Here is a 536,503-nt window from a genome sequence, read left to right as displayed (position 1 = left end):
GATTTCACTCTGTGTCATAGGCAGTCATCAAGAGCTCTCCAGGGACAAAGGAAAAAGAAGGTACTTGCTGGGAAAGCCTGAGGGATGCCTGTATGTTGCATAGGTGCATTCTAGGCAGTTTGTAAGCTAGCAGTTGAAATGCTGTAGAGAGCGTGCTGATTTTCCTGCACACTGCAGCAGCCATGTGGGACCAATACAAAAGCTGGCAGTTGGAAGGAAAGGAAGAAACAGCTTCCAAATTAGTGTGATTTTGCTGATGTTGTGATTTTCCAAGTCTACTTAGAGTCGGTCACCTCTATAGGGGAAGAGACTGACCACTGGTGTCACAGCAACCTGAGCTCTTCTTTAATGTCCTTGGTACTTGGTCAATGTGTGCCTACAGCATTGCCTAGAGCAGACTAACCCAGCAGATGCTGTTATCTCTCTCTAGGAGGGGATGGCTGCCCTCTTCTTTCCATCTGTTTTTTTTTCTGTGTGTGTGTGGGTTTTTTTGTTTTTTTTTTTCTTCCGCTTGTTTTGTTTTGCTTTGTGGTTGGTTTTTTTTGTTTTTGTTTTGTTTTTTGTGTCTGCATAGTCTGGATTAATTGACACAGGTGGAAAAAAAATTCCTTTGGCAATATGTTTTTTTCATTTAATTTTAAGCTAGATCACTCAGCTTGTTTAGCAGGCAGGACTAAAGAGACAGGAGGCACTGTGAGAGCAGTTGCAACCAGCAGGATGTGCTGGGAAACAAAGCAACTCCAGGCAGTGCCCTCCTACCTCGGGGTTATTCCATCATCCCCGGATCAGCAACAGCAAGGTTATTTCATCCACCTGGAGACATGGATTTATGTGTTTTGGGGGATGTGCTGCAGGAGGGGAGAAGTTTGAGATTACTCTGTGACTGTTTCTGTGATAACCCGCTGCAGAATCAGAGAGGCTACTGATTTAAAAACATGATAATTTGAAAGATTTGCTGGACACCTGCAAAAATTCACATGGTTATCTGTGTCAGAAGTGAGGCAGCTAGCATTACAAGGAGAGCATTAAATTAAAAACTGCTAGGAACCAAACCCACCTGCTACCTACACAGCAGACACACAGACACATGCAGGCACTTGTTCTGCCTAAAGGGTAAACATAAGGCTCTCGTCTCTTGAAGGTGAGAATCTTAAAAGCAGTAACCAAGTGGAGGAGGTGCTGGGAAGCCAACGTATAGCTAGCGCTGGCAGCATCCAAAATTCACGGTTTATAGCTGTGATGCTAACATTGACATAGGTGGGCTATAAACAAATTCCAAGCCTACTTTATTGTGATGGTAACAGCTTCATGTTGTCTGTTTTCTTCGGCTTGAACACACAAGCTAACTGGTCTGCATAGTCCACTGCCATGTCTTTTCTAATATGACAGGGAGGTGGTTCAATTAATTAAAAATAAGATTTGCTTTAAAACATACAATTTTTTCTCTGTTGTTTGACAGTGCCCAATTAAATAGCCATTGGTATTCAGGCCCTACATATTTGCATAGGAAGCTCATGTAGAAAAAGAGCAACCTGATTTTAAAAAGCTATTGTTTCATCACAAAGACCCTCAAGTTTTCTCTGCAGGGAACAAATGGATCTATTTGGACAATAACTGTCCCACAGATGTTGCTTTCCATTGGCCTCCATAGGCAGCCTCACTTCTTAGCCATGATTGGAGGATGACAGTCTGCAAGAAAGGCTGGCTTGGGCTTCCATGTCTTTGATTAGAAGGAACTTAAAGGATTGAACTGGATCAATAGAGTCAGATTTAATTAGGATGCAACAGTGAGAGACAAAAGCTGTCAAAATCTGTCTCAGGCAGAATAAGAAAGGATCAAGAGCCAGTCTCAAAGGTGAGCCTATAGAAAACTGGTGTTTTCAGAGAAGTGGGAAGAGCACCAATAATGTTTCAGAAAAGCCAAACAACAGGAAAGCAGGGAGAACACAAACTGGAATTGGAAACAGTAATGACAATAAGCATTTTCTCCAGGTTGTTCTTTAGATGCTGAGTGAATTACCAGTACAATCAGTTGCACCTCAGTCTGGATCATTTTCTTGGTGTAGAGTGACTGCCTTCGGGTTATATTCATCTAAGGAGACAGAAAGATTAGATAGTGCCAAAACATGAACTGAATTTTGATAAGCATTTGCTTTTAAAAGGTTATACAGAATTTGATTGCAATCAGCAACTCAGGGTATGGTAGTCATTTTCAGACACCTTCCATATGCTTTGATATTTGTCTGTAGGTACATGCACAGTAGAATTTCAGTGAGTAATTTAGATGTTCGTACACAACTTTTCAGAGCCTGATTTCAGTCCATCTCCTTGATTAAAGCCCACATATTTCACTACCCATTAAGTTGTTACTATAATAATGCCAAAGCTTTGCCTTTTGGCATATTTCTTTGTCTGCCACATGGCTTTTCTAATAGAAAATTCCAACCCTTTGTAAAATATATATTGAAATATTAAACTCATGTTTCATTTTTGTCATGTTGAATCAGAATCTGTCACATATGGACGTGGAATATAATTTTTTTAACAAATAATTTCATTTCTTTTAATGATGAAGCTATTATTCTACACATCAGTATTGTGTTTGTGTTTACTTCATATTTTGTATCCCTTGAAGTTCTGCCAAAATCAAGCCACACCTCTATTTGCCATTATAACTAAGTATATGAAAACTAAATCAGAGTTTGGGTGCTTGCCCCTGATAAGAATATAAATTGGTGATTATTATAATTAAGCAAAAGGAAAATGCCTTCAAAGGGTTGGTGATCTTGTTATCTTACTTTCCAAAATGGTCAGAGAATTCAATCAGCCTGATGGGCTCCCAGCCAATCAGTTATCATATTATAACCACATCGGTCAAATTGTTTACCTAATCATTTGTATTCAAACATGCACACAGAATAAAAGTTTCCTACTGTAGCGGAAAATGTGATATCTTAGTTTTGTCAGAATAGTCAATACTTATTTTTCTCAATACAAATAGTGTTCCAATATATAGCTTAATACTTGACTGTGGACATATCTCTCTCCAGCTGTGCTACACTGCTCCCACCATTTAGCTTATTTTCAAGTACTTACCACTGCCACTCTTTTGTAATGGACAGCCTCAAAGCTACTAGTGAAACTACTTGTGAAAATCTGCTTGTTTCAGTCAAGATAAACTGGATTAACAAAGAAAGTTCTAATATTTAAACAGAGACAAGTCTAATGAACTAGATTAGCTTGAAGGAAAGAAGGAAAACAACTGTATTGCAGCTGTCCATCTGCCAAAATTTTTGGAACAACTCGACTAGACTTGACAAAGACTATGACTGTTCAAGCTATGTAAAATTTTGTGGTATATATTAATTCATTTATCCTCTTATTTATTTATTTATTTATTCCCATTGCTGACTTGCAAGAGAAAAAGGCTTAGTTGCATATTTAAGTAAAATAGGAAGTACCTTTCAGGAAGGGAAAAAACGGGAGTGAAACAAAATAATGGAAGAACAGCGAATGGAAAAGGATTACCATAAGCTTTATTCAATGAAATTATTCTCTAGTGCCAGCAGTGAATCGGAGACAGCAGTAACAGGAGTACAAGGTTATCTCAGGAATCTCAGAAACTGACTAAGAGGAGGGAGAGAAGGGGAGCTATCATGTATTCTTGCAAAAGATTTTCATCTCAGAAAAAATTGCAAAGGAAAAGTCTATGGAAGGAAAAGTAGTATTAGTAAGAGTGCTTGAAACCAGAGCTATATTCAAGAAGTTAACAATGTGTAATGCCTGATATCACCTGCTCTGTAAACTTTGCAGAGAGGCTGCCAATGGGAGCTCACTGCTGCTCATGACCCTGGGGTTCTTTCAAGTGATAATGTGTTCTGAATCTTTCCTCTAATTTTTCAAACAATAAGTATAGAGGGCAAAAAGGCAGAAAACAGCTGCTATAGCATGGCAGGTGATATTTGTATCTTTCTGATTCTAAATGATAATGGCAAAGGGCTAAATCCTGCCCTTGTTTGTACCAGTTGTATGTGTCCCATCAGAGTCATCTTAGCATTATAAATAAAACTTAATTCTCCTCTTCTAAGTTAGCACGATTTTTTATTGTGTTGTCAAAACAAGGTAGAGGTTGGTTGGGTTTAAAAAATAAAGGTGTAGGATGATGGGAAACCACAGGGTGGGGAGTGGCTGAATTTTAAAAGCAAGGCTGAAAAGGAAGTATTGAAATTTGAAGACTTTATTCTGTCTTTGCAATTCCCTCTCCTCCCCCTTGCTATTCTTACACATTCAGAATTCACAGATCTGCACAGATGCACCTCATAGCATCAGTCTGTAACTGTACTTAAATCCATATCCTAGAAGAAAGTGGACATGAGTACCATTACATGGTGAGTGGTGCATTTCAGCAGTGGTGAGAGCAATAGTGGGTCATGTCCTTTGGAGCAGATTTTTACAAGTGTGGCATGCAAGTTCTTGTTCATCGCTAATGATATAGCTCATAATGGTGACTATGTTGAAAAATAGTGTACTGTAGCTGAGAATTTTCTCTATCAAATAGCGTTATTGTGCTCTTTGAATCCGTTGTGATTTCTACAGAAATAAATAGGAAGCACATCACTTTCGTAGTGACCCAGATACATTTTTAAAGAAAGAGTAATGATGTTAAGCATTGTAAGATTAGTTGCTTGTAGAAATGATCTGTGCTCCATGGAAGATTTGAGGCATTTGTTCATATACTTTCCGTATCCTAAAAATTAGAACATATACATTCATGAGACTAAAGGGAAGAGAAAACACTTGACCTGAAACTTCGCAAACAAAAGAAATGAAGATATAGTATTTTCAATGGACTTGCAGGAGGAAAGGGGAAGGCTAGTTATAAAATTAGCAATTTTGTAATTTATTAAAAAACAAAACCAAGAAAACTGGCTAATAAGTGATGAGGGAAATTTTGATCATCCAGAACAATTCTGGAAAATCTGGAGTTAATCCCTAATCCCCGTGTTCTCCAGTTGGATTATTTGTGTACAATTCAATTTTCTTAAATATAAAAGTTGAGAGTGATCTACAGGTAACTGACTAGGAGCCAGTGAATTAATTAAAAGTTGAAACTGGATTTGGCTATAACTGAAGTTGGATAACCAGATATGAATAATTTAATTTTTCCCCAAAACAATTCCCACCATATCTGTAAAAAGCAGCAAACCATTCATGAACAAGCTCTACCTCACCCTGACAATCCTGGTCTGACATTTGGTTGAGTTTTCACCAACTCACCCTACCCTTGCCAGTCCTTTACACTGATTTGAATGATATTCAGTGAAGTGTGGCTTGAAATATCTTAACAGTTTAATGCTTTTTCATGTGTTCCTACGTCAAGAATGTAGAAACATTTCTTAGATTAATATGAAGACCTTTCATCCTTGACTCACGTCCCTGAAGAGAGAAATGACAACACAGTCCATATGGGTGCCTGGAAATCTTAGTGATAGTTTAGGGCATTGGAAGGGTATGAGAAGGGACAAGCAGCTGGACCTTTACTTTCAGCTTTCAGGATGGGAATGCAGACAAGGAATCTGCAACTATAAATATGCTTATACAGTCCTAGCCAGAAGCAGAGCCTTGGCTTTGAACACATGACAAACAAACTGGACAATAAACTCAGTACTATTGAAATTGGGGAAAACTATAGCTAATAAAATGGGCAAAGCATGAGAAATCCAGTGTTCTCTGACAGGCTACTTGCCTGATTAATTATAAGGTATATCCAGATCCTTATAATTAGGATTATTATATCATTAATTGTTATTATAAATTTGATATTGCATTTTCTTTTATATAATGTTTTAAAGTTATTGCAATATGCATATGCTTTATAAATCTTTATACATTTTTCAAGATCTCTCATGCCTGAGAGATTGGATGAGGGATGTCAGCCAGCTGCTGAGTGAAGAATTGCAGTCAGGGTGGGAGCTGTTGAGCCTGGGGGTAAGGAAAGAACAAAAGGAGGTTGAAGCCTGGAGCTGCCAGTGGAAGCTGTCATGGTACCTAATGCAATGACTGTGAACATAAGGTGAGCTACTGAGAAGGGAAAATGCATAGACAAACAGCTGTAGTAGAGCACATCATTGCAAGACCCTATAGATGAAATTGTAGCTCTTCTGAAATCAGCATGAAACTTGCCCTTGAATTCAAGGTAAGCAAGATTATCCCCCTTTGTCATCGGTATGAGTTTATTTGCCTTTTGAAAGAGAAAGTATGGTGCTAAGTTTTGTACTTATACTTTTCAAATGTTCGTGTAAATCAAACAAAATTTTAATTCACAGAATCATAGACTGTCCCTAGTTAGAAGGGACCCATTAGGATCTTCAAGTCTAACTTTTGGCTCTAGACAGGACCACCCAAAAATAAGACCATGAGAATGAAAGTATTGTCCAGATGCTTCCTGAACACTGGCAGCTTGGTGCTGTGACCAGTCACCTGGGGAGTCATTTCCATGTCCAAGTAATTGAGAGCATTTAAAGATGCTGAGTGCCCAGCTACTCACTATCATATCCTTTACAAAATTTAAGCACTGAAAAGCAGGGAAAAAAACAGCCTGTGATGTAATAAATACTTACTCTTACCCATCACAATCAAACACATTACTTTTATCAAAGTTAAAAAGTGTATATCAACAAAATTGATAGATATATCATAACACGAAAAATGAACAAATGAAGGACACAGTTATGCTACTAGTTGTGGAATTTGTCTGTATGTCTTCAGCCTACAAGAGAACTAAAGAACATATCAGGATTAAAATACCAGGTACACATATAAAAATAAAGAGGAAATTAACTACTGACACAAATGTGAGAGACAGAAAAAAAAATCCCATCGTTACCCAGAAGTGTTTTACAATGTCCAGAAACACTTCTTTTTATATATGTATTTCTCAATAACTTGTCAAAATACTTGTCAAAATACTTGTTGATCTCATTAGTAAGAGAAAATTATAACCAGTTTCACAAAAACCACGAACCTATTGTTGAAACTAATGTGAAAACATTCCAGATTAAAAACAAACAAACAAAAAAAAAGAATCTTATTTTTCCTTCTTCCTTTCCTTCTTATTTATTCAGACACAATTTGTTGATAAAGAGAATTTATTGAGGTAAGGATATCCCTTTGCAATTGAGAAGAACTCAGAATCTCAATTTGGAACTGACAGTAAGTAATCTATCAATAAAACCTACAAAGGACCCAACACAACTATTTAGTCAAGTAATTTACTACAATTAAAGGGCATAATTATTTTGGAGGACATATATTCATTACAAGTAACCATTTAAAACTTTCATGGTGTCATAAATCAATCCATCCAAGTTATATTTTTACTTATCTGGAAGGTGAAAAGTCTAATATCAGTCCTTTCTTTTGTTTATAATAATTCCAGTTTTTTTTTTTTTGTTTGTTTGTTTTTTCTTTGAAGATCTACAATCTTTCTACAATTTTTCTATTTCTATTTCTAAAATTTCTACAATCAGAAATACAGAAATAGGGCTCAAAGTGATGTATGTACTTGTATAATATAAGAGCAATTCACAAGGTGAATAAGAACAGTCCTGGGACTAGAGGAAGCCCATAATATTCCAAGGAAAGTGGAAGTTAAAATTCCTCATTCTTGACTTCTACCCTTGTAGTTGATATCTCATAAATCTAAAAGGACTTATTTAGAGGTGTAATTTATGTTAAAAAAAAAATTAATTTGCATAACTCCAGATAACAGGATAGCATTACATCTGTGTCTAGTGTGTTGAAATTTAGGGGACTTCATTTTATGAAGACTTCTGGGATAATTTAAAAGACAACACTGGGCCTGGTCACAGGTAACATTTGAGCATCCAATTCTAATGAAATTTGTCATATTGAATTAAGTACTTTGTTCCTAATGTTAAAAATTTCTGTTCTCTGCATGAAGTGGAAGTGTGTAAGAGTGGGACCCCCGAATCTGCCTCCTGAGTAAGTATTTAAAATTAGACTTTGGATATGAACATCCATCATGGACCACCAACTTCTCCATGGGCTCCTCACACAACAGAACCTGCAAAGCACAATCAGGATGGCACCTGGCAGCTGCCAGCACCCAGCAACAGCAAACCTGCCACCGGCCACTAGGACCTGTGTCACCCCAGTGGCCCTTGACAAACACTGGCACACTGGTGCTGCTGTCAACCTCCACTGCTGAGCTCTCAGCAGCACCTGGAGTCCCATCTGGGGCACTTGGGTGTCTGTGCGTGATTTCCCTGCCTCCCCCTCTCCCTGTCCTGTCCTTCTCACAGGGTGCAGCTACCTGGGTGCCATGTCCCCTCACCTCAATCTTCTTGCACAGATTTTTGAGCACGCAGAAGATATTGGGGCTCCGTGTGAGGCCCTTCTGTCCAGCGGTGCTGCACAATATGCAAATGCTGTTGAGGAACTGCAGCTTCTGCACCAGATCCTGGGTAGCACACAGAGATCGAGGAGTGTGAGTGGGGACAGCCATGGCCAGGAGGACCAGGCATTGTGGGGTGTGGAGCAGAGCAGGACAGCTGCAGGACAGCAGCAGCTCTGCCCGGCCAGCAGCCCTCCTGCAGCCTGAAGGCAGAGCCAGAGGGATCATCTGGAGATGCAGGAACAGCCAAGATGGAGATGGCTGCTCTTACCATTTCCTTGCTGATGCTGTTGTCTTGGATGAAATCCACTGCCTCCTGTTCCACATCAGACAGAGGCAGCAATTCAGCATCTGACCAAGGAGAGAGAGCAGTGCTATAGAGGGGCCAAAGGCAGGCGGGAGCAGAAGAAGGAGCTCTGCCCTCTCTAGCCCTGGGCTCGCTCCCCTGGCACAGTCTGCCCGTGACAAGAGGTCCTGGTGTGGAGCAGGGGGCACTCGCTGCCCCAGCCCTGCCCACCCCGCTTTGGACCCTCACTCACCAGCATGCAGAGGGATGACCTCGGTCACTTGGTGGGGCTCCGCTGGAGATCTCCTGTCCTGAGGAGCCCCACTCTCCTCCCCAGCCATGCTGGAGCAGCTGGGGGTTCTCTCCTCCATCCCGTGGGATGAAGGCTCAGACTGGGGATGGGGCAGCCACGGGGCTGCCAAAGGATCAGAGAAACGACTGGGGCTGTGCTCGGGGGCTCTTCGCCAGACCCACACAATCCAGTTTCTTAAAAACAGGGCTAATGTTTCCCTTTTTCCAGTCACTGGGGACTTCACCGGACAGCCATGGTTTCAGATATGATGGAGGATGTATATTATGCGGGCTGCACCAAACATAGGGTCATGATATGGTAGCATGGTGGGGAGTCACCTCTTCTCCCAGGTAGCTAGTAACAAGATGAGAGGTAATGGCCTCAGGTTGCACCAGGGGAGGTACAGATTGGATACTAGGAAAAATTTCTTCTCAGAACAAGTAGTGAGGCATCGCAACAGGCTGCCCTGAGACGTGGTGAAATCCCCATCCCTGGAGGTTTTCAAGGAAAGGGAAGATGTGGCACTGAAGGACATGGTTTAGTGGGCACAGTGGTGGTGGGATGACAGTTTGACTAGATGATATTAGAGGTCTTTTCCAACCTTAATGATTCCATGAATTTCAAATGACCACCATATACTCTTCTATGGGATATGGGACTGTTGTTTTCCCATCCTTTTCACATAGCAGATATCACAAAAATTCAAGAGAAGTAAGGAGTAAAGACAATCCCTACGAATTTCCTCAATTACTCAATTTTATAAGAGCGTCAAAGTTCACATTTTATTTCTAGAGGTCAAAACTGAGCTTTACTAGTAATGTAGAAACTTCTGTTTGTTCCTATTGACTCTTCTTCAAGAATGAGAATATGACTGGTCTGTAAGTATAACAGGAAATGATCATCTTCACTTTATGCTTTATGCATTTTTGCTTTTATTTTTTGTTGTTTTATGGCTATTTATATTCTTATTAAATATTGCAGGGAACCATGCAAAAAACTTCTATTTCTGAGCACTCTAATCACTTGGCTACAGAATCAGTCTCATTTAGTAACTGATTACCAGAATTTTTTGATACAAAACAATTGTTCCAACAGAAGCCATGAAGGAGACATTTGTTGCTATCTGAAGAAATTCAAAATGAACTTCTCAGACTAAATACTGCGATTTGGAAGAGTACTGACATAAGCTCCTGGGACTACAACACTGTTTGTCATTAACACTAGAAGTCTGTTTCTAGACCCAACTTTCAAATCTTTTTCTTCTCTTTTTCTAATGTTCTGGTTACTTCAAGTCCAAGAGCAGTCTCCAACAATGCGTGGTTATTGCACATGATTTGAAAAACAGTTCTAGCACCTGCAGAAATCAAGAGGACTGTAAAAAATCATGAATGTCTATAAGTACTGAAACTTACAGTACTGAAAAAGGGGACAGAACCAAGATCTTTTTAGTGGTATCCAGTGCTATGGTGAGAGGCAATGGACACAGACTTGAACCTGGGATGTTTTGTGTGAAAGCTAGGAGCACTTAAGTGTTGGGTGGGTGACTGAGCCCTGGAACAAGTCCCTGGCTGTGGATTCTGGTCCTTGGCTGATATCTGAAAGCTGCCTTAATGTGGTGCTGGGCATCCTGCTCTGGGTGTCCCTGCTGGAGCAGAGGTTGAATCGGGTAGTTCCCATGCCCTAGTAAGTCACACTCACCTATATAACCATTTGCTGTTGAAATTTGTTTATTTTTCTAGAAAGAGAGGCCTCAAACACCAAATAGAGAGGAAAGCTGGTGACAGTGTATTACGATGTCAATCAATCTATAGATGTATCTACCCTTTTTTGTTGGTGTTTTTTTTTTTGTTTCTGCGAACAAAGCTGGCAGCTTGCTCTTCTCAGAGTGCTAACCGCTCAATTTTTCCCTTGCCAGGGTGAGCAGCATGCCTGCTAGCAGTATTTTCCATTTTGCAGGTGCTAACTACCCTTCACCTGTCACGCTGCTCAGTTGGTTAGCAGTTCTGCAAGACCCGATGTACATCCTGCATGCCAGAAAGCTCCTCCTTTTTGCCTCACTGCTCTTAAAATAAAATAGCCTTCCCATCACCCCTCAGCTCCCAGAAGGACAGGGTGTGTGACGGCACTGAGGCCAGCAGGCACGGGTGCTGGGGCGGGTGAGCTGGGTGGGATGCATGAGGCTATGGGCGCATTACTGCAAGGTCAGCGTGCCTGTCAGGCTGGGGCTGCGCCTGCAGGTTTCGGGCTCCCTGTCACTTCCAATGACTTCCTTTTCAGCTCTCTCTGTGGCTGAGGAGGATGGCCTGCAGGTGGCCCAGTAGCTAGATGTCTCCGGAGCTGCCGGGGAGCTGCGTTTGTGTGTGACCTGAATTGCAGCGCCTGGGCTGAAGGCCCTCGTTTACATGCAGCGTGCGTAAGCAAGAGGCACAGAGCAGCCCTGCTGATATGGCTGTTGTATAGCAGTTATTGCTTCAACACATTTAGACACAGCACCTCTGTAATTTGTCTCGACGTGATATCATCTTTTGTCTCAGCAAACTGACCCTTTTATCTGTCTTAGTTCTGCTTTCTTTAGCTCTCCCGGTTTCTTGCCAGCAGTGACAATGGACAACGGCAAAGGAGGAAAAAATAGAATATTCAGATGGTGACAGCAGAAATAATAACCGACTTCAAAGTTATTCACAGTTTTGAGGTGCTTGTGGGTTTCTTTTTTTTTGTTGTCGCTATTTTGCTTTTAATTGAAGCATGGGTAGCATGCATGAGAAATGCTGCTTGTGCTACATGACAGTTCTCATTCAGCTATTTGAAAACTGCTGTGATTCTCACCTCTGAAATGGCATGTAAAGAGTATATTACAGCTCCTTCTTAAAGCAGTACTTGGCATACACCTTAAAATTTATTATATATTTCTCCATATAGAGACAATTAAAATAAGGCATTAGGGTAGATATTGTTTTTAAATTGCCCTAATTGTTGTGAGCTAACTTTTCCCCCAACAGAGGAGTCATTGCATAGTGGTAGTGAGTGACTCCTGTGCTGAGGAATTTCAATTTTGTAGTATGGACAGCTTATTTTGGCTGGGGAAATGCAAATAGCACAAAATGCGATGACCATGTTTGTCTCTGCTTTTCTATCCTGTTGACCCTGAGACATTACATGGGGAATGAGGGGAGTTCAGTAAACCAGCAGCGAACAGGCTATCGCTGTAACTATTGAAAAGTTCTCTTGAACAGCTATATCATGTAACACAGTGACATGGAGATGTGAAATGGAAAATTAATAGCAACTCTGATATAAAATGCATACCAGTAATCATAATGTGAATACAGAATAGAAGAATGTGCATAAAAGATAGAAAATACCCAAGATCAAGAATGAAGATAATTACAAAGCATCTAAGAAAGGAGTCCCTACTTTAGTCACTTTACCTGTGTTCGGTGACTAAGTTTCAAAGAGAGATTGAACACAGAGGAAGGCTGAGCCCCTTTTTTGTTATTTTAGTCAATAAAAAGAACTTTTCAGCCTGAACATATAAATGAATATAAACAATTGACGTTGTCTCAGCAGAGCAAAGGCAAAAATGATCTTTAATAGCTATTTGCCAGACAAGCTCCTGCTTTCCCTAAAGAAAGTCCTATATCTCTGTTTCACACCTCTGACATTTCCTAATCCTATAACTTTCACTTAGCTTAATGCTAAATTGACCTAAACTGCCTGTAATAGTAACTCACATATGCTAAACTGCTATTCGTATTCTTACCCTATTATATCTCTCATGTTTATCATATTTGGCTTCCTATATTATTGTAAATTAAATACTATGCCTAGACCCACTAAAAGGGTTAGGATTAAATGATAGGTCTATGCTGTTCTATAAAGAAGATTTTAGGATTTAGGATGGAGAGTGATTCTGAATAATAATAATAATAATATTGCAGGTTTTACCACTTCTTTTCTTTTCTTTTCTTTTCTTTTCTTTTCTTTTCTTTTCTTTTCTTTTCTTTTCTTTTCTTTTCTTTTCTTTTCTTTTCTTTTCTTTTCTTTTCTTTTCTTTTCTTTTCTTTTCTTTTCTTTCATTGTAAATTGGTAGATTGCAAATATATTTTTAAAAATGGTACCAGGGGCTCCTGTGGCACATTCTTACTCCCTTTTTACTGATTGTTTATGAGACAAGTCAGAACAGTTATCAGCAGTTTTCAATAGTATCAAGGGTATTGTTTTGAATATTTTCAGTGGGCTTTTTTTCTTTCAACCATTCTCCCAATAAAGTAGGGACTGAAAGCAATATGAAAATAGATCAAATAAGCAGGATTTCTGTAACAGAAAGTGTTATGATTATTATATCACATTTGAAACTATTAAGGGGTAATATTTACAAATATTCATTTGGGGGGCTTGAGGGAGAGTCTTAGTCTCTATCCATTTATTTCCATTGTATCAAAGGAATTTGAATTTCCATAGTTAATTTTAAGCAGAGTTTTTCATTTTATTTTCCAATCAGGGGTTGAAATTCTGATTGTCTCTGGGCAATACTGTCCTGGGGCATGTGATTGTAAGAGTCTAAAGCTAAAGTGTTGTGCAATACATAGAGAAAAGACATAATATAGAACAAAACCATTAATTCCTATCCCCCAAAATTTAAACAATAAAATAAAATAAGAAGTATAAATATGATTAAATTTAGGTCGTGCTGATTTTCATGTATGTAGGAAGCTGAGGCTGATGGAGGAGAATATGGTGTTTTGGGATGAGACAGCCTGCCTGAGCAACAGAAGCAAGTGGGTCATGGGCAAGCAGAGTTCAGTAAACAACAGCATATGTGCCTCGCAGTGCTTCTTGCTGTTCCCTCAAGCAGAGTCTGGCTAGCCAACCTTCCCAGCTCAGGATTGAGCTCTTCTGACCTTTATCAGAGCAGAAAGCTGCTGACATCGGGGACCTCAGGGCTGCAGAGGTACCCTTCCTCGCCTACTTCTGGCACAGTTAACAGCAGGAGGTGATGGGGACAATGTGTGTCACTATGGCCTGTGTTGTGTGGGAGGATGAGAAAGGAGTGCTTTCCCCTTATCTCCAGATCTGCTTGGTGACTTTTGGATGAATATTTTATAGCACTGACTCTCCCAAGGGAAGTCCAGCTGTCTGCTGGGGAGGAGTGAAGGTGCAGGCATTGCCAGTTCTCAGACTCCTGTCCTGACAGTGACAAGCATTTCCATCATTTCAATAACCCTCTTGTGGCTACCTCACAGTAAAATCTAAGATTAGTGTACAATACTGTTCTCTGCCACCATGTATTATAGCATGCGTATGTATAAACATTTGCAGTGCGCATGAGGTTGTGGTGGAGATGATTTCATAAACCAGCTACCAGGGGTAAGGTACATGGTGAATACTTTTTTTTTTCCCTCGTAACAATGATATTTTACAAAAGAATGTAAGTTTATTCATAAGTACACAGATAAACCTGAAATGACCTTTTATGGACACATTTAGATCAACTTATGACTGCCTCGTTTTTTCTTAACTTAATTATGAATATATGTGGATTTTCAAAGGCAGAGAAATGATTCTTCAGTTCTCTAAACAACAGAAACCTGGAAAATTCAGCCAGAAATTCTCACATCTAGCCTAAAAGTAGGGCATATCTTTGAGGCAGATACCTTATTCAAAATTTTCAAGTGGTACAGCGCCCTTTTGTCCCATGGTTGTTTTGACTGTTATAAGGGGGATTCACATTTCCAGTCTGGAATTACCTATTTGCCCCCTAGATGTTCTTGTGCCAAACATACTAAGAAATCTTTTCCCCACTTTCTCCCTGGTTTCAATCGAATCTCTGTGAGCCAGGTATAAACTGGTTTAATATAACAGGCACAGGTGTTTTTGCTGAAATGGAACTAAAGGGTCAAAACTCTGTGTGCAGCTCAGCTCCAGCAAGCTAGATCCCTAGGTTTGCCATGGTGATGGCTTTACAGTTGGCTGGTGAAAGCCAGGAGAACTCAGACTTGTGTCCTCTGGGGATGGCAGTGCCTGATGCCCTTTGGTGCTGCCTGGCTTTGGCTGCCTGATCTGGGAAGGAAGGGTTTTCAGCAGAGATTGAGGGGTACCTCTTGTCCTCCCCAGGGCCTGGTCAAGGCTCAGACAGAAGAATTGCTATAGCTGACACACTGAAACACATTAGCTGCCTTAATTCGATTTCTGAACTGTCCTAAAGCCCCCCTGGGAAAAGGTATGTTTTTAACTATGCTATAATCTGTTGGTAGACACGTGGATTGTAATTTAATACCCATCAATTGCCTGGTGTTAGGTTCCTCACTTGCAATTACTTAGACTGGATGAAATGTGTCAAAGTGAATAATGTCTTGTCTGTATGGAGATTAAAAAGTGTTAAAAACATATTTTATCTTGGCAAGGTAAGGGTTACGTTTAATTTATAAAATATTTTGCTTTAACAAAGGCCGTGCATAGAGGAGACCCATGCAGAAGAGTTCCTTGCCAGTACAGACAGAAGAGCATTTTTGACAGCAAGAGTTAAACGTTACTACTGGAATGGTGTGAGTGTTTTTTATTCATAAAAAATAGCAACATGTAAAATGAAATAAAACCTCCAAGTGAATGAATGACTGCTAAGAATAAGACCTTATGAACTGTAATTTTTTATGGTTCAGTCCCCAACTATTTTTAATTTTCTCCTTCCTGGAGATCATGTCCCCATCACAGGGCTGGCAGAAGCGATTGCATGTCCACACTTCAGCTGCTGCAGGCGAAGTTTCGTGGCATAACCCTGATTCTTCTTCACTCCTCGTGAGAGCATGGCTGTTGGTGCTGGGCACCAACACATATTCCTTTTCTGCTTTCTCTGCTGCAGGGGGGTAACCTCTGCAAAAGGTGAAACACACAGTTGGGTAATAGCTGCAGGAGGCACTAGGGTTCAGCTGGTGAAACATTTCTTTCTTGCTTTCTAAAAAGGGTTTTCTGCTAGAAAAGGAGGATTTTTTTAAACTACATATTTGGATTAAGTATATGTCCTGAAAAATACCAAACAAAGCAGCACGCGCACACACACACACACACAAAATAACCTCCTTAAAAACTAATTAACAAAATGTAAGTCTCAGAAATCGGATGATTTCTCTCTGTCTCCACCTCTACCTGGAGTCAAATGTAAATACCCTATGCAACTTGAACACAATCAGTCAACATCACCTTTAGGTATCGTGAACAGTGGTCAGGGATCCCTCTTCTACATTTTTTATAAAGAACAGAGAGGTGTGATTTAATTCATGGCTTTACCTAGCATTTTTCTTTAAACATTATTTAATACTTCATTCTGTCATGTGGAAAAACTCAGCTTCACTTTAGAGCTCTATTATTCTGGCTGTTATACATGGACTATAGCAGAAGCTTATTTTATCCGCTGTTATTCCCTCTGATGCTCTCTGCTTCTTTCTTTCCCCTCAGTAATGTTTCGCTTCACTCCTGGAAGCCTCTCTCCAGATCTCTGAGCTTTCCTGGTTTAGCTGCTATATTTCTCCTGCACTCTTGAATCCTAGTGATGTGTGGTCCTTAAAATTCAACGTGTGCCCTGTGTGGTATCTCCCACCTTAGGTTGAATCTTACTCCTCTCTTGTAGGGAGTACCTGGGGAGGAGTGCAATCTAACAAGGCAGCCTTCTTAATTCCTACTTCTGTGATCCCAACCTACTCATCTCTCCTGATGCTGAGTTGTATTGGCTTGTGGCTTGCTGACAAGCAGGCTCTGTGCAGCACAGTGTTGGGATGAACCAAGCAGCTCCCCCCTGGGCAGCCCAGCAGTGCTGGCAATGGCAGTGCTGCTGCAATCTTACTTTCCTGAGGCTGGGGGAAGAAATGAGGCATTAGGACACATGGTGGGAGGAAAGGGAGCTGTTTGCTCTCTGATAGATGTGATATGCTTGCAGAATATTTATAAAGCTTTATTTGGGGCTTTCTTTTGTCATTTTGATAATAACTGAACATCTGTATGTTTTTTTCTTCCAATTCATATGCAGATTCACATGCAGCAGAGAGGTCTAACACTACTAAAATCCCAGAAACTGGAGGCCTTGCAGTTTTGCCATTTCATTCATTGCCAGCTCAAGTTGTTTGTTAATGATGTCAGCACTCTGACATTTTTCTCTTTCCAGAGTGCTTATTTACAGTTTAACATATGAACAGGGATGTTGCAGGCAGTGGAGAGAGGGTGGAGAGAAAGGAGCTTCCCACCTCAAGGGGTGCAGTTTGCCCTCTGTGGGGCTGGACTTCTCGCTTCTCAAAATTAATACTCTTTTCAGATGTCTAAAAATCAAAGGGCTACTGGAGGAACTAAAGGCTATTAATTTTTCTCAGTTTTTAATTAGGTGAAGTTGCACTTTAGCCTTTTCCAGCCTGTGAGACTTTTGACAGTTTTCTTTGCTTAGCTTTTGATCTAAATGGCAAGTGTCTGGTGTCACTGCTCCCAGCAAGAACGAGAATGACTTCTGGCAGTAATCCTCATGTCCCCAGGGACCTGCAACATTTTCATGTCATTGTCCTCATGATGGGAATATGGTACTGATGGCACAGATCTTCCCTTCAGTCAGCATTGTGGCTGGCATTGCTTGATACAAGAGAAGTTATCACAGACACTGGATGGAATCACTTAAAGAGAAAATTTCTTCTTTAATCCCATCAGCCTGAAGAGATGGTGCCCATACCTCCCTTCAGCTGTGTCCCTCATGTTCCACAATGTGGGAAGCCACCCCTCTGCTCCCTAGGCTTGTGCTGCCTATCTCCTTCCAAAGGAAAACGAGGTAAATAACATCAGACGGCAGTTTAGGATGGTGAGTTCCACCTGTATGTCTGTGGTATGTGGGGGTGTGGAGACTAAATGTTTTTATTATCACTTTTACCTTTACTTTCAGCCTAGCTTGTCTGTTGCCATGTCCCTCTCTGCTGTCAGAGTCATGTAGACCTCTTGTCTTGCTATTCTTCTCAGAATGCTTCCCGCTTAAATAGATTTTCTCTTTACTGAACTCTACTTAATGCCTGTTTTTTCACACAGGTTATTTCTAGCATCTTCCAACACCATTTTGCTAGTGAAGAACAAAGATAACATTGTGCCATAACTTTTGCAGTCCCAATTTACCCAGCCATTCATGGACGTTTTGCATCAGGAGAGGCTGAGATAATCTGCTGTGTTACTATGTTTGCAATTAATTCCCCACGACTGATGTTCTTTCTGGTTTGTAGTGCTGCACATTTGTCAGTGTTAGATTTTATCTGCCACTGTGCTTCCCATTTGTCTACTTGTGGGATTCTTTACAGGCACTTCCAACCTCTATTATCCTCATAGCTTTGTGTCAAATGCAAATATTATTGTTAATTGCTATTTGCATTACAACAGCGATTACATCTTGCCGTTTTTTAATTCCTGATTTATTTATGAATATTTTCAGCACTGACTTAGCATAGAAGCTTTTGCTAAGGTGAACATTGACTCTTTATTTGTTACTTTGGCAGTGTCTAGTCTGTAGCAGTTCTTTGTCATCTGCCCAAAGACTATCCAATTTTCTTATTAGTCTATGAAGGTTTTGTCAAAGGCTTTAAATTCCCAGTACAAGGTGAGAGTCTGCACTACAAGAATTGGATCTATGTAGACATGATTTATTTTACTTTAGCTAGCCTAGTTCATTTCATCATATATCATTAGTGGAGACGGTTGTTAAGTTACATTTGCTCAGCATCTGCTCCTTGGTATTATAGTCCACAAAACCTTGCTGCCTTCATTAGCTATGAAAAGGGTAACAAGTGTCCATACATATATGCACTTGCATATTGTCTGAGATTACTATTCTGGGCTAAAACCTCATGAGGACTTGCTTAGCATTTAAGAATAATTATACTGAAGTAAGTTTTATGGAACGGGCTTTAAAGCACTTTTATCCCAAGAGCTTTTTCTACATGAGAAAATCATATAGGCAGGACAAAAATTTAAAATTAGTTTACTCTTTAGGCACTGAGCTGCCTCCCATCACTTCAGTTTGCCACTTGGGAAATGACTTTCAAGTGATGTGAAGAGGTTTAAAATACTCATATTCCAGGTAGCTGTGCCCACAAGGGAGAGCTGGACCAGAAGATCTAGCTACCTGAATCCATATATTTAGCTATGCTGACACAGAAAAAAACCCAAAAACAAACATGTAAGGGCAAATCTTATACTTCAAGATACAAAACCAACTAATTGACCAACCATCAAAATAAGTACTTAAGATATCTTGTGTCTAGGATTGTATTTCTAATGGGTATTTTAAATAATCCAATAAGGAAAAAGGAAGTTTGAGAACAGACTCTCTGATGTATTAAAAGCAGCATTATGCTAGTAGAAATCTGACTTCATGTTTAGGTGAATGTCTAATAATCCTTATGATAATTATAGTTTGCTTATGGACTGCAGATAATATTTTATGGCTTCTCTACATTACTACAGTCAGTTTCATGCAACTAGGCAAATACAGTGTGAGAACACACACAAAAAAGTATGTATTCTATATTTGACTCAGCTGATTTGGATTTCAGGTCTCCAGAAAGAGACAGAAATTTTAGATGTTACATGTCTGGGCTGAGACCATGTGTTTCATTTGTAATTCACTGATGTGCTTTGAATATTTTAGGGATATTTCAGCATATTTCTGTGATATTTTCAGAATCAGCGTGCCATGGTGAAACCATTTATACCATCCTGCCCCATAAAGATGCAGTGCTACCATAACTGTGAGATTTCTCTGCTTTGCAAAGGAAAAGCCAACTGCAAAATCTGGGGATCTGCCTTGCAGTAGTTTCATGAAACTGAAGGAAATTGAATTTAAACTTCTCAGAGTGACTTCTGTGTGTGTGTGTGTGTGTGTGTATGTGATGTACAATCACCAGTTCTATGTCCATTTGGAAGTTCTGATTTGCCTAAAAGAACAAAAAACAAAGTAAAATAAAGCAAAATAAAATGAAATAAAAGGACTTTGGAATTTCAGAACATGTCAGCTAGTGACCTTACAAGAGAATAGCTGCTATTTGATGATGTCTGCGTGCAGAGAAGCCAGATAATTTTTGTCCTTTACACCACACTTCTGTTATACTATTTCACACTAATTCCATCTCACTCTCAACTCTCCAGTGACATACTCAACCTCCAGTACTCAGGATAAAATCACCTACAAGTCCACACTACCCTATAGGAACAAAATAGTAGCCTGGTTTGGGTTTGCTTTTCCATTTTTTTTCTTTTTTTTTTTTTTCTTTTTTCCTGCCTAAGAAGGCATTGGGGCATTATTTGTTGGTGTAATTTAACTACCCTTTCTTTGTTACAGGTATAATGAAGGAAAATCATGAACCTATGCACTTTCTACTTCCTTGTCCACCTGCCTGGCATACACCTGTCACAACAGAGAATAATTCTGGCATTCTATTTTCTCACCCACTAAAATATGGGTGAAATTTGGGGTTACAGTTAATTAAAATAATTTTGCAGAACAGCTTTTCTGACAGACAGTGCTGATTGAAGAAAGTTGGAAGGTTTTGCAAGGGATATATATATGTATATCTAATACAGTCTCACAAGAAGTTGTTAAAATGTTTGGTTTTCAAAGGTCAATACATACTGTGTGTGATATAATTTGTAATATACTAACTGAAATAATAAAGCAGAAGTAAATATTTTTATCTTTTAAGGGAAAAAATAGAACACATTTTAAAATTATTGTCTTTTTCTCCTTATTTTCTATTCTCAGAATATTCGGGCTTTCTTCAAGCCTTGACAGTGCAGCTTCAACAAGTGCTGCTGATGGCACTATCCAGTTCTCCAACTTCTCTAGGAGTTTCTATGACTTTCTGAGTATAAGGGAAAGGTAATAAATTGTAGGAATTTATCTGTAAGTATATGTTTACTCATACATATGTACACTTACACACACACTGTCATAATGTTTATTGCTACCTTTATTTCTCCTGTGATTATTCTAATTCAATTTGTAAAACTTAATTTGTTTACATATTCTTTACATCCGTGAGTACATACCTTCTCAGGAAATTGAGTCTTTCTTATCTGTGAGTTCTTTCCATGTTTAGATTTTAAAGTCTCTTCAAGTTGTTAAATGTGCAATACTAATACTGTTTTGCACGCAACGTTGCAAATCAACCTTTCCAAAACATTAAAATGCACTAAAACTTGACAAGTCTTCAATCATAGCGTGGCCACAGCTTGCAAGACTGAGTGACTATATAGAAAATTCTCAAATTATAAAACTTTATTCCAACCAAATTGTATTTTTCTATACAAAAAGTCTTGTAAACACACAGTTAAGAGAAAAATGAAATAGATTACATTAATTGCTTTTGACAAAAGCTCCTAAGTAAATTGAATTTATTGCAGTTGTTGACAGTAAGGAAAGAACTTTTACTGTGACAATTTCTTTAATGTTTCCTTAGAAGCCACTTGCAGAATATAGTGACTGCAGACATGCTTTTATGTATGGTTTAATTCAAATCACTGTTATGAGGGCTGCTCTGAAAGTAATGCCTCCTATGTTATTATGTTGGCCCAGAACATCAAAGGCAGACAGTGGTGGTATAGCAGTAGAAGTTGAACCTTCTCACCGATATTCTGTTATTTTTTGTTGCCATATGACAGATGGCAGCAGTAGGATGGCCTGACACAATGGTGTCTGGCACGGAAGTGCATATGAAGCAAAGACGTGGAATTGGATTCCTCTGCAGGGAAAAATGGCACCATAGGAGAAGAGTTAGTTCGTGGTTTGAACTGGTGAAGTGTGGCTTGCCTGGGAGGAGCAGGCAAATTGTTTGCACCTGTAGTCCCTGTGTGAGCAGAGGAGGTGGAGCCAGGGTGGAACCTCCCTGGAATTATCGAAGGCCACCTGCTGCAGGGTGAGCCTATTGTGTGTTGAGGCTGTTTCCTATGAAGTGTAGGTATGTAGCCTGAGAGTCTGCTCACCAGTTAGGTGAGTTGCTTTCTTTAGTTTGTTTGTATCACTGTTGGCTTATGTGAGAGTACTTTGCCTAGTATTGCTAAGGACCTGTCAGAAGCTGTTTTGCTTCTTCATAAGCAGGATGGCTGCCCGTTAACATTCACTGATGTCTGCTGAACGTTTATAGAGGCCAAACAGTGGGTATGAGCACAGTGAGGTGGTGATTAGTGCATTTTGGTGGTAGGGACAGTGGGTCACTTCTTCTGGTGTGGATTTTCGTAAGCATAGCATGCAGGCTCTTGTTCATTGCTGGTGAAAATACATAGCTAGTGGTGGTGACTGTTGAAAAATGGTGTATTGTAGTTTGCTCTATTGAATAGTGTTATTGTGGTCTTTGTAGCTGTTGTAATTTCTGTAGAAATAAATAGGAGGCATTAATTTCAGTGTAATCTATGTATTACTGATTAACTACTTTAGCTGTGTCAGATGCTGGAAGCCAATCACGGTGGAGGCAACCAATGTGTGGCTTGAAACGTATGCAGTACCCCATGCTACTGCTCAAAACACCATATTAGGACTTGAGAAACAAGTCCTGTGGTGACATGGCACCCCAGAAAAAATTGAGTCTGATAATGGGACACATTTCAAAAGTTCTCTTGTAAATACTTGGGCTAAAGATAATGGCATTGAGTGGATTTATCCTATTCCCTACCATGCACCAGCTTCTGATAAAATTGAGCAATACAATGGATTGTTGAAAAGTATGTTGAAAGCAATAGGTGGTGGAACATTTAAGCACTGGGAGAAGCATTTGGCAGAAGCCACCTGGTTGGTCAACACTTGAGGATCTGTCAATGGTGATGGACCTACCCAGTCCAGCCCCCTACATACCATAGAGGGAGATAAAGTCCTTGTAGTACATGTAGAAAACATGTTGGAAAAAAGCAGTTTGGGTCCTTCGAGCCTCTGGAAAGGGCAAACCTCTCCATGGAACTGATCCTGGAGATCCTGCACCCACCCATTTGTGGGTGATGCAGAAAGATGGTGATGTTCAGTCTGTGCCACAAGGGAATTTGATGTTGGGGGATTGCAGCCAGTAATTCTGTGTGTATATATATGTATATAGACTTGTATGTATAATGCATTTTAATTATTGTTTTTGTGTATATATACATGTATATTAAGCATGATGTGGCAATGTAGAATACCAATAGCAAAAATTATGAAACTGTTACATGTGTATTATTTTTCCGTAGGAAAATTCTGCCAGGCAACTGGAAGGCTTTCACCACATAAAAGCAACTTGTTCTCTCTTAAGTTTATCCATGTAATTCAATGGGTATTAACTAACAAAGCATTCTTATCTCCCTGGTTCTATTTTTTGCTTTCTTGTTCTGGAAAGCATCTTTACATAGCAAACTACTTGAGAAGAGGCCTCTAAGACAAAGATGCTGATGTGCTTGTGTTGTTGTAGTGGGATTCAGATTCTCACACCTCATAGAATTAGTGAAGTCACAGTCTAGGAAAAAGAAGTTATATCAGTAGAAAGGAGGAGTAGATATGTCAGTTAGAAGGAGCAACTGCCAGTAAAGCTGTTCCAGTCAAATAACCCTACTCCCATTCTGACTTGCGCAGGTTTGTTGACGGAATCACGGAAGGCATGTAGAGAATGGCTTTCCCCTCCTTCCCAAGGGGAATGATCTTAAGCATATTTACAGTGCTTCTCTGAGCTTTGGCCTATGTTTTCAAAATGTATATAAATGAGCAGTTTAACAAAGGAATTTGCATTCTGCAGTCCTCAGCTGGAGCCCTGTCGTTAAATTCAAGGTGCTACCCTTACTACAGCAACACTTCTCTTCCTTGATTGCACCTACATGATGTTCCTGCAGGCATGTTTTTGAATGCTAGCTGCTGCAATTTGCATTTCTATTTTAACTCTTAAATTGTCTTTGCAACAATATGATGAATTTATCATCCTGGGTGGCATTCTATTTCTGGGAGGTCAGTATTTTGTGGTTTTTGTTTGAAGTAGCACAAGAGGTACAAATAAGGGCAAGAGATGAAAAATGACTGGATATCTTGCGGCATCAGAAACCTTCACAAAGAACAAGAGCAATAACAACAAATTCATCCCTCTGTGAACTACATAGGGTATAATCAAACACTGCCTGAGTATGTCTTTAAGTACTTAATATTCTGGTTTTGGTTGAGTGGAAACATTTAGGAATTGCTGTTACACTGGACTGGTGTAAGTTTGTCTAATAGATTATTATGTCCCTGACAGCAACAGAATGAAGGTACAAGAAACACATTAATGATCAATTATAGGAGTATCTGCCTTTTGGGCAGTGATTCACCGTTTATATCTGCTAGTCATTTTTAGCAAAAAATGATGCATAACAATACATGGAGATATGAAAAAGAGCACTACTGTGTTCCCTTATGAATATTCTTTGAACAATCAAGTGGTTTAAATGTTGAGCATGGCCATGATTGGAATCATCATTAAATATGTCATGGCTACTTGTGCTTCTTTGTTTCTTTTATATGTTTGGGGTGAATGGATAAAGGAGGGCCACTGCAGTAAAGTAAACGATAGTTTGAAATTCCTGTCCTGTATCTAAAGGGGGGCTGAAAAAAATATTCTATTACTGTATTGTTGAAGATGCTGAAGAGCATCCTGGAGATGCATCCTGCTTTCCTATTCATCAGCCTCTCTTATTTTGGCCTTTGAAGAAGACTGTGCTCCCTACTTTTAGAAATTTTTCAAGTTGAGATGTTTCTTCTAGACCTCCTTCTGATGGTTTTCATCCTTGCATTGTACGAGGTTAAACAGCAATCTTGTGATTCCAGAAATGTGAGTTTATATTCCTTGATAATGTCCATTTGGAATAATGATCACTTTGTCAAATCTAAAAACAAACCAAAACAAAACAACAAACATTTCCTAATTCTGTGTAATTATTTCTATGCCTTCACTTAATGTTAAGTCTTTAAAATGTATTGCCTGAACTGCTGTCTTAGGATTATGTACAGTGAGATCCCTAGGCAAGTTACATAAGGTCCAACATGTGTTTTTTGGATATGTATGTTACAGCAACCGCTTGTTCTAAGTGTTAAGCTTTGCTTAAGTGAAACAAAGAGCCTTCCTTTAGCCACCAGTCATTGAGAACAAGCAGATGTAACTCCATAACACATTATGGTATACTTCGACTCAGTATAAACACATGGTTATTTGACTTGAGAAAAGCTACTATGTATTGTCTTCTACTTCAACATGTTAGCAGTTTTGTATGTATATTTCTCTTATGCTTTATCACTATTCTCTCATCACATTAATGTCCTTGTTTCTTAAAGGAGCAAGCCAGAATACAAACTGGGCTGCTCTCTTTGAATTTCTCCACAAGAGCAATGGGGCGTCTCATGTGTCTGTGGAAAGACAGGAGAAAGGGTGTTCATGTATTTATTGAATGGATAGTTGAAAACTTAACTACATGGACTGTATTTTGCTTTGGGAGGCTGTTTGTTGGTTTACTTACAATCATGCCAATATGGCAGCAATTTTTTGACTACTGATTAAAAGTCTTTCTCTAGTTTTATTAATCTTTTTATTTATTTATTTATTTAACACACATTCCATTTGCAGGAATGATTAACAGGTAATGTAGTAAACTTTTCAGATGCATAGCTGCTTTAAGATGGGATGAATATAGAAGAAAATGTATTTTTAAATGGTTTTCCTATGTTACTTAGTGGAGTTCCTTGTTGAGAAATAACAAAAGACTTAGCTGTGTCAGGGTACTGCAAGACTTAAACTCAGGAGGGATGAAGATGTTCCACCTACTGGGAGGGAAACATCCCTGAGATGGACAGTGAAATGAAAAGTCTGATGTGTAGCTAACCCAGCAAAAGTGACAGCACTGAAAAAGCAAATCCTGATTAATCTGTGTCTCTTCTGAATACTATCCACACTGTTATGTATAAAGAAGTGAAAAACCATGCAAGACCTCTGGGTATTGTTGTGTTTTTTTTTTTTCTTATTGTGTTTAATGACTGATCAGTTATGTAAAATAGGTACAACTCTTTGATAATACTCATGTAAGTACCTGTTTGTAATCCTACTCATGTGATTGCCTTTTAATTGATGGAATTTATTAATGTTTTTGTTACTGTAGAGCTGAGAGACATCAGCTAGGTTATAGCTCTGTTATGTTGGGTTCTGTAAAAAGAGACTATCAGCCTGCCAAATGAATCCTAGCTCTATATATTTATTTTCTGAAATATATCTTCTTTATTTGCATTAATGGGAAGTGACAAAACATTGCAAAATTGACCAGCAGTTTACAGCTTCTTTATTTTTTAATTAAAAGCATAAATATGCTTCTACGTAGCAAAAGACAAGTTTACTAAAATGAACTCAGAATTACTTAACAAGCTTCTATCCTTCCATCCACAGCTATATGGGAATTTTCCATATAGATCTGGGAATATTGTAGCTTTTGAAATGTGTTGGGTAATGGATGAAGAAATAATCAGAAGTTTTTACCATTTTAAAGTAATATTCCAGTAGGTAAAAGATGAAAGTTTGAGTCATTGTTTATGTATCACTAAAAACATACAAATAATGCCTTTGTCAGTTACCTAGAAGTAATATATCACTTTAACAGTGAAATGTGGACTAAGTCCTTGGGTCTACTATATCCTAGGTAAATAAGAATGAAATTTAGGTTATTTTTGTTCTACTCTAGCAGCATTAATGTAAGAGCATCTAGTACTTTGTACTTGCAGATGGTGTATTTAATTCAAGTACTTTCATTTTAACTTACCCTCAGCCCAAGGGTGGGCACATAAAATAATACAGAGTAGGTGACAAGGCAATGGAAGGTATCAGGCAAACACTTCTAATAATTATGCTCATATTTTATGTTATACCAGTATTCTAGGAGTTCCTGGAGATGTATACTTCAGAGATGGATTAAATCCTCTGAAGGGTTGTTTATTAGACAGACTATGGTAAAGATTTGATATAAATAACGTAATTGTTCTCACCAGATATCCTGTTTACACAGTTCAGACTTCCCCTTATTTGTTCCATGAAACGATGATCCTAATATTTGATCAGAAATTTGTGCAGGATATAAATCTTGAATCTTGTCTTTGACTATAAATTTTTTAAGAATAACCCTTCTGAATGTCCCAAGTTATAATTCTTGAATATATAAACTTCAGATTTTACAGTAAGTCTATCATTGTTATTGCTAACATTAATGGAATATAAATAATTTGTCTGAAATCTGGAAAAGAATGGAATGATGAAAGGAATTCCCAGTGACAGTAGTCAAAACTCTATTCTACCTTTGCTAAAAGAAAAGTAGTATGGGTCTTGCAATTTCTATGTCCTCTGCCTGGCACCAGCTGCCTGTAAGGCTGTTCTTTCAAATCCACTGTCTGACTTCTTGCACATACAAAAGGAGAACAGAACTATCAATGATGTTAGATTATTTAATAAAATTGAAAAGGTCTGTTATTGCTCTTGATCTGCAACTTGAGTTGAGCACCTATTAGACATCAGAAAATGCTCATGAGATGTTAACGTTGAGTTTGACAAAGCCTTAGGAGACCAAGATTCAGTAGTTCCACCTCTCCTGGAACTAGTTATCAATGAGGATTAAACTGATCTATCTATCTGTCATGGAAGTAAAGTCTGAGATCTGAATATTCTCAGCAGTCTGAAAGAGCTGACACATAGTCAGAAGTGGGGTTGTGTCTGATTGAGCCTGTAAAAATTATTAAGCCTTGCAGGATTGTATGAAAAGTTTGAAGAATAGCGAATGTAACCCTTACACTTACACAGACAGAACGTTTTGTCTAAGTTCAAGGAAGAAAAAAAATCAAAGGCATGGAGGTAAATGTTAGGCAAAGAGGTTTACTAAAGATAAATTTGGCCAGACCAGTCTCCTGGAACTAATCTTTTAGATGCAAGAGGTACAATTCATCAAATCACACTTCACCTGAAGGACTCCCTGGCACAGGAAGTCACTGTTGTTTGAAGTTTATGTACATTTGTAATCAATCAGCAAAAAGTCATGGAAGATGAAACAGTCTGGGGATAATAAATTGAGAGATGCTTATTCTGATTAGGAAGTTTCTGAGCTTCACATTTAGTGGTAGTAAGTCAAGGTGCCAGGTGGCGGTCAGACTCAGAGCTTGTCTCAGAAGTGAAGGCATTCAAAAGAGAGGTACAGACATCTTTCTACCCCTTGGGTCCTTCTATTTTTTACGTATTTATTTTTAATTGTTATTTTTTTTTGTACAAGAATTGTGGTACTCTTAATCCTCCCTGGGAGCTTTGAGAAGGGTACAGATCTGGCCTGCATCAGTGAATGTCATCACTAGGCCAGCAGCAGTGATTGTGGGATTGCTTCTTAGTGGGAGAAGGTAAGTACAAGCAGAAGGGATGATCAAGGATTCCTATCTCAGTGTTTAAGCAATGTTTCCAATAACCCTTTTGGGTGAATCTGAACTTTGGTTGTGCGCAAATGAAGTAGCTACTTTGATTGACTGGCTGGTCATAAGTCCTGAGGCTGCCTGCCTCTGAAATTGATGATCTAACCAAATAATTCCCTGGAGAGCAGTGTATTTATTACCTTTCCTCAGTGTGAAAATAATTAAACATTAAATTGTATTTAAAGTAAAAAGGCTAGAAAGAATTCAGCTACTTAGAGTCTTAACTTGTTGAGAATGTTCTTCCCAAACCTAATAGAAGCACTGAATGTACTGCAGAAAAGTTTGGCTCTTGACTGACTACAGCTAGGCATTATTTAGAGTGAGTGGCCTCATCCTGGAATACTATGTCCAATTCTGGGCTCTTGTGAAAGACAGAACTGGTTTTCTTTTGTTGTCTCAAAGCTTGCTTCATGAGGCCTTTCTGATGATAAGACTGGCGACTGCTAACTATCTAGGAGGGTGAATGGTGGGTGTTGTTGTGTCACAGTACCTCTGCTTATGATTGCAAAGATAAGCAGAAGCCGGATGAGCACTTTTTCTCAGGGGTGCTGCTCGAAGGAGTGGACCACTGCAGAAGGCGATAACGCTTGTGTCCGGCAACAGAGACCCCCTCTTCCTTCCTTGCTGGCTCATCTGTGGCCAGGAATGTCACAAAAGCTGGCCTGTTTGTTCAGAAGTTTGGTATTTCCCCCAAAAATGCTGAGCTGCAATTCTCAGACTTCGAAGAGGAAAATTCCCACCGAAACGGGGGATAAAAGGCCCTCGCTAAACTGGGGACTTTGGAGACAAACTCCCAAAGACACCTTTGACGGAGAATTCCCTGAGGGGAAAACTTTGTCGGAAGAACCCCCGGGACCGGCTTGCTGCGGAGCTCCCTGGCTGTCTCCCATCCCCCGCGGTGATCAGACGAGTTCCTGAGATCAACGGACCTACTGTGTACCTCGCTGGACCCACGGTGGTGACTATCTCTTTTGCTATCTGCAAAGACTCCTTGCTTATATTTCCTACTTTCCCTATCGCCTACCTTCCCTTCCCCATCTCCCTAAAAACGGCTAGGACTTTAATAAACTGGTTGGACCAACATTTGAACCGTTGCTTCTTAATCTCACGCCGGGTATATACACAAAAGAACCTTGCCTCCCTCCTGTAAATTGGAGCGAGACATTTTTTATTGGCGTAGTCGGCAGGATGCCCGCCGTGAGAGTGTTGTCCCTCCAAAACATCCAAAATTTTTCTGTATGTATCTCCTGGAGTTGCAAGGAGCGACAATTTTGGTAACTTAGATGTGAGCACCTCTCCAGGAAAACCGCTCCATATTCTGAAACTTTACTGCTTATGTGTTTACCTCTCGGGGATGTATGAATTAATTTTGACTGTTTGCCCTTGTTTTATACGTGTGTGCCTCCTCGGGAAGACTATTTCGCATTTTTGTGGTTTAAGTACCTAGTAACGTATTTTTGAATTTGAAAATTTTGTGTGTGCACCTCTTGGGGAAGTGAGGAAGTAATTTTTTGACGTTTGTGCTTCTCCAAGAAGTTTATTCCTTTCTGACAAACCTAGAAGTGTTTTGAAACTTGTGTGGCTTTAAGCTTGAAGTTTTTCTGGCCTGACAGGGTAGCCAGGAGCGATTTAGGTGTTTACACTTTCTTTGTAAGTGTTGATTGGACTTCTTTGTCTTTTGTGAAAGGGAGGAATGATTGTAGCATTTGCATTTGTTTGATAGGTGCGTGTCTCCCTGGGGAAGGGTAAGGAGTTAAGTGTACCTTTTCTTCCCTTAGTGTGTATCTTTTAGGGTATTGAGAAATGAGTGAAATTATTGCCACTATGAAAAGTGAAAATGTGCTATTTGACCTTTTAGAAAAGCATGGTGCTCGGCCCTCTTTATCAGGGGTGGATTGGGCACGACAAAACTGGTATAACTTGCAGAGTGTTTCCGACCGCATTCGTGTTTTACAATATGAGGCTCATACTCGAGCCGGGAAAGGAAAATCGTTTATTTGTGCAGTACTCGGTGCTGCTTTAAAAGCTGCTGTGGAGTTCCGAGATGAAAAGCATTCGGCAGAAACCCAAACCATACAAGCATTACAGGAATCAGTTAAAGTAATGCAAGAATTGGTAAAAACTCTGCAGAATCAAATAGTGAACCTTGAGGAACAATTACAAAGAGAGCAACATAATACAGTCTTGTTGCAAATGGCTTTTAAGGAACTATTGACATATAAGAATACTAGCAATACTGTTGTCCATAATTGGCCTCAAGAAAAAACTTTTCCTCAGAAGGAACTACAAGGAATAAAGGAAGGGCTTGGCAGATTAGAGGACTCGCCAGCCCAATTGCGTCCTTTGATAAGAACTGAATATACATTTGATAACAGTGAGGATCTGGACCCTCAAATGAATGTTAAAGAAATTCCTTTTTCTGCTACTGAATTAGCAAAACTGAAAAAGGATTTTAGCCGCTCTCCAAAGGAATCAGAGACGGAGTATGTTTGGAGGGTTAGTTTCACTGGTGGAGACCAAATAATGTTAACTGAAAAGGAAGCTGAAGGTTATTGGGGGCCTGGAGTATTTTTAACTACTGGTAACAACCGTGCTCCCTGGTCCCTAACACAAAGGGCTGCCTATTGGGCAGGTGGTCTTAACCCTTTAGAAAGGGGAGACCCTCTTGCTATTAATGGGACAGCTGATCAATTAATGGAAAGTGTTCAAAAAGCTGCTTGTCTGCAAATGATGTATGATAGAAAGCTGCAGCCACATCATGAATCACCTATGATGATGCCTGTTGATCCTGAAAGGATGACTCCTTTAATCAGGGGGCTTCCAGAATCACTGAAACCTATAGGTATACAACTACAAGGAAAAATACAAGCTATGCCTCAGGGAGAAAGAACCCTGGCAGCATTAGAAGGAACTGGCACCTCCGGCCATTTGCAGTCAGGATATAAAGTATGGACATGGGGGGAGGTTGCCCAAGAGTTGATTAATTATGAAAGGAAATATGGGCCTGTGGCTTCTTCCAGTATATCTGAGCCAGGGGAAGTAAGGCTCGCAGCAACCACCCTTGCTCCTAGGCCACCTAGTCCAAAGCTCAGTGGAACTGGAAGGGTCTCATTGCCAGTAAGAACAGGTAGGCGAAATATTGATCATAAACGTAATCGTCTCTGGACACTGGGCTGGCAAAAGGGTGTTCCACGAGACCTGATGAATGGATTACCCACAGTCAGGTTAGAAAAATTAGTTAACTTGTGGCCAGAACAAAAGCTCAAGGAAAGCTGATGCTTTCGCCCCCTCCCCCAGATGAGTGGGAGGTGCGGGGGGGGGGAAGGCAGTGAATGGTAGATGTTGGTTAACACCTTCTGTCCCAAGGCCTCCCCACTCCTGCCAATTGCCCCTGTGAGCCACGATCCAGTTGCTGATAAGCTAGGGAAACACTTATCTCTCTGGCCAGCCTGTGTCGACTGACTCAGCTAACGAGGTGTTTCCCTAACCTTAATGAAATCCCCTAACAAATATCCTTAGAAGGCTAAGGACACCCCGAAAAAGGAATGTAAAATATACTCCTTGATGGATTGTTCTCTAATTTTTTAATTGTATTAACAAAGCCCCAAAAGGGCAAGTTGTTGTCTTGTTTTATTTTACAGAGGATCCCCGTGGGACCTTCACTGAACAGAATGACTGATAGCTGACTTTAACCATTTGTGTTTTGTGACAGAAAAGTTGAAGATGTGATTGTGCTAGAATTCTGAATTTACCTCTCTTATTACATATTTTGGTTGCAATAGTATTATGCTTTTGTTTGTTGTTGTGGATTGTGATTGATATCAGTCCTTGGATCTGTTAAAACTTCACAATTTGGTTCAGAGTTTTTCCAGGTCATTCTGGATTTCTGGTACTTTCTGCACAGTGATAACCATTCCTTCTGATCCCTTCTTTTACCCCTTTTTGTCAAACTGATTATGATTTGCATGTAACTCCTCCATAGTGTTTCCAAATTCCTAACAAATTGGGAAATGAGCCAAGGGACCCATCTAATATCTGTTAGATGTGGTCACAAATGAAATCTATCATAAAACCTTTGCACTGATGTTTTGCAGTGTCACATAAGTTCAGGAGTTCCATACAAAACATGGTTGTTGAAAAATGTCTAAGTTTTGATAAGAGATGTGTATGTTTCTGGGATTATCCCTCTTATGTTTTATACTGTGGGGTATCCCACACACTGTCCTGTGAAAAGTTCAGTAGACTATAACAGTATTTTAACTTCCCAAACTAGCATTTATATCTCTCAGCAATTGAACTGCTTTGGAAATGCTCAAGTGGAAAGCAGCTGACACAAATACCCCTATTTATTTGTTTTACTTGTTTATTTGATACTATTAGTTATTGTCACTGTCTTTGTGATTGTTAAATGTTTATGGTATATATAAGCATGGATTGCTAAAGGAAAGTTATATGGTATTAAGGGTGTTAATTTCTATTTTAAAGAGATCTGATATAGTGGTTTCTTTGGTGGTTTGCTAAAATACATGCCTGTATACTGAATGTAATTATGACCTTACGAGTAACCTTATGTTTAATGTGTTATCAATCAAGGTTTTGATTGAATGATGATGATTATGTTAACATTTAATTCCCCCATATCACCCATCCCTCTTTTTCCTTATGCTTACTTTTTTTTTTTTTTTTTTTCTTTCCTCACCACCGTGAATGGTCATTTGCGCATCAATTTCAAGCAACCTTTGAGCCACGGGGTGGTGTGAAAGACAGAACTGGTTTTCTTTTGTTGTCTCAAAGCTTGCTTCATGAGGCCTTTCTGATGATAAGACTGGCGACTGCTAACTATCTAGGAGGGTGAATGGTGGGTGTTGTTGTGTCACAGTACCTCTGCTTATGATTGCAAAGATAAGCAGAAGCCGGATGAGCACTTTTTCTCAGGGGTGCTGCTCGAAGGAGTGGACCACTGCAGAAGGCGATAACGCTTGTGTCCGGCAACAGAGACCCCCTCTTCCTTCCTTGCTGGCTCATCTGTGGCCAGGAATGTCACAAAAGCTGGCCTGTTTGTTCAGAAGTTTGGTATTTCCCCCAAAAATGCTGAGCTGCAATTCTCAGACTTCGAAGAGGAAAATTCCCACCGAAACGGGGGATAAAAGGCCCTCGCTAAACTGGGGACTTTGGAGACAAACTCCCAAAGACACCTTTGACGGAGAATTCCCTGAGGGGAAAACTTTGTCGGAAGAACCCCCGGGACCGGCTTGCTGCGGAGCTCCCTGGCTGTCTCCCATCCCCCGCGGTGATCAGACGAGTTCCTGAGATCAACGGACCTACTGTGTACCTCGCTGGACCCACGGTGGTGACTATCTCTTTTGCTATCTGCAAAGACTCCTTGCTTATATTTCCTACTTTCCCTATCGCCTACCTTCCCTTCCCCATCTCCCTAAAAACGGCTAGGACTTTAATAAACTGGTTGGACCAACATTTGAACCGTTGCTTCTTAATCTCACGCCGGGTATATACACAAAAGAACCTTGCCTCCCTCCTGTAAATTGGAGCGAGACAGCTCTCCAGTACAGAAAAGACAGGGATCTCTTGGAAAGAGTCCAGCAGAGGGCCACAGAGATGGTGAAGGGCCTGGAGCATCTCCCCTGTGAAGGGAGGCTAAGTGAACTGGGTCTGGTTAGCATTCGGAAAAGAAGGCTGAGAGGGGGTCTATAAACATCTAAGGTGTGAGGGGCAAAGTGGTAAGGCCAGACTCTTTTCAGCAGTGTGTGGAGAAAGGACAAGGGGAAACAGCCAGAAACTGGAGCACTGGAAGTTCCGCACAAATGTGTACAAGAACTTCTTTATGGTGAGGGTGACAGAGCACTGGAACAGGCTGCCTAGGGGGGTTGTGGAATCTCCTCTGGAGATATTCAAGACCCACCTGGATGCCTACTTTTGTGACCTGGTGTGGGAAACCTGCTTTGGCAGGGTGGTTGGTCTCGATGATCTCTGGAGGTCCCTTCCAAACCTATGATTCTGTGATATGTCTGAGCCCTTCTGTAGAAAACATTTGCTGGAAAGATTTGTTTCCAAACTGATTCACAAGACTATGCTCCAGTATTTTCATAGGAGTTTAGATCTGTTTACTTCTATTCCACACAGGTGGAAAAGCAATTTTTAGTTGATAGGAAATATGTTATTTAGCATGTTCAGATAAGCTGTCTTCTGGTTGTTTAAACTTCAAGATCTTATCACTTAAGTCATTCTTGTCAAAGAAGATAGATGGGCAGTTGAAGTCTATATTCATAGAGACTAATGTTTGAATCCTAAGTATTATATCCAAGAAAGGATGATACCTGTAAGTTGTAGCAAGGGATAAAATTTGCCGCTGGAGTAGATGCAAATAGATTTTAAAAGAAGACTGTCAACCCAGAGACTGACTAGTGGTTTCAATATTATTTATGGAACACTGCTCTACATAAAGCCCATGGACATTTCTAGGAAAAGAAGAAAGACATAGGAAAACTCTAGTTAGGCTGAAGGCTTCTAGCAGTGTGGAGCAACAGCAGCTGAAGTAGTCTTAGAAGAAGGAGGTCAAGTGGAAGGAGCTGGAGAAAAGCCAGTGGTTAATTTACAGGCTCATACTTTGTCCCTGTCTCTGAGTTTGTGTTAGCTTTGCATGTGGGTATGCTGCATGTTCATGCAGATGACTTGAAGAGATGTTATCCAACTCCCATTTGTCTGCTTGTATATGATGTTGGCACTAATATATTCAGTTTCTGTACTATAAAAATTGCGCTGAGGAAAGAAAGGACAGCAGACAGGAGCTGCAGCTTACCAGGTGTGGCGTTTATATAGGGACAAGTAGTCCCTATACTACTACTACTACTAACTCCATACCTTTCCATGTGGTACTTCTTGGAAAAAAAAAAGATTGTGTTCATTTTCTCATTTACATGTTTGTGTGCTCCTACACACAATAAACATTATACATGTAACACACATTGTGTGTTTGTACATATATTACTTGTAATCTTTCCCTGTGACTTTTACAGCATAATTTCTTAAATCAAAACAGTTACCAGTGTCTCTGTTTCTGCCTGTTTGCTATCTCAACAAAGATGCAATTTCACAGAAAGCATCTAATCATTTCTGTTTCCCAGAATGTCCCAAAGTTTGATCTTTTTAAAAGGAAAGATAGGAAAGGCACCTTGAGCATTATTGCAACTGTTGTTTCCTTTTAATGGTTAGATGGCGACTCTAATTCGTGCAGGATTACTGTCACTGATGTAGAGGGGTTAGTAGATTGGTTGCCGTGAGGAATGAGATGAGACGATAAAGGAAAGAGGATGCTACCTCTGCAGCATCTGGTTCTGTCTCTCAATTTTCATTCTATGCAGCCTTTGTTGAGCCAAGGTGGTATCTGAAGCAGTTTCCTGCCTTTGCACACCTGCCATTGTTTGGCATCTGCAAAGCAGCCAGTAGGGAGCAAGAATTGTGACAAATCTATTTTGCTTAAAATAACTGAACTGTGTAATTGTTTGAGAGGGCTTAGCAGCCAAATGTGATAAAGCTGAAAGTTATGCAGATCACCAAAAGAACAGGATACAATGTCAGGGTTATGCAGAAAATTGACTTGTGCTATATTATTCTTTGGTAAGCATTGGCATAATTATATTACTTAACTGCTTGAATTGCAGTGAACATGGTTTCCAGAGTGCTGTGCTTTTGCTTAATGATAAAAGAAACCCTAAATTTCTTAACAACTACCTTTTGTTGTTTGTTCAGTGAGGGCTGAAGCTTTCTCTGCAGAAACTGGGTCCCACTATGCTAACCCCTTTGGGGTGCAAGTCAAGTCTGCACCACCTTTTTCACAGACATCAAAAATGTCACAATTAAGACTGGCATGGGAGGGGAACAAGTCTTAAAAGGAGTGAGGAGACCAATAGCATGTTGAAAATAAAAAAATAAATAAATATCTTTTAGCTGACATTCACTCGTTAAAGCACATTTTGCTCTGGAGGCAGATATGTGTGGCTGGTTCTCCAGCTTGTGCTCACCATCAGAGTACCAGTGGTTTTATGTTTGCTCTTTCCAAAGTTATGTATATCCCAGACAAATAAAAATGTTGCCCCTTAAGGACCCCACTAATGGGAGATTTCAGCTTTCTATTGAAAACTTGCTTCATTAGTCTTCCTGTTATTTGGTGTCCATTTATTTTGGGATAGAGTAACTAAGTCAAATTAAAATGCATCTCCTCTGGCATTTCTTTTTTTCCTGTTTTCAAAGGATTTGATTGAGAAACACAAAACAAAATTATTTTAAAAACACAATTGATATAAGATCATTAACTAAATGCTGTTGCTTGATGTGTGCTTTTTATTAATACATACTCTGAGAGAAATATGTGGGACAGGATTGGCAGGCTGTGCCAGGCTGAGATCTTATTGTGAGGGACAGAGTTTTGAGTGAGAAGTGCTGTAAAGAGAATCTACCTTGCAAGGTAATATAATACACTGAATGCTATATTCTGTAGAATGGACAGGCTTAAAAGTTGGTGGTTGTACACTTCACTGTGCATAATGCAAAGGATTGGAGAACCATTAATAAATGTTGTGCTTGATTGTCTTGTAGATGCATACATAGAATACATGTACACATGTATAAACATGTGCACATAGAATCATAGAGTCAGTCAAAAGGGATCCACAAAGACCACTGAGACCAACTCCTGGCCCCACACAGGGTCACCCAAAATTCAAATTCTATCTGAAAGTATTGTTCAAATGCTCCTTGAACTCTAGCACTGTGGGACCATGCATGCTACTCTGGGCAGCCTGTTCCATTCCCACTGCAGAACTTGTCCTTGGCCCCTCATCCTGCTTTTCTCTGAGCTGAGCAAAACAAGGGACCTCATCTATTCCTCACATACCTTGCTCTCCAGATCTTTCCCCATCTTTATAGCCCTCCCTTGGATGTTCTTTACTTTAGTCTTTATATTTCTTACAGAAACTAGTTCGCTAAATTTACAATAATTAATTTTAAGTTGAAGAAGAGTTTGATTAGTTTTTGTGTTATTTTTGCTAATATTTTGTTTGTTTGTTGTACCTGGGACTGTGGATAAGCGTGGTAAATACACGCAAGAAGAGTGGGTCTTCAAACAACAAACATCCTTGCATGAATAACTTTACTCAGATTTGAGCTAGGTTTAGTAGGTGTATGGGATTTGCTTTGCACCTTTTGGTCTCTTATCAGTGTTGGCCCTGTCTGTTTTGCAGCATTATTTAAAATGGCGTCCCACAGTCTCAAAGTTGGATCCACTTCTTCTTTTGTGAGCACTGTTGTAAATAACCTGAGCAGCAAGTCCATTCACAAAAAATTGCACCTAGACAATAAATCTTTCAAAACTATGTGTGAAATTGCTTAGCTGCAGCACTAGCTACTTAAAGCACCAAAAAATTGTCCAGTAAATAAAATATACTGTTAGAAACTGCTAATAAAGTTTAGAGAACCACCCAGTGACAAATTTCAAAAGAGTAGTCTTTTGATAGAAATGACACTAATTTAGCACAAGTAGGAAAATTCACCAAGAGGTGGAAGATGAAAGGTTCAGAAAATCTAATTTTTTTACAGTGGTACACTCAGATCCATTTCCTGTAGGTTTAAAATGGAAATTGCTGTTTAAGAATAGAGATTTGAACAAATGGCAGAGTTTGCAGAAAGAACTGGAGGACCTTGGATTTTGGAGAAAATGCATTAACATGAACAGGCTATGTACTTTTTGCCAGGAGTAAGGAGGAAAGGGCAATAAGGTAAAACATTTGTCTAGATATGTGTCTCAAGACTTGCACTCAGACAATGGAGTTTCTCTATCTGTTCTATTAGAGCCATTAGATGAACTCAGTAAATTTACTTTTGAAGACACTAAGGTATACTATAACAGTTTTTTTCAGTGGAAATTTGTGCCATTGTAGGGTATGTATTTAAAAAAAAAAATGCATTCAGGCCACAATATCTAAAAAGGAAGAGACTGGGCAACACTGATAGGAAACAACAAATTTACTATTGAAGAATTTCCTTAGATTGGCCAAATGCCTTTACAGCAGATAATAAGCTATATTTCCTGAGTACTGAGTCTGAGAAACTCTTAATTGCTCATAAATCCATGTACTGGAAAGTTTGGAACATTTAATGAGTTGGCAACAGGCTTCAAAGAAAAGGATTTAATTTACGCTGAATTACTGTATAACTATGGACAGTGGATAAACATGAAGGACTGCAGCTGAAGTACTAGAGACTTCAGACAAGTAAACCTGTATATTTTGGAGATTAAGTTTTTCTGTTGTGGTCAAGGATATTTGCTTTCTACAGTGATCATGGCTTCTGCATATTGTTTGAATTTAATGTCTCAAACTATATGTATCTTGCTTTATTGTGATATGGTTTTGACTGATAGTATTCTTCATAGGTATCTTTAGTTGCCTGAAATGGTTTGAGTCTCAAAGGACAACCATGCTGTGTACCTTACTGTTGTAAGCTCTTTTTGTTTCTCTGCTCTCTAAGAGCTCAGTCAGGACTGGTTTGCTCACGTGGACACTCACATGCAGGTAAGTCAGTCTTCTGTGGAGTTGACTTGTCTGTATACTTGAAATAAATGTTTTGACTGGAAGGGGAGGGGGCTCGGGGGTGTCTCTGTTCATCTCAACATCTTGCACAGATACCCCTCAGTAATCTCATTCTTTGCATCATTTCTACAGTTTGTCCCCCTTTTCTCTGGTTTCAGTGACTATGGCAAATTCATGAAGTTCTGCAAGTGCCTTGTTAACATCTATTCTCTGACATGGCAGGGAACCTCATTTGAGATAACAGATGTTGTAGGAATTTGGATGTCTTTATTTTGTACCTTTTAAATTATCTGATCTATTAGAATTCTTCCAAAAGAGTAATGAGATGTCTTATCACTTCTAATAATACCACCTCTTTCACATTCATTTTTGTTTTCACCATCTTCCAGAAGGCATATATACTGTATATATTATCTGTGGGCTGACATCAGAGTCTGGGCTTCTGGAATTCTACTGATGTTCCAAGTCAATCTCAGTTGCGTTCGTAAACTCCTCCTTCTTCACCACTCTGCTAAGTATTTGTGAAGCTTATGTTTCAAACCTACTACAAATGCTAGAGTATATAAGTCAAGTTGTCTGATTCAATTTTTGCATCTCAGAAGTTATTGGAAAACTTCCTATTAAAGGACTGTGAGAAGTCCTTAAGCAAGTCAAGTTACTCCTTAACTAGAATGAAGTCCATCCTTCATGAATGACTGCATGAGCAGAGAAAGATGAAGTATATTCTATGTAACTTTCATTTTCTGTAGAAGTTAATGAAATCAAGAGTCATCCTGGAAAACTCATGACTGAGCTAACTTCCTTAGAACAGTTATGTGCAGTACATACTGAAAGCTTGAAGTCTTGAAAGTACATTTGCCTGCATTTTTTTAAGAAAAAATAGATAATTTTTACTTTACTATAAAGTAAGAGTTCTGTCTGGGGAGTGCAAATTCTGTTTTAGGTACGGTGGCAGTAGCATAGTTACCTGATTTTTACCTTAACATTTCATTTTCTCAAAGTGTAAAGCACATCCTACACCAGACCTTTTAGTGTTGAGTATTTGGCCTTTTGTGGAGGTACAAGTCTGCCAAAGGAGAGAATAAACTGAAACCAAAGATTTCCTGTACTTGTTCTCTTCCTTCCTTTCTAGAGAAAGATGCAGTGTCCTTCAGTCTGGTTTCTACTTGACTCATGATGCCATGATGAGGGTTGTTTAAGGGTTTTACTCTCTAGCAGTAGAAATCTCACTGGTTAGGAAGGAGCTATGTGAAAACTTTTGTTTTTGAGAAGAAACAAACAAACAAAAATGCAGTAATTTCCAAACCATTTGTTCACAACCCTGTTTGGTGCTTTTCACCTGTCCAGAAGTTTTGATTCCCTTTCTGTGGGACTCCTGACGTGAAATGTTTGCGAAGTAAAAGGTGTCATCTCCTGTGAAAGCAATGAGGATTATTAGTGTGTCTAGCCTCAAACACTTCTTAGTCTTTCAGTGATTATGGATGCTTCCTATCAAAACTGTCTGAGATGTTGTGGCTTTTACATGGGCTTCTGCAAAAAGATAAGCCTTGGAAATAGCTGGACTGTAAAATAGCAGTGCACTGTGACACTAGCAAACCTTTAAAAGATAAATCTTGGCAGCCACTGGACTGTAAAATATTAGCACGCAGACACCAATGGATCTCTGAAACCTCAGAAAAGGATCCTAAAAATTATTTTTCTTGTGTAACAGAATGAAGAAGACTGTCTAACCTTAAGAATCCATCTGGCTTAATTTGATTTACAACAATACTGTGTCAATGGATATATATTTAGTGAGCTCCTAAAAAGGCAACAATGGCAGTTACTTAGTTGGTTTGTATTGGCCTCTATACAATAATGATAGCTGTTAAACAAAACCTGGCAATTTCTGCTCTCAGAGCAATGTCTTATCTGTAAAACTAAGCCTCCAAAAGGATCAATAACTTTAATGATGATGTAGTTTTTGCTGTATCCAGGCCTTTAAAAGCACTGATCTTGAGCCCCCATATTTGTGCCTGCTTAAAATCACTAAAGTCTTATTCCTAAATCAAAATTACTTTTTTCCCTTTTTTCTCCTTTTGAACGTTAGTGGGATTTCTTTCTTTTTCCTGTTTTTTCCCCTTCTTTTTCTGCAGCGTTTTTGCACGTTTTACATTTACCCTTGAAAACCTCTGCAGAAATGCAGCCTCTCCGCTCACTGATCCAAGAGGCTCCATCTACCAGGACCCCTTGAGATTATGACTTCCCTCTGCTGCAGGAGGAGCACCTGCTCAAATTTTCTCTTTTCATATAGCTCCCATGCCACAGCATTTGCTTGACCTCCATCCTTCCTCCTTGTCTCACAGTTTCGTACTTGGCATTTTCCTCCATCCCGTTACAGCACATTCCCTGCACTCTGACTCCGTGGCCTCATCTTCACGCTTGTCTGCCCCTCTTCTGCATCCCTCCTGGTCTCTACATTAGTCTCACTCAATTTGCTGTCCCGTTTCTGAATGCATTTTCCCTCCCTGCTGCTCCCACAGTCTCTGGCATGTCCATATTCTCCTCTCCCCTGCCTGGCCATCACATAGAAGCTAACGGACCATTAGCTTCCCTGATGGCATCCTGTCTTCTGTCCGTTTGCAGATAACCAGGACTGGCATCCATCTTCACTGGTTTACCCTCACTTTCACCCAGAAACTTTAAATGGATTTGGCAACCAACCTTCCAGGTTTATCCTTGTCCCAGTGTTATTAACAGGAGATGGAGGGCATCCTAAGTATCAAACTTCACAGTATTGCGTAAACAAAAAAGTTATTAATATTTTATTGCTTATCTTTAGGATATGACAATTATTATTAAATGCTCAAAGTATTGTATGATTTGAACTGAAACAAAAAAGTTGGTGAGGCTCTTGATACAGGTCCTCCAGAAGAGCTGCAGAGGTGTAAGGGTGTTGAATAGGGCTTTTGTTCTCAATTTAATGGGACTATACTCTCCTCATAGGAAAGCATTCCCATGCTTTGGAACAGTTTCTGCCATTTCTGTGACAGCCATATTTAAAAAACTAGAAATGATGGCAACTTTGTTTGGATATTTCTTGCTACACACTGTGGAAAAATAATCATGACCTAAAGCTAATCACTGGACCTAACAAAACACTGTGCCTTCTATGACTTCTGAAGGTATACTTGATTTCTGAAACTGGAGGACATCTGTGCCATCTGCAAAGGATTGCACCGTGTCAGCTTTGTACACAGGTAGGTTGAACAGGCTAGGCTGTTCACAAGGTGTTTTGAGCATTGTTCTTCAAGGTGCAGTTCTCCAGCAGAGATGTAATATTCGTGACCCAAGGTTTAGAACAAGCACATGCTAAAACAGGATAGTATATTTTGTGTAACAGTCAAAGTAGAATCACAACTGCATAGCTATCCGTTATATGCTAGTATAACTTCTTATTTTGCCTATATGAAACTGAACCTGAAAATAGAATCGACATAATGCATAAACCTGAGGATTCCGTAATGATGGCCTATGCTGTTGCCCTCTTTCACTAAAGGTTTCAAAATGGGGATAAAGATTTGTCTGGGGAACTGCATTTTTTGTTTTTATGTATATAAATATATACATAAATATGTGATTTTATTTTTTATTTTTTTTAACTTTATTTATTTATTTTTTTGGTTGAGTTCATCCTAAGGCTGGGAGGCAACATGGGAAAAATAATTGCAAGTTGGTTTTCAAGTTCAACACTTTAACCCAATATAGCCCTCTGAAGTAGGTGAGATGTCTTCTGTGGTAATCCTTATGGTAAAATATAGTGTGCATTTAATAATCAACACCAGGTTTTCATTATGAAATATCTAAAGTGCAAATTATAAATTATATATCCTTAAATGCTTTATTCTTTTACTATACAATGCTTTTCTTTTTCATTTTGATCTTGTTATATGTCTGATATTGTCAGAACATCTGGCTATTCCAGGCACTAGAGACTATGCTTTCTGTAAAACTTTTATCCCAAGGAATTTCTGCAGAGATTTCTTTTAACTTGCTTTGCAATTAGGACAGTGGGATTATACATCCAGGTAGTTATTTAATCATTTCTAATGTTGGATTTATGTACTTTGAGTCAAGTCAAAATGGTTTTAATCCATCACGTAGTAGGTACTATAGTTCAGTATTAACAGTTCAAAGATACACTTTCCTGTTAAGAAAAATTCCCCCGGAAATAGCATATCATAATCAAAAGTAGCATAATAGCCCAATAACTCTTTCCTAATAAATTATTTCCTGCTGTTTTTGGTATTTACGCTGATAGAAGAGAACACAGTAATTGTACAGTTGTTTCCTATTGATGTGAACAATTCAGTGGTTCTCAGTCATTCACCCTTTGGCCCTGGAGAAGTCATTTGGCAGTTTCATAGATTTTTAAGCCATTAGGGACCATTAGATCATCATGTCTGAACTTTCTGCATAAAACAGGTCATGGAATTTCAGCTAGGTACCCCTGTATTGAGAGGAATAACTGATATTTAGCAAAAACTTGTATTTAAATCTCACAGCTTGCCTATTTTTTATTTTAATTATTGTTACCACTACCTTTTTAGTATCTGAGTCTTGAAGATTATTTAAGGTTTCTGAGGACTATGATTTACTGGGATTTAACATACAATAAAATTGAACAGTGGAAATATTTCTGATGATAATCCAAATAGGGTTTCTCAATCAGTGTGATGAATTGTGCACTGGGACAAATGAATCAGTGGTGTCTCAGGCAGGAAGAATTTTTCCTATTTTTGTCCAAGATTTTTTATTATAATAGTTGCTTACAATTTTAAGATGCACAGCAAAAAATTTTTTTTGAATTAAAGCTAAAAATCAAATGCTAAATATGAATTAAGTATGTAGTTATTAAAGAAATTTTAATTAATTAGATTTAACTTTTAGATTAAGAATTCACAGAGATTCTAGTTCCTTTTATCTTCATTAGCCACGTATGTTTTAATAATAATTTTTTAGGTATTTTTGTAGACATTTGATATTTATGGTGTGGATCTAAATTTCTTTTCCTTTCACAATAATGTCACTGGGTCAACATAGAGGGATACTTGCATTGTTGTGTGTGTTTTCCACTGATTCTCTATTTTAAGGCATTTGGTTATGTGTGAGCTGCTACCCACCCTGCCTTAGGCAGGCTGCAAACTGCTTGCAGCCTGCACCACCTCTACCTTTGCATTAGAACAATATGATTTCCATTGAGGTGTGAGAGTCACCTCTGATCACCTTAATGAGAGAGCAGGAGTGGATAATATGCTTTCCATATTCAGTGAATGTGAACTGAGTAGGACTTGGCCAAGAGTTACAGCTTTTGGAATATGTAAAGTGGTAGTGAAATTTCAGAAAGCTGCTGGTTTTTGCTGTGTTTTATTACTCTGTTTTTTTTAATAGCAAACTTTAATTTGCTGCACTGAACAGTTTTTACTTTGCTGCTGTGAATCTTCTCTGGATGCTCTTTATTGTTGAAAAAAATCTTCTCAAGGAAGAATTTAAAGTCTAAATTTCAATCTACAACAAATTATCAGAGGGTAGCTTAGTCCAGACCGTTCTAGTCTATTAAGTACAGTCTATTTATATTTAACTATAATCTATGTATATTTAGTCTATTTGAAAAACGCACAAAGATGTATTGCTGAATAAACATAACCTGCTAGTATTTAGGGTGAACATATAAAACTTTTAAAAAAAAAAAACAAACCATAACTGTAGTGTCCCAGAATGTCTTAGGTCTTATCATCAATCTCCAACTCCCTGCCCTGGAATGGGCAACATTGCCTTCCACTTGCTACAGATGCCCAGGGCCCCATCCAACCTGGCCTTGAGCACCTACAGGGATGGAGCATCCACAGCTTCTCTGGGCAGCACATTCCAGTAGTATGCACTACTATATGTATGTATGCGTGAATACAGAGTGAGCTATCACGTAGGAGTTGGTAAAGCTGGTGATAAAGATTTTAATCTCTGTTCTGATCAAACCTTTTTTATTTTTTAAATTCACTTAGATATATTTAAACCTCAGATTTGCTGTTTAACCCCTAGATGGTTAATATGACAGAAGAAATATTGATTAAACATTAAGATAAAATCAAATGTTAAGGTAGTTGATTCAATCCATCCAAAATTTCCAGATGATACGAGTTTTTGGGAGCCAGGAAAATAGTTAGCATTTTTATGTATATCTTTTGCATTATCCTGCAGGTCCTGCTGCTCTGACCATTGTGTCTCTGATTTCCACTTGAGGGAGATAGATTGTGTTTCTGCAGTGGAGCAAGTGCTTCTGGTATGTAGAGTAGGCCTTTGTTGTGGGACCAACATTTTCTGTATGTAGTGTAGGCCTTTACTGAACCCTCTTGTGAAACAGTAAAGCAGTTAGGTGAGTAATTTTTCTTCCTTTAGTTCAGTGAGCACTGACAGGGGTAGATTGTTTTTCTTCCACTAGTGGGGTATTTTTGAATGGGAAAGATTGAGTGCAGGTACAAGACAAGACGGTTGCAGGAGAGTGGAGAACCTAGTACAGAACAAAGTGAATGTGCCTTAAGAAAACAGCCTACCTGCCTCATGATGGCAGTATATAAAAAACAAGTTGGTAACCACTGTGTATGGAAAATTAATCAAAGCAACAGCTTTGGGAAGATGGTGAGCCTGAGATTTTCAACCAATGAGTGAGCGCCAGGAGCATCACTTGTGTTGGGTTTAGAGTATATAACGGGATGGATTTCACTGCTCGTTGCACAGCTTCTCCCTTGCCAACAGTGGTTGTGTGCCTGTTATTGCAATAACGAATAAATTTTGCTGCTATCACTAAGATCCTTGCCTCACCCAAAAGTTTAGACTTTGAGCATTTCTCACACACTGGAAACAGCAATTAATAACTTACTCTTACAGGTTACTGCTTCTTTTATCCCATTGTACTTGAAGAACTATGGCTTTCTGCCATTGTTTGCATTAAGTAGGGAACATGAGAAGACCAGCAGGGTTATTGGAGTCCAGGGAGACCACTTTGTTAGGATAAGAGTCTCAGGGAGAAGACAGCCAGGACAGGGAAGACATCTCAACAAATGAGGCAGAAAGCTGTGTAGAAGCAAGCTAATAATATAGAAACAGTCCTTTTTTACACACACACACAAATGGAGCTGAAGGAACAAATATGCTTTAAAAAAAAAACAACAACAAAAAAAAACCGCACAACTATTCTGAAAGGAAATGTGGATAGTGAAATAACCACAAAGCCTGAAAAGATGAGATTGTATTTAGCTTAACTGGCAGGTAATCTGAGAGGTACTGCTATCCTTGTTTCAGGGCTTCTAACTGCTTCCATGTGCATAAAAAGAAAAAAAGGAAAAACAAAAACAAAAAAACAAAACAAACAAACAAACAAAAAAAAAGCACAACCAAAGCAATACTTGATACTATTTTGAAAAACTATGTGGAAGACTTTAGTGATAAACAGTATGGATGCTTATTGTTCCGCTTAGAACCAACAGACTCAAAATCAGGAAAATGAATAGTTTAAGGTCCTTGTAAATCTCAAGTTCTTGGCACACAAAACCCCGAGGTTCTTCTTAGCAAGGACAAGGAAATGTGTATTTCATCACAATTGCCTTAACTCTGACTTGTGCATTGTGGCTTTTATGTATTATTTGTTTTATATTGATTTAGAGTAGAATTCATCTTCACTACATGTTAGCCCTCTAAAGTTAGGGGTTTCATTCAAGCTATTTGTCCAGGTTCCCCGTATAGCAAATGGAGAAAGATAGGTTCCTCCAAAAGGCACTTCATCTGCTTTTTAAGATAGGTGTCTGATATAGGCTGGATGAATTGCTTTCTATCACACTTTCTATCACAGTCTGTCTCCATAGCTTGTACAGGAACTTAAGCAACTAGCTTAGGTTAAGCGCCCAAATATCAGATGGCTTAAAAATTAGATGAGATGAATCTCTTCCAAATATTTTCTTTCAAGGGATACATTTCAATTCAAAAAATATCTGGTAGTCAATACGCCATATGTTATTTCATTCAAATTTGATGAATGTTATATCTTTGGCATTATATACCTGGAATTTAATGAATGATCACAATATCAGATAATAATCAAATTGACTAGGTGATTGATCAGTATCCAACATTAATGTGCTTATCAATTTTTCTCACATTGTCTTTCCAAGAAGTGCATTCATTTAGATTGCCTGTAGAAAACAAAACTTGTTTGCTTTTCTTCTGAGAAACCAATCATGAAGAATTTATTCTGAAATATTGCAGAGCTTCAGGACCTAAGTACTCCTGAAAAGTCAAACTGATAGTATTGATTTAGGGTCAGAGTTAAAGAGAAGTTGTAATGCATTTGTTTCCAAAGGAATTGTATTTTCACACTTTATTATATGGGAGTGAGATTTTGAACCATTAAGTGTCTGACCTTGGAAATGATGCAATGGCTATTGTCTCTTAGCAACATCAATTAGTATCTTAGGGGCTTTGCATGCTTGAACATGTTTCCAAGATTTTATGTAATCTTGTTCATATGTGTGTTAACAATTTGAAATAATAACATTGCTTGAAATGAGAGAGACAGGTCGTTGGTTTATTAAATTATGGGACAAGCAAAGAATACCTCTTGTGTGTTCCTGACTCTTTCACTGAGCACCTGACAAGATATGCACATCTCCTAGGTAGCGAAGTTAGCAGTGCATGTGCACACATCACAGAATGCCTTTTTTCCAAATGCTGGTGGAAAGAGCTAACAAGTCACTGCAAATTAAGCATCAGACTTGGTAATAGGGTAGGCAGCAAATTCCTACCATATTTCTTATTCCTTGTACAAACAAGTTGCCCTCTGAGATGAGAAATTATTTGCCCTAGATCCCAACCGGTTCTATGACCTGTTCAACTCAAACCTTGAGTGGATTTAAGTACCTTCAGTTCACTATTTATGCCAGTTTCCTTAATGCCAGAGACAGTGATGTTCTCAATATCCAGGCCTGCACTTGTGACTTACAGTAGTACAAGGTTCCTACTGCCAGGAAGATCTGACCAATAAAAAAATCAATTTGCTTTTGTATTTGCATATTCAAAAATAAATCACATTCTTCCCTCACAAGAGCTTGGAATGAATAAATTTGCATTCAAAATGTGTTATTGGGGACAGAAGAGGGATCTTCCATTGTAAAGACAGAAGAGCATTACTTTTATGCTTTTCATGGCACTTCACATTGTTATAACCACTCAATTTACAACAACTGTAGAGGGTTATGTAGATTCCTTTCCCTGCCTTGTCTTTCCCTGAACTATCACCTTTTTATGAAAAACATGGAGGAAACCTGTGTGTTACCATGGAGGATCTCTGTCATTTTCCTCTTTCTGTGTACAAAAGTCTCCCATTTCTGCTGCAGGTTATATGGCAGAGAAAGCAAGAAGAAACTACATCTAGAAAACTCATGGGTAGTGATATGGTATAAAGTTGTAGGGATGCCAGTAGGAATAGGTCATCAGCACTGATCTTACAGCGTTTGCCATTTGCTGTTGAAATGTGGAAGGTAGCAGTTTTTATCTAGTAACAACAAGCAGGATTTTTCTCCAAAAACCAGAAGGAAAATTTCCTCAAGAGCAAAAACCTAAAGCTGATCGTTACATGCTGTGAAGCCGCAATAAGGTGGCTTGCTGTTCTGATAAATGAGGACCCACAAATCCTTAGATTGATTACATGTTCAAATTCTGTATGTTATTTTGCTCTAAGAGTAATGTCTTGTATTTACTTCCATGGATACTGCAACAGCTGCAAAGAGCAAATTCTCAGATACAAAGCACTGTTTTTCAACATAGTTACTACCATTATCTGATACGTGCAAATGAGCTGATAGAGACACTCTTCATTTTGCGCATGACTGTCTGGACCTTGTCATTCAGTCACTGTTACAAGTAATGAAAGACATCATCCCCTACCCCACTGTGCACACATCCAATGTTTGGTCTCCATAAACATTCAGCAAGTGTTGATTAATGTCAATGGATGCTGGGTTTTTTTCTGTGTGGAGTTCAGTTCCATAGCTTTGCTTAATGTACACTTCCATTTCTACTACTATCTGTTGCACAGCAACAAAATATAGCAGAACATTGCCAGGAAAGCTACTAACAACATCTATTTCTGACATCATGGGCCAACATAATAAAATAGAAGGTGTTATTTTCAGAACAGTCCTCATATATTCATAGTTTAATCCTGTAGGAAGCCTGTAGGAAGTTCTTTAGGAAATTCCCTAAAAATAAATTATTTAATCCTCCAGCTGTCATGTGGTTATAACTAGTGTACTGAGAAGTGTAAAATAGTGATAAATTTCCAAATAAATATGCACTTGTGTGTGCATATGTACATACAGCTACAGCAAACCTATGGAAATACCTGATAGCTATAGATAAGTATATATTTTCCAATTGTATGTTAGAAAGATAAAGTGCAAAAGCATCAGCAATTTTCATGTAAAAGAGCAAGAAGTCTTGACATGACTGCTGCAGTCATGACAAAAAGCAACCTTTAATATTATAATGTATCAGAAATATATTACTTTCTCAGTCTGACACACTGGAGAGCATGTGCTGCAAACGTGTCTTCATGTTTTGATTTCTCAAAGAATGGCTTTTGTTGCTAGGCTGGTTGAAGCATATGTAGGATTAGGAAGGGTGAGGGTTGTCTTCATGGTGGTGAGACTGACTTGCTGCAGGCAGTGCTGAAAGGCTGGCCATGGTAATAACAGTCCATGTTATAGAATCATAGAATGCCCTGGGCTTTAAAGGACCTCAAAGATCATCTAGTTTCAACCCACCTACTGTGGGCAGAGGTGCCAACCACTGGATCAGGCTGTCCAGAGCCACACAGTGCAGTTTAATTCCCTCCAGATCTTGTAGCCTCTATGCTAAATATTGCCAAAGATGAGTGTACTGACAGATAAACCTCCTGGAAGGACTTTGTGGCTGCTCATGCCTGGGTTTGGACCTTACATATACACTTAAACAGGAACTAGAGACCTCTAGATATCTGTTCTGTGAGGGAGAATGGAGCCACCAGACATTTTTCACTAGCTTCACTTGAGTCCCAACTGCTAGTTGCACTCTTGCCACTGTGATGGAAAACTGGGAGCAGTGGAACATTTTGTCGGCACTGTTCCCTCTCTGACCAAAAGCAGATATCTGGAGTAGTTGTTCATGCCAAGTCTGTGTAATATTTCCAGCTCAATACATGGAAATCTGGTCCAGCATCTACCAAAGCAAAAGCCTGATAAAGCTGGCAGTTGAAATGTTAATCTAAAAATGTTGGCTAAATAGTTTTATGAGAAGCAGACTTTATGACGTCGCTCTGATTCTTTGTATGGTCATCAAGGGTAATGAAAAATTGGGAGAAAAAAAGGCTATAGGACATTAAGAGGAAAAGAATTTTATCCAGAAGGCCCGGATGTGCTATGTTTAGATCTTTCTAAATCTATTAACACTAAAATCAGCCACAGCTGGGTAAGAACTTTCACATTTGGGTCTAAAGATTTAACTACAAGGAAGTTTCTTGTTGTCTGTGGCTACTTTGTTGATTTCCTTTATTGTTTGTTTCCTTTTGCAAATATGAACTTCATTATACTACTTAAAAGTTTCGTTCTGAATCTAATGCAAGCTTAACTTACTGGAGCCATTTAAAGCCTGAAAAAACAAACAAACAAACAAACAAACAAAAACTTCCAAATAAACTGAAGGAAATAATTCTGTCTGCAATGTGCAAATGTCTACAATGACCTGACAGACTCTTTTTTCCTGCTTTTTGTTTTTGTTACTAACTTCTGTGATTTTGTCTGTGTCTCAAATGAGATTTCCAAGAGCCAGTGAAATAGCTTCATGTTAGGGGGGTTATTTTTATGATTCAGTGCATCCGAACTTCATGAAAAATATGCAAATCACTTTCATTATAACCATATCTTGTCGCAACATGCAGCATGCATAGTGCCAAAAATGAATGCATTCATGGCATCTTTTGGGCCCTAAGATCCAATTATGTCTTTTGTTGTTCCTTTTTGGCTTTCTGTGTCAGCTGCATGCTCTGTAAAGTTACTGATTACTGACCTGTTGGCAACTTTACAAATCAGCTTTGAAATGCAAGCTGTCAGTAGTTCTTGAGTATCCCAGTCCCAGGTTACCACGGCCCTGACATGCTGCATTGAATTTTTAATTTGTTTTCTCTTTGCTTCTGCCTAGCTTTTTCCAGGTTAAGGTCAATTTTGAAACCAGCTAAATTCTGTAATAATCACTGTCTTTGCAGTCCTCACTGAATTCAAAACGAAGAAAAATTTTTCATTGCATTAATATTTATTTTATTTTTACTGTGGGGGCTTATTACACTGGCATATTTTCTATTTAAGTATTCATTGTTAGATCACAAAGTGCACTACAATCTAGACAAAATATTGCCTTATGAGTGAACTACTAGTAACATGAAATTTCACTGCCCCTCTTCTAAAATGCAATAGCTTTGCTCTTGTACTTATTTTTCCTTAATCCTTGCTGAAGGAGAAAGCTTGCTACCTCAGATATGTAGAATCACAGAACTGTGGAATCACAAAGGTTGGATTTTCCAGTCCAACCATCCACCTACTACCAACATTTCCCCTCCAAACTACATCCCTTAGTACAGCATCCAAACATTTCTTGAACACCTCCAGGAATGGTGAGTCAACCACCTCCATGGGCAGCCCATTGCAGTGTCTGACCATTCTTTTGGAGAAGAAATTTCTCCTGCTATCCCAAATGATGTCCTTTGAATGTCCTTTGGATCACCTTTCTAAATATTACAACTGCAGTTTATTTAGTAATTATACCATCAAGCTTTGATCTTCATTTTTAAAAGTTGTTCATTTATTTATTTATTTTAAGTGGGCCAGTACTGAAAATTTGGACCTAAATGTGAAATGAAGCAGTAATCTTCATTTCCTAGTCAAGTTTCTCCCAGTAGCATTTATCATTTATAAATTTGCTTTGATTTGGTGAGTAGATGTTTATTTGATTGTAGCAGTGAATAATCATAGAATCATAGAATCACAAGGCTGGAAAGGACCTACAAGATCATCTAGTCCAGCCATCCTCCCTTTACCATACCTTCAGAAAACCACTAAACCATATCTCCTAGCTCCCTATCCAGACTCCTCTTGAACACTCCCAGTGATGGCAACTTCACCACATCCCTGGGCAGCCATTCCAGTGCCTGACCACTCTCCGAGAAAAAAAAGTTCCTTCTTATGTCCAGTCTAAACCTCATCTGATACAGCTTGTGGCCATTTCTTCAGGTCCTGTTTGTTGCCTGGGAGAAGTGGCCAGGCCCCTCCTCATCACAGCCTCTTTTCAGGAAGTTGTAGAGTGCAATGAGGTCTCCCCTGAGCCTCCTCTTCTCTAGGCTGAACAATCCCAGATCCCTGAGCTGTTCCTCATAAGACTTGTGCTCCAGACCCCTCACAAGTTTCATTGCCCTTCTCTGGACAGGTTCCAGGGCTTTGATGTCTTTTTTGTAGTGAGGAGCCCAAAGATCGTAGAATGCTTTATTTTCAAAGATCATAGTGATGCTTTAATTTTACTGGATATCCTAGAAGTCTTTTTTGTTTGCAGGTTCCTATTCCATGATGACACACCTAAGCAGATACTTATGACCCGTAATATCATCCCATGATTCTGTTGTTCTCTGTGTTTTATCTAATTGTTGGCAATCCTGCCCATAGCATTTGAGATCCTTCCAATCTAAGCCATTATATGATTTCGTGATTCTATGATTCACCATGCCATTTGCATCCTCTTACAGAACCTCATAATAATGTGATATTTTTAACCTCAGAGTGAAAAGACAATTAAAGATATTCTTTACTACGAAGGGACATAGTTCAGTAAGAGGTACTGTGGTAGTATTTCCATTTCCATTTTCCATTGAAATCCGTTATTGCAGTCAACTGAAACTGAGTTTACTTATGGCTGGAAGCAATTCTTTATACTGAGTAGGTGGAGGCACTTTACAGCAAGATTTAATGATGGCACTCTTCAGCACATACCTCAAAACTATTAGAAAAAAGGAGGTAGCTGGGGCAGAAACTTAGCAGAAACGTACACCAAGTATCAAAATATAACTAGTGATTCAAAGATAACCTGCCTTTGTAGGAAATGAACAATTAGCCATATGGTGAACATACATGACTTGTAAAGCTCAGTTGCTGGTGCTTTGTAAGGTAAATTCTTACCTCTGTGCAAATTATCTCTAGTTAAACTTTTCCTGTGAGTGGGATTTCATACTAATCCCAGTGAATTCATATGAATCTGTATGAATTTATCATTGTGCTGCTCTTCTTTCTGGTTAAAAGGGTAGAAGGAATATTTTGGTTAGTCTTCTCTGTCTGGTAAGAAGTTTATTTTTTTATTCATGTAGAAGCTTAATGACAACTGAGAACTTCTTCTGTTGATTTCATTGGAGACTGGACAGCAGTCAATTTGTTTTGAAGTAGCAGAATGATAAATACACTGAAAGTCTCCCAAACAGAATTATTACTTAAAGCATATTTTCTTATGAGGTCAGAAGTAAAAATTATACTCCTGGAGGCTTTTATTTACAACATTTTTTAGGAATGTTCTAATTATATCTAAAATGCTCAGAACCACAGAATCACAGAATTGTAGGGGTTGGAAGGGACCTCCAGAGATAATTGAGTACAACACCCCTGCCGAAGCAGGTTCCTACAGCAGGCTGTACAGGTAGGCATCCAAACAGGTCTTGAGCATTATATTTATATTTTTTTAATTCTTTCTTTTTTAATAAGTATGTTCCAGGAAATCTTATTGAGACAAGTCAGGAGTTATGCTTTTTGCACATGTGGATAAAAAACCAAGATAGCCTTAGAGAAGACAGCTATTTGAGTATTTGTGGAAAGAAATAGAAAGTGATGTAAATGAACAGGGCACCGAAAAGGACAGAGAAGAATTGTTAAAACTGAAACTGAACAAGAGCAGCAAATAAGCAACTTGAAGCAGCTTCATTTTGCCAAATAACTCTTGAACCTGAGATAACTGCTGATGACTAATAATAGTTATTTGGTTTTGGTAGCACTCATAAATTGCTAATTGATGGGCAAGCGTTTTTCTCCAGATATGACAACCTATAATACAAGGCAATTAAAAATAAATCACATCTGTGTTTGAAGAGTTAAGCACTTAGTGAGTGCTACAAATATTTGTGAACAACATACTCTCTTTATTAGGTGCCTTGCTTTGGGCATCAAAATTTGAAATTTTCAATGTTTTTTGGACACTGCTTTGGATTAATCTTGGGAAAAATTAATCAGACTGTAAAGGCTCTTGTAGACTAGATTGAAAAGTGACCTGTGAAGCTGAATGGCTGTGTATACCTTCATACATGAGCTTAAGAGAGCAATTAACTTTTCTAAACGCAAACTAAAGCTCTCTGTTTTGTTAATGTAAAATCAAAAAGCAGCACATCAAGGAAGCTTGGGAACCTGGTTTGGTTGTTACTTCTGACAAGCTTTTTCTGAAAACTACAGAACAGTTACAAGAAGGTCACATAATGTGTGATATTAGGGTACTTCAAGGACTTGTATTTCTCACAGGTAATGACATTCATCATTACACACCCATACAAGCATTGTAAGGTAATACTGGACTGTTGTACCATTTAGTGGGGTATCTTCAGAAGAACAGCCATCTTACAGCCTGGTGAACTTTAGACACAACATTTCCAGCCAGACACGCAAAGAGGCTGACCCCAGGGAACAGCTGACTTGGCTGCTGTGCAGCTGAGAGTGAGAATACTAACACAGTCTTGCTTCCAGTGCAGTATAGGCAGGGGACAAATTTACGAAAGAAAATGTGTCACAATTCTGTCTTGTGGATACGTTAAACTTCTCATTGTGCTTTCTGATACTGCAAAACCATATTGGGAGCACTTGTTCCTAGCACTTGTTCCTTGCTCACAGCAGTCAGCAAAGAATAAAAAGCAGATTTGGAAGCCCGCCACTGCATACCATGCCCTGAGCTCTTGAGTTTTGGTATAACCAAAAATCTCAGCCTGCATTTTGTGTTCTATCCTTTTCTTTAGTCATGCATGAAGGGAAGGGAAGAGATCACAGGAAACCCCATCTCTTTGCTCATTATGCTTCCTGCTGCTCAGTGTGCATCTTCTCACATGAGGTATGTATTCGCACACAGCTTTTTTTCTTGCTTTGCTATGACTAACCAGAGAGAGAAGAACTCCAAAGAGACTCATTAAACCTATGAAAGCTGCTGTAGTTTGTCACATGTGGCTCTGCACACGCAAACAGAGCATTACTTTTATAGTACACTGCAAGTCTCTCCTTCTGCAACAATAGTAACTCATGTCACTGCTTTTGTCTCAGGAGAAGCTACTATTAAATGGTAGATGTTAGTTTAATATTAATAATTGTCTTAGGTTCATACACCTACAGGTTTTCATCCAGGAAAAGGGAGCAATTCATTTTTGCTCATAAAAACAACATTTCTCTGAAGGGAATTTAACAGATGTAACAGGGTTGATGTCAGGTGCAGCATAATGAAAGCAAGACACTTTGAACTGTCAGTGGCTCTCTAACTGCTCTTTGTATTACCCTGGCAGAGGTGTGCTTGCTCCAGTTCAAAACAGCTGCTCTCTCACAAGTGTACTCCTGGCTCCCATTTGCCGCACCGCCCTCCAAAGAAAAGAAGAGCTGCAGGAGTTAAAAAGGTAGAAAAAAATTCTGGACCACGTGAGAAACATCTGCCTGCACATCGGTATAGTTTCAAGTGGTCAAGAAAGCACATAATGTTTTATAGAACTTGCATATTGTCATTCTAAAGGGGGAATACTCAGAAAATGAAGATTCATTAAAACTGTAGGATTGGATGTTGGGCGAACACTTCTTTCATCATCCAGCACACCACCACGGGGAGTGATGCTCTTCAGCAGTGTGCTCTCCGTTCTTTCCCAGTTAGTTTTAAATAAGTGCTAGGGCTTCTGCCACTTCTCTAGGAAATAATAGGTCGTAGCAGCATGAAATGGCTAGCTACAGTTTGCCTTTCTCCTTTTTTATCTCATTATACTTATGTTGCTAGCTTTTAACGTTAAGGATTTCTCTCTCTCTCTTTTTTTTTTTTTTTTTTTAAATACATCCTTTACTTTCCTGTTTTTGAAATGATGCAAATTTGACTGTTTTCATCTTTCTTCACATATTCATCTTTTTGACCATTTAATCAATTTTGTGTCTTCCCACCCCCCCCCTACTCCCCCCCCCCAACCTTCCCCCCTCCCTCTCATAATTCCCTCAGCTCTGTCCGTATCTTTCTGGCTGAAACTCTCAGAACTGTCTGCAGTATTAATAAAGAATGCATGATGCTGTACTAAAAAGGTTTGTTGGCATGGATTTGAAGTGGCCTCTAAACTCCAGTGGTAAAGTCACAAAGTAAGCTGTGCAGTTCACCTGAAGTTATTAAACATTCATACCAGATCGTGGCATATTTGTTCCAGGTTGCACATGTATATTATTTTAAGATTACTGCATAGTTGTTTTTTTCAATCTTGCTGCTTCAAGATTATTTTTCTTTCATCTTTTATATCTGTTTGCCACCTAGCAGAGCTTATTCCGGGATAAATTGATGTCTTTTGACAGCGTTTATGGAAACCTTCTTGTTCTGCCATGTAATTTTTTTTTTATATGTGACTACACAGTAGTTTCCTGAGGATTCCTGAGGACTGGGTTTGGGCTTCTGGACCATGGTCAAAAGAAACAGGAACTGCTGAATTGGACCAAACTCTGAGCAAGCTGACCTAGTTGCAGATGTCCTTGTTCACTGCAGAGGAGTTGGACTAGATGGACATTAAGGGTCCCATCCAACTCAAATGATTCCATGAAGATAAAATTATAAACAATGTTTGCCCTAGTGTATGAAGTGGTCTAATGTTGTGTCCTTCCGGGTGGCATAGGAATACCTGTGAGGACATTACAGCTACTGCATTTTACTACAGCTTAAGGCTGTAACAAAAAAGAGGTTTTGGTGGTCAGGCTAGGTTGTTTCTGTTCCTGTTGACAAATTGCATACAGATTAGAATGGTAAAAAAGTTAGGACTATGCTATCCAACTTCTGTATTCTGTGTATTTGGAAATACACGTTTGACTACCTTTTTTATAAAGCACTAGATCATATTAAATACGATTATTGGTACGATCTATTCAAGAAGCAGTGTTCCCAACTCAATAAAGCATTTAAGAGTTTGCTTAATATTAAATATATGTTTGAATATGTTGCTGCAAATTCACCTACTGAAGGACTTCTCTGAATAAAGGTGGCTCTAAGCAAATGCCTAAATACTCTAATGAGTTGCATCTTACCGTATGTGTCATATCATACTCAGTTGAATGGAGTCACTTAAATTTTATAAAATTAAGCACATTTATGACAAGCTTATGATTTTGCAGGATCAGTACTTAATTCACATATTGGAGGACCTACTCACATATGAAGCTCTTTATTCATGAAGAGAATTGAAGCAGGTCTTTTTTAAGTGACAATTTTAATTTAAAAAACCTTAATAAAAAGTGAGAACTACAGAGTAATGATGTTAGTTCACTTCCCTCAGGCAGGTCTTACATCATTTTGTTTGTATACAGTAAATAAGCTTAGAGAGAGTAAAATCCAAGCCAATAAAAGGATTATAGATACAAGTTTCATAATGAAACTTTACACATGGACACATTTGCCACTGAAGGCAAAATGTGTGTGGCTGAACCACTGTTAAATATAAAATCTCTTCTGGCTGCCTGATTTTTCACTGGCCTCTGAAATGCTTATTTACTTAAATATGTTTTCTTATGGCATCCTTGAAAGAGAGATCTATCAGTTGCATGCTGAAGATGCATGTTAGCACTCCTTTTACAAAATATTTTCCACAACACAAGAGGCAGGGAAAATTCAGGAAATCAAATCACTAACAAAACACTACAGCAGGTCTGAGTGGGCTGAATATTCAGGCTTTGGCTGAGGGCATGAAAAGACTGAGAGCCCTGGGATTTTTATGTTTTTATGTCTCTTGAGGCCCCAGTCATACAATGATTTCCACTCATATGAAGCACACTACAGGACTCTATCCTGAAATAATACAGTATCGTAAGAGCTGCACTGTTAGACCAATCATCTGCTTTTATCAGCCTCCTCCTCCTTTTCTGCCTGCAAAGTGTGGATTTGAGCTGCTCTTTCTTGATTCAAAATTCAGTGCATCTGGCAGAGTAGTGGAATTGTAGATACAACTTCTTTTTTATGGACATGTTACATACTGAATGAAGCTGCTCCCATCACCAGCCACATGCTTTGACTTGAATACCTGAATTGCCTTGGCTTGTTTTCCAGGCAGTCAGTGCTTTTTCTGCAAAGAACAGCGAGTACCATAGAGTGGCAAAGGTGAAAACTCAAGCAGCGGCTGTACCAGCCAACAAACTACTCAGACAGGCTTTTAGGAAACAGCCACACAGATGACGAAACTGCACTGCAGGCTTCATTCTTGAGGTCAAAGATGTATCATTAGAGACATCATTTCCTGATATTAGAGGCTCCAAGTCATTAGTCTTTTAATACATAATATCAATAGCTGTAATGAAAAATGCGGGTAGGATGTAGAGAATCCCCTGAATCTTAATGTACTGTCTGCAAACGGAAGCATAATGTGGTATATATGTCAGCTGAACTGGAGAGGAATGGAGGGTCAGGTGGAAAAAATGAAGAAGGCAGCAGCAAAGCCTCTGATTCTCACATGTGAATGCAACTCACTTCTGCTCGTGGGGTCAGCACAAGCTGTGCCTCTGCAGACGTACCGAAATGGAGTGCGAGTGGGATTTCTGCAGAACACACGGCTGTTCTGGCTCCAGCACAGGGAGACATTTCATGCTGCACACAGCAGATGGGAGCTAGGAAGTTCAGCCCAAGCAGAGAAGTTTGCATACATATGCGTATGGATATATATATATATATCTGTGTATAGTATATGCCTGCCACTTAACCCCAGCAGAGCTGCTGTCAGTAGCCTTTCACTAGGCTGTCTGGCTCCTACCAGGTCCATGCTCTTGTAAGCATCCTTTCATGCCCCTGGCACACTGCCCAGGCATGGCTGCTCTGCCTGCAAATGGAGATTTGTGGCCAGGCAACATTAAACCTTCAGGGCCTGTACTGATGCCTTTTCTTGTAGGCTCTCTGGTGGCCTAAAGCCACCTTTTCCCAGTGCATGGATATCGTGGGCAGGCTGAATTGAAATTTCATTTACTAGAGATACCCAGTCATTGAAAGCAGAAGGGAATATGGACTTTATCTGGAGTAAAAAAATCATTTGTCTTTTAAGATTGTTATCTGTGAACACCACTGATAAAGCCTCATACACCTCTTCTTGGCTCACATTTTTTTCTCTGCTTTGTGAAGTTCTCACGGGCTGTGAAGCTGAGACCTCAGGTGAGGTGGGGATCTTTATAATGTCAGGAGGAATCTGACAGGAGATTTCTGAATCATGAGTCTTTCACACTCAAAGACAAAGTATTATCACCATATTAGTTCCTTCACCCTTTTGAGCTTTTTCATGTCACAAAAGAGAGGCTCAGGAAAGCAGGTTATGCACAGAATAAACCCAACAATGCTTAACAGCTTTCCTTTACCATGGCCAAGAACAGTGATTTCTTAACAGTTTTTTGACTTCAAGGACCACTTTACATTTTTTGGAAAAAAAAAAAAAAAGAAAGAAAGAAAGAAAAAGAATCCACTGATTATCGCAGTGCTGCTGCAATGATTTCTATTTAGAAGAAAGTAAAAGGCTGAATTAAATTTCATTCATTATTTGTATTTCTTTCTTTCTTCTCCCTATTTTTGTATGCTTGTTCATGTGTTGAGGAATGTGTGTCAGTTCTGTAGTGTAAATTTATTTTTTTTAGTGTGAATGTATTTTTACAAGTTTTCACAGACAGTGTTTAGTCTGTTAGGCATCAGTGTGGGAGAAAATATAACTTGGTTTGTTGATGTATGTGGTTGCCTTTGTATACATCAAGGCATTTCTTCACGCAGTCATTTCATTAAGTTAGAATCTCTGTGTCGTAAACAAATAATACCCCCAATTATGTATATGCAGACGAAAAAAAAAAAGGTATTAACTTTAACTGAAAGGTTGGTTTCTGGAAAGTTAGCTGCATATGTTTGGATAGAATATGCTTTCTGAAGCATGAGAATCTGAAATGCACTGACATATACACGTTTTCCTCAGCTCTTTCTTCTCCACTGGGCTAGTGTGAGAAATGTAGTTCCAGGGAAAGGCTTTAAATCTTGCTATACTTCTCTGTAAGGAAAATAGATCCACTCCATGAGGTGAAATTTCCCAAAGCACGTCTGGCTCAATTTAGCAGGCACATAATTTTTAGGTAATTGAGGGAAGTTGTGGGCTCTTTCGCACAAGAAGCCCTAACTGCCCAAGGTGTGAGTGGTGTATCTCACTGCTACTTTAGCCTCAGTCCCAGGCAGTACGCTGCCTCCCAGTACGTGACTATTGCTCTCAAGTTTTCAAAGCATTATGGATCTTTGAAGGGAGGTTTAGGCTTGGATGAGATCAGAGATTCTTAAATTAAGGGGTTTTTTTGTTTGTTTGTTTGGGTTTTGTGGTTTTTTTGGGTTTTTTTTTTTTTTTTTGAGAAATTAAGTGCAAGAGGCACCACTAGAAGGCAATTCAGACCTCAAGAGGGTAGGAGCATCCCCTGGAGGTGCTTCCGTCACTCCTCATTTGCTGTATAAAGAGCCCAAGGTGATGAGACTGCCGTTTGAGTGCTCAAAAAATAGGTAGGCTTATTTCTCTCCTTTATGCCATTGCAAATTCCATGTTTTGTCTTTGGTACAGCTTGCACAGGACCATAGATTAATGCAATATTGATGTTCTGTGGCAAGTTAAAAGGCCAATAAGATTACTGCTCAATGTGAATTATTTCACCTCTTTGATACCTGCTTTGTCCTTAACTCTGTAAATGGCACAGTGTGCTTTCCTACCCCGGTGACATCCAGTTGCATGTATTGTTAATTTTTTGCTTTGTAGCTTGCATCTAGATTACAGTTTGTATGTCCCCAGAGTGGTATCAGTTGCCTGAAATCCTGATTCCTCGGTGTTGTGTGGCTTGCATAAATGTCAGCTGGTCCAAGGGAGCAGTTTTAAAAGAAACAGAGCTGATCTGACATTCTTCAAAGGGAAGCCTGGGAGACTCATCTCTGCACCTGGGTTTGTTATATGCACTGAGCAATGGGAAGAGTGCTATGAATGCTGTCACTCGAGCAGTGAAGAGGGACAGGCAGCCATGTCAAAAATGACAATGTTTCTTTTACTAGTCTTGCAAAAGATGTCTGTGGTGATGTGACTGCAGATGACATCAAACAACATAAATGGCTGGTTTCTGCAGTAGATTGAAATTCATCCAGTTCCCTGTGTTCACTGTGATGACTTTCAATGCTAATTCTCAGTGAGTGAGGCATGAAATGTATGCATAGGCTATACACAGTTAGGATACTTCCAATTTTTTTGAGGTACCTGTGATGTAAACATCTGTGCATCTTGCTTTCATGCATTTTTTTTTCCCTAGGTTTCAGTGGTGCAGTTAAAGAAACTGGAAGAGGAGAGAACACGATTGCTGATCTAGTTCTTTTTATGAAAAGAATGAGTGCTTCATTGTCTGAGCAGAGGGAAATACAGGCTAGAAGCACACTTTCATCTCCTCAAACACAGAAGGGATCAGCTGGATTGATGCAAATGAAATGCTTTTGAAAGTGATGCCCAAAGCTCGCTGTATGCACTGAGGAGAGCTGGGGATTGTTTGAAATTTCATTTGGAAATCTAAATAATGTTAGATCGTGTAAAAGATGAAAAAAGTTTTAGCTCGAACTTTACTGCACGAATTTAATGCTCTTTGAAGCTGAATCTAAATCCAGCCTTCAGCGCACACTGTGTCCTACAGCTGCATCAGTGTGTGTGCTTCACTGTATTTTGAGAGGATGCTTCTCAGTCCTGACTTCAGATGACTCTCACTGCTCTTCTCAGGATTACCTGGAAGAAAGAGGCTGCTAAATACAAAGGAGGAGAGAAATGCCTCCTGGGCATATATGGAAGGTCATGGGCATCTGGTGACAGGAAATACTCTCTGGGATCTACAGAATAACAGAACTGGGAGAAAAACCTAATTGGCAGTGCATCAGTTCTAACCTGTGCAAGGTAAGTGGGGTAATGGTGATATAAGTACGACACGGATTTCTCATTCAGAGTAAATTGATTGTAAGCTTTTATTTTTTCTTTCTTTCTCCTTTCTCATACATTGGTGCCTCCTATCAGCATTTTCTGTTTGCTCCTTTGCTAGATATTCTCTGCTTTTACAGTCAGCTGTGAATAAAAAGAGACACATTCCTGTTACGACTATTGGACTCTGTTCTAATGGCTTTTTGCATAAAGGACATAAATATCTTTGGGAGAAGGGTCTGGCACTGACCCCTTCCCAAGAAGGCCACAGCAGTGCATGGCCTCCCTTCCTGACCCTCTCACCTTGAGCTCTCTCTTTGTACAATAGAGTAGCTTTTACAGGATATGGCGAGGATGGCTTCACCCTGGAATAGATTACTGAGTGGCTGTTAAGAATGGGCAAAAAATTAATCTAAATAAAGAGAGATGCAAACTCGGGACTCTCCCACGCTAGCTCCTACCTACTGAGCTGGCTGGCTCATGAGCTTTAGTGGTTCCTGCTGTAATGATTTAAGAGCTTAGCACAGCAAGAAGCCTGCCCTATCCTTCCGGCAGAGACTGCAGAAATGATGATTTGTCAGCTCCTCACCTCCTTCATTACACTGTTAGACCAGCGGCCATTAACTCTGATCCTGGTGTGTGAACAGCAGGCACCAAACAGCAAACACCCACTTGGTGCCCCAAGGGTGGGAGCAGGGAGTGTTGGTGGGGAGCACCTGGTGGACCTGCCCAGGTCTGCAAAGTAGAGCAGGCTGCTGAGCAACTTGGTGGCTCAGGCTCATCTGCTGTCATAGTCTAATTGGGACGAGGTAGAGACTGTACACAGAAACCAGTCTGCTGGGAAGGCTCTTACAAAACCTGCAGGATGGAGCATTGTAGGGAGGAGCAAGGAAGCTGCTAGTTTCTGGATCCTGCCTAAGTGGAAATATATAAGGGGTGTTGAAAGCCAAGACACCTCCAGATATAGAAGGAAGCAGGATTACAGTCACCTAGATTAATCTCATCTAACTTTAGATTTTGTCCTGTGAATGCTGTTTATATATGAGCTGGCCACACCAGGCTCCTATTGATTAAAATGGGCCTTTCTGGAATGTGGCTCATCAGACCGATGATTCCAGCATTTTAAAAGCTCTTTAAAATTTTACTGTTTGTCCTCGCTGTGTTGGTATGTTTATTGGTGATGCCTAATTATTGCTGTCTTCTGATAAAGCTGGTGTAATAACAGTGTCCTCCCGTTTAAAAAATTAATTTCTCCAGATGTCTGTTTCATAAAAGAGCCATAAGAAAAGATTTAGAGTTTCTCTTTTGTGAAACACAAGGAAGTAAGAAGAGCAGTAGAGCTGAATTTAGATGGATCTCTAGGCTCTGTATGTTTGTGACCTGACACACTTGCCGTTTGCTCATTAAACCTCTTCAGCATTTAATAAAGCAGAATAAAAGCTTTTATTTTATTAAATATTAATTCACCTTCTAATATTTTTAGGGAAGGCTATAGGAATAAAACACTGATGGAGGAAGATAACTAAAGGGATAACACTAAATGAGACACAGTTTCCCTGGTTTCTAGAAAAAGCTCTCTTGGCTTTATACAACCACTTTATCTAATTATATCTGATCTTTTTTTTCAACAACAAAACATAAAGAGAAAGAAAAAGAGAAGAAAGCACAAACAGCTTGGCTCTTTGGGAAAAAAAATGTCGCTGAAAGCAATTTTTCCCCCTTTGTTTACTGGTGAAGGTGAAGCAGTAACTCAACATGCAGGTACAGACGTGATAATTTACTTGTCAGTTATGTGGTGGAAAAATCACTCTTAATGATAATTGTTGTATTAAGGTGGGTTTTTTTCTTTTTTTTTTTCTTTTTTTTTTTCCCTAAATCATGAAGACAGCTGACTATTCTTTTTCAACAGTGCACTCTACTGTTTTTAATTCTTGGCCCCTATCGTCCTATATGTGTGTTTTTTCACCAGAGTCAGGATTATTGTATTTTATCATTTGGCACAAAGGCTTTCTGTGAAACCTATGCCTGGTCTTCTGCCTTTGGCAAATTTAGCCACTGTTATTAATGATGTGCATATAGAAAATGTATCTGTGATTTGATATAACTCATTTTTTGACAAAATCAACCCCTAGATTTAGATGCCCAGTTCTCAAAAGAACAGTAGATCATAATCTTATGCACATCTACTGAACTAGTATATAGAGTGCATTTAGGTGATTTAAGGTGTTTTAATCATTCAGAATGAAAGCAAAAAGGAGCTTGTTTTTTGGATAGGTTGATGCTATTTGGTTTAGCTGAGGAGAAGAAAAATATATTTTCTTTTGTTTCTTTCTTTCCAGTTGATATCATGGCTGTTTGCAGCTGGTATAAATGGGAAACTGAATAGAATAAGCTGAACTTTTGAAGACCTTCACCTTGGAAAGGCAGATGATGCAGGATCAGAAGGATGATGTATGAAGTAACCACACCAGGTGAAAACAGAAAGAAGTCTTCCTGTGAAATCAACGGGCATGCAGGCAAGAGCCATCATTGCCATAACTAATATTAGCTGCAGATATTAAAATTATGCTTTCATCAGGAGAAGTACATCCAGTTACAACGAGGATGAATTTCCCTTCACTTCTAATTAAGCAAGTAAACTAAAATAGAAAGGAACATCCTGTCACATCTCAGTGCACATAGGAAGCAAGGTGAACAAGACCCTGGCCTCATGTCTTGGCTTCTTCCCATAATGTTGACCAATAAAGCACATGTCCATGAAAAGTTCAAGTCCTAAACAAGCCCTCTCATTAGAAGATCTGAAAAGGACAAGACTTCATGCTGAGGGTCATTAACAAGGGAGCTGCCTTCACAGATAATTTGCCATGCACACACAGGTGCCCATCATGGTTCCATAGCCTGCTTGATTCTCAGTAGGTTTAACTACCGATGTTCTGTCTAGCTTTCTGGATATTCATTTGTTTTCCAGCCTCCACAACCTGAGTGCATTTCGATGTACAATCCAACTATCTATCTCCATCAACCACATACAGCATGCAGAGGAACTGTTGTAGTGTATGATTTCTGCCAGGAAATAACAAACAGGAGGAAAAGACATACTGCAGAGAACAGAAAAATGAGAAATGGAGAGCAGAATGCCCTGCTCTTCCAGTGAACTGGACAGTGCCACTCTCCAAGGGGGTTTATCCCATTCCCAACTACTACAGCAATGGCTGCCACTTCGGAAATGTTTGTACTTCTCTAAAACTAGGCAAGAAGTCTGATTCTTCGTGACTTTGATTGTAGTTTACTAAGTACGGGAGAGTCTTAACTTTTTCACAGAATCATAGAATAATAGAATTACCAAGGTTGGAAAAGACCTCCAAGATGATCCAGTTCAACCATCTACCTATCACCAATATATTTTTCCACTAAATCATTTCCCTTACTATAACAATTAAATGTTTCTTAAGCACCTCCAGAGAAGGTAACACAACCATCTCCCAGGGCAGCCTGTTCCAGTGCCTGACGACTCTTTCAGATAAGAAATTTTTCCTAGTATCCAATCTGAACCTTCCCTGACACAGCTTGAGCAAGTTACTGTTTTGTTTAAACAGAACTCATGGTCCAGAATGACTAGCTTGTTTGATCTTTTCCAGGGATATCACTGATATGCATTCTTCCTCTTCTTTACGGGCTCCTTTTGTGGGCTCTGTGGGTCTTAAAATCTACTTTAGAAATAGGTTGATTACAAAAAGTATTACAAAATAAGACATGTTGATCAGTATGCTCCATATAGTTTTTCGCTTTTCCACCAATAGAGGGAGTAAAATCTTCTTTCCCCTCTGGAGCTTCTGGCCATGAGGCTGAGCTGTGCTAGACCAACAACTTTGCTGAGAGGCTTTGAATGTGTGAGGGCAGGAGGTCATCTAGGTCCAGGATCACAATCTTTAGAAAATTATGGTATAGTACCATCTAGCACAGGCTGTGTGATATTAAATCAGAACAAATGATGTATTTTGGGCTGAATGAATTTTGCAGCAATGGTGACATGCGGATCAAAATTTTGCAATGTGCTGCACTCCCTTCAGGACTAGTGATGAGAACTGTTAATTGCATTATATTATCTAGTGGTAACTGTACCATTAATGCATGTCAGCACCATTCCTGACAGGGCTGGCTTGAGGGGTTTTCACTGCCGTAGGCAAACTGGAAAGGATGTGCTACTCTTAGCTGCATTTACTTTCACTGTAAACAGTCAAAACAGACAGTTGTATGTAGGTCCCAATTTTAAATTATACACCAGTGACTTATTCAAGTAATTAGAGCTATATTAACCACCCCAACAGCCAAAAAAATGTTTTGTGAAGAGGAATCTTCATGAGAGTAATTACTTTTCTTTCCCGATCCCTCCTAGACTGTGAAGTGCTTCTGAGTTTGCGCTGCTTAGTGTGTGCTTGGCAAATATGAAAAGAGTGAGTCTGGAAACGACACATATTTGTTGCCCAGGGCTGTACACTCTCTGTGGCATCAAACCCTGTCTGACCTGCCGGGAAATTCCTAGATAAGTTAATACTGGATGTGTTAGTGCTCTCTCCCAAATTCTTCTCTTTTTCATTTTGTGTCTTACATTACTCTCAAGTTACTATTTGGCTTTACCAGAATCATAATACCGTATGAGTTGGAAGAGACGTTTAAAGATCATCTAGTCCAACTCTCCTGCACTGAACAGGGACATCAACAGCTAGATTAGGTTGCTCAGAGCCCTGTCCAGCCCAACGTTGGATGTCTCCAGGAATGGAATGTCCACCACCTCTCTGGGCAACCTGTTCCAGTGCCTCACCACTCATCATAAAAAACTTTTTTCCTTATATTAGTCTAAATCTGCTTTTAATTTGAAACTATTTCTCCTTGTTTTATCATAACTTACCTTGCTAAAGATCTGTCCCTTTTTACAGCCTTCCTTTAGATACAGAAAGGCCTCTGTTACATCCCCCTGGAGCCTTCTCTTCTCCAGGCTGAACAGCCCCAGCTCTTTCAGCCTGTCCTTGTAGGTTATGTGTTCCATCCCTTGGATCATTTCTGTGGCTTTGTTGAACCTCATGAGGTTCACCTGGGCACACTGCTTAAGCCTGTCTATGTCTCTCTGGGTGGCAAACTGTCCCTCAGTCATGTTGACTGTACTCCACAGCTTGGTGTCATCTGCAAACTCACTGAGGGTGCACTTGATGATCCCACTGTCATCATCATTGTTGAAGATATTAAACATCAGTGGTCCCAGCACTGACCCCTGAGGGACACCACTCATCACTGATCTTCAGCAGACATGAGCTATTAACCACCACTCTTTGGATATGATCTCACAACCAATTCCTTGTCCATCAGAGAGTCCACCTATCAAATCCATATCTTTCCAATTTGGAGGGTAGGATTTTGTGGAGGACCATGTCAAAGACACTACAGTCATCCAGATGGATGACATCAGTGGCTCCTCCCTTGTCCACTGATTCAGTTACACCATCATAAATGGCCACTAGGTTGGTCAGGAAGGACTTTTCCTTGGTGAAGCCATGTTAGTTGTTATGTATCGTCTCCTTCTCTTCCACATGTCTTAGCATAGATTTCAGGAGGAAAAAAGAGTGTTCTCTGCTATATCATTGTGGGAATTAGATTATTTAATACAGAAAAACCTCCCTCTCCTAGTAATTTCTAGCCTGTTTTTCCCTCTGCAGTCTTAAAAGTCAAAATATCTTAATTTATTGTGAATTGGAAAGTTGTAACAGACAATTTGTAAATAATGGAATACCTTCTGTAGCATTTTAATTGAAATTAATTATTTCTGCAGTCTTGGGTTGAAATATTTCATCTCAGTGCACTGAATCAGTTTGAAATGTTTAGTATTCAGTTGATGAACAGTTACTCTTCAGTTTCCAAAGAAAAACTTTTAGGGCATTGTAATTTGCTTGTCTTTTTTTTACCTTGCCTTACAGAAAGGTCTAATTGGCAGTAGTATGTTTATCATCAGTCTTGTAAACGACGTGACTCAGGATATCCTACATGACTTGGTCGTGTGGAGAGATGCGCAGCTTTACTGAATATATTGCCAGTCAAGGAAGTCTGTGTGAAATCACAGAGTTATGTAGCATCTGCATCACAGTTCCAGTGGGACTCCCACGAGGTGCTGAGCAGATGCAACTTGACATCAGAATGATTCAAATCAAACATTTCTGCTCAGTAAACCAAAGCATTTTGATTTGGTGAGACCACCCTGGAACAAACAACTTTGTTTTTATTTTCTGGGTTTTGGCAGAATCATTTGTTCCTACACAGCTAACATAAATTATTTAAGAAAAACCTCTGTGAAATCCTAATACTTGCATTACAGACAAATGTGTATGCATGCATATATGCATGTACAAATACATGTACATATGCTAATTTATACATGTGAATGTTCATCTCTCTGTCTCTTCACATAAATTCACCTGAGCTCACATATGTTTTTCCTCGGTGACATTTACCTGGGAGGCTTTGCTATGTTTTAGGCAGGGGATGAGTAGCCCTAGATGTTTAAGATGAAACTTACTTACTGTGTGAAACAAAAGGGAAAAAGGCTACTGTAGCTATGAGATGAGTGGTGAGCATTGTCTTGTCTTTTTTATTAGTGTGGGGGGAGGCTCTTTTAAGAGTATGACTGTGTCACCTTGAAAAGTGAGTTGATTATTCAGTGCAAAATATGCATTAGAAAGTGCTTGAACTGAAGGACTGGCTGGCTCCTGGGATCAGTAATCTAATGTGGGACCTTTAACCTCTTAGTCACCAGTCTGACTCCAGCACAGGTGAGTAATAAAATCACAAATCTCTGTACCTGGCAGCCATTTGGTTGCATCAATAATCTGAGCTGATAATATCAATACAATTTGGTGAGGAAAAAAATCCCATATCTGTGCAATAATTTGCATGTCTTTTATGATATCTCAGCAAACAGCAAAGCCTGAAAGGGCACGGGGAGTTGAAAATAACAGTGGATTCATATTTCCCACCCTGAACAATCCCAAAGCATCTTATAAGGTATTAACTTAAGACATATTTCAGTGTAGATCATCCTGTAAATACTAGAAGCCAAGGTCTGCTTAAATCCAGTGAATTGCTCTACTTGATAAGGACACCATGAAGACTGAATTTGTTTTTATTTAAAATTTCCTAAAGAGGGAGTTCTGCTTGAAAAAGCAGGTATGCAGGGAGTGAGGCACTGAGATGGCTCCAGGACTTTGTGCAGTTACTTGGCAACATGGCCCTGGATCTCCCTGTTTGCCACAGTCCCCAGGACCTGCTTTTGGTTGGGGTTAATTAGATGTTGCTTAGTGTATTCCCTAACAAACACTGAAATCTTCTGGGAGCTTTCTTGTGGCCTAAGGCTGAACTCACAATAACTATGCTAATGATTTAATGGGAACAAGCAGGAAAAGGGTGAGTTACAGAAAACTATCTGTCTTTTTAACCCCTGTGTGAGCCAGTGTTAATGTAGGGCTGGCAAACTACAAAGCCTGGCTGGACATGAGCTGGCTTCCTGCAGAGCCACTTGGATGTATCCGCATTGCATCCCAGTCTGCTGGTTCCAGCAACATGATGTGAAGGCACCCGAGCGCAGGGTCTGGAAGCAGTACAGAAGTATTTATGCAGAGCTTAAGCTAATAAGCTCTGCCAGACCTGGCCTAGCCTGCAGTTGTGGCACCATTTATCAGCAAACTGCATAATCTGCCAGGGGGATAATAGAGAGCTGACTGTATATCAAACATTTGTTTGTAATAAAAATTACATGCTATAGTTTTGACTCTAAAGCATTCGTGGATTGCAGTCAGACAGTTTACAAGATTTCTGCCCTTCTCTGTCTGCTGGCCTCCTCCTCAGAGGTGCTGCACTTGTGACAGGGATGGCTTTAAATGCTCATGAAGCAGCTTCTGAGTAGTTCATAACATGGGATTTTATTTATTTATTTATTTATTTTCTGGAATGATGGAAGTGATGAATAGTACTTATGTTAAAAGTTTCAAGAAAGCAGGAGACTGATTCAGACACCTTGGCCCCTTCCTGTTCTGTTTTCTGCAGGTATGTCAAGTTTTATGATTCTCTTGTTAGAGAGGCAAACCTTATCTTGCTTCTGGCTGCACTCAGCCTTATAATGCCTAATTTTGGCTGCCAAAAGGATGATGGATATCCTCCTATGTCCACCTCAAACCTTGGCTTCTTCTGATCTCTTTAGATAAATGCACCACAGGCTTGACAGTTGTGATCCAATGTGTTGAGAGGAAGAACCATCAAAATATGATATATGATCAGGGCTTTGGGAATCATTATCCATCTGCAACAAAGATATACCAGTTGCAGTGGTAAGACAGAAAACTTGAAATACCAGCTTCAAATGTTCTGTATTGAGTGTTTTAAAGCAGTAGACATGAATGAAAACAAGTGTATGCTGATGATCTTGGAGGGCTGTTCCAACTGAAGCCATTCTATGATGCTGTCATTCTATGTTTACTTATATACATGTGGTTGTGTAGGTAGCTCTGGAAGGGCTGGAAAATGGCAATGTTTAAATTCAATAATAAAAGAATTAGGCAGGAATGAATGTGTCTCTTAAAATTCCTTATTGGTATGGTATTTGAAAGCAGAGAAACAAATCAGAGGACAGGTTGCGCAAAAGCAAATAAATCATCAGTGCACTTGATTTACACTTATGCATATAGATGGATTTAGTTGCAGCAAAAAGAGCTGAACCTAAATAAGTTCAACAGAAGTTTGTCACAACAGTTCTCAGGTCCTACATATCTTTTGGAAGCAGGTGGGATAACCTTTCCTGAGTGATACTTCTGTTACCACATGCAATAGGATTAGGTGCAGTTTTTTGTAGCTGAAGACATCATGCTACTGTTCGTCTTCGTATCGTCTTAGCTCAAGGTTTTCATCAGATATTGCACCTGTGCTTTTCTCAGTGGAGATGCATAGTAAGCAATTACAATTACTTTATTTTCTGTTTTTGTATTGTAGAAAAACCACAAATTTTCCTGAACTTTGCTGAAGTAGTGAAGCCTAGAACAGTGTCCCAGATGACAATCTGTCCTGCCCAGGTACTGTGAACTACGCAAGAATCCTCATACCTCTGGCATGAAGATGTTGCAGTTATGATGTTTTTATTTCTACCTCTGCATTTGTTGCTTTGCACAATAAACACTGTATCTTCATCTGTGAAAGATATAATTCTATGTATTTTCCATTTCCCTTTTTGATAACACAATCTGTGAAAGAAGGCACTAGAATGGAAATTGCTTTTGGAAAATGCTGTAGTATGTATGTCTTGTATACCATGTGACTGAAGATACTGTCTATTTGCACTTGGAAATTTAAAATAAATTTCAACTTTTAGGACCCGAATCCTATGTCCTCTCATCCCTGATATCCACTCATTTTACAGTCTCTTCACAACGAGAAAGATTTAAGTGGTCTCACTGTAAATGAAAATATGACTCATACATTGGTATCAAGTCATTGAGGAAGAGTGGTTGAATTGGTTTCATAGCCACTTTTTCTTCAAGGGAGCAACAGAAAACTTACAACAAACTGTTGACAACTGAAGGGCAATAGAGTTCATGTTTTTTGCCTTTGATGCTCCAGACCTGGTAGGTGTTTGATGTTCTACCACAGACTAGGTTTATTACTATCTGCTTTATTTACAAACTTCATTGAAGCATGGATACTTTCACAGCACTCAAGTGCTCAATGGTGTCACATTGTGCACAAATTTGGAGCAGTCTAGTGTGTTATTCCTGCTTTGGATCCTCTGCTAGGCTGTGCTTCCAGAGTTAAGCTCTGGGATGCTGAAACTCAAACATTTTCCTGTGGAAGTTACAAGCCTATTAAGGCCTTTTCAACGAGAACATCAATGAAGATGTTCTCCATGTGCAAAAGTATATTAATTATCATTCTTATAGTAGTCCTTCTGTACTTCAGATGCAGAAGAATCATTTTCAAGCAAAAACAATAAAGTGATGAATGTGATTTCTTCCTTTTTATTTCTTCTTTTTTTCAGAAGTGGCCTTAGGTATTTTTAGAAAGTACATAGAGGAAAAGGACTGGAATTGTTGGAGCTAGAATTTCTATATTTTTCTCTATTATGGCAGCCACAGCAAAAAGTTTGGTACCTAAAACTTTTCTCTATGGGAATCTAGGTCCACCCACACTATAGAAGTGTCTTCTTAGAAGGTGCCATAAGGAATCCCCTGGAGCTTCTTAAAGAGAAAGAAGCACTGTCTTGGTATTAGGCCAACCCCAAGGACCATCTTGATATTAAAGCTGATAGAAAGCTTCTTTAGACTCCATGACTGCCTGCACTGTAATATAGACAAAGTCAATATGTTTTACAGGATCTGAGCATTTATTAAGTGCTGTTGAGGCCCAAATACTGTTCTAATGCAACAGTTAAACAAAACAAATCAATTGAAGAAGTACCATTGACTTCACCAAAGATTGTTTTAGTCTCCTGATGTTTTATTGTAAAGGCAGATGTGTTCAACCTGATTTCTCTGAGGTGAAACGGTTTGTGCATTACTTGACTGAAGCAACCTGTAAGTATTCTGACATTGTTTCTCTGCAGAATTTTGTCTCCAATGGTAAGTACAAGGAGACTTGTGCAAGTCTTCTGCATTTCACTGCCACTGAATTCAATATTCAGTAAATGGAATAGTTTAATTCATCCTCATAGGAATTTTTCTATTATTTGATGGCAGAAATTACAAAGTGATGTCCATCACTTTGACATGATATAAAAATGATCTCACTGCTACTCAGTGCTCTTTTAGATTTACAAAAGGCATGGGTTTTTCTCAAAGAAAAATCATGAGTTCAGGAAAGGAAAGAAATGTGTGAAGGATATTCTACGTGTCGTTTATGGAGTACACACTCTCCAGTTAGAGTTGAGTTCCATGTCTGAAAAAAAAAGCCCAACACAAATTCAGGTTGAGAGTTGTTAAAGAAGTAAAGCTGCTTTGATATGCTTCATTTTGTAAACTTTGTAATTCCATATTCTGTAATAAGAAAGGCAGAGCACAGGAATATTTGAGCTCTTCAGATTTCTTTTCTTGGTAAGTCTAGACTAGTTAATTACTATTTGATTTTTCAGAGAGAGTGCCTTGACTTGTGTTTAAAGATGTCAAATACCAAACTGTCCCCTAAAATGGAATTCTAAGTGTTCTAAAGTTACAGAGCAGAAGGTAAGATATTTGAAATTCATCAGAAAATCTTTCTCCAGTCCATCCACACTTCAATTTTACTGTGCTATGTACAGGAGTACTGAAGGAAAAACCACTTATTTGCATTCAGCTCGCAGTTGGAATTGTTACAGTGAAGTCACGTCCATGTAGTCATTCACAAATGCAAAATTCAGACTTACACAAGAAAATATTTGGCACTCACCATGAGGTCTGAGTAGACAAGGAGCAAAAACATTATTGTATTTCTTCTTTTAAGAATTATTTGTTAATATTTAAAAAACATTCTAGGGCATGTTTAATGAGAGATAGAGTAATAAAGGAATATTTCTAAACTGTTGTTCTGCTGCAGTGCAATTTAAACTATAATCTATGTTAATAATACTTTGTCCATATGTTTATTCAAATATAAAAAATGTATGCAAACATGCATCCCACTTCTTTGGGGTTAGATATATTACAAGCAGTGTTTCAGTTTACACAGATTCCCAAACAACTCTCACTGACTTCTACTGTTAAAAGGTTCCACGGTTTGCAACTTATCTTGAAATTTGAAGGTAGAGAAAGCAAGAAATGACAAAGTAGTATCATCGTGACGTTAAAAGAAAATGGAAGAATTATTCTTTCTTACAGGTGGTACTTTCTATAAGAATAAATAGATAGATAGATAGATAGATAGATAGATAGATAGATAGATAGATAGATAGATAAATAATCTCTTTACTCTTCTTTTATAGTTTTTTTGTGACCACACAGGCATGTAATTGCCTGTTTACCAGGTAATAGCCTGGACATTCAGCACTCAATAAATTAGCAATTGAATTTACATGAAATTCAAGAGAATTATTACCACCCTACATAATGATTACCTTTATCGCAAATTTTAAATGACCCTTTTTAAAAATTATAAATCTCTAAAGTATATCCTTTCTTCTAAAGGACACAATAAATCATTTAAGTACCCCTCCAGATCTACTGAAGAGGCAACTGATTAACAGCCTTTTCTAATACAGCAGCAAAGGTAAGAACTTGGGAGGGTCAGAAATGAAATTTAAATGTCTCTTTCCACAGTTATTTTGGGAAAAAAAAAATATCTGTGTGGCAATGTGATCTGTATCTGCACTTGGATTAAGTAATTGTATTCAGGTGGAGAATTGCCTAGCATTATCTTATGACTCACTTGACAGAGCTTACCCTTACTTTTCATTACCTGAGAAGAGATCATTACAAAACATACAACTAGTATAATTTCATAGCAATCTATTTTGAACTAGCAAATTAAATGGGAAGAAGAGAGGAAATGGAATGCAGCAAGTGTAATGCTTTAAAAATGTTTATAAAGAAATAAGAGCCTAGCAGAAGTGTGGGAGGGTATCCAAGTTGGGAAGCAGGAGCCCTTTCTCTGTTTTTTGATGTGGTGGGACTAAGTGCATAAAGCTGATTCATGACAGAGAACCCTCTGAAAAAGAGAACAGATATGTGGGTATCATACGTGAAAAATATATTAAATTTTGAAGGGTAATAGTTGACAGATAATCAAGTGTGTGAGGGTGTAGGGGCAGATGTCCAAAACGGATGTTTGGAAGCTTCAAGCAGAGGCCGGATGCTTGCTAGTTACATGCAATGTAGGCTGGTTGCAAATTTCGATAATACATGGACTAAATAACAGCAAAATGTCCTGAGCTCTCAAATTACTGATTACTAAAGAGACACATAATAGAACCACCAATTAGGAGGCTGATCATGTTTCTATGTGTAAACTATATGGGAAAAAAAAACGAAACTTGGGAGCCTGTGAAGAAGAGTGGATGAAAAATGAAATGTTTCCAAAAGAAAACATAGCCTTAGAGAGAAGAGGACCAGGAAATAAGGTAAGCATCTTGAATGGGAGGGGTGGACACCAATGTGTGTGTCACAAATAGATATAGACAAATGCCAAAAGTTGCTCAGAGGCCTTGGCCAGATGTGGAATAGGGAATAGGAGCCAACACAATTTTCTGCCCAACTTTCCCATGCCAGCAGAAATCTCCTTTCTGGGGAAAGATAGGTGTTTGTGAGCATGACAGCGAGATAGTGAGGGAGTGAGTGTAAAATAATGAAGCTAAAGCTCTAATCCTGTTGGTTCCTAAGTAAAGTCTGGTATCCAGATTCACTTTTGGTTATCATTTACTTTGTCTCTCTTATGCAGGAGAATAAGGTGACCAACAGAAAAACATGGAAGTCAGAGTTGAGGAGTTTTAGGGACTGCATTTTTATTTTAAAGTGCCTTTGAAAGTGCAAAACTGAGCTGTATTACTCTCCTCTAAATTCACATCTGAAGTAACTCACTAGTAACATATATTGGGAGAGGAATTAATTAGAGGGAGATGAATTTTTCGGGCACCTTCAATTCAATTGATTTTGAGAACTGATGATAATGAAGAGTAATGTACCTGGAAGCAAGATCTCTACTCTCCTTTCCTGACTTTTCTGTAACATCATCTCACCTTTTGGCCTCTTTCCTTGCCACAAATAATTGTCTCAGTAACTCCAAGTTTTGAGTGTGAAATATAACAAATTTTATGTGATCCTTCTGAAATGTGTTTAAGAAGCAAATGCAGTCTGGTTGAAGCATCACCAGGACATAGAGAAAAACTTTAATTAATACAGAAATAATAAGTTAAAATGCTAGAGACAGGCCTTGAGCCATTGGGATGGGGGAAAGAGTGAGAAAAATAAAAAATAATAATAAAAAATATATTAAAAACAAAAAAAGCAGAACTCATAGGTTAAGATAAAAGATATTTTCTAAGACAGAAAAGGAAAAGAGAAATGACAGCAGTTTTATATATATATTTACAAAACAGGGGAGGCACAAGCAATTGCTCACCACCTGCTGATCAATGCCCAGCCAGTCCCTGAGTAGCTACAGTTCCCCTAACCAGCTCCTCTCAGTTTTACAGTGTTCCTTGGCTCTGTACAGCACTGCTCAGCAGCTACTAAAACATCAGTGTGTTATCAGTATTATTTTTCTCCTAAAGCCAAAACATAGCATCATATCAAACACTGTGAAGCTCTGTCACTGCTGAAACCAGGACAACTCTTTCTCATCTGGTACACAGTAAATTGTTCCAAAGCACAGAAGGAGAGTACTGAACCAATAGAAGTAAACCCATAAAGCCATGTTTTTAAAACATTTTGCTTTTTTTTCCAAAAAATTAATTCCTGATCTGGGAAAGATGAACATACAAATGCAGAGAACTGACAATTGATCCTTCAAGTAAGCTCAGTTATGAGCATAGACAATCACTTAACCTCTCTGATCTCCAGATTTCACCTCTGAAAATGAGCGTTATTACAGTCAGCTGTGAATAACGGGGTCATAAACATGGGGAACTTTTAAGTGATCTGGGATCTTAGGACTGGAGATGTTAAATATAAATGAGTATACATCTCAGTTAGATGACTCTTGTTCATGTTGGCTAGCAACACAATAGTGTTCTTTTAGGTTGTTTTATCATGCTCCATTCTTTTTCATGAAAGCCAATTAGAAGATTTTCTAAGTGCCAGTATTAACCCTGATAAAATTACTATTAAGTCACAAGTTATATGAGTGCTAATGAAAAGCTGCTGTCTTTCTTAAATTAGCTATCTTGATATTTTTGGCAGTAATTTTTCTTTTTTATTTTCCAAATCAAATTAATAAAACTGCAACAGAACCATAATGGGACAGGGGTGCTATAAAAAGAACAGAATAATTGTAGCACTTACAACAGATGAGATGTTTGCAATTTTACAGTTACCCCTCAAGACAGTATTTGGGGAAATAAAATATTTTACTAATTTAAATTAACACTGCTTGAAGACACTTCGTGTTGAAAAATCCTAGGTTAAAATTTACTCATCTGATTTCATTAGATGACTTCAAAGCACGTGTTACTGCCATTCTATTCCACTGGTGTCAACTCTGTGGTCTTTTACCTGTGATGCTTTTCAAAGTGCAATGTTTTATTTTATACTTTTAATAAAGTTTGTGATAGAGGTAAGGAAACTAAATGATAATCAAAATGAAGGCTTTATCACCACAGATACTCCAAATATCACAAATGGTTGTGTTTCTAAGGTAAGAACATTTGCTGAGTTTAATGCCTGCAGTAAAGAAGATTATGATGCAGCCAGAGGGACCAGAAGCTCTTTTCTGGAGTAGCAGATCTTCTTTCATGTATTTTAGAACTTCATCGTTTTATAGGAAGACTAAAGACTGTGCACATGGGTACAGTTACAACCATAGGAACTGCAAATGTGAGGCTGCTGTGGTGTTATGTAAGAACAGGAGATTGAAGGACAGGAGGTGTCTTCTCCATATCATTTATCGTTAAGTCACATGTGCCTTTTAGAGTTTCTCTTAGTCTACATCACTGATTTTTTAAAATCAAATCCCTAAAGTCCCTTTATGTAGAAACTGAAGTATATCATGAATTTGAATATTTTTCACAGTTTATAGTCCCAGCATTCCAGGCTCTTGCTGTTCCAATGCTATGGTGAATGCAGCAGGCCTTGAGAGTAGGGTGAAGATGTCTGCTGAGCATCTATATCTCAGACACTGAATTGAATGGAATTGTGGTCCTTTATGAAATTCAACTGAAGAACCTGAGTGCAGATTTTGACACAGGTGTAAGACAGAGGTGCTCTCTTTTTTGCAACAATTTTCTTGAAAAAAAGTTAAATGAACCTCTAAACTCTACCTGCAGACAGAGCCACTGTATTTTTTTCCCAGTTACGCTCCAGTATGCTCATTTCAGTGATTTTCACACGAAGGCTGCTTCCAACAAAATCCCAGACTATACTTCATAGTTTCATCAAATGATGTAAACAGGGAGGCAAACTTTGTGGAAGTGTTGGTGTTGGCCAAGAACCACATGCCTGAGCTGGGCAAGGCCAGCATTACCTGCAAGAACCCAGGCAGAAGAGAAGCATTGGGCAGCACTTCACAGAAGTAGGGTTTCTGTATATCCAGATACTGCTTTGGAATATTTTAGCTTGCTGAAACATTAGCAGGAGCAACTATTTACCCTCTCCATTTGTATAACTGAATGATAGAATGTAGACTCTCAGTTTTGCGACAATCAAGTGACTGTAACAGTCCAGTTAACATTATTTCAGATAAAGGTAATCTGGTAGATTTCCTAGGTACTTACATTTCTCCTTAAAAGATAATTTCTGAAGAAAACAAAGTATACTTTGATTTTCCAGGTATCATTTTAAATCTTGTTCCTTTCTCCCAAAAGTTAGCAGCACTGGACTCTCAGTTCCACCACCTAAGTGCTACACATTAGGACTGCAGCCCTTTTAAGATGAAAGTTCCAAGGAGCTAAGCTGGTGGAGGCTATTGCCTAAAGCAATCCCATCAGGTTTTCTGCTAGAAGTATATCTTCTACTTAAGAAAAACCAGTATATGTGCTTTCTGCTTTGTAGCAATGCTTTTCATTTTAATCTAGCTCTATTTGCTCCTGTGCTTTTATTCCAAGCAAACAAAAATGAATTCTTAGCAATCTGGGAATATATTTCCTAATGCCCTGTAGCAAATACAGGTTTTTTTGAACAACATAGGGTACTGTGGAGGGAATACAAACTCTTTGTACACTAAGGAAAGACCAGGGAAAATGGAAAAGTGCAAAAGAAATATTCTGACCAGCAGTGATTACAGTGAATAGGAGTGTTTTCTATTCACAGAGAAGGTAAGACTAGCTCTCCTCTTCTTCAAGTCTGATCTAAAGCAGGAACTGCAGCATGTGGTCTCCGTGGAACTGAAGTTCAAGAAGGTCACTCGCTGACCTGGCCTTAAGAAGAAGAAATAGGCTTTTGAAACTTGTTTACTGACCCACTCTCTGTGTGGGACATATATATATATATATAATGGCTCCATATGGAAGCATGCGTTAGCAGAATATATAGTACAGTCATAGGAGTAGGAAGTAAGTCTTCATCAAAGTATTATAGGTTGTAGCACTGGCATAAATCCTGCATGTCAGATCATTAATGTGCAAGCCTACCGTTAATAATGGAGTCTCATTTGTCAAAGGAGGCTGGGGAGGAAGGTGGGGTACACCACTGGCATAAGGTGATTTTTGTTGTTCTTTTTCTTACTTCATGGTCTGATGCACTGAATATAAAACATAAAACTCAACAGGGCTGTGGGTGATGGGGAATCTCTGTGCTGCTCTGATTAGCCATTTGTGCTACTTGCCTGCTGCCAAGTTAATGTTCCTCCCTAGGCCACGTCGCTCTGAACAGTCATATCAAGCATGACTGCAGGCAGAACCCAGTACCCAGTAAAGGATTTACATGCTTCAGGAAAGGTACTGCAGCACCTTTTGGACACTGCTGTAATGTTCAGATTACACTGCCTATAGACAGGTAGACAGCCTAGTTGCATACATCAGATCGGCTATAGTACACTATTTACAAGATCTTTGCCTTTGAGGAGCAAAGCAGTGCCTTATTTTTAGATTAGAGAAGGATGCCATTCCTCTTTCTCCTATTACAATTCAGTGGCTTTCTACCCAGGAGGTAGAAAACTCCTTTGGAGCTCAGTGCCATCAAGCTGAAATGACTGACACCTGCTTCCCTGCCCAAACCTCAGCAGTCTGGTGCACAAACTCAAGAGATGAGGGCTCTCCTCCCCATCTCTCACTGCAGAAAAATAGAAGTTACAGGAGCTCAGAAACTTCTAATGGAGAAAGAAATATGGCTTGAGAATAGACAGCAAGTTCCTCAGTGAGAGTAGGGAATTTTGGCTCTTCCTTGCTGCTTCATTCAATAAAAGGCAAAGCACATGAAACAGCCTAGGAAACTAAGCAATTTGTTTGAAGCCCAGTCATGAGCCACTACGCTAGGAGGTAGGAGATGCTGAGTTGGGGATGGCTGCTGGTGAGTAGATGCTTTAACTCTGTATGGTTTTTATAATAAGGCCATCCCCACTGACCATATTCCTCAGAGCAAATGTTTCTCTTCTGTCACAGTGCCTTGTTCTCATCTCCTTGAAGGTGGTATGAAAGACTTTGTATGTTATAGGCAAAGAAATTCTGAAAATTATCTAGAAAGCTTCCATAGCTACTTCATCTTCTGCAAGGTTCTTGAATATGATTACATAATTACAGAACCACAGAAAACTATTATAGTTCCTTGCTATGAGAAACTGTGGAATATCTGGTGATAAACAGTTATTTAACAAAAGGTAATGCTTATCTGCCTGAGTGTCAGATGTATACAGACAACTGTGTAATACCATAGTCTGATACAATTTATAGTGTATGATTGAAATGAATAAATTTTCCACTACACGATAAATATATACCACTGTTGTATTATTAGAAAGATACTGGTTGTGTTCACACAGCTTGGGCAGGAAAAGAATTCATGTAGAGAAAGTTTGTTTCACAGTTAATATGGCTTTTCTTCCCTCACATTGAACTTTTTCATTTTTATGTTTATTTTCATTGAAGGTTTACGGTGCTATTTTCATTTCTGTAATGTCACTCTCCCAAAATAAAGAGGAAATAAGATGTTATAAAATACTACTCAGTCATTTTCTACTAATTTCTTTGAACACCAGAGAACCTGATCCACATTATTTAGGTGCAAGGTAAAATGCAATAAAATGTAACTTTTCTCCAGGATGCTGGAGACAACTGTGACAGTTGTGCTGCTGAGCATCTCTGTATAATTCTTTATGTGTTCAGACATATGGTTCATTTCTCCATTTCTCACTTGAACTGGGCCTAAGCAAATGTGGACTATTTTTGCCTATCTGTATAAATTAAGCAAAGCTTTCCTGGCAACGGGTTTAAATAATTTAAATTGAAGATCTGTGTCTTCTGAAATCTAGGTGAGGGTTAGTGTCATGTCTAGCATGGTACTGTACTTTCTTACACGTCTCTCCACTGCCCCATCATCTCTATGAACTATGATTTTTGATGACTTTTATATTATTCGCATTTTTAAGACATATAAAAATGCACCTCAAAATGAACAATTTTGTTCAGCTTTGCAGTCTTCTGTCTGCTCCAAAATCTGGCTGAAGTAGAACTGTCTCTTCTTCTTCTTCTTCATGGATGGCACAATTATTCAAATACCTTTTATCTGCAAGTTGTTCATTTTCCCTGAAATTACCAGTTATATCTACAGCATAACAAATAAGGAATATGCAGTTAAAACATGCTTAATTACCTCTCTATGTTCTTTTCTCTAACTTGACAAATGTTAAGCATTTAAACTATGAAACTACGCTTACTTTACGCTTCAAATTCACAGCTGAGTTGAATTTGTATGGGGAACTTTCAGTACCACACTTAGCAGCGTGCCATGGGGTGTTTTTTTTTGGTGCTTGAGTGTGTGTTTGAGGGACTTCTTGTTTCTGGAGTTCCCTGTATGCTATATTTATTGTTCTTTGTCACTGCATTCACATAGTCTTTTTCACTGGCCATGAACTCTGGAGATACACGCTGATGACTGTACAATTGATTATAACATATGTATCAGGCATTTACTAAGTTGAGAAATATTTTAATCAAAGTGTTCTACTGAAAACGAGAACAATTATTGAGAGAGTTGAAAATTAGCTATAAACCATAGTCTCTGCAAATTAGTTGAAAATATCAGCTTTGAATGGTGGTGGCTTTGTTTGGATGGAAATAAATGTTTATGAGGTCGTTATTCTTGCAGTCTGGCTGGGAGAACATTCAAGAATTTTCATTTGCACTAGTATAGAACTGTACTAGTAAATCTGGTGTAGGAATTGAGCCCTGTGCATTATTCTCCATTCCCTTAAGAAATCCTGTTTTTCTGAGGCAAAAGTGCAGGACTGTCTCTGAGTCCTAGCAGCTCTTTACAGGACAGAGAAATGAGAAAAAATGTAAAATGTGAAAGTGTGCCATGGGATGGTGGTAATAATTCAGTGCTCCACCAGGGGAAGGGCTGAACTTGGATCTCTTCGTACCCAAATCTGTTAGTCTCAGTGGGATTTTGCAGAGGTTCAAAGGTGGTATCACGTTTTGCCTGCAGTAGCCCAAACAAGAACAGTATTTTCCTCCAGTTTTGATTCGTTGCCTTATGGCAGTCCATGGCAGTACCCTGCTCTCCCCACTTCCAGAAGAGTTTAACAGATTCCCCTGACATGATTGATCTGGGAAATGCTATGGAGAGATTTTCAGTAATGAGAGGGAGGTCTGTGAGGCACTGAGGTTCCTCAGGGAAGATAGAATGGGGCAGCATTGGTGAGGTAGGCAGTCGAGTTCCAAGAGGGCGGCTGAAAGGGGGGTGATGGATAGTAGCATCTGGTCTACCAGTTTTCTAGTGAGAAGAATATGAGTATCTCAGTGGGCTCTGCCTACAAAAAGCACAGGGATGTCCCTCAGTACAGCAGTACTTTCAAAGTGTAGCATGCATCAGAGTGAAATTAAAAAGCAGCCCACCCCTTCTAACCAAATGTTACAATGGAGATTTTCCAGTGGCACTGCAGAGCGAATTTGGACTTCCAAATGCTGTAGTTGCTGATGTAAGCAGATCTACTACATTTGGTAATTAATGTGCACTAAAAGCATCTGGGAGGAGGAGAAAGAAGCCTGATGTAGGACCCAAGGCTGGATCTGCTGATGGAAGGGGAAGATCCCTGCACCAAGCACAGACAGGGACTGTCCCAGAAGAGAGCTGGCAAAAGTTTGACTGCTAGGCACTGCACCTCTGCAACTCTGAAAGAACAGTTTGGAAATCCTCTGTGATTTTAGCAGGATTTCTGAAGTTGCCTTTACCAGAGTTCCTGCATAAAATTCCAGTGATGGTGTTAAAACTGGCCAGGAGAGCTGTCAGAAACTGGACAAAGGGATATTTCATACCATGTGGCATCATGAGTAAAGACAAAATTCATGAAACAACTGTGTTGTGCACTGCTTTCTTTGAATGTTTTTCTTTTCATTTTTCTCTCTTTTTTTTCCTACTAGACCATCTTTATCTTAACCCACAATTATTACCTCTTTTTTTTTCCCCCCAGTTCTCTCCCCAGTCCTACTGATAGGGGGAGTTAGCAAATTGCTGTGTGGTGCTGAGCTGCCTGCTGGATCAAACCACAGCACTGTGCTTTCAGTAACAGCTATTCAATTGTAAGACACACTATTTCTGTAGAATGGTCTGTGCAGCTTGCTTTTCCTCAATACACAGAGCATTAAATATGACTTCACATTATGAAAGCATATCCAGACATCTTGCTGTCATCATGATGGTTTTTCTGGATTCCCACCTGCAGCAGAAATGAAGTGTATTCCTATTTTAAATATATCCTCATGCTCACATTCAAACTGGATTCATGACAAAGAGCAACAACTTGCATGAAATCTCTAGCAGGTATGCAAGTCATCTAGTTGGAGATTTTAGGCGGTGGGCAATTGTAATAGAATGATAGTACAGTATCTCATGATGGAAGGGACCTATAATGATCATCAAATCCAACTCCTGCCTCCACATATGATCATTCAGTAAGTCATCTTCCACACAGGCAGTGGCCAGAGTGATATCCCTTGGGTGCCACGAAGGTTCTGGTGCCAATCATGGTCTTACAAATCTTGTACTACACAGACAGTCCTGAAGCTTCCTTACAGCACACAAAGTGAGAAACAAAAACGTTTTCTATCATTTTCAGTTTTGAGTGAGTGCTTGTTGACAAATATCAGTTGGATTTTCAGGCTCTTATTGTGTTGGATTCATCTTTCTGAAAGTGAAATGCACACCTATTGCACTGTTGTTTATATACATTTTCTCAACTTGCATAGCCTTTTTCTAGGCAGCTAAAGCTTTCTGAAATTTTCTGTTGCAGTGGTTAACTCTATGCTGTCTTTAAGGCAGATGTTGAGCCTATCTCTGTTTTAGTTGAGTCTGACTCCTCCAGATTACACATCCATGCCAGGGCATGCACAACATGTAAGGTTTACTGATACCGATCTCCTGGGGCTTCAAGATTGGCTGTAGGGTGGGGAAAAGAGAGCATGAGGCACAGTGCTTGGCTCAAATTTAGCTTTGCTTTCACCTCTGGAGAATAAGACCGTGGCAGAATGAGCAATAAACCAGCTGAAACCTGCTCTATGCCTATTCCTTTAAACTGAAGGTGTAAGCGCTGCACTGAGGAGCTCCCACAGGATGCTCTCCCCTGTAGAAAGCAGTATCTGCAGACTCCTATTGATCTCTTCCCAGAGGAGCTGCTTACATATACAGACTCCAGCACAAAGGGAAAGGTCGGCTGCAAGTTCCCTAGGGAGTGGTAAGCTGACATGGAAACGAGGAACCAGCCTGAAGATACAGGATGGTTCCTGAGATTACAATAATTTCAAACAATATATATCTTTCATTTCTGTGCAATGCCCTTGATACCATGTTGAGGTTACTTGCTGGTTTCAACCAAGAATAGTGGGTTAGGTAATCCATGCATGTATTCCTCCTGTGTCAGCAGCAAAGTTTGCTCTTGTTTGTTTTTAAACTTCTCTGGATAGACAGGTAAAGTTAAAATGGCTTCAGGTAGAGCCTAGAAAGTACTGAGAAGATATGATAAGCATATAAAATATCTTTATTCTGTATTTTATGAGTTGTTGTTTTTCTTTTTGTTTGTTTGTTTGTTTGTTTGTTTCCTGATGCACTAACTAGCATACACACGCATTATGTATATCTATGTATGAAGGATATATTTATGAGGTAGGTGCTGACAATTGATCAGATCAGTTCAATGGAATCAAACAGACCCTCCGAGAATTTGAAATCTTTCAGACAGAAAGGCAGAGTCCCTATAGTGTGACATACAGAGTATGCTGGTATGCTGAAATATACTGATTTACCAAACTACTGTCTCATGTCATCCTCATGCTCCCAGAACAATACTGTACACAGTATGGGATACTATGCAACATGACTCCAGGAGCCTGTATGCCTTGTACTCACTGGGTATGCAAGTAATATATTCTTGACTGCAGGGCAGATTGCCTCAGTACATTATGGACCTCAGGTCCAAAGCATATTGAGTCCTGGTGTGAATACTGCGCTCCTGTTCATGTGCCCTCCTCTACATCCCATGTGGGCAGAGTGCATGTGTCAGTCTGTCTTCTAATCTAGATGTGACTAGGAATGTACAATGCCCTGAAGGATGCAGCTCTTGTCACAACAGAGAGGGATGCATTTATGGGGCGATTCAGGGAATCACAACACGAGTTAATGATCAGATTAGTATTAGTAGCACTTAGTATTCACTGAAATGTTTTAATTTTTAATTATGAAAGATCCTACATTCCCATCCTAGACATTCTCATTTTAATAATCATCCTATCCTTCTCTATGCAGTGAGGAAGTAAAGCAGAATCTAGTTAAAGATTGCTACGGTATGTGGGATGAGGTCAGTGCTGGCAATATTAGAACTGAAAAAATCTAAAGCATTTGTCTTGTTGGCATTTATATCGAAGTTTGTTTGCCATTTGCATTTCTTTGTATTTCACTGTGACTCTAGGATTAAAATGCACACTGAAACTCAGCTGAATCCATAAAGCATCAACTATAAAAATTCATGTTCAGTCAGAAACTTTGCAAAATTTTAATGAAGCCATAACTAAATTCAAAGTTGAGTTAGCTCTGCTTTGTTATTTTGTAATGAAAGTTCTACACAGCACTTCTCAAATGGAGAATACAGCTCCCGTGATTAGCAAACACGGAAGACACACTGAGACAAATTCAATCCTGAAGTCAACCCTGAAATTCAACACTGAAGTCAGATGTTGCCCTGGCAATACATTTGACCCATTGAACTCAGTGTTTTTGGGTCTAATATCATAATTTCTTCAAAATACTTTTAGAAGAGAAAGGACATTTTAAAAGCTGTGTTGTATGAATACAGTTCAGCACTGGGGAGAAAACAAGTTAAAAACATTCCCCAAGCTTGATTCGATTTTTTCAAACATCAGCTGAAAAAGTCTTACTTGGTACCTGTCTAATCTGAGCTAGATTCCGAAGGCAAGGTATGAACCTGCAAGTTGTCCAGCAAAACTGAATTTTCATTTGCTTCTTTGATTATTTGTTACATTCATTATTACATTGATTATTTGTTACATTCTTCCCCTCACTGCAAGAAAGACATTGAGACCCTGGAACGTGTTCAAAGGAGGGCAACAAAGCTGGTCTGGAGCACAGGCCACATGAAGAGAGGCTGAAGGAGCTGGCAATGTTCAGCCTGGAGAAGAGGAGGCTCAGGGGGGACCTTATTGCTCTCTATAACTTCCTGAAGGGAGGTTGTAGTGTGCTGGGGGTAGGCCTCTTCTCCCATGTCATTAGTGATAGGACCAGAGGGAATGGTTTCAAGCTACAGCAGGAGAGATTCATTAGGAATTATTACTTCTCAGAAAGGGTGATCAGGCACTGGAATGGACTGCCCAGGGAGGTGGTGGAGTCACCGGCCATGGGAATGTTCAAGAAACGGCTGGATATTGTGCTGTGGGACATGGTTTCATAGGAGCTATTGGTAACAGGTAAATGGTTGGACTGGATGATCTTTTAGGTCTTTTCCAACTTTAGTAATTCTATGATCCCAAAATCATATGGCTTTGAGCATGTGGAATACTTACCTTACATAAAATTGTTTCTTCTTTGTTTTGACAAAAAAATTCTATACCTAACAGGTTAAGCAAAGCCAGTTATTCTTTCTCAACTTCAATTTTTAGTTTAACAACTAAACCAACAGAATTAATAATTACTATTGGTGGTATTTTTTCTTTCAAGGTAGAAGAATTTTGAACTCATTCTCACTTTGAACCAGTATCATCATGATTTTTTAATTTGATACATCAGTAGAACTTCATAATTTGTAGTCCTAACACTTGCAAGACTTTAAATACAGCATGGCAGAACTTGAAGGCTTTCCTTTCGAGGTAAATTTTCACTAAGCGCAAATGCTCTGTGCATTTGTAGTATCCAGCAGCAATGAAGGTGGATGCTGAAATATGATTGCTGAAAAGAAAAAGCTGTTCAAAGAATTTAATTTAAACAGCAGCAACTAGGAAAGCATTGAACAAACACCAGAAAGATTACATTTCTATTTATTCTTTTTATTTATTTATTTTTATTACTATTATTATTTTCAGATATTCACCTCCCTCATCAAGGTAACCTAAGGTCATGTACCAGTACTTTCTAAATTTGAGTGATAGAGCTATGTACAAATGGCCTGACTTTTCAGAGGGCTCAACACCAGAAATAGACACAGAAAACAGGTAGCTTGTCCTGAAGTGTCAGTCATGAGAAAGAAAAGTCAGAGAAGATTGGGAATAGTATCCAGAGATATCTCCTTTAGGGTTGTATGGTAGAACATAGATTCTTCAAAATTATTCCTGAACAATATTCCCAGAAATACAGGAATGACCAAACATGGAAATGTTAGCATTGAGTAAGGAAGCCTGACCAGAATAAGGGTTAAGCTTCAGCATAATGTAGATAATGTTATTCAGTAAATACACATATCTGGAGACAAAGAAAATCATGAAAAATTAAAATAAGTATGAGTGAGCAAGCGTTTCGTGAAAATATGATCCTGAATTTCCTTTCCATTTTCACTGGAAAGTATTGGCCAGCTGCAGTGAAATCAAATCAAAACAAAACAAAAGCAGTATGTGTGTTATTTCACTGTATTACTCTGTCTCTTGGAAAAAAAGGTAGATGTGAACCACTGCAAAAATCTTGCAAGAATGGATGGAGCAGCCATTGTTAATGTATAGGATAGTGAAATAGGATAAAGGGCCCTTGTCCATTTAAAGAAGTTAACCCTTTACTGTATACAGGGTAATCGTATCAAAGTCTTTCTTCTCAGTTCCACTATTTGTACTACATCTGCTCTGGAGATGAACTTTATTGATCCGCGTGCATCCATCAGGCCATGTCAGTGTTGTTTTGCAGTTCTTTTGGGTTGACCACTGTGCCTGGATATTGAAGAGGATATTAAATGCAGCCTAACTCTGAAGGTTAGTTTGGACAGTTGAGCATGTGTCCTTTTCATAAAGCATAATCCACCATGTGTGACTTATAATAGCTATGCTTGGTAAAATGGAAAGGAAATATAACATGCATGTGGTTTCTATGTATACAGTAAAAATAGTTATAAAAACATAATACATTCTGTTTAAGAAGCAAATTAATGAGGATGGCAGATTAGTTGCTTTTTTAAAACCCTTTCTGAAATATTTGCATTGCTTTTAAACCCTTCAAAATGATGAACTTCAGCAGAATAGAAAAAGAGCAATGTGATTTTACAAAAGGACATGCAGTCATAGCATTATTTTATGAAACTATATTACATTGTAATCAACTGGAAGAGCTTGCAGGTTTTAAAGCTGAGTGTGTTTTCTTATGATAAACACTTGTCAATAAAACACTATCTTGTGACTGCTATATCTTGTTTCCACCATGACCTTTCAAACCACATGCATGTTCTTTTCTCTCCCTCTGAGAAAACCTTAACAACATTCTAATCATCATGAAGAGCAATTAACTGTCTTCAACCAGCTGTGCTACTCAGCTCATCTGGGAATGGGATAAAACTTGCAGATCCGTTTACCCAGGCATGGCAAACAAGGCTAGAGCAGAATGGTTTTTAAATATGAAAAATTGGCACTTTCACAAAGTTTGGAAGCTTTGGGTGAAACACAACGGTGTCTCTTCTGTTAAAGAGAAGTCTCATTCCTGCTTCCTCTATAGTCTCTGTAAGATAATGTATTAATTTTAATAACGCTCTTTTTAAAGGTCAGCATTTGAAGAACATTTGTTGACATCACTGTAGAAAGCATTCTTGTCCTCACTGAACCAAACTTTGTGGCAGTGGAATACTTTGATTCCTCAAGGAAGAGAAATAAATAGGTTCGTGAATGCCTTGTTGTAGAAAGGGTGCCACAGAGATTCACAAGAAGAGTACTTGGGAATTAGATGCATAAAGTAGTATTTGGCTTCATTGTTTTTAGAAATCTGTGGCTAAACTGTGTTATGCTTCAATTCACTTAAAGTTCTTGCAGCTTTTTATCTCTTAGCAAGTGAAACAACAATAAACACTGAACAAATACAATTATTCTCTATCCATAATATTTTAATAAGTAAAAAGATGGAGGTAAAAATTAGTATAGAGTGACTAATTATTGAGAATATTTCTCTGAGCTGCAAAAAATAAATAGACCTGGTTATATATTGTTATCTTTCTGAAATCAGGTGTGAGTTGGTTTTTTGTGTAATTGGAAGTATGTTTAAAAAGGGCATACTTCTGTTTTGAAAGTGTACATTTAATGTGTACAATAGAAGTTAGTGGGTTTTTTTTATATCTCTTTGGACATTTTATTACTTGCTGTGAACATCATTGCAGATTATTCAGAAATTTAATCAAAATGTATATAATACATACACTGAAGATGAAATATATTATACAATAGTACACAATAATAATATGCATATATGTATACAATTGATCCTACAGCAAGTTTTTGCAGATCTCTTAAAAAGAATCGTATTTGTCCTTATTTGGATGTTCGTATGTAAGCTACCTTGAATAAAACTTCTGTGGTTGCTGTAATTTATGCAGAGATGTGAGTTCTTATTTTGTGAACTGAGATTAAAAAGCCAAGGATAAATTATTTTTTGTCCAGTTAAAACACAGGCAAATTGCAAAAGACCAAATCGTTTTCTCCAGATTTTTGGATAGCTACTTGCTACAGGTTTTTAATCATTATTTATTTATACTTACATTTGCTAAAAAATGAACTGCACATTATGATCCATGTGAATGTGCAAGCTTCCATACTTAAAATTTAGTCCTTAGAAGCTTCAAGCTGCTTTGCCTATCAGCCTAACCGTGAGTTTAAACACAGAGGCATCAAGTAGTTCTGCGTTCGCTCAGTCCTTTGTATGTGTGAACTATAGAAGGAAGCCAGGTGCAAGTGTTCAAGTGCCAGATGTATACCTCTTTACATAATCCACCTTCCATTAAGTACTGAATTTCAAATTGAACGTGAAGTTAAGGGTGAGATTAGCACTAGGTGGAACAAAAGACGTGTTGGTATACTGTCGAGTGAAACTGCAGTTTAGGAGATTTCTGAAGAAACAGTTTGGAATCTATGAGGAAAGAAGATATTTATTAATTATTATTATTATTTTTTTAATTGGATGAGGTAGATTTTAATTTTAAAAAGCAAAACAGGAAGATCCATAGCTTATTATATGTAGTTCACAGAGAAACACAGTTTTTGTTACATGCAGTACTAACTGCAACTGTTATTGAAGCCCTTCTACAGAAAAAGAATGGGAAGGGTTACTTAATTTTGCTAAATTCAGATGATCGTTGCTGATTTTTTTAAATTCTTGACTGTTTTTTGATGTGGGCATTTTTTAGTGAGGACAGAGTAGAGCTATTTCTAAGACAAACCTATCTGCTGTGGACACTTGAATTGTATAGAGTCAATGGGATAGAATCAACAGGATGAAGGATCCACTCATAGCCACAAAATGAGCTTAGCAAGATTTAGCAGGCTTGAGCAGAGAACAACATCTCCCCTGCATGCTGAGAGGAACAGCTCTACATCTCAGTGAATATATGGCAGCAGCCATCTGCTTGACCAACTGAGCTGATGGCCTGTAGAGTAAAGGGCTCAAGCTGGACAGTCCTTGTTGTATGCCTGTAAGCTGTAACAGCAATAATCCTGTGCAGGGTGAGGACATGCTTACTGCTGAGTTCTATAAGGATAACCGAGATGAAGCCCATGGATAGTCAGCTGCAAAAAACCCAAGCTGTTGCTTTTCATTTCTGAAAGATGTAGTTAAAAATAAGTGCTTCTTAGATGTGCATATCTAACAGACCCTCTCCAAGAGATTGGCAGATAAAAACCTGAGTTTCTTTTGTTTTTTAAGAGCTTTATATTTAAGAGATAATATCAATATTTCCCTCTTGAGTGGGAAAGTCCACTTTTCAGGCTGCTGATGAAATGGACTTTGCGTGAAGAAGTCTATACTACATCACCTGAATGTGAGTAGAAGCACGTCTTGTTAATGATTCTGGAATTCCTTACTGTACTTCAGTAAGTCAATCTAAATATCAGCTGATTATATAAAGCCAAACAGTGATTGGTTTCTTTGTGGTCCTCTGGAACCTCTGTCAGTGGTTATGAAATGATGGTGTGTCTCTGCTCCTACAGAGCATAGCTAGCTGTAGGCTTTGGATATTAACTCACCATTGAGAATTAAAGAGGAATCTGAAAAATAAAGTTGGAATGATCTGTTTCACTCTTGATTCATAGTGTTGAATGTCATGTCTTGGCAACAGTTGGGAAAAGAATAATTCCATGACTGGAAATCACTTCACAATGCAATATTAGGAAGTTTTGGGATGAAGACCTGTTCCACTTCCAAAGGACGCTTTTTTGACCCAGATAAACACCTTTCTGAAACTAACAGATTTCATTCTGATTCACAATTACTACTCCATGAACAGCTGCCTCTTTAGACAAGGATGCAATCTATACCTAAAATGACAGTAAGCACAGAATAGCTATCTACCAAATGCAGCTCTCACTGTCAACATGATTAATGTGCTGCCTTTGCTTGTGAGATAGCCTTTTTCTGACTCAGTTGCTGACTTATCTCATTGTGCAATCCTGAGAAAAAAGATGCAGGTAGTTTTCTGGAGATTGTGAGACTAATTTAGATGGACTATTTCAAATGTTTCCACCTTAGACACCCACTAAGAGACTTCATGAGGACCCCTGAAGACAACTGTTTAGTGGAATACCTTACAGAAGACCTTGAGGACTCCTGGAGCGCAAGTCTATGCCCACCTCTGCCAAGGGAGGTGTTTAAATGGCAATACACGGGACTAGCAGAAATATGAAGAAGCAGTATTCATGTTGCTGGGAAGAGTACTTAATCCACAACTTTTACAACAGGAGAAGAAAATAGTCTGTAACTGAGAAAGCCTTCAAAAAGATAGCCTGTTTAGTTATTGAAATCCAAGTAAGCATGCACTGAATGATTACTTAGTTTGTTCACTCATTGCGGATCATGCATTTATTAAGTGAATTTATTCAGCAAAGAACACTAATTGCGGGCTTCTGAAATGCAACCTGTTGTTATTAAGGCACACCTCAGCATGAGATGCAAAGTGCTTTTTGTGATGGACTGACACAAAACACATGGGTCCTAAGGACTAAACTAAGGTATAGGATGCAGTTCACATCATTTGGAAGATATAACCTAAATGTCATGTCAGCAGCACTGCAGAAAGTGATCGGAGGATTCTACATGATGGCAAGTTTAATCTGAGCCAGTAGTGTGCCTTGGCAGCCAAAAGGGCCAGCCATGTACTGGGGTGCATCATGGCCTAGCACTGCCAGTGGATAAGGGAATGGACTGTTCTCCTCTGCTGTATACTGCTGCACCCTCACCTCCAGCACTGGGTGTGGGTTTAAGTGCTGCAGTATAAGGACATAAAAATAATAGAGAGTCTCCAAAGAAGGGCTATGGTGATGAAGCAGGCAAGATGTATGAAGAGTGTCTGAGGTCACTTCGTTTGTTCAGCCCAGAGCAAAGCAGGCTGAGGAGAGGGCTCATAGTAACCTGCAGCTCCTCACAGGGAGTGGAGGGGCAGTGCTGAGCTCTGTGACAGTGGCAGAACCTGAGGGAATTGCATTTAGCTGCGTCAGGGGAGGGCAGGTAGGGGTTAGAGAAAGGTTATTCACCAGGGGGTGGTCAGGCCAATGACCAGGGCCCCAAGCTGTCAGAGTTCAAGGAGTGTGGACAGTGCTCTCAGACATAGGGTAATGTGTGGAGGCTAGACTTGAGATTGCCTGTAGGTCTTTTCAGTTAATGATATTCTGTGATTTTAAGATTCTTCAAGAAGTGAGAAGTTTCAGTGAAGTTGTAGAAAACATTGGGCCTGGATGAAATCTTACTCCTCTGGCTTCTCATGCTAAGCTTGGTCTGAGAGTGAACAGAATCTCGGACCTCTGTTTTCTGAAGTGCACTATTCTATGATCTTTTTTGGCCAGTCAAGGATGGACAAACAACTGTAAGTAGGAAAGAGCAAGAAAATATGCTTAAGGCAAAGCTGAACACGAATGAGAGAAACTCCTAATAGCATACAAACAAAAGACTTGCTTTTCACTTGGAAAGAAATACAAATACAGGGCACTTTGTATTGATTAAATTGTTTTTGAGAAATCAAGGATGATGATGTTCTGGATTTTTTGTTTCTTTGTTTTTAGAAAGTATCTACTTTGTATCACAGTGTAGGTTTGTTCATTGTTTGGTGGGATTTGCTCAAGCAGAACAAAAAGCTGGAATTAAAAATGAGTGTAAAACAATGTCGACTGTTCACAGTGTGCAAAGTACTAAAGCAGAATGAACAGTATGACTAAGTGAAGACAAGAATAAAAGGACAGAAAATTAGAAAATGACTGAGGACGGTGTTACTTGGAGGAAACTGAGGAGTTAAGGGTCCTTTGTGTTAGCAGGTGAGGTAGGACTATGAGGAACAGATTGTACATAAATGGTACGTAAAAATGATTCTTTGTACAATCTGTGCATGCAAAAGGATGTTCAGAGTTTCACTGCACTTGAAGTCTAACAAAAGCTTTCTGTGAGATAATTCAACCAACATTTCCTTCAAGCTAACAGTTGGTTTGCTTTCCCTTGAGGCTATGATAAAAAACTCTCCTCTTGAGAATTTGTAACCTAAGTTGCCTGTATTATCACTGAAGTAACCCCTTTTCATTGTCTTCTCTTTTCCAATGGGAAATAACTATCAACAACACCCTGCGACAGAAGTAAAAACATGATTATAAATCATTAAAATCTTTCAAATAAATGAATTTCTTATTTCAACAGCGACTTACCATTAGAAGCTTTGCTGATGACATAATCTTTAAAGTAAGACTGAGATACGGCTGACCTGTTTCTGAAGGAGTTTCAGTCCAGGGACATCTGTTCTAATGCACAGGAGGCAAAGCTGAAACTAGGCTTACTTTTTCAACAACATTAACATCAGTGATGGCCAGGTGGGTAAAATCAGTGGGTTGCTGAAAATGAGCGCATTTTCTGAACTTGGAAAACAATAAATAAGCCCAGAATACAGCCCATTTCACAGTGCATTTGTGTAGTAACCTGCTCTTGCACAGATTCCTGGGGCCAATTAAAAGTATCCTCGAAAATGTCTGGTGACAGAATTCATACAGCAATTATTAGTCAGGAGGACTCATATTTCATTTTCACTTCTGGATTTAAAAAATGCTAGCATGTAGTCTGAGCACCTAAAATGAATAATGAGAACAAATTACAATACAAAATATTTCTAAACACATAAAATAAGAAAACTTAATCTTTAATGAGGTACTAGTATCTGTGTCTTTTTTTTTTTTTTTTCCTTTAAATAATTTAAAACATTCAGTTTCCTCTATTCAAGTTATTTCTTTTGCTGTCTCCCAGATGAAATTTTCCTGTTCTGGCTCACCAAAAGTCGTAATGCCATTAGGATTTCTGTTTTCTACATCATTTATCCTGGTTCCAACACATTTGGTTTTCTTATTCAGTGCTCATGTTATCCAGTGCTATCTGAATCTTCTTTTTCCTTCCAGTTAACTTCTAAAACCTAATCTGCTCCTACTAATTCGAAGTAGTTATGTCTATGAAGGTAATAAGCCTTGTGTTTTATTTCTGAAATATATTTTCTGTTTTGTTTTGTTATGCTATTAATGGTTCTACTGCCCTATTATTAATGTAAACAGGGCAAAATGTTCATTTTAGCACCAGGTGGTATATCTTGCAGCACACTAAATCTGTATTAATCAGAGAATTCAAAGAAGACTTCATAAGCCAGCATTTTAAAAAACAGATAACAGATAAAAACCTCTGCTTACATAAGGACACATACCTTTTCTTTCATAATTGTTATCAGTTTAACATCTTCTTATGAATTTTGTAGTTAACTGTATAATTTAGGCACTCTGTGAAGAGTTTGTGGACTGAGCATGCAACGTGTACAGCAGTTTTTGTGAAAGTTCTATACTGCACAGTCCTTTGTAATGGCAGTTATTCTACTCTGACATTTTTGTTTAACAGATCGGGTGAGAATTAAGTTTTTATTAATTTCCGTAAGTTGGTGGAATTATGTGATTTCTTATTTGTTATTATTCATTTATTTATTGCAAGGTGGTTTTTCTTTACCAAACATGCCTTATTTAAATGTATTTCAGTGTTTTAGGTGATGCCATGAAAAGCGTTCATACTTTCTCAGAAATTGATTGAGAGATGCTGTTATAATTGTCATAGAATCATAGAATCACCAAGGTTAGAAAAGGCCTAAAAGATCATCCAGTCCAACTGTTCACCTATTACTAATAGCTCCCTGTTATTGTCCCTGTTATTGTCCCTGTTATTTCAAATCCATTCTGGAAGTCTGCTTTGGCTGCAGTTCTAGAAACAACTTCATGCTGTTCAAGCTGTATGTGACTGTAAAGAATGCCATAGAAGAATGGCCTGCAATAAAATATTCGCTGTACAGAATTTACCAGCTGACGTTTTCCAAAATCTTTATCCTATTAAAGAGCATAATCTCTCTGTTGCTTTAGATTTCCAGTCAATGTGTTACATATAAGTATAAGCCATGTTAATATGCATTTTTTTCCCTTTCACTGTAAAAGCAGGTAGGTCTCTATAAACCTAAGAGCGGGAGAGAACTGAGAGCATCGAGGCAGTTGCAGAGTATGGGGGATTGGGACATTCACAAGAGAAGACTCATTCAGAAGCAACAGCTAAATCTGATGATGCTCTACAGTAAAGAAATTGAAAGGTCATTAAAGCAAATGTCATCACTAGTGGTAATTATTAAGAATGGAAGCAATTAGACACTGCTTAACAGAGGATGTCAGCACACTGTGAAGCCTATCATTTAAGCAGGTGTAGATGTTTTGGACTTGATGCAGACATTCCATTTTCACTAATTCAGCCTAAATTACTGCAAAAACCTCTACTATTTTTGAAATCTGTAGCTTAATGTAATCCCCTTTGTCTTTACTTGAGGCAGAATTTCATCCTAGAATTCCATAAATTATAGTCTTCTTTTTCTTTTGATATCTACTGCTGACTACTGTTTTACCCAGAATATTATGCCAGATCCATGTGAGTAAATACTGATTCTTCACAGGTACTCATGGGCTGAGATCCTGATTGAAATCATTAGCTTTCTCAGCAGTTTCAATAATCTATCGATGGTAGCAATCAATAAGCAGGTTGTATTGCCATCTTAATACATTAACACCTCTTGAGACATTCCATTGAGATGCCATTCTTTTATTTCACTACAATCAAACAAACAAACAAACAAACAAACAAAAAAACCTCTGGCAGATGTCTTTAAATGTACATTCAACTTCTGTTCAGACTCCTTAAGATACCATTTGACCAGTTCTTTAATGAGCATTCAGACCTTTTCAGAGTATATAACATGGGAATTCTTAAAACATCATCATAAAATTGAATTACATAGCCAATAAGATTTCTGCAAAAACAAAACACATTACCCTCCTGGTCTGGATTGAATGTGACACTAATTGCAGACACTATTGCTTCTGGCCCATTGCCTCAGGGTGCCAGTGATCTCAGAAGACAATAGTGTCTTCAGACTAGGGAAACCGGATTTGAATTTCTAGCAGCAGAGTGACTATCCTTTGGCTTTTTTATTCTAAAGTGGAGCAGAAGATGTCTCTAAGTAATACTAAAAGCAGACCACAGTTATTAGTGTCTCAACAATCTCAAAAGAAATTGAAAAAAATTAGTTGCAAAAATGTCAGAAATTCTCAGTTATCACAAAAAAAAGAGTAAAACTGTCAATGATAGATTTGTTATAGAAACCTCAAACTAGATTTTAGCATAAAACTGACAGTTTCATATTAAAAAAAACCATCATCTTTTCAAACCTCATAATAATCCATTTGATTTACAGTGTGTTTTTTTCAGATGAAGCTTTGTAATTTCTTCACAGTCATCACTCGTTATTTATGACTGTGTGTTTTATGATTGTGTATATACATATATGTAATATCCTATATATATATAGTCATAAACATGTACTGTCATATTCATTCATGTGAAAAGTCACGCATGTAGATGGGAGTTTCCAAATACTCTGGATCTATAAAGCACCATTAGCCATCAGAATTATAAGGCACCATTGGCACCTGTATTTTACATATTTAATCAAACACACTGTAAATATTACTGTATAATAGGAAACTATGGACAAACTAAAGTGCTAATCCCTGCCCTGATGCAACAAGGAAGTCCTAAAAAGTATCGTCTGAATTTGACATTATTATTATGTTACTGAATAAGATTGCAGAATTTATCTAAAATTACAAGGTAATTTAGAAGGTTAATGTAGTTTAGTGGCAGAGGTCTAAATTTAGGAGCTACATGCTAATTCTGTGCAAAACCACAATATTTGGACAAAACATTTTCTTACCTTTTCTTGACAATACTTTTCCAAAGTGAAATTTTTGAAAACTACTGAATACTGAATAAGCATTATTTAGAGACAAATTGGGTCACAGTTGTTTTGGGGTTTTTTAATTGTATAGAAGCTATATTGCATAATGGAGATGCTGACTATCCTTTCCTCTCCCTTCAAGTCTTTTTAATCGCATTTGTCATTTCCTTTCCAATGTTCAGGGGGAAAAAAAAGAAAAAGAAAAAAAAAATAGATCAAGCTTCCTGAGGTGCAAACAAAACTTTCAGTGGGTTTAGCCTATTTGAAAATTATTTTCAACACTGGAATTCAAAATGAAATGCTTTCAAACAGTGAAATGTAATTTTAAGTTATGCACGCAACTATAACAATGTTGATCTAATAATAATGGCTTATCAATAAAAGCTAAGTGAAAATTGTTCAGAGGCACAAAAGTCAATATGACTGACAGCCACTGAGATCTGAACACCTCTTTTCATCCTTCCCTTGAGAAATTCACCTCTAAACAAAAGCACACCATGGAGAAGAAACAAAGAAACAAAAAACAACACAAATGTCCATCTTGACCAGTATTCTGTTTCTGATAGTAAGCCTCTATTGGACCAACCCCTCTATAGGAAGACTTGTACAGTTCTACTAATATCTTCCCATTTTCTGGCACTACGTTACTTAGGCATGCTTAGGACTGTACTCACAGTTGATCATTAAACAGCTTTTTTATAGAATCTTGTTGGAAAAGACCCTCTGAGGTCAAGTCCAGCCATCAGTCTAACAATCCACTACTAACATACATCTCCAAGCATATGCTCATACAATTCTTACATACCTTCAGGGATGGGGACTCCACCACCTTCCTGGACAGCTCTTTCTAATTCCTAGCCAACCTCTCAATGAAGAAATAATTCCTAATATCCAATCTGTGATTCCCTTGTCTCATCTTCAGACTGCTTCCTCACATCCTATCACTTATCACCTGAGAAAAAAAGAGATGTGGTTATAGAGAGAATGCAGCCTTCATCAAAATTTGTCTGACCTCTCTTTGCTGTTTTTTGCACACATAGACAATATTAGAAGAAAAGTTCCAGAGCATAATCATGCCGTCCATGCAAATGCAGTCTCCTCTGCCTATCTGGCACACTTTGGCTAGTATTTTTATTGTCTATTCCTATTCCTCATTGTGAGTACTAGCCAGTAGTCTCTTCATGAGTAGCATGGAGACTGTGAACAGGAATTTATAGACCTTCATCATATCTATTCTGAGGAATCTCCTTTGAAGGTACAGAGTCCTGAGCTTTTTTAACTGAGTTTATCTTGCACTGCTGGAAGTATGTGTTATCACTCTGTGAAAAGCATCAGCAAAGCACTAATATGTTCTTTAAAGAAAGCGTTTCTTCCTTAGTTATGTGCTACTTGTCTTTACCTTGTTGGAATCCTAACAGACTGATGCATGAGTAAGTTCATCATCTTCCACTCTTGTTCAAGAAAGCTTTTGAGAGTCATTTTGATATAAAAGGAACCACAGTTATGTGACTCTTGTCTCTTGTGACCTCATTTTCTCTGTACCTTTGGCAATATATGAAAATTGTAATAATAATAAATCTGCTCTCTTCAAAAGGCTCCCACACAACATTTTCATTCTGATCTTGGTATCTGACTGCTTCTGGTTGACGCCTTCTTTAGAGAATAACCTTTTTGTACTGATTTTGTTCCATGTCGCCATGTCCTTAGAATCTCCAATGTTAAGCTTTCAATGTAATCTGATTTGAATTATGAACTCAGATACTTAGATGCATTCATTTTTTTAACAGCTTTAAGGCTCCACAGACTTAGTAAGAAACAATGCTTGTGACACAAGAAAAATCAGGCTCTCTTAAGAAAGACTGAAATTAGTATCTTCCTCTCAAACATAAATTTACTGCTCATCATTAAGTATTAAAGGTACTGTTTATCCCTCCTTTTGTGTGGAGTTATACATTTGAATCACAAATTAACCTGTTTGTGCAGAGGTTGCTGGCTGGAGTGATTTGAACTTGATCCTCCAGAGGAACAATATTAAAAGTTTAGGAGAAGACACATTAACCTTGATTTCCACTCAATTTTGCTGAGACATATACTGGCAATTAACATTCATTCATCAACTCTGTTGCCCCTATCAGAGGACCATAAAAGTTAAATTAGAACAAAATAAAATCATTTTTGTTTCTCTAGTATGAAGTCAGCACCACTTTTATAGTGTATATAGCTCTTTTTATTTAATATAAGAATATAATATATAAGATTTTTTTAAAAACCTGGCAAATAGCTCTAAAATGACATGAAAATAATGAAACAAACCAACCATTAAATAAAAATTACAAAACTTTGCATCTCACATATAAATAACAGTGACTGAAACAATGAAACAAACAAAATACAGAGCTTTAAAATGATACTTGTAGTGTTAGAGAAAAACACATGAGCGTAAAGCAGTAATGTGTCTCTGCATATTACTGTATTAAAATTTTAGTTGTGAACTCTGTTTTACAGGTAGGATTCCTCCTGTATTTCAGCAGGAAGCATGACCTTCTTGTAATTTTCCAAGAATTCATTTCCTCCAGATGTCATAAAAGACCTCATAAATGTTGGCTTACATCTTTTCAGGAGAACTGGAAAAAAGAACTTCAGTGTATTTTGTTCAAGTATGAGAAAAATGTCCACTGTCTAAAGAACTTGTGTAAATTGAAGGGGGGAACTCTATTTCCAAGGTGGTTCTAAGTACACAGGAAAGTCAACATTTTTATATTTTCTGTGGGTTTTTTTTGGTTGTTTTGTTTTTTGGTGGTTTTTTTTTTTTTTTTCTGTTCCTATACTAATTACAGATAAATTCAGTATGAACATAGAAAATATACAAACTTCATGTAGTTGAGCTGATTTAAGCAGTGAATGGAAATGCTTTCTTACTCTTCCCTAAGATTATTCCTTGGCTTGAAAGGGACAGAAAAACTAAGTTTTCATGTCATAAATATATCTAAGAAACAAATAAATGAATAAAAAGCTTGAAAGAATTGAAGCATTTTCTTTCAATTTGAGTCCTGAAATTTTAAACTCTAAAATAGTGATAGATTTATTTCAAGACGGGATATTTGCTCTAAAATAGAAAATGCATTTTACTAAACTGTTGAAAGTGAAAAATCTAGACAAATGTTTCACTGAAAAACATTCAGGTGTTCTGATCTATATAAGAAAATCTAAAGAAAATGTTTGTTTTAAAGAAAATGTGGTTTTAACACTTACAGGGTAAATGAATCATTAAGTGTCTCCTTTGGATGCTATTTTTGAAGTAAGGGATCAGGAAAAAGCCTGAAAGTCTCTCATATAAGTTGCTTGGCAAGAGGAAGGCATACAGAAAATGAGGATTAAAAAAAAAAGACTCTAGAATAATGGTTTGCATATTCTAAGCTGGGTGTGAAAAATAAGAGATGGTAGTTCCTACTATGAGAGAGATTTTAAAAGTGTCACAGCAGCAGGATACAATTAATAAGTTTTGATTTGAATATAACTACCCAAATTACTGAGAATTAGTTTCTTCCTGTTGAGAAAGAATGTAACTTTGGTATTCTGGTAATGCAGTTTTCTCATAAGCTCGCTGTAGATGCTTCTCTTGATGGGCTTTAACAAGAGCCTCTGTACTTATTTGCCTGTCTCTGTACATACAAATGTATGTATGTTTACATTAATCCACTATTAATTTGTTGTACATGGCATCAAAACATCAGTTGCAAGCACAGTTTGCACATGAATGCAATGCAAGTATCAATACTGTAACATCTGAAATAATAGATTTTTAATGATTATCAAATTGATGTTAGATGAACATGGAAGATATATCAAACAAGGATGGGCACAAAATAGAAATTTGGCTCACTTGTGGGAAAACAGGAAGGCCAAAGACCAACTGGAGTTAAAAGTGTATAGCAGCATGAAGAGATTAAACAAAAAGAGATTCTGTTCAGAAAAAAAACCATCTGCTGTTGAACAGGAGATAGCCTAGTGATGGATGACATGGCTAAGTCTGAAGTATTTCCCAGTCTACCAGTATCAGTTCCTATAGGAAAAGGCTGCAAAAGCAAGAAGTCAAGAGTGGAACTGCTGCAAGTTAGGAAGCACTTGGAGAATCCTGATATACTCTAAACCATAGGGCTGGGCGAGATTGGTCTGAAACTGCTGAAGCACATAGCTGAGGTTATTGTGGAGCCATGACTTATTTGTGGCCCATAACTAATGCAGTCTGAATAAGTACTTTACAAATGAAAAACAATAATTATATTTATATATATATACATATATATAATGCCAAGCTTTACAAACGTTGGGAAGAGCCATCTGGCAATTGCAGGCTAGTGAAATTCATCTCAGTCCCTGGAAACATTCTGAGAATATTTTTTCTAAGCACTGAAGGGCAAGCAAGTAACAAAGCTTCATCAGGAACTGACTGTGTTTATTAACCAGTTTGCCTTCAGAGATGAAGTGACTACATAAGAGTGGTGGATATAAAATAATTTAGCAAGGATTTTGCGGTCTCTTGTGGCAGTATAGCTGGTTTGCCTAAGTAGGGTAGAATCTATTAGTGCTGTTAAGAATGTGACAGAAGACTTTGGGTAAAAAACTAGATTTCTGTTTCTTCACCTTTCAGTTAAGGGATCCGAATCACCTTGGCAGAATTATCTAGTAACTTTAAGAGCTATAGATGTTCTTATCAGTAAGATTTCAGTAAGTAGAAGCTGTCAAATAGTAGACTGCAGAGAAGTGTTCTATATTACCAGCTACTACAAGAACACTTTGAGTTATAAATATCCATAAGCTTTAATGGAGAAGAGAACTGTGCCTGTCAGCAGAAAAAAAATACTATCAACCTGTGTCACCCTACACAAATAATGTCAAACTTGGGGCACAATGCAGATTAAGGTGCACTTTAAGCCATCTACTAAATGGAGTATTAGCTGGAAACTGGATCTTGCCATCAATGAAGCATAATTTAATGTATCTGAGGGCCAGTTATTGGTTCACCTATTTCAGCTGCAGTTGCAGTGATGAAAAGAGTCCTTTCAACTGTAAAAAAGTACCTTCTTTTCTATTACTGAACTCAACAGTGAGTTTTGTTTCTGTTTCTGTTCCATGACAGCACCTTCAGAAGAAAATATTTTTAGCTTTGGACATATGAATAGTCCTGTTTATCCAAGTTTATCAATATATCTCAATGGAGCACGAGCAGCAGTTCCACAATTTGCTGTATTACAGTAGGAAAGAATGTATTTCTTTGACATGAACAACTGACAGTGTATGCCAGCCTAGGATTGTCGTCCCAGTTCTGAGTATATGCTATTACATTTATTATATTACACTAACTATCTGCTATTAACATGTCATTTAACCTTTAGCAAGATAAGATCAGGGATCACTGTTACCTTTACCTTTACCTGACCTTATATTTACCTTACCTAGCCACTATAAAAATGAGGCTAACAATGCTTGCTCATGTTTTATTAACTCTTGAGAACTTTAGGAATCAAAAACATTAAATAAGTTACTAGTCAGAAAATTCAAAAGGTAGTGTGAAGATGATCTTTGAAAATTCAATCCAAGGTCTTCTTGACTGCTTATGTTAGAGAAGTTTATCTGACTGCAAGCATTTTCACTCTTGAATATTCACCCTTGTTTCAGAAATCCAAAGTCTTCAAAATTTGAGCGCTAGAAACATAAATGAAGGAAGAAGCTGAAGGACATCTAACTTAAAGAAACAAGGACAGATTTAAGAAACTGCAGAGAAAATAACCACTAATGAGAACACAGTTTTGAAGTCAGGAATGAAGATAATGAAGATAATGAAAGGTTAATGAATAGATCGTAATACAAGCAGTCCATAATGTAGATGATTACTAAAGCAGTATTTAGGATAAAACTGATAAACTTAAATCAAGAAATGCCAGTGATGAAGCAGCAGAATACAAAGTAACTGGAGATCCAGTTTGGACTATTTTTTGCATCGACGGTACAGAAAAATAGATAATTTTAAAAAGAGAAATAAATTGGATTAAAAAAAAAGTAGAGAGAATTGTACAATGAAAAAGACATGGAGAGAGAAAAAGAAAGAACATCTGCATTGTTTGAGCTTATGAAAATTGAAAAATAAAAATGAGTAGACAGTTTGAGAGAGAAGAACTGGCACAGCTGCTTACAGTTTGAGCAGCCAGGTGGCAGGTCTTGTCTTCACCAGGCTTTTAGTGTCTAACCAACTACCTGTTGATTGAACAAATTCCATTATTTTGCAACTAAACCTGGAGAATACTTACAGAAATGCTGCGGCTCTTTCCAGCTGTATGCGTACAGATTAGCTTCCTGATTGCCCAACAAGCTCTTACTCTGATTATAATGTCGTGAGTCATACATTACTGTATCTGAAATGAAATAGATATGTGTTAAACATTCTATAGAACACACATATAGTATTTTTATTACATAAGTTAATATATAACCTATTAAAGAATTGATTGGAACATATATATTAATATATTTTAGATAAATAGATAGATATAAAATACCATTTAGGTCATTGTCAGATTTACCTGGTTATTCTGTCTGGAGTGAAGAATTCTGTTTCATTGGAGAAATCTGTGTACAACGAAGGGGAAAGCATGAACTAGATACATTTTAAACACCTTATATTTAATGCATATAAGTGTAATATGTATATATGAAAAAATCAACTTATTGCTAATTTTCAATTATCAGAGTTCATCGCAGTCATACAGAATTTGGAATTCTTTGTCAATCTGAGTTGGGCTATATTTAAATTTAACTTAGAATCTCTCTTATACTTGTGAGTTTAAATGTTGTTTCTTTAGCTTGAAGGTGTCAGGTGAGGCTTATTAGAGTATTAAGGCCTAGTGGTGCCTTCACAGTCCTTACAGACTAACTACTACAAGAAAAATGGTACTTTGATACTTTCATGAGAACTCTCTTAACAGACTCAAGTTCTGTAACTGCAATCACAGCCCTAGTATATACTAAAGCAATTGCCATCAATTCCTAAGGACCAAAGAGATAACATTGAGTGCTTTTCAAACCATAGGTAAGTTGATTCAGACACAAAAGTCTAAAGCTCTTCTAGAAATGTAAGAATAAAGGAAATAAGAATTGGCAATGTGACTTCCAGAAGAGTAAAAGAAATATGCAAAGAAACCAAAAACTAATTTTTTTCTATCATTACTGTGTTACACTGAATAGTACGACTATTATCTGTATCTTGAAGTTTCCTTTTTGTTTTTTGATGATGGGAAATTTTGGTATGATCTTTCCACTTTCTAGAGAGACCAAATGAGAGTTCATCTGCCAAGAAAGAATTTTATTTAACAAAGTATGCATGAGATCTTGGAAACTAATACCATAATTATTCAAGTGATTATCAATCAACAGTGCTGTTGCTCAGTTGGCCTCTCTGTCACCAGGGGATCAGAAGTTGTGTTTTTTTTCTTGTAGGTTTTTTTTTAGTATTTCAAAGATTTTGTCTTGTGAATTAATAACCCTTTATGAAATGAGAGACAAACACTGATTTCTTTAGCTATCTAATTTTTGGACTTATTTGCTTATCTGGATGGATAAATATATGATTAAGCATAATCTATAGCAATCTAACTGTGAAGCAATTCGAATATTAAAATCTTATTACACTATTTCTTACCTTACACATACATGAACAAATATAACATTTTTACCACATCCCAAGTTACAGATGGTTATTCTTTGCAACCTTTCTAACAGATTTTATACAACTAAGAAAAACATTTATGTCTGTAAGGATGAAAGCTCAGGCAAGCACTTCCAGCAGAAATATTAAAAAACACGTAAATGTGTGGAGTTACATTATTCTTGAATTAATGCAAAATAGATGGAGAAAATAAACTGTATCAGAAAGTTTTTTCAGTATATCAAGAAGAAAATAATCACTAAGAACAACTGTCATGATGTAGAAAAGAGATTCAAATGAGGTCTTTGAAATCTCTGCACAACAGGCAAGGCATTACAGTTGAGGTGTTATGTAGGCCATATGATAGTTCAGGCAAATGGTTTCTGTAAGAAAGGATGAGGACATGAAAAGGTCTGTGGGTAGCTAAGATATCAAGGCATTTTCTTATGTATTAAGAGTGCAAAAAATGGTGTTGTTATTAGATCCACTGTAAGGCATCCCTTGAATTTTTTTTCTCATTTGCATCACGTCACATGGACTGTAAAAGAAGACCACTTTAGCGCCAGGCTTTCAGTGTGTTCCTGAAGTAAGAGTGAAAAGGAACTCTGCTTTCTTTTCATCCCAGATTATCTATCGCCTTCCTAGAGAAGACTGTAGTGTGTACAGTGGCTATCTAGGCCCACCATTCAACCTGATGGCTTGCAACAAACTTCTCACAGGAGGATGTGGGAAGCAAACCATGGGAAATGCTTAATGTAATGTTTAACACTTCCCCTTATGATTGAGATTTGCTTAAGGCTCAAAATGTGAATTCTGTTCTCCCTCCCAAAAATTTGTTGCTTAGAAGTAATCAGATACTAGATTTTATTCTGCCATATAAAGATCCAACTTCTCTCTAAAACATGTTTAACTTTCAACAGCATTCTGTTAACAATTTCCTTCATGTTCTATTACTGGCATGCCTATGAGATTATTTGTTGTTTTTGCAAAGGTATATCAGCACAATTAATATATCTCATTGCAAAGAGGCATAAATTTGAGTCTGCAAGACTGCTAGTGATGGAAAACTTATATCTCAAATATTTAATGTTTTATCAAATACATGGAAATCAATTAGATGCTATAGATGTGAAATCTCATAGTGCTGTCCATAATAGCACTTACAGATAGAGCTGTAGAGCTGTCCTTCATTACTATACGTATTCAGCTAAAGCTAAATTTCTAGATATTCTCCTTAGACAACGGAAAGGTCCACAATGTGATAAATGGATCTAAGAATGGAGTATGAGAAAGGGTGGTATAGTATATTCTGGAAGTATTAACTTACCGATGAGAGTGGGAATCTACTATTGACGTTTTTTTCTTTTTTTAATTATTCTCATCTGAATTAAACCTAAATTCACTACCTGAAAAAAGACTTATTTTCAGAACAGAAAATAGAACGCAGAATTTCTTACACACACAGATGGGCACCTTCCAGAAAAAACATAAATATTTTTTAATGATAAAATATTTCTTGTCCTTTGTTTTGTTTTCTTTTTTTGTTTGTTTGTTTCCTTTTAAAAATGCTGTTCCTCTCTTATTTTGGAGATAGAAGAGTTTTCCATCATGTAATTTTTTGTTATTCTCCATACTATTTTTTACACACTGTTGTGGCAATATGTTTTTTCCTGTAGCAGGCAATACAGATAGAATATGTGGGATTTTCTGGCTGGACTCATCCAACCATTTTTTCAGAATACTTTCCTAAAATCTGATATTTCACTTCATCTTAATCAACTTCTCTAACCCGGATTAGGGCTAGCACAGTACCTTGAACTGGTAAATCTGAAAAGTCTAACTGATTCTCATACTCCTACTGCTAAGTACATACCTAGATATTCACAAACTGATGTCTTTATCACCATTCTTTGTGTAACTGTGTCAGCTCTTACTGTGAATTTAGTGATTTCCTTTTGTCATAAATTTCCAGACTTTAAGAGAGGTGTAAGTTCACTGCTGTTAATGGAGGACTGTCTTGACTTCTTCTGCTGTTCATAAAAAGAGGATCAATAATATGTGAATTCTGGAAATTCTGTAGCATAAGGTTTTATACTAAATATCTGATTTTGATATTATATTATTTACTTCATCATGTCTTAAATCAAAATAATTTTTTTCATCGTTAATTAAAATTGTTTTCCATTTAGACTTGGGAAAGTCTTTCTTCCTTTGGTGGCATTTGTTTCAGTGAAACATATTAAAAGTTAATATTAAATAAATCTTCATTAATACAATAGGAGGTTATCTACAGATATCAAGGGTAGACAGAGAGGGGTCTCTTAATGAGAGGGGTAGAAGGTGATGGATATTGACCCACTGTGCTTAACTGACCTGGAAAGAGCTATGCATTTGCTTTCAATTTGATATAGATGGTTAAATTTTTTTCTCCTGGGAAGGTCTCCCTATTGTTAAGAGGGCAGATGATTCCTATTGATTACAGTATTATCTAATGGCAAGGAAGAAACTTGCCACCCTGCTGCTGACTTCAGCTGAGAAGTAAATCATGACTGCTATAGCTGAGTCTTGAGGAAGAAAAGCATGGAGCATTTTACTAGCTGAGAAATGAAAACAAGAAAAATTGAATTATGGCTTATTTGGGACCAGGGAGAAAGTAGTAGTGAATATTTATTTAGGAAAGGCCCAGTTCCATAGTATGTCAGTGTGTCATTGCTCAGCAAAATCTATTCAAATACCATCACCCAGTAGGCTGGGTGAAGCCAACTATTTTACAAAAAGACAGTACTACCATACAAAAAGAGGTTAGTTGAAGTTGTATGCCGATTTTCTTTATGACTTGCTAACTTCAAGCTTTTCACTTCCTGGCATGTGAAGTCCAATCAATAAGCTTAAGAACAGGCAACAAATGGGATGATTCTGCTTAAGAAAAGGCAGGTCAAGCATGAGCATAACTGGATTGAGTTTGAGTTATTGCTAGTTGTCTCATATTTCTTATCAGGTTGCAGTTTTCTCAATCACGGTGGTAGGAATAAATGAAAAGGAGAAATAAACGAGGTCAAAGAATTACTTCAGAAATGAATTTAGTGGGGTCATTCAAGTTTTCAGATTTTAATGAGTCTCATGTTTCATTAGAATACTCTGCAAGATGAAATTCCACTTGAAACATACTACAGACTGCTTAAGTCAGACTTCAAATAATAGAATCACAGGCCTGGAAGGGACCTCAGAAGGCTATCTCTTCCATCTCTCAGTGCTAACATAATCTCAACTACACTGACTGATAGGTAGTCTAAAAAATATCCAGTGATGGCGACTTCAAGATCTCCAGTGTTACCTGTCATGGTCTCTCTATCCATATCACTGACTTTTTTTTCCCAGTGCCTAATTTAAGCCCATTAATTCTCAGCCTATTTTCCTGATGATATAAAGAACAAGGTGCTCCTTTTCTCTTCGTGTCAGTTTTTCATTTGAAGACTGTTATCATACCTCATCTTTAATTATGCATTGGGAACCTTTTATATCAAGAGAGGTAACACAACTGACTGTCTGTTAAAGGCAAAGAATCTGTAGAACATATAACAGAATAATAGTGTGCTCTAGAAAACAAGAATCTTTGTCACTGAAGTGGTTACCCCTACTGATTAGTCATGCCAGTGATTAGATAGCCAATCTGTCCTTGGAATATCAGTGATCATGAACACGTCTTTATTGTAGGAAGAACCAAACAATATTAGTGAATCTTATGGAGCAGTTTATTTTGAGGGCGATCATGCTGCATGTACAAGACAACCAGGGGATCATGTAGCCAGCATGGGTTCATGAAGGGCAGGTCCTGCTTGACCAACATCTCCCTCTATGATCTAGTGATCCATCTGGTAGATGAGGGAAAGGCTGTTGATGTGGTCTACCTAGACTTCACCAAAGCCTTTGACACTGTCTCCTACAGTATTCTCCTGCAGAAGCTGGCAGCCTGTGGCTTGGACAGGTAGACTCTTCGCTGGGTTGCGAACTGGCTGGTGGTGAATGGAGTTAAATCCAGCTGGCAACGGTCACAAGTGGTGCTCCCCAGGGGTTGGTGCTGGGGCCTGTCCTCCTTAATATCTTTATTGATGACCTGGATGAGGGCACTGAGTGTACCCTCAGTAAGTTTGCAGACAGCACCAAGTTGTCTGGAAGTATAGATCTGCCTGGGGGTAGAAAGGCCCTACAGAGATATCTGGACAGGATGGATATCCAGGCTGAAGCCAGTGGGATGATGTTCAGTAAGACCAAATGTTGGGTCCTCCACTTTGGCCACAACAACCCCAGGCATCACTACAGGCTTGGGGCAGGGTGGGTGATTGATGCTCAGCTAAACATGAGCCAGCAGTGTGCCCAGGCATTCTTGGCAATTCTGTAGGGAATGGTTTCAAGCTACAGCAGGGGAGATTCAGGCTGGACATTAGGAAATACTACTCCTCTGAAAGAGTGGTCAGGCACTGGAATAGACTGCCCAGGGAGGTGGTGGAGTCACCAACCCTGAAGGTGTTCAAGGAACATTTGGACGTTGTGCTGAGGAACGTGGTCTAGTGAGAACTATTGGTGATGGGTGGGTGGTTGGACTGGGTGATCCTGTGGGTCTTTTCCAACCTTGGTGATTCTATGTTTCTTCTAGTCAGTTATTCTTTACTTATAATCTCTACTGGAATGAGGCTGTACTAACCATGAAATGCTCTGTTAAGCAGAATTTGTGGCTATAGCTAAATATATATGAGGTCTGCTCTGAAAGTTATACCTCCTGTTTATTATGTTGGCCCACAACATCAGAGATACTAGTAGTAAAGAAGTAGATGTTGAACCTTCCCACCAATAGTCTGTTACATTTTGTTGCCGTGGCAGCAGAGGGGCAGTCTGACAGTGGTGTCTGACATGGAAGTGTCTATGAAGCAAAGGTGTCACTGAATTCCTCCATGTGGAAAAAAAATGGTACCCATTGACATTAATTGATGCTTGCAGAAGGTATCTGGAGGCCAAACAGTGGATATGAGCAAAGTGAGGCGGTGGGTGGTGGGTGGTGCATTTCAGCCATGACATAATTGTAGCTGTGAAACAGTAGGTCACTTCTGCTGGTGTACAAGGGTGGCATGTAGACTCTTGTTCATCACTGTTGAAAATGCAGAGCTAATATTGGTAAATATGTTGAAAAATAGTGGTTTTTAGCTGAGAATTTTCTCTATCAGTGTTATTGCTGCTGTATTTTCCCTGGAAATAAATAGGAGGCATTACTTTCAGAGCAGCCTTTGTAGTTCTGTGCAAACTACACTAATCTACTCCCAGAACCTAAATGAAAATGAAAGTAGAGTACATGTTCATCTTATTTTTCATCCTACCCCACACCGATACCCTCTACACTACTTTCTCAGTTTTCCTGTGAATCTATTAAATATCTGAGTCTCCCCAGCTAAGTCAGCAGCTTATGATAGTTAGTCTAAGGTTTAGGCCTGTAATCCTCTTCTTACTGGTTGTATAACCTTCTTGCAAGCCACTACACTACACGGGCATATTTCAGTATCTCTTAGGTGTTCATTTTCATAATAAAGTAGAAAGAGTTGCTCACTGCCTTTTTAAAGGTATTTTGAAATAAAGTCACTACAGCACTTACTCAGTGTGTTCTAGCAAATGCTCTTTGGGTTGTTTTTTAAAATCCTTTATCACCATGAGAACAGCCAAAAAGTGAAGTAGGTTGTCCTAGGGGCTGTGCAGTTCCCACCCTGTGTAAACCCCCATGCAGCTTTGTGTAGGAATTTACCTTAAACACTTCCTGATGAACCTTCCAACCTGGGTTATCCTTTGACTCTATAAAGGAAAAATCTTTTTCTTTTTAAAACCAGGAGAAATACACTTTTTTAGTGTTTCACTGGAGTTAACTTTTTTCTAAAAGTAATTGATGTCCTAGTACTCTCAACTAATTTTAATACAATGGAACCACCTATATTATAAGAAACAAAAAATGAAGGCATTGATAATCCAGGCTTTGAATATTACTCATGGGTGTTTCTAAAAGAAGCCCTTTTTAACCTCTGAAGTTGTAGATTACAGAATTGAAACTATAGTATAAACACTACACTTGACATGAAGATCTCACCATACTACTTCTAGCAATTCCATGAACAGTGGTTGCAGTTTTATTTATGAGCAACGTAGATTATTTTCTATGTTGATGTATAATCATACTGTTTTTTCTACAATGATATTTAACACCATTTGTTTTCGAGAACTCATTAATGCCTATAACAAATTTTGTCCTCTGGCCATCGTCCAAATTGTTTTAAACTCTGTGTCAACGTCAGCCTGTCCTAGCATAATGTTCTGTTGAGCTGAATTGGCTACATCCGATTTGGGCTTTCAGTCTTGATAGTTCAGCTCAATAAGCTGCCAAGTTCCTATTGGAGAATTTAATTCATTACTTTAAAATTCTTATTTGCAACTCTTGTGGTGCTTTTTGTTACATTTATCTGGACTCATTTGACCTTTTGCTCTTAGGTAGAATTTTCAGAACCCTGATTTCTAACATTAAGCTGTGTTTTTTATTTTTATGCAAAATCCTGCTCACATCCTCTGGTTGCAACTTAACTTAAAGGCTAAGTATTTCCATCTCTCCCATAATGTGGGTTGTTGGCGTCAATGATGTTCGCATAGCTGGATTTATTTAAATTAATGCCTAAATCCCACAACTTCCTACAGGATAAGTATTTAAGTTCTGTTTATTTTTCTTGTTCTTTTTCATTTGTTTAGATTTTTATTGTAGGTTGTTTTTTTGTTGTAGATGTTGTTTTTTTTTTTCCTTGCTCCTTTTTCAAAATAAGATTTATCTCTGATATGGAAAGAGGGAACTTGTATAGTTTAATTCAATAACATACGCTGCAGAGGAAGGTCTTTTTTCTGGCTCTGTGACTACCCTTCTGTTCATCAACATGAATATTCACCTAGTCAACTGAGCATTAGCTGCTTGCTTGTGATTTCTCTGGAGGTTCAGCATTTTGTTGTGGTGTGACAAGTCTGTAGAAAAACTCAGTTGATCCCACTGAGATATTTTGGTTCTCAAAGGCACAAAGGGTAGCAAATACTTCTCTCTCGTATGGTCTGTACATTTATTTATTTTTTAATCTTGCTGACATATACATGAGACATATGCCATTTGTCTTTGTTTTCCTTCTTTCCCCTGTCTCAACACTGTGCTCATTCAGTGTTCTCTATCTCAGAGGGTCTTGCTGGCTATCTATGTCACTAAATACAAAATGGCTAATGGCTATTTTCTAGCCCAGAGGTCAAGCAACACAGAGTAACTGCAGGCAGACTGTGTCACACTTGGACTTAAGTGTCTCCTAGGTCATTGCTGTTAAATTGAAGTCTCAGGACACAGCCATGGGTTCATGTCCATTTTAGTACAAAGTGAAATAATGTGAGAGTCGTATTGCAACCTTTTGGCATGGGGACTTTAGTATGAAACAGACAATGTGCATCATGTTCCAGTGTATAGCATCAGGGTATGAAGAGGGGTCACATGGTGCAAATACTTTGGAAATACTTTTGCACGGAGAACCAAGGCTGATGCTGGGTGTTGGGAATGATCCCTGGCAAATGCTATTCCCATGTCTGGGCACTGTGTCACAGATAGCTACCTAGCATCAGAATCTAGAGATACTGTTCTCTGGAACAAAAAAAAACCAACAACCCAAAATAACAAAACTTAAAGCAAAACCCAAATGAACTTCTAACTGTAGTGATGTACATGCTGACTTAAAATTTTCTTTCATACACGCAGTATGTGCACAAAGGCACCTGTTGTGTAAGAGTTTGCTGTAAAGTCTTTCAGTTCAGATGCTACACATTTCATTAGCAGTGCAGAAAGCTTGAGCCTCTACTAAAAGTATACCACAGAGCTTTAAACAATTTCCATTAACCGTTAAGATTCAAGTTCATTCTGTGGAAGCCTTACCACCGATCAGCTTTAAGGCTGTTTCAACAAATGCAAACAGTTGTATAGTAGCAAGGGAGCAGACGGAGTTCCCGAATGTCATGGGATTTTTGCTGATGTTCCTTCAGTCTGGTTAAGCACTGTATTCCTAGTACATTGCAACTGATGTAGTCAGTGTTACAGATTAAATAGCTGTCAGTTAAAATCTCAACACACCACTGGGATAGGAATCCTTTATGTCAGTCTGTTTGCTTGCTCCATCAACAAAAACTACAAATGGATCAGCTGTAGAAGTTGGATGACAAAGAGTGTCAATGTCAGGAGTGGCAGAAGCGAGTGTTCTGAAAATACTGGATGTAAGAAGCTCAAGAAAGATGCAGAGAGAATGGTTCTGAGAACACTAACATCCAAGAAAAATCAGAGAAAGCGTTTGGGGCTCAGTTCAGTGGTAGAAGTAGGTTTTATTGGCTGAGATGTCTTAGATTTCGTGCTAGATTGAGTGAATGCAGTGAATGCTCTCACAGAGTTCACTGATCCGTGAGGGAAAAAAGTTCTGAGTAAACCCCAAGCAACAGTTGCTGCTTTTAGGATGAGGGAAAGTAGGATAGAGGAAGGAACACAACTGGTTGTTATTTAATGCATATGTTTGAGTCAGAAGAGAGAGATTCTGCCTCTGCTCTGTGCCCTGCCCTGCTAAGTACTTCTATTTTTCTTCCAAGTGCCAGGGCTTTATATTTTAAGCTTTATATTTTTATATTGTAAGTTCATCTGCAGAGGGAAACTGTTGCTGATATCAAACCCAGACAATGACAGTTCAGGGATTTCTTGAAATCAAATTATTCAACTCTATGCATTTTTTTTTTGAGAAACTGGGAGGATGAGAGGCAAAATGACAGAAGTCCATTGTGGTCTTGCATTCCTTTTATGGAACAGTAAGAGAGGTATCCCAAGAAGTGGCTCTTTGTCAGATTTTGATAGAGATTTTAAATAGGCCTGAGGAAATTTTCAAGGTTTTGGTCTTTTCTGTCTGTGATGCTTTGCCCAACATTCATACACAACCAGCAGTCAGAGAGGTAAGAGTCAGGCAACTAAGAGCCTAAAACAAAGGGAAGCATTGTTGTTAAATTCATTATTCCCCACCTATAATTTTTCCTTTGATTTCATTTAATTTCATGAACCTGGCAAGTTGCTGCCAGGTGGATCTCCTACACAAGTCTGCCTCAAGATTTCATTATCCTTTTTATTTCTAGCATCATCATTCAGTCATCTCTGTTTTCTCTAGCTAATTAGCCCGCTGTTTATGAGGTGCACATTTCTTAGCATATGGTACAGTTGCACTGCATGTGTGCTGCGTTTTCATTTTCTGGTTTGAATCTTATACTTCTGATGCGGTATGTCAGAAATATCAGATGCCCATCTTACAAAACAGCCCTCACAGCTTCACAATGAAACGTACCCTAATTATACTTTTGAATTCCTTACATCCCCATGTTTTCAATTAAGACATCACAGCCATTACAGCACTGAGACAGCAGATCGTGATTTAATGATGCTGGTATTTGGAGGTCAGAATTCAGCAGGAGATAAAAGTTACAGGAATTAAGTATTTAAAATAATTGAGATTAAAAAAAAAATTAAAAAAAAAAAAAAAAGTACCTTTCCAATTCAGTGGAGCAAAGTTAAACCCCATATAAAAATCCTCCACATGGCGTGATGCTGTCTGTTTGAGACACTGGCATGGCATGCAGCTATTATAAATCTTCTTCCCGTGTAGGACTGCAGAGGGAGGACCTGACTGGCAGCACAAAGGAGGAAGCGGGTCTGTTTGCCTGTCTGGGAGAGACGGAGACGAGGGGAGGGGGGGGGGAGCGGGCGGAGGGGGAGTGAGACGCGCACACACAAGCGCGTAGCTGAATGCAGAGAGATTCACTCCTTCTGCACAGCCCACAGCCCATCCGTGCCTAAATGCTCCTAGTCCACCATTTGCATGATATATTAGCCTTTCACGCTGTCTTTTGGTATGCACTGAGACTGTATCTCTTGCTTTTAGCTAAGCTCATCTGCAATTGGCTTTACTGCTGTTTATCTCCTGCAGGTCTCCATTTCTAGCCAATATTAGCCCTAAAGCAAGGGAAACAGTTCACGGGGAGCTGAGCATATGCTGGAATTATACCGTGACACTGCAAGGGCTGAATTAAACTGCTTAAGGTACATTAGAAAAAATTCTTTTGTGGTTTGTTTGTCCTTGTTTGTTTTGTTTTAAATACGGTTCAGCTTTACACAAGATGGGGGTGAAAAAAAAGAGAAGTATTAATTCTGGAATAGGAGCATCACATGAGTTGTTACATGAGCATAACTGTATCAGCTTCACTGTGCTGGCAGAACTGATAAAGCCTGCTGGGAGCTGCTCGCTCTCAAGTCTCCTTGAGCTGTGGAGAGGTAGAGAAATAACCTTAAATTCTCTCTAAATGAAATCCCTCAGATTTTTCCTACCTCCGCAGTCCTCCCTCAGCAAAGCAATCAATTCCCCCTTCAGGATCAGCTCTTTCTGTCCCTACCCCTTAATGCTGCGCCCAGCCCAGATGGCTGTCAATCACCTGGCTGCTTCCCATCCTCCAGACATCCACCTCCCGTGAGCTCTGCATGAATCCAGACCCGACAGCCGAGAGACAGATAGTATGAGGAGCACATCCAAGAGGTGAACAAGCATTTTCATCCAAAACAGAGCGTCTTTCCGCCAGTATAATTTATGATTTCCCTAACATAAAGGAAAGCAGACTAATGATGTGGGGTTTTTTGTTTGTTTGTTTTGTTGTTGTTTTTTTGTATAGCTGATTTTTATTATACAATAAATGCAAGAGAATTGGAAAATGTCAGGTGGTTTCATAACAGCAGAAATAGTCACAAAGTAAGTAAACGTCTGTGCATCATTTAGTTATGTTCTGTCATTTGGGTCAGTATAGAGTGCTCTGCTCTTATGCCAAAGGCTGTGTGAGAGCAGAATTTTATTTAACATAAGGTATATACTGCACAGTGAAAGTAAAAGTTGTACCAAAATGGTTGTGAGTAAAGTATTGGGCACCAAAAGGGACGAGTTATTTTTCAGTAGTAGTGAGCAGCCACAATTGCTATTGACTTAATGCCTGGCTCATTTAAAATGCAAGCCTTATTTAGACACTTAATATAGATTTAGGTGCCTGACTGTAAATACCTGATTAAAAATATTGGCCTAGCTTTACAAATAAAGGTCAAAGGAAACATATATTACTGAGCACTGGAAAGCATAAGAAGAGTGAGACTAAGGACTTTAGATAAAAGGAGTTCCAAGGACTTCTGGAGGACAAAGGACAGAAGAAGGAAATTGTTTTGATACTTCTTATTTTTACTACTACTTAATTTTTAATTAAATTACTGTATTTATATATTTTTAAGCTATTTTACTCTTACCCTTGTGTTCATCGGTCTTTACTTTTCTCAGTGCCTATTCAGCCTGACCAAAAGCAGAAAATACTGTACAGGAATCCTGACAGACAGGCTGTTCACATGAAACTTTCATCTAAATTTTACTAGATACCAAATGTTGAACTTTTAATTGGCCAAGGAAAAAACTTATGGGTAAGTATCTAAAGTTGCAAATTGTCAGATCTTCACCAATCATAATGATGTCCTGCTGCCATGCTTTCTAATTTTTCACCATCTAGCATGAAAATAATAAAATAGAGCCACCAGCAACCACCAAAAGAACAAATGCTTTTATTTATTATTCACCTGGACATAGGATTTCAGAAAGACTTCTAAAGCATACGTGTAAATGCTCTCTGTGTAGGAGTTATTTGAGCTTCTTTTCAATTCCATCCATCCATTTAGTCATCCCTGCCAAGTCAGTTTCTATTACCTGTATCTGCTAAGATGTGTTTCAATGGTAAAAGTAACAGGTTGACTTCATAAAAATGCTTCCAGTGACACCAAGAATGCTAAGATTTTGCTAATCTGAAAAATAATGACTTAAGGGGAGATTTGTTCCTCCTTTTCATGGGTCCCTACTGGAAATAGCTAAATAATTATATAACCATAGAATCACAAGGTTGGAAAGGACCTACAAGGAAAGGTTGGAAAGGACCTATTCCAACTGTCCTCCCATTACCATAGCTACAACAAACCACTAGACCACATCTTGTTGCTAATCACAGAATGGCCTGGTTTGAAAAGCACCACAGTGATCATCCAGTGTCAACTCCCTTTCTATCTGCAGGGTCACCACCATAAGACCAGGCTGCCCACAGCCACATCCAGCCTGGCCTTGAATGACTCCAGGGATGGGTTATCAACAACTTCCTTGGGCAACATGTTCCAGTGCCCAGGCCTGGACGTAGTACTCCATTATGGGGCCCCACAAGAGCCGAGTAGAGGGGACAATCACCTCCCTCTCCCTGCTGGCCGTCCCTTTTTTAATGCAGCCCAGAACACTCTTGGCCCTCCAGGCAGCAAGCATACTCTGCTGGCTCATATCCAGCTTCTTGTCCATCAGGATCCCCAAGTCCTTCTCATTCACCAGGGCTGCTCTCAAGGAGATCTTCTACCTTGTTTGTATAAATACCTGGGATTGCCCTGACCCGGGTGCAGCACTCTGCACTTGGCCTTACTGAACCTCATTAGGTTTTCATGGGTCCACTTCTCCAGCCTGTCCAGATCCCTCTGGATGGCTTCCCATCCTTCCAATGTACTGACTGCACCACTCAGCTTGGTGTCATCTGCAAACTTGCTGAGAATGCACTTGATGCCATTGTCTGTGTCACTGATGATGCTGAAGAGCACTGGTACCAAGACCAACCCCTGATGTGCTCATGTTGGTTGGGGGCAGACCAGGAGCCTAACTGAGAGTTTGTTAGGTCAGGTGTATGTATTACTGTGTATCCACAACAGTATTTGTGTAACACTCATTATTCACAACCCTGACTTCAAACAGAAGTGATTAATAAATTTTTCCCCAAATTTACACATATCTTTGAATTTGATTACAAGACATTTTCTTAATGTCCACACAGCCATTTCTCTTGCACTGAAAAGAGCTCCATGCCTGTGGTGCAACACAGATTGCAAGAAACGAAACACAATGTCTTTCTACAATGAAATTACATACATGTTAGATCTACAGAGGATGCAGGGCTTCAGTGTGAAGCATTTTGCCCTCTGGAGTCCATCACAAAGAATAAAACAGAATGTAGGTACTCTTCATCCTGACTCTACATTTGTTTGGCGGTTTCTCTACTATCTCATAGCAACATACCTGTCACATACACAAGTACTCACTAAGTCAGTCAAAATAGGAAGCTCTTTGCCATCAGTATCAAAGGAATAAAGGAAATGCACTATGTTACAAAATGTAATTCTCTGAGGATGTGCCTTATTTACTTAAAGGTGAATTTTAATCCAGTGACAAATTCCCATAGAACTTTGGTGCAGCCTCTGGCTTTTCCCTTCAGAAATGTTTGCACTAGAAAACTAGGTTATAGGGAAAGAAAAAAAAAAGAAAAAAAAAAAAAAGCCATATTAATTGACTTTTGAAATCCATGTCAACAGGAACAAGTGTTTACTGTCAAGAGAACATCTGAACTCAAGTAAACCCATAGTTTTGTTCGCTTTTAATCTCAACTGGCTGCTTCATGTGCTTCATATATTCGTATATTCTTCACCTACATTGTGCACAACACTATGCTTGCTAAAATGAGGAGTGAGAAACCTGTCCTAATAGGATTTAGTATTTTGGTAAGCTGAAGTACTGGAAACTTTGTCTGTCTTCTCACATGTTCTGTGGGAAATATATAAATGTTCAAACAGAAATATGAAGAATATGCTGCTCTGAAGAGAGGGTGAAGGTTGGATATGTTGTGGTATTGTCACGGTATGTCATTAAGGGTTGTACTTTAGAAGCTAGCTCTACAGTAAATAAATAGACAAAACTACTTTAGTGAGCAATTCATTGTTCCTCTACCTGATGCATGAAGGCCTTCACAAGATCTGCACATGCTCCATGTGCTCTCAAGTACTGTTACAATGACAGAACAAAAGCAGTATCAGGAAACAAGTCATTTTCTTTCTATAAAAGCTATTGTTACTTTTTTTTCTTTTTTTTCTTTCTTTCTTTCTTTTTTTTTTTTTTCTTGGGATGGGCACAACTCCTTTTAGAGCAGCCATGAGATGTGGTCAAAGCAGCAAACCTGGAGAGGCTGCTGAGATACCAAAGGTGATGGAATAGTTTTAAGTCATTATGTGCTCTGCTTGAGATGAAGCATGGCTGTGATTTGCCCAAAAAGGTCTTCAAGAATCCACTGGACTTATTCCTTGGCATGAGAACATGAGGCTGAAAAGAAGAAGAAAAGGAAGAAAATAGGGAAAATGCATTAAATATGAATAAGCAATTTCGATATAGTATGATAAAATGTCAGATACTTTCCATCTCTAACTTTTATTTCTGTGAAGAAAAATACCTCAGAATAGAGAGATACTGTTTTGGGTTTTTGTGACAAGGTGTTGGCATCCAGGGAGGCTGCAGGAGTGGCCTTTGTGAAAAGATTCAGGGGTTGGTTGCCCTGTGCTGGACAGAGCTGGCTCAGAAATGGACCCCACTGCTGTCCGAGTGGCAATCAGACCCATCAGCCTTGGCCTCTGTGAGAACAAATTTTAAAAAGGGTAGAAAATAAAGTGAGGGATAGAGGACTGAGTAGAAGAACCTATAGGTCAGTGCAGAAGGAGGGCAGAAGGTGCTCCAGACACAATGCAGAAGCTCTCTGCAGCCCATGGTAGAGCCTGTGGTACAGCAACTGGTGTGCCCTGAAAGGAGACCACAGGCAATAGAGAGACCATGCAGGAGCTGCAGCTCAAGGACAATCCATGCTGGAGCGGTCTGGTGGACTGTGAGGGAAAAGGTGTGAGGACAAAGGAACAGCAAAGAGAAATTGTTATGGACTATTACCCCCATTCCTCAAGCCTGTGCTGCTGAGAGTAGGAGGATCTGGACGTGAAGAGGTAAAGCTGAGCCATGAGTAAGGGGTGGGTGGGAGGAAGGTTCTTTTTGTTGCTATCCAACTCTGTCTTATTTCCATATAAATATTTTCTTGGTTTGAGCTTTCTAAACACATGCTATATGTTGATATTTTGAAGTAAAATAAAACCATGTTCTTCAGCCTTGATGTCTTCTTTTCAGCATTCTATAATGTTGTTAATCTTTACAATTTTTTCTCTGACTTGCATGCCAGGGCTCCTGCCTAGAAGCCACAGGAAACCAGAGTAAATTTTTGCAAATATAATTATTACTAAAAAGGCAAGAAATATTTTCTTGGATTAACCAACAGCATCAAGAATCAATGCAACATATATATATATATTTTTTCAGATAAAAGAATGCTGACTAAATAGTTCATAAAATCATAGAAAGCAGAAGAAATATCAGAGGAATCAGGGAAGCAAATATGATATTGCTCTTCAGTAAAATAAAAAGTAAGAAAACTGTCATACTATAAAACTTGATTCTCAGTAAAGTAACAGACTATATGTCTTAAATAAACAAAATAAAAAAAACTATTAAGCCACTGAAAGAAAAATTAGGAACAGTTCATCCCAGAAAATGTTTGTTCCCACAAAACTCCAAATAAATACATCAAGATACTGCACTTACCTATTTGCAGGATATGTCCATCATTGGTAAGTAAGTTATAATAATATAATTTATTTATACCCCAATCTCGCTCCTAAGGTCTCTTCTGCAGACTCTTTCTGAGCATGACCTTAATTTCAAAGAGGCGCTAGCACATCTCCTGGTCTGATTGGAGCAAATTGAATCCCCCGACACTATCATTCAAGAATAATAATATTGTCCTTTCACGGAGACTTGAAGCTCCTGATAACAGAATAATTCAGGGATTCAAGATCTTATGGTCAGTTACTCCACTGGAATAAACTGTCATGGCTCTATTATGGGTGATGAAGTTGTCACTATTTACATCAGCTGAGATTCCTTTCCCAGTATCTGGAATATCTGGCCTCTGGCTGCAGCTTTTCAACAGAACTGCCACATCAGTAACAGAAAGTACATACAATATGTATACCGTACGTATTGAAGACAATCTATCAAAAAAACTTAATAACAGAGGAGGGCTCATTATGAACTCAATTTTTGCAAAGTGCTGTACCAACTCAGAATATATAGTTGTATTGTAATGCAAGATATAATGGGTTGGTAGCAGAAAACTCAAATGGAATGAGACAATATTAGCAATATAGTCTTATTAATTCTTGTAGACTGAATTCGAATCATTTTGGATAAGAGAGTTAGTCAAGGACTAACTACTGAAAAGGCCTTCTATGAATAGAAGATGGCACTAAAGAGGAATAGATTAAGAATTTCAGCACAGAACAATATTGATTTACTGCACCATTTACAGCAAGGTAGCAGTAAACACAAAATTTGAAATTTAAACTGTTTATTTCATTCTTGAAAATAATACATATATACAAAATATGTTCAAACCAATGGGAAAGGGGATGAAAACCAAAAATGACTGGAAGTCTGAGTGTGATCCTTCACGCTTAATTACACAGTTTCATGGATTTGGTCTACTAAAAACTATTGTGAGGTCACATACTTTCAGCGATTAGTTACCACTCACGTATAAAAACGCCATACAAAGAAAGTGGCTTTAGTAATCAGAGGAACTCATGACAAGAACCAGTGGTTGAAAGTTGAGCAATGTAAATCCAGATAAAAGGAATGTGAATAACTTTTGTGAAGTTACTACAGCTAGTAATTCTTTCTTTGTTCCTGTAGTGGAAATTCTAAGTCACAGCGTGAACCACTGATGGAGCACCTGGTAGGAAGGCAGGGCCAAACCAGGGGACCTCAGGTGCATGTGGTGCACCTGAGTGACCAGAAGGGATGGAGCCAGGGACCACCTCTTCCCAGACCTCATTTAAGAGCTGGCAGTGGAGGAAAGGAATCTCTCTTGAAATCCTTGGGTACCTGAGACCTTCTAATGGTAAGTGGAGTCCTTACTTTATTTCTGTGTTTACAGCTGTTTCTTTTGAGCAGATCTTTACTTGCTGTAGCAAGCAGGGTCTTACAGCTAAGTTGTTGTTGCTGTGCTTCCTATTGTGCTACAGTTCCCTAGACCAATATTGACTTTAGAAGAAATACATTCAAGCTTATGTGAAAGCTAATGTCTTTTAGGTAGTATTACTGAGTAGAATGTAATGGCCTGTTGAGGTACAGTAGGTCAGACTAGCTGACTGAGTAGTCCTCTTTTGTCTTTCTATCTAAAAACTAGCTCTATGAAAAATTACCAGTAGCGTTTACTTCTGAGAGCAGCCCTGTTATGATCAGAAAAATACTTTGTGAGAGTTCTTTTCACAATCAAGTAAAAGCTTTAAAATAAAACCATGAGCATGCTGATAATATTAAAAGGAGGTAAATTAGAAACAAGATGTGAGATTTAGAAAAGGAGAATATCACTGAAATAAACTTAAAAAAAAAAAAAAGTTCAGCAAATTCAAGCAGGTGAAAGAGGTCTTGAGTATCTCCATGGGAGTTATATCACGAAAACAGAATGAAGTCTCATTTTGAGAATGAAAGGGCTACATTTACTGTACTTTGACTAAAATACTGAAGGGTTTTTTTGTTTGTTTGTTTTGCGGTTTACCACAACAGAAGTGGTGGTATAAATCACAATATGTGTCTTAAATGTAAACTTTTGAAAGTAAGGAAGTGCATACTGAAATACTAATACTACTTTCCCAGCAGTTTTCTTCTATTACAGCTAGAAAACAATAGTGATAAATGAAATATAAGGATAGTTATACATGACAGATTCAGTACAAGCATAACAGGGATTTCAGAATCCATATGCAGCATGGCATGGCATGCAGAGGTTGATATCCTTTTCCTGTAAATGGTAGGTGGTACTGTTGTGATGAGTACTGAGCATATTGATAAGAAGAAATGCTTGAGATCCATAAGATGTTTAGAGAACACTAGTCAGTGTAGTGGAGAAAATAAAGTGTAAGGCAGTAAATAATGGAAAAATAAATAAATAAGTTGCTGTGTCTTGAAAAACCAATGACAAAGTGAAAAATTCCTATTTCTAACATTAACAGTTAGACAGTATTTTTGCAGTCAGTTTTATAAGGAGATCCCATGCAGTCACATTATTTCCTAATGAGACCCTTTCCACAGTGACTAACAGCAACAGGAATGAAAATGAGAGAAGCTTCATTTTCCGGAGGTCTGAACCATTTTCTTGTCACCTTCTAATCAAAATGCTGCTTCTTAGTTTTATCTTTGTCCTACTTCAGTGTTTTTCAGCTTCTCTGTACTTACACTAAATAGGGCTATATCTCTGCCTTTGCAAAGATATGATTACAACATGATATAGATCCACTTTCAATTGAGCTTGTATTGGATGTGGTTTATCTTTTTGCAATACTTACTGCACAACTTAACCTAACTTTTTCTTACGTTTTTCATGGTTAAAACATTTTGCCAACCTTCTTGAACAAAGTTACAATCAATCACTGATGAAGCAGTATGACAAAAACTCTTAAGTTTTTGAAGAGAAGATAAGTAGGAAGGAGGAATTTTGAATGTGATACACAGAGATAAAATGATAAGTTGAGATTAAATTAAGTGTCAGAAAGGGAGTGAATAGCAGAAAAATCACCCATTTTAAATGATAAAATGTAGACTTTTGAGATAGGAGGTGAGCATTTTTTATTTTTATTTTTATTTTTTTTATTTTTTTTTCAAATGATGGTAAGAAAATACATTGGAGATGGTGCAGCAGGGATTAGCTGAGGGAGCCAATTATTTACAAATATTTATTATTATCCATTCTATTCTTTTCTGTCCTTTTCCTTTATGACATTATAAGGTCACGTTCCAATAACTTCAGTTGGAGAACCAGATAGTTCCTGGACCACTGAGCTGTGGCTGTGCTCAATTTTGTGTATGTAGATGGAGGAAGGAAAGTCATTTCTTTCCTCCTGTTCTTCCAAAATGTTACAGCTTGTAACAAAACATTATAGAATGTTTTTACAATAAAGGAAATATTTTTATCTTCTTTACATCCATATTGTTCCTTCTAAATTAGGCTTTCCCAAAACTGTATAATCTTATATCATTTTTCTCTGATCACTGTTCTTTATCCTTCTCACCTATTCTGTATTTCCTGACTGCAATAACCTTAATAGTATGAGTTTTGCTGAGATGTTCAATACAGCTTCCCATTTTTCCCTGAAATTTACATACACTTCTGTTAAGTATATATTAACAATATTCAGAAGGCTGTATCCTCTGTCTGTTCTAGCATCATAGCTTGCTGATCATCTTAAACTTCAAAATTATTGATTTGTGCAGTGCATCTATTTTTTCTCATATTTCTAATCATGCTACTTATATTGCATGCATTAGTTTCTTATCTTATTATCTTTTAAAATGTTCTGCTAAAGCAGATATGACATTCACCCTGCTGAAGAGCACAGAAAATTACTGTTCTTACCTTCTTTCTGTTCACTCCTTAATATTCTTGACACATACTGCATCTTTCAGGACTTCCAATTAACCACAGTAAATATATATATTTTTAAATCTAAATTTGTCTTTAATGAAATGTAAAGTTTCCAGCAGTATGATCAAAACATATAATGTGGTTGTAAAAGCAGGGGAAAACATTCAAATTAAAACTGTGATTTAAAAACTCAAATACTTGCATCTGGATAGCCTACTACAGCTTCTTCTCAGATATTTACGCTCCCATTCTTATTATCTGCTATAGTCTTCCTTCTGTGATTCACTGTAGTCTTTTGTTTTTATTGATGTGTTTCTGAGAATGTACTCTGGCTTCGGGACTTATCTTGTAAAGGCTTATATGTTTTTCACAAATAAGGGGTTTTTGTTATGTGAAGAATTGAAATAAATACTTGTTTCAGTTACTGAAGATTCTTAACATTTGAAAAATTAACTTTTTCAATAAGACAGAAAATACCTAGTAATGAAGATGATGATGACAAATGGTTCAATTCTTCTCAAGGGCAACCATACAAAATAGTCAAATAGCTCTAAAATGAATGAAATACTGACTTCACGTAGATACTGAAGCATTGTTGACTTGAGTCCCATTCAAGAATTTTTATCTTTTTCAGGGAGTGAATGTAAAAATGAAGAGTACTTACATTATCATTAATCTCTCTGATTACACTAAATTTCATTTATCAGTTGGGATTAACTACTGTAGCAAACTTGTCCTGCTGTTATCTACCCTGTCAAAGAGTTGACTCCCCTCCTGCTTATAGGCTCCCTTCAGGTACTGAAAGGCTGCAATGAGGTCACCCTGCAGCCTTCTTTTCTCCAGGCTGAACAAGCCTGGCTCCCTGAACCTGTCTTTGTAGGGGAGGTGCTCCAGCCCACTGATCATCTTTGTGGCCCTCCTCTGGACCCTCAGCTCTCTGTCTTTCTTGTACTGGGGGTTCTAGACCTGGATGCAGTACTCCAGATGGAGCCCCACAAGAGCAGAGTGGAACAATCACTCTGCTGGTCACCCTTCTCCTGATGGAGCCCAGGAGACCATTGGCTTTCTGAGCTGCAAGAGCACACTGCTGGCTCATATTAAGTTTTTCATCCATCAGGATCCCTAGGTCCTTCTCTGCAGGGCTACTTTCAAGGACTGCTCCTTTCAGGCCGTATAAGTGCCTTGGAGTCCTCTGGTCCAAGTGCAAAACCTTGCACTTTGTTGGCTTTCAACCAATTCCTTATCCATTAGGTGGTCTGCCCATTAGATCCACATCCCTCCAATTTGGAGATAAGGATGTGGCGGGGTACCATGTCTAGGCCTTGCTCGAGTCTGGGTAAATAACGTTGGTCATCTTCCTTTTGTTCACCAATCCTGATACTCCATTACAGAAGGCCACAAAATTGGTCAAGCATGACCTTCCCCTGGTGAAGCCGTGCTGGCTGCTTCAGATTACATGCTCATTTGTCATGTATTCAAGCATGCTGTCTAGGAGTATCTGTTCTGTGATCTTCCCGGGTACAGAGGTGAGACTCGACAGCCTGTAGTTCCCCAGGTCCTCCTTGCTCCTTTTTGTATAAATGGGAGAAATTTGACCCTTCCTCCAGTCATCCAGGACCCCACCTGACAGCCATGACTTCTCAAATACAATGGAGAGCAACTTGGCAACCACCTCAGCCAGCTCCTTCAGAACCCTGGGATATGTGCCATCCAGTCTTGTAGACTTGTATGTATTCAGTCTCATGAGGTCATCTTAGACTTGATCTGCCCTTACATCAGGGAAATGATAGGCAGAGAGTCTGTGCTGGTTTTTGGAAGCATGGACAAGTGTGTGAAATGCCTTTGAGATAAATTTGTGAATGCAAATACATGTTTGCAGGTGAGTTCTGAGGTGGTCTTCCCAAAAAGGATGAGGCCCCTGAAGCATCTATAAGAGCCTGGTATCTGGGAAAGGGATGGAAGTGGATGAAGAGGCTGTGATCACATGTGAGGGATCAGCAAATGCACATCTGCTTGTGGGTGTAGAGAGTAGATATTTGTGCTTTTGTGAGTGAAATTCAGTCCTCATGAGAGGAAAAGAAGGAAAGGAATTTAGCTGCAGCGGCACATGCTGATACTGTTGGCAGTAGTGGCAGCTTGCCTGTGGTACTATGTATGGGTACCTGTCTGTTTTCTCTGTGTGGGGCTATCTCTAGGACGCATGCTCAGCCTCATTACTGGTTGAAATGGGAAAGTCCCAGGTCTATCAACCTGGGAGATATACCTCTGGGTATCCACCTGAGCCTTGGAGCCACTGAAGGTAACTTGTAATGTTCCTTATGAGAAGGAGGATGTGAGGAGTTTTGTGCTGTTTTCATGTGTCATGACCTAAGAGCTAGACAAGTTCTGCTGTATTTGGTGCTTAAGAGCTGACACTTTGAAGCCCACTGCTGCAGCAATACATAACCTCTCAGTGAATCTTAATCATGAGTGATATATCACATATAAGTTAGAACAAATGTAAGTATATACTCTTCATCTAGAGCTAATGGATATTTTTCACCAATCGGGAATTATTTTGAGTGCATGAGCTAAAAGCTAATAATAACATGGAATGAGAAAATGGTTGTATGTAGCTAGAGCAGAATTCCAAGATGATATTCCAGATAAAAAAAAAATAAAATCATTATGCAGCAACATTGCATACTCAAGAAGCAGAAGATGCAAAGCTGGGAAGGATGGCTTAATTTACTCTTTATTTTATGTATTTTATTTTTGGAATGTATTTTCCTCATATAAGTCATTTAGTGCAAAATGTAGATATCGCATCCTCTGATTCTAAATTTAAATTTCAGTGACATCTACAGAGAAAACCAATTTTGAAGAAAATAAAAGGTTATACAAGAAATTCTAGATCACATTGCACTTAATGTCCCATACAATTAAGGGGTCTTTTTGGACTAAAAGAGTTTCTAAGGAAATTAAAATATTTTAGAATGTGTCTAATACTGTGCCTCATCTAATCTGCTTTATTAAGCAGCTTGAGCACTATATCAGCTCAGAATAGATTTTAACAGTTTGGCTGAATTCTAACCATTTCTCTCTTATCCAAATATAAGTTTACAGACTCTGCCCAAGCTGAAAATTATGTAAAAGTTAATTCTTGGCAACCAGTTGGCGCTGTTTCCCAGCCAGTGCTTTGCTACTGAAACCTGAAGATGAGATTTTAAGATATAATACAACTTGATATGAGTGAAGTTACTTAGAACATTAGTATACACATCTTAACTTCATTTGGAACAAAAGTTAAGAGGCAAGATGTCAGTGTGTGTGTTTGTGTGTGTGTATGTCTGTGTGTATTGAAAGGGAAAAAATAATTGTTTATGTTGGGCTGTGAATGTAACTGGGGAGAACAGTAGCTACAGTGATTGATTTACCAAATATTTAGCATTACATTTGAATTTAACTTACAAATTATAAAAAGGATGCTTCTAAAACAAACCTGTAGATAGTCTTACAGTTTTGGTTTTTTTTTGTTTGTTTTTTAATGATACCTTTATTTGTAAACAGGTATTATGCAAACTGGTGATTTTCATAGCTGAGAAACATATGTACAGTTATGGCCTAACAGCTGTGCCATGTACTCAGACTGCTGGAGTGAAGTTCTTTCTCAGGGAAACTTAATTTATTTGTGTGGATTTTCTAGAGTAGGTTGTTGCTTCTTCCTTTATTCTGCAGTTAAATTTTGATCCTGGATTTCACTAATGATAATAAAAAGAGATGAGAGAGAAAGCAGAATCAAATTCAAGTGCTGCACGAACTCTGAAGTTATCATTATCTAATTGATTTGTTATGCTTATCTATTAGTTTGGACACCATTTAAAAAAAAACAAACAAAAAACCAAAAACCAAAAAAAACTATTCTATTAATGGTTAACTAAGTTACTGGATGTACATGACTTCAGAGTTGAAGATACAGTGTGGATGTGTTCTTCCCCTACCCCTCACATATCCCTGCTCCTCCAGCTTTTTTTCTTTGCTATCATTTTATTATCAGTACTGCTTATTTTTTTTCTTCTTTGTGGGGGTAGCTGAGACACTAAGTGCCCAGCATTGTCATTCTGTTCCAAGTTCCTGAAAGAAATATTTCATATGATGTTACAGATCAAAGCCAGCTTTTGTATGAGTACACTAAGGTGAAAATATTGCTCGTCTTCTTCTTTAACTTGCCACAAATCTGGTTAGTATGCTGTGCTCCTAAAGGAAACAAGCAGTGGTTTATAGAACCACTGTTTATCTTGCAAAGTAGGTACACAGGCATAAGTTGCTTAATCAAGGTAATTGTTACTGTATTACACAATACTGTAATGTAATTATTTTTATAAATAATGAATACTGTAACAATGCAGTACCGTCATTATCATAAATATTACTAGATCAATGTCACAATCATTACCAAGGACAGTTTCCTAAGCAGTCCTATGAAGACTAGAGACATATTAAGTAATCTAGCTATGAGAATTCCATGGTGTAGTTAGACAGGAAAAATGTTTTCACTGACTTTTAAGATTGCGTGCAGGATATTATTCTTTTACTTGCTTGGCTGTGTCTGTCTGTTTCTGTTTCATTTTATCTTGCAAATTCAGTTTCTCTAAAATTTGTATTGTGGAGGTGCTGAAGAACTCGCAGCCTTTGGTGATGGTGCTATTGAACTGGGTATGATGCAAACCTAACAGAAAGGTTAAGGTCTAAATACAAACAAGGAGAGTAGTCAGAGATAAGATGGTTTGGGCAAAAAAGAAAGAGATCTTATGTCATTATGTTTCCTCTCCAACAGCTATAAAAGCTTTTCTGGTCAGGTTATTGTAGATTGGAAAATGTTGCTTGTGATGAACCCTTAGCACATGACAAATATTGAATGCAGTTATTTTTATGAATATTAGCAGAATTTTATTCTGAAAGAAATCACCATTGTTGTATATACTGTGTAAGCTTCTTTGTGTAAATTCGTTCTGCTCCACCATTAGCTTAATTAGAAATATTTTCTTCTTTACAGTAAACATTATCCTTTCTATTTTATCAGTATTTAATAGAGATGTTGTTTGTTTCTTTATTTTCACTCTTGAGAAATGAAAGCATTACATCTAGCAAGCCATTCTATATGATTAAAACACTTATGGTACACACAAAATGTTAACACCTATGTATGTCCTGTATGAGGAAGATCTGGAGTCTGCAAATAAAATAATGGATTTTCTTCCTATGTTAAGGCATGGGAAACTGTGTAAAACATAGTCTTGGATTTATGCAGTACTACTCTTTTTGTTCTCTGTAGGTACGATATTATAAATTTCCCTCCCCATGGTATTGCAAGACAAACACACCATTTATTTTTTTTTAATCCTTTTCCAGCAAAGGAGGAGCTTTAGGGAAATAAAAGGGTCACTGGGTCACTCCTTTATTTTGCAAGTGAAGCTTCTTATAATGTATATGTATTTATATTTATACACAGCATTGTTTATAAAACTTCAATTACTCACAAATCTATGTAGGAGAGTTGCAAAATAAATAAATAAATAAATAAAATTAAAGATTGCAGTGGTCTTGAAAGGCCTTGAAAGGAAGACTATGACAGAATGCTAGAAATCTATGCAGTTTTAACTCAAACTATTTTAAAGGAAAAGGGAAGATGCATTGGAAATGATACGGTTTTCCCAAGATGAGAACCAGAGCCAAAAGGGAAATTCAGAAGTACTTTTAAGTATCCCACAGTCTTTTTCACTGAACATCTCACTTCCTAATAATAAGCTACAGCTTTCCACATGAAAAAAATGAAAGTATTATTGGTACATTCCTTCTTTTGTGATGAAAAATTACACCAATGAATGGCAGAATGACTAGGGCAGTAAGTCAAGTATTACTGAGTAAACAGGCTATATAAAATACTGATTATACTGATTTAGGTGGATATATAAAAGCCATCAGCACAATACAAATGGCCTTTAGACATCATGCAGCTAAAACTGTCGTTTTCCCTTTTCTACAGTGCTTTGGTCTTGTACATCCTGGCCAGATAAAATAACCCTTAGTTTTTGCTGCAAGATACAGATATTCCTCTGCTTCTTTTTCATCTACTTCCTAATATTGATTAATAATGTTCATTTTACCAGAGCTGACTATGATTCACTATGATATAAGGGGTCAGAGAAGTGACCAAGGTTTCTTTATTTGATTCCTCCTAATCTTTGCTGCTGGGAATCTAAAGGAAAAGCTAAAGGAAATTATAAATAGCTTAATGTATCAAAAGCAAGATGTTAAGGTTAGAAAGATTTTTATTAATTCTCAGGAATGTATAGTCTTCAAAAACGACACTTCAGTTCTTTCCTTTTACAACCACCATTTTGTAACATATCCACAGTGGATTTTCTAAAAATTTGGGTAGGTTTTTTTCCATGTATTGGAGAAAATAAATACCCAGAGCTAAGGATAAGTTAAATATTTAAGCTGCATACTTAACTAACTCTGGCTGTATATTATCTCAGTTTTTGGTATCTAACTTGCATTCTGAGCATGTATATCCTGGTAAGCTTTCAAACATATAAATATTCAAAGACAGACAAAGTTGGGTGGTTAAGAGTGTTTTATTTATATTCTTTATTTAGACATCTTGCATCCATAGGACATTCATTGTGTCAGATATACACATACCTGCTATCTGAATCCCTTCTGGAATATTATAGAAGAGAACTGCACAGGTTTGTAATTGTTGCTTATACTTATTCAAAGGTTAAGAAATTAATAAAAATAATCTGATATATTTCTTGGCTTACTTATTATCTGAAAGTCAGTTACAAATTTAAAGAAAAGATGACCCTGAACAGCCCTGACAGTCAAAGATAGATGTAAGATTCCACAAATAATGTAAAAGACATGTCCTGAGCTGGGGCTTGCTCTCCTTCCCTGTTTTCATCAAGCAGTGTATAACATGAGGGAGAATGATACAGGAAGGCCTCTCACTCTAAACTATACTCCATGAGCACCCATTTAGGATTTTGGCTTGCTCATTCAAGATCATTTTAGCTGCTTACCATGGTTGTAGCAATCTTTTTCCATCCTTACAATATGCAGTCACTCGATTCTGTTACTGTTCTGATACTTCAAGATATTAAGCTTGGTATAACTTACTGAGAAATTGTGATGGGGGGGGGTCTAGAGGCCAGAAGGGGCATTTTTGTTAGATTTTGCTGGGTAATGGTATTAAGTTGCACCAGAGGAGGTTGAGGTTGGATATTAGGAAAAAAATTTCTTCTCAAAGAGTAGAGAGATATTGGAGCAGGCTGCCCAGGGATGTGGTGGAGTTACTGTCCCTGGAGATGTTCAAGAAGTGTGTAGATGCAGCAATTAGGGACATAGTTTAGTGGGCAGGTTGATGATGGGTTGATAGTTGGACTAGAAGATCTTACTGGTCTTTCTGACTGTAATGATTGTAAGATTCTGTGACTTTTCTTCCAAGACTAAATATGGTAGAACTGCAAATGAAGAAATGGCACTTCTATGCAGTAGCCCAACTTAATAATCCACACTTAGAGTCGTTCTTCTTCATGATCCTTGAAGTCCCTTCCAACCCAGGTGTGGGTGATTCTTGAAACAATGAGGTAACTAAATCCAACAAGAAAGGGGAAGCTTGAATGAAGCCACTGAAATCTGGAAAAACATGTACCATGTGACTAAAAATACAGGAATCTGAGGTAGGTCTTACAACAAGAATACCTCAAGCTCCTGTGTGTTGGAAGTATTCACAAATGAAGGTATTAACAAGGGAAAGTGGAAGTCAGAAATAAATTGAAATCTGTAACCTGATATCAGGACGGGCAGTGAGCTAAATTAATCTAATCTGACTCTGTACCCCCTAGAAACAAGACTGTCATGAACTTTGCAAAGCTTTGAATTACGCCTTTTCACTGGGAGAAAAAAATAAATAAAATATAATTTCTAAGAAGCGTTCTGTACAATGCAAAGGTGCCAAAGGATCTTTCTCAATATTCAGCATTTGCTACAGAACTAAGTTTTTTTCTCAGGTGTGGAAGGAATGTGAAAATTATGTATCGTGAGGCACATCAGATATCCTGCTCTGTAATATAGGCGGCAGTATGGTACATGGTCTCATGGAAAGGATGACTTCATATTCTGAGGTTCTTGGGTAGGTGTGTACAGTGTTAGAACATGGGAGCATGTTCACATTAGTAAGGCAACTAAATTGGGCTTTTGGACATCTAAAATCTTTCATACCTCAGTAGGTAGACTGCACCTGTCTTCATGGACTGCTGCTGCTTCTAACGCATTGCAGTGAGCAGCCTGAAGCAGGTATGCCCATTCTGCAGCTTGCTGTCACAGAATCACAGAATGATGCAGGTTGGAAGGGACCTCAAGGATCATGTAGTACCCCCCTGCCTAGCAGGGCCACCAAACATACACCTTTACTAGATCAGGTTGCCCAGGGCCCTGTCCAACCTGGTCTTGAACACCTCCAAGGACGGGGCATCCACAACCTCCCTGGGCAGCCTGTTCCAGGGCCTAACCACTCTCCTAGTGAAGGACTCTCCCGTCCAGGGAAAGAGATGCTGGTTAGCTCTTCTGCTTGCTACTATGTGCTGGCAGAGTTTTCTGTGTGTCCTATCCCACTGCTGCTCCTTCCCACAGCCCATTACAGTGCCTCCACTAACACGCGCTCTTCACCACTAGCACCATGGACAGCCTCAGAGGAATGAGGAGCTGGAGCTACAGTGTACATCAGAACAGCGTGCTTCCCACAGTTGGGGCTTTGTTTTCTGTTTCACAGCTGCTTGAGGCAATGCTGAGCTGAAGTTTAATGTTTACGTGAGGAGAGCGTGTATGCTGAGAGGGGTCCCTGAGTTAAACTCAGAGCACCAGCAACCCCAAGTTGCTGAGATGACTTTCACCTTCCAGAACATTCTGAACCTTGTACAGGGCCAAGCATCTTCTGTACAACCCCCAGCGCAATGTTTGACTTTGCCCTAACACAGGTGCCACTTCTGGCTCTGAGGCTTGAGAAACAGGAGCTCCATTTGCAGGCCTCAGAGTACACCAAGTGCACCCAAGAGAGGCCTCTGAGGGGTGGTGGGGCATTGATGGGAACAGCAAGGAAAGAAAGCTGTGCTGCTGTCTGAAAGAGCATTTTCAGACTTGCTCAAAGGTCTGAGGAAAACAGTCTCTACCAAGAGTTGGACTGGATGACCTTCAGAGGTTCCTTCCAACTCAAACAGTTCAATGATTCTGTGATTCTAGAAGGTTAATAATAAATACTTCCACTGACTGTGCTGTGCCTGATATGTTCCTGAGAGATTTCTAATTTTTTTTTATTAGGAGGAAAAAAAGGGTTAGTGCTGAGATGGGAGTGGGCCCAACAAGCAATGTGCTTACCTACAGCTGTCTCTGTGAGCAATAATTTCCTGCTCTATGTGACTAAAATCATGTGAGAAACCTGACCTATTAATATGAGAAAGATAGAAGTCAGGTACCAATTAACAGAGTCAGTGCATTCCTGTTATCAGTGAAGTAAGTTAATTGGCAAGTGCTCATTTGTCATTCTGAAGCATCTGCCTGTTTCTGCCTTTCACACTTTCTCTTAGGTGAAGCTCTTGATAACATACAGTGTAAGAAGACATTCTGAATGACTTTTCAGTCTGATTTAGAAATTTAGTTCCCTAAGTTTTGCCTCTTCAGGAGGCCAGAATAACTCTTCAAAATGTCATTATTTTGTGAGGAAACCAAGCTGAGGACTTCAAATAACCTAATGGCTTCTTCAATGCTTGTAGCCCATGAGAGCAATGCCAGCTGCTTCTTGCCCCCATTTAACTCAATTCCTGGTGGAATGTTTTGGGATTCATTGTTTTCTTCGTATTTTTCTGACAACAAGCGATACCTTCTGCTGCTGAAATCTGACTTTCTACAAGCAGCTTGGTGGATGTGTCTCAGGGCTATTTGCATAAATCTGAGGATCCCTGTCCATGTGCAGGTGTATTTTAATACAATTAGTTGTCCATTAAAGTCAGCCAGGAAAAAGGCTTGGCAGCTCTCTGGCCTGCTTCCATAGGCTGGCATGTTTTCTTTGTATGCATAGGTAGGTAAAGTGAAGAAGTAAGGAGTTGTGGATAAAGCCCTACAAGAAGCGAATGTGGCAAATCGTTTTTTATTCCACCCAAAACCAGTAATTCTGTCAGCGGGCTCTTTTAGGTAATTGAGGAGATTAAAAAACAAAACAAAAACCAACAAAGTATTTCTTCAGTGCATTTATTTGGGCATCTTGAAAGCACTGATATTTACCCTCACGACTATTATTTCACAAGTGTATTACTTCTAATCCAGAACACGTAAGGATCATGATGAAAATTAAAAAACATTTCCTCAATATTTTAAGCATTTTTTACTGTTAGAATGCTATTGCTGTTGTTTTCTATAAAGCTCTGAGCCTTTAAAAAAAAAAAGGCTTCGAAGTGCTCTTTTGGATGCAATGAGCTCTTCTTTTATGGACTGGTTGAGCATTAGGATCTGTAACCCACCAAAATTATTTCAGCGGAAAATGTGACCAATCCTGCCAGATTTCTTTAAATATAAGAATCTGAGTCATCTCTTTGCCTGCAGGATCCAGCTTTTAAAGTGAAATATCAGGTATTGTGAAGTTTTGAATGCGGGTAAAGCTAGCAAGTCACATCAGTACTGAACAATGCAGGGCAACTATATCAGCAGAAATGAAGAGCATCTTGGCTTTTACAGTGTAGAAGCTCACATGCAGAGATGCTCTCTCCTAAAATTAAAATGCTGCTTTTTCCCAATTTCATCCTTTGATTTGGAATAATTTTAAAAGTTCTTTGAGGCTGGGAGAGGAGAAGGGGTTAGCAACTAGTTTGTAAACTAAGAGATTCCATATGCAACTTCAAATATAACTAAAAATTTCGTAGAAAGACATTGAACTTCTTTAAAAAAGAAATAAATAAATGGAAATGTAACTAAGAAAACTCCACTGATCTCAAGTAAAATGCAAGGAGCTTTATTAAAAGGTCCCTTCCAACCTAAACCATTCTATGACTCTTTTAGTCCACATGAGTCACTCTAAAGGGAGACTGTCAAGTGCTGTATTTTTACCACAGTTACTGCCACTCAAGGACATAGCATCACATAAAGCTGAATGCCTGGATAAGCCTGAAGGACGTTGCTTAGAGTATGAGGAAGGCTCTAGCTTAAAGGATCTGTCCTTGAGGCTTCATTACTGCCCCTTTCCTGCACCTGATCTGACACAATGATGTGCTGTGCACTTGCATGACTGCAATATGTCTTTTTTTCTTTTCTTTTCTTTTCCCCCCACAGTGAATCTAAAGAAAGATTAATCCCAGTGGAAAAATCTTGTGTGATTCTAAATTCTTACTAAGATGCACAGTTTTTTTCTTAAGTATCTGGAGTTTACATTATTTTAGAAAATATTGTGAAACTTGTCTGCATTTGAAAAATATGTTTGTAAACACAGGACAGTTCTGAGTATACATAAATTTATTTGTGAAAAATATTGCTTTATTTGTGGACCATAAAACACTTGCTATTAAAATACAGCATCTTTAAAGGTTTTAATAGATATTTATTACAGTCATATATTCCAGGATGCATAGTATAGCTAGAATTTCTAGGAAATATATGTCCTGTGTTTTCAGTTCTCCAGTTTGGATGATTTTACTGAATAGCTGAATTTGCATACCCATTTCCAAACATGTAAGTGGAACAAGTAGCTCTGACAGGTAGCAAGTTTCAGTCATGACTAAAATCAAAGCAATAATAGTTGAGTAGACAAGAAAAGCTTTGACAGTGGAAATTCTTATAACTGTCTCTGATATATCTCTAGAGAAAATTGTTGTTTTCTGATAGAGATGCTCACATTGGTCAAAGCCTCAGGGGATCCAGGCAACGCTTCCAAAATACTTTGCTAGGAGAAAGGAAAAGCTTTCCAAAAAGCTTAGGCTTAGGTTTCGTAATAAGACTATCCTCCACTCTCATACTTTGAACATAATATGGAGAAAAAGGGGTAATGTTTCTTTCACAGTCCTTTCCTATATGTACAGAGTGCTGGTATCTGACTTCTGTCAAAGTGCATGCAATCATTCTGGATAATGCAGTAATGCTTGCAAGCTTTCACATCTACTTTCTTTTTAAATGATAACCTCTATTGAGTGGCTGACTTGTTATGTAACTTCTGGATAAGTGTGTACATGCATGGTCATTTCATCATAGATTATCCAAAGGAAAAGGCTATTAGGCTCTTCTCAGTCTTTTGCATCAAGTGATGTCAGTGCATATCTCCCTCTTCGTGTGTATTGCACCCTTTTTCAAGTATTTTACTCTTCTAAAAATAGGATCTTGCTATTTAACATTTTCTGCATTATTTCTATTCCACGAATGAAGAAATCACTTTGTAATTTGAGACTGAACCAGTACAGAAGTGTGTTCCTTTCCTCACAGACCCACAGTTATTAAACTGCTACATCACATTCTCCTTCTGTCACTTTTTTTTTTTTTTTTTGTGCTTCTCTTTGAAATATGTTTTAAATTTTTTACCTGCTCTTCCTTTGAATGCACATATAAAGCAAAGACATTGTATCTTCTAATTCATCCTCAGCACAGAAGTGCTTCCTGATGTCTAGGTGGGGACTCTTGTGCTTCTGTTTGTGTCCGTTGTCTCTTGCTCTGCCACTAAGCACCACTGAAATGAGTCCAGCTCTGCCTTCTTTACTTTCTCCCATTAGTACACAATTTATCACAGTTAATCCTTGTAAATGAATTGCTCATACAGGAGAGCAGCAGGGATATGGTATTTGAAGGTTTTGTGTTGTGGATCTTGGTGAACCTGGAGAAAAATTGGGTTGTTAATTGACAGAGGAAGAAGAAAACACAGATATACCATTACCTGGAAAGTGGAGGACAAAAGGAGGATAGCAGTTCTGTTTAGAAAGTAATGTTGTGTACTCTAAAGTGCTGGGGGAAATTGGGAAGAGTGTGTGGGAAGGGCAGAGGAAAGCAACGTAAGGTAAGAAGTAGGTTTGAAAGAAAAAGGGAAGTCAATGAATATTTTCTCCATCGAGCCCATGAAACTGTGGGTTTTATGCAAGCTATTGCTTATATGGCCAACAGAAGTTTCATTATGCGAACAGTTTCTTAGAGGAACCCAAGAAATTTGAACATGGATCTCACAGCAGCTTCTCTGTAATAGTGCTAACACTACATATACGTTCAGTTTGGATCCTTTATGCTTATCTATCTTATTATTCTGTATACTACCTGGACATTTAATTGGAAGACTTAGTTCTGTGAATGGCCTTTTTAGAGAAGAACAGTTCTGATCCCACTTCTTGTCTTCCCTGTGGCCAACTTCTTTCCCATTAACTCTAACTTCTATGAAAAGACATTAAACTTCTGTTGTTCTGTTCTATATTATATGATGTGAGAGTTCATGTGGGGATGGTATGTAATTTATGGAAAAAAAAAAAAGTAAAACTTTCTTAGATAACTAGACAACATCATCTTAATCTAAGTATCTGCCAGTTCTTTTCCTGTACAGTTTTGCAAAAATTGCTTAAATAAAATGGGTTTTCTAATGCATATCCAGAAAAATTAATGTTTTTAATAAAAACAGAATCTTTCTAAATCTGCAAAATTGAGACAAACAGCAAATGGTTCTTTGAATATCTGTTTTATTTTATTATTTCTATAACATTACAAATAATTTGTACTTGAAAGTAACTAAAAGAGGGAATCTGATGTCTGTGGCTGATGCTTCTAGAAGTATCTTTAAAGTGTGCACCAACAGAGATTTACTTCAAAGTATATTCTTGTTGCTTCTTTCTTTTATATATCATTGATTTGAATTTTCTTTAGCTTGAATTTTATATGAAATTGCCATTTAGTTGTGAAGAACTACAGGTACAGAATGCTTATTTAGTATGAGGCTATCTCAGTCTTCATGTTACCTATTAAAAATAGATAAAGAAGCTCAACTGATTCTGTAATTTCCTATGGTGACTTTAGCAAATATTTTATTTTGTTGTTAATGACTTTTATAGACTCTGGTATGATACATAAACTTTCAACAGAACAGTGCAGAGAACATAGCAATTTCTTCATAGATTCTGATCAAATTGCACAAAGATAGGACACAACTGGACTTTAAGGTGAATTTTAGCTTCACTTGAAACTATAGGCTCTTAATTTTCCTTCACAGATCTTTAAGCAGTGAAAGGTTTACTGTATAAGAGAAAAACAGCATGCTGCTTATGGAACATGGATAAATAAAGGTAGAGTACCTAGGAGAGAACTAACAAATGAATACAGTTTGCAAGTATTCTTGTCTTTCTAATTCTTCTGAAAATTTTCTGCTGCAAGTGAACTGAGAAAATGCTTACACGATCACTTTTAATCGTCGTATAACCCTTCTTTAGTACAGAAATGAGAGCTCCTGTACAGATGGACTTTACAGAAGATGAAGTGGTAAACAGCATCAGAGGATTTCGTTTCTAACTTGTTAGTACATCTTCTGTTTGAGTTCCCTCTGAACCTGCACTGAGTTCAGCTCTTTTATCTGTTTTTCAATTCATTCACAAAAGAGCCCTTTTTGGGAAAGATTCTAGTTTTATTTGAGAAAAATGATACCCTATAAACCAGTAACAACTTGAAGAAAACAATCTTTCTAATATCTGTAAAGAGGAGAGTATTTTTTTTTTTGCTTACTACTTATTTTTCTCCATTTCAATGCACGTAACTTCCTTTTCCACTTACTACGCTCATGCATCTGTCCCTTTTTCATGCGTTGTATGTCTTTTCATTTCATGTTCCTTTTACATCAGATCAACTTTCATCCATTCTCCTTCCTCCCTATGCTCAGCAACATGCATATGCATGCTTTTCTTTTTACCCAGCTGAGAGCCACATGCTGTGCACCTGTCTCAGAGGGAATATGCCTCCTGTGTCTGTTTTGCACAAGACAGGCTCACGAACACTAACCAATATATTTATGTAATAAAGTGAGGAGAGTTTAACCATGAGGACATTATGGAAGATTTTCATATAATAGCATGTTTGATTGACCTTCTTCACTGTTGTACAATCACGTGCTATTTTACTATTCTTAGACAGAAAACTCAAGATGATATTTGTGATGTTAAACTGCTTTTGATTTTGTTCATGTTTATTTTCAGTTTGTTATGCATTTCTGACATGATGGCAGCGTAGATCTTACCAGCTTCAGAAAAAACTTGTCCTGTACAGTTTGAGCCAGAGTTTGATTACTTTGTTTTCCTTAAAGATGTTTTTTAAAATGCAAGGAGTTCAGAAATCCAGTCAGATTGTTAATATCTTCTTTATATATATATGTATTTATGTATATATATAATATATATATATATAACATATATATATTACAATGTTGGTACCAGCAGATGATTGAGAACAGCAAGAAGTCAGTTTTATTAGCACTTCTGCTGATACTTGTTAATGTTAAATATTAAATACTGTTAACTAATTGTGAATGATACTAGTAAATATCTATATATACCATTTTACATATAGTTGGTAATAAAGCAAAGCTCAGAAATAAACTCTTTCATTGGCATAAAAAGTTCATTCCAGAGATAGGGTTATAACCTATTCTTTTCACTTTCAGTTTATATCTCATTTATACTTGGATGCGTTTTTTCTTTCACTGGAAAATCTGCCATCCTAATATTTTCTAATGATTCTTCATCTGTTTACCCATTAACTGAAAATAAGTCTTTGTAGCTCCATTACAAAACCTGAAAACAATATTCTGAGGCTTTTATTAATAATTCTTACCTTAATTTAATTGGAGTGGAGAACAGGACTGTGTGAAGTAATTTGAAGTGCTTTAGATTTGCAGAAAACACTGTAGTAATCTTCTGGTACAGCAAATTCCTGATCAAATGAATGCAGTTTTTATTTCATATATAATTATATTGCTGTGTTGGATACTTGCATTAATTACAGAAAATCTGCGTATTAAGAAATTGATGGAAACTGCAAATTGTGAAACTATTTCTTATGGAGAGGAAGAAGGGAAAAAAATTGCCAACTACTTGCTACAGTTCATTTGCACAGCCTTAGGGTACGTGTTCAATAACAAATCGTTTTCCCAGAGCTATTGACAATGCTGGCACTAGTGACAGCCCAGGAAATAACAGGACAATACCAGCTTTTACTTTTGGGCAAAAAAAAAGAAAGCCAACCAAACAAAAACAAACAAACAACCCAACCCAAAGACTAACTAAAAAAAAAAAAAAAAGCAAACCCAAAACACATAAATAAGGAGTTCAGTGAATGGAGGAAGACATGTAGAGCAGAAAATGTGGCTTCTAAGCCTCTTTGTGGAATCAAGTTGTTTTTTTTTAAACCCTGTAAAATAAGGCAGAGATCCCCTGTTAGTCCATGTTGCCATAATTGATGTAATTTAGAGTATCTGTACTGTTTCCACTTGAGCTGTGGATTTAGCCCATTTTGACAGTCTCCATGACAGAATATATTATAGATATTTGCTTGACAGAATTTGTACAATTTAGAATTGGCTTGCTTGATTAATTCTTTGTGCTTGTGCCTGCCCCCTCCAACTACCATGCTGAGGGCTATGTCATTTAGCATGACTCCATTATATTCAATTGAGCAGTGGCTGCAGGAGGCCAGACGGCATATGTCCTAGGGCCATACAAGTGCTATTTAGCTGGATGCACTTTGCAAAGCCAGAGGCACTCAAGGGACTACAAAAAGCGTCACATCAGTGATATAATAGTGCCTGCACCATATTATGTAAATGCTCACTGTGGTGAAGTGTATGGTGTTTCTTCTCAACTGGTTGTACTGTTGTATGTACGTAGTAGGTTGCTGCTGTTTGCAGTAAATAATTCACAGCTAATATTGTTGACAATCTTTTTGATGAAGTTCAAAAAATATTCATCTGCTGCCTCTTACCATGCTTTTCACATTTTAGGGGAACTCTCTTAATTTTCTGTATGCCACAAGAAAAGGGAATGGAGGGAGTTGTTTGAGGTATGCAGAACTAAGGGATGGGCACACATCCAGGGAATCTCAGAGGGAAATGTGGGCTGTGTGCCACACACTGAACTTGCTACATATGCGCACATCTGATCTAGCACACGCACATGATGCAGATGGTTAGCAATTGCACAGATCATCTCCACAAGGCATGTCCAGATCCTACTTACCTCAGGCATCTGGAAATCCTGGTCGTATGGTCATTCTGTGATTTATCTCCTCTTTGATTTTCCCAATTCTGAAATTCTGCCTAAGGAGGAAAGGGAAAAGAAAGAGGATGTGGCAAGGAAGACATACCAGATTCATGCTAACATTAAACATGTTGCAAATGGTTGGATTACCATAACATAACGAGCTTCAGGACCTCAGCTAAATCTACTGTGTGTATTTTTAGTTTGCTGTTGCAGTATAGATTGTATTCACTTCACTTAAGCTATGTCATAATAACTTACTGTGAATATTGAAATAAAATGCTAATTAGATGCAGTTGGAAGAGAGCACATGGCAAATTACAGTAATACTGCTGATGGCTGGTAAGTTATTTGCCTGTGGTAACATGATCAGTTTTGATCAAATGCTTTTCCTCTTAATCTACTGGTTCTTAAATAATGGGCCTTCTCCCACTAAAATCTGCACCAATTTTAAGTTCAATTACTTTGAGTTAATAAGTTGGAATGCTTTTCATAACCAATTAAGCCATAATTTACCATAATTAAAAGTTAAATATTTCTTAAGCTTTTAAGTTCTTCTTAGTCCTTCATCATATAGTGGAAACTTAACACTCTTCACAAGACACTGGCAAACTTTATTTATTTTAAAAATAAATAAATAAAAAAAATGAGAACTTGCATTCCCAAATAAATTCTGCCTAGACCATCAATGTGATGCTGTTTTAAAGTATCAACTTAGTTTTACCTGTTCAGATTATCTTTCCATTGGTAGGTGGAATATTTTCCAAATACTTTGCACTGAAAATCTTGATGGATCACAGCAGGACTCTGAAGATGATGTCAAATGTATACATCACAAAGCAGATTTCTTTTGTGTCTGATATGTTTAAAAATCAGGCTTTTCCACCATCTCAGGAATTCTGTAACAGGTATATTCTCACTGATATCCAGGATGGAGTTTATTCTTTTCTGAAGTATTATATGGATGAAATATTTATTCACTTCCAGATCCCAGGGTATTAGTTAGATATCCAGCTCTGTCTGACTTCCAAAATCTTAGGTCTTTCCTGGATAAGTGATTATCCACATAATTAACTTCAATTAATCATTCTGTAAAAGATAATGTTATTTTATTATCTGCTAAAAGTTTTCATATGAATTGTAACAAAACATAATTGGAGTGTATTTCTTATGCTGCTGTCAGTTTATGTTCAATTGTTGCTCATACTTTCCAGAAGGAAGGAAAAAAAGGAAAGATCCAAGAAACAGAAACCAACCTGACTGCCATGGCAAATCCACCATTTATTTTGTTGGAATTATTTTGTCTTTTAACCATTAGTTTGAATGAGTCACCTAAAGGTCACCTGTAGGTATCTTACTAGAATTTCTTTAGTCCCTTTCTGTAACAGTTTGAAAAATAACTGTAAACTATGTTTAGATGAGAGAAGACCAACAATTTCATCATGAATTGGAAGGGAAAAGCACCAGACTTAGATGGTCTTTCTTCCATGATATTATAGTAAATGCAATCAAGAGTTATTTAATTATTAGGGTAACCACCAAGTTCCTTCACACTCTCAATAGTCATATAGGAGCTTAAACTGAGCTACTATGTTGTGCAGATCTGTCTAAAAACAATTTCCTTTCAATGCTTAGAGAAAACAGCTATTTTCTTCCCTCTCCGGTCCTTGTTTTTGCAAAGTATCCAGCAAAAAATAAATGATTCTATGGCATAGTGGATGGCTTAAAAGATGGACTTCAACCAACAGAATGAAAAAATGCCTTATGTATATGTGATACTCTGTAGAGTTTTATTTCATTTTTCAAGTAATGCCATTTTCAAACATAGAAATGGTTTGAGAACACTTTTCACTTCTCTAGAAAACCTTTTACATTTGAATCATGTGCTTGTACTGGAATCTTTATCCTTACCCTTGAGCACAATACTCATTATTTCTTTAACAATTATATATTTGTTTCGCTTCTCTTTCTTTATATGTTTCTTTCACTTTTGTTCGAAAGATGTATTTTCCTTTAACACTCAGATTTTATCCCTGGCTCCTTTCACACAACATACCTTGTTATGTTGCTTAGGAATATTGGCTGAGTTTTTTTTCTCCACGTTTAATAACATCATGGTATATGAACTGTATAAGCAGGAAGTTCTTATGCTAATTCAGCTTTTGTTAACAAGTGTTGACAAGTTGTCTTTTGGTTCATTCTGAGTACAAACATCTGAGTTCAGATATATTCTACATATTGTTTACATATATAAAATCTTGGTCAAGTTATATCACAACCATGTCTTTTTTTTTTTTTTTTTTTCTGTCTGTACTCATTATGTTTAGTTTGGGATTATATAGAAATATTCTGTTTGTTTGTTTGTTTCATGTGTTACATGCATTATTACTACAAACCTGTTATCTAGCAGGTGCATTATAGTTAGAAACAGTTGTACATCTTTTTGAAGTTTAACACAAGGATTTTGGAACTGGAAATTGAACTTTAACTTTGAAAATGCCCTTGTACCTTAATTTTAAATATGTGATTAGAATCACTGAATAATTTAGGTTGGAAGGGATCTCAGGAGGTTACCTGGTTCCACCCCCTATTCAAAGATGGCCTAGCTTCAGTTAGCACAACTTGCTCACAGCTTTCACAGTCAAATTCTGAACACCTTCAAAGTTGAAAATCCTAGAACTTTCTGGGGAAATCTTTGTAGTGTTAAGTGTTCCCCTGATGAAGGATGTTTACCTTATGGTTAATGGGATCATCCCTTGTTGCCATTTGTGACCACTGCCCCTTCTGCTATTTTTGGCATCTATGAGAAAAGTCTGACTTTGCCTTCTATGTAACCACCTCTAAAATTGTTGAAGGCAGTGGGTGAATCTTCCATCAGCCATTTTTCCTCCTAGCTGAATATACACACATGTCTCAGCCTCTGCCCATATTTTCTGTGCTCCAGCTCTCTTAAGCTGGTGACCCTCCTCTGGACTTGCTCAAATTTATGGAAATGTTTCTTGCCCTGGCGAGAAATAAAAACTGCTCTAGAAATAACCTCCAACAGCTCAATCACAATGGAATAATCCTTTCTATCATCTTACTGTCCATCTTCTAATACAGCCTGGCATGCAGATAAACTTAATTGCCTCAAGGACGTGCTGCTAACTCATGCTCGGCTGTCCACAAAGACCTCCAGCCCTTTTATTCTGAACTTCTTTCAGCCTTCCATCTGAATGTGGCTTGGAATTATTTCTTCCTGGGTGTAGGATCATGCATTTATTTCATTTAAATTCATGAGATTTCTCATGGCAAATTTCTCCAGCCTGCTGAAATCTCTTCCAAATGGCAGACCGACTCTCTAACGCTTGCACAATATGGTGTCACTCAAGCATTTGCTGAGGGTACTTTCCAGCCTGTTGTTGTTGTTTATGGAGATAGTTTCACTGATGTGCACTGGGGAGAGGAGAGGTGAGGAGTATGATAATGAGTGATGCTGTCTGCCTATTTTAAAATACCACTTAATCTTTGTGTTTCTTAGGAGTAACTAGCACCTCTGTTTGGAGATGTAGAGCGTAGCAATCTGACATCTCGAAGCTTAGAAGGGCATCTTTAGCCCCCTAGACCTTTAGACCCTGAGCAAATATTCTCATTAATAAATTGCCATGCAAGGATAAGAACCACATCCTTCTGTAGCTTCTTCTTTTAAAGAATATGGTTGCAGTTAGGTATTGAGAAGACAAGGAGGGAAGACAGAGTGCTTTGTTAAAACATTTGATTTTTTGCCACCTGAACTAGATCTTCCCTATCCTTACTACTTTCTTAGGTTTCCATAGGAATAAGGCATATAGTTACTCTAATAGTGATCAAAATGCCAGCTGCTGTTCAAGATAAAATTTTCTTATCAAACAATGCGTATTTTAAGATTATGAGATTTTCTTAGCATGAGATGATGGCTAATGGGATGATCTGGGGATGACATTTTTTGGCTTGTGTACCAGAAATGGAATTAAATGCAGTAGTAAAGAAGTCATGATGTCCTATATGTCTGTGTGTACAGCTGTGCCTATAACTGACCTTAAAAAATATCTAAATATCACATTAAGAAATGAAATAAAACAAAATATTCTGCCATTGGTAACTGTATGTGTATCCATATTCATGTGCATACATATCTATACACACACACTTATACCTGCAGGCATATATATAAATATAACACATCCTTGACTGCTGCATGTGTTTTTGGTGTCAGAGGTAAGCAATAGTTTCCCTGCAAGGATTTCCACAGTCAGAAGTTCTCTATTTGGCATAAAAATAATGGAAGGGGAGTTATGCTACTGATGATCATATGGAAGTGTGAAGGTCATGGAAAATGGGCTAGGAATGATTGGCAATATAATATACATATTAAGATTCCTAGTGAGATTACCAGACATCAGAAATAAAGCAAGCAAAAAAACATTGTTAAATATGTGTATTTTACTACACAAACAAATGAACAATATTTATGGCATTAAAAGCATGCAATAGGAAAAGAATGCATTGATTTAAAAAGAAATTGATAGGACAAGAGGTAATGACCTCAAGTTGCACCAGGGGAGGTTCAGATTGGATATTAGGAAGAATTTGTTCTCTGAAAGGATAGTTAAGTATTGGAATGAGTTGTCAGGGAAGTGACGGAACCACACTCCAGAGGTGTTTAAGGAAAGAGTAGATATAGAGCATGGAGGCATGGTGTCTTAGTTTCATCTGGGGTAGATTTGTTCTTCAGAGTGTCTAGTTATGACGCCAAGTTTTTGATTTTAGGAAAACACACTGTTGACAACACCAGTGTTTCTAGTTGCTGCTAAGCAGTGTTGTACAGAGCCAAGGCCATTTGCAGCAAAAGGCATAAGAAACTGGGAGAGAGGAGAATTAGGACAGCTGTCTTAACTTGGTCAAAGGGATATTCCATACCATCTGACATCATGCAGAGGCATTCTGAAGGGGGTGGGAGCTCACCTTTCTCCTCTGCTTGCTGGTGGCTAGCTGGGCATCAGTTGAGGATTGTGAGTAATTGCTTTTGCATCACTCGTTAGATACATTCACACACTGTAGTCCTATTATCCTTTTCCTTTTCCCTATCTATTGAGCATGATGATACTAATGCAAATTTTTGTATAGGTCAAGCTATACAATGCAAGCTGGCAGAGTTGTGCTGTGTATGCCAAGGAAATAATCAGTATCTACTCTTGTTTTATTTTCCTAATTGTATATTAACTGTAACTCAGAAGAGAGTATTGACTGTACTGGATCAAATTGTACTTAAGCTTATAAACATAGTAGTGTTACACTGTGTCCTGACTAAAGTCTTTGGTACATTTTTCCTGTGAATATTTTTGCAATATTGAATATTTTTGAGATTTACACTAAGCTTAGTAATTAAACAGTAAATATTTGAAAAGAAAGGTACTGTATGAAATAGCTCTGGGGGGAAGGAAACAAAGCAGAAGAAATATGCAAAATGAGGCAGAAGATTTCTGCTTTTGTTTTTTTATTCCTTATTAACAAGTGCAAAAATACTGAGAGTCATTATGGGCTGCATTCAGTCACACAAGTAGAGGAATCTTAGCCACTTCAAGACACTCCTAGATAATTGTAAAGGGCTGGCAAAAATTTTGAGGAAGAACTAACTACAGGGACACCTGTGCCCTCTGAAGCAGCAGCTGAAAGCCAAGGCTGTGTCAGGTAGCAGTAGACATCTCTGCTTACAAAAGAAAGTCATCCATAAAGAGTAATATTTATTGCAAGATGAAGGAATCTATGTGAAGTTCTCTTGCTCTGAAGCTGAAACCTAATTTGAATGTCCTGAACACATACTCAGCATCTTAGTTCCTCTTGCAACAAAATGAGATTGAGGAAACGTGATGGAGCTTGGGGTGCTGTTCATCTCTCTCTGAAGAGGTGCATCCTGTCTGACCAGCTGAATTTCTTTCAAGCAAGGTTGACTGTCTTGACCAAATCTCCACTGATTATAATGGGACTTAACCTACCTACATGTATGTGTCTTTACCTTGAAGTGATCCTCCTTTCAGCTGCAGTTACCATGAAGAATTTGTTGGAATTTTTTCCCTCTGTGAATCATTCCTTTACCACCTTTTTGCTATGATGCCCATTTTATGGCCCATCCTATTATAATCTGCTGTTTCTCTCCAAATTTCTTCACAAACCCTTAGAAGATGCACTTGTGAAGGGCTTGGAGAATCAACCCTATGAGGTGAGGCTAAGGAACCTGGGGCTGTTTAGTCTGGGGAAGAGGAGGTTGAGGGGAGACCTTATCACCCTCTTCCAGTACCTGAAAGGTGCTTACAGTGAGAGTGCGGCAAGTCTCTTCTCACTGGTGACAAGTGACAGGACGAGGGGAAATGGCCTCAAGTTGCGCCAGGGCAAGTTTAGGTTGGATGTTAGGAAACACTTGTTTACAGAAAGGGTAGTTAAACACTGGAATAGGCTCCCCAGGGCTGTGGTTGAATCACCATCTCAGGATGTGCTTAATCGCCATTTGGATGTGGTGCTCAGGGATATGATTTAGCAGAGGGTTGTTAGAGTTAGGGTACTATGGTTAGGCTGTGGTTGGACTTGATGATCTTCAAGCTCTTTTCCAACCTGGGTAATTCTATGATTCTATGATTCTATTACTGGAAGTCTGTTCTCCAAAGTCATATCTTTTAAAAAGTGTGCTATGAACACCTTAGGATAGTAAAAGCAGTGAAATAAGTTTTAATCTTAGTGTTGATTCTGTGAATTCTTTTATGAAGTCTTTGATTAAGCTCCAAACTGCTGCAGCAATACAATTATATGTATATATATATGGAATAGGAAGCAAGACTTTCCATAGGCTACAGAATTATTATCATACTGAAATATCAATAACAATAGGTGCTTAGGTCCTGATTCAGGGAAGAGTTTAAGCATTTGTTTCTGTGACCAAGTAAAGTCATCACTGGGAAAAGCACACAGGACTGATAAGCACATAATGGGTTTTTCAATTTAAAACTGCACCCCAGTTTTGTACATTCCTGTGAAATGATCTCCCATGTATTTAACATGTACCTTGGACTGTAATGTTTTTCAAGAGCTGCAAAAGCCTTAAGCTTATAATTTGTAAAATAATGAAGAAAATTACTTTCTCCCAGATATTTCTTTTCCTTTCTGTTTTCCCTTTTAAACTAGAAAAAAAATCTGAACATTCTATAAGGAGCTTTGTTTATCATTTTTTAACCATTTGAGATTTCTAATTCCCTTTATATGTTCTTACTTAGTCAAAGAGTTTACAATGGGGACTATCACTTAAATAGGGATAGCAACTAATAATAACTAGGAATCATTAAAATTAGAAGCTGAAAAGACCTACTACATTGTTTAAACCACTCCCCAGCCATTTTAGGATTGTTCCCTATAGTATAATTTCCAGTGTTTTATTTGGTCCAATTGTAAATGACTTTTATTTCTTTGTATTATTCTACTAAGAATGCTATCACAATGTTCGGTGCCTCTTGGTCATTTATTAAATTTGGTAATTTTAACTTACCCTGACTCCTCACATATGGGTAGGAGTATCCCTTCTGGGGACCCTTAGCAGGTTTTTTTTTACCCTTTTGACAGTTTTAGATCTTTCACCAGCTTTATCTTTTCTTCATTCAGTTCATATCTGTGGTCTGTGTGTTTAGTTCTTAATCTTTTCCCATGAGTTGTTCTCTCCCATTCCTTAATTGTTTTATTTTTATCTTTTTGGTGAATTCTCCAGTTTTTAACATCTCTATGGACCTGCTCCTCTTCCTGGCTGATGACAATGAGAAAAAAACTGAAGTATGTTGTTGTTCAGAACTGTCTTCTGCAATTTTATCCCATTTTTACAATCAGTTTTTTTTAATTCCTTCGCCTATGTCAAATGTATTAGTGTTTCATTATCTAGTGGGACTAAAACTTCTACCCTGTGTGCATATAGTCATCAGCTAGCTCAAACCATTCATATAGCTGGCGGGCCTTTTATTAACTTGACTATATCTAACTAGCTTCCAGATCAGATTTGCATTCAGTCATCTTGGAACATGGGCAGAATTTGCTTGCAAATGTATGTGCCTGCATGGAAACACCCTCAGAACAGCATCAGCAGTTTTGAGCATACGAGGACAGCAACACGGATATAAAATACTAGTTAGTCAGAGTTCTTTGCTGTATATCCGAGGTATCGCTTCCAAGTTCACATGAAAGCTGCAGAGTGAATATTCTGAAGCTGTCATATGTAAGATACTTTTCCTGCGAAAGAGTGTTTGTACCATTCAGTATGGCAAAATGGTTCCCTGTTATGTATGGCTCTAATAGAGAATGCTCAGGAAGGGTAACGTTGTGGGTTAGCTTGTTTAGAAAGAGTCACCAACATTTCATTGAGGGTTGCATATTTGATCCCTGTCATTTCTTCCTATGTTTTTAATAGCTGTTGACATTTGGACAATGCATGCTTGGAGACAAGCAGCAAACTTTCAGTTCAATATTTTAGGAGATTTCTTCACATACATATGCAATCAGATACATGCTCTTTTGTATGGTAGTTCCTTGTGACCAGACAGTGGACCATTATAGTGGGAAAACTTTATATCTTTGGGAAGAAAGTATTGTACTAGCACTTTACATATACTGAAAAATACTTATGCCCCATTTGTGCATTGCTAGCATGGGTACAATGTGTGCAATATCTTGTGAATAACCTTATGACTGAGACAAGATTTGCTTGAAATAAAATAATCTGTATTTCTCTGAGCCTTACTTGCATTATCTTTTGTCTGATTTCTCTAGTGAAGCCCACTTATTCTTATTAAGGTGTACTTTCCGCCATGTCCCTGTGCTTTGTTGTGCTGGAGCAATGTCTGCAAGATGTTCCTTTGAGTTTCATCAGAGTGATCTTTACACGGCCTTAGTGAATGTGGTATGATCAGTAGTAACCTGCTGTTCTAACAAAAGTCACAAATTTTGGAAAATATCAGAGATTATCAGTGAAAAGGCAAGACTTTTAATGGAATGAGAAAGATTGTTTTTCAGATACTCTCATGTATGGTGACATGGAGATTTAGCTACTGGAATAGCCAGTATGCGCTAAACACTTTGTTAGGACCATTTTTTTTTGTGGCTAATCCTTACAAAGTACTTAGTTAACTATTAGGCTGTGGTGCCCAGCCTCCATCTCTACTGGAGATTTCACAGGAGTCAGCTGTTACAGTCAGAACAATTCTCAACTAGAGATGGAAAAAGAAGTTACCCAATCCACACATACTCAGTAAGTGCTCATGCTCAGCGGTTATCATTATGCCCTGGACTGGTGTTTCTAAGCATGCTAAATTCCAGTATTGGGAAAAGATGGGAAAGACTAGAGAATGTCAGGATTAGTTGCACTGTAAGTGCTTTCTTTCCCTGGGCATTTTCCATCATTTATTTTCCCTATTATTAATTAATACGGTGTCAACCAAGAAGTATCATTTTTCCTGTTTCATTATGAGGATGTCTGCTTGCTTCTTAAGAATAATACAAAAGAGACACATTTGAGTATATAGGTTCAGCATATAGAACCTATAGACTTCAAACTCCAATTTCATATTCCAGGACAATAATTGCACTGTATGCCTTAACTTTTCCCTATCATGCTCTGTTTACCAGTCTGGTAAGCAGTGTGCTGCTAGGCTGTGAAATATATCTAGTAGCTTATAAAAGCAGACACATTTTAAATGAAGAGAAATTATGATCCTTGTGCAGCTTGAGATTTCTATCCAGTAGAAAAGGGGTTAATATTTAATAAGGATCGGGCAGAAAGAATATGAAAAAACCTTAGGCAGAATGTCTCCATACAGAGAAACAGAGAACGGTTAATTTGTGCTCCAAACTGCCAAGGACAGCAGAAAAAAGCAACCAGTATAAATAATTAAAGCAGAGATTAGATAAATATTTGGGGAGGGGTTACTGTGATAGAGTAATCGCTGATGTTGAAGAGAGGTGAACTTCTGTGCTTCCTGGCCCCCTTTGTTTGATGGTGTCCTACAATCTATTACTTAGTAGCCTGACACGTGCCATCATTTGTAGGGTTTGAACCACATTTTTTAAAAGCTTGCATAAGCATGAACAGTAGAACACAGACTGGGATGTGACTCTGCCGTGCAATATGGCTTTATGATTCATTCATTTTCCCAGCCTTTATTTCTCCAGAGCTGGTCCTGGGTTGGCATCCTGAGCCCTGCAAAGACACAGGGCTGAGTGGAAGGAATATAAATGCTTCACTGGAGCCAGACTCAGGCTGGGGCAGTTGCTGTCAATATACTGAAGTTGAAATACATTGACAGGGTGGTGGGGGAGGTGTTCTGCAGTGCTGCAGATCCCAGGAATACCTTATCTTGGGAGCAGAGAATTAGATTATTTTTATACATTCACCAACATGGTGGTTTCTTGTTTCAGAGATAAACAGCTACAAGATCAGGTAAATGACACAGCCTGCTTTTTATTGTTTAAAAGGGGAACAACTCAAGTAAACATGTTTTAGTAACAATAGGTAGTTTTATGCTTGAATACAAAAATATTACTTAAAGACTTTCGGAAATCAAGCTTGAAGCTAATCGTTACCAAATGAAATATTCTTCTATTGAAGGAAGGAGAAGCAAGCAGCAACTTACAGTGCAGTAGTAAATTTTCAGTGCATAATTTCTAACAAAGCCTTTAAAAATCAGCTTTCATTAAAACACTCTTCAGAGCTCAGAAATACTTGCGAACGCATCAAAGGGCACAAGAGCTCCATTAATCTATCAATTAAACCACTTTGATTTTTCATGTCTGTTTTCCTGTGTTCACATTCTTATCTTTTCTGATAGGAATTTTTAACCCTATGAAAACATCCCATATGAATTGCAGGGCTCCGTGCTACAGCAGTCTACATGGTAATCTCGGGGTGTCATCTTTTACTCTGCGGTGACTGCACATACACTGGAGAGGTGTTCTCACTCATGCGCTGAAGCCAGACTGGATGGCGAGCTCAGCCAGGCTCTCCTGGAGACAGGAAAATACAAGGTACCATATTTTTTTTTTAGCAGACTGTAAATGATTCCTATTCTTTGCTCCACAGAACATCCGATGTGGTGCCCAATCGGCTGAGAAAGCTGCACAGACGTCAGTGTCTCTGGGTGTGTGTGTGCGTGTGCGTGTGTCTGCACAGCCAACTGCAGCTGGAACCTCCATTAGAGCAGCCCTATTGATTTCTGGTTCACACTGCAGTAACAGGGCTAGAGTGCGAGGGGGGAGGAAAGGGGGGATGGAGGGGAGGAAGGCGGGGAGGGAAGGGAGGGGGCATTGGGGTAAAAAAAGACAGAGAAAAAAATCCCAGGACAACTTGAAAACAGAAATTAATGGAAGGCACATCAGGCTGTGTGTGCATACGTACAGCACATACTCACCGATTACCAGAGATGTGGCACCGTGCTGTTTGCTTAAAAAGGAAAAGAAAGAAAAAAAGAAAGAAGAAAAAAACAACCAACCTTAACAAAAACAGGCAGAGCAATCCCCACGAAACAACATTCTTCCAAGGTTTCAGATCCTGTGCATGCTCGGATCGATGTTTTCTCGCTGTTCTGCTTTGCACAACGAAGCTGTCTGCAAAATGTTAAGTGTTTCATCCAAGGAGTACAGGAGATGCCCGCTTTAAATTGCTCTTTCTCTGTGCACCCAGTTATCTGTTTGGGGTGTGTGTGTGGGGTGGTGGTCTTTAGAAATTCAGCTCAGAGTCTGTCAAACGCAGCACACACAAAGCTCCAGGAAGCTGCTCTGCATTTACTGGCAGTCATTTTCTTGTGATGCATAATGCACAAGGTGCCATTGCAAGCTGAGGTGTAAAAACAGGGGGAAAAAAATGATGTTTATGGTAGTGACTGAGCTTTCCTCTTCCTCTGAGGTTTCTTTCCCAGCTAATATCTGGGAATAATTTATAGCTGCATGTTAATATGTCGTCTTTGTATTTCAGCACATCTGCGAAGAAAATCCTTGCAAGGAAAATGTCTTTTCACAATCACTGTATGTCATTCTGGCAAAATATCACTGCAAGCAGTGTACAATTAAGGGGGGAAAATCCCCCAGCACCGTTGACTGTTTGGGGAGTGGGGGAAGGGGTGACGGTAATACCTTTAAAAAATGAAAGGCGGTAAGCCATTATTAGCAAAAGCTATATTGAGCATGCTTGCCAGACAGGCAGTGCAGCTCAAGCTCTAGTTCCGCCCAGACATGTGCCTTGCCATTTTCATTTTAATCAGTCTGCTCAGGATGGCTGCTGATTCATTTTGCGGGATGGCCCCCTGGGAGCCAAGGTGGAAGCCTGAGGCGAGCTGCTATTGCATCAATGCAGCACTTCACATCAGTCGCAGGGAGGGGAGACAAGGCTTCGGCAGCAGAATGAGTTCAAAATATCAGCCTCGCTATTAAAAAACAAACTAAAACAGACCCCGCACCCCTAGCCAAATAAAAACTCTGTGGGAATAATTAAAAACAAAATAGTTAAAACCCCAAAACCCAGTCCCCCTCCACCCCACCCTCCCCAAATAATTAAATAAAATACAATTAGGAGAGAAAAATCTCTTCTGCTCCTGCCTTCCCCTTGTACCATGGAATCGCTGGAGCCACCATTTCGTTTCACAGCTCCTCGTCTAAAAAGAAAAAGGATGCTCTCTATTTCTCTATTTACCTGATAACTAGCTGGGGGTGGGATACCTGATTTAGCTGGAGACTTTGATTTGTGGGATTGACAACCTTATTATGCAGTGAGCTTATTATTGATATTATTCTGCTCTCGGTTGCCATGACCACCTTGTGAGAGACATTCAATTTTCTCTCTTCCATCATCATTATCTATGAGGCCATCTGTTGTGGAAAATGAATTCAGCCTCATTTGCATGACTGATAAGCAAATTTTTTTTTATCTATTTAACAGAAGGTCATATGCCGGGGATTTGGAGCTGGTGAAAAAAAAAAAAAAAAAAGTGGAGGAAAAAAAAAAGGCATCTCGAGAGGATGAGTGGGAGTGCGTGCATTAGAGGATGTATGTGGAAGTAAAACAGATCCCTCAGGCCTGCTAGCCTATCCTACTGCATTTGTCATTCCTGCCAGGGCGACATTTTTTTCCCCCTAAGCTTCTGCACACTAAAGAGAGTGAGAGCTTTTTCCCTGCAGTCTTCTTGAAGCCCCCTGATTTTGTTTTATTTTTTTTTACTCAGTGTTGGTGGGTGTATTTTAATATATATCTATTTTTTGAATTCCCTGGAACATGGGGTATCTTTTCAGTGTTCAATGAAGAAAAAAAGCAGCATTTTCTGGGTCTCTGTGGTATGCTTCTTACTCCTCATCCTTTCAAAGTTGTAGTAAGACAGGATGTTTCTTAACCGTGCTGAAATGTCTTTCTTATGTTTAATTTGTAAATGGTTAACGGTGCAGGTGTGGGATGTGTTCTTTGTAGGGTGGGGGTTGATTCTTGTAGCTAACTGGAAAGATTATTGTGATTTTTTGCAGTTGTTCTGTAGCTTGTACTTAAACATCCATTGTTTGCTCTTTTCAAGTTCTTCTGACAATAATGCTGTGCAGCTGAAATTATACTGGGCTGTAGAATAGCTTATAAAAAATCCTGAAGTGTGTGTTTACTACATGAACGCATAATGTTGCATGCTTTAAGCATGTTGTTGTTTATATAAACTTGCTGCATGTTGGATGGTACTTGTTTGGTATGGAGAGTCAGAGACAAAAACTTCTCAGATTAGAAAGCTCAGGTCTCCTGACAGCCAAAGACAATTAAAGAAAAGATTATTAGATAATATGTTTTTACGCTAAACCTACATTTGAAAACAGTGGATTTGTACTTTAAAAGGGAGCACTCACAGGAGAGTAGCAATTACAAAGAACACTATCCTAAATATTTTGTATCTGCAATAGTTTTTCCTTTTCTTTAAAGAGAAACAGGTCTGTAAATAAGGCATGGTTAATTCAGTTAACCCTCTAAGTCTGTACTTCAATTTTAAAGTAGTTCAGATAAGTATGACTATAGTTCACACAAATTTAAAGTGAATTTCATAATTTTATTAATTTAGTGCTAAAAACTAACTGAGGAGTATTAAAGAAAATGAATTATATTAGTAAAAAAGAAATAGCTTGTTAGCCTCGAATACAGGGGATGTTACACAGGTTTGATTCTTTTATTTGTCACAATTAAACTTAATGGTACAGAAGCATGCCATTTCTTTTTGCATACTGAACAACATACATTGCCTCATCTAGCCACAGAGGAAATTTTTAAGAAGCAGTGTTTATTTCTTTCCTACAGAAGTAATGTGTGCATTACTGCGGAGTTTTTACATGATAAATGTTTTTGCAAGGTTGACAGTGCTCTTCTTAAAGATAGAAAAGGACATACACAGGACCCCTTTTTCTTGCAGATTAATGCAATTGTGTTTTATTTACAGTCTACAGGGAATCTCTTTTTGTATCTTATACTTACAATAGAGAAATGGTTGTGGGTGCTAAATTAAAGGTGGAGTGAAGTTTCACTTTTATGGAGGTCAGATAGAGATCAGGTGTCTGCCTTGCCTACATTAAGTAACTTACTCTAAATTACTTGATTAAAAATCTTTTTTTTTTTTTTTAAATTTTATTTTAGAAAATGTTCTGCAACAGATCTAGCATTGACTTGTCATGCTATCAATTGCTGATAGCTGTTTAAAGGGCATTTTTTTTCCCTTTCTCTTATCCCTCTGATTTCAGAAACAGGATATTTCTTGTAGATTTTTAAAAAGAAATAAGATTTAGTACTGCTTTTGGCATCGGCCATATTTATCATGCCTAGTGAAGTTTGCGGTTGAAGTTAGATTACAAAACTAATTTTACACCCAAAGTTCAGTACAGTGAAGTACTTTGGCAGTTGGGGTAGACTGTTTGAAATGGTGCTAGTTTCCTCAATGGACTTCAGCTCGATGTAATAGGATACTGTGCATTAGCAGGCTGCATGCAAAGGTTGAGGTCTCTGTCTTATCCCCTCCACCCCCCTTCACTTGAATTGTCAACATCTTCCAGAGGCTCGTGAATAAAAAACTGGTAAACTTCTGAAAAAGCCTAAGAGATAACACAGTCGGTTCTCTTCCCTTGCCCCCCAAAAGTTAATTACCAAGCTTGGTTGGATTCCTCCTTGCCACCCTGACATTTGACTGCTGCTAATTCACTGATTAATCTCATTAATGTGATTATAGTGGGATTTGTAGTTGGCTGCCATTGTTCTGCAGACAGTGCTATTCAGCCCGAGCACTTGCCACCTCATTCAGTTTGGCTGTGATTTTTCAAAGGCGGCGGGGCGAGCCATTGTGAGCGCCGTGCCCGCGCCTCGCCTTTCAGCACCGGGAGCTGTCCGCCGCTGATAGCAATTACCTCCAGCGCCGCCCGGCTTCCCACCGGCTCGCTGGCAACGTGGAGACGGCTGGCTTTCATCACCCTAATGATTCCGCTCGCTGAGGTAAAGGCAGGAGAGGCTTTTATGCCTTCTAATTAGGCGATGCGAAGATGGCTGTGGTAAAGCGTCAAGTCTCTGCATTTCACTACTTCTGCCTTTCTTTTTTAAAAGCTGTCTTTGCGTGCATTTTGTTTTCTCGGAGATCTACAGGGCAGTGTAGCTTAGACAGAACTTCCTCGCAGCCATGCAATTTAACTCTTAGGACATGAGGGACGTTAGAGCTGTTGCCATACTTAGCCCGACTTCTTCACAGGGGGAACAAAAAGAGAGAGAGAGAGAGCTTTGTTGAGGTACATCATTTCGTTCATTTTATTTTCATTTTATTATTTTATGTTTTGGACAGATAAACAATGCATCCAGCTTACCACCTCAAGACTATTTACCCTCTGTGCCTGAGGTCTTTCCTCCTTGTGCACTGAACATCCATTTTCCTCCCCCCCCCCCCCCCCCGAGTTTGAAAATAGTAGGCATGTTATGGATTAGAACTTGATCTGGAGGATCTTTTAATGTTTCATTATGCATATGAATGACTTCTGCAGACTTCGGTTGCAGCAGTATTTAATATTCAAGTTTCTAGGTTAGACAGTTTTAAATCACAGTAGGAAGAACTTAAAAGTGAGCCACTTTACACAACATTAGGGCATGATCTGCTCCGTCCTATTTGATATTTTGATTTTTATTATCTAGAAGTTACATTGTTATCATTTAATAACTGCCAGCTGCACATGCGCAGTAACTTTCTTTTTATATATACATCTTCCTTTTCATTTGTATTCTTTATGAGCATGACCGTGTACTGGAAACTGCCAAGCTACACGTTTAACTCTATTGTGTAAAGGATTTGCCAGGACAGAGGGTGAACTCTCTCAAATACTTGAATTAAGGATACTTTTTATGGCAAAGTGTCTTGATGAGGAAAAGGTGGGATCTATTAAAGAATGAACTCTGTTTTAAAAGACGTAATATAGTAAATATCAGTGAATTCTCTCTAGCCATTGTATTTTATGGATAAATGATGTTTGCATTCAGAACTTACAGAGTGCATTGAAACTGAAAATGGCTGATTGCTGCTTTACTATACATTTGACTTTTATGTAGTTTTACAGTCACCGATACCATATTTGTAATAAGATTTCCTATTTCCTTTTTATTTGCTTTTCTTCCCTTTTCTTTCCCACACAAAATCAAAAGCCCGGTGAGTAAAGCATTGTCTCTTTAACTGCTTTTCAGAGCTATACGTTTCAAGGCTGTATAAAACAGGACTGTATAGGAACAGGTTTTAACAGTGACAGCCACAATATGCAGGCCAATTAAGGCTGCTCGTTAGCGGGTATATTCTTGTAATACTCCTGTCAAGCTGAAATTGCACTCCCTTATTGACAGTAGTGGGTTCGTCTGATGCTTGAATTATGCTTTCCCTGTTTGTCTAATGTTCCAAGTCTCGTTAGAAACCGCTACCAGTGAGAAAGTAAAAGAAAATGAAGGTTTTCAAGCATTCTTTACATGAAATTTGCTAACCTGTCCAACTTAACCTTCAGGAAAAATACTGTGCTCTCATTAACACTGCTTAAACATGACCTGCATCTCCTTTTCCCCATGGATAATGCGCGTTGACGAGACACAGGCTGGGGGAGGGAGAATCCATCCCACAACATTAAACCCATACCTTAACGTCTTACAGAGGATAATTAGGCCAATGAATCACCAGTCTCCCAAAATTGTTTTTCGCATTTATTTTATTATTATTTGTAAATGTTTCTAATTTATGCTTAGCCCCTTTGTCCCTAACACAGAATTTATATCTCTTCCCCTCTTCCCCCCCCCCCCCCCCCCCCAGTTAAGGCAAGTATTGTTCTTGTATTCTGTGAGAAAAGCACTGGGGTATTTCTTTGTGTCATCCTAAAGGTTGGAAAATATGAGAGTGTTTATGTTTGTTTTCCAGCTAAATCACTGTCGAGCTATTTTAAAAGTTTGATAACACCTGCTATGATATGTGTGCCCCATAGTCATCTTCACAACCCTATAGGGCTAGGTAGCATCTAACATAAAGAGGTTAGATTGGGAGGGAGAAGGCAAGACTTGATTTCTGAAACGAGAATGCATTTATTCAAAGATTCTGCACTAAACCTTACACTGGGAAGCGATCAGGTTAATCTATATGGGTATAGGTACCCCTCTACCCATATAAAAAGGACCTTGAATCACCAGGTGCGCGCCTGCTTCTAGGGCAGCATTGATGCAAGTGGAAAAAAAAAAAACAAACCCAACCCCAGACTGCATGCAGTCAGGATGAAGCAAAGATGGAAGCTCGGCTCCGCGCTGCGAGCAGGAGGCCGCTCTCCTGCCGCCCCCCATCCGCGCCGCCCTCTCCCCGCCCGCACCCCCGCACCTGCGGCCCGACCGCTCCCGGGGCTCCGCGCCTCGGCCCCGGGGGAGCCCCGCGAGTGCGGGGAGATGTAATCAGAGATGACAGAGAAAAATTAAAGGAGAGAGAGAGAAAAAAAAAAAAAGGAGCGAGGTGGGGATGGGGGGCGGGGGAAGAGACACGTAAGTCCTTTTTTTTTTTTTTTTTTCCTTTTTTTTTTTTCTTTCTATCTGAGGGAAACACTTCGTTTTCCACCAAAAACGTGTAAGTCGTTGAGGGCTCAGCTATTGTTAGTCCCTGCCCCTGCAGGCTGGCTCTCCTCTGAATTCCCACGACAAACTTCCCCGAAAAAGCCCCCCTCTTCTGCCATCGCCATCATAGCGCGGCTGCGAAGGGCTGCTGGCCCCTTCCGACAGCGGTGCGATTCCTGCGAGGCGGGATATAACCTCTGTAGTGACCGACATGTCTGGGCTCCGCACGGCAGGCGGGTCGGGAGGGATCGCCTCCGAGGCTGGAGGAGGGTTCCGTGTGACCGTGGGTCACTCCGCCCCGGCCGCCGGGCTGTGCCCGCGGTGCCCTTGCGGCGGCGGGGCGGGGGGAGCGGTGCGGCGATGTGGGGGGGGGATGCAGCAGCACAATGGCACGAAGGCGGGTGTAGGTGCCTGGGGAGGGCACTGCGCTGCGTGCGCGCTGCCTGCGGTCTTTCCAATAAGGAGCGCAGCCCGCCCGCCTGCGGGGATGGGGGACTGAGGGTGGGATGCTCCGGGCATCGCCCTGTAGAGGCGGCACGGCGATGCCGGGGGCAGACAGCGGGCACGGCAAGGCCAAGTCTGCGGGGCTTCTCGTCCCCCTCCCCCCCGCCGCCGTGCCCGCACACACAGCGCTGCCCCCGCGTAAAGATCACAGCCCCTCCCTCCGCCACCGAAATGACATTTCGGGGACGGGGTCGGAGGAAGCGGCGCCCGCTGGCACCCTGCTCCCGGCGGAGGGCGAGACCCGAGGGGAGCTGCCCGGGGGCGGGCGCTGCGGCAGGCGGCGGGGGGCCGCTCCCCGCTATTGTCTGCGGGTAGGGACGCGCTCCGCGGCTGAGCGGGGGCGGCGAACACCGCAAATCCAATTGCCAAGGGATAGCGGTGTCGAGAGGCATCGGGCAAACCCTTTTTGTGTGCGAGCCCTTGTTTACGTTGGGGCTGGCGATCACATCAGGTGCGCCAAGGCGCTAATGGTGGAAGGCTGAACGGTGTTCAGCCGGCGACGGTTCGTTTCTTTTGTTTCAAAAGGCAACTCACGGTGCCTGCAGGTAAAATAAGCGAGGCTGTAGCAGCTCCCTTGGGTTACCTCCGCAGACCCCGCAGAGACACCCCAGAGGCAAGGCGATGCCTATTCCTGCTCATTATTTCCCTTCAAAGATACAGCCGGAGGTCGACCGGTTCGGGGGTGGGAGGGCCGCGCCGCGCCGCGGCGGAGACACCATTTTACGCCGGTAGCAGCGGCGGGGCGGTATTTTTAGCGCTTCCCCCTCCCCGGTGGCCGCGCCGTGTCCGCTGCCCGCGGGGAAAACGAGCCGGGAAGCCCCTGGAGGGCACCCAGCGCCGACCCGACCCCGTCCGCCCCCGTCGGGGGTTGGGCGTGCGCGGCCGCAACTTGAGCCGCGCGTCGGGAGCGGGTGCGGGGCTGGTCGCCGCGCTGGTGGCAGGAGGGAGGAGGAGGCAGGGTAAGTGTGCGGGCAGGGGCAGGGCTGCCGCAGCGGTGGGGCTCCGAGGACACCGCTCTCAGCCTGAAACCTCCGCTCTGCTCTTAAATGGAGGCTCCAGCTGATCCGTCAGGCACGGGGCTGCACGCATGCCCATCTTTTCAGCGTTCGGTGGTGGTGTCAACTTATTAATTTCTGTCTCCCGACTTTGAGCGAGCCCGTTGGTTTGCCGTCTGAAAGGCGTTATTACTTTTGTCCATGTGGCAAAAATAATTAGCATACAGATGAGAAGGGATCCTGCCTCTGAGCCTCAGTTGCGGGAGAAGATGTGCAGTGCAAAGTTGATTGGATGAATGGAGAACAAATGGTGGGCGTTCAAAAGCATTAGGAGAGTTTTGTTGTCGTGGAGCGGGTCTGTCAGTTTCCTGGGTGAACGTGGTAAGATGGAAGGCAGGGTGGCTGGCGCTGAGGCGGCTGCTTGATGGAGCGTGGCCTACTTGGAGGTGTGCGGTTGGATCGTGTGTGGCCGGTGCCTTTGGACTACTTTGGTTTGCGATTCTGCGGCGTTCCCTTTGCGGTTTCCTTCAAGGTAAATATGGCCTTTTTTTTTTTTTTTTTTTTTTTTTTGTCGCTGTTGTTGTGTGCAGGCACTTTGCTGTTGTTGACAAAGTGATGGAAAGTTCAACTCTTGGGGCAGTTAAAGAATAGCCGGGCTTCGGACTTCTCCCGTGCTCGGAGCCGGGGGGACGCGGAGCTGCTCAGGGCCCTCTTCCTACTGAAGTCTGCGGGGAGTTTGACATTGCTTCCCTGCGAACAGGATGGAGCCCTCGGAGGCTGTTGTTTTAGGAACGACTGCTGCCTATTTTCCAGAACAATGTGGGTAGAGCTGTAAAATTAACAACTGCTGCTTCGGTGAAAGCCTCGGTGTGATTACTTGTGGTTGGCACGGTATGTATTTTCTTGACTGGAAAGAAAAAAGAAATATATATGTGCTTATTTAACACAAAGTCACAGTGATTCTAAAACCTGAAGTTACTGATTGAGAAATTAAAGTGAGTCTCTGCTCCATGTATCTCCACCGTATGTATGTCCTTTTGCCTCAGCGAAGGGAGAAAACAAAAGAAAATAAACAAGCTATTTTTGAATTCCATGGGTTTTTTGTTTTTTTTTTTTCTTTTTTTTTTTTTCTTCTTTTTGCCAGATGATAACACTGAGTCAGACTGGAATCCCACTTCTCGAACACAGCATCCATTGATGGGCATTTCTTATATAATTCGGATGCTGTGCCTGAAATAAGGGATGCTAGAACATCTGGTAACGTTTGCTTTTTCTCTGTAGTCATTTGGGATTGTTTTTTATCCAATTTTAATGATTCTTAATCTCCTTAAAAATGGTGATTTTTTATTTTTTTTTTTCGTTTTAACTGACCTAATTTTGAAGCTGCAGTTAAGGTTGGGGTTAAGTAGAAATTATTACCCCTTAATGGTCTCTGTGTCGTTTTCTTTTTGATAATATTAGAACAGTTTGATGGCAGATTGCTTTTCATTTGAGAAGTGTGAGGGTTTTTTTGTGCCTTTAATGATACTGGTTTGGAGAACAGCGCTATATAGTTCGAAACAGTATTTAGTTTCTACCACTCTCTATTTACCTCTCTCCCACTAATTTTCCCTTTAGTCGACGTTTCAGATTTGCACCATAGTTTAGTTCCAAAAATTACCAAGCAAAACTCTTTGTCGTGTCTCTCTGCAAACAAAAAAGAATCTTGCAATATGCTGTTAACCCTTTGCAGGCAGTGGGCAGGTACTTCTGCTGATTGCTCAAGGTTCTTTAAGTTTGGAAGGATAAGGTTAAACTTGGTTGCTGTGCTGTAGCTTGGTGAATGTGGATGTGACTAGTTGTTTGCAATATGGCATGTTTAAAAACAAACGAGGTGGCAACATAACGCTCCTAGCCTTTGAAATACAGAGGGATGTGAGGCTATGCACAATAAAACAGGATTTTTCGGTGGGGGGGGTGAAAAGCACTGACTGCATTTGTACAAAACTGTGTGGATTTATGAAGTGAAACAAAGAGAACAGTGAATGATGGCAGTGAGTAAATGCAGAATTCAGCACATTTTAAACGAATCAGAGTAGGATTCAATTTCGTCTGTATATTTTGCAGCTTGAACTTTCTGGAGAGGCAGTGTTGTTGTTTTTTTCCCTCCTTGTTATTCCAACCAAGGAGGGCAATAGTTTAGTACTAAACGCTGGAAGTGGTTTCTTTGTTTTAGGTTCAAGAACCCATCTTTTCAGGAAGGGCAGTTTTTGTCGTAGTAGTTGTTAGTTCACAGTAAGACTTTGTTGTTTTACTCTGCAGTCTTGTGTCTCAGATATTATAGAACTGGCTAACTGTATTTGGAGACAAAGACAAGAAAGAAGAGGAGCTACTTCAGTGTATTCGGAGGTACATTATTTTATCATGTTTGTTAAGGACCATTTCTGAGGTTCTCCTTTATTGCTGTTTAATTTTTGTGTTGAGGAGATGAACAAGATATATGCCTTAGCAGATTAGTATTTTGATTATACATACAAGCAAACGGGCATATGGGGATTTATTAACTAGGCATAGAAACTTTGCAAAAAGGGTTCTGTTTTGAGAACTGTTCTGCAGCAGTCAGGCTTTATGTAGACTCCAGAAGAATGCAGATATAATCCTCATCCCTCAGCATGTCCATGGGAAATCAGCAAAGGCATTTCTTTTTAAAATGAGTAGTACAGACACATTTGTGATACCAAGTTCTCTGCGATTGAGCCTATTTCTTGATGAAGACTGAGCACAGTAGTTGTTTTGTTGAGAGAGTCAGTGGTGCAAAACCACTTTGCTATTAAACATGTATGCAATACTGAAGAATATCTTTATGGAAGTAGTGATTTTAATATCATTTAATACCATTTTTGTGTCATTTTGATCAGCTTCCAGTAAAGATGTGAAGTTTTTGGTAGCACGGTGCAAGAAAACTTTGACTTTATGTTACTTACTGACCTTTTCTTTCTCATTTAAGGAGTCATGAGAAATTTTTGTAAGATTATGAATAATGCTTTTAACAGAAGTGGAGCCAGACTTCTTTGGAATGAAAATGAGTGCAGACAAAATAGCATCATCTCCACTTATCTTATAGATTAAGAAGTCACAAGGAGAGCAAGTCAAAGCTTTTGTAGACTATTGACAAAGATTATCTCCTTAGAATCCTTCACAGTATTTTTTTTTTCCTTCTGTTAGAACCATACTGACTATTTTAACCATAGGGGGGAAAAAGCAGCAAAATGTGAGCGATGAAACAGAAATGAAGGGGGAATGTGTTATGTTGGGAGGGGGAGTAGGATGTGGAGGCAGACACAATAGGATTTTTGATCCCTTAAAAGGGGATCAGGAAAACAGTAAATGTTATTATTAGATTGGATTTAAAATCTGATCTCAGATCAGATTTGCAGTGTGCATGCTAGTTCAGTATGTTTGCAGTGAAGATGCAGATGCAGAGCTCAGTCACTAAGTAACAGAACTAGCCAACTTGGTTGTGGAAATAATCAAGGCTGCAGGGCACCCCATAGAGATCCATCAAATCAGGTCTGGCATAGAACTGTCTGGTAGGTTGAAAACATTAAGAAATCAATGCTGCGTCTGCCAGTAGACCCTTTGGTTTGCTGAAACTCCCACCTGCCTAATGCATCCAGGCAATTGGTTTCAGAAACCAGTTTCCTTCAGGATAAATTCTATATATCTCGAGGCTCCATCATAAGCAAATTGATTATAGCTCTGCACCAGGCAAACTCATAAACATCTGTAAAAGCACAGATTTTCAGCGTAACAAGCACTCGAGCTTCCTATTTTTTGAAGTATTGAAAGTATACATTCTTCATACCTTGTGTCAGCAGAGGAAATTGATTAAAGAGGACGTGGCATACTATGAATGTTTGTTCACATGGCATAACTTCAGTTGTTTCAGTCTGAATCTGGCAAGTGTTCTCCATCACTACCTGCAGTGTTGAAGAGAATCGGTATAAAGTAGCAATTTTTTTTTTTTTAAAATATTTTTGTGATAGGCATTAAGAAAGATGCTGTTTTGTGCCTAGTTTGCATGAACCTGATCCTGACCCTAAATGAAAGGCAGCAGTGAGTTTTGGATTATCTTTCTATGGAGTGGTAGGCCAAACATATATCTCATGCAGCTCTAGTACAAAAGAGAACATCTCCTCACTGTCTCGTATGTTTGAAATTAATAAGTTTGTTTACAGACAGGATGCAAAAGGGAGTATAATAGCCATTCAACAGAACCTGGTCAATGAGTAGCTTATTTTTCTGTTGATGTTTCACATGCATTCATATAAATGGTGATTCTTGAAAGATGTAATATCTCATGTATTTATCTTTCCTATAATTAGCTTGTTCCATTTTTTTTTTTTCCAAGGGAAATTCCTTTTTCTTCTTCTGTCTCCAGCCAGTACTAGAGTATATTACCAAGGGAATAAAATTTTATGCCTAATTTTAGTGTTCCTCTGCCTAATGTGGTGTGAATAAGTACCATGTTACAGCATTTAAGCCAGTCCATCTTTGTCACTTCCTGAGCAATTCCACTTCAAATGAAAGAGACAAAATTCAGGAAGAGGGAGTATCCAAGATTTGTTATGTGGATGAACTGCAGAGAGGGATTCTTCTCACTGTTGGCATGGTTGCATAGATGCTCTGGCATTCTTTTCAGAGCTGCAGCAGGGATATTCTCTGCCTAAGGATCAGGGAATGCCCTTAGAAAGGATTCCCCTGGCCTCACAATTCACTGTTAAATTGGATGTCTTAATTTTCTGATTTTTTGAGTAACTTATGTCTGTCCCTTTTCTACATAAACATTGTTGACTTGTTTTAGTGACATATTTTCAGAGGATTTCCTCTCTTGTCTGAAGGGGAAGAGATTAAAAAAGAAACTGTTTATAAAACCTTTGCATACTTTGTGATTGTCATATCCCATGTGTAAATATCTAGGATTGTTTTCTGGATATATGCATATTTAGTGAGAAATAAAGCTGTTATGTCATAGAAAATGGTAAGGTTGAGTACAGGGCTTTTTTCTTTTTTCTTTTTTCCCCTGTGCATCTTTTCTGCTGTTCTTGGCATGTTTAAAGGCAAGTTGCTATGAATCCAGAATGGTGTTTCTGCAGTGACTTAGTTATGCAGCATAGTTGGACTGATTTAGTTGACGCTACAAAGTAATGCTCATGTTTTGTCAGCACGTAAACACACAGAGACCATTCTGGGTCTTGTTAGTAAACATCCAGAGCTGATGCAGTTTAAGGACTTAACTTCACAGACAGATAAATATCTATTCCAACACTGGTAAGATGGCCTGCACAGGTCGTATATTTACTACTTGCTTGCTAAGACAAACTTAGTATGTTCATCAAGAAATTTCATAATACTCTGACCCATTGGATGCTGACCATTCTGCCCCCAGTCTCAGACTCTGTTTTCCAGTGTTGAAAAAAACCACATCTCTCAGCCTTTTAAGTTATTCAGTGTGTTTGGATCTGCCAGAGCTTAAGGCATTACTCTATGGGGAGTTAATGGATCTCTGTATTCCGTGAAAGTAGCATACTTCTTTCCTCAAGGACAGTAGGTGCAGGTCAGGCTACAGCATTCTCTTAGGAATTAAGTTGATATTGGGGCATCAAAAGTAAAAGATGCAGATCTGTGATGAGAGGAATGAGTAACAAGTCATAAAGGAAAAAGAATAAAAAGTTCAATTCAAAGGAAGCTGCCAGTGAAGAAACTGAGGTCCTATTGACCAGTAAAAGGAATTTGATAGTAAAGAAGGTGAGAACTCTGTGATCCTTTGGGCATATGACCTCAAAACAAAGAAGAGGACTTCAGAGATGGTTATGGACAGCAAACCTGTTGAGGAGGGGTTCTTAGAAGAGTCAGGAGGGATATTTAAAGTCAGGAGTATACTTCATCAATTCAAAGACCAGCTGGAAAAACAGGAAAAGCTCAGGTGGGTTTTATCGCACGTGTGCTATTTCAGCTAGTTCTTTCACAACTCTAGGAGCTTACTGCTTCTCAGTTCCTTCATCCTTGTCTCAGACTGGTGTCTTTATGGGGATAGGGAACAAAGAATGTGCCTTTCAAATAGTTTGTTTCAACATTTCCATCTGAACTGTCAGTCATATGTAAAATATAGATAGGATGAATGGACCCCACCCTGTATTCATGAATGCGTGTGCTAAGTATACACATATATATACATGTGTGTGTGTGGGCATGTGGAATTTCTAAATTCTGAAGATTGTGCAGGGGAAAAAACAGTGGCATTGAAAGAGATATCTAGTATTCCACTAAAACAGATGGGAGAGATAAGACTGCAAGCATTCTTGTCACCAAAGCTGTGTTTTCTGTGAATAAAATGCAGGCATGTAATGTGAACCTCCTTCCATACATGCAGTTCTTCATTTTTCTTAGAGGAAACAAAAAAACTTGGTTGGTTGGTTGGTTGGAGAACTCACTACTCATTGGATTCAACAATAGCTGCCATCCATTTTCAGTGGTGTTTCAGGTTAATCTTTCCATGAATGTTCCCTTTTACCTTTAGGACCCCATCACCATTTTTCAGCATGCATTCTTTAAACTTCATGAGGTTTGTGGGAGGGCCTGTATTGCTTCTCTTTTTACAGCAAATTATACTGCCTCACCATCACTAGCTCTAGAGCAGTCCTTGTTGCAGAAAGGCTGGAAACATGCCTGGGTAAACTCCAGCTGCTCTGAAGAACCTTCTCAGGGGCTCAGCACTTCACTAACAGACCATTTCCTCTTCAGTCATATTTATTGCCATGGTTTTACAGCTGTTATGTGTGAGTCCATATACTTCATGCCAGTTCTTCAAGGTGATAGAGCAGCCATTGTTGGTGGACTCTCTGAACTATCTGCAAGTCTGACTCATTTCATATTTCACAATAAAAAATATATAGGGGAGGATAGATTAAGACTATTATCTGTAATCTATCCAACTTAATGTCTTTTTTTTTTTTTTTTTTAAATTGGTTACCTTGGCCAAGAAGCAACAGATGGTGATTAAAGAATTAAAGAAGAGGTTAGATCTTTTCCATAGATCTCTTTGTCCCAGGTGACACAGTAGGTAGGAGAAAAGGCACACTTGAATGGTATACATTGAAGTCTGAGTGTCCTGATTCAGCAAATACAGGCACTGCAAAGCAGTGTGGACCAAAACACTTGGTCATTTCAGTGCAGTGTCATTTTGCTTTATAGACAGATCTGTGGACCAAGGTCTCATTCTGTATACCTTCTTTTTTTTACCTCTTTCCTGCCAAAGAGCCAACGCAGATTGCCGTAGTGTAATTTCCAGTCAACTCCAGCAGAAAATAAGAGTGTGTGACAGGAGTGCTCATGTTAGTGACTCATGATCTTATTTATAATTTTACGTATTTGTTATGATTAATGAAGTTTTACTATGTAAAGACTGTGGTTATTTGGTCTGTTAAACAAAACCAACTCCCTCTACCTATTCATAGAATGGCCTGGGTTGAAAAGGACCATAATGATCATCTAGTTTCAACCCTCCAGCTATATGCAGTGTCACCAAATTCAGTAAAATATGATTAACTTGAAATTAAATTTTTTAGCAGGTGTAGGTATAGCTTACTCTAAGAGCAGAACAAACAGATCTAAAGCAGCATTGCCAGTAATAGATACGAGTATTTTCTTGTAAGCTTCTAGAAATTATATTCACATTGGCTCCTATAGTTGCTCTTTTGCATCCAAAATCACCAGTCTTTCTACTCTCACTGAAAGCATCTTCGTTTTTTGTTTTAGAGGCATTTTTAAATCTGCCAAATATACCTCAGAAGCCATTGGGCAATTCCTGTATCTTTATTTCCAGATGGTACTTCAGGAGCTAGGAAAGAAAAGATATTTTGGATTTTTGAAAATTGTAGTTAATAAAGTAAAAAGTAAAGTAATTCTAAATCATATGGTCTAAAAATGGTTTTTGCATTACTACACTGCTAAAGCATTCAAAAAAAAAATATAAGAGCGTTACATAGGTTTCATAATTGTACTGCAGTCAGTGAGCCATCATTACTTAACGAACTCAACAGTATCTTTTGTGTTTATACAGATGGAAGTTCAGAGAAAGAGAAAAGAGGTATTTTGCCTTTTTTTGAATAGTTTGCACCATGATTGTTTCAAGGGCTAAAAAACATACTGTGTTTACCTGCCGGGTGAATACCTTTATTTTATTTCTGCATCTATTTTTTGCCTCTGTCATCTGCTTTTCCTCAATTTTCTTCCTTTCTTGGAAAATCTGCTGATTAAATTTAAGCACTGTATTTATGGAGAAAATAGATGCAAACCTATGAAACAGACATAAGAGCTCAATTGGCTCTTGTATATTTCTAATGCTGTTGCATACTCAGTATGAAAAACTGGAAGCATGAAAATTGGGAAATAAAAAATTTAGGGAAGTTGAGTCTAAATTCTTAACGCTGCTTGGGCAGAGCAGTGGGATCCCACATTGCATTGCCAGTTATTTTGCCAAAAATGTCTGCAAACTGCCTTGACTACTCAGAATTCCAATATAGTTTTGCCTACTGGAGTCATTTCTGGAGAACATGGTACTTGTAAAAGCCTTCAGACTAGCACAAATCATAAACACATTGTGTTCCCAAGAGCTATAGTGTGGCACAGCTGTTTCTTGGAAAGGTTTCTGCTATATACAGGACTTAAAAATAAGGCCTATTTCTCCTGTAACTATTTTTCTTGCTTATTTTTAGTGTTTTGACTTACTAGTGCAAAGAAGTCATGAGATTTGTATTGTCCCTTGTTTTCAGCAGCTGAGGGATGAAGGCAGAGAATGTTGAGGACTGAAAACTGAGAAGACAGAATCAGTGCCTATCATGACAAATACATAGTTGATAGATATTACGGCTTTTCTACTTGGAGACTTACAGATTTCAGATCATAGCTTAACGTTTTCTAAAGAAGCAGCTTTGACCTGACTGCTAACCCTAAAATGACTAAAAGTGTCTCAGATAGTGTTCGCACATACTCTTAGCTGTTATTTTTCTGCTGAAACATCAAAATGTTAGAGCCATGGTAACAGCAAAAAGAATTTGCCAGACAGCTTTATTAGAACAAGGAGACAGTACATTTGCATGGATACGTTTACAGAGCCGTTTGCCTAATCCTGTTCCTACTGAAGTCATTCAGCGTTTCTTCAGTGGAATAATGCATTTTGTATTAGTTTCTAGGTCTGCTAGTTGTTAACCTACACACTTTCCCAATGTGGCTTTCAAAGCAATTACATTTAAAATATTAATATTATATTATTATTATATTAATCTTTGCTTAATCGGTTGAATTCTTGATTGCTTTCTCATTTTGCCCCGAAGTCTGAATAGTAAATTTGAGTTTGGCATGCCATTTCTGTAGGTAGTTTTTGGAATAGCCATAACTATGATTCTATAATCTTGGTTGTGGTAAGACTGAAAATAGTCTTTCCCCAAGAGGCATCATGCCCATGACATAAGCCAAGAAGTATTTTACTGTCCTCTCCAGAGGCAGGTTGCTGCACCTGTTTACAGGTGTCTTGAAGCACTGATGATCAAAACAGGATCAGAGTGAAAGGGATAGGATATGTTTATTAAGCAGCCTTTCTCTTTACAATGCTCTGTGTCACTGTTAGATTTTACTGGTGGTAAGATAGTTCTGGAATATTATGTTTTAAAATATACTCAGTGGTTGCCACTTTTACTTCAGCTACCTTCAAGCTTTTTTGCTGCCTTGAACTCTGCACAGTGATTTACTGATGTAATTAAAAAAAATCTGCATGGAAATGGAGAGCATACAACTGCTTTAAGTACATAAACCCTTCCATGCATCATATGAGACAATACACAAGTCTGAATATATTGCTGCAAATCTTGAGAACATCCTGCATTATTTATTAATAATTGCAGCTGTCTGCTAGGTACATTGGGAGGAACTTTATGCTTTAGGAAATTATATGGCTGCTTGCAGACAGATTGTAGCAGAATAAGGTCCTGATTCCTGAATGATGTACTCACCTGGGTGCTTCTGATGAACTTCATGGGAATATTCATCTGCTGTTCTGAAGTTAAACTTAAATATTTACCAAATTAGAGTCTAAGCATGCAAGTCAGAGATCAGTTTTGCTACTTAGTGGAGCTTCAAGACAAAAGAAACTTCACATTCATCAGAATGGAAGAACTGTAGAAGTTCCTGTTACAAAAAAAACTGTAAGTGGGACAACAGTAGAAAAAAAAAAACAAACACAAAACAACAATATTTATTTTTCCGAAATTGATCACTTTGATTTTCTACTAGAAATGGCTTCTGGGATACTTCCTTAAATTTATCTTAGAAAATCAGCTGCGATGAAGTCCCAAATACGTTTGATTAAATCATGTGGTCCGATTGAACTCACATGACTTTGATACTATTTGATTTGCCAACCATCTCATTTTAAATTAACAAGCATAAATAAGTTAACCTTGTATGTCAAAACCTTTCTCAAGCTGCAGTTGCAGTGATTTATGTGGTACTAGGTCCTTCAAGTTTGCTTAGTTCTAAGAGGACTCAGATCCACATATCTCTGAAGTCTGCTGAAGTGGCTCATTTTTTCCAAGTGCTCAGCAGGCACTGCTGAAAGCTTCATGTCTGTAGGTAGGACACATCAGAGAATGGGAATTCTCTCACTGTTGTGCTTCTGAATTGGGCTTATATAGTCAAAAGATTATTTTCAAAATAGTTCTAATCACTTGACATTTACTTACAGTCAGAATTTCCTGGCTTGTCACTGTTTGGCAGAGATGTAGAGAACAGAATTGGATGCACTGCATTACTTGAATAATACTGTGCAGGTTCTTTAGTTTTGTGAAATGCTTTAGCATGTGAACTAGCAATATGCTGCTTTGCAGTGAACCATTATCCTAAAGCTTTTGCTGTTTTTGCACTTTTCTATATCTTCGTAATAATCATTACATCTTTTCTAATACAAGAGTCACTTTGCAAATAGTTGATGTGGCATGAGAGCAGATCTGCAGACGCGACCACTAGCATTTCTAGCTCATGGAACTCTTGTTAGAGGCGTTATTATTTTTTAACAGTTAATCTGGGCCAGCAAGGGAAAGAAAGTTAGGAGGGCAGAGAAGAACAGGTCTCTCTTGATGGACTTAGATACAATGGTGTTGGGTTTTTTTTTTACTTTTTTTTTTTTTTTTTTTTTGACTGTGATAGACTCTGCAGCTTGAAGGAATTTCATTTTCATGGTACCAGCTGGGAAGTAATCTGTGGAAGAGTAACAGGTGCAAAAGTGTTAGATCAGTCTTTGCACTAGCCTTTGCCTGGTGAACTGATTGTTGGAGTGTGATTACATTCCTATTCTACTCAGCATGCTTTTTATCCTTTCTGTCGTCTGCTTACTTAGTAATAAGCCAGTAAGAGTATGTCTCCATCAAACTGGTCAAGTGTGGTTGAAAGGGGTGCAAATACACCTGCTCTCTATACATAGCCCTATAAATCAGTACTTCTGCTCTACTAACTTTGTGCTGTAATAGCTGTAGGAGTTAAAGGTGGTTGAGAAGATTTTTATTTCTTCCCTTTCTCTGTTCCAAACTATCGTTTGGAAAAGGAAATTATATTTTAAAGCATAGAATCACACTTGTATTACAAGTTAAAAAAGATACAATAAAAAGCAATTCAGCATCCATGGGAAGAGACTGCAACGGGCCAAATAAGTCCTTCCCGAAGTTTGAAAAAATGAGGAGTGCCATGAAATAAGGAGCTGTGCACTTCAATAAATACAGACTGAAAACAGAACCAGGGTTGAGTGCACCCTCAGCAAGTTTCCTGATGACACTAAGCTGTGAGGTGAGAATGACACACCCAAGGGATGGGATGCCATTCAGAGGGACCTAGATATGCTGAGCAGTGGGCCCAGCTGTACCTCATGAAGTTCAGAAAGTAACAATAGTGGAAATTCAGCATTCCCAATGCTGTTACTCATTTTGAGTGTAGCTGGTTACTACTGTAGGAAGAACTTGGCTAACTTACTGAGCACTCCAGACCTGGCAGAACGTCAGGTATGAAGACAATCTATAGTTATCAATTTTAATTTGAAGTGAACAAAAGCAGTATTTTATATTTTTACATTCAGAACTCGAAAATTTGGGAAGTCTTTTCAAAGAGACAGTGCTTCTTTCACTTAAAAACAAACATAAAAAAACCAAAAAGACAACCCAGAAAACCCCCATAAACTTTTCAGTGCCATCCTTCAGGTGCATTTCTAATTTAAAAATACTCTCAGGTTTGGCATGATTTAGCAGTTTATAGAATCTTCAGTCACCTTTATGGTTTGGGTATTTTTTTTTTCACATGGTATCGCACAGACAGTGACATCTGTTTTTCACTTTGTCAAAATGAGATCGTTCTCAGCAATGTCAAGATAATAAAGAGTCATAGGGGATAGCGTCACTTGAAGCTGTATTTTAAGACTGTGATTGACAAAGCAGATGTGATTTTCCTACTGGGACCTTCCTTTTCTTTTGTTTCCTTTTAGCACCAGGTGTTGAGTTTCAGGACTCTGGCTACTAGTATTAGTAACATATGCATATTAGATACTCTGAAGAGCCAAGACTGTTACTCTACTGTGAGTCCAGTTGAGCTGTAGGTGGAGAATGTAGTGCTGACCTAGCTCACTGGCTTGTGGGAAATATAACTGAGGCCTTGTTCCTCGCTGTGGGTTTCAGAGTTAAATGATATGTTTTAAAAGAGTAAACAGTGTAGTTGCTCTGTATTTGCTGTTACCAGAAAGCTAAAACCAGTGACTGTGTAGTCTTATAATTCTATATTGATATGATACCACTGAATTTCTCATGATTTACATCAAGATAAGTATCAGGCCCACTTTGATAGGATAACACTAATAAGGTTGTAGGCAAGACGCAATTCCTGTTTGCTTCAAATACAGGTATGTGAATAGTCCTGTGCAGAGGGTGGCTGAAGATAAACTGCTCCAGACCAGGAGCATGTTTTTGATGTACAGTGTAGCCCGTACTGAAGACTCGGAGTTCAGTAATCGTTACAGACAAATTCAGTAATGTTTGGGAGTGGGGATCTGTGGCAAGCTGAATATTTGGCAGTAGTGTTAGCTATTTGAAAAGATTCCTGAATAAATGGTTTTGATTTAAAAAAGAAGAAAAAAAAACTCTTGAAATGGAAGTGTAGGAATATGTCAGTCTGCATAGTTAAAAGCTGCAGTTATTTGTTCATGGAATAAGTGAGCCAGTTTGCTTCCTGTACTGTAGGGAAAAATTATGTGGTTACTCAGTTTTATAGATGAATGGTAAGGAAAAAAAGGTTTTATCTCAAAATCAGAAAAAGTAATACTTCTAGTAATGAGTTAATGTGATCTGGTATATTTGGTCTTGCTTTGGGACAAAGGGATAGGCAAGGTGACCTTTAGAGGTCCTCTAAATTTCTCTTTCCTGCAGTGTCATAGCTTGTAATGAAAAACAGAGAACTACAGAGAAGCAGTACAAGGAAGTGAAACTCAAGGATTTGACTATTCAACAAAGTTGATCCTATCTTTCAGTAAATGCAGAGCAGATTGAGACTAGCCAGTGACTGCAGATACCAGTGATAATCTAATAACAGCAGTGTGGAACTTGGTGCTGACTAATTTATCAAGTTGCAACAAGTCTAGGCTCTGATTAAATTGACCTTTGGATTGGGGCAATCACTTAGGAAAGCTAAAACTTGAGAAAGAAGTAAGTTTTATAAGGGAAAATACTGCTACAAGGCCACAAGCAAAATTATAGTAATAAAACATATACAAATTTGTACATATTTAGCAGAATCAGTTGCACTGTGGTAGCTGTGATTGTCTAGGATAATCATAATGAAATTTCAGAAAGGGAGGTGACTGTCCTTTAGTATTCATTAATGTGTTCTGAAAATAGACAAGTCTTTGAAAATTGAAGTCCTTATTTGAGTCAGGATAAGAAGGTTCCCTTTTGGAAGTTAATAGAAGCAGCTGTTGTCTAAAAGCATACAAATTTTAAGCGTGGTATGATGGTCCTGCTGAGTCAATCTCCACATGAACTCCAGAGCTATCTAAAGTCATACTGGTTGTTTAATATTTGCATTGTTAGTACCCAAGGTGTCAGCCAAGTTAGGATTTTTGGGGAAATTCCTCAAATATACTAAGTAAATGTCCTCTTTCCCAGTTTATACTCAAGAATTGTTGGATGAAAATGGAGGTATTGTGAGAACTGAACTTTCGGTGGTTTGATTATCTCAATTCCAGCAAAAGATGACAGTTTTTTTAGATCCAGTGTTTGCAATGTGAATTTAGAGAACCAAATGCAATATAAGTCTCTGCATCTATACCTGTTGGAAGTTATGCTATTGCTTGTGGAGTGCTAGCTGGTTTTGATTACTGGTTAGGTCCTAGTTAAACATGTTCAGAGACTGGCAAACTCTAAACTTGATATTCAGTATTTAAAGACTTACCCTTTATTCTTTAGACAAAGATTGAGGGCAAATAGTTTGAGCTAGTGAAGAGACATGGAGCACAAGATGTTAAGTTGGCTGTGGTGAATATGCATAAGAAAGGATTTCTGCAACAGGTTGGAAGAGCTTTCAGACAACTGAAGGGATTATTAGATGAGATAGAAGATCCTGTGGTTGAACTCTAGTAGTAAATGAACGTACTTTTCTATGCCGTTGATTTAAAACAGTATTGTACAGTAGTCAGTAGTCTAACAGTACTGCAAAGAACTTTCCTGGTTAGAGCTGTTGTGCTCACTGCAAGAAATTCTGTGCCAAAATTGTGCTGAAACTCAGTGCCTTCAGATGCTCAATCTGCTGTCATGCTGTATATGTAAATACTGCAGAACTCGTATCCTCACTTGTGCCATTTAATGCATTTTGACTGGTTTCAAGAGGCTGATAGTCATTTGCAGACTGCAGCTGTTGCTGGGCAACAGTGCAATAAAAGGAAATCCTTGCATTTTTTTATTTTTTAATTTTTTATCTGAGAGTACTGGTATTTGCATACTCATATTAAGTTATTTCAGATAATTGCATTTGGAATAGCTAAATCCATGTACCTTGTTGGCTGTTACATACCTTTTCTAATGACCTATTCCTTGATTCAGATACCTTAAGCTGTACCACCCAGAAAGCTCATCACTGCTTCCTGTGTTCGTCAGCTGTTTCTGGCTTTTGCATGTAATGGGCATGACCTGAGCTGGTAAAATCATGGTTAAATCTGAAAGTCGCAGGTAGTTTTGATACTGACTTCAGTTCTATCAGCATTTCAACTGGAGTCCAGCATGTCCAGCATCTTTTAAAGATCAGACTGACCAATTTATGATGATTACTCTGAAAAGAAAATGCACAGTGGTTCATGTGATTGGTAGTAGGTGGATGGTTAGACTATATGATCTTAGGTCTTTTCTAACCTTTATGATTCTGTGTTAGCATCACTGGGAAAATTGTTCACCTTCTTTGGCATCTGTTCCACATACAGAAGATGCTGACATTCGTAGAAGGACTACTGTTGCAATTTGTAAACTTTGGTAAATAAAATATAGATGTAACAATAAAGTCACAGGAGTTAGAATAGTATTTACTCAAGAGACCAGACTATTAGAACTAAATTAATGTTGTCATGCTTAAATGAATGCTTTGAGATCTTGTAAAAAAACTGGAAGTAAGCAGAGAGGAGTCAGTAAAAGATAAACTACAGGAAGGTTTGTAAGCAAACTTCTAGACTTTGTTAGACACTTCTTTTAGTGCGTGCTCTTCTGTTTTCACATCCATCCATATCTTCATTTTTCCAAATCCTCCCGTTCCTTTCTTTCTCTGATGGCATTGCATTTTTTTCCATTTTACACGGCACATTAAAGATGTCTGTAATCCCAGTTTTGATTCTTTTTGTCTGATGCAGTGGTCGTTCATTATTGGGAAGAACTCCAAGATCAGGCTTCTTACACAGATACATTAGGAATATGGTATTTATCCATGTATTTATTTTATTCCTCAGAACTGCCATTTGCAGATATCAGATGTGTTTCTGTAATGTAGTTATGCTTGAATGCAAGCTGAAAACAGTTGAATGAAAGACAAAATACAGCTATAAAAAAGTCATTTTTCTGCCCTGTATAATGCAATAGCTGTTACTAAAATGACCTAAGGATAACAAAGGGCACAATCTGGCCTGTAGAGCTTTGTGTGATTGCCTTCCCATCAGCACTTTCTGCTGTGTGGGAGACAGACTGATCAGCAGAATCACGGTTTCTGCTTCTGAACAGAATGTTGTCCTTGAACCTCCTGTGGTTGGGGAAGATTCCAGGACAGCAGTCAGGTCATACCACAGCTGAGATTGGATAATCATTCTGCTGCAGCCCACGCGAGGAGAGTTTTGGCATCTGCTTCTGATGACGCCCTTCACCTTTTCCCCTACTCTGAGCATAGGTGTTGCTGTGACAGATGCTTAAGGTCAAGGGGCACTGCAAATGTGCGAGAGAGGGCCCCAGAAGAGAAACCAGCATTAAGCAGTGAATGATTTATACTGCTCCCATAGAAAAATAAAAATATTGAAATACACCAAAAGACCTAGAATGACAATGAAAAGAAAATAAACCCACATGAGGAAGCCCAGTGCTTTGCTTTAGCATCGCGGTAGGGTTAACAATGTAATTGGAGCAAATGTCTGCACTTGTGTAATCTGTTAACCATTAATTTCAGTAAACCATTTATATGTCACAAACTCCTTAAATTCTTCCAGTATGTCCAAGAGGTATAGCCAAGCTGTATATTGTATAAGTTTGCTGTACTGATATTCACCATTAGTCAGTATTTTGAGAGGAAATGTACTTCAGTAGATGTCTTTAGGAAATGATTAGTGTTGGCTAGAACTAAGTATAGTGCAGGTGGGAGTATGCAATCTCTGAACCAGTACCACTCATGCAGTGTAATGCTGGCAAGGCAGTTTCCCTAGTATGCCACTTTTCAATAGCACATGTAATTTTGCTGCAAACCGAGTAGTGCTTCTGTGACTGAGATAAGGTCAAGGATTATAGATAAGATCTTTATGTTCACTTATATCTTTTGTCCTAATTTGGGCAGCAGCCAAATGTTTAGACCTCAAACACCAATCCATTACATTGCTATACCACAGAGATTTCAGAGCCTTCATGATGGCGCTGACTCTCAGTAGAGAGTTTTCTGTCCTCCGACATTCTGAACTGATGCTTGATTATAAGAAGTGTTGAAGAGGGAGATTACAGCTGTGGTAACAAGGGCAGCTTTGATTGCTTCTACGTTTGTGAAGTCCAAATTCTGAATCATTGCAGAGTTTTGTATTCTTACAGAAATATTCCCATCATTGTCAGGTAGTGTGGTAAGAGCGTAGTCGGGAGAACACTTTTCAAATATGGATTTGTGGCATGTCTCTGAGGATTTTGACACTTGTATGTTTGCCACCATGGGCCCAGCAAAGGCTATTAGCGTTGGCAGGAAGTCTCGATGAATATTTGATTCAGTATAAGCCTGCAGTGGGTAGAATTTGGCAGTCTTGTCGTGAGAGGCTGCTGGCCTCAGCTGTCTCGTGGTGGCTCTTCCTGTCTCATTGGTTCCCTTCTTTCACTGAATTTAAAACCTGTATTTCTGTACTGCCTGATGGTGATATAATTCCCCTATTTACATCCAAGACTGTCATTCAGCCAAGGGGACTCATTCTTCTTTCTTGCAGGATGACACTATCTGTACTCACTGAACCCCACCTGGCACAGTAGGGTTGGAAACAAATCTCCCCTTTTGAAGGGTGAAGAGTTGTTACTGATTTTCCAGAGAATATGCCATCTCTGAACTTTGTTTCCAGGAATGCTCTATTCAAAGCACTTACACCTGCGTTCTTTACATCCAAAAAAGAAATACCCCAGAAGTCTTCAAGTACTTGCTGTAGTTCAGATCTTTTAAGGCAATGGAGGAGACCATGAGGTCCCAATTCTAGTTTCCTGTATAGTGCACAGCATAGTTCCTCACATAACATTTCATGCCTTGAACCCAACAAGTTCCAGCTGCATACTTTTAGCTTGCTTTCCTGGGTTGTAGTTCTACTGCAGATGAAAGATAATGTAAAATAGATATCTAATGGATACTGTCTGTATAAATAAATGGTTGCATTTAATTGAATAACATGGAATGTATGTTGTTCTTACTCTTTCATGTGATTTGTTTGTATTTTTTGGAATAGAAAGCGTATGTATGTACACAGGATATATTTACTATGAATTTGTCAGTGAGTTTGGCTAGTTTCTATGTCCTTTTGCTGATTTACTATGTAGTGATCTGTTCCAGAGTGATCTGGGGTAGTTTGCCTTTCTGAACTACCCATTTGAATGCACAGAGCATTTGATTCCAAGGTTTGTCTGCCTTGAAAGAAACAATGATTTATCCATGGGAGACACCAACTACTGTAATACTCAAATGTCAAGGTCTTTCAAGGTCTTACTTTTTTTTGTCTTCTTAAGTGGTAAGCATGAGTGTAAGTGCTGATGCAATGCTGATGTATTTGCGAGTAGGTGAGTGATGCAACCATTTATAGTCAGCAATGCATCACATGACCAGAGCCCCAGGCAGTAGCAACTGGGAAACTACAGACCATTTGTTTTTCCTTATTCCTTTCCTCTTGAGTAAATCTGAACCTGAGCCAGATCTTTATCATTTTAATAGCCAGATAAGTTTTCAGTGGAAACAAATACATACTATCCTCTTTGTATTCCATGGTGTTTTAAAAGAAAGATAAGGGGCCAGACAATTCAACTAACAATAGAAGAGCCATCAAAGGAAATTTTTAGGATATTTGTATGGGCTACATTTTTTTATATGTGTATGCTTCATTCCTCTGTCAAAGATGAGGTTAATCCAAGTAGTTTAACTTCTCTTGGGTGAGTAATCAGCCCATTCAATATAGGGATGATTTATCTTAATTTACAATTGTAAAGTAAAACTTACCATTCACAAAATTGCTGTGGGTCAGGTTAACTTATTCCAGAGCAAGTTGTTCATGAGTATAGCCATTTAGAATTTAAACCTACAATCATCACTAGATCTTGAAAGAATAATAATAATCAGAGATATTCTTAAGCATCCCCCATTACTTGTATGATGTGTATATAAGACCTGCTAATAACATTGAAGATGGAGGATTCAAAGTCTTGTACTTATACAGTTCTTCTATAATGTCTGTTTGAAAGAAAAAAAATAAAAGTGTTTTTGTAGTGATTTAACTTGGGATACAATTTCTTGGCATGGTGAAATTCTTAGGAGAGTATTTTTAAAATAATAGCAGACACTCCATGTTAGATTTCCTATAGACAAAACACTCTTCAGTGTCATTCTAAGACACACTGTTCTGTAAATAGTAATTTCCAAAGTGCTTCTGGTCAAGACCTGATTACATTTCTTTATTACAGTCTAAATACAACAAGAGTAATAGGCACTTTTAGACTATCATAAGGAAGAGATGGAAAGGGATACATGTTTTATCTGCTGTGTTTTAATGTTTGCACCATTTTCTTAGATGGTTACAAAATCAATCCTGATGGAAAGTTCAAAGCACTTTAGCTATTAATGCAGAAGGTAGGTTGCTGCTATAGAGACTGGAATTACTTGGTGTGATAGTGACCATGAAACAAAATGCACTTGAACTAATCGAATGCCAGTTAACACAAAGGAATACTATTCCTATAGGATTGCTTAGGAAGGAACTGAAAGAAGTCTTTGGATAATAATTTTGGAATAGGTTCTCTGGCTTATGTAATAAATGTATATGTGCTGTGGCTTGTGAAAGATAGGAGAGGTAATAATGGATTAGTATGTGGAATGGAGAAGCTAAATTTTTTCTGTTCATATTCTTCTTGGATTATGCCTAGATGTCTGCATCACATCCTGACTATTTCAGCTATTGTAACTGCAGTATCACACTACTGTTCATACCGTTCATTGAGCGTGCGTGGAGTGCGCAGAAATTGCTTGACCTCTTGGATATGGATGATTGGGCAGACAGTGGCCTCTAGAGGATGTCTGGAGGTAGAAAAAGTTGTCATTCATACTGGTTCGAAGAGGCCAGGGAGAGAGTACTCCTACACTGATTCGTGCCTTCGAACAAGTGGCCTGATTATATTTGGCAGAGCAGTTGTGGAGGAGGAGAGAATTTAGAGCCTTGAAGACAGGCAGTAGAGGACATGACTGAAGGGAGCAGTGAACGTTTTGGGAAGAGCAGGGAACCATGGTTGATTTATGTGGTAGCATGCAAAGAAAACAGTAGCTGTCCACAAGATTTGGGTTGAGACAGTCTAAACTAGTAATGAGTTAACCTACAATATATCAAGTAAAAAACATGCCATTAAGTTTATTTTCAAGACATGTACTCAAAATGTAGTATCTTGTAGGTGATGCTTTTAGAAGGAACCATGCTTCTAGCTTACTCAGTGTGTATGGAAATTGGATTTACCAAGAAGGTAAAAGAGGAACAAACTTTAAGTGTTGTTGGGAAGATAAGTTACTTTTTATTTATTATGACTTGAATGTGCTTATTACTCATTTTCTGTTCTACTAAACATGTAGTTGCACAAGAAGAAGCCATCTAATGTCCCGATATTGCATTTTGCCATGGTGCTTAACCTGAAAACATGAATAGTTTCACCAACTAGTGTAGGGTAATCAATGATAATCAACTTGAGTATTTCAGTTTTTGAAAGCTTTAAGTTTCTGTCTGTACCTTAATAGACTTAGAAAAACTGCCCTGCAGATTGCCATGTTCTTGAAGTAAGAAATTTGGGGAAAAAAAAAAAAAAAGTAGTAAAATAAATATTATATTTAATATATTTATATTTTCTTATATATAAATATGTATATATATATATGTATATTTACTTTTTCTCAAACATATATGTATGTAATATATGTTACATAGTCAGAGTAATTTTGTGGGCTCCTTGTACTATGGTGGCTATAAAATCCTCTAACAGAAACATCATTTTAAAGCTTTGGTACCCATTTAATGTGCAAAACGTTAGTCCCTCTCTTTAGAACCTGAGCAGCTAAGATTTAGTAGGTGACTTCTTTCTTCCTGAAGCCCTTTGCTGTTAACCTAGAGCAGTGCTTTTCTTTCATCAAGGGCTGAGTGATGCATTCTGAGGTGTTCCAGAACATTTGTTTACAACTTACATATGCACTTTGCTGTATGTTTGTGCCCTACCATTTCTTCTATTTATTTTTTAATGATAAAGCTGGCTGGATATGAAAAAAAAAGAAAAAAAAAGAAAAGAAAAAAAAAGAAAAAATAAAAGAGCAAGATTGGAACTGATGCAGCTAAATTGCATGTAAATATCATTTCAGACTGAAAGCATTTACTATTCATATTCTGAGAACTAGTGAAGCCCTGTATTCTGACTGTAGTGTTTGCAGCTATTGCAGTCCTGGTGGGGTGAACAGCTTGCATGATGTGTCTCCTGACTTCGGTCCCCTGCTGCTCTCCTTGTTATAACATAGTATGACTCCCACACTGTACTCCTGTTTTCCCCCTTTTCAAAACGTATCAGAACCATATAAATACTGGGAAGGCAGAAAGAAAGGCTGTAAGGTTATATGTATCACAGATGTTGCAACAAATCCATGTTGAGTATGAACTGTACTACTGACTGCTGAAGTCAGTTCTGTTGCTTTCTCTATCTAGCAAATGCCTCCAAGTGGGACCGATGTCTTAATTTTCCAATATAACAAGACTTCCAGAATTTAAAAAGCGTCTCAAAAAGTCTCAGTTTTCTAAACATATCATCCCTTATCTCTTGTTTACCTTACATTTGTGTGTTCCTGCTCTTAGTACTTAACTGTAATCTATTTATGTTCAATGTAATCCCCATTAGGATCATTCCTTTGTAACCTGGCAGTCTTTGGTGTGTTTCTTTTCACAACAATCTTTCCAGACAGGCATGTATTGTTATTACATATATTACATATATTACATATTACAGATGGGAGCCAGTGTGCCTTTTCTTGAAGTTGTGTGGGAAGACTGTGGCAGAGTCGGTGTACATATTGATACGGCACTCTCCTTTTTCTTTTTGGTAGCAATATCATACACAATGGGAGATTTGGGTACTTTTAATTTCTGTGCCCTTAACATTCAGATCGCTGTGTCTATTTGCAGAGAAAGCAGCCATTTTGCTTGCACTTGTTACTTAATGTCAGACACTCAATATGAAGATTTCTGTGAGCTTTTAACACCTTTGCAATTGCATTCCAAGCTATCTGAGATATTTTATCTTTTTTCTTACAAGTGGCAGTGGAAGAGTAAGCTTTTTAGACACAGAAATGACCATGACTTTGAGTATAGACGGAGATGACAATGGGTAAACCAAGCTAGAAGCAGGAGTGGAAGGGAGATTTGAACAGGATAAATACGATAATGAGGACAGCTGGGATATCTATGCTTAGCAAACAGTTTGTTTGGCAAATTTGTCCTTGTTCCCTCCTTGTGAATTGTGTATGAACAGATTTTTCTCAATTTTTAGCTATTCAAAACTATTCAACAAACATATCTTGTGAACAGATTTAACATGTGCATTGCTGGTGGACTTTGTGGCGTGTTCTCATTACTGTTGTTAGGTGGCTGATGGCCTTGCCCATACAGTGCTGGTTGTGTTCCTCCTCTGCTCAGGGCACTGAGCTGTTGCTGTGTGACATGAGTGACCACTCTCAGCTGCTTGTTCCTTGCTGTGCAGTTTTTGAGAATAAAATGGGGATAAAATTGTTACAAATATCTCTGGTAAGATTTAGGAATACTGAACACTTAGGATAGGGTTGAGGTCAGTTTGCATGACAGAAAAAAGGACTATTGTCTAAACAGTTTATTTGCAGTGGATAGCTTAGCTAACTGTAGGAACTGTAAATACACTTTAACAGGTAGATAGGTCTATGCTGTGACCCTCTTTTCTACCCTATGGATTGTTTCCTGATCATGGCCTTATCCATGTTTGTGTTTTAATGTGAAAATATTTGTTAGGATGTTACAAGGCCATGCAGTTGAAGTTTCAAAATTTGGTGAATAAGAAATGTAATGATTACTGTAAACTTAGCATAAGCCTTGTCTCTTCTGCTTTATTCTGCCCACTTTCATAGCAGTGGTCAGTGTATTCATAGAATCACAGAATGGCCTGGGTTGAAAAATGCATCAAAGATTATCTACCTTGCTGTGTATAGAGTCACCAACCGCCAGACCAGGCTGCCCAGAGCCATGTCCAGCCTGGCCTTGAATGCCTCCAGGGATGGGGCATCCACAACCTCATTGGGTAACCTGTTCCAGTGTGTCACCACCCTCTGTGTGAAAAACTTCTTCCTAATATCTAATCTATACCTCCTCTGTCTCTGTTTAAGACCATTCCCACTTGTACCATCACTGCCCACCCTTGTAAACAGCTGTTCCCCCTCCTATTTATACACTCCCTTCAGGTCTTGGAAGGCCACAATGCGGTCTCTCTGGAGCCTTCTCCAAACTAATAACATTTATTATTAATAAGCATTGTTTATGCAAGGAGCCAAACTTTCAGATATTTAGTAGGTGTATGTGATTATCTATCTAATCTATGGTTAAATACTAACAAACCAGTGTGTGAACTTTATTAGTAAGTTTACTACACTTGTTAATTTCAGTCAAGTAATGTTAAGGAGGAGACAGATATTTGGGGCCAAAATATAGAACATATCATATATCACAGAAAACATGGTTTGGTAGTGTGGTGGATGCCCCATCCCTGAAGACATTTAAGGCCAGGCTGGACAGGGCTTTGAGCAGCCTGATCTAGTTGTAGGTGTCCCTGCTTAGTGCAGAAGGGTTGGACCAGATGACCTTCAAATATCTCTTCAACTTGGTCTATTCTGTGATTCAGTTACTGAAGAAATACAAATAACGTGTTGGATGCTCCACTGGAGTACTACTAGCTGTGGTGATTCTAAAACGGCTTTTTTGCTTACAGAATTAATTTTGTTCAGAAGGACAGAATACAATGTTTAGTCTTTTTTGTCCTGAGCTCACAGATGCTACTGTAGGAGTACTGCAGAGGCTGACATAGATTTTAGCATTTATGTTGGTGTAACTTTTGTATAAAAGACACAGCGAGGAAGATCTGTTAAAAGACAACAGATAAGTACCAGAAAAATCAAACACTATACTGTCATGATCAGCTTTACTGTTATTGAGGTCTTTAATAAATGGACCAATTCTTTTCAATAAAGACCATAATATTACTCAGCTAGGTCTTGTTTTGGTGTTGATAGAAAGTCTCCGTTGTCTCACGCAATTTTACAAAGTGTTATTATAGAATCATAGCATGGCCTGGCTTGAAAAGGACCACAATGATCATCTTGTTTCAACCCCTCCTGCTATATGCAGGCTGCCCAGAGCCACATCCAGCCTGGCCTTGAATGCCTCCAGGGGTGGGGCATCCACAGCCTCCTTGGGCAACCTGTCTCAGTGCGTCACCACCCTCTGGGTGAAAAACTTCCTTCTAATATCTAATCTAAACCTCCCTGTTTCAGTTTAAGACCATTCCCCCTTGTCCTATCACTGTCCTCCTTTGTAAAGAGCTGTTCCCCTTCCTGTTTATATGCTCTTTTCAGGAACTGGAAGGCCACAATGAAGTCTCCCCGGAGACTGTTATGGTCTTTATTGAGAGATAAATAGGACTTAGGTCTTTCTAAACTGAAAGCAAGCCTGCGTAATACAGTCAGTGTCAAGTGTCTCACAGTTAGGGCTGTAAGAGTGGCGTTTTTAGCAATGAGTGTAGGTGGTAAGGTGCAATAGAATCAGTTCACGGAACTGCAGGGAAGAAGATGGTGGAGCAGATACCTGTGCTGCAACCCATTGAGGACCCCACATCAGAATGGGTGAAAATTTCCTGAAAGGGCTGCAGCCCACAGGGAGTCCGTATTGGAGTGAGTTTGTCATGAAGTATGGCCGTCAATGGAAAAAAAAACACTTTATTGCGGGGGAAGATGGTGATGAAGTAGCTGGAGAGGTGAACTGTTGCAGATTGTCCACAATGCTGTGTTCCCTCCTTTCCCTTTGCTCCAGCTGGAAGGAGGTAGAGGATTAGGAAATGAAGGAGTAATGTTCAACCTGGGACAAAAGGGCATGGAAGAAAGCTGATGTAGTCCTTGTTGCTCACCATCCAGCTCTAACTGGAAAGTAATTCAATTAATTTTCCCCAAATTGAGCTTATTTGCCTGTGACAGTAATTGGAGAGCAATCTATCTTTCTCTCAGCTAAGTGAGCCTTTCCATCTTATTTTCTACTCCTGTTCATTTGAGGAGCTAGAATGAGAGAACAGCTTGGGTAGCCATCAGGCATTCAGCCCAGGTCAACTCACTGCATAAGGGTACAAATAGGTTGTTATTTCATGTTTCCAAAAGTAATGTGTCAGAAACAATGGATTGGTTATTCCTGCTGACAAGTGGTGTTAATGTATATGCATATTAATGATCTAAATTGATTAGCATTTTAGGATGGTTACGGAGTGTATTTGAGGCTCTTGGAAATACAGGCCTGAGTTTTCAGAGTCAAAGTTCAAGAATATATTATTGCACTTTAATTTACATAGCAACATTTCCCTTTGGGTTGAGAAAATGAAAGGAGGAAGTCAGCTTGTCTAGAAGAAACTTAAGACAGCAAAGGAGAATGAAATGTAGCCTAGAAAGCACAGTAAAAGATGAAAATAAGTTGTTTAGTTTTGTTTCCGCTCTATTTGTCGCTATTGACATCAAGTTCATATTGTTTGATTGAAGTTAAGAATAGACAAGACTGGATAGCTGCAGCCAATTAGAGATCCCTCTCTTTTTGTCGTATAAATCAAATTAGAGCACAACTGTCTTAAAATACTAAATAACAAACATAGACTCTCAGCAGGTTTGATAAACAAATACACATGCATTTGTGTAAAAAGTTCTCTTGAAGAGTATCACTGCAGTATTTATTACTTGAAAAAAGAAGCACACCACCAAAATTTGTATGTGTGCATGCACAAAGACTGCTTTCCTCTTGCTGTATTTTATCCACCAGCAAGAGGACAGGGGAGATCAGATTAGTTTTGTGCAGGTTCTTGTGTAATTTTTTGCTGTCTGAGAGGTTTGGCTCTATCACCTGTGTGGAAAACTATTTAACTAGATTACGAACTGTTGTGGTTTAACTAGGCAGGTGGCTCAGCATCACACAGTCATTTGCTCACTCCTTTCCAGGGGACTGGGGAGAGAATTGGGGAAAAAAACAAACAACCCACAACACAAAGTAGAGCTCCTGGATTTTGCTAAAGCTATTTACCGAGACAAAAGGATAATACTTATGATAAATTTATATGTGTGTCTATATAATAAGTGATGCACAAGGAATTGCTTGCCCCTCCCAACCAATACCTAGCTAGCTTTCTGAGCAGCAGAAGAGAAAAAGATGAACTCCCAACTTTCAAGACTCCTTCTACATGACATCATAAGGTTTGGAATATCCCTTTGGCAAATTTAAGTCAGCTGTCCTAATTCTGTTTCCTCCCAGGCCCTAGGGCCCTTTGATGTAAATGGCCTTGGCTCTGTACAGCACTGCTTAGCAGAAACTATAAACATTGGTGTGCTGTCAGCATTACATTTCTCCTAGAACCAAAGCATACTGTTATACCTGACACTCTGAAGAGAACAATTCCATTTCAGCTGAAACTAAGACACAAACCCACATTTCATAAGCTGAAGACAAACTAGAGACCTCTGAAGGTGTTTTTGTCCATACTGAAAGACAATCCAGGCTTTCTCTTTATGAGCCTACCACTAGGAGTTAGCATTTGACAGCTGTTTGCTGTCTTCTGTGATAAGAGCTGATGATGTCAGTCCAGTTTCTAGTAAAGGCTTCCATATCACAAAATCCACAACCTTTAATTAGTGCTAATTGGCATCCTTGTTGGAAGTATCAGCAGAAAGGCCAAGGACTGAGTAAGCACGAAGAATGAATTAGCCTCTCACTCTTGGAGGTGCACCCTCCAGAACACGAGGCACCTAGGCTTGATATAATGTATGTTGAATATTGAGTGAAAAGTGCCAATCCTGTACTTTTTATGGAAATTACATTTATGTATAAAAGCAAAATGAATAGAAAGGTTGTGAAAAGAGAATTGAAACCCTACAGTGATTATTTGATTAACAAGACTGTCTTAGTCCTTAGAAAAGTAGCATTAGTGGTTAAATATAGTTCTTCCTCAGGGCGTAATGGCCAGAAAACAACAGGAAAAGGAAATAAAACTGTAGGATTAATCTGAATGAGTAAACATGTAATACCAATAGCCAGGCAGCTGAGAAGCACAGCAACTGGTTTTAAAGTATTGCCAAGTGAATCTTTGTGGTGTGCAGCTTGGTGGACACCTTTTTTGTGTATTTTATAGGCTATGAAACAATCCCCTTTTGAGATATATGTGCTTCATTCCCGTATTTGACTTAATCTCGTTAGGGAGGTTTATTTATTGTGTTTAATTAAGATAGATCAATCTACTTCATGACTGGTAGCAGTAAAATGCCACTACAAATCAGAAGTAAAATCTTCCGAGATTCTCCTTGAAATTAGCTCTTTCTTTCAGTCTCTTTCATTCATCCTACACCTGGGAGAAAGTCAGGAAGGACAAAAGGGTTTTGTGGTCTGACTTGTGATGAGCTTGTTTAGGAAAGCAATTCTAAATTAACACCACTTCCTCACTGAAACTGCTCTTCTACTATCTCGTGCTGTATGTTGGAGAAACTGTTCACTGGAGTGTATCAACTCCTGGGGAGCAGATTTGCTTTCAGACATGATCTCAAAGACCTTAATTTCTCACACCTTTAAAACAATGCTCCATAGGCCCTGTCATTGACACACATAACTGAAAGAAGAATGGCTGTCATGGTTCTGATATTCTTAACTGAAGCTCAAGAACATTTGTATAACAGCTGCTACATAGCAATGTTTTTTCTAGGGTGAATATGCTGGTATGTGGATACAATACATACATAGAACAGGCAGGGAGAAGATGATTTAAGCTAAGGGGCAGTGCTGGCACAAGAATTAATATGACATGAGAAGAGAATTTCAGACTAGCAGATCTTTGAGTCTCTGGACCAGATTCCCGTAAGGAGTATTGCAGGCTTCTTGCAAGAGTTTTCTTCACAATAAGAAAGGCCTCAAATTTACATTTATTCTCCAAAGAAGACGGAAAATATGAATGCTATCTTTGTGTCAGCCACAAGTATCAGTGAAGAACTAAAGGTTTCTACATTGAGCTCTGAGACAATGCATGAGAACTGCTCTGAAAGTAATGTGTCCCATTTTATTATGTTGACCCACAACATCAAAGGCATATGATGGTGGTATGGCAGTAGAGGCTGAACCATCTCACCAACATAACATTAGATTTTGTTTGCATGTGACAGATAGCATCACTCTAACAAAAAGGCTTTTGACATGGAAGTGCATTTGTAGCAAGGGTGTGAAAGTGAATTCCTTCATGAGGGGAAAAAATTGTGCTGTTGGCATTCCTTGATCCTTGCTGAATGTTTCTGGGGAGCAAACAGTGGATGTGAGCACAGTGAAGTTGGTGGTGGTGCGTATCAGCAGTGGTGACGGTGGGTCACCTCTGCTGGTGTAGACTTTTACGAGCTTGGCATGTAGGCTTTTGTTCATCACTGGCAAAAATACACAGCTAATCGTGGTGATTATGTAGAAAAGAAGTGTTTTGTAGCTGATAATTTTATCAAATCGTGTTATTGTGCTCTTTGTTTCAGTTGTAGTTTCCATGGAAATAAATAGGAGACATTACTTTCAAAGAGACCTGCATATATCGTTTCTGTGCTTCTATCTGATTAAAAGCTTCATTATTTATTCAGCTGCATTCTTGGTCAGTCTAGATTTTCAGACTGCTGTGGCAATGCTATTGTCGTGTTCCAGGAAACAAGACCATATCATTGCATCCTGTGTCACCTTCACTGGCTAATCCATCTGATCTTTCCCAAATCTAGCTCTGCTTCTCTTCTTTCGACCCTGTCTCTGCTTACTTTTCTGTACCCATCTGACCTTTTGTCCACTTTCTTTCCTGATAATTAGCTTAATTTGTCTGTCTGGGCTGTCCTTCCCATCCTCTTCTAATGACAACATAGGGGGATAAGTCACAGGTACTGTCCTTTTTATGCCTAAATATTTCCTCAGCTCCAGTCACACATTGTAATTCAGACACCAGTCCTCCCTATTTATCACTTTAGCTTGTCAGTGGAGCCTTCTTTTCTCTGTACTAAGAGTGCTCTGCAGCTTTTTATTTCATACTTTACTCCTCATTCTTGTTGCTATATTTTCATGAATCAGCTATCATTTTTTCCCTCATAGGATGGCTATAGATTGAATCTGTTTGCCTGCCTTTAAAGGAATTGCCTTTTTAAGATTTTGCTTGCACAGGGATTATGTGTATACTATGATATTCTTCTGTGTGAAGTTGAGAAACCGGTGGGCACTAAAAGCAAACACACATGCGGTTGGTGGAATTATGGGACAGATTAAATCTCATCCATGTTTGGACACGCATAAAAAATAATCCCAATTTAATAAAAACATGTAAACTTGGGAATTTCACAGCCTGATTTTCACCCTCCAAATGAAGTAGTAGTCTGATTAGGGACTGTGTTACAGTGTGGAATAAGGGCTGTTTCGCATCTCTACCAGAAGATTTGGAATTAGTGCAAAGAGAATGGTGTAGTTTAGCAATTAAAACGAGGAGATTCTGAGGCCTGAAGGGTTTCGCAAACACAGTTGCTGCCAGTATCTTTTAGTATGTGAAAGTTCCTTACACAGCGTTTACTCGATTTTCATATTAAATCAGTTCCTGAATGAATAGCCTTTGACCCAAGGAGTCAACAGCCTTTGACCCACCATGTTACACCAGCTTTACTGTAGTTACACCTGATTTCTGTTACTGGTAGGAGTAGGCCTCTGTGTTATGCATACATTCACAGGGATGTGTTTGGTTGTTGCCACTATAAACAGTAACCTTACTCAGTGTCCTTAAGAATATTGGCTCAAACAGCACTTCCCTGAAAGATGAACCCCAGACTCTGTTGCTGTCAGACCCATATGCATAGATTTCTGTTGGATATTTCATGTTTCTCTTACCAGACTTATTGTTCCCTAAAGTAATAATCTGGAGCAACATCTTGGCTTTATGGGTTCTGCTTACAACTCCGATAATCTGTTCTGAAGTACCCAGGAATAATGAATATAGTAAAAACAATGAGATAAGGAGTCCTGTGGCATAGGTGCAATTAAATTCTCACATTTATCCATTTATATACTGTACATAACTGCTTACAAAAAACCAAATATTCTTGCAAAATGGTCATCAGTCCCTTCTGAATATTACTTACATCAGCATTGGTACTGACTTTTGAACTAGAAAAGAAATGCAGTAAAGACTGATGGAAAAAGTACTGCTCCTCTCAGAAAATCAGGGTAACTGGGTAGTAATTGAACTGGAAGCAGAGGCAGGATGGTAAAATTGAGCTTGGTAAAAGAAGAGAGCAATTAAAATGGGAAAAATAATAGAAGAGCTGATGTGTTGCAGTAATTGTACCTTTCCATATTCATTTCATCTAACATGTTCCTTGTGCCTCCCCTTGTCAAGGCCTTTATTTTCTGTAACACTCCTTTTCACTTCCATTAGTGTCAAAGAAAATAATTAGTAATTTTCCAATTAATGTCATAAAGGGAACAAGATGCTCTGGACTTGCAAGGACCTGCATTTGCTTGGGTGCCCCTGGCTCAGCTGCCTGATACCACAGGAACTGACCTAGAGTACGAGGACCTTCATAAAGAACTGGAGCTAGATCTGGTGGAAGACAAACATATTACGGTTACTAGCTTGAAAATAACATCTGTCTTATTATTTAAACTGAATGTCAGCTATTGCTTTTGGAGATCTGGTTCATGAGAAAAACTGCAGAAACAAGTCTCAAAATGCACTCAGAGATCTTGTTTCAGTCATGCTGCAGTATGTTTGATCTGCAGGGTATACCGGAAAGAATATTATAAACTCTAAAAACAAAATATAAGGAAAGTGCAAAATGTTACTGTAAAACAGTCCTCATAGTGCTTAGAGGTGTAAAGTTAATTAGTGCTGGAATGCTGCTAGTTTGAAGATTACCATTTGATAACTGAGAGCTACTCAGTCTCTGTGTTTTAAGAGGATTGATGATGGATTTTCAATTCGTGCCATTCTATGATTCTATGATCACAGAAGAGCAACACCTTTCAGCTGCACACCCCAAGCTGGCTGGTAGGCAGAGGCTAGAAATCATGGCATAGTGCAGGCAGAGTTCATGTATTAATATGGTGATCTGCTCTGTCAGCCACCGGCTTAGAATTGTGTGATGCCAAAAGCGCAGGTGAAATACGCTGTGTGAAGTAAACGTCGTCTTGAGTGGATAGAAATTCATAGCTCAAAACCAATGAGTAACGAGTTAATGCAAGCTGGAAAGATTAGGCAGAAGGGAAGTTAGGATCCAGGGGAAGAACACAGGAGCAAAAAAATTACTTGTCCTTATAAAGACTGCTGGTAGAACGTCACGTAGGCAAGGAATTACGTAAGACAATTTGCTTTTATCTACCCACACAGAATTTTGCCTGTGGGTGCGCATAAAGATTAAGAATCTGTGCAGCGTTCAGAACTTTTTACCTCTCCAAATGAAACGTAAAGCAAGTATTGCACCAGGTCTCGGGAATGCCATAGCTCGCTGATGTGAGAAACAGGATGCAGTCTTGAAGTCAGAGGCGTTTGCCTTGAATTTCTCTTCATTCTCCAGCTTCATTCAAAAGCAGTGCTTAAGCACATGTAAAGAGAAGTAGTTGAGGGACAAAAGGCTTGGAGTGTCTAGCCCGATCTCTTGGAAGTTCAGATAATTCAGATGATTACACCACATAATGAGTCATTTGTTAGTCGATAACTAGATTTCATCTGTATTTTGATTATGTTGAGGCTGCCGTACGGATTAATTTGCATGCAGCTTATGTCTGATGAGGCTCATCCACATAAAGTCCAGCTGTCGTAATGTGTATATATTACATTTTATTCCATATAGCTGAAGCTATGAATCCAGAGTGATGTCCTGCTAAGGAAAGGACCGACATATGGGCTAACACATTGCAACAATTGAAATACTAAGCCTCAGATTTTATCCCTCTCCTCTGGCTGCTAAATCTTGCTCCTTAAAATATATACTCTTGGTCATATCATCTCCTGAGATCCCAGAAAACAAGGAGAAAAAAAAATCGCAAATGAGAAAATAGTGCAAATCCTGCAAAAGCTGTGTGTGCTGTCTTCCATGAAGTATTGCACCGGCAGGGTGCTGAGAAGCTCTGCTGGCAGCCTGGGGTAACACAGGGCTCTACAACAGAACAGTTTCTTGCAACAGCATCCTGATACATTCCCTGCCTCTGCCTTGTGTCTGCCAACCCTTCCTCTGATGTCTTTGTTTTGGGCTCAGAACCTACTCCAAATCCTTACAGCACTCTGCACTATTTGATACCAAACACATATGTTGTTGTCTTCCAAAGTCTGAAGCCATTGTGTGTTTGGGAATAGCTGTGAGTCTTGGGGGCTTGCATTCACCTTTCCACTCTAGCAGTGTTCTAAAATTAGGTGTGTCTATACATGTATGTAGGGTTTCTTCAAAACACTGTAAATGTTTTGCATCTCAGAAACCCACACAGTATGCAGATTTTGCAGGAATCTTTGCTGCCTGTTTTTCTTCCGCTTCATGTCACTGCAGCCCTGGTTTGGAAAGCTGATACGCACTGACAGACCAAAACTCGTGCTAGATTAGGAGCCCCTGCAAGTCACACAGCTGGAAAGGTACTTCCCAAAGTCTTAGAACCCACACCAGACCACCTACTTCAGTGTATAGATATCTGATAAAAGAATTCAAGGTGGTTTTTTTTTTTTGTTGTTGTATTTTTTGTGTTTTTTTTTTTTACTACATGACATGTGATATGATCATGACAATTTTGCACAGAGATATTGCTTAGTTGATACCTGTATGGCACAGTACAATGATTATAAAATGATAGTAAAAAATTTGAAGTACCCTGTCATAAATTGGAAGAATTAGGCCCTGTATATTAGTTATTCAAACAAGTCTTGCAACCACTGGAGCTGCTCCACATTTCATGACAGCAACTACTTCATGCACTTGGGGAATAAACAGTGTGCCTTCTCAGAGGCACAGACAATAGGGAGCTTCTGCCTACTCATGGTTTTACATATCTTTCAGTTAGCTCAGAGAGCTGAATTTAAAATTTAGCACTTGGGGTCTTTGTGTAGATTTGTGACAATGGAAAATCTATTAAAATTGGAGAGATTATGTATTCTATGTCTTTTTTCTTTTTCTTTCCCCAAATGTGATGCTGACAGTATTAGAGTAAAGCAGACCAGTGTAATTCCAAGTGAGTTATCACTAAAAGTTGTAATCATTGGTCACTTTTAACTGGTATGGGATATAGTTTAAGATCAAAACTAAACACTGTTACAGGAGAATAATTTACAGTGAATAATTTATTCAATTAATTGATTTTTTTTTATGTTTCTGAGCTCACTGCAGCCAGCAGTTGGTCAGAACCTCTTATAGAAGTAAGATACACCTTTTTTACATCAGCATATGATGCAGATGTTGTTTTCAGTATTAACTGCTCTGAACTGTTCATAAAATCATGCAAAGAAGGATGAAATGTATCCTGCCTTTGGAGAATCTTGGGGAGATGGTATCATTCTCTTAGTTTGTATTTCTTAACAGATGTGGAAAAGTACAGTTGTACTAATTTTAAGCTCTCAAATTCATTAATTCAAAATATGTTTTATATGCTGACTTGTGTTAATAGTAAGGAACGCGTAGTAGAGTTTATGTACAAATGAGGAATGAGCACAAGTAATAAACAGATTTAGAAGCAGTAAAGGAAAATGGCAGATTTGTACTATCAAATTTGTACTATCAAGCATTTATTTATTTATTTTTAAAATGTAAGAGAGGTATGAAATATTAGCTACACTACTGGAGAAGTCCTTGTAAAGTGAATGGGGCTTTTGAACTGTCTACTGAGGCATGGCACTGCCAAAGTAATCCACTTACAGTGTTAGTTTAATTTCAGTCAGTACCAAAGCACGCCCTACAAAATGTGCTAAACCAGGATGCAGTTCTTTGAAGTGCATTGTTTTGCTCAGTTATGAGCAATTTGTGGTGAGCAGAGTTCACGAGTGAATGAGATGAAATGGTTTCAGTCTGAAGATACTTTTCTGTAAAGGATGCAACCTGCAGTTTTAGTAACAAATTTCTTTGTTGTACAACAGTGATCTCAGTATGTTATGCCAGGGAAAAGAAAAGGATGTGTATCCTATTTTTGACAGACAAAATATGGAACACAGGACAGATTATGAGTTTTTCTGTGCTTTTGTAAGACTCTTGAAGTGCCTGACTACACAAGAAAATAGAGTGACTGTCATGTATTGTGTCTATATGGGATACCACCACAGTGATCTGGCGAGGTTTAGGATGAGGAAAGGTATTTTTACATAAGATTTCATAGACAAAGGTAGCCAAATAAAGCTGTATTATGACCTCAAGTTGTGCAAACTGCCAGGTATCTCTGCTCTCATCTTGTGCTCTGCTGCATCAGCCTGCCATTTTCAGTGCTCCATTTGGATGAATTGAAGAAGTGCCTCTCCAGGCCCACTTTCCTTCCAGATCAGAGGGAAGTATTTCATTTACAGAGGTTGTAAGGAGAACAGTATCCTCTTGCTCCCTGCACATTTGAAAGAGTTCGTGATCTGTACCTATCAGAAGGTATACTTGCTTTTTCATTTGCTCAGTTCTGACTGATAATGAGTTGAAGTACTTACGAGACTGTATCAGGGAAGATTTGAACATAAGAACAGAAACTGAGATGACATGCCCAAAAGTAGGTTAAATATTGCGTTACTTAGAGTTTAAGATGTGAAAATACAAAAGTACTTGTAAAGAACAGTTAATCAGATAAGCAAGAATACCATTCCTCTAAGTTCTCCTATTCTAACATTTGGTAGGAGCTTAACCATTCAGACTAGGGAGAAAGATTGGATTCTGGTGCCACGGTTGTGCTTTTTGTGAATTGATATTTACAGCTTTACGCTGTGGAATTCTCCCTTCTGTGCAAGTAGCATTTGGGCATTTTTTTCTTGCTTCTCTTCCCTCAAATTTTTGGACTTCCCATCATTTTCTACTCTAAATTACCATTAGGTTAGAATGCTACTCAATCTACCTTATTTCCTGATCCTTCTTTCCTCTTCTCTCCCAAATAAGTGTGGAGTTTGAAAGTTGTACCTGATCTCATTGGGACCCACAGTAACAACTGTCATGATGGGGGTGATGGGAAGAGCCCTGACTTTGTTTTTTGGATACATTCACAATACAAGGGCTAGAGGGAGAAATCCATCTTAGCATACCTGTTTGGGTGACAATTGTGAGTCTGCTGGAAAAGAGGTTTTTACACAGTTAGGTGTCAGAGGGTTGCTGTGAACTCTCTGTAGGGACATAAAAGGAGTAAAAAATAAAAAAAAATCTGTAATCCTCAGTTTTGCTTTCTTCAACCTTTTAGAGCTGCAAGTGATGTGGATCCTTTTGTAAATTCCAGGAGAAAGCCTGACTCTTCTTCTAATGCATCTTATTAAAAGCATGAGTATCAAATTTGTTCTTCTAGGAGAGCTAGTGGTCCACCCACTTGGTGGTTTTTATGTGTTGGTCTATGTCACGCAGTACAAAAAGCAGAAAAAAGGTCTTGAATCTGGAAGAAAATATTCCAGACAAACATCTATTCTAAGTACATCACAGATCAGTTTCTGTGTTGCGTTTAAATTTTAAGTGAACACGTAAGGATTGACACTGAGCAGCCTTGAGACTGGACTGTGGTTTTGAGGCTGTATGTAAGGAAATGTTGATTACAGTTTCTGCTTTCTAACATTCCTGGGGTCAAGTTGTGCCCTGATTTAATCGTTGCTTAACCCTTCTAACTTCTGATATAGCCCAGTATGAAAATGAGAGCAGTGTCTGTTCTCATTTCACTACTTGCCCTACTTAGAAAATATCAACAATGTATTCAGCGATATGCTGTTTTGCGCACATACACATGTCAACAATTTTAGTAAATCCGAACATTCTAATGAAAATGAAATGAACCTTTTGGTTATCTTCTTTTTTTTTTTAATGTATATATATATATTTTCCATTTTGACTAAAGAATCAGGATAGGAAGATAGGAAATTGCTAAGGAAAGAACAAAATCAGAATGAGAGAACTGAGCTAAATCTAAAGGAGTCTAGCGTTTTGGGTCTTCTGAGCTTTTGTTGATGAATAATTCCTTTATTTCTTAAGAAGGAAAGTCAGGTTTATCCACACTTCTCACACAGCTCAGAAATGGCTGAATACAATTCTAACTGTTGACCTTTCATTGACATTAAAGGTCTAGTGTTAAAGAACAGATTCACTAAATCATTGATGCACGCCACTCACAGCAATTCTCTGAAGGACAAAATTTATGCTGAAAACAGAATATGCAGTCTGCTCAGAAATAAAATCACTTTTATTTTTCTTTTTATCTGTGTTAGCTTGTTTTATTTGCAGATGTCTTGAAGGTTTGGAAATTTGGTAATCAAATAAAGTCTCAGGTTTAAAAGTTCCTAATTCTTTGTTAGAAAACATTATGCACACAGCAATGAGTAGAATTAACAAGGAGATGGGTATCTGTATCCCTTAAGTACCAAAATGGAGCATTTGCCTCTTTGTATGTTTTATGTTTCTAATATGTATGTATCTGTGTATAAAATACCTTATAATTATAAACATTTCGGAACAGCAGCATTTCAAAACACTGATACTTCAGTAAGAGTGAGATAAATTTCTTAGTTCTGATATTCCAAATAATCTTAGCCCTTTACTTAAGTATGGCATGTGTTGCTGGCTACAGAATGAATCAGTGCTCTCTGGATGTTAACCTAAGAGAGAACTGGGATTACTTCCTTTCAAATAGAATCTTATGTAAAATGTGTGTTGAGAGGTAAATTCTGGTTGCATGTTTATTTACTTGTCTTAAATATTGTCCCTAGCAATATTTGTTGTGTTTAGACAAGAGTGTTTTTCTCAGTGCTGCAACATACTGAAAGTGAAACCTATTGAAGCTGCCTAATTAAAATTCTTACCAGATAGAATCACTTCTCACAATCATAACAACATTTAGTAATGAATTAAGTACTTCTAGCTCACAGAAAGTCTGTAGCTGAGTAGCTCTTAGAAGGTGTTCAGTGAAGAAAGTAAGTCTGAATGGCTAGGAACAGAAATGCAATTTAATATTGAGAAGAATTTAGTGAAGCACCACTGCTCATCCATATGTAACAATAAATATGAGAAGTTTATATAGTATGTAGGTCACTGAAGAATGAATGGGGAGGATAAGAATGGTAACTAGTTTAAAAAAAATCCACAACAAGAAACCTTTCTGGATTTGAATTGTCGAATGAAAGAAAATGCTGGAGAAAGAGGAAAGGTGGGTGGACATACGCACACACATACGCACACTCACACTCCAGAGGGGGAAGAGGAATTGTCTTTTGTAGAGGAAAATGTCTACTTCTGTGGTCTATTCTAAACTCAAGTAGTCTTTTATTACTTCAGTCAATATCACACTTTCCCATCTGCGTAACAAGAAATCTTCAGTATATGAATGCTGGAGTGTATAATTTATCCTTGAGCTCACCTTTGAAATGCAGCCACGATGTACCAACTGAAGGGAATGCCCTCACAGAGATCAATGGAAAATGTTGACATTCTCATAGCTAGACTGGGAGATCCAGACAGCGACATGGCTGGGATGTATCTGTACTGCAATCAGAGGGATGTGATGCACTGTAGTGAAATACAGAGAAGTTTTATCTTTAAGCTGTAGCTAGGTTACCTCAGATACCACTATCAGCCTTTAAAACAGCAGGGAGGTTCTGTGAACATACTTGGTTTGACAAGCAAGCAAATTGCCTCTGTGTTGTTTCCTCAAAAGCAGACTTTGTGCAGCACAAGAAAGTTTGAGAACAGTGCAGTAAGTTACAAGGGTCCTGATAATTACCACATGACAATCACAAGCAGATAGTAATAAGGAGCGTTTGTATTTCAGTTTGAGTGTGTACATTACATCACACATTTCTTTTGTAACTAAGGTGCATTCCCGTTTTATTCTCTATGGAACTAAAGAGGATGCATTAAAAATCTTAGATGAATGGTCTAATTAAAGGCAAAAAATGAGGTATTCAGTGGTGACCACATTTTGTACGTACACGTGTATCCCCTTCTGATGTTTAGAGAAGGGTCTGGCTCTTGTTTTCCTAGCAGTGTTAGCTCAAACTGAATATCAATTAAAACTACCCCATTATGTTAAAGCTTAGACATCTCTGTGCTCCTGTAGAGGAACTGTGCCCTTGGGTTACAATAGTAGTTCCCTAGGCAGGATCATGAAGTCCTTAGGGTTATCTGTGCTGCAGATGTCTCTTCTCTTTGGTACATGTCTTAATGAGTCTCTCTGGACTTCCTTTTCCCATTATTCAGTCTCTCTTCTGAAGTTCAGTACTGCCAGAACAGCATCTATTTGCTGAGACTTTCCTTATTGGCCTTCTGCTACTTTCACCTTCATCTGAATGGGAGGTACACTGTGTGAGCCTCATTTATGGTCCTTAGTTGCCAGGCTAGAATTCTGAAATGTCTCTTTTTCTTACTGTATTATGCTTCTTTTCTTCTACATAGACAAGTTTCTAAATCATTTTACTCTAAGAAACAGGAGTAAGTTCTAGGGCCTCTCCAAAAGTAATGCCCTGTATTTTGTTATGTTGGTCCACAATGTCAGAGGTGGATATTGGTGGTTTGGCTGCAGAGATTGAACCTTCTTGCCAGTATTCCATTACTTTTTGTTGCTGTGTGGCAGATGGCAGCAGAGGGCCACTCTGACAGAATGGCGTCTGTCATGGAAGCACATGTGAAGCAAAGATGTGGAACTGAATTCCTCCATGTTGAAAAATAGCACCCGTTGACATTCATCTTTGCTTACTGAACATTTATGGAGACCTGACAGCGGATGTGTCCATAGAGAGGCAGTGGGTGCTGTGCTTCAGTACTGACAACAGCGAGTCACCTCTGCTGATACAGGTTTTTAGAAGTGTGGCATGCAGGCTCTTATTCATTGCTGGCAAAAACGCATAACGAGTGGTGGTAACTGTGTTGAAAAATAGTATGACCCTGCAAGTCACTAGCTACACAGAAGGCAGTAAAAAGGTATGTTGTATACTAAACACCATTAGCATTTATGCAAGTTTAAAGCTGAACTTGAAAGAAAATACAGGAAATGTCAGTTTCCTTAAAGTGGCTTAGGTAAAGAAAATTTCAGATTTTGGCCATGGTTGTTTCAGAACTATGTGTTGCTTGACCAGAAGCTTTATTAGGATTGTGGAAGAAGTATATTTGGAGTACAAGTTTGGAAAAATCTATGTGTAACACTGAAATTATTCTACCACATATTTTCATTCCAAGCTGAATGTGAGCATGTTTAATATGACTTGGTTCTTGTATTGAATTGATGTGGAGTGTGGTGCTATCCCTTTAGCTTCATTTTGTGAATTGGATTGAAGTGATCTTTTCCAGAAAGAATTATGCTTTTCAACTCTTGCTCTAGTCTTCAAATAATGTTAATTGTTCAGAGTTTTAGACCTCTATTTTAAGGATGGAATTAAATTGCCCTGTATTATCATGTATCTCTCCAATCACAGTAAAGAAAGCTTTTAGAAAGCTTGTCTAGCTTAGTTTGGAGCTGGCTTTCTGATACGTGTCATCTGAGGACATAAATGAGCTAAGCTTAGTATGAAGAACTATCTTGTGTTAGACTCTTCAAAAAGCTCTTCCTTACAATGGAAATATAAGCAGCTATCTGTGTTAATAGCGTAGCCTAAATATCTGACTTTTAGATACCTATTGCTTTTTAGGAGCCTTGAATAGGGAAGGAAAATCTACACTAGCAAAAGCAAAGAAAATAAGTATTATCCTGGTAGTTAAAACATGTAGAGTGTCTCTGAGAATATGAAGGATCTTGACTGTTTTAAATCTAAATGTATTAGATTTGGTTTGGGATAGGATTTGGTCTCTTGTTGCATTTTTACTGAGTAGAATATTAAATAGCTGCTGGATGCTGCAGACAGGTGTTTTTAGAATGTCTGCTTTTGCACATTTTTGCATACAAATTAGCATTCAGATCTGGTAGCGCTTCTCATCCTCTCCATGCTTCCTAGTTTCTAAGTGGTACCCTCAAAATTCTGTTATGCAAGCAAAAATTGCTCTGTGCTGCCTTTTAAGAAGGCAGGGGAATGGAGAGAGGCTGAGGAAGCTAACAACATACACAAAGGCTACATTAAAATTGAAGTGGGATGGGCCCACATAAAGAACAATGTTCATTTGCACTGGGCAAGCTAGATATTACAGATTAGACTGGAATTTAAGATGCTTCTACTACTGTTTCTCTATATCATCTCCCCACCTAGCCAGGAAAATGTATATCAGAGTGCACCTTGAGAGCTGTATTTTAGTTCTTCCCTTTGACCAAAAACAGAGATAGCCTATGGAAGATTGCAAAGGCTGTTTATGCACAGACATATTCTCTCATGCAAACCATAAAGGGCTAGCTGCTCTTTTTAATTTCAGTCAAATAAAGTGAATTAGGCTTGGTTTTGCTTGTCTTCTTTGAGCAGAGTCTAGAACTGGAGATGAAATCCCTGCAGCAAATGTGGACAGACCCTAGGGTGAGGCTCCTGTCATACTTATTTATTAAAAATGAATGTTGGTAGGAGCTTGCTTTCCTAGTATTTTAAGATTAGGTTCGATCTTTAGAATGACTTTTGTAGCAATTAGTTCTGAAGACATTTGTCAAGAACAAGATTGCTTAATAAATAAATATAGAACCTAGTAAGATAGGTCTACATGTTCAAAAGGTTAATATATCTTGAATTTCACTGCAATCCACTCAATATGTAGGTAGCTCCGAAAGTAATGCCTCCTATTTGTTTCCATGGAGACTACAACAGATTCATAAAGCACAGTAACACTGTTTGATAGAGAAAGTCTCAACTACCAGAAACTATTTTCCAGCATAGTCATCATCATTAGCTATGCATTTTTTCCATTAATGAACAAGAGCCTGTGTGCTGTTCTTGTGAAAATCGGAACCCGAGGTGACCTGCTGTTTCACAGCAACTATGTTGATGTTGTTGCTGGGAAGATATTGCCCACACAGTCCATCTTTCATCAGCCTGAACAGATATAAGTCAGAAGGTCTGACTCCATCACCAAATCTAGAGTATATGGTGGATGTGGTAGGACAATTTAGCCAAGGTTTGCAATGTTCTCCACAGTCTTCAAACTAGTATGGAGCCCGGTGTTATTGTGTTGCAAGAGAAATGTTGTCATCTTCTCTGGCCTGACGCTGGAAGTTTGAGCCTTCTGTTTAGTCAGCATCATGATGTAATGGTCAGAGTTGATGGTTTGTCTGTTTTACGGAAAATCCGTAAAAATCACCCCTTTCCTATCCCAAAAGACAGGGCAAATCACTTAACCTGCTGGGGGCTGCATCTTTTTCTTCAGTGGGGAATTTAAATATCGTTATTCCATGGATTGCCATTTTGACTCCAGACCATAGTGGTGATACCCTGTCTCATCACTGGTAATGATGTGATCCAGGAAACTGTCACCTTCAGCCTCGTGTTGGTTCAGTATGTCCTGACAAACTTACATATGGTGTTCTTTCTGTTCCTCTGTGGGTATTCATGGGACCCACCTGGCACAAACTTTGTGATATTCCAACATTGCCAGAATCATTTCCAACATATTGAAGCTGATATTCAGCTCTGTACATGGTTCTCTTGTTGTAGCCTGCTCATTTGAATGAAGAGCAGGAAGAAAATGCACTGGCAGTGGAAACAAAGAACTGGTACCATGGTAAATATAAGGAAGCTGCTAGGCTGTATAGGGATGGGGTCAGGAAAGCCAAGGCCCAGCATGAACTGAACTTGGCTAGGGATGCTAAAAATAATAAGAAAGGATTCTATGAGTACCTCAACCAGAAAAGGAAAGTCCAGGAGGGTGTATCCCAAAGTGAGTGACAGAGGCAGGCTGGTAACAATAGACTAGGAGAAAGCTGAGGTGCTTAGCAGCTTTTTAACCTTGATCTTCCCTGATAACTGCTTGCCACACGACACTCAAGCATTTGGTTTGGTAGGAGGAGGGCACAGGGGAAACACTGTCCCTTCCACTGTAAGTGAAGATGGCGTTTGTGACCACCTGAGGAATCGGATCATCCACAAGTCTATGAGTCCCAATGAGATACATCCCAGAGTCCTGAAGGAATTACCTGCTCTAGTCACCAAACCACTCTCAGTGATATTTGAAAAGCAGTGGCAATCAGTTGAAGTCTGTTGACTGGAATAAAGGTAACATCATGTCCATTTTTAAGAGTAAATAGGATGACTCTGGGAACTACCCACCTGTCAGTCTCACCTCTGTGCTGAGGATTATCATGGAACAGATCCTCCAGGAAGCTATGCTAATGCACACAGAAGACAGAGAAGTGATACAGGAGAGCCAATATGGCTTCACCAAGGGCAAATCCTGCATAACCAACCTAGTAGCTTTCTGTGATAGTGTAACTTAATCAATGGACAAGGGAAAAGCCACTGACATAATAATCTACCTGGACTTTGGTGCTGGGACCAATACTCTTTAATATCTTTATCAGTGACAATGACAGTGGGGTCGAGCTCACCCTCAGCAAATCTGCTGATGACACCAAGCTGTGGGATGAGGTTGACACACCACAGGGACAAGATGCCATCCAGAGGGACCTAGACAGGCTGAGAAGTGGGCCCAGGTGAACCTCATGAGGTTCTGCAAGTGCAAGATCTTGCACCTGGTTTGAGGTAACTCCTATTATCATCACAAGCTGGGAGATGAAAGGATTGAGCACAGCTCTGGTTTAAAAAGAGCTGGGGGTACTGGTGGATGGCAAGCTGGATACGAGCCAGCAGTGTGCCCTTACAGCCCAGAAAGTCAACCATATCCTGGGCTACATTAAAAGAAGCACGGCCAGCAGGGTGAGGGAGGCAATCCTGCCCTTCTACTCTGTGATGGTCAGATCTCACTTGGAATACTATGTCCAGATGTGGAGCACAAGAGAAACATATACCTGTAGGAGTGTGTCCAGAGAAGGGCCGCAAAAGTGATCCATGAAATGGAAGACCTCTCCTACGAGGACAGACTGAGAGAGCTGGGGCTGTCCAGCCTGGAGAAGATAAGGCTGTGAGATGACCTCATAGCGGCCTTTCAATATCTAAAGGGGAGCTACAGGAAAGAAGGGGACAGACTCTTTATCAGGGTCTTGTTATAGAGCAAGGGGAGATGGTTTCAAGCTCAGGGAGGGTAGATTTAGGTTAGATATAGAGAAAACATCTTCAACAGTGAGGGTAGTGAGGCACTGTTAGAGGAGGTTGCCCAGAGATGTGGTGGATGCCCCATCCATGAAGACTTTAGGTTGAGGCTGGATCAGGCCCTGGGCAACCTGATCTGTGCATGTCCCCATTCATTGCAGGGCAGTTGGACTGGATGGCCATCAGAAGTCCCCTTCAGCTCTAAGGGTTCTATGGTTTGTGCAGATGAGCTGAATGACTCCTCATTTCATGATATGACAGATGTGCATGGCCATCCAGAACATAGCATCTCTTTCACGTTGCTGTCACCGCTGCTGAGATGCACCACCCACCGCTTCACTTTCCAGAAACGTTCAGCAAGTGTTGATGTCAGTAGGTGCTGGTTTTTTTTGCATGGGGGAATTCAGTGGCATACCTTTGCTTCATATGTGCTTCCATGTCAGATGCTTTTTTGTCAGAGTGCCCCTCTGCTGCCATCTGTCACACAGGAACAAAATGTAACAGGATGTTGTCTGGAGGGTTCATGCCATACCACCAACATCTGCCTCTGATAATGTAGATCAATGTAATAAAATAGGAGGCATTACTTTCAAAGCAACCTTTGTGTATGTATTTTTCTTGCAATGTTTCCTCTGTCTTCTAATAGAATTCTGTATGTAATGTATTTGAAAGTCTGTGGTCTTGATGTTCCTAGCAGCTAAGATTGTGTATAGACCTTTACTTCCAGTGCTTGTATTTTAATTGCTATCCCTTTTCCCTTGCAGTGCTCCACTGCTGACAGCATGATCAGTTGGCAGTGCTGGGCAGAGCTATTATGGCAGGATTCCTGACTGTAACTCCAGGCAGAATTTTTTTTTTAAAGTCTGTAATAATACCCTTCCATGTTCTGCAAAAACATTTATGGAGGATGAGTGGGTTATGATAGCTCTGGTGAAACTCACTAGCCAACGAGGGAACCGAGCATTTTAGTCTTGAAAGTGGTCTTATGTACAGATTTTCTGACTGCCTACCACCAAAAAGGTCTACCTACACCTGTAGTATGTCCTTCATCCAGAGCACCACAAAACGTTTAACAGTAAGCAGCAATTAAAACTGAAGATAAGGAATGCTTTTAAGATTTATGGAAAGCAGTTCACTTAGGGAGATAGGGAAGATATTATAGTTGCATGGAGCAGCAGAATTAAAAGTGCAGTTTCTAAATGCACAGAGGGAGATTCCTACTCAGAAAAAAGAAATAGTTTTAGAAAAAAATGTGATTTGCAGATCTCAGGCGATTCTATGCCCTGCTGGGAAGGTCACTTCTCATTTTCCACAATGTATAGAAGCAAGTATCTGCTTAACAGAGACTTTTCCAATCAAAAACAGTCTTGCTGTTGTGAGATACAAGATAAACACAACAATTCCTGAATTTGCTAGCCTGTAAATTAAATCACTGTCCTGTGACTGTGTTATTTCACCAATCCACGCTCACATATTTCCCCTAGACTGAATTTCTTCATTTGTAAGAAAAAAATTGCTAAGTACGGAGTCATGCAAGGTAAGATTTCCCAGCACGTCTATAATATCGCTTTGGGATTTGAAATGTATCATCCTCCTCTGCCTTACCTATACACACAGAAAAATGCTTCTGTTGCATAAGGAAGGAAAAGCAGTGAAAGATGATCATATGCACACACACACACAAGTGGTTTCTGAAAGACTGTAATCAATCACTGCAGTTCCTCCACAGCAGTGAGAGCTACCGTGTCTCTTTTGTCATGCTAGCTCAGTGCACTTAGGCATTCCAATGCATCATTCTTTCGTAAAATATGAGTGAACAAAAGTACATCCCAGAATGATCGCACGATAAATGTGAGTAGGAATTCTTTCCATTCTCTTTATTTATTTATTTATATATTTTGCTGCATTCCATTATAGTGCCTCAGTGATGCTGAAATCTGCTCTGTTGTTTCAGCATGGAGGATTCAAAGCTTGATGTATAGCTTCCTGTCTTGATACGAGTGTCTTCTGATCTTTAAGATCACAGCTGTTGATCTCACCACTTGTGTCTGTTTCAGATTTGAAGATTATCTTCGGTCTTCTAAACATGGTTTGAATTTTATTTTGTTATTTATTTTGTAATCTAGGGGCCACACTTTATGGAAGAAGTTGCTCTGTGTGACGTTGATTCTGTTACAGTTTCTTTATTGACAGAGCCATGAATGACAACTCATATAGGCCACCGTTGCAGCTTTGCAGAGATTATTCTGATGGCTGCAATATCTGCTCAATCATTCTCTATGAACTGGAGCTTCTGTATTGCAGTTGACAATACAGAATTGCATAAAAAATATCAGTGAATATGGAATATCTTCTAGGACTGATAGAAGAAATGTTAGGCTCTTTAGATAGGCTGTTCAACCATAGTTGGGTGCCACATAGTTCAGCTGCACAGAGGATAATTTCCTAGTTGCTCTGTCAGAGCGTTTCCGTGATAAATGTTGAAGCTGCAAGGCACAATGCAACTCTCTTATCTAGGACTCCCCTGAGACTAGAACCACTTCTAGGTCAGGATCTGATTTTACAGGGATGAAAATGTTGTCAACTAGGAGACTGAAATTTCCTTTGGAAGGTGGGCTTCTGTTATCATGTATGGTGAATTCAGATCTGACAGAAATGTTAATAAGATTTGTTTGTGATGGAGGTTTGTAGCAATGTTTGCAGGGACAGAAGACATGAAATTATTTTCCTCATAGGAAGGCCTTGAGTACATTGTTAGCATTTGATGGTAACAACATTTAGTCATTAGTGACCTGCTCAGCGCTTGAATCTGTGACCTGAAGAAGACAGACTTGTTACCAATTCACTGAAGTGATCTTTTTGTGTGCTTACAATGAATTCTCAACTCTGGTACTTCAACAAAAATCGCTGCTTTGTGGTCATAAAACACGTATTTCCACTTGCCTGATGGTGAATGCTGACTGGTCTTAGCCTGTGAAAAGAAGAATCTGTAAAATCACGCAAGCAATCAAGAGTTCATTTCCTCGCATTGCACTGCTTGCTTATATAGCAGAACATGCACTAGTGCCCTCTGCCAGACAGACCTGTTCAAATCTGATCAATTTTGCAATTGTCTCACCCTCTAGTGGCTTGTCTGAGAAACAAGATGTAAATGATGGTTACATTTGACTGTTGGTACTTAAATTCTAGGATGCCATTCCCTGTACTTTCTTCTGACAACTGTGTTGTCTCTTTACTTGCAAACTATAGTGTAGTGGTTGACTAATATCAGTCTGCCTGAGATACAGATGCTGTCCACTGCTCTACAGATCTTGATTACAGGGGATGTCAGTAAAAAGGTTTTTCTGATGCTTTTCACAGTCTATCTAAGCTGGGCACATGACTGAGTTTGTCAGTTTGAAAGGGTAGTGGTTTGGTATTATTCATATATAGCATAAATCAGTATGTGTCTGAGTTCTGCTATTGAAATTATGCCATGTATTTTATTCCTGGGGAGACACGCATAGTGACATACAGTGAAGTGACAGTGTCAATGTGACGCCATGCACTTAGTTTGCCAGACACTTGCACACCTTTATTTTAGCTCTTTTCTTCATGCTGATAGAAAAATATTCTCTCTAAAAGTTTTTGAGGTACTACTTATTTACTTACAAAGTCTGTCTGGAGTTCTGACCAGTGATACCCGAACCAAACATTCAGGGTATCTTCGCTGAAGACTCTTGACATTCAAAAATATGCCAGGGATGTTTGTATCTACATTGGATGGAGATAAATCATTTAATATCTAATGGCAGGTGAAAATCAGGTTGATGTGGTTAAAGAGTTATGTAGATCTATGCTAGTAATTGTTTTTGCTGGAACATAGGCTATGTGGCTATTTTACTGAGAGTATGTTGCTTTTGACTCAAGCAAGACTGAGGGTAGTGTGATATAGTAATGTATTGGTAATACATTATTTGCTTTAGCTTTGTTCCTTTGCTATTCTTGAATTCTTTATTTAGTTAGCATTTTTTGGGGGGGTGTGAGGAGTGAGACAGCTGAATGAATGAGTTAAATCTCATTGTCCTGTATACTAGAAAATCTCAGACTGTTTAGATTTTGAATGCAAATCCTTCACTATGAATGAAATGATGTCTTATTTCAGAATGTTGAAATTATTGTAGTCTTGCTTTCTAAAAAATTCAGTAACTGATATTCTTTACCTGCTTCTTACTGCTGGGTCAGTCTAGGTCATATCTGCTATTGGTTTCTCCCTTACCTTTAGCAGTAGAGATACCTAGGAAAGAAAGCACATAAATCTCCAAGTCCAGAGACAAAATGTGGCAAGACTGGAAAGTTGGACACACTTTCCAGATAAAATCTGTGGGAGTATTTCTAGCTTTTCTGCTCTTCTGTCTGTCTCCTCCCAGGTAAACCTGGGATATTCTTTTGTGCTGATCAGCATAAACAAACAAGCGTGTTAACTTTCTGCTGGAGTTGTTCATGAAAATTAGGTTTTTGTTCTCTTCTTCTGGGATTTACTGAAAGGAAGCAGTGGAGAAACACTCATTAAATCAAAAACTACCTGTAAAATTGTAAACCTTGGGGAAGCGTTGCTGTGTGTTACAGGAGTTAGTGATGTCTGCAGTATTTACGTTAGGCTTTTAACTCCTCTGTATAGCATAGCATTGAAGGTCGAAACTTAAGCTTAGTCTAAGAGATATGAAGCAGACATTGTGGATTTTTTTAAAATTCATTTTTCATATACATATATCTTCTGAAGCAATTTTGGATAGAACTAGCACAAAATAGATGGTGAAATGAGTTGCCATGTGTTCTCTTACTGCAGATCATGATAGTTGTAAATGAGATGTGAATTTTAAAAACTGGTAAGTGATGCTAGAAGAGGAGCAGGGGAGGAAATGTCTTCATCTTAGATGCTGTTTGGAATAGGGTAACAGGCTTCTTTCTGTGGCATCAGTTCAATAGCACGAATGCTCTAAAAGTAAGCTATGTGTTTGTTTCTTTATAATTGGGTGCAGTAGCCAGAGGTTCCCTGGATGATTCATGTGCTTTCAGAAGCTCTGATGATATACCGTGTCTGTTTGCATCACAAAGTCAAATGCAATACAAATAGTGTAATTATTGCATCTAAAGAACTTAATTAATCTTCCTGTCTGCACACAGCAAAAGAACTGTTCCAGCTCAGCTTTGTTTATGTTACACCAGAAAAGAGCTATTTTAATTGGGCATGGGGAAGCCTACATTGTAGAAAATAATCAAGTTACTGGAATTGGTGGGTCATAACTTTCAGCTGGAAGCAACTTATTCATGTGTGGAATTCACTGGAAATACTGCCTTTTCTAAGAGTGGCATTGGATGGGTGTGTGAAAGGATATTGTCTGACAGATCTCATTCTCTCCAAACAGTCTAACCAGATCAGATAAACAAGAGGAAAAGAGGAAGGGGAAGGAAGTAAATTATTGGGAAGGGGAAATACTCAGGGAAGCAGAACGATAATGAGAGATCTGGTCTAGAGTTGACGCAAGGAAAGCTGCGGATTTATGAGGGGGGAATTTGAATAGGAGGTGGGGAAACCTTGCAGCAGTTATACAGATTATACAACTCTGCCTGAGGGACAGGGTGAGACAGGCAGGCAGAGTGAGTAGGATCACCAGTAGGAAGACCAGTAGAGCAAAGGCTTCAGTGAGAAGGAAAAAAGGAAAGAAGAGAGGGAAAGGAGGAAGGGAGGGGGAGAGAGGGAATGGAGGGAGGGAGGGAGGGAGGGACAGAGGGACAGGGAAAGAGAAGGAAGTGGTGATGGATAGGAGGAGGAGAAGGCAAAGAGAAGAGCAAGAGAGCCTTTGGCAGTTTGACAAAAGAGATATGGAAAATAAGGAAGAAAACATTTTGCAGCCAACTGAAGAAAATGAGCGTTGTAGTGTGAAGAGAGAAATTGAAAGGCACTTAATTTGTTGGCATAATATATCTGATTGATTTATGTACTTATGAGATTGTATTCTACATTTTGTTTTGTTTTGTTTTGTTTCAACAGAACTGATAAAGCTGTTGAATACTTGAAAATGTCCAGAGTATGTTTTATTATTAGCTTCTTAGGGCTTGTTTCAGTACTGTGTAATAGGACCCTGGTGCTTCATGATGAGAAGTTCTCTTGTATCCTATTGCTGTGAAACCTGTTGCTGTATTTTGTAGGTTTCTTTCAGCAGACTGAAATTTTACAACTTGCTGTTTGCTAGCTCTGTAGCCTCATAGTCTCTTCACCACAGCCCTTGTTTTGACTTGTGGTTCAAAAGAGGTAGTAAAGCAAAGTTAGGTTTTCAATTGAACTTGTGTTTCAAAGGCTGTTGGCAAATTTGTTGCTAATGCTCATTTGAAAAATTTGCATATTATGCCAAACCAGACCTTAAGGTATTAGGAGTTGTAATCTTCCTTCCTTGGTTGTCCATGATGTGCATAGAAAATTGGGCATCATTTAAAAATCACAGTGACAGTAACTGTCTTTTTAAACTTAATTCTGATTTTAGAAGTTGAGAAATGTCGGATCTTTGAGTAATGCCATAGTGTTAGGCTTTATTGTTATTAAACTAAAGATTTTTTCTGAGTGGCTGCAAAATTAATAAGACTTATTCAGTATTCAAGGAGCTGAATTGCTAGTGAAAATACTGATGTGTATTCTTAACTTATTAAGCCAAATTCTGCTGAAAATCATGTAGACTTACACTTAAACTTACTTAGACTACTTCTCAGATTGAATGTATTTACACTGTAGGCTGGGCTTTTTTAAAGAGGCACAACACTTTAACACAATGTATATTAATTTGCTTCCACAATTGGATTGGGTACCACCTAGATCACAAACTCAACATTCAAACCTTCATTTCAACAATACAGAAAATCTATTTGTGGGATACCTAATGCAAAACATATACATGGTGAATTGGTATCACTTAGTCAGCTGATTCAAGGTGTACATACAATTTGACTTTTTGCTGAATCATATTATCCTAACTTAGCTTTGTTTGATCAAATTATGTTCCTTTCTTTGCATCTGTCAGAAAGTCAGAAAAACAAGAGAGCACATGAAGTCAACACAAACAAAGCACTGTGTGTAGTAGGTAATTAAACAGAAATGCAATTACAAGTTCCTTTCTCATTTGAAGTATTATATTCCGAAGTGATCCAGTGCTAAGGACTGTGATTCTGTTTTCTGAGCTAAACAAAATCAGATTACAAAATGAAATGTCACTTCTGAAAATTGCCTTTGATATTTAAGATGTGTTAACAGTTGTAAAAAAGATACAGCAAGAAAATTTTATTCTTTTTTATAAAGGACAGATCAGTAAAACTTGGTAAAATTATGTGTAGTTTAAAGACTGTGAATGTTTGGAGTTTTAGAAAAAAAATTTTTGCAACTTCAGTGCTGTGTAGAGGTAGCAGTCTTTTTGGAGGTGGGATGCATGAGAAAAAGAACTCAGATTTACAGATTGTTGAGCTTCACACGTATTTGTTTTTTGGAATTCTTTTAATCTATGCATAAAAGCTGAAGCATATGAACATTTTCAGTTGTACCTTTTAACATGCTTTTAGAGCAATCTTTGTCAGGCAGTAAGTAACTGTTTACATAAATACGTTAAAAGCTTTTAAGCAGGTGGGTCTTTCCATAAAATGACTCTGTAATCATAATGAAATGAAAAGGTCCTCAAAAATTTGACCCCGATTTTTCATTTTGGATTGATTTTTCACTCTGAATGATGTTAAACACTATATGTATAAGCACGTATTTTTATTATGTATTATCTTTCAGCATCCTAAGGAAGGTTCTCCAATAGGCAAAGCTTGTGAGAACTGAAGGCATGATATGCTCTTGCTTTCCTTTGGCTGGAACTGACATGGCAGAAGAGCTGGTTGCAGCCTCTGCAAATGATGTAGTAGTTGTTTAATGGAGTTTTTGGCAGCCTGTACAAAGCAAACTTTGTACAATTTCCAGTTTATTTCCAGTCTATTCTGTCTTCCGATAGAAATCTGGATATTTGCATACAGAACAAGTTTTATTTTGACACAGGTACAGTTTGTCATCTCTTTGGATTTGTAGTGAATCACCCCATGATTTGCTTTGAAGTCTTTAGAAGGGATAGACTTGATGCCTTGTGATTAGTTATTGGACGAGCCTTGGCTAGTAATAAGTTGTTTTCAGTCCTGGACTCTTTTGTTAGGTTTGTCTTTGGGCTAGTTTTGGTAAAATATAGTAAAAATCTCATTTTTAACTTATTCATGAACTCAATTCTGGAATTGAAACCTATAATATTTTACATGCTAAAACCACTACAAATCAGAACATCTTCATCTTTTAGAGGTAGCTACTTCCAGATTTAATGAGAATTAAATTTGATTATTGAATTAATTAGTTTATTACATACTTTGGCATTAAGAAATTTAAGAGAACCTCATACTAAAACCTACTATAGAGACTCATAACAACTGGAAATTGTTAATATGTATATTTAGGGAAAAAAAGTGAGTCATCACTTTATTGTCATGAAATGTATTATAATAAAAGATTCTTTGAGACAAGTAGCTTCCAGAAATGAAACAGCAAGCTGAAAATAAAAAGCACGTTTTTCTTAAAGCTAATAGGAGTTGCCCCCTACCTGTAGCAGAATGGTTTGTGGAGGCTAGATGAATTCTTGAGAGTTAGCCTTGTCAGTAATGCTCCTGGAACTTTGATTCACCATCATTTGGTCTCTGCTGTTTTTTCCCTAGTCCCTGTTCCTGCTGTTCAGGCTAGCTTGCATCCTTTCTCTTCTTTGCTGTCTTCCCTTCCTACTACCCTCCCAGTGTGCCAGTGCTCTGCTTGCTTGAGATTCAGCTGTGTGATAGTCCTTTGCTAATGGGTAAGGTAATCAGGGTATAAAGAAAAGTAGAATCAGCCTTCTTAAGAAACTTACACATGAATACATTAACGTGTAGCTTCAAAGCTGCCTGTAGTTACGTATGGTATCATTTGTAGGGTTATTATTAGATCTCGTGCAGTTTCTCAGGATATCTCAAATCAATTTGTGTTATCTGCAGGATCTGTTATGTAAGTATTGAGAGAGGTCATTTCATGACAACATCACAAGTAATGTACATCATGGCTCTAGATTTGTGGGATATCACCTCTTACTTTAGAAATGAACAAACACAAAGGGCTCATAAGAGGTTTACTTGGGAACTTTCTCCCAAGCACATAACAGTATGCAAATATCTCAGGATCAAAGGTAAGTCAAAGAAAAATGGCACTGAATAGAATAAGTCAGCTCAGCTGGCAGCCTAACTGCATGACAGACCCACAGGCAACTTCAGAGCTGTCAGCTTCACTGCCTGCGGAGCTCACCAAGGGGCCAGAAGCTGCTGTGGAATGAATATTTGCTGCAGCTTGGCAGCTGGATTCTGTGATGGCCCGAATGTCACTTTGGAGTGGGAGCCTCCTTTGTGCTGTTTGGGATGGACAAGAAGTCAGATTTGCTGAGGTTAATGTTAATTAGAAATAAATTGTCATGACTGTTTTTAAGCTGAGTTCTGCCTGCCAAGTATTAAAGAGGAAAAATACATCAAGAAACAAACCAGGACCATTTATTTCTTTAAGAATGCATGTTTATATTATACATGCCATTTATTTCTATTTCTCACTGTTCTACTGAGCAAAAGGGAGAAGTATATCCACATACACGTATACAAAACCCATGTCAAATGTGGAGTTGTATGCAGGATGTCTGTTTGTTCTTCCTTGTATCATATACGTTCCAGGAACAAAACTTGATGAAGGTGAAGCTGATGAAAATTTGCCCTCAGGGTCATCGGGTTAGTGATTCTGAGTACAGCACAAGTAAAAGCTGCCCTTGTTTGCTGAGACAGAACACAGTGCAGAGTACTGACAATAATCCTATTTCTGTTACAGTTAGAAGGATGGTTTGAGCTCTCAACTAATTAGCAGTAATCGCTAGAAACATGACCTTAATGCTTTCCTTATTGTTGTCATTGTTAAAGTAAAAATTCTGCTGGTGATTTCTGAGAGTTGTAATAATAGTAATGAAGTGCTGCTTGTGTGAAATACTGAATTCTTTGGCAAAACAAAAAGTGTTTGACTTATTTTTCTTGCGCCTGGAAGTCAAAAGAAAACAGGACATTTTTTTTTGAGGATAGCTTTCTTCGTGTGCTGGTATGTTGTTTGTTTGTTGTTTTTTTTGTTTTTTTTTTTTGTTTTTTTGTTAAACACAATACATCAGAATGGTGGAATCAATTAAAAACAAACAAAGCCAGTGTCTGGTCTGAGGTGAGCTCTTGCTATCCCTGTTTTGGCATAGTGCCTCTGGTGCTATTTTGTCTGAATGCATGTGCAACAGATGGATGTTGAGCCTGGAACAGGCCACAAGCGTACAACCAGTAAACCCCTTAGATCCTTTTTAACTCTAAATTTGCACGTGCAAGTACTATTTAGACAAGAAAGTCTGTAATTTGAACAGGAGAATTTGCAACCTGCAATCACAAATGTAGGAGAGCTGTTTCCTCAAATACAAATATTCTTCAACTTATATATATATATATTTCTACCCAAATCTGAATTCTTTTTTTTTTTTTCTTTTTTTTCACTCCCAAATGATCAGAAAAGCACTTCACAGAATTTCTGAATACATTCAGAAACTATTTGAGATGCAAAAAAAACAGAATCCCTGCAAAAGTCTTAAAAATCTGGTAAGCTCTTTGCTGTAACCCTTCTGCTGCTGTAACCCTCTTGAGGTTCAGCAAATCCAAGAGCAGTGTCTTGCACTGTAAAAGGATATTTGAGTGAAATCCTGGCTGCACTGTGTGGGACTTCATTCAGTTAACAGGCTGAATTAATATTTCCTCCTATTATTTGTTTTTGAATTCTTTGATCTCCCATAGTTTCTTAGTCATCTTTCATGATGTATTTTCATTAATTCTAAAAGAAGCTGATTCAGACTAATGAGCTGACCCTTTATCAGTTCTGGACAAACAATTCTATGGCTGAAGTTACAAAAGGATAGATTAGTTCAGATCTGATAGTAAAGTAGTGTTGAACCCTGTCAGGAGACCTTTAGAAACTGATAATTATCAAGTAATTTCAGGAGTAATTTAGTGTTGTTTTTTTTTTGTTTGTTTGTTTTTCTCCAGTATTTGTGTATGCTTTCTTTATATTAAATAAAGTCAGAAGTAAGCAAAAACTTTAATAAAACTAGAATGAATGAAGTAACTTCATTCCTTAAGTCTATAATTTGTCAGTTAACTGATTCAGGCAATTTCAGATACTGGAATATTAGCAATCAAATTCAAAACATCAGCAATTCTAAGAAACGAAGTTTATATGTATGTGACAGTTGTAGGTATCACAACTCCGTAATATTGTGAAATCCTGATTTTGATGGAAACATAATTGTTAATCTATTTTTCTAGATATTAAAAATCCCACTCCTGAAGTGTGGGAGTAGGCAAAGTCTTGGTCACAGATCTGTTTAATCTGATGTATGTGTCAGCTTTGAGTGTGTGCATTTTAAGAGAATAAAAGTTTGGAAAAAGCACTGCAACAGGTTCTCCAGGAAGGTGGTGGATCTCCATCCTTGAAGGTTTTCAAGACATAATGGGAAAAAGCCCTGAGCAACCTGGCCAAGATTGAAAATTGATCTAGGTTTGAGCCGGAGGACTAGAATCCTCTGGAGGACCTTTTCAACCTAATAACTTTGGTTCTCTGATCCTGTAAAACAGTGAGTGTGGAAAAAGAAACAAATATTAAAGGAAATGATGAAGTTAGAAAATGCCATGATGATTAAAAGACAGTCTGTCCCTACTTAAAAGAAATATCTATACCAGCGATTCCTGACCTTTACAGGGAGCCACAGTGGTTTTGAGATTGTGCCCAGAGGTTTCAACTCTTAAAGTCTTTGCTGTAGGGATTAATACTACAACATTAAAAATGACTGACACGTCGTTTCCAGTAGGTAACCCCAGTCAAGGTTAGAAGTGTTCTGAATGGTGTTGTATCACAGGAGGCAAAAAAGCATGAAGGCTGTTCTGAAAGCATTGCCTCCTATTTTATTATGTTGTTCCTTAACATCAGAGATGAGTGTTGGTGGTATGACAGTTGAGGATGAACCCTCCCATCGGTATTCCACTGCATTTTGATGCTGTGTGATAGATGGCAGCAGCAGGACACTTTGACAAAATGGTGTCTGACATGGAAATGTGTATGAAGCAAAAGTATAGAATTGAATTATACCATACAGGAAAAAATGGCACCCACTGATACTCATTGACACTTGGTGATTGTTTCCGGAGAGCAAACAGTGGATGTGAGTGCAGTGAGGCAGTGATAACAGAGACCCGAATGACAAGCCACCTTTTGAACAACCATGCAGAGTTTTATGTGCTCTTGTTCATCCCTGGCAAAAATGCATGACTAACGGTGGTGACAATGTTGAAAAATAGTGTTTTGTAGCTGAGAATTTGCTCTACCAAACAGTGTTATTTTGTTCTTGGTATCTGTTATAGTTTGCATGGAAATAAATAGGGGACATTATTTTTGAAGTGAGCTGCATACCATGTTATTGTTTCTAATTTAGCCATAGGAACACTAGATTGATGAAATTATTAGACTGGAACTTTGGAAGGAATAAATGAACAAACGCGTTTATTTTTCTGCAGTTTGGTCTGCTACTGTGGTAACTCTTGATATGGGCTAAAATTTTGTTTCAAAGTTGATGGTTCATAAGTAAAAGATCTGCTGTTGAAATTTTAAGGAATTTATAACTGCTTCAATTTTCTCTTTGATAGAAGTGTAGAAAGATGCCATGCTTTGAGACTAAAATACTTCACTTTCTGTATTCAGTCATTATGCCTTAAACCATTTCTTGCTGCTGTAGAAAAGACTTTTTCTCTTTTTAAAATAATTTGGATGTTTTTTAGGGTGTTCAACATTTATGTAAAACAAACAAGTTGAGTGCCTAATATAAGAGGAAAGATAGCAAGTGTACCTTTATGTTCCTCCAGAGAATGGAGTCCTATAATGGCTAGTACTCAACTGCTGATAGAATAGACAGCTAGCCAAGTATTGCTGATATATCTGTGTGGAAATTGTACACATTGTGTACGGTTGTGGCACTGCAGTAGTTCAGGTTGCTCTTCTTCACTAACATCTGAAAAGCCATGACCTGGATTGATTCTTTAATGTGGTTTCCATTTCAGTCATATGGACCTCATTTCACTTCATTTCTCTGCCACTCACTATCTTCAGGAAGCTTTTTGGACCTGTACCTGTTTTCATAGAACTTACATGTATCTCATTTTAGTGTAGATGTTGCTTACTGCCTCAAAGATGACTTGCAAGTAGAACTACGGTGGATGCTCCATTTAAACTTTTTGACAGAAAAAAATGCTGTTATTGTTGACCAGGGCAAATAAAAAATAATAATAAAAAAAGATCACTCAAATAAAGATATTTGCTCAGAATTGATCAGAGGCTAACTGTGCCTCACCTAATAATCTGTTCCCTACAAGTTCATAGCTCAGTAGTTTATGTCTTTATGCTCTATATATTCATCATGTACTAAACTATGGCAGTGTTCTTAGCAGAACAAATGTTGCAGTATTCTTGGGTCAGTCTCTGATATGAGTACAGACTGGGAGAACAATTCATTGAGATCAGGCCTGCTCAGGTCCTGTGGGAGATTTCCTCATTTATCACTTTGGCTAATGAGTTCAGCACTTAGATGAAAAACAACAAAGTACAGTTTACTATGGTAAACTCGGAGAATATAACCCAAAGAGACCTCTATCCAAAGGTACTTGTGTTCTTGTATACTGAACACAATTGCTTCTTTTCCATCAAAACAAAATAGTTGTATAAAGGTAATAGTTTTGCTGCTTCCTGCTGGGTAGAAAATGTTAGCTGTTTGGCTCCTTCCGTTTGAAGAACAGTAAGGCTAGTTATGTAAATCATACTAAAAATGGATTACCAAAATGTACGGTCTCTAGAGGCCTATAGTATGAATAACTGAAAGACTTCTCTGTACTATAGACAGTAGCACCTTTCTGGTGAATCCTAAGAATGGGTGGATACTTCTTAGGGCCTCATAATGCCTACTTTCCAAAAGTCCAGTTGTGCCATCAGTTTGTTGCTGATTTAGAGTTTGATCTGTATGTTGTCTGTCCAGCCTGGTAGTGTATTGTCAAAACTGCCACTGTCTTGGGACAGGGCAACCAGAAGAGCCAGAAAGAAACAGGACAGATCAAGGAAAGAACTTTAAGGGATGAAGTACCTAGAAATTACTAAGTTCATTTGTTTTATCCCAGGTTTGATTAAAATGCATTTTTATTGTTCGGTTTTCTATTTAGGAAAAATTGCCATAATTATAACTGCATCAAAACCAACTATTTATTTTTAATTATTTTCCAATATATCTTCATATTTTGTAAAGGTAGAAGAATGTAAGGTGAAATGTTAGTAAGGATGAACTCAGTAAGAGCTAGTTTACTTTATAAATAACTTATTATAATCTGGAGCATGTCACTTTCTATAGAAAAAAAGATTCAAGAATGGATATTCATGAAAGACAGCAATGGTAGAAAAAGCTGTTATTTTTTATACATACAAAACTGAATTTGTATCTACATACCTGGATTAATACTGAATTACACGCCTTAGGTGTACCATTTTCATCCCAAGTAATACAAATTGGAAGTCTGAGATAAAAAAAATATTTTCTGAAACATCTTGAAATTTGCTTGTATTTTGTTGTTCGATAGCATACATAAATGCTAGCTTATACTTTGCATTTTGCTTAAACTTATAGGCTTTTTATTTATTTTTGTTTCTGGGCTGCCCTGCTTATGCAGATCTCTGAGACAAGAGAATGATTTAATAAAGAAGAATGATATATGCAACAGCAATACATGATAGTAACCTATGAAGTAATAGGTTTAGAAAGCTGGGAAATTGGCCAATATTTCAGGCAACAGGAGGGAAAGCATTTAACTTATGTCCACAGAAAGTTATGGCTAAGAATTCCATTTGCATTGTCTTCCAGAAGGGCACAACTGGTGATCTTTGAAGGTTTTTTTTTAGCCTTTACAGAGTTTTGAAGTCTTTTATATTATCTATATGTAAAAGTACTTAAAAAAAATGACACAAGATGAGAGAAAATATTGCAGAAGAGAGTTTGCATTGCAGTTACACTGAACTTTGTTCTCCGGGACTCGAGTTTTACTTTGTCCAACAGAACTTAAAAAAGTTCATCCAGTTCCTCTTGCTTAAAAGACACACCACTCAACATTCCTATTCTCTCTCCGCTCTCTAATTAATGTTTATTATTATCAGCTTTTAAAGAAGTTTGTAATTACATTAATATGCACTGTGTTGTGGTAATAAAAGGCCTAAAATATTATTTTAAGATATATTGTGTACTCCATCATTAATATGCCTTATTTAAGATGGGAGTAGAGTAAAAAGAATCAGATATGCCTTTTAGTTTTTTGTTTTTGTTTTTAATAATAAAAGTTTCATTAACTGATCAAAATATAAAAATAGTTTAGAAAAAAATGTGAAAAAATAATATTGAGCAGTTTAAAAAACTTGGATAAAAACATCTATCTGATAGAGTTCTTTTTTGTCCATGCAGTAATTATGCACAGAAATTATGACCTTTGGAATGAGTTCTATCGTGTGAAGATGTAATTGGGCCATAAAATCCACATAAAATTTTATGAAAGAAAACTGGCTGAATGAGCCTGGTAGACAATTTAGAAACCCAAATATCTCAGCTATTTTACTGAATTTATACCTTAAAAATTCTCCAAAGTGATCATAGCATCCTTTCATCTGAGTTACGTCATTCATCTAATGCTTCCAGAGAAGATCCGGTTTAGCTGAATCTTCACTGTCTGTTTCTAAGGTCTTGAGTGTATGGGATGACTAAGCCTGTCCAAAGTGATGAGTGACCTTTGATTTCCACCATAAGTAATCATAAATAATATTATTTCTACATGGCAGCAGCTCAGAGTTGTCTCAGAAGCTCAGTAGCATCTTTGGCTGAATACTCAAAACTGAGAGACTCCAGATCACAAACATTCAACAGTCATTATCTCTTAGAATTAAATCTATATGAAGGCCTTCAAACAACAGAAAGTAACATAATTATAGTTATGTCCATTTCCTTTATTCATTTTGAGTTCATCTTTGTAGACTCCAGAAATCTCATAGGCTCTCTTAGAAAGTTTCAGGAACAAGTAGGAGTAATTGTTGATCCCTCTACATTATATGCATTATCAAGGGATTTGGCAAGTAAAATTGTTTTCCTTTACTCAAATATATAATACATGATAAAGTTCAAGTTTAGAAATGTCAGTGGCTCATTCACGTGTGTCTATCTATCCAAGATATTGGCTTACAGTTCCTCTGTATTCCTGCTACCTGCCAAGTGAATGTTCATGCTGTCCTAACTGTAGGAATAGAATGTTGGAGTAAATATTTTTAGAATAGCAACTGTCCTTTATCTATTAAGAATTAATATTTTTTCTTTACATTCAGTTTTTATAATGTATTCCATTCTGCTATGCGGTATTTGACTCAGTACATAGAACATGTGACACGAAACTCTTATTCCAGACATTCTAGAGATATCCATGTCTTCTTACTACCGTGCCTTCTTTTTGCCCTTACATAACCAAAGGTCTTTCCATTTCAAGAACATCAAACCATGTCAGTAAACTTCAGATCCGATGCTAGGACCAATTCCATTTGCCTGTGTCTTCAAGTATCTCAATATTCTTCACATACTTAAAAATTCTAACAACTGTTGAAATACAGTACAAGTGTGAGCAGATAGTAAAGCTGCCTAATCTCCATTGAAATCACTGGAAAGTTTCTCAAATATATTCCCTGGAAAACTGAGTACTATTTTTCCCCCTTAAAAATAAAAATATCCATCTGGAATTTTTATTTTTTTTTCCTAGTAAAATATATATATATATTATATATAAATATATATATATATATATATCTCATCTCTGTTCTGTTAAAGTTTATTTTCTCCTATTGAAGTTTTTGAATAGGCTGCTGAAGCATGGACCATGGAAAGTTTTAGGATTTGGTGTGCTGGAAGAAGTAGAAGGTTTTTGTGTTGAATATCTAATGGATATCAGTAAGGAAAGAGCTATGGACTGTCAGCATTTTAAGTACAGTATGTAAAATAGGTGATAAAGTTCTTTTGATCCACTTTTGCCTATTTATCCTAGGTTTCAGAAGGGCAGATCCATGACCTGAGAACATATCCAGTCACAGTAAACATGCAGTGTCAAAGTCAGAAATAGATGTGGAGAAAACCAAAAGATAGAAAAAAATATTAACACATTATATCCATAATATTTCATCAACAGCCATTTAAAAATTTAGACCTTGTTTTAACGGTTTATTCATTATTTTATCATGCCTAAAATTCACACATAGAAAATGGTAAAAAGGGTGACATTTGACTTGCAACAGTATTCTTATTGATAATTCATTTGAATTAATGTGAGTTCATATTTTTGCTTATGAAACGATAATTTCTCGTCTCTTTAATAGGAGAACAACTAATCTGGAGTGGGTAGGTAATTGCCGGGCAAGGACTTGTGAATACATGTGCAGTTAGGTTCATATTTCTCTATTTGTTCAGTAGATAGACATGCAATTAATTTAAGGGAGCAATTAGAAAATTCACTATCATGTATTATTGCCAGAAAAAATAAAAACCGCCACAACAATAGAAGCAAAATGTGTGGCCAAAGGAGTGACTTTTGACAGTATGAGGGTTTTTTTGTGTGGATACTACAATAATTTCAAGTGAAGAAGGTGCCCTTTGAATTATCAGACTGCCCAGATCTAGTATTGAGGTGGAAAATATGTCTATGGAAAGGTTTTAGGTGTGCTGTTCACTAATTCTTTTACTGTCTAGAAATGCGTTTTTAAATGGCCTTGTTTCTTCCTGCCAATCACATAATCAGTTCGTCCCTGTTTCTTTTCTTGTGGGGCTAAGCTAGCTTCCTCATTTTTTCAGTTCATCAATACAAAACTGATTTGAAGCTGAGCTGTATAATAATAAGCCTTTCAGCAGCCAGGCTTGACACTTGCCTTGTAATTAAGGCCTTGATGGTTGTGTTGATGGCAAATGAAAGAAAATGGCTTTGTTCTCAATTCCAGAGGCTTGATTGCTGGTTCTCGTTCTCACCTGAATTCGACCCATTCTGCATTGTGCACATGATTGCTGGAGTGTGAGTAATTGCAGCGCTGGCAGATGACATTTTCATGAAGCACACTCTGCAATGCTCCAGAGGGAATTTACAGAATTTATAGCTGGAGAAGCTCATCAAGCATGGATTTAGGAAATGCCTGTGTGAAAAGTGGGAGCCCACAACCAAATATCAGAGCTTTTCTTTTGACATTTGCTTTTACATAAAGGACCAGTGTCTGCAACCTGTCTTACCTTATGTTAGCAGCTTGTTCCTAACTAGATTTTGTGATTAATTTGTGATTAATACAGTTATTGAAGTTCATCAAGCAGTATTTTCTTCTGCTTTTTTTTTTGTTGTTGTTGTTTGTTTGTTTGAATAGGAGTCTTAGTAAATGAGATGGAAAATCGTTTTCTCATTTTCATTCATATTTTTATGTTTCCCTAACCTTTCAACTATTTAAAAATTCTTGGCTGATATTTATTAATGAAAATGAAAGCTTTTATAAAAATCCTCTTATTTCCTGAAGATGTTGTCCTACAGCATATTTTGTTCATCCTGAATGGAAATGAGTGTTCATTTAAAATAGTGACAAAGGCTTCTACAATAGAAATAGAGATCAGCAATTGCAAATTGGATCGTAGTTTGAAACAAAACCATAATGATTTTTGTACTGATCTTTACATAATTCCGTGAATGGTGCATTGCATGTTGCACATGAGAACTGCATACAGAAATTTTGCATCATAGATAACATGTCATGATAAGCATTGTCTTTCCTTATATCTGCCTTTGTAGTCCTCTCTGGCTGCATGTTCACTATGTATTGCTTCTGAGCAATCTCTCATGTTTCTCTTTCCTCTTTAACACAGCAACACTTTGATCATTACCTGTTGGTTGTTGCCCTGTTTGTTGCCTAAACCACCAGAAACATTTATGGAATTCTGGTGACCTTTAATCACAGCTGTTTAGGCTGTCACCTAATTTGCATGCAAAAATTAATAGCTGCTGTGATTCAGACATATTTTCTTCACTGCTGTCTGTCTGGCAAGCAGAAATATCTACATCTAACTTCTAATAATTCTTGAAGGTTCTTAATCATGGCAAGTAGACAGCCTCTCCTCCTTGCATTCAGTATTACCAAAAGTCCTGAGCTATTGAATTGATTGAATGTTAGGTTGTTGGGGTTTTTTTTTGTTGGCTTTTTTCCCCAATTAATTTTTTTTTAATTTTTTTTATTTTAATTAGACTTATTGATTAACCCCTAGGAAAAAATAGGTGAGAATTCCTTTGAGTTTTTGTAATAAATATTTGTTTCTGAGTAGCGTAGATTACTAAAAAATATACAGGAAAAAAACAGATGTCTATGCAGGTAGTGTTAAACCACCTATTGTTTAAGAGCTTGACTTACCCTCATTTCAGTAATAGATCTCTATATCAATATTAATAAATGACAACAAGAGGAGAATCAATCGAAAGTGCTGACAGTTGTTTTAATTTATACTACATTCCTCAGATAATTGGGTAGCACAAGCGGAGAGTTTTGAAGTGTCTTACCTAAATTTAAAGTTGCTATGCTGCTGACATTTAAATAAATTAGGATTTTTATTTTTTCTTTTCTATTGACTTCAACATAAAGAAGATGGAAATTGTAAATACATCATAGTTTAGTCACACGTAGTAGAACTCCTAATTCATTCTCAATATTGGCACTAAATTCTGTTCTTAATTTTAAATGTTTCTTAGGAACTCAATGCATACAGTTTCATATTCTAAAAAATCTTGAGAATTTTGGTCTCAGAGAGTGATAATTCGGGTCAATTGTTGTCTTTTAAGCCATGAAAACAATCATATTCAGGTTTTTAAAACAAGAATTGTCTGCAGTTCTTAATCATATCTGTTACAGTTACTACTGTAGGGTAGATGCAAGTAAACACCTTTGTGCTTGCTGGTCTTCCTGAAGAAGTCTTAGAGACACATATATGTTCTGGCAGCCTTTTGTCTCCCTGCTTTCCCAGCAACAGAACATTGTTTTCCATTAAGTTTTGAGTGGCAACTCAGTCTCAGGAGGGAAACCTACCATTATTTTTCAATATCTGTGACAAACCAACCATACCAGTCTAGGACATGTAGTCAGTAATGGACAGGATGTCAGGCTCTGTATCCTTAGTTGGGATATTTGGCATTGAACAGATTTTCCTGTGTGAGAATGAGACCTTGATCAAAGCAAAGCATTCTGAGAAAATCATGAAAAATTTTAACTTCTTTGCCAGTCTGTGACAGTACGGTATACTATGATGAAAGGGATAGAAGCAACAGGCACAGAATCAGGAAATGCTGCAGTAAGCAGGTACTTTTGAAACTTGCTGAGTGGAAGAGAAGAAACAGCCTGATACCATTCACTTAATTTTAGTGTCATTTTGGGCGTATAAGGAATGACAATCAAATATTACATTTTAAAGACCATTTTTGGATAGTATTAGCATATAACAGAAGCTGTAATGTTGTGAATCACCTTAATGTTTTTCAAGTTGAGATACTAAAAATTATGAAAAACATTCAGCTATCATTCCTGTGACCTTCACAACAAGATTGTTATTAAGATTTTCCCTTGTAGCCATGTGTGCCAACATTTTTGTTATCTGTTCTTGTCCTCTAACTTCTCTCACTTGTGTTAGTGACCCAACACTCAAACATCTTGTTTCATTCTTCGCCATTTCCTGTTTTTACATTACTCTGTGTCTTTTGCTTGATAATGTGAACATTTTGTGATCTTCCACATCTTTTCAGAATTGATGTTTAATTTGCTTTTATTTTCTATACTCATCTACCCTTCACACAGTATCACAGTCTTGTGCGGGTTGGAAGGGACCTTAGAGATCATCGAGTCCAACCCCTGGGATTCGAGCCCCTGTGTAGCAGAGCGGCACTTCTACCACTTGCGCCACAGGGGGGATTTGAACCCGGTCCTCCAGTATTGCAACGCGGCATTCCTACCACTGCGCCACCGGGGCACACCAGAGTAAAGACCAGAGAAAAAAGTTCAAAACCAGAGAAAAGAGGATACGCATCTTGTGCTGTATTTTCAGACTAATGATGAGATGACTTTTTCTCCTGTGGCACAGGGTAGAGTTTCCTCCATTCACTATGGGAGTATTCCTGTAAATTTTGTTCCATCTTGTAAAGTAGCATCTCATTTTGTTGTGGGCTTATTTGATTTCTCTTTGAGTCTAAATAAAGCTGTAATCTTGTTTCACTTTGCATTATCTTTTAATCCAGAAATTATTTATTTTAGCACATTTTATTTTCTAGTCAAGAATTTTTTAGTTTCTTTTTGAATACTTCTAGAGAAGGGGCATACATAATTCTTCTTAGAAAAGTATCCCGGTTCATCTCAGCCCTCACTGTGAAGTTCTTCCTTTTATCTAATTATACTTTTTAAATTTGTTTCTTTGCTTGTTTGTTTTTGACATCGAGCCATTACCTTATAACTACTCTCCCTGATAAAGAGTTGCTTCTCATCTTTCCAGTAGTCTCCCTTTAGGAGGTGCTGGATGGCAGCTCTAAGGACTCCTAAGATCTTTGACCAAGCTAAATAACCCTGACTTCCTCAGCCTTTCTTCATAGGAGGAGTACCCCAGCCCTCTGATCATCTTCATGGCCCCCCTCTGGACCTATTCTAACAGCCCGTGTCTTTCTTGTCACGGGGGTCCCAGAGCTCAGCACAGTCCTCCAGGTGGGGTCTCACAAGAGTGGGCTGTATGCGGGGAATCGTCTACCTGCAGCTACACTTCCTTTAATGCAGCCCAGGATATGATCAGCTGAGTTGCAGGCATACATTGTGAGCACACGTCAAACTTTCAGTTTACAGGTACCCCCCATGTCCTTCTCGTTGCCCAGTCTGTGTTCCTGTTTGCAATGAGAAAGTTGTGGGAACATATGCTGTTTGCATGGGCACACCTCTTGCATTGTTAGGATCTCTCTGGATGTTGTCCATTCCCCTCCGTGAACCAACAGTGTGGTGTATATGTCTATAATATATAAGTTGCTGCTATCTGTTTCACACTTCCATTTGTATGGCTATCAGTATTTCTTAAGATACTTTTCACTACCTTTAGTTGCTTCAGAAAACAGCAGGAAAGATCCAGAAATTAAAGTCATTTATTTGCCCAACGCTTAGTTTAATTAGCAGGCTGCTTTGATTACCTGCCCTTTCTTCTGCTGTGGCTCTCTAAGCAATATTGTATTGAGGAGGTCAGTCTGAATGCAAAAAAGTTATTTGTTGTCTTTTGAGGTGCTTCCAGATCAGCAGCTCTGAATGTAATAGCCTTTCTCTTAACATAAATCGTTTTGTAGTATTTTAAACATTTGAGATAGAGGACACCATTTGGATAGATGATAGCCTAGACATCCAGACAGCTGGGGTGCTATTTACTTAAGGATTTTCAGATTCCTGACTGTTCTGACATTTCGAAAGAGCTACAAATAACGCTGTGGAGATTTTCTTTCCATGTTCACCATCTCCATTGCTTCTTGCAGTCAAGAAGGTCCAGAAGTTTTTCATTCAGCTGTTTGTGGTGTTTCCCATTTTCTCCACTATTCATCACAGTCAGAGTGAGAACTGTTTATCTGCTGTTGAGATATGCATTCAGCCAACCCATTAATTCCTGTGTGCTACTTGTGCATTTTCCTCATTAGTTTTAACTTCTTGTTTAGCAGCATCTGATTCTTTTAATTATTAATCTTACCTATGCTACACTTGACATCGGAAAACATGACATACAGTATCAGCCAGGATGCTCATGGACCGTCTGCTTTTAGTGCAGACATTACAAATTTTCCAAGAGCACTAGGTGACAATGCTGGATATTTCCTTCCTCTGATGAGAAGCATTCACTTTTGTATCTCTTTTGTATCTTTGTATTTGTAAATTCATGTAGGCTGTTACCTTCTAAAGTCTGCCCATCATTACAAATGTCTCATAAATTAATATTCATTCTTTAAGTCGGTTTAAAAAATTATCTATTGGAAAGAGTTGTAATAATTTCACCTCTCCCAGTAAAACTTGTAAATCTAATTACATCACCTCAAGAAACAACTTAATGTGACTGCTGCTGTTAAAATATTCAGTTAGACTGAAATAAAGTATACAGCCCATTAAAGGCAGATGATGTGTACTTGAGAGTGGGATAAAGCTGGATGTTTGCTTGAGATTTCTGTTTTACTGTTTCAGTTTTTCTTCTGTACCTTCAGATTTAATAACACTTAAGGTGTCTTTATGGCATTTGTTCTCAGCATCATTTAGAATTTAACTTTTTGGTGGGAATTTTCTTCTGCTACTGAAACAGTATTACCCATAAGGATAAATTACTAGTTACATTTTTGACACTGTCAGATAAGTTCATCGCTTAGGGCATCTCAGAGACCAGTCATTCAGTTGGTCTTTTAAATATGTTTTTCCTAGGTGGTAAGCAGCTTTAGCCTCTTACAGGTATGTATTTATGCTCTGTATTTCTACTTTTGCAGATGTAATTGAATTTTCGTTTGAGCTCCTGAAACAAAGGATATTTATCATTACCAGTGTTTTAACAGAAAATTATGGGGACTTCATTTTTCCCATGTTCTCAAGGGCAAATAAATTGCCTGCGGCTGTGCGTGTATTTATGAAGCTTAGATTAACACAGGTCTCTGAACAGATAATGCGTATGGAGAAACTTGATTTGTATATGCAAAGCTCCCTATAAATGCAAGAGAGCTGTGGGAAATCAAATTTTCAGATTTGAAATAGAAGGTGGAGAGTGCATAGAGGAAGCCATTACCTCTGCATGTTAGTAACTGATTCTCCTTCTATGAAGATATTCAAGACCCATCTGGTTGCTTACCTGTGTGAATGATTGTAGGGTACCTGCCTTAGCAGGGGGTTGAACTCAAATGATCTGTTGAGTTCCCTTTCAACCCCAGCAGTTCTGTGATGCATTTTCATATGTTTATACTAATTGTTTATAATAATCAAGACTGATGTTGCTGTATGTCGACCTGAATGCTTCTATGGCATTGAGAAATAAACTTGTATGGCAAATTTTGCTGCGAAAGCAAAAACTCTGGAGTTCAAACTGGCAAGGAGGAGTGTGTGGTGCTTTCTCGTCGCCCTGCTCTTGGCTGCTAGCCGTGGTGCTGAAGCTCTGCGATGCTTGCATCTTGCGTTGCGAAATGACAATAGGCTGCTTAAGCTAAAATGGAAAAGTAGACAGAAAAGTTGACCATATCCATTATTTGACAGGCCTTATTTTATGGGGAGGGGGGGAAGGGAAGGGAAAGGAGTGGGGTGGGGCTAATTCTTGTTTTCAGTTGAGTTTATAATTGTTTTCATTTGAGTTTATAATTGAAGTAGCGCATTGTCATTATCTCCATATATTGTTAAATACATCAGTCTGCCCTACTTTTAGAGAAGTTCATTCTGAAATCAAAGAGAAAAGCGACATTAAGGCCACCATGAAGATGCGTGTGTAAATATATACAAAACACTGGGTATTTTAAAAAAAGTAAATTATTGGAATTAATGATTACACAGAAGAAAATACCATCTTGGAAAGGGAAAAAAAAAAGAAAATAAGCTAGAAATCAAGAATTTTGAATCCTTGTACAATGATTTTATATATACTTCTATAATGACACCATATTTTTGATTTATAAAATAATTTTATTAAGTAAACTCTGGTTCGTTTGTGAAAAGATTCCATTTCTACATAAAATTACCAAAATTTTGACATAGATTTTGACATTGTTTACAAGATGAAAAGGCCTTCTTTTTATTTATCTCTAAAATGTGGAAAAAACTAATAAAAGAATACTTCCTAGTGTATCTTCATGAAAACAGTTTGTTTAATAATAGTTTGTAATCATATTTCTGTTTACATTTTCATTAATGCTGTAGAATATTTCCTTGCCTGAAAAGTAAAACATAAGACATCAAGTACAGTGTCTTTTAGAAGATTTATGGTAATGCTGATGAATTTAGCTGAGCATAAAAAGCATGGTGAGCCCCTCAGGGTCTCTTATTTTCTTGACACACTCCACTGCTGCACCATTAACACTTCGTCTGTTATTGCCATCTACTTAGTTTAATGAGGATCTTTGAATTTGAAGTTCTACACAAGAAACAATGGCTAAAATAACTGATGTACCTACTGCAGCTTTCAGCAAAGTATTTATTCCCTTTGTATTTTTTAAGGGAAAAGTACATTCATGTTCTTCAGCAGTGTAGTTGTATCACAATGGTTTCTTTAATTATGGTAGGTGCTAATCATGAGCACTGAGTAATGAGTAGAAGTACGATGCTTTATCTGTCTGTGTAAAAGGTAAACACATGCTGGATAGCTTCTAGAGGAGACTCTTAATCACTTTAAAATTCTTTCTATTAATACTGACACTTTAATGTGAAGGAGGAATAGTACTGCTGGAAGTTTTTTGCTATCAAAGCAGAATATTATATTACTTCTAAGAAATCAGAAGACAAAGGCTAGGTGCTGTTTTCCAGTACCTGTATGAATCCAGCCAACTGCAGTAAAGGGTCAGTATGTGGCTCATTAGATTGGATTCCTAAAACTGAATTTATCACAGTCCTATGAATACATGCATAAAACATCTTAAATTATGAAACAGTAAGCTGTGTTATCAGACAAACAGGACTCAAACGGATTGAAATCCGGAATAATGCTGCACTAGGATACATCGTAGAATTTAAGAATGGCATTCTAACCTTTTACTGATTATTGAGTGACCAGCAAAAGCAAAAGATTGCCCCAAATCACCTTGAATACCTAACTGATCTGGAAAGTCTCTGCAGGACCAAATAAAAAGTCTGAGTCTGAGAATGAATTTATGTTCCATGGAACTAAGGAATTCAGTTGTTTATTAGATTTTTTAAAAAGCTATTGTTAAATGCATTTATTAAAAGCCTATTTTTAAAAGTTAGAATAATGTGAGCGCTTTGTTCTGTTCCTCATAAACTTGCTATCATATAGTAAAGACATTTGTTTTTTTCTTTTAGAAAATGAATCTGGAAGAAAATTGGTGAATCCAACCCAGTGGACCTGGAAGCACTCTGACAGGCTCAGAGAGCAGAGTCTGGACCAAAGAGCAATTACCCCACCAAACGATTTCAGGTACAATTGACCTAAATGTAGCATTCTCTAGATTATTGACAAGAGTTCATTTCCTGTAGTACTTTTCCCATTTACTACTCCTGGTAACCACTGTGATCTTATCTGTCTGGTGCTGTGTGACTTCTGGAATGCAGCTCAGATATTTCTGTTGTGCATTATCTTTAAGGACACAATTCATGCTAGAAGAGTCATTTACAGTTAAATTAAATGACTGTTCTTGCTGTTGAAGTTGCACAGAGCATGAATGAGTTCCTGAATCCATGTGGACCTGAATGTGCTGGGATTCTTCACTGTAAAATCAGAAAAATAGTATTAGTTAACCCTAAAGAAATAGAAGACTTTATTTCATTAAACTGTAACAGCAGATTCTTCTATGCATAATGGTGGGGTTGACGGACTTGTAATTTACTTCTTTGGTATAAATATATTTATCCATGAAGTAAGACTTCCTTCGGGGACATCCTACCTACAGGCAATTATCATTTGTTGACTTGGAAAAGGAATGAGTATATGCACCAAGTTTAGAAGTGTACAGAAAGCAGATGAACCGAATTCAGATGCTGGTAATGTTACAACCCGCTTTAATTTTGATAAATATATATCTGTTAAGAGTTTCCTGCAAACTTTTGCCAAGTGCTGGGTAGAGTTGCATTCCATTTGTATGGAACATGCAGATCCATTGGTGCTCATCATAGAGATTTTTTTTCATCCTTTTACTGAATTTTTATTTGGAAAGTCCCTTTTTTGCTCAGAAATCCAAAATACTACTAGTATCAGATTCCATGCTGTGCAGCTGTTGGAGAGCCATTTTTTACAGAGCTTTGTGAACTAATATTGTAAGATGCAACTGTGGTAGTTATTTTTCTGCGTATTTTTTTTTCTATGTTTTCCCAAGAGAACATCAAAATACCTAATTTGTTTGAGTAATAAGCTCCACAAATAATCGTAGGTCTCACTCCTCAAAGGAACATCAACACAAAGTTCAATTGAAAGCTGAATAATTCATAAGGTAAAAACACACGTACAGTATGTTGGTCTGTGTTGATTCTCTTAATGACAGTGGATGTCAGTTTTAAATGTAGCTAGACTCAGGAATTCTACAGTATGTTCTAAAGTGCAATGAATTGGAATGTCTGAATTTGATATTAATCAGAAAAATGCCAGTCTTCTTCTGATTAGTTCCATCCTTTGTAGAGGACTTAGATTTTTCCCTATAGTAATAGAGGGCTTTATCCAGACATGAATAGGTAGGTATTAATGTCAAAATTTATGTTTATAGCACATATTTTATAGTGAAAGTGATGTCTCAGAACAGTCTAACAAAGTAGTTTTCCTCACTGTGCGTTGCACTCTCTAGGCTTCAGACAAAATTTTGTGAGGCATTGTGTTGAACTTTACACTGTGTTAAAGAAAAAAAAAAAAAAAGAAAGAAAAAAATAAATTGAAGGAATGTTGGTATTTTTTGTTCTTTAGAGTTAAGAAGGAATGAAAGAAGTTTAGAAATATAATGGTTAAGGAAAGGTGTGGAGAAGTACTGTATTTTTGTCTCAAATAAGATAAAGTGTGAATCAGTTAGTCAATTACATAGTACTTAAACTAGTGTAGAGAAAATCTTAAGTACAGCAGAAAACTGATTTACCTCCCCCCCACCCACATTCTACTGTGAGAATTTGATGTGACACAACACATTAATGGAAAGCAATAGTAATCTGAAATGTGAATGTTAAGAAGAATGCGGTAGAATAATCAGTGAAGGTGGGATGAGAATGTGCAAGTCATGGTTAAGGCTTTTTTGTTTGTGTGAGTTGAGGTCATAGAACTTATTGTGCTGCGCTTTGTGTAGTTTGCATGGTAATTTCTATTGGGCTGCTAAATAAAATACTTTCAAAGTTTGAGGAAACAAAATGGTTTAGTAAGAGGACATTTCTGTGGCAGACTCTTCCACAGAACAAGACGATTAAAAAACCACTTGTCTAGGAGAAAAAACAAAAAGTAATAAAATAACTGAAATCAGTCCTATCCCAACATAAATGACAGATAATGCCTAAGCAGTTACCCAAGCCCCAGAGATTCTCAATTGAAATATTTAACTTGTTTTTTTCCCAAAAATTTTCATTTGGAATTTTATAAATAGGACTCTGCATAGTCTTATTGACTGCTAGATTTCTGCAAGGGCATAACCTTACAGAGTTAACCCTGCTGTGATGTGATTTTTACTACTTTCTTTTTATCCATGTGAAATATATCTAAAAAATGATTTTATATGTGCAGAAGAATATCAGATACTCATGTTTTATTAATTATTATATTTAAGTATTATGTACATCGGTTTGTGTGTTGACTTACCATAAATGAATATGCTAGTTTAAAACTTAGGAACTAACCCTGAAAACCTCATGTAAACTCATTTCTCTGTGTGATTATTCTTTTTGAGAATTGCTCACTACAGCTGTTGATATATAGAAACAGCATTCTGAGTCTCATGTTAAGTTCCATCATGTACTGTATTATGGATCCAAGAAAGGCATAACATCTTAAGTATTTTTTAATTTACTTGACACCTTGAAGTATTTATTTGACCTCTTTAGGGGTGTACTCTAATCCCTTACAGGATGCAGACCCGTAGAAAAACATACCATAGATTAGGGATCATAAGCCACTTTATTCCTGTTGTTTTATTCATTTTTCCCTACCACCATGGTGAAAAGTGATAGTAAAGTAATCCTAATTAGGCAGCATAAGAATTCCTGGTATTCAGTGTTCTTCTTAGGCAGCTTTATATTCTTCCTGCTTGTTCTACAGTGCCTCAGGGAATGAGAAATGTCTGGTCCATTAATTAGAGAATTAGCTCAGAGTTGGGAAAGATGAGTTCAGTCTTTGTCTGTGCTACAAACTTCCTGCAAGACCCTTGGCTAAGCATAGAGTAAAATTCTGCAAGACCTAAGGATCAGAGATTTTGTCTGCTTTTGAACAATCAGGTGTCTTTCCAGTATCTTAGTTACTCCACTAATAATTGAGAAGTCATAAATCTTAGCTTACCTAATCAACTTCTTTATCATACTATTCTTATGTAAGGAAATTGGTAGAATGGCAGGGATACAGAAAGCCAAATAATACCTTATCCTAGTTCAGACAGAGTTTTACAGATAGGTTGTCATGATGACAAGTTCATATTAGTTCTTCGCAGTGTAAGTCTTCCTAATACAACCTTATAAAAAAGCAAAATTCATCAATCAAAATGTCACATTGCTAAATTTGCAGTTTATAAATTACCACTGTAAAATTAAGTAGTAGAAATCATCACATAGAATTGTACTCTTTTCTTTTTCTCTCTCTCCAGACCTCAGTGGTTTCAAAAATGAGACACTAAGTTCTTTGAACTGCAGGCTCTAGGCAGCATCTTTGCTCCTGTGAACAGGTGTGTTGTTTATACTGCATGGACCAGCCAACTGTCACAGACTTCTGCTGATGATAGCAGGCTAAAGAGAACAGTTATGTTAAAGCTGAAAACATCAGGGCGGGGCCATATCACCAATAAGAAGCAAGAAAAAGATGTTTCCTGTTTTCTAGGCTATAGCTAGGCCTTCCAGAATACCTAATCCATAAATCATCCTGAAAATAAGTGGGATGTAAAATTAAATTAAACACAGTATCAAAGGGCACAGTTTTCCCTCACTGCCCCACAAGTTATGTCTAAATCCCTGCATATCAAGAGGAAATATAACATTAGTAATAATGTTTTGTAAAAGACGTCTGATGATGATAGAGTCAAAAATTTTTGTAACAATTAGGATGTGTTGGAGCAATTGGATTATTAGAAGATGAAAAATATAAATTTACTAGATGAGTTTTTATAATATAAATTTACTAGATTGTTTTTTTAAGGCTGAATTTCATTCGTCATAACTACTCTTATCATTTTATAAAGGAAGGTAGTCACAGCTTTATTTCAGCGGATTTCCATTTTCTTAAATTATGGTCATAAATAATTCTTCTGTCTTGATGAATTGGTTGCAAATTTTGGTAGGCAAAAAAATTTTTGCCCATGTGCTCATTTTACCCTTCTCTGCTTCAGATGATTGATGAGGTATTGCTTAGCTGCTAGATGCATTATTTCTTCTGAAGCCAAAGATGACAAAGAAGACTAATATGAAAGCCAATTGGAGTTAATAGGAATAATTCATTGATCAAGTAGAGTTTGGATCGGGGTTGATTTAGATCAGAGCTATACTTTTTATTCTGCAGAAATAAAGTTCTTATTAAAATGCCTAGAGATGAAAATGCTTTTATACAATGAGACAAAATAGGTACACAGATACATTTCTACAGTCATACATTAATTGTCAGTATACTGAAGAAGACTGAGGAAAGGAATATCCTTGATAAAAACTAGGAAGAATCTTATCCAGTAAGTAGCTAGATTCAAGAGAAATACATGTATTCTGGACAATCAAGGCTATAATAAGCAACTTTAGTTTCTTTTTCTTTTGAAACGTGATAGGAGGACAAAGCATATGCAGATTCATATAAGCTCAGCAGTGCTTTCTGTATGCAAATACCAATACAATTTTTGACTCTGTAATAGGTCCTCAATAATGTTATTGCAAACAAAATATAAAGAAGGAATAGGGACACTTGAATGTTTCCTTTTTTCATCCAAATGCATTTTCAAGAAGGTGCAGCGGGAGTAGGCAGTGCCATTTCTCGGTCACCTTGCAGATTTCACGAGGGAGCTACTCCACTGTGGTTTGGAATAGTGCAGAGCAGAGCTTCTCAGCAGCTCTTGGTAGTATTGTCCTCAGATGACCTTGCAGATAGATTTCTGTGATTTCTGTTTCAGAGTCCTACAGAAGTTAAATATTGCTGAAAATAGCATTCACTTTTGTGCTCCCTTTCCTGGCTTCTAGGGTGAAATTTGTCTGCCCTAATGTAGATGTCTTTTATATCCAATTTGGTTTGGCTAGACTGTCTTTATAGTCAGTAGAGAGAAACAGACACTTTTAGGGCATGATTCATCTCTTTGTAAGGTACACATCTAAATAGGTCATATGAATTAAACTTCAGAATAGTATTTTATACTAGTGAGAATGAAGGAAACCTAGGAAATCAGTTTAGATGCTCATATATTGGAAAAATAAAATTAAGTGAAAGGAAGTCTATGTCTGTAGGTGCCACATCAGAGGAAAATGTCATACTGTTAAGAGGTACCTTTTCCTTCCGAGCTTCTGGCTACGTCTCTGAGTTAAACATTCATACGTACGTCACTTGGCTTTAAATTAAATAAAAATTGCCCACTCACCTCTCAGTATTTTAAGATGTGAAAACTGAGTAGATTCGGTTGTGTGAATAGATAATTTATGTACATCAATTATCAGCAATTCCACTGATTCTACATTGCTACCATGCTACCGTATTTTTACTAGCGTCTGCTGATAATTTGTGTGTAAGGATCTCATCATCACTCTAAATTGTCTTTGTAAGCCATTTCAGAACCAAAACCAAATGCTTTTCTTCTCAACCTACAATCTCTGCACATAGATTGAGAACCGAACATATAGAACCATATATAGAATGGCCTGGGTTGAAAAGGACCTCAAAGACCATCTAGTTTCAACCTCCCTGCTATGTGCAGGGTCGCCAACCACAAGACCAGGCTGCCCAGAGCCACATCCAGCCTGGCCTTGAATGCCTCCAGGGATGGGGCATCCGCAAACTCCTTGGGCAACCTGTCTCAGTGCGTCACCACCCTCTGTGTGAAAACTTTCCTCCTCATATCTAACCGAAACCTCCTCTGTCTCAGTTTAAAACTATTCCCCCTTGTCCTATCACTACTCACCTTGGTAAACAGCTATTCTCCCTTCTGTTATATGCTCCCTTGAAGTATTAGAAGGCCACAATGCTGTCTCATTTCCAAGCTAAACAAGCCCAGTTCCCTCAACCTTTCCTCTTAGGAGAGGTTCTCCAGCCCTCTGATCATCTTAGTGGCCATCCTCTGGACAGTTAATTTAAGCTGGTAGACTAATTTAAGACATATGCAGCTTTTTCACATTCCTCTCTTTTCCACTGTTTGCAAAACTCTAGATCCCAGCAAACCTGCAAGACTATTGTCAGATGCATACCCAGGAGCAGCACAAGGATGACAGCCTGGAATAAGCAGATTGCTTGTGAGGCTAACAGGTGCCCAGACATGTTGTTTCATGACCCAGTGTAATGATGCAAAAAATGATCTCAAATGCACTTCAGTCAACAAATGAAGAAAAAACCCCAAACTCACAATACACCAAATAAAAAAAAAAAAGAACATTCCCTCCCCCCTGAAAAACTCAAGCAAACAAAAAACCAAACAGGCTTCAGAGATATAATCTGTACACTGTAAACAGTTGTTTAAGCAAGAAACTATGAACTGGAAGAGAAGTGTTCAGATTTCTGTTCTGCAACAGATTAACTGTGCTCAGGTATTGACATTTTTTGCCAAAATCTGTATTTTGACACTTGATTTGATGACGTTTTTCAAAAATAATGGGGGCAAAACTACCATGGATTCCACAGAGCAGATGAATTTCCATATGTAATTGAGTCATTTGAGTCACATGCAGATATTGGCTTAAATATCCCTTCCTCACTTCCCCTGTCTTTCAGAGCTATAGTATTAAAGTGCCTACATTTGTAATAGTTTTGAATGTGTAAATAACAATAACAATTAATTTGGAAGAGCAAGTGTAAGATCAGTGATGATTATTATATTTTACTTTCAGTATGTACTTAAATATACAGCCATGTTTTACAAATGTGATAGGTCATGTCCTTGAGTGCAAATGAAAGCAGAGAGCACGGTGTCATCTCTGAATCAATATGCCGATATAAGAGGCATTGTTCTTAAGTACTTTTTACACTGTCCATATATTTAATCAGAGCAATTTTATTAATCAGATAACCAGGTATAGTTAATACCTGCATGTGCAAAGAGTCTATGGTTTTCTCAAACAAAAGCACTCATCCATGAGAAAAGTTAGAGGGGAAAGCTTGATTAGTCTTCATCTTTAATGTATTTGAACTGGGCTAGTGAAAACATATATGTTTTGATGCTTCACCTTTTTGATTCTTACTAGTTATTTGTCTGAGCTGCTTCTTTCTAGCTTTTTTGTGTAAAATATCTTAGAAATGATAGCTTGTTTTCAAAATTTATTGTGGCATTTTCTTCAAGATGAGATTAAAATGACAAAGTATAGATGTTTACATGCAGGTTTCTCTGCTGCTTTCTTAGTCAGTGGAGTTAGGACACTAAAGTGACTGATAGGCTGAATCTCTTTCTAGTCTTCACAAGCATAACTGACTCCACTGGAAGTTTTGACAGGGGTAGCAAATAAATATCTAAATCTTTCATCTTTCCTTCTTGTAATACTACTCTTTTCAGTCCCTGAATTATCTGGAATTTAGTGCAAGTAATGAAAGTAATCTGTCTGCTCCTATAAAACTTCTTAAAAAAATTATGTTTTGAATAGTTTCCTGTGTCAGGGACAACTCATTCTAGGTTGTGCAGAGTGCTGAATTTCAAACATACTTGAACTGAAGTTTTAGAAGGTGTTACGTAAAAGTGGACATCTAACTGTATTCACAGAAGTTGCCATGGAAATGAAGTGTTCAACTGTCGGAAAGAGTTAGGTAAATAATTCAGTGAAGTATTTCAAGGAAATTGTTACATGTATGCTTGTATTTCTGGACATTTCCTTCTATCTCTGTAAATATTCATAAATATTGTAATATTTAAATTCATTTTTCTAAGGTGAAAGAAGCTGTGCTTTCTTTAAGAAAGTCCTTGTGTTGCAAAAGTTAATGTTAAATTCTTAAGGGAAGGCCCTTCAGCACAGGATGGAGTCTACATGATTTTCTTAAAGTATTTTATAAATTAATTTAGTGATTCTGTTCAAGGAGTATTACTACATAAAACCCATCCTCAGTTAAAACAAGAAATCTCTACAGTAAGGGGGTGTCCACCAAAAAATTCTGTATTTCATTCAACAGGAAGAACAACAAAATTGTGGCATATTTATGGGGCTGTGTCTTTTTCTTTTTTACAGGCTTTCAAAGCTGCAGTTTGATTAAAATTTAAATTGTGACACCAGTAATGAGTGCAATAATGGAGTAGCCTTTAGTGTGGAGGCTTGGAGTCTTGCTGAAAGAGACAAATATTTCATTGCTGTTTTCTGTGTCCTATCCAGTCTGCATTGAGGGAGCTCTCTTACTCTGCACTGTTGGGTATTCTTCATCTCTACATTTATTAACAGTTCTACTATCTGGAGTCCTGGGAAGCACGCTGAAGTGAACAGAAGCTGAATATACTCTTTGCTTGTGAGAATCAAGTCAGAAATTGCTTGTTTAATTCATGCAGTTTCACTGATTCAAATGATAATGAATGATAAGTATCTGGAAGTATTGTGGTGTGGCATTTTATATGGATAGTCTGTATACTTTAATGTGCCGCTACTGGTGTTTATGTTGATAAAGGAAAATCCTGGCTAAAACAAAGATCCACACTTTCTTTTTCTAGAGAAGACAAACTGGCAGTGAAGCAGTCATTCTAATATTTCCAGTTGTCACAAATTCTCCAGTATTGCATTACAGTAGTCAAATTCTGTTTTGAACTGAGTGAATAAAATACAGATGGTCAATGTACATCTTTTAATCAGATCTCACTCATCAGGATTTTTAGTTACTTCATATTATATTTTGAAAATTGAAATTCTGCATTTAGTAGTCCAAGCACTCTAAAGCTAATGCATGCCAGAATTAACTTTATTAGGGCAATTTAATTTAACCTGCCCCATGCATATGTATTATGAAGTGTTCTTTAATTACATGACCACGTATTTTTCTTAGATCTCTTTCCCGTTCAGTTCATAGATTATGTGACAGTCACTTAATGAGCATCTGTTTAATATTTTGTTTTCTGAATATTTTTTCAGTGTGTGACCCCATACCTTGTTTACTACAGAGTATTTAAGCCCTTCTCTGAAGACAGAATTATAAATAATTTCCTTTTGGCTTTTTCTTAGTGATCATTGCTATAGCATCTTAATGATGAACAAACATTAAATTAGTTTTACTGCAGGCCCCTGAGATGGGAAGAAAATATGCTTTCCATTTTATAGATAGAAAAGGTAGAAATTGTGTTCAAAAGCTGCCACTAATCTACAAGACCAGTCTTGGTGCTTAGGTCCAAAATCTTCAACTTTTTCCTGCTATATGGAACTTTCTCATCTCATACTTATTCCAGCATTTATCACTTCTGCAAACTCATATGTCTCATCTCAGTAATTCACATGGAAAATAAAAGACATACTCCTAGTGACCAGCTGTACCATGTGGACTTTATGGCAACACCGGACAGAATCCTATTTTCTAGGCTAACTATCCATTACTTCATCCATTCTTTCTCATCTTCCAGTGCTGTCCCAATTTTTTAGCGTATTTCTTCAAAATTCTTCACTAAATGAACCTTCTTAAGTGCATTGTTCTGATTCATCCTTATAGCAAGGCTATCTTGTGCACTGTATGAGGCAGGTGTCTTCTGAGAAAAATGGTATATGAGTCACACAATTAGTCTCCATCATGATTCCTCTTCTCAAGATGAGAAAAAGATAGGTTACATAGGCAGTGTGACACTTCTGACATCTTTGTCCTTGATTTGGTTGTGTTAAAAAGGTTAATGCAAAAATGTGTGTAAGAAGTAGAGTGAGAAGGACAGAGAGAGGCAGAGGCAGAGGTAGAATTAGATACAGAAAGAGAGGGAAACAGTACCCACGTATGAAGAGAGAGAGTACCTACCCACTTAAGATTTTAAAAAGACACACTCATAAGAATATCTTAACACCCATTTGGATTACGAGCATGCTTGGAACCTTAAAATCCCCCACATTATGCATCCTTCTATTAAAAGAGATGCAGGGAATCATCTTCCAAGAAAATTACTGCTGGAGGAACCAAATACAGCATTCTTTTTAAATTTCTCTTATACCCCACATATATTTGCTGATGACACAGGAGTCATGACAGACTAAAATTTGGTTCTCAGGAGTCCCCCAAATGTTTTTTTTTTTTAGCAACTCTCTGCTCAAATCTGATGGATTTTGTTTACTCTTCTCTAGCTGTTGTAACTGTAGCTATGCCCTAATATTCTTCCTCACTAACTTCTTGTCCCCTGATGTCCTTTTTTTCATGCTAACTTTTTTTTTTTTCGGGTTGGATATTAAGAAAGTTTTTTTCTCAAAAGAGTGGCCAATTGCTTGAATGAGCTGCCCAGAGGAGTGCTTGAGTCACTGTCCTTAGAAATGTTCAGGGAATGTTTAGATGCTGTACGTGGTTTAGTGGGGAAGTATTGGTGGTTGGTGGATGGCTGAACTGGAGGATCTTGGAGGTTTTTTTCTAACCATGGTGATTCTGTGATTCTATTCTATGATTCTCTTTCTTTATTTTTCACTGTGTGTTTAGCCCTAGTGGTTACTTTTTACCTTGTTTTCAGTATCTGTACTTCATCCCTCATTCCTCTTGGGCTGCCTTCCCAGGTTTCTGTACATCCTTCTCATTCCCACTGACTCCCAAGCCAGAAATCCATTATCAGGCTCTTTTTTTCAGTTACTTGGTCTTCAAGAGCCCATTGCTCATCTCTCTGCACAGTTGTTCCAAATACTAACATTATCTGCTGCCTTTCCTCGCTGCCACTTCCTTTTCCCTTGTACAGTTGTTCAGAACTCTCTTCATGTAAAGTCTGCAACTGAACCTACGAGTACTCGAGAATGAAGTTGCATGAGTTTCATTTTCTTTGTTTGTGATTTGGACTTCTATCCAATATCTAGCAAGGAGAAGTGATGCACCAGTGACTGGTACTGAAGTCCTTACCCTGTTTGCAGACAGTCTTTTCTAATCCTGCTAGATTTTTACTTTGTTGCTGCTTTTGCTTTTGCACTTTTTCACTCCACTGCTGTACACTTTCATGTGATCATCAGTCTTGAATCTAAACAAATTCTTCTGCCTGAATCCAGGCTTCCGAGATTTTCCCTGGATGCAACCTGGAAATTAATGCTGAAATGGCACATATTAGTCATTTGAGTTACAGTGCTCTTCTCTATGTATTCCAGTAACATCTGGTCAGGTTACTTTTATCATCACTCAACACACTGTCCCTATATGCACTCTGGTATATGTATGTAAGGACATATTCTGAGGTCATCTGTGCTTGTATGTTTTAAAATTATTTCTAAGTTAGCTCTACCTTTTAGGGGAATAACCATCTGTCTTGTTCAAACAGCATGGAAGCAAGTTACGTTTTCTTTCTTGATAGAAGACTTGCATTAAAGCATGTCTAGATTGTAAAGCATGTGAACTCTAATGGCTTAGGTTTAGGCACTGTCAAGGTTCCCAGGTTTTCCTAAGACAGGTTAAGACAAAACTGTAACGATTAGATCAGCCACGGCCTCTGTAGCCACTACCATCTCACTCAGCTTTGAACGCATGGTGCAGTTTCCTGTTCACATGGTAGTCGTACATGCTGACTAACATGGCAGGTCAGAGAATTTCATAGAGGTAGTCCGGAACATGGACTAGTATGGAGCTATCCATACTAGATCACATTGGACAGCAAAGACAAATAGCAGAGATCTTTCTCCAGGAGGCAGGAATTTTCTAGATCTCAGCTGATGAAAGCCACAATTAAAGAAAAATGGGCCTTCAGAAAAATAAGAAACAAGACTGAACTGTTTGAAGTGTACAGAGACATGGAAAATCAGTTTACTTCATATACAGTTCAAGAAAATGGGACAGTCTCATGCTGTCTGCATTTCATGTCAAATTACAGCTTAAAATGCTCATGTGATCCAGGGATTTTGATTGCAGTAGAAACATAAAGAATTTTCATGGAGCTAGTAAATGCTGTCCTCCCACTTGGCTTGTACAAACCTATGTATTAAGTGTACATGCAAGAAAGGACCCTTTGTGGCTGTTGTATTTCACATGTGGTGCAGTGATCACATTACTGATTACTTGAAACAGAGTCTAAGTACTTGAGAAAGAGATTTTATTGCATTCAAATAAAAATATTCATTTACAGATTTTTTTTTTATTGATTTTTTTTTTTTTTTGGCCTTACGAGCATATTCTGGTACATATTTATTTATTTTTATTAGAAAGTCGAGCCAAACTTATTTGATCTGAGTAAGGAAAGATTTGTTTTGTTTTGTTTTATCTTTAATTATTAATGATGGGCCTTTAACCTCAGAGTAACTACTGTATGTATCATTGCCAAGGTTATCTGAATTCACGAAAATCTCTTTTCAGCTCTCAGTAAGGCTTTAGGATGCTTAGGGCTTTGTCCATGATGGAGTTTACACTCCCTAATGATGTGTAACGTTCTTATATGTTTTCTTCCTGTTGAGTGATGCATAATGAGTACTTTCACACAATCCAGACTAAAATTGGGAAAGGAAAATGAAAGACATATCGACACAAACATGGTATTATCTTCAGGGCTGTGTTTTACTATAGGATTTTTCATGCAACTCCTGCCTTTCTCCTTTCCTTTCCATGTACTTACGTAAACCTTTATAAAGCAAATTCATCTTTTTAGTGCAGTCTAGTGAGTAGTCCCTCATACAACTGGGTCCCACACAGATACTTGAGCTGTGAAAGACAGGAGATACTAACATTGGAAAATCAACCTTTTGTTACCTAAATAAACAACTTTGATATCGTTTTTGATGTAGAATGTTCAAAACCATTTTATTATGCCTATGCCTGCTGTTTGTTTCAGATAAGTGATTCTGCAAAGAGAGATGTTTACGTTACAAGCAAGAGAAATGTAATAGCATTGTGTCACTGAATCAGTTCCTCATCTGTATTTCACACTATCTGAGAGTCACAAGACTCTTTTTAAAGTCTCCAGCTCAAGAAACAAATTCTGGAACTGTGAGACTTTGTCTGTCCTTTGTAAGAACTCGGTTTAATATGGGAGTTGTTTTGTGACATTGACCTCTGGCTATGTAGCACACTGTACCTCCTGGTGCACCTGCCTTATTTATACATGAAAAAGGTACAGACTTTGAAGAATCTGTTCAGGAACATACTGGTTCCATAGGGTTGTGTTAAAATACATAATGAATGAAAAAATAATAACTAAATAATGTGAACATATGCAGTGATAGGTAAGCATTTATATAGAAATGAAATACACCCAAAAAAGTGACAAATGTAAATTCTGAGGCAAGGAAGGATTCGAGCACTGAAGCGTATAATTCTGTCATGGGTATTTTCTTCAGCACACAGAATTCCCTTCACCTCAAAGACGAGGTGGTGTTTTCAAATGTAAACATAGAAAATAAAACATGTAATTGAATACAGTAAGATTGAATCTACTTAGCGGGTCTAACAGAGCAGGGAAGACACAGCTGTTAATCTGATGAGACTTGTGAAAGGCTATAAAAAAATGCCTGTGTGAGATTAATTTTTGCAGAAGAATGTATGTCAAGTATTCAAGTAGTAGCAGTCCTTTATCAGTGAGTGACAGGACAAGGTGTAATAGCTATATAGTCAGACAGGGTAGATTTTAGATTAGGTAGTTGGAAGAAATTCTTTCCTTTGGGAGTGCTGAGTCACTGGAACAGGTTCCTTAGAGTAACAGTGAATGTTCCATCCCTGTGTTTGAAGTCAGGTTGGATGGGGCTTTGAGCAAACTGGTCTGGTGGGAGATGTTCCCTACCCATAGTTGGGTGGTTGGAACTGGATGATCTTTAAGGTTCCTTCCAACCCAAACTGTTTTCTGATTCTATGATTCTGTGATTTTGTATTACAGAAATTCAGAAATTCTGCCAGAAGTTCATTAGATGTTCAGTTCTTCTGCATCTATTCTCTTCTTTGGAATAATGCTGTTAACTAGTCTTGAAGTCTAAAATTCTGTTAGAGCACACTCCTGGCATCCATGCCACATTTCCTCTCATAGTCTTCTAAAATCTTTATAGAGGCTCAGATTTTAATCTACTCATATGCCTTGTTCTCTGTTTTCTGATGTCAGATATTAAGTTAATCAATTCTTATTGAAAAATTTGCCTAGATCCTATTTTATTATCCCATTCACTCAGTTCCAGAGATACAAAGGACTTTAAAATTTGTTGTCATGATTAGCATAAGAAATTTTCATCTTTTGTATATCAAATCTTTATTACACTTCAAGGAGAAGAGATTTTAAGAAAGATTTTACTTTCATACATACTGAAATGCACTGCCCACCGCCTCACTGTGCTCATACCCACTCTCTGGTCTCTATAAACCTTCAACAAACATCAGTATTTTTCTCCTGGAGGAATTTGGTTCCACACCTTTGCTTCATCCAGACTTCTATGTCAGACACCATTCTGTCAGAATGCTACCATACAGCAACAGAATGTAACAGAATGCTGGCAGGGAGGTTAATCCTCTACTGCCGTACCACCAGCATCCACTTCTGCTGTTAGCCAATATAGTAAAGTAGGAGGCATTATTTTTGGAGCATCCCTTGTAATTAAAACCTTTGGACGTGAGTAAGTTTAATTTTCCTGTGAAATATAACTACTAAATTGTAATTTATGTTTAATTTTCTTGTCCGTGTCCTTTAGTTTTGTTCTGCCTTCCTATCGTGAGTACATATTTCAGATATTTGTAGACTTAGACATGCACTGTACTTGCCTGCGTTTTGTAAAAGACATGGACTGTTAAGCAGCTTATATAGGAAATCCTCCATTGCTGAGACTTAGATCTAAGCACTCCTGGCAATTCCAGTATATACTTACTGCAGTTTCAGTTGCGAAAGTGCATTTGAATATCTGTTCCTAAGGGCCTGTTTCATAGAATCATAGAACCATAGAATTACCCAGCTTGGAAAAGACCTTGAAGATCATCAAGTCCAACCACAGCCTAACCATAGTATCCTAACTCTAACAACTCTAAGTACATTAAATTATATTAAAATCCTGGTAATTGCTTCACATATACAACCGTATAAACTGTGACTTGGCTTTTCTGTCTGTCCAACATTCTTCTATCCTTCTGACATTGATTCACATGGTACTTAACATTGGAAGGGAATTCTCAAGGTCATCTAGTGTACTCTTGCTCAAAGATGTCAGAGGTAGGTGGGGTTGTTTGGAGTATTGTGCAGCTGAGCTTTAAATGCCTCGAATGATGAAGACTCCAGATTCCACGGGATCCAGTCTTTTCAAATATCCTCTTCCAGTGCTTATCTGTTCTCAGTGTGTGTGTGTGTTTTTTTTGTTTCCCTACAGCCTGCTAGATATGCCACCGTTCTTTTCATCTTTTGAGGCAGATACAGATGTTTCTCACATATTCCTCTTTAAATTTCCCTTTCCCTGTGATTTGTTTTTACCCTTTTTCCTTACCTCTTTCACACTTACTGTCATTGTATACTGATTTTCTGATGTCCATATCTATCTACATACTTCATTTCCTAATTCATTTATATATTTGTTAACCTGGCCAATCCCTAAAATCATCCTATTTCCCTCTCTGTTACTTCCCATTGTTTCTCCAAGATCACAGAATGTGCTATTTATGGATCCATGTTCTATTCTGTTAGAAGCATCTGATCTTCAGTGCTGTTATAAACCCCTTCAAACTGACTTCTGACCTTGCTGCTAGCTGAAACCACTCTTACCAAATTACCTAATGATTCTCTTGGACAATTGTTCATCCTCCTATCGTGGTCACATTTGATTTCATTGAATACCACCATCCCTGTGTATCTTTGGCTCCATTTTTCCTTTACACATAAATCCTAGCTCAGTCCTTGAGATCATCTTTGGAAGATGGGCATGATTTAAGCAGGGCTTCCCTCTTGGGCTCCTCTTACTACCTTTTTTTTGAGATACCATCTTGTCTGTCAAGCCAGTTACATGGGTGTTCCATTTGACCCAGACTTCTTCAGATTATCGTAACAATGCTATATCTCCATCTTTCAGATTCCAATCTTCATAACACATCTTAAGTGTAGTGCTTGATCCCGTACTTGCTTGCTTACTCTTACAGTTTATCTATGCAGGACCTAGCAAGGTGTCTGCACAGATTTTAGCTAGACACTTCTGATTGCATTCAAAGAAAAACAGTTTATGCAAAATAGCATATATGAATGGGTTGTGGGACTTTTTAAGGATGTATGAGTATAATGCAATTCATATAGAGTTTGGGATAAGAGATGGAAAAGTTGTAGTATGTAAACAGATCGCAGGAAGTCCTCTTCATAATAAGTCTTATGTTTCACCATCAGTGTTTGTTTTTGTTTGTTTTTATTTTACTTCTTTCTTACTTACTTTCTTTCTTTTCATCTGTTGTCAGTGTGTAAAGTAGATACTGCTACAGTAATGTTTAGCCACTATTTCAAATACCGCTACATAGTTTGGTGCTACAATACATAGTTGCACAACAGAGGAAACTAAAGATGAATCCTTTGCTCATAGTTTCTGTGTTTTGACATCTATTAATCAGTGTTGTAGCTCTGGATTTGTGTTGCCGTGTTAAATATACAGTAAAAAAATCGCTCACACTGTAAGGCAGACAGAATCCTGAAAATTTACATGCTGTTCACCTGGTGTGCTTGCTCTACATCACAAAATTAAATATGCATCTGAGGCTGAATCATAGAATCATAGAATTACCCAGGTTGGAAAAGACCTCAAAGATCATCAAGTCCAACCACAACCTAACCATAGTACCCTAACACTAACAACCCTCTCAACCCTCTGCTAAGTCATATGTCTGAGCACCACATCCGAACGGCTCTTAAACACATCCAGGGACGGTGACTTGACCAACTCCCTGGGAAGCCTATTCCAGTGTAAATAAGCCTAGATATATCAACATTTATGCCAGTTATGTAGTCAAAAATGTAAAACATTTCCAAACTCAAAAGCTAATGGAGCTTCTGAAACATAAGTAAATGCTCAGAACTAATTTCACTGTGTCATGATCTAAGCATATGTGTATTGATTTCTGGAACAGACAGTTGGCTGTATGAAAGACACAGAGGGAGAAAGGGTAAAGAGGAGGACAGAGTAGTCAGCTTGCAAACTGTTGTTATTTGGAAAAGCTTTTTTCATTTTTAAAAAGTATGTACACGTGTGTGGTAGGATTTGTGGCAGTACTGATACCAAGTACTGCAGATTACTTGGTATCGTACAGCAGAACAGAGGTGACTCATTCCTATTGAACTCCTCAACAGGGACAGAAGTTTAAGCTTTGCATGAGTGAGGGCCAGTTCAAGACTTAAATAGTGCTGAGAAACTATTGCAAAACTCGATAGTAGAATTTACTGTAGTCGTACCAGCAATGTATTGATATACACTAATATAACAAAGATGTAAAACTGCACAGGCTTTTAAAAATGCTTGCTGATATATTTAGTTTATGCATAGTATACTGAAAGCCTTCATTCAGTGAAGTGTAGCTGGGGCCAGAGGATTGCAGTAATTCTGCATAGCTGCAGAGCAGCTTGGAGACCTTACCAACTTTTAGCAACGTTGAATCTGAGCTAGTAACACAAAGATGAAAGGCCTTGTGGACCATTATCAATTCCTGCTTCTCCTTTGTCTCTTGTCTTAAATTTTGCTTTCAGAGCCCCAGACAGTTACTGTTCAGAATCTCCATTACACTAGTAACGACAAAACCAACATGAAAAGCATTGTAAGGAGGTTTCAAGCTTAAAATTCAGTATCTATTCCTGTTTCTTTGCAGAGAGCATGTATTCTTTCCACATTTATGAACACAGTCAAGTGTTTAATTCAATTAGAGAGTAGTTTGTAACTCTACAGCATGAAAAGTCACGTAAAACCCCAAAAGCAGTGAAAATTGGCTGCACACCCAGTTAGCTCATGCAGCAGAGAATTAGATGAAATGGGAAGGGCAGTTAATGGCAAAAATTCTATCCAGCACTAAACTATAGACATACAGAGTTAACCAACCAAGAGTTGCATGGGCCCAACTGAATCTTTTCTCTACTGACACAGTGGGCAATATTGGTGGTAGGTGGATGGTTGGAGTAGGTGATCTTGGAGGTCTAATCCAACCTTTGTAATTCTATGACACACACCATGAAAACCTGCACTGTTCCCACCTCGTTACTTGAAAGTGTCATGAAATGTGCATGTTGATGGAAAAAGCCATGTCCTCTTTTCAGGAGGGAGCTGTTTCTGTAGCTACCCATAAGGATTTAAAAACAGGACTGCAGTTAGGTGATTGTTAATCGTTAGACTGTGTTGACTGTTGTTAGCAAATATCCACTGTCAGAGCACCATTTACATATTGGATTTTATGCTCAGATCTGTCACTGTCAGCGCTGGGTTATCTTTTAACATCTTTGATTCTGATTTTTTAGTCTACTTAACGAGCGTATTATTTACACGTATGTAGTAGTGAGGCACTGCATCTCATCTTACACATGGAGCAGGGATACCAGGCTGCATGCTCAGGTGCAGGCAGGCAGAGATTGGTTCTGAGAGCTGCCCAAACTGGCTGGCCAAAAGCCAGGTCTGGCCGACAGCTCCTAAAGCTGAGTTAGCACAATCTTCTGTCTGAGCTAATTAATCCCTGACTAAATCTGCATTGTAGCTGGCCAGGTTGGAGCATGAGCAGAAGAGCTAGGATCTGTTACAGCCTCGGATATGCACAACTAAGCCCAGAAGGAGAGCTGGGTGGCGAAACAAATCATCTTGGTGAAAACAGGTTGGCAGCAATCATTCCGCAGATCCCAAATTGCATAAACTCCCACAGCTTCTGTTATATTGGCAGGGCCTTCCGCTTTCCACCTCCTTGTGCAGGGTCACGCGAGGCGCCTCGCTGCACAGCGTAGTGCCCTCTGTGCTCTGTGTGTCTGGCGGCGTTCTGCTGGAGAAGCACTTTGGCTGCTGCAGAAAGAACAGGATGTGTCCCTGGGTGTTTGTAACACCCCTTGGAATTCTGCAGATGAGATTTAGAATGCGCATGCAAAGTGTTATTCTTACAGTTATATTCTGAGGGTGTACTGAATGTATTCAGGAGGATGAATTTAAGCCGTAGAGCCGTGGCTGGATTCTGTCTATGTACAATCAGAGCAGAACCACGAAACATAATGAGAATCTGTGTTTGAACCACGAGTTTGAAACTGCTTTTTAAAAGATCTGAAAATGTGTTTTTCACTCCCCTGATCTGAATTTGGCAGCAGTGTAGTCCCTGGGGGCTGTCATTTCATTGATAGCTCCAACAGGAGCCCCAGCCTAATGACCTGTATCAAAGCAAGAACAGTGCTGCAGTCAGACATGCAGAAAGCTGCTGCTGCTGGGAGATGCTGGGAGCTGTGGCTGGTTCTTAGTGCCAGTCTGATGCGGATTTTGCAGTGAGCTCTGAGTCTCTTCAGAAAAGGAGTAGAAGAAACAAAAGCACTGGAGAATTTACAGTGGTTACAGGGAGCTGTGAGAAATCTGGTGCTGCTCATGTCTTTTGACTGTAACTTTGATTTCCTTATCTGTCTTTTCATTTTCATATCCCATGTCAAAAAAAAAAAAAAGAAAAAAAAAGTTGTTTATAGGCCATTTAAAAGAAAATAATTGTCAGTGGCTTAGCTTTCAATTATTAAAAATTAAGTGATTTTCATTCCTAAATTAATTAGGGCAATATTTTCAGTGTTTGGCATTCTGGAGTTCTTGCTCTCTAAGCTCTCTGAGGCATTTTAGACTCTTTATTTTAAAGCACTTTCCTGGATAGCCAATGCTGTATATTTGTTTTAGCCATAAGCTATAGAGGGGAGAAATGTATCTGTTATTTGTCTTAGTCTTGAAAGAGATCAGAAACATTCATCTGTCAATCAGGGAAGTCACTTAGGGTGCTCAGACTGAGCGGAGCTAGGGATATCCTTCAGGGTAGAGTAGCTATTTGTTGTAGTAATCTGGAGTATATTTACTTTTCACTTAGTATGCTGCATGTAGCTTGGCTGTAGAGAGGACATGTAGTCTATTTCTCTAGAGATATTCAGGACCCATCCAGACACCTGCCTGTGTTACCTGCTGTAGGGAACCTGCTTTAGTAGTTGGACTTGATCCCCAGAGGTCCCTTCTGACCTCTATGATTGTATGATTCTGAAGTCTAATATGTTGTTAGTCTTCTAATAATATCTATTACCCTCAGTCAAGACGTAAATGGCTATTGCCATTGCAGTTATTTATACAACTGTAATGTTAAACTATATGCTTCTGTTGCTGGATGCGTCATATTATTTTTATAGAAGAGTTAGCAATTGCCACACCTACATTGTTATTGCATATTCAGAAAGAACAGAAACTCTTTGGCCCATTAATTTACTCTCATAATCATCATTGTATAGTACAGGTCTATTATACAGCAGTTACAGTTTTACTCCAAAGTACTAAAGAGAACCACCACAGGAAATCTGATAAGCTTAAATACAATTTCTTTTTTAGTGGTTTTGTTTGCACTTTGATAACATGTTAGGTGTTTGTTTTAGACAAATAATTATTAATATTTTTTATTTCTTTAAAAGTTGCTTGCTCCACTGGAAGCCAGAAGGTCCGCCACAAAAGTTAGGGTAGCTGGCTGCACATGAAGAAAATGTTCCAAACTGTAGAGAAAAACATTCTGTTTCTAATTTTCATAGCTGGTTTGAAAACAGCTTGAAATCTGCAGCCTGTATGATGTGATGTGAAGTAGGTCACACTGGGCTGTTCATGCAAAGGACTACTGCTAAGTTTTGCCCCACTTCCCTCCCTGCAACGTCTATAGGACAAAGTCACAGCCTTTTGTCCTTCCATGTGATGTGACATACCAGATGTGGTTCTGCTATATGGCTTATGCGCATAGCTCGTTGCTATGTCTTCCAAAAAAGTTACAAATTAGGTTTTCTTGTTCTGTTCTGAAGGGAGAGATTCACCCAGAAGGTGGAACAGCATGTAATTTACTGTTCACCAATTTATCCAGTAGGTTGAACAGCATGTGATTTACTATTCACCAGCTTATCCTTTGTATTCTGTTTCACATTCTTTCTTAAACATTTTGCTTCTTAAAAGCTTCTTCCTTGTCTGTGATTAAAAGTATTAGAAACTGGTTCGTTGTCAGTTTGCTTCTACATTTTCAAGCCCTCACTCATCCTAAATCCTTCCATCAGATCCACAATATGGATTTCAGATAAGCAGCTTAGATGAAGTCTTAGCTTGGCTTTAATATATAAGAGAGCATTGCCAGGATGCTTCTGCACCATGTTGTTTGACACTGGACCTAACCTACTTAGTACAAAGGCTAATGGGTCTTGGCATGCAGTTACAGGCAAACAGGTTAATAGGATCCAGGATCTAGATAAAAATAGTGATAGTTAGCTTTAAAACATTCTACTGCTTTCTGCCCAGGTCACTCTACTCCTCTCTCAGATGCAGATATATTAATACAAGTAGAGCAAGGAAGAGAGGTAAGAATCACCAACTGGGTTTGTGCTTGCAGGTTCATTGTTCAGGCAGCTCATGACTTAAATAAACCTGTACAGCAGCCCATAGTCCTTTCTGCTGATATTCCTGTGAAGGAAAGCAAAATACTCTTTGTGAAATGTTGATTACTTAATATGCTCCCTGCAGGAACTCAGGATATTAGAGCTACTGAATACACATTCCTTTATTCATTGCCTTCATTAAGTGCCTTAAGCACTGGAACAGACTACCCAGCGAGGTGGTGGAGTCACTGTCCCTGGAGTGTTCAGGAAAAGAACAGAGGTGGTGCTTAGGGACATGGTTGAGGGGACATAGCGGTGATGGGTTGGTGCTTGGACTTGATGATCTTAGAGCTCCTTTCCAACGTCAGTGGTTCTATGATTCTGTGATTAAGTGGTTTGTGTAGAAAGTCAAATATACTGATGATGAAATTGCACAGGATTTTACTGTATGCAGCAGTCAAAGTACTGCTGGTGTTATTTTCTCTGGAGGCATTTAAGGCCAGGTTGGACATGGCTCTGGGCAGCCTGATCTAGTGCCTGATCTAGTAGTTGGCAATCCTGACCTTGGCAGGAGGGTTGGAACAAGATGATCTTTGAGGTCTCTTCTAAGCCTTCCTACAACAAAGGAGGAAAACAAATAGAAAAGAAAATATCATGAGACATTGTAAAATGGAGATAGGATAGAATAAATAAAAATATACATTTAACATCTGCTAGATGTAAGAATAAGCTTGCTAATTCCCTGGTCATTTGCAAAACAACTTCCCACTTGCAGGAGATGTTATAAATCATCAGGTTAATGTGATAACTGCACTGGTCTAAGGTGCCTTACCATTTAATCTTAGGGAACAGTGTGTTTACGTGTCTAAGAAGCTTGTTGTTTTCACAGATAAATCAAACTATTTCCCTTCTGCTTTTGTCCTGGAATACTTTTTAGAATGATAAAAAAATAACACAGGGACTATTAGTGCTACTTACTTTGACTTGGTGTAACATTTTTAATTATCACACATAGCTGTAGTTCTTTTTTTCCTGTCAAAATCTGTACATCTAGTTGCAGTAAGCATGAGAGGTTAGCTGGGGGGAAGACTTAAGAAAGGAACCGTACCAAAGCTCCTCTGTACAGATTTTAGATTGTAAAATCAAAGCCAGGGAGCGCTTCTGTGGGATGGTCACCTCTGCCCTGGTGCTGCCTGAGTCCATCAGCCTTCTGGAGAGACCACTTTTCTCAGGGGCACTGGGACCCAGGTGGTGCCCCTGCCCACTGCTCTCTAAGCAGGCCTTAAGGAAGGCTTGGAAGAGCAGCCAGAGACAGACCGCCGGCAGTAGGAGCAGCTGCAGAGCGGCCAGAGCAAGTGACCTTCATGTAGCTATCACCGGGCATTCTCTGCCTGGAGCTGAATGACTCTTGTTCTGATTGTCTCCTTTCCTCCCTAACTGACTCCTTGCATCAGTTTTGCTCTCTGACTTTCCTTACTTCCCTGCTTGCTTTCAGGGTCCAGCCTTTGTACCCTTTTCCCATTGCTCTCCTTTGTCCATGCCAAGCCTCCCCGAGATGTGTCCAGGAGGTAATGCCCCTCAGTCTGGCTGTGTGTGCTCCCTCAGCCAACTTTCACCTTCTCTGTCTCTCCAGACTCTCAGTTATCCTGGCAAGTGCTGCCTGATGCCCCTCACTCCTGTGCTGTGTGTACAGTGATGCCATCATCTTCACTGCTCTGTTCATCCGTGCAATTAAGGAGAAAATTACTGTTACATCATTTGAAAAGTTTATTTTAATTCACTGTAAAACTGTTTCATTTTAATGTTATGGAATATACTCTTGTCCCTGAACTGAGTGTATGGACAGATAAATATTTTTAAGAATCTATCTTAGTTGCTAAATGCTTTTAAAAATGTCCCCCTCATGTTCTGTCTTTTCCATCTCCTCTCTGAAACAAATGCACCTATTGGTCCCACAGTCTAATAAGAATTTAACAGTCTTTTCATAGTGCATTGTCATTTCCAAGGCTGCATGTTTCTTCACTGCACTCTTCTTTAGAAAGGAACAAAATGAAGTGCAGTGTTCAGGTGTACATTCTACATCAGTTAGCATTGCGTGTTTACCCTTTATTTAGAGTTGTTCAGTATAGTGTTTGATTTTTTTCTTTACTGTACAGAGGGCAGGTTAATTGTATATTCCCACAGCAGGATGAGTATTAGAGCCATTAAATCTTAAAATATGAAAGGAATTGATAAAATACACCCTGGGTACTGGGAAGGATTACAAAAAATAAAGAACAAAACAAGGCAGAATTGTAAAAAATAATAAATTCTGAGCAGATTCTTGTCTGCAAAAGAGAAGGCATGAGCTTTTGAAAGTAAGCAAATACTGTATGTGGAAAAACATATTTGTTTCTGAAAAAAAAAAAGTGAATATTGAAATAGATACTGGGGAAAGAAACCGCAACAACACAACAGAAGCAAGAGAAACCAAAGCAGACAGGTATGCTTGGCCTAGTAGCCTTTTTTTCTTTCTAAAACGTCTTACATTCTTATATTCACAGCTTCCACAGTTCCCAGTGTCACACCAACACTGCTTCCAAGAAGGCTGGCAGGCCCTAGGGCTTTGTTGAACTCCTTATTGGGGGTGACAAAGAGTGCTGCAGTCAGCAAGCAACCCCTTGTTCCCTTTGCGCCTGAGACTGTAGGCCTGACTTCTGTAGTGCCTCTGGTTTCAGAGCTGCAAAGCTGCCAAGATAAACATGGTTCTGACAGTGGTCTTTAAAATATGTGACTAAGAAACTAAGTGGAAGAGAAAACAAGAACAAAATTACAGCGGAGAAGTTAGGCTGAATGTTTTCTGGGTATGAAGCTATGTAAGACATTTTCTCTGCATGGCCTTTTTCTTGTCATTTGTTTTTCATCATTATTAGGGGAAAGGTCTGTGTCAGGCAGAAACAAATTTATATCTGAGAATATTTCTTCTGGTATCACACACTTTCCATACCCGAAACATCAAACATTTTTCCCCTGAATTCCATCTCACCTGACAGCTTTTTTACAGCAACTTTTTCAATGTTTATCTCTTTTTTTCCTAAATTCCATATTCTCTCAATTTATTTTAGTAGCTTAACATCTATTCGCTTGCTTTTAAACCTGTGAGCAAGTGGCTGTTGTAATTCTCATATGACATACTTTCTTTAGGATATAGTAGAATATATTTGTTGTTCCTCCTTTAATCTGTGAACTGTGAGTTCTTTTGGCCAGTTATTTTTTTCACTGCATATGTGGCATATGATTAGGATTTCTAGTAATCCATAGTATTATATTTGCTTAGAGCAGTGAGGATTCTTATCTGTAATAAAATTAATAGGTGTTGCAACAGTAACAACAACATAATAAGACTTAAGTCCTATTCTTTTAGTTGCTTTTCCTCATTCATGAATTACAGCCATGAAATCTGGCAGACTTCATCACAGGCACTTGCCCTGTGAACTAAACATCTTAGTCCCTAAGGAAGGTTTTTCTGAAGTTTCGGCACTGAAAATGTGCAAATAAATGTTAATTTTATCTTTAATGATGTATTATTCTGTATTACTTATTCAGCATTAACACAAGGTATTATTATTAGGAAGCTGTTCTTTCCACAGGCAGTGTACAATCTAAACATTTGGAGCAAGGCAGATTTACCCGCAGTAGAGGAGGTTGTTGGAGAGCACTTAAACTGTACATACATAAGTGTGTAGGACATGACAGGATGTACCCAGAAGTGCTGAGGGATCTGGCTGACATTACTGTTGAACTGCTCCTGATTATCACTGAAAGGTTATGGTGTCTGTGTCAAATCCAGAAAAATGAAAGGAAGCCAGTATCACTCCTGCCTTCAAAAAGGACAGGAAAGATCTGGGGAACTACAGGTAGGTCAGCCTAACTTCAGTAACTGGGAATCCATTTCCTGGAGAGGAATGGTAGCTACACTAGATGGCTGTGCTACTATTCAGATAAGCCCGGACAGTGAAGGGAATTGTGTAGAAAGAAATCTCATGAAGTTCATAAATGGGAAGTGCCAAATCCTCCACCCAGGGAGCAGTTACCACAGTCACCAGGATATACTGAATGTCGTCTGTCTGAAAAGCAGCTCTGAAGGGAAGTGCAGGGGAATCTGGTTGGACAAGAAGCTAATAATGAGTTATCAGTGTGCCCTTGTGGCACAAGGTTCCAGCAGAACCCTGGGCACATTAGGAGGGTGGTTGCCAGCTGGTCAAGGAAGGTAATACCCTTAATCAGAACTGGTAAGGCCACATTGGAGTGCTTTGTGCAGTTCTGGGCTCCCTAGGACATTGGTACAATCCAATACAGAGCCAGGAAAATAATGAAGTGACTGAAACAGTCTTAGGGAAGAGAAAGCTCAAGGGAACTTACCATTGTGAATAAATCTATATGGGGAGGGAATGAAGAAGAGGCAGATAGACTTTTCTCAGTGGCAAGATGGGAAATAATGTGCAAAAATGAGAAGACGTGAAATTCCATCTGAATGCAAGCGTGTGAAAGTGCTTATGCTGGCACAGGTTGACCAGTGAGGTTGTGGAATATCCATTCTAAAAAGTATTGAAAACCCAACTGGACAGAAGTCCTGGGCACCTTCTGTAGCTGACTGTGTTAGAGGGCTGGAATAGATGAACTCAAGATGTCCCTACCAATATAAACAATTCTGTGATTTTGCAACATGCAAACTGTTAAGCAAGCAAATGAACTTTCTGGAATGTGAGTTACATCCCTCTGAGTGAAGGCTAAAATTTTGCTCAGGTACCTAGACAGTACAGGAGTAATTACTTACTTATATTTTAAATAAAGTAGTATACAGAAACTGTACTATATAGACTGTTTTCAAAGAAAACACTGAGCAGTTAGCACATAATAGCAAAAAACAAACAAACCCAAAACAAATCAATAAAACAAACAAACAAAAAAACAAAGCCCAAACCAGCTGCTTATGCAACTACAATTAAAACTCTTTTACTAAAGTAATATGAGAAAATCTTCAATTTCTTGATCATGTTACTCTTCTTTCCAGCCTCTGTGTCACATAGTACACGGAATGGTTTGAGTTGGAAGGGGCCTATAAGATCATGTAGTTCCAACCCCCTGGTATAGACAGGGACACTTCTCTCTAGACCAGGTTGCTCAAGGCCGCATCCAGCCTGGGAACACCTCAAGGGAGGCATTCAAGACCAGGCAAGTGATATACATCATGTAGTGCTGTCTTAAGGCAATAATATTTACATTTTATGATCTTGAAACATTCCAGTGAGGATGAAATTATTAATCTTCTAATTTATTTCTCACTTTTAATTGTTGTTACATAGGAGCACTTGCAATAGGTGGACCAAAACCATGTTTCTGTTGCCTTTAGTAATAGTATTTGGTGCTGGTGTTTCTGGCAACCAAGCTCTGTGGTTCCAGGTACCATCTCTATGGTACCAGGTACTGTTAGTATCACCTGCTAAGCATCTGATTGAAATAAGCTGACAGTCATGATCTAGAATCTCTGTAGAAGGGGCAGAACCAGCTGCATAGTCTTCAGGCAGAATTCATATACCTTAACTTATCTGCTCTGCGTTATTCTGCTCTAGTTCTGATATACCCAGAGGATGATGACTTCATGCTGACATCAGTTACTACACATACTTGCGAGGTAGTAATTATTGCAGTAGAAGAGGTAAGATAACTGGTCTTCACAATAGGAGGCCATATGATCAAATTCTAGAGTTTTTTATTTGCTCAGAAAAACAGAAAATGTTTAAAGACGGAAAAGCCTTTTAAAAGAATGATTTTATATCTGTCATTTCTCGGTCTTCACGGTCTCAATTATTAAGCTTAGTGTAAACTTAGTTTTTCCATTCCGATCATGGAAAAGCAAACCTAGTTGTTAAGGCAATAACAATGGCAATCCAAAAATCTCTGTTCTCTAGTGAAAGTAACAATGTAGGATTTTTTTTTTTCCCATGCTTTTCTTTGTAAAAAATAAGGTGGTACCTTAAACTGTAACCATATTGGTATTTTCCCTGTTTCTTTTTTATATAATTCCTCTTCAAATAAATGCCACTTTTATCTATAATTATATTTAATTTTTTTAAAATAAATTATGACACAAGAGGTATGTCTGAAAATGGCATACGAAAACTAACACTAATTTATAAATTTATCATAACATACTCTCGAAATGTACTTATTTATTTCATAATTAGAAGCCATCATGATATCAATCCATGATACTTCTTCCCTCTAGATAGAGAGAAGGAAAAAAAAAAAAAAAAAAGATGGGTAAAGAAGTAGGAATTAAAAAGAACAGGGAAGTTCATCTTTATTTCATCTTGATCAGTCTAAATGAGCTAAATGTTCCTTCCAACATGAAAATCAAAGGAATATGAGGCATTATTGGTGCTTTATAGATCCAAGTCTATTGTTATGTCTTCCCTTCTTTCCAGTTCTCTCTTCCTCTCCTATCTATCTTGCTCTTTAAGCATAACTTGTCTCTCTTTGGTATTAATTAAGTATGAATGCTGGAGCAGAAGGAGAGAGGATGCTGTGCTTTATTGGAGGACTTTCAGGTGTACGTGTGGAACAGGGATGAAGGAATAGGTTAGGTGGGTGGAAACTCCTTCTGCCTTTAGACATCTGCTACATCTGGGAGTAGCAGGTGCTCAGCTTAGTGAGGCAGAGTGGGACAACCTGGGAAGTCTGTGTAGAGCTCTGTAAAGACAAGTTTTGTGTATGAGCATTGTGATATGAAGAGCTGAAGCAGTCAGAGAGAGAAGGCAGTTCTTCCTCATGATTTTGGTGAGGCAGGATAGCAGCTTTGTCTAGAGAGGCTGATTATGAACAGGTGGGGTTGGTCCAACACAAATAATAGGATAACACAAACCTTCCTGAAGGACTGGGCAGGTTGTTGGAATCAATGAAGAAAAGCTGATAACACAGCAGAATTTCTTTGTACCTAAAGGACTGAATGATTTAGTTGGTTGAGTTTATGGAAACAGTTGTTAACACTGTGTGGTTATGTGTATGTGCCTGGGAGGAAGAGAAAGATAGTTCATTTTGGGGGCTGGATTTTGTGTGAGGTAGAGAGTATGTAATTCCCAGCTCTATTGTGTTTATTTTGAGCATTGTAAACTTGCTGTGTCACATTAGCAGCAGGGCTTCTGAGCCTGAAAGGGAGCCAGGTAATTCAAATCATATGAATGGAAAGCCAAATAAACTATCAAAGCATAAAAATATACAAGTCGGGATGAGAACATCACAGCTATGTATAAAGAGCTTTGCAAAGAAAATCTCAGGATGCGAAAATGAGCAACATAAAACTCTGTGCATAGATACACGCATAAAAGGTGTTTTATTTTTGCTGTGTTAGGAAGATGATACATGACACACTGGCAACAGTACAGGTAAAAGAGTAATTCTCATTCCAGTGTGTCTTTTCCTTTCTGATTTTGTCTTAACAACATTAAGTTAAGACACACACAAAGTCAAACACCAAAAAGTGTGATTTGCTAGCCCTGTAGCAATGTAGTATATGTTAGTGTAACAGGATAGGGAATTGTCCCTCGTGGCAACAGATTGCTTTTTTATTTTTTTCCAGATGATGAACAACCGTGTATCCTTGGGCTGTGAAATGTTTGTTTTCTCATTTATCCGTGGGAATTTCAAACAAGTAGATACTGCTCACTTGTATATGCTATGAGCAGAATGTGTGACAGGTAAAGGGGTGATGTTCCAATGTGGTACATGTAAAGCCAGCAGGTCTTTGTGTGCACTTTCATTCCTGCGTGGGCTGTAATACTGGATTGTGCCATGCTCCTAATAACCAAGCGTAGTAAACTGGTTCAAAAACTTGATTTCCTTAAGCAGCAAATTAAAAGGAAACAGAAATTATGAGCTTCTGACTGTCTGCGTTGTGATTTTTGGTACTAATGGGTCAAAAAATCACAATTTTAAAACTGAATCTTTACATTCTAATCTATGTTACTCATTTATGTTTAACAAGAAGAGACAGGTAATCAGAATGCAGGAGATGCTGTTACTAGTGGAAAGTAGGTCAAACCCCACTTGTATTACTTTTAATAGAAGATAATGGCCATATCTTCTGTCTTCTCACTCCCCAAAATACACACCAAACAGGTGTATTGGTTCTCTCACTTTTACACATCTGCTGTAGATCTCAGTAGATCTACTTTTACTTCAGTAGAGTGAGTCATAATGCTGTCAGAAGAAAACTGGTCTCAATATCTGTGTCTGTACAAGATTAATAAAAAGTGCCCTGGCTCACTGTCTAGCCTGCAGGACAAGTGACAAAGCTTAGCTTTTGTACACAGGACTAAAGTTTCTTCTTTGCAAAGCATGTCAACCTTGTCTGTATTATGTATTTGGGAACCATCTGAGCCTTGCCTTCCACTCCAGACTTGTTCAGGATTTATCTGGAAGAGTGCTAGTTTCCATGAGATGAATCTATGCCAAGTAGTGTACTAGCAATTAAGTAATGTGGACAGTTGTGTTCCATAGTGCCCTGGCCCTATTCAGTTTGCTAGCTGTCTGCAAAGAAATTGCTGAAGCAATACAGCCAACAAGAGCTGTAACTGCTAATTTGTTTGGATACAAATTAGTTGGGTCTTTATGGGATCAGCCTTTAGATTCAAGGGAATCAAGGGTAATGTCTTCAGAATGAATAAATGGCATAATAATAAATGAGTTCTGGAGTGAAAAACATGCCTCGAATACTGTAATGAAGCACTATGCCACATCCTGATACTGCTTTAGGAAAATCCTTATTAAGTGGAGTTTTTACAATACCTTTATCATTCTTACGTGTTCAATTCCTATGGTCTGTTCTTTCCCATAGAAATATGTCTGCTCCTCATTAGCCAGTATTTGCCATATATGCGTATAGTTAACCAGTGAAACAAAGCGATGAATCTGCAGTAGATCCTTTTCATTTTTCAGCCCTTCCTTGCTTTCTGGTCAGACGTCTTTGGGCTTACATTGCATGCAAACATACATAAGAACAACTTTACTTCTTTTTTCTGTCTTGCAAGCTGTAGCTAAGTAGATGCTTTCCACTTCAACAGTTGTAAAGTTGTAATGATCAAATGATTCAAACATGGTCTTCATCAGAGGGGGTAGGGAAAAAGAAAAAAGGGTAATTGAAATCTGTGGTTTCATGATTCAGAAGAGTTTCCAGCCTGAACATTTATTAGCTTACTTTTTCTATAAGGTTGAGTGTATTTTATTACAGTGAGACATACATAAATTCAGTTTAGATTGAGTATAGAGTGTTGTATGTAAAGATTAAATAAGAGTCGGAGTGACACCCATCCTGCCTTAGCATTTTATACCAGAGAACAAAGTTATTTCAAAGGCAAAAACTAGAGGATTAGGGTGTTTTTTTGTTTGTTTTTTTATTTGTTTTTTAAACTAGCTTTACCTTTGGAAACTGAATGGAATGGAAATTACATTGGGATGTATTAAGGTAGGAGGGAAGAGAGAATACAACCTGATTATTATATATTGTCTTTTTTTTTTTTTAACCTCCTAATAAACAGACTAATTACTTATGCTGATTCTGTATTCACTGAGGTGAGGATAAAATTTAGGTCAGTTCTCATGCCTATAAGAATGCATTTGTGTGTCATCTGATGCAGTCTCAGTCGTGTCAAAATGAAGGGTTATTTAACACTGCTGTTAAAGTAGAGAGGAAATCTATCTGGCATCATTGCATGGTACGAACTGGGAGGGGCCTTAAAGACCATGTACTTTGAACCCTATGCCATGAGCAGAATTTCCACCTGCTAGATCAGGTTGCCCAAGTCTCCATTAAACCTTGCCTTCAGCACCTGCAGGGATAAGGCATCCACAGCTACTCTGGGCATCCTTTTCTAGTTTTGCAAGTTACCTGTTATAACAGCTGCAGATAGTGGCTTCCCATAATAATATAACTTTTCGAAATCGTTGAACATATAGACTCTCTCTTTTAGAAATGGTCTTATGGAGTCTATTGATGCTAACAGAAACTGAAAAAGCAGGACCTAGAACTTTGATACCCCAAAGATACAGAGTAAGATAATTTAGTGCTAGTATCTTCACTACATAATGTTTAATAACTAAGCTTTGAAAGTGAAGTTATTATATCCATTTGTCTGTAAATGGCCATCAAGTTGTTTGGAATCAAATCTGTGGCATATTAACAAGAAAATGACATTAGCTCCTGGTCCTAGCTAAGAAACAAAACTTATTTGGAACCCTCTCTTCCCTCTGGACATCTGTCCTGATTGTGCTCACTAGAAATACATTAGCGATTAGTGAATGATAATGTATTTAGAATAATATGACAGGTTTAAAAGTATTGAAGCAGGAAGATCATTGAAGTAATGCATTCTCAGATCAAACATCTGTCTTTTATAGGACAGAAGGAACTTTGCTAAAAATTAAGGACTCTATCAGTGATCTGATATTTCTTCTGATTGAGGAAACTGGTCCCTAAGCACCATTATAATAGGAATAAGAAGTCATGGGTAATTTTGTTACTAACGTCTTTTTAATAATAGCAGTAATAGGTGGATTTCAATAAGTTCTGGTTTAGTTATACATCTATTTATGCTAATGTTTGCAGGATGAGTTCGTACTGTTCTCTTTCTTTTTAAACTTGTACTAAAAATGTGATAGAAAATGTTTAAGAGAAGTGGTTGCACTGTTCAGTTTTAGGTTTTGCTTAAAAGTCTGTTGGGTGTTTGGCTGTTTGTATGACCTCTTCGGAAAATTAGTGAGTGCTCATTGGGACTGCATTCATTATTTGAGGCGAGAGTGAGGTAGATCTGCGTTTTATATAGTTGTTGCTTTTTTTGTTACTGTACTTAGGGCTTCCTATCTCTGCTGTGGTGTCCAGGTAGATTATCTCTGAGATGTACTCCAGGCAAAACTAACTGGAAAAACAAAAAAGCATCTGTTTCTTTGGGAGCCTCTTTTCAACAGGTTTCACTTTTTGGAATCCTGTTTGGGGAAAAGAATGAAAAAAAGATAGCATAGATGTTGAGATCTACTCAGTGAATGTTATAGAACGGCAATGAACATTATAAATAGCAAATCACTCTATAGAGATAGCAGGCTGATTTGTCTTAGAAGACCCTACGTGTAGAAGTTCAGTGCTTAACATACTGTTAGCTTCCAAGATGATGAGTAGATGAAGAATTATTGCATGGAAGCACTTCTTTTTATGTATACTGGCCTCCATTCTCTTAAAAAGAAGTCTGCCTGTATGACTATTTGTGTAAATAATTTCAAGATAGTTTCGCTATCACATTGATGAGACCACAAAATTTTACTTGTAATCAATACAGGTGGAAATTGTTGAGGAAGGAAGAAGTGATGCATAGCCATAATTTTTTTTTCTTTTTTCTGTGTACAGTTAGCTTATTTTCCTTTATATTGATAATTTCTTCTAGCATATTTTAGCTTATGATGTCTATTACCCTCTCCCAGTAGCAGCTAACAGTAAGAAAGTACAATATATGATTTCCTTGGATGATGTCAGGAATACACCTGCAGTAACAGCTGGAGAACTCAACAGCAAACAATAATCATAGCCCCTTTAAAATTCTGCGCAGCTCATTATAAGCTCAAGGCAGATGGAGAGAATTTATCCCCATGGGAAAAGCATTTTACCCCAGGCTCTTTCTCATAAATTTTTGGCCGTTTTTTTTTAAAAAGTGCTGAGCAGTTGCAACTATCATCTTTGATTGATTTAAAATAAATAAATAAATAGCTGGTAGCTCTTGACCTCTTCATTTACTTACTAAATGAGAGCTAAGCTCTTTAAAAATCTGGCATCAAGATTATAGTAAGCTTACAGAAATGTGATTCCAAGTTACAATTGCATTAGGATCTCTAGTTTCTGATTTCAAGGCTTATCTCTGTGAGACTGACTTCTGTGTCAGAGAACAGAAATCTGGGAATAGCTAGCTTTTCTGCTGCAGAAATCAAATTTTATATCAATAGAAGGAGTAACATTTTAAATTGCTGTTTTACCTTTTCCTTTCATAAAAACATTTCCCCCCAAAAGGCATTTCTTTTTAACAGGGCTTCACTTTACTACTCCCCCATATGAGAAGAAACATCTTTGAAATGTTTCCAGAAAAAACAGGTGTACAAATTATTCTTGCTAAAGGCTTCATACCATCAGCTTTCAGCATGTAAACTGTATTCTCTCAATGAGACTTATCACATGATACTGGGGCATAATAGTGATGCTGGGACCCACTCAGGCTGGCAAAACTGAATAGAAATCAGACCAATCACTTCACTGGGAACTGTTCCAATCTTATTTTGGATTAAAATCAACTTTCTCTGAACCATTCCCCTCTGTTCTCTACCTATCCCCTCCAATTCTCTTCATCCTGAAAAAAAGAGAACAGTGTATTTCATTATGTTTTCAGCACCCAAAAGGGATTGTTTGTAACCAAGGATTTTTTTTTCTTTTCTTCTTGGAGTACTTGAGTAGTGGTACTTCTGATGGGTATACCAGCTCAGCTCCACGCAGGACTAATAAAAAAAAAAATATATATATTTTTTAAAGAGAACAAAGTTTCTATTATGATCGGAGACTAAGTTTGTGGGTTCAGGGCTTCTGATGTTATCTTAAAACGGAGTTATTCTATCATGTATGGACATAAAGACACTATGATGATGGCTTAAGTTTAAAGGTTTGCCCTAAATCCTAAATTTCCTCTCTGTTTTGTTGTTGCATGCTTGATTTGTGTGCTGTGGTGTGCATGTAATTGGAAGCATTCTGCAGTCTATCAAGATGAAAGCTGCAATATAAATGTAAATTATTATCTTTATCATATTAGCATTTAAAAAATATAATACAGGAGACAGACTTATAAAACCCATTTCCAGTCCATGTCATTCATTAATGAGATTGTATATTTAGACTTAACAGACTGCTTCTGCAATTATATCGTAGTTTCTATGTATTCTGCAAGTATAAAATATGGTGCAAGTGTGACGTGATATATGAATCTTAGTGATCTTCACAGAATCACAGAATGACCCGGGTTGGAAGGGACCTCAAGGATCATGATGCTCCAACCCCCCTGCCTGGCAGGGCCACCAAACTTCCACATTTACTAGATCAGGTGCCCAGGGCCCCGTCCAACCTGGCCTTGAACACCTTCATGGACGGGGCATCCACAACCTGCCTGGGCAGCCTGTTCCAGGGCCTAACCACTCTCCTAGTAAAGAACTTCCACATGACATCCAACCTAAATCTTCCCTCTTTCATCTTAAAACCATTTCCCCTTGTCCTGCTACATCTCCACTCCCCACAAATCTGTCTTTGACATTTTCTGCTCTCATTATTAAAGTATCTTGAAAAGAATACATAAATCAAGACAAAGAGCACCTCAATGGTTGAAAAACATTGGTAGCAAGACCCACATATACATATATGTATGCATAATTTATACATATTTTATATACATATGAATATGGTTAACTTTTCCTGAAGTGTGAGATTGTTATTTGATGAAGTTTCAATTTTTAGTAGAAGTTGTGATGCGGTTGTGTGTTGTCATCTGTGAGATTCTTACATGGGAAACAGAAACTAAAATTTTCTCTTCAAAAAGTGGTTAAGGAGGTAACTTTCAAATATTAACTGTTGGGCTCAAGCAGTGCTGGGTGGATCTTTGGAAGGATATTTCAATTCTAACCTAGCAAGTGAATGTTGTTTTCGGCACAGCTCAGATAGACATACTTGACATGTCATTACTGTTAGCTACTTAAAAGCTGATGGATGAGGAACCTGATGGTCCTGAGTAGAGAAAATGTGAATATTGTCTAAATATCTGCATTTTCTATTAATTTCATTGTTGTTACTCCAGGATGGCTGAGCTGTCAATCATTTGTGGTGTCCCTGAATGTACCATATATGTATAGTCTTATCCTCTCTCCCCTTGTTTCTTATAAAACTGTTATTTGTGAAACTAATATATTAATCTATAATATATCGTAATTAACAAAGAAACAGAATCTTAATCAGAATCCTAAAAAAGGACTGCAGAGGATGGCTGTCTTCTAGGCAGTTCTTGCCCTCAGTGTGCCTGCACTCTGTTCCATGTAAGCCCAGTATCCTGTTGTCATCTGCAGGTCTAAGCGACCAGGGGATACTTCCAAACACATCAGAGCCATCTTGTGGCGTTGTGGGTAGAAGCTGGGCTTACAGATGGAGCAGAGATATTCTGCTTAACGTGGGGACCTTGCTTCTGAGTTACTAAATGTTCAAATATTTCTTTGTAGAAAACCAGATCAGGTGAGGTTTTGAACTAATTCAAGTTGCTTATTTGGCATAGGAAGGTAACGGGAAATGATACATAAGGCCCTGGAAGATTACACTAACAGGGACTGAGGTAGGTTTGAAGCCTGAATCGTTTTCTCACATCAGTAGGACATTCTTCAAGAGCATTACATCCTGCTGACATAATTTTGGAGAGGCTTCCTAATGTCTTTCTGAGCAAACCTGGCTTTGTTTTCTACTGCTTGAAACCGCAGTGTCCAGGATAAAAACTGGTTGTAAAAAGCCGTGTTTTATACCAGTGCCAGCAAGGTGACTCCAAGTTTTTAAAGTTTGTATCTGAATGGCATTTAGCAAAAATTATAGATGCAAAGTACTAGAAACACATGAGGAATAGCAGCTTTGTGGGTCAGTTCTATACCAGCAGTAATTTAGTCCCTGGGAAGTGATCACTTGAATCAAAAAGAGTTTTATCACTGGCAAAACAGGCCAAATTAAAAATTGACAGCACAGGAGTAAAACCAAGGCTCTACTATTCTTAGGGGTATTTTCTTTGTTCCCTCACATGAGTGACACTTTAACCTCTGCCACAGCTATCTGACATTCCTGCAACTGTTCCCTAGCAAAGCAAAATTTCTGTTAGCTTCTGCTCTCACCTGTCAGGAGACACATCTTGTCTGCAAGCATCATCTGTTGTGTTTTCCACTTCTGTGCAATTGGTGCCATTGTCCAGCTGTGCACTGAAGTGTTTCTCTCCATGGAAGTTATTGGTATTAAATAGGTGCTTAAATTTACCCAAATCTTCTGATGTGATAGTTCTATATAATGGCACATGAAGTCATTGTGAGCTGCTGCATTCTTTGGATTAGTAGGACAGACTTGCTTCAGAGATGTTTTTACCTACACTAGAGAAGTGTTATCATCTAAGCACATTACTGTGTTACACAACATATATAATTTGTATTTGTTTTGTTTAAGAGTAGCGAAAACAGCCCTAGGAACGTAGTGTAGCAGCTGGCCTGTGCTCTGTCATGTGATTAATTTTAGGGAAGATAGAATTTTAAACAGTTTGGTGTAAGAACCTTGAGAGCAGAATTCTTAATGAAATTGTGTTCTTTGCTGTGCTTGCCTATTGAGTCATAAAGCCTCAGCAGTGTAAAATTAGGATTTACCTTAGAATTCCTTTAAGATGGGTGCTAGAAGATGCATGGGTTGGTTTCATTGCTTCTTCTGCAGTCTAGACACCTACATTTGAACAAAATGCCTTGGGCCTCCTTTATAGACAGTATCTGCTGTGTTACAGGTATCTTCATTCAGTCAATGAATCTTAGCAGTCTGAAAAAAATAATAGGTGTAACGTTTGATGTAAAAGGCTATAGAACACTTGGCTCTGTGTATCAGGCCAGTTTATGAAAGTCTCTCTTTAAAGCTGCCACTGTGTGTTTGTACTTAGAGGAACTGTTTTCATCAAACATCAGTGGCTGTAAGGGGCACTGCTCTTGGCAGTGCCAGGTGTAAGACAGAACTGAGAGAACAGTAGCAGTAAAACTTAGAAGTTATGTTGTTCAAGGTTAAATGAGAACCTTTTTCTTTGTTTCTGATCTTAGCTTTATCTGTTCTATGGATAAAGACTAATGAATTGGTTATTTGCTGCCGTACCGTTTATGTGTATATTTGTCCTCATTAAAAGGCTTAGTGTCACAGCCATCTTTGGTTCAGTGTTCCATTCATTTCTAGATGTAGATTTTTGGATCCTGCTGCCTACTGCACATGCATACGTAAAGACTTAAAGAGTAGCTTTAATTTCAACATAGCAAAGAAAAGCTGTGTTTTAGTGGCATCTCTGCTTCAATTAGCAAGCAAATTGCTGAAGTTCATTTCTATTAAGGCCTGGGCATTTTTCACTTCTAGGGCAACAAGAGCTGCTTGGAGAAGGGAACACATCTTTTAAGTAGTTTATAAATGACTTATTCTGTTGCTTAAAGTGACTTCTAATATTATTAGTTAATAAGGAAATTTTTGGATTTTTTTGCTGCCAGTGAACATTTAGAGGTTGTTTAAAATATATGTAGTAAGCAAATCGTTTTGTGCCATGTAAACAGGGTTGTAGAGAGTAGTGTGTTTCACATACATCTCGTGTTAGCAACATAAAGCTGACATCAGCAAATGAGAGAATGTTGCCAGTTGCCGCCTCTTTCTTGAGTGCAATCAGTGTTAAGAGCCTCTGAGATGGGCAATTACCTTAACTGCCTGCCTGAAGCTGCGAGTTGCATCATCAGTCAGTCTGGTGCACAAGATTACACACTCACCACTACTTGATTCTGATACACAGTATGCACTGATAGCTCTCAAGTAATTCCAGTGTGCTGCTTTTAAACTTGCTAAGAAGCAAAAAGAGCACTAAGATAACCAAGCAATGGGAAAAAAAAAATATTGAGTATTACATTTCTGCTTCAGTTTCTACAGCACAGAGTGATGTGGTGACTGCTCAGACTGTGACACCTCGAAACATGATCCTTTCTCATTTATTTGTGTTACATTAATTGAACTGATTTTTCTTTGTCCTACTAGAAGTAGGCGAAAATAAATAAAATCATTTTTAAAATGCTCCGTGATACAGGATATTCCTCTCTAGCTGTGGTATTTCTAGCAAAACGAAATCACCAATATTCCTAATGCTTTGTTTCAGTCTGTGCTGTTTAGTAATCTGTAAGGGAAGAAAGCCAAATAAACAGCTGGCATGTTTTAGCAGTTACTGCTAGCTTTTCTCTTGGCTGTCTCTGTCAAGTGGAAGGGATTGCCTGGTGAATTTAAACGCAGGGCTGAGTGCCACGCTTCCTCATCTTACACTACAGTTCTACAGTTACGCCGAGCAGTTCTGGCACAAAGGAACTGCAAGCAACGTGGTGCTTGGTGGTAAAAGAGAGCGTGCCTTCTCCAGGGCTGATCTGGAACTGGGAGGCAAACTCTTACTAAGGATTGCCACAAACCTTTGCAAATCTGTGTTTAGTTTGGGGCCTGCTTCACTGGCTGTACTTGTTGATGTGAGAGCAGGCCAATATGATATGAGCAAATAAAAATAAGAGAAGCAACATTTTTCTGTACTTCAAAGAGATGAAAACGTGTTGGAGCTCTGCTAATTTAAATCTCACTTTGAAATACTGGGCTTTCTGTATTTCTTTGGCATATTCTCAGTCTGGTGTAACTATCCATACCCATATATATATATATGGATATACACATATCCATTTTTATTTGATACTGAATGAATCCTGATCTACAAGCTCACTGTTGTGTTTTTTGTTTGTTTGTTTGTTTTTTAGCTTAATTGGTACTACACTTCAGTGTAATATTAAAGGATAATGCATACATATTGTATGTGTAATACTTTTCCATTTAAAATTAAAAGGAAAAAAAATCATTTTAAATGTGATAGTTTAAGTCCAAGTATTGGAACCCTTGCTAGCATGTTGATGTATGCATACTTTTAATCTATGACATTTTACCTTGATTCAGGCAGTCAGGATGGAAATGATGGCTTCTGCAGCTAGGCAACACAGACTTATTTCAGAGCTGCCTGCTCTTCATGCCCTAATCCATACCATTCTAAGGTTTTACCTCCTGAATTGTCTCTTTACTCACCTGTAGCCTGTAATAAGCTATGCTGTGTGGTAAATTATACTAGTTTTTGTTCCTGTTTTCGTTCCTTAAGCTTCTTCAATTGATGCTAATAAATTTAGTTTCAAAATTAGTTAAAAGGTATAAATGCAGTTTCTTTCTCAGTGCTGCAATGCCAGCCATTCAGGACTAGAAATGCACATCCCTTTTCACTGACTGGTTCCTTTTTACTTATTCTGGTGTCACTCTTGATTTCATTAATTATTCATTTTCTGCCTCCAGGAAACTTCACTCTGATTCTGGCACGTCTCCCTCTTTCTCCCTAGTGAGCATACTTGAGACAAAGAAATCTTTTAGCTTTGCAGTGCTCTGTGCCTCATCTGTCATCAACTTGCTTCCATCCATCACACCAAGAGACTAGTCTCCCTCAAAATCCTCCTGATCCTTATCTATTTGTAAAACCTTTTGTTTGTCCTTTTAACATTGACTAAAATTCTTCGTATTTATGCTTTCTATTCTGATGCTTTTGCCTGTTTTAACAGGTATGCATACCTCAATTATTGCAAGAATAGAGAGTATTTGGCTAATGCTCATAAGCACAATCTTGGGAAGAAAAAGAAAGCATGTAGGTAGCAGCTGTAAAGTGCTTTAGGATTAAATCCTTCCATAGATTTTTGCACAGAAATATTTATAGACTCTTCTGCAGCAGCCACTCGTCTTTAAATAATAAAAACAATTAATATATATTATAACTTTTGTTAATTTTACTGACTCAGTGGCATTTCAGTCTTGATTTGTGGAAAAAGGCTGGTATCAGCTGGGGGAGGGGGTCAAAGATACATCAAAATACAGTCCTTACTATAAAGGAGTAGGTCTGTAGATACCGTATAGCTGCTCAGAAGCATATTGATGAAGTTGAGCAAATTGGAATACTTCCTTGGTCAAATTTGTGAGCAGTGATCACAGTATACATGCCACAGTTGCATTGTGCTGACTGGCATATTTAGTTCAGTACTTTTATTTCCAGGCTAGAAATGTGGTCCTGACTTAAAATTTCCTCTGATTTTTCAAACCATGTATATGTGTGTACTCGTTATTGCTGTTATATAGTTCTGTTTTTGTTTAACTGTTCATCATCTGAGATTTGAATCTTTGCACTTCTAATCTGAGACTTTTGCTGTGGTTTCTGAAGCTATCAACAGTTACATTCTCACCTAACCATTCCTTTGTTTATGAGTATATTGTTATATAGGTTATATTCCAAATGTATAGTAATACACTAATAGGTAAATGGAATACTTACAGTTAATTCAAAGCCTCAGACCATCTTGACAATTTCTAAACCTACCTAAAATCTTATTTGGAACTCATCTATTCTCTGAAGCTTTCCTAAAGATTTTCTGTCTTCAAATATGTAACTACAGAGTCAGAGAAAAGCTGAGTTTGGAAGGGAGCTCTGAAGACCTCATCCACTTGCACAACTCAAAGCAACCAAACCACAACAGATTTTTCAGGATCGTTTCCTGCTGGGCTTTGAATCTCCATAGAGTAGGGTTCCACATTTCTCTGGACAGCGTCTTCCAGTGTTTGACCACCCACTTAGTAAACAAAATAACAATTCTGATATTTATATGTGATTTTCTGTACTCAGGTTTGTACCCATTGCTTATTTTCGTATCGCTAGATATCACTGAAGAGAGTCAGGCTCTCTCTCTTTTCCCTGTCAGGCATTTATACACAGTGATATGATCCTCCTTGAAACTTCTCATTCTCAGGCTCCAACAGTCCCATCTCTTTCAGTCTCTACAATGAAAGATACTTTCCCTTCCTGAAATTTGTGACATACATAATCTCAAGGCTGAAAGTTTTTACTTTTTGAAGTACTTTCTGACAGCATTCCTCAGGATAAGTAGCCTGTCTAGGCCTTTATGTTGTCCTCTTAAACTGTCTGGATGCATTGTTGAATCCCTGTGTCTTCACCCCCCCCCCCCCCCCCCCCACCAAAACTGTGATCCTTCTGCACCCTTTTGTACCTTTTAAGGAATCTAACGTAAGATCCTCTTGCGCTGCCCAGTACAAGTCCAGATAGCATGACATGCAGTACTTATTTATTTTAAGACACTTGATGCCTTTATGAATGGTAACCTTCTTAAAAGAATCTGTAGTCTAGGCAAGAAAAGAATGAGGTATGTCATTTATCCTCATGTAACGTTGCTGCGTCAGGCCTGCTAGTGCAGCAACTACTAGCCCAAAACACCTTGTCCCTATTGTCCCTGGAGGAGTTATAAGTATGCTCTATCACTGGAGAACTGCTAGTTCCAGACCTATGCCAAATTCCTGCAAAGCAAGTTCTTGTGTAAAGTTACTTGTCTGCTAAGCCTAGTATGGCAGATATTTGACAACTGACTAATCCGGGATTATGTAATAAATGGGAACACAGTAGGTCAGGAAGGACAGCGCTTATGTGAGACAGGAAGTCCTCAACAGGCCTACGGTGACAAAATGACATCCTGAGAAAGAAATTAGCTTGGTAACTGGAAGGCAGAAAGAGGTGGAGGACATGAAAAATCTCTCTAAAGAGCATGGTGACATAAATGCATCATCTTCATGCTATATGCAAACAAGAGAAAAGTACTGCTAGTATCATATCACCAACTTACTTAGGGGACACCACCCAGAAACAGCAAAATGCCTTCTTCCAGAAACAGGTGATTAGCAGATGTAGACCGTAATGAGGTGATTACCATGCTATCTATCCAGGGTTTTCCCTACCTGGCTCCAGCATGGTCTACTCAGATGCATCATGCCACCTGATACACTGAATCTCAGACCACCATCACATAACATGTATCCACTAACTCATGGCAGGATTTTCAGGGAAATTAGTTCCCCTGCTACTTTAGTTGATGCAAACTAAACGCACAAACTTCCTAGATTTCTTGCTCTAGTATCAATAGAGAAGACCTACATACATGAAGCCATAAGACATAGCAGAACATTGATGAATATTTCTATATCTTTTCAGATTAAGGAATTGGAGGCCACAATGTACAGGACAGGAATAAAATTTACCCTTTTTGTTTACTGCCTGGAAGGCATGTGCCACCATTGTGTACCCTTATTCTGGGTCAGGTTCTTGCCTCCTAAAGTGAAAAAAGCATCCTCAAATGACACTGAAAGACTAATGGAACCATGAGTATATTTGCAAGACAGAGCAGAGGCATCTGGTGTCAGAGCCAGTGAGCATACTGAGGGAGGTGAAATGCTGGAGACTGTGTGAGTGGCATCCTCCAGCGAGGCACTCAGAGTTGGCAGGTTCATGGGGCAACTGTCTACTGCTCCATGTTAGGCGGTGAGCACAGCAGTGGTGCCTACTCACTGCTTTTTGCAGGTTCATAGTCATACTTTTAGCATGACTACTGGAGGAGGGCCAAACAGGAACAGATGGGTAGGGAAAGATGTGTATGAATATAGATGGTGGAGATGGCATAAGCCTTCATGCAGAGAAGCTTAGGGTACAGCTAAACAGTGTGATGTAAAACTTAACATTTTCTAGCAGTTTCATATACTGAGAATCTGTCCATTTGCACTGTAAAGTGTGTCCTAGCCATTGCAGACAGACAGGAAAGAGTACAGAAAAGAAAAAAACAGTTGTAATTGTTCTATGTTGAGTCCTCCTAATGAATGAAAAGGGAATTTCATCGTGGGTTGGAGGGTGCTTTATGCATTTTATGGCAAAACTTGGTAGAGTCCATTAATCTTAGAGGACAGTAGATGGGGGGTGGGAGGGGGAGAAGTTATTGTAATGGTTAGGAGAAGAGGAATAAGGTTTTAAAAGTAATGATGTGAGAGATGAATTGAGAATGAAAGAGAATGTTAGCTTTGAAGAAGGTAAGTTGAGAATTGTTAGTGTTAGTGGGTATGGATGCGGAGGAATGATTTTTCCCAAAGTACTTAGAGTTTGGGTTTTAATTTCTGAAAAAATGTCCATCATATGTTGAGTCTGTCTTGTGAGGAGTGCTAGCAAGTCTTGAAACATGAAGATTTGCTGTGAAGTCTGTCAGTCAGAAATAGTTCAGATCTTGTTTGGGTAGATGCAAACAGGAAAGTCATCGGAGTAGAGTTACTGTGGCTGTGAAGGAAGAGTAACTTCTCAGCTGCTCCTGGGTGCCAGGGCTCCAAGCAGTTGTGTGGCCAGCATTACATGTGAGATCTCACATGATGATCATAGAGGGCACAAAGTGTGATACTACTCTGGTGTTCAGCAGTATGGGATAGTGTCTGGTACCTGAATGCTGTGGTGCCGTTCTAACACAGCCACCTGGTTTCAGCTAGCTGTTGCAGGGTCCTACAGTTCTCCGTGATGAGTTTGATTGTGGGTTTTCCATACTCAAACGTTTTTGTCACCATCAACTTCCAGGGGTTAATACAACTTTCATCTCTACTGTGATGGGATACAGAAGCAGGCCTGCTGTATTCAGAGCTACTGCCAAGTTTGGTGAAGGGCCAGAAAGATGATCTTGCATGTTCTGAAGTTAGTGACTCATTTAAAGGACAAAGAGCACATGTAATGATAAATCAACAGTGTTTTTAGATATAGCACCACTAATTGTGGTGTTGCTCAGTCTGCCCCTGCTTAGACTACAGTGAGGCCTCTGCATTGTCTTCACATCACAAGTATCGGACTGTTGCACAAGAAAAGCCACAGCTAGCTGAGAGGAGAGGTGGACAGGGTAAGTGGTAAGTGGTTCAGGGCTTTGGATGTGGAAAAGACAAGTACCATACCTGGTACTGCTTCATTCCTGCATGTCCTGAAAATGACTGCAATGTCAATGCAGATGGGAAATGCTCACCTGGGAAGCAATCTACATGATGTTGAAGAATGTCCTTCCTATAGATATGAGCTAGAAATAGTAAACATTCTTGTAATTGGAATGTTGTCCCTCTTACAATGAAAGATGAAGCATCACCCAAACACTAGTATAGAAAGTACGGTAATTGTCTAGTCTGCCTTCATACGAGGATTTCCATCTGACTGGAGTTGAGTGAGGAGGGAAGCCAAAGTTGTAAAGCAGCAGATACATTCTGTCTTCCTTTGTGCTAAGATAGTCAGGTGTCTTGCAGCAGATCAGTTTTGCATGTAGATCATGATATTTAAGGAAGACACATTGCTTTTTTTCTCATAATGCTTTGAAGGTGTTACAAGATACATTTTTTATACTAGGGCTTGCTAAGTTGAGATCTTATTTTTTGTTGATGAGTACTATAAAATACTGCAGTTAACCTTGTTTTTAAAGTTGATCTTTGATGCATTAGAATTTGTGGCTGTTGTTTTCTTTCATTTTGTTTTCATAATAAAGAAAATATTCCTGGCTTGAGCCTGGAATAAAATATATGTAGGTGTACTTTATTTCCACATGAAAGTTCACTTGTGTACTTATGATTCAAGGTAACTTGGAGTGTAATCTGTATTGTTGCTCAAATAGAGATTTCTAGTTTAAATTTAGCTCCTTGGCTGTATAACAATGCATATGTTTGTTGCTGAGGATAGTGAGAACAAAGGAATTTATTTCCACAGTGACACCCAAAAATGTAATAAGGACAGTAAGCCTTCTGTTCTATTCTGTGTGTCACTATGGCACATTGCTACTTAAAACATTATGAAAATAAACTTGTATGAAGCAAGTAAACAATAACAGCATCCTACTATCACAAGGAAAACATAACCTTAAATATGTTCTCATAGTCATAGCTTGCATTAGTAGATTAATGAAAGTACAGATAAGGTATTTTGATTCCTTGTTTCCTTCACTAAATGTTAATTAAAAAATCATCTTCCTAAATACGTGTAAAATATATTATTCTTTCTTGGGTGCTGGCTGGCACTGAGAGTTCATGGAATTTATTTATAAGCAAATGTTTATAATGGAATATGTTTAATAAAGTAGTCCTCAGACAAAAAAGTTGCACAAAACTTGTTTTAGAAAACAATTTAAGTCTTCTTTCAGAGTTACTGGCAGGCAGTTTGGGATGCTTGTGTTTTGGTGGGGTTTTTTTTTTAAGTGTTTATGTTTGGCAATTTGGCAATATTTAATAACCAGTATGTGAGACAATTCATCTAAATGTTACAAACAGCCAGCACGCGGGCTGCGGTTTTATTAGTGATAATAGTGACAGTGGTCCATGTGAAATAACTAAAAGACCTCAAATAAGGCAGTGTAGGATTCGTAAGGCATACTATCCTAGCCCAATTAAACAAGTCACGTTTCCCTCAAAGAAAATAAAAGCATCAGACACAGAAAGCAGAGCAGAAGCACTAGAATTTAGCCACGTGGTGGTCAAGGGTTGATTCCCTGAAGATTATTAGGCTTTCAGAATATACACAAATTAAACTCTGGAGTGATGCCAGTACTGCAGAGTCCTTAAGAGAGTTCAAAGTTGTAACCTACCAGTCTTTACCTTTGCTGTGCTGTGTCATCTCTTTAGTTCTTGCTATGGTATTGTTAAATACTTCATCTCCAGATGGAACACTGCTACTATTTATAATACCTTTTATCTATCTGAAATGAATTGTTTGCTTTTACTGAGCAGATGAGTTTTATACGCATAGTAATAAGATATAAATGTCTAGTTAGTTTTACTCACTGATTTGTTTATTTATTTTCTCTTTGAAGATACACAGTTAGGTTCTCTATTCAAAACCAGTTTCAAAAAACTCTGGTGTTTTAAGAAACTTCCACTGCACCTGGACCTAAGGGATGGTAGTCTCATTGAAAAATGAAACTGTCTGTTACATTTATGTAACATTTATGTGCATAAAGTGAATAAAATAGCAAACTAGAGTATTTCTTACTTGAATGGATATTGTCTATACACTCTTTTTAATTTAAAAGACACATTAAGCATCTATGACAAAAACTGTGTACCTGTTAATGCAAGCAGACAAATGCTAATGCTAAAATGCTTTAAAGGCTAAAATGCCTTTAAAGCACATAAAATTTAGGACAATACAAGTTGCAATAAAGTAACAACAAATAATTTATTTCTTCCTAATCCTCCAAGGTTATTATGAACAACTGATTTATAAATGGAAAAAAATTATGACTTGCTGTTCAGATTATATCCTAGAACTCAGTTGTATGCATAGTTGAGGATGTTAAATGTTTGGAAGATCAGGCTAAGAAGATGAATCTTAGTTATACGCATCTCCTTTTTAAATTACATATAGTCCTGACCTATAGTTGTGTTTGGGACTACAGGAGGGGTGAGCGGATTAAGTTTCCTTGCAGCAGTGGATATTCATGCACAGCTGAATACCAGATATTCAACAGCAAAGGTCTTGTGGTCCAGCACCAGAATGGCTTTACATGCATAAATTCCACTGAAATCGATGGGAGTAATAGCTGCTGAATAAGGGCTATTGTCTTGTAATTGGTACAAGACATGTAAACAGAAATATCTGCCTTTGCAGATCAATTTATTTTATTGTGTTTTTAACCTTTAGTACTTTTTCTTTCAAGTTTTGGCAGGTGTACTTAGTTTTGCTTAGTTTATTATCATTAATTCTTTACAGCCACGTTAAAGGTAAATTTTAGGTATCTGCAGGTTGGAGCCCTAGAATCCCTAAAATGGCAGACGGTCACAGAGCTCAGCGAACCACACTGATGTACAAATTGTCATGAGAATAGCTGTCATCGGTTCTTAGCACAGTGTGTTCGACAAATAATGGATTAAATTTAGGAATTTTTTGCTTTCACTTTTGTCAATACTGCTTCATTATGATAGCAGAGACTGAGATTTCAACCATTACAAAGTGAATATAATCTATTTTCTGATAGAATTTGCTTTTTACAAAGAATAGCATATTGTTAATCCTCAATTATGCAATAAAGTTATTAAATATTGCCACAAAATAAATACAATTATTGAACATGTAACTTCATTTTCCTCCAAGGAGCAGTGATTTTAGCTAGACTGTAATTTCCATAGGGCCTTGATGCCCCAAAGCAGTTGATCTAAATGACAAATAAAAATTATTAGTGGGTTTTGGTTTACTGAACCTAAAACAAAGTAAATAATTTTGATATCCAAAGCATTGCTAAATGTTATGAAGATCACAGTGGTTTGTTCTTGATGCTCTTCTGTGTTTCTTTGAAATATTGATTGAGGTCATACAGTCACCATGAGAGTTCCCTGCTGATTTTAGCATCTGTGGCTCCTTAAGCTACTTCTTCAGTCTGACATGCTGTCCTAGAAATCCTTATTCCTAACTTGTGAGATATGTTGTGATTTCTTTTGAAATTTAGGGTGCATTTTGTACTTCCTGGTACTTTAGTTGTGTTCTTTTGTAGTAAAAGAAAACATACTATATTCTGATGTCGGTGAAAGCGAATTCAAGAATGGCAAAGTAGATAAACTAATAATCACTGGTTAGAAGAGTAAAAGAAATCCTGAAAAGATCAGGCGGCAGAATAAACTACCTAGGAAAGGATCAGTTGACACTGAATATGATATGAGTATATGATATGAATGGGTTCAGACAAACAAAAATCCAATAGCTTGTAGTACAGTCCAGAAGATGATGTGAAAAGAAAACCACATAAGCAGTAGAGATGTTGCAAAAACCTTTTACAAAAAATTCACATTTTTGATTCAAAGTAGAAAATTATTCCATGTCATGTCATCTTAATGATATTTCAGCTGATTGTATAGCCTAGTGTTTAAGGAAAACATGGGTTGTTGAGGAGCTCATGTCAAAAACACCTATAGAGTATGTGTATACATATATATATATTTTAAGGCATCAATCTATTAAATGGTAAATACAAGTGTGTTAGAGAAGTAATGAGAAAAGAAGCAGATATAATAAAGTGCATGTGCATTGACAAAGAAAAAGTAAGCCATGTACAGTGATTGAAAGGTACCATTCGCATAGACATCTTCTAAATTAGTTTTGTTGTAATTGTGAGAGGGGAAGCCATGGTAGTAGTGTCTCAGTTCCCAGTATGATGTAATGGTAAGAGGGCACTAATTCTTATCTAATTTCAGGATTCAGAAGATTATTCAAATCAAAGTAAAATCCAAATTTAGACAGAGGACTGACAGAGCTATTAAATGAAGTTGAGAAATTAATAATTGAAACTTAAAAGCAAAGAAAAGTTTTCCACGAGATAGGACTAGACAAAAACTTATTTATACTTAGTTTAGTTTAAGTAAAAGGAGGTACTCTTGTTGTACTCTACTCTTGTAGAGGCATTCTATCTTAGAACCCAAAAGTCTCTACATTAAGAAGAGAATTCTGGAACTGGGAGACTTTGGCTACCCTCTAGAACTTATTTTAATAAGGGAGTTGTTTTGGTAGTGACTTCTGGCTCTATAAGCTACTGCACGTCATGATGCAAATTTGTGTTTTTCTGCCTCATTTGTGTGTGCAAAATGTGTAGCCCTTTAAGGATCTGTTCAGGTACAAACTGGTTTCACAGGTCTTGTTAAATACATAATGAATGAAAAAATAATAAATTATGTAAACATATAAATGCTTATCTATCTCTGCAAATAGAAATGAAATACACACACACAAAAAAGTGACAAATGTAAATTGGGTTTCCACTTCTGAGGCAAGGAGAGATTCAAGCACTGAAGCGTATAATTCTGTCATGGGTATTTTCTTCAGCACATAAAATTCCCTTCACCTCAAAGACGAGGTGGTGTTTTCAAATGTAAACATAGAAAATAAAACATATAATTGAATACAGTAAGATTGAATCTACTTAGCGGGTCTAACAGAGCAGGGAGGACGCAGCTGTTAATCTGTTGAGACTTGTGAAAGACTATAAAGAAAACACACTTGAGATTAATTTTTGCAAAGAATGTATGTCAAGCATTCAAGTAGTAGCAGTCCTTTATCAGTGAGTGACAGGACAAGGTGTAATAGCTATATACTTAGAGAGGGTAGATTTTAGATTAGGTAGCTGGAAGAAATTCTTCGAGAGTGCTGAGGCACTGGAACGGGTTCTGTAGAGTAACAGTGGGTGTTCCATCCCTGTGTTTGAGGTCAGGTTGGATGGGGCTTTGAGCAAGCTGGTTTTATGGGAGTTGTTCCCCACTCATATCTGGGTGGTTGGAATTGGATGATCTTTAAGGTCCCTTCCAACCGAAGCCAATCTTTTATTCTCTGACTGTAGTTGGGCTCACTGCTGGAAATTAAAAATACATATTCTTAATCTAGATAAAATACTGGATTTTTTTCTTGCATGTGTTTGAATTACTAGTTGGAACAATATGGTAAATGTTAAGAGAGAAGAATCACATCTTTTCTGTGGTCTAGAATTTTGGAAGCAGAAGTTCAAAGAAGCTTGGAAGTAGATAAACGACCTCATTCTGAGGACAACAGATCAAGCTGAAATCTTGCTTTACTAGCTCATGTGCTATTACATACTCCTATTTGACTGGAATAGGAGGTTTTGTGGTATTGTATGTGGTTTCACACTCACACCATTGGAAATACTTGATTGCTTCTGAGCTTGTAAAGTACTTAGAGTGAACATGTGTTTCTATGGGATCCATTCACAGTAGGGCAGTTTCAAAACCATACTGAAAACTGTCTGCATCGTGTAGCATAAGGAGCCTTCCATTTTGTGCTCCCTTTGTTGAGAGTATCCAATAATCACTGCTTATTCTCATTATGTGATGTTATCCTTATCTTAGACCTGGCAGTAATGAGACTGATGCAAACTATTCCTCAGTGGGATAGGCTGGAGAAAGCATGCTCCCAGCTGTTCTTCGGATTGGACACTTTTCAGCTCTGCTGGGTACTTACAAAGTACATGGAGGGAACAGCATCTGTCCTTGGTTCATTGTCAGAAATGGCAGACCGTAATTATACACCTCAGCAAGACAGATGAACTTGGCAGCAAGAAGTAGTGTTTGCCTTTTTATTATGGCTAAGTAGACTAGATGAAATTGATGCAATTGATGCCTCAGTCTCTCTCACTAACCTGACCTCTTTCCATAGTGAGGCTCACAGGAGAGCAACAGTACAACTGTGACAGGCCAGTTAGGGTAACATTCACTGGGACATGACATTTGTTCCAGCCATCTCAAACTAACCTTTCTGACAACTACTAAGAATTTAGAATACTTCTAATAAGAGAAAAAAACCTGGACTGATAATTCATTTTTATGATAAATTATGTTTTGTGGAGGAATTTCATTGAGGATGGACTTAAACTGGGAACCAATCTGGAAAAAAATATTTCCCTTTGAGCAAATACTTCCTAATACTTGTACAGTACTATAGTTCATAAGCCTTTTAACATGCAATTTGAAGATACCTGCAATGTGTACCTGTTGATTAAAAGTTGTACTAGTATAATGTATTAGTTTTTCAATAATTGCTCAAGAAATGTTTGAATATTGTTAAATTTTGTAAGGTAGGAGTAGATCTTCCCAAATGGTTTTCTAGATTGAAGTAAGTATCAAGTCAAACCACCACAGCATCTATGTACGTGGGTTCATCTGGAAGTGATACCTCTTATTTATTTCCAGGGATACAAAGAGAAAAGTAACACTATTTGTTAGAGTGAACTCACACTTACGAAACACTGTTCTCCAACATAATCTGTGTTTTTGTGAGTGCTGAGCTCACAAAAATCTGCATCCAGTGGACTTTATTTTTTTTTCTATCTCATAGAATTGACACCACATCTGGGACCCGGAACTGAGCACATCTTTCCAGGTGTGCCCTTGCCAATGCTGAGTAGAGGAGAAAGATCACATCTCTTGATTTGCTGGCAATATTTGCCTAATGCATCCAACAATGCATTTCTGACTCATGTTAAACTTGGTGAATATGAGGGCCTTACCTGCAGAGCTACTTTGCAGCTGGGTGCCCACAGCATGTCCTCGTGCTTAGTTTTGTTCAATCCCCAGGTGAAGAACTCTTGTCCTTGTTGAACTTTAAAAGATTTCCATTAGCCCATTTCTCTGGCCTTTCCAGATCTCTTTGAATGGCAGCGTGGCCTTCTGGTGAATCAGCCACTCCTACTGTTAAATTAAAAAATAAAAAATAATTAAAAAAAAGCCAAGAAATTTTGAGTACAGATCTGATTTATTTGTAGGTACTGATTTGACTTCTTCCTTTCCCTAATTTCACAAATGTTCTTAGCTGGGCTTTGGAAACAAGGTAGGTCATTACATGAAACATAAAACATTAATTAATGGTCTTTTGGATAGCCTTATTTATACCTTCTGCAGAGGACAAGTACGAGGGGACAATCAATGCACTTGAAAACTGATAATCCTAATGGGAGAAAAAAGAAACAGCAAGAAGAAAGAATAGAATTAATTCTTTTAAAACCTCTCCTTGGCAAGTCATGTACTCTGCTGGCAGATAGTGACTGGGCTTTCCTCATACAACCCCATTATACTATTAATAATACCACTGCCTTTGGTTGCAGTGTGGTTTGGCTTGTTAAAATATGACTTCTTTACCTATGGATCTTATCTTCCATATTAAAAAAAGACTGATTCCCTGAAGTCTGTGACTAGTACCTTCTAATAAGTTATCAGAAGCATGAGCATAAATGGAAGACTTGCTTTTAGATCCTGGGCACTCCAATTTCTCTCTACTTGGGATTCAACCTGGTACCTTATGCATGGCAACTAGCTCTGGTAGATACAATTTTAAAAACTAATAATATTTTCTGAGTTAATTTATGGTTTGCTTCTGTGGGTACCAAGTAGAAGCTTTTGACAGAGGGTAAGACACCTAAAAATAAACACGACGAGCATTTTGTTGTCTTTTCTTAACTGGAAAGTAAGCACCTGTCATCCACAGAGTAAAGCAAATAAGTGATCTGGAAAAAGAATATGTGGAGTTTACTACAGGATTTATTTACTTATTTTTAAGTAGGTAAAGCCTTCAATTGATTCACACATGCAATAAGGGTAAAAGTTCCAAAATAAACAGTGACCTCTGAGTGTACTGTGGTAATTCCTCTCATGTTCATTTCAGCCTACCTTTGCATTTGCGTTTTCATGGAAAGAATTTCTGGTGATGTCTCTTCCTTTACTGAACAAAAGCAACACAAGTTGACCTTTTAAGTAAAGTTCTTTATTAGTATTTTGAAGCACTTAATAGAAAAAGTTGTCACTGTTATATAGGTGAGATCATTAGTGACCCTAGAATCTATCTGCGAAAAGAAAGTTAGAACTCTCACCTCCTGAGTCCTTGTGCTCTGTGGGTCACATTGTTCTGTAAGGAAAACAAGCACTGTGCCAATTAGTTCTGATTGCTCTGTTCTGCACTGACTCTCCCATTTGGAAGATAAACCCAAATCTCAGGTTTGCGAATCTTTCCAGTGAGGTCATATGGCGTGGGATAAATTAGATGGTGGTTGGTAATACCTTATCCTTCTTGAGCATTGTATGGTAGGCATCAGTGTATTCTTAGAATTTTAGGACTGGATCAGAAATAACGTAAAAGCAATATAAAAATGCATATGTTAAGCTTGAGCCTTTATTGAGACTTACCTGGAAACAGTGCTGCTTTGTTTTCACTTCACTCAAATCCTATAAATTGGGACTACTAGAAAAAGGAAAGCAGGTGGAGGGAAGGACAGAAATTCATAGTTACACAACTGCTGTGGCTGGCATTTCACACAGTTTATGTAGGATGTATTGTTAAATGTGCCTTCTTCCCTGTCTCTGTTTAAATTCCTTTCTACTATTTATATTTTAAACTGGTTTCATAAGGAAATGAGGCTTATGAAGTCTCATTTTGTCTATATCACTCCCCTCCAAAGCAAAAATATTTGGAGATTCATATCAATTAAATAGTAGAAGAAAAGTTTATTTAGTCGGTCACATGTATTGGTCATGACGATTGGTTAGTAAAGAGATTCACTGAGGTGAAGTCATGAGGAACTCATCATGTCTCATGTGTTCTGGGAGAATGGCAGGCCAAAATCATGAAACCGGGTGAGGTCAAACAGCAATAAAGAAACAGAACCTCTTTGATGTGTAAAACACCAATCCTTAACAATTTTCTTGTGCAGATGATACTTAGTACCAAGAAGTTGCTCTTAAACACATACTCTGCCCATTCTCAGTAAGCTGTCCTTTATTGAAAAAAAACCAAACATCTATTGCCTTTCTTCAGAATAAATAAATAAGTCTTCGTTTTAAGGACTCTGTTAAGACTTTGAGTGGATTCAGAGACCTTAGGATTCTTGTGGGAGGAGAACTTGGCTCTGTCTGCTGGCTTGAATGCATATTCTAGGATGACTTTTTACATTTTGTTCTATCAGTAAGTGCTCTTTTCTTCTCTCTGTATTGCCTTCCTACCAGTACATCCATGCATGGGTGCTGCTCATTTCTCAATTTTGAGGCTGTCAGTTTTCTTTCTAAGCAGCCTTCTGTGCTGGTGACTGCTGCTATAGCACTTTTACTTTGGTTGGGCAGGCAAAGTGAAACCCAGTGAAGCAGTACATCAGTTATGAAACTCCCACCAGAAATTTTAATATCAGCACCTGTGATCAATGGAGCCAGCCTTCCAGCCAGCATTTGGAGGATTTTAGCATGTTATTTTGATGGCTTTAAAGAGCTTCTCACATAAATCTTCAACACAGTAGATCTGTGTGGGGAGGATGGATTTCTGGAAGAAAAGGTAGTATATACTATCGGCTTCTTTCAGCATTAGCATCCTGTCTCCTTGTCTTACAGGGTTCCTCTCCTCTGACACTGCCCAGTCCAGTACATGTGTAATCTAGTACCCTAATTTAGTCACAGCTCATCCTTTTTCCTGTATACCCATGCACATTTATGTACATGTCAGTGTAATACATGCCTAAGCCATCTGGTATCTTTACTTGCAAATGTTCACACAGAAAATTGACTGTGAGTAAGGTTCTGAACCTGCCTGTCCAAATGGTCCATATTTGTTTGATTTCTTTAGCGAATGCATAGATCCTATTAGTGAGACTGATCCAACATATTTCCATGTGTCAGCTGTACCTGCTGCAAGTGTCATTCTGTTCAGTGATAACAGGGCTTGCATCCTAAAATAGAGAGAAAACAAGAACATCAGGTCCTTTTGAGGATTGAATTGCTTTTCCTACCATCTGCTGACCAGTGCCTTGAAAGAAAGTCTGTATCTGGATTGACACCTTTCTTCTTATTCAGTCAATAAAAGAATGGCCTGTAAAAGTGCCTAGACATGCTGTATTTGCAAGAAAAGCTTATAAGAACATAAAATGTGATACTGTATGATTGCAATTCATGTTGTGTGTACAGGAGGTGATGTAGGCATTCTGTTAAATATATTTATTATCCTTTGAAAATGATTAATTTAATTGATAAAACTATTTTACTGTTATTTTAGATTTCATTGTATGCTACAGAATTTAGACAAGTAGATACATGAGAAGAAATGAACTTGCAGAAAAATGAAGCTTGAGCCTTTTATTTTGTTGCTGCAAGTATGAAGTATGACTTTAGGAAAAAAAAAAAAAAAGAAAAGAAAATGTTCTTGTTTGCATGGTTGTTTAATTAGCAGATACACAGCCAAAATTAAAGATTGTGGGAGTTATAAGCTGTGCTGTATGACCCAGGTTAATCACCAAGTGTAGCCAGTAAAAATATTCGTGAGATTAGAAGTAGTATTAGGGTCATGGGAATCCCTTTCTCTGAAATATAAGATGTTAGCCAGTGAATAGAATTAGGGTAGATGGACAAATTGTCTGTTCTAGCAGCTGTTATGCGTTTTATTGTATGTACCTATACATCCTCACTCCATCAATCTTTTTTCTTTCATGTGAAATTAGTTTCATCTGAAATCAACCCTTATTCAGTTTCATGTTATTTGTTATCCAGTAGGACGCTTTGCATCACCCAGGGGAAGCTAATCTTGTGTTGTAGTTCAATAAGACATATTTTTGGCATAACACATTAATTTCAGTTGTAAGCATTTTATTAAAACAAAATATACTTTGCAGTTACTCTCCTGTGTGCAGTAGAATAATAGCACAATGAGATCATCTTGATTTTGAAATGGCATGTAACTCCATGGAAATTACTTCATAATCTAGTATTAATTGCATTCAGTCATATTGAATTGCAGTGGAAGTGCCTCCAGCTTGTACTTTCAAATCGAACTCATCCAGTGTGATTTCATAGCATGATTTCATACTTACTTCAGTGCGCTGGATGTGTGTACAAGACATAGACCTCCTGTAGGGCAGAAACAAGGGGCAGGTACTTAATTTCTTAAGGTAAAGCAGTCTTTGTAGGCCGATTAATCTCTGTTTTGTTTCTTCCTGTATACCTTGGATATCATCTGCACAGAACTTGAAATATTTCTACAACTGTGTGTATTACATATTAGGAGTAAACAACCATTTGTATTTGCTGCTTTTACTAGGAAAGATGCTTGACTTTTTGTTGCGTGCCTACACAGTATGTTGCTGCAATACTGTGCAGGCTCATGACCCAGAAAAATCATAACTGTGTTACCATGACTAAGCAAAGGCTAATTATCCCCTGCTTTGATTACTCTAAGTAGTCTGACTGCCCTACAGAACCTACTATTAGTGTTCTGACTTTGGTGCCAGAGCTAGCTCATCTGGTGATATCTCAGAGGAGGGAGCTTGGTTCTTCTTGTGGCGGTGTACTGCAAAGCATAGGCATATGCTTGATGTCATCACACATGCCTATTCTCTTCCACTGGGGGCAAAATTGTCCTTTTCTGTTTCAAGCTCTTCCCAGTTGAACTGACTTCTGTTTATCTGTCAGCCACCCCCTGCCTGCTACTGCAGGTCCTGCCTGCCTCAGAGACATTTTATTACATTTCTGTTTATAACTTCTTGCTGAGTTCAAGAGTGTGTACTTAGGGCTGCTGGTGCCAGCCCCTTCTTCACTTACTTTGCTGATTGTGCCTAGATTTTCTTCTTAGTGCTCTTGAGAAGGTTGCTTCTCAGTACTTTAGCAGTCCGTTGCTGTTCTTTTTTGCCATACATTACCCACTTTGTCTCTTTTTCTGGTTTATATCTTTTACTGAAGGCACAAGAAGAATGTTGGTAAGTGGTGAGGACATGAGGGGGTCACATCACTGACCTCCTGCCTGTTCCACAACCATGGGACAAGTGAAAAATTGAGAAAGTAATTTAGGCTGATAACAACCAAAATAGAGGATACCAGCTGCATTACTAGGGAGCCAGAGAATGGGACAGAAAGCCACAGCCTAAACTAGAGGTTAGGCTGGCCTGGGCTTCAGTCAGATTTTCTTGCATAAACTCATCAAAACTCTGATTAACCCCCAATTTTAATATTTATATATTTGCATGTAATAAGAATACGGTATATCATAGTTCCCTTCATCATGAAATAGAAACACTACAGTTCCTCATGTTTTCTATCTCTGTCTCACAGCCTGATCTCCCCTGCCCACATGAAGCATTCTTCTCTTTAACAGCCTTGTGTGCAGTTTAGAGACTTCTAGCGTGTTCAGAAGCTCACAGGAAAGGATCTCAAAAATACTGTGTGACTGTCCCTTGCTAAATCAGCAGAAAGAGCTCTAACTCTACCAAATTATAAAGGAGCAATTAAAAATAACAGGTTTTGGAATGTATCAAATCCTGTTCATTGCGCATAATTTGACTTAGCAAGTACTGATATTTTTATGTTAATTGTACAAAAATATATCAAAAAAGTTACATACAGTAATTAATACTTCTGTCACCAGTGTTTAAATATTCTGATGTAATTACCGCTGTAGATATAATTTGCTGTTCTTTATTATTATCATTCATTGTATTATAGAGAGATTATGGTAATATGATTGATGAAGACAGATACAGAAACATATTAACAATCAAATGTTTTATATACTAAAAAAAGTAAAACATGTTTAGTTTTTTGTTTGGTTATTTTTTTTTTTGTTTGTTTTTTGTTTTTTTCCCAAAATAGGCCTAGAACTGAAAGCATGATTTCAGTATTGAAAGGAATTTTCAGAAGCCTATTCCGGATAAAGCTGGAAATGTAATAAAAATGTGTAGGCATGGTTCACTGTTTCTAGGGATATTATACGTCACCCTTGGCCTGTGGTTGCACAGTTGCATCTTCCAATGTATAAATTTGGTATGCTAGTGAACTAAGGACATACGGCAGTGACCCGGATCAGCATAGTGACAGCAGGGATATCTACTGCTACCATCAGAGAAATAGAGCCCCCTTCTCTCCTTCCATTTCCATCTCTGCTCTGATGTGATGAGATCTTATGCTACTTGCTTTATCTACAGGGAAACTCGTTTGCGTTTCAAGGGGACTCCTTATGCATGGATGTTTCTTGTTGATGACTTTACTAATCTTGTACTTTTGCATGGACTCTTAATATTAAGTCAGTTTTGGGAGGAAAAATAAGACAATTTCATTTGCTGCATTTAAGCATATTTACCCAAATTACCTATTTTTGGAAAATAAGTAAGGGTGAAAACAGCGTTGATATCATTTCAAGTAGTTTGTTCCATATGACAGTGATAAAAACTTTGTTTGCTAAGGTTGATAGATGTTTTGCAAAGCAGAGACAAACTCCACATAAAACATACAAGGTAGAAGTACCACAGGTCACTCTCCCTTCAGTTACACTAATTCACCTAGGTGATGCTTACTTGAAAATGAAAATAATCCTCCAAAAGGGGGATAATTTCAATGACTGTGCTTACAGCTTAATGCTGCAAGTATTCATATAATCAAAATTCAGCACAGGTATAGAAATGAGGGGTTAGAAGTGGACTTCTTAAATCTGTTTCACTGCTGATTTATCTCTACTGGGAAAAGCTCTTGACCTTCCTGTTGCAGTCTTTGCTCTCTCCTAATTTCAGAGCTGCTAGTGTTTTCTGAGTTTGGTGAGATGCAATTATCACCTGCCACAAAGGTAAATGAAGTTCAGAAAGGCTGAGGGGTTTGGCCAAACCAAACCATTAATGAATCCATAAACCATTGTCAGCTAAATCGCTCGTGAGGTACCACTGCTTGGTGGGGCAATGCTCAAAGCTCAGTGTGATGTTCTTGACACACTGACCTGCCTATTTCAAATAAATGTGCAACTTGGTAACTATTTTATACTGTCATTTAACTGAGATAACATCATAATATGTTTGGTTTGCTGACCATGTCTTTAAGAGATGCTTTCAACAACAGCTACTGAAAAGGAAGCTGCACTTCATACGGCCTCATAAGTCCGCTTACAGTTGGGCTAAAGTTTATCATTTTTTAGTAGGAATGTTGGGTACTTGCTTAAGCCCTATCGTCAGTCTCTGTTGAAATTCAGTGCTTCCATGTTATGCTCTGCTATTCTTTTCCTCATGGAGAATATCATGGAGAGTGTTGAATGGGTAGGCATTTTTCTATAAAAATTTTTTCATCCTATCTGCCAGCGTCTCTGCTGGGCTTAGCATATTTTTTGGTACACTTCAGCTCTTCCTCATAAAAAGTACTCCAAATACTTGCAGAACCCTACAACAATATTCACACAGGATCTGAAAAGAATAGTGTGTTTGGTCCAGCAGCGAGCGGAGCAATTCTGGTAAAACCAACTAAAGAAACACATTTGCTTGTTGTCAGGTAAGAAAACTTAGTCATACAGGCTATAACTCTTTTTCCCTTTATCAAGGAATCTTTAAGCATTGTGCTAGTTCTGTTTTTCAGTAGTTTGTTAACACTGAAAGCATAAGTGTGTCCATACCAACAATACTCTTTATCCTGATTATCAAACAGTCAGAAATCACATGGCTCTGCAACAAGACAGAAGAACTGGTCTAAATCCTCTAAACCCAAACAGAGGCATTGGGTCTTCAGACATTAGAATTAGAATTTTAATGCCATCTGTAACTTAAATTGCAATTTAAAATGTAGAAGCTTCTTAATAAGTAGGGGAATCAGTAACAGGAAAATCAGATTTTGATTTAATTAGCTGTAACTTGCTTAATTGTTATTTTCACAACACCATATAGCATCTATATTAGTACCCTGGGCAGCTTCAGCTAAGGCAGGAGTTTGCATGAGTTCCTTTAAGGTACAGTCATAATTGTTTTCTTTGACTCTGGCATTATGTGTAGTTATTGTGTTCTGCATATTTTTATTCTTGCGACAACTGTCTTATGTAGCGGCTGTTCAGAGATCCAGCACCATGGTGTGAGATGGATAGCCTGTTACTTTTCCCTTGTGCTGGGATTCCCACTCATTTCCATGGAAACCTGAGAATCTGGAGGAATATAGCATGGAAGTTATTGCTGTACTACAGTACTGCACTGTTTAGAGAAGCAGACATCACCATGGTGCCTGTGAATACCAAAATAGTTTTAGGACTGAATTTGCATTCTAAAACCTATATTTTAAGGAAATTCTTTTCTACAGTTATCTTTTATTCAAACTTATTTTTACATCCTTCATGTAGTAAACACGCCTTGCTATATACATAGATTCATTAACGTTAAAAGAAAGGGCAGACATTCATGTAAGTGAATAAATGTACATATATATATGTATGCATTTATATAAACATACACACAGATGCGCACATAAAATAAAAAATAAAACCACTAATATCTTTAAGAGTAGAATTGGTTTATTATTATTATATATATTATATGTATATATTGGTTTATTATTATTATATAATATTATTATTATTTTCTATATTGAATCAGTTCTTTCCAATATTGGTTTTGTTTTGTTTTGTTTTGTTTTGTTTTTTCCTTAAGTCTGAATAACACCTTCTTACCAATTAAACAGCAAAATCTATTTTTGACAAGGCTATTTGTATTTCCCTCTCTTTCACAACTCTGTCTCTCCATAGCGTTTTTGTCTTTAATTGTCTTCAGGCAGCTGTAGCCAATCTCCAGCTACATTTTTGCTGTTAGTGGCTTTCTTCTCTGTTTCCATGAAAACAGTAGGGTTCTGTCATGTAAAGTTCTTCTGGGATGCACATTACTCATCTTTGCCATAGTCTTCGGGAGTTGTTCGTCTAAATGTCTGCTCAGCTTCAAAAACATGAGTGCGTGTGTATATGTGTGTACACATACTTGTGGTGCTCTGGTGCACATGAGCTGTAATCACAGACCAGAAGTTTTATTTTGCCAAATGCTGTACAAACATATGCACTGCCACAGAAGACTTACAGTCTAAACAAATAAGCGTGTTTCGGTTTTTATGTCAGTGGGACATGTCATGTGCTCAGGGATCTGCATAGTATGTAGACTGGTATGATCTAATCTAAAAAATCACACTCATACATAACTCTATTGGCATAATGTATACTCATAGTATATTAGTTATACCGTGCATTTCAGATATTTTAACTGTTTCATTTGTAATATACATTTATGTATGCATATTTACAATGTGAGTTTGTATACATGCTTAGTTTTAGCTTTCTGTGTGTGTGATAGTTTTACTGAACTGCATCATGTATCCACTCATACAGATGTACAGTTCAGGGAAATATTTTTGCATTATATTGAATCATAGAATTGTAGAATCACAAGGTTGGAAAGGATCTACAAGATCATCCAGTCCAACCATCCTCCCATTGCCATCGCTACCACAAGCCACTAAACCATACCTCGTAGCTCCTCATCCAGACACCTCTTGAACACTGCCAGGGACGGCGACTCCACCACCTCCCTGGGCAGCCATTCCAGTGCCTGACCACTCTCTGAGAGAAAAAGGTTTTCCTTATGTCTAATCTAAACCTCCTTTGGTGGGAGGTTTCTGTAGAAACTTGTGGCCAATTCCTTGAGTCCTGTTTGTTGCCTGGGAAGAGACCAAGCCCCTCCTCATCACAACCTCCCTTCAGGAATTTGTAGGCCTTGTTCAGAAGGTCTTCTACAGACATGGTAGCTGTTGGTTTGTGTAAAAGAGTGTCATAAAGCCTTGGAAACAAGAATCACAGAATCGTATGGATTGGAGATCATCTAGTCCAATTCTATGCTAAAGCACGAGGAGCACTAAGCCTTTTTTGTTGCTGCAAGTTGTATAAAGACAGATTTTCCTACTGTTGCTAGCTCTGTGCTTTTCCATAGGTGGAAAGAACAAACAAAATTTTGGATGTCCTGTTTCTCTGTCTTGGGAAGTTAATAGTTTACCTGCATTTGCTAACATTCTCTCACCCAGAGAGCTCAGTATCACAGAATTGCACAGGGTCACAAAATTGCAGGGTTTAGAAGGGAAAACATGAGAAATCAAGCAGAGCATGGCTGAGCAAGGACTTGCTAGCCATGAGTCTGGTGGCCTTCTACAATGGAGAGATGGCATCAATGGACCTGGACTTGAGCAAGGCCTTCGAGATGTTCCTGCATGACTTCCTTATCATTAAATTGGAAAATTTGGATTTGAAATCTTCACTGTGTCCAGGTGGAGACTGGTGATAAGCTGTGTCCTACGGGGGTCCATCTTGGGATTAGTGCTCTGAGACATCTTTATCAATGATACACATGATGGGATTATGTTGTACCTTCAGCTGGTTTGCTGATACTGTCTAGATGGGTGGTGCAGTTGATGTGTTAGAAGTAAGGGATATAATTTCCCATTTTTACAATATGTATAATGGAAATAAAGCCTTTACACCATTGGTTTTGAGTGGATGATGGTATAATAGGACAGCATATCACAAAACTAACGTTAGGCATGCAATATTATAATTTTGAAAGTATCAGTTTTAATTCTAATATCCTAATTCCAGTATCATAGGAAACAGATTCTTTCCCACTGTTCATTGAGTAACTGTATTAGCTTTAGTCAGGAGGCAAATCTCAACTGAGGGCAGAATACAAGCAGTTCTATGTATTTGCTTTAAGTGATTTGAATTACAGTATCATCAAAATTTGTTCTAGATCTTAAAACTCCTTCAGACAGCATAAACTTCTGAAGCATGAAGTCTCTTCTATGTCTAGTTGAGAAAAACTGTATTTTTCAATTTGCTTTAAAAACAACTTTATATGAAATAAGAGAAATTACAGACAGAAAAATGTAATGCATTTTGCCCTTGCTGCTAAGATGACTGCATTCCTGGCTGCATTAGGCAAAGTATCAGCAGAAGAGATGTGATCCTTCTCCTCTACTCAACACTGGTGGGGCCACGCCAAGAGTGCTGCGTCCAGTTCTGGCCCTGCAGGGCAAAAGGAGCATGGACATACTGGAGGAAGTCCAACACAGAGCCACCAAGATGATCAATGGATGGGAGCAGCTCTTGTATGAGGGGAAGGGCTTAGGGAGCCGGACCTGTTTAGTCTGGAGAAGTGGATGCTCATGGGGTTTTCATCAATGTCTGTAAATATCTGAAGGGACAGTGTAAAGAGGATCGAGCCAGGCTATGAAAATAGTGGCGCCCAGCTCCAGCAAAAGAAAGGATGGGCACAGGCTGGGACAGAGGAGGTTGTACTTGAACACCAGGAGCAACTCTGTGCAATATTGGTGCTGGAGCACTGCTTGCCCAGAGGCTGTGAAGTTTCCTCCTTGTAGATCTACAGAAATCTGGATTTGATGCTGGGCACTGTGCTGTGGGTATCCTTGCTGGAGCAGGGGCTGAGCTGGATGGACCCAGATGATGCAGCAAACTTCAACAAGTCTGTGATTCTGTACTTGTGTTATATGTATGTCTTGGGCAAAGATTTACAAATTAGCATTCACTATTGCTTTCTCATTTATTTATTTATTTATTTATTTATTTATTTATTTATTTATTGCATTTTGAGTATTGTGTAGTATTGTTTTGGGGTTAAAAGTATGCAAGGTATTGAAGAACTGAAGTAGGTGCTCATTTTATGCAACAGCTGCAGTAATCTGTGATCCAGTTTAATGTATGCTAATTATGTTAGCAGTGCTATGATTGATATTTTACTTGTCTCCCTTATTAATTTATCATCTAATTGTTGCATTTCTAATAGCTACAAGCTATTTATAACATAACCTTTGATAAGCAGAATGAAATGCGCACTGACAGAAGCAAACATTTCTGATACCATGTGGTTCTGAGTTAGTTGCTGTCACTCTAAGTAGACAAGAACTAGAAAACAGAAATGAGATTTCACTGTTGTGAAGTAGTGAATGAGAAAGAAAAGATGCTAATCTGCTTACTTAATATCAACATTAATTAGCTAGTCTTAATATATTATTTGTTACTGTCCTGTTTTTGTTGTAAAGACTGATATTCTACTAAGCTTTAAGGACTAAGGACTACATGTGTTTTTAGTTCTTTTTCTTTTTCTTTTTCTTTTTTTCTTTTCTTTTTTTTCCCCCCCCTAAGCGTTTCCTCTTTGCTTCTGTGAAATACTTGTGGTTTTTTGCATTGTACATACCCACTATACTTAAAATGCTCTTAGTTCACTAGAGTTGACATATGTTTAATCAAAATCTTAAGCATAAGTTCCATCTTTTTAAATTTTTTAATAATGTTTTCAATTCACATGGAGCCTTGGTCTGCTTTTTTTTTTAATCTAAAATGCTCATAGTTTTCTTCAGTTATTGTCAGTCTCAATCAGTGCCACTGTTGTTTACTGTGGGTTCTATACTGGATCAGCGAACTTTAGCGTATGAATCATTTATGATATATTTCTGAATTTTAGATACTAGATGCCACATTTAAAAAGCTGTTATCCTGGTTTTTATATGCACACAAACTACACGCATGTATGCTGTCACATAATTACATTCACTGTTATCTATTTGCACACATTATGACTTGGCTGATACGAAGGCCCACTGTGGACATCTTTGATCACACATATTAGTGTGAGCTCCTCAGTGAAAAACATTATGCATGAGCATCCTAGATAAGCTTAAATTGTGTGTTCAAAGCTCATCTACTCTTGGCTTCGGAAGAATGAGTGTTTTTATATATTCCCTATTCAAAAGGTGAGTCAATTGAAAGCAAACCAACAGATTTCTCAATTTAATTACAGGCTCAAATAATGTAGGTCAGTTCTGAAGGGTAAATTCAAACCTGATTAAAAACATGCACTAGATAAGCAAACAGGCAACATCTTTTTACTTCAGTAGTCCAATTCCCTCTTCAGAGGACAGAGTCCTTCAGTTGCTGTGACAGAGCTAGAAGTGAAATTTGTCAAGCAAAGTGGGGCAGATAAAGTCTTTGTTTTCTCTCTCATTTTCTGTAATGATCGTTTGGTTTACAGCTGCTAGGAGATACAGCTCTTACAACTCTGCTGCTTGCTGAACTGTGGGGACATATCAGTGGCTTTATGATTCTGCAGAGCTGTAAGCTCTTTTCCAGGCGGCTTGCCAGGCACAACCCTTGTAGGTGTGATCAAAGGGCCTCTAGGCCTGAACTGAATGTGTGTGATTCAGGTTAGCAAAGAGGTTGAAACACAGCGTGATCATGATTACAGTCATTAGGAGATCCAAAGCTGAAGCAAAAACTCTGAAGTTATCACCACTTTGACCTGCATTTCCACAATTGTGCTTTGGATTTTTGTTCAGTGGTCTAAGTCCTATGTATGATGATAGGTACAACGTTACATATTCCTCAATGCTGTTGCAGGTTATTAGAGTGTTCCACAGTTGGTTTGTCTTCTGTTCTTATAGGGTTTTATGATCACTTGAGAATGTGTATTGCTAATACCTTCTATGAGAATTTCAGAAGAGACTGGGTTATGGCTCTTTGAAAACAGTTACATTTCAGTCAATAAAGTGCTTACAGTAATAGATCTTCTAAATATTAGACAAGTAGAAATATGGATACTTTCATTTGGTGTACTGTACTCAAAAGACCACAAGGTGTATATATATTAATTAAATGTTCGTTTATGTACTGATGCTTATTCAGAACACAGGCTTCTGTGAAATTCACCTTGCTCTTGGACTCATAAACTCATAGAATCATGCAGGTTGGAAAAGCTCACAAAGATCATCTAGTCCGACTGTCCCCACCATGCCCACTTCTAGCAAGGTCTCCCTGCTGGGCCAGCTATTAATGTTTAAACCACGAGTTAAATGTTAACTCGTCTTTTGGAACTTATATCCCCCACACATGTATGTGCGCACAGCTGGCCAAGACTCCCCCAGTCCCATAGCCCACCCCTGTGTTCTCACTTAAGGTGCAACTCACATATGGTGCAAATTTGGTTCAGAATCTCCATCAACAAATCAAATTGCATTCTTTCTTAAAGTTCACAAAAGCTTCAGATGCATATCTACCCACTTTAGAAGTGTCATTATATACTTTTGTTCATTATATACTTTTGTTCATGAACACAAGAAGTTGTGGTTTTAAAAGTTCCAAATACTTTTTGGTCTATTGTTTCTGATTCTTCCCATAAATATTACACTCAGTTTTAATCTGTACTTCTGCCCGCTTCCCTGACTGGTATACAAACCAGTTATCTCTTTTATTTAATTTAATTAATATAAGGCCTTTGAATTAATAACTGTGCTTTTGAATTTCTAGCTCCAGTGTAAAGAGGCACAGATTTTTGTTACCCTTCTACTTTCTCATCCTTTATATCAATCAATGGGAAATAAAACACCAAACAAACAAACAAAGAAACAAAACTAGTAAAAGAAGAAACACTTAAAATAGTTGTGTGCAATTTGGCTCTTTTCACTTCTAAATGATAGGAAGCCAATGAGAATTACTTGAAGGTGTTTCCTATCTTCCCTCCAGGATATTTCAGTTAATCCTAAATGTGTTTCTTTACAAAAGGAATATGTGGTGAACATGTGAGTTTATCCAAAGTCTTCTTATTCAGGTCTGCATCTACAGATTCAGGTACAGCTAGCAGTGTTTGTGTGAAAGAAGGATAGGATTCCTTCTCTGCACTACAGCAGGAGAATGAGTCATATGCAAAGTTAGCGAGCAAGTCCCAAGGATATATTCTTCTGTTTTTTTGGCAAGAAGGACTGTCCTTGATATTAATAAATGTTTGCACAAAGGAGTAATTTATGTTCTAGCCATCAGTCTCATCAAATGCTTATTGTGTCCGTTTGTAATTCATGGCCTTAACTTCTTTTGTCTTCTCAAACAATCTGCTGGAACTCTGCTCTAAGAGGATTTAACTGTATGTTATTATCTTTGAGAGGGAAAGATTAAAATCTGATAATTGTTTATAAAACTTGCTGTTTTATATATGCTGTTTAAAATATATGAACTAAATTTCAGATGTCTACGCTAAGAAGGCACCTAGATTGGTGGGAAAGGGGTCTGAAAGGACAGTGGGAGTGCTTTCACTTTTTCCTGACCTTTCCATAAGTACTCAAGTATTTTCTTAATGTGACTTTCTTTCCTACATTTTTATTTCTCTGTATTTTCTTGTAGATCCAATCATCAAAAATAAGTGCATTAAAAATTTGGGTGAATCTTTCAAGTTTTCTGTGAAAATCAAGATCCTGAATAAGAGGACTGAAATACTGAGAACAGATTTCAAAGGACTGACTATGCATATAGAGTGATAACGGGATACAAGAACACTGTATCAAAAGTCTTGTTACAGTTGAGGTAAATGGCATCTTCTGCTTTTCTTTCATCTCTAATGCAGCCATTTTGTTACAGAATGCAATTACTTATTGGACTGGGGTTAATAAGGCATAAGTTAAGGGTCAGGTATTATTATCAGATCAAGCTTAGTCTATGCTACTGAAACTTGGGGAAGAGGGAGATCTGTTATAACTTTTGTATCACTAACTCCAACTGAAAACTCAGTTGAGTAGGAAGCTCTGCATTGACTGAAGGGATCAGATCTCTAGAAGTAAAGCAAGTAAGGTTTTGTGTCATGTGCAAAGTTAAAGTTTTATACATACCCAATGAGATCAGGTTTACATCAGCTTGATCTGCTCGTATTAATTTCCCAAAATCCCAAAATCTTCACCTTATTTTCTTCTTCTGTTAAATGGTAGCGTCTCCAGATGAAACAATATATCCATGACCGTGTTTGGTCAAATAGTTTATAATTTCAACTTAGTTTAAATTTAAAAAAAAAAAAAAAGTGCCTAAATCTTGGGTCATTCAGTGTAAGATCACATATAATCATAGAATAGCTTGGGTTAGAAAGGACCTCAGGGATCATCAAGCTCCAACATCCCCACTGCAGGCAGGGCCACCAACCTCCACATTTAGCACTAGACCAGGCTGCCCAGGGCCCCATCCAACATGGCCTTGAACACCTCCAGGGATGGGGCATCCACAACCTATGGGCAACCTGTTCCAGCACCTCACCACTCACTTTGTAAAATACTTCCCCCTGATATCCAACCTAAATCTTCCCTCCTTCAACTTAAAATAATTTCCCCTTACGCTGCTAACATCTACTCTCTCAAAAAAGTTGACTCCCCTCCTGGAAAACATTGTGCACTGTGGGCATTTGCAGACCCTGGTCACGTAAATATTCTTAATTTTCTCTTGAATAAATTATATTCCATGTATTGTATATTGTATCAGAATTTTTTAGACTCCATCTTATTGCTTTGATTCTTTCCTGACTTTTCTCAGTATTCAAACACCCTCTCTGAGATTGCTTCTCTGAACAGTTCAATCGGTACTGTTAGAAGCTGAGTGTGTCTGTCTTAATGCAAATTAGAATACGTTATTTATGGAATAAGCTGTATATCAGGAATTGGTCAGTCATTTCTGAAGCATTTCATTATAATAACACTACAATAGCAAGCTTGGAAAGGAAGAAAACCTGATTTAAGGCTCTTAGCAACTTCATGTCTTTTCAGACATCCAGTGAATTACAGCTATTGTGAAACTGGAATACTTCACTAAGCACACATCTGAACTAGTTTTGGAGCTTCAGACTGAACCTCTAATGCTGCATGCCTTTAGCAAGAAATTCAGAGAGACTGGCAGTTTTAACAAGAAGGATCATTTTATGGTCTACCTGTCTGCTGGGAAAGAAAGTCTGCATTACTTCCTTGCTAGCGAACAAAACTTGCCATTTGTCCTGGAGTGGAGCCCAAAGCTCTGGATCCCTCACAGTTGGCAACCCTGAGGAAGCACATATGGTAGCTATTTGAGCACAGCTAGGAGATAGGTAAAGTGGTGCTGACTGTAGAAACTTTTGGGAGCTTATCTGCAGCCCAAGTATGATGAGACTCGCAGGCTTAAATCTATATACTGAGAAGTCTCTAACAGGGCATCAAGCAAGCTAACAGAAAAATAGGTATGGTTTGGATGAAAACTTGCCCCCTGTTATCAAAGTTGCTGACTGTATCTGAGTACCTCAGTGGCTTTCTGGAAAATTCTTATAGCCTTTAAGGTTGAACAGCTACAGATCACACAGTGCCCTTTAGCTAAAGCAGTAATAGCTCATGATCGTCTGGTGGTCCAGATCCTCTTCAGTCTTACTGCCTTGCAGGTTATGAACTTTGGTCTTTCAAGCATGGTCTACTTTCTTTCTTCATAGATAAAGCACTTTGGAATTGTCATGTTCTTTATATGAGTTAAATCTGCCAGGCAGTTCAGGCCAGTATATGTAATTGGCCTGTCTCCAACATTGTTTATCAATTCACTAATTTTTGCAATATCTGCATATTTCAGTAACATATAAACTTCCAGAGAACCAGTGACAATACTGAGTATTACTGGGCTAGAACATATAACTGTGGGATTATATCTGAAAGGCTAAATATGTAGTTTTAATTTTTACAATTACTTCATAAAGAAACTTTTTTTGCACAAAGTAGTTATTTGTTTATTTGTTTCTGGAGAAATATTTGTTAACCATTATGAATATGCTGATGTTATAAGTACTTATTAACTGAATATTGCATAAGAGACTGTGAAATGTTTAAAATGTGTCCAAGTACACGATATCCTAACCTAGCTACCTTTATCAACAGATTTAGAAACATCATCAAAAAGCATTTTCAGTTGTACCTGACTACAAATTTTCCATGATAAAGTGTTGGCTGGTGCTAATTATGCCATTATCTTGAATCTTATATCAGTTCTTATATGATGTTGCTAAGGGTCAATTTCAGTAAAATTATGTAAGTGTGCCACACCATCCTCTCAGTGCTTAGTAAAGCTCAGTTTAGACTGCTGCAGTTGTAGTTATTTCAGAATTTTTCTACAGTTCCCAAGCATTTCCCAAGTATTGCAGCATTGTTATATATCAACAGCAATGCCTAGGAGAGCCATCAGTCCTGGTTAATTTGAGGGGATAATGTCTGGGACTGCTGATTTTAAAATGATAAATGCTTGCTTGTTGTTGTCTTTTATTTTTGGGGGGTTTATTAATAGTAGCATTTAATTATCTACATGTCTTAACTGCCTGTACCCTAGTGACTGAAAAAAAAACAACAAAAAAACCTCTAAACAATTAAGCTTAATATAAAATGTTTTTATGTGTTTAATGTGAGAAAATCTGCATGTGAAATATATGGGGGTTGGACTACATGACCTCTTGAAGTCCCTTTTGAACCCTACAATTCTCTGATTCTGAGAAATGCAGAATAACATACATGTGAAATTTGTGAGAAAGTTTTCATTTGTGTGAGCTAATAGTAGGCCTTGGAGAAGAATACTGGCCACAGAAATTCCAGCAGTGCGTTCAGGGTTTCCTCTGGTAGGAGATAGGTGTCATGTAGAATTTCAAGAAACGGCTTGCTCCCAGAATCAAATGAATACACTGGGGTGAAAAGACTGAAAATTCAATATGACAGAGTTCTGAAGAGCTGTGAGTGAACATATAAATAAAATCTCATTGCCTAAATGTAGACACCTACCATCCTTTGAGATGTCCTAGAGCATCCAAGACATATTACCGTATATGAAAAGGCATCTAGGTCAGAAATACAGGTTTATGCCTTTCTGGAGGAACATCAGGTTACATAGGATACACATGCATGCCTGCAGCTTTTTCAGTCTTTTTTTCATGTCTTTGACCTTATTGTAGATCTGGATCACATGGGGGCTTTTCCACCTTAGTGACAGGATGAGGGGAAATGGCTTTAAGCTGAAGAGGGTAGATTTTGACTAGATGTTAGAAATAAATTCTTTACTGTAAGGGCAGTGAGACACTGGGACAGGTTGCCCACAGAGGTCATGGATGCCCCCTCCCTGGAGGTGTTCAGTGTGAGCCTGGATGGGGCTTTGAGCAACCTGGTCCAGTGGGAGGTGTCCCTGCCTATAGCCAGGGTGTTGGAACTACGTGATTTTAAAGGTCCCATCCAACTCAAACCATGCTATGGTTCTGTGATTGTTTGACTGTCAGAATAGTCAAAAGCAAGCTCCGCACTCTTGAATTAGAGCGCTTATTTAGGTTTTGGAAGATACGCTAATCTGTTTCATGGTGTGCCCCTTAACAGCTGGGGGAGCGTTTCTAGGTTCTGTTTATAATAGTTCTTTCTGATAGTGGTAAATGATGCAAGATAACATTTTCTAATTTTTTTTTTTTTTTAAAACATAATTGGCTAAAGATCAAGTAATTCCAATTTTGGTGTTCTCACGTAGCCTTATGCGTTACATGAGTTACAGAATGGTACTGTTTTCTTGTTAATGAAATGAAAAGAGTGGTATCATAATCTGATGGCTAATTTGCGCATTCCAGAGGTGCTATTATCTTCTTTGACAGGGCAACTTGAAAACCTTGTTTCTTACACAGAACTGTTGGCTAACTGGACTTAGAGAGTCCCATGCCAAGGACTGATGGGTTAGAACTAAACTGCACATTGTGTGCACACCTCCACAACCCTCCTTTTTTGGTGGTTCCTGTGAGGTAATGGCATAAACCTGCTACAGAATCCTTTTGGCCTGCATACATAGGTTTCTTTGCAGAGGAAACCAGCTTTGTTCATTTTTGTTTCCATTTGTTAGTTTGTTTAATATTTTCGTGACAGAAATTGCAAGTGACACTCATTCACTTTGCAGCAGGAATGCAGTAGGTCCCTGAATAGTTTGAAACTCAAGTTGGAAGTGTTTGTTTGGAATTAGGACATACAGTTGATGCACATCAAACTTAGGGGTTGAAATCCATCAGTGTGAACTCAAGGTGTAGAATAGACAGAGATTATGTTCAGTTTAAGCATCCATAGCATGTATCCAGAGGTATGCCAGGTATCTTAGAATGAACAGAGAGCTTTGCAGTGGAGGCAGAGGTGCCTACAGGCTGACAGAGCCCGTGCTAAAGCTGTACCTCTGGATAGTGATAAGGCTTGTTCCCCAAGCTCTGATGGCGATTCTGACAAGGTGAAGTTCAGTTACGCAGGCATAAACAGCAAATGCCATTTCTGATACAAGAGGTTAAAACATATGCAGAGAGTCAGCAAATACAGCAGAGGACCTGCATGTGCCCTTTTGTATCTTCCTGGACTGGCAATTAGAGGCTTGATATGTTACCTTACAGTACCTCAGATAATACAATTGGTAGACTATGATGGGAGCCAAAGATATATATATATTCGCACAGCTATACAGAGGTATCTTAATGAAACACACTCTAGATGATGCAGAGGTACAAATTGGAATTGAAGCCCCTTAAGTAGAGGCTGCTGCTATAGTAGCTTTTGTGATTTGTGCTTATTTTAGAAGGTCATCCCTAAAGAGTGGAATAAATCATGCTGCCAGGAACCAGGTGATGAATACCAAGAAGCAGAGCTAAAGTGGCAGCGCGGAGTCTTGTGAAAGTGGTCCTTTCTTTCCACTAAATGCCTGCCACCCACAAGTTTTATTGCTTTGTCTCTTTCCTTTCGATACAATGAGTCAAGGGAGCTCTAAACTGGTAATTGTTTTTATTTTTTTCCTGAGAGAACCTGAGCCACAAGGTCAGCATATGTGCTTCCTGACCTTTCTAGTATCATCTCTATGTATAAACTACCACAGATCCATCTTGCCATCCCATTTTTTTCTACATGCAAAGTAGCTGTTGATGCAGATGCTGCATAGATTTTCAGGGACATGGTCTCTCAACAGAATTCAGTGCAATCTGCTTGCACTGTACAAAATTATAAACACTACTAAGCCTGTGCAGTTTCACCTGTGAAATCTGGTGACAGCAGTATGTGGAAGAATCTTTGTGGCCTTATGGTAACTACTACAGATCAATTTTTATACTTTCAGCTCTAATCAGCAGCCCTACCTGTGAAAGATGTAGGGTTTCTGTATATTTATCCCTGCAAAAGGAGTCATGTCTGATAGAAACTGTTTTTATAACGAAGGTAAAGATTTGGCCATTTTTATCAAGTGGGCACATTCCTGAATCTAGGAAAGCTCATCTAAACAATGAAACATGCCAAGGTCATAGCACCATACAAAATAACATGAAATGTGTGAAGTTCTAATGATGACTCTTCATCTCCTTTTCTGTCACTATTACTTTCCTCTCCCATTGTGAAATATTTGGTTAGAAAGCAATCCATAGTGAGGAACCCACTGACTTTTAATTTTAAACTGTACAGAAATCTATTGCACCCTTGTTTCAAAATAAGGATGTTACCAGGGCTCTCTACCAGAATTACCCTTTAGAAGGTAAGAACTAGCACTTTGTTGCACAAAATGTGCTAAGAAATCAGGGCATGCAAATGGATGGATTAAAGCAGAAATTACTTCATTTTCTTGTTTTTAAGCGAACACAAAGATCCGAAAAATCCTTTGTAAGGTGGACTTTCCCTTACGGGATAAAATGGAATTAAAACAGTGTCAATAAATTGTGTGAGAGACTGTATCAGTCTCTGCATTGATAGTCTGTGCATGCAGGATAAGAACATTGACTGCCTGCTAATCTATTCCCAGATGGAGGTGGATGCAGACGAGAAGCGCCATCGCACACGCTCCAAAGGTGTTCGAGGTACGTCTCCTGCTTCAGTAAATCACTCAAGGCTCCCGCTCAGGGTGACCTTCATCCTCCAGAATCTCTTTGCACGATTCATTCTGACCCTTGCTTTTACACAACCTTCCTGGTAATTTTCTGTAGAAGAGGGGTACTTGTAATAGATGATAAATCTTTATATATTTTCCATCTCTCTGCAGTTCCCGTGGAACCAGCCATACAAGAGCTGTTCAGGTTAGTGCTCTGAGTGTAAAATGTATCCCCATTAGCAATTTAGAAAATTCATGCCTTTTAATGGGTATAATGCACTTTCAAGTTCATTGGTGGTTTGCTCATGCCCTGCTGCACTGATGAAATTAATTCCCTCGAGACTTGCTAATAAAAAGCATCCCCTCTTTTTTTCCCTTCAGTTATTTGATTTCTCTCTCTCTGTCTTTGTTGCCCTCCATCTCTGTAATACCTCCTGCCTGCTTTTAGTATAATTTTTCTGCAGCACACCCGCACCTATATAATTAATTCTCTCTCTTTTGCAGCTGTCCCACGCCTGGCTGTGATGGCAGTGGTCATGTTAGTGGCAAATATGCAAGGCACAGAAGGTAATATCTGTAATTTTTCATAATTATTGAAGATATTTGGTAAACAAGTCAGTTGGCATGAAAACAAGTCAGCTGGCATGACCTTGATAAACCAAACAAGGATAAAAAAATGAAATCAGACCTAGAATCTATCTGGATTCATCTCTTTTTCTTCTCTCTCTCTCTCTCTTTTTTTTTTCTAAAGCAGTGTTTTTAATTTGTCTTTATTGTTCTGTGTTCTTCAAAACCTTTGAAATTTCTACAATGCTTAAACATCACATAAATTAAAAACTTCATAAATGCAAATGAAGACAGGTCCTAAACCCTCCTGTAATACTCACAGGACAACTCTATCCATCTTAACCATGGAGGTGAATTTCACATGTAAAACTTAAACCAAGTTCTTACTGAAAAATCTTGTTCCATTTCCAGTCTTCTGCTAGTTTTTTTTCACGCAGTTCTCTTGATCGTGTGTTACCAAGTAAAATTTGGCCTTGCTGACATGTTGGTGCCATTGTGATTTCCGTTCTCTAATGAATTTCATAGCTAAATGAGAGCTTCTGAACACTGTGAGTTTGATCATCTGGTTAGGTTCAAGGGTCGAAGCGTAAGACAAAACCATTGATAATAAGATTACTGGATTCAAATACTGCACTATAGTTATAGATATACTTACTCAAGATGCTGAACTATGATACGTTGAGAGTTCTGCATTAAGAAAATATATTAAAATGTTTACTGTTTACAGTTGTGTTAATAATAGCATTATGTTACACATATGTACATGTGCTTTAATTTTTAAATTAAATCAATTTGGAACTCAGTATTTAAATTTATCTGCAATGTGAATGTTTGACACTGTCTTGCACTTCTGTATAAAAAAGTATTCATTTACTAAATTGTTCATATATTGGCTTCTCGTGGAATATTTAACAAAAAATATCAGTGTTTAAGCTCAGGGACACATTAATTTTTCTTGTGTGTAGTGCATTTCATTTAACATATTTTAGACAGCAGACTGTTTTAAATGGCTGATGTCTTGGCCATGTGAAGAGAAATGTGTTTGAACTACTGTTAAATTCTCCTGGAACTGTTAAGATTTTTTTCACTATTGACTTATTCAGATTTTAAAGCATTCATGGTGTTTACACTTAGAAGATTGCATATTTAGTGCCAGATTTGATAGCTGATTCATAGTGAGGACATGGGACATGTTTTTTATGAATTAAATGGAAATTACGTAGTTGGACTTTATGATATTTGTAGGTTCCTTCCAACTTCTGTTCTGTTTTGTCCTGTTTTATCTTGCCCTATCCTCTTCTGTCCTGTTCTATGCATTCATGTTTGAGGCATTTATGTGAACAATGCAGAATAGTGAGCTATCAGTCCACTTGGTGCTAGACATGTTGTTTCTTAACAATGAATGAAGCTTAGGAACAAATCAAGAAAATACTTCCAAAATTAAAACAAGAAATTGGTGTTTCTGATACTAAAATTATTTTGAATTATATTTTTAAAATATGAAGCATTTCATGTTTTTATTTAGATTTAATTTTCTAATCCTTTTTTTTAATCATAAAAAATGATAATCTTTTTGTGATAGTTTGAAGGATTTGATTAAATTAAACTCTGATATAGGAGGATGAGCCAAAACCACTCTTTTTGAAACTGTTAGTGATTTCTCATTTCAAATCATGCTTTTCTTTCTCCAATTTCTTCATGTAAATACAGCCTTCATCAGTAATTAATGAATGGCACCAAATCCTTCTATTCCTTCAGAAATTTAACAAAGAACTAGCAGTTAAATGACATGATTATAATGTCCTTTCTGGCTACAAGATTGCTATTACATTCATTTCTTTATGTTTCATGGGATTTACACGCTGTTTTCAAAACCAATAATTTTGAAACCACACAGAACAAAATTCTTTAGCGAAATTATATATATATATATATATATATATATATATACATATATATACACACACACACACATACATAACTTTTCTTCTGAATTACACAAACTTTTACCTGTGCTTGTCTGATATTAGCTTTTTGGGGTAGGGAGAAGGGAAAGATAGAAAGTTTGAAAGGATTACAGGCAGGCTTGAGGCATCAATTCCATACTTTGTTTTCTTAACATGACTCTTGTTTGCCAGTACACAAACAGACAGAATCTTGGAATTGTTAATTAAATGAAAATATAGGGTGGATGTAGAAAAAATAAAAATTGGAAATTTATCAAAAATTATTTCTTCTTAGGAATTCTTAAGTTTTTAAAATTGTTTTCTTACTACTCTGATTGCCCATCTACCAATCAAAATGTATTTAACTAACATATGTCTCATTTGGTGTAGAAACAAAATTTATTTGTTGAGGCTTACAATACACCTATTTCCTGAAACAGAAATTTTTTCTTTTCTTAGTCCGATTACCTCATAATTAAAGGTTTTAAAAAATCTTGAATTTTTATTATTTATCTTTTTTCCCCCTAAGTTTCTGTTTGGGTAGGAAAAACCATCCAACTTTTCTTCCAAAGAAATCAAACTATTTTAAAAATTTTATGCGTTCAGGTGCTGTCTAACTCAATTCCATTTAGGCCCACATAGTATTTTAATGAGGTTAAGACCTTTCCATTCAGAACATCAGACTAACTCATTATAAGAAATGAAATACATTTGCTTTCACTAGATGCATTCAGAGCTCTCTAACATTATTCTGTTTTGAGGTATTTTTTAATGACATTATGAAGTCTGTGTGATTTTTGGTTTTGTTTCATTTTCAATTTATTTTTGTTAATATAATTTTGTAATACCAATATTACAGTGAAAACAGTGTTCAGATCCTACGTTAAACTTCAACTGAAACAAAAAGATCCTTTCAGATTTTCAGGCAAATTTATGGTAGGAGACATTGTTCTGCTGGGAAAATATCAAGTAGAAGTCATGGGAAAGTTTTATCAATGTTTCATTATGAAATTAATTATGAATGGGCTGCTGACAAGTTCACAGGTCTACACCATAACTGTGCAATGCTAGACTTGGCCAAGGAAGCAAGCAGGCCTTATAAGCCATTGAGATGCCAAACAGAATTGTGGTTTTAGGATAGGATAAGAGTGGCAATGGCTTATTGCATCATTTCCATCTTTTTGGATTTTTCTTTGTAGAAGATCTTACTGTATAATTAAACATTGCATGACAGTGAATGCTTTGCTCTGAGCTCTTAAGTGCAGTGTTTAATTTAGCTTGCTAGTTGGTCATGCTATCAAGTCAGCTAAGATAGACAGGCTGCTCTGCTGGGCAATTTTAAATGCAAGATGTCTTTAAAATTGACTTGGAGAAAGCATCTCTCCCAAATGACTGCATACAAAGCTAAAAAGCATCCCAATTTTGGGCATTAAAGGGAAATTCCCAGAATTAAGTGTGTTAAGAGCAATCTTATCATTTTTTGCATTTTAGTAATACCTAGAAACTTGAAGAACCATGGGTTCTTCAGCATTATCTAGGATGAACAGCATGAGGCATTGCCTCAGTGTTGCACTTCACACAGGTACCATTTGTATTTTCAGGCACCTAAGATCAACTAGAATATGCAGTTAAAGAAAGGCTTATCGTTGCGGGAAAAAACAACAAGAAAGGCATGAGTTGTGGAAGATATGTGAGGGAGGGAGGAAGGGAGAGAGTGGCATAGACCCATACCGGTAATTGTGGAGACAAATTGCACAAAAGCAGAGCCTCTCCCTGGGCCATACTCCTAATAGTGTTTATTTTATTCCCTCAGTAGCTCTCCAGGTCCACTATGGAGAGTGGCATGATAATGAACAGTGCTCTTATGCTTTCCAAGCTGTGTATTATATTTGAATAATAAATGTGTTCCACATCCTTTGAATACTTTTAGCTGTGATCAACCCATCTCAGTATATCGCAGTTAAACATTGCCACTTGGACTGTGCTGTCAGAGCTGTGTTCAGTATGTGTGTCAGTTAAATGTCTGGAGAAAAAAAAATAAGATTTGAGTGCACTTGCATTGTGATTAGAAGGAACTTGGCCAGTTTCATTACTCAACTTCAAAGACGAAAGGATTCACATTCTATGTATACAGATATGAATGTAAAAGCAAGTCCAACTTTGTGTCCAAGTTATACAGGTGAAAAACCCAGAGGTACTGTAAAGTAACTGAGCACCAACTGTGGCCTGTTATGTACCAGGTAGATGTGACTGATGACTGTAAACACTGCACACTACTGTGTTGTGATGCACTTAGCTTTTGTGCAATGGCCTATTTTAAAAGCTTCTTAATGTTGTTGTTTAAACTGTTTCTCCAGTAACAAAAGCAATTAGATTCTGTAGTGGACTAATCACTTGCAAAATACAACATTCCTTAGACAAAAGTGCGTTTTAATAAATGTGATTCCTAAAAAGAATCTAAAGCTGGTATGTGGAACAGTATGCATTAATTTAGGATTCTTTTAACGCATGTACTTTGTGTAAGTGAATTTGAAAACAGGTAAGAACCGTTGTCTGAAATTTTATTCTGAAATGTTATGTATCAAATTTAAGTGAAGAATGAATTATTAGTGCCAAATGACATACCCTTCAAATTTAAAATGGAAATACTAATAGAGCTCTCGCTATTTAATGAATTTCAATTTGATGAAAATAAGAATTCAGGTGAAGTAATGCAACCCATAGATTTCACCTACCAAAAAATTGTCCCCAACTTGCCTTCCATTCACATTACATTTGCACGGGGTTATTTTCATTAATCACTGGTGAAAAGAAGCAAGTCTCATAAGTGAGGAGAGGAGGGCAATGCCTGGATCTGTAGTGTTTGAATTGTCCCCAGCCTTATAAAACATGTTGCATTTTACTTTACCAACAAATGTCTTGAGATCAGCCAGCTCTTTGTTGCTTTTTGAGGCTGTATGTTTCTACGTAATACATTATGCAGACAGAATTGTTTTGATTGTCTTTTTAATTTTTGAGCGTGAGATTTGACACTCGATACAACAGATTTATCTAAATCTATAAATACCTTAGAGTTCAGCATCCTTCTGATGATGAAAATTCCCCCACACCCTTGTGTTACCTTGGCATTATATACCGTAGTTAAAATTCATCTGTATTTTAGAACAGAGTGAGAGAAATAATTCCGACTCCCAAACTTCAAAATTAAAAGACTAAAATGTCTCTCTCTTATTAGAAAATTATTGAATTTCTCTGGCTTGTTGTGCCATATTTCTTATTCAGATTTTTTCGTTTCATATACCTTTTCACCCACCAGTTTGATTGCCATGGCTGCAGCCGTGGGTGAATAATTGCCTGTCTTCACAGGAGCATGTTCTGGAGCTAAAGTCGAGTGCTTGCTTCCTGATGTATGCCTCATTTGAATTCTGCCGACAGCCTAGGGGCTGTATTATTCATGCCTTGACAGATAGCACTCACTAAAAGCATTGGAACAGGGCCAGGTACTGGCAGAGAGATAGTGGAGCATTGCAACTTGCAACTGAGAGGAGCATCTATAATACAAAAAAGAGAAATCCTCATACCTCCCTTTTACTAGTCTCACTTTGATGGAAAATTCATTTGCATCAAAATAAAATACCCTAAAAATAAATGCATTTTTTTCTTAAACCATGCTTGAAAGTTTAACACAATTTTCCACATTTAATTGCAAAGCTGATTTTAATTAGTAAGGCCCTGCATGTGAAAAATGAAGATTCACTTGGGTGAGTGTAACACATTGCAGTGTCTGCTGAATGCTCTAATTAATGTATGGCTGCTGTACAACAGGGTGCACTGTGGGATATTTATGAAAAATTCTGTGCACGCAGCCAGTCTATCTGTATTTTAGTTCTTGAATCTGCAAGAATAAATACCTTTTCCCCCTTTATTCTTTATGAGGATATCATTGTGCATGCCATCACTCCATCCATAAACTTTATGGCATGCTTGTCCTTTTTAGTTTTTGTCAACAATATTATAAATCAGAAATGGGGACATACATATTTTAACATTAATTCGATAGTAGAGCATGTTTGCGTGATGTGCAAAACCCGAGGTCCACCGATGCATTTATGTTAAAGCCACACCACAAAACAATGAGGTCCTTATTGTTCCCCCCTTATGGTACTGTAAAAAATCCCACTGAATACTGGAAGTGTTGAAACATGTATATTTATTTCTCTCTCAGCTGATAGGCAAACTTCAATATAATGTTAAATAATGATAAAATGATCTGCAAGATATTTACCTAAGGATAAAAACGTACTCAGGCAATTTCTTTCATTTACGTAATGTAATTCACCATTCAGGATTTGTAAAAAACGTTAATAAATGGAGCTTCATTGCTTTGTTAAATCCAACTAGAGAAAAATAATTAAATAAGTAAATAAATAAATAAAATGAAAGAGCATGGGGATTTTCAAGCAGAACGCTGCAAACAATAAATAAAGGTGCTGACAGAGAATCCATAATGTATTAGAGATCTGTATTGGCTGCTGTCTGGATTCGGCAATATATTCTTTGTCTGATTGTTGATTGATGATTAGGAAGGTACAAAGTTGGGTCTGAAATATCAACCAGATATATACCAGAAATTGGTGTGTGGGTCTGCATGCTGGAAGCCATTGTCTAGTGTTTCCTATACGAAAGAGCCACAGCTTAATTCCTCATAGCCCTTTCTGTATTGGGAATAGCAGTTTTAGTGGCAGCAGGTTTCCAGGTCTTCATGTGCCAGGAGTACTAGCCTAATAAAAGGGGGTGGTGGAGGGGGGGAACAAAAGAAAGGCAGGAGAGTGTTGCCCCAAATGTACAGTGACAGCAAACAGCAGATTTTGGATGAGCTTTCTGCTATGGGTCCCTAGGCTCGTACGTTATTAAATGACATTGAAGTGATGGGTGCTGAGAACACTGAGGCAGCAGTCCACTTGCAGCTGAAGTGTTTTCTGTGGAAAGGTCTACTTTGAGGCTTTGCTGTCAACAAGAATGTAGATGAAAACTATTGAGCTCACCCAATAGTACTGGGGAGATAATTTACTCAGGAAGATCTTGGAAGTAGCGACATACATTTTTCTTTTGCCTATGGGAAATTTATTTAGTTGGCCTGCTAAGATTGTTATTGTTTGAATAATTTGTGCTTTTCTTGATGGAACAGAGGATCTACAGAGTTTATTTACATTTCATCTACATATGCCTCTGTTACTCCACTTATAAACAAAGAGATAATTTCAAGCATCTTAAGATGCAAACAAAGAAACATATATGGGACCCAAAACTCTGTCTCTCATATTTATGCTTGCTTTAAGCAAGCATTGACATCAGAGGAATTCTAACCTCATACTTTCTGGATAAAAACCTTTCTTTTTAAGATAGAGAAAAAATAACTGATTTGTAATGATATAACAGTTTTGCATTTAGAAACAGCTCCAGTTCCCCTATTCCGAATTTTGTGAACTGCTTCTTTGTATTCTGTGAATTTCTACCTCACATACTTCTATAAAAATACGGAGTCTGAGGTTTAAAAAGCTCAGAGTATTTAAGGCATCTGTTTGTTATTGTGCATTTTAGAGATGACACAGTCATAGGTACTAGACTTACACTAAAACAGAAGAGTCACGAGTAGCTTTATACAATGGGCTCTGGGTACTGTGGAGCAGCCTACTCCTTATCATCATGTTTTCCTGAGCAGCTTTTGTATCATTGAGAAATGGTGTAGTCAAAAAAAAAAGTCAAGGCTCTGGGGACAGGAAAAGAACTGATGTATGCTGGCAGCTGGGTTGAAAGGGAAATCAATTTTGTTCTTTGCTCCAATATCCACACTAATATGACTATCATAGATGACTTGGAAAAAAAAAATAAATTTTCTATTGGTGGAAGCATGCTATCGAAGAATACCACTGCCCTAAAACCTTATGCTCTGCCTCAGTCAGAATGATCTCAGTTTTGCCAGAATCACTAAAACTTGGCAGGGTCAGAGTGGTAAAAGATATTTCTTTAAAGTATTCAGTTTTTAAGAGAGCAAATGTTTCAGTATTACCTGAGCTAACAAAAGGATATAAAGGTAACAAGAAATCAAGAAGCTTGCTAGGATACAAAGAAACTAGAAATGAATCTCTGTCTAACTTCTGCATGAGGTTTTCACTAGACCATGCTAGCAGAATAGTCCACATTGATGGATATGCAGAGCCACAGTGTTGATAAGGGGTCTGCAGCACAGCTCCTCAGAGGAGATGCTGAGAGAGCTGGGACCATTTAGTTTAAAAAGAGGCAGATCAGAGGAGATCTTATACATGGATATCTAAAAAGAGTGTGCAAAGAGGATAGGACCGTGTTCTTTTCAGTGATGCCAACTGCCAGGACAAGAAGCAATGGCCACAAACTGAAATAGAGGAGCAAGAGGCATTTGTGTGTTGTGTAAGTGATGGAAGCACTGACACAAACTGCCCAGAGAGGGTGTGTGGTCTCCATTTTGGAGATCTTCAAAAGTTGCCTATACAGCTGTTGCTGTGTATCCCTGCCTGAGCAGAGGTTTAGCAAGATGGACCCAGAGGTCCCTGTCAACCTCATACGTGTTTCAATTTTGTGATAAAGGACGGAAATGTAGCCTAAAAGAGTGAAGAAGAGAATAAAAACACACTTATAGGAAAAAGTCAGTAAAGAATAGTGGGGGGTTCGTGTTTTTTGTTGTTTTTGTTTTGTTTTGTTTTCCCAAAAAATACACTGATATGTCTTTAAAGACTTACATTGAAGTTCTTCAATAAGTTGAGACAGTTCTTTCAAAGACTTCACTTCTTATTAGTGGTTGGTATGAAGTACTGCTTCTAGTAGTGTCAGCTCAGGACAGGGAAAGGAGAGGTAGTCCTGAGACATCTTTGATGATAATAATAAATCTAAGTAAATATATCCACAGTACAAAGACAAATGCCCAGAGGTTAGATATCTCCTGACGATGTCTTCAGCACTATACAGCTCAGGACTCTGTAAAGTCTGATTGCTTTAACCAGATAAGTAGACCTACGGTATCAGTTTCTGGGCTACTCACCTGAATCACCTTCCCAGGCAAATTCTGAAACTGACTGATTACATGAAAGAGGGATTACAGAACTCTACACCTTTTTTTTATTTTTATGAATCAGAAGTGCTGCACTTTTGAGTACAAGTGGTAGGTATGGGGAAGTGGCATAATGCCACAGAGTAAGATTCCTGTGACAGAATTCAGGCTTCTGTCTTAAGTCAATGATTTATTGTAAAATTTGTAATGTTGCAAAGCTAAATGAGATAGAACAGGATGTGACTGTCATTAAGAGCCAGTATCAGCCCTTTAAAGTGGTTGGCTTTAAGTTCAGGTCCATGGGGCTTAGAACAGAAACTTCTGCCATCTCTTTCTTTCTTTCTTTCTTTCTTTCTTTCTTTCTTTCTTTCTTTCTTTCTTTCTTTCTTTCTTTCTTTCTTTCTTTCTTTCTTTCTTTCTTTCCTTCCTTCCTTCCTTCCTTCCTTCCTTCCTTCCTTCCTTCCTTCCTTCCTTCCTTCCTTCCTTCCTTCCTTCCTTCCTTCCTTCCTTCCTTCCTTCCTTCCTTCCTTCCTTCCTTCCTTCCTTCCTTCCTTCCTTCCTTCCTTCCTTCCTTCCTTCCTTCCTTCCTTCCTTCCTTCCTTCCTTCCTTCCTTCCTTCCTTCCTTCCTTCCTTCCTTCCTTCCTTCCTTCCTTCCTTCCTTCCTTCCTTCCTTCCTTCCTTCCTTCCTTCCTTCCTTCCTTCCTTCCTTCCTTCCTTCCTTCCTTCCTTCCTTCCTTCCTTCCTTCCTTCCTTCCTTCCTTCCTTCCTTCCTTCCTTCCTTCCTTCCTTCCTTCCTTCCTTCCTTCCTTCCTTCCCTTCCTTCCTTCCTTCCTTCCTTCCCTTCCTCCTCCCTCCCTCCCCTCCCCTCCCTCCCTCCCTCCCTCCCCTCCCTCCCTCCCTCCCTCCCTCCCTTCCCTCTCTTCCCTCCCTTCCCTCCCTTCCTTCCCTTCCTTCCCTTCTCTTCCCTCCCTTCCCTCCCTTCCCTCCCTTCCCTCCCTTCCCTCCCTTCCCTCCCTTTCCTCCCTTCCCTCCCTTCCCTCCCTTCCCTTCCTTTCCTCCCTTCCCTCCCTTCCCTCCCTTCCCTCCCTTCCCTCCCTTCCCTCCCTTCCCTTCCCTCCCTTCCCTTCCTTTCCTCCCTTCCCTCCCTTCCCTTCCCTTCCCTCCCTTCCCTCCCTTCCCTCCCTTCCCTCCCTTCCCTTCCCTTCCCTTCCCTTCCCTTCCCTTCCCTTCCCTTCCCTTCCCTTCCCTTCCCTTCCTTCCCTTCCCTTCCCTTCCCTTCCCTTCCCTTCCCTTCCCTTCCCTTCCTTCCCTTCCCTTTCCTTTCCTTTCCTTTCCTTTCCTTTCCTTTCCTTTCCTTTCCTTTCCTTTCCTTTCCTTTCCTTTCCTTTCCTTTCCTTTCCTTTCCTTTCTTTCCTTTCCTTTCCTTTCCTTTCCTTTCCTTTCCTTTCCTTTCCTTTCCTTTCCTTTCCTTTCCTTTCCTTTCCTTCCTTTCCTTTCCTCTCCTCTCCTCTCCTCTCCTCTCCTCTCCTCTCCTCTCCTCTCCTCTCCTCTCCTCTCCTCTCCTCTCCTCTCCTCTCCTCTCCTCTCCTCTCCTCTCCTCTCCTCTCCTCTCCTCTCCTCTCCTCTCCTCTCCTCTCCTCTCCTCTCCTCTCCTCTCCTCTCCTCTCCTCTCCTCTCCTCTCCTCTCCTCTCCTCTCCTCTCCTCTCCTCTCCTCTCCTCTCCTCTCCTCTCCTCTCCTTTCCTTTCCTTCCTTTTTTTTTCTTAATATAAAGTAATGAGCTGGGCACTAAATTGGATGTAGTGATAGTGAATAAATGCTTTCTCTACAACTGGTGCTCAGTGAGGTAATATGAGGTGTAATATGCACCTGCTACTGATTTTCATCCTCATAATGTCTCCAGGGGAAAATCTTACCTGTTTTGCAAACAGGGAGTAAGCCTTCAGAATAAAGGCTAATGCTAAAAGCTGTCATGCATTTTACTTCACCTTTTAAGTCTTCAAGTCCAAAATGAGGACCGTCAAGTTCCCTCTCTTATTTGTGTCTAACTCTGAAGTCAAAGCAGATGTGTAACTATAGAGTCGAGGAGTGGAAAATCCCCAGTATAGGAAATAGCTTTCTCCATTCCAAATTCTGCATCCAAATTCTGCTGTGTGGTAAGTGCTTACATTTCCCTAGGTAGGCAAAGAGCTATCGTACTTCACTGGGATGTTAGAATTCCACCGTACAGCTCTGCATAGAAACTGAGAGCTGTAATGTATTAATTCCCTTGGTAAACAGCAGTTCGTGACTCTGCTACCACATGACGAATCTGCGTCACAGCCAGGAGTTGAGTCATGCCTCTGAATTCTACTCCAGTGCTTTTTACATTAGACCATCCATCTCATGTTGAAAGTTCATTTATACAAATATTAACAAATAAGTATTTGTTATCGAGCATCAGTAGTGACAATAAGCATATGCTAGAAAAGATGATGCACTCTTCAATTCATAGGACTTGCTTGGTCATGGTATTTTCTAAGATTGTCAATTAGGAGTATCTTGTTTCTTGATAACTGTAAGAGGTATTTCAGGAGAAAAGGACAAGCAAATAGTCACCTCTACAAGCATATATCATGACATATGTGATAAATATGCTCTGGGACATGAGTCTTACAGATATTTGCATGTCACTAGTGACCACATAAAGAAAAAGTTTTTGAAGCAAATTTTTTTGAGAATTCTCTAGATATCCTCTGCTTAACGAAGGGAAATGGAAGATATAAATTCCCAAGTAGATGGGTGGCTTCTCTGCAGTCATCCAGTATTACAATAACTATATTTTATCATTATAAAGCTTTTTGAACTGTTAATTTGAAATCAATTGACAAATGTTAACACAGTGGCCTCAGCGCATCTTGTGATTTTAAGTATTCTGTTTCAAATGACACTAAGGGCCATATTGCTTACGATGTTGAAATGCATTTGCAATAACACATTGACTCAGAACTGGTCATAGCAACTTTGGAAAAGAAAAAGCTTAGGGAAAAGAAGAGATTGAAAATCTCTGAAAATATAGAAATAACTCCAACAATGTAATTGCATGAGTTTATTTCAAGAAGGACTTTGGAATTAGCACTTCTGTTTCTTAAGCCACAGACAATTAGCCCTTTCTAGTTTTGTGCAGTATAAGGTATTTCTGTCCTTACAGTCTTCTGTCCCTTCCCCAATGGTGAGCTAAAAATTTCTTTTAGTGCTACTGGCAAGGAAAGTCTATTACTTTCTGAGTCATAGTACTGTCTCTACAGCACCTCGGTGTTCCTTGGATTTACTGACACACTCAGAACTGACGTGCCCTGGCTTTGCTTAACTCGTGACTTAAAAAGAGACTTTAAGAAATCACACAGAAAGACAGACTCAGGAATTGAGTCACAATTATAAAACAAATACCATTTTAGAAAGAATACAAATAAAACCTGACTACTTTTTAAACTTCATGTCTTAGATATCAGGCCTGCTGCTTCCAGTTATTAAAAGGATGTAGGAGGAAGGACTGAACAGTTAAAATGGTATTGACTAGCTTGTTTAAAATGTCAGCATTTAAGCAGTACTATAAAATGGGAAAAGCATTCAGTATCTACTACGATTGTGATTGTTCAATGAAAATTACAGCTGTCAGTCAGATTTAGAAATCATGGTCCACTGGACTGCTTGGGTAGAAACACATCAGAACAATCATGGTTAATTAAATTTGGTAATAAGACTTCCCCCTCCATCAGCCCCCTACTTTTCTGTGTATACTATGGATTAAAGGCATCTTTTGCGAAAGCAGGACTAGAATCTCTGAGTCCATCTAGTCCAACCCCTGCTCAACCAGTGACATTGAGAGCAGGGTGCCCAGGAAGCCTTGGATCATCTCCAAGGAAGGAGATCATTCTTACCTTCTGAGCATTATGGACACTAAAATGTTTTTTGATACCTGCCCCACCTTCTATTTAGAACATACACCTGCTACAGATTGAGAAAAGAAAAGCGTTCCACCATTACACTTCTGTATTTGATTTGCACAGAAATCATTTACTTGTCTAAACCAAAATATAAGCACAAACCTCTAGAATGCAACTGAATGAGAACTTTGGTACTGAAATGTAAAAGAAAGATCCGTAAAAATCCTGAGTGCAGTGGATAAAACTGGTAATAGAAGACCCATTTATGAAAGCTCAGCGGTGCTGCCAGCTGTGTAGCTCAGTGCTTTTTACTGTCTAAAACATTTGGGGTTTGTAGACCCATATTGTACCCAGAATTTCCTAATCGAGAGACAAAGAAGGTTTTCTCTGGTCACCCTATCATACAGGGCATAACTGATTTCTACAGCACAGCCATCATGTCCCCTTTCTGGACCGGCTAACTCAGGAAGCAACAAACTCCATCAGTTTCTCTATCAGCCTGAGAAACAAGGGCAGTGCTAATTCCCAAACCAGAGTCTTGCTAAAAAGACAGTGGGTGAACGCTGGGTAGGATGAGGTTATCTTCTGCCCATGCTGTGTACAGGAGGGAGTTCTAGGTTTTCTAGAAAGAACAGAAAAGGAGAGAGAAAAAAACAACAACAAACTAGGCTGGTGATTAAAAGAATCCTCTAGAGAGACCAGATTTACAGCCATAACGGGGAAGTGATTTCAACAGCGTTCATTTCATGATGCTTTGTATTTCCTAGCATAGTTATATCACAGTGAGCATTGTGATCCCTATGGTCACATACTTATATGTTCCCTTTGGGTAATTTATTCAGTGAGGAACTTGGTCATCTAAGCTTAAGTATTTTGAAGTTAAGTTTGATGGCATTTAACATCTTCCCTTGATGATCTGTGCCCCAAGTTATGTAGGGACCATTTTCAAAAATGACTAACGCATTGCTAAATGCCTTTCAATGAGACATAAGTTTTAAACATCCAGTACATCAAAGTACTCAGATAATTAAAAGCAGTTGTTGGAGTGGTATACATTTTCTAAAAACTTGCCTTTCATCTTTTAGAACAAAAAATCTTATTTATCTTCTTGCCATATTCTCACTATACGCTTATTCTTCCAGCCATTTCCCAGTTTTATGTTTTCACTTTTGGACAGTACGTCATTCTGGACCTTTCTCTTTTCACTCACTGATCCTTGCTACCTTTCCTGTCTCTTTGTCTTTAAAACTAGATGGCTGATCTTCAGAGAAGGATAACTGCCTTATTTTCCTGTGAAACCTAGCCATAGGAGGTATATTGGCAGCAGATTTTCAATGGAAACTGCATTTCCACCCACAGCCCAGCTGCCACATTTAAATCACGCTGTGTGGGGCTTCCACTCCCTTGGGAGGCTATTTTCATTTTCCTCCAGAGACTCTTCTCCAGTCTAATAGAATTCACTGTCAGATATAATAAGTAATGTTATATACCGTAATATATATATATATATATATTTTAATTGTGATATGAGTCAAGTTGAAGCCTCACTATTCTGGACTGGAATGTGATGGAATTTAATTATAATTTTTTTGGCCTGAATTGACATCTTTCCTTTCATCAGATATATCAAAATGCCTAAATTAAGGGAAAGGCTCTTATCTAGGCATCTGGCTTTTGGAGTAATGTGATTAAGCCAGTAGGTAAGCTTTCATTTTTAGACCAGAGTTTTCCTAATTATTCTAATCATGAATAAAGCCATGAGAAAAAAAATGAACTGAATGTCAGAGAGACAGTTTTGTTCTCTAATTCTGACAATATATTCAACCAATTTATCTGAGATAGGTGAGCTTGTATCTTAGTGGAAAAACTGCCTGCAGGACTCCCTGATACTATAAGAAAGCAATCTCCGTGTGCTGCAAAAGGAGTCTACTTTGGTTGGTTGTTAGCACAAGCAAATACACACCTTACAAGTTGTAAGTCATGGTGGGTGGATGCAGCATCATTTTCTCAGAGGGAAGAATAATGCTCCCCAGTAATGGCCCTCTACTTCTATATGGTTGAAAATACTAAGCCATTATACTTATGTCTCTTGATGAATGTGCCCTATTACTGCCACACAGAGCAAAAGTTAGGGCAGGACTAATGTGTGAGCATAGAAGGAGCCTTGAATTTCTCTAAAGCATCTCTGATAGAAGTTGCTGATGTTCTAGCAATAGTTGAAAACTAAATAATACTGAAGTAGTCTGTGCCCAAGAGGGCTACAAGCTTATGATCTTTAACAAAGAAGGGCAATACAGCTGACAAAGAGTCTGGAGTACAAGTCTTGCAAAGAGCAGCTGAGGGAACTAGGATTGTTTAGTCTGGAAGAGACTCAGAGGAGAACTTATCACTCTACAACTGTCTGAAAGTGTGTTGTAGTGAGGTGGGAGTCAGCCTTTTCTCCCAGGTAACTAGAGATAGAATGAGAGCTAATGGCCTGAAACTGTACTAGAGGGAGTTGGTTTGGATATTAGTCATAGAATCATAGAATGACGGGTTGAAAACGACCTCAAAGATATCTAGTTTCAGCCTCCCTGCCATGGGCAGGGTCACCAACCATTAGACCAGGAAAAAAAAAATGTTCTCAGAAAGAGTAGTAAATCATTAGAACAGGGAAGTGGAGGAGTCACTGTTGCTGGAGGTTGGTGGCACTGAGAGAGTTGGTTTGATGGTTGGAGTAGATGATCTTAGTGGACTTTTCCAATCTTTATTTGTTGTGTGGTTGTTGTTGTTTTGTGTGTGTTTGTAAGTGAAACACATCAAGAATAAAGGCACCTTCCAAAGATAATGTAGAGAGTAACCTTTTAGCTCCTTTTTAATCATATTGTTTGCTAAATGCATATTAATAATGGTTTACATTTTTTTTCTAAAGAGAAGTAATTATAGCTGCAGCTTCATAATGCAGTAAAGTGCAGGGAATGCTGTCATTTCCATTCTATCTTAGACTAATCATGTTGTCCGTGTGCAAAAACCCACATTCTTTTTCCTTTTTTCAAAATAAAAAGATTTAAACTTCTCAGTCTTCTTGCAAACAGAACGTAGAATATTTCACACTTGAATGACTCCTTACCAACCATGCAGTACAAAGACCAGTGTTCTGTAGCTTGTGCTGGAGGTGAGAATCCAGTACATAAGCACTGAATTGATTGCAGCTTGTATCGTTTTGGTTTTGTCATTTTTTTAATTTTTTTTATTTTTCCTGTATTCCAGAAGTTAACTGATGACAGACACATGCTTGCATTAGAAGGCTGGCCTGCAGTATTATTTATTTATTTATATATTTTTCATATTCCCTAGCCGTTAGCTTTTTGGATAAGTAAGAAACTTACTGATATAGTTAGAGGAAAATTAGTGTACAGTATTTCTTACTTCTGTGTCATTCTCGTAAAATGAAGCTGGGAGCCAGTGCTATTGTATTTTTATGTAGAGATGATGAGAGGATGATAGAAATCAGGAGCTGACAGTTACATTGTATTAGCCTTATACTAGAGATACAGTAACTGATAGCATACTCTGTTACTCAGTACATAAGTACATGCTAGAATGATAGTGCGACCTGCTGTGTTGTTGTTAAATATGATCAAACAAGTCGGTGTCTGAGGGTGTTGATTGTACTAATGTGTGTCTGACCGTGTTGTTAAATGATTGACAGTATAACAACGTGAATCATCTTTGATGTCCAGCAGTTTATTTCTCTTGATTTGTGATTGCTTGAGCATAGAGTGCTAAATTTCTTAAAAGCAATTGCTTTTAACCTGTTGAAATAGAAATGTTTCATATAGTATCCAAGGTTCAAACATCGTGACTATGCAAAGATACATTGTACTTGATGTATGTACTCTTGCAGCATTTTCTAACCCTTTCAAATTGGTGAATGATTGATGCTGAAATTTTCCCATTTTATATTATGTTATCATGAAGAAAAAGGAACCTTCCCTGCCCTCTGCTTGTAAAACAGAGTTGTCATTACCACTGAGTTGAAAACACAGGAGGCACACAAATCTGGATGTCATGGCAGCTTCTAGATACTGCTTTGATATAGCTCAAGGTAGCCAACCTCAATTTTATCTGAGGGAAAAATAGAGGGTTTTTATTCCAGTTTAGATGTCTAAACTGGAATATAAACTGGAGTGGAGTTTACAATTTGACATTATTACACAAATCAGTGTTCTCTGAGTTCATGCAAAAAGGGTCACTGGCATGTTTCCATGTTTACATATTTAGGTTACATGAACATAAACATCGAAGTATTCAGAATCAATAGCCACTTAGAAAAACTTGATTATGTCCATTAATCTAATGAATCAGTATAAGACATGAAACCTGTTCTTGCACTATCCTAGTGTCTTTGATCAGTCCCTGTATTCAGAGGTCTAGTAGTAAGATGTAGTCCGTTGTGGCTTTTGGCTCCTGGGCAGTCGAGTTGGGTGTAAGATTTGAGTGCATCTATTGCTTTGTCTGATACATATCGTGTAGCTGTTCTTGAAAAGATAGGTGCTAGAAGATTTATTCATGTTAAGTGATACAGTAGTTGTGCGAAGAAGGTAAGCTTTGTTTTTTTCTTCATCAAAGTATTGTGTAGCCTGTTTTTAAATCTAAGTATAATCTTTGTTGGAGATGGACATTCAATAGTAAAAACTATTTCTCAAATATGTCAGTTTCCTTAGTGGTAGAAATGTAAGTTAAATTACCATTAACTCTCATTATTGTTAGTGAAAAGAGATATTCAAAGTGTCTAAGAAATGTGAGATTCCACTTTCTCTGGACTGACTATAAAGGGAGCTTAAGATGACTTGTATAGACTTAGATTTTAGCAGCCTAGAGGGAAGTGAGACATGAAGCCCATCCATGACATCTTAACTCATGAAGCAGTCAGGTATTATATTGATTTATTTACATAAATAGTTCTAAATAATTTACAACTGCAGGGCATGTACTTTGATAACCTGTGCAGCCAAATAGGCTCATGATTTGTTACATTTGTTTTTTGCACCTTGCTTTAAATGAGCTCTCCAGAGCTGAGCTTTTTCCTTCATATTTGTGCTACACCATTGTGCCTTGTTTTTCTTCACTTAACGGCTATTAGAGTTAACTAATTGAATAAACCTATTGTTTAAGTGGATCAATTATTGCAATACTAAAACTTCCTGGCAGTTTTCTTTTCCTGTAAGCAGAGATTTTCATGATGGGTGAAATGATCTCTTCAGTCAGAGGGTAGACTTTCTAGTAATTTGCTGCTGTTCATCATGTGTTTCAGTTACCCCATTTTGAGGCCTTAGTGAGTTAGGTTGGAAAGGTGCTGAACATTTAGGATGCATAGGATCCAGATAAATAGGAGATATTTTAAATTTGAACTAAGTTATTGTGTCTGTATTAACTACATCAAAAAGTTCACTTGGTTTTGTTTAAAAGTATGCATTTAGATTTTTTAATTCCTTAAAAAACTTTTAAATTTTGAGCTCAAAATACCAGTTCATTTCACTTTTGCCCAGTGTTTTATATTCCTATTGTTAGTCCCATGCACTTTTTGTGATACTGTTTTTAGAAGACAATAATTATTTAGGACTTATTTAGTTAAATCATTATATATACCTGAGTAGATCTGTTGTATATTTGTGGTTATTCATATCCTTAAAAAGGCTCTGAGGTGCACAAGGATTTAGTAGGATTTTATAGCTCTGTGAAGTAAATAGCGCATCTGCTACCTTTACTTTTTGAGATCCAGTATGCTCCTCTCCTATAGAGAGAGAGGAGTTTCACCTCTCCTATGAGGAAAGGCTGAGGGAACTGTGCTTGTTTAGCTTGGAGAAGGCTCTGGGGATACTTGAAGGGAGTTTTTAAACAGGAGGGGGAATGGCTGCCTACAAGGGTGGATAATAATAGGACAAGGGGGAATGGTTTTAAAGCAGGAGAGGTTTAAGTTCACTATTAAGAGGAAGGTTTTCACTCAGAGGGTGGTGACACACTGGAACATTTTGCCCAAGGAGGTTGTGGATGCCCCAGTCCTGGAGGCATTCAAGGCCAGGCTGGTTGTGTTTCTGGGCAGCCCAGTCTGGTGGTTGGTGACTGTGCACATAGCAGGGGATTGAAACTAGATGGTCATTGTGGTCCTTTTCAACTCAGGCCATTCTATGATTCTATGATGATTCGATGATTTTTGAGTATTTCCATATTTTTTCTTACTTTTCAGTAAAGGAGTACATAAATATTAGAAATTCTAGAAGAAAGAAGAGGATGATAGAATGCAATCCATTTCACTCACTCGTATAAGTCAAGTTCAGACAAGTTCAGATAAACTAATGATTTTCACATAGCTCTAATACTGTTGTGTACGTGCCTAATCTGTACAACAAAATGAAGTAAAGATGGTGTTTCTTGACACTTCGTACATAAAAAGCACTTCCTGCCTATGATAATCTGATCTACTGAAATAGAAGCAGAAGCTCATAGCAAAGCCTGAAGTACAGCATAGCTGCAGAGATGAGATTACTGTATTTTAAATTTCATTTTTCAACTTACATTTTAAATAAGCAAAGTCACAGTAACATGGTCCCACTTAAAAATTTATAAATCAAAATATGTAAAATGTAGATGGTTATACAGTTTTTCCAATGCAATGACTCTGAGATAGTGCCTGATTCCCACTGGAAAGACAGAGGTGAGCACAGTTGTTCTGAAAGCAGCATTAAATGTTAAGGTGCTTAGCAGTGCAGTGGTTCCAAGAAGGATACCTGATTCTGGAACAATATTCAAGAGTCTGGTTCAGCTGCCTGCAGGTTCCTGGAAAGCAGGATTTCATTGCAGATGGAGTAAGCGTAATTTTAATCTGGCTGCTTGGAAGCACCAAAACATGTCCTAGTTCTGTTTTGTAATCTGCAAATAGCCATCTCTGTGAAACAACATCTCAAAAAAGTGCACATCCGTCTTGAGCTTTGACCTGTTGCTTTTCTTATTTTCTCTTCTACAGCTTACTGGTTAGTGTGCAAAGTTCTTTGTCTTGGGCTCTACACTGGATTTTTTTTGGGGGTAGAGAAGTTCCTGATGATGTGGCATAGGGAGAATAAAATGATTTCCTATAAAGAAAACTGTTCCTCAGTCGTCACTGTCTGCTGAGGTTATAGCTGTCTGTAGTGATGTGCTGTACTTTTAAGCAGTCATTTAAATAGGAAAAGGAAAATTGTCCTCGGCTGAAAAAGTTTGTTCTTGCAGTTGAGCAGGAAAATCAATAGGCTGGAGTTAATCTCTTCTGAATTTTTGATTCTTTCATTGCTATCAATTCAGTGGTCCAGCTTCAATGAGAGAGCTTCCTCTTCTTCCTCAGAATAGTGTGTAGCTGGGTAGGGCATCCTCCTGAAGGGCAAGGAGTGTATATTCAAGGCATAGGATTTGGTGGAACCTAAGTATCATATTTTTCTGGTCAACTGTTACCAGCTGATAGTATAAGTCCTTTAAAGCTAAAGGTAAACACTCCTTTGAGGGTGATTTAATAGCATGCAGTATTACGCAAATTAATTAGGTTTGCACACTCTTTGAAGACTGTATTTGTTAGAGGAATTATCTGCAAAATGCCTTTTTTTCTGAATACCCTGAATGTCAACACATACAGATCTGGGAGCTGTATAGTGCAAACCAAAACAATACTTATGTTATTCAATAGGACAAATATAAGTGCTTTGGAAACATTCTGCCTGTAGCCTTAAGTAGAAGTCTGCTTCCAAGCAGATTTTTTCTAATTTGCTATCATCAAATTGTGTATGGTAAAATTTCACTTCAGTGCCACTTCAGATACATGCTTTATTAAGTGCTTTTTGATAACCTTAGAAGATGTAGTATATAGTACATTTTCAGGTCCTATTACTGACCAAATGTTATACTTTACATTAAAATGAATTCTGACATGAAAGGAAACAGTGAGAGCACTGTTTCTGAGGGCACTTTTTAGGTTGCAAAAAAAAAAACACCTCACCACAACAACTATCTTAAGATTCGTTATTAGCTTCCTTGATAATCTATGGAGGGAAACAGACTATCTAAGAGGAATGTTTCCTCCAAATATAGGTGTTATGTCACACGTTTCATATGTGTGGTAGTGTATAATCCAAAGGAGAATATTATTCACTAATCTGATTTGTAATATTTCACGCATTTCTCTGGTCCTATACAATATATAATCAGGTATTTTTAGTTGTCATAGCTATAAAATATTAATTATATTAATTATGTTGACATTAAAATTGTATTGGTTAAACAATATGTTTGCAATCAAGGAGTTCAACTCTGGGAAAGTGATGTGTATTTTCTGTTGAAGAAATCTAACAGTGAGTGACACTGTATTTTTTAATGATGCAAAATCATTTGAGAGTTTAAAACATCCCATAAATCATCTTCTAACTAAGGAATATAAATTCATATATTATTTCTTCAATTATTAATATCTATATGTTCTCTTGGAGCTTATCGCTATGAAATTCAGTAACGTTCTTTCCACTAGAATTATTCATGATAAATTCTGAATGACTGAGACATGCAGTCAACAAATGTGGAATATTCAGAAGTGTATTTCAGAAAGCCCAAGCACATATTCCACTGAAAGCTAAGAGAGTTAAAGCACGAGGGGAAAATAAGACAAACATTGCTGACGAGGGAAATAAGGTGAGCAAAAAAGAGAATGGACAAAGGCATACACAGCAGATAAATCAGTGAAGTCATTGCTTTGAGCAGGGATAAAAAAAGTCTAAAAACAAGTATAAAAGGAAGTGATCACAAAAGACAAAATTAAAAATGGGGAGAAAATTGCAGGTGCTAATAAGGATAAAAAATAACAGATTTTATACATACAAGAGGGACGAGAGGTCAGTGAGAGAGACTGTATTCTCAGTATGTGATTGCAAGAGGAAGTCAGTGACAGATGAGGCAGAGACTGCTGGGAGGCTGAATGCTTCCTTTCCCTCGGCATGCTCTCCAAAGAGACCAAAGGGAAAATGCCAGAAACAGAGAAGTGTCCTGGAGGCAGAATCTGAAAAATTAATGAAACAAAGGCTGTGATAGCAGAACAGGTTAAAAATGAAAGAGAAAATAGGGCAGCTAAATAGTAGGTTCCAGCTCTGGTGTCCTCTTTCCCAGCTTTCTGAAAGATTTCAGTAATAACTTTTCAACACTCAGAGACTCTGAGGTCTATAGTATATGAGATAAATATGAGGTATATGGGTTTACTAGCTGAAGAAGACTCTAGTATTTTAAGGTTTTACAAGAGACAGTATTTGAAAGGTTTTATGAGAATTGTCCACACAGTCATAGCTTTGTTAATCCAAGCACAGGCAAAAAACCAAATACAGGATTGTAAATACATGGACAACAAACTGTACGAATTGTGAAAGAGTGGTCAAAAGCTGAATCAGAAGTACCTAGCCTAACTGATTTCCTTTGAAAAGTGCTGTGTTCCTTATTCCATCTGTGTCAGTCCCACCCTTAAAATATGCAACTGTTCATTTCTCTTGTAATTCTACAAGCAAAGACACTAAGAATAGATACATGAAAAAACTAAAGTCCATTTCACAATGTTATCTGAATATCTAAATTGCAAATAGTTAGTATAACAACATCATGCCAGATCCAGCAGCTGACTGGCTGGCATTGATTTCCATTGCGGTTATGCCCTTCCAGTGGGACCTGAATCCTGAGTAATATCTTACATTCTCGTATACTTTAAAAAAAAATGTGAAAAAAGCGTAAAGCCATTAAAAAAAATTACAAGTGACAAGAAATCATGCTGACTATTTATTTTCACCTTTGATTAATAATTTGTACCTTAAAATTCTTAGGGTTGTATTTATATGCAAAGTTTAAACAACAGTCCAAATCAGAATAGATGTAGTCATTATTCTGTTGCCTTCCTCCCTGGTTCCCAGACTACTGAAAATTTTAAAGGTCTGAATTGAAAGGTACTATTAATTATCTTGATGGACCAGAGGCTTTGCAGAGGGGTTTAGGTATATTGGAGCATTGGACCATCAGCAACAGCATGAAATTTAACAAGAATGACTACTAGATTTTGGGATGGAGTAATGCCGAACACAGGTGCAGACTGGGAGATAACTGCCTGGAGGGTGGCTCAGGAGAAACGGACCTGGGAGTGTTAATAGACAGCAGGCTCAATATGAGCCGACCGTAGGCCTGGGCAGCCAAGAAGGCAAGCTGTATTTTGAGGTGCATTAAACACCAATCAAAAACCAGCCAATCAAAAGAAGTGATTCTGCCACTATAATTAGTGTTGGTACAACCTCAGTTTGAACACTGTGTACAGTTATAGGCTCCTCAATATAAAAAAGAAGTTAGGGTCCTTGGAAGTGTCCAGAGAATGACAAGGCTGCTAAAAGGATTTGAAGTCATGTTCTGTGGGGAGAGGCTGGCGACACTTGGTTTAGCTAGTCTGGTAAGGGGAGATTGAGAGGCAAACTCATTACTCTCTGCAAATGCTTGAGAAGGAGTGAAGAAAGAGGTGCTTATCTTTTCTACCTCTTATTAGTGACAGGGTGTGTGATAATTGCTCAAAGCTGTGCAAGGGAGTTTCAGACCAGACATTAGAAAAGGCTTACTTATTGATAGTTAGACACTGAAAGAGGCTTTCTAGACAGGTGGTCATTGCCCTGTCCCTGTCCATGTTTAAGAGTCATTTGGATAATGCTCTTAATGATATGTTTTAAATTTGTGGCAGCCCCATAGTAGTCCAGCAGCTGGACTCAGTGACATTTACAGATCCCTTCCAAATACAACTATTCCGTTCTGTTCTGTTGCATTTTGTACTGTTCTAAGTTATGATAAGAGAAAGAAATGAAATCTTGGGGATTCTTGAGGCTAAGCCTACTCCCATCTATGGAAATAAAGATCAAGAATTTATGAAAATATCACTTAAAGATACTGACATTAAAGAAGCTACAGTAAGGGTAATATACATCATAAGGAAAAAAGATGGAAGTCAAGACAAGAAGGCATGACACATCCACTCAATAAATGTTACTTCTTAAATTGCATTGAATTGATGTACAGGTTTCTAAAACCAGGCCATGATCCATACATATATTTCAGAGTTGCAACCTGCTGTGCGCCTTAGTGAAACAGGTTCCTCTGTCACCATGCAGCCATTTCCCTGGGCACTACAGCACCTTGAAATTCCAGTTCTCAAGAACTTCCTGCCTTCTCTCAGAGTTCCTTGTAGATGGTTTGGATATGCATCTCCTGAATTTTAATGTATATTATCACATACTGTGGTGCTGAAGTACTGCAAAGGGATGGGGTGTGGAGTTGAGATCAGTTCACATGGCTTCCTCTCTGCTCTGCATTACCCCTCATGTTCTTCCCCAGCTCCAGCATGAGCTCCCCTGCAAAGGCTGCCCCACAGGCTGCAGCTTCTTCCAGGGCACATCCCCATGCTGTGCCATGCTGTGCCATGCTGTGATGTTTGAAGCACCTCCTCCCCTCTACATTTCCTGACCTTGCTGGGTGTAGGGTTGTTTTTTGTACTCTTCTCTAACACTGCAGCGCACATGTTTTACACTCTATTAAATATGCTTTCCAAGAGGTACTGCCATCTTGGCTGCAGGACAGCTGAACATTGTGGTGCGGTCATTGGAGCCAGCTGAAATCAGCCTCACCTCGCAGAGTGGCCTTGCAGGCCCTGATGCCATGTAATCTAGTCAACATTCCCCAAACCCAAATGAGGATGACAGGAATCTATCTAGATGGAGGAACTCTGTATTTTTTGATAGTGTGAATGGAAGGAGGATGAAATCTAATTTAGACACGCTGCATTAGACTCTAAAGAGAACTAGAGTTCCTGCAAAGAAAGAGGTGTCTGCAACTCAAAGAAGGTCTCTCAAAACAAGTTTTCCAACATGGATACCCATTTTTTTGTGGCTTTGCATGATCCCCAAGTGTGTGTGCCAGGCAGACTGAACCAGCTGTCCTATGAGCAGGTACCTTAAAATTTATGTAAGGCTGTGGCTAAGTTAGGCAACCAGATAAAATTGACTGCTTGTTATCTATGTAGCAGTTTAGTAATTGTGATATGTAACTGCTGGGATGCCACAGTGAGATGCAGACACCAAAGAAGCCTTCTAGTCCTCCATAGAACTCTCTGTATTGGAAATATATGGATTTGACAGATAGGGATTTTTGTTCAGTGAACAAGGAACTGGTTGTGAAATCATGTCCAGAGAGTGGTGGTCAGTGGCCCAGTGTCCAAAAGGAGACAAAAAAGTGTGATGAGTGGTGTCCGCCAGGGCTCAGAACTGGGACTGGTACTCTTTAACATCTTCATCAGGGATATTGATATTAGGATTGAGTGCACACTGAGTTTGCAGATGACACCAAGCTGTGTGGTGCAGTCAGCACACCTGGAGGACAGGAGGCCATCCAGAGAGACCTAGACAGGCTCGAGCAGTGGGCCCTGCTGAAACTGATGAGTTTCAACAGACGCAAGTGCAGGATCTTGCACCTGGGTGATAGCAATCCCCATTGGGAGGTAATCCTGCCTCTCTACTCTGCACTGGTGACATGTCTCTGGGAATGCTGTGTTCAGATGTAATCACGTTAAAGGGTAGGAAAATATAATGTAAAAGGAGACATAAGTAGCTTGGTATAAAAAGCTAGAAAAAGCAGTAGAAATGTCACAAAACTACTTAATCAGAGGAAAAAGGCTAAAAAGCTATTCAGCAAATAAGTAATTTTTGTGTGCTGTCACTAAGTGTAGTGATAGGGGTTAAAACAAGGGAGACCACATTCAGGAAACACAGTCATGCAACTGATAAACTGGTGACTGACTACTGTGGTGGAAGAGCAAAACTCTAAGGTGCTACTTACGTTACGGTGTATTAACATGACCGAAGAAGAAAGTGTACTAAGCTTTGAAGAGTTTCTCCTTCTGTACTGACAAACAATTTTATTATTTTACTTTATTTTTTTATGTGAGAACACTTCCAACATTGGCTATAAAAACTGTTAGATTTTGTTGCACTGGTGAGCATTCATTCCCATTTATTTAGCCTCATAACGTATAATGAAGAATTGAGAATTTAAGAGCAATTCATCATTTGTAATAACAACAAACAATATTATTAAGAATGAAGTCATATTTTCATTCATATTTCCAGTCATTTTTCACTCAAACTTATATTTACTGTAAACAGTCAAAACCTTAGTGAATAGTACAGAATTACGAAGCACTGCTTTCTACCTGATTGTTGTATTGTTGGCTAATAGGTAGGATAAATCTGCTGCTTTGTTGTTGGCTTTTTTTTTTTTTTACTTTTATTTTTTTAACTAAATTTCTCAACCTTAAAAAAGAGCAAAATAAGAAGAAAATAAAAAATAAAACCCACACAATTGTATGTGTTCTGTAACTGCTGTGCTGGCACATATATGATGTGACCCTTATCAATAATAATCGTTTACCACTTCACAGGTTTTGTAAGTCTTCTTCACCTTGTTCATTATTGTCTAATAAGTATTGTAATTTGAAAACAAGTTTTGAGAACAGCAGCTAATTATGGTGTGGAATTTAGAATAAATGACTAAATGATGTGTGTTATACAATCTGACCTAGAGAAATCTGTAGAATAATAAATTAATTTGCATACTTTATTTTTGCACAGTGTTTATGGCTGTCCTTTGGCAAAAAAACGAAAAACGCAAGATAAGCAACCCCAAGAACCAGCTCCCAAAAGAAAACCTTTTGTGGTTAAAGCAGACAACTCTTCTGTAGATGAGTGTTACGAAACTGATGGAACAGAGGAGATGGATGAAAAGGAAGAAGAAGAGGAAGAGGAGGATGAAGAAGAGGAGGAATATTCTGATGACAATGATGATCAAGGTGATGAGGAGGAGGATGATGAGGAGATAGATCGAGAAGAAGAAGAGGAGATTGAAGAGGAAGAAGAGGAGGATGAAGAGGAAGGTGAAGATGTGGAGGATGAAGAGGAGGAGGAAGAAGAGGAGGAGGAGGAGGAGGAGGAGGAGGAAGAACGTGGTAATAATCAGAGTATTAGTAAAAAGTAAACACTGTGTTTTCTGGGTTAATCTTCTAGTGTGGTGTGTGAGGATTTGGCTGTGCAATTCTCATTAAAGCTAATGGAAGTCATGCAGTTAAATCTCTCTGCTCCACACTGAAAATATACCCCACTGTGTTCTCTTAACATTTATTTTAATAAGTCTGTCTTCCGAATATTTTTTAATACACCAGCACTCACATTTCAAACAAGGAGGGTGGAGGTATGTTTGTGCAAAAAAATACTTGCATATAATATAATTTTAGTAGTGGATTAATGCATGCATTTACCAGGAGAATATTTACAAAGGTACAAGCAAAGCATCAGCTACAGCTGGATGCCTGCACTGATTGTTTGCAAGTGTTTTTGCTGGATCTGCTTATATAATGTCTATGACTGCCCACATAAAACCTGTCACAAGTTTTCAGGTATTATTTTCTGAGCAAAAATGGGTCTCTTCCCTTTGAAATTTTTCCCCACATTTCCCAGCCCCACCCTCTGCCAGGAAACTTTTCAGAATTAACTGTAACTATATACTTTGGTTCTTTGAGACTTGGATGCTGTGTACTTTAGTTGATTGTACTGAAACTACAGAAAGAGAGGGAGGTTTACATCAAGTTCTTCTAAAATTTATATCTATTAGTTATGATACCTTGGCATTAATGCCCATTAGACATACAGGTCACTGGTAGTAACCAAATTACTGTAGTAGTAATGTGATTAACCGATTCAGCTTTCTCTTTTTTTGGGATTTTGGACTCTATATAACCAGTGTTTTCAAAATATATGATCAGTGTTTTACTCACGAGTCCATATGCTGATGACAGACATCATAATGCACTGGGGTGAAATTAAAGAATCATGCAAAAATTAATGAGCTATCTAAAAAATATTTTGTTCCCATTTCCAGGGAACACGTTTTTGGTTGGGTAGATTCACCTTTCTAACCAATAAAAATATAAGAAAAGCTTTCAGCACTCCTCAGTTGGATTCCTCTTAGGAACCAGGTATGAAAGTTGTATGACTTTTGTTTCAGCATTCTGTAAGGTCAGATCTTAAATCTCATAAAAAGACTTTGGAAGTATTCTTTCCACTTGGGCAAGATGGTGGCCAGCTGGGTGACTATTAGTATTTTGTAAGATATCTCAACCTGTAGCATTTCCTCAGTTACTTAAATTTGCAAACAGAATTGGAACATATATAGCCAGTCTTCACAGCTAAGTGAGTTTGATGCAATAAGGAAGCCAATTCATTTTGCAGTGAACTCTGCTGGATGAGACGCTGTGATAGATCAGTCTGATGTGCAACTGCTATTGTTTTCCTGATGGGCAGATGCAGGAAGTTGAGCAGTTTCTTGAAGAAATAATGGTTACTGAGCTTGCTGGTACTTAGGGTATGGTGCAACTGCTTCTATGGTTTCAGCTATCATGAGAAACTCTGAATCTACACTATCAAAAATGATATAAGAAAAAAAAAAGCAAAACTCAAGAGCTCAAAAAAATTGCTTTTGGCAAGCCAGCAGACTTGATACTCAGCATATGAATACTATCATTATGGAACACAGTGGTTTACGTATTCCAACACAGTCATGCATGCAGTTAGCCATCCTAATCAACCAAAAATGGCTGACGTTGCTCTTTGACTGCTTTCCTTCCATGTATAGTAGGCTGTGGTTAAGAATAGCAAGAATATTACAGAGGTGCTAGCTGCTTTGCATATTACTTGGAATTAAAACTCACACAGGTCAAGTTTTTCTTAGGATCACGTATTATTCCAGTAATAACACATAAATTTGCTGATCTCTACAAACATCTCTGTATATTAGTACTTTGACAAATATTAGTCATTAGGAAAAAAAGATTCATAAAATGTGAAAAAATGATAATATAATTTTATAAGAAAAGTATTATAAGATATTCTGAGAGTAAACATAGTAATCACTATATGGACAAACTTAGAGATATCAAATAATCAGATAAAAGATAGAGTTAGCATCAATTCGTGAGGAAGGTAATTCGGGGTTCCTAATAGCTAGGCTGAAGAGTGTAGGTGACAAACAGTTTGTTCTTGTTAAGGTATAGAAGCTAATTAATAAACCAGAATTTTTTAGATAGTTTCTTTCTTATTAATTTTGAAAGGGATCTTGATGTTTCACTTTCTTCTGCTCATAGCATACAAAAAACTGGTAGAATTTGGACTGTTGATTTTCCAGGGAAATAAAGCGTAAGATTAGGGATTCTGAAAACACATAGACTGAATATAGCACCTTCCTTTGTCTGTTGAGTAGATAAGAAAATTAGGCCTGTCAGTTCCTAAGTGAGTTGTCTGAATCAGTCACTACTTGGTACAGTGTAGTAAACTGCCATCCACCTTTTAAGATACCATAGCAGAAAGTCTCAATGTATCTTACTGTTCCTTTGCATAGAAACAAAATGCAATTTTATGCAACAAAACTTTGCAACTTGTGCTGTAGATTATAGCAGTTCAGAAAACTTCCGTAAGTATTGTCTAAGAGAAGAAAAAGGTTAAAAGCTAATAATATAAGTATTGATGATAGAATTCCATCAGTAGGTATAGGACTAGTAGCCAGCCATGAGTGGGGAAAAAAAAAAAAAAAAAAAAAGGAAAGTTATTTTACCATTCCATAGGAAAAGTGCAATCTTCTGATAGAAACTGTTGATCTTGGGAGGCTCAACTGGCATCTTATTGCTCTATTTTTTCGTTAAAGTAAAGTGAATTTTGTAAAGTGATGAAATCACATCTTCCTATCCTTGTCATTGAAAAACTAAAGAACTTGAAAAATAAGAAAATATCCGAAAGCACTAAACACTCTTACAAATCTCAAAATACCAATTTTTTATTTTTTTTTAATTCAAATAATCTTTTAGATGTGAGGCCCAAATTCTTTGGTCGTATTTCTCTATATAATCCATGGAATCAAAATTAATTCTTAAAATTTTCTAGCGGTGGCCAACATATCATCTTTCAGTTTCCATTAAATGCATTCAGTGTCTTTGTAAAACATCTGTATGTCTGTGAATGGCTGTTCATTGAGCTCCACCACTAAAGGGAAGATGAATCTTTCCAATCCCTCATATTCAAGGAAAAAAAGGGCAAACAGATATCCTTTGTTAAGATAGGCAAATCTGTAAGCTGTAATACAAATGGGAAATAAACATATGAAAGAGTAAGAGAAAAAGCTGATTTTGGAGTGCCCCTTCTTTGTGATGGTAACTATTGAAACTTTGGATTGAAATCTGGAGGGCACATTTGATTTTCAAGGCAAATGGAAGTTCTTCCTCCTGAGATGAGCTCACTTCAGGTAGTTGGGTCCCAAAGACTGTTTCATAAAGCTTTTCTATTATAGAAAGAAATCTCCGCTGGAGGAGCTTCCGGAACAGATGTTCCAAGGCACCAGTTAGTCCATATCACATGAAGACATTCAAGATGGCTTGTATTCCAGGTATTTCATAATCCACCAGGGACAGGAGGAGTCAGACTTAGGGACAGGAGGAGTCAGACTTATTCTAGGTCTAAAGACACTTGATTCATCAATCAAATCCATTTCATAAATGGTAGGAAAAAAAAAATTAATACAACTTACCTGGAAGTGAAATGTTAGGATGTATTAACTTTTTAGACTATCCCTTACATTTTCTAATCAACTCAAGTTAGTTGGCATACAGAATATAGCAATATGTGATACAGTACCTAGTTTATCAGGTGAAATACAGATGTAAAAGGAGCTGTAAAACACAAGTAGTGTAAATTTGAGGAGATAAAATTGTTTTTTTTTTTTCTTTTGTTTTATTTTATTTCTTTAATGAAGCCTAGCACAAGAAATTAGAGAGAGGTGGTGTAGCAGGTTTCACATTTCTTTTCAAATTATGGAATTAATTTTAACAGTGTAGTAGAATGTTCCATTTTTCTTCCACTTGCATGAGCTAGACATGACAGATACACAGGCACTCATAATTTGAAATCAGTGTTATTACTGTAGTTAATGCTTCCTCTGTCTTCTGCTACCTTCATCAGATTGCTTCTGCAGTTCTTATGTATGTCCCTTCAAACAAGGGGAGACACAAACACCAGTCATGCGCTGAGGAAGTTGTGGTAGCGTATAGCTTTCCAACTGTCCTTGCAACTGAAGACACTTGACATCTTGATAAAATAAAGATGACAGCTCCGTATTATCAAGATGGCCTGTCCAGCCTTCTGGTCATTAATCATTTAATATTTAAACTGTTGTCAGGAAAGTGGTTATCTGTTTAGCAAACATTATGTTCAGAATTAAACAGCACAGAGAGCTGGACTTATCATGTACCTCATAGGCAAAACATCTAATAGAAGAAAATTGTAGCTTTAAGTGAAGAGGCCAGAAACCACCATTTCACTGTTTGGAAAGATGTGCCTGGTTAGAAGTACTTTTTCTAGGGCCAAGGAAGAATTAATAAATACCTAACAACCTCAAGAAGGTAAGCAGATATTAACCATCTGCTAATAGACTCTACTGCTATATCATTTCATCTCCTTTATTAAAGAAGATACCTTGTACTTAGGATGTCTCACAAATAACAAAGAACAGAAAATAAAGAAGAAGAAAAAAGAAAGAGCTGCAACTGAAAGTCATTAATTCTAGCTGTCATGTTGATTTCCTCTAAATAAGTAGTTAAAGTTGCCTTAATGATCTAGTTATGAAGGACACAAGCATGGAAGTGGTTGGGTCAGGCAACCACATAAGACTATTTTCATTGTTGTCTTCTTTCTCCATTGAAGATACAAATGTAGACTAGAATTTGATCTTATGTTTGGCAGTTTATATTATTTCATGTGGAGACATTCAGATCAGATGTTTTCTCTGAAAATTTTGATTGAAAATAATATAATTAAGAGATTTGGAACAGATAGCTCAAAGCTGAAAAGTGGGTAACTCCAGTTCTTGTGGAAAAGATTTTAATCTCTTTATTTTAGTTCTTGTATATTTGCAGTTGTTTGGTTGGTGAATTGCTTTAATATGGCTGCTATGCTAGTATAGTACATTTTGCTTGTTGCTCTGCTCAGGGTGTTTACTCTTTGCTGCTGATAAGAGAGTATGATAAGGCATTCTTTAAGTGTTATTTTTACTTCTCTTGAGTGATATAGGGCCTGTGACTGAACTTGTCTGCACAAGAATAAATAAAGAATAAGCTCTCACCTTTTAGCAGTCAGTCATTTGAAAGTTAGGAATGTACTTTAGTTCTTTTCTGATATTGGGATTTGCATATTTAGCTCCTTTCTTTACAAATAAAAGGCCTTAAATGAGATGTGAACTTTCTGATCCTTCAAGAGCAAATGATTCAATTATTGCTTTATGCAGTGTAGGAAAATCATTCACCTTTGATGAGACAGATTACAAATCTATGCCATAAACAACTTCTGTTGACATAAGCAGAAATTCTGTAAAGGATCTTAGGGAGTCTGAACTAAAGGCTGTATTAAGAGCATCACACAAAACATTTAGCAGCACATCTGATTTTAATGCTGTTTTGTTCTGAATTTGTTTTTGCTGTGCATGGGGTTGCTTACTTGTATTTTTAATACATAGACTCTTTCCTTCATTGTTACCTGAATTTGAGTTGTTGTGACTACTGTAATGTCATTTCAAGGCTTATATGCGACTAAACCTTTATCTAATCTTGCTAGAGATGTTGATCTGTAAAGGAACCATTTATCTCAGCAGTGATGCTTAGGTTTCTCAAATATTACAGTCCTCAAGAAAAGGCTGCATAGAGGCTGACTTTTCTGTATCTCTCTTACATCCTTCTGTCTGCAAATAAATGCAGAGTGGATCCTTGACATCCCCTTTTTTGTTATCTTGCAGAATGATGTAGTAAAAATTAATTATTTCTGAAATTAAGTGGGTCGGAGAAGAGATTCAGAGTGAAAAGTACTATAGCCTTGGAACTGTATTTCTAGTCTTTCTCAGATTCTCAATAAACAGTTAATTTCCAGTTATCTTTTACTTTTGGCACAACTGTGTCAAGAAGCTAGATGCTTATGTTGTTTCTTTCTTTTAAGAGCCACTAGTGTACTCAGTATGGATGGTATTTGCTCCTATATTTGCAAACAAAATCATTTGATGTTGCTGTATAAAGTCTCACATGTGGGACATAGCACTTTGGGAAACATACCCACAGGTTGTGCAAAAATGAATTCTTTATGTTCTCTTTGAAATCCTTTGTCCTTCACAGTGCTGCTTCAATGGTACAATTTTCCAAACTTTACTATGTCTCAGAGACTACTGACCCTGTGTGAATCCTTCTTGATGCTGCAGATGTAAGGATTCTTAAAAAATAAGTTTCACTTGGTGAGTGTTATAGGTTATTGTTTACCTCTTGTATTTAGATTGTAGCACTGAAGACAAACTTTAATCATCATAGTCATTCACTTTTCCTGCCACACTTACAGTATTTGTCCCAAGAGTGAACACGTGGTAATTTTTCACACTGAAAAGTAGAGAACCTCATTTGTTTTTTATAGGTGTAAATTTTCCACTATAATATGTCCTCCAGGAGATTAAAAAAATGAAATAAAAGTCCATACTGGACTGATCATTTCTTCTGATGCATATCTGTTTCATGAATAAATTTTGCAGTCCTGGCAAATTCCTCAGTTGCCACAGATAACATAGTCCTTTTATATAATGGGAGATTCTTCTCTGATTTAATTTATTCTATGGATAGTCTGTGAGAGGAACCTGTTGGAGCTACAGTTAGCTAGCTGGACAGAAAGGATGGTCAAGTTACTTAGAAGGCAAAGAGGACTAATGTGGAGAAAGATGGCACCTAAAGTACTTTGGTAAAGAATGTAAAATAGTAGTTAGGAAGGACCATGGATGTGGGGATGGAGTTGACTTGCTTTTTTCACTGTTATTATCATAATCCTCAGAATTATTTGGAACAGAGCAACTTCACACAGAAAGTGCTGAAAGTAGTCAGTTAGTAATATTAAGTGCGTCAAGAATTCATAATGCCAGAGATGCTGGGTTTTTTATTATGTTATTTCCAAGGAGCCCATAGCAGATGCTATATGCTCTGTGCACTAAATGTTCCTGTTTTAAAAGAAACTTGCATTGGATCTACGAGAGGAAGTTGTGCTAGCTAACAGAATTGACAGTTCCGGACTTAACGTGAGTTGATTAGGTGTATATTTATGTTATCCCAAAAACATGGTTTTGCAGGCTATGTTGTTAATAGGAAGTGTTAGTAATAGTATTGTTGTGACACTAAAGAAACTTCATGGGAGATCTGCATTTACAGTTTAAAAAAAAAAACAAAAAAGCAAGAAATCATATCTACATTTTTTTTCCTTGCTAGATGTGCATAAATGAAAGCAATAGGTGTAAAGTCTGTGTAGCATGATTCTGATGGACTGACATAAGATCAGGCAGCTGAGTTGAGTGTAAGAAGTGAAGCACCACGTTTTCTTCTTTTCCAACACAGAAAGTTAGCAGTTAAGCCAGAGACTGCTTTGGATAAGCATTACTCTTAAGCACTCTGCTTAAGAACTTCTGTCACAGCTCCAAAAAAATTTCAAGAACTGTAGCAAACCAAAGAATGTCATACTTCTGGGAAAGCAGGACATTATGTGTTTCTTTCTTGCTCCAGGAACACTCTAACCATATTATGAACTGACTGCTTAATATACAAAAACAGTCCTGGGAGCAGAGATCAGAAACACCATTTTTTCCTTGTAGGTGAGTGCCCTTGTATACTAAGTACAATGAAGGCAGTACATTTTTGCATGACCCAAATAACTTGAAAGTCATGTAGTTCTCTTGTGTTTTCTGCTTCCTAGTCAGTTTGTATTGAGTCTTCTAATATGGTGACTAACATACTTTTTTAGTGCATTTGATATTGTACCTGTTCTAAGTTGGAGAGCTTTTACTCTTAGTTCCTTAATAACCGTAATACTAAACAGTGGGGTTTTTTTTTGTTTTGCTTTTTGTTTTGTTTTTTTTTTCCTTCTGTGAGATAAGTGGGGGTTGAACAAGAGAGGTAAGGAAGGAAAGAGTTCTTCCTTCAACTGTAACTTAAAGCAAGCCAATCAAAGCAACAGCTTATGGTAAAGCCTTATTCTATCTGCTGTGTATCAGACAAATTGTTTTTTTGGGGGGAACTCATGTATGAAAACAGCCAGTATCTAAAATTCTTCAAGGCTTAAATGGACATAGGTGCAGTTTCTTAAGACTGGAGTTATTTGGGGGGAATTAGAAGCAGTGCCTTCAACAGCTGATATGTATTTGCGGTGTTTGGGTTCAGAGTTCAGGTGTGTCCTAGGTTTAAATTTCGAACTTAGAAGTAATTGTATCACCAAGAGAAATGGAAATGTGACTATACCTATACAAGTCACATGAGAATTTCCATTTGAAAATGGTGTAAAAATATCTGCTACTATTCATAATAATTTGTTAAGTGTTTCCAGCTGGAATGCCAATTAAATGGAATGATGAGAGGTATTGCTCCAAAAGCCAAAGGATCTTACTCAGAAACAGAAACAACAACAACAAAAAAATCAACTGTAAAAGGAAGTAAAGGACTTACACAGGAAAAAAAGATTTCAGGAAAGCATAAATAAATTATTAGGAAACTGTCATGGGAGTAAAGTGGAGAGTAAGTGAAACATGTTAAAATTCCTTCCTGGAACAGCAAGAAATGAGGAAGACATGGAGGCAGCAGTCTAGATTCTGCACTGTGCAGAATCATTAAAATAAGCTGTAAGAAGCATGGGTCATTTTACAGTATAGTGGATCAGGATCAGGGTTAGACAAAATATCCACACTCACATGGAGCCCATTCTATTGTAACATTTTTCCTTTCATTTTTCTGCAGTTCATGATGTGATGTAATGTAACATCTGTTGTAGCAGTGTGACTTTATACCATATTGATAGCATTTTATACCATTGATATTAGAATTATGATGAGAGAAATGCAGTATGTTTTTAAAAGCATATAAAATGAGTAAGTGTTGATTCCCTGAGACTATTTATTAATCACATGGAAAACCAAGATTATTCGACTTAACTTGATCTTTGGAACAGTGATGAGCCAAAATTACTGATTAATTAGAAATAGACAACTAGAAGAAATAATAATGTGTTCATAAAATGAACTAATGGAGTAGCATGGAGCCACATCAAGAGAGGATCAGGTTGGGTGCTAGGAAAAGGTTCTTTGCCTGACAGTGATTGGGCACTGGAATGGTTTTGCTAGGGCAGTGGTCATGGGCCGTTACAAGTGGTGTCCCCCAGGGGTTAGTTCTAGGGCCCGTCTTGTTTAACATCTCCATTGATGACCTACATGAGTGAATTGAGTGTACTCTCAGTAAGTTTACAGATGAAACCAAGTTGGGAGGTGGTGCTGATCTGCCTGAGGGTAGAGAGCCCCTCCAGAGGGATCTGGATAGGCTGAATCGCTGGGCTGAGGTGAATGGGATGAGGTTCGACAAGGCCAAGTGCTGGGTCCTGCACTTTGGCCACAATAACCCCATGCAGCGCTATAGGCTTGGGGCGGAGTGGCTGGATGACTGTGAAAAGGAAAGGGACCTGGGGGTGTTGGTTGATGCTTGGTTGAACATGAACCGACAATGTGCCCAGGTGGCCAAAAAGGCCAACAGCATTCTGACCTGTATAAGAAATGTGTGGCCAGCAGGAGCAGAGAGGTGATCATCCCTCTGTACTCAGCACTGGTAAGGCCACATCTTGAGTACTGTGTTCAGTTTTGGGCTCCTCGCTACAAGAAGGACATTGAAGCCCTGGAACGTGTTCAGAGAAGGGCAACAAAACTTGTGAGGGGTCTGGAGCACAAGTCTTACGAGGAACAGCTCAGAGAGCTGGGATTGTTTAGCCTGGAGAAGAGGAGGCTCAGGGGAGACCTCATTGCACTCTACAACTTCCTGAAGGGAGGTTGTGATGAGGAGGGGCTTGGCCTCTTCTGCCAGGCAACAAACAGGACCATTTCCTCAAAATGGCCACAAGTTGTATCAGATGAGGTTTAGACTGGATATAAGAAGGAACCTTTTCTCTCAGAGAGTGATCAGGCACAGGAATAGCCTGCCCAGGGAGGTGGTGGAATCATCATCACTGGCAGTGTTCAAGAGGCATCTGGATAGGGAGCTAGGAGATATGGTTAGGGGTTTTCTGTAGGTATGGTAAAGGGAGGATGGTTGGACTAGATGATCTTATAGGTCCTTTCCAACCTTGTGATTCTGCAATTCTCTGATTCTATGAAACTTGATGGTCTTTGTGAGTCCCTTTCAACTTGGGCATTCTGTGATTCTGTGATGGCCAAAGAGAAGGTGACTGGCCTTTGCAAATATGTGTTTTGCTTGATGTTTGCATGTTGCAAATCACTGAGAAGGAGGCAGTGTGGAAACAATGTACACAAATTGAGTTTTATTAAAGTATTTGGTGTAGTTTCATTTAATAAATTATTTAGAAATGAGAAGACATAATACAACACCAGATACAGAGTCACAAAATAGTCTAGGTTTGAAAATAACTTCAAGATCATCAAGTCCAAGCATTAGCCTAACAGTGTCCCATCACTAAACCATATTCCATGTTCTGTCATTTATGTCAGAAGGAAAAAAATCATGTTGGATAAATTAGTTCCATTGGTTCTTAAGTAGCTCAGGTACACTTCAGCGTGCATTCAAGTTAATGAGACTGAAAATAATCATACAAGATGTAATTGAGAGGGAACTGTGTGTTAGGGGGAATTCATTGTGGTTCACCAGGTGAATCCTTGGAGACAAAAATGTAATTTCAGTCAGAATTGACTCCAATCTCATGTGCCTTACTTTCATGTGTGAATTCCAGTTAGATAGTTCCTGCAGTGTTCCTTGAGTCCATTCTCAGACTCTGCATTTAGTTTTGTTCAGATTATCTTTCTGCAGATTTTCTGTATGTGTTTTCTTGAAAACCAACTATTGTGGTTATTTGTTACTTTGACTGATCCACTTTGAAGTTTGTCATTTCTATACAGCCAGCTGAAGTAGGAGTTCCAGCAGTGAAGTCATGCGCTGAGATTGCACTGCTGTAGTCTATGAAACCACTGCTATTGTAGATCGAAGGTAGGTCTTTAGTTAGAAATTTATTCAGATTTATGTCAATATGTAGATGGTTGCATTTTTCCAGCGTAACTTTTCTTTTTATGAGAGAAGATCTTACGTCACCAGGGCATGTATTCCAGTGCAGATCTGAACAGCAGTAGGAAATCACTCATGAAAGAGGAAGTGGCAATTTCTATATTGATAGTTTACTGTCTAAGTTGACTGTATGTTTTTAAGGTGGGAGGATAGTTGGAACAACCTAACTGGAAATATCATTGCAGATATGGTAGCAACAGAAAAAAACAACTTCTATAGATCTGTTACCATAGCAAACATTTCCTGACTTTGACTGATCTCTGGTACTCTAGTCTCCATCCTAAACATGTCCAGTGTCACACACCATTCATTTACATAGTATAAATGGTAAATAAACAAGACATATAATGATTCTGTAGGTAGCTGACAGCTAGTTGCACAATGGACTCACCATCTTCTGCTTTGTGAAAACCACTGTATACATGATTGATGTTGACTGTTTAGAGTAGTGTGGTTACAATAAGAGGTTCCAGTTTGACTTAGTCTTTCCTTCTGAAATTCCAGCTGTCAGTGCGCTTTCCAAAAATTCCAACTTACAAACTCCCTTGCCTTGTTCCAGTTCTCTTCAGCTGGAATAATCAAGGACTACATCTATGTCTGTGAATAAAACAGGCCATAGTCTACTCATTTAATACTGTGTCCAGCTGCTGCAGCATGGCTTGAGTCCATATAGTTATGCTTTAGCATTTTGAAATAGGACGACTACATTTGGATTGCTTCCTCGGAATGATCCCTAACCAGTACCACTGTACTGTCCCTGGACATTGTTGGAAGGATGTTAGGTAATTCAAATCAAAATCATGCCAGGGCTTCAATAGAAGTTTAACAGTATGAATAATTAAGCATCAGTGCTTGGTTGCCTGTCCTGCCCCTGATTAGATTACACTAGAATGACTGTAACCAGAGTGGCGAATTCCACTTTGTATTTACTTTCTCCTTATTTTATGGCATTATTCACCTTTCTCTGCTGCTAAAAGATGGGAAAATGGAATAATGTACATGAAGAAGCTAAATAAAGTGATAGGGAAAAAAGGAACAATCCACTTAGCACTTACGTTTCAAATGAAGTGAAGTCTGTCATTCGTTCACACAGAAATCTTTGTCCTTCCAGGTCCCTTGCCACTGAAATCATTGAGGGTATAGAAAGAGAGACAGGAAGAAAAAAATTCAGCAATATTACATTTTGCAGTTCTCCTGTTCTCTAGAGTCTTAGTGAGATGTGCCTCTATCTCCTCTGGCAGTTACATCAGATTATTATCATAATCTGCATAATCAAGCACAATCAAATATAATTAATTAAATTTATAACAGACGCCAGGCTAATCCAATAGGATACATCTCAGTCCATGTAATTCATGCAATCACAAGCATCCATCCCATCTAAAGCATCCATAATACCCCATCAACCTGTTCCTGTATAAGTTTGTCTACGATTGCAATATAAAGATGATTCTTTTTGGGTGGATCCTTAATTCCATCCTCCCTGCAGTTCCTTTTGTGTCATATTAGATATAAATTCCATCAACTTCATTTACAGCCAGACAAGAAAAATAATACATTGCAGGGAATAATTAAACCAATATATTTCAGATCTCTAGCTTAGGATAAGAAAAATCACATCCCAGGATGCATATTTATTTTTGTTCTCTGCCTGTAGATGAAATCTCAATGGCTAGTTCACATGAAAACATGTTCAGTACGGACACCAGTCAGATACTTGAACAACACTATTGAAAAGAGATTATGTATGCCTACAGTAACAGTTTCCAACCTGTATTTCACAAATTTGTACGTGAAAAAGAAAACATTAACGGAAAATGTGTTCTCCAGACTACATCGTTTGCAAAACAGTAATATTGGATAGGGATGTAGGTAGGGGTTGCTGTCTCCTGAGAAACCTCTGCAGTAGCTCCATGAGAAGCTCCATATCAAGAGCTGTCTTAGTGGGTGTTCTCCCATCAGTACAGCCGGTCCTCTGCTCCCCTGCTGTCTCTCTGCTGTATCTCAGCATTTGGAGAATAGCTTTGGCTGCCTCATTGTGTGCTGCCCTGCTGAGTTCTGGAAACGTGAGAGAAAGAGAGAAACTGCTGCACTTCACTGAGTCATTATGAATCTATGAGAGAGAGCATCTCTTTTCCCTCATATATACTTCCTGGGGAGCAAAAATAGGATTAAATGAGTACCAGCCATCAGCTAAAGATGTCTCATAATTTGTTGCATCGTGAATCAGGTTAAAAAAGTTAGGGACTGACTGAGCCCAATTATGGTCCTCAAATAAGTGTGATCTGAGGAGGTTCACTGGCTATATTGTATTGTCTTGGCAAATTTGAATGCCATTTCTGATCACAGCTACTCTCAATGAGTTCCTTCTCAAACCAAAACATGTGCCTTGATACCAAATACTGCAGATGCTGCAAGCCATTCATAGCTGGACCAACTGGACAGGGACATGAAAACCCTAAGAACTTCTAAGTCAGCCCTTTTTTCAGCTAGGGTTGGATCAGATGGCATCCAGAGGTATGTGAGATGCTCTAAGATCAAAGAAAGGCAAGGAGTATCTTGAGATGTAAAGAAGAAATCCTAAGCTGAGCACATCATTGTGGGCCAGAAATTAGATAATTTAATTTAAAAAAAATAAAAAATAAAAAAAGGTGAGACTATTACCAGAAGTAAAAATATCACAAATGTGGTCTTGTTAGAGGAGCTTCATCAAGTGCCTTCAGGATTATCTTCCAAAACTGTAGAGTTTATACCTGTGTCAAGTAGCTCATAGGGTATTTTTGGTAGGAAAACATGGATGATTAGAAAATAACTGTATTTTAAAAAATATGTTGTAAATTCATTCTTCTGGATGTTCCGATCCTATATCGCAATTCCTACATGATTTTATGTTATTAATGGGAATGACCCAAGAACCTCTGTATTCTACTAATACTTCATGTGAATATTTGGAGTTTAGAGTGCTAATCATGTAAGTCTAACATACATAAGGCATAATAAGAAACTGCAAGAATGACTTAAGGAGATGAGAGTCTCATCTCATTGAGATGAGAATACACTGCTTTGTATGGAAACCAAAGTCTTAAAAAACCCTTCTATGCTGAAGTATTTTTTTGATATTGATTGTTTCAAATATTTTTTAATACAAACCACTCCTCAACAAACAAAATAATTCAGATCCGTAAGAATGCCTTTTAGTCTTTAGGAGAAAAAAAAAAAAAAAAAATAGTACTTATTTTTCCAGTGAGCAAAACAAGGTAAAATGTAGAACACGTAGAAAATAAGAATTTAAAAATGTAACAAGGTAAAAAACAAACAAACAAACAAACAAAAAAAAAACGAAAGAAAGAAGAAGAAAATACATGGTAAGCCAGTAAACTATGTTCAATTTTTAAATGCCTGTACAGGCTTGCTCTGTATTCTTTGCACTTTCTTTATAATACTAAATCCTACTGTGATGTGCTGTGTTCTTTTATCTCAGACCATCCTTGCCATGACTAATTACTCCTATTCTTAATTTATTTTACTTTGAACATTGGTTATTATTTGAATATTGTAGTTATTACAGGAGATTCAAAGAAGTAAAGCCTAGTATTATAGCTATTATAAGTAAGTGTAGCAGTCTGAGGGGGTGGATTTAGATACACACATGTCTAATATAATAAACAAAGTGTATCAAATACAGAAGTGAACAGATTTTTTTGTTTTTAGTTTTTTGTGTTCTTTTTTTTTCTTTTTTTTCTTTTTGCTGTCAATAGGTAATATAAGGTCCATAAAGGAATCAACAGCTTTAAAGATAAACAGTTTGTGTCTTTACCTAAAGCAATGTAAAAGAACTTCAGGAGTTTTTGAAAGATATGAAAAACTGCACAAGGTCGACTTCAGTTTTCAGTGTGTGCCTCAAATAGGCAATTATAAAGGCTTGTGCTCTGATCCAAATCTCGTATCAATAGGTGTATTCAATCTTCTAGAGATTTTGCTTAGTAGAGTTGCATATGTGTTCTGTTTTTCTTCAGTGTGGAGTGGAGGAGTAACCAAAACAGAAGTTGCTGTAAGGTCACAAAGTTTTCCACATTATCATTTTCCTTACTCTCAAGATTTTTCCATTCAATTGTACATTCAGTGTATGAAGAACCTTATCCCATATGATGTAATGTGTAAAATTAGGGTATTTGCTAAATATGCATGTACTTCATTTTACAGATTAGGTGAAGGGTGAAATGGTAGCATAGTAGTGACATATGCTGAGCACTTAAGAACTAAGAATCAGTGGCAAGAGCGGTGAATTGTCCTACAACAGGTGATGCTGTATGGATAATGAAGCCATCTATCTGGGCAGGAAGCCTATATGACCACATGTAGATTCAGCTTGTTAGCCATCATGTTTTCCCATGCTTAGGAGAAACTGAGTAATTTGATACACAGATCACAGATTTGGAAATTCTTGTTTCTTTGGTTTTCAATAGGAGTATAGATGTTATTATTACTGGAGTATCATTGCCTCTCTCTGCAGAATCTCTCAAACTAACTACTATATATTATCATACTAAAATGAACGTACTGTTTTGCATTACTCCTTACACTAAAACCATAGCAAGCCATTTGTTCTGTCAAAAAAATAAAAATAAAAAAATGATAGCATATATAAATGATTGAAACAAAAGGAGGTAGCATGGATATAGAGGCTACAGCCCTTATTTGACAGTGACTCCTTGTATGACATAGTCACTCACCTGCTTTGTATCTCAATTTCCCATCTGTAAAATGGGCTTAAAATACCTACCTCACAGGGGTGTTGTGAGGCTTGTTAATATAATGTTTGTAAAGTGCTTTGAGATCCTTGGATGAAAGGTGTGATAAGAAATCAAATTATTCACTTTTTTTTTTGTTATTGTTTTTTTTTTTTTTACTGCAATAGAAGAGTGCACTTTTGTTCAGATGGCTAAAGACTTACAGCTCTTAAATCTATTTCACATACTCTTCACTAATATTTGTCGATCTAGCATTTGTTTTATCTACTGGGAGTCAAACAAAACAAATTTTGCATTCACTAGTATCTAAATTGCTGTAGTATTCTGGGAATGAGGGCTAAAATAATCTAATATTCTTTTTAAACTGTGTTGCATATTTTTTTTCCATGCAACCCCAAATCTTGCTTTAGCGGCTCTTCACCTAATTAGCTGACTTGTTTCTTTTTGACACACTTAGATGCTTCTCCAAATGAAAAAACAAACAAACAACCATTTGAGTCAGTGGTTCCAGAAGTCCTGTAAGGAATAGATTAGGCTGTTTAGTCCTATATACTTTAGTCCTATACGAACAACCATTAAATTACATCACGTAAAGGTTGGTAGAAGTTACAGGTTAACTCTTAAGGAAGCATAGAAATGTGAGGTATAATCAAGATTAGATTTGACACAACTGAATAAAAGATACTTATTTTCACATAGGCTGGCGTATTTTGTAGAAGTGAACTAGGACTCAATCTAATTTAGTACTTAAACTTTCAGTTTAATAAATAAGTGACAAGGATGCCTCACTAGATCAGGTCAGAAGCCTCAGCATACAACAGACTTATTGAGGAGATGATACAGTATGCATAAACAGTGTATTTGTTGGAATTAACTGCTTCATAGTGATAAGAAACATGTGAAAAAATGGTTGTTAAAGAAAGTAGCAGATCTAAGAAAAGGACAAAAATAGAAAGAGGAGGAATGAATCTAGATTAAAATATGTTTTCCTTCCTCTCTCATCCAGTATTCGTGTTTTTCACCTTTCTCCTCCACCACCTTTTTTTCTTCTTCTTTTTAGGACTGAACGGGCAGGAGCCTTGAAAAGGATATTACCAAACAGAATAAAAAATATTATAGTTACAGCTTTCACCCAGCTTCACCTACTCAAAAGGAATTTACATGTCTTCATTCATACAGTATGTGACTCATATTTTGACTTTTTACTGTTGTGGAGGCAAGCTATAACACATTCCTCCCTTGATAATCATTTACATGACTCTTACTCATGTAAAAATAAAAACACAAAATAACTTTAGGTAGGAAAAAAACCCTCAATTTTATTTATTTATTTATTTTTAACATTTCAGGAGTTGGCTTAGAATAGTCACTTCTTACCTGAACAGTTCTATGGATTTTTTTTTTAATTATTATTTTTTTTCCCCCATGCATTATTTCAGTATCCTGTTAAATCTGGACTGATTTCAACAATTTTTCTCTATATTTCATGCTAAGCTTGAAGGCACTGCTTCTTTAATTACTTTGATACTCCTTCTTCTACATCTGAATGCCCATCAGATCTAGCAACAAGAAATGCAACAGTTTCTACTTAACAGTCTTCTTGGCAATGGATTTTAGTCTTAAACCTAAATAATTGGGGTATTCATTTGTACATTTTGCTTTAGAAATCAATCAGTAGTATATTGAAAAATTTGATTTTCTGATAAAGCAAACTAATTATCAAGTAATCCTTAAATACTTCTATGCAGACATTCAGGGTGATTTTTTTTTTACATAGGAAGCATAAGGGACATCCCATACTGTTAAAAACTGATACTCAGATATATGTAGTTTTTAGTAGACAGAAACATTAATATGAATAATGATTATCTTGAGAATAACAGCAACTAAAATAAAACCATCCTTGATGGTAAATAGGTAACTCACTGCTGGCTTGTTACGTGAAAATAACATATACACTTTCCTGCTAATTATCTTCCTACTGTATTCAAATAGATAACAGATAATATATAGTAATTTCTATGTAGAGCTTCCTTTACCTAGATGTAGCCTAGTCATATATCAGGTCTGCTGCTTAACTACAGCCTACTATCATCCCAGGATCCCTAACCACTGTGTAGAAGCAAAACTATCTTGTGGCTATAATTATTGATTATTGTGCTGTTGACCTTTGTATTTAAAACTCTGATTTACTCTCTTGTCCACTGACTTGAAAATTACTTTTATCAAAAATTATTTTTCTGTGATCAAAATGTTAGTATACAAGCCACCTACTACCTGAACTTTTTCCTCTTCATTTTGCTTAGCCCAAAACATAAAGTCACACTTTAGAAAGTGCTCCATATCTAGGTGTACCACTGATGCAAATACATCTGAACAGAAAATACGATATTAACAAGTTGATGAACTAGCATTTGACTAGGTGTTAATGGTCGTATCTCTACTGATTTCTTTGAGTTTGCAATAGATTGAAAAACTGGCCTAACACGTCAACATAATGACAGACTTAGGAAATTTCCTAAATTCAGTTTGTGATGCTAAACATTTAAATATTGCTTGAGTAGTTGATAATCAAAAGTAGAACTTGAGATATTTGTTAATAAGCCCTGCTGATTGTGTATCTGTTTTAAGAACGGGTCTAATAATAACATAACTTCTGAGTGAACATGAGATATCAGAAAGTGCTCTCTGGATGATATTCATCTGACCAAATACAGATATCTTTAAGGTAGGCATCTGCTCTGAGCCCATTTGTTGTCAATGAAGAGAAACAGGCACTTCCAGAAAGTAATTCATTTAATTCTGAGGAAGATACCTTAGCCAGATCATGTGGATTATACCCTTAAAGTGTCTGCCTCTTTTACTGATCAAGGATGGGAATATTGAGTAGCTTTCTGGGATACAGATGCCTGCCTTACTCATGTCTAAAGTTAGGTGAAATGAATTTCACCCTTAGGGCTTTGCACTGGATCAGTCTTAATCCTTACTTTCCCCTTACTTTTCAACAGTTACTAAAGCAAAGCTAAGTAAAAAACTTAATACCTCTGCACCTCTACGTCACACTACACAGGGTCGTAGCTGGCAGCCCTACCGTACATACATGTATAACCATATAATTTGGGCTAGCATATTAACTTAAAATTGCATTATGCATATAATTGCTTCTGTCTTCCATTCCTATAACAGCTCTTTTAAAATTCTTACTCCTCCACAGTTGATGGAATTAAACTAAGAGATTGTGATTTCTACTGTTGGATCCACTAAGTAAAATGTTATTTTGATCTTAGCATATAGTCACTGGTTCTACTGTTAATGGTGTGTATGGTGTTAAAAAAAATTACCATTTCCTGTTTGGTGTATATTTTTTTTTCTCTTTCGGTGAATGCTATTCATCATTAAGAGAATAAAACCAGTAGTGTTCACTCCTTTCCCATTTACCATATTTACAGGATATACAGGAGTGAGAAACATTTGAAACCTAGGCAATTATGTTCTGTTAGTAACTTGGTTGCAGTAAACCCCATAAGACTAAATTTAGAGGTGTGAAAGAGAAGCTGAAGTTTGTATGCCATAATATTTTATCAGTAGTAGTAATCAGCATTTTGATTGTCTTGATCTTATCAGTACTGTGAAATAAATTCTTGTGAATAGCAGGAAAACAAAAATAACCTTATGGACTATAGAGAAATTCACTTAATAAAACTTAACTGCACATGGGCCTTAGTTGAATAGAATTGCTGTGTAATTAACAATATCTGACATGCAGTTTGTTTTCTGTCCATGTGATTGCAACAACAGTTCCAATTGTAGCCACTTTTTTTCTTTTCTTTTCCTTTTTCTTTCTTTCTTTGTTTCTTTCTTTGTTTCTGTTTTTTATGCAGAAGACCATCAAATGAATTGTCACAATACTCGAATAATGCAAGACACAGAAAAAGACGATAACAATAATGATGAGTATGATAATTACGATGAACTGGTGGCCAAGTCATTGTTAAATCTTGGTAAAATTGCTGAGGATGCAGCATACAGAGCCAGGACAGAATCAGAAATGAACAGCAATACATCTAATAGTCTGGAAGATGATAGTGACAAAAATGAAAATATTGGTCGGAAAAGTGAGCTGAGTTTAGACTTAGACAGTGATGTTGTTAGGGAAACAGTGGACTCCCTTAAATTACTAGCACAAGGACATGGTGTAGTGCTATCAGAAAACATTAATGATAGAAATTATGCAGACAATACTTCTCAGCAAGATAATAGGAATATGAACTTTGTAATGTTAGGGAAGCCTGTGAACAATGGACTTACGGAAAAAATGGTGGAGGAGAGTGATGAAGAGGTGTGTCTCAGCAGTTTGGAATGCTTAAGGAACCAGTGTTTTGATCTGGCTAGGAAACTCAGTGAGACAAACCCACAGGAAAGAAATCAACAGCAAAACATGAACACTCGTCAGCATGTCAGGCAAGAAGATGACTTCCAAGGAAGAACACCAGACCGGAATTACTCTGATATGATGAACCTAATGAGGCTTGAAGAACAGTTGAGCCCCAGATCTAGGACTTTTTCTAGCTGTGCAAAGGAGGATGGTTGTCATGAAAGAGACGATGATACCACCTCTGTTACTTCAGATAGGTCTGAAGAAGTGTTTGATATGACAAAAGGTAACTTAACCCTGCTTGAGAAAGCAATTGCTTTGGAAACAGAGAGAGCAAAAGCCATGAGAGAAAAAATGGCAGTGGAAGCTGGAAGGAGGGATAATATGAGATCATTTGAGGAACAATCTCCAAGACAACTTTCTGGGGATGACAGGAAGCCTAAACCCAGTGACGGCCATGTCAAAAAGCCATATTATGGTAAAGGTAATATTTCTATATACTGTATGTTATGTCATGAGAAAGTATGAACATGTTAAGTTTTGCATAGAATTCTGAAATGAATTTATTAATTCCACAAAATGCTAAATTTGTTTAAATTGTGGTAGTATGGCATGATTGTAAATTAGTTTCATGCTGTGAATATTAAAAATTATTTTGTTCTACAATGTTAGAAATATGCACAGTATTTCAGTGGATATCATTTGGCTAAACTGAAAAAATAAGTTTTCAGGGAAATAAACAAGAGATCATGTTGAAAGAGGCAAAGATTTTTCTCATATTTAATATATTTTATAGTGATTATTAAAAATGTGAGAGAGTGGAGTTTTGGTAGCAGGTAGTCAATCAGCTTTGAAGTGCATATTTTACAGGTTGGATTGGGTAGGTGGCATTGTGATTTATAAAATTATCATCAAATGACAGTTATTGATGAAGCCTCTCCCATCTAAAATGTAGAATTGCCTGATAGAAATTGAACAGTATCAGAATGACCGATAACATGAGATAGGGGCAGTGACTGCACATTAATTATCTTAAGATAGTAAGGTAATGGAAACCATTTGCTATGCAAGGCATGGTGTGGCCTGGGCTGAGATCAATAGCAATTTATTTCTTATGTGCATTCCACTTCACTGGTTTCATTCCATTGTGGAAACAGTTAAGGTGCTGCCTTGACCATAATTCAATATAAAAGACAGACACACACACACAGAGTATATACACACAGAAAAAAAATAAATAAAATAAAAAAACATCAAAAAAGGCAAACTAAAGGTTAACTTCGGAATACTTTTAATTTATGAGATTATCCTCGTTATGGTGTAATTATTTTACCACATTCCTCTGTAACATATCTACATCTGTACCTGCAGGGCTGTGTTGTATAAATTATTCGATACCTCCTGAAATTCACCAAACACCTTTAATTCCCATTGACTTTAGTGGAAGTTGAGGACATGCCATTATTTCTTGGGAGCTGCTAAGTAGGGACTTCTATTTGTTACTGTAATAATAGATTCATTTCTGAAAATGAACTGAGATGTTGAGCATTTTCCTACTCTTTATATATCTCTTTTTTGAAAGACTAATATCATCCTGAGACATTCAGGTAGTCAGAAAACATCTTGGTCCAAGAAAGGTTTTGATTTTTTTTTTACAAAACTTTAAAAAAGGTAATGTCCAGTCTCTTAGATAAGGATGGAAATTACTAGTCATATACTCTTGTGAGATGTATTGTAGCAAAGTGTTGTTGGTTTTAACCAAATATACATATATATGGTCTGGTGAAGGCTATTGTGATGTTGGGTATTTGGGAAAGACAACTTTAGTTTATTGCATTTCTACGTGGATGTTGTTTTAAATATTGTTCACATATATCACACACTAGGTGCCCTTTCCCTAAGAATATGCATCTTCAATAAAACTACAGGAAAAAAAAAAAAAGAAAGGAAAAACAATATTAATTTTTCAAGAGCTTTTTAACTGTTCTGTTGTTCAGTTCTTCCAATCTTTATAGACATAGACTATATGCATTTATGCATATAGATCTGCTATCTCCAAAAAGACAATATAAGTAAAAGACAAAAGAAGTAGTGTGGACTTAATATTACAGTAAATTATTGAGCTTCTTTGAAACATCCTGCCCTTTAGGAGCTGCAGGCTGAAATGATAATAGGTCCAGACCCCAGCCAGGGAACCAAAAGACTGTGCTGGGTGTTGTGGTCGTTTGGGCCAAAGAATGTTGTGTTTGGACCAAGATATGTAGTGCAAGTTTGGACTGAGAAACATATTGGAGTGGTTAGTTGTATGCTTTCTTTAATTAAGGCAAGAAAGAAAAGATGATTCCTTCCTTACATTAAGAAGGTAGCTGTTGAGAAAGGAAGCTTTAAGTTAGACAGCTGCTTATATCATTTGTTCTCAACTCACATATAATCTTCCAAATACTCCTAGAAGAGATATCCAAAGAGATATATGATATGATGAAGTGGAAACTTTGTGGGTACCCAGGTTTGCAATAAAAAATACTTCAAGACTTCTGACTTGAACAATTAAGGGACTGCTAACTAATTTTTCCCTGCAGTTTAGAGCTTTTGTCTGAAATTTAGTGAATTTAAAAACCTTTTGAGTCCTGTAACAACCATCACTCAGGCAAAATAGCCATTGTGACAAGGAGTGAAAAAATGTTGCAGAATTAAATATCAGTATGCAATATTTCTCCCCTTTGTCAATAAAGGATTTGCAGAAGATTGTCCAGTGTTCTGTAAAAAAGTTATGGAAAGTTTAATCAGATGTCTTCCATTAAAAGCAATGGGAAATTTTTACAATTTTATGTAAGTTTTGAAATAATTATGAAGAGTATACAGCATCTTTTCTGGCTCATTAGACCATAAAGGCTCCTAAGGATCTGTTACGTGCAATAACTTTAGAGCACAGTCTTGAATGCATTAGAGAATTGTCTTGACACTTTAAGTGTCAGGATCCTCAATTGCTCCAAACTAGAATAGCTTCATTAACTTCTGTGGAGCTATGGCAACATGAAGTAGGTAAAGTTCTTCTAAATTAAAATCTATAAAAAGCCGTTATGGTCTACTAATCATCTACATTTTTTACAGTCCTCAAATGTTGTTATATTTACATAATTTGTATTTCATTTATGTTACCTTTTCACATATCTAATACTTTTATACATTCAAAAGTTCTTGACATGAAGAGTTGCTTAGAACTGTGTATGTATGTAGCTGTGGGCTTGATGTTCTAGTGGTCTCAGCACAGGCCTATTTGGAAAAACTTCTACTCCCTCCTTTGACATTCACTCCTTCTGTGGCCTTGGTTTTAATTTTTTGATCTCTTTGTTTCAATTTCCTTAAGTACAAGGTTATGGTATTTTCAGGAGTGTTGTGATAACTCTGTTGCACTTTGAAGATGGGCTTGTATGTACATTTATTTATTAACAAAGAGAATAAAATGAAGAACTGTACTTTACAGTCAACATACAGGCTAAGTAAAATAAAACTTTCACAATTAGGGATTCCATTTGCAAAAGTTAATTTTTAAATATTGTATTATAATTGAAGAATGTATTTAAAACATGGAGAATCACTTACAGTGAGCTGAAGTATTTTGTTAAAATGAAGGCGTTTCTGAAGGACATGGAGTATAAGAGTTTATTTGCATAAAACTACCAGAGGGAAATCAAGGAAAAATAAGCTCTGGATTCTGTTTACTAAAGCTTTAAAAAATGGATTGTGTGTGAAGGTCTGCAAGTACTGAAATTGCCACTAATTGCACTGAGGGGCTGCATTTGTTAAAGCTGGGATGGCATTCAATGCAAGAAAGATCTCGTGGAAAATGTGCAGTAAAATTTTATTTTCCAGAGGAAAAAGCATTAATCCTGAAGCAGAGCAATGATGAGAACAGGAAAATATACTTAAATGAGGATAACTCCGACTGGGTATTGAAAGGATGCTGAACTGGAAAAAAAGAAAAAAGGAAAGGGAATAATGGTTAACTTTGACCTAAAATGGTAGCAGTGAGAGTATTCTGAATTTTATTCCTTCGATACTCATGTAAACATTTGTACTAGTCTCAAAGTTTGACTACTGTGGTCAAGATGATGTGATATGATATTTATCATGTGCTGTGCTGGGCTGGAAGGCTAGTAATGTTATTTACAGATGTTCTGTAAAAGGAAACCAGCTGATGAAGTATGTGAACACATTCTAGTTCAGGATTAATTTCACCAGCAGTTCCACTACTTGGCAGAAAACTTTATCTTGTTGGAAAAAAAAAGTCTCTTCTGACTTTTCATTGATTTGTAGACAGGAGATCCAACAACATTCTAAAAGATCATTAACCTTTTAAAGTTATGAATATTCAAACAGCATACATGCATTTTTGTTATGGCCCAAGTTTCCCCAGCAAATGTTATGTTCTGGAATTCTGATTACAATGTTTGCCCCTCCTTAATTTATTGAATAGAAAGGATTATGTACATAATTCATACTGCTTTATAAGGAATTTAAAGAAAATAGAGTAATTCACTCAGAGAGCCTTGGAAAAGGGATTTATTTGTGCAGAATCTTTGAATCGTTATGCTAAGGAGCTGGGTTTGCTACTGTCAGGAACTGAACTTCTATGACGGTACGTTTGTAGACTTCAATATATCAGGCAAGTAAGAATGTAAAGATGGGAAAGTCCAACAAGACAGTTTCCAAATGACCTTACACCCTTGAGCTGATGCTTGCCAGTGGAACATCGATAGACGACAATATGGCTTTGCTATAAAAGGTCACTTTCCAATCACTCTGGATGGGTATTGCTGTGATCATAGGACTCTGCAGTCTGAAAATGATATAATGGGATAAAAGTTCCAGAACTGTGTTAAGCAGTAGTGGTTTCTTTTTTTTCTTCTAGTTTTCTTATGAACATTTACCAAAGAGTAAATGAGATGATTAAATGAACCTTCTTACAGAAATGTGGAAAGCATCATTCACTTGACACATTTGTTGTAAATTATAGATCCCTCAAGAACAGAAAAGAAAGAGAGCAAATGTCCTACCCCTGGGTGTGATGGAACTGGCCATGTAACGGGGCTTTACCCCCATCACCGCAGTTTGTCAGGATGCCCACACAAAGATAGGGTCCCTCCAGAAAGTAAGTTCACATTGTTTCATGGAAACTGGGGATAAAACTACAAGGATTTTTCTGGCATGCTGTTAAAACTTTTTACTTTAAAAGTTAATTTTATTTTCCAGTATGGTTTGTCTCAACTTAGTCAACTGTTCTGTGTTACAATTTTTTTCCTTTATTCCATCATTTCCATTCTCTACTAACTTCTACACTAAAACAACAACTTTTAAAGCTGTATTCTTTGATTTTAATAATGCTAGGTCATTCATAACTAGATTTATTTAGCCAACAGACAAAAAGGTTTCACGAAGATGTGCACTGCTTTTACTTCTACGTGCTAATGTCACATCGTCTCTATTATTTTGTACAGGAATAATTTTATTTGAAAAACTTGCAACCCCCTTTCTCTGTTATTGTTGTATCTTAAACACAATTTATCTTAAACTAATTGATATTGTTAAAAATAACAATTTGGCTATCTAATTAGTTATAAAACTCAGGATTTTGAGCAATATTCCCCTGTGAATTACATGGGTGGAATTTCCTGTCACATCAGTGGATTCTGTGCAAAGGAAGTTCACCCATCCAGACACAGATCTAACCATAAGGAAGTGGGCTCCATTTTTTTATTTCACCTTCTTGACTGGTAGAAATGGCATAGTTCTCTTGAAGATAGTTAATCTATGCTGCTGCACCCCAGGCGTCTTGCTAACATCCAGTTAAAGTTGAAACTAATTTCAAAATGGAGTTATTTTGTTGAATCGTTTGGGCCTAAAATTTCTACTGTCCATTAGCACTTACAGACCTAACTTCAACAGAGTTTTAAGAGGCAAAAGGAAACTTTAAGACAGGGCTATAGTGATCTCCAATTTCCCAGGGAAACTAGACTCTGAAGGACAGGAAAGTGGAAATAGATCAACACAACAAGAGAAGCAGAAATAAGAAGTCTTCTCTTTCATAGTAGACTTCCAGAAATAACGAGGAAGTGCTTTAGGAAACTTTGCTGCATCTTGGTTGATCTCTGAACACAGTAGATCAGATAGGTTTATTTTTCACTTTGTAAGACCCTGTAAGTTTCTGTAACACAAGTTTTCTTTCAGTTGCTCAAAGTTCTCTAATTTTTATAAATGGTAAATAAAAAGCCCTGTAGAAGACTATGCAAATCAAAGAAGAATATAGCTTTAAACTGTTTGCATGCTCTTGTACCTACTAAAATGGAAAAGGTGAGCTCATCTTTTTATTTTTTTCCTGTGATGTTGGCCTTGTGAAGCATGTTTCAAGAACAGCTTTAAATAGTAGGAATTTCAGAGTAAAACTGCATCTATACATGTTTTAATATGTTGATGATGGGATGATGATGATGGTTATCATTTAATCAGTATATGTGGTTTGAATTCTCAAGTCTCTAAACAGTATTTATTCCGTTTTTTACTTAGACAAGGAATTCACTGATTCTGTTAGAATTTTGTTTTGAGTGAGAACTGAATGCAGATTTCCAGACTGAGTGCTTGAAAACAAAAAATTTGCAGGAGTTGGATAGCCTCTTTCCATGGAATGTTATATTGTCATCCAGCTCTGAGATGTGGATTCAGATATGTCTCACATAGCATGGAACTGTCTCATGTTACCAAAAAGCTTGTGATAATTTGGAACTTCATAGCTTGAGTTTTGATTCAGAGAAGACCTGCTCTAATCAGATGCAGGAGTAAGTTTTCCATCCAGTTTGCAATGGATGCAGATGTAAATCAGTTTACTAGCTTAAGCTTGTTCCTCTTGTTTCTTTTTTTTTTTTACAAAGGTTGGGTTGTTACTTTTTTCTAGTTGTTTCTTTATTATTACTATTATTCGTTGTTGTTTTGTTGTGGCTTTTTAAAAAATTATTATTATTTTTCCACCATCCCTCAATTTTTTACCTGCTTATTTTTAATTTTTAGTCTTTTTTAACAAAAATTCTCTCAATTTTACGTTTGTGGAAAATACAAGTTAAAACTTGAAAGGGCCAATTCTACTTATCTTGTAGGCTTAGGTATCTATGTGGATGTGGGCAGAACTGAGCCCTAAGTTGATTGGGCTGTCCTGTAGTTAGTATCAAATTCTAATCAGTGTTGCATTGAGGTGTATTTCAAGTAATCCAGTGTTCCACCAGTATAACTTGGCAGCAGATTTTCATTCTCAAGCTTGATACTGTGTGTGTAAAGTCATATATTAGGACTGCATACATTTCCTAGAAGAATTTTTGTAGTCCATAATTTTTTATTGGACTGTTGCTAGCTCGCTGTTTGCTGTTGAGCAGAACTTTGCTCTGTGTTTTTGTATGAGGATGTGGGTAGTCTCGCACTTCTTTGTTGCATTGGAGAGACATTTGGTTATAGGTTCCGTAGCCTTCATAACTTCCACTGTTGCCCTGTGTTAGAGTGTAGGGTCACAATACTTACTTCCCTCATCAGGCTTTATTGGCTATGTGTGTCATGTGTATTTTGAGGAATGCTGGTTGTTAATGAATCCTGCTTTGTTTTAAAATGGTTTCATATATACTGGGATTTGATTTTTTTTTCTTGTTTTCATACTCTGCTGTTTTCTCTTACTCTCCTTGTCAAGTTCTTGCCATGCATGAAAATGTTCTTAAGTGTCCTACACCAGGCTGCACAGGCCGGGGCCACGTAAATAGCAACAGGAATTCCCACCGAAGGTAAGGATGCCATCACTGGACACCAACCTAGAGGGAACAGTGCCTCCAAACTGCAGCCCTTCTAGCAGTCCATGGCAGGGGGGGAGTGTGAGTGTGTGTTCTGTTGTGTTGTTTTTGAGATTGACAGATGGTGCATCATGTGCTTTATCTGCTTTAAAGAGTGATATTTTTTCATGTATTTTCTGAGGAGGATAAATGTGCATTGGCCTCAGAATGGATGAATTGATCTGCAGAATACATTTCAAGCACCCTTAGCTTTTGGGGTGTATTTCTTTTGTTGTTGTTGTTTGTTTGTTTTGGCTGGTTTTGGTTTGTTATTTTTTTTTTTTTTTTTCCTCCTTTCTGTTTTGGTATTAGCAGTGATACAAAATGAGTATGACTCCCTTATGGGCATGTCAGAGGGAGACTGAAGGATCTGCCAACATCATCAAGACTAGGGCAGAGTTCTTGTCCTCACACTTCACTCTCTTCAGAGATTATTTTACACGAAAACTTCCACTCTGCTTCTAAAAATGGTTCTTTTTTATACATGAGAAACAGCATTTTAGGTACACAAGCCTTGTAAGAGTTAACTTTTCTACTAAAAATGTACTTCTGACCCTGAAGTACTCATTCACATCTATGGAAGATTATGAAAATGTCTCACTACATTTAAAAAATAAAAGCTAAAAATGTTTAATATAAATAGTCAAAAGGAGATCAAGAAAAAAGGTAACTTTTCTGCAGTTTCCTAAAATTAGTAATAGAATCTTACAGAATGGATGAAATTTCCCTTTTTTTTTTTTTTTTTTTTAAGATAAATATCAAAATTATCAAAATATTGCTGTAACTTTTAGTAGGTCATAGTATTCTCACAAAATACAAGGTCTTGCTTATTCCTTACAGTTTTTAAAAAATCCAGGAAATGTGGGTGGAGGGTATAAGGATGCAAGGTTCCTATTTAATTCCTTTTTTATCGTTAATTGTACCTTCAAAGCATAACGGACTACACAGGTACTGAATTCTCAGTCTTGTCAAGCTCTGTTTTACTGGAGCCCCATTAATTTACTGCATGCCTCCTGGAAGACTCTTGTGGGTGACTTACCTTGTACAATAAGCTCTGATTCCCCTTTATTCTCTGTAGTGATGCTGCTGTTAGATGCGGCAAAAATCTCTAAGAAGGCGTTATGGGATTTACTACTGCTTGAAGTAGCATTCACTTCTGGTTGAATATCCACTAGATTATTAGAGGTGTCTGAAAAGAGCACGTCAATAGAGAACTGCTGCCCTCTGGCACGACTCCAGAGCCCCCTCACCCTTCTGCAGAGCCAGGAAACTGAAGAAGGGCTGAAAAGAGCAGTCTGCAGTCTCTGCTCACCTCCTTCTGCAGCTTTTGGGGCATTTTGCTCTGCTTCACTATTTTGTATATATTTTTTTTTCCCGTAGAGAAGGGAACATCTGGGAATGCGCTGATTTGCCTTTCATTTTCTTTTCCTGTGGAGAGCACAGAGAACTGCGGTCACATAAGCACGCAATAGACCGTGACAAGGAAAGGGTCCCCTCCATTGTCAGGTCACAGGTTTTTACAGCTTCACTAAGAGCACCATCTGCTGGCATCATATACTTATTTTTTTACTGTTCTGCATCTATTTTTTTTTAATATTTTTTAAAGGGTTATTTTACTTACTGCAATAGCAGTTTAGCATTTGCAAATTTAATTGAATTTCAAGTGCAGAATTTCCTTTCATGTTACATCATCTATTATTAGAAAACATACCTTAGTGCTTGAAAGTCATGAACAATCACAAAGAATAATATACCTGAGATGTAGATTTAGAGACCTTAGGCCAAATTTTGCACTCATTTCTATAACTTGCTTTTGATGAAGCTGACTAAAGTGTGAAGCAGTGCAGAATTTGGCCTATATGGTGTTTAATCATCCTTAGAAGTCGTTTCATTGACAACATTTGTAGATTCATAAAGGTTACAAGTCTGCTGACAGAGCTGCACATTAGATCCCTGGTTATATTCTCCTCTCTTACTGATATGTTCACTGGCTGACATCCATAAATGATCTACCCACATACAGTCAGAGAAGAACAGTTCTAAGATCTACCGTGTAACTTTGAAAACAGAAGAAAGGGAGTCTAGAGAAAGTACATATGAACAAATAGCTTTTGGAAAGGCTTTTCCTTCAGATTCATCCTGATACAGACTAAGGAGGAGAAGGAGTAATTGGATCAGTGCTATAATGTGAAACTACGCAGGACAAGAAAATTAAATTTCCTTTCTGTAATTGCAGCCTCTCTGGATGTCCTATTGCTGCAGCAGAGAAACTGGCTAAAGCTCAAGAGAAGCATCAGAACTGTGATGTGTCAAAATCAAACCAGGCATCAGATCGGGTTTTAAGGTATTAGAAATCACTATAATACTTATTATTATGCAGAATTCATCACACATTCACCTAATCTGAGAATTTATATTTATATACATTGTATATACATATATATCTCCTTTAAAGAAGAGTTAGAATTAGGGCTTCTGGATCCAATTCTTACAGAGTATGTTTCCCACTCAATTTACATGGGGGAGGGTTGGTAATTATTTTGACAAATACATGTAAAGCTGAAAAGCTCATTTTTGTCTTAGGCATTGTTTGGTGTAAAGATGACTGCTGGAGTGCAAAGTCTAAGAACAGTGTGAAAAAAGTTGGTATCTTTTGGGAATAAACTAATATTTACCGGTAAGTCTTGGTTTTTTCAGCAGGCTTTTACTAGTAAATATCAGTTTAAATTAAACCAGAAGCCCTATTTGCATTACAAAAATGATTGTAGACCTTTTTTGCCAGGACACTTTGAAAAATGATGAATACAGCTTAGATCCCTAAATAAGGTTAGATAGTAGATCTTTGTTCCTCTACTCGCTTCCAGGAAGGGTGGAAAGAAATAAAATTTGTCCTAAATTTTATATGATCTTGAACCATTTGACATAATTATACTCCTCTTCATACATATAATATTCTTTATTAATTCAAAGCTATAACTAGCTTTCCACTATTGTCTCCTCTTTTGAGATATATGGGTGGAAAAAATATTATTTCTTCATGATTATTCCAGCCTTGTATTGATGATGCCCCAAGAGCTGCAGAATTTCTCAGCGGATACTGCGGTATTTGTGGGCTGGGATAGGTACATCCCTCTCAGCTGTCATTAGGAGCATGGAGGATGTGCCACAGCTTTAGTTCCCAGCATTTCCTATTTATCCCATTAGTTTCTTAGTACTTGATTATCTTCTTGATTTTAGATCTGATAGGGTTGCTTAAAATGAAAATTTGTATTATCAAGATTATTTTTTGCATATTCTCTTAAGCTTCATATAGCCTTAATATTAAAAAACAAAACAAAACACTATTTTGGTAGAACTAAGAACACAGATTTATTGCTCACATCTGTGGACCTTTTTTTTTTTTTTCTTGGGCCTACTGACTTCTTTCCTCAGATTGTTTTTGATGTTTTTTTTTCTTAACTGCCCCTAATTCAGATTATTCTACTTTTCATGTAGCATCTTAGGCAGTTTTCTTAGAAAAAGGTTCTTAAAGCCTGTTGATAAACAAGACCTTTTAAGAGAATAACAGTTTCTCATTGGTGGAAAAAGGCAAATAAAAAAATGCAGTGTTTTTTATCACTGTTCTTTAGGAATGACATACAAAGAAGGCAACTTCTCAAAAGCAGCATCCAGTTTGCAGGAAAACTCCTTAAGAAATTGCACTGCAGTCTTAATGTTGCTTGTGAGTCTGCCCTGTGTTTCACATTTTATCAGCAATTCAGATAACACTTTCATCTTATCTCCTGCTTCCCTTTTACCTTTAAGTCACTGAAGTACTTGAGAGGAAGAACTTGGGAGTTAATTACCATATTTACATGCAGGCAACTAATAGGGAGACAGTGATGTTCTGAGAAGTCTTGAATATTTGTCTTCATCCCAGTTTCCATCCAACTTTCATTTAGAATTTCTTAAAGAGAAATCAAATTCATAAGACCTCTGTTCCACAGAAATTTTGGATTTACTTTGAACGTACAAGAAATGAATTACATTTTTTGTTAGCTGAACATGGATTGTCTTGAGGTAGAATCAAAATAATATCCATTGTGTAGATGCTCTGTGCTTTGGAGGAATAAATATCCAAAGTGAGCAAACATAAATCAAATGAAATAGTATGACTAATAGGATTTTTTGGGTGATCTTTACATAAATATCCTAAATTATATGAAAATTAATTTATTCAGAAAAGCATAATATTCAAAATCTAATTCTTACTAGATGTCACATTCCATTTTGCCAACCTTCTTCTGGTTTTGACTCAGTTTCTGATCTTGCAGCTGTTCTTTCTATTCCCTCTGGTTGTAAATGCAGTAAAGAAAAAAAAGAGAGAGAGAAAAACTTGACAGTATGATTCTTGGTTCCAGCAGAAGCACCTAAGGTGTACTGTTCATCATCTTTACCTCCTGCTAAATGCAGTAGGTAGGCAAGCATCACTGCGTAGAACCTGCTTCCTTTGACCCATTTAAATAACGCTTTCTTGTATAGGAAAGGTTTCCAGGATCTGACCTTGCCTTATACATTGAAAGTTGACGACTTCTGCTCCCACATGCAGAAGAACATGTGACAGTGGAGGAGTTCGCTGCAGCATTCTTTCACTGAGATTTCACAACTTTCTTCAAGGGCCTGAAAGAGATCAGTTGGGACTTTTCCTGACTATCCTCCCTGATCCTAAAGGAAAGACAGATTTAGCTGATACCCATTTATTATTCATTCTGTCACGGGTTAACCGAAAATCTATCAGCGCCCGTGACAGGGGAGCAACATTCAGATAACTTTCTTTGAGGTATTTGTGTAGCGAGAGTTGCAGCTCCTGCCCGAACCTTGCATTTAAGGGTGAGCAGGACCTGTGAGGCAGCTGAAAGTCCACAGAAATGATGAGAGTCTCTTGTGTATTTCTCAAGATCAACCTGGAACTCTAAGCTGAAGAATGAAACCAGGCTAACTCCTATGGAAAACGTACAGGAGAACAGCATGCAACTCAGTTGAAAAAGATTTAGAGGAATCTCCATTAATTAAATCGAGCTTCAAGTGCTTTTTTTTTGGTTTGCTTGTTTGTTTGTTTTTTGACATTTAAAGGAATCTGTTCAAACTTCTGCTGTCAGTCTACTTGTCCTTCTTTGATTCACTTCCCAAAAGAGAAAATGTTTGCTATGTGATGCAATTACGAGGGGAAAGCAAAACCCTGTGGTATTTTAAAATAGAATTTTAAAATACTTTTAGATACAGGATACATTTAGCTGTATTAGAATTAATTTTGTCTAGGCTTTGTTCAAGAAAATATGTATTGTTTGTCTGCTGAAAATAACCAAACAAAGAAAATGCAATAATATATTGCTGTCTCGTGAGTGCAAGAAATAACTAAGATTTTCTAATCTGAACTATAAATTATGCACAAACACAGTAAACTGAACTGCATCTAACAAACTTTACATATCTTTAATTTCTAGGCCCATGTGCTTTGTTAAGCAATTGGAGATCCCTCAGTATGGCTACAGAAACAATGTCCCCACCACCACACCCCGCTCCAACTTGGCCAAGGAACTAGAGAAATACTCTAAGACTACGTTTGAATATAACAGTTATGACAACCATGCCTATGGCAAGAGAGCCATAGCTCCCAAGGTGCAATCCAGGGATATATCCCCCAAAGGATATGATGGTAGGAGGTGCACACTCTTATACATGAGAGACAAGTTTGCAGTTAATCATGTTGTTGTATATGTAAACATCATATAAATAAGACATGTTTTCATGTTCATATAGTATTATGAGGAATGCTGTCATGTGTGAGTTATTTTTAAAGGCCTTTTTAAAAAGCGTTGTTTTATACGGTGCTTGCTTCACAATTGTTGCACTGGCAAAAGAACATCTCCAGCTATTAAGCTCCTGGGATGTGCTGTGACTGCAGTAAAACTAAGGAATAGAACTAGTTCTTGTGGTGCAGGAACACTGCATTATGTTGCTGTCTGGGAGACGTGGCCTCATGGGTCACATTAGGATTCTCATTTTTGTACAGCAGTTCAAGTAACTCATAAAGATAACATACGTACTCTGTGGGGATGTGGAAGTGGAAAACCTGGACCTCATTGCACTTCAGAAATCTCTGCTACTTACTTAATGAGGCATTTGTGCTCATTTTATCCTTGCGAATACACCTGTAGAGTTCTCGGAGAAACCTCACATTACATGTAGAATTATACTGAAAGTGGCTTCAGTTCAAGTGAATACAATAGTGTCCATCAGGCAAGAGGATTTTGATTAGGGGATGAAAATTAACTACACTTACTACCATATGAAATTTCAAACAGGTGCCAGATTTTTTGTTAGGAAAACAGAAATAAATATACTATATAAAAAAATTTATGCTGTTGATTGAGCACAGATTTTGACATTTGAAGCTAGGCAGGTAGAGAAAGGGAACATTTATACAGCTCCCATCTTCATATCTCTAATTTTTTGGATATTTTGTTTTCGCTTAGAATCAACAGGCATATTTTTCCACTATATCAGAAAAGAGAAGAACTATGAAAGGCAGCTCATTTTTGAGTGAAAGGGGCCTTTTTTCTTCTTTCATACACTCATCACATTTGCCTGTGTCAGAGTAAAGGTTTGGGGATTACTAAAGACAATGCACTAACTGTAACTGTGATTAGTAAGCTAACAATATAAGAAAAACTGTTGCATATGTGCTCTGTCTACTCTTGCAAAGGGCAAGAATCAGTGTGTTACTAGAGAGCCTGTGAATATGCATATGTATGGATTGAATTACTGATGTTTGAGCAAGTAATGCATATTTTTTTTCTCATTTAAGACACTATTTCAGCAAAGAATTAGAAAGGATACTCTTTTCCAAATCATCAGAACTTGAAAATACATAGTAGCTTTAAACACAATTTCAACAGTGGTCTTAAATAATGAGATATTTGGGTAATGTAGCTATCTTTCTACATTCTCACCTTCCTTTGATATGAATTAGAGTTTTATTTTGATTGGGAATCTTTTTGTACTGGGACAAGCTTGTTTCATTGCTGAGTTATCTAAGCCACAGGGGACAGAGGAACACAAAGTACACATGATACATGGTAGTACAGCAAGCGTACGTTATTCCTGTGTACTGAGAAAAACTGTTGCCCATTATAGCTAAAGCAGGTTGTCTGACAAAGGCAGATTTCCAATGGATTTACTCCATACTTCTACCTCTGCAGGAAGTGGCACACAATGTAGCTGCATGTGATGTGTGTGTTGTTTGACCAGGCAAATATGCTGATTTGATCCCAGGCATCATTTGAGTTTTCATTTGTACCCAATCAATGAAATTCACAAAACATTTAGAATCCCTAGATCTTTAATATTACATAATCACTATATCATTATTGTCTTAAATGGACAAATGGCTTCAGAGTTCCTTAGGAAAATAACCTAAAGATGAAGTAAAATCCTGGCTGATATTCAGCGGGACAAAGATTTTGCTGACAGCTACTGGAAATAGTTGAATATGAGGCAATTTTAGGAAGAGTTTCTTAACTTAAAAGAGCCACTTTTCCTTGAGAAATTTTGAAGCATTTCTAAATGATCTCGTAGTTGTGTGTGAAATAAATTATTAATTATTTGTACCAAGACCACTGTGGAGATACTGGGTGTACACTTCTTATGTGTGTGTCGGCACATACACTTTTATATGAGAGCAGATGATTCTGTTTTGAGAAGTATTTTCATCTTGAAAATACTGAAAGAAAGCCTAAATTTTCTGGGGAACTTGCATCTATGTAGTAGTCAATTTTCCTGACCATATAAGATATGACAAACAGTTTAAGGGTGTGAAAAAATCAATAACTTCATGTTTCAGTCTTATTTTTATTCGTAAGCAAACATTGTACTTTCATCATCAGAGGAAGGCATTATATGTTCAAGAAGTGTATGGTTGTGAGTGACATGAACATATGTATCTCCTTTGTATTGTTTTCTTGATTTTTTTTTTGTTTGATTCAGTAAGCTTTAAGAACAAACAAACAACAATGGATACTTTGTATTGTGAGATAGGATGCTCCAGTAACTCCTGAAGAATAAGCCCTTGTTGTGTTTCTGCATTTGCTTTATCTTTTATACCAGTTTCATGGTTGTCCACATCTTGGGGTTTGCTGGGTTGTTGGTATACAGCAACAGATGTAAGAACAGTTAGACTCAGCGTGCAGCCCTTCCAGTTTCTCAGATGATGACAGAACTCCTCTCAACCCAACAATAATGGTGGTACCTTATGTCAAAACACTGAGAAAAAGTTAGGGGTGGGATTCATCTGACCATATCTAGAATTCTATTATGTATACCACCTATATCTGAACTAGTCACCCTTTTCAAATCCATAGAGGAAGATAGATGCTTCTTTAATGCCATTCATCTCCTAAAGTACACATTTAAATGAGGTGCATCATTGCCCAAAAATTCTAATTTTTTCTGTTGCTGATAGAGAAAGCTTGTAATGATTAGATCAGATACCTGAAATAAGGTGTGATGAATATCTCACTGCGCAAGTCATAAAGATCATTGAAACTGTAATTAATGTCCTTAATAAGTTCAGTATATAGGCAATACTGGGGATGGGCTTCTCTGATTAAGTTCCATTCCGAATATCAGAGTTTGCTCCTTTAAGTTGTTGAGGTCTTTCCTACTCCTCTGTTGTTAATTAGGAAGAGGAGCCTGCAGACTTAGAGATGTTCTCTGTAATTTGCCCCTAGACATGCCTGATAGACAGCCAGTATACAGGATGGAAATACAGTGGATTAGACTTGTATCTATTACTGATGGAAAAGGTGTCCTCTGTGTTTGGTTTCCCTGGTGGATTTTAAAGCACAGGTGGACTGGAGAGCTCCAGAATCTGGTTTCACAGAGTTGGGTGATGTAGGAAGCAGAATTATGTGATAGTGAAGCAGTGTAGCTTCCCCTTCCTTAGCAATGGACTTGATTTAATTCATTATAAATTGGTGATCTTTGTTTCTCCTGAAAAGCTAACATGGGATGAGCAATCTGGGCTATATGACTTGTTTTAAAATGTGCACTTATAGTTAATTTAAAATAATCATGGCCATTTCTTTCTGAGTTTTGCTTAAACTATTGGTTATCTAAAAGCCAAGAACTGTGTAGCATGCATATAGCACTTTAAGCCTTCAAAGTGTTTTGCAAGTGAATCACAACACAACTAAATTTTAGAAGCAATTTTCTATTTATAGGGAAAATGAATTCAAGGGATAATATAGATTGACCAAGGCCACAGAGGAGTCCATATCAGAGCCTGCATGAGTTTCTGATGGTTAGTCCTGTGTATAAAGCTGCCTATATCCTCCCTTTAGCACACATTGTTACATATATGATTTCACATGTAGTATATCTCTTATGTTCATTTAAGTGTGACCTCCTGTGAGAAGACCAGCATTCTTTTGCAAGTAACATAAACTTTATTTGTTCATATAAATTTTGAAAGATATTTCTAATTTGATATGCTTAGCTGTACATGGTGCTTGCTGTCTTAACACAGTAGAAACTGAATTATTCAATTATTTCCTTCCTTAAATATAGAAAAAATCTCGTGTGTTTTGGATGCCATTACAAAGTAAGAATGGATTAATGCTGATTTTTTAATGACTGCCATTGACTACTGTATTAATAATGAAACTCTGGAGAAATTGTTTACAGGTTTATAATTAGTGGATACCCTGCAAAAGTGCTACTGTGTGTTTAAGAAACGTGATGAATGTTCATCATTTGCTTCACTTAAAAAAAATCACACCCTGTGCATTATGTGGCTTTCCTGAGAAAATTCCATCTGTTATGAATTAAGTGAAACACTGTTTCCTTTACAGTAAAAATAACACCATGATTTTTTTCTTTTTCTTTTCTTTCTTTTTCTTTCTTTCTTTCTTTCTTTCTTTCTTTCTTTCTTTCTTTCTTTCTTTCTTTCTTTCTTTCTTTCTTTCTTTCTTTCTTTCTTTCTTTCTTTCTTTCTTTCTTTTTTTTAAGAAGAAGAGAGACGACATAAGCTGTAGCAGAGATATTTTGCTTTCTGATTCTTCTTTTGAATATTACCTGCCTAGCACAGCAGCCTGTGGTTCACAAATGGGCTGTGCTCATGGGAGCAGATTATTATATGTATGTCTGCTCAGACAAATGCACCTGAAGAGTCTGGCATTTAAATGGAACCCATCACAGAAGAGCTCTAGCTAGAGTCTGACCTTTTTTGTACAGCTCTCTAATCAGCATGCTAGTTTGTTATTGTTATTCTGTGCTATATGGTGTGATCTCTGCAGTATACATTTCCATCTTAAGGGGAAATAGTCACGGTAATATCCATTTATATATCCTATGACCTTGACTTTTATATGAGAACATGTAAACTTAAATTTTGGAGTCTAGCTGACACCTTAGTGCATTTTATAGAAGTGCTTTTAAATAATTTATTTGGGGAAAGTATTGGAGAAATAAGTGGACTAATAGGACTGTTTTGCATTATTATTATAATACATATGGCTGTAAGGATCATGTCTTAATGCAGTGCAACAGTTCTACATTGTATTTAAATAGAATGGAAGTGAGCTTTGTCAGTGCGTTAGTGCTTTCTGTCAGTCAGAATACAGTGCTCTGTGTCTCAATATGAGCAGTAATGAGGATTTTTGGCCCTTATTGTTTTTATAAACAATTGTAAGCTCTTGGGGTGTTTGAAGCTGGGGGTGATTCACTTACCTTTGTTTCCATTTATGCAGCCACTGCTTTTGCCTTTGTGAGATCGGTGGTATAACTTACATGTGGCTGCTTACTTTCTTCTTTCATCATGTTCTTGACTTCCTCTCCTTTCTGATGGCTAGTCTGCTAGTATGTGTACAAAGGAAAATCCTTTTAGGAAGTGTGAAGTGTTTAAGAATATACGGCTAGCTCTTTGGTCCAGAATCCCAAGCCCCTTCAGTGTGCTTGATGTCCAGTAGCATTGGGGAGTGCAGACCTTAAAACTATACTTGCTCATGTAGCTATGAAAGGTCCTATAATGTTATGTTGGCCCTCATTAGTGAAACTGAACAACCTGAGCAGATCATACCTTTTGACTGACTCTATATGTGGGTAAAAGCAGTGTTTCTTTGTGTTTTTATTGTTTTCTAAATCCAGCCTGTTTGTCAGAAGAATTCATGATCACATCATACAGATTTGTATGGGGGATTATTTCATACAATCTCATATTTAGCATATAAAAATCACAGACAGAAATCAAGAAATACAGCCATCATCCTTATCACTTTGTATGGTTTTTTGTTTGTTTGTTTTGGTTTGGGTTTTTTTTTTGTTTTTTTTTTTTGTACTGGTTACTGTTGCTCATTATAAACTTCACCTCCAGCAGTTTGTTTTTCTCTTCACTTATGCAGAATGCTAGTTCTTTTGAGTCATACTTGTCATATTTCTTCCCACAGCTAAACGTTACTGTAAGAATTCAAGTCCAACCAGCAGCACAACAAGCAGTTATGCCCCTAGCAGCAGCAGCAATATGAGTTGTGGTGGAGGCAGCAGTGCCAGCAGTACCTGCAGCAAGAGCAGCTTTGACTACACTCATGACATGGAGGCAGCGCACATGGCTGCTACTGCTATTCTGAATCTCTCCACCCGCTGCAGGGAGATGCCTCAGAACCTCTCCACTAAGCCTCAGGATCTCTGTGCAAGGGTAAAAATCAGTAATTCTGTTTGTTTATGAAGACTCGTCTTTACTGCACTAGCTTTGTGCCTCTGATAGGAGGAAGAATGCTTTCTTTTTCTTTTTTTCTTTTACTCAAAATTAAAATAATCTCACGTTTCTGTTAAAGCAGAAAAAGAAAAGGAAATTGCTCTCAAGTATCGTGGGAAACCCTGATCGGTATATAAACCGAAAGCATTATAGCATGTACTCCCTCGTTTTATAGTTTGTCTCTTAGTAGTGAGATCTGTAATTATAAAAATGTTTGAATTGCTCAAGTGGTATTAATTGCACTACAGATTTTTTTTTTTTTTTTTTTTTTTTTTGCTAAGCACTGGCTGATTCATACATTTTGTGAAAAGATCAAGATTTAATGATACAATTTCATTTAAAAGTCGTATATGAGACCTAAGGTTGTAAGATCTATTAAAAAGAAATCTATGCAGCTTGTATATTAGAAATTCTTGCCTGTGCATGCTATCACAATTCTTAATTCATTGCATTAGGCATTTGAAACAAACAATAAATCCTCCAGTGATTGTGATTTCAAAGGTGTTTAGCAGGTGCAGAGTCACCAGTGTTCTGCATGTTCGTAGTCTCAGTATGTTATGAAATGACTGTGGAGACTAATAATAAACGTTGTTGTTAAGCTTTATGTACTAAGAAAAACAGTATACTATTAGTGTTCAGTTAAGATTTAGTAGATTTGATTTTTAATTTTAAACATTACTTTTTGACTCTGATAGCTATTAAAAGATTAGTATTTAATATACATCAACAAGCAGTACAGCGATACCTATAGGAGACCACTAGATGGCTGAGTAGACAGATGCAGTGCGGTGGGAAGGTTTTTATTGTGCTTATAAGAGAGAATTTGAGCTGGCAGACATCTTCTTTTCTTCTTCATGTAGACAAAGGTTTCCTTGCTCTCACCATGTAAAGGCCTCTAGAAATTTCACAGGAAACTAAGCCCCTAGCAGCAGATACTAGCAATAAAACCCAATTTAATCTGAAATGGTTGTTTTCAGATGCTGCTTTTTACATTAACTTCTTTAGTAATATTGAAGAGATAAATCTCTTTTTGGAATGTAAAAAAATACAGCTGTATTCTATATCAACATGATGTGAAAAGCTGGAATAAAATACCTTTTGTCTATATGTTAGAAACAGAAAGTTCCTCTTTCCTAATGTTTTGCCCTATCTAAGAACAGAAAGAATGACACCAAGGGAATTAACGAATATTTTCTATAAAAATAGGAGTATAGTATCAACTGTATTTATGTAATGAGAAAAAGCAGTAATTGATCAAAAAGGGATTTGCATTCACAATGCTTTCCTGCAGCTCTTTTGTTACTGGAAAGTCACTAGGCATAAAAGGAGTCAGTAGCATTCATACTAGTTTTGAAACCAAATTTCTTGTGCTTCACTTTTGAACAGATAATTGAATATTTGTGGGCAGTTTTATTTTATTTGCTTCTTAAAATTCTTTTTTTATTTATTTATTTTTTTTAATTCATCTTCATTTTAATGTCTTTTTTCCTCTCACTCAAAAATATCACACAACACTTGTTTGCTTCTGTAAAGGAATAAGTCAGTGCTTACCCTGTATTCACTCTGTATTTCTAAGTGCCTCACTTGCCACAGAAATTGTCACAACTATTGCATTACCAAAATTTATTCATTATAAAGGCAGATATACAGAATGCTGATATTACATCTGCAGTGAAGGAACAGTGAAATTTATAGGTATTTCCTGTTCCTGTAACATTGTCAAGTAGTGTCCAAAAGGACTTATTTTGGTGTCCTGTGTTCCTTTTTAATTCTCTGACAGTATCTATTTAAGAACTGACTATTAATGTTAAATACACAAAGAAAAAAATTTATTTGATGTTATCTCCTTTTTTTCTACACCTAGATGGGTGTTAGGACAACAAGAATTATGCAGATGTTAACTCAGAGGTCACAGAGTAGACCAAGAAGAAAAAGACAACAAGAAGAAAAAACCTTTAGAGATTTCTCATTTCCACCCTGATTTTTCCACCTGTTTTCTTTCTGGGTAGTGGGAGAGCATAAAGAAGGCTCCTGCCCTGCTCTCCTAAACATCAGATTAGCCATTCAGGAAGAAATCCACTAGAACAGCATTAATGTTGCGTAATAGCATCATGCTATGTGTAGGAGGGGGCTCAATGCTTTCAATCTATACAGGAATGGAAACACGTTTTATTATTCTGCTAGGCAATCAAATATACTGAAGAACACAGAAGTAGCAGTTTGATAGTGTGAAGCTAAATTAAGAATATTTTTCTTCTTTTGACAGAATCCTGATATGGAAGTTGATGAAAATGGGACGTTGGACCTGAGTATGAACAAGCAGAGGCAGCGAGATGGTTGCTGTACCATTTTGACACCACTGGAGCCAATGTCACCACAACGACAAGCAGTGATGAACAACCGCTGTTACCAACTGAATGAGGGTGACTGCTGGGACTTACCGGTGGACTACACTAAAATGAAGCCCAGTAGGATAGATGAAGATGATTCCAAAGAGATTAATGTATGTCTTCTTCATTTTTTCGTTCTCACTGTAATCTACTTTTTGTAATCCACTGTATTTCTGTATTTGGAGGGAAAGAGGAAACAATAGATGTTAAAAGGGTGGTTTTCTACCAAACATCTTCTGCTGGTTAATCTTTAGAAATACATCATGCTGACACATATCTGATCTGTGACTAAGTTGCATAAGATAGCATTTGAACCATGAATTTGAATCATGTTTTCTAACAATATCATTTTTTTAACAAATATTTTCTGCAGTAAAGATGTTTCACTTTATCCAGATTATGATATCCTATATAAGCAAGTTGGCAGAACTGTGCAATACTGGCATAATCAGCTCTCAAGATAAGATATCCCATTGAATCTGAAAACCATAAATGATGTGCTGAATGTTTGAAAGTATGTATTGCTTAGAAATCAATTTAAACAAATGCATCAGAGTGTATTGTAAGCTTTCAACTATTTCAGCTAATCTTCTAGATTACTTATGTACTACTGTTAGCTCTGTGTGTGAAAGTGCCTGCATTAATAAAATACTTTGTTTAAAGAATTATACAGAGAAGGGATATTTGAAGTTAGTGTTAGAATACTAAGACAACAGCAAGACCCTTTAAACAGAAAAGGCAAGTAAAGTAACTTATTTTCTGTATAAAACATAGATCACGTGGGATGCGTTCTTGTGTGAGCCAAGACACTGAAGAAAGTTTGCTGACAAGTTTTAATGACACTGATTTTGTTTGTCAGGCTTCAACTCTTATCCACTGTAAAGCTTACAATGCTACATTCAATATATAATAGATGTTTGGAGACTTCAGTACACTGTTCTTTGTTTTCCCTTGGTGTAAACTATAAAACTGGGCTAATAATTTGTGTGTGATACGTTTCAGGCCTCTCTTAATTAAAACTGAAAACTAAGCTCAATACCTTTGACGCTAAGAACAAAGTAACATTTCCTGTGTGTACTGCATGCATTCTATCTCTGGTATTAGTCACAGTTCCGCTATTAATTTCACTGGAATTGGGAAATCTATCTTTATCAATGAAACATAAGGTAAAATATACAATATGAAATGTTTCTCAGAGCAAACATAATGATGCATTTCTGCTGCGGTGTTTGTAGCACCATCTGCAGGAATCTCTAAATCAATGCGTTCAACCACTTTGTTGCTGCAATAGATGGTTTTGAATTACTGAGTATAATTCTAAATTATATAATTACATTTTTCAGACATATCCATTGAGGTTTTACCCAAACTTACATTTGTTACATTCATTCCTATTTCATGTTTGGTATATTCTAAATTATTAAAATCATCAGATGGCTCTTTGGTGAACAGGATGCTACTTTTATTCTTTATTCCTATTCCCCCAGTTTTGCAGTGTCTTTTAGCCTAATTAATTCCCACATACTGCAAAGACTGCATCAAAGTATGCAAGGACTATTTAAAAGTTTGATAGGTAAAAGAATATTAAATCATGTCATTGATTTTCTCTGATGAAGTAGGATAAAAAAAAAAAAAAAAAAAGAGATAATTTCTGGTGACTCTACTTCATAATATTTTTGTAACCTGGCTGAGACTAATTCTCATATATTTGCCTGTAGCCAGAAGATTTGGATCCTTTCCAAGAGGCACTAGAAGAAAGAAGGTATCCTGGTGAAGTTACAATCCCAAGTCCTAAACCCAAATACCCTCAATGCAAAGAGAGCAAAAAGGATTTAATAACGTAAGCATAATGTGAGGTGAAATTATTTTTCTCCTTTTAACCTTTTCCCTTTTGTCTTTTTTTAAACAAACAAGTACATATACGCCTTGCAGTATGAGCATGCAACATTTGCAGCATATAAATGTTTCAAACTGCCAGTTAAGTAAAGTGATAAGTTAATGTGTATTTGCTTGTTCTTAATGATGCTATATTGTATTGAGACGCCATTTTCATTTAATCCTGTTCATTTTGCAGCTTTTCAATTAGGATGCTTAAAACCCCTTGCAGTCATTGCAGCTAAACTGGAAACAATGAAACTTTTAAAAGCTTTTTTTTTTAAACATACTTACTATTTTGGCTGTTTTTGTTTTTGTTTGGTGGCAGATGTCCAACACCAGGGTGTGATGGGAGTGGTCATGTGACTGGTAATTACGCCTCACATAGAAGGTGTGACTTCATTTTTTTCATGGTGGATTCTGTCTTTTCAATTTATTGTTTTCAGCTTACCTCAACAATGCTGTCAAAGTAAAACGTTGAACTATGTGTTAACCCTTTGAGTAGTATATGTTGATCTTAAAAGCATGCTAATTTGTGTGTTGTATAAGCGTCTTTTATTTTTAAATAGATTACTAAAATTTCCAAAGCATTCTAAGCATTTAAGTAGTTAACCCAGGAACCACAAATATTTTTGTTACATTTTATTAGTTCATAGAGAAACAAAAAAATAACATTTACAGTATGTAATTTTGGAAGTAACATTGATATCTAAATATATTCAGAGGGTTAACTATATTACAAAATTCAATATTACAGCACTTGCCCCATCGCTTTTCTGCATTACAAACTTTTACTTTTTAATTTTTATGTTGTGTTTGTTGGGAGTGTTCAGTTAATGAGAAGATTAACTTATTTGTCTGTCCTACCATGTCTTACAGTTTGTCTGGCTGCCCCTTGGCGGACAAAAGCATTCGAAGTATGCTGGCCACAAGCTCACAAGAACTCAAGTAAGATATAAATAACAAATATTTTCCTTATAAATATTTATTTGACAAAAACAGTGTATAGTTGCATCAGAAATTAGAAATGCAGTGTATCTGGAGTGCTGCTAGATGCTGCAGAGGTGGTTGATCCGTGCTTGAGAAGTGTGTGAATTCTCTAGAAATTCCACACAGGCTGGGTCTATGTGTAAATCTGTTGATGAAGTATTTTCTTTTGAGTATTCATTAAGTGACAGCGGTGAAATTTCATCTAGATGTTTGAACTCCAGTTCTTTTCTGAACATTTGAATTTGCTAGGTAGAACAGAGAATTCTCACGAGATTAGACTGATGAAGTACTTCTGACTACATAACTAGTGATATGGTATTTCTCAGAGTTAGACTAGAGGGGAGAGGAAACAGTCTGTTTCTTCCTAATGCTTGCATAATCTTCCCCAAGTTTATATCACTGTTAACAGCTTAATGCATTTTCTCATTTGACTATGTTTCTTAGTGTCAGCTTAGTTATTCCCCTGCTTAAAGTGCATTCCTCACAATTTTCTTTCAGTTCTTTAAAATGACAATTGTGAGTCTCGAGAGTTAGAGAATTGTGAGACAGGTTTGATCTGTCTTCCTGCACCATGTGCATGATTGGAATTCTGTTTTTGAAGAACTGTAGGGTTTGTTAGTGGTACAAGTTAGTGATATTCCTGAGATGGTTGTATGGTTAACATGGAAAGATTTTCTTAAGTAATAAATAAAAAAAATGAGTAGGAAAAATATAAATGGGTAGCTTACGGTGCTATGCTAAGAATTATTCTGTCTTTACCATACATTACTGACTTAACTAGGATTTCTTGAGTTCAGTGCTTTGATGAAAAAACAAACTTTAACTTGTGGGAAAGATAAAAAAGCAAGCATGAGAAACCTACTGAAGTTAGATATCTCTCTAGTCTTATTTGATTTAGTCACTAAGTGCAAGGAAGAGATACAAAATTCACATGTATTACCCCTCCAGTTTAAATTACTTTTCTGAACAGTCAGTTCAGATCATATTGTTATCTTTTGCTAGAAGACAATGTGATATGCAAGAGGAAAGGCTATAAATGAGATCACTGAACATATGTATATATATGTATATATATGTATATATATATATAATCAGAGTATAGGCAGAGTATGGGCAAATAACCCCAGAGAAAGTCAGATTTGGGCTTGACTTTTTGGTTGGCATGTGTTGTAGATGATCAGAGAGCTGCAATTACATAGATAAAGCTGTTACATAGACAAGATTGGTGGGGCAGCAGACATAATACTTTAAGCATATACTTTGCTGCTTTAACCCTTTAAGTTTAGTTAAGTTGGGAAAGTGTTCCAGGATTATCCTATTCCTCCACTTTTCTTAAATATCTGTAGTCAAGCCTACTTCATGTAGAGAGAATGGAAGATCACTTGAACTTCATACCCACTCCTTTCTGTGCCATTTTCTCTACTTATTTTGCAAGTAAAGAAAACAAGATTAAATTATACTAATAATTACAGATATAGGTTTACCTAACCTATAGTTCCTATTTACTTAGGAGTTATTATTGTAGTACCTATTGAACACATTAAAACTCTGTTAAATTAGTACAAATTTCAGAAAGTTGAATTTTAAGCTAGAATTTTAAACAGGCTATCTTAACTCAGATCTCTTTTGCGTCTTTATTGCAAGGCAGGTCTTCATTATTTGATCACTTATTTTTCCATTGGATAACAAATAGTATGTTGCACTGAACAGGTAGTAATAACTTCCTAAACAACTAATGGATTTCTTCTGTTTTCCTCATTATCCCATGTGTGATCCCGTTTGTTCTTCACTGCACTTTTCTCAAACTGTACTTTCAGGATATGACAACTAATTCACTCGCATATGTGTCACTAACACCACACCTGAGTGTTTCCTTATTAATATATCTTGGTTATAAGGGGGTTCATTTATTTTCACTTGGAATTAATTTATTTCCACCTACAGTTATACACTGAAATAAGTCAGGGTTGGTATTAACACTAGTTTAAAGTGAGAAAATGTACCTGTATCATTTTACTTGCTCAATTTGATATTTACAGGACTCACCTAGCTCTTCACTCTACAGAAAACTATATGTATATTCAAGTCCAACTTCCCATTGAATTCTCTTGGAGCTGTGGGAATTAGGCAATTCTACACAACGAATGGTTCACCATTTGTGAAAAGGAATGAGCTGTACAGAGAAAACAGAATAGAGCCTGGTGATCCAGAACAGCAGTTACTTTCTCCTCCCCCAAAACTACAGTCCCACCTTTCACTCGATCCATTCACTCTGTCTTATTTTCTTTATCATTTTTTTCTACATTTCTCCATGTTTCAAGCTCCTTGTCTCATCAGCCCATCCCCTGTCTCCATCACATTAATATTCTTATTGTTCTCTGCTACTCAGCCATCATACTGAAGTTGGTACAATGGCATATATTCAAAAGCAGGGATGTGGGACTCCTATGGATGATAGCATCCTTTATACAGCTCTCATTTCTGCTCTTGTTCTCTGCCTAAGAGGAGAGAAGATGTGATCATGTAAATGATAATGCATATGCACACAAAGCAGCTAAACCAAAGCTACATAAGCAACTTTGATTTGGGAATTTTTAAACTGAAAAGTACTTCATTTACATGTGTTATATTTTTTGTGTGAGAGGTTTGGGAGAGCAATTTCCTTGCTTTTAAAAAGAGCAGGCTGAAAAGAAGCAGAAATTCCATAATGTGGGATCCTACCGGCATCTCGAGTCTTTTGTTGTCTGCTGTGTAGGTCACCTGAAGTCTGTGATAGAAAACAGCAATGAAAGATGTAGCACTCTGAATGGATTGGCACCAGAAGGAGGTGGGGAATGTTGCTAATGCATTTCATAGATATTTGCTGACAGCAGAAGAGGACTGAGAATCAGCAGATTTGACTACTGCCCTGGGCTTTAGCGAGAAATATAAAGGCATTTTTATCTGTATCCCGAGCCGAGATCCCTTCTGTCCTGCTCATTCCAATCTCTACTATTCCTGTCTCTTCATCTTTTATTCCTTGTTCTGGTTTTCATGCAGTTATTTCCAGTCATCCATAAAGAGTTCAACGTCTTCAAAATTTCTGGTAAATACTTCTCTAATTTGTGGAGCGTACACAATGATTGATAGTTCAGCTGGGAGTTGATAGTATAGTGTAGTGACTTTTTGTACTGCATAATTTGAGACACTTTTTTTCAATTTGCTATACAGAGCTCACAGAGAAAATGTTGCATTTATACTAGTACAGCCTTTATATCACGTTTTACAAATCCTTGTGTGTACAATAACAACACAAACAAATCATAGTGCAGCTTTCTAAATAGGTTTTTTTTTTAACTCCTTCGTGAGATAAAAAATAGCACACAGTGGAGACTTCTAATAATGCTTATGATCTAGTCATAATCAAAAAAAAGTAAAGGTTAGAGCAAAAACTATTTTCCCGTATTTTCCTTTTGGTTATGATACCTCTAAACATTCCATCATTCACATTTCCTGGCTTGCAGAAAGATGACATTGTCACTCACTTAAATTGTCCCAGGGATATCCTAATTATTCCTTGCCACCCATGCTTCACTTTAAGACTTCTTGATTATTTCAGACTGTGAAGATTGTGTGACTCTCCTCATTTACCCAAAGTTCAACTGAAAACTTTTGTCTTTGTGCACAGTTTATTGACAGGTCAAAGTAGTTAGACAGCCTGGTCGGTGTTCTCATTGGCATAACAAAATAGAAATAACAGAATAATTTGGTTTTAATTCTGTTACCATTTTGATGAAGAGTCCCTTTAGAAATTAACATCTGACAAGAATCCAAGCCTTCCAAATTTTAATATTTCGGTTATAATGCTTGTGAAAAGCAACATATTGATGAATATCTATGATGGCAAAGAAAAAATTGATGATACTATGATGGCAAAGCAATTAACTGCCCGTCTAGTGACAGCTACCAATATTAAAATATTTGTAAGTTGAATCCAGTTTAATCTTACCTTGGGGCCTTTCCTAATCAATTCTCCTTGTTTAACTGCTTATTGTAGAAGTTCTTCCTAACACTTATAGAACTGTAATCCTACCGTAGAATTATAAATACTATAAAAAGGCATCATTTGAAACACTTTCAATTGTATTGAAAAGAAAAAAGACTTAATTAAAATTTTAAATCGAGTATTTTGATTGTCCATAAATCAATCCTAGACATCATGCAACATGCTGACAGAACATTTACACTTAGATTTATGTTAACCCACTAATCAGAGAACGTGGCTACCAGAGAATACAAGGAAATTACAAATTTAATTCTCATCTTACTTTAATGTAAAAGTAGCAATACTTTCTCAGAGACCATAGGTAGCTAAGTATTAGATTGGACTAATGTCAAACTAACTATCAAATTATCAACTTTTATCCTTTGTCCTTTGGGTCAGTTTTTTGCCAGGAAAACACTCTAGTACTTATACTCAAGAATCTGAAACTCAAAAAGATTTGTAGTTCAACCAAGTTCAACAAATCTTTATGTGTAGGTGATACAGTCATAATATTGCAGTATTTCAGACCCACAGCACCTGTCTCTATGTAGATATTGCATATCATTATTGTTTCTGTGGTGATCATCTTTTGGCATAACCCCATGGCACTTACAGGGTGGAGAACAATCTCATTACCCTCTATGCAATGAAGCCTGAAAGCTTTTATTTTCCACTTCTCTTCTTAACTGAAAATGTGGAGCTCAATCTATTTTTATACATTCTCTACAATAAAGTAAGATTTGGAATTTCTGTGCCTCCTTCTTTCCATTTCACTCTGCACTCATTTCCATATGTTTGGTGGTCATCTGCTTTTTCTCTTATCTTCTCTTTATACCTGTCTTACCATTTCCAGTTGTGTCATCCTAACCATAGTCTTCTGTGAGGTCTAGATGGAAAAGTGAGCTTCTCTGAAGTTCTCCTTGTTTAACCACAGCTCTTCAAGGAGGAATGACTCCATACAGTATAGTTTTCTGGATAGAAAGGATATTCTTAACTTACACTTATGGGGAAAATCTTCTACAAACTTTAATACTTTGTATTGATGTACCAAATAATTTCACTGCAATTTTCTCAATGAGATATAGCAACTGGGAAGAAGGGATATCCTCAGCAGAGATGGAGAAACCTGTGTTGTATTTACTGTGATTAATAGTACCGGAAAAAACATACTGTTTACTTCCTCACTTTAGTCATCTGGAAAAACAAACAAACAAAAAAGAAAACCTAGTAAATAAAATAAAATAAAATCAGAAAAAAAATATAAAAGAATAAGATATATTAATAAAATGCTGTGGAAAACATTCCCATCTTTAGACAGATGACCAGATTATTACTGGGCACTAATCAGTACCTATCATACTCAAGCTCTCCCAGTATGCAGTCACTTTTTCTAGTCAGAACAGATATTTCTGCAGAGATCTGTTTAGCTGCTGAAGTGGTTTCTCCACCCGCAGCCTCTGTCCACTTGAGATGTTCTGGAAGTGTGTACCTTTGTTGCTTCACCTGTACAGGAGTACTATCCCTTGCCTTGCCTTGCCTTCCCAATTCCCTGTTCTTATCCTGTTTAGCCTACATCTGTCCTCCTATGAGAGCTCAGTAAGACCAACATTTAAAAGCTGTGACCCCTTATACAGTTCTAATTCACTTTTCTCTTAGAAAATTACCCTTTGTTGTGAGAAAAACAGCCATTTCCATTGTTATTATCACTTTCTTTTCCTCTTTCCCTAGTTTTCTATTGTTTATGTCCTCTTATTTATTTATTCATTTATTTATTACTGTGTGATAAGTTGTCATTTCAGTTTTTTCCTGAATACTAACATTGCTGAGTCTAGTAAGTAATTTTGTGGTATAATACAATACTTATTTAATGTTAATTATGTATCATTTGGATCTTCAAAAAATTTTTAAGTTCCCTGATGTTTTATCTAACTTCTAAGTGGAAAATGTGGTTGCAAGGACCAGCCATTATGTATTTGGTATTATGTTAAAAATGACTAGAGCAAGTCATTTGTAAATAACAGTATTTAATTGACTTATCTGCAATGTTATGATAAAACAAACCGGTTTATAATGTGTTATTAAATTAGTGTGCAAGTTGAATTTAAATTATTAAAAACAAAACCAAGGAGCGTAGATCCCCATTATTAGTTCCCCTGTAAAGGATAATCTTTCCCATTTTGTTCAACTAGATCCTTGGGCCAAGTGAAATTAGGAATCTCATGTGGTTTCAGTGGGTTTTTTTTGCATTTTTGTTTCCTGTATTTATTGCAGATTTCCACTTGGATACCTTATCTTTGATGGCAGCATGCATGCCTGGCCAGAACAGAACACCTTGGGCTCTGTTCCTGCACTTCTCAATACTCAAATGGGCACTGTAGGTTATACCTAGCATTTCCAACCTCATGTTGTGTGGTGTTATGATAATGTCCTTTGTATAGAAACCCATCATCTGCAGCAACCTCATCTCTATAGTCGCAATAAGTTTTACATATGGAAGTGGCTGGGCTTTTTTTTTCTGTTAGAATAACTCCATTCAGACTCTGGTAAGGCTGAGTCATTCCATTTTTCTCACTTAAGTTTGTCAACTTTTGTCTCTAAAATGAATAATACTTGAGTTCTGTTTACATAAGACCCTTTCATCATTGTTTTCATTACTAAAAGGTAGTCTTAAAAGCATGTACTCTCTAAAAAGCTCCTTGCAAGCCATCTGTCTACCAGTACCTCTGATACTGTGAAATGTTCCATGCAGGCACAAAATTGTTTGCATGAAGCACCTTGCAGAATCAGGGCCTTAGTAAGTTTTCAATACTATGAAATGCTCTGGAATTAGAGGCTTTAATTTGCACAATGGCAGCTGAAATATTTAAATAGCTTCTGGCCTCTTCTTTATGCACTTAATTATTTAAAATAAAATATATTGTTAGCTACACTTCTTCTGCTGTTTGGATTATAATCAGTGTTTTAAAGCATTTGCTGCTTAGTTTTAAACTGGAATAGTCTCAATTCAGATGACTGTTCACTGAATTAGAGTAATTTTTATTCAAAACAACCTGTATGACTTAAGTTTGCTTTCAGAAGGAATGTAAGCACTGGGAATCCACATCCCTTTTACTTCTGTATGCCTGTCTTTAAAAGTAGAACTTAGCATCTGCAATAATGACTTAAGCAGTTTTCAATATACTATCCTAAGTTTCTAGGCTCTTTGCTAATCACCAAATGCTTCGGTGTGAATGCTTATTTGATGGTTCAGTTTAATTTTCAAAACTACTCTTGTCAGTCATTCCAGTGCCATTCCATGCAGTCCCTAAGCAACTGTTCTGAGAGGGACACTTGATTGTGATTATCTATGAATTTGTTTTGTTATATTAACATGCCCAGTGAATCTCTCTAAGGCCTTCTTGTCTTGGAGTCTTTCCATTTGTACAGTTGCCTCTGCCATCCTTGAGTTTGGTTGTACCTCTTTGTCATTAAATGTGTCCCACATCTCTTATCTCATTCAGCCTGGCATTTGCTTGTATTCAATCCAGGGATCTTTTCTTTGGCACAATTTGGTTATTGTGCAAACTCCCATTGTGATGTTGATCATTTTTTTGCTTCAAACCAACAGATCATAACCAATTGCTCATTCCATCCAGATCCGCAAAGATCTGCAACATGATGCTGTGGTATATCCCAAGTGCTGAGGCAATCCCCATGGGAAGTTGCATAAACTACACAGTTACTAAAAGGAGAATTAAAAGTGCAATCTGTGTTTGGTCAGACTTGCCAAAACCCTTAATATATACCACAAAATAGAAGTAATTTTGTCACTTGAAGTCTTAAATATGATTGTCTGGATCCTCAGTTGGTGTAAGTTAGCATAGCTCCATTGCCTTCAGTGGAGTTACGCTAAAATACAACAGTGATGATCTGGGCAGATGCCCTCAGCTTCTCTCTTGGGTTAGCATTCATGTTTGATTGCCTTATTTAAATCTTTTGAAGTTATAAAATCCCTTGCATTGTTTCTTAGAATGGCCAATTGCTAACTCGATTTCTTGGTGTCTGTATCTGCACAGTAACATCTAATTTTGCCATGCAGTTAAGTTCATCTCTTTATTTTCTTTCTGAGTGCTATTGGGACTTTATGTGGCACACATTTTTTGCAGCACTGTAGTATCTCTATCAATGTCCTATATCCCTAAAATTTCCCCTTCCCCTCATAAACACCTCATCATAATATTCTTTCACAATATTCTTGTATTCCTAGTAAGTGGAGTTTACATTTGCTCATCTGCATGTAAAAATTGCTCTTCTACCCTAACACACACAGAATTTCCACTGCTTCAAAGTCTACTGGTTTTTCTCCTTTTACAGATAACGACACCGTGCTCTTTCACCATGAGCTTACTTGGTGTATACTGTGTGAAACAGCCTTAGATTCTGAGGGGTGTTTTAACATTGTCCATCATTAATTATTTTTATATGTTTAACTGTGCTTACACTGCACTCAGCCCCAGCAGTATCTGTTTTCTGTATTAAAAAAGAAAAGACAGAAGAGGACTGCTGTTTTTATTTATTTATATTTTGGACTGTGGTCAAGAGGGAAAAAACATAGAGCCTTGAAAAAAATCTTTTTTTGTTTTTCAGTGCAGTTTTCAGATGTATTCTATTTACATATTCTTATTTAAGTGATCAGCTGTAAAGTGGACAATCAGAGTGATATTTAAAATGCCAGCTTCAGACTTAAGAGTTAATACTATGCTGAGATGAAAGGAATCTTGCTTACAAATTTTTAGGCGGCAGTTTAATGGAAGTGTCATTATAAAAAGCATATGGTCATCTTATAAGATGATCATATAAGTACAGTGTATTCAAAAGAGATTAGATACTGGAACAGTTTCCTTTTGCACTAAGTAGCAAAGGAATCAAAACATATAGACAATTTATAAAAAAAACAAGTCATAGTTGTTCTCTGTTTTGTTTTGTTCTTTTTTACAGGTAAATAGCTGTTTTTTCCAGGCCAGTCAGTCTGACACTTTCCTTGAACGCATAAAAAAAAAGCACTTGAAAGCAGATAGTGTATGAAAATTACAACTTGCTCATTTTTCCTACTATACTGTGAGTTTAGGGATTTTTTGTTTGCTTGTATAAACTGATTAAAGCTAAAAGAACGAGAATGGCTCTGCGCTAAATGCAGTCTGAATGCTGAATTCAGCTTAGTAGGTAAACTACATATAATTTACCTTTGACCATATGATCCAAATCCGTAATGCAGATACTGGCACGTGATAGATAGAAACACGAAATGCTAGCTTGGCCATTTTAAAAAATATTTATATATTTTTTTGTAACACCAAGGTTATACTTTAAAAGGAAATGAATTAAATACTTGCTATCTTAATTACTGTGCATTTCAATAATAAGTTTGGATATAAAAGCTGTGAATGTTGTCTGTGCTGGACACTGCAGAAATACATTGCGTTTTTGTTCCCCTTTAGGAAAAGTTATAAGTAAATTATGAAAAAACAGGAAAAAACATAAAAATACAATATATTAAAATAACTGAATAATTTTTTTAAAAAATGATAGATTATGGGTTTCTTCTCAAGGCTTCTCCAGGAACCATTGTAGGTGGTGATTTGTTTTCCTCTGATGCACTAATCAAGAAACATCTGTCAGGAAAGCGTAAGTATGTTCCATAAGTATAGGCACAATGGAGGAGGGGCAAGAGCCTTGTTTTTGAATAACACCCATGTCAGCTTTGTGACTTAAGTGTGCAGAATCTGAAAGAATTGAATTATTGTTATTTTTCTTTATTTTAAAAATTCATCTGAAGTTGAATCCTCAAAACTCATTCACAGAAAAAGACCTTCAGTATTTTTAAGGCAGTCTGAGGCCAGATCCAAAGCTCACTTAGCTCAGTGGAACACCTGCCTTATTTGGTTTTGAGTTTGAGACAATGTTCAGCAGTTGCAAAAGGTGGCATTTAATGGAGTGAGAACAATCTTACAATGACAAATTCCATGCATAGATCCATGAGCAGAATTTGCACTCCTTACACTTTACAAAGGCAGTTTCATGTTGATATTGTCATAGACAAAGTCCTATTAAATCATTACTTATTTTGGAAGAGAACATTTTTAAGGAATTAATAAAGTAATGGTAAAGAAGCACCTTAACTTTTCTTTGAGTTGAACAATTTGATAGAATAAACCTTTGCCAACTAAAATATGAGTAATATTTGATGCAAATGGGATCAAATGCAATTTCTATACATATCTTCTATCTAAAATAGAATGTTTTAACCACTTTTACCTGATTTTAATTCAATTTTTGCAAATGTTGATATTGACTGTGCTGAACCCACAGGAAATGCTGTTGATTTACAAATCGGTTATAGGTAAACACATCAGGACCATTCATTTACAATTTGTGCCAAATATCTTAGCAGTGTTAATGCAGAACAGCCCAAACATTTTATATCTTTGTATAAATCTTTATATAATCAAAAATTAAGTGGAAATGTTTCTAGATCAGAGAAAAAGTTTTTGTTCATTTACATCAGTTAACCTATAGGAGATATTTCTGTAAGGTGAGGTTTGCTGGGTAACCTGTTCCACTCTCTTTCCTTTTACTTTCCTGAGATGCTGTAGTCATCTTGAAGTTTGCAGATTTTCTGTGATTGTATGGATGCTCAGACTGGAATTCTGCCTGTCTGTAATTCACAAGACGCTATTCTTCTCTGTAATGACTAGCTGAGGAATACCTCCACTGAGCTAATCAGGACAGCTGTTTTCCTATGCATATGTTAGTCTCCCACATCCTTGTCAGGGGGCAGTTAGCAGGAATTTTTGTGAGGATAGTGTTTTAAGAAATAAATAAAATTGTTTTAGTGCAAGATGTAAACATTTATCCCGAGAATAAAGAGAGAAAGTGCATAAGGCAAAGTTGTTATTCTCAGACTTTAGGCAGTTTTTCTAATTCTAAAGAGCATGAGAGCTCTGAACTCTGAGGTATAAAAGAGTATGAGCACTTCTCTCTGCATTCCCAACTGTGAATAAAGTGTTTCTGAGAGAGAAAACTGTTTTATACACTGCATTATGCAGCTTCCAGTGCCCATGTGCTGTGCAGCCATTTATCCCTGTTTGTAACCTCTGGCCTCTCCAGCACTGTGCACAACTATTTATGAAGCTCTTCCTGCAGAAATTGAAGTGGTTCTTTCATGAAATGTTTATAATATAAACCAAGCATGCACTGCCTAATCTTATGGGAGTTTCGAAAGGGGAAATTGTCAACTTTAAGGAGAAAGTAAGGAGGGCCAAAGAAAAAGAAAGACACTAGAGAATATCACATGAGGATAAAAAGCACAATTCCTTTTCAAATGCTGTAGTTAATGATACCTTGGAACATTCTTATTAAGTTGGAATTATTACTTAAGTGCTGTTCAAATACAGTCTTGGATTCCAGCTTAGCTTGGAACAGTTTTAAAGGTCTGATCGGAGTTTCTTGCCCTCACTGAAGGGATATCTCCTTTGTTCACATTAAGTGCAAACTACCTCATACAGTATGACACACTAGGGTGAAATAGCACCCATTTCAGGTAATTGAATACCATTCTAAAAGCTCCCTTATTTCTCATAATGCTGCCCAGACAACTGCAACATTCTCTCAGGAGGCACAGGAAACTCAGAAGTGGAGGCAGATGAATGCCTGGAATAGAAACTGAGAGTATCATCTCAGAATATTGTCTCTGACTGCACTGATTTGAAATTTTTGAGTGAACTTTGGCTACCTCACTGAGAATTTCTGAGCTCTTATTAGCTCTGCAAACTGGACTTCATAACCATGATTTTTAATTGAATTTTTTAACTTTTTAATACAGAAGTGTTGGCTGATGGTTGATCTATCAAGGAGGGATAGAAATAGAGTGGTTGAGCTTAAGGTACCATCTGTGCTGTGTCCTTCAGCTGTGCACTTCTGAGAGAGCTTTTGCTGTGCTTTCACCATAGTCCCCTACCAGGTCTTTGTAGACAGAAATAAGATTGTTTCTTACATTTTTCTTAATCAGCAGCAGCTTTTGCAGCCTCTTCTGTGAAGTTCTCCAAGACTCTAGCCATTCTGCTATATCGCTCAGTAATACAGACTTGCAGCTCAGTGTTCACAGACCTCAAAGTGCTGGGGAGAGTTTAGGATATTGTTCCCTCTTCGTATTAGTTAGCACTAAGAGCTAACCTTTCCATGTACCAGTAAACCTCACTGAAAATTGTAGCCCTGAGGTAATTTAGGGCTCAGGCAAATGCTGAAGTTATGCTTCAAAGTCAGCGTACATGGAACTTGAATCTATCCCACCAAAACTTACAGCATGCCTGAAAAGTTGCTCAAAAATTAATGTAAGCTCATAACAGTAAATCAGTAACAAACTAGATTTCCTGTACCTATACTGTTCATTAGCCTTCTCACTAGACCAGACTGCCTCTCACAGTCTGATATAATTCACATGGTATTTTCACATTTCCTCACTTGGGCTTCTGGCAAATGTTTGTGGGCCTAAAGGGAAAAAGCTGTTTATTTTCATAAAATGAAAACTGAAGGATTTCACTCTTGCTGATGACTCTTCACCCCCAAAACAGAAAGTAGTACCTCTGCGTCAACTGTCTGGGGAAATGAAACCCTCAAGAGTTAGCTCCCTTTTCCATATATTAACCTGTCCTTGTTCCTGGATTGCACATGTTTTCAAATAGAAACCATACATTCAGAAGAGATTTTAAAGTCCATCCTATATAGGAACTGTATGGTAAAATAGCTCTTCTTCATGTTAATAACAGGTATAGCATAGTGGCTGTGTGTGGAACAAAGGATAAATCATAGCCTTAAATACATAGTTAGTCTCATAAACACATTTTACACTAAAATTATTATTCTTACCTTAACTTACTGAATATTCACTGAAAAACATCTTAATTGCTCTTTTGAAGCAGAAGCTGATAATGGTGTGAAGAAGATTCCAGCCCATTAAATTTGCTGTCATTGTGTGCTTTTTCACACATAATGCTAGGCTGAGAGAAATATTTAGAGAGGGTACTTGTTTCTTTCTATATTGCACAGTCTAGAAATACACAACTAACTGCTTTTTTAGGCTCAGCCTTTCATACCAGTGTTAGATGAACTAATTTGGAAGAGAATATACAGATTGAATCTCTTCATGCTGTTATTCTTTCCATCCTTTCAACTCAGCTTTTCCTTTCTCCTTTACTTTAGATCCAGCTGTCTCTTGCTCCGCCTTTCTCTTGATGAATTATGTGAGAGTGTACAAGTTGAATGGTTATGTTCAAATGAAAAACAGATAAACAGTAACTAAGGAAAGGCTAAAGCTGAGTTCTATCTATTCATTTCCAAACATTAGTGGTTTGTTAAGGCACAGAATATTGAAGATTGTTAGTTTATTTCCTTTGCTTTTAGGAGTCTAATCTGATAGTTTTTCTGAGTGTTTCTTGTGGAGTTGCTGAACTTTTCTGAGTGTTTAAGATATATGAATTTTGCAATCATCCAAAACCTCTAGGAAACTCAAGAATCTGCAGGTTCAAGGTTATACTGCTGTGTCTTTGGTATTAGCATCACTGGGGAGAAGATACAAAGTATGTAAGAGTACACAGCAACACAGAGACAGCAGATCTAGAATTATGATACTGATAATTTTGTGGTGTTCAAAGCATCCAGCAGGCTACTGACCTAACTGTGATGTAAATCTCTTGTCAGGGAAAAGGTCCCTACTTCAAATCATTTATTTTTAAGGTATTCAACATTTGACATATTTTAATCCAATTGTGCACTAAAACTTTCATTTACTTCATAAATAGAAATACGTGGCCAGCTGTAAGATTTTTTGAAGGCAGCTTGTCTGATGAAGAATACCTGAATAGTAAAATACCCATGCTACTGTCTTCAAGTGACCCAACCAACATACAGGAAGTGAGTGAAATCAACTGTCTATTGGCTGTTCTGCAAGCTCTGACTGGAAATGTTGTCGTGCCTTGGCTGAGTGGTACATACTTCTGAGGAGCTACCCATTTTAAAAGATCAGTCAGAAATAGGATGCTCCTCTTCAGAAGCAAATGTCTCCACCCCAAATTACTGAAGAAAAGCCCTTTAAAAAACACATACTTACCCATATTTTGAATGAACTTTCAAACACAGGCTTTAAGAAATCTACTATGAGACAAAGAACTTGAATGGCTTTGCTCAAAGCTGTAGAGTATGTTGTCTTAGGGCTGTCTCCTCCTGTATTGTTCTCCCTAGTGCTATAATTTTATGTTATTTTTTAGCTACAAAAAGGAAGCTTTTCTCAAAGGATGATGTGTTTGGAAATGAACATTTGAATTCACATATGTTGGAACTGATTCATTCCTGGTGCCAGGAAGCGCGCTCTTGTTTCGAGGAGGGGATGTGCAGCTGGCCAGTGCTGCCTCCGAGGCAGGCAGTGTTGGCAAGAGAGAAAGTGTGGGCAAGGAGCCCAGGGAGGGAGCTGATTCACAGCTTCCCTCTGGCAACTTCTGTGAAAGGAGCACCCCCTGGGTAGCACACAGGAGCGATTTCACATTAGGCACTTAGCATGCCTTTGGCAACTGGCATGTTAAGGTCTATTTACTGATGCTAGATGTGAGAACAGTGGGCAGCACACTGTGGCACTTGCTGTGGGGAAGCTGGGAAGTCCTGACAGCTAGCAGAACAGGCAGCATGCAGAGGTGGTAGCTGAACATACAGGTTTTTTTTGTTTTTTTTTTCTAAAACAGTATAATTAATTAAAAAGTCTTGTGTGTGTCTGTGCATGTGACTGCACAACAGTATTTTAATGCCAGCATGATGTGTTTTAGTCTACTTATAGGAAAATGGTTTTCCATTTAATTAAAAAGTATATCATGTTCTTTGTCACACACACAGAGTTCAAAAAAAGGTCAGGGTATTGTTAAACTTTACATAAAGAGTATGCAGTCAGCCACCCCCAGTTCAGAACCATTCAATGGCTGGGGATTTCTACAGGTAAGGAGAGAGACAGAGTGGAGATGGGATCTCTTTCAGCAGAGATAGAAGAGACTGAATTTACTTCATGAACCTTCTGAGCCAAAATTGTTTTAGTCTCATGCCTTTTTTAGGCATCATTCCTTGTGGACAGAAAGACCACACAGTGAGTGTGGTAACAACAAATCATTTAATTTCACGTTTCTTACCCATTTCCAACTTCTGTTTCTCCCAGTGTCTTCTAAGAGGACTTGGGAGTGCTCCACTAGGAGAGATTCTTGACTGATCTGATCTCCTTCCCATTCATACTGGAGCTTCCCTGGATCCAGTCTCAGTGACAACTGAGCAGATGAACTTTTCTCAGTTCACTCATTTTGCCATTCTAACTCAACTGGGGGAGGAGAGAGTTGACACCATTGTTTATCCTCAAATCGTTTTCTTTATATATACACTTTTTTTATATCTACTTTTTTTTTATTATTTGAGATTTTTTTTTTTTTTTAATTTTCCTGCCACCTGCAACAATGCCTTTCTTGTCAGTATTTTGCTTTGTAAAAACTGTTAGCAATATTTTCCATGAGAAAAAAGGAATATTTCTCACTTTTGCTAAAGCAAAATATGTGCAATTAAGTACTCCTTCTTGTTAAGCTGAATATAGGAAACTTATTAACATATGAATCAAAATTTGGTTCAGTTTATATTTTTGGTTTACAATGCATCTTTGTGAAACTTTGATATTTATAAGCATGTAGCTTCACGTGCTTTCTTAGGTATACTTCTGAAAAGCAGGTCACAGGTTTTGCCTGGAATATGAGACCATAGATTCAAGATCCACTAAGATCTGCATACTTTTCCCAGAGAGTCCTTGTCACATCTTGAAATGCTCCAAATGAACTTCAGACAAGCAAAGAGTAGTTGTCAGGAGCTCCTAGTGCTCGCATGATTTTACACCTCTTGAAGCCAATGATAAAGCATGCAAGGACTTAATGAAAACAGAAGAGTATATGGTACAGAAAACAGATATGTGTTAAGACTGGGAGAACTTCTTGACATCAGCACTACAGAGAAGGACTTGGGAATTCCAGTTGATGGTGTTGACAGTGTGTGCTTGCAGCCTGGAAGGCCAACTGTATCCCAGTCTGCATGAAGAGAAGGCTGGCCAGCAGGGAGAGGGAGGTGATCATCCCCTCTAGTCTGGGTGCACCCATCTGAAGTACTGTGTCCAGACCTGGGGCTCTCAGCAGAAGAAGGATGAAGAGCTGTTGGAGTGGATCCGTAAGAGGGCCACAAAGATGATCAGAGGTCTGGAACACCTCTCAGATGAAGAAAGGTCAAGGGAGTTGTACTTTTTTAGACTGGAGAAGAGAAGGCTTTGGGAAGACCTCATTGTGGCCTTCCAGTACTTAAAAGGAGCTTATAAACAGGAGTGGAAACAACTTTTATTAGTAATAAGGCAAAGAATATTGTCTTTAAAATTTAAGTTAGGAAGAAATTCTCTTCCCAGAGGGTGGTGAGACATTGTAGCAGTTTATCCAGAAAGGTTGTCGATGCCCCATCCCTGGCGGCATTCAATGGAACCCTGGACACCTTGATCTGGTGGGTGTCAGTCCAGCCCACAGCTGGACTATGATTCTATGATTTTGAAAATGACTCACTGTTTCTTGGCAGGAAATTCTGTGTTAAGGTTTCATATATTTCACAACAGTGTTTTCTCCCTTGACACAAAGTATATGCAGTCATTTCAGCTAATGGAGAGAACCAGACACAGTGCAGACTAAGGGAAAAATAAATTCAGATGGGAGAAAATAACAGAAAGACAAGAATGGCGATGAAAAAAAAAAAAATAATGGAAAGAAACAACAAATAGAAGGAAAGAAGAAAGAATTGTAAATGTTGAGGTTATTAAAGATCAAGAAATGAAGAAAGGATGAAGGAGGAATAGAGTGGAGACATCAGAGAAAGGAGAGAAAAAAAAAGATGTTGAAGAGACAGAGAGAAAATTGGAAAGTGACATAAATGACAATGAGGCAGAAAAATGGGTGGTACAAGGAATCTGGAGCCAAGCTCTTTTCAGCAGCTCACAGTGCCAAGACCAGAAGCAGTGTGGAACACAAGAGGTTCCATATGTCCATCAGAGAGCACTTTTGTGCTGTTCAGATGACAGAGCATTGTCACAGGTTGCCCAAACATTGGGGAGTCTCCTCTTTGGACATGTCCAAAAGCCAACTGGACATGGTCCTAGGTACATTTCTCTGGATGTTCATGCACAAGGAGTGGACCAGATGGTTCCAAAAGTCCCTGCCAACCGTACCCATACTGTGATTCTGTGATTTTGTAAAAAGATATGGAAAAGGCAGAAGTAGAATGTGGAAAAGGTACACTGGGGAGGAATATGGTTGGAAAGCAAACTGTGGACAAAAGCATATGAAGCCACTGCTCCACTGAAGGAAAAGGATAATAGGTTGAAAATAGAAGGAGGCATCAAAAAAAAAATGGAAAGAATAAAATGTGACAAAGAAATGAAAAGAAGTGAAGAAGTGAAAAAGGTATGTAGACGTGCAGCTTCATTGAAATTACAAGAAAATAAATCCACCCTAGCAAAAGTTTACAGGTTTTCATTGCAAATTCAGATAGGTCATGTACGTCAAGAGTTTCTATCTACACAGTGAATGGAAGTAGCAATACTCTAGGAATTCAGGAATCAAATGCTGTGGTAAGAAAACTGAGTGGGAACAACAGAATGATAATGGGAAAGCATCCATGCTTCTACTGCAATTAAAACAGATGCCATCTTCTGTGACTTCATACAGAAGAGGATCATCAGAATTTTTATTTTGTATATTTAATTAGAGCTTGAGTGCAATGCCTGAGACAGAAAATAGGATTCAGAGATTTACAGAGACTGCTTTCAATCTCTGAATGCTTAGGAAGGTAAAAGCAAGGTCCAGTTCCTGTGAAGTAGGTATTTTTATAGCAGTAATAAGAACTCTGACTGATACCAACATGCCTGTGGCAGAGAAGTCCCTGCTGAGGACCACACAGCTGTTTCTCATCTCCCTTGTCACTCTGCAGTACTCCATGCAAGTCAGCGCTGAGTGGTGTAGGAAGGAAACAGAGAAAAGCTTCTTTTCTCTTTGCTTCTTTGAGATAAACTTGGTACTTGTTTGTCAAGTATTGCAAACATACTTTTTTTTTTACAAGTACTCAAGTACATAGAAGCATAGACATAAAATAAACTCATCATACCTTATACAAAATTCAATTTTTTTAATTTGAAAAGCCTTCTTATCCCTTCCTTTTCTTGTTCACTCCTCTTTCCTCATATTCAGTTCAGGCAACTGCAAACACAGCATTTATACAGTTTTTGCTTTTGTAACCTTTGGTTTCTGCACTACCTTACTAGAAAAGAATAGTATTTTGTTTATGAATCTATAAATAGTTTTGGAAGAGATAAAGCTTTATAGCTGCAAACAGAACAGTGAGTAAGTATCTCCTTCTAGCCTCTTGTGTGTAAAGTCATTTAGCCTCTCTATGCTCCAGTTTTCATCTGCTAAATCCTTCCCTTCTTCAAAGCTGTACTGTGTTATTTTTTCCATTAATGTCTGTAAAGTACTTTCAGGTCGTCAGACGAAAGATAGAAATACAAGGTAATATTGTGACTGTCTTCCTGCCTCCCAACCTATGAAATGAATTCCTAGTGATGCAGTCAAATAAATCAGAATCCCAAATACATAAAAACCACCAGACAATAAAAATATTCTATGTTCTACTACACAGGAAACAATTATATTTCTCTAGGCTTTCTGAACCTCCAACAGAAAATCATATCTGTAGTATAGAGATTAACAACGTGGTCAAAATAAAACTATGGATAAGATAGATATAATTTTCTTTTAAATTCCGGTTCCTTTGCAGTGTAGAACAGTCTAAGGGACCATTCTGAATTTTAGTATATTTTATTGGTTAATTCCTTAACATGATTTTTCTTCTTGGTGGCTAGCTACATCTGCTTTAAATATTTAATAACTAATTGATTGGATAAGTTTTCTATCTATTCATTTAATTGTAGTAGTAACTTAATGCACTAGGGAAGATTGGATCCGCAGTGTAGTGTGTGTAAAGTACTTTAAAGATACAATAAAAATAACATGAGAGTTCAGAGCTGATAAACTAGCTTACTAATAACAGATTATAAAATATTTTTTTTTATCTTCCCATTATAATTGAATACTAGTACAGTTTGGTAAGTTCTAGAAGGGATAACTACCTGATGGCTTTTGGTGTGGCTAGTGTGAGAAAAATTAATGGCTTAATTTCAGTTCCATGGGATAAAGTGTCCTCAGTACAAGAACAGTGAAGAAGGAATTTGCCATATTCAGAATTGGCAATCCTCTTCATTTTTATTAGTGACTTATTACCTCTTTATTTGTGGAGTGTCTGTGGAGTGTCCACTAAGTGTGAAAAAGCTATAGATAAAAGACAAGTACACAGATAACATACAAACCTTCCAAATCATGTGGAAACTACAGCATAACTCAATAACATGTCCTTTTCATATTGAAATCTGGTCAATCAGTCTGAGTGATAAGGACAGTGAGGCTGAAATGACCTCCCAGTGAGCCAAGAAGGTGTATGTGGCACATGGCATAGAAGAGACCAAGGGTGGCTGAAGGGGAAAGTGACATAGGGAAGGGCAGCATGGAGACAAGAAGTTACACTGATAGCAGTTGCTAAAACTGTCTCTCGTGATTAAATTGAACCCTACTTGCAAAAAATGTGATCATGTTGGAATAACCTGGCTTTTGTCTGGGTGGTGTGCTGAATTTGAGCTTGCATAATTTTGGGTTTATATAAGCTTGTCAAACCCTGAACACAAGGCTTGACTGAGATGGAAATAGAATTCATTGTATTGCCAAATCTCAGCTGAGGGTTTCTTAGAGAGAAGGAGCCTCAGGTTGAGCCTGAGCATGAGCTCATGCCCTGGATTATGCTCAGACTGTGCACTGAAAAAATTTCCGTGAACTCTGCCTTCTAACAAGGAAAATAGAATTCTTCTGGTTCCAAAGATCCACTGGCACTTGGTGGTAAAAACAGGGGAAAAAAAACCCAGACAATTTATTTATTATATTGCAAATTACTATATCTTTGATTTATTGGTGTATTTTAGAGATATGTCAAAAAATTAAACCAAAGCTATACAAAGTAATGAGGACAAAACAACTTCTGTTCTACCTTTACACTTTTGTCTAACAACCTATTTGATGTCGCATTACCTGATCTATACTGTGCCTATAGATCTAAATGAAAACCTGGGAGCAGAGTTTTAAGTATGTATCTTATTTGTAGTCCGCTGTGCTGATGTAATCTGTTTTTTCTTCTGAGCTGAACTTGCACCAATACTTTTAACTGCCGGCATCTAGACAAACCTTTCCAGAAACTGTATGGGCATCTCTTTTCCCTGCCAGTCCCGAGAATCTCTTTACATTCCTTCAGGTTCCTAGAAATGTTTTTAATTGCTGCACACTTTGCAGAATTGTTTTATTTTGTGTCATCTGTCTCCGTTTGGCTTTCTCCTTTACTTCATTCCTGCTATTGAATCTAAGCTGATATTGATTCCAGTTTCCTCAGCGGTTGCTGTTCTCTTGTGTTTCCTACTTTCTGGTGATGTTTATGTTTCCACAAGATCTTCTTTGGGATGTTCTGTGAAATGAAGGGGACATCAAGACAGTGATTCCCCATCACTGGCAAGCTCTTTTATTGGATGCTCTGATTCTGAGTGCTAGTATTACATGGTCTGAGCATTATTCTTTACAAAGAAAAGTCCTTTCATCACTTCAGTCTTTACAGTACTAAAGTATTCTTTTGCCTCAGTGAGCTGTTAGATAGTCTACAAATAAGCTGCTTCTGTCAATTTACATTCACTTTAAGTCACTGAGGAAACTGTGTATCTATTTTTCCGCTTAACTACAGCATTCCATTACAACGAATCTCACCTCACCTTATTCTTCTGAGCACCTATGCATGCATCTTTCAAGCATTGCTGTTTGCACTTGTGACCACTTAAGTCAGATATCTGTAGTTACTTAGCAGTTGATAGCAAAGTGGAAGGATAAACATACGTCCTAGGTATGGTAATACATTCTGAAAATCCAGTCCCACGGTTCTAACTGTTTAAATTACTTGAGTGTCCAAATGGTTGAAGTGAAATTGTGTAATATTAAAACAGACTGACCAGTTACACTGCTGCCTCTTACAAATCCTTTTAGTTAAGACACTATTAATTGTGCCTTCCTGTGGAGAAAGCATTGGAATAGATGAGAAAAAACATTCTTCTGTTTTGATAATAGTTTATTCTCAATAGAATTGAAGAATTCCTTTGTGGGTAATAATTTGAAGCTTCAAATAGCACATATTCATAGAAAAAAAGGAATCTGTGTGTACCTCTGAGTGACTACAGAACAGTCTGATGACTCTGTGAACTACTTTGTTCATTTACATGCAGTGGACGTTTAAAGTCAAAGTGCACTCAGTTCATCTAGTTAAATCTTATTCCCATATATTTTGGTACAACAGATTTATAGGCTTCAGGGATGCATCTGGTCTTGATGGAAGTAGGAAATAAGTTTTGTACATTAAGAAAGATCTCAAAATCACAGAAAGGGGTTGGAGGGGACCTCTAGAGATCATCAAGTCCAACCCCCTCTACCAAGGCAGGTTCCCTACAATAGGTTGCACAGGTAGGGGTGTGTATGGACTATGAATATCGCCATAAAATGAGACTCTGCTACCTCTCTGAGCAACCTGTTCTGGTGCTCCATCACTCTTACTGTAAAGAAGTTTTTCCACATTTATATGGAATTTCCTGTGTTCAAGCTTTAGATCATTGCTATTTGTCCTATCACTACACACCACTGAGAAGAGCCTGGCCTCATCCATTTGCCTCTCATTTCCCTTTATTTATAAGCATTTACTAGATCCTCTCAGTCTTCTTCTCTCCAGGCTGACCAGATCCAGGTTACTCAGCCTTTCCTCATACAGGAGATGCTCCAGGCTCTTTATCATCTTTGTGACCCCCCGTTGGACTCATTTTGGAGACCCCTGTCTTATTTGAATGGGAGAACCCAGAAATGCACACTGTATTCTAAATGTAGCCTCACCAGGGCAGAGTAGAGGGGGAGGATCACCTCCCTCCACCTGTTGAATACGCTCTTTTTAATGCACCCCAGGATCCCATTGGCCTTCTTGGCCACAGCGACACACTGCTGGCTCATGGCCAACCTGTTGTCTACCAGGACCCCCAAGTCCCTCTATGCAGTGCTCCTCTTCAGCAGGTCATTCCCTAACCTGTACTGATGCGTGTGGTTAATCCTCCCCAGGTGCAAAACTCTACACTTGCTCTTGTTAAACCTCACATTTGGTTTGAATAAATATTTAATAAATATTTAATGCTAATCAATATATTAAAATAATAATTATTATTAAAACGCAGTAGATCTGAAAAAATACAATAATATCTAAATATCTGTATTTGAAATATTGTAAATATAAGAAACTAAAAATAAGACCCCTCCCATTTATTTTTTGACTTAAAGTAGTAGCCAACCTAGAATCCAAGATCTGTGATAATGATGTGCAGTCACAGTATAGAATGAGTGGTAAGGGCTGTGCAGGAAAGAACTATGATTTGTTCAGTGTACTCTTACATGGGTATGTGAGAGGGAACTGCTTAAAGTCCTTCTTTAATCTTTCTAGAAGCAGAAACATTAATTTTTTATGTCAGTGTGGGTGTGGGTCCTGAGATATTAAGACTCCCAGCAGTACTTACACTTTCTAGTCAAGGTCCTGGTCTTATCATACTTGGTCCTGTGCAAAGGCATTGCAATAGAGAGTCATTGAGGCAAAGCCTTAGTATACAAGTGAAGCAAACATGTAAATCAAGAGAAAAGGAGAATTATCCTTTAGGATCCTGTTTAGGTTCCTTGTCCAGTGCACACAGGCTCTCTGTTATGTAGAAGAGAATCTTCAGTGACCCTGTGAATTCCAGAAGTTTTACTAGCTTAATCCTGGAAGCCTTACTGTATTTTTATGTTTTCTATAGAATAAATGAACTGGTCCAGAAGAAGACCAGATGAGAACTCCATTTAACAAATTCCAGTTTAATTTATCTCTTTCAAGCTGCCTTAATCATGTTTGAGGTTTGGCCCTGCTGAGCTCCTCCAAAGTAGGTAATGCTTATTGGCGTTAAAGAGCTAAAGTTCAGACTAATGGAACATGACAGCCCCATGCACTGAATTCCAGGTTGCTTGAAGTCCCAGTATTAAGAAATGTTCAAGTCTCTGAAACTTTGGTAAACCAGTTTATCAGTTTCTGCTAACTTTGAGGAAAGCACACGTGTAACTAAAAGGTGAAAGCCAAAACGTGCATGAATTATGGATTCAAATAATCAATGAACTCAATGCTATGGAAATGATGTTCCAGAATGCAACACCTGAGATTGTGCACATGCTTTTTCAATTAGAGTGCTGACTTCAAAAGAAGCTTTAAAGCACCTCTAAAATTCAAAACTAACACACAGGAAAAGTGAATTTTTGGAATTCACATAGCATTTAAGTGTTCAAATGAATGTAAACCAGTGAGAATAAATAATATATAAATTATGGGTATAAATTAATTCTTCTTTTGTCTTTTTCTGATTTAGTGTAGCCATTCAAGTACCAGTTAATGATTATACTGACACTGTAAGTTAGCTTGTTCTGTAGGGATCATAATCATTTTCACAGTGTAGAAACATCCATTTTTTTTGATGGCTCTTCTGTCACTGTATTATTAGAAATTTCACTGGTGTGTGTATATGGTTGCTTGACGTTTGGGAATGCTAGGTGAGTTCTTGTTTCTATGCAAGAGACCCGTCTATACATTTCCTTTTCATTAGGCATTTCCTTTGTTTCCTGGAGTGGTGGAGGGTTATCTCCATGGTGCACCAACATCTCATGACATTGTGTTATGGGGTTAGAACAAGAGCCTTGATGGAAAACAAAACAGCTCACCTGTAATCTTAGCCATTACCTAAGAATACGTTTTGAGGATGTTGCATTTGCTGTCACCTCTACTTATTCCTGATGGTGAGGGAATGTCAGGCTGCTCCTGGTATTTTCCAGTAATCTGCCAGTGCTAGAGGTATCCAGAAAGTGTTTGACTGGGCAGGAAATGAGTAGTTAATAGAAATATTTAATGAGTGAATATAGTATGTTTGTCCCTGGTGTAGAACTAAGCTTAGGTTTAGGAATGGCTGGAGGTCCCCAAGGCTGGCACCTGTGGAAACAGTGGTTGAGATAGTTAATCTTTATTTAATATAAAATGGGCAGCTGTATTTTACTGTCAGTAACTCTGCTCTGTATCTTTTTACATTATTATTCTAGGTGTCCAACTCCTGGGTGTGATGGTTCTGGACATATTACTGGAAATTATGCTTCACATCGAAGGTATGTAAAGAGAAGTATTTGTTCTTTAAATCAAACAACTAAAGGGCTGTGTGGGAGTTCAACCGATCTCTCTTCTCTGTTTCAGCTCCGAAGTAGTATTGAGTGCTTTATGTCAACATATGTTGGTCTAACTCATCCTACATATCACAAAATGAGTAACATTTCTGTTTCAGCATGGCTCACTATCCAAAAAGGCAGGGAGATTTTTGTTAATATCTTGCAGAATCTTTGTACAAAAATAATGCAATTTTTTCTCCTTTCTCTGTCAGCCAAGAGAAGTAATTATTTACTAATTTATATTGCTTTACATTCTGAATAACTTAACCATTCTCTGCAGTCTTAGCTTTTCTGAACTAAAACTCTGTTCCTGCATTTTTTTTTTCCCTCCAGAATGTTTCCTGATTGTTTTTATTTATTTATTTATTTTTGTCAGTCATTTCAGACTCTCTCCATATTTCTTTAAATGTGGAATTGAACTTATTTACTGCCTCTCTCACCTGAAGTCTTAAATCATAGAATCATAGAATTGCTTAGGTTGGAAAAGACCTTCAAGATCATCCTCAACCATACTACCCTAACTCTACCAACCCACCACTAAATCATGTCCCTGACAACCAAAGTACCTGTTGCATCAGATATTCATCTGATATTAACAAATGTACTTCAGAATAAAGATTGGTTTGTTTTTAAATTGCCATGAATTGCTTATAATTCTGTGAAGTCAGAAGAATGGAAAGAGAAATTAATGGAGAAAAGCTGTCACACTGACTGCCTAAACTATAAAGTGATCCTTACCGAAGGCCAAAGGAAACTTTATGTTTACTAACTGAGATTGCTGGTAACCTTTAAATGAATTACCATGGTACCACACTAGAGGTATGTTTTCCACAGGCTGTATAATTAGTAATGCCTCCGTGGCTATTTTGGAACTATAAATCAGTGGAGAAGTGCTACGCTATATTTTGCAAATAATTATCCACTGTTTAACTGAATAATAACAGTGTATTCCACCCAGTTTTTATTAGTAAAGGCTTTTTACTCCCGTGCTTACTAGTATATGTTAGCTTTGTTTGCCAAGTCCCTACATTTGTAATTGCCTGTAACTAGTCAAAACACATAGTCTCAGTTTAAATTTGTAGCCTGTACGAGTAAGTTTAAAGTCAGAGTACAGATAACACAGACATCAGGAATGTAGCATATTTTTAAATGCTGTTAAAATGGGTGATCACAATAAAAATCCAGTTTTCTGTAAAGCACACAGAGGTATCAATAGTACAAATAGCTTTATGCAGGAAAAGATATAAACATTTCTAAAGCACTTATGCAGTGTAGATTAAATCACACTTTCAAAATGATTTAAGGTCAAATTATAACCGCATTGAATTATGCATGGCTTTATCAGTTCATGCCTCTACCAACACTGTGCTTGGTGCCTGAACTTTGCTATTTCAGAAATATGTTCATGTGGTCATTTAACCAGAAACAGGCAGCACAGTGAAGGTGCAGTAAAATGTAGGAAGCCAAAGTGTCATAAACAGAAGAAACCTAAAAGCTTCCAAGGTTAGCAGGATTGTGTCACTTTCTGAACTCTCACTGGGCATTGTCACTGTAGGACCAGACAATGATCTGGAAGGTGTTATTTAATTTTAATCACTGAATTTTTATGTTCTTATATTACAGATGAGGGCTAGACCAAATTTTCATTTGATGTACATATAAAATATGTTTAAAGACATAAGAAGTAATACTGCAGAAGTAACTTGTTTTTATTACATCCAGTACATTAGGATTGAAGGCATTTGTTTACATTTGAAATGCCACTATGACAGTACTGAGCACATACCATACAGAATCATAAAATGGCTTAGGTCAGAAGGGACCTTAAAGATCCAACCCCCTTGCCATAAACTAAATCAAGCTGACCTCAAACATATTCAGGGATGGGAAATCTTCTCTGGGCAACTTGTTGCAGTGCCTCACCACCCTCTGAGTAAAAACTTTCCTCCTAATATCTAGCGTAAGTCTCCCCTATTTTAATCTAAAGCTGTTGCCCCTTGTCTTACTACTATCAGACAGCGAAAAGTCAGTCACATTCCTGTTTATAAGCTCTCTTTAAGTACTGGAATGCCACAGTGAGGTTTCCCTGGAACCTTCTCTTCTCCAGGCTAATCAAGCCAAGCTCCCTCAGCCTTTCTTCATAGGAGAGGTGTTCCCAGTCTCTCATTATCTTTGTGGCCTTCTTCTGGACTTACTCCAGCAGCTTCATATATTTATTTTGTTGTGGTCCTCGGGCCTGAATACAGTGCTTCAGATGGGGCCTCACAAGGACAGATTAGAGGGGGACAATCACCTCCCACTTCCTGCTGGCCAACCCACTTTTCATGCAGCACAGGGTACTGTTGGCCTTACAGGCTACAAGCACATGCTGTTGGCTTGCATCAAGCTTTTCATCAACTGTAACTCCCAAGTATTTCTATGTAGGGCTGCACTCAATTAGTTGTTGTTCTAGTCTGTACGCACACCTGAGATTGCCCCAACTCATTTACAACACCCTGTACATGTCTTTGTTGAACCTCAGTAGGTTCACATGGACCCATTTTTCAAGCTTTTCCAGATCCACTCAGCTTTGTGTCATCAGCAAACCTTCTGAAGGTGCATTCAATCCCACTATCCAACCCGCTGATGAAGATATTGAAGAACACTGATCCCAACATAGGCATCTGGGGGACACCACTCATCATGAGCCTCCATCTAGACATAGATACATTGAAAACAACCATCCAACCAATTCCTTATCCACTGAATAGTCCACTCTTTAAATCCAGATATTTACAATTCAGAGAGAAGAATGTGATGTGGGATCATATCAAAAGCCTTGCAGAAGTCCAAGTGGATGACTTCATTTGCTTTTCCCTAGTCCACTGGTGCTGTCACTTCATCATGGAAGGCCAGCAGAGTGATCAGGCACAATCTGCCACTGGTATAGCTGTGATGTCTGTTTCAGATCACCTCCTTGCATGTGCCTTAACATAGCTTCCAGGAGGATCTGCTTCATGATCTTCCCTAGCAAAGACATTAAGATTATTGGACTGTAATTTCCCACATCTTCTCTTCTACCTTTCTTAAAAATTGGAGGGTTTTATCTTTTTCTGGTCAGCAGGGACTTTACTTAGCAGCCATGACTTTTCAAATGTAATGGAGATTGGCTTGGCAACTACATCAGACAGTTCTTTCAGGACCCTGAGATGCTTGTCATCTAGTCCCATAGACTTATAGACATTCAGTCTCATCAGGTGATCTTGAAATTGCACTTTGTCTACACTGGGAGAGATTTAACTCCCCTGACCCATACCTAGAGGTTCAGAGACATGAGAGATGTGGGAAGCCTTACTGCCAGTGAAGACAAGCAGTAGAAGAGTTTACTGAGTACCTCAGCCTTCTCTGTGTCCATTGTTGCCATTTCTCCCTTCTCGTTTATCAGAAGGGACACATTCTTCTTGATCTGTGTCTTCTGTGTACCTGAAGAAACTCTTATTATTTTTCATATCCATTGCCAAGTCCAGTTCCATCCACTCCTTGGCTTTTCTGATCCTATCTCTGCATGTCCAGACAGCATCTCTGAATTCTTCCCAAGCCATACATCCCTGCTTCCGCTGCCTGTGTATTTACTTCTTATCCCTCCCATGCTGATTTCCTGCCTCCTCTACTTGATTTCTAATTTTAACTTACAAGCTCTCAACCTAATCATGGTCATTTTTTAGAAGCAGCTCTTTGCTGCCACTTCTTAACATTGAGGTCTCTCCTGCCCTTCTTGTCTCTTGTAAAATGCTTGTAGCTGTTTTTAATAGTATTCCAATTGTGCAATTTTTCCCACCCTGTTTTTGTGTATAGCAGTTAGGTCACAGTTCTCTAATTACAAAATCACAGAATCACAGAATTGTAGGGGTTGGAAGGGACCTCTAGAGATCATCAAGTCCAACCCCCCTGCCAAAGCAGGTTCCCTACACCCCGTCACACAGGTAGGCGTCCAGGCCGGTCTTGAATATCTCCAGAGAAGGAGACTCCACCACCTCCCTGGGCAGCCTGTTCCAGTGCTCCGTCACCCTCACTCTAAAGAAGTTCTTCCGCACATTCGTGTGGAACTTCCTATGCTGTAGTTTCATCCCAATTACCCCTATTTCTATCCCCACGCACTACTGAAATGAGACCAGCCTCACCACTATGGCTCCCACACCTCAGGTATTTATAGACCTGGATCGAGTCCCCTCTCAGCCTTCTTTTCTCAAGGCTAAACAGACCCAGTTCCCTAAGTCTCTCCTCATAGGGGAGATGCTCCAGACCCTTCACCACCTTCTTTGTGGCCCTCCGCTGGACTCTTTCCAAGAGATCCCTGTCTTTTTTGTACTGGGGAGCCCAGAATTTAATGCACTTGCACTTAATTCTTTCAGTTTTCGAAGAAATTGATTTAAAAACTTATTTCCTGATGTCTGTCATGATGTTTAGGTATCATTTATATTTAAAATGGCTGAATGTATAATGTACATAAAGGCAAATTTAACCCTGCCATAACTTTCTGCAGTTCCACACAGACATTTAATGTATGCATGATGTTGTATTGGCATATACTGCCGTTTGAATTCTCTCATTGTCTTTTATCTTCATAGATAAGGAATTAAACTGAAATCAAAATGAAGTAACATGTTTACTTTATAATAAGTTTTGTTTAGTACAGGATGAAAAATTAAAAATGAAGTCTCATCTTTTACATAAGTCTTCTTGGTGAATCAGCTGAGAGAAAAAAATGGATTAATCATAATCTCGGAAGCTGTCTGTTGGAAATGTCTGCTTAGAAGATCTGAAAAGTCTTAGAATTTCTTAATAAATCAGAGTGCTAAAACAGATCTATTGCAAAAAGATGATGCACCAAAACACCAAGAAATAGGTGATAATTGAATTGATTTAATATGCGGTAAGCATTAAATCATTAGTCAAGGAAGAAATTCTTAATTCAGGATATGTTACGAAAGTGTCATCATCTGCAAGCATATCCATCTGTACACCTACTGAAAGAGTGTTGCTTTCCGAGGCATTTTTTTAAATATTCGGCTTTCAGATGCAAAACCTGCTAATTCTCACACAGTGAGTAAAACTAATTTCACAGATAACCTGGTGATATCTGCAACTCCCATCCTTTTGCCTTTGCTTTTTAAAGTCTGTGTTACATGAGAGTCAGGAAAACAACCTGTTCCTGAACAGCAACCTTGCCCTTTTTTGGGCAAGGGAAAACTTTGTTTCCACTTATTCTAAATCTCTTGTGTTTCTTTGTTCATGCCTTTTTTCAATGCAAGCTATTCTTCGGTGGCAAGGGATTTTTATACAGGAAACTAGGATACTTTGGTGGGTGCTATAAAAGTGTGAATGAACAGCAGCTTTCTTTGAAAAGGAAAATGACCTGCTATGTTTATATTAGTTAATAGAACAGGATGACAATACAGGCTACGCTGCTGGTTCTTGGTTCTTGGTATAGGCAGTGCAGTTGTCTACACTATTAAATGGTTATAGTGTGCCCTGACGTGGTGCTGGCCCTGGGCCAGTTAAAGTCTACCAGGCAGTTCTCAGAAATTATTTGGGGCTCCACACGTGTCCAGTTCATTCTCTCTAAGCAATCTGAGCGTGGCTGTTGTGTTTTACAGAGGAAGAGGGTTGAGCTGCATGGATGTGAACTTGCTGCTCTTAAGTCACGACATAGTTCTAGGTTTTTTCTGTTTATCAGTATAAATGTAGCCACGTCATATCACTAGAAATTGTTTGGCCAGTATCTTGTGTCAACATTCCTCCTCCTATTTAATTGAATTATCTACACCTTTATAGTGTACAGACTGTTTTTGCCTATGGTTTATTTTTCATTAACCAACACAGAATTCCATCCATGATTGCATAGCTTTTGTCTCTCTTCACACCTCACAGTCCCCTCTGGCTTTAGTAAGACAAAGTATTCCAAATTTTTGCTGCCACTGTTTCTTCTTTCTGCACACAGGACCTGCAGGACCATACAACACTGAAATACTTCATGTCATGCTGGAAACGAAAATCTACTCTGTTTTATTTCTCTGAGACAAATTTTATAATACAGCTGTCTTTCATTTCAGTACAATTGAAGGTGTTGCTCTACGACTGGATTTCTTTGTACATATTTATATTTTAAGATGGGAATAACATGTAAGGAGAGCATAAAGCACGGCTTTTGGTGTGTCCTCAACAGAGACTACTTAAAATAAAAATCTGCCCATCTTTGAATATCTCTTAAACTCATGGTCAATTTCACTAAGCTGCTTCTGTAACTAACTTTTCATATGCAAAGAGAAAGTTGAACTTGTAAGATCTTGGAATGGATAGATATTTTTCCATCTTTTGTAGTTAAAACTACGTTCTTAGTGTTTAGTTAAAAGCAACATATTTTAGCCTAATGTATAACTTGTCTGGGCTCAGCTTTCTGAGCAGTTAAATTCTTTCTAAGGAAGGCACCGTACAGCTCTAATTCATGCTCCATTTTCATTTGATAGATCTGTAGGATTCTTACATGGCATTTTAGTTTTGATAGTGTTTCTGATGTGTTCCCAAAGGAAATCTTTTGTCCTACTGACAGATCCAAAGACCTCCGAGTTCTGACCCTCTTGCTTCTTAGCCGTACAGGGGACATAATGTCTCTCAGCACTGAAACACTTTCTTACAAAGCTGCTGTTGCTGCTGCTGAGTCAGCTGCAGGGATTATTAGACGGAGAGCTAGGAGCTTCATTTTCTGTGCCTTCTCAGGAACTGCCTGTGTGTATGTGGTCTACACAGAGCTCAGTCTTGTCCGTCCATCACAGACAGAGTTCCTTGGATTCCCCCTCATGTTTGAATGCTGCAATCCTTCCTATTCAAACTACTGAGCATTGATTTTGGAACCTGGACAGGATTACCCATTCTGTCAGTTTTTGCTATAGAAAGTATATCCCTTGTTAACTGTATGAAAGAGTGAGAAATTGTGTTTTAAAATGTTTCCTTTCACTCAGTCTTTCAGGCTGTCCACGAGCAAAGAAGAGTGGGATCAGGATAGCACAAAGCAAGGAGGACAAAGAAGACCAAGAGCCAATTAGGTGAGAACAAATATTGTTTAAGGGGCTTCACATGTTCTGTAACAGGTTGTATATATCTTCAGCTTTTAAGATATTTTGGTTTGAAGCTATCCAAGAATATGTGTCTTAGGTGTGAAATAGTTTTGCTTAAGAAAAAATACATAGCTCTCTAAATCCCAAGGAATGGGATCCCACTGGCCCATTCAGATTCTGTGACCGCAAATTAAGGACCCATGTTGACTTATTCTAGCCAAGGATATGATCTTCTCTAATTTAAACCGATTTAAGTGCATCTTTCATATGTGACTCACAAGCTACATAAATCTTTATCTCCTAAAATACCCTACAACGTTTCTGTGTTGCAGACAAACCACACATGCTAAATTAGGGATTAAATATGTATATGAAAGCACTACTTAGAATCCAACTGCTTATTCAGTTTGTAAGAAGAGGAACAAATACTTACCTATAGGCCTTTGCTTTTTTCTTGCAAAGTGCTCTAATCTCAGTGACTGCTGCTCCTAGTAGGTTTAGTGACTGCTCTGAAACATTCAGAATTGGGTCCTCCATGTTGTGTTGCAGCAATATTTTAGTGTAGGACAGTAAGTGAATTAACTAGACTTGTTTTGGCCTGTGCTATATAATGGCATGCTGACTGAAATATTTTCTTTAAATATTTCATTTTGAAGATCCTATCTTCTTCCTTCTAACCCTGAGTATTGTTTTTTGGTGGTGGTGGTTTTTTTTTTCTTCTTCTTCTTCTTCTTTTTTTTTTTTTTTTTTTTTTTTTGCTACATATATAGGGCAAACATATGGGGAGTTTGTATAATCTCTCATAATCTAACTCCTGATTTTTAATCTGACAAAATCCTTTTAGTGCGGAAAAACATCACTTACTCTGTTTATGCCAAACATTTTCAGGACTTCAGACAAGTGTTCTTTAGAATCCATATACATACCTAAAATGTAACAGTGATGGCACTAAATAGGATTTTATGGTCACAGACTTTTTATGGACAATTTCCCTACTGTGTAGAGCTCCATAGCCACCATTCCAATTGCAGTGTGCTATGTGAAAACTGGCAATTCAGACATACTTTTCACTCTTTTTGTTGCAATTACATGGTATCAACAGCTGTGACTTCATCCACTGCCTAGAGGGTTATCAAAGAATAACTTTTTTTTTTACATATTAGCAAAGCTCTGTTTGTCGTTCTACTCACTGGAGGGTATCTTGACTATTTTTAAGACAACAGTGCATGATTGTTCTTTTCTTTTCATGTCAGGTTTATTTTGACTTTGTTGTAGAGGCTACCAGGTATATGATGGCAAGACAATAAAGTTTATCTCATCTATCTGCTATCCAGATGTCCAGTTCCTGGTTGTGATGGTCAGGGTCATATAACTGGAAAATATGCATCCCATCGCAGCGCATCAGGGTGTCCTCTAGCTGCCAAAAGGCAAAAGGATGGGTACCTAAATGGCTCACAGTTCTCTTGGAAGTCAGTGAAGACGGAAGGAATGTCATGTCCAACCCCAGGATGTGATGGCTCAGGACATGTTAGTGGTAGTTTTCTTACTCATCGTAGGTGAGTAACCATGGTTTATATTTTTCACTTAATTACATTATTTAAATTATATTTACAATATTTGGAATACAGCTTTTTGTCACAAGATTTCTCTGTTCCTTTTGACATTCATTATTACTTCAAAAATAGGCTTCCCATTCACATTTTAGATAACTGGAAATAAAGACTCACAAACTGTAAAATGAAAATCTTTGCAAGTAGAGATCTGAATCTAAATCTATAATACACAGAAGATTTTAGGGAAAAAAATGTGCACAACAGTAACTGTAAGTATGCTACTGCTTTATTGAGTGACTGAAAAAATTACTTTGGTACAGACTTCGTAACTCACATCAGAATCCACCTGGTTTTCAGAGATGTTGAATATACTGTTGATTCACAAATGAGCATGCAATGAAAGTATTTTCAGAGACCAGTTCTATAAATATGATATACTTTTTACTTATTTGGTAATGAGAATGTTAGCTCAAAATAGTCGGGAGACTGCAGAATAGAAACCCAAACAGAATACATCAGATTATTTAAAAATAATGGAATACAAATATTAGACAAAAGGAAAACAAAGCTCTAATTTACATAAATTTAGCAAAAATAAGAGAACTTCAGAGGTAACATTTTGCAAAGCTTTTAAGAGATTAGTGGCTAGTCTGCTGGGGATAAATTTTGTCCCTGTTTTAAGCATTAGGTTATGAAGAAGCAAGGGTTTTTTTTGGAGCATTACGTGGGAATCTGAGTGTGAGCATTGTGCCAGGGCAAAGCTCTTCTTTTATCCATAGTAGCTAATATTTGTCACCAATCAGAAAAGTTCTCTAAGCCTACATATGAGCTAGATGCAGTAGTGTCCTTAATGCGTTATTTGAGATTTTATATTCTGTCTTTTGTAAATATACATTAATATTGTGTTATCCAAACGGCTATAATACTTGGAAACTGAAACAGCAAAGTGACTTGTGAAAATTATGCCACCTATTGAATCAGTAATTGTATATATGGAGAGAGGTTTCTGAGGCACAGATTTGAAAATAAGTGCAAAGATGAAAACTCCGAAGCTTTACCAAAGGAATGAAAAAATGCTGTAAAGTTAGATGAGATCAGATACATATATTGTAATCTGATACACAGTTCACTATGAGCTAGTCCAAAGTAGAGTCTTCAAAAGGTACACTAGTATTTTCCTGCTAAAACATGTGCCTCAGTGCAATATCAAAACATTTCTTGAACACCTCCTTGGACAGTGACTCAACCACATCCCTGGGCAGCCCATTCCAATGCACAACTGCTTTTTCAAAGAATGAAGTTTTCTTAATGTCCTAATGTCCAGCCTTTTAAAAGCTTTATTGTATTTGGTTTTGGCTGCCTGTTCACTCTCCACCATTGAATTATTTTGCTTCTTTCTAGTTCTTACTTCTTCTAGGTCTGTATTTCATTTCAGTGGGAGAAAGTCATGCAATGTTAAAAGCACAGAAGAATTGGTTAAACTCACTATGTTTGGCAGTAATTACAATGAACAGTGACAGGTGTCATCATGGTGACATTAAAGACGGATGAGGGACATGCAAATGGGCCAGCAGATTTTTAAGATGTCAGGGAGAGGATCACGGCAATTAAATATGATAATAATATATATAAAAAGAAGAAAAATGTGAAATTAAATACATATAGTCTCATCCAGATTTCTATTCATCAGTTGCTGAATCTGTGCTATTTCAGAACAAGCAGTAGAGCAGGCCTTTACTGAGCAAGAGGTACAACATCTCATATTTGTACATCTGTACCTGTATGTAAGAATTATTTTGACTCCATATAAGCTGTTTTTTGGTGGTCATGGACAGTGGTAACCAATACAATGGTGCCCAGACATGTTGGGATATTTGTTAGTTGGTTTCAGCTGTGGAATATGAACATGTCTTCAGGCTATGTCCAGGCCCTGTCTGGTTGAGTAGTTTAGATATAGATCTTCCCATGTGCTTCTCCTGGGCACTGATAGAACAGATTACCTGGTCTCACCAGCTGTGCTCCTAGCAAGCACCCTTCTCATCTGTGCCATTCAGCCCTTAACAGGACTGATGGTAAAGAAAGGCCCAGAGTGCTCCCAGTTTGCATACAGACAAAATAAATCAAGAATCTGACACCAAATACTAACACATATAATCTGCTCATGTCCCAGTGACAGATTGTCAGAGGTCTGTCACTCCACCGAATCCATGTTCATTTTCATGAGGACTCAGAATTGCTCTCTAAACTCAGAATAATACCTTGTGAAATGTCAAGTCTCACTTTAATTAGAAGTATTTACTGAATTATTGTTTTCCCCCTTTCTCCTCAATATAAACAAAACAGTTGTATACAGATAAATTCTGAGAAATAGATAATCTTTTCCTATGACATTTGGAAAAAAAAATATAAAAATGAGCCTGGGGCAGACATCTACTGCAAAAGACTGCAGTAAGATCAGTTAAAATTTGGCAGCAGTCAGAAGTGACTAAAAGCAGAGCCCGGTCCTTGAAAGGGTTGGGCTCTTAAACTGCAGGTAGTTCTGCCAGCTCTTTTCATTACAATCCGGAAGAAGGATGGAATAACATTTTAATCAAATGCACAGTCTATTAAACTGATAGACCTCTAACAGAGAGCTAATCTAGAAGGACTTAAGAGGCTTATTTACCTTGGGAAATTCAAGGAGAAAATAATATGGAATTCATATTAGGAAAAGCAGACTGCACAGTATAAGCAAGAAAAATCACTTAGATGTGCAGAGCTGACAAATGACAGTAGACAGTAATTTGTACATGTGCTTGCAATGTGACATCTCCTTGATTTCAGGCACTTAGCAGAAGCTCTCTGGTTATAAACCTGTTTGTTCTCATTACAGACATAGCCTATAAAAAAGCAGAGATCGCTTCACGGCTTTTTAGTAACAGGTGGGACAAATTTTCCTCTTCAAGTCCTGCTGTCTCTCTGCTGCCTAGTGAAGTTCGTAGAGAAACTGTGCTTTTAGCTGGGCTTGGTCAATAAACAAGTTGCTTGAAATTTTTTGTCTACCCCCCAAAAATAATCGAAGATATGTTGCTAGAGATACCTATTACACTTAAACAAGTCTCAGTCTTCACCTTCCCAACACTATTTGACTTACCAGTAAACCCACCAGTCTTCAGGACATGTGTTGTTATGTGTTATGTGCTGTAATGGGACAGTAGAGAGGCTGATAACCAGGATTTGGCTCCTACCTCCAGGAAAATCCCATCAGTGTTGCTCTATTAAGTGCTTTCTTTGTTGCCAAAATGTATAGGGCCACCTTCATACCTGTAATGTGCTCTGATTTTTCCTCCTTTGCCTGAGAGTACTGAGAGATTTTTATCAGTTGTTTCATCATTGGGCAACAGGCAAAAACCCTTTCTCTGTTCAGGGCTGAGAGGTCAGTGCTCATTGTCACGTATGAGAAGCCCACCTGCAGACCCTCTGCTGACTAATCAACTTAAATTAACAAAATATTGTGTAGATTTGCCACAGGACCAAGTATGTGCAGCTGAAGGCCAACTTTAGCAGTGTTCTTACAGTTCCAGCATTCTGAGATTCCTTAATCCTTTTTTTTTTCCCTACTACATATTCATGCCCCAGAGGGATTCCTTTCAAATTGAGTCTACTCTCAGAGCCTTTTCTCTCAGATTGGCAGTGCTCACATTTCTGCATTTTTAATTTATTTTTAAAATGTTATTATTTTTTTACTTGATTCTAATTCTGTTCTTTTATTCTGACAAATAAACATAGTTAAGCTAAAGCCCTCCCAGCTTGTGTATATCATGGCCATTCACTCTATATGGCAGCCTTTGTGTGGCTTGACCAACCAGATTTTAGTACGACATTAACCCTCCCACTCCAAACTAAGAAAGTAGTTATTTGCAGGAAGTCTTTCTGAAACAGTGAATAATTATCACTAAGATGATAACAAGAAGTTTACATTTTATTTTTAATCAGAATGGCTGTACTTTTTCTCTAGCCGCTCAGGTGATGTTCTAAGTTTTAGTTCTGAAACCAAAGCAAATAATTATTTAAACAGAAATTAAATCTAAGCTGCTTTCCTCAGCAGCTTTGTAAAGCAGCTTGCCTTGGAAGCTGCCACTTAACACATCAGTCTTCTTATTTTCCATCGTGACTGAAAACTTCACTGAAAGTTCTTACACTGGCATTTAGGTATGAGTAGTAAGTACACCAAAACTGCTTTAAACAGAGAACAAGGCTTAAAAACCACTACATTAATCGGAAATCATTCTTTCTGAGTGAAGAATTCTGAAATTGAGCTTAAGAGGCGGTTTCTTCCAACACAGCACAAAGGAAGCTGGAGTTGTGTGGCTGGTGGGGAGGAGGTGATTCCTACATGAGCCCCGGTAACCTCCAAGCAAACAGCACTACCCTGTTTGCAGAAGCTCTCCATAGCTAACACTCCTGGACTCCCTTTACTTCACAGTTCAGTAAGGAGCTGGGGAGAAACCAGTTATGTTTGAATGTAAATAAAAACAAGTGCTCAGCCATGGAGGATTCCTTTATCTCTGCTGACGTTGTTCAGAGGATTTCATCCTTTAAGGTGTGCAGGAGAATTTACTCATGGGAATAAGGAAGTCTCTACATCTGGTACTCTTCAACATAATAAAAAATGAGTGGCTCATGGATTTAATATTAAACCAAGGAAAGGGTCACTTTGATCATTGAGTCTGATCTCTTAACTTGACTTCAAACATTACCAAACAGCTCTGGAGCTTAGTCAAAAGAGTAAGATTTCTTACATTAACAAAATGAAGCAGTAGTTTTCACTGTGATCTGTATTTATCTGCATTTCAAAACTATTTTCTCTGGGGCTCATTTTGGATCTGTCTGTAGTTAACAGATGTCCTGGGACATATTCCTTTCTTTAATTTGTAGATGATGCTACTTTTAATAAACAGGAAAAGAGTTTTGTTTTATTTTCAAACAAACAAACAAGCAACAAAACAAAAATCCCACAGTGGTGGTGAATCAATAAACATCTTAAAATGTTTCTAAAATTAGCCCTCAGGATACATTGTCATTACTTCAGTTAAATCCTCTTGTTCCTTTACTTCCTGTTCTTTCTTTCTTTGTAAACTTCAACACTTCACACACCAAATACAAAAGCTGCATTTTATTTTGACCCATGTCTCCTACTTTTCCACATCCCCAAATCGCTGCTTGGAAAACATTTTTTTCACTTGACAGGCCAAGTAGAATTCCTTCAACTTTAAGAGCAACCAGTCTATGTCTGTCTGCTGAGGCAAAAAAAAAAAAAAAAAAAAAAAAAAAGCACCAATAAAAAAAAGTGATAGCTAAAATCAGTCACCCAGGCAATTACCCCACTTGGTCAGTGATCCCTCCAGTCAGATGGCCTTTCTTCCTTATACCCTCTAAGACAGCACTAGTATATTCTTGTTGCAGCTCAGCATTTTAGCCCATGTTTCACTGTTTCAAATCGGACTTCTTTGTAAATGTGTGCTAAGTACTAGTGAGAAATCTCCTTCAAACTTTTTCCCCCCAAGTAATTTTCCTTTTATTTGGGGACTAATTTAACTTTTTTTTTTTTTCAAATCTAGTGATTAATAGACTAGGCATTGGTTGCAGTGTAACTGGACTACTAAACAAGAAAAAGAAAAAGCATTATTAACATTGTATTTGACTCTTAAACAACTCAATGATCATATGCACTTTTGTGCACATAGTTTTTTGCATACATCTTACACTACTGGGTTTCTGTAAGTCACTACTCTTCATTAAAGTTGGCACAAAATGCAAATATAGCTCCATATGGATGGTGCTTATTTTGTGGATTGGGGGGCTACTTGTATTTTACCTCTGCATTCCTCCATTTCTAAAGTGTTCCTGAAAAAAAGAAGCCCAATTAATACAGGTGTATAGTGTATAGAAATGTCTGCTGCATTGACAGTGCCAGACCTACATGATTAAGTTCAAACCATGGACCTCTCTAGCACCCATCCCCAACAGAAGCAAATTTCCAATATAAACTGTCTGCTGCAGTGTCAGATGTACATAGCCAAGCAGCAAAAAATTGAGGCTTACTCAAATTTTAGCATGTACCTTACAGGAGGTTTGCAGGATGTGACCCCAGGTCACTTTAATCCAACAGTTTAATTCATTTTCCATAGGTTTTCTGTAAATTGTTGCAGTGGCTCGCTTTCAAGGATGATATACCACACTGCACTTTCTCAAATTAAATAACTGATAGTAGAAACTCAGTGAGAGCCAAGAAGCATGGCATCTCAGAGAGATAAGTTGCTGATGACCAGCGGCAGCAGCTCAGCTCCTGCTGAATCAGGAATTCAGAGGGCTCCAGGAGTTGAGTACTGGACTTCTCATAGCTCTACCTGAAATGCTGTAGCTTCATGCCCTGTGGCATCCACATTCAAGCAGAGATAAACGATACCTTGTTGTGTGTAGACTGTATTTATTACAGGCATACTGCCAGCAGTGTTGTTAAAAAGCCTTATTCATTTTTAATGCAGGAAAAAAAAAAAAAAAAAAAAAAAAAGAAAAGCTCAACAGTGCTTGTATTCTATCTTGCAGTATTTGTCATGTGTATGAGAATAATGGCAGTGGCAAGTGAGATAATTGTGATTAATTTTATGAGTTCTTTACTGGAATGAATAAGCTCTAGATTTTTCCATTTGTGTACAAGTCAGTGGAAGGGTTGTTTACAATTCAATAAACAAACCAAAGCAGGAATACACACTAATTTGACTTGTAGCAGAAAAATCTGTGACAAAGGAATCAGTTGTAAAGGCTTTCAAATTGGTAGTGTCTTTATCAAAATCACTAGTTAGATTGTTTGTCTTTTTTTTTTCTTTTTTTTTTTTCCTTTCAGATATATGTGACTCATTTTCCTTAAATCTTTGTTGAGATTTAGAAACAATAGAAAGCTATGTCCAACACATCCACTCACTCACTCCCTCCTCAATAGGATGAGAAAAAGGCAGAGGTTCTGAATGCCTTCTTTACGTCTGTCTTTAAAAGTCAGACCAGTTATCCTCAGGGTACTCCTCTCTCTGACCTGGTAGTCTTGGCTGGGGAGCACACTAACCCCCTGTGGTTCTGGAAGAAACAGTCAGAGACTACTCCAACTGGACTGCCATAAGTCCATGGGGCCAGATGAGATCCACCCGAGTGCTGAGGGAACTGGCGGAGGTGATAGCCGAGCCGCTTTCCATCATCTATCAGCGCTCTTTGTTGACTGGTGAGGTACCAGAAGACTGGAGGCTTGCCAGTGTGACTCCCATTTACAAGAAAGGTTGTAAGGAGGATCCAGGGAACTACAGGCCTGTTAGCCTGCCCTCGGTTCCAGGGAAGGTGCAATAATTGGTGCAATTCTAGCATCCTATACCTATTTGCTATTTTGAGAGAGAATTTCATTTTGAGGAGTTCCCTGGTTGGTCAGCTATTAAAGCTATTGGAGAGAAAAAGGCTGAGGATGAAGATAAGAGCAAACTGCCATAATTGTTGCAATGCAAATACTGTTGTTATCTTTAATTACTTTCCCCACACCAATGTTTTTTTCCCAAAATACACAACTTCTTCCTTAATCTTCCTCAGGACTCCCATTGTCACTTTAAGAGGAGGTTTGGTTTGTGGTCATGCCTTGAGTCTGAAGCAGAGCTTGGAGTATTGTGTCATCCTACTACTTAGTAGTGAAAACATATTAGGTCATGCTCATTCTTGATACTGACAGGGTTGTTTTATTATATATCTTCTCAGTAACAAGTCTGGATGTTGAACCTTGATTTTTCTTCTGAGAAAATAAATTTAATTTTTAAACATTTTTCTGGGAAAATTGCCTTTTCTAAATGGCTTCACTTGATAATAGTAGTCTAGGCTTTTTAGATAAAAATTCTAAATGATTCCATATTGTACTTAATTTTTTTTTTTAGTGGGAAGTTGTGTCTGTACCTAAGTAAATGCTTTTGCTCACAGACATCTTTGTCAGAAACTTGTTCCATATTGTAGAGATATTATCAGGAGGCAGTGCCATGTGTGTAACACTTTTTAGTCCTAGTGCTTATGGAATCATAAGTCCTGAAGGAATATGGACTTGTTTAGTAAGTTTCAAAAGTTCCAATCAGACTGAATATATATTTAAACTTACTTGTGATTTGCACTAAGGATGTGACTTCTAAAGAGCAGACTGTTTGATGTATAAAATTACATTAAAATAGTGAGCATTTCCCGTATCTATTTTTATTTTTTACAATAAATCTGCTGAGATTGCATTTTACATCAGACTATTTTGTATGGTGTAATTAAAAGTTAAATGTTTTGACAACATCAGAGACAAGCAATAACTGATGTCTAACCTAAACTTACCCTGACACAACTTAAGGCCATTTCCCCTCATCCTGTCACCAATGAGAAGAAACCAACATCACTCTTGCTGTAAGCAACTTTGAGATATTGGAAGAGAGCAATAAGGTCTCCTCTCAGACCCCTTTTCCCCAGACTAAACAGCCCCAATTCTCTCAGCTTCTCCTCATAGGTCATATTCTCCAGGCCCTTCACAAACCTTGTTGCTCTTCTTTGGACCTGCTCCAGGACCTGTGTCCTTCCTGTACTGAGGTGCCCCAAACTGAAACTTTTATTATGCTTCAACAGAAAACTAACACATAAATACTGTTGTGTTTTTATTTTTTAAGCAGTTAAAAAATAGCAATTTACTCTGCTCAGTACGGTATATTCACTGAGAGAAGCATAGCCTGTAAGGGTCAGTTGATGAGATGCACATCAATTAATGAATTAATGTCTAGGCACGTTAATTAAAGTGGGTGGCAGCTCAAAGAGGAGTCATGTAAATTTTAAGTGGAGGTGTATGTACAAAGTAACTACTTTTAAAATATAAATTTTAAAGAGGATCATTAGAAAATCGGACTGTTGTTCCTTGGTTCTTATCTGTTCAAGATATATCTGACTTATATGTTAGCGTTTACACAAAAAAGAATTCGTATGAAAGAATAAAATCATGAAATAACTACTGGTAAGTCTTAATTTCTTTTTTTCTTTTTTGACTAACGCACTCCTTCAGTACCAGGTAATGACCATGATCTTCATCTCTAATACTGCTTTCTGTCACAGCTTTGGATTAATGATTTAGTTTCAAAGATCTATCAAAATTAATAATCTTTTTAATGTTCACAGTTTATCAGGATGTCCCAGAGCTACTTCAGCAATGAAGAAAGCAAAGCTGTCTGGAGAACAAATGCTAACAATAAAGCAGCGGGCCAGTAATGGTAAATTTTTAATCATTACCTTTTAGTACAATATTTCATTGGTAGCTTAAGTTGTCACTATAGGCTCTTTTTTCTGTGCGTGGAAGTCTTCGTATAAACTGTGAATTCAAGGTCAAGAGAATTTAAAGTGGGCTTTATGCTGTGGAAATCTGAGTCAACAGTGGAGTGAGTCAGACTGGCCTGTTACACTCAAATAACTCTAAAATATTTCGAAGTAGGGCATAGCATTGTAATTTTCTGGTTCTCTGATTCATATCTCATTCACCAAGTTAGATAGATGACCTTATGTTGTTGCAGGATTTAAAGGAGGAAAAGAATTTATTGCCAAAGTGTCAAGTCCTTATGAGGTCCCTTGAATTCATTTGGGGTTGTGGTTCTGTAACCTCCATTTCATCTTCAATGATCTGCAGTCTTTCCAAGGAAACTTGAGTTTCAGGAAAGATGCTGCAAGTACCTTGGATGAAAGTGAAGACACTATCCTTGCACCTGAACTACAAATAAAGCAAACTGTAGGGGCTTCAGATGAAATAGGCAGTACATAAGCATCGTGTCTGGGAGGTACCTAAGTCCTAATTTTTCTTGGAGAACTTGAAGTAGTCACTTAATCTGTGACTGTCCATGCCTAATATGCTGCCTTCTTAAATGCTGGCATAAAATGTGTTTCAGAACCAAGAAGCATTTATAGAAAAAGCTTTCTGAAGAGCCATTGCAACACACATTGCCAGCACAGCTGGAGAACGTATTGGTTCAGTTGCTAGTATTCAGGGAGTTAAAGATCTGGGCGTAATTTCCTCTACAACCTGCCATATCCAGGAAGAATGGCTTCAGGAATGGGATACAGACATTTGGGATGCTTTCGGAGGCACACAGCATCCTTCTTGTTGCTGTGAGGCATAGTGGGAAAAGATATGTAAGAGCAAGCCAATGGGAACACAAACTCTCTAGCTTTAGGACTTAGGACTTTTACTTCAGTAAAACCAGCTATATTTCTTCCTAGGACTGTTACATGCTTTGCTATGATAATTAAATGAATAAATAAAACCTACAGAGTTCATTCATCTTTGAATCCTTAAAGATATTGGTGCCAGTTCTTAAAAAACTAAAACATCATTTCCATTTTGCAAATTGCCCTGAGTATCATTATATAACACTTCTGAACTATTCAAATATTAAAAGCAACAGCAGAATCACAATATATCCTAATGCATCAACAAAATTTTACTACATTGGGAAATGATTTTGTCAGCATTGTGTTATGAAAAAATTATCATGTTAAGATATTTACCTTCAGAAGTTCTATAAATTAACCTAGTCCTTCAAATAAGTTACATGAGACTGTGGAGCAGAATTCGTTGTTACAGGTGCCTTTCTTGTAATGCGGTGTTAAAATCAGTATGTGTAAAAAGAAAGTTGTGACTTACTGATTCTCTAGGCATTTTCCTAACACATGCTGGAAAATTATTGCAGATTTGAAAGCTGTGGAAAATACATCTAACTTTTTAACTTCAAAACACAAGTTTGAAGAGCATTTCCTTCTTCTGTATTTTTTTCTCTAATACTTCTACTTGAAGTAAATTAAATATGGAAGTAATTAATTTGCTGAACTCTGATTTAAAGCTTTGTATTGTAATACATCTTTTATTTTATATGGTATAGGTATAGAAAATGATGAAGAAATTAAACAGTTAGATGAAGAAATCAAAGAACTAAATGAATCCAACTCCCAGATGGAAGCTGACATGATTAAACTCAGAACTCAGGTAACAGTTTTATGAAGCCCTAAATTCAAGTGCTTTTTCTACGTGACTGGTTAAAAGAAATATGGAAGATAAATTGTAGTCTTTCATATTCCTCACATACTAATATGTGAGCCATTTGTTAAATCAGAAAACAATATTCAGAATGCAATTTCCACATCAATTACCACCATTAAAAAAAAGAGCCCTAGCTAATTATACTTTCAAAAACAATGACAAAAGCATGACCCATCAGCTTTTTATTTCCCCTTGATAAAGCTATGTATACATTTCTAATAGTAGTTAAATTATTAGGTTAGATCAGAGTCATTAACAGAAGTCACAAGGTGAAGGAGCCCAAATGTACAATGTGGCTTTTTTCAGGTTTGCTTTACAAAGGAAATTTAGATATGGAAAAGAGTACCTATTACACTTCATCACCTAGAGCAGCTCTTGGCAGCAGGAGTGTTTCACAGATCCAGCTTAATTCCTTTTAGGTTCCCTATAAATCTGTTGAAAACATGGGAAAGCTGATGTTGAAAGCTCATTTTATTCTCGTTTCTCACCAGTCCTAATGCTGGATGGAAAAGTCAAAGGAAGGAAATAAATTGAATTCCTTCCCTGAAAATTTTCCATGGCCCAGCATAGCTTCTGGTGCTGTTTTATTTGAGTACAGATGGAAACAGTGAGCTTTACTGCAGTTCCCAGTATTTTTCAGCCTTTAGTTCCATGATAGTAATCATTAAATGCCCACTGATCCTAACGGAAGTAGAGATGATTGTTTCTTGCTACTTCTTTACCTGCTGCTTGTGGAGAAGTGTGTAATGTCCATTGTGCTCCTCCTCTTGTATACCCAAAAATAGAGAAAGGATGTGGTCTTTTGGAGTGTTTTTGTTTGACTTCCAAATGATAGCAGAATTTATATTGATACCTCATTTCAGTTTTATTCAGGGCTCTCTGTCATTATTTGATCTTTATAGGATTTTACAGATGTTTTACAGTTTTCTGGTGAGATAAAGCATAACTGTAGGGAAATGATGACAAAATGCCAGAATGTAAAGCAAGAACTGCATTTTTGCATAAGACTTGGAAGAAAACATTTTAAATTTAAGATCTTCTAGTAAATTTGTTGATTTTAACATGCATTTCCAGAAATATGAGAGGAGTAGAAATACATAAATGTAAGATAGGGAAAGAAAAATCTGCAAGTAATTAATTTTCAAATAGTCAGCATCTCACATGACACAGCCCAAGGGAAAAAAAAAAATATGTTTAGGTGGCAACACTCAATTATAATTTTTAATAGATTTTCTAGCTATTTAAATTATTGTGAGACAGCAGCACCATGCCATACCTAGCTGAGCTTTCATTGACAGCAGGCTCTTCATACTGGTCACTAACATAAAATTAGTTTTTAGGGTAAATATTGGAGCGTGACTGACTCTAACAAGCACCTGATTTCTTTTTCTACTCTCTGTTTTAACCTACACAGACAAACACACACTGCGCAGTTTGTAATAGCTGTTAACAGTTGTCATCCAGTGTGTAAAGTTAGGACAGGTCTACAAAGTGTAAATAGGTATAATTGAGTTATAATTTTAGTTTCAATAACAGATATTTTTCTCCTTTCTCTGGTGTTTCTGTTATTACTCCCTTTGAAGAGCACATGCTTTATAACAGCTTGCCTTATATTACATTGTACACAAATTTGTCCATTTTAGATTACCACAATGGAGAGCAACCTGAAGACGATAGAAGAGGAGAACAAAGTAATTGAACAGCAAAATGAGTCTCTTCTTCATGAATTGGCCAATTTAAGCCAGTCTTTAATTCATAGTCTAGCTAATATCCAGCTACCACATATGGTAAGTGATTGAGAGCACAAGTTAAGGAATTTGGCGATCTTCAGTTCACTTCATACAATAGATGTCTTTTTTATGTTTACGTTTCATCAACCGGTTGGATATTTGTGGTAACAGCACTGAAACCATAAAGATACATTTAACTGCTAACAAAGGCATGGAGGGCCCGTTCCGGTGTATCCTGTAAAAAAATTAAGTAAGAACTAAATAGGCATTTTAAATATTATAAACAAATGGTGGCAGTTATGCCTTGATAATATGTTATGCTTAAATGAATATACAATTAAGAAAATAAAAGTTGTATATGAACTACTATTTAATATCTCGTAGGAACCAATCAATGAACAAAATTTTGATGCTTACGTGACCACTTTGACGGACATGTATACAAATCAAGATCGTTATCAGAGTCCAGAAAATAAAGCCCTACTGGAAAATATAAAGCAGGCTGTGAGAGGAATTCAGGTCTGAACAGCTGCTATAGTGGTGAAAGTCTTGCTTAAAAAAAGGATGCCTCTTGTTTTTTGCTGCTGTAATTTACCAGAAAGTGTTATATATTTATTTCTGTTTGAAACAGTGTTATGCTTACAAGACTTCATAATGATTTTATGTCTTGCTTTAAAGATAGTAACTGCAGAATAGTTTTTTGAATACATTCACATTTTGTACGTTTTCATATAAGCTGACATAGTGTGATATGCCATGTAATGTTTATAGCTGCTAATGTATGCACATTTTTGGGGTATATATATTTCTGAAGAGGTAAGCTGATCAAAATAAATAGAGTGTAAATTCTTTTTAATGCTTTAGTGATTAAATGTTTTAGTATTTTGAACTGAAATGGACAAAAAGAAAAAAAAAACAAACAGCTTTGAATGACGATGTTGCGGTCTGCAGCCACTTTTTAAACACTATCATTTTGCCTCATGTTGGAGGATTTTATGGGATTTAAGAAATACATTTTGTGTGCATATTGTTTCATAGCAAGAATTGGTTGCAAAAATGCTTTATTTTTGAACAATGCTTGAAAATATTATGTGACTTTTGTTTTTGGAGGATGGTGTGTGGTGGGGGCAATAAAATGAGGTTTTTTGAATTCCAAGAAAATGGCATGGATTAGATGTAAGATACAAAATGGGTAATTTATTGTAAGACAACATCAAGCCATGGAAACTTGACAGAAGATTCAAAGCAGCTTAAACAGCACTTTTTAATTAACTTCTAAGCATTACATGGTATGAATATGAGAACTTCCATTATGAAAAGAACTATATCAGAGGTGGACAACGTGAAGATTTCAGCTTTTATTTTCAAATAAACTTTGGAGCCAACATTCTCTTACCTCTGCTGGACTGCTAGTGCCCCTCTGAATTATCTGTTATAGCAATGTAGTTCATCTTTCAGAAATTCTGTATTTCCAATTCAAGGTGGAAGACAATATTTTAAAATTAATATTGCCTTTTCACATCTTTAGTTTTGGGATAAACACAAATGATCTGCTTCTGTTAGCATTACTGAACCACATTCGCTGCTCTCCGTAGTGGGAATGCAGTTCAGTAAAGACTTTTCCTTTTGTTTGGCCAAGCATTTGATCCGATTTTTAATATTTCAACATTTATGTTTTGCTTTTAGTTGGAGAACAATCGTTACTGCAGCATCCACATACGCTTTGTATTCGTTCTACTATTACCTATTGCAAAAATGAATGCAATCAAATTTTTAATGTAACTAAATATACTTCAGCACTTTTTTTTGCTTTAAACTGGATCATTTTAAGGTAAAACTTATTTGTATCTTCAAGATTTGATTGTTTTCTTCAAAATGACTGCACTATATGTATGCATAAGACCACTTTTTATTACTACATTTTTCTTTTTTTAAGTAGTAAATTTGGTGATGTGTTGTGTTTTACGGATGTTGAATTTATTTAAATTTGATAGCATATCTTTTTCCTTCCATGTCTTGATGTTATGCAGAAAGTACAAAAGTACTTTAAAATTTTGTTATGAAAAAGATGGATTTTGTAAAAAATAAAATATTTTTAGCAGAACAGGACTTACAGGGTCATTGTCCCCACAATGTGCCAGTTGACTATTTGCACTTACCTTGCCCTATATATCCATACGGAGGTGTGCAATTTCTTGTGTCATTAGCCTTGTGACACTAAACTAGAACAAATTATAGTGGAAGCCATTATGGCCAATCCAGTAATATTGCTAAGGGAGACTACAGGGATCTCACAACAAATATTCTGATACAATACTCAACCTCGGTATATATATATATGTATAAATATATGTATATCCCAGCGGCACTTTATACTATTCACTGTACAAAAGCTTACAGTTTTCCACGAGGACTTTAATAACTAGCTGGGAAAAGATTATGTAATTACTTTGGGGCTCTGCAGTATCTTATCTGTACAGTGCCCTTTTTCTGTTGTGCTATTAGTTGTAGCTGCCATGCTCAGAATTGCCTTTTTGAGAGCTGAAGCAAGGTGCTTGTTGTTCACCTTCTGCCATATATATTGTACTTTTGCCCTAGCCTCCTTTTAGGGCTTTCATTGTTCATAATGGCATATGCATTTTTCCACTGCATTGTGTCTGCAGCTTCTTTGCCAGTATAGTAATGCTTTCAGTAGAGTAATAGATAGTATCAGTTTTGGATTCTTATTGTTATCACCTATGTACAATGGAAAGGGATTTTAAGCACAAATCTGCTGCTCATCTAATGTTGGTACATAATATCAAATCAAAAGTTATCTGTGACTATTATATAGGGATCACAAAAGTGTCACATATTAGAATGCTGACCTTTCATATGAAATTATTGTGAGTCATCAGAGTTTATTTATTATAACTTATTGTTCATATTCATTTCTAAGTTAATTTAAGTAATCATTTATTAAGACAGAATTTTGTATAAACTATTTATTGTGCTCTCTGTGGAACTGAAGTTTGATTTATTTTTGTACTACACGGCATGGATTTGTTGACATTTTAATTTTGCTATAAATGTGTGGAATCACAAGTTGCTGTGAGACTTCATTTTTAAATTGTGAACTTTGTACAAATTTTGTCATGCTGGATGTTAACACATCTTACTCTAAATAAATAAAAAAATGTGTTGCCACATTTGTAGCACAGTGGTTCTATGATCAGTTTCCGAATTTCACTTCATTTACTGCATGGCATCTACACAGATATCTTTATAGATAATTTTTAACAACTAGCCACGGTCTCTGATTTCTCGAATTCTTCAGGCAGGATGTATGACTGCCTCTTTGAATTATGTTCTTCCTGCTCAACAGAAATTTGTAAAACCAAGGAGAAGTTTATTCTAACATTTCAGAACATCCTAGACAGAAATTTCACAGTGATTCCCTGGCCTGATAAGTGCAATGGAAGGACCGTACGTTTAAAATGAAGTACACTGATAATTAGGTCCTCAGACTCAAAAATGATGAATTGAACATGAACCTGAGATGGGATGATTTTCAGTTTCTTTTGACCTTCATTAAGACTTTTCACACCTGAGCTTTTATAGCCTATCCACAGAAGAGGCAAAGGAAAACAACAACCAGTTGACACTTTTGGTAGGCGCTGCTTCTGGCAGGAAGAGTGACCTTCAGTAACCGCTGTCATATTCAACATTAACTGTGATCTGCACCACAACTTAACCAATGTTATGACTGCAAAAACTGGTTTCAAATTCATTATCACTTTTAAACAATCTAATTAAGATATCTTAGTGGGAAACAAACAAAAGTAATTACAAAGGAGATTAGCAATTAATTGATTTATAAGCTTAATTATTACTTTACCATATGCTTAGTTCCTGTATTGCATGCATATTATGTCCAGCATTATGTTATCAGTGTATCCAGTGTTATCAATAATTAATTCTGCATGCCATTCTTCTTAATTGAATTCCTTTGAGATCATCTTAAGTGACCAGAACAGGAGCTGCCATATTCTCAGCCATCTCTGTCTTTAGCATATGCTGGTTGGCTGAGGGAAGGGCAGGAATACAAAGGGTCCAGGGCAATTTGCACAACAGAATGCAAAATAATAAATAAACAAAAAGGCAGATAAAATCACACCTGCAACTGAAGGCATCACAGCAAGAAGGAGTATGATTCTCTGTGTGAATTTGTTTTACTCAAGGCAAAATATTTATATTTTTTGTATGTAAGGCAACTTTTTAGAAAAACCCATTTTAGTTTTTAGCATCACATAAGAATTGATGATTAATTGTGATCTCCCAGATCTCTTCTGTTTCTTATTATGCTTACTGTAAATGAAGTAATAGAAAGTTTTTCACATCAGATCTTGATTTTATCTACTTCTTCTGAGACTTTTTCTGAAAGAAACACAACAAAATGGAAAAGTTTGAAAAAAGAGAGACTACAAGGGCTGAACAGGTGAAAGAAGTGAACATCATTTAGTGGACAACTGTAATCTTTTTCTAATGATCTATATGAAACAGTAATTCAAAACGTGGCCTACACGTGAATGCAGAAGTCTAATGGTCTACTTCATGTTTCCAATAGATAGGTTGTTCTGTTGGTATCAGAACTATGCTAAAGAAAATCAGCAAAACAGGCCATGGAATAAAAAAAAGTTAAAGCAATTCTGAGAAAAATTAAACACCAAGAAACTTCTAGATGCACCAAGGTACTTTTACATGTCATTTAAACACACGTATGCTTTTTTTCACCAGAGATGTTTAAAACATTTCATTGCATTATTTCACCAAACGAAATAACAACAAATGGAACAGAGGTGGCAGGCAATTCTCAAAACTTTGGAGACCCATAATAGCCAAAATTCAGCTTTTAGAGAAAGATGGGTTTAGCAGAAATGCTAAGTCATGGCATGAACTTGGATGGAGCACCTGGTGAGAAGGCAGGGCTAACCCAGGGGGGCTCAAACACATGCAGAGCACCTGAGTGAATGGATCCTGGCTCCACCCATTCCCAGACCTCATTTAAGGGTTGGCAAAGGAGACAAGGGTATCTTGCTGGAGTTTCCTGCCTACCTGAGTCCTTCTATAGGTAAGCAGATTCTTTGTTTCTTTATTTAAAGCTACTGCACTTGGGCATGTTCTTCCTTACTACAGCCTAAGAAAGACTTTGCTACTGTACTGTCATTGCTATGCTTTCCACTGTGTTATAGTGTTACAATGAGCAAGAGGTCAAATAGGTTGGTATTCTAGACCTGTGTCTAGTGCCCCTGTTCTTGTGGAATGAGATTGTTCACTTGAAGTCCAAAGTTTGTGGACGCAATTTATAAATATATATATATATAAATATATTTATATATATACATATAAAAATATATTTATATATATAAATATGGCACTTTTCTTCCATGGGAAGAAGACAAGTCATTATCAGATATAAGGATATACTTAGTTATTCTTTTAGGCCTGACATTTTGTTACCACATTTCCAGTAAAATGGATCATAGTGACCAGAAAGCAAGAATGCCCAGTGAGACCTAATTTATTGTATCAGGGAGTTTGTACAATAGGGCATGATGTTCTCTGCATTAGTAGTCAATTGATCAGTGGTAGCTGAAGTAGTTAATACCCACTTCCAGTTTCTGTTTCATTCAAGTATTAGTATTTCTACTGATAAATCTCTTGGCCCAAAGATGTAACCCAACTCTCCTACTCTCACAAGACTGTCTTCCTATTGTTGTGATCAGCAGGTACTTCTTGGTGTATGCAGGCATAATCCTCATTGAACTTTCTTTAACTTAATCCTTCCTGACCCTACTGTGCCCAGAATACCAAGCAATACTTTCATACATTAAACTAAATCCCTCTGTTGCTACTGCCCCCCAATCTTTCCCCACATTGCTACATCCTCACACTATATTTTCTATTTTTCTTGCTTGTTCTATAACGACTCCTAGATCTGTGTTCAACTGCTAAATTTTAATCAGGTTTCAGAACACAGCAAGCATTTTCTCTTTGCTTAAGCAATGTACTTAATCTTCTTTTTATTTAATCCTTCCTGTGATTAAATTCTTAACATACATCAGTTTGGTGCTAATTAATCTTTCCATTTTTCGTCATTTGTTTTTTAATTGAAGATAATTAATGAGACTATTTGCCACAATTACTGAATACAGGAAAAAAAAAAATGACTGCACAAACTATGTTCGCATGTAGCTCTGAGCCCTTTTTGTCACTCATATATGCAAATATTATTCACTTGCATGACGAAGGGAGAGCTTATGTGTAATGGAGGGTATGCAATCAGTTCTTAACACTTGTTGGAGGGAAAATCAAATCTAAGGCTGGAGCAAGTGTTTGTATTGCAGATGCCTTATTTCAATGAAGGCATCGATCTCAAACAGCTTTTAACCATTACAACAGCAAGTTTGATTTCTTTTAATTAATTAATTTTTACTACCTCTCATGGACTGTTAGGAACACCTTGTGGATTCCCCATGCTTCACTGTCTGTTCAGTGAAAGTTCCTTCCTGAGGGTAGTCGGCAAGAATGGTTGTGGGAAAGAATAAAACAAAAGAATCAAAAGCTGCAGAAGAGGTACGCAGGGTCAGTAAAAAAACCAAAGCAAATAGGGCAGAGTCAGGCCATCAAATACACCAGCATTCTTTTCAGTACGTAAGCTGGAGAGAATAACACAAAAGACAGAAACATTTGTACCACTGAATCAGTACTATTGGAAGAAAAAAGCAGATGTGCCCAGTAGAAGTTATAAAGCCATTTTGTTTTTGAGATTCACCTGGTAGCAATTGCATTTATTGCTTGTTTTTTGCATTAAACTTCTGGTTCTGCTCAGTCTGACTTTTTTTTTTTTTTCCCCCCCCCACCTCTTGCTGCACAACATTGACCACTGATGAGAGAAGCTTTAATCTTACACTGAAATGAATCCTCCTCTTATGATCTGAAAATAAGAATGTCTTAACACTCAAAAGTCAAACAGTGCATCACTGAAAGAAAAGCAAATTTCTATGCAGTTTCCTGATGCACACAGAACATTAGGGCCAGGCACATTCACCTTTGAGCATTTGTCTGAGAGGCAGCCAATTGTACTGTTGGGACTGCACATTAATAATTTTCTCCAGCCCGGAAAGTGCACATGTCTTGTCTAATAGTATACTTGTGGGCTCCCATGATTTTGCTCAACCTTTTAATGTTCATTTGACACTTAAAAGAATGAGCACTGCCCTGAAGAGTAGGGCTTTGAGCCAGGTTTCTGGATCGGGCTGTGTAGCCTCAACTGAGAATGTCCCTTGCTCTTGTCTGCCCCAGTGCTGCTCATCCTGTGATGCCTCTGAGGCTGTAGACGTGGATTGCTGCAACTACTTCAGGCAGGAAATGTCACTGGGGTGACCACTGCATGAAATGCTTCATGTTATGCTCTGGAGAACGCTTAGTTTACGTCATTTTTCTGGTCATTTGTCATGTAAAAATGTCATTGATTTATAGACTACTTGTAGTTGGAACAGTACAAATAGCTGCATGCTTTTCCTAGTTTTTGAATGAGCCATTTGATAACCTCCTAACATGTGGAGTTGCTTCTATCCCCTTCTTCACTGTCCATAGCATTTACAAGGAGAGATTCTCTCCGTAAGCATGAAACCTTACATTTATTTTTTTCGTTGCAGCATTAACACAAGAGACTACTGTATGTATAAGTGCAGGTAATCCCAAAGTGGAGCTGGCTGCCTCACAAATCCCTGGCCTTCTCCCTGGGCCCAAAGGCTCTGCCCAGGTGGATGCCCCAGATATGATCCACTTTCATGTTTAATCAAATCACATGTAAGCACCTCCACCAACAGACATGTTGAAGCCAAGTTAGAAGCATTCTCTCCCTTCTGACATGAGTAATACCTAATTGTTAATGTGTAGTTAAAGGAGCTGAAATACCTATGACACACTACTTATTCACCTCTCATGTCTGCATACCGAGACACATTTTTTTTTTGGAGGGTTCATATTAAATGATGTAATATGCTTATACTCCACAGCTTCAGGTTTCTCAAGGAAAAAAAAAAACAACAAAAAAAACGATCAGGTATATCTCCTAGACCAAGAAATGAAATTTAGCTTTTAGCTCTCTTTTCTCTGACAGGGGTACTTACAGTAAAGTGAAGAAAGAAATGTTCACAGTAAAATCTAGTTTTGTAGCTCTACCCAGGCAACTAGCAAGTCAATAGTAATAGCAGTAGATTTAACTAATTTAAGCCTGTTTGAGAAGAAATGCCAGGTTTCACATTTTCTTATTCTTACCTCTTTAGTTACGTATTACTTTTTCAAAATGAAAAAGAAAAAATATAAATGTTCACCTTTTGAATTATATTGCTTGTTATCCTCCTCTTCATTTTCAGTGTCTTTGATTGTCAGAATTAATGTGAGGACAATTTCTGAAAATAAATGAAGCTAAACCTATGGAGCAGGTGGGAGGTCTGGAAGATGTGCTTTCTGAAAGAATATTTCATTCCACAAGAAAGAAAGGAGTGTTTTCTTTGGTTTGTTTGTTGGTTTTTTTTGTTTTCCCCTACACATTTGCATTTCCTGTAGGTCAGCTGATGGAAAATAATGAAAACAAAGAACAAAATTGTGAAATATATAAATGCCTGAAAACAAAAATTGCATGGTCAGTTAAACCGCTGAGTCTGTGCACTCATCTCTTTTATGGTTGTACAGGGTTATAATCCCTTTTGAATTACTTAAGTTTGTTTTTTGGAGTATGTTCGTAAATCATCAGGAAGCAATATTGATGGCAAAGGTTGTGTCTCTGATTGGATGTGTCAATTCAGGTGAGGTTTTAAGTATTTCACATGGTATGACCTTACCTATAGAAAGAGATCGTGCAAACCATCCCATGAGCATAATCTTTATGCTTGATCAGAAGCTGTCATAACAGAGCTGCATCATGGAAAATTATTTTTGTTATGTACTTTGGCTAAACTTTGCTTTGTAAAGCTGTAATTTGATTTCACCCACTATTTCCTAAGAGATCTCAAACTTAATTAAATGCTGATTACAAACAAGCCCATATCTAAAATACATATTTAGATATGTTCCATGTCATTATTAATACTCCTCTATTAAATAATATGTTTTGAACATACCAACCATCCCGATTTCACTAAAGTCAAGAGAACAAATGAAAGTAAATAGCAGGTCCAGAGCTGGCTTTGAAGATGCCCTATGCATTCTCCTTGTGATAAGAACCCCACAGAAGACAAAAAAAAAAGTTTTGAACAAGAGTAATTTAGCTTTTTTTAAACAGGACAGAGTTCAGAACATCTTGAGGAGGAATAAGATGAGTGGTGAGGCACTGGAAAAAGTTGCTTAGAGAGGTGGCAGGAGACCCCCCGCGGAGACACCCAAGGCCAGTCTGTACAGGCTGCAAGCATCCTGCTCTAGCTGTAGGTATCCCTGTTCATTGCAGGGGAGTTGGACTGGATGGCCTTTAAGGGACCCTTCCAACTCAAACAGTTCTGTGACTGTCATTCTATGTAGAATTCCAACAGTTTGTCAAGTGAAAAGCCTTCAGTGCACACTGCAATAAAAATATTTTCATTCTTTGTGGTTGATGAAGAAAATTAAAATTTCAGGTAGGAATATGGCAATTCTTTGCTAGAAAACACTTGAAGTGAATGGAACGGTTTTAATTTCATTTGACTTGTTTTTAACATTTCCTTTTTCGATAGAAGAAAAAAAAATAACACTTTAAAACAAGAACATTTTCCCTTTTCATCCTTACTAATTCCTGTTGGTCTTTTTAGCTGCTGTTATGCTAGGAAAAAATAATAACATAAAAAAAGAAACAGGAACTGAATGAGAACTGATAATGAAACAACTCAAAGAAAAGAAAGAACAAAACTGAAGTTTTCCAATTTTCTCAATGATTTTACACCAAAGGACATGCTAGGAGTAGATAACATAATCCTAACTCATGGACCCAGCTGTATTTTAAAGATATTGTCACTTCTCATCAGAACTTAATGGGAATCATTTTGCCTTCCACAGGCTATGGAAAGAAAACAAACCAATAGCCTAATATCATATTTGTCAATGAATGTAGGGCATTATGATTGTTGGAGGACAGTAGAACATTGAGAATATGATTACTATCACTGTAATTGAAGATAATTGTTCAGTGATGTTAATTTTTGAATGCTAAAGAAGCCAGCACGGCTACTGGTTTTACTAGTGTTTTCTTCTCTATTTGTTTCTTATGATGGCTGTCTGTTCTGGTCTGATTTATCTAAACCTGGCATCTGGGGAGAGCTGTGGTGATCTCTGATATGCCATTGTGAAATGCAATGGCCAGTAGGCAGATAGCATCATGGCAGATATGAAATTTTTTGTTACAAAACAGAAACTCAATTACTAATTAAGATCCATGATTTCACTGCTACTGAGAGCAAAGAACACTTCTGTTATTGTTGTTATCTTTCTAGCACCTAATTTCCTTGCATTTCCCTCTGCAGAAATGTCCTGCTCACTAAAAATGACTTCATCTTAACCAGAGATCCTGTAACAAACACCAACAGAACATCAAAGGTGACTAAAGGAGAAAGATCAAACAGGAATTAGGCAACCCAGGGAGCAATTAGAGGACAGCAAAACTACCCTGAGGGAGAGAACAGGATTGAGCTAGCCCACCCCGGCTGAACCCTCCAGATGGCTTTGATCAGCAGGAGAAGAGTGCGTGAGCTGAAGAAGGTCTGCTGATAACCCAAATACACACACTCTCTTGTCTTGGTATAGCTTGGCATCCAACCTGTAAGTCTGAGGAACTGTGTATTTCTGGTTTATTTTTGAATGCGGAAACCTGTTAGAATGATTTTAAAAGTTCACTTGAATGTCCTGTTAAATGATCACTTTACTACTTTATTTTTTATTTTTAGAGACTTTTATCTACTGCTCTGATGAAATTACTTTAAGTTAGTTTTGCTTTAGAAGAACTGGAAGCTGAAGCTGTGGTGAAGGCCACTCCTGAGTCAGTGTGTCATACTGGTAAACTGCTAATGACTTGCCCTCTTTTAGGCTGATGAGGCATCTTATCCAATCTGGTAACTGTTTCAGCTATGCCATTAGTCAGAAATGTTGGCTGGAAGGGATGGCTGAAGGTCTCTTGGCCAGTCTCCTGTTCACACCAGGACCATTGCCAGCGTTACCTCAGACCAGACACAGTTTTGTCTGGTCGAATCTTGAGAATGTCTCAGTATGGGGTTTCCCAGCGTTTCTGCTAACCTGCCACCATGAAGAAAACTGTTGTTTTTTTTTTCCCCCACTGTCCAACCTAAACATTTCCAGTGTCAATTTACGACCATTGCATCTTATTATGTATACCATCTTCCACTGCAAGGAATGTTTCGGCTTTATCACTTATTTCTTTCTTCTCTTCTAAATGTCGTAAGCTGCTGTCAGTTTGTGCCATTACCCCCACCTCACCAGATGAAACAAGCTCAAATCCTTCAGCTCACAGGTCATGTACTAAAGGCCCTTGGGCACCTGAGTAGTCCTCTGCTGGGCTCCTTACATCAAAATTCCCCTTGATCCGGAGAGCCCAGGAAGGGATGTGTCCTTCCAGGTGGAGCCTTACATGCACCAAGTGAAGGCATCTCTGTGCCCTGCAGGGAGGATGTGCTCTGGACCATGCAGTATGCATCTGGGAAATAGGCACAGCCCTATCAGCATTGTCCCTTTTCAGGGAAGGCACTGCTCTTATCTGTGTCTCCAAAATGTTTCCTGGTGGTTCTGATCTTGGCACTGCTGTAGTACGAATAATAGCCTGGAATCTCTTTCAGGTAAGGTATTTCCTCTGTGCAGGCAAGGGATTAAACTAAGAACACCCGATTTTCCCTCATGCTGATGTTAAGGAAAACTGCTGTGTGGGAAATCAGCAGCTCATTGGTATGAGTGTGTTTTTTCTTTGGGGAAGTTTATTCGAGGAAGTTTATTTGGGGAAGTTTTCTTGTTTTCTTATAGGAAAACTCTTCCCATAAGTATGTTGGCTAGCTATTGATCAAGGACCTGTGATTTTAAGTAACTTACCAAAGCAGATCCTAACAATATTTTTTCATTTTTATTTAATATTAACTTCTAGCATATCACTGACAAAACCAGGAGGACAAAAAGTGTGTTATTCTTTAGGTGGATAGCAGACATTACTATCTGCTTTTCAAATCTGATTATCTGAATAGGAATTTTGCTCCCAATATGTTATCTGTGATAGCTGTGTAGGATCAAACAGAACAAAAAATCTAACTACTAATGAGGAGATCCGTACTGCACAGTTATTCAAAATCCTCTTTTGGGGAATTTCTCTAAATATGAGCTGTGACTCAGAGATATCCTAATAAGTACTGTATTTGAAAGCAGAGACATGCTAACAAATGTCCCAGAATTAGAAATATCTGGCAAATGTATCTGAAATCAGCCAACATAACTTACAGTAAACATCCTTCCTTGAACACATCTAAAAGCAGCAGGCAGCTCAGCTGAAGTGGAAATTTGAAAATACTTTAGAAGAAAACCTGTGCATCTTATTTTATTGATAGTTCATATGGAACCTGTCTAATGAATTTCTCATTGTAAAGAATATAACCGTGTGTATTCTGGTGATCTACAAAAATAAGGGGATTAAATATCCTACCACCCTGCAGAGAAAATAGTACATTGGAAAGAAACCTCATTCAAAATGTAACCAGGGAAGGACTAATTTTCCCTGGAGATTAATATTATATTAAGGAAAGAAGAATGGCACCTTTAAAAGATCTCAATAGCATAATTTCCCAACAGAGAGGAAGGATATTATATCTGTCTTCTGTGCAGATAACATCCTCAGTCTTCTTTGCTAGGCCAGCAGATATCAAACTCCTGAATGCTCATGGTCAGAGAAATTATATTCCATCTGCCTATGGAGAAGCCTGCAGTATTTAGCAAAGTATGTGCCTGAGTGTGACATAGGCTTTCCTGGATACCTGAGACAAGCTTATGAATAAGTGTTTTTAAATGTAAATAATTGACTGGTCTGATACCCTGAGTTTTGCATACTTGCCCATGTGCCATCCAGATAAACCATCACATGTGTAATAAAAAGGAAGGGCATGATCATATGCTCTCATAGCAATCTTGAATTTTGCTTCTGCCATTTGAAGGTTAAATGTCAGATATGTGTAGGGTCCTGTGCAAGCATATTGTAACAAAAGCTCTTCACACATGTTTTTTATTGTGCTTTTTGATATATAAATAAATGATTAGTTATTTTACAGTCTGTTCCTCTCAGCTGTTGTGGTTACTGATGGCTAAGTTGGTCCTAAACGATAAACTGAGTCACAGTTCTGTCTCTGCCGATGTATATGGAAAGAGTTTCCAATGTTAGTTATCTGGAGATGTGCTGAAATATCTTCAATGCCTTGCTTTATTTCCAGAGATAGAATGCTAACTGTAGAAGTGAAATCAAAGAGGCTTGTGCCTATATTTCTTATACGATTATTTAGCAAAACAAAATATAAATATATTAACTATTTGGTCTTTTAAAAAGCATTTCTTTTTTACTACCTCAGTAAAGCAGAAGCCGTGTAACTGAATTACTAGTACGAAGTAAAACCAGCAAGTGGCAGTATTTGACAAAAAGTCTGGGAGATAAGTAGGAAACTCAAAAAGAAATGGAGATTTTTGTGTTACATCTAGCAGTGAGTAAAGGGCTTCTCCCAGCACTCAGAAAGAAAAGTCTCTTATTTCCAGAGTAAATATCTTTTGCTAGGCCAGCTCCTCAATGAGAGAACTCAGTAAGTCAGTTCTCACTGATATTTATATGCATGTTGAAGACAAATAACCTTACACCTTTTATAGAAATGCTTTTATTAAAATTGACCAGGAACAGAAAGATGTATGAAAACCATTTAGAAGTTTAATTAGAAACTTCCCTGCCATCAATTCAGGATAGTGTGCAGTCAATATTAAAGTCAGCATACGGTGTTTTTTTTTACAGTGCACTTTAGGAAAGAAAATAAGGTAGGGGTAAATCAGATTGGAGGATGGAAGTTTTCTGTAACTTTCAATAATGGAATCGTAGAATTGTTTGAGTTAGAAGGGACCCTCAAAGAACGTCTAGTCCAAGTTGCCTGCAATGAACAGGGACATAATAAAAGAGCATTCAAAAGCCAAAAAGGGTGCTTAGCATTATTGCCAGCAAGTACGAGCTATGGAGTGATGTTAGTGTTTGTAGCACCAAAAACATGTGAGAACCAGAAGACAAGAATATGGTGAATTTGAAATGGTGAACCAGATTCACGGAAGAGCAAGACTTTCTCCAACCTTTAAATGCTACAGTGTTACATTAACGCCATAGATGCTCAAAGAAGTGCCCTTCTGACCCGCTTTTCTTCTTCAAGTCATTGAGCTGTTTCTTATTGATTTCAGCTGCAGCAGTCACAAGTACTTTGTGTCTCAAGTTTGTTCAAGACAAACTTTTTAGTCTCTTTATGTTACTGCAACATAATATTGCTTATGAAAGAAGAAAAGGAGAAATAGACAGTGTTTTGAGGTTGAGAAAGCAAACACTAAAACGAAGGAAATTCATCTTCTTCCTGTTGCAGCTGCATTAAGGCACAGCCTTCAATAAAATATGTTTTTGAACAGCTTTGTTTAATTCATAAAATAAATCACAACCTAGGGATAAAAGCTCACATGCTACAGAAAGCTTGTGAAGAACAGTTAAGAAGATGTGAGAGATTCCAAAAATGAGATTAATTTCCAACATGCAGCGGTGTAAACAACTTTACTATGCAGCTTTAAATAAAGTGGGTTTCCTTTTTGACCCGCTCTCTAAACATCTTTTTAAAACTCCCTCGTTCCTACTTGAGAAAATCTCTTGAAAGCTTTTTTGGATCTTCCTATTCATCTCTGAGAGGACTTCTCCACCCACCCACATTTCTCTGCTCTCTCCCTGCCAAGCTGGTGTGCATTTTATGGGCTGAAAACAAGATACAGTCCTTGGCCTTGGGAAACGTGGCCTTTACGTTTGAAGCTTTAATCAGCGTACTGACAGAATTGACTGCAGTCTCAGCATCTCAGTGAATGTCAGGTTAATCTGCATTATGTTTTAATTAGAAGCAATAATATTCTATGCTGTTGCAGTGCTGAGCTAATTGCTCACCACCTCACATACCAGCAGGCTCCGCAGGGCATGAACACTCCATCTGAAATGCCTTATGAGGAATTCATAATGCATTAGCCAAGAGCCTGGAGGTTACACATAACTTAAAGTAAATGGCAAGGATGCTATTTAACATGCCAAGGCTAAATCACCTAATTTGGAGGAAAATATCTGCTCTCTGGGAATCATAGAATTATTAAGGTTAGAAAAGCTGCCAAGGTCATCTAGTGCAACCATCAGCCCACCCCCACCATGCCACTAACCTTAGTGCCATAACTCATCAGTTTTTGAGCATCTTCAGGGGCAGTGACTCCACCACTGCCCTGGGCAGCCTGTGCCAATGCATCACCGCCCTTTTGGAGAATAAATATTTCCTGATATCCAATCTGAACTTTTACTCTGACTCTTGGAATAATATCTGTATATCAGATATTTCCAATGCATAATGCAATAGCCTAGTAAGTTCCCAGATGCTATAAGAATTTCAGAACCAATTTAAATACCTACATGAAGTTTAATCAGCTTTCACTACATTCTTTATTTTCAGATGAGAATCATCATAAAATACCACAGTGCCACAAAATAAACTAATATAATATTTTCTTAAATGCTATGAAATATAGAATCATAGAATCATTTGAATTGGAATGGACACTTAAAGATCATCTAATGCAACTCCCCAGTAATAAACAGTGACCTGCAGCTAGATCCTCACTTAGCAGTAGCTCCGTATTACTATCTGATTATCTAAGCACACAGGCTCTGCTGCTTTTTGTATGGGCACTGAGGGATGACAGATTTACAGCAGTCACGATGCTCTCATGTGAGTGGCATTTCCAGGAGCAAAAACTAACTCTGCCAATACTTGCACTGTGTAGGTCAAAAGTGTCCGAGCTTTTCCTGGACCAGGAAATAAGTGTGATTTCCAGACTGTGTACGTGGTCCAGCACCAATTACAAATGCAGAGGCAGTGATACACACGGCAGATGCTTGCTGAATCCACTTGGAGGTGATACACACTCTAACTGCAAACTCTCCAGCAAACTCTCACAGACTCTCTTCTGCTTCAGCCTACCATCCTTTGCTGTACAGAATAGCTGATGTGTATCTGAGTTTCTGTGCTGAAGTAACAGATTAAGCCCAGCTCTACATTCAGGTTTAGAAATGTACCAAATTCAGTGTCAGAGCATTAGGAGCAGTCCAGGAACCTTTGACTCTCCAATTATCAGCACTGAACATCCCCTATCTCAGATAGATTTGGGCTTCCTTAATGGGCTTGGGGCTCTCTAGAACAAGAAAAACCTGTCTGTGCTTAAATCAGGTAACTCCTTTTTAAGAGACTTTACTTTACTTCACCTTAGGGAAGAGACATGTAACATCTCATGAATAGAAGCATGTTTTGGTCACCAGAGCGGGCCCAGAACTGAGTTCCAGCACTCACAGTGCTCCTCAGGCTTTGATTTCTTACATTTGGTGTGCAGTTTGGTGTGGGAAAAAAAGAAAAAATGTGGATTAATTATCTGACATGATAAAACCAAGTTCTCACAGAGAGATTTGGAGTAAGAAGAATCACTACAGCTGTTTTAGCCAAGAATGGTCTCTGCTTTTGTCATGTTTATTTATTTGTTTTAAGGAAAAGGACCACAGGCAACCCTGCAGAAGTGTCCTGGGTTATTTCTATGGTGGGAACTGGAGTTTTTCACACCCCTCATCTGTAAGAGTGTGTTGTTATATATTCAATTGGTGAGCTGTGGCCACAGCTACCTCAGAAAGGACTTGTCATTGACTTCACTTGGGAGAGTCAAAGCCAAGAAAACACTGGAGGAGAGGTGTTCGCTTGCTTTGGACATGACTTCATCAAAGAATGACACTATTCTGAAAGTGAGAAACCTCAAAGGGAATCTAGTAGAGTATTTTGAGGGGGTGATGAGATTGCAGCAGATGAGGCTGCAGACATAGTTCCTGCAAGCTTAGATGCATCCTTGTGGTCTTACAGCTCCTGGGCTGTGTATGCACTCACCCAAACACAGCAGCTGAGTGCAGATCTGTGAAAATCCCACAGACTTATATGGTCCAACACTGAGAGTGGACAGTCCGGGGTTGTGTACATGGGAGGAACGGCATTAGATGCACAGAACTTGCATGTTCCCACGGGGGTAACATGAGGTCAGTGCTGTCCTCTTTGCCCCAGTGGACAGGGAGCAAAGAGGACGGAGGTGTGGCTGCAAGCAGTGGTCATAGAGAGTATTGGGGATGCGCACTGATTTTCTTGTTTGCGTCTCCTCCTCGTCTTTCTTTCTCATCTGCCTTCTCCCTTTCTTTTCCTTTCCCTTTCCCATTTTCTCCCCCCTTCCTCTCCTTTCCCTCCTAACCTCCCACTCCCCCCTTAGTCCCCCAAGGGTCACCTCCCCGTGATCTGGGTGCTCAGCTCTGCTTCCAGCTCGGGGCTGCGGGGCGGCTCCCAGTCTGGAGCCGGCCGGGGCGGTCCCACCGCCGTCCCCTCCTCCTCCTCCAGCCTGCGCGGGGCAGGGGAGCGCCCCGCCGCCGCCGAGCACAGCGGCAGCCGCGGCGCGGAGCTGCTGCCGGACCCCTTCCTCCTCCTCCACTTCCTCCTCCTCCTCCTCCCCCGGCCGCTCAGTATGGCCCCCCCCGGGCTCTGCCTGCTGCTCCTGCTCCTGAGCAGCGCGGGGCTCGCCCCCTCCGCCTCCGCGCAGCCCCCTCCGCAGCGCGGGAGCGTATGGTGCCCCAGCCGTTGCCTCTGCTTCCGCAGCACCGTGCGCTGCATGCATCTGATGCTGGAGAGCGTGCCCGCCGTGTCGCCGCAGACCACCATCCTGTGAGTTACCGGGATCGGGAGGGGATACCTGCGGGGAGGGGAAGCACTCGGGGCGGCGGTGGAGCCTCGGCCCTTTGTTTGCAGCCGGGGGAGGGGGCTCGGCCCCGCTGCGGAGTTCTCGGCCCGGAGCTCCCGGAGGCTGCGGAGGGAGGGTTTGGCAAGAGGGGGACCGACGGGACGGGTGGATGAGGGCTCTCCGCTCGCTGCGAAGGCGTGGTGTCCATATAGGAGCAAACCGGGATTCAAATGTTGGCCTTGCCCGCTTCGAGACACTACCGAACTTGAGGACGTGCAACCCTACGGACCGTGCGGTCCTGTGCTTTAAGCAGGAGGGACTGAACTGTCAGCTGAAGTGCCCATCCGGTCCTCTGCAGGGTCAGGGCTCGGCTCTTGGGAGCGGGATTGCGGCAGGAAGTTGAAACTAGACGATCTTTGAGGTCCCTTCCAACCCAAGGTATTCGGTGGCTGTGGTTCTGTTGGCTGTAAGATTTGGCGCTGCTGAAACTCAGCACTCGCATTGGTTTTATTGAGACGGTCACCTTCCCAGCCGTTTTTTTTTCCCCTTGACAATAAACACAAAGTTCTAAGGAAGCATTGCGTGCAGGTTCCTGTCAAGGGAAGGGTTTGTTCTGCTGACCCACTCCTGTGCTGTTGCTGCAGTCAGAGCTCCTGGCACCAGCCCTGCCCATCCCTGCGCACATGTACTCGTGCAAGCTGAGCAGTGCTTGGCCCTGGGAATCTTCTTGCTGGGCCTCCTGTAATAAATGGAGTTTTGATTTTGGCAGGTATTTTCAAAGGGGATCCATAAAGCCTCGGTGTGTTTCAGCTTCCAAGTGTTGTTTAATGTGAGGTGTACAGTCATTTAACATTAACTGAGTTCCTCCTTGGCAAGGAGCTTGTCCTTTTGGCAGAGCCCGATCGGTCCAGCAGCACTTGTAAGCCTTTTAGGGAACAATTCAGGAAGTGGGTGGTTAATGTTTCTTACATTTGAAATAAAGTACATTCACAGAACACCTTCTGCCTGGAGATTACAGGAAACCATGTAAAAGTAGTTGTCCAAATAATCTTAAATAAGTTAAAAATAAATTAAAGATACATATATACAAATTGTGAACTTTAGAGTATTGAGGGGAAACTTTTGTTTCACATTAGAGGTAGTGAGAGATAGAAGAGCTGCAGTGGCACAAAGTGTTTGATGGCTTTGGCCAGGGCGGAGCTCCCCTTACGGTGGGTATTTATAATCTTGCAGTGACTCAGAGCAGAATGTATGAACAATGTGAGCATTATACTCTTCTAACCCCGCTAATATATCAGATTGTCTGGTATCCCAAATCAGAGTGGTCATTCTTGCATAGTACTTCCTGCAATGCAGCAGAAGTAATCAGAAAGAAGTTATGGAGTTATTTTTCAGCTTGATGAAGAACAGTGATTCTCAAAGTAGGCTGTGGGTGATCATTGTTCTTCATAATGTAATGGGGCCTTTTCATCTAGGTATTGGTATTTTCCTTTCTTCAGCAGCTGTCAAGGGACAGCTATAAATAAGCTGAAGTCTTCAGTAGTACAACTTTTATAAACACGAAGTTACTCCTTCTGTTAGGGCTCTGCTGGATGGGAGTGGGGAGGAGATGAAGTGGAAGATAATCAGGCAGCATGTATCTCTTGGACAAAGAACACTGATAAAACTTGTTCAGCCACAAGCATGGCCAGGTTAGACGTGGCCCTTGGCAACCTGATTTAGTGGATGGCAACTCTGTTCAGAGCAGGGGGTTGGAATTGGGTGGGCTTTAAGATTCCCTCCAACCCAAGCTGTTCTGTGGTATCATTCTATGATTGTATGTAAACATGCTTGCCTACGCTATGAACTGCTTACCTTTGGTTCTAGGAAGTATGGCATCTGTCCGAAGTGCTCACTGATTTACCAAGTGGTGTAATGACCATATTTACCTTACTGCTTTGTGGAACTGCAGTTTCTTTAAAAAAGAAAACTTAAAAAGGCATGAAATCAAGAGTATTTATTTCAGTGCCAGTTTGATTGTCAGTTACTAATGGATTAAGCCCATTTTTTGGACGTTTGTAAATTCCATATTTGTGTGTGCTTTATTTCTTTCTTAAGACTCAGGTTACCTGTGACGTAATGTTGTAACAACATTGCTGTGCGGTCTTGTTTATAAACATATATTTATTTTGTGTTTTTCCAAACCTTGGTTCTGAAAGCTATTGCATTTTTGGAAGCAGAGTTGACTTCGGTCTACTTCACATATAATTTTTTTCTATGGATTAAAACAGCGTGGGGCCAGAACAACAGTGCAGCCAAATGTTTTTCCCCCACATATCAAAAATGTCTACTCATAATCCCAGGCTCGCTTTTGAAAACTGCTTATAACATTGCTGGTTGCTGACCTTGCCAGTGTTACTCCTGGCTGTACATTTTCTCACTCTTCCTGCTTCCCCCACTTTTTGGCACATCCCCTTCTTTGCTGCAGGCTGGGATCCATGGCTTAGATTTCTTCTGTGCAGGGGCTTCTTGCAGCTTCAGAAGTGCTCATGGCATCTTGCATGAGCATGTGATTTCACCTGGCGTGAGAGGACTTCTCCTGTGTGTAGAAGATGTGATCCTTTTTGTAGCAGGAGCTCTAGGATCCCAATGATACAATCATAGAATGGATTGAGTTGGAAGGGACCTCGAAGATCATCTAGTTCCAATCTACAGCTGTGGGCAGGGTTGCAGACTGGTAGATCGTGTTGCCCTATCCAGCCTTGGCCTTAAGCTGATTTTTCCTTGAGAGGGAAGCCTCATCTCCAGAACTGACTGCAGACCACTTCATGCCTTCAGTGCTGTTGTGGAAGGTTCCTTTAATCTCTATCTGTGAGTGCTGGTGTACCCACAGAAATTGTTGTATGTATGAGACCACTGAAGTGGTCGAGGAATGTAAAATTCTCGGTATAGAACTGCTGCTGTCCTCTTTTCACAGAATCACAGAATGACCCGGGCTGGAAGGGACCTCAAGGATCATGTAGTTCCAATCCCCCTGCCTGGCAGGGCCACCAAACATACACATTTACTAGATCAGGTTGCCCAGAGCCCTGTCCAACCTGGTCTTGAACACCTCCAAGGACGGGGCATCCACAACCTCCCTGGGCAGCCTGTTCCAGGACCTAAAGATATTTTAAACACAGAAATCCCTTGTGGGTTTAACAGCCATTTCTAGCTCATCATATTTGTAATTCTCACAGGAGACCTTTGAGTGTTGAAGCAATATGTTAGTATTTGCATCTTGTCTCAACAGGACCAAAAGCCAAACCTGTCCACAAGTGTGGGTACACATACTTGACCAGTACTGAAATTTGTCCAAAGTTTCACTTGGCAGCACTTGGATACTCTCTCATTCATTTTTTTGCTAGCTCTATGAGCATGATTGAATTCCCTCTAGTTGAGGCTCAAAGACTGAATAAGAATAGAACCTCACTTACATAGTAAGCAGGTAAGAATTGACCAAAAGCATTTGTAACAAAAGGAAGTGGGTTTGATCTGCACTAAGGATGACATACAAATTACAGAAAAGGAAAACGCAATTCCAGACAAGTCACTTGTAATAGTGTTTGCTAAATATAATTGCTACTTTGACTCTTTTCTGTGTCTGTCGTGAACAGCATAACAGAAGAACTCACTTTTGAATAAGCAAGTGCAGTTTTGAGTGATCAGAGTCTTGTAGGACTTCTTCAATTGTAATCATTCTGGGTGAGTTCCTATTGAAGGGAGTCACTGAAGTTGAGTTGAAGGCAGCAATCTCAGCGACACTTGTTACACCTTGCTTTTGGTCACACAGTTTCAACATATTCTACAATTTGGATAGTTTACACATTCTATGAGGACTGCTTTGAAAGTAATGCCTCCTATTTTGTGATGTTGGTGCACGGAAAAAAATGGCACCCACTGACACTTAATGAAGCATGCTGCATGTTTACATGGAGCAAATGGTCAATTTGAGCACAGTGAGGTGGTGGCTGGTGCGTTTCAGCAGTGATGATAGTGATGTGAAAAGCAAGCCATTCTGGACAGATGTGCACAGATGTCGCACCATATAATGAGGAGCGTCTCATTCATCTCATCTCTGTGAATAGGCTAATGGTGGTGACTGTGTTGAAAAGCAGTATTTTGTAGCTGAGAATTTGCTCTGTGAAACAGTGTTACTGTTTCTACTCTTTGTATCTATTGTAGTTTTCATGGAAATAAATAGGAGGCATTACTTTTGGAGTGACCCGCATACAAATTGGAAACTTTTTCCCTTTTTTGACTTCCATCTTGTAGTATAAATGTCAAGGATTCATCCAAAGGGAAAAGGGGAATTACTTTTTAAATTCCATCCAGAGTTTCTAAACAGTACAGTAATGCTTCAGAGTAATGTGATAATTTCTGTGGAATCAGTTCCTGTGTATTCAGAGTGCTAGTGAAATCCATTCTTTTCAAGAACACATGCCTTAATACAATTGGAAAGATACAGAAAACCAAACCATATTTCTCCAATCACATACATCTGGAGTGTAAATGAATTACCAAAGAGATAAGGGTAATGGAAACTTAATGGCATTTTTATATTGATTTGTTGATTACATTATGTCTCCTAATAGAGGCATTTGGGGAAAAGAAATAGGCAATATGTATAATTTCTGTCAGTGCAGGAATCTTTGAGCTATTACAGCAGAATGATGTGTACTACTTGTTTGCAAGTGGTGCATTATCAGTCAGCAGAACTTCATGTCATTCTTATCTCAGAAATGTCAGATTCTTGTTTCCAATCAGATCTTTGAAAACCATTTTGAGAACTTTCAGTAGACTAAGGAATTGAGAGCATATAATTACGCCTTGATGCCCTGAGGGACGAAGAGCTGTAGTCTCAAATTGGGGCTATGAGTAAGATCAATCACTTGGCTGCTGAGTATCAATTTATGCATAGTACAAAGATGAAAGATATGCCTCTGGTTTCGGATTTCATTTAAAACATGGTGGTCTATGTATACTTACTGTTAAAAAAAAATAAAAATAAAAAAAAAATATACTGGTGATTTCCTTGAAGTGTTTGAGAATAGCTGAATGCAGACGTAGATCTTGTCAGACTCTAGACCAGGCCATGAGCTGCATGAGATGCCATTAGTCACCAACAACAATTTCCTTGAATTACTCAAAGCAAGGGAATGGTATAAGATCCTTTCAATAAAGTTGTTCATAGGAATTTTATTACTGACTTCAGATTCAGTTTAAGATTAAAATATCTACATTTATGTGTCTTTACTTAGGGATTCACAGCCATTTTAGATGTCCGAGGTAACCTTTGTCAAGTTCTCTGTTTAAGATTGGGGGGAAGAATATGGGGTAAAATCATATCCATCATTTCCTGCAAGTATCTTACTGTATATTTAATTTAATACAATGTCACCTGAGGAATACATTGTATTATATTGCAGTTAATAAATACAATTTTTGGTTTCCATCTTTTTTACTACAATATATTTATGACTAGTAAATATATTTCGTTTGAATATTAAAATGTTAAACACATATATTTTTAATGGACAGATGCCCAAAGAGAGTATAACAAACGATCCATTTGTCCTAGTACCTGCTCTTTTAGGGCTACTGAATGTACAGTCTGTAAAAAGGCAGGTAGCACAGAGCAATTGTGTAGTGGTTCATTCCTATAATTAATCTGCAGGTAATGGATTTTTCAGCTAAAGACAATTTCAGTAGTACATGAAAATCTTGATGGATTTCTTCTCCACAAATTGTTTAGCCTCTTTTCAACTAACTGAGCTGTTACCTGTCTTTGCTTTTGGTGTTAAAGAATGCTATGCAAACTGCAGAGTGTAAACTGTTGTCTTCTAACGTGTGATGCCTCCAGGTTGCTTGCCTCACTTGGTGTCTCTCAGCTTTGAACATGAACCAATGGATCATGCCAATGTCATCCTGGCCTGCATCAGAAGTAGCTTAGCCAGCCGGAATAGGGGACCCTCACTACAAAGACACTGAGTTGCTCAAGCATGTGCAGAGAAGAGCAATAAAGCTGATAAATGGAGACTTGAAAGGAATAGTTGGGGGTATTGAGGTTGTTTAGTCTGCAGAAGATGAGGCGGAAGAGGGACCTCATTGCTATCTACAACTGCTGAAAGGAGGTTGCAGTGAGATTGGCACTGATGTCATTCCTCAGGTCACAAGTGATGGGACACAAGGAAATGACTTCAGGTTGTCCCAGGAGAGATTAAATTGGATGTTATGAAGAATTTCTCTGTGGAGGGCGTGGTTAGGTGTTGGAGCAGGCTGCCCAGGGAAATGGTAGTCACCCTGGAGGTATTTATTTAAGAGATTTGTGGACATGGCACTACAGGTCATGGTTGGTGACTTGCCTCAATAGATTGTGTTAATGATTGGACTTGATGATCTTGAAAGTCTTTTCCAATTTTTATGATTCTGGTTTTTTTTTCTGTTGGGAAAGACAGTGAATATTCAGTCCCTTTCCATTGTCTCAGTGCCAACCTGTTTTCAAAACAGAAAACTCTTGTTACTGAAAGGTCAACGTTCCCTAGCTTTCATTATCTGAACTTCCCCTTCCCCTCTCCACTGTGTTTTGAGGTGGTGAAATTATAACTTTCTGCTGTGTTTGCATGGAGATGTCTGGTATGTGAGTTAATGGGGATTATAGAGCAGCTTTGTGAAGGTTTGTTTTTGTTTTCTGTTCCTTTCCTAGTAATTCTCAGCATCCTATATTCATTTCTTGCACTGTTGTTTTCATTGAATCATCAGATGTAGCTAATTATTGACAATAATTAGCAATGATTAATTCTAGCCTCATCCTTCTATTTGCCAAGCTTGCATTGTTTTCTCCATCTACGTTACTTTTTATTTATGTGCATTAGGCCTACGTTTTAATTTCTGGACTAATGGCAGGCGTTCCTAGTCAGACTTTGTGAAAATAAATTAATGTCAAAAGGAGAACTTCGTCGTCTCATTGTTCATCTCTCTTTTACTTCTGAATATATTGAACAGTACAGAACTTGCTACAGATAACTGGAACTCTGCAGGTGACTTCGTTTTACAATGAAAATTTACCATTTGCTGCCAGTATCTTCTTATATGATTATCTGGATTGTGTAAAATATTTGCTTCAAATAGCTGCTTCAAAAAATTGTCACTGGGAGTTTGGTCTGTGGTTATCCTAAAGCTTTTTCACTTGTTCTACCAAAGCTTTTTAGAAAACTATGAATCTAGATGTGTGGATCGGTGTTGCTGTCTAAACCCACAATTGAAAATCCCAGTTGAAAACCCACAGTTTTAAATGTTTTTGTTTTCCCAGTTCTTCTGACTGTTAACTTCAGTGCTTCAGTTGCTACTCAGTTTTTCCAAACAACAAAATTAAAAGAGATGAATTGTATTATTTTTCACCATTGCTTTGGGGAATCTTCAGGCACGAGGGACATTGAAAAGAATAAGAAATTTATGAGTAGCAGGGATAAACATGGGATTAGTTAGTCATTGGAAAGAGTAAGAAATGAATGCTTGGACTTGAGTTAACATACTCTTTTTGCCCTAATTCCCAAAGAAGACTGATAGAAAAACAGCAGGGAGATGCCTATCTCTTGTATCATCAGGAGTGTCTGTATCTGAGACTCGTGGATAGAAGTGAGTTTCATCTAACATTGTAGTAAACACATGCCTAAGAGAAATCACGATGAATAAATATTCCAACCTCCACCATTTTTCTGAGTAGATTTTACTGACTTCTCTCCCAGGTGATGTCAGTATTCATTAAGAGAAGAGAAGGGAGTATCATTTGCCAGCAGGAGATTATTGAATAGTTCAGTTGAACAGGAGCTTCAAAGATCATTGCATCCAACTGTCTGACCACTCCAGGGCAACCTGAATGTTAAAACTTACTACTGAGGTCCAAAGGCCTCTTGAGCACTGACAGGCACGGGGCACGAACCACCTCTCTTGGAATTCTGGTCTAGTGTATAACCACCCTCAGAATAGAGAAATATTTCCTTACACTGAGCCTGACCCTCCCCTGGTGCAATTTTGTATCATTTATGTATGTAACTTCATCATTTGGATTTTAAATAAAAGTTAAGATGTCGATGTGTGCTCATGGATTAGCTTGTAAAGAAACTAGGTTTAAATTAAAAGGACAGAAGCCTCGCAGAAAATAAAGCAGAAAATATAGCTGATAAGGAAGAGGTAAAGATAGAAGGAAGCATGGAAAGAAGGATGACATAGTATAATAGGAGAAATTGCTCTTGCTATTATGAAAAACAGCAGATAACAATTATTCAAAAAGTAACAGAGAAATAGTGTGCAGTGTGCAAAATTGCATCATTTTTTATTATTTGAATTACAAAATATCCTTTTACAGGACATTTTTGTTTTGCATATTGTGTAAAATTAAAATATTCTATTAATGTTTTCAGGCCCCGATCTTACTTTAAACAATGGAGAAATGAACTGTAAATTTTCACTCATCCTGATTTGTCTCTCGGAATGGTATTTTTTTCAATTACTTGTTGTTGGATCCATATTTCTGAGTTTTCCCACTTCTTTTGTGATCAAATATTTTGAACACTCTCAACTTGCAAATGTGACATTATGGTTAACTTTATATTCCTGAGTACTGCTCAGGCTTCTGAGTCTTTCTGAACTTAGACATTTACTGAGTCTCATTCCAGCAAGTTGAACTATGTGTGTACACTAATTCTTCACCTTACAGAAAAAGGTCCATTTATAAAGAAGGCATTTAAAAGTTGTAACACACAGGGTAAGAGAATTTTATGTATAAAAAGTCAGTTCATACTTTAAAGTCTTGTGTGCATGTGTTTTTTTTGTGCTTGTACATGCTACACATACAGCGTGTATCTGTGTGTATGCGTATATACACATAGTAAAGCAGAAGCAACTGAGCCAAACTGTCAGTCATTTGTTCCATTTGGATTTGATGAAAACAAAACAAAAATAACTTCACTTTATTACTGCAAATATGGGCAGAGTTTCAAGGCAATCCAGAGAGATGGTGCAATGAAGGCTGGCTGAGCTGGAATAGAATGACTCAAATATTTCCTTTTGCTTCCTTCACTTATCTGGCTGCCAGATTTGACTTTTTTTTTTTTTTTTTTTTTTTTCCGTTTATTTTTGGTATGGAGTTATTACTGTTGCTAATGAGAGTCAATTGAGTCTTTTAAAAATAAAACTGAATGCAAGTTTGATTTATTGCAAATAACAAGGAGTGTTACATCTCATGAGAAAGACAGAGAGAGATTGGTGTGTGCTCTCAGCTTCACCCCCTTTTGTTTAATCTAGATGTGTGTACTAGTTACTTGTAGCAATGATTAGGATACTTAAGTGTTTGGGCAGTGCCTGGCACGGCTTCTTATACCCTGTTAAAGCTTCTAGAATGAATGCAGTAAAGTTTGGTACAGTGCAATGTTCTGTTTTGGTTTTCTCCTGAGTTTCCCTAAGTAAAAAAACATCTATATTAATTGAACTCCAAAATTGGTTGTAATGGTGATGACATGGCTCCCTTTTCTGGTATGATCTGTTGTTGTTTGGATTTTCAGATCTTTTATTCTCTTTCCAATTACCACTCCCCATATCTTTCTGAAAATTTTCAGCATTCTTTCCCCTTACATCACCTATTACAACACTGCTTACTGCCTGGCTGCTCTGAAAAATGAAAACAATAATACTTTGTACATGGCATTACCTTAAGAGTAATAACTACTTTTGGCAAGCAGAATGGTGACTGCTAAATGTCAGCAGTGTGTTAGCCAGACTGCTGGTTTCAGCTCCTGCTAGCTGTTTGGCTTTGGGTTTCCCTTATAGGAGATAAAATATAGCATGACTGAGTCTGTACTTGTTTGGTGTATCTTCAGGCAAGTGCAAGCATCTGTGACTGCGTGAAATGCAGTACAGGTTTTCAGACTTCTCAACACAGTTAAATTCAGAACCACAGAATCAACAAGCTTGGAAAAGACCTCTGAGATCATCCAGTCCAACCATCCACCTACCACCAATATTTTCCCACTAAACTCAATACAACATCTAAATATTCCTTGAGCACCTCCAGGCACAGTCACTCTACCAGCTCTCTGGGCAGCCTGTTCCAGCACCTGACAGAAGCTTACAGCCTCTGTCCAAGGTCCACCTTGTTCTACAGATGGTAAATATTTTGTCCTTCCATGGCTTTGAGTGGCCACTTGAATGTAAAGTCACACTTTTTGATGTTGGATGTTGCAATCTATTTAATGACCGTTTCAATATGTCTGTCATCAATATGATTCAATTAATCTGTCATCAATATTCTAAACTTTAAAGTGTGTCTGGGTCAAAGTCTTGTAATGTTTTGAAAGTGGGCAAGAATTTTTTTTTTCCTTATTGAAAGTGTGCGGTCTGGTGCAGTGATAACTCTAGAGAGCCAGTCTAAAAGCAGAATGAATACTTTATGTCTCCTGTGTACCTTGCTCAGATAATGTAAAAAGCTAGAGGGTCAGTGTGGTAGTATGGCATTGTGTGTATGAAAAGCACACAGTGACAAGTTGCTGCTGGGAGGCTGCCTTTTAAGGGATATTTTGTCACTCTTTTGTTTGGAGATAGTTATTTGAGTTCATGAAAAAAAGGTTTTGTTTGTCATTTTGATAAATGTTCTCTGAGAAACTTGAGAGATAGGAGTATTTTAGGGTGTTTTTTCAAGACGTGAACTGAAACATAAAATTCAGTTCTTTGACCTAGGTGACGTTCTCTGTTTCCATATGGAAAGACCCAGATGTTTGATTTCAAGAAATGTAGAGCTGTGACAGGGCCTCAAGAGCAGTGGGAGCAGTGTGGTTGTAGGAGAAGGTGATTTGCTCTGGCCAGATTGAATTCATTAACTTGCCGATTTAATTTTATTGGCCTAGGTGAAGACTAAGTAAATGCAATAGCACTCATATAGGGTACTCAGCTGAAGCAAATCAATTAAAATAGTCACTCATTAGACTTTAGTTTATAGCTAATGCTAACATTATGTGTAGATTGAAGGCATAGCTGATTACTCACAGGCTTTCTGTGAAGACCTTTCTTTGTACAGACATCCACTATGCTTTGCTTAAAGCAGGTCTGTAAAACTCAGATTATTCTGCTTCCTGAATGTTCCAGCAGTAAGTTAAATCACTTGAAGCACTTTACTGACAGCACTGGGAAAGTTTTCTATTTTCAATGAACTTAAAATGTGAACAACACTCAGAGAACAGATAAAAGAGGTAGGCAGATACGATGGTCACTCTGAAATAATGCCTCCTGTTTTATGATGTTGGTGGTATGGCAGTAGAGGCTGAAGCTTCTAGGCAACGTTTTGTTGCCAATTCACAGATGGCAACTGAGGGGTACTCTGACAAAGTGAGGCCAAACGTGGTAGCGAGTCTGCTGTTTTTAACTGCAGAGTAGCAACTCTTAAGTGGATGGGACCTCAAATGCCCATTCAGCATAGTGCTATCTCTAGGTCTACTGACAGGACACAGGAAGGATCTTCCCCTCTGGAGACCAGGGCAAGGGTATGAGCAGGCAGTGCCTGAGGATGAGAGACTGCACCCGCAGCACTGCTGTAGTGTCTGTTGCCTGAGGAAACTTTCATCAGAAGTTTGTGCTCTTGAGAGGTTGAGGGCTAGGTTTGTGGCTTGGACTCTTCAACATCTTGAATTCTACTTAGACATCCTAAGCACTTTGGAAATCCCAGTTTTAAATTGGCATCTGTATGCCTCTGGCTTAAAGGATGTGTTTGTCATTCTGACTGCCCTGGCCTTACCAAAATTATATTTCAGCATGAGTCTAGGGGGTTTTATGTTTGGTTGGTTGTTTGCTTGTTCCAGGTAATTATTATTTATTTATTATTGTTTATTATTATTTTGCATATAATCCTTACAGGAAATATTTTATTTTTTTATTTTTTTTTCACTCAACTTTACAACAGTTTTTTAGTACTTGTGGAAATATTGGCCAATTATACATTACCAAGAGGTGTTAAAATACAGTTTTGAATGGCAACAACTTATTAAGGATCTATGACTCATAGCTGAGAAGTGATTAGTGAGTATGTGCTATTACTGCAACTATGTTTTTTTAAATGTTTCTCAGCAGACAGTACTCATGAACATCCATATGTATATATTTATTTTGAGATATTTATAGTGAATATTAACAGAAAATTGTAAATCTAATATATTTAAGTTGCTCTTCTATTTAATCTGTTAATGATGGTATGTACCTGTGTGATTTATTTCACCCTTCTTGAGTGGTCGGGGAACTTTTGCCACATTATTAGTTTATAAAATAGGGATTATACCTTTTTATGTTTAAAAGCGAAACCAAACCATAAACAAATTCAAGAAGAGAAACACCTTACCACCACCACAGAAACACCCTATGAGAGGTTCTTATGTTCTTTTTTGGTGCTGGCTGCCAGCTGTAGTTTCTCATTTCTCTCCATTGTCTTCTCTGTCACTTTGCAAAATTAGCTGGAAAATAAGGGACAAAAAACCAAGCGCTTTCCTCTGAATCATTTTCCTGACTTCTGTACGCTGTGATGAATGCAAACAATGGTACTAGCCCCAGTGGAGGGGGATGGCCTGGAAAGGAGCAGGAGGGAAGGAACTACTTCAGCCACTGCTGCCGCTGGGGGAAACTGGGAACTGGTCCCTGAGGCTGCTCTCCTTGTCACCAAAATAGTCATGATCTCAGGGAAAACCTTAGTAAGACAGCTCTGGATAGCTTTGAAGGGACTTATCTGGGGAAAGAGCAGTCCCACCAGTGGCTCTGCTGAGGAGGTTATAGCTTGTTTGTAAGTGGGGCAATGAAAGCCAGAATGTATGTTGAAATACATTCAGATACATTCAAAATGGAAACATCAGCTTGAATTGTAACCTTAAAATGGCATTTAACTGTGAAGGTGGCTGTAGAACAGAACATTGACTTCACTTGTACTCAGAAAATGAATTTCTTTGCCTTAGGAATTACGTGTAAAAACATTTTTGTCTGTTTCATGACTATTTTTTGGACTTTATGAAGATGATGAAATAATTACAGAAACATTAAAAAATGCCTTTTAATTAGTTGTTGACTTAGTCCTGGCAATATTAGAACTGCAAGAAACACGGTGCTTGACTTATGACAAGTAAATGTGATCTCCTGAGGCCACTGGAATTTGAAATAACAGGAAACATACACAGGGCTAGAAAGACTGATTTGGAAATTTCATACGTATCTATAATTTGCAGGTATCCAAACTCCAACATTTTTTTTAACTAGTCAATCCTAATTTACTTTTGGTAGAGAAAGTAGAAATAAAGTAAATAAGAAGTAAATAATGTAAAGGAAAATAAAGTTTCAGTTATTTTACTTAGAGTCTACTATCAGAGGTAAAATGTAGTGGCTTTTTATTTGATATAACCAATATATAATTCCTATTAATATTTTATTTATTCTCTTTGCATGCTCTGAAACACAACCTTTTCCCTAATGATTAGGAAGCGGGAGTGGGAAATTAGTAGGGGGTAGCTCTTCAAGTAGCAAGTAGCTCTAAACTTGCCTTAATTTTTTTAATGATGATTTTTATGTTGATGCTAGGATAGATGTACCAAGAGGAACAAGAAAGAAGGGAATGATCTTTATTTCCAGAGAGCCATTGTGTTGGATGTATTATGGTCATAACCTTTCTTGTAAGGGTAGATTATGGTGCTCTTCATAGGCAGAAACAAAGAACTTATCTTCCCCTTTCAATAAAGGAATGCAGAGATGCTTGTGCTGAGATTGTCTGTGCTGATGAGGAACAAGGAGACAAATATAATCAGAGTTCTAACGCAACCCCATTACTCCCCATTCTTGCCTTCCCAGGAGTACAAGGAGCCGAAGGCAGAACAAACAAATTGCAATTGATCTACTCTGGCTGCCTGTCCTTAGCCTCAGGAAGCAGAAAATCCAGTCCCTAGAGCTGCAGCTTTTGCAGCAAGGTGACCTGGGATTTTCCCTGTGGCAGAAGAAAGAGCTGTCGCTTTGTATGACACCGGCAGGCTGCAGCTGCATGCCTGTACCTGTGTTTTTGTTTCTGTTGTTTGTGCCAGCCAGTAGTGCTTTCTGTATGACTGATAAAATGTCCTTGGATTCCATAAGAACAGCATCCAGATAAATTCTAACAACACCCCTGAGGATGTTTGAGTGCAGTATGGCCATTGCTGTATTATTGGAAAGTATTTACTTGGTTGGAAATATGTTCTGATAAAGTCTTTCTAGTAGAAAGGGAGGAGTGGCACGTTGATTTATGATTAATAGAGGCTTTTGATTTAAGTTTAGATATTATTTTTCGCTGCAGTGATTTCTTCAGCTTTCCACATTCTTTGGATTGACATTGATCTTGTATCACAGGACATTTTAAACTGAAGGAATCAAAAAAGACATTCTTTATAAGGTCACTGGCATTGTAGATACTGAATGTTATTCACTGAGAGCTCACAAGCACTGCATCAGACCCATTTTTATCAGTGGACTAAGTTAACTACCAAAATGAGTCGAGTCAGGCAAAAACCTAATGGATGGTCTTTTTGGATCACAGATGTATATTTTTCTCAAACTCGTGGTTCAGCTCTGTCAGAAATAATCGTCTTAAGACAGGAGCTCCTCTGGGACATGTCCTGTGTGAGAACTTGAGGGCGATAATGTTTCTTTCTGGCTTTCAGTTCTTTCCTCTGAATATATCAGTATTTCACAGAGAGATAATTTAGACTTAAGTGGCCTCTTGAGACAGAAAAATGCAAAAACATTTAGCAAAATGGTAGGTAAGAAAACAAAAGATTAGTTTATGATTGCAGCTTAAAAAAGTACTTTTGAGGGGATTTTCACTGTAGTAGTTTAGATAACCATTACCTGTAAAACTAATTATCGCAACATCTGTTGCAGTGGCTCCTGGTATTCCATGCACTCATCACTTTCCCTTTTTTGGTATCTTCTTCAATGTATTGCAGAGGGTAAATTTTTTTTTTTTGTTGTTTTTATTTCTTTTTTTAGTTTAAAAGTACATTTGAAACTGTAAATATTGAGAAGTAAACTGAAAATAAGCTGTTTCTCTCTACACATTTTTTCAGTGTAGCGATATCTCTTTACAATACAGGCTGCCAGTTATCCATTCAGTCCTTGCTTGATGCAAGCTGTTCAAATGTTTTTGTTAACACAGCATCATGTACACCTATGATGCTCTATTTTCTTGGGCACTGAACGAACAAGGGGCATGAAAGCAGCTCTTTGCTGGGGATATTTAGTCAGAAATAATTGGTTATGAGTCATGACTATACTGTCAATCTTTTTTATTATTTAGTTTTAGAAATAAAATAGATGCCTGAGGGAAATAAAAATAGATTTCACCTTTACATGTTAGATGCACAAATAGAATTATGTCTACCAATAATAAAACTTTTTTTCCCCCCTTAAATGTAGCATGAGAGTTAGGCACAATTATAACATTTTGAATTTCCACGTAAAGTTTTTCTGGAGTGTATGATTTTTGAAAACTCTGAGGGTAGATAAGACAATGAGCCAAGATCATGCTAAAGTAAGATTTCCATGTGTAATTCTTGCCCAAAACTTTGATCCAGCAAATCCTGCTTGAGTCTTATTAAAAGCTCTGCATAGCTGGTTGGAAAAATTGGCAACAAGGGCAACAGAGGGATCTACAGACTTAGTAAGACAATACTGCATTGCATTTCACTGAATTCACATTTAAATGTTTTCCTTTCAACTGTAATGGCAAAATAATTGTTAGTTAAAACAAATCCTTAGCTATTGGAGAAGGCTAGATCATGCTTTCCATTCACCAAAACTGCACCTGATAAAGATATGTATTTTTAAAGCATAAACTTGGAGTGAATTTTAACAAGTCTTACCTATTCATACCAGTCTGGCATTACTTAAATAGTAGTAAAAAAAAAATAAAAATCACCCAGATTTATTTTTTTTATATTTTTGTAAATATGTTTTTGTGATCCAAATGAGTACTGCCAAAGTTTCTGCATCCAGTTCTTCAGAGTTCAGTATATTGATGATCCTCGTGCTTACTTTTCTTACTAAAATTATAGCATACTAAATATTATCGACTGTAATAGCCATTTACGGTGCAAGACTTTCCCATCTAGGCATGGCAGCTTTATTTTACATGCTCAATTTTGATGTACATACAATAAAATCTCAGTCTAAATGAGAGGAAGTCACATACTGTATATAGTAATTAGACTTGGGTAGAATTCATCCAGAAAATGAATCAAGAGGAAAAGGATAATGACATGATTTTATTTTTAAAATAATTGCTAAGGTTAAATCTTAAAATCAGGCAAAAACAATGCCTTCGTATTCTAGAAAATATCATGGGTGCTAGTAGTGAGGATTAATGTAAGTAGTGCAATAGCTGAAAGTGGGTTTTGGTTTTATTTTTTTAAAGTGGTGGATTTCTCTTTGTTTGTTCAACAAAGTGACACATTTTTTTTTACAGGGCAGTAGTTAAAGCAGCATTAAAGTGCCATTGACATCATCCAGTTACTGCCCTGACTTGATTATATAACCTCTTTTGTGCAATTTTCATGCTCTGCTCTGTTTGAATGTTTTTACTATGCTGATGGCTGTTTTTCATTTCCTGCTGGGATGACCTTGAATAAAAAAAGAATAAGAATAAAGTAGACATAAGCAATATAGCCTTGCTGGCATTTGCAGTTCTTTTGTTCTGTGTTGAGAAACATAGTAGTTTGGCATTTATGGTATAGGTTATTTCTGCTGGGTTGTAATTAATCTTCGGATGTGGGAAAAAAATTAATGTGTTTCTCTTATTTCATTCCTTTGAATGTGCTGATAGTGAAGTGATATGCGTATGACGATTCATAGTTTTTTAGAAAGTCTGAAGAGGGGTAAACAAATGGTCAATGCAATTGTCATTCTTTAAATTTGATTATTAATAAAACCTGTTAAATCCAGTAGATCTACTGATATTTATTCATTATTGTATTTATTTAACTTCTTATGTTTCTTTTTCTTTAAAGGGAAAAATCAATTAACAGGTGTGCACTTCTCTCTTGATTCAATGTATATCATGCAGATGAGTAAAATAATATCACGTCTTTAGCATCTGGATCTCCTTCAGACTTTTTATATCTATGTGTTTCACAGAGATTATAGCAAGAACATCATCATTTGGAAGCATTTTGCTTTATTCCTGCTGTTTCTTATCAAAACAAAGTCATTGCTTCCTTTTAATCCATCATATTAAAGTGATAAACATTGTATTACTGTACAATTTACAGTCATTTTTAGAGGAAGAGTTTTAGATTTAAATAATTTTCACTGGAGATTTTAAGTGTCTACATTTGTGGTAGTGTTTTGGTGTATGGCTTATACTTGTATGGTCCAAATTTCTTTTTCATTTTTTAAGATACTTAGGACAGTAGCATTGTTCCCCATATTTCTAGCTTGCCTCTGTGGTTATTTTGCTTCTTTTGAACTGAGGCAATCTATCTGATTTAAGACATTATTGAATTTAAGAACTTCCTGTCCTAAATTGATGCTAAAGTACTATAGTTAGCCTGTGAAATGGCATAGTGGTGAGGTACTTTCATTCACTGCTAATCAAGTTTCAGGGCTTGATTTCATTTGGAAATGTTAGAGTACTTTCTTTTATTCAATATAATAAAATCATTCATATGTCAGCAGTGCATTTCAAGCTTTAGCATGTGATATGACTATTTCATCCAAACCGCCTTTTTTTGTTTTCCCCCAAAATTCAAATATTTTCAAATTAAACTCTGGAATAAGATGCTTTTTGTATGACAGATGAATATAAATGCTGATCTAAACCTGAATTTAAGTGTGCTGTTCTGCTTTCCCATAGGTAAATTTGTTGTACTTGTATTCTGTTTTGATGAATGCTGTTTCTGGAGAAATTTGTTAGTCATATTTTTGGAGGAATTTTTTTGGTTACCATGTAATTTTTCTTATTACGAGGGTATGAATCTGATTTATACTTAATTAGATATTAAAACAGTGCACTGGAAACTAGTCCTCCAGAGTAAGATTAACATATGTTAGTGTAAAACAGTATTTAGTTTGTGCTCTTGATTTTATCCGATATTATTAAGTCAAAAAGTAGATTTTTCCATTTTTGGACAAGAAAAAATTAGGCAAAATGATGGTATATTACAGTTGAGTAAAGGAATCATAGAATGGTTTGGGCTGGAAGGGACCTTTAAGATCATCCAGTTCCAACACCCTGCTATAGGTCCCACTAGACCAGGTTTCTCAAAGCCCTATCCGGCCTGCCTTTGAATGCCTCCAGGGTGGAAGCATCCACAACCTCCATGGGCAACCCTTGTACAGGATGAATATGTTTGAAAGCTATATAGCTCACTGTATATCTATCCCTCTGTGTGATATTCATGCTCTTAAATATTTATTCATTGCTTTATTTTATAGAATGCTTTTCTAAACTCAGATTGCATTTATATGCCCAACTATTGCCTTGCACATCAGAGTGTGTTAACAGAGTTCTCACACTTTCTGTTGCTGTGTGCTGCCAGGACAAACTAAAATAGGGCGTTGTGGAGTCGTGTGAGTGCTGTCACAGGAAAATTAGGTTGTATGTGGCAGTAAGATCTGCATAATTTTCTTTAACATTTGTACATTTAGAAGCTTTCTTTTTGTGGAATTAGAAATATTGTTTAAAATTATTCTGTATTGCTAATTTGCAGATGTTATTAGTTTATTGTTAAGAATGGACTTCCCTTAAAAGGGAAGAGACTAATGGACGTGTTTAGTTCAAACAGGTGATTTATGAGGAGCAAAGTTAATTTCCATCTGGATGAAAAGGCCTGTAGCCCAGCTTGTTACCACGAACACTTTGTCGCAAAAAGGAAAACAAATGCTTTGTGTTTAAAATTTTACATATCACAAAGAAAGTGTAAATGAGAGGCATAACTTCAGAAAGTTCAACATATTAGATAAATACTCATCTTTTTGCGTCACATGAAACCGATTTTTTATTTACGGCTACTTATTTTGCAGTTAGTTGTGTGCTATACAATGAGATATCGCATGACAAAACCCTCACACCAGCTTTGCTGCACTCTGCTGTGTGCCTCAGGCAGTGCACGGCAGTGTGCATCCAGGGCGCCCAAGTGTCGGATGGGCAGCGTGCTCCATGGCACGTTCTTGGCTGCGCGGCCTCTCGCTTAACCAAACGTTTCCTGGTTGTGGCCCACAAATTAGCATGGAGCAGTTGATACAGGGCCAGGAAATTAATCGTGGGAGTAGGCGGCTTTACCGCATGTAGTTGAGATGCTGTATGTGAATGAGTGCTGATAGATAATATTAGCAAAGCATTTAGGGAGAACTAGCTTGAAGAAAAGATGCTTAGGAACAGGATCATAAGCCCAGAGAATTCCATACAGAAAATTGCAGGAGCAGACTTTTCCCTAAATGTACTTTTGTGTCAAGTCTAGGTCAAATTTGAAAGGAGTAAATGTATTCACTATGAACCATATAGTTAAAGGCATAATGTGAATTAGGAGCTAGGTATACTAGGTTTGTCTGAAGAACTCAAAGCGTGGCAATCGATTTTGGATTTTTATCCAAAAACTATTAAAGTATCCTGAAATCCCATGCTGTCATTGCAAGGGCATAATTTTTATTGGATATTCCATTTATAGCTTGTTTCATTTTGTTTTGTTTTCTTATTTCACTGATAAATGGTAACTGATGAGGAAGGTGAAAAAATGACAGTAAAAATGTAGGTGGGCTGCTTGGGGCTGCAGCTTCAGCCTGCTGATGCCACGTGGCAAGATGGTGGCTGTCAGGATTGTGGAGGCCTGGTGCACAACGCACAGTGGGGATATGGTTGGTTTGCAAAAATAGAATGAGGGTGAAAGAGAAGTGAATAGACAGGGAGCAAGCTTTTGTGAGTAACAAGGAAGATGATGGAATGATTGAGCAGGAGCTAGACTGAAAAAGAAAGGGAGGAAGAAGGTCATCCTGTTGCTTAACTGCACAACCTCAACAACACAAAATATTTTTGAAGCATGATAGCTTCCTGCTTGTTTGCTGTCTCACTGCTATTTAGTTAACCATTTCCACCTCCCGAGGACTGTTTCTCATCTCAGACATTCTCCAGAACATTTGTAGCCTCTCCAAACTTGCCAGCACCTTTGTACTTAATACAGCTAGTAATTCCTTCTACCATCATTGTTCTGAAATATTTAATACCTTAAGGCAATTTCTAAAGAGTTCCAATTGATGCAAACTTTCAGTTCAGTAACTAATCTAATTTGCTGTCTTTTCTCTGACTAACTGATCATTTGTTTTACAGAACTATCCTCTAAAGGATATTTCTTTTATATAAGTAAATGACCCATATCAAACAGCTGTACTAATCTGCATAATGTATACTCTATTTCCCATATTCATGGTTTACTGTCCTGTTATATTAGGAATTTAAGACAGTTGGGAACAATATATTACTGAGAAATCTACAGTGGTGATTAATGTTTTTATCCTCTATGCACAAAGTATATCTCATGAAGAATAATTATAGTGATTTAGAGAACAAAAAGGGAGTATATTCTTTATTTTGAGCAGCATTCTCTGCATAATCTGCTTCATTCTTTATTGTAGTGAATTTTATGCCTAAAGAAAAAAACCTCAGCAATAAGAGGTGTTGTTTCCTCTCAAGGAAGATCACTCTCTTGGAGGAATGTATAGAAATCTTCATTCTGAAATTTAGTCACATTAACATCGATTTGTTGGATTTTTTTCTTTTTTTCCTGTCTTAGTGTAGTTGTATTGTTAACTTTAAGCTAAGTGTAATTAATCTGTATGAGAATGTATTTTTGTCATCATAGCTTTCTGTGAAGTATTTTACTTGTGGATAGTTTCTGATACCAAGTTCATTGGACTCTACTGAAAATTTGGGTGCAGTGCCTTGTTGCAGCTGCATGAATACCTTTATACAGAATGAAAGCAAACGGTTATGACTTAAAACATTCTTTATTATTTAACCTCAACAGGTTAATATCAGAAAGCACATATTGGTGGGATTTGGGATGCACAGTATATAATTATTTTGCTTGATGTTGCTAATCCAGAGTTACCATAGTGAAATACTGCAGAATGGATTTGACATGTCAAAATTGTGCTTCATGGAGGAAAGGGGTCTGTTGCATTCATGGAAGTGCTTATTTATAAGCCTGCCCTACAGTGTAGGGAGTAGATTTGCTTTCCATATGGATGAATGTATATCTATACTGTGTCTAAAAAGACATTCTGCATTGTAGCTGTGCTTAGTTTGAATAAATATTGTTTTTTAATTGTGGGCCTTTTTAAAGAAATATAATGAAATTTTAAGTTTCCTCTTGTTTAGGAGCTAGATCTTGTTTTGAGTCTTTTGAGAAATATTCAGTATTCTACATTCAGTTTGGAAGTATTGGATTTTTGAACTTCTGATTATTTTATCTCAAAATTAAAATGTTTATTTGAAGCAAGAAAGATGAGCAAGGACTCTTTTATCAGGGAACATAATGGTAGCGCAAGGAACAGACTGTCTACCATCCTCTGTCCTCCAATCCTTCTCTCTTCTTAGAGTCTCTCTCTCACCTGTAATACACCTGTAATACAATTCAACATCCGTTACCCATTACAAGGTCCTTCATTGTGGAAGGGAGCATACTTCATGAGCACTTGCTGAGCCTTCAGCATTGGCAGCCAAGGCTGTATTTGGAGAATTCTGTTTCTAATGCTGTGGAATTGTTTTGCTTCTCCCTTCCTCCGAAGGTATGATTTATGGATGGAGGATGGTGACAGTGGTCCCAGAAGCTTGTCCTTAGTTCAGCTTTTCATACGAAAAAAATAGATAATTTCTGTTTGTTTTGTTTCTAATAACATGTTTATTTCTTTATTTTCCTGCAGAGATCTAAGATTTAATAGGATTAAAGAAATCCAGCCTGGAGAATTTAGACGGCTTAAAAACTTAAACACGTTGTAAGTTATTTTTCAACTTTTCCCTTTTGAATTCATATGATTTACTCGATAGTGTGCCAAATTTGTTTACTTTTCTCAAGTAAATTGTCTCATAAATTTCAGCTGTAGTATTTACATGGGTGAAGAAAGCAAGGCTTAGGACCAGAATATATGAAAGTAAAACCACGTATTTGTCAACTGAAATAAAAACAACAACAACAAAAGGAAATTATTGACATTCTAATATTTTCCTAACTTTATTTAACTGCAGCTATGAAAAATGTAGAAGTTTACTTAGTTATATATTTTTTCCTTTTTTTTTTTTTTTGCTAATGATTTAAGTTTAATATCTTGTGATATCACACTTTAAATGTAGTCACAGCAAACCTGTTCAAATGTACAAGTGTTCAAATGTGCTTCAGTTAAAAAATATTTGACAATCTCTGTTTTTTTTAAGTTTTGAGCATTCCTCTTCAAAGTGGTGGCCTTGAAGACAGAATTTAGAAAATCCGGATCCTACTGAGCTTCCTTTTATTGATATCTCTGTTAGCACAAATGCAGTGTAAAATGAAGACCAAGACATTTTTACACACCCGTAATGCAAACGTGTAGAGAATTCCTGTTCTTTAATATATTAGCAGCCAAAAGGTGGAATCAACATGTACAGTCTACATCATTTATAATTACAAATTGGAATTATATATTATGGAAATGTGTAATCTCAAATTGAATACAGTGGTATCAGTTAACTCTGGATTGTTGCTTTCTATTTGTTCTGGAAACATGTTACCAATAAATGTATTGCATTGTATATTCACACAAGGGAAAAAAACCAAACAAAACAAGGTAGATTTTTTTTTCCTTCTAAGTTACTGGTATCAAAAAAAAAACCTTTTGTTTTGCTTTTTAAGTTATTGTGCTACATTTACACCTAATTTATACATTTTGTTCCCAATGTTCTTGTATATTAAAATAAATATATGTCTATTTATTTTAATAGGCTTCTAAACAACAATCAAATTAAAAGAATACCAAGTGGGGCATTTGAAGACCTTGAAAATCTGAAATATCTGTAAGTTAAATGAATGTCACCTTTTTTATTGATATATAACAGAATAACTTCAGTATGAACGTGAGTTTTCATCTGACTTGCTATCTCTCATGGTAAACTGCTTTGAAAAAGAGTGAAATTAGTTTGTGGATTGGAGACAACTGTGAATCTTTCTGTAAGTTGGTGGTTTGAGATTTGCTAATACAAGATATCAGTATATGTTTGTAGTCAGTGCATTTTGAAGGATTTCCTAGTTACTGTTTACTGTATGCAACTTATGTAGCATCATGAACACACTATCTTGGGTTATGGCCATTATTATAGTGCCAATTGCTTTGAGATTTCAGTATTTTGGAAACAATCCAGGAATTTAATTGTTCATCTAGCTTTAAAGAGTGCAACCTAAGGAAATGGAGAAGAGAGAAAAGATGGAAAACATATACGTTTGTACGGGTATATTATTTGGTTTTCAAAGTTGCATTTGATCGTGTTTCTTGGTTTTTATTTTTCTTACTTTTCCATAATGAAATTGTTTACTTTCTATAGAAGTAGAGAAAAAATAATATTGAACAGAGTACCACAATAAACAATGAAAGTCCATAATGATTTGTTGGAAATGTTTTTTACAAAATATGTTTATATAACAGATCTGGTGCTTTGAAACTTGAGATACAAAATAATAGTGGAGTGCTTAAGGTCTCATAATTCAAAAATGTTTCTTTTGACTGTCAGCAGCTGTGCAGAAATACTACTCAGTTCTTATTAGTTCTTTATTTACATATGCTTTCTTTTGCAAAGTTGTAGTAAATCTCAGATAAAACCGATAAAAAATACTGAACAGAGTTAAATGAGTTATTCTGTATTTATTTTCCTATATACTTATCAATGTCTGTTAACATAATAACTTTATTTTTAAGTGGAGATCTTTTCTTCTTCCTGTAAAATCTTCATGTGAAGTTAAAAGTGGTTGTTCATTCAATTCTTTAAAACTGCTGTCTATTTTGATAAAATATCATTTAAGAAGATGTTTTTGCCTATTTTGATGACTTAAAATGAGTATTCTGTACAACTGTACAGCCATAACATTATAAAATGGTCAAATACCAGCAGAAGAAAGCTCAAATCCACCAACTACATATAGTTCAGCTGTGAAAAGTTTGGTTCAGTAAGCCCCTGTGAAGTGTATTCTATGGAATGAAGGAAACAATTTTTTTCTTCACACTGGAATGTACTGAAGGAGACATTAAAGAGAGAAACAGTATTGCCCTTAAAAAGATAAAAATATTGTTCAGAATCTAGTATCCTATAGTAAAATCATCTGGAATAACTGCGGATAATGGATAATGTGAATATAACTTTTCTTATTTGATAAGATTATTAGCCCATGGTGTTGTGCTTTTATGAGAACAGAAATACTAGCTGTCTAATAGAACTGAAATTATGACAACTATATAAACATTTTTGCAGTTCTATAAGCAAAAGTTTTATATGGTCTTATGCTTTTTGTGGTAATAATTGGTCTAAATCCATATATAAATTAGAAGGAGTCAGATGTTGTTATCAGCTTTTTGCTATGAAACCAAAAGGATACATCTTTCTGCTTTTCTTTCTTTCTTTCTGACTTCTGATTTCTTGTACCTTAATTTTGACAATCTGATTCTTTAGAAAGGATGAAAAAAGCAGTCATAGATAGAACCTCATCCATAACACAGTTTCTTGATGTACTTAAGTAATTATGTGTAGTGCTTTGATCTTACAATACCCTTTTTATAAAGAGAAACACTGCTGGCTACAGTAAACTTTAGAAAGTTGTATTGATATGATCAAAATAATTGGTAATATTTTTGAAATTTGCTCCTGCTCATATGAGAGATATGTGGTATGCTGAGTCTATTTTATTGACTTCCTGGGAAATTTTCAATTTACGTTTTGCTTGTTCAGTTAATGGAGTTATTCAGTTAATACTTAGAGAGAAAACAGAAAAGCTTCTCAGTCTTGCTCTCAGTCTTGAAATATAGCTGTTGGTGGGCTTGTGGAAACTGTTAGATTGTTCTTGATCCTGAATACCAGCAGTTTATTCTCCAAGATAGAAAATAATTAGGAATTGAAGCGGGAGATGTATTGCACTTTGAAGTTGTAGGATGTGAAATCGGCAGTGTTGAAAGTGAGCCTAAGATAAGAGAGAGTTTGAGGATAAAACATGGAAAAATATAAAATATAGTCTAGCAAAGAGCTTTTCAGAAGAAAAAGAGAAGGTGCTTTATATTTACAAAGCAGTAAGCTAGTGTGAAGGAAACTATGTATATCAAAATGGAAAATAAAAATTTTGGTAAAACATTTGGGTGTGTTTACTTAATAAGAAGTGGAAAGGTAAGGAATTGGATATTAGGGATTGTGGGAACTGAGGCTGCATGGAACATATCAGTTCTGAAAATACTTAGAAGGAATGATCAATATTTGCTTTGCAGTTGGTGAATGAAGCCATGGTGGTAGAAGAGGTGTTGTAGGTTTGCCAAACTGCAGAGTTGCTGGCCTCACCCTTCCCAATGTCAGATTATGTCATATTTTCTTCTGTGCCTTCTGCTGTCAAAGTCACGTTACTTTTTCCTTTGAATGCCTCCAGTGATTTCTGATCTCATTTCTCTGTGTGTCATGTTGCTAATTCCACCAACAACCTTCTTTACATTTCTGTGTTAATCTCTCTGCTGCTTTTATTTACTTCTCAGTTTTTTTCCACACTATCTGATACTGTCAATACCTTTTCTTTTTTCTCCTGTTCCAAAGAAATATATGTGGATCTGAATTTCATTGTATCACATGACTTTTTATACAGTTCATTTAAAAAAAAAAAAAACAAAAAAACAAAAAATAACATGGTTCTTATAAGGAACGTAATAGTCTTTGATTTGAAACTATTTCTTTCTAATTTTCTGATAACTGGTTACCTATTTATTAATTTCTGAAGTGTATGGCCAGTAACATCATCAGCCTTACTTGCATTTCCAGCAAGTGTTTTTTTTTATTTCTGAATTCTTCTGAAAAGAATAGTAAGTTCCAGAAATTAATCTAATATCTAAATAGAATATATCATCTTGTTATCTTAATCTACTGTTTATTCATCCTTTGTAGAATTGTAGTGATTTACTTGTGTTAATAAAGATTTAAGATAAAGTGATAAACTACTTTGCCCATAATTTTACTTTAAATCACTTTTCTACTAATGTGGCTGGATGATAGACAGATATTAAAGGTTAGTGCAGTGTTTGTAAAGTACCTTTCTAAAAGGCAAAACAGCCTTTTAGAAACACATATAGTTTTTTACAAGTGCTACTTAATTTTATTTTCTGTTCTCTCCTCATTAGGTGAGTATATATATTTTTTCTCTTTCTGTTAATAATCTTATGGAAACATCAACGTGGCCAAGTGAAAGTGTGGTTGTCATATCCTTCATATTACATGTGTACCTTTTTGTAACTTTGAGTTTTCTCTCTGGATGGGGAAAGTGGTGGACTGAGATCAGTTGACTGTCCTGCTTCTGAAGGAAATCTGATCAACATGAGAAAAAAAAAAGTAGTTTAATGTTGAACATAGACCAAAAAATAAAAGGGTTACTCCATTCCTGACAGTGTGGTTGTAAATGTCTGAAAAACCAGTCATTTTCCCAGTCATCTACTTATGTTCTTCACTCTGCTTTACTTGGTCTTCAGAAAAATAAATAAATAAAAAATTTAGCAAGGTTTCTGATAGAAATTATTTCTTTTTAACTAAGCTGATTGATTATTAAAGGTATCTGAAACCACCCTCATTGCTGGGTCGAATCAGAATGTTTGCACTCAGAGAAGTAAGAGAAATTTCCAAACGGCTAAGCAGGGCATGTTAAGAAAGGAAAACAGTGCCTTCACTGTTCAGTCTTGCAGGTTTTCTGAGGAGTAAGAGGAAATGAGGTATTTAACATTCTTGCTATAGAAAAAAAGTAGGAATTTGTACCATACAGACAGGAAAACCGAGGAGACAAAATCAAAGACTATGCAATATTATGCAAAATAAGCATAATACACCTGCGCTCTCTCTTTTTACACAAATTTCTATGTCTTTACAGATATTTCAGATGGCCAAATTATTTTTTATCATTTAATTTCTTCAGTCTTTTGAACATTTTAAAAGCGTCACGACTTTTCTGCTTTTTAGTTATTCTGTCATTGGAGGTACTATACACTTTGTGTAGATGAATGTTTTTGTTATATATATATATTATTGTGTTCAGATCTTGGCAACTGATTTGTTGGAAAACTTTAGATTCAAGGAAAAGACACTACTCCATATTGTTCCCCAAAGTTGTCATGAGGTACAGTCAGATGCCTACAACTTCTTGAGGACTGTTGTGAAGCGTTGGCCTTTATCAAGTCAGTTTAAAACTGCCATGAGTTCCAGCAGGGCAGATATTTTATCTGTTTTCTCAAAAGATCTTTGCAGTGTTTCAAGTTAGTTAATGAAAGCTGCAACAATAAAAATAAATAAATAAATAAAACAAAACAAAAAAACAAAAAAACAAACTACTAATAAATCTAATAAAGCCATTTGTGGTTCCAAATCTTTTCATCCTTTTTTCATAGACATCTATGCCTGATTAACTCGGTTTCAAAGCATTTGTCAAATAGTTGAGACAGTTCTTACTGTGAATTTGTTCCTAACCCAGCCTAACAGATTAGCTGACATCGAACCCATAAACTATAGTTATCAGCTAAACTGTATGATTTTTCTCAAACATTCTCTCACTAAACCATCTTAAATATTAAAAGCCTGATGATAATAGATTTGATCACATACTCCAATCCTTCCAGAACCAGGTGTATTTTAATTCTGTGGAAAAGGTAGAGAAAGCACTTGTGAACATACTGGTACTCTGCATTTATTTATTCAGGTTGTATTGTGAATGGGGACCTGATGTCCATCTTCTGTATGGTATAAAACAAATATACAATGCTGTTTTATTGATTCAGTATCAACACTTTGGCTTGTACATTTTTTTGGTAAATATTCAAAATGTGACACAGATGGCTTTATATCACTCTTTGTTCTCTAAGTCCATTCAAAAGACAAATTCTGTCACAATATTCACATTTGTACCAGTATTCACATGAGATATTTTAATAAAATAAGAGGCCTGGTGTATTCCTGAAAAGGCAACTGTTGCAATCCTGTCCCATTAAGATGAATTTATTTTGACTTTTGACAAGTCCACCAAGAAAATGAGGGGCAAAGAAACAATAAGTCATACTGGTGAGAACTGGGAAGCCAAAGATAAACCAGGTGATCAACCTACAAGGCCCCATAGTTTTGATTTTCTTGGCAAACATTTGGGATGAATTCTCAAACGCAAAGTGTTTTTATGTGTATGTGTTTAGTTTTTGTTTTGTAATTTTTTTTTCCTAATATGTAGTGAAAAAACTGTCTTCATGTGTCAACTTAATTCTTCTTTCCCACCTTCATGTAGCTCCTGTTTGTGTACTAATATTACTGATTGTTTCTTGTTTCAGCTATTTGTACAAGAATGAAATCCAGTCAATTGACAGGCAAGCATTTAAAGGACTTGCCTCTCTAGAACAACTGTAAGTGCCTTTTCTCTTCTGTGCTGTCATCTCCATGATTCCCCTGCAGAGGAAAAGCGCACACCCTGATCCTTACATCCTGCCTGCATGCTTTGCATGTCTACTGTCAATGGATTGTTAGTTAGAGAGCCCCATAATCATCTGCATGTGGAAAAACAAAATTGATCTCTGTGTCAAATTCCTCATTTCCGTGTTTGTCTTTTTAAAAAAAATTCTCATTTGCATTCCCCATGTTGCTAGGTGATGTGAAAGAGCTTTGATGAAGAGGCAGAATAATGGTGGAAAATGTTGAAAAAACTATGTATATTGCTTAGAGAGAGATTTTATTTCATTTCTGTAGATTTTATGATATTGTGATTACTTTGACTGCTGCAGTTACTTTGTGAACTAGTATCTTGAAGTTTAACTTCGTATTGCTGTATTTTAAAACAAAATTTGTTTGTTTTTATGAACAGATAGCATTACTGTGCATTCGCTATAGCAGTGTTTTGAAAAACAGAGCCATAAAATGCATAGCTGTTTAACAATCTGACTACCAAATAACAACACTAGATTATTCAATCTTGCAGCATGTGAATTGTGAGAGCTCAAAAACTCTATTATACTAAGACATATGACAGTTTCCTTCATAGTATAAAAATCTAGTGAACATTAGTGGACAAGGTGTGCATATGAAATAAAATGGTTCTTCAGAATGTGTACAAAGTTATTCAAGCTCATGTTAGAGGGAAGTAGATATCATTTGTTTCCTTAACGTTTCTCTTCCTTTACCTCTTGCTCTAGAAATGATTACTGCAGTATATTGACAGCAACTGGTAGGGCTTACTAGCATGTTGGCGGCAAGTTTGGTTTTCTGTGTAGAAATTTAAACTCTGAGATCCATTTATTGAATCTCTGATGATTCCAAAATATGCCACAGGTCTGATATGCTGCAAGTGGCAACAGTGTTACATTCTTCTTCTTTTTCTCTTTTTCCTGTTCATCAGTGTTAAGGCTAAAAAAAAACCTCTAAACTCTACAGATATAATTGTGGGTCATTAGCATGTTCTCAATGGACTTTTCCACTAGGCTGAACTTGAGCCTCTCAGCCAGCAGTGATATCATACTGTGACATCAATGTTATTCTGTACAAAATCAAGTTTTTAACAAAGTCAGCACCATAAAGAGGTTCTGGCTGTGTAAGATCTATTTTACCTCATTATCTTTGAGGAAAGATAGCGTTCACAAAGCTAAATCATGTGAATGTGTACCCAAATCCTCCAGCTTTACATTGTGACAAGGTCAATAGCTTCATGTGATGTTTCCAGATTACAGGTCTGTGTAGCCTTGATCATGAAACACACTTTGTGACCTGGATGCATTGACTTGACCAAATATTATTCTCCTTGCTCAGCAGAGTTCTTGAAGCAGAGGCTGTGGGTCTTCACCTCAGGAGAATACCTGTTTCACAGTCATATTATGTGCTCTAGTGAAACAGAATGAAACTGATGGTTGTTTGGTTTTTTTTTAAATTTTATTTTTATTTATATTAGTTGGACTACACACATTTTTCTTGCTTTTTTTTTTTTTTTTTTTTTTTTTTTTTTTTTAAATTTAACTTTGAAATTTCATTCACCAGCGGTAGTGGGGAGAAGCTGTATGTACACTTTAGCTGAAATGGACCATTGCATGGATGTAAGGGAAGAAAAAGAACAGCAGCTGCAAATGCTGCTCCTGGCAGGATCCCACTAAAACCTCTGCAACAGATTCTTTACTGCTGATGTAGTTGAAATACCTTTTTATTTTTATTTTTTTCTTTTTAAAATTTCTGCCAAGACAATAAGATCTTTGAATCAGACCTTGAAACTCACTTGTGCTAGAGTAAATTCTAAGAACACTTGGCAGTTTTGGGTGCTTGAACACAATGAGAACTTGAGCCATACGTATTTCATCACATAACTCTTCAGCCAGGCAGGACATGAAGGGAGAAAGCCATCAGATTTATAAGCAGACAGTTAGGACCAGTTTAGACCTTGCTGAATCTGCAATACGTGTGTTTGGATCTGGCAAATATGACACAAACCTTCAGGAAACTTGCATTTTTTCAGAGCAGATGCTGGAAGACATCCAAGGCACTTGAAAGGCAGCCAAGCCTGCCCTTGCGTGCTTGTGTTTGTGCAGCTCTGATATACCTCTGTATGCCCCTGTGTAAAACTGAACTGCGCTAAAATGTCATAGATACCTGTCTTGTGGGAGGGTTGTGAGTTTTTGGCATCTAGATCCCAAGCTTGAGCTCTACATTCAGTCCATTTCCAGATACATGCACTTGTTGGTAGGTGGATTTTCTGGTGTATTTTTGAGATCTCAGTTAAAAGCTTTGCGTGTATTAGGGACAAAATGCTTTCTCTGCAGTCTGTAATTATTGGGAGTCACCCAAGTATTGCTGGGATTATTTAAATCTGCTTTTTCTTAATGGAATACAAATTAAATATTTTCCTTTGACTTTCATATTAACATATGAATTTTGAATTTTGTAAACTGTTCCTAGAGACATGCTGCAATTTGTATTCACACATATATCTTTGGGGAAATCAATACATGAAAAATATTATCTTACGTGCAGTGACGCAGCTTCTTACATTTATTTATTTTTCCAAATTCAATTTTCAATAGCCTTCAGCTGTTGCTATGTGTTGGTTTTTGTTGTTGTTTCTTTAAGTTTTATATTACAAAGAGTTCCTGCTTGCTACATAAACTTCTGGGAGTTTATGTATGTTTATCACATTGGAGTCTGATTAAAGAAGTGTGACAAAGGGACTTGAGAATCGTAGAATCATTAAGACTGGAAGAGACCACCTAGATCATCTAGTTCAACCATCACATGCAGTACCTCTCTGTTATTCTTCAATAAGATTAGCTATGGTCAAGCAATCTAAGTGGCTGGAATCTTGCTTTATTTTGAAAATCTTTAAAGAACAGATTCAATAATCTCCTTATGCATCTCGTTCCAGTACTTTATACCATTACTATAATATCTAATCTTAATCTCTTTCCCTATGATTTCAGCTGTTAATTCTTATCATACTTGCCTACTGCCTGGGCAGGACAAGTTCTTGGATAAATCCAGGAAAATCTGTTTATTTTCTTTCATTTCTCATTTTGTTTACTCAAAGTGGCAAACATACTGTTTAGATGTTCAGAACATATATTATAATCTGCTAATGAATTTTAAGTAATTCTCCAAAGATGTGGAGATGCTATTAAAAATGAACATTTGGCACATAAAAGTGATCCTCTACAATAACATTATGCTGTGGAAGATAGGATTCTAAATTTAGTCCTGTGAAAGAGGGCAGGAGTTACTGCACATGTTCATCTTCTAAGAGTAGTCATAACAAAGAAAAAGTCTGTACTATGCTTACTTTATGAAATCTTTATATTCCTCTAGGTGTGGTGTGTTCACTATAGCCTCTTTTTTCTTCAAATACTCTGTTTCCTGCTTGATAATAAATTCAAAGTCCTAAATGGAAGACACAAGGATCTTTAAAAAATATTTGTATATGCTTTTTTGCTTTTTTAAAAAAAATAAAAAATAAAAAAAAATCCTAAATGAAAGTCTTTTTAATTTCAAATTCATTCCATCTTGCAGGCTTTTTTCAAGAGCCTATTATCCTGTGAACATAAAGATGTCTATGAAGACATGACAATGAGAGATTATTTCTTGAGTATGATAACCTTTTAGATGAATTTTCAGTCCAAGAAATTTTCATAATAATTAGAAAACTAACCTCCCTTTAAAAAGAAACTCATTTATGTGCTCCATGCAAGGAAAGAGCTAATATATTAACAGTAACAGGAGGGCTAAAAAGAAACTTCCATTGTGGGATGTGACAGGGAATGGGATCACTAAGAATAAGGGAAAAAAAGGCTGAGATTCTCAGTGTCTTCTTTATGTCTGTCATTTGTAATCATACCAGTTATGCTTGAGGTACTCTACCTCCTGACCTGGAAGTCAGGGATGGGGAGAAGAATAAACTCCCCACAATTCAGAATAAGACAGTTAGAAACCTTCTAATGCTTCTAGACTGTTCATGGGATCCACTCAAGGGAGCTGATGGAGGTGATTGCTAAGCCACCTTCCACCATCTATCAGCATTCCTGGTCAACTGGAGAGGTCCCAGAAGATTTGTGACATGCTATTGTGACTGTCTTCTCCAAAGAAGAATTGTAAGGAGAATCCAGGGAACTACAGACCTGTCAACCTGCCAGGGAAGGTTATGAAGCAGATCATCTTAAGCAAAATCACACAGCATGTGTGGGACAACTGGGAGATCAAGTCCAGACAGCATGGGCTGATGAAAGGCAGGTTCTGCTTGACCAGTCTGATCTCCTTTGATGGTCAAGTGACTTGTCAGGTAGATGAGGGAAAGGCTGTTTGTGTAGTCTGCCTAGACTTCAGCAAAGCCTTTTAATACTGTTCAGTATTCTCCTGTAGAAAATGGCAGTTCCTGGCTTGAAAAGGTATACTTTTTGATAGGAAAAGAACTGATAGGCTGGCCAGGCCCAGAGAGTGGTGATTAATGGAATTAAAATTAGCTGGTGACTGATGATGATTAGTGTTCCCTAGGGGTTGGTATTGGAGCCTGTCCTGTTTAATATCTTCATTGATGACCTGGACGAGGGTATTGAGTGCACTCTCAGTAATACTGCAAATGACACCAAGCTTGGGGGAAGTGTCAATCTGCCTGAAGGCAGGAACGTCATTCAGAGTGGTTTGGATCTCTGGACTGAAGCCCATGAGATGAAGATTAAGGAGAAAAAGGGATAGTTCCTTCACTTTGGCCCCCACAACTGCAGGCTTGGAGGAGAGTGGGTGGAAGACTGTGTAGAGGAAAAGGATGTGGGGTCATTGGTTGTTACTCAGCTGAACATAAGGCAGTGGTATGCATAGGTGGCCAAGAAGGCCAATGGCATTTTATCTTGTATCAGAAATAGTGTTGCCAGCAGTAGCAGGGATGGCTCAGCTCTGTTGAGGACACACCTGGAGTACTGTGTTCACTTGGGGCCCCTTACTACAGGAAAGCCCTGGAATGTGTCTAGAGAAAGGCTGGTGAGAGGTCTGGGACGGAAATTTTATGAGGAGTGTGACCTTATAGCTCTCTACATCTACCTGAAAGGAGGCTATGGTGAGATGGGGATCAGCCTCTTGTCCTGGTTAACAGTGATAGGATAAGAGGCAACAGCCTCAAGTTGTGCCAGGGGAGGTTCAAGTTGGATGTTAGGAAAAGCTTCTCTCAAAGAGTGGTTAGTTATCAGACTAGATGATCCAAGTCATCTCTAATCCATGGACCTGGGAAAGGGACTGTGTGCTTCAGTGTGCCTTTTTTCCCACAACCTTATTTGTTGTAGTGAGAGGTATTACCTGAACATACCTATCTTGCCTTGTCATTACCAGAGAAATACTCAAAGCATGTAGGAAGGTTATTTTATTGAGTGACTAAGAAGGTATGTTTGCAATGGACTTGTGGGTAATAACAATGCAAAGAGAATTAACTATGCTAAGAATAAAAGTAATCCCTGCTTGCTGCATAAGATAGAATGGTGCATGTATTTATTTATTTATTTATTTATTTATTTATTATTCAAAAGCAAAGCTTTTAAACAGAGGTTTAAACAGTGACCCACTCCACTAACCCTTCCTCAGGGCTGAGTCTCACTGAGGGATCTCTGCTGTTCTCTGTGGTATTAGATAAAACGCCTTCGAGATGTCTTTCTGTTTAAGTTAGAGGAAGATGGCCAGTATTTTCAAAAAATGGCCTGTAGACTGATAGGCAGAAGCTTATTACTCATTTTGTGCTTCATAATGCAAACAGAATCAAAGCCTGTTCTCATGATGATCCGTGGCTGTAGGCATGCTTGATGCTCTGATGCGCCTGATCGTGTCTGTACAGTTTATTGATTTTCTTTCTTTCTTTTCTCCCATGGCCTCAATTCATTGCTGCCTGGCATTGCTCGTGCTCTGGCTTTACTCTGGGGAGCTGGGCGGCTGCCAGCCACGCGCCTGGCATCTGTGCTCCATGCATCCTCTTGTGCTCATAGATCCAGCACCCGCAGCCACCTATGCTGGGGCCCACAGGCCCTGCAGGAGCTCCCATTGCGCTCCTATAATTCTGCTGTGGGATTGATTTTATTACTTTTGTTTGTTTGTTTGTTTTCTCCCCAGCAGATTTGACAGTCTGAGATTTTCTCTCTCTTTCAAAATGATGAGCTTTTTTTCATTCTTCAGCCCATGGTGATGTTCTTGAGTTTGTCAGAGGTGGCAGGAAATTTTGAGAGGATTCATATGACTATAATTAGGATCCAAAGTCTATAAAACCCTTTCACAGCTTTCACAGTTCCTTCAGTTCCTTTTTGTTCTCTCCCTCTGCAAAGCAGTGGGGTACTTACACAGCACAGTCAGGGCTGGCACGAGCCTGTCGTTGGTCCTTATGAATAGCCCATTGTAACACCAGTTGAAGATTAATAATCTGGGTAATTGCCCTGTTCTGTTAGACTCCTTCAGTCACAGGGTTAACAGCTGTACAGTATTCGTTGCTGCATAGCATTAATATCTTACATGAGCATCAGTAGTTCAGCAAACAGCACAGCTGCATTAGTTAACTGTACACCAGTTGCTGGAAATGCCCTTTGTCTAGGAATGTCTCAGTCAAAATAATTTCTTTTTTTCTTACTTTTTTTTTTTTTTTTTTTTTTTTTTTCATTTGATATTGGGAGATACCTTAGATATCTTTGGGATATTTCTCCCAATATCCCCATTTGATATTGGGAGATATCTTAGATACTTTAGATGGCGGGATTCATGGACTAGCACAGGTTGTCAGCATCTTTTGAAATTTTCACTTAATGTGATGAAAATGAAAACAGTTACATGCTAAAATTATTCTGTGGGAAAGTAAATGTTTTCAGAACAAGATGCAACACTGTAAATTTGATAATTTAAAATTGATAATTTTTTACTCATTCAAGGATGCTCACTAATGAAAGCTGGACTTGGCAAAATAATTCTTAAAGTAGTGTCTCCAAAAATATCCAAAGTAAATGTCTGAACAATTTTTTTTGCATGTGTATTTGTATACAATGTGTACTGGTCTGTAGATCCTCCTTGTTTGTCACATCCCATAATTCTCAGAATTAAGTACAGGTCCAGATTTCAGAGGAAAGTTAAGCTGCTACATCATGACTGTCATTTAGATTTGTAAAACAACTGTAAGCAGTAACAAGATGTTTTATAAAATTTAGTTTCATTATGGACACTGTTTCAGCATTTCTCTCTTTGTTTAACATATTTTCAGGTATCTGCACTTTAATCAAATAGAAACATTGGATCCTGAGTCCTTTACCCATCTTCCAAAACTTGAAAGGCTGTAAGTTTGTTTATCTTGGGGTAAGATATGGAAGAGTCAGCTTGCTTCTTTGTTTAAATTAACTCAGGTGTTTTAGTCTTTTTTGTTTGTTTGTTTGTAATTTTAACTGTTAAGCAGCTTTAGCCAAGAACACCTTGTGCAGGCTGACCTTTGGAACATTACTTGTGTTATATTTTTCTGTTGTAGAACAATTTGTCAAGTAATTCTGATTGATATTTGGCCTAAATTAATGTTGTGAATGAGGAAGATTTATATTTTGAACTCACTTCTTTTTTGGCTGTTATTTTACTATCTTGCGTCTTTTTTTTCCCCCCATATGGACACACCAAATACACTTTAGAATTTATCAAAAAAATTATTAGCCAATGAATTAATAAAAAGGATTATTTAAAATATATATATATAAAATTGTAAGATTGCTTTCTCTTAAACCACATATAGAAGAACCTAAATGAAATGCATACGTGTTAAAATCTGAAATACTACATGCATATTTCTGTGCTTTTTAACAGATTTTTACATAACAACAGAATAGCTCATTTGATTCCTGGAACATTTAGTCACTTAGAATCTATGAAGAGGCTGTAAGTAAATTAAACTATTATGCTGTATCTCATCTTGCAATGTTTGTCTTCCTTGACAAGTCTTTTCATTGTGTAACTATTATAAATAATTTTTTTTTTGACTGTGCTCCAGTTGCTTACTTACAGAGTGAGACAATTGCTTCATATCCTACCATCTTTAATGACTAAATCTTTTTGTTTGTTTTCTGTCTTCAAGTTATTTGTAGTCATATGATCATGTTCACCATCAGCCTTTTGTCATGTAGACTAAATAATACACACAGCTCTTCTTTTTTTTTCTTCCTTGTCTTTGTCTTACTAGGTGATCCTCGCATGTTATCCCTGACTAGTAGATTATTTGAAATTGCTTTGTTTGATTATTCTTCTTATCTGATTATAAATAATGTCTGCTGAAAGATGCTCAGAGATGCAAGAATGTAATTATTATCACTTTCAAAACCCAGTTCCTCTTTAGATGCCGTTCAAATGGAAAATTAGAAGCATCTTAGTTCCTCAGGAGCCCTTCAGATTTTGGCTTGATCTTGACAGTGTACAGCGAGACTCTGTTTAGAGTCACCAAAGGCAGCCATTTAAAAAAAACCAAAAACATAGCCTTTCATTGGGAGGACCACTGAGGGTGGTCTGCGCCACACAAACTCATCTGCCAAAAGAGATCACAAGGGAAATAATAAGATGATGTTACTGCAGCACTGCTGCCTTAATGCCATTGAGCCAGTTTTGAAACCATACTTTTAACTGCAGAGAAGGGGTGGAATAAGGTAAATGTTGATGATGTATCCACCTTGCTGGAGTAGCTGCTTCACTCATACAGTCCCTGAGGTTTTGTGGAGCTCAGGCAAACAAAAAAAGGATGCTTCTTCATATAATGGTTAAGTAAAGCAGTCTTTTGATAGTGGCTGATACTGGAATGGTGCACTGGGCTGGACTGACCTGCTCTCTTCTGAGCTGATACAGCTTATACCTAGAGGCATCTGTAAGGCAGCTTGTAGAATGGTTTTCTTTGTTCTCGCCTGTTTATCACAGATCAGCAAGAAATACAGAGTCTCTGGACATTTGAACTACAGGTTAATAAATAAATAAACAAGAGAGAGAGAATATCGGCCGTTGATTTTTGTTTTTGTTTTTGTTTTTTGTTTTTCCCTACAGGGCTTTATCCTAGAAAGTGCAGTGTTCCACATAGTAACTGCAAAGTCAAATTTATGGGTTTCTCGTTATAGGCAGGTGTGTTCAGAGGTTACTGACCCACTAAACTCAGTGAGAGCTTAGCCCTTAAAGAAAACTGTGGGTCTTTGTCTCAGTTGCCTGATCAGCAAAATGGGAAGTTGTAAAACTGTCAAGTTAACTGTGAGGTTACTGCAGTAACATATATTAAACAGAAAAATAATGTGGGGAGAATTGAATATGTTCCTTATGTAAGCAAAGTTTGTATAACTTCTAAGTAAATTCAGATTTATGTCTTTGAATTCTGAGGTTAGAAGAGAGATGTGTATCTGCTTGCTAGGTTGAACACAAGCCTATCCATGTGGTAGAAATAATGCACGTTTTTGTAATACGGACTGCCAGAATGCATATAAGCATAGTGACAAACATCTGTATCTGAGACTGCCCTTTGTAAACAGTTTGAGCATGCTAACAGGAGCTGTGGCTGTTTGTTCCATGCAGACGTTTAGATTCAAATGCTCTTCACTGTGACTGTGAAATCCTTTGGCTGGCAGAGCTGCTGAAGACATACGTGGAGTCAGGCAATGCTCAGGCAGCCGCTACCTGTGAATACCCACGCAGGATCCAGGGGCGGTCAGTGGCCACGATAACACCAGAGGAACTGAACTGTGGTGGGTTTGCTGCTTTATGCTGACTTCTTCAGTGTATTGAACATAGCCAGACTGTGGGTGGTTGGTTAGCATTTGCTCTTCTGTTCCCTTCAGTAATACTGAGAACTTTGAGTTAACAGTGCTGATTTCCAGAAATCCCTCTGTGTTCCTTCACTGTTTTTTGTCTGCTTCTGGCACTATTGGTAGCTTTTACACTGAGACTATGTTTACTGAAACAAATATATTCACATTTGAAAATTGGTATCGAGAAATTTAATATGATTATTCAGGAGGAAATTATTTTTCATTTTATGTTTCAGATTTGATTGCCAACTAGGGTTTTTAATGTTATTGGTGTCATATGATCCCTTTTGCAGGGGGGAGAGCATAGTTGTCCCTGATTTCACAGAATTTGTTTAAAAGCCCTGTTAACTGTGTTGTGTTAGGTTAGGGTTTTCTTTTACTCTTCTGTATATATAGGTTGTGCACAGGCACTGAAACCCTCTGTTGCTACAAGATTACTGCACACCCAGGGCTCAGCTCCCTTTCTGAAACTGAAATGAAGGTTTTTTTGCCAGGTGATAAGAATTTTCCTAACTTGCCCTTTTGTTTGCATGTTGGGTATGATTCTGACAGGAAGAATTTATAAGTGTCTGCAAGATTCTTGAATAATATAGAAAAAGAAGGTTTAATGTGAGAATAATTCATATGGCATCCTCCCAGCTCTCTGCAGATCTAAGGAGCCAGAATAGGGAAACTGCAGGAAACAAGCTGGACAAATTATTCTGTAGGAGGTAGGGTTAGGTGCTGATAGTTATCTAAAGGAAGTTATTTTAAATGGCACTTGTGCTTGCTGCTTTAAAGTTTGTTCTTCATAAGCAAATTGAGCCTTTGTTCAAATAAACTACTTTAAAACCTGATACAAATTTGCACAATCCATTTCCAGTCTGATTAAAGTTCCCAGGAAACAATGGAGGTCAGTAAGGCAGCAGTCATTTTTAGATAGGTAAAAATGAGTTTAATCCTGATTAAGTTTACAAATGTTTAATCTTTAAACATTTGTGTTTAAATGTTGTGAAAAATATTTTTAATAAGGTAAATAGAAAAGTGTTTATTTTCCATTCTTCAGTAGTTTTGAAACAAGTAAGGGATCCTTATACATTTTATTTTTGATACAGAGAGGCCAAGAATTACATCAGAGCCTCAGGATGTTGACGTTACCTCAGGGAATACAGTGTACTTCACTTGCAGAGCTGAAGGCAATCCTAAACCAGAAATTATTTGGCTTCGAAACAAGTAAGTTCAAAAAAGGAAGAGAGGAACTCGATGTAAGTATGTTTGTGTGTGTACATTGCTGGGTGCATGACCAAATGCATAACTTCTAACATTTGGAATAGTAACAGCAGAAACATATTCTAATAAAAAGTAGTATATGGCGAATAATAGCCTGGATCTGTTTTATTAGTAATTCTAAACTCTTAAGAGCTGATAATTTTAGAAGTGATTATAATAAGTAAACTTTTCAACTGTCGTCATACATACAAAGATGCTTTCAGCTGTAAAACTTTAAATCACTTGAGTGTAAGTACCAGAAAATCCAACATGATCACATTGCACGTGCAGCTGGTGATCTTAGCTAGTGTTTGAATGTGCAGTTTAGCTCCATTTACATCATGTTTTGAGGCTGAATGATAGTTGCTCTTATACAGAGATCCAGATAGACATAAGTTGGGTTTCAGAAGAGTTGGTCTTTGAACGCTAACTCCAAATCAGGAAGATTTCCTCTGAGGTATAGCTTCATCCCAGAGGAGGAAAGATGATATATCAGTTGCCCTGGGCCAATACATGGTGGCATATGCATACATCATAGGGTTGTATGGTAATTCTTGTGGGAGAGAACTTCCACAGGTCTCTAGTGCAGCCTTCTGCTCCAGGCAAGGTCACCTGTGGGAACACCTCAGACTGCTCAGGGCTTTATCCAACTGGATCTTAAAATCCTCCGAGGGTGGAAGTGGCACAAAATCTCTGGGCAACCTGCTTGAACATTTCTCCTTGCTGCTTGAGAGCATAGGGTCTATAAAAACATGTGCATCTCTTGGGGGCCCATGGGCCAGCCTATATGCTCAAGTTCTGCCCAGGCCCTGTCTTTCATCAGAGCCAGGTGCAACAGAGTGGAATCAGCTACATTGCAACATTTCATATGCCCTAAGCCTATGCAGATTTACAGTGGACAGATGATTTGTGAGTTTACTGCTGGCTTAATCAGACTTTGCCTTATTAACTCTCTTAAACAAATGGAGAACTGGATCTGGAAAACAGATTCCTTCACAGTTCAGAATAAAGTGAATTGTTTTAGTTTGTTAGTTTCTGATACAACAGAGCGAGGTGGAGGCATAGTTCTGCAACTTTCTGCTGATTTCAGTGAGAACTCTACATAAGGCAAGGTTACAGCATTTATGGAGTATGAAAAGAGCAGAGCCTTAAACTTGGATGGTATAATTATTTCATTAAAATTTTCTTTGGCTTATGAACTTTTTATAATAAACAAAAAAAAACCCTGTGTATTCAGAATACACATATGAAAGAGTTTTAAGAAGAAATTTGAGCTTGGGTGTGGGATTATTGACTCTGGCTTGTTTCCTGGCTACATGAATGAGAGCAAAGCTTTCTGCAAGGTAGTTGAATATGGCAAGATTACAGTCAAAAGGCATTAACCTGTTGAGCAGTTGTTGAATGTCGCAGAGATCAGAAATTGGTCTTGGTTTTGTACACAAGAGATGAGCTCTTCAGCCCTCCTCTGTGCTTTCTTCATAACGTAGTGAGGGATGGAATGAGAAACAGTTCCTTCAGTACAATGCCCTTACTGTACTAAGATTATGTCAAGAAATGTTGCAAACATGACAGCCTGATGAGCTGATTTTGACTTACATTTCTATCCAGTGCAAAGTTCAGTCAGGTTCATAAGTGCTCCTTGAACAATCCAGAGGCAGACTGGCACCAAGATAGTTTTATACAACTAGTCCTCCTCCTAGTAGAACAGATTTTCAGTATTCAGTAGTGTACATCTGGAGGAAACGTTTGAAATTGTTTTGCCACTTAGAAAAGCTTGTATCCTCAAAACAGAATGAGACAAGCTATGATTTTTTGTCCTTTTTTTTTTTTTCTTTTTTTTTTTCTTTTTTTTTCCCCCCACTTAAGCTTTTACTCAGAAGTATTTTGGCTTTTCATTTTAAAGATGTACTGCTTGCCTTTAAAGAAAAAAGAAAAAAAAAAAAAAAAAGATTATTTTTAGTTTTTCCTCTGCATTTTCATTTTTGGGGAAAACTAAAAGCTCTATTTTATTTAACACAGTAAAAAACTTAAAGATTTTCCAAGTTTTTGGTTAATATAGGGTTTTGTTTTTTTTTTTTATTTGACAGTTTTCTGTGCTTCTGATTTAAAGGTTTAACTCCAGCAGATTATTTTCTTCACAGTAATGAGCTCATTATGAAAGAAGATTCTCGCCTAAACTTGTTAGATGATGGCACGTTAATGATTCAAAATACTCAAGAAACTGACCAGGGCATTTACCAGTGCATGGCAAAAAACGTAGCTGGAGAAGTGAAAACTCAGGAAGTTACTCTGAGATATTTTGGATCACCAGGTAAACATTTAAATAGATAACTGTTTTGATTATAGGACTGCTAAAACAAGATCATAAGATTGCTAAAAGTAGGATTTTTAAAAAATAAGAATGCATTGCTTCTTGTACATTCTTGACATGCAGAATTCTTCTGCTCATGTATTTCTGGAACTCTTCAGACCACATCTCTTTTAGCCTCTGCTTTATGTTTGTGAGTACCAAATTAATGTGCAGAACTGCACCGTTGACAATTGTTGCAAGGAGATTTAAGGAAGAACAAAAAACTAGCATAAGCAAAAAAAGATTAGGATTAAAGCATGCAGTGTTTGCACCAAGTTTAGTAGTACTTTGAAACTAAATTCCACAAACTATTGTAATATTTGTCCAAATTAATTCTCTCAGCTATAAGTCATCTTTAGGCACTGTTCTTTTCTCACAGCCAGGCCAAGTTTTGTGATTCACCCGCAGAACACAGAGGTTTTAGTTGGAGAAAGTGTCACTTTGGAGTGCAGTGCAACTGGGCACCCTCAGCCACAAATTACATGGACCAAAGGTGACAGAACACCTTTACCCAGTGACCCTCGCATCACGATAACTCCATCAGGAGGACTTTACATACAAAATGTCAAGCAGGAAGACAGTGGCGAGTACACCTGTTTTGCAACTAACAGCATGGGTAACATCCATGCTACTGCATACATCATAGTCCAAGGTGAGTAAAATTAAACGTGGAGTGACATGCTGTAAAACATATTATGGAGAGTGTATTACAGCAAATTGTATGGTGTTCTTGCTTTTCTTTTTTTGTACTTCTTTTGTTGTTTTTTTTCTTCTGAATGACCAGAGCCAAGCTGAAGCCACAAGTGTTTTTTCTTTCAATTACATGAGTCCATAGAAATGTCGCTGTGTGTTTCACCAAGAAACCTTTATTTGCAATATGTTCTGATTAACATATTTTTTTCTGTCCTCACTTTAAGGTCTCTGTTTGACAAAGCATTCAGGTTGCACGTGCTTGGTTTTTAAAGCTATGCAAAACTCTCTGTCCATGTGGTTCATTTATCATTCACCAGTGGATGATTGTGTTTTGAGAGCTGAATGAATTCCTTCTCACATTGATAATACCAGTATATTATTGCAGAAACTGGCCTCTATTTTCCTTCTTAGTAAAGGCAAGCAAAAACAGCTAAGGAGACTTTTGACTACATTGCATTTTCTCCATGGTTTATATGAGGAGTTTTTGAAAGACAGAAAAGGAACATATTGTAACCCAGGAACACTTTGACTCTTTAAATCTACTGTACATCTTCCTTTGGATCTGAGGCACTGGCTCCTAGAGATCTTCACTGATGCCAGGGCACAGTATGATGGGATGTTTCTGTTGCATAAGACGTTGCCCTTAATTTTCATCCCTTAAGTTCTTACAGTGTGAAAGGGTCCAATTGACAAACCATTTCCTACCTTTACGAGCATTTTATGTCATACAGAAAACTGTACATCATTTCAGACAGTCATGCATTTTTCAGCTCTTATTTTTTCTCTTTTGTAGCTCTGCCTCAATTTACTGTCACCCCTCAAGACAAAACAGTGATTGAAGGGCAAACAGTTGACTTCCCTTGTGAAGCACAAGGCTATCCACAGCCTGTTATTGCTTGGACTAAAGGAGGTAAGTTTGTTCTGGTTTCACTTTTAATCTGCTAAAATAGAAATCGAAAGCACTAATGAATTGAATGGAAATATGTGTTCAGATGCTTTAATCTCTGAATGAAACAGAGTTCATATCTCCCTTCTTTAGCTAGAAAAGGCAAAATATCCAGCAGAAACTAATTGCCCAAGAGTTTTTTAGTAGAGAGGACTCACTAAAATATATGCCTTCATAACAAGTTCCTGCAAAAATATGTTTAAGAAATGTGAGACAAAACACATGCAGCAGTATCTATTACTGCCAGTTTACAACAGAAGAAATCAAGAAGTCTGTCATTGACTGGAGATGTAAAGTATAGTGGGATGTCTTCTCTTCACAAACCAGACCAGTGAAGGCTACCATCAGTACAATTTTCATCCACCACTTTTCTGTCAGAGTAAGTGCATCAACAGGAACACTGGGATCCAGGATCCACTTTGCTGACTGCTATGTTAGGTGCTGAAAAGATACTAAGTACAGTGAGAAGAAATACTGTAGTGGATGTTGTAAGTAGAGGTAGATGTGCCAGTTCTATTAAATGGAGTAGCTCTAGCAGGAAAAGCAATTAGTAAGAAATTTTGAATTATGATAGATAAAGCAGATTTCTAACAAACACTTGAACATTTTGATTCTGATAATATCCCTTTTTCTCCCTCTGCCAAAGTTGCTGTAATCAAATGAGATGTCCAGAAAGGAAGAAGAGGGTGCAGTAACTGCTGTGCCTTTCATTTCATTTCTGTTGTATTACATTCTGTTCTATTTTTTCAGACCTGTGGGTGATTATTGGTTCTCTAGACGTCTTAGGCAGATGAGATGAATTGTGACTGTCTTACATACAATTATAGAAAATTGTCACTACTACCAAAAGGCATTCTTCTTCTGGTACCCTCTTGTTAGGATGAGAATACTTCTCTTGCAAATGGTGACAGAGGAGAGATCAGGATTATGATTTGATTATTTATATATTTGTCGGTTTGCATTCGGTGATCTAAAGCTTCCAGAAGTTGTTTCTTTTTAAGAGACTTTTATTTGTTTCCAGTGTTATATCAAACTTAAAATCTTCCAGATTTCCCTTTTACTGGAACAAAGAGACTTTGTTCTCTACTGTTATAAATAGCAAATGCTATTGCTCTGTATTTCAGGAGGCCAGTTGTCTGTTGACAGAAGACATTTAGTCCTATCTTCTGGTACCCTGAGGATTTCCAGAGTTGCCCTGCATGACCAAGGACAGTATGAATGCCAAGCTGTCAATATCATTGGATCTCAAAGGATTGTTGCACACCTGACTGTACAGCCTAGAGGTATGTTCTCCACATTAAAATGCATTGTGCTTGTATTATTATTTTCTTTTTCTAAAATGAAGGCATAGCATGTCATATATGTGAATATAAAAGAGGTTAAATTTATCTTAACAAGGTTTTGAAGCAGATTTATAATAAGACTTAAGGTTTCTTCAGAACTTTTGCTGAATGTTACAATGAATATAGGTTGCTGGGTTTGAAATGTAAGGTGTCTTACTAGGTTTTAAAAATTGAATGTGTGGGTCAGTGTGCCCAGATGAACTTTTATTTTAAGCCACCTGAAGAATACATGACCTTAGAATTAAACATGGCCTTTTTGATAAGAGCTTGTTAGAATGGGACTGTATCATTTATTATTTAGAAATCTTGCTGTTCTGGTTGTTGCCCAGCACATCTATCTTTAGATTTTAATAAATAGCATATAGGAAGGCTTTATATGATCTGAGAAGAATGTTGTTCTTCTGGAACAATCTGCTTTATTTATTTATTTATTTATTTATTTATTTTTAATAAAAAGAATGGAGGTTTATTTTGTAGATGGCTGTATTCCTATGCTTGTGAAAGTATTTTGTTTTGAAAGTGTTTACTCATTCTGATAGCATGTTAGACTAAATTCTTAAATGCCTCTCTGCTGCAAAAAAGTATTTTAAACTCCCACCCTGTCAAAGTGCTTCTATACTACAGCAGAAATACAGCTCTTACCATCTTCATAACTTTGTACTTTTCTCATTTTAACATCTGAGTTCTGGGTGTTGATCTTGATTTGAAGGAAACTGGGGCTAAAATATGTTAGTATTGCTCACCGTGGAATTCCTTAAAAATTGAATGTCATTTGATATTTAAGGCCTAGGGCTTGTTGGGTTTAGATGCTCAAGGTTTCTGGTAGGGGCACTCAGAGTTGAGTGAGTTCTGAAAAATACTTTTTCTGTAAAAAATAAAAAAAAAATTCTGTAGCTGCTATTTGAAATTTAAAAATTTAAAATTTTTGACAGAAGTTGATGGCAAATTTTACACAATTCTGCTGATTTTGTTCCAAGTTAGCTATTCACGGGGTTTGTTTTTTTCAGAGCTATTAACTTAAGGATCTTAATGTTTTTTTGCAATTACCTGCCCATTTGCTTAGAAGTGTATGTAAAACATCACAAGATATTAAGAACAAGGAATGTTATCTTTAAGGCGTAATTAGAAGCAATTAAAACTTAATTAAAATAGGTGAATGGTTGGACTGGATGATCTTTTAGGTCTTTTCCAACCTTAGTGATTCTATGGTTCTATAACTTACCAACGTGTCTTTTTTTTTCTAGTGACTCCTGTATTTGCCAGTGTTCCTAGTGACATGACAGTAGAAGTTGGCACAAATGTGCAGATCCCATGCAGTGCTCAAGGAGAGCCAGAGCCAGTAATTACATGGAATAAGGTAAATAGAACTCCAGTAATACATGCATTGAACACCCTACATATTTCAGTAACAATTCTTTGTGAATATCCAATTGATATTCCCACTTTCAATGAAAGCAATAAAAGTATTAAAGGAACAAAACTCACTGTAATGCTGAGTCCCTTTAGACTATTGAAGCTTCCACCAGGACATGTTTTGGTAACTATTTGGTAGCTCATTACTTTGAGGAAAAAAAAGAATAAAATAATAATAATTAAAAAAAAAAAATAATCATCTTTTAAAACAAGGAGTGGATATAGCAGAATAACAACACACTGTGCTTTGCTGCAGGATGGAGTACAGGTAACTGAGAGCGGAAAATTTCATGTTAGTCCAGAGGGATATCTTACCATTCGTGATGTTGGAACTGCTGATGAAGGCCGATATGAATGTGTTGCCCGCAATACCATAGGATACTCCTCTGTTAGTATGGTACTTAGCGTTAATGGTAAGGTTTATGAGTTGGTCAGTGGTATGAACTAGATAATTACTTTTATTATAATTATCTAATTTGTAAGATGAAAAAAGTTCATCAAATGCTGAATTTTTTTTTTTTTTCCTCCATTATATAGATATATTTTTCAGTTCTCTTCTGGTCCTCTCTTTTTTTTCCCCATTTAATTCAGGCAGCTATGTGTACAGATGTACGACAGAAACATGTCAGCCATGCTCTGGGTCTTAGGCTTCAAAACAAACAACATTCTAGGCTCCAGTTAATCATGCTTCTTTCCTCTTGAGTTATAATTTGGACCTGTTAAAATTTTCTGGTTGAATACACAGTCTAATCTTTTGAGATAACTTAAAGAACTCCTGTGGCATTTTTCAAGAGGCACTTAAAGCTATGAATTGAAAATGGGGCTAAAACCACTGTGAAATTACTCAGTAAAGTAGTAAAGTTGTAATACTCTTAAGCATGAAAAGGAGAAAACAGGAAAAAAAAAAAAAACCCAAAAAAACCCCCAGAAAATATGGCTTTTTTTCCAATTTTTGAAAAGCAATAATGGCAAATTTCTGCATGATGGGAGAAGATTATGTTTTTGTTGCTTAAAAATCAACTGATAGGTTTTTAACAATCAAATTGCCATTTTCCTCTCTGAAAAATATGGTTTGAAAGGAATGTATGCAGCTTTGACTTTTAATATTTATTGGCCTTAATAGCAAACTACTGTCAACAGAAATAAAGTACTGTATAGTTAACATTTGACTGAGGTTTATTATTCAGCCTGCATGTGCTGTTAATTAGAAAGATAACTCTGCAGAATGCATACTACTGTTTTCTTGTATCTATAATGCTAAAGCCCTAAGATCACTCTGGGCACGCAAACACTCTTCCAAAAAAAAAAAAAACCAAAAAACAAAAAACTTTAAAAAGGGTAGAAAAAGCTGTAAATGACATTACATCATTCTTATCAGTAATAATATAACTCTGTAGCTGTTACAGCAGTTGCTAATTGGCATGGATCAAGGTTTATTCCAATCAGGTGTTGTGGTCAACCCATTTTGAGTGCCTAGAGTATGTCAGCAGCCCAAGGCAGCTGGCCTGAGGGCACATCAAGGGGCTCCGGTAATTCACTAATACAGAACCAGGTACTTTTTATTTGACTGTATTGATGGTTGAGTTTGATTGCTCTTGTCCAGGCTCTGAAGCTCATGTGGACAAAACCTGAGCTGCCAATAATGCCAGAAAAAAATGAAATAAATGAGTAATGAAAGGAGAAAAAAAATATCACGAGAAGCTTGTAAACAACAGTTTTTATATCAGCTGATTTTGTACGTCTGCTGACTTTGACTCCAGTGTTTTTGCTTTGGACGTTTTCCCTACTTGTAACCTTCTTCCTGTGTGGCTTTTCCAATCTAAACATACTCTGGAAATTGTTAGCTGTTGCCCCTGGATCTGGTAGTTCTTGGGTTAGGCTGAAAGGAAGGTTATTGGCCTTAGATGCTGTACAAACATTCAGCTGCAATTGAGCATGGCATGAAAAGGCCTATGCTTTAGTGTTCTGGTACTATGAAGAGTTGTAAAAGCCCTGAAGTATGTGATTTTTAACATAAATTATTTAGCTTAATAGTACTAAAAGTGGAAATCGAAGTAGTAATCAAAAGAAATAACATGAATATACATTGCTTACCAGAGTGAATTCAGAAGTGAAGAGCAGTGTTAGTTTAGCATAGCTGTTTTGGGGAAGTATACAAATCTGTATTTTTCCTTTTTATTTCTTCCAATTTGATTTTGTCTTATTTGTTTTCATGAGATCTTTTTGTATTTATGTGGTTTGTGTGTTCTAAAAGGCAAAATTAAGTCTATTAAGTCAAATTCAATTTAACACCTTAAATTCTTGCATTGAATTCAGCCATTTGTACAGTACTAAGTGGATTTAAAGGGAAAACTAGATATTATTTCATTGGATATAGATCACGTTGTTCATATTAACACTAGAAAGCTGATAATACACTACAATCAAAAAAAAAACCTCTTAATTCATTTTTACTTACAATTGTAGGACTAATTAATGAGCAGTTAAACCCCTCGCACATTTATCCTTACATTATTTTTAGAATTATAAGTAAAATGAATTTTAAACTTGTGTTAACTATTATTTTAGCTCAGTTTTTCTCTTCTGTAATATGTTTTGTTAGAATTCCAAAGAATTTCATATTTGGACAAACTAATGCTTAAAGAACAGGGGTTTACTTTGTACAACTGAAATGATGTCGTGTCTAGACTCTGTTTTATAGAAGTATCTTTTTGTGTGTGGTCATTTTTGCAATAACATGTGAATTCCTCTTTCTGTAGTCCCTAATGTCAGCCGAAATGGAGATCCTTTTGTACAAACATCAATTGTGGAAGCAATTGCGACTGTTGACAGAGCAATAAATTCGACACGTACACATCTGTTTGACAGGTATCCCCTTCTTTTTAATGGATAAATCAAAATTAAAGTGTATACTAGAAGAAATGGAACATTTAGTAAGCAAGAAGCCATTTTATTATTATTTTAATGAAGTTTAATGTAAGATTAGTTCTGGAAATAGTAGTGGTTCAGCATGGAAGGATTCTTACTGCTGAAATACTAAGCAGAGAACAAATTTTTGTTGATCTTTTTATCCAATGTAATAGTTTTCCTAGGGAGACAGTGTGTTGTAATAGGCTAGTAACTCTTTATCTCTGTATTCTTTTATTAAATATATATATATTTGTTTTTGTTTGCCTTCCATTTTGAGATGAGTAACCAAGGTATGTTTTAATCATGTTGAAATTTTACTGTATGTGGTGTTATTTTACAACTCCTTTGTGCACTTACCTTTTTTTTTCAAATTATCTATTAGTCGTCCTCGTTCTCCAAATGATTTGCTAGCCTTATTTCGATACCCGAGGGATCCATACACTGTTGAGCAAGCAAGAGCTGGGGAAATATTTGAAAGAACATTACAGCTTATTCAAGATCACGTACAGGATGGTCTAATGGTTGACCTGAATGGAACAAGTCAGTATTCTTTCCTTATTTTTTCTGTGATGGAGTGTATTTGCCTTCTTAAGTCATTAATACTTCCAAGAGAGATTGCCAGAGTCTGGGTCTCAATTGCAGAACCCTTATGTTGAAATCAGATTCAGTCCTTGGTTTGCACGCTGCTACAAAATAATGAAACTCAATTTGATTGATTTGACTGAGCTCTCCTAGTAGAATGTTTCTACTTTTCCTCATGTTGACATATTAGGGAGAAGTTCACACTGAGAATCTTCTCCTAATCTAATTTGACGTTATGGGAGTGTCTAATGCATCCTGTTTGCTAGCTGCTTATGTGTTAATTGTTTCATTGCAAAACAGACTTATCTGTTATGTATTGAAAATAATCAGTGATTTATTACTATTCCTTTAAGTAGATTCATTTGGTGTCATCATTCAGAGAAAAGAGGCTGCAACAAGAAGAGTCTCTATTCTTTACAAAACAAGGTTTCTACATGTACCACCATAGTGTTCAAAGAATTATTTGCTACTCGTTCTTTAAGTACTGTATCAAACTAAGCTGTTTAACTCAGATCTCAGATATTGAGAAATAATTTTTTGCTGATTTTATAAATCAGCAAAATTTGGTGTTTAATATTTCTACTTTTTATATATTGAACTCCAAGTTCAAATTCATTAAGTCCATTTGGAGCACATACAACTAATATGTGTAAATGTGTGTGTGGATAGGCTCGAGACATAGTACTGAAGCATTTGGAAATAATGACAGAGTTTTAGGACAGCTTTTGAGACTTGAGACATAGCCAAAAGCTACACTTCCACATCTAGTGGAAATATTTTCACTTATTATATTTCTTTTGATGTTTATAATTGAGTATTTATTGTAACTTCCGAAAACTTTAACTCTGACTGACCCTGAACTATGCAAGTATTTATAAGACCAAAGACTGCAAGCTTTGTGCAGTACTGTAAATGTGATACTAAAAGAAACTTGTTACTAATTATTAGAGCTAAATAAATAATTTGTGATAAAGTTAACTACAAAAACTTATACAAAATTATGTGGAGGCTCATGTCTTTTAAGAGCAACATGATTTAATTTGCTTCTCTGATTACATGCATATGCAAACATTAAATACAAAAGTCACACAGTGCAGTACAGCAGTAAGGATATTTGAAAACTAACGTGTGAGAGTACCTTAGCTGCTTTTCATTAGAATTTGTAATAGAAGAAACCAATCACCTAAGCCTTATAAAAAAATAGCATTAAAGCATGTAAGCACAAGTTAATGAACACAAAATCAGGCAACTTTCTGTGATATTGCAAATTCTGTTCACAACCAGAACTTATTTTTCAGCCAAACAAAATCTATAGGAATCTGGCATATAGGGAAACCTGAATGCTAGGACAAATCTGCTTTCATTTAACTAGCCTAATGCTTAGATCTTTATACTCAAATTTCTCCCTATGTGGTTTTATTTCCAAATGCAGAACCCAGTGAAAGGTGTTATTTAGCACTTTTACATGGGTAACAGTTGAGAAACTTGACAATTTTGTGTTCAGAGACTTTTTTTTTTCTTTTTTTTCTTTTGTAAAATCTTGGAATATACCAAGGAAAAATGGTAGAGCCAAATTCTCTTCCTCAGTGCCAGACAGTGTAACAAGGGGAATGGCCACAAACTGCTGCTCTTGAAGTTCAAATTGGATGTTAGGATACTTTCTCACCAGGAAGCCAGCACAGTATTGGAAGAACTTATCCATAAAGGCTGAGGAGTCTCAGTCAGTGGAGTGTTCAAGACAGCTAGGCAGGGGTACAGCTAAGCAGAGCCTGACCTGGAGACTTCCTTGCTTCAAGCAGGAGCCATCGAATCTAACCCCTAGCTGAAATGTTGCCACCCACTGGAACTTGAAGCAGTGTCAAGGTTCCAGTTGTGAGTGGTGTGGATCCAAAAGGAAACCTGTGCCAAGTGTAATGCAAACACTAATTTTTCTTCGCAGTAAACTGCTGTGAGTAATGTGAATGCAGATTATACCGCACCACTTCTCTTACAGATCACTCTTCTGTTTAGCTAAATTGCTCGTGGTGATTTTCCTCTCTATTTTCTATTCTTTGTTTGTCTTGCAGCACTACAACTGTTAATGTGATAAAGCAAAACAAAATAGCAATATGTTCACTGAATTGTCAAGTCTTAAAAGAGAAAATTCCAAAATCTAAAGAATTTGCTGAGTTTTCTATGATTTTTTTACTATCATGAGGAATATTTTCCGTTCTCAGTATGAGGCTGTTATTTCTGAGAATATCTGTACTTTCTTAGGTGACCAAATAAGAAATGAATTCCTTTTGTGAAAGTTCTACTTGAATTGTCCTTTTACATAATCCTCTCCTGATTTTGTAGTTATTGTTCTTCAAATGAGTGAACTGCACAATATATATGTGTGATATAGCTGATCACTGTTTTTTTAAAATGACAATCGTGAAAAATACAGTATAAAAAAAAATAACATTCTAAATAAATGCATGATCTCTGGGAACCATGAGTCTACAAAGTCTTTGATTTTCTTTCTTCTCTCTTCTGGTTTCAGGTTATCACTATAATGACCTTGTATCCCCACAGTACTTGAATCTGATAGCTAATCTCTCAGGCTGTACAGCTCATCGACGAGTGAACAATTGCTCAGATATGTGCTTTCACCAGAAGTACAGAACACATGATGGAACATGCAACAATCTGCAGCATCCCATGTGGGGAGCTTCTCTGACAGCCTTTGAACGTCTGTTAAAGTCAGTCTACGAAAATGGATTTAATCTGCCTCGGGGAATTGAACCCAAGAGACTCTCTAATGGATATGCACTCCCAATGCCTCGCTTGGTTTCAACTACTCTGATTGGAACTGAAACCATAACCCCAGACGAGCAGTACACTCACATGCTCATGCAGTGGGGTCAGTTTCTTGATCATGACCTTGATCTCACCGTTGCTGCCTTAAGTGAGGCGAGATTTTCGGATGGTCAGCATTGCAGTTCAGTTTGCACAAATGATCCTCCATGTTTTTCAATAATGATACCGCCAAACGATCCCAGAGTCAGAAACGGTGCACGCTGCATGTTTTTTGTACGCTCCAGTCCAGTCTGTGGAAGTGGCATGACATCACTCCTGATGAATTCTGTGTACCCACGAGAACAGATTAACCAGCTGACTTCATATATTGACGCATCCAATGTGTACGGCAGTTCAGATCATGAAGCGCAGGAAATCAGAGACTTTGCAAGTCAAAGGGGTCTTCTGAGACAGGGCATCGTACAAAGATCTGGCAAGCCCCTTCTTCCATTTGCTACTGGCCCACCAACAGAATGTATGAGGGATGAAAATGAGAGCCCCATTCCCTGCTTTTTAGCTGGTGATCAGCGTTCTAATGAACAGCTGGGTCTTACCAGTATCCATACACTGTGGTTTAGAGAACACAACAGAATTGCCACAGAACTTCTGAAACTCAATCCACACTGGGATGGTGACACAATATATCATGAAACACGCAAAATTGTTGGTGCAGAAATGCAACACATAACATTTAGCCACTGGCTACCTAAGATCTTTGGAGAGGTAGGCATGAAGATGCTTGGCGAATATAAAGGTTATGATCCCAGTGTTAATTCTGGCATAACTAATGAGTTTGCAACTGCCGCTTTTAGGTTTGGTCACACACTCATTAATCCTTTTCTGTATCGACTGGATGAAAACTTTGAACCTATTCCACAAGGCCATCTACCTCTTCATAAGGCATTCTTCTCTCCATTTCGGATTGTAAATGAAGGAGGCATTGATCCACTTCTAAGGGGATTGTTTGGTGTTGCTGGTAAGATGCGTGTCCCATCACAATTACTCAATACAGAGTTAACAGAGAGACTCTTCTCCATGGCACGTACTGTGGCTTTAGATCTGGCAGCTATGAATATTCAGAGAGGCAGAGATCATGGAATTCCTCCCTACCATGATTTTAGAGTTTACTGTAATCTTTCTTCAGCTCAGACTTTTGAAGATCTGAAAAATGAAATTAAGAATCCTGAAATCAGGGAGAAACTTAGCAGGTGAGCCTGGGGTGAAGAAAAACTATTATCTAAATGTGCATGTGAAATTAATAGCTAAATATCTTATTTGGAAGAAAGTATTTGTTAAAAAGTTGTGAAGATATTTTTTTTAAGAAACGTCAGTCTATATCAGGAAATGAGAAAAATTCCCACATGTATTTAGTTTCTCCACTTCTAGATCTTGATGAGCAATATGAAGTTGCATGCATTCATGTATTAATTTGAAACATCTGTTTTTATAAATGTTGCTTAATATGGATGTAGTTTTAATGCAAGGTCATACACAGATCTATGCAATCAGGAAACAGGAATTAATCTAAAACAGGAATATAATTCTTTGTATGTGCACTGTCCTTTCATGTGTGCATTCTTCATCACAAGTGATCTGTGCTCCTTTAGCAGTATCAACAACTGAAAATACATCTTCAGCTATCTTCTAGCTTATCTACACAAAACCAGAGTCTGAGTCTTGGCTAGGGTAAAACATTCAGAAGGGCAAGAATCATTTATTAGGAATCAAAACAAAGCTATTAGAATAAAGGAAATTGTGGGATAGACTCCCAGATCCCCGTGTTCTTACTCGTACGCACAACTTGCCCTCCAGGATTTCTTGTAGGTACACTACAAATTCTTCACAAAAGATGTAGCATCAGCATGGTCATTTTTTTACTTCATGTTACCCATATGTTTTCCCTTTAGTTTTATGGCATACTGTTTTTGTGTGTGGAGGTTTGTTGTGTTTTTATTTTGTTTTAATAAATGGATAATATTTAAGGACAAATATTTGTATTTTTCTTTTTATAGATTGTATGGCTCCCCCCTGAACATAGACCTATTTCCCGCTTTAATGGTAGAAGATTTAGTTCCAGGAAGCCGACTGGGACCAACTTTGATGTGTCTGTTAAGCACCCAGTTTAGGCGTATCAGGGATGGAGACAGGTAAATGGAACTACTATGGAAACTAGAAGTAATTTAAATTGAGAATGCTTGAAAGCAGTTGCAATGTCTTGTTTCAAAATCAATCTGCATTTATTATATTTGCTTGAAAGATGATGAGAACAGGTTCAAAATATTATTAAAAGCTGTGATGAATTTGCTTTTTACATCTGTTACTTTATATGGTGAATATGCCATGCCGAGTTTCCAAAAGTACCACTGCCAACAAACTCTGATTAATTATGAGTCACTCTTGAGCTTCCTTTTACCTTTTAATCAAGCTGCTTCCTTTCTGCAAAATGGATGTTATTCATCTCCTTTCGCTAGTATTTAATTATTTTTTTTGACGAAGAAATTATAATAAGTAAGTCACTCTCTCTCCTAATAAGAGTGGGTTAAAAAAAGTACTGCTCTGTGTATACGACCCAGTGCACTTTTGCAGTAGAAGCAGTATGTGCACCTGCAGTGCATTTAAAACAGGCAAGTTGTCCATAGGAGCATAATTCGATAATTTTTCTTATATTACTTTACATGTATACTATGAGCAATTTCTTATTTTCGGTTTCAGCAGTGCCAGGAATAAGAACAAAATCATCGCTTTTGTTAGAACAGCTAGAGTGCTTCTGAGCAGTTTCAGCACACAGGTCTGGAATTTGAAAGTCAACATCTTCTTCATTTTAACATTGTGATCTAGAATCCCGCTTTTACTCTTAGTGAGGGTCAAAAGACTTGTGCTGGTTAGTTCCCTCCAAGTGAGAGAGACATAGAGAAAGAATGTAGCTAATTAGATTTGGTTCGCTTTATCTAATGTTAATTGATCTATACAGGTTATGCAGTTGTTACTTAGAGTATATAAAGGCAAAAAAAAACCAAAAACTTTCTTACATGAAATCTGCTTAAACATTAAACCGTGAAACATAAAAATCTCATGCCTGGAGGCAGCGAGTGTTAAAGGAAACATATATGTAATATATATCCCAGATAGCTGAGATAATTCCTATATGTATCACAACCGGAAAGTGTTTGGGTTTTTTTTTGTGTGTGTGAATGCATGCTTTTTTTTTTTTTTTCCCAGCAAATATTTTTCTTTTCCCCAGAGAAAGAAACACTTAGGAGTTATAGGAAAACACTGAATATTTAGGGAACAGGATTCTGCTGTCCAAAGAGTACAAATGTTTTGAAGCAGCATGCCAGAAAATAGTAAAATATTATTAGACATAATGAAAGCAACTCTCTCTTCCTTGAAAAGCATTTACAACGGGCTGGGGATCAAAGCTGTCAGCACCATGCCAAATAAATGTGCCTGTGTAGGGAAAAGGAGTGATGTTTGAAGTGAGCCTAACTTCATATCAAGATGGAAATTTCATAATCTGTTTTTCTGATCCTACTGCTTGGAATTACATTGGCGACTGTTCAGTGTCTTATGAAAATGATAAAATAAGTAGATAAAATGAAATTTGTTGTCCGTTCTTCTAGGTCTAGTATAAAATAATGTTGAATTTTACATCAAGCTTAAAGATTCTCTCACTTATTTTTGCGATACTAATTTATAGTGGTATCTTCACAGTCTTGTGAGATGTAAACAAAATCACAGTGAATGATTCTTATGTGTCAGAGTACTGTAAAATCTTTCTAAATCCCAGTGACTTAAAATGTTTTCTTTCAGAAGGCTGGCTTCTTTCTCATAGTAATCTATTATTTATGTTTTGTATGCATAAAAGGATTTCGACCCTTTATGAATGAAAATCAAAATATATTATTCTAAATATTTCCTTCTTGAATCTCATGAATTACCTGAGCATATATTAAAAAGACCCTAAGTTAATGTGGTCATTTGAATTAATTCAAAGAGAAAAAAAATCTTGACTAAAATTAATAACCTGTTGTCTTAATCATAACATATGTATAGACTAGCCATTCTCTAATCTTTTCACAAATTCTATCAAATTATTTTTGTATCCATAGGAAAGATTTCTGGAGAAAGTATTTTAAAGCTCTGCCTTTAAAGAACTTTAATTTTGGTAATGTAATGCCATTTTTTGTGCCTTAGGGCATCAAAATGCAACAAAAAGAGATGTCAAAGTTGTCGTTAATGACTTAGGCCCTTTCAGAGTTTCGGCCCAACACTACCTTGAGTAGAAGTGATGCCTTTAGGCATCTGGATCACAGCCTCAAACACAGTGTATCTGGGCTCATCGATATGAAAAGAATGTTAATGTCCTTGATTGTATTCAGAGGAGGGCAAAAAATGCATGCCCTGTGAGGGAACGCTGAACATACTTGAGTTAGCAAGTCTGAAGAAGAAGAAGGAAGGTGGAGAGATGACTTCACTGCTCCCTGCAGCTCCCTGAGGAGGGGAAGCAGAGGGAGGTGCCGGGCTCTGGATCTGGGAACTAATGGCAGAAGGGGAATGGCACAGAGCTGCACCAGGAGAAGGTCATGCTTGATACTGGGAAATATTTCTTTACTCTGAGGGTAGTCAAACACTGGAACAGGCTTCCTAGAGAAGTGAGTGTTTGATGCTCCATGCGTATCAGAGTTCAAGAGGAATTTGTACAATGACCTCAATTAATATGCTTTAATATTTGGTTACCCCTACCTGGTCAGGCAGGTCAAGCAGCTGAAGTTGATTTTTGTTTGGTCAGCTGAACTATTGTATTCTAAAGGAAAGATGTCTGAGAATAGGATCTATAAAAAAGCTCATTTAATTTTTAATACAGTATTGCAAGTTTTCTGGAAAAGTAGATGTTTTGATTTTTCACTGGCTAACCTGTCCTTTCTGTGAGATTACAGGTTGTGGTATGAGAACCCGGGTGTATTCACACCTGCTCAGCTCACTCAGATCAAGCAGACGTCTCTTGCCAGAGTTCTGTGTGACAATGGCGACAACATAACCAGGGTGCAGCACGATGTCTTTAAGGTGGCTGAATTCCCTTTTGGATATAGCAGCTGTGAAGATATTCCTAAACTGGATCTCAGAATGTGGCAAGATTGCTGTGAAGGTCAGTAGTGTCTTTTTAACTCCTTTGGTAAAATGTAATTATCTCAAAGGACAGAGTTCTCTGTTAAGCACCTCAGAATTTAAGGCAACATTTGAAGAAGGGTTCTATCTAGTATGACTTCACCATGACTTCACCGACATCAGAAGTGACATGGGAAAAAAAAAAAAAAAAAGCTACTGTAAGATGTTGCAAAATTTAGCTTTCAAGCTGATAATTGTTTTGTCTTGTCTAGTAAACAACTCTGAAAAACTGATTACTAGATAAAAAAAAAATTCTTCACTGGGAGATTTAGTCCAAACTGCTGGTTATCTGTGTGAGACTGGGAGAAAAAGATACTTCAGATTTTGATGAAATCATGTATATTTTTTCACAAGGTATGATGTCATTTAGGTCATGTCCTGATTTTTATGAAGTTATTCAATTTTTTAAGCAAGTCCTTTCCTATGTTTGCTCTTCCCATACTGATGATAATAGCTTGTAAACCACTAGATATTTCTGAGGTTGTCATTTTACCAACAGAGCACAAAGTCCTTCAGTGTCACTTCAAAAAAAGTCTCATATATACCAGAGGCATAAGGAAAGAAACAATTATCATTCTTCAAATGCTTTACTATAAGCAAATAAATTATGTTCTACCAGTTCAGAATAAGTTCATGTTGCCAGGGTTCATGCAGTTTGGCAGAGTTTCACAAATACATTAATTACATCAATTTGGAAAACTCATAAAGCTGTGTAATTATGTGTTGATTCTCTAAATGTTATGTTATCACTGAGCCCCATAGAGCATGTTGTTATCTTTGGAAAGTCTTGAGACTATAGTGCCATTCAACAGACTAGCTTCTATTTCCATTCAAGAATCTTACTACCAGAGTAATACTGGACTCAGTACAGTTTCACAACTGCCAGGCAAAAGAGAAGGTAAATTACTAACTGCCTTAAAAAAAAAAAAAAAAAGAAAAAAAGCCTATTTGTATTCCCTTCTTTTTGAAGTCAGTGCAGAGGTTAATGGAGAAAAAATAAAGTATGTATGGCTTGAACTCCTTTCTTGTGTGGATGAATGGGTGTAATGTGTTCTACAGGAATCCAGCGTTAGGCAATTCAGTTTTAATATTTCACTCTGTGGTACTGGAGACTGAGCACTCATCTGAGGTGAAATAAATGCACAATATGCATTCAGGAGAAGCATTCAAGTTTAATAGATTCTGTTCATATTAATTTATTACTTTTTTTTTTTTTCTTTTTGAATAAAAGTATTTAAGCAATATTCCTTCCCCGCACTTAAAATATTTCTCATCATTTTATAAAGAAAATTATCCTAGTCAGTGCTAAATTAAAAATCAGAATACAGACTCCAATGTAATTGCACTTTATGTATCTTTAGTGACCTGTATATTCAGCTATTTACCAAGGTTAATAAACATATCTGTTTTTATTATCCTTCCTTGTTTTTAGTTCAAGTGAAAATACTTTTCCACACGATGAACAGAAAAACTTCTTTGTTACAAAGAGTTATTTCTTAGATTTCTTTACTAATGCCAGTATTTGTTTCTCTTAAGGAAAAGCATTATTACCTTTTCTAATTACAATAGCAGATTGACTCTAGATTTCAGTTAATGAACCATACAACAGAATTACTGGTTTTCAGTAGTGGGAAAAAAACCGTGTTCCACTGAAGTACACAAAGCTTTTTTTTATTTCCTTCACTTTCTATCTTTCTTTTACCATTGGAGACAGAGGGAAGTTATGCAGAATTATTGCAGCTCTTTGTTTTAGCAAAGAAGATTCAGATTTCCTGAAGAAGCAGTGTTGGTGTTTTTTTTTCAAGTTCTCAAGTACAAAAAAAAATATTATTATTATTTTTTTACTTTGAAAGCACTCAGTATAGTTTTCGTGATTAGCATTGAATATAGTCTGAATATAAACACAAAAATGATAAAACTCTTTTCTCGAAGATGAGCATATTATTCTGAATGTGGTAACGCTTTATGAAATGAGTTACATGGAGAATAAAAAGACTCCTTGCAAGCAGAAGGAAGCATAGTATTACTCCAAATATGTAAAGCGGAAATGTTTTCTATTTCTTCAAAAGTTATGCTCAATTTTTTAATTTTTCAAAACAAAAAATATCTTTAATCATGTTTTATGTCAAGCAATAGCCCAGTTATAAATGATTCAGACAAGACAAGAAGTCATTCTCATAAGTACAACCTGATTTATGAAGGCAGTTTTTCTTAACTGGTTGTCAGTTAACAGCAGACTTATCTACTGAATCAAATACCATTTGTTTTGGATTAATTCAGGAAAACACTCTAATAATAATTTGGATTAAATCTAACTGGATTCATTAGAAGGGTTAAGACGCGTATTTCATCTGAATGCATGGTTTTTCAGTAGGATAGACCCACATCCTGTATTTCAAGACCTTACTAGGAATTATGTCCTCTGCTATGTCTGTATCAGCCACATTAATCTCTTTGATTCAGGAATTGCTCTAAGCATTGCTTTCACAAAGACTTTGTCTGTTTAATTATTGTACTTGATTCCCAAATTAGAACTTGTCTGGCTTTTTATTCTATTATTCTGTTTTTATTCTATTTTATTTCCTTCTCGGAAAGGGTATTCAGACACTGGAATGCACTGCCCAGGGAGGTGGTGGAGTCACCGACCATGGGAGCGTTCAAGAAACGTTTGGATTTTGTGTTGAGGGATATGACTTAACAGGGAAGTATTGGTGATGGTTGGACTGGATGATCTTCTAGGTCTTTTCCAACCTTGATAATTCTGTGATTCTAGCTTCATATACTATTATGCTCTTCTTATTATGCCTAACTTTTTCAATTAAAAGAACAAATAATACAGACCTAGGCACTAAATGCTGTGCAAGATTTTACATATTTCAAAATCTGAACATTAGTCTTGGGCTGAGGCTGTAATTTTTTCAATGACAATAAAAATTGTTTTGTAAGAGATCTTCAGAGTATCAAAATGATGTAGTTTATGCCTGGCTGTGTTTTCTCTTCACACAGATTTTGCTGTTGCTTGTATCGTGTCATATTAATATTTGCCTTCTGCATTCAAATGGTATTTCTACGTTGAAATTTAACAAATTTTATTGAGAGAATCAATATAGTTTTAAAATATTTCATGCAAGCCAGGAATGCTTGATTTTTTTCTACCTGTGGCCATTAACATGAAGTTCTAATACATAAACTAAAAGTCAGGAGGCATTAATTTCTGACATTGCTGCATCTTTACTAGGAGGGAGCTCATGCCATCAGTTTCCAGAGCTACTAAAAAACTAGGAGAAAGTAGTAGGCTCAGGCTTATTGCATTTAAGCCTAAACTCCCATTAAGAGCACCCAGGGCTAAGTCCCATGGAGCTCTTCAAGTCCCACTGCAGGCAGTAAGGGAAGAGATTCTGTTCAGGCTGCAGTCAGTGTTTTAATTTGTCTACATCTCTGCCCTTTTACTGTAAATAAGCATAACTAGAGAAACATCCTAATGCAAGTATCTTGGTGATTCTGTGCATAATGAGGTAATCAGAGCCTTTCATCAATTGTGGATTTTTACTGTCTTTCTCAGACACTCATACCTTCCCAATCTAATGGGCATATCAGTTCAAAGGGTCCTTAGTTTGCAAATTTTCATTTAGTCCTTGTATTTTCTGCCTCCAACTGCTCTTTCTGATTGATCTTTGGTATTTGTAGTCTTCAGATATATATTTTTAATTTTCATAACTTTCTAAATAATCTTTTTTTTTTTTCTTTTTTTTTTTTTTTTTTCTGCTTGGGAGAATTTGCCTTGCTTTGTTTTTTTCTTTCACCTCAAGAACCTAATAGTTCTTCCTCATCTACCCATTTGCCATCCAAAAGCTGTTTAGTTCACAAAAACAGAATATGCTGTTGAAGGTCTTAAGGCTGTCATTAATTTTACTTTAGTTGGATATTTGTTTTCCCAACAATGTCTGGAGCTTCTGTCTTTAATATAATTTGTCTGTGAACTTCAAAGTGAAGTACAGATGTGAGATCTCCCTTCAGCCTCCTCTTCTCTAGGCTGAACAGACCAAGGGACTTCAGCAGCTCCTCATATATTTCCCCTGTAGACTCTTAACTATCTTTAAAACTGTCTTCTGGACACTCTCTAACTGTTTTATGTCCATTTTGTACTGTGGTGGCCAAAACTGCACACGGTACTTAAGGTGAGGCCACACCAGTGCTGTGTAGAGCAGGACAAACCCTTCTGCCACCTGGCTGGCACTGCTGGGCCTGACACACCCCAGGGCACAATTGTCTTTTCTGTCTGCTTGAACACACTACTGACTCATGTTCTGCTTGCTGTCAACCAAGACCCATAAATCTCTTTCAGCAGGGCTGCTCTCCAGCACCTCAACCACCAGTCTGTATGTATAGCCAGGGTTTCCCCTTTCCAAGTGCAGAGTCTAGCACTTGCTCTTGTTAAAATTAATGTGTTTGGTGATTGCCCAGTTCTCTAATTAGTCTAGATCTCTCTAGCCTCTCTACCCTCAATGGAGTCAACAGCTAGCTCCGCCCAACTTAGTATTGCCAGCAAACTTGCTCAAAACTCCTCTTAGTCCTACATCCAAGTCATTTATGATAACATTGGAAAAAACTGGCCCTAAAAGGGAGCCAGGAGAGTCACCAGCCTGATGTAATTCCATTTTGGCCATTTTCAGAGTTTCTCCATCCTTTTTACTAGTCCCACTGGCCTGACTGGGTGTTCTTACCATAATACAAATGCTTATAGTAACGACAATGTAATTCACTACTTTAAATCTCAGATAATTGAAGTGTAATGAAATAGAAGCAATAGTTGCATTACCTGTCCTTTTTCTTCACATTTCCTTAATCTTTCAAGTTGTTTTTAATCTATTTTCAGATTAATTCTCCCTGACTCAGATCTTGAAATGTGATTTGCTAAGAATTAAGATGGCTTAATACTTCTAAATGACTTTTCTTTTTCCTGTTCAATTTATGTTATAGGTCCAATTTTAAAACCTTGTGGGAAACAGGGTACTTTCTGAAGATATTTATATAGCTATCAGATGCTGATGAATTATCTTGACATTTGCAATATGACAATAACCAGTTTCTGGAAGAAAATGTTATCTGTAGAGAAAAAGAGTATTCAGTTGGTTTTAAACATTCAGCTTTTTTTTTTTTTTTACAGAAAATGAATTCAAATAAATATAGCTGATTTGCGGAAATTTTAGGTAGAGTGGAAAAAACCACAGAAGTTTAGGCTGATTTTTCTCATGTGCTGGTATTTTTAAGGTATTTTTCATTCATCTTCTTTATGCATATAGATACAGATGTATACGAACACGTGTATGTACAGGTATATGTACAAACCTCTTGGCTGGGGCTTTTTGAAAGCTGGTGCATTCTGCATTCTGTCCTGAACCTCTCAGCACTGTTAATCTTCTCTATTATTCCTGAAACTGGAACTAGGGAGTAAAGTCGTTGCTTTGAAAAACTTGCACCTTTAAAAACTACAGAAATGTCAGATCTATGTACTTGAAGCTGCCACTTATATGGTTCTTATATTTGCCAGTCTAAGGTTATAAAAACCTTCCCAGGGTTTTGGTGCTTTGATTTGAAGCACCAACGTAGAACTGAAAAAACACAATGGGCCATCATGCTATTATGCTGAAGAAAACTGTAGCACAGAGGATGACTTCAGGAGATAGTAAAGAAAGGAGAAGAGTAGCATCCTTTCTGAAATTGCTTTCAATAGAGAGTAACATGAGATGCAGGAAAACTTTAAGCAAAAAGATTGCTTTAAGAAAAAGTTTCCTCTGACAGAAACTAGATTTTTGTCCAGTCATCCTTCATTGTGAGACCTCATTTCTGTCCATACTAAATACAGAAGTAACTAAGGGTGATAAACTATGTCATCATGCCCAGCATCTTACAGACACAACAGTCTGTTCCCATCTGAAAGAGCTTAATTTCTGAGTGAGCGATGAGAAGTTTGTGTGAGAAACAACAGAACACACAAGAAGAATGAACAATAAGTTGGCAGTAGATATCATCCAGTTCTTGGGTGCTGCTGTAATTATAGGAGAAAGGGAATAAATTTACTCAAGAAGAGGACAAGGTGCAAGGAAGAATAAGGGAGGAAAATTAAGTGGAAAGCTGTTAGAGAATGATCTATAGGTACTGCGTTCAAATTGAAAATGAATAAGATAATAGAATTATCTATTAAGATTAAATTAAATATTCATTATTCATTATTCATTAAATTAGTTATTTGAATTAATGAGAGTGGGGTTTTTTGTCAGTTATTTTTCTCTGTCTTAATTGATATTAAACTGTGGGTAACCTTTTTATTTTATAGCAGGAAAAATAATACTAGACTTTCTTAAGTAAAAGTCCAGTGCAAATAAGAATAGTCCAGTATACTTATTGTTGTATAATTGCAGAGCAACCAGTACATTGTTTCCTCAGTTTACAGATAGTAAAAACAATACATTTGTTTCTCAGGTTGCTTAGCTGAATGTTTGTTTTTGTTTTTTTTTAATATTTTTTTGTGTGTTTGACTCTTGTTAACTTGAAACTTGTGCAATAATTTGTGTTAATGCTTTAGGTATATGTTCAAGGTACTGTAGAATTCAAAACAAATATTTTCTAAAAATGGTACTACCCTTTTGAATATAGTTGTTGTGGTGCACGTTAAGAGAAACACCAGGGAAAATGACTTCTTCCCCTGTTCAGTTGCTGTCATGGTTCATTTTGCTAATACCGGATTTAACTGTGATAATGAATCCATGGATTCCATTTTTTTCCAGCTTTCCCTTCTGGTTTCTTAGCAGACTCTCTAGTTCTAAGATCTGAACATGCTTTTGGTTTGTGCAGCAGCTTGACTCTTGACAGCTGTTTGTTTTTAAAACTTCTGCAAACAGAAATGAGAAAACTTCATTTTCTAATTCTCTCCAAAGTGCTGTTCCAGTTTTGTTTTGTTTTCTTTTTCTGTTCTATGAGGGACTCTTTCCAAATATTCACAATTTTTGGAAGGCTGAATAATGTAATTTGGAAATATATACTTCATCCTGTGAAGTCATCCTCTCTGGATCTTATGAGAATACATTATTATGATTGTTCTCAGGCTTGACACTTCTACTATACCATAGGAAATGTCTTAGTGTCTGAGTGGTTGGTGATACTTTCAAATCCCTTAAGAAAGCCCTATGCCCAAACATACGACTGTTTGACCAGTAAGGGGTCCACAAATGTTCTCCAGGATTTAATTAAATATTCTCTTTCAAATGCCAAAAATAACAAACTTAGAATAGATGAGGAAACGTCGCTTTTCTATTTCTATTACTGTTTCCTTCATGTGTAACTACCTCATTCCAACAAGAAAGCTGCTAAAAGCTGGAAGAGTGCAAATTTGGGATATGAAAAGATTATTTAAAGCAAAAACGATATATTTGTGGGGGGAATAATATTTATTTATTTATTTCATACAAAAAATCCCAAAAAACTGGTCTGTGAATAATCAAATTCTCTGTGTTCAGCTGACTTAAGTATTGTATCTCTCAGAGTTTTACAGCTGCATTCAAGCTGATTCCACAAGGGCCAGTATATATGATTCAGAAGATGCTGTAAAAACACATTAATATTATAACTGCATGTATTGTAGTTTGTAATGTGTAATTTCTTGTCTTATTTCAGACTGTAGAACTAGAGGTCAGTTTAACGCATTTTCATACCACTTTCGTGGAAGACGTTCTCTTGATTACAGCTTTCAGGAGGACAAGCCCTTGAAGAAAATGAAAATGTCCAAAACAGTAAGGTGAGATTTTTTCTCTTAAAGACCTATCAAGAAGCATTTGTTTTCAAAATAGAATGAAACTGAAGGATTTCTTTGTAAGCGCACCACCCTTTTTTTCCAGTCTATGCTTTCTCCAGTTTATCACTGATGTATTTTATTCTGACACTTCTGCATAGCCATGACAGTAAATCACTTCTTTTCACACTTAAATTTGTGTAAGACCCTTTGTATGCAACACAGTATAGTACTTCTGTTCTTCCTGTGCTTTTCAGGAAAATAAGTCAGTAATGAAGGGCAATTTGGGGGATTTGGAATCCCACAGCCCTGCTGTGCCTGCAGGAACCAAACTGAATTACTTCCTGACAGCTGCCAGGTTCTCCTGTAGAAATGGGAGGGAGCTGAGTGCTGATAACACAATAAAAATGTGTGGTGATGGTAGGTTGATGAGGTTGCTTCCAGTACCTCATAGCAGAGCATAGGAGGACAGGTTTTACAGAGGGGCAGTGTTGTTTATGACCCCATATTTCTCAAAATACTTCAGCAAGGAAGTAGGTCTCAAGGGGTCAGTAAGAAAGTCTTCACGTGTCCCTGCAGTTTCCAGTGAATCTATGAATTAGTGCAAGGAAATTAATCCTGGTCAAAGTGCTTTAGTTTTGTTTTGTTTTTGTTTTGTTTTGTTTTTGTTTTTTTTTTATGTGTGTGTGTGTGATATTTTGTAAAGAATATAACTGAAAATACTTCACTCTCTCTCTCTTCCTCAACTGAACATCCTTTGCTGTTTCCATGTAGTGTGTTCTTTCAGCAAATAAAATTATCTGCTTGATTTAAAAGAACATTGGTTCATATTTTTCCAGTCTGCTCACTCAAGGAAAGGAAAGTAAGGAAAGATAAACACGTATCTGAGAAGCATCTTGTCCTCATTAATAAGCTGTTTCACTGTTTCAGAGATGAAACTCAAAGATCTGCAGTAGTCGAGCACTAATTAGGGCAACAGTATATGTAGTAAATTTACAGTACTTTGTTTAGAGTGTAAATAGAGCCAGAACAACAAGTTTCTTTCATCATTCTTATCAATTCTCATGCTCATTTTTTATTTAAATTACATTTAAATTAATTTAAATGGTGGAAAGATTTTCTTTTTTTTTTTTTTTTTTTTTCTATAACAAGCAGGTGGGGAAGATTAAATATTTACTTACAAAATAACAGCTGGTTTACTTGAATTTTGGCATATTATATTGTTTTGAGTTCTTTTTCTTTAACTTGGATTAAGAAGTATGGGAAACTAAGTAGCTTGAACACTTGCCAATAAATACTGTTTTAATTTATACAGAAAGATTATAAACTGTGAATCCTAATACCGAAGACAGTACTTTTCCTATTCATTTTCTGTGAAGTTCTTAGCTCTGGAGAAGACATAGTAACAGAAGGAGGGCAGGCTTGTATGGATTGAAAGATATTAATGTAATAAGTGACTTAATAATTTGTGTTTTTCTAGTTTTGAATATTTTACTTTTTAAGTTGTGCCAAACAATATCTTGCATATTACAGACAATTCCTTTGATAATTATGTACAATTTTCCCATCAGCAGAGGGAGTTGATTAAACACAGTTTAGTGTTGTGCGACTCTTATCGGATATCAGCTGGAAAGGGCAATAGACAAAGACTCCAGATATTGTGTATGATAAATAGCACTGACCTCACAGGTAAATTAAATTGGACAGAAAAATATTTCTATATATAAAAGCATTTATTCTCATTTGAACATGAAGCTTCTTACTTTTAAAGAAATTTCTTTAAATGGATTGTTTGCTGATGAGTCTGTAGAGGAAAAAGCTATGAATCTGAATGTGGAAGGTGTTTTCAAGTACAGCTTTTAAGGCTTTTTTTTAGACTTGTTGGTTTTTTTAGACTTTTAGACTCTTTAGGCTCAAGAGTTTCCTTGATTTTTTTCCCAATCAGTTTAAGGTAATACTTTACACTGCCACTGGTGAAAACTTTTTTGCTTCGCCCTTCTTGAGATATAGATGTTATTGTTCTCAGTGGAATGAATTCACTGTCACTAATTACAGCAGTAATCCATAACTCACCTGACCTGAGGCTGTCCTCTGCACCGGATGATGTGGTGTACTGTTGTGGTTCATATAGCCAACTATCCACACCTGTGGTTTGGTGTTCTACATTTTTGAGAACTGTTCTAAAACATCTATCTAAACGAAAGAGCTAGATGAATGTGCTGACATGGCATTCATTTCTTGCAGTTCCATGAAACAGAGTAAATATTTTCGTAATGCCACCTCAGCATCTGATGAAAATGCAAACATGCCCATAGTGAATGACTTCAAAGAATTTGTTTTGGAAATGCAAAAAACAATTTCAAGCCTCAGAAGCCAGGTAAGATCCTATAATGGACAGTTTCTAATTGCAGTTTTAATTTATAATGTTCTTCTAACACCACTCCTCTTATGTTTTTAATGTTTAGACATCCACTGCAGCAGAAAACCACCACATAGTATCTCAAACAAAAAACAACACATGGTGTGTTATTATTCTTTATGTTCTTTTGAAATCATATTGAAATATTCTAAAATTGGATCTTCTTGACCTTTCAATCTACAATTAGTCTTTCTCTAAAAATTTGTATATGGAGCTGGAAAAAAAAAAAAAATTAAAAAAATCTTTTTTCCTGTATAAAATATATAGAATCTAAGTAAAAAGTAGTAAAAACATTTACAATGTGACATAACTCAGAAAAACTTAAAGACAATGAAATTTAGTTTCAAAATTATTTACTTTGTAGGACAGATAAATCCAAAATAAACGAAAGATTTTGCCTAGAAAATTCCTCTAGAACAACTTTTCTGTGTAATCTATAAATCTTCATCATATATTTATTTACACTGTAGTTTAGTTCCATGTTTACTGGTATAATTTATTATAATTATAATTGTGCTCACTAATGCTGCTGATTTGACAGTGGTGAAATACTGTGGTAGTCTGAGCTAAGAGTTTGTTACATTACTATCTTTTTTGGATAGAAACATTGTCAAAAGATGATGCATTTCTAATTACTGTTCCCAAGAGAAACACATCCAGCAAGATACACTAGTGATATAAAATAATTAAGGAAAAAAAAAAAAAAAAAGGTAAAGTAATCTAAATTCAAGTTAACATATTTAATTGAGGTTTTGGTTTGTTTGGGCTTTTTTTACCTTTCTTTACTCAAACAATCTGAAAGGTCTGTATTCATCTTTCCATGTATGTTAGACATAGTTTCCTTATCTTTGTAAGATGAATATTCCAACTGTAGGAGAGATGTATCATTTATTATTTGATTTTTATGTTTTGAATGGCTGTCAATATGCACTGCATATTTCCAGTTTTTTAAGCATTCTAAAAACTAGGTAGCCAGAATTAAACCCAGACAAGTATTTATCATGAACTCCATAGCATGGACATGAGAGGATACTTTACGCATATAAAAACTTTCCTTTTATTCAGTTATTAATTTTTCAAATGTTTTCAGATAAAAAAACTTGAATCACGCCTCAGTAAGACTGATTGCACTGATGAAAAGGGTAAATCATATTCCAGCAATGAAACCTGGAAAAGGGACCCATGTACTGTGTGTGAATGCAAAGTAAGTACCTGGAAATCCATTTGGTGATAGAAAATATATTAGGTTCCACTTCTAAGTCAGCATTTCCAGTTTTATGCTTGGTAATTACTGGGTAACAGTTTCTAATTTTTTATTCTTTTTTTTTTTTATAATGAATCTTCAATTATTTGGTGCAAAATGTGATTCTGTTTCCATTTCCCTAGCCCTGATAATTAACTGCAAAATGAGAGACCTTATGAAAAATTCTATTAAAATAATTGAAAATCAAAAGCTCATATAGTTTACTGCTAAATTTTCATTTTCTCTTATCATGGCTTAATCTTTAAAAAAAAAAAAAATGGATTCAAAGAAATATGTGGATACTTACCATCCCAGTTTCATGCCTGAACCTTTAAAAAAAAAAAAAAAAAGTTACACTGCTGCATTAAGGAAGTTAATATAGAAAGAGCCTTCTCGATATCAATTTCAGTAATGAAATAAACAGGATGAAGTTAGTTGTACCAACTGAGATCTTAGTGAGAATGAATGAGAACACTTTTTTGGTAATGTGAAAACAATGTTTCTCATCTGGAAAATGTAGCTAAATATGGTCTGGCTTTGTTCTTTTCTTTCCTGATTCAGGTTGGTCAGATTACCTGTTTTGTGGAGTCATGCCCACCAGTTGACTGTGAAGCCCCTGTGAAGGCTAAAGGGGATTGCTGTCCAGTCTGTGTCAAAGAAAGTATTAATAAAAAGAAGCCATAAGTCTTCTTTTATAGATTTTAGGGAGCATACTCTTCAAATCATATCAATGCCTGCTGATGGCAAAAACAGGTAACTACAGGCTTAAGACAGCAAGAAATCAAGATTTACAACATTCTAATGGTGCTGTAACAGTATAACATAATGTATCATTGTATTTTCTGCCCATGAAGGTAATCACAATGCAAAATTAACAAAAGGGAAACTAGCAAACAGGTCAAACTTAATTGTGTGTTAAACTTCTCAGGTTAGACAAATTCAAACTGGTGCTACTTTAATAAGAACACTGTCAGGCAATTTAGGTATCTGAAATGACTGGGCTTAAGACTTACTCTAAAATGAGCACTTTTCTTTCCCATCTATGATTGGCAATGTTGACCGTTTACTCTCCGTTTTCAGTCCCAGACTGACTTGAAATTTAGCTCTTTGTTATTACCTTGTAAATGATGGGAAAACAAAAGGTTACTCACGGTATCCATCAGTGCTGTAGAGGACCTGTTTCTGCAACACATCTATGCATGGAAATGCTGATGAATCACTTTTGTGAATGGACTACCAAAGAAGTTAAGAAAACCAGAGTGCGCCTTTCAGCATCCTCTTGTTAATTCAAGGAGAAAAATTAATTGGTATTTGCAAACTAAAAAAAGCTAAAATTAGTCAGGAAATATGAGGGAAATATGAATAAATGTAATTGGAAGATAGAAAAAGCAATTGAATGTATATTACATGTGTAATTGACAGTGTTCCTCATTTTAGAAAAACATACATGACAGAGTAGCGTCCGATCTTAACATGAACATAATCATTTTTTTTGTCAAAACATATGTAATTGCTTGGCAACTTTGTTTGTTTGTTTGTTTCATTTCTTTTAAATCATTGTAACATGACCATCCACTCCAGTTTTTAAGCATGCTTTTCTTGATCTTGGATCGGTTCACCTAAACGCATGGCCCTGTTTTGAGAATGTGAAACCATGTCACATGCCATTTTGTATACAAAGATACCTACTGACTCGTGCATATTGTCAATAGACATCTGTTCCTGATTATATTGTGGCACTGTTTGTTGAAAAAATGAACTATCAAAATCAAGCATCGTGATTAATTGTGGATTGACTACTTTTTCTGACAAAGTATTTGATTTTTTTAAGCTGTTTTTTTTGTGGTTTTTTTCCAATTTCATCTAAGGCATATATATTTTTACCTCAGTATTTTTATTATTCATGTTAAAATGGTCTGCCAATGGACTTTATTTCCCATTTAATAAATGTTTAACATTATAGAGTATATGTCTATGCTAGCATCTCAAAGTCATATACTTTTTAGAATACAAACTGCATATTTTTGACCAGGAGTTATATTCAGTGAAGTACAACTATCATACCTCATTTTACAGGTTGGTTTTTTGTTTGTTTGTTTGTTTATTCGGATTTGATTCTCTCTCTAACTGATTAATTTTAGAATGGAATTCTTCTTTAGTTATGCATTTCACTGACTTCTGAATTTGTTGCTCAAATTTAGACATTTGGGAATCAAAAAAACTGCACAAAATTAAACATTTTTGTTCTAACATTTCAGATTATACAAACAAACTCAATTCTCAATTACTGCATGGTAAATCAAATACCTGTGTAATAATTAACCTAACACATCAATATGGGTTCCACTATAACATTTATGGCACATAACTTCTCTGATTACTAGCATTAATAATTTCTAGTTTGATAATCAGATACCATGACACACTCTCAAACTTTGGTGTATCTTTGAAGCTTGCTACAGAAACTCATTTCAACTATAGTAAGAGCAATATGTACATGTGAGTGGTGTGTTAAAGATGCGTGGTAGAGGGTACACATGGAACTGCAATTTATATTTTTTGAGAATATTTTAATTGATTTTATATATGGTATTTTGATTTATGTAATTTTCTATTTTAATACTTATAGAAATTGTGTGTGGCGAGCATGTTTGAGTATCATGTGGTTTCTAGAGGCTGTCATTCTTGTATTTTTTTGATACTCTGGTATTTTGTTGAAAGTCCAAACCACGTGTCTCATCCTGTAAGTTCAACTTGGATGGAACTCCCGTTGACCTATAGCAGGAATTCCTCCAAGAGGAAAGATTGCAGAGCTGAACCAAATATAATTTATCTGTCTAAACAGTTGTACAAATCAGTAATACATTCAGCTGATTACTAGTTACTTTCTTTTATTCCAGTTTTATACTAAATAAATCTTCTCTAAGTTTCTGCTTATAGGAAAAGAGAGTTTCCATTTATACAATATAAAATAGTACCATATATCTGATAGTTTGTTTTCTCTATCCTCCAGAATAAAGAGGGAGGTTTTTTTCATTGTTCACTGTTTATTCATATGCTATATAAAATGGATTTAGGAATTCTGGAAATGCTTAAGTATAATATTGAGTTATATTACACTATCCATCTAATGATAAACTATTCAGGAAAAAAAAAACCACAGGTTTTTATCCACAGTTTAAAGTGTAATCAGTCATGGATTGTAGTAATGAAGTTTTTATTGCTGTTCCTGCAGAATCAGCATTGATTTTAATGTTTCTGAAACAATGGCCAATGCCGAGATGACCATTTCCTCAGTATCCACTGTGAGAATATTGCTGTAATATGTTGCAAATTTTACGTATTTATTTTCTTTTTTAATGTTACCTAAACGAAGTCTTTGTTGTTTTTATTTTAATCAGTAAATTTACCAAAGAACTGTTTGCACTGTATAATGAATGCTTTTCAGTTAAAATAAAATGGGCCACATTTCCAAGTTAGCTCCCTGGTGGTAATTCAGTTACAGCAATGATTAAATGAGATTAGTATGCCGAGGGGGTAAAGACAGTCTCAAACCTCATATGCTCAGGGCAGCTCTGAAAGGGGTCACCTGTGCAAGAGATTCTCCTCATCTTGTTAATCCATCACAGGATACAAGTTACTACTGAAATCAGGAAACTCATCCTTTGGTGAGGTATTAGGATCTCTGGGGTGCTGGGTTGGTTCCTTTTTCAGATCCAACAGAGATTCATCTGTGTCTTCGGGACTTCATATAGTAAAGGGATTTTACAATATAGTATCACTGCAGTTAATATAGTAGCCTCACAGTGAAATGGGAGAACTTAAAGACTCCCAGATGAATGGTTAAGAATTCTATTGGATTGCCATGGAGCTGCATCAAGAAAGGATCAGGTTGGGTATTACAAAAATGTTCTTCACCAGAGAGTGGTGGGCATGGAATAGGCTGCTCAGGTCATGACCCTAGGCTGCTGGAGTCAAAGAGTGTTTAGACAACACTCTCAGACATTAGAGTTTCGATTTTGAGTGGAGCTGTGTGAAGCCAGGACCTGGACTCGATCCTTTGGTTCCATTCCAACTCAGGATATTCTATGATCCTAAGACTATGCTGCAGTATAGTTTGAATATTACATAAGGCAAATCTAGAAAAGCAGAACTGCAGTTTGTGTGTTTTCCCAAGTGCTGCTCTTCCAGTAGTATTCAGTTGCTATCCTTGAAAAAAATATATGGCAATCAGATTATTTCTTCTCCATTTTTCTAAATAAGTAAAGCATGTTTCTTTTATCATGCACAGTCAATTTCTGAGCATAACGTAATAGCTATCAAATATAGAAATTCCAACAACTCTTGTTGTGGCTTTGTCATTTGGGATTTTAAAATAGAGCTTTGTCTAAACAGGACAAATTCCAGGGTTCAATAGTAAATTGCCAGAAGATTTGTTAATGATTATAAGAACAAAGCAAAAAACAACAACAAAGAAACAGAAACAAAGTTAGTTGTAATAAAATTCCTGTTATACTACTGATATATTATGAGAAAGATTCAGATACACTTGACATACTCTAAGTAAATTCATTTTATTCTTTTTACTTGATTGCAGCTAAGTGTCATTTGGCCGTAGTATGATTAAAGTGGTCTTTACAAGGAATGACCTCCCATACTCCGTAACTTTGTTTTGTAAAATAATATTGTGCTGCCATAGTGAATGTTATTGTATGATCTAAAATCCTTTTCCTTGTATTTTCTTTTTAATCCTATGTAAATTTCTTTCTTTCTTTTTTTTTTTTTTTCTTCTTCCCTGTAGCATTTGCCAAATCACTGACCTTCACAGAGAGAGTTTATGCATGTTGGGACTGTTTGACAGTTTTGTGTTGGAAATTAAAATGGGGTCTATAAAACTGGTATGCTTCAGAAGTTGTTTTTAAGCATACTCATTACTCTGTTGTAGTTTTCTGGAAACTGGTTAAATATGGTACATATACAGGATAATACAGTTATAAAATTAACATTAAGAAGAAAGACTTTACTGCCATTTGATGGTTTATCACATCTACCGTATGGGGTTCAGCTGCATGTATGTTTCTGAATTTACTACTGTGATGTTTATTATGTACAGTGAGATCTTAAATATGACAAAAAAGCTTGTTAGATGGAATATAACAAATAGCAGTATAACTATGTATACATACCTCTGGGCAGCCTGGTCTAATGGTTGGTGACTGCATATGGCACGGGGGTCGAAACTGGAGGATTACTGTGATCCTTTTCAACTCAGGCCATTCTATGATTCTACGATCTCTGAACACAGTTTGTATTAGACTCCCAGTGGAAACAACCTTTATACTTAGTACGACTACTGAGAACCCAAAAGTTATTAAAGTTATATAAATTACTGCTTACTAATAATTTTGTAATCAGTTATGCATTATGACTTATCTAAGCAGGAGGTTCTACTGAGTTTTCTAAAGGCAGAATTTTTCTCTGCTAACACCATATTTGAAATAAGACTTCCTAGTGATATCAAGCTGTTCTTTTGCAATTGCCTTGACATCTTAGGTTCATGCAATAATTCCTATTTTTCATACTTAGCCTGGTGTACCATATCAAGGAATCCTTTACACCTCCATTATAGTTTTCCTTTATTTTATTTTTTTCTGCTTAACATATTTACTACCTCCCCACAGTGTTATGAATGGTCCTTTCATTCTGCTTTAGTCTTCTCGCCTGGTAGTACACAGCTGAGTACAAACCAGATATTTGCAAGTTTACAGGTTTTTGCAAAGGAATCTTGACAGCTGTATTTAGCTGAAAAGCTCTGAACTGAGTATCTCTGTTTACACTCAAAGATGAAACATAACAGAAATTTCTGTGATAAAGGAGTAAACCTAATTGCTGCATTCAGTAAGGGTTGATGCCTCCCTCAGTAATACAACTTTACAATCCCACAGGTCACATGCTTTTAAAATGTTGTTGGTTTGCCAAAGTAAATCAAGTTACTTACTGATATCTTTATGAGATGTTGTCTGCTGTTAAGCTGGCTTTCAGCCATTCCTAGGATGAGCACAGTAAGTGCGTTTCATCTCCTTTTATAGAGATTAGCATGATAAAAAGTACCCAGAGGGAGCAAAAAAAGTAATCAGAAATAGTTCTGAGAAAGGAACAGGAAATATTGCTTTATTCTAGTAGGGAGAAAAAAAAAATCACCTTTTTTTTTTTTTTTTCTTTTTTTTTTTTTTTTTTGCATAGTCTGATGGTCCATTAGGAATATAGGAACAACAATAAAATATTGCAAAACTGCACCTGTGCTAGATTACAACAGAAAATCCCCAGGCACTTGGAATCAATTTGACCACTTACTTAACCATGTTCTGGAGTCCCACATTAGACTTTGGAACTCCAGCTCCACACCAGAGCATTGCCTCTTTTTTTGAAGACCACCTTCTCTTTTTTTCATAACTAAATGATTTAAAGAGGAGCTCAAGAATACAAGCAGATCTTAGCCAGTGAACAAGAGCTTGGTTAGAAGTCTGGATGCTCTGGAGTAGGATTCAGCATCAGCCAGTCACAAACTTTAGACAAAGGTGTATACTGGTGTTCTTGTCCATTTTCTGTGCCTAGTCACCAAATTCAGCATAGTCCATTATGAATTTCCTTGGTTTGGATTTCACAGTACCAAGGAACTCTTGAAATATTGAGTACAGGGCTCTCTCTTTCCTAGCAATGGGAGGTTAGTTGTGATAGCTTTCATAATATAGAGAACATTTTCAGCTACTAAAGGAATACCCCAGCTGTTTATCTCAAGGGTTTTCTCTCACTCTTAGTGAAGTTCAGTTATGCAGACTGTGCTTTCATCCACAGCTTCACATGTTGTCACAGAAAATAACTAGTTTTATTATTATCATTACTCTTATTATTATTGTTGTTGTTGTTGTTATTTTATTATTATTATTATTATTATCATTATCATTATCATTATTATGCTTTGTAGAAAGTGCCTTCTTGAATGCAGTACCACAGACTGGAGACATTGTCAGAAAGGAATAAACATTTTCTTTCAGCTGAACTGGCTTGACATTATGGCATACAGCATCATTTGTTGCCAGGCTATTCTTTTACATTGAGGGTATTTAAAGACTGCCATGGGATTGTTTGAATTTTCTTTTATATCAGCAATCAATTCAAGCAATAACAATAGCTGCCATGAGGTCACACCACAACAGATTGTTTCTGGTACAGGCAAATGCTGATGTGGATTATGAAGCTGTCATCCTGTATTCTTTACTTTTATTTTTTTTCTTGTGGACTGCTGTTGTTAACCCAGATTGTACCTCTCAAGCTGCTAGTATTCTCCACTGGAACATTAGATATACTCACTTGTTTGCAATCAAGGACTTTGCACATTGGGAATGATAAGGATGGCATAGCTCCTCTATTGTTTTAGATCAACAGACTTTTAAAGCCAGGAGAAGCCACTGCAGTCTCATCTAGCATCTATACTGCACATTATAAGGAATTCGTGAACTGTTTCTCACAATGAGACAATTATGCTTCAGTAGAATCTTAAAAAGATACACACTCTTGATTTAAAAATTTTAAATGTTACTTCTTTATCTCCATAATGTAAAACGTAATAGTGGGTTGCTTACTCACAGAAAGAAGTTCAAAGTGCAAAAATTTATGAGTCTATTCAGCTACTGCACTGCTCATCCTGGCACTTATGTTTCACTTTTATAGGCAACTTCTGCTGCTTCTGCTTCTTGTGTTTATTTTTTAATATATATATTACAAGATTTTATGTGTTCCCATTCAGAATTGCAGAGGAGTTTTACTCACTATATCAGAGAGAATTTATATTCAGCCAGATCCTAAAGCTGCTTTTTAGCTATTGTATAGCCCCAGTTTTCAAAGTAGGAGCTATCTTCTTTATTTCCATGTGTGATCTTGCATTTCACTTTGTTATACTTATTGGATGATGTCAGTCCAGATAACAATCTGGATATCAACGATTTTTTGCATTTTTATTGAAGTCACTTAGTTATGGTTTCAGATTGTTTAATCTGTTGTAGTAATTCTCACACAGCTACAGGTGAATCCTTCGCTTACATTCCTTGCACTAAAATTAATTGACTGTGACTGATCACAGTTGAGAGACAAGGAAAGTAGAGGAAGAGTGAGTAAAAGAGAGATCCTGTTTCTTTTGTAGTGAGAAACTGTTCACAAAGGAAAGATACTGACAGCTGCTTTTGTCTTTTCCCATCTGCTGCTGTTTACTTCACTTGCAATGCATTTAAAAGTGTGATTGTTTTGAGAGAGAGGTTTTAACAGAAGCATCAGGATTCAAAGTGCTGTAACATACTGTGGAGTTTATGCACTCTTAGAGGTAGTCTTGTCTCTCTTTTCCCTTTCAGGCCAAGATCTTGTCAGTATAATGGCCCATGGCTCTGTTTTTAATTTAAATTTAAACAAGAATAGCCCTTGTGAAAGAGCAGAAAAATATGACTGGGGAAAATGTTTATATTACAAGTTTAAAGAGTTTGGGCTACATTAAGTTATAGCTGTGGTCAGGAATTTTGCATATTTTAGTGTGGGATTTGCATTACTGGAAAATATAACAGTTTGTTGGCCTACTGATCCGCCATGGTTCACAGATGTGAGAACTTCCTAGTGCCAGTGAATTTCACCACAGCTCTGGAAGATTGTTCAGACACAGAGAAAGACCTGAGTTCTTTCAGGCCTTGGTTTCTCCACTGGGACTTGTACTGTAAGAAATACTTGGTGGGTTTTTGACAGTTGATATTTGCATGGGAGCTGAACAGAGTAACTCATGTGTATAATTACTGATAATCATTTTTCTTCTTCACAAGAAACATTGCAAGTCTGTACAGTATTCTGTACTTATTAAAACTAACTTAAGATGTTTAGACCAGCTTTCAGGAGATCATTTAATTTTTGACTACCATCACCCTCCTAGCAGAGGTGCCAGATCATCCTAGGTAGCTTTGCAGAGTGTCAAGATGATGGCTGTAATCTCAGATCTCACCCCATTTTGGACTCTAGTGAAGATTCTCAAAGTTTGTTACATCAGTCTAGGCACACCCCCCAGGGAGGAATGCACAGAATCCCTACTTTTATTAACACATTTTTTCTCTCATGCCCTGGAGAAAAATTCTGGCAATCAGAGGGAAAAGCTATACTTCCCCTTTGTCTTGTAAACTTGAGAGCCAATTAGTTAAAATATCTCTATGGATTACATGAATTTGCAGCTGTAAGCAGGAAGGCAACTTTCACTGAATATAATGCTCCTTCTTCTCTTCTTCTTTTTTTTTTTTTTTTAAATAATTATGAAATATTATGTATTATTTTATGAGGTAGTCTTTTGTGATTGAATTGGCTATGGACAAAAACTTCCTTCAGTGATGCGTGTATTACTTTTGCCTATCTAGTGATGCCTATAGCCCACATGACTCTCTTATAGGACACAGGTAACCCTGCACCTGAAAAGTGATCCAAAGCAATGTACAAATTATTCTGTAAAAGAATTGGATCTGTGAGAGAAAAAAGAAGTCTGGTACCGTAGAGACTGATTTCATGGGGGTGGTTGAAAGTGAATGTCAAATGACTGTAACGAAGTGACCAAATAACTCACAGTTATTCTGGAGGGAATTTTTGGTAAAAACACATGAATGAAAGGGATTGTTTGAGGCTGTTCAAAAAGAATGTGGTTCTGAAGAAGAAGAGTTACTAAACACTGAGTAACTCAATTCCCTAAACTGCGAAGTAATCCCTGAAATTATCTTCAGAGTTTCATCTGTTTAGTTCTCAGTGAAATTTTCACAGAATATTGAGTGCAGAGGACAGAAAAATAGTAAAATGCATTAAAAATGTTCATTATCCAAAACTAGCATATCTGACCACATAATATATTTTTATATTTACGCTGATTTGATGAATAGCTATAACGATCAAGTCTGTGTGAAAGGAATACTATGGTATAAAATATTCAGTATTTGAAATATTGTTTTGTGTTTTTTTTTTAATTTGTTTTTCTTTATTTTTCTTTATTTTTGTTTTATTTTGGTTATTTTTGTTTATTATTTTTGTTTATTTGTTTGTTTGGTTGTTGATTTGTTGATAACTTTTTATTACCATGTTACTAAATTGTGTGCTCCTTTACTAATTGTATTCACATAACAACATTGTCCTGACTAGGAGTCTTGTTCCCAGTTTCTGATCTTAGGTACTTCATATATTGATCCAAATCTTGGTTGCTTATTTAGCAATTGGCTTTTCTCTGCTCTATTAAAATTATGTTTATCTGACCTGAAGGAAGCACAGATTTGTGTACTGAGAAGTTGAAATGAGCTGTTAAGGGTACTCTACAGTCTGTTTATCTAAATGATGTAACTAAGATCAAAATTATTTTTAAAGTAAATGTCAGAGGTGGATTTAGCTTTCCAAAATAGATTAAGAGAGAGGGGCTTTCAGCTTTTCTAGTCTTCTGGCTCTTCCTTCTTGGTCTGAGTTAGTTCAAGAAGTTAAATGGAATTTAGAGGGGGAGTTTTTTGCTGTTAAAAACCTCAAAATGGTTGGTGTTTTAAATGAAGAATTTAAAAGGATTTAGCTGCAATATTATTGTAAATATTGTTTATCTAAAGTGCTCTAAATAAACCATCTGGACTTCTAGATGTATAGTGAGGACACGTGGCTAACAGCTGCTGGCCCTCCTACATCCAGAGTTCACCAATTCTATACTGATAATTTTGTCATCTTGACCCTAAAAAGTATTCTAGACCAAACCAGAAAGAGGGAAAAATATCTCTTAAACATTGTCTGGCTTGAATGGTTAACTGAAGGAAGAATGGCCTTCAAGATAAGAAACAGGATGGTTTTATTCTTGGATGAGCTTTCAGCACGCCTGGGCAAATCTCTCAGTGTTTAAGTCTCTCATCTGTAAAAAAGACAAAATAAAGAAGGCCTCAAAAGTCTTTTAATGTCTACTGAAGCTCACCATTGGTCTTTCCTTTTTTTTTCTGTAAAAACCTGCTGTTATTCCTTCTGTGTTATTTCCCTTTCCAGTTCGCTTTTCCTTTTTACTGTCATTGTCTTTGTTTTGAATAAGAATTCATTCAACCAAATGAAGACAACACTTTCATGAAAACCAAAAGGGGAAGCTGAGTCTTAGATTGCCTATTGGAAGTTTTCCAGGTCTGATAGTGACTCATAATGCCATTGTGATGCCTTCAATTTCCCATCAGCTGCTCTGCAGGGAATATTAAGGGTTACAAGTGATACTGACTGTCCTTTTTGCCTTCAGGTACACGGAATGAGGCATATGGAGGATTAGTATCAGTGAGACCAGGTACATTCATGCAGGACCAATTGAGTGTGAAGGACGACTATTTGTGATTAATAGCTCTTAATATCTCTATATTAAAGAATTTACACATAAGGGATACCTAGTTAAGATGTGAGGGTTGTTTTCTGTTTTTTTGTTTCTTTTTGTTGTTAGACTATATTTGTTCCAAAACGCTTTGGTCATAGTTTACAAGACTCTAGGAATAATGTTCCAGTCTTGTGAATATGAAAGTTCTCAGTAGATATTTTAAATTTAAGTACCTTGTGGTAAACATATGCTGTTATCATAACATAACATCTGAAGTAGAACCAGTCCAACTTTTAAGTCTTTTAGAAAACATCTTGAATTACTACTGTGTTGATCTACTATTCCTAACGACTGAAACACACATCATATAACTGCATTGCCACAGTTCACATTTATTTGCTATTGATTAGTTTTTGGGTTTTTTTGTTTTTTTGTTTGTTTGTTTGTTTTAAATTAGACATACCAAAATGAAAATCAGCAGTACTCTATCATAATCTGCATTAGCTGTGAAGTAATCCCCGCTGGTCTTTCCAAGATGCAGCACTGTCATTTTTTTTTACTGCAGTCATTGTACAAAAACATAAATTCTCATAGAAATAACGTATTGCTTTATTATTAGCACAATATGATAATATGTATGGATGAGTACTGAAATCATCAGTAGGACCTTACTGAAGGAGTGTGAGTTCCTAACTCTCACTGAGAAACAGGGTATCTGGAAATTTAACGGGCCTTTGCAAAGAGCTCATCTAAATCTACATTTTAAGAAAAGCGAAGTGGAAAGGTTTGGTGTTGAAGAGGATTATCAGAAAGTATTCTTTCAAGCAAAGAAATTGGATAGTTTTGGTTCAAATTATGCTGATACCATGATATTTTTCTGCCTTCCAAACATGAACATTTCTGGTTTTGATCACTCCATTAGCTGCTAATTTAGAAAGTAATGCTAAATTTAAAAATCAGTTATTTAATTTTTTAATGATAGTTTGAATGTCCAGCATCGGTTTTTTGAGGAATTCTCTAACATCACCCAGTGTTGAGCTTTATTGCTTCAACTCTGTTTATCAGCCTTCTACAGGATGAGCAGTCCTAGCTGTCACAGCCTTTCCTCATATGACAGTTGCTACAGTTCCTTCATCATCTTTGTAGCCCACTGAAGCTCCACGTCTCTCTTATACTGATTAGCCTACAGTGGGACTCAGCACTCCAGGTGAGGCCTCACAAATACTTATCAGAGTGGAAGGATCACTTCCCTCAAACAGAATGGCAATATGTTTTCCTAATGCAGCCACAAGTACTTTTAAACTTCTTAGCAGCAAGAAAGTTATGTGTTGCTGTCCCATTTTCAGCTTGGTGTCCACCAGAGTCCTCAGGTCCTTTTTTGCAGAGCTGCTTTCCGGCTGAATGCCCCCATCATGTTCCGTTGCCAGCTACGAGACATGGTTTAGTGGTTTGCTGTAGCTACGCTAATGGGAGGATAATTGGACTAGATGGTCTTGTAGATCCTTTCCAAACCTGTGATTCTATGATTCTATGATTTGTTCCTCCCAAAGTGCAGGACCAAGCATTTTCCCTTGTTGAACTTCATGAGATTCTCAACAGCCCACCTCTCCTACTCATTGAGGTCCCCCTGGATAGCAGCACAGCACTCTGGTTACTTAGCCACTCATTCCTGCTCTGTGTCGTCTACAAACTTGCTGAGGGTGCTCTCTGTCCAACCATTCAGATTGCTGATGATGTTGAATGGGATCATCTGTGGTACAGTTATGTCCATTTATGCTCAATTTAAAGAGTCACAGTGTTCTCCAACTTCTTGGCCTTCAGGTAAATTAGTGGTCCAAACTGCAAGTGTGAAGGTTCTAGGACACTGAAGAAATAATTACACCAGATGATTAATTTACTTGACAGTGTTCAAAAATAAGGCTCCTAAAATGAAAGAACTGCCTTGAAAATATTTATCTTTCAGGTACAAAAGTTTTTCAAAAAATACCTGAAATATAGGTGACGGGCTTTAAACTTGATATGGTTTATAATGAGAATTAAGAAACTGAAATGAGTTGTTTGAAGAGGAATAAGCTGAACAGTTAGGCAACCTGCACTAACTTAAAGAGATATCCTGAGAATAAGTTTTTCTATTAAATATCATCCCTGCATGGATTTATTCCATTTGCAACAGAGTCCACGTACATGTCCATTCCTTGTTCCAAAGACCAACAATGAGCACATACTTTAGTCACCATTTTAAAAGCAAGAATTCTGTGAATTCACATTTTCTTTCATACATAACTGAGAAAAGTTGTGCTACTGTTAATTTTCAGCTCCATGCTAACGCTTAATTTAAAACTCTACTGAGACTTTATTTTTTCAGTGCTTTTATAGGAATTTGATTACTTGTAAAGTGGCAGAGGAGTACTTGACAGGCTGAGAAATGGGTGTTGTATGACATTAAATGCTCATGGAATTAATACAGAAAAAAAAATCATGGCAAAATCCTGTAATGACTTCATAATGGCTGTATACCAAAGTTAGGCTGTGCTAGCAGCTGGTTATAAGCAGCTGTCTGTAAGCAGTGATGCCGCCATACAACTGATTCCAAGGGATTGTGGTGATTATGTTCTGTATTACAGTGTCACAATAATCAGTGCCAGCCTCCCTGCCTGCAAACCTTTGCACACTGTTTGAAAAGGTCCTTCATGCTCTCAGTTTTTGCCAGCTAGCAATAACTGTCAATTACCCCAGCTGTTTGAGGACCCCAGTTCTACTTCAACTCTGTTTGTATGTAGTGTGTGAAATTGAGGGTGGTCCATTCTTATCACTGTTACAAGGAAAAATATAGAAGGAAAATTTAACACATTCCAGTGTAGAGATGGTTTTAAGTAAATACCCTCAGATGACTCAATTCCTACCATGCCAGAATTCCAGAACCATCTATTAACTCCTAATGATTAAGAGATTCCTGATATATGAACTGCCATCAAAATACAAGTGAACTTTTTTACAAACAGCTACAAATCCTGCAGGTTCCTGTGTTCTGCTGACACTTCTCCAGTGTAACCTTCTCTACACAGCCACCTTGGTGCTTGTTCTTTTCCCCCTCCTTGCATCCTTCTCATCTTAATCCTCCTATTCCCGTTAGCTTTTATCCCAGTCTGCTCACATCACTCCCACTTTGGTTCCACTTTGGATTTAGTTGGAAGAATCAAGCATGTCAACAAGCCCCAGCAGGGCAATTTTGAGTCTACCATAAGCAGACATTTCCTGTAAACCTGAAACCTGGATTATTTCCATGTTACAAGAATGACAAATGGCTCGCTAAATAATAGACTTCATAAATACATTATCATTTCAATGAAATGTTTCATAGCATTTCTGAAAAGGCAATAAGAAGTGAACTGTAGCACAATTCTCTACTGAGCTTCACAGCCAGACTCAGTCCTAGGTTCATGTAAGATGCTGAAAAACAATCTGGGATGTGATATCATCACCAGATGTTGGTTGTATAACGATGTATTTCTTGTGGTTAGTGGGCTGAAGAGTTGATCGAACCATTATACCTCTTTGTGTAAGAGCTGCAATACATCTGTTAGGAATTGTACAAGGACCTTTGGGGTTTTCAAACACAGAAATGCAGTTTTGCAGATGTAGCTAATTATACACTGGTAGATAATGAAAATTTAGATTTTGAGGGTCAGGAAGGGAATATATTCCATATTTTATTTTCTTAGGTTTTCTAGCTGATTTTTCAGAGGGAAGGCTTGAAAATAAATCATTTAATTCAGTTTAATTCTTTTCTAAGAATTAGCAACTACATGTCTTAACACTGATCCCTTTTATAACACAGTTGTCACATAAATGTCACAGTATTTCAGAGATGAACTGACTGTGGCAAAGAGTTAGTCTTATGCAATGGAAACATGCAGGAACAATGCACAAATTTTAGTAGTGACGCATAACAATTTGTTACAAAATTGTATTTTAATCATTACATTTTGGACTCTAATATGCAGATACAAAAGAAAACTTCAGCTAAACTTTATATTCCCTTGAAAATAGGTGCAGATTGTTTTCTCTGAGATGTCATAGTTCCAGAGAAATGCAAATAAATATATAAATAATGACTTCAGTGGAAGGCATAGGACTACAGCTTAATTCTCTGGAAATCCCTGCGCACGTGTCTTTGAGCTGAGATATAGTATAGAAGTGCTGTAATTCAGGATAGTAAAGCCCACAAGAACAACTGGTCAGATGGTTGTCTCTTTTGGATCATTATCTAACCAAATACATAATTTTCAAGATATGTGATGAGGCAGATGGTTTTTACATTTGCTGATGAAATGTGTATAACTTTTGCCTTTGACCTTTTTTTTTTTTTTTTTTGTGTGTGTGTGTGTGTGTGTTTCCCCTCTCCCCCACCCCCACCCTCTTTCTTATTCCCAAGAGTATTTCGGAAACACCTGACCTCATTCACCTAACGGTGATGACATTTCAGGTCAGCTCATGAAATAAGTTCAAGGCAATACCTTTTATATCTTAATCAGCATTTGAAGGCATTTTAAATACCTAAGAATAAATGTTTCTCCTTGACTGCTTGGGAAATGTCACCTTGAAAAAAGTGAAAAATGTGTGGTTTTAGTTTTCAATAACAGAAGAGAAAGCAAAGAGCAGTAATTTACTCAAACAGCTCTTCTAATCTGACTGTTAATCCTTTATTCTGGGGATTCGTGGCTTTTTAAAATTTGTTAATGCAAAGGGTAACGTTTGATTAGCCTGCAGGCTCAGTTCTTGCAGTCTTAAATTCAATGGAGTAGGATAATTTTCTTGAACAATAAAAAAGTTATTGTTGTGTATGTCTCCACTTCTCTGATATTGTATTCTTGGGACTGAAAGTCCCGTGAAATTCCTGTTCTTTAATAATGAAGATTTACTCCAAGTCAGAGGAATAAAAGGAAAGAAACAAAGAAATTAGGCATGTCTTTAATGCATGCTATAGCATGGGCAGAATAGAGAGACATCAAAAGGGTTCTATAAAAGCTTGAACTGAATAACCACATTCTGTAACAACTTCAGCAATTAGGGAGACTCATTGTGAGCAGTCATTACTAAACAACAACTGCACTTGAGAATCTCCATCTTGAGACAACTTTGGCAACTCTGCTCATAGAGGTAACCATTTACTTTCAGAGGCCTTATGGCTCCATCTGAGCAGAGCAGCTGTGAACCACCTGCGGCTCCATTTCTCCCAGAGTTGGTAAAGTCCACTCAGTCTGCTCACAGGCTCAGAGGTGCTGGACTTGTTTCCAGGTGCAAGTCTTTCAAAAGGAAATGGGGAATGTAAACTATTTGGCCACATTCAATAATACAGAAGGGAAGCAAAGAAGGACTTCAGTAAATGATATGGCTGATGTTCTTGTCCTACTGTTAGAACAAGCGGGAATGCTTTAATCCTGAGACAGGGAAGATTTAGGTTAGATATTAGGGGAAGTTTTTCATTCAGAGGTTGGTGACGCATGGGAACAGGTTGCCCAAGGAGGTTGTGGATGCCCCATCCCTGGAGGCATTCAAGGCCAGGCTTTATGTGGCTCTGGGCAGCCTGGTCTTGTGGTTGGTGACCTTACACATAGCAGGGGGTTGAAACTGGATGATCATTGTGTTCATTTTCAACTCAGATGATTCTATGATTCTTTGTATTTGCCTCTTTTTGCTGGACATCCCTCTGGGTGGATAAAATCCATTCTCTAGGTTATCATTGGCAAAATTTACAGGGATATTTTGTTCTCAGCCTCAAGTATACACTTGAAGTTTATCTTTTCCCCTGTCAAATAATTTAAGAGCTTAAATAGTCTCCTGAATTTCCTCTAACTCCTGCTAAAGCTGTCCAGTTTGCACTGAATTGCATACAAGTTTGAGGTTTTGCTTTCTTAGTTTCTCAATTGCAGAATAGGTCTGATAAATGCATTCCCAAATCATTAATGTACCCCCAAAACAGAACACTGAGAGAGCTACTGTGTGTTAAGTCTTGCAAGTCTCCTGCCATTTTTATTTTCTCAAGAGAAAGCAGAAATTGTATGTTTAACTGTTTGTTTTACAGTTGAAAAAAAAAAAAATCAGAAATATTTTCTCTCTTATAAACTAGACCAGTTTGTGGACACTAGGGAGTCCTTAAAAGGCAGCTTTTCTCAATATTTTACTTTCTTCCAGGTGGCTGAGGAAAATAATGTGTCTGTTCCAAATCTCAGCAGACCCACACATTACAGACGTCACCAGAGTCCTAAAACAAACACATAGTATAAACCTGGAAGTGCTTCAAGAGTTCCCACAATTATGAATTCACCTGATATTCACTTGAGAAATGTAACAGCTTGGAACAAATGATCTCCAAACTAGCTAGATGTAGATGGATTTTCTGTATGTGTATGTATATGTGAAAAGAGGTAAGAAGGCAACAGGGTGGACAGATAGGTTACACAATGTCCTGTCCTGAGCCAAGAAGGGACAGAGGTGGCTTCTGGCAGAGCCAGATCTATGACTGCAAATGAGGTAATGACTTACCAGTCCCAGGTTCTACACTTCTCTGGTGATTTGAGTTGTAGTACCCGTTCATTTAACTTGTCAGCAAAAGATACATGAGGAGAGAGTAAGCTCTCAATAAGCCAAAGCAGATCCCTTCTGCCAGAATTAAGTCCCTTGCTTACATTATTGAATCTATTTATACATTATTTCATCAGGAAAATTCCCTTGTGACACACTTCATATTTTCAAGGAGGTGCTGAGAAATCATTGTGATCTCATGAGGGTATTTTAGCTTTTATTTCTACCTGGATCATAGCAAACATCATTTGTGGGTTTTTGGGGTTTTTTTGTTTGCTTTTTGTTAGGTTTTTTTTCATGGAATTTTATAAATAAATATATATATATATATATATGAATTTTCAATAGCATTTTGTCCCCATTTAAACAGCAGAAAGTATTCCCCTTAGAAATACTAGGCTATTTTATAGTGATAACAACACTTCTGTATATTTATTTTTTCTTAATTGTTCACCCTTCTAAGTGTCAGTATTTAGGCATTTTAATCTCTGTCTGTGTCTGTGCTTTTAATTGCCTTGTTATTTTCATTCATAGTACTGTAAAATGATTATATCAAACAGTTCTTTTGCACTCATCTAGTATTTAAAAATCATACCTCTTGTCAAAGATCCAGAATGGTATCACTGGTTGTTAGTATAAGTTGAAAGTTGTTCTTAAAAAAAATCTGAGTAATGCCTTTCTGAGCACAAGGAAAATAATCTACAAAAGATAGGACCTGAGGGAAATGACAACACGGATGAGAAAACAGAGAGAACAGAAAAGGAATAAAAAGAAACAAAAGTTTTACTATATAGTAGGGCTTAAGTTCTTGATACAGGCAAGGCATTTTTATTCTTTTTAAAGGTGGCCCTAAATTATTTTAAGTCCCACAGCTTGAACTGATGCCATCTTGTCCCTATTTATACTTTTTTTTTTTTATAGTTTATGACTTGCATCTGTTTCCAATTCTATATATTTATTTATTTATTTATTTATTTATTGCTAAATTGTAACTGTATTTCTATTCTTCATTAGTTTCTCTCCTATCTTTCACCAGAGAGTGTGTGGCAGGGGAGAACATCCTTTAGGCTCTCCCTCAGCACGTAGAGGTGTGAAAAGCAGCCATTCAGTACCTCAACTGAGAACCTCCTCTTGGATGTTCTGTATTTTTGCAGATGTCATACCATTTCATAGATCATTTATTCCATAGACCTTGTTCTTTCTCTTCTTCTGTCATGATCCCCCATTTGTTTGTTGAAAGTTATAAACTGTAGCTCAAGAAAGAGTAAAAATTTGTGAGCTCTGCACTTTTTTATTTTTCAATAAATTATGTGGTCACATGAGTAAAATGGTACTATTCATTTCTTTATGATTCTGTAGACCTACTAACTTTTATTGGTTTTGTAAGGTACTCAGACGAACCTCATGCCATTTGGGTTGTCCTAGAGCAACCTACTAAGAGGAGAGCTTTAGTAAAGAGGAGAGGAGATGAGAGGGTGACTACAGTGTATATACATCCTTGCTTTGAAGTTTTGTCAAAAATGGATCTTCCATTCATTTTTTTCCTACAGCTACTAAAACAGCATTATTTCATGGCCATGATCTTTCTGAGACTTAAATCCTCCTTTCTGAGAGAAAAATGGTACAGACAAATATATAAACACATTAAAATTAAGCATGGTAAACTGACAAGAATCTCATGATGTTCAGCAAGGAGAAGTGCAAACTCTTCCACTTGGAGAGGAACAACCCCAGGCACCAATACATGAGGACACCCAGCTGAAAAGCAGCTCTGCAAAAAATTACCCAGGGGCCCTAGACACCGAGGAGAATGTGAGTCAGCAGTGTGTCCTTTCTACTAAGGAAACCAGTATTCATGCCTGAATTGGGCTAAGAGGTATTGTCAACAGGTCAAGAGAGGTGGTCCTTCCCCTCTTCTTAGCACTGAATGAGGCTGGGCCTGGAGTGCTGAGTCCAACTCTCAGCCCTTAGAGGAAAGAATCCAGTGAAAGGCTATCAAGATGGTCAAGGGACCAGAGAGTCTCTCCTCAGGGGTGTTTGATACAGTTAGGACTGTTTAGCCTGGAGGAAGCTCAGGGAGGATCTTGTCAGAGTCTGTATATACCTCAAGGGAGAGTGAAAAGAAGATGGAGCAAGGCTCTGTTCAGTGATGCCTAGTGATATGGGAAGTGGCAATGGATACAAACTGGAACACAGGATGTTCTCTCTGAGCACCAGGAAACACTTCTGTGCTGTGCAGGTGACAGAGCATTAGTGCAGGCTGCCCAGAGGCTGCAGAGTCTGTTCCTTGGAAAGTTTCAAAAGCCATCTGAATGTGGTCCTGGGCACCCTGTCCTTGCTGGAGCAGAGTTTGGCCAGAAGAACCCAGAGGTTCCTGCCAAGCTCAAGCATTCTACGATAAGTGATTTTGTGATTCTGTGGGGAATCTGGGTTACATGCACTAAAAGATAAGAGTGATGGTAATAAAAATAACTAAAATATTATGTCTTGTGATATGTAGGATAGGGTGTGTGCACTTATTCCTAAGAGATGAAAAAAATTCTATGATTTTTAAAGAGCAAATTGGTACATGATGTTCATATTTCCTAGAAGTAGAGTTTTTAACTGGAAGGATGTGACCATGTCCTCTTTTTCATCTGAAAACTTTGTCTGAATAAGTCTGAGGATTATGGGAATTTGAGAGAAGGTTTTGTGTTATTTTAGCCACTAACTTTAACCACTACAAGGCAGGCCAGTAATGCATTATGCACGTTGGAACTGCTCTTTTAGCTGTGTTGCACATATGGTTCATTGATAATCCATGTTTTGGACTATCTACAAACTGCAAATGCATGCTTCTGCTTAGAGATCAATCTGTGTATCACTTATGTAGTGGGCTCCATGTGTTCTAGATCTGTGTCCAGCTCATTGTATTTGTACTGTGAAGCATGTGTGCACATATTCCTGCCCAGGAAATGCCAGTTAAAAGCTGCCTAGACTACAGTTTACATTACTTGATGTAGGAGGAGGAGGAAGTGAATTAGTAACCCTTCTGGTCTTAGGAGCTTTGGTAGTTGAGTTACAACTGTTGCAGATATTTCGGATGTGGTTCAAGGAAGGAAGAATATATTTAATTTAACAAAATGTGTTGAGATTTTTCTTCCTTTTCAAGCAATGACAGATAGATATTTCAGGGAACAATGGGTGCTGAGAACAATGAGGTGAAGAAATTATAAGTGTGCATTTAGAAATAGTGTTTTTCTGGGCTTACATGAAGAATTTTTCTCAGTGTCAGGGATGCTGCAGGAGAGAGCTCTGACTATTAGAGTAAGATGTAAGATACTACTGTTAAGCAATTATCTGTTGTGTAAGAAAGAATATTTTGCTACTTTGAGCATTATGGATGTGTTCAATTAGTTATTTGCACATTTATTAATATATAACATTTATCTGACTATGAATTGTAGGATTTTTCATTATTCTTTGCATTATTAGTTTCTTTACAGTCAAACATCATAATTGCTGTGTTTTAGTTTCTGAAAGAATGGTTCATTATTGAAATCATTATTTTATTGCTATATGCTAGTGATATTTTTGTAGGTTTTGGAATATAGCTATATGTTTTTAGAAATGGCATTGAATATATGCAGTTTTAAGTGTTTGGTACAGTTACAATGTTCTAATGTAAAACCATGTTATGAACTCCAATTACAATGCCAGGTGTTCATCTTCCCCAGTCAGTTCCTGCAATTCTCTGCTGAAAATAAATGCTCCAGGTTCTCTTCCTTTACTCTGTGTTCCTTTGAAATGTTTCCTTCCTGCTTTCTTTGCTCTCCAGGACAGAAAAAACAGGATTCCCCAGCTTCAGTATATCAAGCTAATCTTTTATGCATTCAGTTATTAACAATTCACATTTTTCAGTGACAAGAGATTCAGCTTAGTGAGCTCTAGTCTGAATGCTGAAATTATATTATACTTATGGTGATAAGTAATGCTGCCCTGGACTAAGGACTTCCCAGTCATGCCTGGTGGTGGCTTGGTTGCACCTCTGAAGATGATTGATACTGAGTGCTGAGGAAAAGGAGGAGATGGTCAAGGGAGAGTGAGAATTTAGGAAATGAAGGAACAACAGCAGAACCACCTGCAGTTCTTAGGAAGTATTTGGAGATCTGCTACTATGTGGTAATTTTATTGTGATCATTGTATTACTTACAGCCATGGGACTTTGTTCAGAGGATATCCAATTAGGAACACTGAAAGAGGAGAGATTAGTCTGGGAAAACGTTGGCAGTAGCAGGAAAATATTAATTACAGGCTGAAAATTACCTCAGTACTTCAAGTTCCATCATAAAACCACAGAGCCTTGGGCCAGCTCTTTATTTTTCATCTCCTTTGTGATACTTGGATCTCTGTTTGCATACTTTAAGTTATAATCACCCTGTATGTTATTGGTAGGAGGCTGCAGAGATCATGCCTTTTCCTTGCTGTAGTCAGGAAGGGTCTGTTTTTCTCATAACATTATTTTCCACTTGTCCTGAAAACAACTTATTGCTCCAGTGGTTACTATGGGGACCAGAAAGACTTTCAGCATATTCTTTCACAGAATTTCTGCAGACTGCAGTATGAGCCTGCACAATTCCGGGAGCATGACACCATGTAATGTTTATTTATTTAAGATGTTATCTCTTAAGGAAAACCTTATTCTGATTTCTGAATAAGTTAACAAGAATTAACAAGTAGTATTAATCAACTTATTAGCTCTCTTTTTATTTATTTTTCATTCCATTTTTAAATGGAACCTCAATAAATAAATAAATAAATAAATAATCGCTGAATCTTTTTAAAATCTCTTTATCCAGAAGGAAATATTACCCGTAAGCTAACAGACATATAATTACTTTTGTCTTACCCTCCTAGATCTATAGGACATACAGCTGTAAAGATTGAAGAAAGTTAACGCAAGGGACATTTCATTTCTGATCTGGAAATAACAGAGCAAGAATCTTTCCTTGTTATTAGTCACTAGATCAAAGCTACAATGCAGGACTGTTGTAATTATGTCCAAGCCTAAATTTCACTGAGTAAATGGCTTCAGGCTCAATATTCAGAAATTAAATTATGTACTTAAAGTCTGATTAAACACTAATGAAAAAGAATACTTGACATATAGTTCATATTTATTTCTTCTGTGGTTTACTGGAAAAACTTTTTTTCAAAGGTACCCTGGTGGATTATGGTCCTTTTTATTTTTCAGTGTATCTTTTTATTTATGTGTCAAGTGATGGGAGATACTTCAGTGCTAGGGCTAAGATGCAAGGGTCTTTAAACTGTCTTCTGCTTGGCTTTAAAATTTCAGGGACCTAAAATCACTTGGCAGGTCTTACTTTATCTTTAGAACAGTGCCCTCTTGAAGTGGAAACTAGTTGTAATATTCTGAGGATGAACCAGTAAAACCTCTGCTCCTAACATTGGGATGAGTATTGTAATAAATGTTATTCTAAATTTGTGGAAGTGAAATTGAAAAATCACCAGAAAGGTTCCGAAATTTGTCCCTTACTTTGAATTTCACATTCTTACGTGAATATCTAACTCAAACTAGACATTTGCTGAAGCTGACTTTCCCTGGGTATTCAATGTAAAGCTGACCTTGTGTTATTTTCTGCTGTGAAGGCACTTCAGCGTCATTTGTCAGATGGTCAGGCTCAGAGGCAAATACAATTTCATTTCTGGGCATGGGTCAGGATCACTGACACTGCAGTAGTCCCATCAAACATCTATTTACAGAAAACTTCCCTGTGAAAGAAGAACCTACTTAGAAACAAAAGGCATGTGGCTGTCTACTGTGCAATTCAGTCTCCCCTTTGCAATCTAACAAATGTTTTCTCTGTGCTGCAGAGCTATGCTATACCCATAGCCTTTCCTGTTTTTCTTCTCCATTACAACATATTTTGCCTCTAGATTGGACTACCCAGCAGGCATTTGCGTGGAGAGCTTCACAGCTTCAGTATTTGCTGGACACTCAGCAGGAACCAAGTTGTGTGCTTAATCTGATAAACCCTCACAGCCCTGACTTCTGTGAGCTGTTTGCACTATGAGGTTACGTGAGAATTCATGCATACTTGGATGTGATGGGCTTCTAAAAATACCGCACTCCAATGTACATGCACACTGACAGCAGAAATGCCAGACATTCCTCACTGCTCAGGGCTTTTCTGTTGAATGTCTATGAGTACAAAAAAGAAACCAGTTCGAGGAATGAAGCCACCACCCAGCAAGGTAGTATTCTAAGAATTCTTTTAGTAGTTTCTTTGCTAGTTGCTAATTGTGCATAAATTCTTTGTTCCGAATAACATGCAGCTGTAGCCTGAAATACTATAGATCTTCTCCTGCTGTTGGCTATCCATTTGACTAATGGTGAAAAAAATAAAATCAAAGGACTGTTGGAGGGAGAGCTGACAATCAAAG

The 536,503-nt window shown here is 37.6% G+C and overlaps 3 protein-coding genes and 2 long non-coding RNA genes across 49 annotated transcripts; 4 read left to right on the top strand and 1 right to left on the bottom strand.

Annotated features, from left to right (window-relative positions):
• The first annotated feature begins 29,861 nt into the window (after positions 1–29,861).
• LOC146761551 (uncharacterized) lies at positions 29,862–33,946 on the top strand. Its single transcript, XM_085542153.1, has one exon. It carries the CDS (start codon positions 30,269–30,271, stop codon positions 31,739–31,741), a length of 1,473 nt encoding a protein of 490 aa, XP_085398279.1. The 5' UTR covers positions 29,862–30,268; the 3' UTR covers positions 31,742–33,946.
• A 27,573-nt stretch (positions 33,947–61,519) lies between these two features.
• Positions 61,520–71,818, top strand: LOC107312181 (uncharacterized). Of its 3 annotated transcripts, XR_014944910.1 has the most exons (3): positions 61,520–62,386; positions 64,051–64,168; positions 64,747–71,818. It is a non-coding gene; the product is annotated as an uncharacterized LOC107312181 (long non-coding RNA). The 3 variants fall into 3 exon arrangements; XR_001554425.3 differs by lacking the exon at positions 64,051–64,168; XR_014944909.1 differs by having other exon boundaries at positions 61,520–64,168.
• Positions 71,819–135,700: 63,882 nt separating this feature from the next.
• On the bottom strand, positions 135,701–155,388 carry LOC146761550 (uncharacterized). Of its 2 annotated transcripts, XR_014944908.1 has the most exons (4): positions 154,246–155,388; positions 142,694–142,773; positions 141,294–141,392; positions 135,701–138,315 (listed from the first exon to the last, which is right to left on the bottom strand). It is a non-coding gene; the product is annotated as an uncharacterized LOC146761550 (long non-coding RNA). The 2 variants fall into 2 exon arrangements; XR_014944907.1 differs by lacking the exons at positions 135,701–138,315; positions 141,294–141,392; positions 142,694–142,773 and adding an exon at positions 153,199–153,760 and having other exon boundaries at positions 154,246–155,203.
• Positions 153,714–427,720, top strand: MYT1L (myelin transcription factor 1 like). 41 transcript variants are annotated; one of them, XR_014944904.1, is made up of 25 exons: positions 162,279–162,890; positions 232,307–232,421; positions 299,181–299,360; positions 305,595–305,649; positions 305,832–305,865; positions 306,165–306,227; positions 332,872–333,245; positions 353,086–354,063; positions 358,597–358,731; positions 361,306–361,396; positions 363,678–363,785; positions 366,925–367,136; positions 372,925–373,172; positions 375,499–375,735; positions 377,341–377,462; positions 377,826–377,888; positions 378,377–378,445; positions 384,783–384,885; positions 402,926–402,988; positions 410,044–410,127; positions 411,474–411,695; positions 420,897–420,988; positions 422,645–422,748; positions 424,446–424,589; positions 424,917–425,543. XR_014944904.1 is itself a non-coding variant. In XM_032443417.2 (24 exons), exons 4-24 carry the CDS (start codon positions 305,595–305,597, stop codon positions 425,055–425,057), a joined length of 3,645 nt encoding a protein of 1,214 aa, XP_032299308.2. In that variant the 5' UTR covers positions 153,714–153,781; positions 232,307–232,421; positions 299,181–299,360; the 3' UTR covers positions 425,058–427,720. The 41 variants fall into 41 exon arrangements, 38 of the variants coding, with proteins under 38 accessions (XP_032299308.2, XP_085400036.1, XP_085400031.1 ...); XM_032443417.2 differs by lacking the exons at positions 162,279–162,890; positions 384,783–384,885 and adding an exon at positions 153,714–153,781 and having other exon boundaries at positions 422,645–422,754; positions 424,917–427,720; XM_085543905.1 differs by lacking the exons at positions 162,279–162,890; positions 384,783–384,885 and adding an exon at positions 155,774–156,079 and having other exon boundaries at positions 422,645–422,754; positions 424,917–427,720.
• A 14,506-nt stretch (positions 427,721–442,226) lies between these two features.
• On the top strand, positions 442,227–515,573 carry PXDN (peroxidasin). Of its 2 annotated transcripts, XM_015859355.3 has the most exons (23): positions 442,227–442,585; positions 464,580–464,651; positions 465,631–465,702; positions 471,219–471,290; positions 478,622–478,693; positions 479,206–479,277; positions 480,940–481,109; positions 482,267–482,384; positions 484,562–484,731; positions 485,150–485,422; positions 486,257–486,373; positions 487,534–487,692; positions 488,997–489,109; positions 489,422–489,578; positions 491,925–492,033; positions 492,458–492,615; positions 495,182–496,685; positions 497,490–497,624; positions 500,415–500,623; positions 508,318–508,438; positions 510,677–510,809; positions 511,942–512,055; positions 512,656–515,573. In XM_015859355.3, exons 1-23 carry the CDS (start codon positions 442,389–442,391, stop codon positions 512,776–512,778), a joined length of 4,440 nt encoding a protein of 1,479 aa, XP_015714841.2. In that variant the 5' UTR covers positions 442,227–442,388; the 3' UTR covers positions 512,779–515,573. The 2 variants fall into 2 exon arrangements, with proteins under 2 accessions (XP_015714841.2, XP_085398278.1); XM_085542152.1 differs by lacking the exon at positions 471,219–471,290 and having other exon boundaries at positions 442,258–442,585.
• The last annotated feature ends 20,930 nt before the right edge of the window (positions 515,574–536,503 follow it).

Source organism: Coturnix japonica, chromosome 3 (genome assembly GCF_054131305.1).
Source record: "Coturnix japonica strain WE chromosome 3, WE-NBRP24, whole genome shotgun sequence".
Classification (NCBI taxonomy): domain Eukaryota; kingdom Metazoa; phylum Chordata; class Aves; order Galliformes; family Phasianidae; genus Coturnix; species Coturnix japonica.
This window is presented reverse-complemented; position numbering and strand designations above follow the sequence as displayed.

Coding starts and splice junctions, on each gene's coding strand:
- LOC146761551 (XM_085542153.1), top strand. CDS start 30,269: ATGAGTGAAATTATTGCCACTATGAAAAGTGAAAATGTGCTATTTGAC.
- MYT1L (XM_085543910.1), top strand. CDS start 305,595: ATGGAGGTGGATGCAGACGAGAAGCGCCATCGCACACGCTCCAAAGGT. Junction 333,246..353,085: donor GGAGGAGGAGGAAGAACGTG/GTAATAATCAGA, acceptor TTTTTTATGCAG/AAGACCATCAAATGAATTGT. Junction 411,696..420,896: donor AGTTTTCTTACTCATCGTAG/GTGAGTAACCAT, acceptor TAATGTTCACAG/TTTATCAGGATGTCCCAGAG.
- PXDN (XM_015859355.3), top strand. CDS start 442,389: ATGGCCCCCCCCGGGCTCTGCCTGCTGCTCCTGCTCCTGAGCAGCGCG. Junction 481,110..482,266: donor ACCAGAGGAACTGAACTGTG/GTGGGTTTGCTG, acceptor TTTTTGATACAG/AGAGGCCAAGAATTACATCA. Junction 489,579..491,924: donor TATGGTACTTAGCGTTAATG/GTAAGGTTTATG, acceptor CTCTTTCTGTAG/TCCCTAATGTCAGCCGAAAT.